The 478,774-nt window shown below is 41.4% G+C and overlaps 15 protein-coding genes, 2 long non-coding RNA genes and 28 other non-coding genes across 60 annotated transcripts; 36 read left to right on the top strand and 9 right to left on the bottom strand.

Annotated features, from left to right (window-relative positions):
* Positions 1 to 1,656: 1,656 nt before the first annotated feature.
* trnad-guc (transfer RNA aspartic acid (anticodon GUC)) lies at positions 1,657 to 1,728 on the top strand. Its single transcript has one exon. It is a non-coding gene; the product is annotated as a tRNA-Asp (tRNA).
* Positions 1,729 to 3,371: 1,643 nt separating this feature from the next.
* On the top strand, positions 3,372 to 3,443 carry trnad-guc (transfer RNA aspartic acid (anticodon GUC)). The gene has a single exon. It is a non-coding gene; the product is annotated as a tRNA-Asp (tRNA).
* Positions 3,444 to 5,462: 2,019 nt separating this feature from the next.
* On the top strand, positions 5,463 to 5,534 carry trnad-guc (transfer RNA aspartic acid (anticodon GUC)). Its single transcript has one exon. It is a non-coding gene; the product is annotated as a tRNA-Asp (tRNA).
* Positions 5,535 to 7,951: 2,417 nt separating this feature from the next.
* On the top strand, positions 7,952 to 8,023 carry trnad-guc (transfer RNA aspartic acid (anticodon GUC)). The gene has a single exon. It is a non-coding gene; the product is annotated as a tRNA-Asp (tRNA).
* Positions 8,024 to 9,666: 1,643 nt separating this feature from the next.
* Positions 9,667 to 9,738, top strand: trnad-guc (transfer RNA aspartic acid (anticodon GUC)). The gene has a single exon. It is a non-coding gene; the product is annotated as a tRNA-Asp (tRNA).
* Positions 9,739 to 11,187: 1,449 nt separating this feature from the next.
* Positions 11,188 to 11,259, top strand: trnad-auc (transfer RNA aspartic acid (anticodon AUC)). Its single transcript has one exon. It is a non-coding gene; the product is annotated as a tRNA-Asp (tRNA).
* Positions 11,260 to 11,575: 316 nt separating this feature from the next.
* trnad-guc (transfer RNA aspartic acid (anticodon GUC)) lies at positions 11,576 to 11,647 on the top strand. The gene has a single exon. It is a non-coding gene; the product is annotated as a tRNA-Asp (tRNA).
* A 2,220-nt stretch (positions 11,648 to 13,867) lies between these two features.
* trnad-auc (transfer RNA aspartic acid (anticodon AUC)) lies at positions 13,868 to 13,939 on the top strand. Its single transcript has one exon. It is a non-coding gene; the product is annotated as a tRNA-Asp (tRNA).
* A 316-nt stretch (positions 13,940 to 14,255) lies between these two features.
* Positions 14,256 to 14,327, top strand: trnad-guc (transfer RNA aspartic acid (anticodon GUC)). Its single transcript has one exon. It is a non-coding gene; the product is annotated as a tRNA-Asp (tRNA).
* A 2,026-nt stretch (positions 14,328 to 16,353) lies between these two features.
* On the top strand, positions 16,354 to 16,425 carry trnad-auc (transfer RNA aspartic acid (anticodon AUC)). Its single transcript has one exon. It is a non-coding gene; the product is annotated as a tRNA-Asp (tRNA).
* Positions 16,426 to 21,167: 4,742 nt separating this feature from the next.
* On the top strand, positions 21,168 to 21,239 carry trnad-guc (transfer RNA aspartic acid (anticodon GUC)). The gene has a single exon. It is a non-coding gene; the product is annotated as a tRNA-Asp (tRNA).
* Positions 21,240 to 21,735: 496 nt separating this feature from the next.
* On the top strand, positions 21,736 to 21,807 carry trnad-guc (transfer RNA aspartic acid (anticodon GUC)). The gene has a single exon. It is a non-coding gene; the product is annotated as a tRNA-Asp (tRNA).
* A 308-nt stretch (positions 21,808 to 22,115) lies between these two features.
* Positions 22,116 to 22,187, top strand: trnad-guc (transfer RNA aspartic acid (anticodon GUC)). The gene has a single exon. It is a non-coding gene; the product is annotated as a tRNA-Asp (tRNA).
* Positions 22,188 to 24,077: 1,890 nt separating this feature from the next.
* On the top strand, positions 24,078 to 24,149 carry trnad-guc (transfer RNA aspartic acid (anticodon GUC)). Its single transcript has one exon. It is a non-coding gene; the product is annotated as a tRNA-Asp (tRNA).
* An 894-nt stretch (positions 24,150 to 25,043) lies between these two features.
* trnad-guc (transfer RNA aspartic acid (anticodon GUC)) lies at positions 25,044 to 25,115 on the top strand. The gene has a single exon. It is a non-coding gene; the product is annotated as a tRNA-Asp (tRNA).
* Positions 25,116 to 27,525: 2,410 nt separating this feature from the next.
* On the top strand, positions 27,526 to 27,597 carry trnad-guc (transfer RNA aspartic acid (anticodon GUC)). The gene has a single exon. It is a non-coding gene; the product is annotated as a tRNA-Asp (tRNA).
* Positions 27,598 to 32,747: 5,150 nt separating this feature from the next.
* Positions 32,748 to 50,440, top strand: LOC114140490 (TSC22 domain family protein 1). 2 transcript variants are annotated; one of them, XM_028010410.1, is made up of 3 exons: positions 32,748 to 35,130; positions 47,608 to 47,659; positions 49,033 to 50,440. In XM_028010410.1, the coding sequence occupies exons 1-3, from the start codon at positions 33,401 to 33,403 to the stop codon at positions 49,294 to 49,296; spliced, it is 2,046 nt and encodes a 681-aa protein (XP_027866211.1). In that variant the 5' UTR covers positions 32,748 to 33,400; the 3' UTR covers positions 49,297 to 50,440. The 2 variants fall into 2 exon arrangements, with proteins under 2 accessions (XP_027866211.1, XP_027866212.1); XM_028010411.1 differs by lacking the exon at positions 32,748 to 35,130 and adding an exon at positions 47,043 to 47,370.
* A 12,398-nt stretch (positions 50,441 to 62,838) lies between these two features.
* ccdc122 (coiled-coil domain containing 122) lies at positions 62,839 to 65,200 on the bottom strand. Of its 3 annotated transcripts, none has more exons than XM_028011349.1 (6): positions 65,089 to 65,200; positions 64,089 to 64,259; positions 63,608 to 64,006; positions 63,428 to 63,544; positions 63,288 to 63,361; positions 62,839 to 63,203 (listed from the first exon to the last, which is right to left on the bottom strand). In XM_028011349.1, exons 2-6 carry the CDS (start codon positions 64,119 to 64,121, stop codon positions 63,125 to 63,127), a joined length of 702 nt encoding a protein of 233 aa, XP_027867150.1. In that variant the 5' UTR covers positions 64,122 to 64,259; positions 65,089 to 65,200; the 3' UTR covers positions 62,839 to 63,124. The 3 variants fall into 3 exon arrangements, with proteins under 3 accessions (XP_027867150.1, XP_027867147.1, XP_027867149.1); XM_028011346.1 differs by lacking the exon at positions 65,089 to 65,200 and adding an exon at positions 64,609 to 64,839 and having other exon boundaries at positions 64,144 to 64,259; XM_028011348.1 differs by lacking the exon at positions 65,089 to 65,200 and adding an exon at positions 64,609 to 64,839 and having other exon boundaries at positions 62,839 to 63,199; positions 64,144 to 64,259.
* Positions 64,811 to 70,598, top strand: mtrf1 (mitochondrial translational release factor 1). Of its 3 annotated transcripts, XM_028011337.1 has the most exons (10): positions 64,811 to 65,269; positions 65,358 to 65,449; positions 65,870 to 65,951; positions 66,140 to 66,247; positions 66,447 to 66,652; positions 66,718 to 66,835; positions 66,908 to 67,044; positions 67,884 to 67,982; positions 68,191 to 68,335; positions 70,485 to 70,598. In XM_028011337.1, exons 1-9 carry the CDS (start codon positions 64,879 to 64,881, stop codon positions 68,314 to 68,316), a joined length of 1,359 nt encoding a protein of 452 aa, XP_027867138.1. In that variant the 5' UTR covers positions 64,811 to 64,878; the 3' UTR covers positions 68,317 to 68,335; positions 70,485 to 70,598. The 3 variants fall into 3 exon arrangements, with proteins under 3 accessions (XP_027867138.1, XP_027867137.1, XP_027867140.1); XM_028011336.1 differs by lacking the exon at positions 70,485 to 70,598 and having other exon boundaries at positions 68,191 to 68,796; XM_028011339.1 differs by lacking the exon at positions 70,485 to 70,598 and having other exon boundaries at positions 64,813 to 65,269; positions 66,480 to 66,652; positions 68,191 to 68,796.
* Positions 69,043 to 72,336, bottom strand: wbp4 (WW domain binding protein 4). Its single transcript, XM_028011345.1, has 10 exons — positions 72,202 to 72,336; positions 71,966 to 72,038; positions 71,795 to 71,857; positions 71,061 to 71,187; positions 70,775 to 70,990; positions 70,629 to 70,699; positions 70,465 to 70,540; positions 69,783 to 69,994; positions 69,477 to 69,709; positions 69,043 to 69,399 (listed from the first exon to the last, which is right to left on the bottom strand). Coding segments are annotated over exons 1-10 (1,275 nt in total). The 5' UTR covers positions 72,204 to 72,336; the 3' UTR covers positions 69,043 to 69,197.
* A 303-nt stretch (positions 72,337 to 72,639) lies between these two features.
* trnae-uuc (transfer RNA glutamic acid (anticodon UUC)) lies at positions 72,640 to 72,711 on the top strand. Its single transcript has one exon. It is a non-coding gene; the product is annotated as a tRNA-Glu (tRNA).
* A 1,073-nt stretch (positions 72,712 to 73,784) lies between these two features.
* LOC114140976 (glycerol kinase-like) lies at positions 73,785 to 86,090 on the top strand. Of its 2 annotated transcripts, XM_028011334.1 has the most exons (21): positions 73,785 to 73,986; positions 75,990 to 76,063; positions 76,142 to 76,248; positions 76,659 to 76,736; positions 77,053 to 77,132; positions 77,219 to 77,356; positions 77,454 to 77,563; positions 78,634 to 78,700; positions 78,922 to 78,939; positions 80,173 to 80,208; positions 80,290 to 80,357; positions 80,472 to 80,514; positions 80,604 to 80,684; positions 81,633 to 81,711; positions 81,825 to 81,921; positions 81,996 to 82,080; positions 82,164 to 82,284; positions 83,152 to 83,295; positions 83,386 to 83,463; positions 84,164 to 84,247; positions 85,097 to 86,090. In XM_028011334.1, exons 1-21 carry the CDS (start codon positions 73,906 to 73,908, stop codon positions 85,105 to 85,107), a joined length of 1,680 nt encoding a protein of 559 aa, XP_027867135.1. In that variant the 5' UTR covers positions 73,785 to 73,905; the 3' UTR covers positions 85,108 to 86,090. The 2 variants fall into 2 exon arrangements, with proteins under 2 accessions (XP_027867135.1, XP_027867136.1); XM_028011335.1 differs by lacking the exon at positions 78,922 to 78,939.
* Positions 86,091 to 87,325: 1,235 nt separating this feature from the next.
* On the top strand, positions 87,326 to 95,064 carry nfkbiz (nuclear factor of kappa light polypeptide gene enhancer in B-cells inhibitor, zeta). 5 transcript variants are annotated; one of them, XM_028011344.1, is made up of 11 exons: positions 87,326 to 87,436; positions 87,889 to 87,985; positions 89,713 to 89,804; positions 90,043 to 90,356; positions 90,947 to 91,052; positions 91,134 to 91,280; positions 92,524 to 92,587; positions 92,664 to 92,833; positions 93,088 to 93,198; positions 93,299 to 93,466; positions 93,719 to 95,064. In XM_028011344.1, the coding sequence occupies exons 2-11, from the start codon at positions 87,952 to 87,954 to the stop codon at positions 93,755 to 93,757; spliced, it is 1,245 nt and encodes a 414-aa protein (XP_027867145.1). In that variant the 5' UTR covers positions 87,326 to 87,436; positions 87,889 to 87,951; the 3' UTR covers positions 93,758 to 95,064. The 5 variants fall into 5 exon arrangements, with proteins under 5 accessions (XP_027867145.1, XP_027867144.1, XP_027867143.1 ...); XM_028011343.1 differs by having other exon boundaries at positions 90,025 to 90,356; XM_028011342.1 differs by having other exon boundaries at positions 87,889 to 88,021.
* On the bottom strand, positions 94,961 to 96,956 carry LOC114140981 (protein jagunal homolog 1-B). The gene is made up of 4 exons (XM_028011350.1): positions 96,806 to 96,956; positions 95,941 to 96,036; positions 95,777 to 95,849; positions 94,961 to 95,709 (listed from the first exon to the last, which is right to left on the bottom strand). The coding sequence occupies exons 2-4, from the start codon at positions 96,027 to 96,029 to the stop codon at positions 95,320 to 95,322; spliced, it is 552 nt and encodes a 183-aa protein (XP_027867151.1). The 5' UTR covers positions 96,030 to 96,036; positions 96,806 to 96,956; the 3' UTR covers positions 94,961 to 95,319.
* An 8,872-nt stretch (positions 96,957 to 105,828) lies between these two features.
* Positions 105,829 to 121,040, bottom strand: LOC114141032 (collagen alpha-1(VIII) chain-like). The gene is given in 5 exon segments (XM_028011434.1): positions 105,829 to 109,965; positions 110,359 to 110,644; positions 120,827 to 120,922; positions 120,925 to 120,993; positions 120,996 to 121,040. Coding segments are annotated over 5 exon segments (2,427 nt in total). The 5' UTR covers positions 121,026 to 121,040; the 3' UTR covers positions 105,829 to 108,019.
* Positions 121,041 to 125,748: 4,708 nt separating this feature from the next.
* trnac-gca (transfer RNA cysteine (anticodon GCA)) lies at positions 125,749 to 125,820 on the top strand. Its single transcript has one exon. It is a non-coding gene; the product is annotated as a tRNA-Cys (tRNA).
* Positions 125,821 to 126,044: 224 nt separating this feature from the next.
* Positions 126,045 to 126,116, top strand: trnac-gca (transfer RNA cysteine (anticodon GCA)). Its single transcript has one exon. It is a non-coding gene; the product is annotated as a tRNA-Cys (tRNA).
* Positions 126,117 to 126,364: 248 nt separating this feature from the next.
* Positions 126,365 to 126,436, top strand: trnac-gca (transfer RNA cysteine (anticodon GCA)). Its single transcript has one exon. It is a non-coding gene; the product is annotated as a tRNA-Cys (tRNA).
* Positions 126,437 to 126,647: 211 nt separating this feature from the next.
* Positions 126,648 to 126,719, top strand: trnac-gca (transfer RNA cysteine (anticodon GCA)). Its single transcript has one exon. It is a non-coding gene; the product is annotated as a tRNA-Cys (tRNA).
* Positions 126,720 to 126,975: 256 nt separating this feature from the next.
* Positions 126,976 to 127,047, top strand: trnac-gca (transfer RNA cysteine (anticodon GCA)). The gene has a single exon. It is a non-coding gene; the product is annotated as a tRNA-Cys (tRNA).
* A 250-nt stretch (positions 127,048 to 127,297) lies between these two features.
* On the top strand, positions 127,298 to 127,369 carry trnac-gca (transfer RNA cysteine (anticodon GCA)). The gene has a single exon. It is a non-coding gene; the product is annotated as a tRNA-Cys (tRNA).
* Positions 127,370 to 127,569: 200 nt separating this feature from the next.
* Positions 127,570 to 127,641, top strand: trnac-gca (transfer RNA cysteine (anticodon GCA)). Its single transcript has one exon. It is a non-coding gene; the product is annotated as a tRNA-Cys (tRNA).
* Positions 127,642 to 127,888: 247 nt separating this feature from the next.
* Positions 127,889 to 127,960, top strand: trnac-gca (transfer RNA cysteine (anticodon GCA)). The gene has a single exon. It is a non-coding gene; the product is annotated as a tRNA-Cys (tRNA).
* Positions 127,961 to 128,534: 574 nt separating this feature from the next.
* trnac-gca (transfer RNA cysteine (anticodon GCA)) lies at positions 128,535 to 128,606 on the top strand. The gene has a single exon. It is a non-coding gene; the product is annotated as a tRNA-Cys (tRNA).
* Positions 128,607 to 128,978: 372 nt separating this feature from the next.
* Positions 128,979 to 129,050, top strand: trnac-gca (transfer RNA cysteine (anticodon GCA)). Its single transcript has one exon. It is a non-coding gene; the product is annotated as a tRNA-Cys (tRNA).
* A 197-nt stretch (positions 129,051 to 129,247) lies between these two features.
* Positions 129,248 to 129,319, top strand: trnac-gca (transfer RNA cysteine (anticodon GCA)). Its single transcript has one exon. It is a non-coding gene; the product is annotated as a tRNA-Cys (tRNA).
* Positions 129,320 to 134,928: 5,609 nt separating this feature from the next.
* Positions 134,929 to 137,952, bottom strand: LOC114140342 (caldesmon-like). Its single transcript, XM_028010131.1, has 10 exons — positions 137,834 to 137,952; positions 137,569 to 137,725; positions 137,451 to 137,496; positions 137,256 to 137,362; positions 137,086 to 137,184; positions 136,684 to 136,865; positions 136,550 to 136,607; positions 135,997 to 136,059; positions 135,500 to 135,919; positions 134,929 to 135,426 (listed from the first exon to the last, which is right to left on the bottom strand). Exons 2-9 carry the CDS (start codon positions 137,716 to 137,718, stop codon positions 135,590 to 135,592), a joined length of 1,035 nt encoding a protein of 344 aa, XP_027865932.1. The 5' UTR covers positions 137,719 to 137,725; positions 137,834 to 137,952; the 3' UTR covers positions 134,929 to 135,426; positions 135,500 to 135,589.
* Positions 137,953 to 138,036: 84 nt separating this feature from the next.
* On the top strand, positions 138,037 to 216,967 carry filip1l (filamin A interacting protein 1-like). Of its 3 annotated transcripts, none has more exons than XM_028010126.1 (6): positions 138,037 to 138,051; positions 173,161 to 173,491; positions 174,955 to 175,128; positions 175,245 to 175,423; positions 205,513 to 208,330; positions 216,385 to 216,967. In XM_028010126.1, exons 2-6 carry the CDS (start codon positions 173,171 to 173,173, stop codon positions 216,574 to 216,576), a joined length of 3,684 nt encoding a protein of 1,227 aa, XP_027865927.1. In that variant the 5' UTR covers positions 138,037 to 138,051; positions 173,161 to 173,170; the 3' UTR covers positions 216,577 to 216,967. The 3 variants fall into 3 exon arrangements, with proteins under 3 accessions (XP_027865927.1, XP_027865926.1, XP_027865928.1); XM_028010125.1 differs by lacking the exon at positions 138,037 to 138,051 and adding an exon at positions 149,217 to 149,366; XM_028010127.1 differs by lacking the exons at positions 138,037 to 138,051; positions 173,161 to 173,491; positions 174,955 to 175,128; positions 175,245 to 175,423 and adding an exon at positions 199,820 to 199,962.
* A 473-nt stretch (positions 216,968 to 217,440) lies between these two features.
* Positions 217,441 to 227,319, bottom strand: ect2l (epithelial cell transforming 2 like). 4 transcript variants are annotated; one of them, XM_028010128.1, is made up of 22 exons: positions 226,100 to 227,319; positions 224,896 to 225,008; positions 224,637 to 224,799; positions 224,118 to 224,373; positions 223,676 to 223,877; positions 223,492 to 223,569; positions 223,305 to 223,398; positions 223,049 to 223,214; positions 221,816 to 221,944; positions 221,645 to 221,737; positions 221,387 to 221,572; positions 221,209 to 221,312; positions 221,012 to 221,128; positions 220,845 to 220,931; positions 220,014 to 220,123; positions 219,801 to 219,948; positions 219,649 to 219,722; positions 218,719 to 218,875; positions 218,578 to 218,643; positions 218,404 to 218,492; positions 218,156 to 218,328; positions 217,441 to 218,072 (listed from the first exon to the last, which is right to left on the bottom strand). In XM_028010128.1, exons 1-22 carry the CDS (start codon positions 226,337 to 226,339, stop codon positions 217,939 to 217,941), a joined length of 2,979 nt encoding a protein of 992 aa, XP_027865929.1. In that variant the 5' UTR covers positions 226,340 to 227,319; the 3' UTR covers positions 217,441 to 217,938. The 4 variants fall into 4 exon arrangements, 3 of the variants coding, with proteins under 3 accessions (XP_027865929.1, XP_027865930.1, XP_027865931.1); XM_028010129.1 differs by having other exon boundaries at positions 223,516 to 223,569; XM_028010130.1 differs by lacking the exon at positions 223,492 to 223,569.
* Positions 227,320 to 227,438: 119 nt separating this feature from the next.
* ccdc28a (coiled-coil domain containing 28A) lies at positions 227,439 to 230,749 on the bottom strand. Its single transcript, XM_028010133.1, has 6 exons — positions 230,594 to 230,749; positions 230,145 to 230,380; positions 229,864 to 230,042; positions 229,631 to 229,785; positions 228,845 to 228,867; positions 227,439 to 228,281 (listed from the first exon to the last, which is right to left on the bottom strand). The coding sequence occupies exons 2-6, from the start codon at positions 230,306 to 230,308 to the stop codon at positions 228,227 to 228,229; spliced, it is 576 nt and encodes a 191-aa protein (XP_027865934.1). The 5' UTR covers positions 230,309 to 230,380; positions 230,594 to 230,749; the 3' UTR covers positions 227,439 to 228,226.
* A 19,972-nt stretch (positions 230,750 to 250,721) lies between these two features.
* Positions 250,722 to 298,398, top strand: LOC114140287 (uncharacterized). The gene is made up of 7 exons (XR_003594539.1): positions 250,722 to 250,884; positions 268,775 to 268,884; positions 275,308 to 275,900; positions 276,325 to 276,384; positions 283,400 to 283,508; positions 289,754 to 289,808; positions 297,834 to 298,398. It is a non-coding gene; the product is annotated as an uncharacterized LOC114140287 (long non-coding RNA).
* A 43,465-nt stretch (positions 298,399 to 341,863) lies between these two features.
* Positions 341,864 to 375,421, top strand: LOC114141041 (prospero homeobox protein 1-like). The gene is made up of 7 exons (XM_028011443.1): positions 341,864 to 342,215; positions 344,734 to 345,139; positions 345,228 to 345,818; positions 345,952 to 347,175; positions 352,610 to 352,717; positions 360,705 to 360,899; positions 373,643 to 375,421. The coding sequence occupies exons 2-7, from the start codon at positions 344,801 to 344,803 to the stop codon at positions 373,826 to 373,828; spliced, it is 2,643 nt and encodes an 880-aa protein (XP_027867244.1). The 5' UTR covers positions 341,864 to 342,215; positions 344,734 to 344,800; the 3' UTR covers positions 373,829 to 375,421.
* Positions 375,422 to 418,684: 43,263 nt separating this feature from the next.
* LOC114140845 (sodium/potassium-transporting ATPase subunit alpha-1) lies at positions 418,685 to 440,667 on the bottom strand. Its single transcript, XM_028011106.1, has 22 exons — positions 440,421 to 440,667; positions 427,719 to 427,832; positions 427,283 to 427,342; positions 426,000 to 426,101; positions 425,822 to 425,923; positions 425,641 to 425,754; positions 425,430 to 425,564; positions 424,688 to 424,805; positions 424,338 to 424,606; positions 423,947 to 424,255; positions 422,679 to 422,813; positions 422,199 to 422,570; positions 421,984 to 422,120; positions 421,679 to 421,829; positions 421,201 to 421,369; positions 420,969 to 421,123; positions 420,759 to 420,882; positions 420,212 to 420,357; positions 419,996 to 420,126; positions 419,805 to 419,906; positions 419,136 to 419,227; positions 418,685 to 419,053 (listed from the first exon to the last, which is right to left on the bottom strand). Exons 1-22 carry the CDS (start codon positions 440,430 to 440,432, stop codon positions 419,025 to 419,027), a joined length of 3,078 nt encoding a protein of 1,025 aa, XP_027866907.1. The 5' UTR covers positions 440,433 to 440,667; the 3' UTR covers positions 418,685 to 419,024.
* A 910-nt stretch (positions 440,668 to 441,577) lies between these two features.
* Positions 441,578 to 445,371, top strand: LOC114140847 (uncharacterized). The gene is made up of 2 exons (XR_003594701.1): positions 441,578 to 443,364; positions 444,673 to 445,371. It is a non-coding gene; the product is annotated as an uncharacterized LOC114140847 (long non-coding RNA).
* Positions 445,276 to 459,026, bottom strand: LOC114140846 (sodium/potassium-transporting ATPase subunit alpha-1). The gene is made up of 23 exons (XM_028011107.1): positions 458,638 to 459,026; positions 458,269 to 458,379; positions 455,163 to 455,222; positions 454,490 to 454,591; positions 454,274 to 454,375; positions 454,075 to 454,188; positions 453,854 to 453,988; positions 453,137 to 453,254; positions 452,732 to 453,000; positions 452,341 to 452,649; positions 451,526 to 451,660; positions 451,055 to 451,247; positions 450,806 to 450,981; positions 450,585 to 450,721; positions 449,935 to 450,085; positions 449,683 to 449,851; positions 449,449 to 449,603; positions 449,245 to 449,368; positions 449,015 to 449,160; positions 448,796 to 448,926; positions 447,300 to 447,401; positions 446,703 to 446,794; positions 445,276 to 445,473 (listed from the first exon to the last, which is right to left on the bottom strand). Exons 1-23 carry the CDS (start codon positions 458,647 to 458,649, stop codon positions 445,445 to 445,447), a joined length of 3,072 nt encoding a protein of 1,023 aa, XP_027866908.1. The 5' UTR covers positions 458,650 to 459,026; the 3' UTR covers positions 445,276 to 445,444.
* Positions 459,027 to 478,774: the final 19,748 nt, after the last annotated feature.

Below are 478,774 nucleotides of genomic sequence, written 5' to 3'. Positions count from 1 at the left end.
TTCCCTGACGGGGAGGTTGTTTGATCTTGGCCAATGTTTTCTACCACAGTCCAGTCATTTAAATGTAACTTCTGTGGAAATTGATGAAATGTCAAAAATAGGTTTAGGCAGAGCAACAACAAGTCCTCATTAGTATAGTGGGAAGTATCCCCGCTTGTCACGCGGGAGACCAGGGTTCGATTCCCTGACGGGGAGGTTGCTTTGTTTCTTGGATGATGTTTTCCACTGTGGTACTGTAATAACTGTATGATGGTTTAAATGTAGCTTTTGTGGAAATAGGTGGGGACAAAAGACAACAAGTCCTCGTTAGTATAGTGGTAAGTATCCCCGCTTGTCACGCGGGAGAGCGGGGTTCGATTCCCCGACGGGGAGGTTGTTTGATCTTGGCCAATGTTTTCTACCACAGTCCAGTCATTATCCTATCACAGTTTAAAAGTAACTTCTGTGGAAATTGATGAAATGTCAAAAATAGGTGGGGCCAAAAGACAACAAGTCCTCGTTAGTGTAGTGGTAAGTATCCCCGCTTGTCACGCGGGAGACCGGGGTTCGATTCCCCGACAGGGTTGTTCTTTGATCTTGGCCAATGTTTTCTACCACAGTCCAGTCATTATCCTATCACGGTTTTAACGTAACTTCTGTGGAAATTGATGAAATGTCAAAAATAGGTGAACCAGCAGGTAACAAGTCCTCGTTAGTATAGTGGTAAGTATCCCAGCTTGTCACGCGGGAGACCGGGGTTCGATTCCCCGACGGGGAGCTTGCTTGTTTCTTGGATGACGTTTTCCACTGTGGTACTGTAATCACTGTATGATGTTTTAAATGGAGCTTTTGTGGAAATTGATGAAAAGCCAAAAATAGGTGGGGCCAAAAGACAACAAGTCCTCGTTAGTATAGTGGTAAGTATCCCCGCTTGTCATGCGGGAGAGCGGGGTTCGATTCCCCGACGGGGAGGTTGTTGGATCTTGGCCAATGTTTTCTACCACAGTCCAGTTATTATCCTATCACAGTTTAAAAGTAACTTCGCTGGAAATTGATGAAATGTCAAAAATAGGTGGGGCCAAATGACAACAAGTCCTCGTTAGTATAGTGGTAAGTACCCTTGCTTGTCACGCGGGAGACCAGGTTTCGATTCCCCGACGGGGAGGTTGTTTCATCTTGACCAATGTTTTCTACCACAATCCAGTCATAATGGTAATACAGTTTAAATGTAGCTACTGTGGAAATTGATGAAAAGCCAAAAATACTTGGGGCCAAAAGTCAAGAAGTCCTCGTTAGTATAGTGGTAAGTACCCTTGCTTATCACGAGGGAGACCAGGTTTCGATTCCCCGACGGGGAGCTTGCTTTGTTTCTTGGATGATGTTTTCCACTGTGGTACTGTAATAATTGTATCATGGTTTAAAGGTAACTTCTGTGGAAATTGATGAAAAGCCAAAAATAGCTTTAGGCAGAGCAACAACAAGTCCTCGTTAGTATAGTGGTAAGTATCCCCGCTTGTCACGCGGGAGACCAAGGTTCGATTCCCTGACGGGGAGGTTGCTTTGTTTCTTGGATGATGTTTTCCACTGTGGTACTGTAATAACTGTATGATGGTTTAAATGTAGCTTTTGTGGAAATTGATGAAAAGCCAAAAATAGGTGGGGCCAAAAGACAACAAGTCCTCGTTAGTATAGTGGTAAGTATCCCCGCTTGTCACGCGGGAGACCGGGGTTCGATTCCCCGACGGGGAGGTTGTTTGATCTTGGCCAATGTTTTCTACCACAGTCCAGTCATTATCCTATCACAGTTTAAAAGTAACTTCGCTGGAAATTGATGAAATGTCAAAAATAGGTGGGGCCAACAGTCAACAAGTCCTCGTTAGTATAGTGGTAAGTACCCTCGCTTGTCACGTAGGAGACCAGGGTTCGATTCCCCGACGGGGAGCTTGCTTTGTTTCTCGGATGACGTTTTCCACTGCGGTACTGTAATAATTGTATGATGTTTTAAATGTAGCTGTTGTGGAAATTGATGAAAAGCCAAAAATAGGTGGGGCCAAAAGACAACAAGTCCTTGTTAGTATAGTGGTAAGTATCAACGTTTGTCACGCAGGAGACAGGGGTTTGATTCCCCTACCGGGATGTTGTTTGATCTTGGCCAATGTTTTCTACCACAATCCAGTCATAATCGTAATGCATTTTAAACGTACCTTCTGTGGAAATTGATGAAAAGACAAAAATCGGTTTAGGAAGAGCAACAACAAGTCCTCGTTAGTATAATGGTAAGTATCCCTGCTTGTCACGCTGGAGACCATGGTTCGATTCCCAGACGGGGAGGTTGTTTGATCTTGGCCAATGTTTTCTACCACAGTCCAGTCATTTAAATGTAACTTCTGTGGAAATTGATGAAATGTCAAAAATAGGTTTAGGCAGAGCAACAACAAGTCCTCGTTAGTATAGTGGTAAGTATCCCCGCTTGTCACGCAGGAGACCAGGGTTCGATTCCCTGACGGGGAGGTTGTTTGATCTTGGCCAGTGTTTTCTACCACAATCCAGTCATAATCGTAATACATTTTAAATGTAGCTACTGTGGGAATTGATGAAAAGCCAAAAATAGGTTTAGGCAGAGCAACAACAAGTCCTCGTTAGTATAGTGGGAAGTATCCCCGTTTGTCACGCGGGAGATCAGGGTTCGATTCCCTGACGGGGAGGTTGCTTTGTTTCTTGGATGATGTTTTCCACTGTGGTACTGTAATAACTGTATGATGGTTTAAATGTAGCTTTTGTGGAAATAGGTGGGGACAAAAGACAACAAGTCCTCGTTAGTATAGTGGTAAGTATCCCCGCTTGTCATGCGGGAGAGCGGGGTTCGATTCCCCGACGGGGAGGTTGTTGGATCTTGGCCAATGTTTTCTACCACAGTCCAGTTATTATCCTATCACAGTTTAAAAGTAACTTCGCTGGAAATTGATGAAATGTCAAAAATAGGTGGGGCCAAATGACAACAAGTCCTCGTTAGTATAGTGGTAAGTACCCTTGCTTGTCACGCGGGAGACCAGGTTTCGATTCCCCGACGGGGAGGTTGTTTCATCTTGACCAATGTTTTCTACCACAATCCAGTCATAATGGTAATACAGTTTAAATGTAGCTACTGTGGAAATTGATGAAAAGCCAAAAATACTTGGGGCCAAAAGTCAAGAAGTCCTCGTTAGTATAGTGGTAAGTACCCTTGCTTGTCACGCGGGAGACCAGGTTTCGATTCCCCGACGGGGAGCTTGCTTTGTTTCTTGGATGATGTTTTCCACTGTGGTACTGTAATAATTGTATCATGGTTTAAAGGTAACTTCTGTGGAAATTGATGAAAAGCCAAAAATAGGTTTAGGCAGAGCAACAACAAGTCCTCGTTAGTATAGTGGTAAGTATCCCCGCTTGTCACGCGGGAGACCGGGGTTCGATTCCCCGACGGGGAGCTTGCTTTGTTTCTTGGATGACGTTTTCCACTGTGGTACTGTAATAATTATATCATGGTTTAAATGTAAACTTTGTATAAATTGATGAATAGCCAAAAAGTAGGTGGGGCCAAAAGACAACAAGTCCTCGTTAGTATAGTGGTAAGTATCCCCGCTTGTCACGCGGGAGAGCGGGGTTCGATTCCCAGACGGGGAGGTTGTTTGATCTTGGCCAATGTTTTCTACCACAGTCCAGTCATTTAAACGTAACTTCTGTGAAATTGATGAAATGTCAAAAATAGGTGGGGCCAGCAGTCAACAAGTCCTCGTTATTATAGTGGTAAGTACCCTCGCTTGTCACGTAGGAGACCAGGGTTCGATTCCCCGACGGGGAGGTTGTTTGATCTTGGCCAATGTTTTCTACCACAGTCCAGTCATTATCCTATCACAGTTTAAAAGTAACTTCGCTGGAAATTGATGAAATGTCAAAAATAGGTGTGGCCAAAAGACAACAAGTCCTCGTTAGTATAGTGGTAAGTACCCTTGCTTGTCACGCGGAAGACCAGGGTTCGATTCCCCGACGGGGAGCTTGCTTTGTTTCTCGGATGACGTTTTCCACTGCGGTACTGTAATAATTGTATGATGTTTTAAATGTAAACTTTGTATAAATTGATGAATAGCCAAAAATAGGTGGGGCCAAAAGACAACAAGTCCTCGTTAGTATAGTGGTAAGTATCCCCGCTTGTCACGCGGGAGAGCGGGGTTCGATTCCCCTACCGGGATGTTGTTTGATCTTGGCCAATGTTTTCTACCACAATCCAGTCATAATCATAATGCCTTTTAAACGTACCTTCTGTGGAAATTGATGAAAAGACAAAAATAGGTTTAGGAAGAGCAACAACAAGTCCTCGTTAGTATAATGGTAAGTATCCCTGCTTGTCACGCGGGAGACCATGGTTCGATTCCCTGACGGGGAGGTTGTTTGATCTTGGCCAATGTTTTCTACCACAGTCCAGTCATTTAAATGTAACTTCTGTGGAAATTGATGAAATGTCAAAAATAGGTGGGGCCAGCAGTCAACAAGTCCTCGTTAGTATAGTGGTAAGTATCCCCGCTTGTCACGCGGAAGACCGGGGTTTGATTCCCCGACGGGGAGGTTGTTTGATCTTGGCCAATGTTTTCTACCACAGTCCAGTCATTATCCTTTCACAGTTTAAAAGTAACTTCTGTGGAAATTGATGAAATGTCAAAAATAGGTTTAGGCAGAGCAACAACAAGTCCTCGTTAGTATAGTGGTAAGTATCCCCGCTTGTCACGCAGGAGACCAGGGTTCGATTCCCTGACGGGGAGGTTGTTTGATCTTGGCCAGTGTTTTCTACCACAATCGAGTCATAATCGTAATACATTTTAAATGTAGCTACTGTGGAAATTGATGAAAAGCCAAAAATAGCTTTAGGCAGAGCAACAACAAGTCCTCGTTAGTATAGTGGTAAGTATCCCCGCTTGTCACGCGGGAGACCGGGGTTCGATTCCACGACGGGGAGCTTGCTTTGTTTCTTGGATGACGTTTTCTACTGTGGTACTGTAATAATTATATCATGGTTTAAATGTAAACTTTGTATAAATTGATGAATAGCCAAAAATAGGTGGGGCCAAAAGACAACAAGTCCTCGTTAGTATAGTGGTAAGTATCCCCGCTTGTCACGCGGGAGAGAGGGGTTCGATTCCCCGACGGGGAGGTTGTTTGATCTTGGCCAATGTTTTCTACCACAGTCCAGTCATTTAAACGTAACTTCTGTGAAATTGACAAAATGTCAAAAATAGGTGGGGCCAACAGTCAACAAGTCCTCGTTAGTATAGTGGGAAGTATCCCTGCTTGTCACGCGGGAGACCAGGGTTCGATTTCCTGACGGGGAGGTTGCTTTGTTTCTTGGATGATGTTTTCCACTGTGGTACTGTAATAACTGTATGATGGTTTAAATGTAGCTTTTGTGGAAATTGATGAAAAGCCAAAAATAGGTGGGGCCAAAAGACAACAAGTCCTCGTTAGTATAGTGGTAAGTATCCCCGCTTGTCACGCGGGAGACCGGGGTTCGATTCCCCGACGGGGAGGTTGTTTGATCTTGGCCAATGTTTTCTACCACAGTCCAGTCATTATCCTATCACAGTTTAAAAGTAACTTCGCTGGAAATTGATGAAATGTCAAAAATAGGTGGGGCCAAAAGTCAACAAGTCCTCGTTAGTATAGTGGTAAGTACCCTCGCTTGTCTCGTAGGAGACCAGGGTTCGATTCCCCGACGGGGAGCTTGCTTTGTTTCTCGGATGACGTTTTCCACTGCGGTACTGTAATAATTGTATGATGTTTTAAATGTAGCTGTTGTGGAAATTGATGAAAAGCCAAAAATAGGTGGGGCCAAAAGACAACAAGTCCTCGTTAGTATAGTGGTAAGTATCAACGTTTGTCACGCAGGAGACAGGGGTTTGATTCCCCTACCGGGATGTTGTTTGATCTTGGCCAATGTTTTCTACCACAATCCAGTCATAATCGTAATGCATTTTAAACGTACCTTCTGTGGAAATTGATGAAAAGACAAAAATAGGTTTAGGAAGAGCAACAACAAGTCCTCGTTAGTATAATGGTAAGTATCCCTGCTTGTCACGCTGGAGACCATGGTTCGATTCCCTGACGGGGAGGTTGTTTGATCTTGGCCAATGTTTTCTACCACAGTCCAGTCATTTAAATGTAACTTCTGTGGAAATTGATGAAATGTCAAAAATAGGTTTAGGCAGAGCAACAACAAGTCCTCGTTAGTATAGTGGTAAGTATCCCCGCTTGTCACGCAGGAGACCAGGGTTCGATTCCCTGACGGGGAGGTTGTTTGATCTTGGCCAGTGTTTTCTACCACAATCCAGTCATAATCGTAATACATTGTAAATGTAGCTACTGTGGGAATTGATGAAAAGCCAAAAATAGGTTTAGGCAGAGCAACAACAAGTCCTCATTAGTATAGTGGGAAGTATCCCCGCTTGTCACGCGGGAGACCAGGGTTCGATTCCCTGACGGGGAGGTTGCTTTGTTTCTTGGATGATGTTTTCCACTGTGGTACTGTAATAACTGTATGATGGTTTAAATGTAGCTTTTGTGGAAATAGGTGGGGACAAAAGACAACAAGTCCTCGTTAGTATAGTGGTAAGTATCCCCGCTTGTCACGCGGTAGAGCGGGGTTCGATTCCCCGACGGGGAGGTTGTTTGATCTTGGCCAATGTTTTCTACCACAGTCCAGTCATTATCCTATCACAGTTTAAAAGTAACTTCTGTGGAAATTGATGAAATGTCAAAAATAGGTGGGGCCAAAAGACAACAAGTCCTCGTTAGTGTAGTGGTAAGTATCCCCGCTTGTCACGCGGGAGACCGGGGTTCGATTCCCCGACAGGGTTGTTCTTTGATCTTGGCCAATGTTTTCTACCACAGTCCAGTCATTATCCTATCACGGTTTTAACGTAACTTCTGTGGAAATTGATGAAATGTCAAAAATAGGTGAACCAGCAGGTAACAAGTCCTCGTTAGTATAGTGGTAAGTATCCCAGCTTGTCACGCGGGAGACCGGGGTTCGATTCCCCGACGGGGAGCTTGCTTGATTCTTGGATGACGTTTTCCACTGTGGTACTGTAATCACTGTATGATGTTTTAAATGGAGCTTTTGTGGAAATTGATGAAAAGCCAAAAATAGGTGGGGCCAAAAGACAACAAGTCCTCGTTAGTATAGTGGTAAGTATCCCCGCTTGTCATGCGGGAGAGCGGGGTTCGATTCCCCGACGGGGAGGTTGTTGGATCTTGGCCAATGTTTTCTACCACAGTCCAGTTATTATCCTATCACAGTTTAAAAGTAACTTCGCTGGAAATTGATGAAATGTCAAAAATAGGTGGGGCCAAATGACAACAAGTCCTCGTTAGTATAGTGGTAAGTACCCTTGCTTGTCACGCGGGAGACCAGGTTTCGATTCCCCGACGGGGAGGTTGTTTCATCTTGACCAATGTTTTCTACCACAATCCAGTCATAATGGTAATACAGTTTAAATGTAGCTACTGTGGAAATTGATGAAAAGCCAAAAATACTTGGGGCCAAAAGTCAAGAAGTCCTCGTTAGTATAGTGGTAAGTACCCTTGCTTATCACGAGGGAGACCAGGTTTCGATTCCCCGACGGGGAGCTTGCTTTGTTTCTTGGATGATGTTTTCCACTGTGGTACTGTAATAATTGTATCATGGTTTAAAGGTAACTTCTGTGGAAATTGATGAAAAGCCAAAAATAGCTTTAGGCAGAGCAACAACAAGTCCTCGTTAGTATAGTGGTAAGTATCCCCGCTTGTCACGCGGGAGACCAAGGTTCGATTCCCTGACGGGGAGGTTGCTTTGTTTCTTGGATGATGTTTTCCACTGTGGTACTGTAATAACTGTATGATGGTTTAAATGTAGCTTTTGTGGAAATTGATGAAAAGCCAAAAATAGGTGGGGCCAAAAGACAACAAGTCCTCGTTAGTATAGTGGTAAGTATCCCCGCTTGTCACGCGGGAGACCGGGGTTCGATTCCCCGACGGGGAGGTTGTTTGATCTTGGCCAATGTTTTCTACCACAGTCCAGTCATTATCCTATCACAGTTTAAAAGTAACTTCGCTGGAAATTGATGAAATGTCAAAAATAGGTGGGGCCAACAGTCAACAAGTCCTCGTTAGTATAGTGGTAAGTACCCTCGCTTGTCACGTAGGAGACCAGGGTTCGATTCCCCGACGGGGAGCTTGCTTTGTTTCTCGGATGACGTTTTCCACTGCGGTACTGTAATAATTGTATGATGTTTTAAATGTAGCTGTTGTGGAAATTGATGAAAAGCCAAAAATAGGTGGGGCCAAAAGACAACAAGTCCTCGTTAGTATAGTGGTAAGTATCAACGTTTGTCACGCAGGAGACAGGGGTTTGATTCCCCTACCGGGATGTTGTTTGATCTTGGCCAATGTTTTCTACCACAATCCAGTCATAATCGTAATGCATTTTAAACGTACCTTCTGTGGAAATTGATGAAAAGACAAAAATCGGTTTAGGAAGAGCAACAACAAGTCCTCGTTAGTATAATGGTAAGTATCCCTGCTTGTCACGCTGGAGACCATGGTTCGATTCCCAGACGGGGAGGTTGTTTGATCTTGGCCAATGTTTTCTACCACAGTCCAGTCATTTAAATGTAACTTCTGTGGAAATTGATGAAATGTCAAAAATAGGTTTAGGCAGAGCAACAACAAGTCCTCGTTAGTATAGTGGTAAGTATCCCCGCTTGTCACGCAGGAGACCAGGGTTCGATTCCCTGACGGGGAGGTTGTTTGATCTTGGCCAGTGTTTTCTACCACAATCCAGTCATAATCGTAATACATTTTAAATGTAGCTACTGTGGGAATTGATGAAAAGCCAAAAATAGGTTTAGGCAGAGCAACAACAAGTCCTCGTTAGTATAGTGGGAAGTATCCCCGTTTGTCACGCGGGAGATCAGGGTTCGATTCCCTGACGGGGAGGTTGCTTTGTTTCTTGGATGATGTTTTCCACTGTGGTACTGTAATAACTGTATGATGGTTTAAATGTAGCTTTTGTGGAAATAGGTGGGGACAAAAGACAACAAGTCCTCGTTAGTATAGTGGTAAGTATCCCCGCTTGTCATGCGGGAGAGCGGGGTTCGATTCCCCGACGGGGAGGTTGTTGGATCTTGGCCAATGTTTTCTACCACAGTCCAGTTATTATCCTATCACAGTTTAAAAGTAACTTCGCTGGAAATTGATGAAATGTCAAAAATAGGTGGGGCCAAATGACAACAAGTCCTCGTTAGTATAGTGGTAAGTACCCTTGCTTGTCACGCGGGAGACCAGGTTTCGATTCCCCGACGGGGAGGTTGTTTCATCTTGACCAATGTTTTCTACCACAATCCAGTCATAATGGTAATACAGTTTAAATGTAGCTACTGTGGAAATTGATGAAAAGCCAAAAATACTTGGGGCCAAAAGTCAAGAAGTCCTCGTTAGTATAGTGGTAAGTACCCTTGCTTGTCACGCGGGAGACCAGGTTTCGATTCCCCGACGGGGAGCTTGCTTTGTTTCTTGGATGATGTTTTCCACTGTGGTACTGTAATAATTGTATCATGGTTTAAAGGTAACTTCTGTGGAAATTGATGAAAAGCCAAAAATAGGTTTAGGCAGAGCAACAACAAGTCCTCGTTAGTATAGTGGTAAGTATCCCCGCTTGTCACGCGGGAGACCGGGGTTCGATTCCCCGACGGGGAGCTTGCTTTGTTTCTTGGATGACGTTTTCCACTGTGGTACTGTAATAATTATATCATGGTTTAAATGTAAACTTTGTATAAATTGATGAATAGCCAAAAATAGGTGGGGCCAAAAGACAACAAGTCCTCGTTAGTATAGTGGTAAGTATCCCCGCTTGTCACGCGGGAGAGCGGGGTTCGATTCCCAGACGGGGAGGTTGTTTGATCTTGGCCAATGTTTTCTACCACAGTCCAGTCATTTAAACGTAACTTCTGTGAAATTGATGAAATGTCAAAAATAGGTGGGGCCAGCAGTCAACAAGTCCTCGTTATTATAGTGGTAAGTACCCTCGCTTGTCACGTAGGAGACCAGGGTTCGATTCCCCGACGGGGAGGTTGTTTGATCTTGGCCAATGTTTTCTACCACAGTCCAGTCATTATCCTATCACAGTTTAAAAGTAACTTCGCTGGAAATTGATGAAATGTCAAAAATAGGTGTGGCCAAAAGACAACAAGTCCTCGTTAGTATAGTGGTAAGTACCCTTGCTTGTCACGCGGAAGACCAGGTTTCGATTCCCCGACGGGGAGCTTGCTTTGTTTCTTGGATGATGTTTTCCACTGTGGTACTGTAATAATTGTATCATGGTTTAAAGGTAACTTCTGTGGAAATTGATGAAAAGCCAAAAATAGGTGGGGCCAAAAGACAACAAGTCCTCATTAGTATAGTGGTAAGTATCCCCGCTTGTCACGCGGGAGAGCGGGGTTCGATTCCCCGACGGGGAGGTTGTTTGATCTTGGCCAATGTTTTCTACCACAGTCCAGTCATTTAAACGTAACTTCTGTGAAATTGACGAAATGTCAAAAATAGGTGGGGCCAGCAGTCAACAAGTCCTCGTTAGTATAGTGGTAAGTACCCTCGCTTGTCACGTAGGAGACAGGGGTTCGATTCCCCTACCGGGATGTTGTTTGATCTTGGCCAATGTTTTCTACCACAATCCAGTCATAATCATAATGCATTTTAAACGTACCTTCTGTGGAAATTGATGAAAAGACAAAAATAGGTTTAGGAAGAGCAACAAAAAGTCCTCGTTAGTATAATGGTAAGTATCCCTGCTTGTCACGCGGGAGACCATGGTTCGATTCCCTGACGGGGAGGTTGTTTGATCTTGGCCAATGTTTTCTACCACAGTCCAGTCATTATCCTATCACAGTTTAAAAGTAACTTCTGTGGAAATTGATGAAATGTCAAAAATAGGTTTAGGCAGAGCAACAACAAGTCCTCGTTAGTATAGTGGTAAGTACCCTCGCTTGTCACGTAGGAGACAGGGGTTCGATTCCCCTACCGGGATGTTGTTTGATCTTGGCCAGTGTTTTCTACCACAATCCAGTCATAATCGTAATACATTTTAAATGTAGCTACTGTGGGAATTGATGAAAAGCCAAAAATAGGTTTAGGCAGAGCAACAACAAGTCCTCGTTAGTATAGTGGGAAGTATCCCCGCTTATCACGCGGGAGACCAGGGTTCGATTCCCTGACGGGGAGGTTGCTTTGTTTCTTGGATGATGTTTTCCACTGTGGTACTGTAATAACTGTATGATGGTTTAAATGTTGCTTTTGTGGAAATTGATGAAAAGCCAAAAATAGGTGGGGCCAAAAGACAACAAGTCCTCGTTAGTATAGTGGTAAGTATCCCCGCTTGTCACGCGGGAGACAGGGGTTCGATTCCCCGACGGGGAGGTTGTTTGATCTTGGCCAATGTTTTCTACCACAGTCCAGTCATTATCCTATCACAGTTTAAAAGTAACTTCGCTGGAAATTGATGAAATGTCAAAAATAGGTGGGGCCAAAAGACAAAAAGTCCTCGTTAGTATAGTGGTAAGTACCCTCGCTTGTCACGCGGGAGACCGGGGTTCGATTCCCCGACGGGGAGCTTGCTTTGTTTCTTGGATGACGTTTTCCACTGTGGTACTGTAATAATTATATCATGGTTTAAATGTAAACTTTGTATAAATTGATGAATAGCCAAAAATAGGTGGGGCCAAAAGACAACAAGTCCTCGTTAGTATAGTGGTAAGTATCCCCGCTTGTCACGCGGGAGAGCGGGGTTCGATTCCCAGACGGGGAGGTTGTTTGATCTTGGCCAATGTTTTCTACCACAGTCCAGTCATTTAAACGTAACTTCTGTGAAATTGATGAAATGTCAAAAATAGGTGGGGCCAGCAGTCAACAAGTCCTCGTTATTATAGTGGTAAGTACCCTCGCTTGTCACGTAGGAGACCAGGGTTCGATTCCCCGACGGGGAGCTTGCTTTGTTTCTTGGATGACGTTTTCCACTGCGGTACTGTAATAATTGTATGATGTTTTAAATGTAGCTGTTGTGGAAATTGATGAAAAGACAAAAATAGGTTTAGGAAGAGCAACAACAAGTCCTCGTTAGTATAGTGGTAAGTATCCCCGCTTGTCACGCGGGAGACCGGGGTTCGATTCCCTGACGGGGAGATTGTTTGATCTTGGCCAATGTTTTCTACCACAGTCCAGTCATTATCCTATCACAGTTTAAAAGTAACTTCTGTGGAAATTGATGAAATGTCAAAAATAGGTTTAGGCAGAGCAACAACAAGTCCTCGTTAGTATAATGGTAAGTACCCTCGCTTGTCACGTAGGAGACCAGGGTTCGATTCCCCGACGGGGAGCTTGCTTTGTTTCTTGGATGACATTTTCCACTGTAATAACTGTATGATGGTTTAAATGTAGCTTTTGTGGAAATTGATGAAAAGCCAAAAATAGGTGGGGCCAAAAGACAACAAGTCCTCGTTAGTATAGTGGTAAGTATCCCCGCTTGTCACGCGGGAGACCGTGGTTCGATTCCCCGACGGGGAGGTTGTTTGATCTTGGCCAATGTTTTCTACCACAGTCCAGTCATTATCCTATCACAGTTTAAAAGTAACTTCGCTGGAAATTGATGAAATGTCAAAAATAGGTGTGGCCAAAAGACAACAAGTCCTCGTTAGTATAGTGGTAAGTACCCTTGCTTGTCACGCGGAAGACCAGGTTTCGATTCCCCGACGGGGAGCTTGCTTTGTTTCTTGGATGATGTTTTCCACTGTGGTACTGTAATAATTGTATCATGGTTTAAAGGTAACTTCTGTGGAAATTGATGAAAAGCCAAAAATAGGTGGGGCCAAAAGACAACAAGTCCTCGTTAGTATAGTGGTAAGTATCCCCGCTTGTCACGCGGGAGAGCGGGGTTCGATTCCCCGACGGGGAGGTTGTTTGATCTTGGCCAATGTTTTCTACCACAGTCCAGTCATTTAAACGTAACTTCTGTGAAATTGACGAAATGTCAAAAATAGGTGGGGCCAGCAGTCAACAAGTCCTCGTTAGTATAGTGGTAAGTACCCTCGCTTGTCACGTAGGAGACAGGGGTTCGATTCCCCTACCGGGATGTTGTTTGATCTTGGCCAATGTTTTCTACCACAATCCAGTCATAATCATAATGCATTTTAAACGTACCTTCTGTGGAAATTGATGAAAAGACAAAAATAGGTTTAGGAAGAGCAACAAAAAGTCCTCGTTAGTATAATGGTACGTATCCCTGCTTGTCACGCGGGAGACCATGGTTCGATTCCCTGACGGGGAGGTTGTTTGATCTTGGCCAATGTTTTCTACCACAGTCCAGTCATTATCCTATCACAGTTTAAAAGTAACTTCTGTGGAAATTGATGAAAAGACAAAAATAGGTTTAGGAAGAGCAACAAAAAGTCCTCGTTAGTATAATGGTAAGTATCCCTGCTTGTCACGCGGGAGACCATGGTTCGATTCCCTGACGGGGAGGTTGTTTGATCTTGGCCAATGTTTTCTACCACAGTCCAGTCATTATCCTATCACAGTTTAAAAGTAACTTCTGTGGAAATTGATGAAATGTCAAAAATAGGTTTAGGCAGAGCAACAACAAGTCCTCGTTAGTATAGTGGTAAGTACCCTCGCTTGTCACGTAGGAGACAGGGGTTCGATTCCCCTACCGGGATGTTGTTTGATCTTGGCCAGTGTTTTCTACCACAATCCAGTCATAATCGTAATACATTTTAAATGTAGCTACTGTGGGAATTGATGAAAAGCCAAAAATAGGTTTAGGCAGAGCAACAACAAGTCCTCGTTAGTATAGTGGGAAGTATCCCCGCTTATCACGCGGGAGACCAGGGTTCGATTCCCTGACGGGGAGGTTGCTTTGTTTCTTGGATGATGTTTTCCACTGTGGTACTGTAATAACTGTATGATGGTTTAAATGTTGCTTTTGTGGAAATTGATGAAAAGCCAAAAATAGGTGGGGCCAAAAGACAACAAGTCCTCGTTAGTATAGTGGTAAGTATCCCCGCTTGTCACGCGGGAGACAGGGGTTCGATTCCCCGACGGGGAGGTTGTTTGATCTTGGCCAATGTTTTCTACCACAGTCCAGTCATTATCCTATCACAGTTTAAAAGTAACTTCGCTGGAAATTGATGAAATGTCAAAAATAGGTGGGGCCAAAAGACAAAAAGTCCTCGTTAGTATAGTGGTAAGTACCCTCGCTTGTCACGCGGGAGACCGGGGTTCGATTCCCCGACGGGGAGCTTGCTTTGTTTCTTGGATGACGTTTTCCACTGTGGTACTGTAATAATTATATCATGGTTTAAATGTAAACTTTGTATAAATTGATGAATAGCCAAAAATAGGTGGGGCCAAAAGACAACAAGTCCTCGTTAGTATAGTGGTAAGTATCCCCGCTTGTCACGCGGGAGAGCGGGGTTCGATTCCCAGACGGGGAGGTTGTTTGATCTTGGCCAATGTTTTCTACCACAGTCCAGTCATTTAAACGTAACTTCTGTGAAATTGATGAAATGTCAAAAATAGGTGGGGCCAGCAGTCAACAAGTCCTCGTTATTATAGTGGTAAGTACCCTCGCTTGTCACGTAGGAGACCAGGGTTCGATTCCCCGACGGGGAGCTTGCTTTGTTTCTTGGATGACGTTTTCCACTGCGGTACTGTAATAATTGTATGATGTTTTAAATGTAGCTGTTGTGGAAATTGATGAAAAGACAAAAATAGGTTTAGGAAGAGCAACAACAAGTCCTCGTTAGTATAGTGGTAAGTATCCCCGCTTGTCACGCGGGAGACCGGGGTTCGATTCCCTGACGGGGAGATTGTTTGATCTTGGCCAATGTTTTCTACCACAGTCCAGTCATTATCCTATCACAGTTTAAAAGTAACTTCTGTGGAAATTGATGAAATGTCAAAAATAGGTTTAGGCAGAGCAACAACAAGTCCTCGTTAGTATAATGGTAAGTACCCTCGCTTGTCACGTAGGAGACCAGGGTTCGATTCCCCGACGGGGAGCTTGCTTTGTTTCTTGGATGACATTTTCCACTGTAATAACTGTATGATGGTTTAAATGTAGCTTTTGTGGAAATTGATGAAAAGCCAAAAATAGGTGGGGCCAAAAGACAACAAGTCCTCGTTAGTATAGTGGTAAGTATCCCCGCTTGTCACGCGGGAGACCGTGGTTCGATTCCCCGACGGGGAGGTTGTTTGATCTTGGCCAATGTTTTCTACCACAGTCCAGTCATTATCCTATCACAGTTTAAAAGTAACTTCGCTGGAAATTGATGAAATGTCAAAAATAGGTGTGGCCAAAAGACAACAAGTCCTCGTTAGTATAGTGGTAAGTACCCTTGCTTGTCACGCGGAAGACCAGGTTTCGATTCCCCGACGGGGAGCTTGCTTTGTTTCTTGGATGATGTTTTCCACTGTGGTACTGTAATAATTGTATCATGGTTTAAAGGTAACTTCTGTGGAAATTGATGAAAAGCCAAAAATAGGTGGGGCCAAAAGACAACAAGTCCTCGTTAGTATAGTGGTAAGTATCCCCGCTTGTCACGCGGGAGAGCGGGGTTCGATTCCCCGACGGGGAGGTTGTTTGATCTTGGCCAATGTTTTCTACCACAGTCCAGTCATTTAAACGTAACTTCTGTGAAATTGACGAAATGTCAAAAATAGGTGGGGCCAGCAGTCAACAAGTCCTCGTTAGTATAGTGGTAAGTACCCTCGCTTGTCACGTAGGAGACAGGGGTTCGATTCCCCTACCGGGATGTTGTTTGATCTTGGCCAATGTTTTCTACCACAATCCAGTCATAATCATAATGCATTTTAAACGTACCTTCTGTGGAAATTGATGAAAAGACAAAAATAGGTTTAGGAAGAGCAACAAAAAGTCCTCGTTAGTATAATGGTAAGTATCCCTGCTTGTCACGCGGGAGACCATGGTTCGATTCCCTGACGGGGAGGTTGTTTGATCTTGGCCAATGTTTTCTACCACAGTCCAGTCATTATCCTATCACAGTTTAAAAGTAACTTCTGTGGAAATTGATGAAATGTCAAAAATAGGTTTAGGCAGAGCAACAACAAGTCCTCGTTAGTATAGTGGTAAGTACCCTCGCTTGTCACGTAGGAGACAGGGGTTCGATTCCCCTACCGGGATGTTGTTTGATCTTGGCCAGTGTTTTCTACCACAATCCAGTCATAATCGTAATACATTTTAAATGTAGCTACTGTGGGAATTGATGAAAAGCCAAAAATAGGTTTAGGCAGAGCAACAACAAGTCCTCGTTAGTATAGTGGGAAGTATCCCCGCTTATCACGCGGGAGACCAGGGTTCGATTCCCTGACGGGGAGGTTGCTTTGTTTCTTGGATGATGTTTTCCACTGTGGTACTGTAATAACTGTATGATGGTTTAAATGTTGCTTTTGTGGAAATTGATGAAAAGCCAAAAATAGGTGGGGCCAAAAGACAACAAGTCCTCGTTAGTATAGTGGTAAGTATCCCCGCTTGTCACGCGGGAGACAGGGGTTCGATTCCCCGACGGGGAGGTTGTTTGATCTTGGCCAATGTTTTCTACCACAGTCCAGTCATTATCCTATCACAGTTTAAAAGTAACTTCGCTGGAAATTGATGAAATGTCAAAAATAGGTGGGGCCAAAAGACAAAAAGTCCTCGTTAGTATAGTGGTAAGTACCCTTGCTTGTCACGCGGGAGACCAGGTTTCGATTCCCCGACGGGGAGCTTGCTTTGTTTCTTGGATGATGTTTTCCACTGTGGTACTGTAATAATTGTATCATGGTTTAAAGGTAACTTCTGTGGAAATTGATGAAAAGCCAAAAATAGCTTTAGGCAGAGCAACAACAAGTCCTCGTTAGTATAGTGGTAAGTATCCCCGCTTGTCATGCGGGAGACCGGGGTTCGATTCCACGACGGGGAGCTTGCTTTGTTTCTTGGATGACGTTTTCCACTGTGGTACTGTAATAATTATGTCATGGTTTAAATGTAAACTTTGTATGAATTGATGAATAGCCAAAAATAGGTGGGGCCAAAAGACAACAAGTCCTCGTTAGTATAGTGGTAAGTATCCCCGCTTGTCACGCGGGAGAGCGGGGTTCGATTCCCCGACGGGGAGGTTGTTTGATCTTGGCCAATGTTTTCTACCACAGTCCAGTCATTTAAACGTAACTTCTGTGAAATTGATGAAATGTCAAAAATAGGTGGGGCCAGCAGTCAACAAGTCCTCGTTATTATAGTGGTAAGTACCCTCGCTTGTCACGTAGGAGACCAGGGTTCGATTCCCCGACGGGGAGCTTGCTTTGTTTCTTGGATGACGTTTTCCACTGCGGTACTGTAATAATTGTATGATGTTTTAAATGTAGCTGTTGTGGAAATTGATGAAAAGACAAAAATAGGTTTAGGAAGAGCAACAACAAGTCCTCGTTAGTATAGTGGTAAGTATCCCCGCTTGTCACGCGGGAGACCGGGGTTCGATTCCCTGACGGGGAGATTGTTTGATCTTGGCCAATGTTTTCTACCACAGTCCAGTCATTATCCTATCACAGTTTAAAAGTAACTTCTGTGGAAATTGAGGAAATGTCAAAAATAGGTTTAGGCAGAGCAACAACAAGTCCTCGTTAGTATAGTGGTAAGTACCCTCGCTTGTCACGTAGGAGACCAGGGTTCGATTCCCCGACGGGGAGCTTCCTTTGTTTCTTGGATGACATTTTCCACTGTAATAACTGTATGATGGTTTAAATGTAGCTTTTGTGGAAATTGATGAAAAGCCAAAAATAGGTGGGGCCAAAAGACAACAAGTCCTCGTTAGTATAGTGGTAAGTATCCCCGCTTGTCACGCGGGAGACCGTGGTTCGATTCCCCGACGGGGAGGTTGTTTGATCTTGGCCAATGTTTTCTACCACAGTCCAGTCATTATCCTATCACAGTTTAAAAGTAACTTCGCTGGAAATTGATGAAATGTCAAAAATAGGTGGGGCCAAAAGACAAAAAGTCCTCGTTAGTATAGTGGTAAGTACCCTTGCTTGTCACGCGGGAGACCAGGTTTCGATTCCCCGACGGGGAGCTTGCTTTGTTTCTTGGATGATGTTTTCCACTGTGGTACTGTAATAATTGTATCATGGTTTAAAGGTAACTTCTGTGGAAATTGATGAAAAGCCAAAAATAGCTTTAGGCAGAGCAACAACAAGTCCTCGTTAGTATAGTGGTAAGTATCCCCGCTTGTCATGCGGGAGACCAGGGTTCGATTCCCCGACGGGGAGCTTCCTTTGTTTCTTGGATGACATTTTCCACTGTAATAACTGTATGATGGTTTAAATGTAGCTTTTGTGGAAATTGATGAAAAGCCAAAAATAGGTGGGGCCAAAAGACAACAAGTCCTCGTTAGTATAGTGGTAAGTATCCCCGCTTGTCACGCGGGAGACCGTGGTTCGATTCCCCGACGGGGAGGTTGTTTGATCTTGGCCAATGTTTTCTACCACAGTCCAGTCATTATCCTATCACAGTTTAAAAGTAACTTCGCTGGAAATTGATGAAATGTCAAAAATAGGTGGGGCCAAAAGACAAAAAGTCCTCGTTAGTATAGTGGTAAGTACCCTTGCTTGTCACGCGGGAGACCAGGTTTCGATTCCCCGACGGGGAGCTTGCTTTGTTTCTTGGATGATGTTTTCCACTGTGGTACTGTAATAATTGTATCATGGTTTAAAGGTAACTTCTGTGGAAATTGATGAAAAGCCAAAAATAGCTTTAGGCAGAGCAACAACAAGTCCTCGTTAGTATAGTGGTAAGTATCCCCGCTTGTCATGCGGGAGACCGGGGTTCGAATCCACGACGGGGAGCTTGCTTTGTTTCTTGGATGACGTTTTCCACTGTGGTACTGTAATAATTATGTCATGGTTTAAATGTAAACTTTTTATAAATTGATGAATTGCCAAAAATAGGTGGGGCCAAAAGACAACAAGTCCTCGTTAGTATAGTGGTAAGTATCCCCGCTTGTCACGCGGGAGACCGTGGTTCGATTCCCCGACGGGGAGGTTGTTTGATCTTGGCCAATGTTTTCTACCACAGTCCAGTCATTTAAACGTAACTTCTGTGAAATTGATGAAATGTCAAAAATAGGTGGGGCCAGCAGTCAACAAGTCCTCGTTAGTATAGTGGTAAGTACCCTCGCTTGTCACGTAGGAGACCAGGGTGCGATTCCCCGACGGGGAGCTTGCTTTGTTTCTTGGATGACGTTTTCCACTGTGGTACTGTAATAATTGCATGATGTTTTAAATGTAGCTGTTGTGGAAATTGATGAAAAGCCAAAAATGGGTGGGGCCAAAAGACAACAAGTCCTCGTTAGTATAGTGGTAAGTATCCCCGCTTGTCACGCAGGAGACCGGGGTTCGATTCCCCGACCGGGATGTTGTTTGATCTTGGCCAATGTGTTCTACCACAATCCAGTCATAATCGTAATACAGTTTAAACGTACCTTCTGTGGAAATTGATGAAAAGACAAAAATAGGTTTAGGAAGAGCAACAACAAGTCCTCGTTAGTATATTGATAAGTATCCCCGCTTGTCACGCGGGAGACCGGGGTTCGATTCCCCGACGGGGAGGTTGTTTGATCTTGGCCAATGTTTTCTACCACAGTCCAGTCATTATCCTATCACAGTTTAAAAGTAACTTCTGTGGAAATTGATGAAATGTCAAAAATAGGTTTAGGCAGAGCAACAACAAGTCCTCGTTAGTATAGTGGTAAGTATCCCCGCTTGTCACGCAGGAGACCAGAGTTCGATTCCCTGACTGGGAGGTTGTTTGATCTTGGCCAGTGTTTTCTACCACAATCCAGTCATAATCGTAATACATTTTAAATGTAGCTACTGTGGGAATTGATGAAAAGCCAAAAATAGGTTTAGGCAGAGCAACAACAAGTCCTCGTTAGTATAGTGGGAAGTATCCCCCCTTGTCACGCGGGAGACCAGGGTTCGATTCCCTGACGGGGAGGTTGCTTTGTTTCTTGGATGATGTTTTCCACTGTGGTACTGTAATAACTGTATGATGGTTTAAATGTAGCTTTTGTGGAAATAGGTGGGGACAAAAGACAACAAGTCCTCGTTAGTATAGTGGTAAGTATCCCCGCTTGTCACGCGGGAGAGCGGGGTTCGATTCCCCAACAGGGAGGTTGTTTGATCTTGGCCAATGTTTTCTACCACAGTCCAGTCATTATCCTATCACAGTTTAAAAATAACTTCTGTGGAAATTGATGAAATGTCAAAAATAGGTGGGGCCAAAAGACAACAAGTCCTCGTTAGTAAAGTGGTAAGTATCCCCGCTTGTCACGCGGGAGACCGGGGTTCGATTCCCCGACGGGGAGGTTGTTTGATCTTGGCCAATGTTTTCTACCACAGTCCAGTCATTATCCTATCACGGTTTTAACGTAACTTCTGTGGAAATTGATGAAATGTCAAAAATAGGTGGGGCCAAATGACAAAAAGTCCTCGTTAGTATAGTGGTAAGTACCCTTGCTTGTCACGCGGGAGACCAGGTTTCGATTCCCCGACGGGGAGGTTGTTTCATCTTGACCAATGTTTTCTACCACAATCCAGTCATAATGGTAATACAGTTTAAATGTAGCTACTGTGGAAATTGATGAAAAGCCAAAAATACTTGGGGCCAAAAGTCAAGAAGTCCTCGTTAGTATAGTGGTAAGTATCCCCGCTTGTCACGTGGGAGACCAGGGTTCGATTCCCTGATGGGGAGGTTGTTTCATCTTGACCAATGTTTTCTACCACAATCCAGTCATAATCATAATACAGTTTAAAGGTAACTTCTGTGGAAATTGATGAAAAGCCAAAAATAGCTTTAGGCAGAGCAACAACAAGTCCTCGTTAGTATAGTATAGAGGGGATACTTACCACTGTAAGTATCCCCTCTTGTCACGCGGGAGACCAGGGTTCGATTCCCTGACGGGGAGGTTGCTTTGTTTCTTGGATGATGTTTTCCACTGTGGTACTGTAATAACTGTATGATGGTTTAAATGTAGCTTTTGTGGAAATTGATGAAAAGCCAAAAATAGGTGGGGCCAAAAGACAACAAGTCCTCGTTAGTATAGTGGTAAGTATCCCCGCTTGTCACGCGGGAGACCGGGGTTCGATTCCCCGACGGGGAGCTTGCTTTGTTTCTTGGATGACGTTTTCCACTGTGATAACTGTATGATGTTTTAAATGTAGCTTTTGTGGAAATTGATGAAAAGCCAAAAATAGGTGGGGCCAAAAGACAACAAGTACTCGTTAGTATAGTGGTAAGTATCCCCGCTTGTCACGCGGGAGACCGGGGTTCGATTCCCCGACGGGGAGGTTGTTTGATCTTGGCCAATGTTTTCTACCACAGTCCAGTCATTATCCTATCACAGTTTAAAAGTAACTTCGCTGGAAATTGATGAAATGTCAAAAATAGGTGGGGCCAAAAGACAACAAGTCCTCGTTAGTATAGTGGTAAGTACCCTTGCTTGTCACGCGGGAGACCAGGTTTCGATTCCCCGAAGGGGAGGTTGTTTCATCTTGACCAATTTTTTCTACCACAATCCAGTCATAAAAAAGTTTAAAGGTAACTTCTGTGGAAATTGATGAAAAGCCAAAAATAGCTTTAGGCAGAGCAACAACAAGTCCTCGTTAGTATAGTGGTAAGTATCCCCGCTTGTCACGCGGGAGACCGGGGTTCGATTCCCCGACGGGGAGCTTGCTTTGTTTCTTGGATGACGTTTTCCACTGTGATAACTGTATGATGTTTTAAATGTAGCTTTTGTGGAAATTGATGAAAAGCCAAAAATAGGTGGGGCCAAAAGACAACAAGTCCTCGTTAGTATAGTGGTAAGTATCCCCGCTTGTCACGCGGGAGACCGGGGTTTGATTCCCCGACGGGGAGGTTGTTTGATCTTGGCCAATGTTTTCTACCACAGTCCAGTCATTATCCTATCACAGTTTAAAAGTAACTTCGCTGGAAATTGATGAAATGTCAAAAATAGGTGGGGCCAAAAGACAACAAGTCCTCGTTAGTATAGTGGTAAGTATCCCCGCCTGTCACGCGGGAGACCAGGGTTCGATTCCCTGACGGGGAGGTTGTTTCATCTTCACCAATGTTTTCTACCACAGTCCAGTCATTTAAACGTAACTTCTGTGGAAATTGATGAAATGTCAAAAATAGGTGAACCAGCAGTCAACAAGTCCTCGTTAGTATAGTGGTAAGTATCTCCGCTTGTCACGCGGGAGAGCGGGGTTCGATTCCCGGACGGGGAGGTTGTTTGATCTTGGCCAATGTTTTCTACCACAGTCCAGTCATTATCCTATCACAGTTTGAACGGAACTTCTGTGGAAATTGATGAAATGTCAAAAACAGGTGTGGCCAGCAGTCAACAAGTCCTCGTTAGTATAGTGGTAAGTATCCCCGCTTGTCACGCGGGAGACCAGGGATCGATTCCCCAACGGGGAGGTTGTTTGATCTTGGCCAATGTTTTCTACCACAGTCCAGTCATTATCCTATCACAGTTTAAAAGTAACTTCTGTGGAAATTGATGAAATGTCAAAAATTGGTTTAGGCAGAGCAACAACAAGTCCTCGTTAGTATAGTGGTAAGTATCCCCGCTTGTCACGTGGGAGACCAGGGTTCGATTCCCTGACGGGGAGGTTGTTTGATCTTGGCCAGTGTTTTCTACCACAATCCAGTCATAATCGTAATACAGTTTAAATGTAGCTACTAGGGAAATTGATGAAAAGCCAAAAATAGGTTTAGGCAGAGCAACAACAAGTCCTCGTTAGTATAGTATAGAGGGGATACTTACCACTGTAAGTATCCCCTCTTGTCACGCGGGAGACCAGGGTTCGATTCCCCGACGGGGAGGTTGTTTGATCTTGGCCAATGTTTTCTACCACAGTCCAGTCATTATCCTATCACAGTTTGAACGGAACTTCTGTGGAAATTGATGAAATGTCAAAAATAGGTGGGGCCAGCAGTCAACAAGTCCTCGTTAGTATAGTGGTAAGTATCCCCGCTTGTCACGCGGGAGACCATGGATCGATTCCCCAACGGCGAGGTTGTTTGATCTTGGCCAATGTTTTCTACCACAGTCCAGTCATTATCCTATCACAGTTTAAAAGTAACTTCTTTGGAAATTGATGAAATGTCAAAAATTGGTTTAGGCAGAGCAACAACAAGTCCTCGTTAGTATAGTGGTAAGTATCCCCGCTTGTCACGTGGGAGACCAGGGTTCGATTCCCTGACGGGGAGGTTGTTTGATCTTGGCCAGTGTTTTCTACCACAATCCAGTCATAATCGTAATACAGTTTAAATGTAGCTACTGTGGAAATTGATGAAAAGCCAAAAATAGGTTTAGGCAGAGCAACAACAAGTCCTCGTTAGTATAGTATAGAGGGGATACTTACCACTGTAAGTATCCCCTCTTGTCACGCGGGAGACCAGGATTCGATTCCCTGACGGGGAGGTTGCTTCGTTTCTTAGATGATGTTTTCCACTGTGGTACTGTAATAACTGTATGATGGTTTAAATGTAGCTTTTGTGGAAATTGATGAAAAGCCAAAAATAGGTGGTGCCAAAAGACAACAAGTCCTCGTTATTATAGTGGTAAGTATCCCCGCTTGTCACGCGGGAGACCGGGGTTGGATTCCCCAACGGGGAGGTTGTTTGATCTTGGCCAATATTTTCTACCACAGTCCAGTCATTATCCTATCACGGTTTTAACGTAACTTCTGTGGAAATTGATGAAATGTCAAAAATAGGTGAACCAGCAGTCAACAAGTCCTCGTTAGTATAGTAGTAAGTACCCTCGCTTGTCACGTAGGAGACCAGGGTTCGATTCCCTGACGGGGAGGTTGCTTTGTTTCTTGGATGATGTTTTCCACTGTGCTACTGTAATAACTGTATGATGGTTTAAATGTAGCTTTTGTGGAAATTGATGAAAAGCCAAAAATAGGTGGGGCCAAAAGACAACAAGTCCTCGTTAGTATAGTGGTAAGTATCCCCGCTTGTCACGCGGGAGACCGGGGTTCGATTCCCCGACGGGGAGGTTGTTTGATCTTGGCCAATGTTTTCTACCACAGTCCAGTCATTATCCTATCACAATATAAAAGTAACTTCTGTGGAAATTGATGAAATGTCAAAAATAGGTGGGGCCAAAAGACAACAAGTCCTCGTTAGTATAGTGGTAAGTATCCCCGCTTGTCACGCGGGAGAGCGGGGTTCGATTCCCCGACGGGGAGGTTGTTGGATCTTGGCCAATGTTTTCTACCACAGTCCAGTCATTATCCTATCACAGTTTAAAAGTAACTTCGCTGGAAATTGATGAAATGTCAAAAATAGGTGGGGCCAAATGACAACAAGTCCTCGTTAGTATAGTGGTAAGTATCCCCGCTTGTCACGTGGGAGACCAGGGTTCGCTTCCCTGACGGGGAGGTTGTTTCATCTTGACCAATGTTTTCTACCACAATCCAGTCATAATCATAAAACAGTTTAAAGGTAACTTCTGTGGAAATTGATGAAAAGCCAAAAATAGGTGGGGCCAAAAGACAATAAGTCCTCGTTAATATAGTGGTAAGTATCCCCGCTTGTCACGCGGGAGACCGGTGTTCGATTCCCCGACGGGGAGGTTGATTGATCTTGGCCAATGTTTTCTACCACAATCCAGTCATAATGGTAATACAGTTTAAATGTAGCTACTGTGGAAATTGATGAAAAGCCAAAAATACTTGGGGCCAAAAGTCAAGAAGTCCTCGTTAGTATAGTGGTAAGTATCCCTGCTTGTCACGTGGGAGACCAGGGTTCGATTCCCTGACGGGCAGGTTGTTTCATCTTGACCAATGTTTTCTACCACAATCCAGTCATAATCATAATACATTTTAAAGGTAACTTCTGTGGAAATTGATGAAAAGCCAAAAATAGCTTTAGGCAGAGCAACAACAAGTCCTCGTTAGTATAGTGGTAAGTATCCCCGCTTGTCACGCGGGAGACCGGGGTTCGATTCCCCGACGGGGAGCTTGCTTTGTTTCTTGGATGACGTTTTCCACTGTGATAACTGTATGATGTTTTAAATGTAGCTTTTGTGGAAATTGATGAAAAGCCAAAAATAGGTGGGGCCAAAAGACAACAAGTCCTCGTTAGTATAGTGGTAAGTATCCCCGCTTGTCATGCGGGAGACTGAGGTTCGATTCCCCGACGTGGAGGTTGTTTGATCTTGGCCAATGTTTTCTACCACAGTCCAGTCATTATCCTATCACAGTTTAAAAGTAACTTCGCTGGAAATTGATGAAATGTCAAAAATAGGTGGGGCCAAAAGACAACAAGTCCTCGTTAGTATAGTGGTAAGTGCCCTTGCTTGTCACGCGGGAGACCAGGTTTCGATACCCCGACGGGGAGGTTGTTTCATCTTTACCAATGTTTTCTACCACAATCCAGTCATAATGGTAATACAGTTTAAATGTAGCTACTGTGGAAATTGATGAAAAGCCAAAAATAGGTGGGGCCAAAAGTCAAGAAGTCCTCGTTAGTATAGTGGTAAGTATCCCTGCTTGTCACGTGGGAGACCAGGGTTCGATTACCTGACGGGGAGGTTGTTTCATCTTGACCAATGTTTTCTACCACAATCCAGTCATAATCATATTACAGTTTAAAGGTAACTTCTGTGGAAATTGATGAAAAGCCAAAAATAGCTTTAGGCAGAGCAACAACAAGTCCTCGTTAGTATAGTGGTAAGTATCCCCGCTTGTCACGTGGGAGACCGGGGTTCGATTCCCCGACGGGGAGCTTGCTTTGTTTCTTGGATGACGTTTTCCACTGTGGTACTGTAATAATTATATGATTGTGTAAATGTAAACTTTTTATAAATTGATGAATTGCCAAAAATAGGTGGGGCCAAAAGACAACAAGTCCTCGTTAGTATAGTGGTAAGTATCCCCGCTTGTCACGCGGGAGACCGTGGTTCGATTCCCCGACGGGGAGGTTGTTTGATCTTGGCCAATGTTTTCTACCACAGTCCAGTCATTTAAACGTAACTTCTGTGAAATTGATGAAATGTCAAAAATAGGTGGGGCCAGCAGTCAACAAGTCCTCGTTAGTATAGTGGTAAGTACCCTCGCTTGTCACGTAGGAGACCAGGGTTCGATTCCCCGACGGGGAGCTTGCTTTGTTTCTTGGATGACGTTTTCCACTGTGGTACTGTAATAATTGCATGATGTTTTAAATGTAGCTGTTGTGGAAATTGATGAAAAGCCAAAAATGGGTGGGGCCAAAAGACAACAAGTCCTCGTTAGTATAGTGGTAAGTATCCCCGCTTGTCACGCAGGAGACCGGGGTTCGATTCCCCGACCGGGATGTTGTTTGATCTTGGCCAATGTTTTCTACCACAATCCAGTCATAATCGTAATACAGTTTAAACGTACCTTCTGTGGAAATTGATGAAAAGACAAAAATAGGTTTAGGAAGAGCAACAACAAGTCCTCGTTAGTATATTGATAAGTATCCCCGCTTGTCACGCAGGAGACCGGTGTTCGATTCCCCGACCGGGATGTTGTTTGATCTTGGCCAATGTTTTCTACCACAATCCAGTCATAATCGTAATACAGTTTAAACGTACCTTCTGTGGAAATTGATGAAAAGACAAAAATAGGTTTAGGAAGAGCAACAACAAGTCCTCGTTAGTATATTGGTAAGTATCCCCGCTTGTCACGCGGGAGACCGGGGTTCGATTCCCTGACGGGGAGGTTGTTTGATCTTGGCCAATGTTTTCTACCACAGTCCAGTCATTTAAACGTAACTTCTGTGGAAATTGATGAAATGTCAAAAATAGGTGGGGCCAGCAGTCAACAAGTCCTCGTTAGTAAAGTGGTAAGTAACCCCGCTTGTCACACGGGAGACCGGGGTTCGATTCCCCGACGGGGAGGTTGTTTGATCTTGGCCAATGTTTTCTACCACATTCCAGTCATTATCCTATCACAGTTTAAAAGTAACTTCTGTGGAAATTGATGAAATGTCAAAAATAGGTGGGGCCAAAAGACAACAAGTCCTCGTTAATATAGTGGTAAGTATCCCCGCTTGTCACGCGGGAGACCGGTGTTCGATTCCCTGACGGGGAGGTTGATTGATCTTGGCCAATGTTTTCTACCACAGTCCATTCATTATCCTATCACGGTTTTAACGTAACTTGTGTGGAAATTGATGAAATGTCAAAAATAGGTGAACCAGCAATCAACAAGTCCTCGTTAGTATAGTAGTAAGTACCCTCGCTTGTCACGTAGGAGACCAGGGTTCGATTCCCTGACGGGGAGGTTGCTTTGTTTCTTGAATGATGTTTTCCACTGTGCTACTGTAATAACTGTATGATGGTTTAAATGTAGCTTTTGTGGAAATTGATGAAAAGCCAAAAATAGGTGGGGCCAAAAGACAACAAGTCCTCGTTAGTATAGTGGTAAGTATCCCCGCTTGTCACGCGGGAGACCGGGGTTCGATTCCCCGACGGGGAGGTTGTTTGATCTTGGCCAATGTTTTCTACCACAGTCCAGTCATTATCCTATCACAGTTTAAAAGTAACTTGTGTGGAAATTGATGAAAAGCCAAAAATAGGTTTAGACAGAGCAACAACAAGTCCTTTTTAGTATAGTGGTAAGTATCCCCGCTTGTCACGCGGGAGACCGGGGTTCGATTCCCCGAAGGGGAGGTTGTTTGATCTTGGCCAATGTTTTCTACCACAGTCCAGTCATTTAAACGTAACTTCTGTGGAAATTGATTAAATGTCAAAAATAGGTGGGGCCAGCAGTCAACAAGTCCTCGTTAGTATAGTGGTAAGTATCCCCGCTTGTCACGCGGGAGACCAGGGTTCGATTCCCCGACTGGGAGCTTGCTTTGTTTCTTGGATGACGTTTTCCACTGCGGTACTGTAATAATTGTATGATGTTTTAAATGTAGCTTTGTGGAAATTGATGAAAAGCCAAAAATAGGTGTGGCCAAAAGACAACAAGTCCTCGTTAGTATAGTGGCAAGTACCCCCCCTTGTCATGCAGGAGAGCGGGGTTCGATTCCCTGACGGGGAGGTTGTTTGATCTTGGCCAATGTTTCTACCACAGTCCAGTCATTATCCTATCACCTTTTAAACATAACTTCTGTGGAAATTGATTAAATGTCAAAAATAGGTGGGGCCAGCAGTCAACAAATCCTCGTTAGTATAGTGGTAAGTATCTCCGCTTGTCATGCGGGAGACCGGGGTTCGATTCCCCGACGGGGAGCTTGCTTTGTTCCTTGGATGACATTTTCCACTGCGGTACTGTAATAATTGTATCATTGTTTAAACGTAACTTATGTGGAAATTGATGAAACACCAATAATAGGTCATGCCAACAGCCAACAAGTCCTCGTTAGTATAGTGGCAAGTATCCACGCTTGTCACGTGGGAGACCAGGGTTCGATTCCCCGACTGGAAGCTTGTTTTTTCTTGGCCAATGTTTTCTTCCAAAGTCCAGTAATAATCGTATGATATTGTAAACATAACTTCCGTGGAAATTGATGAAACGCTAAAAATAGGTGGGGCCAAAAGACAACAAGTCCTCGTTAGTATAGTGGTAAGTATCCCCGCTTGTCATGCAGGAGACCGGGGTTTGATTCCCTGACGGGGACCTGGCTTTGTTTCTTGGTGACGTTTTCCACTGCGGTACTGTAATAATCGGATGATAGTTTAAATGTAGCTTCTGTGGAAATTGATGAAAAGCCAAAAATAGGTGGGGCCAGAAGACAACAAGTCCTCGTTAGAATAGTGGTAAGTATCCACGCTTGTCACGCTGGAGACAGGTGTTTGATTCCCCGACGGCGAGCTTATTTCGTTCCTTGTTTTATCTTGGCCAATGTTTTCTACCACAGTCCAGTAAAAATCGTATAATACTGTAAACGTAACCATGTCATGCCACAGATCCAGGGATACCATCTCTGTTTTAATCCAAATCCTTTGCTGCTGGTGAGAGCAGTGCCATTGTTTCACATCTCGGTCGTAGCTGGGGAGCAGTGGAGCAGCTTGCTGGTCGCCAAAAGCAGCTGGAGGATGTCCTGCTCAGGCTGCAGAGAATGATGAAGGTGGAGCAGGTGCAGTGCAGTGTGTGAAGCTGCAGGTGATGCAGAGGAACTTGAGGATGCTGCAGGGGTTCCTGAGAGGTAAATTGTACAATGTAGGTAAGCATAATTAAACAAAAATGTATCAATGATGATTATCTGTTTTAGGAGCCCTGTGAGCCCTGTGATCATGACAGGGCTCCTGCACCCTGTGATGCCTGTGCCATTGAATAAACTTTATGCTTTATTATTATAAAACAATAAACACTTGCTAGGGATATTGAGATGGACAGTCAGTAAACAGCTTCTCTATTCATCTGATGTAGAAGTGTACTTTGAAAGCAAGCCTTTTCAAACAAAATCGCTTATGATTTTAAATAAATTAACTAATAAACTAAATAGTAATAAAATACACAGGTTTCTTTAGCTATAGCTTGATAGATTTTTAAAAACTTTTAACATCTTACCTCGTTAACGATGGGATTTTAATGTCTGCTAAAGTATCTAACTCGTTCCAAAACTTCGGCAGTTTAAAATAATAATAATAATAATAATAATAATAACAATAGTCGATCGGCGATTAAAGTGTTTGGGGATTTTTCCGACGATACTACAGTTGCTTAGTACGGAGCCCCTTAGGGGACATGGGGAATTTTTTTTCTTTTGCGTTCCCTCGCAATACTGTACTGGTCAGTTATGCAGCATAATTGAATACTGCAAGCCTTTCTTATGGTGGGCGCCGTACTTTATGCTTTAATATAAGGTTATGTGAGGTTTTTCCATGAATGTTAATATCTTTTTGTGAAATATCTGAAGTTTTATATCTTTCTTTAGGATAGAAAGGCACCACAAACCTACGATATAAACAGAAACCTTCCGTAAGTAGGAAAGAAATAAAAATACATTATAATTTGGACTATTTCTGAGTTATTATTATGGGTAATAAATCATCTGACAGTTTTGATTGTGTCTCTCTTGTGTTCATATCTGAATGGTTTAAAGAGCTGCTTTCAGTTCCATCTTAGCCTTAACAGACATAAACATGCAGTAAAAAATAAATCGATTTTCAATCAGTGTTTTGCACCAAACAGTTTTTATTATTAACAAGTTTTTATTATTAAAAACACAACAAACTAATGATGGTAAAGGGCCGCACTGGGTTATCTCGGGGAATCTCATCTGTCCGTGTATCAATCAACTCCAAACCATTTCTTTGTTCTGTCACAATTATCGATTTATTCCATTTTGATGATCAGGCTCCAAACTTTGCCAGGACTGACCGCCCCGCTCACCGCTTCCTAATACACACAAAGCCAGCAGGTCAGTATCCTTCCCATTCAGACCTGGTGACGTCACTCCCACGTCGACACACCTAAGTGTCAAAGCCTCCTGCTCCTGTCATATCAATAATTACTTATTTCATTCATATGGCTCTTACAGAGCCTCAGTGAAAACTTGTTTATTATTATTAACTGTTTGGTGCAAAACACTTATCGAAAATCGATTTTTTTTTACTGCATGTTTATATCAGTTAAGGCTAAGATGGAGCGGCACTGAAAGCAGCTCTTTAAACCATTCAGACTACGACCACAACAGAGACACAATCAGCACTTCTCACTATTGGTGGCTAAATGAAGTGTCATTGAAGGCAATGAATGAGATATTCTTCATTCATGGCTCTCTAGTGACATCTGGTGCCTCACTGAAACTGACAGCCTTGTTACTCAAGGTTGTGGGTGAGGGTTGTCATTCTGAGGACGAAGGAAGCCACAAAAGGAGATGGATGCCATGGCTCAGTGCCAAGTTGTGCAGTACACCACATGCCTTAATGATTTTGCATTGCCTTCCTCAGATATGATAATACACTGCTAAACATACATGGGAGTGAGCGGTATTAAAGTGTGCCTCTTCTACACTCTGATCGTTTGGGAAGGGGGTTGGAAGTGAACAACTATGGGGGAGGAGGGTAACCCACTTTCCCCTGCAGGTTATAGCGGAAGAGTACATCCGTACTTAGAATTTCCAAAAATAAGTTAGTCATTCACTCATAAAGAAGCCAGCCATCATATATAGTGTCTGCCTGCAGTCTGTTCCCTACACTGCTTTGCACTAGGATGAAGAAGTCATGTGTTGCCTAGCTTGCCACTATATTTATCAGATATGTTGGTGTCAGAAGCATTTCTGTTGTGGGAGGGATACATCAGCTGTGACAAGAATGACAAACGTACAACTCACAACACGCATGCAGCTTTTCTCTCCCTTCTGTGCGGCTCACTGTGACTTTGGTCTACTACTGTTCTCGTTTTAACGGCAGTTTATGGAGTATTTTATTTTTGAAAAAGATCAACTTCCACTTCTGTTCAACTTCCTTGCAGCAAAGACGTTTTACACAAGACTAAAGTTTAATTATCTCTATTGCAATTACTTCAATTCAAGCACTAGCACTAGAACTAGAACTGCTAAACCAGACAGTTAGGCTTTTTTTTCTACAATTGCTAAAATTTCCCACCTCACCATCTTCATCACCAGTTTCATCCTTAGTTTGTGTGAAGATCTGCACATTCTCCCCTTAAGTTTGATTTTTTAAAGAGCACAACTTTTGCACAGAAAATGACATATGGCAGTTTCAGTTCCTGTTTTGTCCTGCCACATTTTAAAACGAGACCCCTGATCTTTGAACCTACATTCTTAATCAGACAATGTCCAAATCATCAGTACTATTCATCATCATGTGTACGCCAAGTTTTCAGCTAAAAGCTCTTTGGAGCTAACATATTATACTCTGTCAAACGTTTATCCTTGGTATTTTTAAAAGAAATAGGTTATGGATTACCATTCTTTATTGTTTGCGTTTTGGGTTTTTTTTCTCTTCCTCATTAACTCATAGGGCAGATTTCAGCTCAAGAGACACATTAAAATTATTTATCTGGAATAGCCAAGCAATGGACTGATGAAGAGTAGGGAAAAGAACAATTCAAAGAGAAACGGCCAAACTGTACAGTAAAAATAGTATTATAGTTTGGCATGTCTATATCACAGTTAAAAGAACAACAAAATAATCTAAAACATATATAACAGTAAGGAATATTACAAGTCAACCCTGCTTATCAGATTTTGTAGTTCACAAGCACTATGAATTTCTTGTTAAATATTTTAGTTGTAACAAGCTGACATTCCTAATTTATTATTATTAATGTGTTTAAGATGTATGCAATCAGCAATTATATATGTGCATATAAATCATCTGCCTAATTCATCATTGCTGTTTATAGTAGCATTTCTAAACAGTGGGTTCCCAGGAAGAAAAAATAAATACAACCCAGAGCTTCATGCCCCCTTTTAGTGTTAGGTACATTTTTTTAACGTATTTTTATTAGCTTTTAGGGTTGAAATGGGATGTATTTTCCCATTTGTAATTGAGGAAAATGCTTATATCTTGTGGAAATGTGGCCAAATGGTAAATTTGATTAAGTTATTTAGGGAAAAAAATGCTGAAACAATGGTTTATAATAAAAAACTCGATCCAATTTTGGGACCTGAACGCTCCACGCGCATGCGCATGGGCAATGTTTGCGGTCCTACAGTTGCTGCTGCTTCTAGAGCTCACCGGCAATGATACAGCAAACACGGACGGACGCTGAAAGCGGCGCTGACATGGACTCACCCAGCAATTTCTACCACTACAAAGACGGATATTGCCCAGACTCCATGTTCTGCTAACTGAAAACGGCTTGTGTGACCGACTCGGGATTATTTTTCTTTCCATTTTGACGAGACTAGTCGGCTCCCGGACGAAGGGAATAGATGCGAAGGTTTTCCTGCGGCACACGGCAGGCTAACAGACTCTACTCTCAAAGGACAACTAAAAATATGAAATATTATTATTTTGAATTTGCTTAGTTGTCTCATGTATATCAGTTAAATGTTTGAATATACGAGCTAAACGGAGATACAAAGTTCAGGAGGCGCTAATGGCTGCTAGCTAGCTGCAGCTAGCTACAAGTCGTGCTTTTTTATTATAGTTGCAGCAATTAAAGAGTGGTTTTAATTTAAAATGATGGATCGATGCGTGTTTTGACAGGAGGAAGTGCATATTCACCGCAGAGCTTATTTTTGAACGTCTTCCTAAATTTGTATTTTATTGTAAAGGACGCAAATCATAAGACTTGTCACATAAGGCTGTTTAGTATCGCCTGACAACCCCTCTACTTCATTGGCCTCACTGCAAACATGCACCACCAGGACTACACCGGGGACCCCCCGGGGACTGCTACCCGCAAAGCCGCTTTCCACTACCGGAGAGGCAGCAGCAGCGCGTCCGGCGGATCTCCCTCCTCTTCTGTCGGAGGTAACCTCGCCGAGGAGAGCCCGAGCCCGGCGCAGGCTGGATCCTCCTCCCCGGCTCTCCAAGCGCTGGGAGCTCAGGTGAAGAAGAAGAGCGGCTTCCAGATAACCAGCGTCACCTCGGCCCAGATCAACGTCAGTGGGAACAACAGTCTGGCGGATGACACGGAGAGCTATGATGACATGGACGAGTCCCACACGGAGGACCTGTCCTCCTCTGAGATGCTGGATGTGTCCGCATCCAGGCCTGCAGACACGGGAGTCCCGGAGAGGAGCTCCTCAGATGAGACCTTGAACAGTCTCCATGGGGTGGACACTCCCGGACTGGTGTCCCCTAATGAACCTCTGCAGCTGCACCACATGGCTCAGGGGTCCTCCTTGGTGAATGGGTCTGTTCATCATCAGTACTACCCCCAGCAGGCCCAACATCACCAGTCTGACCCAGCGTTAACAACTCTTCCCGTTGCACCAGTAGCCAGCTCCAGTCCAGCTATGGTCCAGAGGCCGTTGGTGCAGGAAAACCCCAAACCTGCTGGACCTGCATCTCCTGCTACGAATGTCCAAAACATTGTGAAACCTTCTAACGTTTCTGCTGCTGGTTCTGACAACACCGCTGCAAGCGGGCAGGTGGCCCAGCCCAGCCACAGCCAGGCAGCCCCTGGCTCTCGTTTCAGGGTCGTCAAACTGGACACGAATTTGGAGCCCTTCCGCAAAGGAAGATGGACGTGCACAGAGTATTACGAAAAGGAGGTCACTCACCCAGCGCCGCCTGAGGCAGCCAGAGCCATAGATGTGGCCATAGAGGCCGAGGCGGGAAACGCCGGGGCGAGTCCGGCTGTTCCCGCCCCGCTGCAGCCGTACCACGCTCCCACCCAGGACTTCACCAGTCCACAGGTGGTGACGCAGCCCACTGCCCAGAGCTACATTTCCCCCAAAGAGGTTGCCGGGACGACGTACATGCAGAAACCTGCAGCTGCGTCTCTGCCTCCTCCTGTAACACCCCAGCCGTTACCCTACGCCGTGGATCCACAACCCCAGGGAGGTTACCCCACATCCCAGCTCCACACAGGAGTGGTTGCACCCCCAGGAGGGGTCAGACAGCCTGACTTCATCCAGCCAACCGCTCCCTTTCAGACGCAAGTTCAGCCACCGCTTCCACATGTGAATACTGGGATCTCTGCTCCAGTTCCAGGGATCCCACTGCAGCATCCCGTCAGCATCACTCCAATTCTGGGCCAGGTTTCCGCGCCAACCCCCGCAGCTTTTGCTTCTCTTCAACCTCAACCCCACCCTCTGCCAAAAACACAACTCCAGCACCCGGTGGCCCTCCAAGGCAACCCCTACAAGCCACTGACCGCCCTGCAAGCCGACCTGCAGCCGCTGCTCACCCTCGGAGCGAACCTCGCCCATGTTCCTGGAGGAGGAAGCTTGGCCAAAAACACAGACCTGGAGTACGCCCAGAAGCTCTTGATCCAGCACCAGGGTCTATTGGGTCTGCCCAGGCTGGGGGTCGCTGAGGGAGCCGCCGAGGGCCAGATGGGCATGTCGGTGGAAACCAGAGCTTTCCTGGCTGCTGCAGGCTTCAGGAGCCAGCATGCAGAGGGAGAGGACGACAGGTGAGAGAACAGTCTTGTTTTTAATCACACATTGGGCTTATTTTGCATTTAATCCAGTGTCATTTGCCTGCAGTTTTCTGTTCAGGGTCAGAGCGCTGGCCTGGTCAGACTCCCCCATCTGTCGCAGCTTTCTCTCAGAGCCACTGTTTGCGTCTCTTTCAGGTTCAAGCTGTTCCACCGCAGGGAAATAGTGGGTCTTTGTGTTTATTTCCATATATTCCTGCCGGCTCTTTAAGAGTTATGTAGGGTGAGGGAAATCTGTGAGAACGCAGGACCGCTCTAACCGGATTGGTTCCCTGGAGAAAAGCTGTCAGAGACGCCACAAGTTGTTTCTCTGCTTGTAAACCTCCTGCGTCCGGTCGAACAGGAGATTCATGTCTGATCTTTGCACTCTTTAGCTTTGCAAAGATAAAGCGTGCAACTGAAGGCTTAAAGTTGATTGAATGTGCTGCAGAGAGACCATATTTGCATATGGACAAGCGTTTGTCATCAGTTTGTGGACATGAATCAGCCACTGTCCTGCAGCAGACGGTCTCAGTCTGACTGTTTGCTTTGTTTATGGTCATATTGTCTTACTGTTGTTCAGTGCTTTATTTCCATCCTCTTCTTACAGAAACAATTCCACCCGTGCATGAACACAGCCCTGTATTTTCTCGTGTTGCGTCCACAAGCGTTAATATATTTTATTTGGATTTTTATATGAAAGAAATGAGTACAAATTTGCTATGTATTTATGTTCTGCTTCTGGAAAACGAGCTCCGAACCAGTTTTTACTGAAATTGCAGCTGCAAGTCTTTTGGGATGTGTTTTATTGCAGCATTAAATGCAAAAAGAAGATTGTCAAGTTACAAGGAAACTATATATTAAAGTTGTTTTATTGCTGTTAAACAAAACCTTGTTCAGATGGAAAGATTTCATTTGCAGTTGCTGCTTTGCTTTCTTAGCACCGTGTGTCACAGGCTGGAGTATTCGGGGGGGATGTGTCAGTTTTCTTCCACAAGTGGCATTTTGCATGAGATCAACAAGTTTAGCTCTGCTCTCAAGGCACCGTAAACTGATCCTTAAATATACAAAGACTTTTTAAATAGACGAGCATACTTAAAATGACCAAAACTCCCAAAGTACAGCTATAAAATAACATAGCTTTACTAATAAACAATCTTGTTCCCCTGAGATTTGATCCATTTGTAAAATATCAATTAGTGATTTAATGATCAATGCGAGTGAGAGAAAATTACTAAATGGTGTTACTTGTGCCACATTTCAATAAAAAAAAAAAAATGTTGCTACTTGTTTTAAGTGGGCTCACTTCTGCTACTGCGCTAATAACGAAGCACATTTTTTATTTATCCCTTTTACTGAAAATGTGTAGCTTATGCTCTGCTTCAGTATTTCATGGTACAGATTGGAGTTGATGAAATGTAACTCCCCAACACCTGCTGCACTCATACAGCCCCAGGCCATGGCATTTTCCCACCACGATGCTTGACTGTAGGCATCACACACTTATCTTTGTACTCCTCACCTGATAGCTGCCACACATGCTTGAGACCATCTGAACCAAAAACACTCATCTTGGTCTCATCAGACCATAGGACCTGGATCCAGTAATCCATGTCCTTTGTTGACGTGTCATCAGCAAACTGTTTGCATGCTTTCTTGTGTGCAGACTTCAGAAGAGGCTGAAGTCTGGGGTGACAGCCATGCAGACCGATCTGATGTAGTGTGCGGCGTATGGTCCGAGCACCAACAGGCTGACCCTCCACCTCTTTAATCTCTGCAGCAATGCTGACAGCACTCCTGCAGCAATCTTTCAAAGACAGCATTTGGATGTTTTCTCATCCAAAGAAGCACGTGCACTGAGCTTCTTTAGATGACCAACGCAAGATCTGTTCTGAGTGGACCCCCCTCTTTTAGAAAGCTGAATGATCTTGGCCACTGTGCTGCAGCTCAGTTTCAGGGTGTTAGCAATCCTCTGGTAGCCTTGGCCTTCTTCATGTAGCACAACAATTCGACTTTTAAGATCCTCAGAGAGTTCTTTGCCACGAGGTGCCATGTTGGAACTTTCAGTGACAAGTGTGAGAGCTGTACTAAAAATTTAACACACCTACTCCCTATGCACACCTTAGACCTAGTAACACTAATTAGTCACATGCCATTTTGGAGGGAATTGAGCAAATTGTAGGTGTAGTCTCTTAGGGGTGTACTCACTTTTGTTTCCGGTGGTTTAGACATTAATGGCTGTATATAGTTATTTTGAGGGAAGAATAAATTTACACTGTTATGTAAGCTGCACACAGAGAACTTTTTATTGTGTTAAAGTGTCATTTTGTCAGTATTGTCCCATGAAAAGAAATACTTAAATATCTTCAGAAATGTGAAGGGGTGCACTCACTTTTGTGATCCACTGTAATTATGATTTTCAACACGGTTTTAGATTTAAGTTGAGTATTTCTACTATTTTACATTTGTGTATTTTTATATTATTATTTTATTGATGTAATAAATATGTAATTGATTTATTTGAATTAAATTTCAACTATCACCTATAGATATTGATTTAATTAAATTGCATGATGGATTCAAAGTTTTGAAATTGATTTCTGACATAGAAAGAGCGGTCCAGAAAAATGCCAGCACACAGAAATGTGCTTTAATTATTGATTGGTTTTAATTACTCCATTTCCATCCACAAGAAATTGCAATGCAATTTCTTTCTTTCAAATTCAAATTACCTGTACTTGGGATGAGAATCAGAAATGCTTCTTAAAATAATAGTTAAAAAAAGACTGTAATCGGTTGAAGAATTATTTTTCAAGCATTGAACCAGCAGCGTCCTTCCTGCAGGATCTGGCCCGTACAATTCAACCTGCTTTCAGTAAGCTATTAAAAAGACAGTGGTATTAATTAGTGCTTTCAGTTGGCAGTTGTGCTTCCCTGGGCAGAAAAGCAGTGGTATCTTTTCATGTCTGGGTGTGTTACTCCGGGGTAGATGTTTGGTGCACAGGAACAGTTTGGGTCACATCAAAAGTGCTTCTTGCAAAGAAGAAATCTCATCGGTTCTTTGGACAGCGTGCTTTGTAGAAACTAGTTGGAAACCTAAATCAAAAGGCAGCATTGTGCAGATCTTCAGCTAACGCCTTTAATTGGCAGTTGCTAGCATAAACTTCCATCTTGGCTTGCGGTGTTTCCAGGATTATTTTAACAAAGGGGTGGTTTGTTAGAAAAGCAGCAGTACCACAACTTCATTGTTGGGTGTATTGCGATTTATGGGTCGTATTTACACATATGACTTCACCCTTTTGGGGCTGTAAAAGCTGCAGCTTCAGTTTACTGTTATTTTATGCCAAAAGGCTCTTGTTAAAGCAGCATTTCTTCCAAAGTTTGCCCCTTTTTTGCTTTTTCTTTAATGAGGAATGTTGGAAGTCGTTATGAATCTGAACCCGAAGATGTTAGACTCTCCACATTGTGCCTTCTGATTGTTCACTGCTGGTCGGATTTGGCTTTTGTTAAATAACATTAAATAATCTCTTTCTGGGTTTGCAGAGACCCTGATCCTGCAAGTACACACGGCTCATTCTTAAGATGATGATTTATCATAAACAGACAATGGCCCTGAGGTTGTGTGGTTACTGACTCATGATTTACGCGTTGCTAACACAGACACGCCTGAATTTTTTATTTTATTTTTTTTCTGGCTTGATTTCCAGATCTGACAGCTGATTTTTTAAAAAAAACATAAGCCAGGAGTTTAGCGTCTTAAGTTGATAATACCAACACTAAAGAGGCAAACACTTAGTGAATCCTTTTTTTTATTGCCTCTCATGTTCTTGCTGTCTCACAGCAATGAGTCAAATTGTTGAGTAATCTCTTAAACAGATTTGACACGTTTATTCTGCCTGACACAAACTCTCCGACCTCTCCAGCTGTCATAGTTGTGTTTCCCCACTAGATGGCAGCAGGCGCTCATAAATCTTCCCCCTAGGTGACAGCTGTTTAATGTGCTTTGAAATCACTGACCTTAAACAAGCCCTGCGGCAAAGTAGAAACGTCCTCTTTGCACGCAATCTGTGAATGACAAAGCAGCGAGGGAATGGAACGTTCTCCATGAGAAAGACGGAGCCGCTGCTTACAGTGGACTGTGGGACGTTGATTCTCCCACCTAGTTAAAGATTTGACAAGGTTGTTGCATGGTGTTCTGATCTTTCGTTACTGCAGGTTAACTTCCTCCAATTAAAACTGTGCGCTTTGCTCTTCCAGCCACAGCCCAGCTTCAGCAGCTTCTGGCTGCAGAGGACGCTTTGAGCGAAGCCGATAGCCAAGTAGCCATGCGTCACGTTCGCTTGCCTTGTGCTCTCGTATTTTTGCAGTTTCACAGTCGCGTCTCTGGAGTTTCATCTCCAAACAAACCAAAAGACTGGACACTGTGTTTGTCTGTGTGGACCAGATTTGCTGCATTAGCAAGTCCATTACATCTTAATATATATCTATATTTTCATTTAATTGTCTTTTCTTAATATATTTTGAGAAATGCATTTCCCTCTTTATTCATTTTGGAGCAGATATTTGGAATTCTAATGTTTATTTTATGCGGCAAAAAAAAAAACACCACAGCATTTTGTTAACCCTCTCCTGTATAACATCCAAATAATTCTCACTTTGAAACTGCTTCTTGAGAATTGAAATATTCTTGTTGTATAATGAAAGTAAGTTACGTTAGTGTCACAAAGTATATAGATAAATTGAAATCAAAAGGGGTTTTCAAAACCCGCCCCCCCCCAAAAAACTGTGAAAGTTTTTATTGTTTTGTCGTCGTAATTTCCAGACTGGTAAAACACTCAGTTGTTTTACTGGGGAGACTCTATGACTTTAACGAGGAATGTTGTAGAGTCTTTACTGCTTTACTCCTATGACCCACAGTGTGAATCACGTGTGACCTTCGGACTTACACCTTCAACAGGCCAAATTAAGCAAAACTGTGCCTTTATTTCTCAAATACTGCAATAATTAGGGACCCCACCCTCCTGTGAACACCTAATATCCTCAACTATTTGAGATTAGAGACAAAAATCTTTCAATGATTAGATTTTGATTTTTAAGGTTACAATTTGATTCAGAAACCATTTTTTCTATTGAAACAGTCTAAAGGTGCAACTTAAACGCATTTTAAAATATTTTTTTTTAGCATTTTGAATCAATTCAGAATTCCCAGGATTAAAAATATTGATTCACTAAAAAATCCGTTCTCTTCCCGCCACCTCTACTTGAAATCCCCTGTAAAAAAAATCTTCTAGTTGCCCACGTTAATGCGGTAGACCCCTCCTTTTCACGGTTCAGTATTTGCAGAGTTTCTGCAGAATATGACTCCCAAGTTATTTACAGAATATCTGCCAATCTCATATTTTTGCACTGGTGAGTATATCCAAAATATTTGAAAGAAGCCACAGCTTGAGAAGCAGCCAAATAAATGGCATCAGCGCCATTTATTTTTGATTTGTTGTAACCTCTAAGGGCAGAGATAAGGAAACTGTAGATGTTAGCTTTTGTGGTAGTGCTAAGACAGTTTCCACTGATGTATGTTTTGTGTTTGAACTATTAAAATAGGCAGTTATGGGTTTTTAGAGGAGGTCTAAAGTATTAGAGTAACAGAATTTAGCTTTTCTTCGGCGTGTGTGGTTTCGAATAAGGTCCTCTGTGGTTCAAACATCAAATATGCCTTAAAATGCACAGTCTTAGTTAGCACTACCTACCGGGATGCAACCAATCAGCGCCAAGGAAAAGAAAAGCCAGCCAATTGCACATCAAGTTGCATTGCATCAAGGTATTTCAGATTCCCAAGCTGCACTTCTTTTTTTTGTTGCTTGTTTTTGCATTTCAAATATTTTAAATATTCAAAATTTTAATTTCCAGCCCATAGCTTTCCAAGAAAAAGCTGCATGTCTGTTTTGCAAACAAACTAAATCAACATGATCGGATGGATGGGGCCACTGCCTCATTTTTGAACTTTTATTAGAGTCTTTGAACTTGCAGAAGCCACATAATGGGAAAAAATGTTCCAGTTGTGAAACCATAGCTTCTTAACGCTGTTGTTTAAAAAGGCTGTTGTACAGTTTGCTCTGCCAGGAATAACGTGGATATCTGGAAAAGTAACTGAAGCTGGTTGTGAGAGTCAGATCACCACATGAAGCGGCACGCTGCAGAGAGCCTCAAGCAAAGTTCCTCCACCTCCGCTGTGAACATGCTCACTGTTTAGACTGGCAGCTTTTCTGGCTCTGCTTTCATTGAAACCCCCCGAAAGCTTCATGTGACTGCGAGTGACGTCTCGTGTTATCAGGCTGTTGTGTAATACTTGCTTCTAAAATATTCATTTAAAAGCAGGAGCAAATTTAGGCTCCTTTAATGTTTTTAAATGTCAAGTATAAATTGGATTTGGAGGTTAGCTGGGTATTCTGTGGGGTTTAGTTCCATCTGTTTCTCCATGATGTATGAGATTCTTTAATATTTGGAGCCGCGTCGTTCTGTGCCTTCTCCTTTCACGGTTCATATGTTCCAGAAGCTGGTTATGTAAGGCATTGCGTGCATGGCGGAGCGTTTTACTCGCGCTCCAAAGAGCTTCGGCCCTCAAGGCCTGTGATGATGCGAGACCTGGCCGAGTTTTAGGGCGTTCCTTCCTCTTTGTTTTGTCTGTGTCTGAGCAAAAATCAAGGGGAAATATCCTCCACCACAAGCAGGCATAAAGCTGTCTAACCCAACGTCGGCTCTCTGCCGCACTCTGGAACCAGAGCCAGAAAATGATCAAATAATTACACCTCCGCAAACATGGAATTTTGAACCTTCTAACTCCCCAAATTCAGACAGTAAAAAAAAAAAAAAATCCTGCGTGTGTAATCGCCGTTGATTCCCTGCCACAGTTCGAGGCCTAAACCGGATTATTCCGGCCTACACACATTAAGTGATGCAAAAATCACACAAACAGGATGCACAGGCCCGTGCAGACATGCACAAGCCCGTGCCTCCTGACTGCTAAAGAAGAAGTGATGTGGAGGGAAACCGGCGAATCACATCACAGCGTGCAAACTGATGGAAAGAAAAAAAGGATGTGAGTAAAACAAAACACAGAATATACATTTAGGGGGGAAAAAAGCAGTCTTGGAGGTTTTCTGTAAACGTTGGCGCCTACTTCTCAATTTTCCCTCCTTGTTTTAAAAGGAAACATATTTTTAACTCCGTTTTGTTTCCCTTTGTTTCTTCACTCCACGTTATCTCGATCCTAAATGCTGCTTCACTTCCATCCTTATGTAAGCCCAGCTGGGTGTAGCAGAAAGGTTCTCCACCACAATGTTTCCCTGCACAATTTTTGTAGGTTTTCCTGAGTGTTTAAAAGCAAAACACTGAACAGAGATTCTTTAAAAACTACTGATGCCGATTTTAAATGATTGCAGTGTTTAATTTTAGAACTATAACTAACAGCTTTCATCATATTTGTTCAGGCTTTTTAGTTCTGAGCAAGTATTAGCAGTCTGTGTGTGTTCTGTAAGTTTCCAGAAGACTGCCAACATATCCTTTATTTGAAAACCACAAATACTTGACATAGCCTCTAAAACTCATAACAAGCTACTTTAAAAGTTCAAACACCAAATATACATTAATAAACACACTCAAAACCACCTTAGCTCTGCTACAGAAGCTAACATCCACAGTCTTCCATATCTCTGCTTTTGGGGCCACAGCCAATCAGTGCCCATGACAATGAGCAGTCTTCTTGGATTGGCTACTTTGGAAGCGCCAAACATCAAGTAGAATTGCGCAAAGGTGTTTCAGCTTCCCAAATATGTTAGATACGCTCGGCAAAAAAAAAATTGGTGAACAGGCAAATTTTCCCCAAATATTTTAGATGCGCTCCATTGAAAAATCAGAGAAAAATAGATTTTGGTCGGTAGTCGTAAATTGGCTTTAAATTGTTTTTAAATTTAAAGTCAATTTTAAATGATTGGCTCTGTTTTTTCTTTCTCTTATGTTAAGCAAATGCAAGAAATGTCCAGGAATAATGTTGCTATTAAAGTTTATGCTAGGAAACCAAGGTTTTTGTCTTTTAAAATGTAAAAATGTTAACTTTATGATTTTGTTTACCCCAACCCCCAAAATAACTCCTAAAAGGGTGCAAAATCATCTGTTTGCCACCACTTGTTATCTTACAGAGTCCAGTGTTTTTATGCAATATGCTGTAATAATTTGCTCATGTAATATATGGGTCACTCTCTGAACAAAACCAAGTGTGCCGCATGTGAAGTTATGACGCATAGCGTTCCGTCATCATTGAGCAAACCGTCTCTGTTCAGCGATTGGCTGAAGGCAAACAGAGCGAAGGCTTCCCCTCCTTTTTTACTTTAGTGAGCATGTGCAAACTGACCCCAGACCTGCTAGTACAATGTGTACAGACATGTTGGTTTCAGCCAGGTTGACTAAATGCGACCTGACATTAACATTCAATATGAACACTTGGAGCCCTTGTTGTGGGCGTTTACAGTGAAGAAAAAAATACGTAACCTTCACTTAATGAGGTTAATTGTCAACACTGGCCCCTTTTAGTAGTTGGGCGCCTCTCGCTTGCCACCATTTTGTTGCACCCTGAGCTAGGTCGCCATCTTTGGATGCTGCTCAGCTCACCGACAACAGGAGGACCTACGGAACTCCTGCTGGGGAATCTCTGAATCTGTTGGAGGTCTTTTAGTGTGTGGAGGATGCTGGGGACATTAAAGTTTGTTTCCTGCTGCTAATCAGCGGGTGGAGGCATTCTTCTGAGGCAGCCAGCGGGCTAATGGGCGACGTAGTCAACAGTGGAACATCCTATTGGGCGGATCTGTCTAATCTCTGCTGACAGTTTATGTAACAGCAGGAAGAAAGCTGACATCACTGCCTAGGTCTCCTCTCTGCTCACCCAATCATCTTACAGTCTACATATGTCCAGACTCACACAAACATGAGCTCCCCCTGTGTACACACACACACACACTTACTCCTCTTTCTCCCTTCCTCATCCATCCTGGGTTCTATTGTTGCTCAGGCTCCCCAATGTGAAGCTCCTTCAGCTTTCAGGGGGAGCCAGGGGTGAGGGGCCGAAGGGCGCAGCGGTGGTACTGCGGTCGGTTTTGGTGGTGTGTTGGTGGTGGGGGTGGGAGGTGCTTAGGTCCCGTGTTGTGATTTCGTGAGCATCAATGAGAGAGAAGGAGCCGGCGGTGGCAGCAGGAACAGCAGCGCAGGGCCAGGACGCCCGGGCCCTTAAGCTGCTCTTCTGGGAGCTTGAGAAGCATCTGAAGAGGTAACCATGGCGGTTTTTATTACGCTGCTGGAATCTAAGCAGAAACGTTTGTATTAAAGTTCCCTGCAGCCCTTTGATGCAACGCCCGCCTGCGTCTGCAACAAGAGATGCACATCCATCCGCTCTGCATGATCCAGCCCTGGAGGGCTGCCTTCCAGCACACTCGGTTCTTGTTTCTGCACATGTTCCGCATGTTTTCTTTGAGTGTGTGAAATTTGCGATTGAAATGATTTTTCTGCAAGTTCAGTTGCACCAATTAATCACAACTGTCATAGATGAGAATTGAGTTCTGCAAACGATTCATTTATCTCTAAGCACACTCTGAAAAGTCCCAAACTTCATGTGCATGTTAACATGAACCCCATATTCCTACACATTCTTTTTATTCCGTATTTTACCTCCGTCCACAGTAGAATAAAATATAACTGCTTCTTTTAGAGGAATGCAGCGGACGTTTTTAGTTCCTTTGGACCTCGCAAACCCTCTTTGAGGTTAGCTAAATAAATCTTATATCTCATCTCAACAGGGAACATCAAATCATTCCTTTTTATTTTCAAACCATCTCTATGGAAGTGCAGTGGCTTCAAAAAGTATTCACTTCTTTAGATTGTGTCATATTAAAACCACAAACTTTAGTTGACTTTTATTGGAATTTTAAGGAAACCTCATGGTTATTTCACCAAATGTTGATTTCTGAAGTCTTCCAGAGTTAAAACAACAGTATTGCTGCTTTTAAATGAACGTGAACTTGTTTTCTTTGCATTATTTGAGGTCTGAAAGCGCTGCATCTTTTTCGTTATTTTGACCATTTCTCATTTTCTACAAATAACACATTTTTGCTTGGAATATCAGAGACATGTTGTCAGTAGTTAATAGAATAAAAGAATAACGTTCATTTTACTCAGACACATTCTTATAAAGAGTAAAATCAGAGAACTGATGATTTTGCAGTGGTATCTCAATTTTTTCCAGAGTGGTATAGTGACTATTAACTGTGAAGTGACTCGTCAGTCAGTCCTCTCTTACCGCAGAGCAAAAGGAGACAGTGGCTGATAAGATCGGCTTCTTGTGTAAGAATTGGCAGATCGCCCATAATTAAGGAAATCGAGCTGATTTATTGGTTTCCGTATGCTGTTTTCTATGTTCTGCAACTGATTGTAAAACAAGAAGGGTTTTAATATGTCACTTTTTTCACGATCGTGACTTCTAAGTTGTGTTCTAGTATATAAAGTCCTCCTAAAAAACACCTTCAGGTTTATGAAAAGTGTTGTCCTGTAGCTTTAGACTGATTTCATGAGACTCAACCCTCATCACTCAATCACGTGGCTTTGATTTTTCTTGCAGTATAAATGTGCACAGCATGCAAAGACCAAGGAGTATGAATGTAAGTTTGGGAAGTAGCCCGCCTATATCTGGCTGGTTTTTGTAGCTGTGTTGTGGTAAAGTCATAAAGCAGACAGTCTTCGAAGGTTTGGCCTCTACCTGAATGGTTACGGACAGATTAAACTCAACAAGGTGCTTTAATCAGGAGCAGGTGGTTGAAGTGAGCTCGGACGTGAATCAAAGTTTACGAAATGCATGAATGACCAGTTGCTAAGATGCCCACTCTGACTGAATGTTGACGTGTGTTTGTGGTGAGGGGTGAAAAAAGGGACGGGACGGTTTCAGTTTGACTCTTCGTTTCAACTCCAGCTGCGCACACAAAACGCGCTTCCTCTTTGTGTGCTGTTTGGCTCGTTTCCATAGGAACGCCAACAATCCACGCCTTAACGTGGTCAAGCTGTCGACTCTTAACTCGGAGACATTTGTCTGACATGTCTACTGTTTTAAATCTCTTCAGATGATAAACATTTTTGAGACTTTGGACCACTAAGCAGCAGTCCAGTTCTGGTTTTCAGTCCATGTGTGGGACTCCATCCACTCTTTGAGAAACTCCCCCACCTCCTTAAACGGATTTAGCCTGACAAGCCTCCGTAAGCTGCAGTTATAAGATAATTTTATGCAAATAATTTGGAGTTACCTTCTACAGAAAAAATCTGAATACTGAACCACAAATAGGTAATAGGCAAATTTTTCAGTATTTTTCCTGCTAGTTTCATGTTGAAGCCCTGAGCACTATACAGAAATCTGCCTTGATATTATGACATTTGATTTATTCTTTTAAAAGAGAATTTCGAGTCTGTTTAACGGAGTCCAGAAGCCAAAAATGTGTAGAAACTCTGTTAAATAAGATGAAAGTCTGTGTAATCCCAGCTCTTTGTTGTTAAAACTTACTGCCAGCAGGGGGAGACATCGCTACACCTGCGGACGTTGTAGTGCTGAACAAACTTTTTTTGTATTTGGGGATAAAACCAGTAGATAAGACTGAGAGAAGACCAAAGCCAATATGAAGGAGACATAATGTGTCCAGTTTTTGTTTTAGTGATTCAGCAGCTTGTTTTTCTGGCACATATATTATTACAATGAGCAACTTCTCCCCCAGTCCGACACGTGGGAGTGTCTGTGTTGCACATATATTATGTTAATTAGCTCCCCCCTCTCATCCAATCACGAAGCTGCATGCGTTGTTTTGCCGCATGAATTACCCGGAGAGGGAGCCGAGCTGAGAGCGGCAGCAACCCGTCGCTTCAGTCTTTTGTGTGCTCTGTCCCGGCTGCAGCTGAGCCAGCCGCCCCGGAGGTGCGAAATAAGAAGGCTGAAATAAGAAATAATGCGCCTTTTTTCTACTTTTCTACCGCTGGACTCCCGGTTCTTCCTGCCGCCCTGCCGCCTCCGGGGCTTTTAAATGGGTGGGATAGCATGAATTCCCAATGCTACACGGTGGCGATGGACCTTGGTGTTTGTCAGCTGAGGAATTTCTCTATCTCGTTTCTGTCCTCTGTGCTTGGAAAGGAAAGTGCTACAGTCACAGTTGATAATAGGTAATGTCTGTCGCACTGGCTCTGCTGCATTCATATACTTGTTATGGATCAGATTTCTGAAATGAATGACTTCTTTTTACCCAACCCCATTGAAATAAATTCACTCATAGAAACAGAGATTTTATTTTAAAAAGTAGCAGCCAATCAGGACTCTGCTTGCTAAGATCAGACTCAGTTCTTCCCGCAGTGCTCAGCCGCGGTTGCATCATTCTCTTTTGCTCTCTGTTTCTCTCGCAGCTCCTCAGGGGCGAGTGTGGTGGCCATCGACAACAAGATCGAGCAGGCGATGGTAAGCTGGCCGTTCTGTCTGCATGAGTGTTATATAACCCCTCCAGTGATGCAGGGAGATGCTGCCACTGGATTCTGGCCTGTTTACGGTTCAGTGGGCTGGTTTTCTTTTGGGGGGCTTCTGTGCTTTTAATATCCTCAGCTTGTTTCTGCACCTGCCTGGACTTTTCCTGGTTTGGAGCTCAGTGTGGGCCAGGCTGGAGACTCCCTCCTGTTTCTCACGCACAGCCCTGCTCTCCTCCAGTGTTGCCAGGCAAGCCGCAGCCTCCCCTCCATGCTGTATAAATAACTCGGCAGCCAGTTGGCTCCTCCCAACCCGATGCAGGAACATTTTGTTCCGTGGCTGAGGAGGAGGCAGGAGGGGTGGGGGTCCACAGAGGAGAGGATGCTGAGATTATTCAAAAAAATCCCGCTGCTACTTAGGTCATCATGACAATAATCTGGAACGCTGTTTTGTTTTAATCTTCATAAAACACATTGATAATATCATAGTTCTGTGATCTGCAGGAACTAAATAAGGTCAATTATGATGATCAAATGATGCAGTCAGCCAGTAAATCTCCTTTATTTTGATTTTAAAACTTAACAACTTAACAATAATATGAACATATTATTCGTACCGCTAATAGTTCTTCACATGTTTATCCCATTTTAACTACAAGGGGCAGAATTGTCAAGTAGAAGAAAAACTCATCCTGATTTTCAAACTTTTTAACCAAATAGAATTCTGAAAAGTGCGGTGTGCATGTGTACTAAAGTTGCAGTTTGAGAATTAAAATGAGATTCTTAAAGAATCAGGACTTTAACCCCTTAGATGTCATCTCCAAAATATTTACATGTTATCTAATGGGTCACTCTGTCATGACAGTTAAGGGGTTTTGACCGGATCGCTCTAGCCTATGAATATGCTTCAGGATCTAAGCCAGAAATGTTCTACACGAGGATGGTGAGATTTCTGATTAATAATGAAAAATTTAAGCGTGCACTGATAAATCAAACCCAATGCTCTTCATGACCAGGGATCAGCCGATACTTGCATATGAATCCATCGAATCCATCCGTTTTTAAATGCACATTAACCTTAATCCAACTTATAACAAATGGCTAAAATCAGGCTTAAAATAATTTATTTCAGTCAGAAATACCACATGAGAGATTCTGTTGTGTTAAAAGTTCTGCATTTTATGCAGAACAATACAAATTGTTCATGGCAGGGGCTTTAATGTGAAATAATGAGGATGTGTAATTTGTATGAAAGGCTGAGTAGTAAAGCAAAGGGGCTGATTTCTGAGGCACACCTGGACGCCACTTTGTGTTTGTTTCCTCAACACCTGTCAAAGGTTTCTGACTGAAGCGTGTTTGCATCTCCGTCAGGACTTGGTGAAGAGCCACTTGATGTACGCCGTCCGCGAGGAGGTGGAGGTGCTGAAGGAGCAGATCAAAGAGCTGATGGAGCGCAACACGCAGCTGGAGCAGGAGAACAACCTGCTGAAGACGCTGGCCAGCCCCGAGCAGATGGCTCAGTTCCAGGCCCAGGTCCAGACGGGCGGATCCCCAACCGGTGCTGCCCAGGCTCTGCCCCCATCCGGACCCACGCAGGTCCTCCCCTCCGCACAGAACTCCGGCACATCAGGATAACACAGAAGGCCCACACTGGAAAGAACCCCGCCCCATCTCTCCCAGGATGAAGGACAGGGGTGATGGAAGACAGAAGCTGAGGAGGAGGAGGAGGAGGTGGAGGAAGGCTGACTTACTGTGAACGGACATTAGCATTAAAAGACTGACCCTGAGGTCATTTGGAGGCTTCACCTGAAAACTCTTTTGTTGCACATTTAATTTAACTAAAAAACTCTAGAGTTGTGCCACAGTGGGTGAGTGTGTGTGTGTGTGCGTCCCCGCTTCGTCTTTTACGGCCTGCTTCAGACAATCGTCTTTGTCGTCCCGGTGATAAACGAGGGGAGAACACGGCGTGCCGTCGTGGACGTGAACATTAGCCACCCAACCTGAGCCATCCGTGCTTCACTCAGACAACCTGGAGGACTGCGAACGGAGGAACATGGAATGAGGCCGCTTTTATTTCAACATGGACAGATTATACAGATGTGCTTTTTCTTTGTGTGTTTTTTTTTTGTTGCTCTTGCTGATGTAATTAATGTTAAAATAAATAACAGAGAAGGTGAATAAATAGGACAAGACTGTTCGTAGGTAACTTTGTACAGACTAAATATTTCCAGTTCAACTCTGCCAAGTGCCTGGTTTCTAACCATAGATACATATATAGAGGCTTTTCTATGTTTCATGTTTGTGTATATATATCTATCTATGGTTTCACCAGGTTTTAAACTATCTGTGATGTCTGAACTCAGGGTGGGAATAGAAGAGGATTTTTTTTTTTTTTTACCTCCACACTAAGATGCTGTCTCTTCTGCAGTGACACGTGAACCTCTCCTCTCTGCTGTTGCATCAAACTCACTCGCTCAAATGATCTGGACTCTCACCATTTGATTTTGGGGACATGTGTAGTTGTTGGTTTTTTGTTTTGTTTGTTTTTCTTTAAATAATTGTTTTCCCTTCTTTTTGTACAGCCAAGTGTGTAAGTTGCTCGTCGTGCGACTGGAGCGCTGAACACAATAATGTGACACTTGTCGTGAGGAAAGGAAAAAAAATGCGCTGGCAGAATTATGTCCGCCAGTTGTGCATGTTCCTTCAAGTCCATCACAAATGTGACATTTCGATTGCACTAGACAGTTGCACCTCAAATAAAAAAGTATGAAAAAATGGACTGTTTGCTCTTTTTAAACTAAAAAGGTTTTACAACTATATTTTTACCAAGGTTTTTTATGCAATTGCCTTCAATCTTTTTCAGAACCGCTGTAATACAGACTACTAGAGATTCTTGCTGCCCATAACCATCAGCATCTTCCAACAACTCTGAAAAAAATTGAATTATACCTGCAAAAAATGTAACTTGATTCCAGCTTTAAAGCTGGAATTTAGGGGTCACTAGAGTGATTCGTGCTGCTATAAGGTGCCAAAAATGACTTTGCATTGCTGTACCTGAATCTTACAATTAAACAACACGCTTGATCATTGAACACATGATTTATTAAGTCACATTCTACGTGTTTTTTCCAGGACAGATTAGAAAACAGAGTTCTTCACTGAATTCAGTGTGGCGTGTCCGATGCTGGGATGACACTACAGCAGCAGATATTCTATTTCAAGGCCGAATTGTAACCTGAAGGTACAGCAGCTGGGATAATTTTAGAAACTCTTCTAGGTTAGACGTCTCTAACTGCTTGGCTATGTTGAGGTCATTGCAACTCACTTTAAGGAGTCCAAATGCTCTAACCATTAGGATGTCATTTACTTCCTGTGATTTCTTTGCCCTACTGCCAGTCTGAACTCCTCCCACGGGCCAGCCCTGATCCTGGATCCTGACCCCACGGCGGCCGGCTGGGTGGCCCGAGGGAGGATCAGACGCCGCTCCTGCTCCCGTGTCCAGATGGCACTTTCACAAATCTCATTTCATTGACAAAAGGTGTTTTCCTCAAGCGGCCTGGTTTGGGGACAGGATGTTCCGAGAAGCAGGGGGATCATGCATGGATTAACTGGATCTATTTGTGTCGTTGGCGACGTTCGGAGGCAGCGCCGTGCTTTCTACATTGAGCAGAGATATCAATCTGTTCTTTGGAAGTTAAATAAATTCTGCTCCTTTGTGTATTTTCATACCAGTTTTTCCAGACATGTAAAGACCACAGTGCCCCAAAACTGACCCTAAAAATCCTCTTTACGGCCGCATGAGGGGACCTCCCATCGTGTTGCTGATGTATTCCTTATTGTTGAGAAAGCAGGCAACCTGCTGGTTAAATCCTGAATTTCCAGACTGTCAATAAGCAGGCGTCCAACTGTGGGAGGCTCCACATGGGGATTAGCTCATCCTGAGCCTAAGCCTGGAGGAGTCACTTTGTGTTTACACCCAGGAGTCTCCAGGAGGCAAAAATCCCAAATTTACAGACATTTAAAAACAGATTTCGTGATGGGAATCAAGGAAGCAGACAAAGATCTTAAAGCACCACATAATACTCATTTCCAGAGCATGTAAATCTGAGCTTCAGCCTTTTTGGGTTTACAGTTTAATGTCCCAATTCCAATAAAAGAACCGCTTTAATACCTTCTGCACCAATCTGATCAAATTATTCACCACAGAAGTCTTGTTTCCTGCTCCACATGCAAACGCACATGCAGTTAATAAGGGTTCCCTCCCCTGAGTCCAAGTCAGTCACCACCGCCGCTGCAGAGTGAGTCATCTGACGCTGCACCAGGGAACCCTAACCCTACTCTGTGTGAGAGTGTGGACATTCCTGAAGTAGGTTCTGCTGCCACGGTTACAGTCGCCGTCGCTCTGTGTGGGTCATGCGGGGGTTTGTTTGGGGAAAACAGCAGTGGGGCGGTCCGACGGGTTAGTCTGAAACTAAAACTAACTCCACAATATTCTCAAGCTTTCAGACGCCACGAACAATGGTTATACAATTAATATTACATTATTTAACAAGGTAGTGTTTTGCACGTCCAAAAGGTATAAGAGAAATCAATTAGTAGAGTTTTCTGAAAATTTATTTCATAGGCAGCCGTTCGCACCTCCCTCCAACTCATCCACTTCTTTTGCGCAATGAGGCGACAGTCCCTTGACCTCCTCCGACCAAACGACCAACAAAGTTCATGCATTTCAAGCTTATACATGTAGACATGTGACATAAGAAAGTCGAAAACCTTTCGACTTTAGTCGATTTTGCTGCCGTCACGTCTCGTGTTGGGTTCACCAACGATGGCAGAAATCGTTTTTGCCTTGTGCAGTCGTTTGTCGGCGTGTCGAGCCCTTCACTCTGAAACAAAACTCCTCATGCACCAACCACTCCTCCCTCCACAGACCCGGACCTTCCACTTTAGATCTTTGAAGGATTCGGCTGATGTCAAGGAGTCCATGAACTCCCAGCATCTCACTTTGTTTTCCATATTACCTGAAGCCAAAAAAAAAAAAAAAAGATGGTGGGACTATTCATTTACCAACATGCATTTGTGTCCACAAAATTTACCATTTGACTGCATCTGTTGTATTTTGTGGTTTTAATGTGACAAAATGTTACTTTTGTTCAAATGTAACATTGATGCCAATTATATTGAAGCCTCTCTAAGTGACTAATGCAACAGTTTTAGGAGGTTGGTTTTCTGGGTCTTCAGTCTGTCCCTGTTCTACTTGATCAAAGTCACATTTCTCAGAGTCACGTGTCCCTCCGCCGGGCCAGAGAACTTCTGAAGTTTCAAAACAAACCGCAGACAGAAGCACATCTAGAGCAGCACGTAGCTCACACCCCTTTGGGGTGAGAGGTCAAGGGGGCTGGTGGGATTATGGCGCATTAAATCCTCCACTTTTCCCTTTTCCTCCCCTCAGCACCTTCTTCGCTTCTTGAAACTGTTCTTGACATCCTGAAAACACTCCTCACCACTTCAGCAAAGTAGCTGCTGTAATTGTTTTCACTTGGTGCAGCTTAAACGTCGGTATGGTGGAACTGGTTCTGCATTTTTCCATCCGTGCCACTGTGAGGAAGGCGGCTGCATTCCTTTGCCCAGAGTGAAACTCGGTGTCACCTTCGCAGCACTTCATTCATTCTCGCCGAATATGATTTGTTTGTGTTGACTGGCAGACTGCAACCTGCAACCAGACATGGGAACACCACTGAACTGAGATGACAAAGGCAGATAGCAGCAAAGTTCTGCTTGCCTAAACTTGCCTACCCTAATTAAGAGCATTGTTTACAGTCAACCTGCTGTGATCTATGAACATTTTCATTTGGAGAAAATGTGGAATAGTAGCTGTAGAGGACCAGAGTCATTCATCCATCCATTGTCTTTAGCCGCTTGGTCGTGTCTCTATCAGCCGTTGGATGATACTCTTAGAGTACTCAGCTGATCTCACAGTCATGTTTGTAGGAGAACCCAGACAGAAACTGCAAATGCACAGGGAGAACATGTGAACTACTTGCAGAAAGACTTCAAACCAACACGACAGAACAATTACAACTTGCCTGCTAGCAACACATTGCTGAAAATCCATTTTTCTGAGATGTGTGGTCCATGCTAGGTTTGCAACCTCTATTTCCTGTTTATTACAGCCAAACGTGGCATCAATACGAGACGAATTGATGCTTCACGCAGCCTGGTTGATTCGCTTCAAACTAGTAGATCATCGCAGAACCACAAAATTGACAACTGGGGCAAGTTAAAAATGTCTTCTCTCTATTTCACCAGCAGGAAGAACCTTCCAGACCGTTGAAGCCTGATTTCCACTGTTTGAAAACACAATGAGCGGCGGCAGCCTGTTCCGCCCGAGTGCTGAAAAGCAGCAAGCAGAGGAACCGGCATGGCCGCCGCCACGCCAGGCTCTGCGCGGACACATTCAGTCGCCACTCAACGAGGAGAAGTGTCGACCCTGTGCGGTTGTGACCTCACACCATAACAGACTCACTGTCACCCAGTCAGTGTGTCTGCTGAACATAGAGGGGGAAAAAAAATGGAACCAGTGCATTGTTTGTGTCTGAAAATTATTCAGATTTTTCAGGTGGACTATTTTCCCTTCATGCAAATTGAGTGTGACAGGAGCAGGTGTTCACCAAACGCTGAGGCTTTTTCCATGCTAACCTGAGGAGCTGAATGCTGTCTGGTTTGACGTCTGACAATCTGGGTAGAGATTTTGGCAGGAATGCACAAAAGTTCTCACAGAGACCCGCAAGTCCAACTCTCTGCTTGCAGACACAGTTGCAAGCACCTGAGGTCAGGTTTTATCGCTGCGCTGCTTCCTGTTTGCTTCCTGTTTTTTTAGACAGGAAAAGAAGCCTTGTCTTTCTTTCTTCCTCTTGTCGTCCTTCCAGTCTTTCAGGATTTTTTAAAACTCTAGCAAAAGCAACTTCTCCCAGGTCTTTGTTGCCTCCTTCAGCCTGTGTGTCACACAATCAAAGGCAAATCAGGAGGGTTTTTTTTTTTTAGCTCATACCCCTCAAGCCAAAAAAATTGTTGCAAAAGCATCAATTGTCCATTATTATTTCTTAAAACCAGGCGTTCATGTCAAAGGATATTAATGCAAATATTTCACACACAGTAACAATAATAACACTATATTTTCAGACAAATATTTGTCAGCAGACACAATATCTTTCACTGGTGTGTAATGTGAGTCATGCTGCATGTATCCACCATGTTAGCAATGCATATTGTGTGTTTGTGTGTAACACTGTATATTTCTGTGTGTGTTGTGGAGCTACACCTCCAGCATGAGGAACGGACCGCCATCAAAAATCTCCAAGTTTTAATTTTTTTGAGAGCTTAGATTTTACGATGGAGTACAGTTTACCCCCAGGATTAAACTGGGGGTAAACTGTTTACCCCCAGTTTAAACCAGTTTAAACTGAAAGTCTTAAACTTTAAGACCTTAAAGTCTTAAAAGTTTTTGGCCCACGAAAACTTTAAGACTGCTTATAACTAGCTATTTCATTATCTTAGCACTGCCACAAAAGCTAAGATGAATGGTCTCCCATAACACTCCTGTTGGAGGTTCAGCCAATCAGCATCAAGGAAGATTAATGCCACCTCTGGATTGGCTGCTTTGCAACACCAGCCAATAGCGTGCCAAACAGCATTGATCTCATGTACTTCAGCTTTCCAAAAACTCATATCTATAGATAGATAGATAGATAGATAGATGGATGGATGGATGGATGGATGGATGATTATTTAATACTCCATTGTTTCTATCAGTGAGTTTTCTAAGATGCTTAATATTTATAAAGACTATTATTCTTTTTTTGCAAGGTTGTTTTTTTTTTTAGATCACTTTGTGAAAGTTATTGACATAAACACTTCTACTCCAATTACAACTCAGAATGCCCCATAACAGGTAAAACAACAAGAGGGCAGAGAATACTTTTGCAAGCGGCAGCTCAAATAGTTTCTCATCATTAGCTTAGTCTGAAGTGATCTTTCATACCGTCTCAATGATGTGCATTGTTGTCTGCATTGCGACCTGCAGCACGATGTGAAACCGCCTCCAGTCTGAGTCATGCCAGTTGCGTCCTCAGCATGATTCTGGCAACGGTTGTCTTTAACTGGAAGCTTGGAAATGAGGCAGATGAATGTTTAAAACATGGAAGCATGTCAGAGGTGAATGCACGCAGCCGGACAAAAACGAAGTGCCCACACGAGACCCACGCAACAAACTAAAGGCGGCAAATACAAAAAAAAAAAAAAAGCAGAGGAAGGGTCAGGAAGTCACGAAACAGCAGCGTGTGGGCAGGGCGCATGAAAAACAGCAGGGATTCGTGTTTCGAACCACAATTCCGAGAACTTTGTAAGCTCTGATTTGTGTCAGCTGAAAGCAAGTCTGTCATTTTCACAGCCTGACACATCGAAGCGAACCTGCCATTAGCTGGCTCAGCAAACAGCGCCAAAGAAAAGGTGACAGTGAAGCTCGTAATGTGACGTTGTGGGCTGAGTTGGTGTGAGAGAGTGAAGATGGAGTCCTGGCACAACGCAGTGTCAAGCAAATACTTCAAGTCACTTTCTTTTAGTACTATATTAACACCCCTTGAACTCTCAAGGGGAAATTGATATAATAAAGGGACATTTGCATAAATATTCTCCTTCTTAATAATAAAGCAGAATTTGAAGACGAGACACTGAACACAAGATGAGGCACATTAAGATCAACTCTGTGTCAACACTGTAGGTTATTTAGTATTTTACCGTTTTTAATCAAATGTTTTCACAGGAACGTCGCCGTGTTGTTCACGCTGCAATGTATTGTAAATTAGGATTGATATAGCTGATCATGGCCCAGATTCCCTTCCAGATGTTGAACTAGAATTTTATGAAGGTTAAAACGTTTTTGCACACAGATAAACATGGATCTGATCTGATTTCATTAGCAGTTTCATTTCTGTATTTTTGTTAACTTCGCTTCCTATTTTCTTTGGTAGAGTCGGTGAAGAGCCTGTTGTGACTAGTAGATTTGGTAAGATTGGTTTTATGTTGATCATTTATTCTGACGCCACAGGCATGTTTCACCTTGCAGACATTTTCCACTTACACACATCATCCTGGACGTAGGTCAAAACTAGAACTTTAGTCTCATCTTTTTTTCTTCTACTGTTGGTTTAAATCATAAAACCCTTATTGCAACGTGTCAAAGTTTGTTCTTGTGAGGATTGTAATGTGACAAAATATGGAAGAAAAAAAAAAAGATGCCAATGGTTGGTTGTGTCTGCTGCCGCTCATCAGACACACGTGCCTGAGGGATTTGTGACTTGCTTCTCCACATGCAGGAGTGGGAAAGGCTACAGGGTTTGTTTGTGCTCTTTTTCATCAGGGAGGAAAAATTGACTAAAAGATTACTTTGCTTTTTGAACTGTGCAAACGTTTGACTTTTTTTGGGGTTTTTTTTCATGTTTTCCGTCCGAGCAGCCAGAGCTTGTTTATGTCTTCCAGAGCCGTCTCCATCAAGGCGGATCTCCGGACTTTCTGAAGCTCTTTGTTTTGTTTTCGTGCCCCGTGGGCAGGCATTACCACACAGTGATAAAATCTGCAGCTGTTGGGGGAATAAATAGGAAACAGTTTGTGCAGCTTTTCCATCTGGTCTTACTAAAAAGAGGAGGAGACACTCAAGCTCCAGTCTGTTCCAACTAGTTCTTCCCTCTCGATTCCATTCATAATTTACTGCCCCGGTGTTTCGGTAAGTTTACAGAGAGAAGGCAAGCAAAGACGAGCCTCCTTCTCGCCTGTGTGTTTTCATCATCCAGCACAGAGCCCTCTCCCCCCGCACCCCTGGTTGGTTGTCTGGTTGCCCTACTTTCTCGCTGTGGAGAGGCAATAATCAGCCTCCTCATCTCTGTTGCTGCAGATTTGTATGGCCATGCCTGCAACGCCTGCAATCTAAACCATCTGCACCTCACAGTGTGCCGTTTATTTAAGAGGCTGTTTATTTACGAGAGGTGCGCCGGTATCTTTTGGCCGATATTTTGAATTCATAACCTGGTATCAAAAGGCGGAACAGCGGGCTTTCAAACACTTTGTGATATTTTGGACAGGACAAGTTGTTAAGCATCTGCATCGGGCCTGTGAAATCAACAAGAAAATCTAGGTCAACATGCTCCTTTTTATGAAATACTGAAACTAAAATACAAGACCATGCACATGCTACGCCCTACAGACGTAAGTAGTCCATTTTTTTTTCAATAACATTGTTACAACCTAATAATTACTAAACTACAGGCCCACAGCACCACAACTCCTCCATTGTACTAAACATTAGGCAGAAGGTGCTTTTTGTAATCTTCATTCCCCCCAAACCTGCTGTTGCTCAGTCTTAATGATGAACTTCCCTATTTCAAGATTTTTTTTTTTTCACAGCTCCACTTGTTTTGAACTTTTAGGCCCCTTGCTCTGATTGCAGATATGTTCGAACCTAAAGAGCAAACTCTGGTTCGCCTACGAACCTCGGTCTGGGTTTGGTCGAAGTGAACTCTGCTTTGGTTTGAACGGATATGTGAACGCCAAGCGGAGCGAAGGCAGCTCCAAGCGCATTAACCGTACTATCATACAGAGTATTCTGGGTAAATACAACCAAAACAAATGCATGAGTCCAGTACTAGTGGGAGAAATGACTTGTGGTCTTTAGCTAACCGCTAAAATCTGACGACTCCAGTTTTGTTTACATTTGATGAAGAAATGTAAATAATGCCTTCTTCAGAGAGCTAGGCACTGTTCATAAAACAACTTTGGACCCATTTACACTTTGAAAACAAAGGATTGTTCCGTTTCGTAATTTTGTGTGCACTGTCTTGTTAAGAGGGAAACAAATAATTGCTTCAGCGTATTCATTGGTGCAGATGGAATCTGTAGCTAAAGATAAATAATTTGTTCTCGTAGTTGAAATAAATGTTCAGTGTTGTTTTTACCCCCAGATGTTTAGTTTTGTGGTTATTTCATATTCCAGTGAAAACTGTGATGATGAGGATCTTTGTGTAAAGAATTAGACTCAGATTCTGATTGACCTGTAACGGATTCTAACTTTTGAACATATTTGATTTTGCTGAAGTGGAACTCAATGCCCTTATGACTAAAGTTGTTTTCTTTGACGCAGATTTGTTTGTGCAGCCTACTATTTGCATTTCTTTGTTCTTAACGTTTGAAATAAGTTATTGTCCCCCCTTAAAAACTTGTCGGTGTGCTCATTCGTGTCAGGCTCCTTCAGAAACCTAGACATTAAAATGAAATGATCCCATTTAATTAGGAAAACCAGTAAAGTTGTCACAATTAGATTCCTAGTAAATTTTGTTTTTTCTGAGCAGTTAGATGAGAAATTGGACTTTTGAGAAAAGAGACTTTGGAGTTAAAAGTCAATTTAAAAGTACATGAAGATGTAATGCTGATGCTGAAACCGTTTGACTCACTTGGGTGGCACCGACTAAAAGCCTGGAGAAACACATTTGGAGAACATATAATAACATTTACATCCTGAAAATGATTTATGATCCCTGACACAACATGAGCTCATCTTTGATCTGAATATGCAGCCCAACATTTGATTTCATGAAGCAAGACGGAAGCGATCAGCTCTTGCCGGTAAAGGAGATTGTGTTTGCGCAACTCAGGTGGAGCAGGGTGCAGCTCCGTCACGTGCTGAACGTCAAAGGTTTCCTTTATTACACCTGGAAAACTGCATAACCACGTCACAGCTTTCATCCCACATTCCTGAAACTCAGCCATAGTCAGCATGTCTTGTCCGTGCAAATACAAACACTCCTCAGACGGCAGCGCCTGAGCCACGCCCCGGAGTACGCCTCAATCCGGTTTCTCTGTAATTCCGATCCGGAGAACACAGCTCGGCTCCTAGGAACAGACGATCTCCACCCGCTGGGCTCGTTTAAATGTTTAGCCACCTGCTAATTGTTCGTTCTTAACATCTGACCCCAGAACACCAACGTGTGCATACAGAATGTTTAAAGTTGACCCAAACCAGTGTTCTAATGCTGTTTAGTCCAACAAGGTCCAGTGGGAGCAATTAGACGCCTGCAGAGGTCCCAGAGGTTTCTCTTTTTCATTTCTTCACCCTGGTAAACATCGTGTCACCCCACACTTCCCAGCACTCGTCAGTCAGGATTACTGCTTTCTGAACCAGGACCTTCCTTTTCCAAACAAAGTATGGCGAAAAAAAACTCTTCGCTCCCTGGTGGTAAAGCCACACCGACACTGGCTGTCCGGACGTTCCCTGGACGTTTTTCAAAGCTTTAAAGCCACAATCGAGCAGTCCAGATCAGAGGGGAAACGCAGGTTTATGTGGAAATTCAGATATTCAGCTGAAACAATCCATTTTTTTTTCCTAGAAGAGAAAACAAAGCGGCAATCAGACGCCGCGTTATATTCATCTGGTGCTTGTTCACAACAGCTCAGGAGAGGATAAGGCCTAAGAAGCTGTTCTGAAGGACGGAGGTAACGGGCTAAACATGGAATCATTTCTCATGTATATTGTCTTTTGCGTTTATCATTTTTTCTTGTTTTCATTTCTTCTGTAGCAATTGTTTCAATAACTTCATTTAAAATGATCCTTCACTACATTTTTTTTTTTTTTTGTAAAATAATTCCAAAGTGCCTAGAAGAACAGACCTGGAGGCGTGTGCTTTGCTTTTACTCAGCTTCACTTTAACAAGCACAGGGCAGCTAGCCAGAGTATTTCCACACAGCTAGAAAAGTACCACACACACACACACACACACCCCTAATCATACACATTCCCACACAGGATGTTTTGTTTGTTTTAAACGGGATTATTTTTAACGGTCGGTGCCCCAGCCAACTCAACACTAAAACGGTGTTTCAGGGAACCCTAAATGTTTTGTGTTTTGTATTACTGCGGACAATGAACGCGCCTCTGCTGTGAAAATTCTGACCCGACGATTTCAGGTGTGTCCGACGCAAACGTTTTTTCGTCGGGCTCAGGCCCGGGCCTCCGCTCGGCTCCGGCGTTTCGGGAGACCAGAAAGGACCATTTTTTGAAACCGGATCCCAGAGCGGGATCAATTTCCAAAACGCTGGTTTCGTGTTTCATCGTGGACATGTGAGCCATGTCTTTTTTTAAAAATGATGATACTCATGCCGTCTCTCTATCCTGTATGTGCCAACTATGGCGCGTTGGTTGTTTTTTTTTTTGTGTGTGTTGTTCTGTTGCAGTGTTTCAGCACCTCTGAGTGTCCTGGCCTGCCTAAAACATTTAGGCCTTGCTGGCCCCACAACAAACATCACACAAATCAAAATGTCTTATGACAAATGTGTCATGGGAGTGGGATTATGTAAATGGGAGTGAAGGAACTCCCTGCTCCTCATTGCATGGGAACATTTACCATCTCCCTTATTTTTTCGTCACCACGTTCATTTAATTTGTGCCAACGAGGAAGTAAAAATAGTCCTTCGCGGTTCGCGCGTGGACAAACGAGACTGTGGGTGGAAGCGTGCAGGCATGTGGTTGGACTATTTAGAGAGAACAAACTGAATTCACTTGCAGTTTGTTGCTATTCATGCCAGAAGGTTGTAGGTAGTCTAAGAGGAGGCCCATGGCAGAGCGGTGTCCGGGGACTGTCAGGCCGGCCGTTGACAGGAGCTCAGCCAGGGTCTGGTGCTGCAAACACAACTGAATACCAGCTGGCAGAACACCACTTCAATTTAAAGGATTTAAACTATCGTCCATTTTTAAGACCTCCTTGTGCTTTTACCTTTCTGGTTGTCATTAGACGTTGCTTCAATATGTCAACGTAATGTCCTTTCCTCGTGATTCCACTTATTTTGCAAAGTGCAAGAAATATCACTGACACACGATGCTGTTGTGTTGCTTTTTGTAGAAATGACTTCTTCATCTCTCAGTGGCCTTTCGGCTCGTGTTCGGCTCCCCTTCCTGTTTCATCCGCTGTTTTCACAAGCTCTTCTTGTATTTGCTCCGGGGTTAGGTGCTCACAAATAAGTTCGAAATATTTTTTTTTTAGAGTACGCTGCTAGATTGTCTTTAAATAACTAGCTTAAAGGTGAAATCATAAAAATAAAAAAAAAAAGGAAAACAAAAAAATAGAATAACAAGTTGATTTATTAATAAGTTCATTTATTTTTAAAGACAACCTTAATAAAATGAATCGATTTTTAAATACTTTTAAATGCTATATACTTAATCTTTTGATTTTATTTTTTAACTTAAACAGAAACGCTAGCTTGCATTTTTAAATGTTTACTTAAATACTATTTTTAAACTACGTCACTTGCATTTAAATGCAAACCTAAAAATCAAATGCTTAACTTGTTTTGAAGTCTAATTTAAATACCAACTTCTTTTTAAAGAACTTGTTTCTTAAACCTCACTGAAATACAAAATGCTAAGTTGTACCACATGCTAGCTCACTGTTTTTAGCTCCAACAGTTTAGCTAAACAAGTTGTTTTTGAAAGTTAACTAAAGTGCTGTAGCTATGGCAAACTTAGCTAGCTAAATGCAAACTTGGTTATTAGATTTCAACCTAAATGCTACCGTCCAGCATTTTTGCTAACTTTGTTTTTGTTTCTAATTGAAACTCAAAGGCCAAACGCTTTTAAAAACTACTATCTAAATGGTAAGATAACTTGGACTCCTTAACTCCTGACTTGTTTTAAAATGTTTGTTTCCTCCACTTTTAAAAACAATAGGAGGGCAGCTGTCCCACTTCACACATTTTAGCACTTATAAAAGCATTTCAACATGACATCTCTGTCCATTTTTGACGAAACATTTAATTTTCTTTCTTCAGTCTGCATGGTGTGGACTCGGTTCTTAAAAATGCTGAGCAATCGTTGCATTGCTGTGCCAAAGAAGTCCTACCCTGGACCGTGGGACGGAGGAACTGCCACTTTGCAGCCGTCAAGCCACTTAGTGGAGCAGAAGCTGGAAGAGGAGCTGGAACGGTGTGTTCCAAAACAAACTTCATTGCCTCGTCAGCTACAGTGGACACGTGGCTTTTGTTGTGCCTCAAACTCTGTTCTGCAGGGACTGATTTTCTGCCATCGCTCGAGCCGAAATCCCATCTCACGCTCTGCTCGCGTCGACACCAATTCACACAGGAGATGAATGTGTCTTTATTCAATAAATTCTCAGTGGATTAGCGGTTGGATTCGGCAAAGCTCAAATCGAGGCCATTAGCGGTTTGCATAAACGCAGAACATGACAAAACGCATCAGAAGCCACAGCTTAGAGATTTACTGCAGGGTGCTGCCCCCACCTGTTCAACGCAAGGAACAAAAATCTCACCGTTCTATAAGTAGCAAGTATCTTAAATGCCTAAATGTGTCCTCCAGCAGAACAAATAACCCAGATTAGACAAACATAACGTTGTACTTTAAACATCTTCAACCTTGTGAAGAATGCTGCTGCCCCTTGAACTCAGTCAGCTGCTTCTGCAGGTGGAAAATTTCATCCAAAGTCTGCCTGAAAAAACGAGACGGTTTGATTATCTTTGACGTTTTGTTTCGTGTAAAGAGGAAATAGATGACTTTGGGGCGATGGCTTTACCTGTGTACGGCCTGAACTCTGCTGAGCTGGCAGCGCAGCCGCTTGGCGATGGCTTCATAGCGCCTGGTTTGGATCTGAAGGAGAGAAAATCATCAGTGAAACGTTTTCATTTTGGGGGATAATTCAATCCTCTGCTGTACCTCGATATCTCTCTTTAGCTTTGCATGAATCTCAAACTCTTTCTTCAGTTGTTCCCTTCCTTCAGCGATGGCTGTCTTCCACTCAGAGATCTCTCTCTTCAGGGCATCGATTTCCTCCTGGACAGAAGAACATTTACAAAAACCAAATACTTTTAAAATCGTTTTGTGTATGTTTTGTACCTTAGCCGTTTGCAGGGTTATCCCGTTTGGGTTTTGAAGATCCTCCTTGAGCTGCTCCTTCTCCTGCCTCAGCTTCAAGACCAGCATCCGGTTCTCCTTCAGCTCCCTGTGGGCCTCCGTCTGGCTCACAGCCTGCAGGACGGCGTCTTTGTGGCCTTGCATCTTGTTCCTGTACGCGCTGAATTTTTCCAGAGCGGACCGGGCGGACTCCTCCTCGTCCTGCAAGAGCACGTTCAGCTTTACGTTCTCCTTGTTGATGCCGGCACAGCGGTCCTGCAGCAGCGCTCTTTGCTTCTCCAGATGCTCCATCTCTCCGTCCAGCAGGCGGATTTCTCTCCACCTGGACCTCAGCCGGTGCTCCACATGTGGAATTTCCTTTTCAACGGCATCCAGAGCTGCCTTCAATAGAAATGCACTGAATCATAACAGCACGATATGACAGACACTACAGAAATGCAGTGGCTCGCAAAAGTATTCATACCCGTCCAAAAGTCGCCTGTGAGCGAAGTTTCATCAGACAAATGGTGAAGTTGTACCTGCAGGGATTTCAGAGTTTTCTGTTTCTCTCTCAGGGTCTCGGTCTGGGTGTGGCTGTGCTGACTGACATCCTCCACTGCCTTAGTTAGTGAAAACCCACAGGATTCCTGGGAGCCTGAACACGTCACAATAAATAAAACACCTCAAATCGCGTGTTAAGCCGACTTTCTTTTTTCTGTTCCAGCTGGACTAGAAATGAAAACACTTCATGCGTGAATACTTTTCATATATATATTTTCCGGTCGAGGTGAAATATTATGTGTGCAATATAGCCAGAGTTTGAGTTTGTACCACAAATTTGAACTGAAATGTAATTGTTTCCGTATTGCCCGTTAGTCGTGAAGCTAATATGCTAATCGGCTAAGAAATATTAGGCTAATATTTAAACCTACTTGGTAAAAAAAATATATATTTGTTAACATTCCAATATTTACTTCAGCATTTTTGCAATATTATTTCCTAACCTTTGTTATCCGGGAATTCCGACATTTTGTTGCGAACACGGAACCCTACAACGCTTTCTGACTTATTTATCACAACTTTGTGTAACCGATGAAAACAAAGAGACTGACTAGGAGGACACAGATAAGCGCCTACTATAACCCAAAGATAAAACTACATTTCCCAGAAGTTTTTATTGCTAGAATTCCGGCTACTTCCGGTGTGTGCTTGCGTCATCAGCGCGCGCCGGAAGCAACATTTTTTTCCTCACCGGCTCCTAAAAATGAGCTGAAATGTTTCCCCCTCGCTGGTTCGGACTGTGCGGTCGCTGCAGCCGTGTAGTTTCACGCCGTGGGCTTCCGTGGGGGACCCCGACGGGCCACAGCAGGCTAAGATATGCGAACTTTACAGAGGTGCAGCTCCGAGGCACCAATGCAGTCCCAAAACGCCTTTCGCATTGTGATGCAGGGGATTTGTACAACAACAACTCAGTTCAGAGGTACCTGCAGAAACTGATGGAGCAACACAGAGACATCAGCCGGAAGCTACAACACGATCACCTCTGTGATGCAGACAGGAAAGCGCTGCTGAAGACGCACACAGAGCTGCTGCCTGTTGCTGGTCTATTTGGGAGCATCGAGCAAGCCCAGAAAGACTTGGAGGAAGTCCTTTCGCTTCTGCGCAGTGAGTAGTGACTGAAACCTTTCGTATTCCTAAACGTAGGGGTGGGATATTCGTGTCTTTGGTTCATTTTGCACCTGTGAATACTCAGCCGGTACTGAGGATGGAGATCCAAACCTGATCCAGCTGCTCAGAGAGGAGGAGGCGCAGATCTGCAGCAACATTCTGACCTTGAGAAAACACGTGAGTCCCGTGCAAACATCTACAGAGCTTTAATGTCAAGGTCAGTGTTTATTTTTTTATTTTGCATTCAACACATTAATATCAGTAGGAGCTGTCAAAAAAAACAGGAAACAAACCTGTGGTTCCAAGCTAAAACACCGTTACCAGCATAATACCTGATGCTGACTGGTTTCAGGTATGTCTGTCCACCATTAGCCAACCAGTGGAAGGTATATTGTGCTTTCTAAAGATGGAACCCAAAGCCAACATTTAATGATTAGATAGTAGCTCAGAATGGATCCTTGCGGTACGCCAGTAAGGGGCACAGAGGCATCGAGCAGAAGAAACATCAGTTGAAACTCAGATATGATGTAAAACTGTACGATTTGACCCCAACCAGCTCTTCCTGTTGTCATACTTAAAACTGTATTTCCACTCCAGTTAATCAAAGCTCTTGTGCCCGTTGACCCTCTCGACCCAAGCGACGTTGTGCTGGAGATTGTCTCGGGACGAACAACAGGAGGTAGGAAAGAAAACAGGCCTATTTTCCTTGGCTTTCGCGCATCAAGTTCTGGTTCCTTCATTTCATTTTCCACGTTTTCTTTGGCAGCAACAAGATCCATCACTGCTATAATATTGAAAAATCCACGAATGAAAATGAAAATCGGTTAACCTTTGGTTCTCAAAAGATGATTCTTGACTCTGTTTCAGGTGACGTCTGCCAGCAGTTCACCAGGGAAATGTTTGACATGTACCGAGGCTTTGCTTGTTACAAGAACTGGGACTTTGAGGTTCTGAACTACTCGCCTGCAGAGTACGGTAAGGTTACCCAACCGGAAGAGTTTAAGAATAGCACCAGTGATACCAATTAGATTTTTGTTTGCATTTCAGTAAAAAAAAAAAAAAAACAATCCTAAAGTTGTGTGGCCAACATTGCTTAACTAGGCTTGAAAATGGACTAAATGCAACAGTCTCTCTTCCGATTGGGTTTGATTGATCATAGTCAATCTTTACTCAGATACACAGAGCAATGACAGTTGGCTGTCTTTAGGTGGACTGCACCATGCGGCAGTCAGGATAGCCGGGGATAATGTGTACATGCACCTGAAACATGAAGGAGGAACGCACCGGGTCCAGAGGATCCCTGAGGTGGGCCTCTCATCCAGGATGCAGCGGATCCACACTGGAACTATGTCGGTCATCATCCTGCCGCAGCCAGTGGAGGTACACCCCAAACGTTTACCTCGCTTCTCTCTCTCTCTGACACTAACCTCAAACTCTCTCTGTAGCTGGACGTCCACATTGACCCAAAGGATCTGCGGATCGACACGTTCAGATCACGGGGCCCTGGCGGCCAGGGCGTTAACACGACGGACAGCGCCGTGCGGATAGTTCACCTTCCTACAGGTCCGGTCTGCCAGAGGTCTTCCTGAAGTTACTGTGGAGCCGTTCCAGCTATAAACATGTCGGTCCCAACAGGAATGGCGTCCGAGTGCCAGCAGACGCGCTCGCAGCTGCAGAACAGAGACACGGCCATGCGCATGTTGAGGGCCAGACTCTACCAGAGCGCGATGGGCAAGGAGACCGAGCAAAGGCACATGGCGCGAAAGCAGCAGGTCAGGACACCGTTGAGCATCTGAATGACCAGACAAAAGTTCTCCATCACCCTAGGGAAGATGTTCTTTGGACCGATGAGACTAAAACTGAATTATTTGGACACCAGAACATTTTTGGCAGGAATCAAATACAGCATTCCAGCAAAAAAACGAAAAACAAACACCAAAAACTCCAAATTACATTAATAAGTCCCTCCAGTCTTTCAACAAATCTGCAAAACTCACACAAAATCTACAGATTCCCACATTTCTTTTCTCTGACTTTTACTGCAAATGTTTCTCAAAATTGGCCAAAAACATTGAGTTTAGATGACTGCTGCCTCAGCCTACCTTGATGTCAAGTTATACTCTGGGATCGACATGGCAATTGATAAAAAGTCACATTTAACCTCATACATTAGCACAAATATTATAGAAAGTTCTTAAAAAACATCTAAATTAGCGCCACAAAATCTGTGATTTTGGTTGCTAAAAACAATCGCAAAATCCTGAATGGACTCATCATTGTGAAAAGATGTTGAATATTATTTCATTTTAAGAAACCCTAACTGCATGCTGAAAACAAACAGCTATTTGTTGATATTTTGACATTTGCGTTAGTTTTATCAATACATCCTGGGACAAGCGGCCCTTTAGATTTTTGATGTGGCCCAAAATGAAAATGAGTTCGACACCCCTGCTCTAAAAGGTCGAAGGAGTCTCTCCGTCGGTTCTTTAAAATTTGAAGGTGCACGTACATTTCGTTTATTGGAGTGGAAGAAAGATTCCACTGTGCCACCTGAATAAAATACCGGGAAGTTCCAGGCCTAGTCAAAGCTCAGCTTTTCTCTGTTGTCAAGGTGGGCACACGCAGCCAGGCAGAGAGGATTCGCACCTACAACTTCAGCCAGGATCGAGTCACCGACCACCGGACAGGATACACCACCAGAGACATTAAGGTCAGATAAGAAGCGAATGTTAATATCTACCTATGTCTGCCTGTAAAATTGATTTGATCACAACAAATGTTAACTTGGGGTAAAGTTCGCACTACTTGATGATGACTGAGTGTAGAGCAGGTTTCAGTTTGTGTTTCTGACCAGCAGTCAGAAAAAGGTGAACTTGTGACTCGTGTCCAGCTAAACCTCTCATGCATTTGGTTTTCAGGAGTTCATGAGAGGAGGGGAGGAGCTGGAGGAGCTGATCTCAGACCTGCTGGAGCATTCAGAGCAGGAGGCTCTGCTGGAGGCGGTAGAGATCGGCAGCTTTGTGACCGGACAGCCTGCAGACTGACGGACGGATGGACAGACAAGTAGGGCAGCTGGACTGATGAATGAAAAAATAGACAATGAAAAATGAAGTAAGGGTGCACCGATACAGTGACGTGTTCCGTTTAATAAGTCACCCCATTGTTGCTGACTCAGAAACTATTTATACAAAAAAAAAAAAAAAAAAAGAAAAATCTGATTGACCAAAATCAGAATTGGCAGGTCAGACTTCTTAAAGATGGATGATCGGCCAGAAAATTGCAATCAGTGAACCTTTACAAACGGGCGAGTGGATGGACAGAAGATGACCGGAAAGGTGGAGGATGCGACTTTTAAACTACCAGATTCCACCCCTTATGCTTATCCCAATCCGGAAAACTGGTCAAAGAAATTCCAGACCGAGTGGGAACTTCTCTCATCTGGAAGCAGGCCCGCCACATCGGGATGCACGTCTCCATGCTGCTGCGTCTATTTATTTATTTTTTTATAATAAAGCTGAACCGTCTGCGTTTCTGGTTATTTGCCAGTCAGGGTGTGGTGAAAACACCTATCAGCTCTACACACACACACACTCCCCACGTCACACCCTGTGTGTATGTGCCAAGAGGCCAACAGCCCTGCTGGGCCTGGAGTGGGTTACATTGCCTTCTAATTGCTGGAAAATGATCATGTTGGATTGTCTCCATGCAATAAGATCCCAAACTATAGGAACGTTTCACTAACCTCTCTTCAAAATCACGATTTCAGTGTATAAGAAACACATTACATTTTTAATCTGGCCAAATCCTGCTTATCATACATTCGGAAAAATAAAAAGCCTCCTACAAAAGTTCATGTCAATCCATTGACATGTTCCTAGAAACTTTTACTTCCAGGAAAGTCTCCATCTGAAAGCTTCTGCTGGAATCAGTCGTCGTCGTCTCTCTGCCGGAGGCTCCTGTTCTTCCCGTTTTGGGTTTTGTTCCTCCGGAATGAGGCGGGTCCGCCCTCCTCTCCCAGAGAGGTGATGACGCGTTCCTTGAACTTGGGTTTGGGTTCCGACGGGACTACTGCCGGAGTGCTGGCTGAGCTCTCCTCCGTCTGGGGTAGCTGTAAATCCACTTTAGCACTGCGAAGCAGACAGGAAAACACCAGCTGATTACCTGTGGTCCACTTCATTCCACGTGTCGGGTTGGGAATACTTACAATGGATCCTGCTTCTGCTGGACCCGTTCCCAGGCTCCGTACGGATTGGCTGCTCTGGGCCTTTTTACTGGAGTTTTTCCCACTGTCACCACCTGTGCTACTGTCTCTGGTTTGGGTCCTGACCTCTGCGCTGCTTCCTCTGGTTTTGTCTCTTTCTTTTCCTCTTCCAGAGCGTCTCCTGCCTCTTTATCCTCGCCTTCTTTTTCCGAGGGTTCAGCCTCTGTTTTTCTCTTCTAAAAACAAGAATTAAACTCTCAGGTCTCGCTTTTCAAAATTCGCCTGAGTGTCGTTTTTATTTAATCTCACTCTGAAGTTGATTTTGGGGATTTCGGGCTTCGGATCTACTTCTCCCACCGTCTGCAGCTCCGGTGCCGACCCGTCGGACTCGGAGCGCTCCTCCCCTGCAGGCGCCGTCTCCGGCTGGGAACCCAGTTCCTCACCTGCATTCTCCTCTTTCTCTTGCTGGGTCTCCGGTTCCTCACTGGAAGGAAAGTCCGCCGGCTTCTCCCAGCTGGACTCTTAAGAGGAGACAAACAAAACCGACACGGTTGACCTCTGGATCAAAGTTATAATAGTTAACTAAAACTAATGAAACAAGGAAAACTGTAATGGAGAAAACTTCTTGTAAAATGAAATGAATAAAAATGGCAATTAATGGGGAAAAAACTATAGCTGGAACTATATTTTGTGTTTATAAAACTAAAACATACTGAAATTATAGTACTCCATACTCCTGTCTGCAGTTAGTCCACAAAACAGTGACAGCCAAAGTTGGGAGAAAACGCCAGAGTCAGCTGGTTGTTCAACAACAATTGAATACGTTTCTTGAAAATCACAATACAATACTATGACCTTTTTGAAATCTGCACCTAAAATGAACAAAAGTGTGAAAAACAAAAGCCACTACTATAACAAAAATTAAATATCGAACTTATAATGACTAATGGAAGCTAGCAAAACGGAGCGGGCTTAGGCAGGGACCCCTCACCTCCTGTGTTTGTGTTGTAGAAGTACGTGTAGCCATCCGGACTCACAGCCTCCATCCAGGGAGAACCCGAGGAACTCTGAGGGGAAACAGGATCAGAACGTAAAGCTCAACAGGAAGCAGAATGTAAAGCTGCACAGGAACAAGAGCTTGAGGACAGAATTTACCTCAGACTGATGGGACTGGGCAGAAGCTGAACTTCCTCCCCGGAAACCTTCGGGTTTTTCCCACTGAGACACTGCAGAACAGGAGAAATAAGCCGGAAATGGTTCTGGATTCCAGCAGGAGGTTCTGTTGCATCAACCTGCCTCACCTCCTGTCACGGTGTTGTAGTAGTAGGTCTGTCCCTCATCGCTCTGGCCTTCCACCCAAACCTGCATCTCACTCGGTCCCTCTCTGGACTTCCTGCTCGCCTTCCATCCCTTCTTCTTCGTCTTCTTCTGCTGCTGCTGCTGCTGCTTTTTGGGCTGACTTCCCACCAGAGGCACAGGCTGATATTGAGGGGCTGCTCGAACTGGAGAACTTGATCCTGCAAAACACACTCAATTTAAATCCAAATAAAAAGCAAAAACGCTTTTAATAACATGTTGCTGAATTACCATCTGATCCCCGTTGCATCCTCTTCAGATCTTCCTCGTACGCCTTGAGCGCTGCCTCCTCCATCGCTGCAAACTCCTTGGACATCCGCTCCTCCTTCTTTGCCTTTTCAACACTCTTTTTCTTAATCTGCACAGAGAAGGGCGGAGACAGATGAGCGGCTGCTGCTGATCGGCCAATAGCAGGACAGCGTTAGCCGTGATGTGGAAGCCTGGAGCTTATCTCTACTGCCAGTCCTAAGAATGATGCCAAATGAGGCACTTTCTCTCTGGTTGATCATCTGTAATGTTTATTTATGTTTATCCAAGTTCTAAACAGCAATATAGAAACGACATATTTACTTCATCCATTATGCATCCATGGCAATATCCTGTATTTTCTTGCCGTCTCTTTCCAGTCAGGAAAATGTATTCCTGGCTCGATGCTTCAGTTTAAGTTGGTTCAAAAATACTTTATCAATTCAAAATGAAAATGATTTAATTTTCATTAAATAATGAAACAAGAATTGCTTTGCTCAGGTAGAGTCCAAACTGGATTCTGTATAACAACACAAGCTTAGTATGCTTGTGAACTGATACTAGATATTATACGATTAAGACAGGAAAATATTTTCGGTGTAAACTTTTATAACATGAGTAAAGCAACTACTATTTGCTTTTACCCCAAATGTATTGGTGTTCAATGTGTGTTAACTGGTTATTTATCCCATAAATGAATATAAAATCAACATTCTTACCTCTGAAATTTTAGCAGCCACATTTTCTTTGTGATTCTTCCCTCTTTCATGGAACTCGATGCTCTGCAAGACAAACATTGGAAGTAGCAGCATCAAAGATTAGATCAAACATTAGAAGTAGCAGCATTACCTCCAGAAAGGGATAACGATGTATGTTTCTGTAATACTCACAGGCTTGTTGTCAGCAATCCAGCACTTGCAGTACTGGCAGAATTTCCTCGGTTGTGACTTCCAATAATCCGCCCTGGAAAACGCACAAAGTTCTTGAATTAAAGAAGTGAAACACGCTGTCATTTAGCTTTAGCCTTCGTTGCTAACGTAAAACACAATGCTGAATATTTAACCGGTCTGACGTCACAAATGCATACAGGTAGAAACCCGTGAGAGTTTTTTTTTCCATTACGTACATTTTAGTTCTGCGTGGTCTAAGTAAGAAGGAATTGGTCAAAACGAGCTGAATATGAAGGCAACTGCCTTCCACATTTCAACAACCACAACACTGTCCTTTAGTGATTGCGTCATCATGCGTCGTCAAACCAAACAGCGTCCAAGTAAGAAAATAATGTATAAAGTTTAAATAATCATTTAAGGCTGACTAAACACAAAAAGTACGTACAAAAAGGAAGTAAGTGTTTCTAATAGCATAAGTAGGTTTTTAACATTCGACTCGTTTGTTTGACATCAGGTAACATTACCAATAAGGTGCTTCCCCCTGGTGGAGCATACGAAAACAACTACTCGTTTACCCTGGTAGTGTACTTGAAAATGTTGTGAAATTCATCGTCAGAAACGACATATGGTGTTGTTAGACATGTTTTTCAATGATAGGCACTAATTTATATGAATCCCATATGGTCTAGCGGCTAGGATTCCTGGTTTTCACCCAGGCGGCCCGGGTTCGACTCCCGGTATGGGAAGACTAAAATTTTACAGAATGTTTACCTTTTTCAGCAACATTCTTAAGGATGCACTTTCGTGCATATGTACTTATTGTAGTTTGAGGCATTACTGTCATGTCCTTGCTTTCGAAGTCAAAAACATGACTTTTACTCTCCCCAACATACTGTGCGTATCTTTGGTTTTTATTCTTGCATATCTCTCCATGTCCTCTCCATACTCCTCCTGGCTGTAATTAGTTGATTTTGACTGAGAGTGGCGCATTTCTTTAGCTGGCAATAGCAGCAGGAGAAGATGGAGGAGCTTATTTTTTCACAGGTTATCTGTCTCATAATATACTTTCATGACATGGAGACAGATTTATATGTAAGAACCTTTTTCTTTACAAAGCTACATATGCCAAAATATGAATTGGCATATAATGTTACCATACCATGTTCAGGATAATATTGGAAGCATACTTATGTTAGCTAATTTTATTTAAATTATGGACCATCCTCCTCATGAGACTGTCTTGCGAAAACAGAGTGTCTTCAGTCAGAGGCCTTTTCAGATTCGCTGTAATACAGACGACTACAGAAGACTTTCCTTCCAACAGCCATCTCTATCTATAATAACTGGTTGAAGAATCTTAACTAATACGAGTTACAACATTTAATCTCCCTTTGATAACAATAAAGTATTCTACATAGCTTAAATTTCACTTTGTGAACTGAAATAACTGAACAACTGAAAAAAACGCACTACGATCAAATTTAATTGTCATACACAATGAAAACATTTTCTCTGTTTTAATGATACTGCTAAAAAAAAAAAAAAAAAAAAAACTCACAAAATATAAAAGAAAGCGAAATAAAATAAAAAAAATCTTTCAGTTTGTTTCTTTTAAAATATATATATATATATATATATATATATATATATATATATATATATATATATATATATATATATATATATATATATATTTTTTTTTTATTGCAAATAAAGAACATATATGAACAATATAGAACATTGTTTGCGTGCACTTTTTTTTCTCCTTTTTGTAAACGACGCCATGGTTACGTCTGTTTTGAGAGCCACCGAGAACCGCCACGTCATAAGACCGCGTCAGTCCGCGCGCTGGCACGCCCCGTCTTCAGGCTGTAACAACTGTGCCGCGCCGGTGCTGGTAATCGGGTTCTCAGCTCCCGGGACGGCCCAACAACAGCTCCATGGTGGCGTCCTCGCACCGGATAAACATGGACCCGCTGGTTGGTGCCATCGACCAGGGAACGAGCTCCACTCGGTTTCTGGTAAGACGGACAGACTGAGAAAACCGTTGGAGTTGCTTTGAATGTGTCACAGCTGGCCGTGCCCTTGAGCGATCTAATATATTTAGCTTTCACGCTGGCTTAAGGATGTGTGTTAAAAAGAAAATGAACATTGGGGAGCTTATTCTAGTATATGGGTTCATTCAGAAAACTGTCTCATACAATAGTTTGTATAGGTGCCTGTTCTAAAGCCATTGGAGGAACACATGTTACTATTATTATTATTTTTTCATATCGCCCTTAAATGAACAAAAACCCAGTGTGGTGGCCACAGTGATTTACATTGTAAGTATATAAGGTCTGGATGTTGTGCAGCTGGATTGTTTTTTTCTAACACGTTATGATGTTATGATGCATAACCATAGCAACAAGGTGGTTTACAACAAGGAGCAGCTGATTGACATTGTTAAAAGCTTGATTAATACCAGAAATGAAGCCAGAAATCCCAAAGGAGCGGAAAAGGAGACATCATGGAGTCAAAGCAGAAGCAAAGAGAGGAGGAGGTTCAAATAATCTCTTCCATCAATCCTAAATTTGATGGAAGTCAAATTTAGGATTGATGGACACAAATTTGTCATTGTGGCTTTTTGTACAATGACAATAAAGGAATTCTGATTCTAATCGGCAACTTGTGATCATTAGCTAACAAGTTGAATGAACTCCAAGCTCTGGTGCAGAGGATGCAGTAGAAAGTGTTTTACTGAGACATGGCTGCAGGATCATGTCCCAGACTCCAACGTCTCTCTGCTGGGCTTCCTGACTGTACAAGCAGACCGAGATTCAAAGAGCAGCGGGAAAAGAAAAAAGAGGTGGAGCAGCAGTGCTGGTCATCCAGGACATGTTACTGCTGTCGCCTCTGCTGTCCTGACGTGGAACTCCTGGCAGTTTTCCTTCATATTATTTACCAACATAATTCACCAGTGTTATTTTGGCAACTGCTTATTCAGATGTTGCGAGACCTTTCCTGAGGCAGAGAAGATCAAGGAATAAGATCAGCTTCACTTGCAAGTATCGGCCGATCACTGATCTAAAGAAATTAAGTAAATCAGTACATTGCTAGGGAGTATACATAAGCACGATGATCCTAAGCGTAGAGCTACAGTACAATATTTGTATTACTTCCATTTTTAGAAATTTACGTTATCATGTCAAATTCCAACAACAGATGAAAAATTGCTTTACAATTTCATATACACACGATGTACTTTTTAAATTATGCCTTTGGGTTTCTTTTGATTATGCTTTAATATAGAAGGTTTTATTTAACAATATTAGAATTGTGATTTATTTTTGTGTTAATAGAGTTAACTTGTTGGTAAAGCATTTTTTTTACTAAAACAACTATTTAGTATCCACAGTTATGGAAACGTAATCCAAGGTCTGTTGGACTAATATTCTGTTTTAAGTTTGGACATTATTAAGAATTCAAACTTTAGAAAAAGCCTAAAGATAAATGTCATGTTAGTAAAGTGATTTAAGTGAAGTTTTGACATCGTTTGGTTCTCGTGTAAAAGTATAAAAAAAGAGCTTTCATTGGAGTTGCTTTAATTTTATTTTCAGGTGTGGTTTGTCATTTGGGGCCAAGTTTTTTTTTTCTTTTTTCTTTTTATGTTGTCTTATTAAAATGACTCATCATTTCCACCTGTTTTTTTTTAATACACACCCTTAGAGTTTTTACCTCTAACTTCAAGTTAAAGGGCAGGTTTTGACATTGTTGGCTTGTAACGAGGTTTCCCTTCGGATCGGATTTTGCAGCTGCGACGTTTGAGCGATGAATGAGCCGCACCACGAAATACAGATTTCACTTTTGCTCAGTGACACTCAGACACAGGCTGTGTGGTTTCTGTTGTTTGCGAATGCCAGTCATTTAAGCGCTATTTAATATTTTCCTTTTGGGAACAAAATGATCTTTCATAGCAGTGCACATAAAAGCAAGCTATAAATTGCAGCATCGTTTGTTGTTGTTGTTCTTCTCCGTTTTCCAGGTGTTCAACTCAAGAACAGCAGCGCTGCTCAGCCATCATCAAGTGGAAATCAAACAGCTCTTTCCTAAGGAAGGGTAAGGCCGGCCTCTCACCTGCTGCCTGATGTTGCCTCGTCCCACTAATGTGTCCCTGTAATCGTCCTTCTTGTCCAGATGGGTGGAGGAAGATCCCAAAGAAATCCTGCAGTCGGTGTACGAGTGCATAGAGCGCGCATGTGAAAAACTCACATCGGTCAACATCGACGTGTCAAACATTAAAGGTACAACAATTATGCCACGACCGAGTGTTAGCACCAGGCTAAGAGAAAAGAAAGACTTCTGACTATAAAGTCGTGCGGCAATAATCACATTCTCTGAATAATAATAACAGGATACAGTTGAAATAATACTGTAATAAATATTACCAGTCAGAATAAAGCTGTAGTATTAGATGTAGTAATTTTATGAGAACTCCTCCACAAAAGATGATAATCAAAACGAAAATGAGCGACGTTGATGTGCTCTGGTGTTTTACAAATAAGGAAATGCTTAACTTGACGTGTTAAAAGATTATCATAAGCAGGTATAATATTTATTAATATCTCCAGTGCTCAGATTGCCAAATCAATTGTGTTTGACTTTTTCCTCACATGCGTGATTGTCGGCCATTGTTGTGTTTAATGTGCTGCAGCTGTTGGAGTGACCAACCAGAGAGAGACCACGGTGGTATGGGACAAGCTGACCGGGGAGCCCCTCTACAACGCCATCGGTACTGATCTCTATGGCAACCGTTTGTTTAATATGGCGTCGTACTGCGTTCGGAAGAGGGCAAAAGTCATGTTTGGGAGATACAGCGGCGGCATAATCACCCCATTGAGGGTTGCGGGTTCTATTCCAGGAATTTATGTAAGGAATGCGTATAATGTGTTTCCATGGGAAGACTTCAAGAGAAATTCTTCAACATTATTCAGCTAGACGTCACTAGTAGGATACAAAATTTATGCTAACAATTTGCAGCTAAATGTAGCTCCAAGTGTAGCTAAGAGCAACGAATTGATCAGATTTTGTTTTGTGTTCCTGTTTAGTATGGCTGGACCTGCGAACTCAGTCAACGGTTGAGCATCTTATAGAAAATACTTCAGGGAGAGATAAGAACCATTTACGAGTAAGACTGAGACCCGACTTCTTTCCCTGATTCATTGTTTTTATTTATTTCGGTGTACATCTAATGGGGATTTTGTGTTGCTGCAGCATAAAACGGGCCTCCCGCTCAGCACCTACTTCAGCGCCGTGAAGCTTCGCTGGCTGTTGGACAACGTGGAGGCGGTCCAACAGGCCGTGGCTTCTCGCCGCGCCATGTTCGGCACCATAGACTCCTGGCTCATTTGGGTCCTCACAGATTTCCTGCCTCGCCTCTTTTGTTCGGTGGAAGTTGTAAATGAACGGATGAAGCAATGTTGAAAGTTTTCAAATGTCTTCCTAACAGTGTCTGACGGGGGGGAAATCAGACGGAATCCATTGCACAGATGTGACCAACGCCAGCAGAACCATGCTGTTTAATATTCACACAATGGCCTGGGACCCAGAACTTTGCAAGTATGGCTCCTGGACTCGATTTTATTTTCATTTTTATTTTATCATGTTGAAATATGATTCATTTTATGTACATTTATGGTTTCAATATATGAGCAAAACTGCCGACGCGGCTCTTACCAACTGGGTTTGTACTTTCTCAAGTTCAGACTATTGGACAGTCGTGCACCATTTTTGGTGGGATGTAATTCTGTATAAAACTTATGTTAACATTCAATTAACATACAAGATTACAAAATATTAAATTATAAAGGTTTTAGGAATTTATTCTTTACAAATCTCAATCTTGAGAAACATCGAGCTCAGTTACATGTAGTTGTTTTGATGTGAGATTAATGTAAGATGCATCCCTAAAATAAATACCTTAGCGCCATTAGCTGCTAGTGTAAGAAGAAACCTGAGTGGATTCATGAAGACAAGCCAACATTAATATAGTAAAACGACCTAAAGAGTCCAAAAAATGTACAAGAAAAGATGTGATTGTTACAATCGACATTGTAATAATGCAGGAAGGGATAAGAAAAAAAAAAGCGGGATAAAAACATTTAATGAGGGTTCATTCACACCAGCCCTGCTCAGGCCCCTGCTTTCATCCAACTCCAGTCCGGTTGTCTAGAAAGTCCGTTTCGTTTCGGGGAGGTGTGAATGCGAGCTCTGATTCGAACAAAAAAAAAAAGAAACTCTGGTCTGCTCGGTTGAGGAGCGGTTCGAATGAGGCAAGCGGACCGGAGACCGCTCCAAAAGTAGGAAACGGACTACACCGCAGGGCATTCTGGGTAAATACAACCAAAACCAAAAAATGCACGTGACAGAAATGCTCCAACCACTAAAATCTGGCGCCCAAACACCCAAATGGGCAGACAAGATGGTTTCGGAAGTGATCAGACCTCAGTTCTGAAATCTACTTTAAAAGGCTTCTGAAAAAGACTACACAAGGTGGCAGCATAATTGTAAAAACGATTATTTTTACCCTAATCCTAATCCTACAGAGATTAAAATGGAGGACTTCCAGGGCACAGAATGTTCTCCTACTTATATCTTTCCTTGGTTTACTTTTTTTTTTTTTTTTTTAGATATTTTGGTGTTCCTATGCACATCTTGCCTAAAGTGAGGAGCTCATCAGAAATATACGGCCTGCTGGTAAGACGCAGACTGTTTCTTTGTGCAATTCAATCCTATAAAATGATCCTGCTCATGTTATTGATTCTGAAGTGAAACGACGTATAACAAAGGTTTTATCTTTTTGTTTTCTGTAAGAAATGTGTTTCCAGGTTGTTTTGAAGGTTGACTGATAAATTCTTTTAGGCATTTTTTTTTTTGTGTGAGTGTGTGTGCAATTATCTCTCTTTTCTCACTGTTAGAAAATAAGTTCTTGCTGGGTAAGTGATAACTCGTCCTCACTCTTTTACTCACCATGTGACCCATTTGGCTTTTCCCCGTCAGCGGCAAATAAATCCACCATTCCAAAACTCCAAATGTGGAGGAAAGGTCCGCACCTTCACAGACGCTACGGAAAAAAGATTAAGTGTTGCCAAACGATATTTCATTTTTCAAAGATCAAAATCGGTTTTGTCAGCTTGATTTCAGTGTGATTTAATGAACATATTTAAAAATATTGATTTGATTGTACAGAGTTTAAGTCTGCGCCGATGCTGTATTTTGTTGTCCGAGTATCTCAATCGAATTAGCAAAAATTACAATTTATTAACAGAAATATTTGAGTATTTTTTATAAATGTTTTAGATACAAAATATCTTAAAAATGTAAGATTAATTGAAGTATTACATATTAGACGAATTATATCATTTAATTATATGTAAACATTGGTTTAATATTTGACTGGAAAACTTAAACACGTAAGACATAAAAGTCAGATTTTGCTGAATGTAACCATTTTTTCCCCCCTTAAATCTTTAGGTAACTAAATTTAATAAAAATAAGGATAAACATTCTTTCGTCTTGATGATTCTGTATTTGTTAAAACAAGTCTCTTACTATGAGACCGACCCTGGATCTATTTTAGCCGTTGGGGATGTTTTGGATGGTGGCTGTCGCTGTTGGCTGCTCTGCTGGTTGTCCTTCACACTCCACCCCTTCATCTCTTTACAGTTTTCCTTTCACATCGTATTTCCTCCATAAACTTCTAACCCTAATTTGCATGTGGGGGGTGAAGACTTTATTTCCCGAAGATTCACCCGTCTATCTGCTGGTAGAAGTCGGCTGCTTTCCTGTTATTTGACTTTGTTTAGTCAAATAACAAGTGATTTATTTTCCTACACCTGTGTTACCTGAGCTTGTCTATTCATCATGTTTAGACTTGTTTTCACATTTCATTTTGTCAAGTTATAACATTGTTTAAGATGTGTTAACTTTTTTTTTTTTCCCCCATTTCATTTTAATGAAAGTTGAACTGTTAAAACTCGTAAGTTCGTAAGACCAGAACCAAATGCTGGATTTGAGTTGAAATTTGAATTCGGACGCAGTTTCAATCCGTGTACATTTTAAATTCTCCTCCGAAATTAATTTGAGATTCAACTCGGAATGAATTACAATTTTGATAACAAATAAAAAGCCGGATTTGAATCTTATGGATTTTGATGTTTCCGTGACAGAAAGCCGGGGTCCTGTCAGGTATTCCCATCTCAGGGGTAAGTCTCTCATTTTTTTTAATTCTAAATATTCATGCATACCTTACATTTATTTAAACTATAACGTTTCTTTTGAACCAGTGTCTTGGTGACCAGTCGGCTGCTCTCGTCGGTCAGATGTGTTTTCAAGATGGAAGTGTCAAAAACACGTACGAGCTTTCTTAAGCCCTGCTGGGTTTTTTCGATAAATTATTTTTGATTTAAACGAACAACCGTCCTGTCTTTAGAAATCCAGCAACACTTTACCTCTGTTATTCCTTCAGGTATGGAACTGGATGTTTTCTCCTGCGAAACACTGGAACGAAGGTAATTTCGTTTTTATTTCAAACAGACAAACAAACAAAAAAAATAAAAATAAAAGTGCATAAACTGCAGTGGTGTGTGTCGACTTGCAGCCTGTCATGTCTAACAACGGTCTGCTGACGACGGTCGCTTACAAAATGGGCCGGGACAAACCCGCCTATTACGCTCTGGAGGTACAGTAACATTTCTGAACTATTATCATGTTTGACTTCATGTAGTTCATTTTTATCCTTCTGGTCTACTGTGCCTCTTTGGCTCTTCATAGATTTACCTGAGATGATTTTAAGTCTAACATAAACTAACATGCATGTTTTATTTTTCTTCTCATTGTGTCCTGAGCTATGTGCTGTTTTTTTTTTTTTTTTATATATATTGTTTTTCATAAATATCAACATCCCACAGAAGAAAGAAGATGCCTCCATCCTATTTTTTTTCAAACATTTTAGTCAGGGCTGAGCATTTATCGCGTTTTTATTATTTTATTGTGACAAAAATGTTCGTTTATTGCCACGATAAGTTCCAATAATGTTTCTTTTGACCATTTTCCCCGCAGTTTTTTTTTTCCATTTAGAGTATTGGTAAATATGAATAAATGTGAAAAAGTGATCAAATGCAGCTTAGTGACAGAAATCCCACTTATTAATGTGACTGGGGTCAGAAAGAAGCATATTAAATATTAGAATCACACAGGCATACGCAAAGTTACCAAAAAAAGGAGTAATAAGTCGTTATTGTCGTTTTTATCATTATCATAATAGTACCACAAAATATCGTGATATCACAACATGAATTTATCCATTTCAAAACCTAAAAATAGCAATAAAACTGTGGTTCTTTTGAAATATGAGACATTTCCTGCAGTAGATATTCATCACAAATTAGCAAGTTGTCTTTTTTTTTTTTCCCTAAACATTTGCTGTTCTGCATGAGTTTATTTTTAGCTGGACTGGAGGTAAAATGGCTCCTGCTCCAGAGTCAGAAGTGACATGCGGTGTTTGGATCATTTCTTTTCTTCACAAAATCAGCTTTTTTTTTTTTTTTTTGCCAAGTTGAACCTATTCGAGTCACGAACTCATCACTGAGCCTTCCTGCTTGTTGTTTGCTGTCGTCTTGTTGCCCAGGGATCCGTGGCCATCGCTGGAGCCGTGGTCCGTTGGCTGCAGGACAACCTGGGAATCATCAGCTCATCCGATGAGCTCGGTACTTCCTCCGTCAATCAGCTGCAACTTTTTTTTTTTACATTGTCGATTCGCTTTAGATATATATATATTTTTTGCTTAATGTTTCCTGATTTAATTTCCTCATATCTGCAGAGTCGTTGGCCAGATCGGTCGGCACCTCCTACGGTTGTTATTTTGTCCCCGCGTTTTCTGGGCTCTACGCTCCGTACTGGGAGCCCAGCGCCAGAGGGTACGAGCAACAACTTGTTCACGGCGCAGCGTGATAAAGCAGCATTATTGTGACGTCAGATGTTTTCTCCACAGGATCATTTGTGGGTTGACTCAGTTTACCAACAAGAGACACTTATCTTTTGCTGCATTGGAAGCCGTCTGCTTCCAAACGCGAGAGGTAAAGCTCAGCTCGGGAAAATCTTCTCAGAAAGTGGGGGGGAAAAACCAGTAATTAGAGCAATTATTTGTGTGTGGATGCAGATCCTGGACGCCATGAATCAGGACAGCGGCATCCCTCTAACTCAGCTGCAGGTTGACGGAGGAATGACAAATAACAGGCTGCTGATGCAACTGCAGGCCGACATTCTCTGCATCCCTGTCGGTGAGGGAAACTCAGGAGGAAAATGGCAGCAGGTTGTGGAAGCATTATCAGCACAGAATACCGAGGAATTGTGAATTCATCCCCACTGAGTCGATACTTTGCGGAAGCAGCTTTAGCTGCTATTGCATATCTGGCCGCCGTTTAGATGATCATTGGACAAAATAAAATCTGCTTTCTTCAAATGTTCTTAACTTAAAGACTGTGATCATATTTATTAGAACAAAAAAAGTATTCAGACCGTCTAGTAGGTTGCAGTTTTCTGGCCGATCATCAGTCCTTAAAAAGCCTGATTTGCTGATTCCGATTTTGGCCGATGGCGATTTAAAAAAATGTATATTTATCTAAAATACTTCTGCACCATGAAGTACAAAATACTGAACTGGAACGACTCGGACCGTACCGTTACCTGTTGGTTCTAAAAATCATGAAACAACGCTGGATGGACTCTGGACCGACCTGGTTCTGTTATGTAAAATGCTAAAGTTAAGGGTGTGATATGAAAAAGTCAAATAGTCTTTTAAATATAAATCCATTTATGAAACTTTTTTTTTTTAGATTTTTCTTTTGCAGAAAACAGAAACGAGAAACAATCTGGAAAATCAAACGTTTTCAAATATGTATTTGCTGAATTTATTAACCTGTTGGAAAACATTTGTACATGCATTGTTTTCCATAGAGAGATCTTCTTAGTTAGTGATGAATTAACAGTAATGCTGACATTTTCCAACTCTCCAAAATGGGCAAAACAAGAAAACGTGATTTTAAAAAAAAAAAAAATGTTGCATATGTTTTTTCCTGTTTGATAGAATGTGATGGTGTGGTGATTGTGTGAATGTAAATGCTCCAACCTTGTGGTGTTGCCCGCAGTGAAGCCGTACATGCCGGAGACCACGGCTCTGGGGGCGGCCATGGCGGCGGGCGCGGCCGAGGGCGTGAGGGTGTGGAGCCTGGAGCCAGAGGACCTGAGCGCCGTCATGTCAGAGAAGTTCGACCCTCAGATCAAACTTGAAGGTAAAAGCAAAACAACAAACCATCAGATGAATCCCACATCCGTGTGGCTGAACGCGGTCGGGTTGATGCAGCTGTGATTGTGGCGTGCAGAGAGCGAGTTTCGCTACGCGAGGTGGAAAAAAGCCGTGAAGAGATCCATGAACTGGGAGACCACACAGACCGAGAGCCGTGAGTACAAACGTTTGTATGTTTTCAGCCAATAATTCGTGTAGCTTTTATGATATGAAGCAATTAACCAAACGATGTTCCAGTGTTTCCACTTGCCACACCAAACTTCCCTCCCTGTATTTCCAAGTAATCTGCTTAGATCATCGTTTCCAGATCTGGTTACGCTGGTTGGAGACGGCTCCCTGCTCCAACACGCGTCAGTTACTTATATGCTTCTGCATAAGCTGAAGATAAGCTGTTGAGCTCATTTATTCCTTCATTCCAGCTGTCAGAGACATGCAGGACGATTTGTGTAGGCTGTAGGGGCTGAAGCTAACCGCTCTGCTAATTTGAGCCAATATGTGTTTATTAGCCAACAGAAAAGCACTTAGTTGACTCATGAAACATTTCACCACCAATCTGGGCTCACTTCTTAGAGAGTCACTTCCCAATGTTTCCGTTTTGGCCTCAGATCAAAACCATCACCTGAAACCAGGCAGGACCGGCTCCGACCTCAACTCTGTTAAAATCAGCGGATCCCTTTAAAGACCTGCTTTTGGTCTTTAGTTCTTGTTTTGAGGAAGAATGGAAGTCGTTCCTGTTCAACTCTACCACCCCGAGGAACAAACCGCTCCAGTCAACGATGAATCAGGACGTAAATATGCGTTTGCAGCTGCAACTGTTGACTCATATCCTCCCTATTCTCTCTGTTCACTTGCAGGGACGAGTATCTTCAGCAGTATCCCGCTGGGATTCTACATCATCGGCAGCATGCTGATGTTGGTTGGGGCAAAATACCTCGCAGGTCAGTCAATCTGTTGGAATTTGCACCTTGGAGACAAAGATAATAATACAAATGTAACTTTTAATTAAATTTTTTTTTATTTTAACTTTTGAATTAAATCTTATGTTTAGTTAAACATAGAATAGAATTGTCACTTCATTTACTATTACTTAAAATTTCTTTTAAAAAAAAACAACAACTAAAAAAAAAAAGCCATTTATTTTGACAAAGTAAAAATTGTCACTTGCATTTAAAAAAAAAAATAATTTCAAAAAAAGAAAATATCTGTTTGGTGTAAAAAAAAAAAAAAAAAAAAAAAAACAGTTCTGAACAAAGTCTTTGTGACTGTCTTCAGTCAGAGGGTTATTCAGAATCGTTGCAAAACCGACTGCTACAGAAAGAAGCTTAAATAATATGAGTTTCCCTTTTGGATCGATGGTATTTATAAATTAAATGGAAGAATTCTTTTACTTTGGGTTATTTATTTTTTTTTGTTTAAAAGAAAAAAAGGCACAAGTACAAATTTCTCTGTTAAAAAAACAACTTTTAAAAATCTCGACATGACCAACCTGATGATAAACATCAGCTCGAAAGCAGGAAGTTGTCTCAGTTTCAGTTACAATCACCTGTTCTGTGTTTCACTGCCAGCCAGCGTTACAGTCACGCTTTAACCCGGTTATTAAGGATTCATTTGGAAAAAGATGTCAATCATTTGTCGACATCTCCTTTTTTTTCTTTTTCTTTTTCCATCTAAGATCATGTTTAACCACCTAACAACGCCCACTGAAGCAAAGCCAACTGTGTTCAAGCTGAAACATGATCCCCTGTTGACTCTGAAACCTGTTCTGTCGTTTCTCAACCTGATCGCAGGTCGCCTGTAGTCCCAGAGGAGGCGCTCGACAGAAACCAACGCCCGGCCACCGCTCCTCCTCCTTCTTGCACTTTTTGCTCCCAAGCCATTCCAGGAGAATAAAGAATCCAGACAGCTCTGAGCAGAAAACAATTTTTTATTCTACTTTGTATATCTGTAGCAGATTTAGACCATATCGGCATGAAGAAGACTAACTTAGCTAGGTTTTTCTTTTTTACAGTGTAGATATGAATTTTAGACTTATTTATTGTGGAAACTAACTCAAACTAATGTTATGGGGTCTAATTTGGATTTTCGCGTCACTGTTCGCCTGCACGTTTTGTGTTTTGCTGTTCTGGAAGCTCACTAGTGAGTTTTTTCTTTCGAGCGCTTTAAGTAATTCTTTAGTCTGGTACGAGCAGCGTGTCGACACGTTTAAATGGAGGCGGCAAAAGGGAAGGAAGAGTTTTGAGAAACTGGAGGCTTTCAGTAGACATGAAGCTCCGTGTACGGCAAGAAAAAAAAAATGAAGTGAAACTCGTATTAACTCCAAAACGCCGTCAACTAAAATCTCGCAGCCGAAGTGCTTCACACGTCTGAAACCTTGGAAGTGAAAATATTCAGATCAGATGCTGTGAAAACGTGCAATATGCAAACCCTGCCCACACATCTGAACTGCAGAGCAGCAGGATCGTGTGAGGAGATGTTGATTTATTCAGTCATTTGAATAAAAACCTACGCTTGAGGAAATATTTTTACTGTAAAAAAAAAAAAAAACCTGGACTCCATGCTGACCGACTTCCTTTCTCTTTGGTTCAGGTTTGAGGAGTTGAACTTGTCAGTATCACATCGCCCATCCTGCTCATCATGTGTAAAAAGATCTGTGACTATACTGTATGAAGGGCCAGTGCTTCTGCTTGGTGCCAGAACAAAGGGGTGTGTGTGTGTGTGTGTGTGTGTTTAAATAATGTCAATTTTCTCTGTAATTTATTAAAACTGTGAAGTCCTTTTGAATTATGAGTCTGTGGTGTTTTGTGGCGATATTAGAAACTGAAAGTGTTTTTTTTTTGTGTGTGTGTGTTTGACAAACAAATTCACCTTTCTTTTCTTGCTGTAGTAAAAAACATAAATGAAACCCCTTTTCTCATTTTTGGGCCCCACTGCTTTTAGGGAAAAAGAGGAGCAAACATGCCGTTCAGATACGACACATGATCTCCACACACTGGTTGACCTATCCACATCTGCAGCCGGTATTGACCATTCAAAAATGGAAAAGACAAGAAGACACCAGTTTAAATATGACGGGTGTGTTCATATTCATAAGCTACCTGACCAAACTTACATCTGTCACAGTTGGTAGAAACAGTAAAATGTCAACTGCTGTTCAAAATAGGAAAGACTTGGAACGGATGCCACATCTTTGCTGATCTGTATATGGTAGACCCGTTAGAATACAGCTTCCTAAAAATGGCTAACATCCATTCTCTAAAATGCTTATTTTAATAGTTCAAACACCAAATCGACTTTATTTTGTTTTAATACAAACATTTGAAACAATCTGAGTTCTATCACTAACTGTGGGTGAATTGATCCTAAATATCCGTAAAAAATAAATACTGATTCGATATTGGCATCGGATCGACACTAGTGTGGCAGAGGTTTTTATTTTCATTTTGTATTGTAATTTCTCAACTCCAAAACAGATTTTGTCTTCACTCTTTCAAATGTATATATTTTATTGCTCTTTATTTAGGAAAAAAAAAAAAAAAATCCACACATTTGTGTTTCAGTTTATCATGTTAAGTATTTTTTTTAGACACAGGTACATTCGTCAGAAATCTGCCACTACGTTTTAACAAAATAATTTAAAGGGAAAAATATGATGGACTTGATAATATATCAAGCATAAATCATTAAAGATTTATATCAGCAACACTGGCCTTGTACAGTATTTACTTGGCATCCGATTAATGACGAAATATGCAGTATCGAAAACCGGTAAACACAATATTTCTCAAAGTTTACCTATACCAAAAGTAAGGGAAATTAGGGAGGTAAAAGAGCAATCTGTACAAAATTGCAATGTTTATTTCTCTTAAAATCATATTTTCAACCGTTCAAAAAAAAAAAAAAAAATCCAAACATCTTAAAAACCAGAGTTTGGTTGTTCAAGTCCAGGTGAGCTCCTCCTGCAGGTGGGAGGGGAGAAATCCCGGCTGCAGGCGGAGCGGCTGGCTGGGAGGAGGAGTTCGTCCCAACAGCTCAATAAAACTTTTCCCTTCTCACACTTTGTCATGTTTGAACCAGTTGGCTGTTTGTGCCGCGCACTGTTGATTCAGAGGGAGATTGGAGCCGTACAGGTAAGGTTCGCCGCCCTGCCTTTTGCAAGCGAATACACAGCAAGGATTAATTTAGTTTAGAAACAATTTTCTTGAGGAAAAACCCTTTAGCCATGAAGTAATTTCATCTGTGTGCAAACAATTCAGCCTTTTTGCATATGAAATTATCTTGAGCTTCTCTTTTGACTATCAGGAAACACTTGGAACAGTTTTTTATTGGAGTTTCATTTAAGTTCATAAGCATTGCTTTGCCTTATGTAAATACACTTTCATGGATCTGCATTTACAGCACTGAGTTTACTTCACAAAATTCATCTTGCTTTAAATGCGTGACTGAGCTACTTGATCCTCCTGCCAACCAGGAAGTTGGCCCAGGTGTGTGTGTGTGTGTGTGTGTGTGTGTGCCAGGGGTTGTGTGACAGTTGTTCCTCTTTTTTTTATCCTTAACATTCAGGCTTGTTGTTGCTTTCCAGGTGTGAAACCAGTGGGAACCAAGAGGCTCTTCTTGTTCTGACGGCATCAATAAAACCGTCAGCATGTTGGATCACGGAGGAAGTGATTTGATGGCAGGTCAGGTTCTGTCAGCCGCCTTCAAATTCACTGAAGGTGCGTTCTTAGAAGCTCAAACAGGAACTTCATGATAATATAAGATGTACAGTTAAGAGGCACATGTTTTTTTTTTAATGCCTTCTATTGTTATTTTTAAAGTTGATGTGAGTGTTTCAAATTAGAAGACCATAAAAGTGCTGTTTCCCTGAGGTAGATGACAAAATGAGGCCATGGGTGAAACTGCAGTTCAAGGAAGACGGATGAGGAATTATCTTTATAAGTTTCTTTCTGACAAGAAAGAAAATGGGGGGGAAAAAATAATCAAACAGCCATGTTAACAATATTAGTCTAAACTGAATGTGTAAAACTACAAACAAGTCTGAACCGTTAGCTTATTTGGCTAAACCTTCAGCTAAAAATCTTGCAGAGCATCCCACTAAAGATTTTTATTTCATTTATTTTATTTTGTCATGCTTTTCCCTTCTCCACACCCTTACAGATTCATATTTAAAGATAATACTTTATGCTTTATAAATGTTCCTCTAACAATCAAACATTTTCTTAATGATATTTATATTTTTGCAGGTAAATTGTTTTGCCTCACGCTTAAGGTGGTTTATGTGTTTTTTCTTTATATCAAATTCCCGAACTTGAAAGTCCTTGCATAGCAAATAGCATACTTGTATAGGTTTTTGCCTAATTCCCCCAACAACAGAGGTGTCCAAAATACATTCATGGCCCCAGAGCTGATTTTGGCCCCCAGGCAGGGTTGGAAATTAGCACCCGCCACTGGCCAAATGCGGGTAAAAGTATGAAGTAGCGTGTAAATTGGAGCAATGCACCCGCAACTGTGGCAGGTTGACAATTTGAACAAGAAAAAAAAAAAAGCTGCGTTCAGTTTGAACTTCTGTCTAGGCCCAGGGCAGGAGTGGCTGACTGGACTACAGACTGATGCACCTACTGTATATGGGACGGACCTAGGCTGTCATAATTTAACAAAAAAATATATCCAATATAATTTCGGCAGCCCATTGGTTGATTTCATTGACGGACATTGGGCTTATCCAATCAAATCCCTCAGTCCTCCTTGGCCCGCCCCTCCCCACCGAAGTTATAAATAGAGCCATTTCAGCTAACCGTGATAATCATTCGAGACATAATGAGTCTCCACTATTAATTAGCAAACCCATTAATTCATAAAAAGAAGATTGGACCTCAGTTAAAGGCTGTATAATATGAGGAGAACCAAAGGCCAGTAACCTCTGCTTTACATGAGTAAATTATTTCTGGTACCAACTGAAACAACGACGACAAATAAAAAGTTCAAGTGAGTGACGTCTGTCAATGTGACAAATGGGAGCATTTTAAAGGCAAAGCAAAACTTAGGACCTATAAATGGCTGTCATGTTGAATTATAACAATACGAATCCTAATTCCTTGAGCTTCAGCCACTAAGAATGTAGAATAATAGTAATCCAAGTATAGAACCTTGGGGAACACAGCAATAGAGTGGGTCAGAGGCAGAATTAGTAGAAAGGAAGCGTGCTGAGAATTATGAATGGTTAAGAAGTTGTTGTGTAATTTCATTTCTATATAGAAAACAAAAAGAGTAGATGTTTTGTTTCTGAAAAGAATCTCTATTTTTCTGATATTGTCTTATTCGACTTATGATGGAAAATGGTGTTAAATAAAAGGTTAAAATAAATGAGAGCGTTTTCATTCTTGCAACCTTATTTATTATTTTCCAGGTGGCTTTATGTTTGACGCTAAACCACAAGCATCCCTACAGCATCTGCATAGGAAGACCACCGTAAAGGAGCTGCTAATGATGAGACGCCAGGTGAGTTGCATGACTTCATTATGCAGCTGTCTAATCTTACTTTAGCTATAAGGAAACATTGAAGTTGCTAATGTATGAGGAAGAACAACTGAAGGAACTAGGAACAGAGTACAATTTATCCAGATACGTTACGCAGATTGAAAGGGTGTGTTTCTGACTGCATGCTTTCTATTTCCACAGGAGTTTAGGACAACTTAGGTCTGGTTTTCTTTTCTTTCAGAAATGGAACTCGGAGCAGAAATGGAACTCGGAGCCTAAATTAAAGTCTCCCAAATACGAGCCTATCGCCGCGGACATGAGTCCCCAAACGGCGACCTCTCCAACGTCCCTCCACCTGAACTCCACCGCCTGCTTCTTCCCGGCTCTCCCGGAGAACGCCGTCATGGGGCTGCAGGAAGTGCCGCAGCCTGTGCAGCCTCCCGCTCGGGAACACGACGTCCCAGCCTCTGGAGGGAAGATGACTCTGTTTCACTGGCAGATACAACAAGAGGCCAAGAAGGCTGAAGGCCTGTCTCCAGAGCAGGTCTGCATGCAGGACTCGGACGGCGACACGTAAGTATAAATTAGCACCCAAACGAATTAATAATCCAATCTTTTGGTTTGTGCTTAAGATTATTGTAGAATGTGTTAAATATGTTGTTGTGGTTCAATTAAAGATTGCACTTATGCTTGATGGTTAGTTGTTGAATCAGGAAATGCTTTTTATAATAGCATTCTTCGGCTGCCATAATTCATATGGCAGCAGGAACAACAACATGGATCTAGTCCAAGTCCTTATCAACCTGTCACTCATAAGGGCACAGTGCTTTAAGCTTGTCTCCAGACACGCCTAAAACAAATCAAGCAAGAAAGAAGGACAGATAGACAGACAGCATCAGTAGGCCTTGACGGCTACCTTGGGGAACGCCACGCCTAACTTCCGTGTGGATGGGGGCCGTCCCTTCAAATTTTAGAGATTCTTTCATTGAAGCAGGCAAAATGGCGTTGCTGCAAAAAAAACATCAAACTGAAGGACGTTTTCAGATGAAATCCAAGGTTGATTTAAGTGAAGCGGAGAAGACACATTTTTGAGTCTACTATCAGAGATGAAAGTCTATCATCCCATGTCCTTTCGATAAACTCTCAACTTGTTTCCGTTGCAGGTTTCTTCACATAGCGGTGGCTCAGGGCAGGCGAGCCCTCTCTTACGTACTCGCTACGAAAATGGCTAGGTACGGCTCCCTGGATGTGAAGGAACACAACGGGCAGGTATGGCTGCCGTTCACCACGTCATTCATTCATGTTCGCGTCAAAACGACGCAGGAATAATGCTGCGCTTTCGGTGCTCAGACGGCCCTCCAGATCGCGGTGGCCACCAATCAACACCTGATCATTTCCGACCTTCTGAGTCACGGAGCACAGGTCAACATCAGGGACCTGTGGGGGCGCTCGCCTCTGCATGTGTGCGCCGAGAAAGGCCACTACCTCAGCCTCCAGGTAAAAACGGTTCTTCTTTAGTAATTCATTGAATAAACCGATAATTGCATTGCTTTTTTTTTTTAAAAGAAACATAGATGTTTGGCTAATTCCACTTGTTAAAATGTACCAGACGTAAACGTGGAGATTTTGATAATCAGAAGGAATTTGCTCCACCTACATCTGCAATTTTGTTTCGGCCTGACTGGGACGGAGGGGAACCTTCGTGCGAAAGTGGAGCCCATGGCTGTGGGACCGAATAAATCAGGAAATAAGAGCACAATCAACAGAGACCTGCTTGTTTTTTTTGGCTGCTGTCTCATCATGCAAATCTGAGCCGTTTACCTCTGATGACACCTGAACGCTGCATGAGCTATTGCCATGACAGCGGGGCTGGGGGAATATGTAAAAATAACTGTTTTAGTGGATGTCTCTTCATGAAACTTTATTTTTTTCCCCCTCAACCTAAATGACAAAAAGCTTTATTAGTACTGTAAATTGGACAGAAGAAAACCTTAGCTGAAGGTTTTACAGTGTACGCATGGTTGAGCTAGTTAGATAAACATTCAGGTCAGGTGGTGACACGATATTGCAGGTCAAAGTTCATGTAAACGGGCGTAACAGTCCAAGTTGATGAACTCTGGATTGAAACACATTTTTAGGAACTTTAACACTGAACATTCAGTCTTATACTGAATTCAGCAGGGGGAAAAAAATATCGGTTGAACAAATACAAATCCCAAAACTAATTATTTAATCCGTTTAAAAAGAAGAGAAATGACAAGTTATCAAAATCAACAAAAAATGACTCACAACTTCAACAGACAGAAATGGGCCTCTGTCCCTTTGTATTTGTATCCCAAAGTAATCAGCCAACGATTATAATTAAAACTGTAAATATTAATGAAGAGTGAGAGGGATTCATCTTTTGTTTTCCTGGAGTTCAATCAGATTTCCAGATGAGGGGCTGGAACGTGTTCGGGACACTTCCGTCCGCAGATGACTGGGCTATGACCTACATTAGGTCATCTGCCGTCAGATCTGCTTGTGCAACACCTGATTTAGATCTGCATGCAACTGCTGACAAGCCGCTTACGAGGAAACCCTCGGCTTGAGTGGAAAATGCAAAACCGTCCACAGCAGCTCTGTGACGTCGAGACGAACTCTTGGTTAATTTCTAACTGAACTCTGTGAATAAAAGACCTTTGAGTGCTGATATGGGAAAAAAAAATAAAATAAATCCTAATAAACTTCCTGTCCACAGAGCATCTGTAAAACCCTGGCAGGGCGCGGCCCACCAGTCGATGTTGAAATGTTTAACTATGACGGTAAGAATATTAATCTATTGTATCTTTTCTTTTGAGGTTTTCAGAAATATGACTGTTTTTCTGTCGTGTCTTGAAGGGTTAACTCCGCTCCACGCCGCAGTTTTGTCTCACAACGCCGTCGTCAAGGAAGTGAGGCACCTGGAAAACCCTTGTCCGTTCATGATCTCAGAGCTGGCGCACAGGAGGCGCAGGTATGTGGAGTGCGTCAGGACGTTAATGCACATGGGCGCCTCCTACGGGACAAAAGTAAGTATTGCAGATGCTGGCTGGGTTTTTTTATTTTTTATTTGGTCAGGCCTAAATTTTAATGTCTAAAGATAACCTGGAGGTAACGACTGCTGATGAGTCATGAGAAATCTGTTGACTCTTCTTTGTGTTGTGTACTTGTTTGGAAATTGAAGGGCTCTGAGCTGCTTAAAGTAAATCTTCGCTGGGACTTTGACTTGCAACCATTTATTCTTTCTTTTAAGTGATTCAATCTACTTTCTTTATGCCTGAAGGATCTGAAAAGTGGAAGGACTTGCCTTCACATGGCCGCCGAGGAGGCAAATATTGAGCTGCTTCACCTTTTTCTTGAACAGCCAATGTCCCTTGCTGCTGTAAACATAAAGGTGAGCATCAAATGAAGGAATATAAAGTTCTACAAATACCCCTCATAAAATGATGTATTTTCTTTGCGTTCCCTGGTGAGAATGTTCTTCTCTGTGTCAGACGTTCAGCGGAAACACGGCCCTGCACATCGTCAGCTCTCTGCAAAACTACAGAAATCAGGCGGAGGCCGTGAAGCTGCTGATGAGGAAGGGCGCCGACCCCGGGATGAGGAATTTGGAGAACGAGCTGCCGTGTCAGCTGGTGCCCGAAGGATCCGTTGGTGAAAAGGTAAAACGCCTGGAAGGAAGCCCAAATCTTTCACTTTTCAGTGACACAACACAAACACTATCACAATCAAAGAAACTCTATTCCGTCTTATTATTTTTGTAGAAATATCTTGTGTGTGCTAAGGACAGATCAAAAAAAGAACCCTTTCAGTGATAAATGTGTGGCTTTATCTTAGTAAATGATCCTGTAATTGTCCTGTCCTCTTCGTGACTGAGACAGTAACTCGCCCGTTTGTTCTCTCGTGTTTTGCAGGTCCGGCAGATCCTGAAAGGGAAGTACGGTCAGGTTTAAGTAAAACTCCAGAATACTGTCAGTCAGACAGTCAGCTTTATCATATTGGAAATTTGCCCAGAAAAGGCAGATGATTGTTGTTTCAGTGAAACACTCCCATGCGTTCGTTACTATGTAATGTGTAGATATTTTTGTTGGGGTCTGTACTATGAAGTGGGTTAGCTAAAGTTCATTTATGGGTGTCCAAGCGTTGGCTCCACTTACGGCGGTGAAACTTCTGCTGGAAATCGAAACCAGGATCCCTTTGTCATATTTGGCTCTTAGCAACAGTTACACATTTTATTAGATTGAATTCTTTGCTCTAGAGCCCAAACTTTAATCTTTTATTTTTATCAGAGGTGCACCGATTTATCGGTGACGATTTCCTTAATTTTGGGATGTTGGTGATCGGCCGATTTTTACATATGAAGCTGATCTTATCTACAGATCTTATCCAGCTTGGCAAAGGTCTAAGAATCGACAAATACAAGACAAACAGTGGGTGGGGCAATTAATAAATGGCATTTTTGCCCCAAAGCCATTTCATACCTACAGCAGGTCCTACTGAAGTTTTTTTTGGGATTAAGATTTGTTAGATTATGATCTAATTGTTAATCCCACTTTGTAGAACAGACCCTTTTTTTTTTTTTTAAACACTTTGTTTGGATTTTGCAGAGAACTAAAGCTAAGCTAATAAGCATTTATAAAGTTGTAATAAGTAGTAGCAGAATAAATGTCAAAAATAAGGGAATAAAGTCATATTAGAAGAATTAAGCAACTTTGAGAACTCTTCCATAAAGAATCAAAATAAATTAGTGTTGAGCTACTGAAGTTATTCTTTTGAATTGGTTTTACAAATAAGGAACTACTTCATATTTTAACAAATCAACATCAAATGAATCAATTGTTCCCCTTTCAGAGAAAGAACTACAGACTTGTCAAGCTGGTCCAGTCAGATCTTGACGACTTTAATGAAGCTTTTTTCTTAAAGACTTTTTTTCCTCACTATATGACTTTATTCTCATAATTTAAAATAGAAAAATAGATCTTAGTTTGGCCCTAATGCATAGGATTAGTATAGGATTTTGGTGGTGGGGAGTTCAATGTGATTTATTGTTTATAGGCTTGTGATGTTGGTGGAGGTGTCATTTTAATATAAACTTTAGAATATTACCTGTACTTGACGTTTATGGTTTTTGGTCAAATTTGAATCAAGTCACTGGATGTGGGAAATATGGTGGTTTTTATTTTGCATTGAATAAGTACTAATTTTCTATGGCTGCAAGGTGATGTAAAATGCAAATAAATTTTTTTTTAAAACTGTTAAACCTTTTTTTCCCCCCTGTGTTTCCATCCAGTTTTACCCCAAATAACAAGGCTCAACCAAAAACACTTGTTCTCAGTCTTTTAACATTGAAATGACATACAAACTCATTCAGGGAGGGGAGAGAAGTAATCACAAACTGTCCCAATGATTTTTTTTTTTTTATAAGCATAATTAAATCATCACTGTCAAAAAATAAATATAGAAAATGATGCCGAACAAGAGCATCTCAAAGTGTCCTCAGCCAGCAGAGCTGAAGTCATTTCTTCTTCTTGTCCTGTGTGGCGGTGAACCACTGGTCCAGCAGCTGCTTGCTGTAGTAGATCTGCCAGGCGTGCACCTGCACGGCAATGACGATGACGAGGTACATCACAGACACGGCCGAGAAGCCGAAGATGAAGCGGTACGCCTTGCCGTGCCGGTACAGCTGCTGAGCCACGGGGAACATCTCCATGCCGCCGTAGATGAGCGGCGCCACGCAGAAGAGCCCGGCGCTGATCATGGAGACCACCAGGTAGCTGATGTTGTTGCGCGGCAACGCCAGGAAGCTGAAGACGGTGGGGACTATGCTCAGAAGGTAGGGATACTCCCACTGATACGGAGAGGCGACTACCTTGTGAGACACCAGACTCAGCTGGCTTACAGTCACCTGGACACATCAGAACATCAGACTCTGCCTGCTGGGAAATAAGGCATCCTCTAATGTTTGTTCTCACCTGAGCAGCCATCAGCACCCAGATCAGCACATGGACAATGTTCAGTTTACGGATTTCAGACTTCAAGGCAACACTGAATCAAAAAAAGACAAATACATGGCTTGGAACAAACCAAGTTAACCGTATAATAAATGAGATGGGGGAGTTGAAGAGACTGCCCTGACCTCATCTGGTAGTGGGAAGCAACTCGCTCCCTGTGCTGGAAGTCGCTGCCATCGGTACCTGACGCCCGGGGACCCGTTCGAGAAGCCATGGTGGATCTGCAGGTAAAACAGGAAGTGAACGCACAACTAAACACACCCGTGAGCTCCTGCCTTGAGCAATTTCTGGGAAATAACGTTTGAGCAAAATGAGATTTATTCAAATAAACTCGCCTGCAAAAAGTGGACTAAATCTGTGGAAGTCAAAACAAATTAAAATGAAGCTTCCAGCAGCAAAGTGAGCCTGTATTTAATAAGTGTTCTTTTTTTTTTAGGCAAAAAGTAGCCCGTAGGATTTGGAAAAATTAAATAAATCAAGTAAAAATAGGACACATCAATCACAACGTATGGATTTGTCCTTTTATTTCTGAGCAATGAGGAGAAAATACACTTAAGAAACCACTTTGCATAATATTTTCCAATTCTCACTTCAAATGTGTCACTAACCCAGGCGTTTAGCCTTTTGCTATTTTAATTTACGTAGATAGCTGTAAAAGCTACAGCAGCGTTAGCCGAGCAGCTGCTTCATTCACTTTTCGGTGTTAGCATGCTAAGTTACCATGTGTATCTTTTCGGCTTTGTTCCTGAAATATTAAGTTTAACATCCTCAAAAATGTTTTTTTTTTTTAAAAGCGCTTCATTCCAACTTTTCTCATCAACATTATTGTAACGCCAGTTCGAAATAAAGCGTCAGTGAAAGGAACGACAGTCTTGAAGCTACCGAAACTTTAGCTAGGCGTTAGCCACTACAGGTAAAACACCTGCCACGTTTTAGCGCATATGTATGTCTACGCATGTACATTCAAAGTCTATAATTACCGGCTCTTACCTTGTTGTGCCTTGGTGTTTATATAAAGCATATATGAGTTTCAGACGTAACAGTTAAGGTGCAGCTAACTGACCGCAAGGTTGCATGGGATGTATGTACCCTTGCGTAGGGTGCTCAGTGCGCACCCTACGCCCTTCTGTGAAAAGTGTGGATTCAGTCAAGTGCACATAAAGGTTCGAGTGCGCAGGTTTACAAGCAGCAAAAATGTGAGAGTTGGGACAGTACGTGCCTGTGTCGTCACTTCGACGTCCAAAACGACTGGTCACTATTTATGGCGTTTGTGCTGCTAAAAAAGTACAACTGGAACAGAACAAATTATTTTAAATGTACAGTAAAGGTTTTTTTTTTTTGTTGCTTTCCTCGCTGCCATTGTTGGAGAAATGTGTCTGTTCAAATGTGTTTTGTTGAATACAGTAAATTATATGTAACACGTGGGATTCTTTCAACTTTTGAAAACGGTTTTTATTCTATTTTTTGCGACAGACAGCTCAATTAACTTTGCTTTTCTATATTTCTATATTTGGATCTATTTTCTTTTTTAGCGTCACCATAACAACATAACAAAATATCCATCAGGGGGCGTTCTAGTGCGGTTTTTAACCTTGCTGGTCCAACTAAACTTAAAAAAAATCAGCACACAGTGGAATGTTCTTTTTAATATCCATGTTGAATTCAACATTTCTAATTAAAACACTGAATATTTTTCTCCTATGTGTTGCATATCATCCAAAAAAAAAAAAAAACAACCTGAAAATCTGCATCATCCAGGAACATCCTGATCTTGGCATCTGCAAGCTATTTTAAATATAAATTTGGGAATATAGAAGCCTAGGTAAAGTTATGCTCAATTAATTAGAATGAGTCTAAAATGTTAGTCTCATAAATCAGTCAGCGGACACACTGACAATGAGGAGAAATTGCTTTCAGCATGTTCATATCCCTGGACAGGAAACCAAGAAGCTCCGATGATCATGACTTCTCTACTGTCAGACAGACCACAAAACAATCCTCACTCCCTCCTTGCATGAACTTCCTCTCACCTACTTTTCTTTCCAGCTTTTAGATAATTCATTATTTTTCATTTTGTTTACTAAATCATTCATTTATTTATCTATACTCTGTATCTTCAAAATCTTCTTTTTATTTTCTTTCTGTATTTGGTTGCTTAAGAGGAAAGGAGATGGGGCTTTTTCTGTTGTTGCTCCTCTTCTATGGAACAATCTACTTTTCCAAATTAGATCTGCCCACAGCCTGGATCATTTTAAATCGCTTCTTAAAACTCAGTTTTATTCCTTGGCATTTAATTGAACTAGTGTTTTGATACTCTGTTTTTATTCATTTGTGTTATTGTCATTCTTGTGCAGCACTTTGGTGCAGTTTTATGCCTGTTTTTAAAGTGCTATATAAATAAATTTGACATTGCTTTTTTCTTATAACTCCTACCTGAGCTCCTCCCTGCTCTGCTGCCTGATCTGCTTCACTCTTCTTGCTCTCCTGTTTTATCCTAACTTTTCTGATTGCCTTCTTCTCTCTTTTTAGCTCCTCCATCCACTTTTCTAACTCACCCATTCCTTCACTACTCATATTTTTTTGATTTGATTTTTGTTTTCTGTTGTACTTCATCTTATAACTCAGTCAGTTCTTTTGAGTGTTTAATTGGCCCTGAAAGTTATATTTTTCTATCAATTTATTTAAATTCTTTACTGAGTTAGGGTTTTGTCTTTCCATAAACTTCCAGTCCTTACACTGGAGTTTATCTTTCGGTGTTAATTTGCTATTCCCTTTTCCCATTTTGAGCAAATTAGTCAATTTCGTTCCAGTCTTAAAAACACATAGGGTGGACTCTAAAAGACTGGATAAATTCTTAGCAGGACGGTGATCAATCCCCTGTTGTGGTAATTCTCTTCTCTTCAACCTTTTCAGGTGGGAAATTCTTGCCTACATGCATCCACCAGAGGTTCACCGTTTGCACTCCTGCGGTTTGGTATGAGGACAAATACCTAGTGGTATTTAAATTCCTCCAAGTATTCTCACACTCACACACACACTTGGTATTACGGGTTTTTCAGTTTACGCGGACTCCGCCGTCCTTCTGTTACCTATCAGTGCCTAGGATTCATGGGGTTTTACACCCCAAAGACCCTCAATCGTTCGCTTACTTTTTAATTTAAACGCTACTCACTTGTCCCCCTTCACGGACGTCCCGTCAGCAGCTGGTTTCCAGCAGGCGTATCGGACTCCGGCTTCGAAGGAGCAATTTATCCATCCATCCATCTTCTTCCGCTTATCCGAGGTCGGGTCGCGGGGGTAGCAGCTTCAGAAGGGAGGCCCAGACTTCCCTCTCCCCGGCCACTTCTTCCAGCTCCTCCGGGGGAATCCCGAGGCGTTCCCAGGCCAGCTGAGAGACATAGTCCCTCCAGCGTGTCCTGGGTCTTCCCCGGGGCCTCCTCCCGGTGGGACGTGCCGGGAGCACCTCACCAGGGAGGCGTCCAGGAGGCATCCTGACCAGATGCCCGAGCCTCAACTGGCTCCTCTGGATGTGAAGGAGCAGCGGCTCTGCTCTGAGTCCCTCCCGGATGACTGAGCTTCTCACCCTATCTCTAAGGGAGAGCCCAGCCACCCTACGGAGAAAACCCATTTCTGCCGCTTGTATCCGCGATCTCGTTCTTTCGGTCACGACCCAAAGCTCATGACCATAGATGAGGGTGGGAACGTAGATCGACTGGTAAATCGAGAGCTTCGCTTTTTGGCTCAGCTCTCTCTTCACCACGACGGACCGGTACAGCGCCCGCTTGACGGCAGACGCTGCGCCAATCCGCCTGTCGATCTCCCGCTCCCTTCTTCCCCCATTCGTGAACAAGATCCCGAGATACTTGAACTCCTCCACTTGGCGCAGGACAAACCCCCTGACCCGGAGAAGGTACTCTACCCTTTTCCAGCTCAAAAAAATGGCCTCGGATTTGGAGGCACTGATCCTCATCCCGGCCGCTTCACACTCGGCTGCGAACCGCTCCAGCGAGAGCTGCAGATCACGACCTGATGAAGCCAAAAGGATCACATCGTCCGCAAAAAGCAGAGATGAGATCCTAAGGCCACCAAATCGGATCCCCTCAACACCTTGGCTGCGCCTAGAAATTCTGTCCATGAAAGTGATGAACAGAATCGGTGACAAAGCTCAGCCCTGGCGGAGTCCAACTCTCACCGGAAACGAGCCCGACTTACTGCCGGCAATGCGGACCAGACTCTGACACCGGTCATACAGGGACCTGACAGCCCGTATCAAAGGGCCCGGTACCCCATACTCCCGGAGAACCTCCCACAGGGCTCCCCGAGGGACACGGTCGAACGCCTTCTCCAAGTCCACAAAACACATGTAGACTAGTTGGGCGAACTCCCGTGCACCCTCCAGGACCCTGCAGGGTGTAGAGCTGGTCCAGTGTTCCACGACCAGGACGAAAACCACACTGCTCTTCCTGGATCCGAGGTTCGACTATCCGACGGATAGTTTCCAGCAGGCGGGTCAAAGACACAGTCCTGGAAAGGATCTGTGAGACTCCTAGGAGCCTGCGGTGGTCACGGTCTTCTGATGTCCGTTCCTCCCTCTGGAAGCCGCAGATTTCTGCCTCTGCTCTCAAGCTTCATCTGAGTCTAGCCCTGCTTTTGTGGTCGTTATTTAATCTTATTTCGAAATTAAAATATCCAGGGTGGCACCCAATACCTCAAAGTCCCTGATTGATACATTTTAATGAAAGTTCTCCCAATTATCTGAAATATATTTGATTTCTCTTCTTTAGTTTCTTCATCCGGGGTCTGAGTCTCTGTTTTGTCCATCTTTTCTTCGTCAGCCTTTAAATTTTCTTCCCTGGCTTTAAGTTTGTCCATCTTCAATTTAAGTCCAGCAATTTCTTGAGTGAGCTCTTCGTTCACCTTGCCAATCCAGTACAACTGTTGTGATTTCTCTTTCATTGAATTGTTAAAGTTTTTTTTATCGACCATTGTTCCCCATTGTATCTTCCTATTATGAGTTGACAGGGCTTTGCTTTCTGATTGTAGTTGTTCAATTGTCGCTTTAGCCTCGTCCAATTCACTAGTCAAAGTGCTGAATTGTTTTTTCAAATAATCATTTTTGTTGATCAGCCTTTCATTCTCTACCTGCCAGGTATCTTTTTTCCTGGCATTCAGTCTCTCAATCTTCAGCCTCAGATCTTCAACAGTTTTCTGAAGCTTCTTGTTCTCTTTTGTAAGCTTCCAGCAGCTCTTCTCCAAACTCTCCACGTTCTCCATCAATACATTTCGTCGCGCCATCGTTCAGTTTTGTTTGAGATTGAAGACTGCAAATGAATTTCTCTGTGGAACCTGGGAATACAAAGACAGGCGGCTGTGATGTCACAGACAGGATGAGTGACATCACAGCTTCATGTCAAAGCCACAAGAAGTCTGTTGGGTGAGGGGGGCGGATGTTGTTTTTTTTTAAACTTTATTCGCAGACACACTGTATAACGACAGAGTTATGCCTCATTTGTTCTCAAGAAAAAACAAACACAGATAAACATATTCAAGGTAAAGAAAAAGCTAAGGGTTCATTTAAAGCAACACAGATTCCAATTGTTTTATTTTCTGTAGCTCTTTTTCTGTCCTCTCAAAGGAATCTTCATGTCCCAGGATTTTCTGGTTTTTATTCATTTTTATTTTTCACAGATTGTGAGAACATCCCACCTTTAAATGGCTTGTTTTCCGGTAGAGAAGAGACATTAAAAAAAGAAAAATTAAAGAAAGGCAACAAGATTCTATGAAACAGTGTCATTGTTTTTATTGTTTTATACTTGCGCATATGTATTAATTGTTTTTATCTTGTAACCAGGTTGCTATGTATTGCACATTTTTTGCTCAGGTCCCTCTTGAAAATGAGATCTAGATCTCAACGGGGTTTACCTGATTAAATAAAGGAATATGAATTACACCCATTGAGTAAATATGAATGCAGCAGCGCCCTCTGCTGTTTGACAAAGGTTAAAAAAACCCAAAAAACTACTTGCCGCATGTTTACGTTTATTAAGTGTTATGTCTGACTTAATACAGTAGTATTGAGTACTACTGTACTTCTCCTCCTCCTTTTACTACTACTACTACTACTAATATTTTAAAGAGTTGTGCCTCTCATGGTAGATGTGTTGGGTTAGTTCTGATTTAGTCTTTTTCTAGACTTTTGTTCAAATATTTTTTATCTTATTTTATTTCATTTTTGTATTTTATTAATTAACTCATTAAGAAATAGCAAGATTAGACACCTCAAAGACACCTCGACGACAACCATTAAGTCTCGAAGGAGTTGAAAGGGAATCATTGCGGGTGCAGAGCAGCTTATGTTGCATTATCTTTCAGGTTACATGAGCGGCGGAAGAGAACAGACAGGGACAATCTTCTCCAAGGTGTGAATCTTCCTCTGAAGGTATCCGTGGCTGTGACACCTCTTTCCCAGAACTGAGAATTATTAGACCAGGAACGCCTGGCAAGAGGGGAGCCTCCCAAAAAGCGCCAATGGAAGCAGGACTACCACTGTCAGTGTCCAGTTTGTGGTCGGGCAAAAAACAAAAGCACTGGCCACACACAGATTAAGGGGAAACGATACTGTCCAGCCTCTGGACAGACTCTTTTGTCTCTTGGGAAGCAGTGACTGTTTGAAAGATTTTCTGTGTAGTTTTCATCTTTTAATATCATCCCATCACTTTTGTTTTAAAGCCCAGAATTGTTTGTAAATTTCAACAGGACAGCTGCCATGTTATGAGGGCTTAGTTAATAACTGCAGTGGTCTTTATCCCTCTTTATTACATAATAGCACATGTTATATTACAAACAACTGTTCAACCTTTTTTGATAAATGTAATTTTTTGTGACCTCAGTTTTTCATTACACTAAATCACCTTGTAGCTATAGAAACTGAACTTTCAGTCAAATCACTCTGTTTCTTTATATTGCTGAAATTTGGTATCAAACTAAATCTGAGATATTCTGTGTTTAGCTACAGAAAAATTACATGTTATTAAGCTTTGTTGATATAAACACTGATTAACTGGTCTCTCCAAATTCTCCCTAGGTATGAGTGTGTGTGTGTGTGTGTGTGTGTGTGTGTGTGTGCATGGTTGTTTTCCTGTCTGTCTCTGCGACAGACTGGCGACCTGACCAGATTAATAATAGATGAATAATAAACACTGCAAAAAACTAATACAGAGAAAAGAAAATGAATGGAAGAATTTGACACTCCCTTTATCATTTTGGTTTGCATTTGGATCTGCTGAGTTTATGACTTTAGGTGTTGCTTTATACATGTGGAGGTATATTGTTAGCCCTCTGCGAATGTAGGCGTGTAAGAGTGAAGAAATGTCAATGATCATTTGTTTGTGTGTTCTATAATTTTGTTGGCCCTCTCAAAAGTGATACTATCAACAGTATAGTAATTCCATAATTCAGAATAAACAGTAATTTGGATGTTATGCTATATTGAACTTGAAAATAGTGTAAAAAAAAATGCTTCGTGGAGCATGAAACAGGTATTATTACTAAAATGACATGAATGCTGCTGAAACATGTACTTGAGTAGAAGCTTCAGATTTTTCCTCTTTTCCTCCCCCAACATCTAATTGTCTCTTTTGCCCCATTTTTTTTGGCCGACAGGTTAAGGCGTTGGACTCCAAATCCAATGCTGTTTCCCCGCACAGGTTCGAATCCTGTTCGCGACGAAGATTCATTTATTGTCTTTTCCGTCGCATAAATGTTTTCATTTAGGTTTGGATTATTCTGGGGTAACACATTTTTTTGTTAGAAAACACACCGTTTTATATTTATATAAAGTAGTGTAACATTACAAGTGTGCAATGTTGCATTAATGGACTTTTAATCAAACTTTTACTGCAACTTCACATTAAAAGTGTCATTATTTACCAAATGACACTTCATGACACCTGTTAGTATGTTCCTAACATGACATGTTATGTCATGTTTATGACAGTATCATGTCAGTCTTATGCAGACCCCGTCAAATAAAGTGTTCCACATTTTTCAAGAGTACACTGCCAATATACTATCACAGAGTTGTACAAATTGTCAACGCGTTCAAAGTTTACAGACAACATGCTTATGAAAACTAGCACAATAAAACAATAGGTACACTTTAGAGGAAGTGTGGAAAAGAAATTTCACCAAGGACAGAGTATTGTTTTAATACAATGCCACAGAAGTCCAGTATTACTCCAGATGAACTGACATTTCTCCTTCCTAAGAACAGTGAGGATCAACAACAGAACGTTCCCATTCACTGCACTTTACAGGAACCTACAAAAAAGAACAATAGAGCAATTAAACAGAGAACGCACTTGTATTTTAAAGAGTACAGAAAAACGGCAAAGAAAAAAAATCATCAAAACTGATGATGATTGGGACCGGATCAAACTTTTTAAAAATTTTTTATTACTAATGTGTGCCTTGTCATACTATTTTCAATTAAGACTGGAAAAAAAAACAAAAAACGTCGCCGTAAGTCCGCCTTTTAAATCAAAACGTCACATTCACCAAGGAATTGTGGGTAACACACTTCGCCGAAGTCCCTAAAAATGCTCACTTCGCGTAAGGGCGGAAGTAGTACCCATTATGGGCGGAGCGAAGGGCGGATGAGGAGAGCCTATGACTGGTTCCTTTCTCAGTTTATTCGATTAGTTTCTATTTCCCGAGCTCTACGTAAAAGTTCTTCTCACTCTGTAATATAGATGTATCTGATGCTCAGCATAAGAAGGTCAAGTGTTTGTTATGTTGGTTACATAAAAAATGAGCTTTGTGAAGAACTGCTGCATGTTTTTTTATGCAGAGAAAGTGCGGTGACCGTCGTTCCGCGAGGAGAAACAGTGACATCTAGTGGAAGTCTGCGATGATGGCAGCTGAGTGATTCTCTGAATTCAGTACATTTTTGGGACTCAGGTTACTTAAAAATATAACACACACACAAAAAAATGTGTTTTTGAACACTGTAGCTATTGAAGGACTGTTTGAACCTCCAAGAAAATATGTCTCGCCACCTGACGCGTGAAATCCCACACATTGTTAAGAATTTCTTTGTTGCTTTAAATTCAACCCCGTGACGGGACAATTTCCTTCCTCTATGGTTCCCAAAATGTGGGGCGCGCCCCTTGGGGGGCAGTACTATTGCAGGGGGGTGCGGGAAGCAGTATGGATGAAACCCCCCCCCCCCAAAAAAAACTGTTACACAAAAGTGTAACACAAAAGTGATGTGATGCCCACATCAGCCAGGGCATGGAGCAACATATGATATGATGAAAACAAGAAATTCATATGTGTTTCAAAGACCATTCTTTACTTTTCCCCAAACAACAATAAATATCATTTGCGTGCGTAAGGGTGTTGAAAGGTTGAGCTTGACGATGACAGTCTTTGGATAAAAAAATAATCAAATATAGGTAAGAAACTTTATTAACATTTACATCTCTTTACAATGTGAGCAGGAAGAGACTTAAGTGATGTCACTTCCAGGGTGCTGAGGAAATTGGACTGAACCATTATTTATAAAAAGGAGGGATTGGTATGCCGTTACGGGGTTGAACAAAACTGGTATTTTATAAATAGTTCATGTATTTTTATAATGGTACAAATAACTAGCAGTTACTGGCTATTTTTATTTGTTTTATATTCATTGAAAAGTTAACATTGGTCAGTGGGGACATGCTCATTTGGCTGATCTCTACGCTTCAAAACATAAGTTTTTAAAATATATTTGCATGTTATGTTACCAAGACACGTGGATATTTTTCTATTTCTTGATTTTCTCAAAAATGTGGTTTGCATTATATGAAAATCTTTGGGATCGAACCTGTGAGACCCAAAAAATGCACCGAATTCAGACAATGACCCAGCTGTTGAACTGACCGCTCTGTCAAACACAGTGAAAGTAAACTGGACAAAATATAAACCTGGAGTTAAACCTCTTTCAAAGTGAATGAAAAACCACGCAGAGGAGCTATGCAAGTATTCGTTTTAATTATTCATTTTTTATTTGAAAACAGCGAAAAATCAAGCAGAATCAAACAGAAGTTCAAATTCTAATTCAGTTCTATTTAAAAATACTTCTCATATTTTACATTTAAATTTAAATTAAAGGTTGCTGTAACTCATATCAACTAAGTATCTTCAAAGACTCATTTTGGATGATGGGATCTTCAGTAGCAGTCAATCTTGCAACGAAGTTGACGAACCCTCTGACTTAAGACTGTTGCTGTATGACTTTCTCATGACTGTCATGATATGCTAACAGTTCAATTTTTGGGCACCGGTGATGGTATACCACAGTAACATGTTCTCGATGACATCATGACACTATGGCAAGCACTGCTAATCCACATCATTTTCTTTTAACGCTCATTTTCAGATCTCTTGTCTGGTTGCATGGTAAGAAAGCTGGGCAAAGAGATACTGGAGTCGTAAATTCTGTCCAAACATGCAACATCTTGGGAATACTGAACAAAAAAGCAAGTATTCCATTTGAGGAATACTTGTGTATTGGGAATAGTTTATACACTTGAAGTCTACAAAGAGAATAAATCTGAACTAACATAGCGGAGCAACTCCAACACGAGTGGGACAACTCTAGAGCGAAACAAAAGCTTTATTCTTCCGCTGACACGGTTTAGAGGAAAACAAGAAAATTCACATGTTTTGGAAACACTTTAAGTATACAGAAATATACAAAAGAATTTGATTCCAAAATGGCGCGCATCATTTGAAGGCAGGAAGAAAAACTGGCAGGTTTTGCTTTAAAAATGTATCTTTGAATAGATTTTTTTCTTTTTTTTTTTTAGCCTTACACATCGTTTCTGTCGAATTTTTTGAAGTAAATACATATTTTTCCCACTCAACAAATAAAGCAAATTCAAGTAATCAGTAGTAGTTGGAAAAAAAATAAAATAAATTAAAGAAACTTTATAATCATCGTTATGATGACAAGAAAAATAGAGCGCATAACACGTAGAAAAATTGGTCAATTTGTGGATGTAGATGCAGTTTGATGTCTTTATATAATACTGAACCAAACTAATATTTTACCAGCCTCATGTGCCAAGTAATATACAAAACATACAGAGATGATAAACAACGGAAAATACATATGTCGACAGTATAATTGTGAATAAATGAATGGCTTTATGTTCTTAATGTGCACAGAATACAGTAAAATGAATAAAGCAATGCTAACCAGTTATTTAGGTGAACAGGTTTGCAGCAAATTATGTGCATATGGCAACTAATAACTCAGGGTAGCATGTTGCTATCACGTCTTGCTTTAAATATGTAAAAGTGAAACCAATGTTAATTGCACCAAAATATATTGACCCTTTGCAAATATGTCACCTGATCACACCGAGGCACCTTGATGGACGTTGGAAGTGAGAGACTAGGAAATTGAAGGGAGTGACTGAAATTGTTTCCCAAGCTGTTTTGCCAGTACAAGTGTGACTTCTACTTGTTCAAGTCGAGCTAATTTGTCTGTGGAAGTAACAGGCCTGGTTGGGGCTTCTAGACAGACAAAGAGCTAGCACTTAGAAACCGACCCATACTTTCTCCCTCCTGACATGCTTGCTGATTCGATCAAATCACCATCTTTGCCTGAATTCACACCACAATATTTATACCATTACGTCATTAACAGCACTTTCCTTCCACCAGAGCAGACTTAAGGGCAATTAGATGTCTAGATGGTTACCAATATTTTTTGTACATGGTAGGCTACATGATGGTGGGGCATTTTTTGGATAGTTACTAATTATTACACACATGCATTGTCCATAATCTAATATTTCATTGCATCTTACTAGACTTACTTATTTATGAAGTTTACAAATGTTAAGTTTGCTAACCTTGAAAAAACTGTTTGCTACAGACCCGCAAATGCACAGAGGGCTGCCAGTCCTTACAATTGACGTCATTGTCCATTATTGTCTTCTTTCCGCTTCAAAAGGTATGCAATAAAATAAGTTTGGTCTGTATCCATTTCTGTTTATGCAGCCAACAATGTAGTACCCTATGACCTTTTTCTACTCTAGGCAACTGACACCCAGAAGCACTGAGTTTTTCCTACGTATATTCCCTAATCTTGGCCTACAAACACTGAGTCTTGAATACTTTTCCCTTTCAATGTATGAGAATGGCCTCTACTTATTACATCAAGTACAGTAAGTATCCAGAAAATGTCGAATGGACATACTGACCAGCATAAAGTCCTGCTGCCTGGTCTGATGGAAGCTCTACATGAACAGTGTCTCCTTTTCTCAACGGGAGTACAGCGCTTCCTGAAGCCTGATCAAGCAAACCCTTTTTGTACTCGTCGTAAGTGTACATTACTGACTCACTGTTCTTCATCAGCGCCACCCAAACGTTGCCTCCCTTGCAGTGGACGTGGTAAGCAAAATAATAGATTCCTGGTACACTGCATGTAAAAATACCATTTTGTGGATTGTAGTCCTGATTTTCGTTGTGGAGAAGTTTGTCAAATGTGATTGGGGAACCTACTAGAGGGAATGGATTGGTCAGTTTTGCGGTGAATGCAGGGATCTGCTGCTTGGTTCCTCTAATCTCGACTCCATTGCCTGGCTTTTTGTGAACTTGTCCATTATAGGGGCCTGTGTGAGGGAGGAATTGAATAATGTCAGGAGATTCAGCAGGTATTCCTGGAGGGCCGGGAGGACCTGGAGGGCCGGGTTGTCCAGTAAGTCCAGGAGGACCACTGGGACCAGGGTTTCCTTGAGGACCAATTTGACCAGGGGTTCCTGGGGCCCCATTACCAGGATAACCAGGGTTACCGGTTGGTCCTGTTTCACCTTTTTGTCCTGAATGACCAGGAGGTCCAATTGGTCCCCCTGGTCCTGTAAGTCCAGGGATCCCCTGTGGACCTGGTTGGCCCTTGTTTCCAGACTCCCCTCCCTCTCCTCTTGGTCCTTGTAATCCTGCAGCACCAGGGGCACCAGGTAAACCTCTAGCCCCAGCTTCTCCTTTTGGCCCTATTGGCCCTTGGAATCCTCTTTGTCCAGGTTGTCCACCCTCTCCTGGCCTACCTGGCTGTCCTGAAAGACCAGGAGGTCCAGTTTCACCTTTCATTCCAGGATTTCCTCTAGGGCCAAATGTGCCATCTTCTCCCTTCTGTCCTGGGAAGCCAAGACTACCAGGAGGCCCAGTGGGCCCTGGTGCCCCGGGTATTCCTGTCAAACCAGTTAGACCAATAATTCCAGGTTGACCTACTTGACCTTTGTCACCTCTTGGGCCTGGTTGTCCTGGAAGACCAGCATGTCCCTTGTGACCCTTAGGCCCTGGAAATCCTGTTTTACCATAACCTGGCAAGCCTGGTGGTCCAATTAAACCAGGAGGCCCTAGTTCACCTTTTCCTCCAGAGAACCCTGGTAACCCTCTAACACCATCTTTTCCTGGTTTTCCTATTCCTGGTACGCCTGGAAGTCCTGGTTGCCCTCTTTGACCTGGTGCTCCTACAAGCCCTGCTTCTCCAGGAGGACCTGGTTTTCCTGGAAATCCTGGTTGTCCAGGTACACCATTCTGACCAGGTTTGCCATTACCAGGGAGGCCCACTTGTCCAGGTGGACCAGGTGTCCCACCTGGTCCATTCATACCTGGTAAACCAGGCAGACCAAGCCCTTTATCGCCTTTTAGACCTGGAGGACCAGGAAATCCAGGTGGACCATTTTGTCCAGGTTCTCCTGGTTGCCCTGGCAGTCCTGGTAACCCCTGGCCTCCTGATTTTGAAATTCCAGGGAGTCCAGTGGGACCTGGGAGTCCTGGAGGCCCGGGAATTCCTGTTGGCCCCTGACCACCAATTGGTCCAAGATCCCCTTTGGCTCCTGGTAATCCAAGGCCTCCAGGTTTTCCAGGCAATCCTGGCATTCCAGGTTTTCCATTTCCCCTGTATCCCTGAGAACCCGGGGGACCTGGCTTTCCTGGTGATCCAGGAATCCCCTCTCCTGGAAGCCCAGGGGGGCCTTGTGGACCTGGTGGGCCCACTGGTCCAGGGGGGCCTTCAATGCCTTGAGGTCCGTCTGTGAAACCTTTCCCACCAGGAACAGGAAGAGGACCTTTAGATCCCCTTGGGAAGGTTTGTCCTTTGAAGAAGTGAAAACAGACATACATGATCATGATGTAATGATTGAATAAATAACTAAATGACTTCAATATATTTTATTAAATATTAGTAGACCACCACAATTTGTGTCATTATTTGGAATATGGTAATTTCTTGATTTTAATGTGAATTAACTTTTAAAAATAAACCCCAAATCAAGCAAATAGCCATGAGATGTGTGTGTGTGGTGTGTACACACTACCAGTACACCAATAGAAAAATGGATGGCTGAATAAATAACTGATGCCCCAATACCAAACCTTGTGGAACACCACACCCTACTTTACTAAGATTCTGTCTAGTATATTGTTAAGAAAGGATAAAGCTTCCCTGTCAATGGAGTCATTTTTGTTTATTTAGTGTAAAACATCACCTTTGCCTTTTGTCAATGGCCTCATTTTTCCAATTTGCAAAGGCAACGGCAGTTGTGGAGCGTCTTTTCCATGCTGGGACAGCGACGGGATCCCTTTGCTGAAAGGTGAATGTGGCATCTCGTTCCCCAGGAACTGCTGCTGAGGGAAGTCATCGCTGTACTGCGGGATGGGCTGAGGCGGCTGCTTCGGTCCGTAATATGCTCCCCCATGAGCCGTGTTCATTACATATGGCTGGAGTAGAAAGACAACATGGCAGAAGAAATGGAGAGGTACAGCCATCATTTTCTGTGGAGAAAGAGGAAAAAAGGACAGGTCTTTTTTTTTTTTTTTGCTTCATATAAAAACAAATTCTATTTTGCACAAACATTTATTGTAACATATAGCAGGTGCTATTAGCACCACAAGTGTCAAACAAAAAAAAAAAAGTCTCTATTCTACCAGGATGTAAATTCCCCTTTTTACTTGTGTACCTCGAGGATTTAGACAATGCACACACATAAAATAATCTAATTAATGCTGTGAATTGATGAACATGATCTTTAATCATTTAAACATAGTTGCGATTGAGGAGTCCGCGAAGTGATGCCAAGAGTGCTCTGTGAGATAAACATGAATGCATGTTTTCTCTCCAGCTTTAGCGTTTATTTAGAATGAAGCTGAACTATGGAGATCAAAGAATTTGGATTGCGGCGCTAATTTTAGTAAGATTTGCTTACATATCCGCGAAGCAAGTATTTAAGATACACAATCACCATAATAGAGAAAAAGTAACCAGCACTGAGGATGAAGGGTTCCTGTGCAAGATCCTCTTCATGGACACTTCTGAATAATAGATGGATGAGGGCTTTATTTTTTTTTGTGATTGTACATGTTTAGCAAATATTATGAAGTTCATTCTGATAGAAAGTACATCTTATTTTCCTTATTATTTTCGTCACAGACATTTATATGATTGGTAAAATTTGAAGGCACTCACAAAAAACGCCCACCTTGCCCTTCCCCTCAGGAGCATTTGAGGATAATCAAGCCACTCACTCCTGAACGCAAACTCACATTAAAATGACTCGACCAGTCGGACGACACCGTTAGAAATGTCAGATTAACTGACAAAAACATGCCAGCTCTCATAGATAAACGTGTTCACACATATCTCACGGATGTAAAGCATACATTTGACCCACAAAACACCTTACTGGGTCACAAAAGTGACTATGCAACTTAGTATCACAATTAATGATGTTTTTCATGTTGCCAAAAAGCGCACAGTTGCATGAAATATCTAGCCAAACGTCCTTTTCGAACCAGAGAGTGATCCATAAGCTCTGAGCTTTTAAATTCAAGAGGATGTTACACAACGAGACACTTAACTGATCACAGCTGCAGTCCAAAGCTCTTGGACTCAAACAAGCTGTCTTTATCTCCTGTGGGTGACTGGTGAACACGTTTCGTGAGGCAACAGGGCAACAATCAGCACACACTAGTCTTTATGATCTACAGGCAATATGCACAAAAAAACAACAACACAAGAACAAACCAATACAAGTATCTTAAACACAGGTTGGTAAGCAGTTTCTGTTTAAGAAGCACAAATCTATTGTCATGTTGAAGAAACCAGATTGAGTTGGGTGGATGGCAGCAAACAGGAAGTGTTCAAAATCTGAAATATTAGCATAAAAGCCAAACTATATTACTGAAGAACATTACTGTCGTTCAAGTGCAACTTACGGTAACATTAGGGTCGTTTCACAGGCTTGAACTAAAAATACACTCAAGTTAACCTTCCTTTGGCACCTTTCTTCACCTTTTGTCTCTCTCTACTTCTTCAGACTACCTTCTCTAGTTTTCCTTCACTTCTGGGAGCAGCGCAGCGCAGCGCAGCCAGCGTCACAGGCAGGCAGGACCCGGCGGTGTTCATTCTGAAGGTGTGGTGGCTTTTATTTTTCTATGACGATTGATTACACGTAGAGGAAGCCCTGAGTAGTCAGGTAAGATGGGGGGATATAACAGGGTTCAACTGGCGCTAAGGGGCTCAACATACTCCAAGAATATAGCATATAATTGGACTGTCTTAGCAGATATGAAAAACGCAAGTTGTTCTGTTTGGTGATGATTTTTTTCAGCTGAGCAACAATAACATTTATCCCACTGATATGAGTTAAGTTTTAGTTGGCTAGAGTTTGATAATAATTACCTATAATACCTATAATAAAAGTCCGTATCACCAATCATCTTTTGGTTCCCAGACAGAGTAAAGAGCAGCAATCCATGTGTTTCCACCACAGAATGGAACTCTGATAAGCATCAAATTATCAAACTATTACATGTAGGCGCTTGATTATGCAGGATGGAAAATAATGGAAACATCTTCATCATACAGCTGAACTTTATCTCTGGTTTACATCACACAGAGAGTGGCTATTTTTAAACATTTCCACCGCTCCTTAAATCTAACGCTTCATTAGTAATTTAGGAACCCTGTTTTTTTATTGTTTGTCTTACACAATCTCAGTTGACATCAACCTTCAATGAGTACATAGCTTATTTGCACATAAGGTAGGTAGATATTTCAATAAAACTAATGCCAGGACCTAGAAATGTAAACAATAAGGTTATCACTGTCTTTTCTGTATCATGGATATTGAGGACATTTGTGTTTGGTCAATGGTTTTTATTGTTCCAACTGTTTTACAATATATTGGCAATATTTTCACAGGTAAAAATGTGTTTTTTTTGTGGGTTTTTTTGCATTATAAAGTCAATTTACGAGCAGAATTTGCTGATTTTGTGCCAGATATTGTGAAATCCTGCGTTTCAAAACAACCAAGAAATGCAACTAAACTGACACAAAATAATCACTCTGCTTGTTATTTGGTTAGCAAACTTATTTCATACTGTGTCAGTCAGTTTCCAATAGAATGATATAGCTAAGAAAGCAATAGGAAACATCTGTTAGAAGGGAAATGCATTACAGACCCAGAGATTTTAGCAGGACAGGACAGGACTGTCAGGATCAGAGCTGGAGCTTGTTGGGAACCGGGTTTTTTTGGTTTTCTTTGTGGGGGTTTTTTCTGTTCGCCTGCTGCTTCATCCTTCATCCACCAGATGGTGCTAGAGGCTGCACACCTGGAGGGGCGTGCCCGCTGATTCTGCCAGTGCATCTGTGATTCTTCATCCAATCATCCTGGAGCTTAAGAGGAGCAGACTGCCAGCACCTCGTCACCTGAGTGTTTGCCAGTAATGGTACTCTGAGCCTGTCCAGCTCTCTGTGATTTCCCCAAGAAGTACTTCTAGTAATCGACTCTTGTTGCCTCTCTCTCAGGTGCTTCCTCGTGACGCCTTGGAAGATTCCCTGTGAAGCCCTAGTCCTGGCTTTTTGGATTATCTCCTTTGTGACGCCGTGGATAGTTACCCACTGGTTGCCCGAGCTCCATCTTTGGCCCTGCAGACTAACCTTAAACCGCTCCTGGGTTTCCCAGCTGGCAGTCAGATTGCTCCTCTGTCTTCCTCCATGCCTGAACTTACCTGTCCGCCCTCCACCGCAGCCTCCACGTCATCAACCCAGAACTTACTCAGCCGAGACCTCTCTCCGGAACCTGGAAAATCTCAAAGACACCCACAAAGAGATCAAAACCACGAACCCGCAGTTTCCCCTCTTCCCGTTGGAAGTTATCTTCACCTCAAATAAGATCGGTCCAATTTCTCTCGAAGTTCCCTTTTCAGAAAACCTCAAACTCATCATCTCCTTTTGCTGCTCTTCAGTGTGCAGACGATCCCGTGTGCCTACCCCAAGGACCAGACCCACTCATTCAACCTTTTCATATCGTTTAAAAGAGCTTTATTTATCTGATTTCCTGTTCTCCTGGTGTTCTGCATGTGGGTTAGGAAACTGGAACCCATCATGACAGAGCTAATCCTTCAGTCTTCAGCTTCTAAGCACATCTCCACAAAGTTAGTGGATAACTGTTACTATTTCTTGTCTATTTTTGTGGGCTTACCTGCTACGCCAATATAAACTATATGGAATGATGTCCTTTCCATTTCCTCAGTATCAGGGTCATTTACAACTATTCAACGATACAGACCCATCCTCTCCTTGGTATAAAACCCATTTAGACCTATTACTCTGGGGTGAGCTCACTGTGTTGTGCCTGATTAAGTGATTTCATCTTACAGGCAATACATTTTTTCCACAACATGACATACAGGAATGTATGTCAAGCACTCAGGGCCGTGCAGAGACCTTTGGAGGGTCCGGAGCTCAAAGTTAAAAAAGGGCACACTGAACAAGATCTTAAAACACCGAACAACAACAACAACAACAAAGCAACAACCCATATTAATCAAGAATTTAATCGGATCCTACTATATCATTGGCATCATGTTGGGACAATGCAAAGCAAATATAATCTATATTAACTTCCTTAGATCTAAAGCTTAACATGTATCAGCAACTTGTTTTCCCTCCACTCAACCTTCCATTTATACATTTCAGCACAGCACTCTGAAGAGCCAGCTTAGTACCTTCTCCTTTCTATGGCAGTCATGAGAGACCATGACTGTGTGAGATCATAATCATTTTCAGTCAAACCCTTTTTTTTTTTCTTTTTTTTTTTTACACCTTACTTTATATTCAAATGCTTGAGAGTCAGGGTGTCAATGATTGTCTGCTGGATGTGACTGTGTAGAACACACCTTTTCCAGTTGAAAAATATTATTATTATTATTGTTGGTGTTGTTGTTGTTGTTCATCCCCTGCAGTATCCTATTTTCTGAGAAAAGCGATTTTATTTTTCAATATCTGTAAGGCACTTTCATCATACTAAAAAGAAATATGCATTTGAAAAACATCACCGTGTAAAAAAGACAAAACCTTTGTGTCCAACTACTGTGACGTTCTAATATGATATGATATTGAACTTGCAGCAGAGGGCGTCAAAGTCCATTTTAGAATTGTCTTATTTATTTCTAACAGGCAGAAAGACAATAATAAAAAATACTCAAGTATTCCAACAAATAAGGCCAGATTTGTGCTATTATTTCCACAATCCACAGCCACGTTCATCACAAGCGGCTTCTCTTTTCTCCCTTTTCTCTCTTCATAGTTGGCTACAAAATAGTTCCATCGCTTGAAATTCAACATTGATTTCCTCTCGTTCAACTTTGGTTCACGTCTGTATTCAGTTTCTTTGCATTAAGAAAGCCGAGCCTCCTGGACCAGATATTCAGCTCAAGAGTTTAAAAAGTAAAAGTCAGTAGGAAAGCATAAAGGAAAACCAGACAGTTTCTCTATCTATTCATCAGTCTTCCTTGCAGTTTCTCTTTTTCTCTTGGAGCGCTAAGAACCACAAGTCACCAAACGTCTAGCCACGATTTTCATCCCAGGCTCTCCAAAAAAAACTTAAATCATTTGGAAAAAAGGTTTTCCTGTTAGCCCTTGAATTTTGTCAAAACAGAGTATCTAATGTCTATGGATAGCAAGTTAATAGCAGCTTAAAGTTTTGCACACTCCGGTTTGAACATTAGAGTTTATTTCTTATGACATGTTCCACTTTCTCACACAGCAGGAAGGAAACGGCATCCCAGGCGCGTCTGCATTTCTGAGCCTTCAGTTTGACCATCAGATTTTTTTTTTTTTTTTTTGCAGGGTGGTTTTTTTTTTGCCACATTCCTCATTTTTTCAGCTATTTTTCATATTTGCAATGACTCATAAGTGGGGGGGGGGGGGGAAACCCTCCAAGTGAATGAATATTTTTGCAAGCAATGAAAGTGTTTTGGCCAATAACCAGATCTTATAATGTTTCCCAAAACCACAGACTCCGCTGGGGAATTTGGTGCTTTTAAACTGCAGAAATATATTTCCTGAACTGTGTGAATACGAGTCAAAACAGCTAATGCCTCAAGATGTACTAAATATGGAGCTCATAAAATTTGTTTGCTGGTCCACACTGGCTTTATGAAAAACATCAGCAGAAATAGCCCCAGTTTGTAAAGACATAGTTTCTTTGAATTTCTTTTGAGTATAGTGAAAAATATCATGATAGACAAAGGAGGTCTAAAGGTGATCTACTGTGGAATACTTGAGACTGCCTCTAAAAACCTTTATAACTATTGTAATTGTTCAAACGCCAAAGATACTTTAGGCTGCATTGATATGCTCAGTAGAAACAATCGTAGCACTAACACTGGCACAGAAGCTTCTTTGTTGCCGATCTTTGGGGAAACAGCCAATCAGCACCAAGGAAAGTAAAAGGCGTACCTGGTTTCAAAGTGGTCAGCCAATAGCGTGTCAAGTAGGTATTTCATCTTTGTAGGCTGGAGATTTTGAATATTTTAAATAAAAAAAAAAACGACAAAAAAATTGTTTTTCACGCCACAGAAGCTTCTTGAAACTGTTTTGCAGAATAAGCCGATAAAACAGACCACAACATTTTTGCATGAACATCTAAATAAATCAATGTTAAAACTGTTATTATATTAGTTTAGCAGTGTTGAGATTAATTCTTGCTTTTACATTTTAAGCTAGAGCAATTAGCTCATGTTCTACAGTGTGGTTATAAAGTCAGTAAAAAGTCAGTGTAAATACATACTATGGTATAAGTCATTATACTACGAGAATTTACCCGCTCACGCCTACAAAACACTCAACACATCAGTAAGCACAGACTTAGATTGTTTTCGCTTGACAACAATCTCTATTTGGCTTTTTGCAACTTTGTGATGAAGTGACACTGATGTTGTGTTCCTACAACGGTCCAACTATTAAGAGTTTTTATCCAGCAAGGCCTGATCGGTATTTTCTCCAACCATTTGGTGACAATACGAGGACCTACTTCTACTCAACTTTTTTTTTAAACAAAACATCTGGCTATGGTTATCTAAATTGAGGGGGAAAAAATTTTGGGAAAAAATGATCTTTGCGTCTTTGTTTCTCGTTTGGGGAGGCGCTATGTTGCATGAATCACATCGTCTCCAATGTAATCGTAACCAAACCACGAACACCCCGAAAAGATTTCCCACATTTTAATCTGAAATCACAAACAGAGGGCATCAACAATCCAGCCTGACGGTGTGAGTGAAGCTCTCCAGACCAGCAGTAATGGGCGCCCGATTGGTGACACCTGTATGAGTTGGATTCCCTCGGGTGGATTGGTGGGTTTTGGGCGCCGCTTGGGATTTTGTGTGCAGGGTCTGCACAGCAGGACGTTCCAACAAACACTAGTTGACTTGTGGAGGGATGTATTACAGTGTGATAAAAACCCAACTGCAACATTTTGGTTCATCCAAAAGGTTAGCAACACTGAGCTAAACCTAAAGAACATAACCATGGTGCTACTCTGGGTAGAAAACAGCAGATAGAGAGCTTTATCAGACTGACTTCTGAATATGAATATGAAAATATTGTTGGCTACACAAGCTTTTCCACGTCATGACCCCTCAAACAGCTTTAGCATCCAGGCAGGGACCCCCTTTGTTAATCCAAAGACAATGCTACAAAACATAAAACATCAACGTCGAGAGCGTTTTTTCTCACTCTTTTTCACTATTCAATAATTATTACATTCATTTGTCATGAATGCTGCGTCATACCTTCTGATTTTAGTCAGCTAGGAGTTCTTAAGGTTTCCATAGCAGAACTTTGGTCTTTTTCTTGTCAGACACGTTTCCATTCTGTTTATCAAGCTGCTATGCTAGCTTGAGGAGTGAAGTAGCGTGATAAGCCTAAATAAGCCTCTATAGTTCGGTAAAATGAGCAATGAGAAATAATGTTTGAACTATTTTAACTTATATTTTATAATAATGACTGAAAAACAAACTGGAATTTTATGATATAAATAAAATCCATCCGTTTTCTTTACATCCTTCTCTCTATTGGGGTTGGAACGGGTGTTGGTGCCTAGCTCCAGGGAACGTTTCGGGCGAGAGGCGGGGTTGCCAGGTCTGTCGCAGGGCTATACATAAAATAATGAATAAATAAAGATTATTGGATACCTTTTAAATTTAGCTTTTTTGCCCCTCATCTTCGCTCAAGCTTTCTGAGGGCCTGCTAGGCATTTTGGAGGCATTTGGGGTTTTCAGTAGAGCTGATAAAGGGCAACAGAGTGAAGGACGACACATGAACAATAAGTAAGCACAAACAGGTCTGATGCTTCTGATGCTAGAGGCATAGCAACCAATGGTGGGATGTCTAATGGTATGTTGAGCGTTGGGAATGGTAACTGCTGACCATGCACAGTTGAAATACTGTCCTAAGGTTTGAAGTAAAAAAAAAAATAGACGGTTTGTTGAGTGTGTGGCAAAAATCACCAAAAAAGCAGAATAAAGTCTATTGAGGCTTTCTTCAAAGTAATTTTAAAATCTCATGTCATTCTCCATATTGTTTTTCATCTCATCTCAATTTTTTTCTCTTTCTGCAGGTTTAGACACTTTAAGAGTGTTTAAGTGAGCATCATGGCGAAAGCAGTAATGCAATGCTTGTGAAAGTAAACCCATTGGGTCTCACCTTGACACTCGCGTAGAAACTCTTAGTGACACACTGCCGAACATGATATGTTAGAAAAATAAAAACATAATAATAAGAATAATAACAGTAAACAATTCCACAGAGCCTGTCAGCTAGCAACTCGTACTGAGGCCCCACACAAACTCCATCACACCAGCTGGGCAGCCTCACAGGTTTCCCTAACCCTGCCAGAGACCCAAATGCCGACCCCGTTTTAAAATTCCAAAAATATATATTCAAATCTACATCTTGAGCACAGTAACTGCACTAATAACAGTAGATTTGCTCATTTATAAAATGAAAAGAAATAGTTTTTCCTAATCCCGTCATACAGCTTTTCATCTGCATCCGGTGGTTGTTCTCTGACTATTTGGACTCGCATGTAAGACTTTTTAGTCCTACTGAGCGGCAGCGTTTAATAAGAAGCTGGAAAGCTGGAGCTTGTGTGATGCCAGGACTCGGGCTGCAGACGACAGAATGCAACCACCTTCAGGCAGTCTGATGCGCCGCAGAAACGCACAGAGCCTGTGACCATGCTTTAACCGATTCCTTCACCCATCTAAAAGGAAACTGGACAAACGCCCTTCAAGTTCCCTGCAAAATCAAACGTTTCCTCTTGGTAATAGCATCTTTCCACTTCCTAGATGGATTCTAAGAATCAGGTTGGTAGGCCGTTGTAAAAAGACTTTTCATTCACAATTCCAAATGGCACAAAAACAACACTGAGTATCATCAAAAGCACAAAGTTAACCCGGTGACACATGGTGGTGGCAGCATGTAGAGAGGTTACATTTCTTGAGATAGAACATGGGATTTATGTAAGGATGCTAACAGATTAAAGTCCGTGCTGACCCAAAACCTTTAGGTGTCTGGTAGAGAGCTGGAGATGAAAAGGGGTTTTATTTTTTCACAGATTCGCGCTGTCTTCCAAAAAGGAAACAGAGCGATGTAAAAGGATTGAGTTTAGAGCTCTGGAACAAATGTTCTTCACTTACTCTCAAAAAAAAAAAAAAAAGGATGAAAGCATCTTAAGAAACACAATGTTGTTACTGGAGTAGAAGAAAAACTCGTTATTTGTGAATCCTAAAAATCGAGTTGCTTGGCAGCTACAAGATCTCCAGCAGTTTATGAAATATAAGAGTTTTTTTCCTTAAATATGATATTTTTTGGCTTGGTGAAGACCTGAAAGAACATTTCTTACAATCTTATGACAAATCCAGAGCTTTCAGGTTTTATGTTCCATTAAAAAGCAGTTAAGAAACTAATAACACTGTACAGTCTGTGAAGCTCATTATGGGAAAGCATGTTCTTCTGCTGGAACAAAAAGGAGTCAAAGAAATGCCTTACTATCCATAAGAGTGTAAAGCCCAAAACCGCCTGATGTTTTAACAGCGAAGGGAAAAGAAGCAGAACTCAGGCTGGATTTTTTAAATTCCACAAATCCTGTTTTACCATCTAAAAGCAAAAAGAATTTTGCTCACAACTTGAATTGTTTTCCTCCAGTCTGCCTTGAAAATTTAATTCCTCTTAACGCCGCTAAAAAACCAGAAACCAGTCGACATTTTTCCAGCAGTGCTGCTGACAGATGTGCGAAGCAAAGATCCCAAAATGTTAAGCTACTCCATTAACTTGTGCCGAATCCTGTCAAGTTGCTGCACAGCACATTTATTTTAACAAGCACAATCCAGAGTTATTCTTCCCAGGTGGATCTCCTGGACTTTCATTCCTTTTTCTCTCTGCATGAAGGAATAGGTCATGTATGATATGCAAAAGCCTCCACAACAAAGCGTTTCCTCCTTAGTCGGCTCTGTGTGATTTAATGTGTGATCTTTGATTTCAGAACTGCTTTTTAGTCATGAAAAATCTGAAAAAAAATCAACTTTGTTTTCTAGGAATCAAACATCCCACTGAACGCATCCACAATGCACAATCCCATCCATGAGTGGAAGTGGCGACAGATGACCTACCTTTAACTGTGGCTGCAGCAGCGGAGCTGGGAGTACTGTAGAGCTCCGAGGAGTTCGCTTTCCAGCAGCTCGGGTGAAATCTTTGGCTTTTATCTCCAGGTGGGTGGAGCAGAACACGCAGCGAGACAAGAAGCACTGGATCTGTACATGCAAGGGTAAAAAGTAAGGGGAAAACAAGAGAAAACCACCAGTGGAACATTATGTTTGCAGCAGTAGAGGCTGAGCAAAGGAGAGTGAGGAGGGGAAGGGGGGGGGGGGGAAGAAAAGGGAAACCCAACCAGCTGCACCAACTATATATCACGATGAGGAGGAAGATATTCGTTTGACTTGGACCTCTGTGTGCATTCTTCACATGCAGGAAGATTTAAAGGCAGGATTCGACTTTGGTTAGCCAGCGTTTGCTGAGGTCAAATTCAAGCTGGGAAGGGAGGCTTTTGTGGCTGTTGCAGTACATCCACGAGACTTCATAAAACTAGCCCACTCTATCAGGAACACCTCAGCTGGGTCAAATTAAAAATTTTCTAAAAAAAACACATATGAGACCACCAGTTACAGCTTAGATTAGTCCTTGCTTTTAGCATCTGTATGCTAATAGAATATGTGTAGATACCAGGTTATGTACCACAGCCTAGAATAATGAATAGAGTAAATCTATGAATCTTTGAGACTCCTAAAAATGCTTATAAAATATAAAACGGTTTCTTTATTTCCGGTCCTGGGAGTATAGCCAATCAGCTTCAAAGACAATAAATGGTGGTTCTGTATTGGCTGGTGGGATGTTGTACACTGTATATATTTTAAACTATAATTTCACACATACAAATATAACACAAATGCAACCTGAAGTAGGTAGCACAATAGATGCCGATTTAGCTAAAGCTAATTTATGGTAGCAGGGTAGGTATTTCTAAGTTTACAGAATATTAGTATCGCAGTCTAGAATTGACATTTCATAATATTTACAGCTATGTTTATGCTAGAAGAATGTGTTGGCACTTCAAAATAGCTGTGTGTGATACTATTCTATGTGTTTGTGTGAATTGTTATTTTGGATCTTCTTCTTTTAAAAGCTGTCAAAAACAAATGTGCTTTGGAAATTAAAGGGAATCTTTAAAACTCAACACTTCTTCTCTGTTTCTATGAAAATCAAAAAGCACAAACAGGCAGCCGGGGGTTCAAATGAATGCACTTCTAATAACTAATAAATCTAGGAAGCAGGATTTATTGGAGTGGAAAGAAAAAAGAGAGAACGAAAACAATAAAGCACGGTGGTGAAGGTTGATGATGTGGGCTCTTTTTGCACCCACAGAATCATCCAGTCTATGAATGTTTGTTAAAAGCAACTATTTGTAAGGAAAATGTTGTCTTTTAAAAAAAAAAAAAAATAGAATAAACTGTATGTATGAACTACATTCAAATTACCGGTAGCCTTTAGATGAACTGTCAGTTTTTGAATAAATGAAGAAACTGAATCATATGTAACTTAAGGAAATCTGAAGTTTCTTTAGATTTCATCCAAATTCTTCTCTCTGCATCAAAGCAACAAGCAGAGGCAGGGGACCGAACGTTTACACTACCAACAGCTGGTTCACATTTACAAAATAATTCCTCGTTCTTTTGATTGGGTTGCTATTTCTGGTTCCGCCAGGCGTTCTCATGCAGGAGCTGCTTTCAGAGAAAACATGTTGGGTTTTTTTTCCCCCTCCTGGCTGATTTCATGGGATTCAAACATTTGGCTTCACGGCGCAAACCTTGCACTCAAAAGTCATTTCTAAGCCAATAATCCAAAACTTTACCCGGTATTCAGGCATAGCAGATAGAAAGCGGCATTTAGAGTTAGTTTTGCTTAAAATGCCACAAAAATACGTTTGAAAGGATCTCTGCTGCTATTACGTTGAATTTAATTCTGTTTTCCCAGCAGAAAACAAACAGTGAGCTGCTTGGAAATACTGACCTCATACCAGTCCACATCCTGAATCCCTGTTCATATAAGTCTACTATTTACATTTTAGGGCCAAAAAAAACTTCAGATATTCCTTTAAGTCCATGTTTCATGTTGTACAGTCAACTTTTTTTGTGTTGTTAGTTAGATTAGGATCTTTGGCACTATCTAACAATTTAGATCCTGTATGCTTACGGAAAGAAACCAGCAAATGGGCGAGTTTCCTAAGAATAATGTAGAGTCACAATCCACAGAAATCTCCAAAGCAGGCATATCTCTCTGTTGCTAAATTGCTGTTTTCGAAAGCTAAGGTAGATCTGACGAACAGAAAAGAGTTTACAACTGCTTCTTGAAGTCCTGCATGGTGCATGTGCAGTACTTGTTGAATAAAAGAGGTTTGCCACCAATGTAGGTCCAGACTGGAGTTCCATGATGTTATTACATGAAACAATGCAAACAAAGTATCAGTTACAGCTGTGGAGCATGTGATGAGGTTGAACTGCCATTATTATGTTCCTGGTCAAAACACACGTCAGTAAATGTCCTACAACAGTCATCGCCGTCTATAAAACGTCCTTCCAGGGACAGAGCTGTTGTTTGTTTTTGCAACCAATTGCTACTGCAGTGATGAGCTGCTTTCTCTCCTGGCCACTCTGGAGTTTTTCCCTGTCTGGCTGCTAATCTTCTCGTCTTGTAGGCTGCTTGAAGTTTTGGGTTACAAGTTGAATGTTCCTGTCAGAGTTGCGGCGGCCAGTTTGGCAGAGTAACCATAAAAGGAGTGGGCGATACATTTTCTTCTGGCCATCATTAAAGTCGGCGAGTGTCTGAAAGGCACATGGATGTAACGCAGGCTAACACTGAAAGTCGTTTTTGTAAAAACAAATCAGATCAGAAAAGGTCATTTATGTAGCTAGGCAGATCACGTCTAAGAGACGCTATGGTAGTTTAGTTCACATCAATTAAACAATGTTAAAAAACTGACATTAACTAATTTGAGCTTTTTTGTGCTGTTTTGTGTTACTGCTGCTGCTAAGAATAATAATCACCAAGTAAAATGAGAACACACATTTTTTGTTTAATTCCCATTCATCAAAAGCCACTCAGCAGGGAAGTAATACATGTTCTATCTTCCCACCAACGTTTCAATATGCCAACTCTCTGGGAAATTATTAGCCAAATGGACTAAAATCAGCCGACGTCATTTGTCTTGGAACACATTGGGCTGTTTTCACTGGCTCGCTTTAGGTGGGTTATGTGGTGCCATATCACAGAACCGTGTTGCCAAAGGGCCTTTATTGCAGCTCCTTTCACTCTAAGTTCTGGAATACAAGACGAGAGAGATTTCTCACAAACACCAGACCTGTTCTTGCAAAGACGTGAGTAACTCAGAAAGATCCATATTATTATTTGCTTCTACAGTAGGCAAGCCGGTCAACCCAGCAGGCCTAGAAGGACAGCTTATGAAAACACGATAGGGGTAAAGCCACTTTCGTTTGGGGCTCCGTTAAGAGTACTTATTAATCGTTTTGCCTTCACGTGTTTTCCTTTAGTGATGCCAGACCAATTACTGAGCAAAACCAAGGCACGCCAGTTCCACGTGATATCACAGGAAAAGGGTCGTTAGGGCGCTAACCACCTTCACCAACATTTCCTGTGGTGATCGAGTCTGCACTGCAAGCAGAAACAGCGGGCGCAGACCGCCTCTTCCACATAAGAGCCCTTTTCTTTCTCTGCCCGTGCCCACTGCGTTGTTAATATGTCAAGATGTGGAATGTGGACGCATAACGGTTTGTAGGGCGGCCATCCGGTGGGTCCTTTTTCTGCCTGAATGTTTTTTCAAGCATGATGCAATAGTCTAGCTTCAGCAGACCAGGAATTATTGCCCATTTTGCACCATTTTGCTGTTTGTCACAGTCGGGAACAGATTTCATTCAGACCGCCATGCATTCCAGCTTTATATAAAGGAACTCTTTTGGATATGATTTATTTTATTTTATTTTTTTTTTATGTAAACTGACCCAAGATGTGTTGGTATTAACTTGCACTGCTCTATCCATTGCATTGAGGTCATTTATCTGAATGAACTGCAAGTACCCATTTGGGGGATGGATAATTGTTTGTAATGGCAACAAAAAAATACATTACCTTCCAGCCACAGTATGTTCTTAGTTATAAGTATATAAAAAAAAACCTCAATAGTCTTTTGGCCTTTCTGTTTCTGGTAAACATGGATGAAATCTTGTTAGCCTGGAATGCCTTTTACTCCATTGCATTAGGGAAATATGATCCTGCACAGCCAATGTGGTATATTTGCACCACAGTGCAAAAATATTAGTATTACATAAAGAGCTTGCCCAACCGTCAATGAACTTGTATGCCAGTTTCGAGTGGCACAGACAAAAAAAAGCAAATGTACCTCCAGTAGAGCAATACCCTGCACTGCTGTTCAGGATGTGCCTAAGCTCAGCAGTTCTTGGCTTTTGTAAAAATAATTTCTCAAAGTTCTTGGAATCAAATGGCTGAGAAGCATATATAAAGAACAAAGTAAATAAGTTCTTCTGTAGTTTATTTAATCGTTTTGTAGTAAAAAAAACAAACAAGCATGTAATTTTAAAGGTAAAAGTAAAGCTGATTATGCAGTATATAAAACCTTCAGACAGAACATTGTATTGTCATAATATATTTCATTCGATATTAACATTACGTGATGTTTAGAAAAAATTATTTAAAGTATGTGTTCGGATGCAAGTCTGTAACAAGTGGTCTCAAAATAAATTGCTCAATGGACGGCAGTAACTTTTAGACAACTATGCAAGCTACTAAGGTACTTTAACCATTCAATTCACGTGTGTAGAACAATGAATACTTCTAAAACGATAGTAGGCCTTAAGGACTGCAGTTGCCCTTCTCTGATGAGCAAGCAATTTGTTTATTGATTCAACTGTGCATGTCTATGTCATGCACTGTTGCAGAAGTGTAAGGGGGTATAGCTCAGTGGTAGAGCATTTGACTGCAGATCAAGAGGTCTCTGGTTCAACTCCAGATGCCCCCTGGGTTGGGATGTTGGTTTGGTCTGGGTGAAGATGGTCTTTGACAACAGCGGATCAAATATTGATTCCTGGGCAGTATGGGTAAAACACACCTCATGTGCTCAGCTGGAGGCATTTAAAGTTTTCAACAAATTGATAAACAGGGAATTAGATCGCATTTAATAATATATATGCTGAGAATAAGTTCTGTGAAAATGATAGGGAATGTAAAGTTCATGCAACGCGAGGGGGTATAGCTCAGTGGTAGAGCATTTGACTGCAGATCAAGAGGTCTCTGGTTCAACTCCAGATGCCCCCTGGTTTTTCATTAGGAACTTGTTGGACCTGGAAGAAACCTGCATGTGAGAACAATAGTATATAGAAACAATAAAGCCATCCAGGGCAACAAGTATCCATAAGCCAAATATTCAACATGTGCTCAACTGCAGGGCTTTCAAAATTTAACCCCATTGATGAACAGGCAACTAAATTGTTTTCATCTACATGCTGAGAATAAGTTCTGTCTGAAAATGATAGGGAATGTACAGTAAAGTTCATGGAAAGGGAGGGGGTATAGCTCAGTGGCAGAGCATTTGACTGCAGATCAAGAGGTCTCTGGTTCAACTCCGGATGCTCCCTGGTTTTACATTAGGATCTTGTTGGATCTGGAAACAAACTGCCTGTGAGAACAATAGCCTATAAAAACAAAAGCCATCTTGGGCAACAAGGATCCATAAATGAAATATACATCATGTGCTCAACTGCAGGGCTTTTAAATTTTAATCCAATTGACTAACATGCAACTAAATCATTTGAAAATGCTAAGGAATGTAAAGGTCAAGGAAAGTGAGGGCGTATAACTCAGTGGTAGAGCATTTGACTGCAGATCAAGAGGTCTCTGGTTCAACTCCAGATGCCCCCTGTGTTGGGTTCTTGGTTTGGTCTGGGTGAAGATGGTCTTTGACAACAACAACAGATCAAATATTGATTCCTAAACACCCTCCTTGGCATTATGGTTTTGATGGTAAAACGCACCTCATGTGCTCAGCTGGAGGCCATTAAAGTTTTAAACAAACCGATAAACAATGAATTAAATCACATGTAATAATATAAAAATGCTGAGAATACGTTCTGTGTGAAAATGATAGGGAATGTACAGTTAATTTTATGGAATGTGAGGGGGTATAGCTCAGTGGTAGAGCATTTGACTGCAGATCAAGAGGTCTCTGGTTCAATTCCAGATGCTCCCTGCTTTCTCATTAGGGTATTGCTTGATCTGGAAGCAACCTACCTGTGAGAACAATAGTATATCAAACAAAGATACACTAAAGCCATCTTAGCCAACAAGGATCTGTATGCAAACTATAAATCATGTGTGCATCTGTACACTCTCAAGTTTTGAACACGTTGACCCACTGGGCAACTAAATCATTTTCATCTACAGGCTGAGAGTAAGTTCTGTGTGAAAATGCTAAGGAATGTAATGTTCATGCAACGTGAGGGGGTATAGCTCAGTGGTAGAGCATTTGACTGCAGATCAAGAGGTCTCTGGTTCAACTCCAGATGCCCCCTGCATTGGGTCATTGGGTTGTTGGTTTGGTCTGGGTGAAGATGGTCATTGACAACAACAGCGGATCAAATATTGATTCCCTAACAACATCCTGGGCAATATGGGTAAAACACACCTCATGTGTTCAGAGTTTTAAACATATTGATGAACAGGGAATCAAATCATTTGTAATATGTACATGTTGAGACTGAGCTCTGTGTGAAGGGGTATAGCTCAGTGGTAGAGCTTTTGACTGCAGATCAAGAGGTCTCTGGTTCAACTCCAGATGTTCCCTGCTTTCTCATTAGGTTGTTGCTTGATCTGGAAGCAACCTACCTGTGAGAACAATAGTATATCAAACAAAGATACACTAAAGCCATTTTAGCCAACAAGGATCCATATACCAAATATACACCATGTGCGCATCTGTACACTCATGTTTTGAACAAATTGACGAAGAGGCAACTAAATCATTTTCATCTACATGCTGAGGCTTAGTTCTGTACGAAAACACTGGATAATATCAACATAGGATAATGTAAGGGGGTATAGCTCAGTGGTAGAGCATTTGACTGCAGATCAAGAGGTCTCTGGTTCAACTCCAGATGCCCCCTGTGTTGGGTTCTTGGTTTGGTCTGGGTGAAGATGGTCTTTGACAACAACAACAGATCAAATATTGATTCCTAAACACCCTCCTTGGCATTATGGTTTTGATGGTAAAACGCACCTCATGTGCTCAGCTGGAGGCCATTAAAGTTTTAAACAAACCGATAAACAATGAATTAAATCACATGTAATAATATAAAAATGCTGAGAATACGTTCTGTGTGAAAATGATAGGGAATGTACAGTTAATTTTATGGAATGTGAGGGGGTATAGCTCAGTGGTAGAGCATTTGACTGCAGATCAAGAGGTCTCCGGATGCCCCCTGCTTTTTCATTAGGTGTTTGGTTTGGTCTGGTTGAGTACTGTCTATGACAACAACAGTACCTCAAATACTAATTCATTTATACTATCCTGGGCAGTTTGGTTTTGAGGGTAAAATGCACCACATGTGCTCAGCTGGAGGCCTTTTGAGTTTTAAACAAATTGATAAACAAGGAATTAAATCACATGTAATAATATGTACATGCTGAGAATAAGTTCTGTGTGAAAATCATAGGGCATGTAATGTTCATGCAACGTGAGGGGGTATAGCTCAGTGGTAGAGCATTTGACTGCAGATCAAGAGGTCTCTGGTTCAATTCCAGATGCCCCCTGCTTTTTCATTAGGATCTTGTTGGATCTGGAAGAAACCTGCATGTGAGAACAATAGTCTATAAAAACAAAGAAACACAAAAGCCATCTTGGGCAACAAGTATCCATAAGCCAAATATTCAACATGTGCTCAACTGCAGGGCTTTCAAAATTTAACCCCATTGATGAACAGGCAACTAAATTGTTTTCATCTACATGATGAGAATACGTTCTGTGTGAAAATGAAAGGATCTGTATGCCAAATATACATCAAATATACATCATGTGCGCATCTGTACAAATTGACCCACTGGGCAACTAAATCATTTTCATCTACAGGCTGAGAGTAAGTTCTGTGTGAAAATGCTAAGGAATGTAACATTCATGCAATGCGAGGGGGTATAGCTCAGTGGTAGAGCATTTGACTGCAGATCAAGAGGTCTCTGGTTCAACTCTGGATGCCCCCTGCATTGGGTCATTGGGTTGTTGGTTTGGTCTGGGTGAAGATGGTCTTTGACAACAACAGCGGATCAAATATTGATTTCCTAACAACATCCTGGGCAGTATGGGTAAAACACACCTCATGTGTTCAGAGTTTTTAACATATTGAACAGGGATTTAAATAATTTGTAATATGTACATGTTGAGACTGAGTTCTGTGTGAAGGGGTATAGCTCAGTGGTAGAGCTTTTGACTGCAGATCAAGAGGTCTCTGGTTCAACTCCAGATGCCCTCTGGTTTATCAATATGAAGATTTTCAATCTGGATAAAATTGACCATTGACAACAGATGGTGACCCTACGCTAATGCTATCCTGTGCAATATGCGTTTGTGTGCTCAGCTGTAGGCCTTTGAAATTTTGAACCCATTGATGAACAGGCACCTAAATCATTTTTTTGTATGTGCTGAAACTAAGTTCTGTCCAAAGATTCTAAGGAATTTAAAGGTAGCACAATGTAACGGGTGTAGCTCAGTGATAGAGCATTTGACTGTAGATCAAGAGGTTTCTGGTTCAACTATGGATGTCCACTGGTTTCGCAATAGCAAGATACACTGCCTGGCCAAAAAAAAAGTCGCCACCTGGATTTAACTAAGCAAATAGGTACAAGCCTCCTATTGGATAAGTACTGCATAGGCGATTATCTTTCAGCTGGCAACAAGTTATTTAACCCCAGCTGATGCAATGAGTAACTCCTCATTTCTTAAACAACCATGGCAAACGACACATCCTGTGGTCGTGGAAAAGACGTTAGTCTGTTTAAGAAGGGTCAAATCATTGGCAGGCATCAAGCAGAGAAAACATCTAAGGAGATTGCAGAAACTACTAGAATTGGGCTAAGAAGTGTCCAACGCATCATTAAAAACTGGAAGGATGGTGGGGAACCATCGTCTTCCAGGAAGAAATGTGGTCGGAAAGAAATCCTGAATGATCGTAATCGGCGATTACTTAAACGTTTGGTCAAATCAAATCGAAGAAAAACAACAGCAGAACTCAGGAGTATGTTTAATTGTGAACGCAAAAGCATTTCCACACGCGCAATGCGAAGGGAACTCAAGGGGTTGGGATTGAACAGCTGTGTAGCCGTAAGAAAACCTCTAATCAGTAAGGCTAACCAGAAAAAAAGGCTTCAGTTTGCTAGGGAGCATAAAGATTGGACTCTGGAGGAATGGAAGAGGGTCATGTGGTCTGATGAGTCCAGATTTACCCTGTTCCAGAGTGATGGGCGCATCAGGGTAAGAAGAGAGGCAGGTGAAGTGATGCACCCATCATGCCTAGTGCCTACTGTACAAGCCTGTGGGGGCAGTGCTATGATCTGGGGTTGCTGCAGTTGGTCAGGTCTAGGTTCAGCAACATTGTGTGCCCAAAGAATGAGGTCAGCTGACTACCTGAATATACTGAATGACCAGGTTATTCCATCAATGGATTTTGTCTTCCCAAATGGAACGGGCATATTCCAAGATGACAATGCCAGGATTCATCGGGCTCACATTGTGAAAGAGTGGTTCAGGGAGCATGAGACATCTTTTTCACACATGGATTGGCCACCACAGAGTCCAGACCTTAACCCCATTGAGAATCTTTGGGATGTGCTGGAGAAGGCTTTGCGCAGACTCTCCCATCATCAATACAAGATCTTGGTGAAAGATTAATGCAACACTGGATGGAAATAAACCTTGTGACACTGCAGAAGCTTATTGAAACAATGCCACAGCGAATGCGGGCTGTAATCAAAGCTAAAGGCGGTCCAACAAAATATTAGAGTGTGTGACCATTTTTTGGTGGCGACTTTTTTTTTGGCCAGGCAGTGTATTTGATGTGGTCTTAGTGAAGCTGTCTACTAAATAATGCCTGTCTGGGTTAAGGATCTTAGTCGTCTACCAGTGTTAACTGGTACAACTATCATCTTTTCAAGCAATTCAGAGTCGCTCTTGGTTACTCTTTGCTTTTGAGAAAAGATTGCCTTTTTGAGGCATTAACTCTGTAGAAGTCTTAATTTTTACCTGATTGCTAACTCTTAGTTGTGATACATGTAGTGCGCCAGTTGGATGATCTGAAAAGTACCAAAACTTGCCTGTTCAATAAACAACCATCCCCGTCTATGAGGAGAAGTGCTGAGCCAAACGAGACTTCTGTTAATGCTATCTTAATACTTTCTAGCATGACCAAAATAGTCACGGAAAATTGTCATCATTCATAGCTTGTGTCTTTTTTCCTCTGATTAGCCCAGTTGAAATTCTTTTTGTCAGATCTGGTGACCTTTATTCTACAGGCCAACAGGAAAGTATGTTTGAGAGAAATGGAAGATATGCAATAAAGTCCCTTGGGCCAGGACTCAAACCTGACAGCCGCATCAAGGACTAAAGCCTCCATAGATGGGTCACACTTTACTCTTCCACCATGGCTGGCCTGGTTGAAACCCAACTCAGTGGAAGAAAGTCCAGTCAGAGAAGTGAAGAGAAATCAGAATCGAACAGAAGTGCATAGGAAGGCAGCAGGCTTTTAATATATAAAATGTCTGAACTTCCAAACCTGATCTCAGATCACGCTGGAAAAAGTAAGAAGAGCTATTTTTGAAAACACAGGGAAGGTTTTCCCAAAGTCTAAATCAATAGATGCACCATGTTGTATTTTTCTTCCCGTATTTCCACAAAGCCACTGTATGAGCCCAATTTCACATTTGACGTAAACTACTGTTTACTCTTTTCGCTTTTCCTCAGCGTCTCAGTTCTCAGCTCATACATGCTGCCAGAATATTCAGCTTGCTCTTAACATAACTGCAATCATAAAAAAAATAATAAACACATAAATCTGAATGCCACAGGCTGCCAGGGCCTGAAAAGGTAACAGCAACATTTTCTACAAATCAGTTCTGGCAAAATACATGAGTCCTTATTATTTTCTGTCAGGGTTGACCTTGTAAGTGCTAGGTCGCTTATCTACAACAACGTGATCAGGGTTTTTCATGATCAAACACTTCAGCACTCCTGTTCTTTGAAAGAGTTCATAAATAAGGAATTTCTGAACATATTAGTGGAGCAAATACACTGTTGACTTTGGACTTAACAGTAAAAATCTCCCACCCAGGGAACTGAAGAAACACTAGCTGTACAATTGTTAAAACTGTTATTCCTACTCGGACCCAAAATAAAAAAAAAAGTTGTGCCTCGCTGAGTTTTGTGTAAATGTACAGACATGTTGGCTTTTTATATGCAGTCTGAAACCCTTCAGCCTCATGTTCTGCCTTTTCTTTCCTGGGATCCTCCAAATTTCAGTGAAAATGGGTTCAGTTTGGTCCAAAGAGAGAGAAAAAAAGCAGCTCTGTGATGCTGTAATCAATGCAACTAAATGTGTGAAACACTATATGTTAAAAAAAAGAAAGAAAAAGCCTTTCTCTGCAGCCTATGAACCATCCAGACAAATTAACATATTTACACACATGACTGATAGATTCTTGTTCTTCCACCAAATCATGTAGGTCTCAACAGTGGGCGGTGATATGTTACCACCACGTCCTTTATGGGACATATACTTTATTTTGACTATTAATAGAACCAAACCACAGGTATTTTGGCCCCATCCTCTGAACGACTCCTTCAACATTTTTTAACATTCTTTCAAGTATTTTTGAGAAGTGATAAAAAACAGAAACAGGACTTCGTTTGAATTTGACAGTAAAACGCTCAACAGTTCCCTGCATGTGTGTCAAGTGGAGCCACAAAGAGCTGTTTCACGTCTACACTTGAGCCTGTAAACAGGCTCATTTGTGCAATTTGCGTGCAACAGAAGGAGAAAGCCGAGCCCAGATTCTGCTGATTGCAGAGTTAATGAAACCCACACTCAGACGTGACGCAAAGGCAGCCTCTCGCGCCAGCCACCGGGCGCAATGTTGAACACCAATGCGCAAGTTTCTTGACAATTGAGAAAAATGTGTTCATTAACATCTGTTTACGTCCAAAAACAGCAATCTGAAGGCAGCCAGAAGTAACGAAAGCTGAAAAAGACATTCCTCTTAGAAGCAGAGTAAACTAACAGCGGCTTCCTTCAGTTGTACTGGCGCAGACAATTTGGCTTAGATAAGAATGATTGAAAAGTTTCTTGGCACAAAAATCTTTGTACAGGATTTAAAGAGTCTGCTGCATCAAATTAATAAATAAACAACCATATTAAATATAGAATATACCTGGCTTGCATCCGAATGTAACTTCAGTTCATCTGAAAAGAAGCAGAATTATGTAGGGTTTTTTTTCTTGCAAATCGTGTTTATATTCACATTTCACCTCTAATATCCACTCAGATGTTTACTGATCTGAACTGGGCAACCTCCAGTAGGGTGTCGTGTAGATTCCAGTCACATTCTCAAATGACCCATCTCACATCAGGCTGACCTCAGCGGTGCATGTTACCCCCCCCAAAAAAAAAACATTCAGAGGAAAAGAACCGGGCCAGTCAAAGCAGTGACAGAGTAATGAGAAGACTGAAGCCAGGCCAGAAAAGGAAAGAAACGGATAGTTTTTGTCTTCACACACGGCCTGCACTTCCTGAGCAGCGTGGTTCTGTCTGCACCCCGTTTGTCCAGGTTTGATGCACTTTTTCAGAAGCCAGAATACCAAGTTGTCAGAAGCTCAGGCCAAAAGAATAAAGAAACTGCTTTGACTTGGGGAACTGTGAGGGTTCCAGAGCTCACACACACTTTCCTGCTTCACTCTGTCGTGTTTATGTTGGTCTGAAATTGTTTACTATGAAAAGTCTTTAATTTGGAGCATCTCTATGAAACAGACAGCTCCATTTAGGAAATGATACCAATGATCAGCAGAGGAAAATACAGCAAATCTTGGTTAACTGTCAAAACGTTTTGCAAGCGTCGACAAATTTGACTTCACTTGTCAAGTACGCGTGCTCTTATTTTGAAAGGATAAAGACTGTTTACACAGCAGTTCCATTTCCTCTCCCATCTGTAGCTCTCTTTAAGAAACTGAGCAAATTGCAAGCATGCAACAAACCAGCAAATTAGGTGTGAAGTAACCAAGTCCATGCTCAACTCGACTGCCACCATTTTTCGAAATTCAAAACCAAACCAGTTAAAAGGTAAACAGCTGCTATGGCTTTGCGTAAAACAGTACATGTAGGTTTGTGAGAGGTCTTAACATTTACATCCAGAAGGACAAGAAAATGATTAAATCCAAGAATTTTTCCCCCCTCCATGTTTACAGTCGAGGCAGAGAAGTTGGGAACCGCATTAGAGGCTCCGTTCCAATCCCAGTTTGGAATTTCATTACAAGTGGCATCAAACACGGTCGAGGGATTCACACTTTGCCTCCACGCTGAGACTTGGAGCCACTTACAGCGTTCCCTGCCCAGCTACAGCAGAGCTGGCGCGGTTTCTCATGCATGCGTCGCAGGTTTCGTCTCCTCGAGTCTCGTTCTCACTTACTTGGGTTTTCTTTGGCGGTCGGAGAGAGCACACCATCCTGCTTCAGACTTCCAAGCAAAACAGAACAGAACCTTCACAAGGGAGACGGCTGATTGAGGAAAGCACAAATAGACTGAAACTAAATAACTTGGTCACACGGATATTTGTCGACCATCTGGTGACCAATTGGAGACATGTTTGTCCTTCAGAAACAGTCATAAAATGACGATGTTCACTTTCAATAGGTTAAATGAACACCGTCAAACAGGATATGCTGCACCAAACCTCTTCAGACAATGAAGCATCCTGATAGAATAAATGAAAATCACGCTGCCTCTTGATCCTTTTTCAACTAAATAGATGACAGATTGAGACAGTGTACCTCTAGCCAGTGTGACATTAATGTAATGTGTTAACAGACTCTTGCTACAGATTCCAGAAAGTCTTTCAGAGCTTTTATTTAGACTTTAGCAGAGTTAAGGGGACAAAGATATGTTGGAAAAACTCAAAATAACAAAAATAAAACCCAAGAGATAGGCTAGAGATGCAAGAAATCATACAATTAAATTCTTGGCCAAGGAAGATATGAGCCGGTTTGACAGATCCACACCACCCAGCGATTGTATCACTTCCTTTCTACGCCAAGGACATCAACCTTAGATTATATCCTAGAAGAAGCGCTGCTAGCAGACAAAGTCAATTCAGATTTGTGAGTCTGCCAACAGGTGAATCCACTTCAACAACTTCATTTTTTTTTATATTCCTGGCCCAATCAAAGTTGCACACAAATTGAAAATTAAAGTCACTCCACCACAAAATACAGTCAGCACAGAGTTAGCAGAGGGCTTTTGGCAAGCTAATCAGAAGTAGCAAACTTTATTCCTAATGATACTGGAGAACAAAAACAAGTAAAAAGCTATCTAATAATAATTTAAAAAAAAAAAACTCAATATGTCCCGACCCCATTAGGGACAAAGGGTGAACAGAAAATGGATGGATGGATGGAAAACTCAATATGCATATAAAAAAAAAAGTTCACTCTCCTCCCAATAAAAGAGGTAATACAGCCTCCAATTCAAACAACTGGTCTAGCTTTAGCTTCTGTTAGCGATGCGTTTGGATCGTCTCAGTCCAGCCACAGGATGCTGGGATTTCAGTGGCGCCGTCTGTTCCCTTCTCTCTCTTCCCTTTACCAGCTTCACTAGGTCTCCTTTCCCTGCTCCAGATTTCTGATTTGACACTTCTGATACCGACTGAACCAGTTTAACACTCTTCTCATTGTTGGCGGATTTTGGTCTCGATTTACATGCGATTTCATTAACACGCGATTTAACAGCCTTCCTTTGGTGCTGCTGATGTCTTCCTTCACCACTTGCAGCTTGTGGCTGTTCAGGATCCTCCTTCAGGTCTTCACCTTTGTTTGTCTACAGAGGAAAATGCAGGATAAGCATTTTACAGCGTTACAACTCAACCGAGAAACAAGTAATGTAAAAGCACTAACTTCCTGCAGGAGGAGGTCTGATTTCAGACCCGTCAATTCTCTCATCAGCTCCCGAATCTTCAGCTGAAAGTCACAATGGTTTACTACAGCAGCTTAATGGAAACGTTTTCTGCAGAATCAGGTTACAAGCAAAACAATTACTTTAAGCCTTTTATATTTTTTTACCTCAGCTCCCATCATTCAATAAAACCCTCAATTTAAATCAGATTGAATTTATATTCAGTTTTTCTTAACATGTTGCTGTCCTCTAGATGAATATCGGGTGTACAAGTCATGTAAATTTAAATTTCAATGCAGAGTCCTGCATCAATTTTGCACAGACGTCCAACAGTCATACCACTGAGGGAGGTTCTGCATCTCAGGATCAACATGTCCGTAATCTTAATTTCGCTATGAGATCTGCTAGGTAAAAATACAATGGCCACTCATCGTTTTAGTCTGTAGAAGTGTAAGAGTACCTTAGAGGTACGCTATAGTCAATGCTAACCATGTCAACCTCTACTACTGGCAGGTATTCTTGGGAGCAACAACTCAGTTAAAAGGTATTTCCTACCTCCTCATTGGCTACTTGCATTTCAAGATGGCCTCTCTTTTCAGCTTCTTTCTTGCACCTTAAACATTCCCAGGTCATTTTCAACACGAGTCTTATTGTCAACATTTAAAGAGACATTTTGTTGAAGGCATTACGTTTCTGCAGCGTTTGCCTCCATCATTGCAATTATCTTCTTTTTTTGGTCAATTAATCTTTGGATTTCTTCCATTTTGATGGCATCCAGAAGTGACTTTGTATCCAGCTGTGTGAAGTCAGAAGGTGAGGTCTCTCTCAGGACCAGTTTGGCCCAGTTGGCCAGATCGTCACTCGACGGGATCTGAAGGGGAAAACATGGGAATTTGTTCTTCAACATGGACAAGGACTGGTTATGTTAGAGCTCCAACTTGTCCCTCTTGACGCTTATATTCTAGTTATGGCAAAGTCGATGCATTTTAAAAGTTAGTGTCACATTTGAAATGTGTTAAATGCCTAATTTTTGGACATTTCAGCAACATTCTTATAGAATCCGCTGCACACTGTAATCCGGAAAACCTTACCAGGCTGAGGGTGACCTGCGCCGTCGCCCTAGACACAAGTGCAAGCTCCAACATCTTCCCATCCATTTTCAGCAGGGCCTGAATCTCTGCCAATTCTTCCTGTGGACAGTTTCACTCTTCAAGAGAGGACAGTTCACCTGTAACAGACTTCTGCCAGAGACCAAAACTACCTGAAGCTTTTTTACATGTTCATCCTCCGCCTTTTTCTTGATGAAGTTTAGGTCATCAGGAGTGAGATGATACCCCTTCATGCCCTTCAGCATGGTATAAGGGTTCTCTAAATTTAAACACAAAGAGGCAGTGGTGAGGAGACAGGTCACCTTAATGTCATTTATTCCAAGAGGCACATCCAAGAGTCAAGTTACCCATTTTAAGACTGCTACAACCAAGCACCTCAACAGCTCCACCTGCCTGTGAAAAGAGAAGATTTGAATGAGTCATGACTGGTGAAGTCATGACTGCAGTGTAGAGCAAGCAATGCACCTCTGCGTTGCTGTTTGGCATCACAGGTTCCACATCCTCAAAATCCAAATGTCTCTTTGCACTCGTCAGAGGAGGAGTGCGGGGCAGCTGACGACCTGATGGGATGTGATTTGCACCGCACGGCACAACTTCAAAGAGCGACTCTTCCATTTCTTTTCTGCTTTTGGGGAGGAACAAAAACAACACCACCACCCAACTCAAGCTCCAAGACTTTGGATAAATGCAGCAACATAAACCAAAGGTAAAACTTCACATTTCAAATTACTGGTTCCTCTAGTTGCTTGCTGATAACTTCCACGAGCCACCATAAATGGCAGCATGACTGACTTTTTGTCAGTCAGCTATCACCTCATGATTGCTTTCAGCTGATTCGGAGCGGCCTGCTGTTCTCTTTTTGACCACCAGATGGAGGCAGAACACAGAAAAACCTTTCGAGAATGAGCCAGGAACAGTACTGTGATTGAAAGTGTGTATTTTACAAAGGTAAAACTGCATACACCATCACCCATTGAGGTCTTCTCCTGTATAAAGCCTAGAGACAGACGGCCCTTTATATGACCGCATGTTGATTTGAACATCATTAAAATCCGTCACACTCGCAGGATTGTTTAACCGTTGTTCTTACAATATTGAACATGGATTTTTAGACAATACCTTTTAGGTTTTATGCAGGAAAACACATAAAATTGTATGTCAAATTTGAATCTTTTGTTGCATATAAAATATGACAATCATTTAAATGTATTTCTTTAAATGATCTCAGAATAAATCAGTAATATAATTTCGTGGGCAACACATTTCTCCTTGACTACACAATCGGTAAATACATCAAATACATTGTTTTCTTACACATCATTTGTTTTGTGCATGTGCAAAATGTACAACAACAACAAAAAAAAATCAATCAGCAATGTCTGTTGGAAGTTTGTATTTGTCAGAAATGTCGATTGTGATTTGTTTTAATTGGATATAGTAACTGAAATTGGGGTGGATCTAAATTGGATATTTGGGAATAAGTCTGATATCTTTACTGGTTTTGATAAACTCATTCTTCAAATTGTGTTATGAGATTCTTGGTTCAAGTTGGGTTAATAAATAAAGTTTTTTGCAGTATGCTCTTGCATAGAATAAATTGCTTACACATGGCTTATGAATTCGTGGGGAATAAATAAATAAAGATTTGTTTCATAATCTGAAGTTTGATAAAAGCAAACACAGAAGAAATCTCTTCTCCTTCCCAAAACCTGTAGAAGTCTGATTTAGGACTAATTTAACAGATTAAAAGGAAATCTTCCATCTAGGAAGAAAACCAGGATTTCCCTTAGTGTATTATAAGCCTGGCAGCCCGCCATGCTTTACTAGAACCCCTGCCAGGCTACGTGTTGTTTGTTTATGTTTTTAGGAAAATAATAGTAATAACAAAAAAAATTGCTTTCACTTAATTTATTTTATTCATTAATTTTTTTAAGCTGGATTGCAAGCGTCTCTGTTGCTCTGAGTATTTCTCTAGCGGAGCAGATTTATTCCTAAAGGATAGGTTTATAGTTTATGCATTTAAAGCTTTACCTCACTTTACCTCAGCAGGATCGCGCGCCTCCTTTAACTCAAACCGCAGACGGGCTGACCTGTATGGATATTTACATCAACTTGCTGTGAGGAATTATGTTTCTTTGGAGAACTCAATGTAAGAGATTAAACCCCGCCCCATTAGCTCTGGTTGCGCAGCTCTATGTGAACCTCAGGAATAACTTGTAGTCCCGAATTCAGAGGTGCGCGTTGTGGGAGTGGTGAGATTTATCTTAGTGAACAAACAGAGCTCAAACTCAGAGACTAAGCTCAGAGCATCAGATTGTTGCTGTGGTAACAAAACAATCCAACTAGGGCTGAAACAATTCCTCGAATGGTTCGAGTACCTCGATTATTAAAATTCCTCGAGAAAAATTTACCTGCCTTGAAGCTTCATTGTTTTATTATTTAGTGCACCGTCTTCAAGCCGGGATAGCATTTGCGTTGCGCGGAGCTCTCACTTCCGCCTCTGAGTTGTTGACGAAAGCTAAGTGTTAGCAGCATAACGTCCAATTTTCAAGTTCGGCCCGTGGGGATTTCATTGATTGATGATAATTCACGGGTTTTCATCGTTTTTGGTGGACCAGTAGGCATCTTTAAAATGACTGGCGCGATGCCTGGAGTACGGCAGCCTTTCTCCTGCTGGTTCAGAGCGAACGGCAGGAAGAGCGCTGAAGGAGTTTTTATACAGGTGAGCGGATAGACTGAACACGGCGGGTGGCTGAGTAGTTGATGCTTGTAGTGTAACTGTAACTTTACGGACGAAACCGCACAATAAATTTCATATCATCCCGGTCTGAACAAATGGGTGGAAGATCGCATCGTGACGGTACACGGCTGATAGATGATTTAGATGATTTTCTGAGTGTGACGAACGAAGGTGCCGTAAATATCCCGTATTGCTCCCCCCTGTTTTTACGTTCGTCCCCTGGTCTACCGGTCCCCGGACTTGCGTTAGTCTGTACCCAGGTCTATTTCCTCCTCTCCGCTCCCATCTTGCGTTTCTTCGCTCGCCTGTTTCCCTCCCCCCAACCATCTCCACCACTCCAAGCCCCCCAACTCATTTCCCGTATTCTCAAACCCAAAGCTGGACAGGTATGGTGCAAGGTGAGAGTTCATCTATTAAACTGACTGAAGAGGAATACATAAACTAAAAGCTGGAGTATTGACATTTTTTATAAGAGTATTTGTGAGCCTGCCTCTTTATTATTAAATTGGATATAATTACAGATCTTTGTATAACTTTTCTTCATGTTAACTTAGAAAGTGAGCTATTATTGTTACAGCTTAGTTTTCTAAACTACAAAAAAAAAGTTACCGTTAGGGATGCTCAAAAATTTTTTTTATCCGATTACTCAATTAATTGTAAGAATAATCGATAGATTACTTGATTACTAAAATATTTGTTTACAACAGCCAACTATGAATACTGTTCTTTGAAGTTTTACACAGTAAAACTTGCCAGCTCCTTTAGCACCATCGATAATCTCAATAATTGATATTCATTTTAATTACATTTTTTGATTTGTTGTTTTTAAGACTAGTTGTGGGTTTAGATAGCGTTTCCCTGGCGTTTCCCAGTAACATATAATTACCTTGTAATATTTTAAGATTTCCTGCCTACTTAACATCTTTTAATACAAAAACACGGTGGACCGCCTCGCCACCCCGACCACCGGGCTGAGCAGGTTTTCTGGGGGAAAACCTGTAGGTAATAATTTACCTACAGCAACTTAAATACTGTAAAACCAAATTAGCTTTAAGTTCTTCCCAGTGAGGCGTTTTGCTTCCATTTAAGCTGAGTAAGCGGCTTGAGAAAATATCTCCCTTTTGCTTTAACTCCCGAAGACAGACAGACAAGCAGGTGTTCAGCCCCAATGCGAGCCGGCTGCACTAATGCCCGGCTATCTTTAAACCGCCCCGCTGTCCCTCATGTTCGCTGGAGCTCCAGGAACTCTGGAGGAGAGTGCTGAGTCGTAAATACCTCTGTTTTTAAGTTGCGCGCTCCCAGCATGCTGACAAGGGTCAGGGAGTGTATGTGGTGGGACAGACCGCTGCTTTTACCGCTCTGGCAGAGTGGAGTGGAAAACATTTACATGGTTTAACGTGACAGCTTGCAATCAAAGCTAATTAACAATTTCATTTTCTCATCTTCTTCACGCAGATAATGTTGTCTGATGTAGAAAATCTTTCACACATTTTGCACTTCATCTTGCTTGTGTGGCAGCAGATGTGATGAAGGTGAATTTTTTACTACAGGCATTTACCAAGCTACGTTTGAATGGCACGTTTTCTTGTTTGTCACATTTTGAAGGGAACTGAACCTCATTATTAAGAAATGTTTATACCGACAGGAAAGATGAGGTCATTAAATACTAATCAAAGGGCTGTCACCATTTTCCCCATTTCAACAAAAGTGGAGCTTGGCATAACTCGGATTTGTATGAATCTTAGAGAAGCTGCATTTTCATCAACCGCATAATTGCTCAATTTGACATTTCAAAAATAAATTTGCTTAATAAAAACATGCAAATTTAAAACAAAAACTTTTTTTTTTTTTTTTTTTGCTGCTGGGATGAGGTGGTTTTGCAACATTGGTTTATTTCATAAAACTGCAATGGAAACACTTTTGTTGCATCGCAGTCACATGATCAACAACCGGTAGTTGCCACAGGCAGAAACCATGAAGAAGAAAAAGACAGGAAGTACTTGGAGGATTGTGGTGTGTCATGTTTTTATCGACTTATCATGTGAACAGACTTATTCACATTTAAATTTGAATTGTTTTACTTGATTAATGCAAATACTGCAATTGCAAAATTGTAGTTTCTCTGCCTTTGAAAGGGTGACTTCATATGAAGTTTGCTGATTCTTAAGTCCGTCCCTGTGACGGACAGATGCCGGCAGGCTGCCATTTCTCTTTCTGAAATGCCTCTTGTGTTCCGCAGCAGCTCTCCTGTGCCAGGGAAAGTGTCCTGAAAAGGGCATGTCCAGCTGCTCCGACACGTAAAGCTGTGGCCGTGCGGAGCAGACGGGTCGTAAAGGGAATGGACAAAACAGCAGGGGCAGGTGCTGCCGCCCCCTGAGCCCATCATGACGGGCCCATTTGTGCTGCTGTGTGGAACGTGGAGAAATTTTCAATTTAGACATCTAAAATCAAACGCATGAACATGAAGGGAAGCTTCTCAGTTTGTTTTTTCCTTCACTCTCCATGTTTTAAAGCTTCAAAACATTTCACAAGGCAGTGAATTCGATTTTAAAGCTTTAATTTTTAAGACGAGGTGAGTGATGAGGAAAATATTGCGTTTTTATGAAACACCCTCCACTGCCTCAAGTTTAGCTTACAAGTGTCGTGACCTGTAAATCTGGCAGCAGATTTAAATGATGATGGCATGTTGATTTCTGGCCGCGGGTTTATTTATAATCTCGCAGCACACGCCGTTAAAAATAGACTTTAGTGTTTGAAACCGGAGGCGACCCAAAACTCGCCGATGGGATGAAAGCGAAACCTCCAATCTCATTATGTAATTTTTCTTTCTTTTTAAAGTTTGTTTTTAAATTCATATTGGAGCTATTTTCACATTTGTGAAGAGTGTCGAGTCACTGTGAGTCAGTCGGATGACGTTCCCATGGTTACTTTCCGTTTTGACATAATGTTGCGTTTCCTGTCAATTCAGGTTAGGAATAAATGTGGGCGTGTTGCTTAGAGGGTTAGAAATTGCAATTTTTAAATTTGATTTTGCAAAGAAATTTAAATGGTCTTCACTTTTATTTAAGAATTGAATTTCTTGAGTTGCTTTTTTTTTTTTAAAAAATGACATCAAATATCCATACTTTCAAATATGGAGAACCGTGGCTTGGGATTTTACACTGAGGCTGCTGTGGCGGTAACACCTGACCGGCGGCTACAACGCTGAGAGGCTGCTGTGGAGGCAACACATGGTAGGCGGCTACAATATCTGAGGTGGGTCTCCATACCTGAACTACGGCTACAATGCTGGGCTGCTATTGCTGAGATAACACCTAGCGGCTGCGACTACGCTGGGTTCCCACTACAGTATCTGACTGGCGGCAACAAAGCAGGGTAGCTGCTGCAACTCCTGAGCTGGAACTCCAACGCCGGACCATCAAATTGTTCAGAGTAAACGGAAATGTCGAAAAGAAATACGAAGCAAAGTCGATCCACGACAGAGGAGGAGTTTGAGGAGATAAAGAAATCCTTGGATTTCATGTCTGGTGAGATAGCAACAATCTCACAACAACAAAAACTAATAATGAACTTAATGGGGGAGGTTAAAGAATTGAAGAGACAGAATGTAGAGAAAGACAAGCAAATAGCCTTCCTGGAACATCGTGTGGCTGATTTGGAACAGTACAGTCGAATGAATGATGTTATAATTAGTGGGTTGGAAATGAAGCCACGATCATATGCCCGGGCTGTTACAGAAGCAAACAATACCGAAGAAAGGGATGAAGAGCAAGGAACTTTTGAAAAACAGATAATATCATTCTTCAGCAATAAGGGAATCAGCATTGATAATAATGGCATTGAAGCTTGCCATCCAATTCCACAAAAAAACAAAGGACTTAAACCAGCTATTGTAATGAGATTTACAAACAGGAAACACAAAAATGAACTCTTAAAACAAGGAAGGAAATTAAAGGGAACCAATGTTTATATAAATGAGCATCTAACCAAACTAAACGCAGATATAGCAAGACAAGCACGTTTTCTCAGGAAACAAAAGAAAATACAATCAACATGGACCTCAAACTGCAGAGTCTATATCAAATTGAACGGTTCACCGGAAGAAGCTAAGATACTGTTCATCAGAAAAATTGAAGAGTTGGACAAATATCAGTGAAACATGATAACCGGGTAACCATGATCAACTTTCTGAAAACCAGTGATGATAAGAAAATATATATATGAACATAGACACAGATATTGACCCCGACAACAATTTTCTTGATTATTTGAATGACAACTGCCATTACTATACTGATGAGAACTATAGCCAATGCTATAATTCGGATCAAGAAATGTCAATTATTCACTTCAATAGCCGTAGCCTTTATGCAAATTATGACAAAATAAAAGAATATTTACATCAACTAAAAAGGTCATTTAGCGTTATAGCAATAACAGAAACCTGGCTCACCTCTGAGAAGGGAGTAGATTTCCCACTGGAGGGGTATGAGTTCAATTACGTTAACAGAAAGAATAAAAAAGGTGGAGGTGTTGCTTTGTACATTAAGAATGATCTAAAATATAAGATGCTAGAAAAAATGTCAATGCCAATTGATGAAGTTATGGAATGTATTACTATTGAAATCCAATTTGAAAAGCAGAAAAATATAATGGTCAGCTGTGTATACAGAGCACCGGCATCTGATACTGACATCTTTACAAATTACATGGAAACATTGTTTGCTAAGATGCATCAAAAGGTAATTTTCATCTGTGGAGACTTTAATATTGATATGCTGAATCCACATATGGTTAAAAGTACATCTAACTTTATTGATTCTATACATAGTTTAGGTTTATATCCACTAATTACTAAACCAAGCAGAATAACAACACAGAGTTCAACCCTGATTGACAATATATTTACTAATTATATGGAAAGTGAATTGAGAAGTGGACTTCTTATAAATGATATCAGTGACCATCTACCAGTGTTTGTTATACTTGAAGATGTTTGCAGAAAAATAAACAAGGTCACAAACATCACTTACAAAAGAATAATATCAGAGGACTCAATAAGAGCATTAAGAAAAGATCTTCAATCACAGAACTGGAAAGTGTTGTATGAAGAAAGAAATATTGATAAGGCTTTTGACATATTCACCGAAATATTTAAAGCATTTTATGATAAAAACTGTCCAATCGTAACTTGTAATTACAGGCAAAAAAACAAACATAAGCCTTGGATTACAAAAGGCATACATAAGGCATGTAAGAAAAAGAATAATCTATATAAACAATTTATAAAATATAAAACGGTTGAAGCAGAACAAAAATATAAATCTTATAAAAATAAATTAACTATTATTATGAGAAAATGCAAAACAGATTATTATTCTAAAATATTAGAAAATAATAAACTAAACATTAAAGGAATTTGGAAAACTTTACATAGCTTGATAAGAAAAAATTCTTCTAATACTACTCACCCTAAATATATTATTTATAATGATAAAACCCTGAATGAAAAAGTTGGGATAGTAAATGGATTTAATGAATATTTTGTAAATGTAGGGTCTACGTTAGCAGAACAAATAAATAAATCAAACCCACTGGATGGGGATTCATCGGAAATATGTATTAAGCAAAATACATCAGCTATGTACCTGAAACCAGTAGACAAAATTGAAATTAAGGAAATAGTTAATCAATGTAACAATAAAAAATCAATGGACTGGAAGGACATTAACATGTCACTTATAAAACAGATAATTGATGATGTGGCAGATCCTCTAACTTACATTTGCAACCTGTCATTCATTTCTGGAACATTTCCAAATGCAATGAAAATAGCGAAGGTTATTCCTCTATTTAAATCTGGAGATAAGAATATAATTAGCAACTATAGACCAGTGTCACTTCTCTGTCAATTTTCAAAAATACTAGAAAAAGTTTTTAGTAAAAGGTTGGATAATTTCATTGAAAAGCAAAACATTCTGACTGATTGTCGGTATGGTTTTAGAGAAAAAAGATCAACTTCGATGGCACTGATGGCATTAACAGAAGAAATTATAGACAATATGGATAAAAAGAAATGTGCAATTGGTGTATTTCTGGATCTCAAAAAAGCTTTTGATACCATTAATCATGACATGTTATTAAAAAAACTGGAAAGGTATGGCATTAGAGGGGTGCCATTAAACTGGATTAGGAGCTACATTGGAGATAGGAAACAATTTGTAGAATTAGATGGTCAGAAATCAGATGTACTCAACATAACCTGTGGAGTTCCGCAGGGATCAGTTTTGGGACCCAAATTGTTCATTTTGTATATAAATGACATAGTTAAAATATCAAATCTTATAAAATATATTATATTTGCAGATGATACAAGTATCTTCTGTACCGGAGAAAACATTCAACAACTCTCTAAAGTGATCAACACAGAAATAGAAAAATTACAGCATTGGCTCAAAAACAATAAATTATTTGTAAATTTAGATAAAACCAAATTTATGATATTCGGAAACAATAAAAAACAGGAAAATAATCCAATTAAAATATCAATTGACAGTGTTAATTTAGAAGAAGTACATGAAATAAAATTCTTGGGTGTCACATTAGATAATAAATTCAGCTGGAAACCACACATCGGACAAGTAAAATCTAAAATAGCCAAGAGTGTTGCTGTTATAAGAAGAATTAACTTCGTACTAGACTATAAATCTTTGTTTATTCTATATAATACACTCATTGCACCACACCTGACATATTGTGTGGAAGTCTGGGGGAATACATACAAAACAAATTTACAGCAATTATACCTCTTACAAAAACAATCCATCCGAATATTACATAAAGTGGGATACTGGGAACACACAAACCAGTTATTTATTAAATCAAATATACTGAAATTCTGGGACCTGGTAACATTTAAAACGACACAATTCATGTTTAAGGTCAGACATCAAAAACTTCCACACAGTATACAGGAAATGTTTGCTGACAGAGAGGGTGGGTATTATCTAAGAGGTGAAGGATATTTTAAAAAACAACATATTAGAACAACAAGGAAGAGTTTTTGTTTATCTGTGTGTGGAGTAAATGTCTGGAATGGATTGAATGATGAGTTAAAACAAATTACAAATGTAAACCAATTTAAAAAGCTGATTAAAGCAGAGCTCATTTCAAAATATGCTGTATAAGATGTTTAATATCCAATAGGCTATAATGTAATTGATGATATAAATAGTACTTAAAATAATTTTGTATAGTTATACATGATGGAAAAATGGAAAAAATGTTCTTTTTGATGTTATGACAGTTCATTGTAAATACATTGACAAGTAGGAAAGGGGCAGGACATTATAAGATGTATTTTCTACCTGCTCCTTTTCGAACAGAAAAATTTTGCATGTCACATGGGCATAATAATTTGTTTCATATTTTATTTCTTAAGTTGTTTCATTCCATTTTATTTTATTTTCTTTTTGATTGTTTTAAAGTCTGTTCGAAATAAATAAATAAATAAATAAATAAATATGAACGTTGTAGGTTTTCATCAGGTGTCCCATCTTTTTTTACATGACTGTATAAATGATATTAGCCATAACAATGTTTAGTTCATAAAAGATTGACTAAACTGCATTAGAATCAGCATGACGTTAACCTAATACAGAACAGCTGAGCTGAGCTGAAAGTGATTATTAAGTTCACATCCTGTCACATCTGGACAGCTTCGATCTGCACACCAGCTGGAAATTTACCAGAATATTTCTCTCTCTCTCTTTTTTCCCCCCCACCATTTCTATTTTTAAATGACTCATCAACACATTGGTCAAACTGTGCTGTTGGCAGAAACTATGCCGTTCCTGCTTTAGCTGCTTTGCTAAAGCACAGCTAGCTGTATGAGGAACTTAAAAAAGTAGCAGTTTATCAGTGTTTTTTTCTTTTATCCTTTTTAAAATTTTTTGTAAAACATGCTGAAACATAATTTTTTAGACTTTCACAAAGTAGACCTGCTGCAGCCTCTCTGTGTTTAGACGGGTGTCTTTCAGACGGATCCATTTGAGAAGTTGCTGCTGCCACTGACTGTGTTCCATTTTTGTTTTCACATCCAGTAGAAAGTTCACCTGGTTTAGATTCTCCTTGGTTAGTTGAAGGACATTTGCCCCTTTTAAACTGTTGAAGGTCAAAGTCAAGTTCATTTGCACAGCACATTTCCGACAATTTCTTTTACAAGCTAAAATGCAGTTAAAATAAATAAAAAAGCATTGAAATTATGCATAAATAACACACAAACAGCACATTATGACAATAACAAACAAGCTAATGACTGTTTAAGGAAAGACTTTTGGTCACAATGAGCTGGAGGTTTAAAATGTCCCAGTGTGTGTGCAGATCTAATATGCATTTCAGCTGGAGCGCAGAAGGAGCTAGAATATTTAGCGGCTTAAGAGCAAAAAAAGTCAACTTTTTGGATCCTTTAAATTACAGGAAGCCAGAATAGAAAGAAGGTGAAGAAAGTAGAAAGTGTGCTAACGTCTTCCTTCTAGACTCTAGGAGGAAGAAATTTGTATACGACGTATACAAATTTGTCATCTGCAATGAGTAAAACAAGGTTAAAATTTGTCCACTTTTTTTTTCAAAGATATATAAAAGATCAGACATGAATATGTGAATACTGAAAGAACTTTAATATTTAATATGCCGCTCCGGTTCTTCATTGCTGCATCGCCATCACTGTTCGTTTCGAGCACTTTCATCCTTGAATCAATCACGATATTTAATTCCAAACTCCAAAAAGGGGAGCTTCTGGTATTTCTTTTTTACTCCACAGAATCGCTGAGTCACATCTCTTCTTCCGTTTCTCGATGACAAACGGTAATTTCTTTCAAGACCTCTGGCGAAAAAAAAAATCCCTTTGTTCCAGAAGATCATATGTAAGTCCCGATGTGACAGACAAACCTTAGCGCTTCCTTCCATGTTCAGGTATAGAAGAGGCTGCAGTGACGTAAACACACACCTGACTAAGCGGGTCAAACTAAAGAGTCGTTTGAAGGTCACAGAAAGTCAGAACCTGTTTGCTTTCTCTGGAGGAACATGATAAAAATACAATCTGTGGCTCAACAACGGCTGTAATTTTGTTACGACTCAGATGTCAGCAGGCTTTGACTGGACCACGGCCTTTTTCTTGATAAAATGACGCTTGTACCTTTATTTGGTGGCCATATGGCAAGTGCTTGGGAGGGGAAGGGCAGCCGCGTCTGAAGGTGCCAAAGGGGAGGGTGGTTTAAATTTAACCGCAACAAGGCAGATATCTGCAAGACAGCCAACCCCCCCCCCCTCTGGTTGCCTCTCCCTCCTCTCCTCTCCTCTCCCACAAACACATAGCCAGACGGCAGCAGCAGCAGCAGCACACACGCAGCATCCCGTCAACCTGGACTGGCAGAAGAGGATAACGGAGGACAAGGCGCTGAGGAGGTGTGAGCTGCAGGCTGCAGGGAAGCACTGCAGAGGCGCCGCGGCTTGGCGGTGAGAGGTAAGGCTGGAGGAGCCGGCTGGGCGTGTTTTTGCTGCACCGGTCGAGACGGACGCGTGGCCGCGTGACGACGAGCACGGGAAGTGAGCTGCAGCTTTTTACTCAGCAGGGAATCGGTCTGTGATTCTGCAGGTTCTTGAAGTTGACGGATTGTGAGCGGGATGCAACGCCGGCGTGGCAGCTTCTCTGTGCCGTTCTTGCTAATTGGACAGATTCAGATTAGACTCGTGAGGAGGAGGAGGTGGTCGCCTCTCGATTTAACCTAATGGGATTGAATTGACTCTGATTGGTTTGAGAGAATATTGAAAATTTTGATTTCCACTTTGCTGCCTCTCTGCTGGAGAGCGGAAATGAGCGAGTAAAGGAGAACATGATGATGGGAGGCTGCTGGCTGCAGTCGGGGAGTTTCCAAACGGCAGCAGACAGTAACTGGGAGCAGCGAGGGCGCCGGCAGAGGGAGGTCAGGTTACCGTTCAGCACTCACAGCTCAGTTTGGAAACACTCTAAGGCCGCTGGACAGAGGTCAAATGTCAGGCCAAGGGAGTATTTTTCAGCACAGATCACATTATTTCTGAACAAAACTCTCTTTTCCCCAGAAACTGTGTTTTAAATAAAAAAAAAAAAAACAAAAAGAAAAAAAACAGAAGGAGCGCTAGATTTGTAATTTGTCACAAAAACAGCATCAGTAGAATCAAGTCAGAGCTTGATTATGAATTTCTGCTTTGCATTAAGAACCCAAAAGTGATTAGCACATGCTCACTCAGAGTCCATGTGGATTAGCCCTCAGTTTCATCTAAAAGGTTTTAATATAAAGACTGCAACTTAGAGTGCACTACGTTACCCAGAATACATCACCAACACTGTAAAACATTATGGCTATATCATGCTGTGGGAATGTTTAACGTATGAAATCTGCAGTTCCTTGAAATTCACTCAAAAACATTTCTAGCTATATATTTTAATAGTTCAAACACCACATGTATCTTAACTTAGAGCATGGAAATAAATAAGGAGCAGTATCTTTTTTTTTTTTTAAATAACTACAAAACTCGTTAAAATGAGAACGTTGTTGTTTATTTTCTTTTTATTTTTGTTAAAATATAACTTTTTTTCTGATACATTTTGGATTAATGTTTTAAATCCAAACTATATACTCTTAGATGAGAAAGATCTTCACAGTGAAACAGAAACACCTCTTGGGATTTTCAGATGTTTTCTTGAAGAAACAGGGTGAGACGAATTATAACAAACTCCTTTCTGACTTTAACACGACCGTAATCGGTCAGTGGAGCCTATTTTTACATGTCATTTAAATGGGAAGCTTTATGACAAAGGTGAGATATAAAACTCATCTTGTTAAAGTGAGAAAGCTTTCTTGTTTTAACAAGTTTTGCGTCTCGTCTTAACGAGGAGGTCTTCTGGTTTTCTTGATTCACACATTTTCACCAGAGTTTTTCTGTAAAATATTTGATTGTATTGTTTTAGCTCTTGCATAACAGCATTAAAGACGGAGTTTAAATTTTTCAAAAATCAAATTCACTGTTTAAGTCGAATAGGATTTGGTGAGGGTTTGAGTTGGTGGCAGGAAGTGACAAGTTAATCTGTCTGATAGCTGAAGGGAGCCTCCCGCTGCTACGCTAACACGACTCAGAGGTGTCTGTTTAGCAGATTGACCAGCAAACAGCCGGATGTTGGAATACGTTAAAGCTTAGCGAATATGTCATGGATTTTCAATAGAACAGAATAAGGAAATGGGGTCTAATTTTATGGAGCCGTGCAAAACACACAAAAAAAATTAATCATTTGTAACTTTAAAACCAGAGAGAAGGAAACCATAACTGAAAGAAACCATGAGGAGTCCCAATGCCCTTTCACAAAAGTGATGGTAGCCTGTGCACAAAATTCTAATGGTGGTGGCAGTGTCATGCTGTGGGGAATCTTTGCTTGAGTGTTTATGTCGTACCATGAGCTGCTTGTGTCTTTGGTTAGACAGATAAGAACAGTTTGTTACTGGATTCATCGTCAAAGCTTTACCTAGCTCAGGTTTAACTTTTGTTTGGATCGTATTTGCACTTTTCTCCCTACTCTGAGCCTGATTTACACAATTTCACAAGTACCAGCATTTATGTGACTCTCTAGAAGATTCAATCTGGGATGGAAAGCAAACAGCAATTCCCCGAGTCAGCAGGAATAAAAGCCAGATTCCACTGCAGTCGTTCAATCGATCAAAATCAATCAAACTTTATTTGTATAGCACATTTCAGCAGCAAGGCATTTCAAAGTGCTTTACATCGTATCAAACATAGAAACACAAAGCAACATAGAATCAACAATCAAAACACGACATTAAGTCAGGTTCCATCAATAAATTTGTAATTGATTACGTTTCAAATACAATCCTAAACAGGTGGGTTTTTGGTCGAGTTTGCATCCATAGAAGGTTTAGCTGTTGCACTCCTACTGTGTTATATGGAACAAAATACCTGTTGCTATTTTAATTCCCACTCACGCTCACAATCACACAGTTTAAAACGATGTAGACAGCATTTTAATGGGCTTCTGGCACAAGGCTCCGTTCACCTCTTTCACGGAATTTCGAGCGGGGACTCCGCCGTCCCTCACGATTTTTGTGCAATTCTATGGTACCTGTTAGTGTCTAGAATTTACAGGGTTTGTGTTACACGCAGTGACTCTCAGTCATGCGCCGTTTTTCTTCCGGCACTAGGCTCCGTACACATCTTTCACGGAATTTCGCTCTGGGACTCCTTCGTCCCTCAGGGATTTTTGTGCAATTTCAACATAGAATCAACAATCAAAACACGACATTAAGTCAGGTTCCATCATTAAATGTGTAATTGATTACATTTCAAATACAATTCTAAACAGGTGGGTTTTTAGTTGAGATATAAAAGAAGTCAGTGTTTCAGCTGTTTTACAGTTTTCTGGAAGTTTGTTCCAAATTTGTGGTGTATAGAAGCTGAAAGCTGCTTCTCCTCGTTTGGTTCTGGTTCTGGGGATGCAGAGCAGAACCAGAACCAGAAGACCTGAGAGGTCTGGAAGGTTGATACAACAACAGCAGATCTTTAATGTATTGTGGTGCTGATTTATAAACTAACAACAGTATTTTAAAGTCTATTCTTTGGGCTACAGGGAGCCAGTGGAGGGACTTTAAAACTGGTGTTATGTGCTCTATCTTCCTGGTTTTAGTGAGAACGCCAGCAGCAGCATTCTGGATCAGCTGCAGCTGTTTGATTGATTTGTTGGACAGACCTGTGAAGACGCTGTTGCAATAATCAATACGACTGAAGATGAACGCATGGATGAGTTTCTCTAGATCTGGCTGAGACATTAGTCCTTTAATCCTGGAAATGTTCTTCAGGTGATAGAAGGCCGACTTTGTAACTGTATTTATGTGGCTCTGGAGGTTCAGGTCAGAGTCCATCAGTACTCCCAGGTTTCATTCAGTTTAATCATAAATCATGTTTTGTCTTAAACATATCTCAGAATGATATTCATGTAAACAAATTGATTTTTGGAAATGAATGGATGGATGATGGATGGATGGTTGGTCAGTTGGTTAAAATTTAAAAACAGGATATTTTCCCTTCAGATTAGCAGTGTGATAGTAGCTGCAGGATCATCAATAACTCCTTCCAAATTTGTATGAAAACCATTTATTTTTTACACACAAGCGGATTATTTTGCTGTTCATCATTGAGAAATGACTTCAGATTCCAAGTCCAAATAGAAGAAAGAAAAAGAAAAAAAACTGGTAAAAGATCAACTAAACTTTTGAATATTTACAGAGAATTTCCTTTAATATTTATATTTACACATGCTAATGGAGCTTTTTCATCTTTAATTCAAGTAAACTGAATTAATTCCAGTTAATTAGACAAGGGATGAGTTCCACTTCCTCCAATCGCTGCCTTGTCAATAAGACAAATTCATCATTCTTGCAAAAACAGATGAAAAGGCTTTCATAAATCATATTTTAGTTTATAACACATTATAAATGAAGATCAGGCGTTTCCACGGTGAACCTTCCCTACCTTGTGTGCTGTCAGGATACTGACAGATTGAGGCCAGTGGGTCGGGGGTCATTAACACGAACCTCCTGACACCCTGAGCTCCACCAGGTGGTGGACGGATTAGACGACCCGACTCAGAAGGCTTTACTGCTGCTTGATTCAGTCATGGAGTGAAGATGAACTCTGTCCTCCGTGTCAGGAGCAGCAGACAAACTTCTCTTTGTTGTCTCTTTAGAACTGGGAGGAACCCCGTCAGTCGGGTCAAGCATGAGGGGAAACAGAGTTGGGCTTTCAGGTCCAGAGATCCTGTTTCCCTCACAGAACTGCAAACCGCTCAGGGAAAACGTTTCTATATATACAGAGAGAAACAGCGGTGTTGTTTCGACTTTAGACGGACTCTATTTCTCACAGCTCGGCCTTCTGCTGTCAAGCGAATATCAGCTTCGCCAGCAGGCGGCCGCTAAAGATCAGGTGCAGTATGCTTTCGTGGAAGCCGCTCCTATGAGGGAAGGTGAGGACAGGAAAACGTCAAAGGCAGACCGATTTGGATGGCGTGTGACTCGTCTAACTTTTCCAGTGTTAAGACGATGGTATCGTTTTAAGATGGCTGATAAGTAATCAGTAGAAACTCCAGCTGCGACAGACAAAAATATTCCCGCTAGTCTGCCTTACGCTATTCCAGTCGATTCTCATCTCCCTCCACTGCTCCCTCTGGGATTCCTCCAATTGAGTTCAATTTCAACCAAGCCAATCAGCGAATACAAAGATTTTCTGCGCTCTTCTATAAGTGTAGTCTGCCTGCGGTTGTTCAGCAATGGCAGCAGAGGAAGTGAACGAAGCTGTTCAGTCCATGTTGGCCACACTTCCAAATACTGAGCAATTATAGTCAGAGCAAGAAGAACGATTAAGATATTTTATTGTTGACAAAGACGTTGTTCCGGTTGGGGTTTCCTCTCTTCGCAGCGGGGAATGGTTGTTTACAGCGGTAATGTCACAGCCAAATGGTAGCGATTGGGTAAAATCAGATCCAATCACTTAAGACTTCAACAGAGTCCATGCCGAGGGTTCAGATCCTGAGGACGAAGCAAAGCGTGTAATAAGAGGCTGGTTTTTACCAGGCTCCCCAAAACCCACATCAAGGTTACTAATGTGAAGAGTAGGGATGTAACTGTGCAAAAAAATGTAAAACCCTTTGCTTATCCTAGAAAAAATACTCCAAATTCTATACCTTTCTTGGTATTTGCCTTCTTGTAGCCATCAGCCGGTCCTGAATCAGTCTTTGAAGGGTTTTGCTTAAAGTCACTCCACAGCACTTTCTATTTCCTGATTCTGACAGTACTTATAGGGTTTACTGCCACGTTTTGATTCATTGTTTGATTCATTTGATTCACATTCGGCCACTTTCAGTGTTTTACATCCAGTAGAGTCCATGGTAGATTTTATGATGGCTGTCTCAATCTGCCCATCTGTGTTCCACTAAACCAGCTGATTCCATCAACTCTTTACCTTTTCATAGAAAGTTCTCCTGAATCAGCGTGTCAGTGTGTTCAGCATCAGAGGTGAACATCGGACGTGATCATGAAAAACTTCTCTCATCATCTCTGTTGATGGCAAACAGTGATGGAGGCATTTCGGTCTCATTTGCTGTCAAAATAAGGTTTGATGTCACTGGAGGCCATTTCAATGCCTAGAGTCAATTGTTGAATTTGCTATTTTATGTAAATGGAAATAGTTTAGTACATTTTTATGAATGCAGCCCACACACTGAGCTCTGCTTCTGCCTCAGAACGTCGGTCAGAAGCTAAATATGAAAAATGATTTTCCGACTTTACAACTGTTGTTGCCAAGACACATTTTGACGACAAAAGAAATGATTGAAAATACACACTTTGGAACTTTTTTCTACTGTTAACATGGGGTGCAGTATCCAACATGGCCACAAGATGGTGTAAATTTACTCATCGAACCGCAACTGGTCAGATTTGAAACCTGCCACAACGGATGAAAAACTTTCCAGTTCGCCAAAAACTCAATATTAATCATGTCTTTGTGAATCTTAATATTTATGTTTTGTTTTAAGAAAAGCAGGATTTGATTAATTGTGAAAGATTTTTTGACTGTATCCAGTAATTATCCAAGTACAGTTAAATATGTCTGTTAGTGTATATGATCCAGATACAGTAGCTCATTGGTTGCAGATGTAAAAACTGAAAAACGGTCCTTTTACTTTACAGTTAACCATTACTTTGTGTTAGTCCACCCTGTAAAGTCCCAATTAAATTCATTAAATCATGTCACAGAATATAGTCATTTTCCAATTACTATTTTTCCATTGTTAGGACCTGGTCAGTTGTGTCCCTCTCATACAGACTGAGACTTCATGGTCCTCTGTTACAAACCATTTCTTTAATGGGAGAATTTAGCGCAGATTTAACTAAATTGCTATTTTTGCAGATTTATGTAAACTTAGATAAAATCCAAATGATAATTCTAGTTTGTACAGTTTCACCCTACAGGCGTCTTTTGTTTTTATACTTGCATGATGTACGTATATTATGTTTTTTTTTTAACATTAACATTAAACATAATCTGAGCAGATACGAAAAATGTAGTTTTTATATGATGACTCCATTTATTACCCTAACCAGCGTATGTGAAACTGTTGTTGCAGATCACTGATCTTTTACTGAATGTCTTTAGATGGGGCATACGTATTTACTTCTTGAGATATTTGTTTCCAGACTGGTTCTATTCAAGTCATTTTTTTATTATTCTTCCTAGCTTATTTTCTGAAAATGCACTGCATAAACAAAGCCTTGAAAGAGCTCTCTGCCATGCCAGAGCCGATGCTGCTATTTCTGTGAAGTTTTCCCACCCAGACTGGGACCTGGTTGTGAAATTCGTAGCATGATTGTATAAAGTAGACAGATGGTGGCAGGATTCTAAATACGCACCAGGAAGAAACGATAAAGCTATCTGCTTGGAGCGTAACCGTCCAATTGTTGTCTGTCTTTGTGTTTGCCGTTGCTATAGGCGTTGACCCAGCTGAGATGAGAGGGCTTAGCGTGGCTCTGGGAGTCTGCATGGCTTGACAGGGTCAATTATCAGGCTATTTTCTGATGACCCGCTGACATTTTCCCTCGCACCTCTTATTTAGGAGAAGTGAAGCATGTGGAGAGCAGACAAGGACAGTACCGAAAAGGACAGCGCTGAGAAATGTCACTGTCACCCCGGAACTACGATAGATAATTTACCAACGCCAGCCTAGAAGGATTTAGAAAATCTCTTCATTCGGCGTGACTTGTAAAGAGAGGGATTGCGCTTGGCCTGCAGGGTCAGTGTGTATGTTGCATGTCAGGCTGAGAGGAAAATGCATCCGACAGGGTGAGGAAGGGCACAATGCTTCATCTGCCAGGAAGACTCATAACCACAGCAGAGGGCCAGCATCACACTGCTTCTTTATGGGTCTAAACTGTAAAGGATGAGCTGAATTTTGCAATGTATAAAAAGTCTTCTTTTCACTCTGCTTCTGAGTTACTCTCAGATGTTAAAAGAACTGCTGTTGCCTTAAAACAGAAAAGCACTGATACTTTAATGGTGAAGAAACCTAACAGTCCTAGCAGACTTCAGCACAGCAGCTGAATAATAATCATTTTACAAAATGCTAAACAAATCCAACAAAGTGTATATTTTTGGTCTTATGCTACCAGAGCACTGATGTCCCGTATTATTTACAGTGGACCAACAGCCTATTTGTGGTCAATATTCTCAGATTAACCTATCCAGGGATTGTCTGTAGAGCGTCACCCATTCACCAATTTGTTCATAAAGCAAATGTAAAATGTTTGGCAGAAAATGCAGCTTTGGAAACAGAAATATGTCGTCGCAATGCTACTCGCATTGCTGGTGTTTGCAAAGCAGCTCATCTAGGAGGGCCAATCATTTCCCCTGCTGCTGATTAGCAGATGAAGAAGACGGTAGATGTTAGCTTCCACTGTTGTGCCAGGACTGGTTCCTCCGATGCATATTAAGCCATATTTGGTGTTTGAACTCTTAAGGTAGGTAGTGATAAGAGTTCATCCTGCTGGGTACTGGGGGTCCCCTGTAGAGCTTATTGTTGGTCAAGGTCTGTTTGTACTGACAAGCAGGAAAGTTGAGACACAAATTGGAAAAGATTAATCTGAATGTGCCTTAATGTTGGAGTCTCTCACCAACCTTGATCTCAAAATCATTGCGTAATTCAAAAACAGTTGAGTTATGTAACAGTAACTGCATAATTCAACTGCTAATTTTTTTTTAAGTCTCATGAAATCAAGGACGCAGATCTGTACTGTAATTTAGCATGCTCCTTTAACATAGGAATTTGTGAATTTGCTTGTGAACTGAATAACAAGGAGGACATGGATGTCAAAAGTGAACCTTTAATGATTTTTCTTGCTTTGCTTTGGTATAAAAATAGTTTTGCATTTAATGAAACATAACTTCTAAAGCTAATTTCATCCCATTAAGGTGATATAAGTGAATCATTGCAAGTCCGTATGGCTGAACAGTTTTTTATTAGGTGCTAATGTAAAAGGCTAATCCAGTGTCTTTTTAATCATTTTACACCGAATGACTGAGCTGAATGAGCGGAACTCAGTTTTCATTTAGCACTTTTTGCTAACTTTGAAAATGTCAATCACGCTTAGCTTTGCATGAATTACCTTTTTTAGGGAAAATTTGAAAATGCTATTTAATCAGGTGTTTTATAAACTTTTGAACAACATCCGTTGAAGTTTTAGTGATCTACTGTTGAGATTTTTTCGAGTAGAAAATGTCTGTATACATGCTCGCGTTTTGAAGTCGAGCTACTCAGCAGTTCCGTTTCCTCTCCTCCCACTCTCTCCCTGCTTTAAAGAAACTTTATTGAACAAATGACAATTACACAAGAAACAAATAAGTAAGACGTAGAGAAGAATATAATGTGGGTGCAAATCGAACGTGTCAAAAAAAATTCACATATATGAATTGTTTTGAGAGCCTCCTTATGCTCTCCTTGTGACACAGTGAATATCAACGTGGCTGAATTTAGCGTTTAGTATTAGCTTCCGCAAAATACTATATTGATGTAGCAATTTAGCGTTAGGGGAACTAATGCTATGATTAGTATTTTAGGGTGAGCGTGGCTATCTTTTTAGTTAGCTGTGCTTTCAAATGTGGCAAAATCTAAGGAGGAATTCAACAAAAACATCTTGACATTTTGAGCAAGTATATTTAATAAAAGTGCATACTGTTGTTACAAAGTCGGCCTTCTATCACCTGAAGAACATTTCCAGGATTAAAGGACTAATGTCTCAGCCAGATCTAGAGAAACTCATCCATGCGTTCATCTTCAGTCGTATTGATTATTGCAACAGCGTCTTCACAGGTCTGTCCAACAAATCAATCAAACAGCTGCAGCTGATCCAGAATGCTGCTGCTGGCGTTCTCACTAAAACCAGGAAGATAGAGCACATAACACCAGTTTTAAAGTCCCTCCACTGGCTCCCTGTAGCTCAAAGAATAGACTTTAAAATACTGTTGTTAGTTTATAAATCAGCACCACAATACATTAAAGATCTGCTGTTGTTGTATCAACCTTCCAGACCTCTCAGGTCTTCTGGTTCTGGTTCTGCTCTGCATCCCCAGAACCAGAACCAAACGAGGAGAAGCAGCTTTCAGCTTCTATACACCACAAATTTGGAACAAACTTCCAGAAAACTGTAAAACAGCTGAAACACTGACTTCTTTTATATCTCAACTAAAAACCCACCTGTTTAGGATTGTATTTGAAATGTAATCAATTACACATTTATTGATAGAACCTGACTTAATGCTGTGTTTTGATTGTTGATTCTATGTTGCATTGTGTTTCTGTGTTTGATATGACGTAAAGCACTTTGAAATGCCTTGCTGCTGAAATGTGCTATACAAATAAAATTTGATTTGATTTTGATTTGTTGTATAGAATAAAATCCCAGGGCAGATGAAAATGAGTTTTACGGCATAGCAAACTTTCTAATGTTGTTCTCCCTGTGAACAACATGAACATGGATGGGAAGATGTTGAGAACTGGAAGAAAATGGAATCTTGGCCAACCACAGGCCAAATCTGGCCGAAACACGGTACAGTGTGATCCAGCTTCCTCCTGACGTTCTGCATTGCAGGTATTGGATACCCTTTAATTTTAGCCAGGGGGCTTGTACGCTGCAGCAGAGTCTGCGTCACAGGCAAAGAGGAGCTAACACGTAGTGAGGAATATTACTGGGGTTTTTTCTGCTTCATTCATGACTTGATATAATTGCCACTGCAGACCAAAGAGGTCTTTTGCTTCGTTTAAGACCTTGTGGAGCTGCCTCTGCTAATGATCATTAGAACATGGAAACAGTGAAGGAGCACAGCCGCAGAGAGCCTAACAGCAAGTCATCTACATTAAAACATCAAAACTTGCAATTTATTACATGAGATGCACATCCATGCTTACTGTAGCGTGGGAGTCTACAGTGTAATTTTTCATTTGAAGTCAGATTACTGATTAGGGAACAATGTCTGCAGCCATTTTCTCACCTCTGCATGGCCACATTTAGAGTGGAGCTCTGCCAAACATGGCTATCCGCATTCCAACAAATCACTGCGAAGGACCAGAGATCATTGACATCTCTACATAAATAAAGCAGCAGATTACTTATCAGCTCTAAAAACAAAATGACAATGAATTCTCTACTTAACAACCTGTGTTTTTTACTCTAGATACTTTGAATTCTCTTCTTGGGTCGGCATGCAGACCAGCTGACTGAAGGTCTGACTCTGTAATCCTCAGTCATAACACGAGATGGATTGACGGGTTGCATGAATGAATCCACGCATGCCAATGTGAACTTTCCTCCTGTTCCTACTTGTTAATTTAACTGCGTCTCAGACATTTAAACTAACATCCAACTTGAATTCCTCCACGTCTGGGAGAGCGGTCCTCTGTATCATCAAGGAACTCGAGTAGAGTGAAAGTGTCCAACCAGTGTTAGGACCATCTGTTTCCTGGGGAGAGCGTTACAGGATGCTGTTGCCACCAGTGCAGAGCTCGCTCCCCATCTTCCCACAGAGCCATCCGAGTTTCTTATAGACTTATGGATGACGGTCCTCTGGTGACGAGGGCTGTAAAGACACAATTTGTGTACGACAAAAATATCAAGGAAGCAGAATCTTTTCAGAAATTACAAACATGGACAAGAAGATTGAGTCAAAATTATTTCAAACTCCTATTGATTGGGACGTTTTATTTGGAGAAGAAAGTGAAGAGCGGTAGACATTCAAACACCAAATATACAATAGTGTATAGTAGAGGTGTGCCGATTGATTGGCCACCGATCATAATCTTCTGATTTCCATGAAAAAGTGTATGATCGGTGATCGCCGATCACTCTTCTGTTGCCGATCACCAAAACCGATCACATTTGTCTCACTTAATTCATATATGTGAATTTACCTTTACCTTTACTTATTACCTTTACCTTTACTGTGTGTGCAGCTTGTCTCTTCTTTCCCTCACACTGTGCACGCGCGCGACAACACATCCTGTCGGGAGGAACTATGACTCGGAGTGAATGGCGACGTTTGCGTGTGCGGCAGAAAATGACCTCGGTGGGGTGAAGCAGGTCAAAACACATCAACACAACGAATCTAAGATGACATTTAAAAAAAAAAAAAAAAACCAAGCACTTGACAGAGTTTGGCTCTATCGAGGATCACGGCAGGAGAAGAGGACCAGATAGTATCATTTAAGCCTAAACCGAAAAATTAACAGCCATTCCAGGCAATCGGTAAAGATCGCTGATCGGCAGAGATCGGCCTCATGGATGATCGGTATCGGCAGCAAAAAACCTGATCGGAGCATCCCTAATGTATAGCACTTCTTTGTTTGTTCCGACAGAAAACGTGTTTTATCTTATGGATCATTAAAGGTGATTTCTAAAGAACTCTGTGCATAAAGTAGATAAATTACTGAATGAGGGCGAATTGAACTTGGAAAATCCACTGCTACAAATCAAATTGTGCTGCCATCTGCCGGCGGATCACAGTGGGGATATTTACGAAGAACCTGTGACGGGAGGAAACCTTTCTGGGTCTCCATCCTGCAGCTTAATTACTTTGCTTAATATTCAGGAAAAGGAGCAATGGATAAAATTCTTTGAAAACTTCTTTTGATTAATTTCTTTAAATCTATTTTGAGTTTTATTGATATTTCAGATAAATTTGCACAATATTTACAGATGAGCATAATTTACACTGTACGTCTCGCACTGAGCGGGAGCAGAAGGACTAACGATGTCAGTCCCTCTGCTGAGCCGTCCTCTTTCCTGGTGGCCTGTGTCACTGCGTAGTGACCAACCATTTCAGCTATTCGCACCTCGCTGCCATCGGATCCGGTTGGAGCTGCTCTGTCATGCTGAGCACATGAGACCAGAGAGGGAGGAAGGCGGGTCTGACTTCAGAGCTGGAAAGGGATCTGGCTGCTTTTGAAAACGTTGCTTTATCAAGGGAAACTTTGAAAGTTGCACGGCGGTCGGCTCGGTCGGCCTGAACAAAAGTGCCAAGATTTATTAATATCAAATAAATTCAGCAATTTTGCCTTATGTGACACTTTAAGCCGTTTATGAAATGTATTTTTTCATCCGCTTAGTAAAATCATTCATAATCCACTCTTTTTTTGATAAGGTTTGTACCTTCACCAGGGCCGGATTAAGGACGACGTGGGCCTCTGGGCTGGAGCTCCATGTTATTATATAATTTTCAAGTACTTCATAAAAATCCCAAAATATGAATAGAACTCACCTGATGTGTGTCTAGTTTTATATGAAGCACAATGTTACTAAAACACAATTTCGTACATAATAACAAAAAATTAAGCGCAAACTGCTGCTGTAAGCCTGTTGTGACATCTGGCCCAGACCTGGGCGATAGGATGCACTCAAATCTAGCAAAATGTACAGAAGACAAGGTGTTTTTTAATCTTTTTCCAACATTCTATACATTTTGCAAGGAAGGCAGTTTGTGTTTGGCTCATTACTCCTGTCTCTTAGCATCATGTCTGATACTTTTGTAAAGTCTATTTCAGCTTAAAAGGGACATTTGTAAGGAAAACGCATTAGTGGGGTGAGAAAACGTCCAGACTCCAGAAGATTACAAACCGATTGCTGGACGTTGTCCCTCATGGCTCCATCAGTTATAATTTAGGATTGAACGCCACGATGCTGGACCGAGCTTTCGATGGTGGTTGTAGAAAATCCTTTGTTACTTTCTCCAAAAAGCTCCATTTTGGTCAATGCAGTCTGAAGAATATTTTCTCAAGTCTCGAGGATTATTGAAAGCTTTTCAGAAGGCTACAAAACATTGTTCTCCTAGTTAGGTGGAGTCACAAAACCATGGAAACGGCTTTGTACCTTTTTATCTCAATAGATGCCAATGATTTTGTTTCTCATTTGTTCTTCAGACGGAGTCATGACGTGTCTCTTTTTAACATCTTTCATTCTACTCGATATTGTCAGATGGTTTTATGGATTTCTGGAAAGGGAAATTGAACTGCACAAGCATTGTATTCTGCCGCTGGCCGACTGCTTCGTGCTCAGTGCCATCAGGCCTCATGGATGTAGTTTCTGAGGATTCGGAGAGTGCGGGCTGATGTGAACTGAGCCAACTGAAAAGTACAGAGAGATAACAGACCTTCTGGGGTCTGTAGTCCATCAAAGTCTGGGATCTCTTCAGACGGTAGTGCAGATTTCACTGGATTCGTTTAGAGGTTTCCGTCCAGTCTTGTTCTCATCAATCAACACTTTAACCAAAGAAATTGTCTCCGGCATGCTAACGGATTTGCGGTTCCATTTGTCACTTTTAAATGTTTCAGGTCAAACTGATTTGAATATGCACCAAAGATAATTGGCTAAACACAAAAAGCAGTTTTAAAACGATGACTACATTTAATACAGGAGCAAGCTATCCAAAGCAACCTGGTCTGATGAGAAAAAATATATATATCCTGAACAAACTGATTAATAATATTTTTTTAGAAAACCTGAAAACCACAAATACTCCAAATCCATCTGAAAACATGTATAATAAAATACTTCAGTAGTTCTAACAACAAATATACATTTATATACAGTAATATGCATTAATATCAACAGTGGAAAGAGTCTTAGCGCTATCACAGAAGCTAACATCTAGTTATCTTTATCTCTGTTCTTACTGTACTGCCAATCAGAGACAAGGAAAATAGATGGCTCTGGATTAGCATTACAGCTAGGTATTTCAGCTAGCTAGGTATTTCAGCTTCCCAAGATGCTCTATCAAAAAAAAAAAAAATCTAAAACTGACAGCAGAGGCTGTGGTTGAGCTAGAGGATGTCATTCCAGCTCACCATCATGGTTCCTGTCCTGTTTCACAGAGAGTGAAACAGAACCCGAATCCATAATTCGACAATGACCCAAAATTGACTAGTAACTCCACCAAGAACCAGCCGATAGCAGAAACGTCTCTCACTAAACTTCATCCAGTGAGTAATTAAGAAATAAGGTTTTCCCTCAGATAAAAAAATAAAATAAAAAGACACACTTTTGTTTCACTCTTTTGGTTTGATGAATAACACACTTTAAAAAATGTTCTCTATGAAAACTCTGATCAGTGTTGAAGTGCTGAATATTTAACAAAGTGTAGTGACTTGTAGCCTTGCTGGAGCTACAGAGTGCTACTTTAATGGCGACGTGGCGCCCCCTGGTGAGAGGAAAAGGCTCTCCTGCTGTTTATTTCCATTACTCCACTGGAGGTGACGAGAGGTCTGAACTGAAAGCAGATGACTCAGACTGTATCTGCTGAAAGCTACACAGATGGTCCCAGTCAGCGTTATCTCCCATCATCTGCCTCTCTCCAGTCGGTGGACCTCTTGATGTTTTACATGCTGATTTATATCCACCACATTCAGATTTCTTTTTTTTTTCTTTCTTTTCTTTAATTTCTCAATCCTGGAGCTAAACAGAAATGCTCCAGTGTGACTTCATCTCATAGGTGCTGTTATGTCCTGCGACATGCAGCTTCCTGCGCATTAGCAGGAACATGTGAACGTGGATCCGGACAGGAGTTCCGGCCTCTCCTGTTGCTTTACGGCCCCTGCTGCACTATTGCTCGCAGGAAACATCTTTGGCCGATTTATGGCACTTTGTTCACCCTCCAGCCCAGGGATCCGATCGCTATCCGTTGCTAGGGCAACCAGAAGTCTGTTTGTCAACATTTGACTGGGTTTTTAAAAAAGATTTTATGGCTCGACGGCACAACCCTCTCCGGCACCGGGTGCTGCTCTGAACAGTCACTGCTGGACGCTCTGCAGATCCTTTCTACACTATACAATGAATGAGATGTTGAAAATACCAATTGTTTTCCCACAGTATTCATCCAACACTGTCACTATGTGTATTTGTTTCAGCTTAACATTTTGCACTGCAACGATTTACACAGTATGCAAGTTTTGCAGAGTTGCACCAACAAGATAGAATATCACAGTAAATAGATTGATTCCACACAGAGTGACGACCTTCAGGTCTTTACTCAGTTTCCTCTCTTAATATTCTCTTGCCGTCTATTAAGAGCAGATGCATTCTGAATTAAAATGAGCAGTTTAGCATTAGCTTCAGTTAAATACCATGTTGGTGTGGCGCTTTAGCGTTAGCAGAACTGTAGTTTACGATTACTACTTTAGGGTGAGCACAGCAAACTAACTTTAGTGGTGACCGCCGCTAGTGGTGGGAAAACGTGCAAAAGGAAATGGGAAAGCTGCAGTTTTAAAAAAGGCTAAGCAATTTCAAGAATTTGTGCGAGATTCCCCAGGTGTTGACTGTCTCTGAAGTCAGTGATTGAACAGCTATTACGCATTATGGGCATTTTACATTCCTCTGTCTTCTGAACTGGAGACAATAAGAGAAAAGACTTTACTGGGCATTGGACTGTTAAGAAAAAGCAAACACCAAAAGGAGGGTAGATCCCTAACCCTAACGGTCATTGCTTAGTAAGGTGGCTGTTGGAATCTATGTGCTGTTGTTAACAACGTGGGCTTCCTTAAGAACTCAGATAATTCTCTTTGTGCCCTTTTGAACTGAGTTCCTGAGGGACATGAGGTAATTGATGATGCTCCAAATTATTGAAATGATCCAGTTTATATCTAGTACTAGCAAATCTTGCAATAAAATTATTCAAACTTTCATTTATGCCTTTGTTAAATTTCAGGCAGGAGGTTTGTTGTCTTACCTGTGCAGACAATCTAATACCTTCTTAATGTCTTCTTAAGGTTAGACAACTATAGACAGAAGTCCTCCAAAAGACTGGAGAGGTCCGCTGTCCATCCCAAACATTTCCCATTATTTAAGTATCTCCGCTTTTGGCAGCTGACAACAAAGAAGATAGCTTCACTAGTAGAGATCCACTGGTGATTCAGATCTTCAGCTTCGGCAGTCTTGCCTCTGCGATGTTGAGTCTGAAGGTAAAATTCCAATATCTTCTTGTGGACGAAGATGCATATCTTCCTTGTGGTTTGTTGTAGACTCTCTAGAAAACCAAATTACCAGTGACAGCGACCAACCACTGAAGAACAAGTGTGAAGAACTGCCTGTTGTACCAACTTGAAAGAAACCTTGGCAAGGCAAATTGAGGACAGAGAAAACGTCTTGAAGGTTTGCTCTCATTCAAGCTATGGCAAATCTCTTGAAGTGTAGAGCATGGAAAGTCTTTGTAGACAGCTTTCAGCATCCAGTGGCAGTGTGGCACCCAGAACACTGATTGGTTGGGAGGGCGACCTTTCTATAGAGTCCCCAAACAGGATCCAAACACAGAGCCAGGAGGAAAAGCTGTGATTGGTCGTCTCTGGCTTCATGACCTCTGATGGCTCCAGTTGCAACTGTGGTTTAATCACCACTGACACTAAAATGAATGAATCCTTCTCCTGCTCTTCCTCTCTAAGCGCGTTGCCTTGCGTTCATGAGAACACATTATCCAGGCCTGGGAATATTGATGTGTGTGGAGGAAAATAAAAATGCTGCAGCGTTTTTTTTCCCCTCCGGAAATGTCTGGGGAGCGACTTTTTGATTAATGGATTTCAGACTGACTGAATGCATGCATTGGAGATCAAGTGGATAGAAAAAGACTGGAAGCTGGACAGAAAATGGTAGAACCTGTAAACATTTATCAGCCTAAAAAGCTGAAGTGCAGGGATCTTTGGAGTCTGATTAATGAGGACTGTAAAGTCCAAAAGATTGGCTTTGGAAATGCTTCAACTGGATCCAATGGAACTTCTGTAAGGTGGGGAAACTTTACAGAATCCATTCCAGCCACCTAAAAGCACTTTGTACTCATCTGCAGACTGAAACACCAAAGTCACCTATTGAAATTATAAGTGCCGATTTAGTCGGCACTTTGTGTACAAAGCTGCAGAATCCCAGAAGATCCTCCTGAGGATAAAATGCGTCTTGCCCTCCCCTCTCTTCCCGTTCCCCGACTCTCTCTTTGATCTGCGTCTCTCTTCTCCTCAATCATATCAACAGCAGCATGATGTCAGACCTCAGGAATTTGCTCCAATTTGAGTTGCGTCTGTGCAAATGTGGATGTGCACACGCACCAATGCTTTCTTTGCATCTGTGCATGCGGAGAGGAACGAGCGGCACACCTTTTAGGAACGGCGGTGAGCGGGCTCAGATCTGGTGTAGCTGCAGTAAATCTAACATGGCTCAGTCTCAGGTGCCGTCTGGGAGAGGCTGCTCTGTGAGCGATGGGGCGGAGTGGTGCAGATTTAGGTTGCGAGTCCCCGCAGTCACAGAAAGTCTCCAAAACAACAACCTTAAGTGCTTGTTGAAGAGCTCAGACGTGTGGTAAAAACACTCGATGGACATTATATTCAGACTTTATGAGGGTTTTACTAGTCAATTTCTGGCTGGCAGACCGTTGCTGTGTAAAAACCATTTGAAGGAATGAGCTGTTTGACCTGGTACCTTGGTGGTCTCTGCCAGATGAGTCCAAAACGCCAAACGTTTCCAGTAACAGCTTTCGCTTTTGGCTCTGGACGCTGTCTGGATGTTGCATGTGAGGACGAGGTTACGAAAGGAGGGAAGCGAGGAAGTGGTCCTAGTGAACAGATAGCAAAGCAAATGTTTTCATCAAGGCAGGACTTTGCTTTAAATAGAAACACAGTAATTATCATAGTCTAGTAATTACTATGATAACATAATAATATTACGACGATAAATGTGTTAAAAAGAATATAGAAAAGAAAAAGCAGTCTCAAATAAAGTGAAGCTACGGAAGTTTTGCAAGTAGCGTTCATCAATTTCTCTCCTGTATGTTAATATTAATATTATCACTGGTACCAGTTGTAATATTCTTCATCAATTCCTTATGTGTTGAGTTGTGCCAGAAAGAAACGAGGTAAAAACTCACTGAATTGAGGTAAAGATGATGGAGGATGGAGCAGCCATTTGAACTGATCCTGAGAAATTAGTGGCGAGCTCTGACCGGAGCACGGCAGCTCAGAAAGCATTAAGTGTAAGTGGATGTGGAGAAATCGGACGCATGGAAGCCGAGAGAGGAACTGGAGCGAAGAAAGTATTCTGCGAGGAAGTCGTGAGTGGCAGGCGAAAATGAGACAGAGCAGTGAGACGGCAGTGAGGTGTGATGTATGTGGACCACTGTGACCACATTCTTGTTTCAAATGCACACACAGACATGTGAGGTCACAGCTAGGTGCTGCCATGGTGCTATGTTTCGCAGACAACATTGTGCTTAGTGGGAATAAAGGTGAACTCTTACTACTACAATTAGTTATTGATCAGGAGCAGTTAAAACAAATACAAGAAAGTGAAGTAAACAATCTAAACAAATTAAATACAAACTAACATAGTACCTAAATCTTTCCTTAACTACATGCCTGCATATAGTCAGTCTTCTTTTTCTTGATTTCGTCTAAATCTTCCGGTTGGGCAACAAACGTCTGCTCTCAGTAGTATGCGCTTCCAGCAGGACATGTGGTTTGTGCCTCCAGAAAGAAAAACTGAAAATGATCACTTAAAGCTGTCATTAGAGTGTATTTTAACACAAGCCACGATGTTTTTTCTAAAGTTAACATGCTGCTTTTATGGCTCGACTTTAAAATGAGTAGTTTGTAAAAAAGAAGAAAAAGCAGAGCGTCAACAAAACGACGTTCTGAAGACGAGTCCTTTTCAAACGTCAGCAGCCGGTGCAGGTCCTGAACCCTTTCGCTCTGACGGCCGATTGTGCAACTCCCATCATCCGTTCTTATTAATCCTGTCTTTGTGTTTGCTCATGGCTTTGCTTTGACAGATTCCTTTCGGAATTCTGTTTTCATAACCTGAGCAGCCAGGTTCTGTTGCATAAGATCCGACAACCTGTTCTCCATAACGTCACCTTTTGGCACAGACTCCTCCCTCATGATAAAACAGCGTCAGAGTTTATTCAGGGTGCTCCCAAATTGGTTGGAAAGGGGGATTAGTGAGAGTAGAAAGCATGGTTAAGTCACCTTTGGACAGTTTTATACAAGTCACACACTAACTCATGCTGTTATTGTAAGGACTTAAGCAGACGGAATCCATGATAAATAATTATTACAGGTAGAAACAAGATATCTGTGTAATGGAGTGACTTTGTAATGTTTATTTTGTTTATTTTTATTCTGTTGTATGTTGTTTTTAACTTCTTTGTACAAGCACTTTGAATTGCCTTTGGCTGAAAGGTGCTACATAAATAAAGTTGCCTTGCCTTCATCTGGTATACACGCTTAATATGATTTGTGATGATTTCCTCAGGGATTGTCATTGAGAGAGACGGAGGTTCGGTCTCTGATAAATCTTACATTTCTATTCATAAACGGTAGAGATGTGAAGCCTTCAGATGAGAGAGTTTTAATGGGCTGGGAGTTTTGACATGACGCCGTCTGTCAATCAATCCAGTGGACTTGTCAGCAACTGACGGTCACAGTTTGTCACAAAATAAAATGTCTTTACCTGGAGGAACTGAATCTCCGACATAGTGTCGGGTTTATCGTCCCAAATGCGGTCGTGGAGATTTGGTGAAAAGTATTTGGGGAAAAAAATAGTTAGACGTCGTCAAAGAGGGACCTGAACTTGGAGCATTTATTCCATTTCCGAAAACCAAACAGAGTCTGGAAAAATGTAAAAGATGGATAAATACCTGGGGTTGACTTCACGGACCCCTGAATATAGCAGCGATTGATGATATAACTCGTGTCGTCATTACATCTCTGGTTAAATCAAAGCTCAATGGATAATGTTGGGTCCAAAACAATTACTGAGCTGTGGCTACAAATGGGTAGCTTCTCTGTAAAGCAGTAACTTTTCAGGCAAGGGTTGTAAATATTCACACACAGCCAGACATGGAGGAAGGAGCCATAGCAGAAAACATGGCTTTTCACATGTCTGGAAGATAAAAATGATAATAATAATAATAACAATGATGACAATTTTTTGGATGACAGGTTCCACAAAATATGTCTGACTGAGACAGATTAGTGTCATGATTTGAGTTTTTCTGTGTGTTTATTTTACGTTTCTGTGTCTTCTGAGTCTCCGTGTTGTCCTGTCTTCCCCTTGAGTGTTCCCAGGTGTGTCCCGTTCCTCCTGTGTATTTAATGTCACCTTTGTTTCTGTGTCTTTGTCGGGTCCTTGTCGAATTTGTCTAACCTGTCTATCTGTCGCGCTGCCCTGCTGTCCATCCTCGTACCAGTCGCTACCAGCGTTGAGCCTTAGCCTTCCACTCAGCTGTGCTGCCTGTTTTTTTTTTTTTGGGGATTGTTGGACTTGGTATTTTGTTCTGTATCGATATTAAAATCGCCATTTAGAATAGAATAGAATTCAACTTTATTGTCAATGCACTGTCACAAGTACAAGCAACGAGATTCACTTCCTAAACCTGGGTCCTCTGCGTCAGCCTCACCGCTCACGCTGCACTTCTTGACAATTAGTGCAGGACCCCTGAAATATGCAATAAAAACAAAATGATGGAACAAAAAATATTCTGTCTTGCGGTTAGATAATAAAAAATAAATGAAAAATTTCAACAGAGAGCAGAAAAACATCAAGTAATCAAAGGGAAATTGAAGATAAAGCAAATGTAAAGAATCCCATCTTTAAAATTCCTTTATGTGCTTGTATATAATTCGTTAATTTTTTTTGCCCATTCCTCAGACTGTTTGACATTAAAACCTATTTCCCTGAATAACTTCATGGACCAGGTTTACGACTCTTCCTTACATTCTTGTTGGCTGATGAGGCAAAAATGCCTCAACTAATACCTCAGCTTACCTTCTTTACCTTCACTGTGTTTGTTTGTCGGAGGTGAAGATGAGCTTCCTGAGCTTTCTTGTCTTTCTGATTTTGAAGAGGCTTCTCCACTCACACATGAAACAGGAAGTCTTTGAGTACAGATGGTAGCTAAGTAACCGTGATTTCAGGATTAATATTCACTCTCTTTTACGTAAACACAAACACGTATTGTTTTCTGTCTCATCGTGAAGAGGAAGTTCTGGCAGGAATCTGTAAACAGGATCTGTTTGAACCCCGTCAGAGCTTTCTCACTTCGTAATTATTTAGATTTAGACTCTGTCGGTGTGAAATTGCTAACAGATGATACAATTTCATAAAACGTAACAGAAATCTGGTTGGATCCAATCACAGAGCAATCAACTCAACTCAGCCTGATCGGAATTAACAACTGATCTGCTTCTTTCACATTAGAGAAAACAATGTTCCGGATGGAAATATCTGTAATGACTTTATGTTATGTTAATGTTGGTAATTTAATACTGTGAGTGTAATTTAGACATCTACTTTACTCAGGTCTTCAAAGGGAAAGTCTCTGAGAGGGATCCGAGCATGTTGATACTGACAAAGTGAAACAAGAGGCCTTCAAATTGTTCCGGAGGATACAAATCACCAGAGTTGGACGGCGTTTTCCACTTCAATCAGATTTCCTCCAAGTTTCCCTTAAAAGTAATAATAATAATCGCAAAAAAAAAAAAATCAGAACCGTGACGCAGCAGAAACACGGCGCTGAGCTCCAAAGACATTTATTCAAGATCCCGCCACAGCAGCGCGGGGCCGAGCTGAAGCGACCCCCATGTCCCCTCAAGTGAACCTTTTTATGAGCTATGCGATGCATTTCTGATCCATCTGGGAGATTTTACAGATATGCAATACCGAAACATGCAGGAATCCCAGCGGGCCTGCATCACACATCTGTGACCCCCCCACCCGATTTGTTGCAGGGTTTTAATCTGCACACTCTCGCTCGAAACAACCAAAGGTATCTCTGTGTTAGAGCAAACATCTGCTTGTTTTGTTGCATCAATGGAGTGTCTAACATGTCATGGATGACTCCGATGACTCCCAGGACGAACTGTACGCCGTCCTCAGACTTACAAGCACACACACATACACCCCCCCCCCCCCCCCCCCCCGCCCCTCTGAGGAGTTCTGTGTTTTGCCTGTAGCCCAGATCTCTTGAGTAATCCAAAGCGGAGTTTGTCTTGGACGGGAGGCAATTACCTCAGCCCTGAATCATGTGGCGCCTCGCCGAGAGTGTGCACAATGCAATCAGCCAGCCATCTTTCTTTCTCATAAACTGTCAGAGGGCCTCACACACACACACACACACACACACACACACTCAGGCTGGACGCTGGGCGTCCGCGTCTCCAATGCGCCGCCGAGTTAAAACTGCCGCTGCAACCCTCTTTTTTTTTTTTCCTGGTTTGTTCCCATTATTGCTTTTGATTTCTTTCCTCAAACAACTAAACGTTGGGGAAAAAACGCAGACAAAAAGCAAAGATGGTAAACTGCAGATGTGACTTTGTTTTGATCTTTATTGCATGCCAGTCTTGTTCTGTACTGCCTGACAGACGTCGGTGATGATGATGATGATGATGTAATGGTTTCAGGGAGATTATTTCATGCAGCGAACGCGTCTCAGCCTACCTGTGTTTCGCTCTCTCTGCTGGATGTGTTTACCTCAGCTCAGTGTGAACCTCGAGTCGGTAATAAACGACTTGGCAAAGCAGCTGGTAGTTTCTTTTCCCTGTGAGAGCAGAGCTCACGGTGTTTATCTGCTTGCCTCGGACCCATTTATCTCGGCGAGTTGTTCCTGCACTCTCCAAACAGAAACTCGTTTTTATTTATAGCCCATAAAACTTCTACGCCGATGTTTAGCGACCACACTTTGAATCCCACCCACAACCTGAGGTCTTAAGCACTTTTTTTTTCTCTGAACAAACTCCAACCATAGTGAACATTTTTTCTTTTAGTTGCACCACATTTTCATAATGACACTAAGACTCATGTTGGAATTTCAGGAGCATCAGTGTTGCAGCGAACATGAAGAGGCCTCTGACTGAAGGTTGTTGCTGTGTGACAGTCTCAACAACCAGACAGCAGAAACCATCTCCCACAGCGACAAGTTTTGGAGGTTAAGATTGCGACGATAAGCTTTACTGGATGACAAATTGTCCGAGAAATTATTGGAATAAATGTAAATTTTGTCATTTAGAGATTTTCCAACTAATGTAATAAGAATGGCGTACTATATATCAAAGATACAAAGAAAAGCCTTTAATTTCTAAAGAATATTTAACACTAGAGCTGGAGAACACCTTAAATGTATTTGAATTTCAATGTTGTGTTCATCAACAGGTGGAAGAAGATGCGTTCCCGTAGCAACAGCCTAGAAGACGTAGCAAAGGTCGAGAAGCAGCAGAACATGGACCCGCGCAAGCGATCCGCAGAGGGAGACGAGCCCCCGGGTAGAGCAGAACGCCGCGGTAGGCGCCGAGAGCCGGCTGACAACACTGGGACCATCGAACGGAACAACAAGATGGCTAAAAGCGGCGCTGGTGGCAGCAGCGCTGGTGGAAGACCCAACGGCAGCAGCAGCGCTGCGAGGGCCGGCCGACGGGAGAAGGGCAGGGACCTCTCCCGGGACGACCTGGTGTTTCTCCTGAGTTTGCTGGAAGGAGAGCTACAGGTGATTTAAAATGCACTGGCACTGCTGCCAATTCATATCAAGCCGAGCGTCTTGCAGACCCCAGTCGGACAGAAAGCATCCGGGCTTAGTGGGCTTAGTGGGTGGTGGTCACGGATAGCCAGTGTTAACGGACAGCTAACAGCTGAACCCACTTCTTGTCATTCCAGCATCAGATCCAGGAATCCCCTGGCAGGTTTCAGGAGACATGAAGAGTCTATTAATGAGGTTGAATAAGCTGGAACCGAATCATTCATTACTGTAGAGGTAATGTACCTGGGAGAACTAATGGGCCCCAAAAATAGGGTGTGGAAGTTTGTGGTCAAAACGTCAAATTTATTTATATTATTTATTAATAAAGTTGCTTTAACAGCCTGATATTTTGATCATCTACAGTTAGATTAGATCCACAGTTCTGGTCAGATGTTTTCAGGAGTCCTACAACCGCTGCTGATGTTACTTGATCAGTAAGTTCCACCTGAACCGAACACTTTCTGCAGCCTCCAACGAGCTGCTGGCATCATTCTGCTGGGATATTTGGCCATTTCTTGGTAGAGTTTGCTTAAATTTGTTGGGATATTGGCACAAACCTGGTTTTTGAGCCTAATCTAATTGGTCATCACTCCACCAAGAACTACTGAAGGAAACGACACAAAAACGTCAGAAGAAGACACTGAGCATAAACGTCCTTCTTCAGCAAATGGAAACAAAAATTGAGTAGTGTTGGATTTTAAGATTTCTTTTATGTCTTCGGCAAAAAAACGACAAAAAAAGCAAACCATGGCGGACCAGAGTTGGCTTTTGTTTTTCTTCAGAGTTTATTTAACACATTCACACCTCCTCAAACAAACCAGACTGTCTAGACAAACAAACTTAATTTGGATTAAGGTGAACAAAACAGGGCTGGTGTGAATGCATCCTTAATATGCGTTAATACACACACTGGGAACTATTTTAGCATTACCTCAGAAGCTAACGCCTTCCTCATCTCTAATCTTAGGGATACTGCCAATCAGCAGTAATGGAAATGAATGACGCTCATCGATTGGCTGTTTTGCAACAACAGCTAATAGTGTTTTAAGTCGCATTGCGCTGTGGTATTTCAGCTACTAAAGCTGCATTTTCTTTTGAATATCTTGGATATGTTCTACAAAAATCTGACATATTTTCCATGAATAACTTGGAGTTACATTTCACAGAAAAACCTGCAAACAGATCAATATGAGGGTTCACAGCACATAACGTCTGCTGAAAATATGCTATATATACTTTGTGTAACCCATTAAACTATCGTTATAGTTATGTGTCCAACTTTATATAGGCTTCATGTTGATATTCTACATATGAACTTCTAATAGGGATTACGTCTCCTGTTGCTGGATGTGGATACTCATGATGTGGATGTGAAGTTTCATCCTGTAAAGCATAGTTTGGTCTGACCGCAATCACTCTCTGCTCCATCACAGGCCAGGGATGAGGTGATCACAGTCCTAAAGGCAGAGAAAATCGACTTGGCACTGCTGGAAGCCAAGTATGGGTTTGTCACACCACAGAAAGTCCTACAGGCCCTGCAGAGAGACGCCATCCAGGGAAAGTCGGACGTCTTCCAGGAGGACATCTACGAGAAACCCATGGCAGAGGTAATGGCAGTTTACAGTCCAGAATCTCAACCAATGTGGCAATAATGGCTGCCAAATGACTGCCATATGGTTGGAGAGGCAGACGTTCCCAGATGTTCTCTGTTAACCCAACACAGCTCGATAAGCTAGTGGAGAAGCAGCGGGAGACCCACCGGCGGATGCTGGAGCAGCTGCTGATGGTGGAGCAGGCCCACAAGCAGGCTCTGTACAAGCTGGAGGACGAGAAGAGGAACCACGGAGAGTTCATGAGGAAGAGCGACGAGTTCACCAACCTGCTGGAGCAGGAGCGCGAGAGGTCAGCAGGGGAACTGGTTTGTAGTGTTTCCAAAGGCGGTTGCATGTGAAGAGTAGTGTATAAAAATCGTCCTGATTCGTGCAACAAGTTTAGTATTCAGCGGAAGCCACTGTTACAGTGGAAGCATGTTGCAGTGTCATTATGACTATCTCGGCGGTTTCAGCATTCATAGTGACAGTACAGTCTGTTTCCTGTGGAGGCTTGAGATGAAACCATCTTTTAAGTGGACGTATGCTTTTAAATTCTCCCATTTCACATGTAAATCATTCACTTATGGTCTGTATAAGGTAGAGGTGCAGTGCTTTAGTCTAAATTTCTCATTATTGTACCTCTTCAGATGCTCGTTTGGCTGTGTTCTGAGGCGTTTTAAAGCAACTGGTTTTATTGCCGTCTTTTTAAATGTGGATGAGATATTTCACGCCCCGCCCTCCTCCAGGTCACAGAGTGTTCCACTCCACCACATTTGGCCATTTTTGTAGTTTTATAGCAGCAATATGATTCTCTACCAGCAAAAAAAACTTTTTATTCCAAAGTTTATGAAAGATGTCAACAATGGAAGATTTGTCCGTCCATCCTTCCATGTTGGAGCCAAAGTCTGACCCAGAGCAGGGAAGACGACCAACCTGCAGAACTATGCATTCACATGAATAGCATCACAATGATGCTATTACTTTATTTACACCCTCACCATCAATACCAGCTATGTAAGGAGTCCTGCGCATTAATGCACTCTAAAACTGAACATTTTCACTTGTCTGCTTGCAAATGTCTACTTGCATAACTGAACTATCGCTACAAAATCGCAGCGAGGACAAAAGAAGTGGCAGATTCACAGAACTGATGAGCCTGAAGTCATGACCTTGTTCAGCAGCTCCACAGAAAAATGTGGTGACGTCATAAATGCAAGAGAGAAAAATGAAAAGTCTGAAAAATAGAACCCAAAATTTCATAACCAGGTTGCTGTGTATTGCAGACTTCTGCCCAGGCCCCTCCTGAAAATGAGATCTAGATCTCAATGGGGTTTACCTGGTTAAATAAAGGAAATTAAAAAAAAGAACTTAGTTGTCTACGCAGCACTGGGAGAGAATAAAAAAATTACATTTTTTGCACTCCTAGACACTCAAAGTACACAAAAAATGTATTTAAGGGCTAAAAAAGTGGATTTTGTGTGACATGTCCCTTTAACACATCGTTAGTCATCCACTAAGAGTTGCTGAAATTCCTCTGACTCTAGAGCCATCGCAATCTAATGAGCTGGTGGATTCTCCCATTAAATCAATGTATTCTTTTTGGAAAACCGAGGGAAATTCCCTCTTTAAAAGTCATTACTGCTCATTCCCATGACCAGGAGCAGGTCCATCACCTTTTATTGGAGAAATCTGAAGCAGACCGAGGGTTGTTCCTGGAGACGAGCCAGTCTGTCAGGGTGGACGAGTTTTTGACAGATAATTTAGGTTTTGAAGCTTAAATACACAACTAGGTTTTTACATTCACAGCTCTGTTTTATAGTGGCACTGTGAATATTTCAGAAGCAGAGTGAATTACCAGACTTGTTGGAAAGCTAAACCCGGCATGTCAGCGCCGGTGAGGCTCAGGCAGCAGCGGCTCAGGGCGAAGGACACTTGAAGATGAAATTGTTGTTCCTGTGGTTTTACAATGTGCTATGACGCAACTCTCCAAACTAACAGGGATGATACAGTGTTGATCGCGCGGCTTCATAATCCATAATCCACTCTTTGTGATCTCAACCATAACCTATAACTTCTGTGTCTGATGAGAACCAATAAACGCGATGGTGAACGTGATTCATCTGGAGCGAGGCTTAAATAAAACGACACTTATATTAAGTTTAGATTACTGGAAAGTCAAAAAATCTTCTTTTTTTTTTATTACTTTCAAGTTTATTTGAGAAAATAAACTAAATGTAATTCGGCCATTTCTGACTAAGATGTAGAGGCGAACCAGGGAGGATCCCTGAGGTCCACCACCTTACCAATGCTGGAAATGTTCTGCTTCTGTTTACGTTTGTTTCAAAGTAAGCAGAGCAAAGAAGCGCCATGCTGAGAGCAGGATTTAACGCTTACTTTGTTAACCTGCTGGAAGGAATCACTACTGTTCACTTTGCTTTGGATCATTTATATATTATGACTTTTTTTCTTTCTCCAACTGACCGACCTCTTCAGAGGAACCGCTAAAAAGCTTGTAAACTCTCAGCAGCAGAAACAAGGGGGGGGGGGGGTTTCTCCTCCGATTAACTGTGGATGAAGCGGGAGTCCACGAGCGATGAGCTCACCGCCAGCCGGGTTCTGCAGGAGCAGCAGGGGTGTGAGAGCCGAGCGGCGTCCTAACCATCAGCAGATGTTAGCTCAAACATGACTTCAGCTCACAGATATACACGCAGGCCTTCGGCTCGCCTTTGTTCTTTCCAGCAGAGGGCAGGGAGCACATTTTACGACCATGTGCTCCCTCTGGGGAAAAAAAACCAACCCAAACTGCTATCTTTGCACGACGCTTCCAGATGACCGAAACCGGAAGCAAACATGAAAACCACAAACTCCTGTCATGTTCAATATACGGTCAGTGAAATACATGTGGCGTTCTTGTGCTTTAAGACAGTCACATCTGATGTTATTGTAACCGAAGACGGATCAAATCTGCAACGTTAGCAGCTTCAAGGATTTCATGCCAAAGTTTAACAAAGGTTTCATTTAGGATGTTTCCCACCTGATTAGTCCAGGAGATTCGGTTTGATTGGAGACCAAAACTGCAACATTTGTTCTATTTTAGCTGCTGCGGTTCTCTCAGTTAAACCAAGCAAGCCTTTGAAAAACCTGTTTACACACTCGCCTGTGGGGGGCGCTGCATCAAGAACCAATGAAGGAAATGACTCAAAACCTCTGAAGAAGACATTGAGCGCAACTTCCTTCTTCACCAAATGTAAACCAAAATAGAGTGGTGTTGGATTTTAGCGGTTGGAGGATTTATCTTCTGTCTTTGGCAAAAAAACCCACAAAAACCCTCTAGCTCTATACGAGTTTGTTTTGGTTGTGTTCACCCACGATGCCCTGCATTTTAGCCCTCTTCCTGCTTTACACTTAGCGTTCACATATGTATTCAAACCCCTCAGAGTTCACTTCAACCAAACTCAGACCCAGATTTATACGTGTTTGCAGAGTTTGCTGTTTGGTCCATATCAGAGTTTGATTACACGTTCAGACCTCTCCAAACGATCCTTTCGGACAAGCAGACTGGAGTTTGATTAAACTGTAAATATAACCAAAATAAGCGCTAATCTAGCGTTAGCCTTAGAAATGTCTCGTGGTCCTTAGCCAAAGACAAAAGAGGAATCCTCCAATCGTTACAATTTAACGCCACTATTTTAGTTTACATTTTATGAAGAAGGAAGTTGTGTTCAGTGTCTTCTTGGGAGGTTTTTATCTTGTTTCCTTCAGTGGTCCCTTGGTGTAGCGCCCCCACAAGCGAGGAGGGGAACAGGTTTCTCAAATGGCTTGGATCGTTTGAACTGCAGCAGCTGGAAATGGAGCAAATGTTACCATTTTTGTCCCCAATCAAACTGAGTCCGCCAGGACTATCAGGTGTGAAAACAAAACTCCTGGTTTTCCAAAGCTGTCCTTTCATCTACCAGAGTATGATTGAAAATACCACATATCTAGCACTGCAAATACTTTTTCAAGGCACACTGAGTTGGCAAATAATTTAAGACATGGAAAAAAAAAGCTCTGTGTTTTATTAGGTTTCTTAAAATGCTTGATCTTCTTGACCTTTACACATTACGACAGTTGAAACGAGGAAGACTTGCTGGTGAAATTCTCAAAACCGAGACTTCATGAAGTTTCACACGGTGCAGCTGGCTTTTATGAGGCATAAATAAAGATAATAAGTGCGCTGACGTCATTTATTACCACATTAATTGATTATTAACATTACTGAGGGCTCCTTTAATGCATACAAAACCACAGTAGCTGCATGCAAGGAAACACAATTCTCTGCTCCGTCTGTATCATTTACAGGCCCGGCAGCATAGGTTCATGCCATCTGGTTGACTTAATGTGCAGTCAGCCTTACGTCATGCCTGCAGAGCAGATTGAGAGAATTGCTTGACTATGCTGTCATCTTCATCGTTGTCACAGAGACGCTTATTATCCAGGCCTACCTTCCAATTTGGAGTCTTTTTTTTTACAAGCTGGGTTTTTCTTCTACACCGATGATTGGCGTTCATGCCCGTGCAGGTCTGTCTGAGGTAGGTGGCTGAGCTCTGCACGGAGCAGGAAGAGAAAAAGAAGTTGTAGGAGGTCGTGCCAAGCCGAAACAGGACCTAGTAGGATTGTCTGGTTTGATCTCCACCCCGAAACCAGCCGGGTGAGGACACCAGTCCACCTCGTCCCAGTAAAACCTCCCAACAGAAACGTTCCAGCAAAAAAAAAAAAAAAAAAAAATCTCTCGACATGCAGCGTCGCAAACGTTTCTACCCAAGATTTGGCTCAGCCTTCAAAATGACGGACATGAGTGAAAGATGTCCGTTACAGATTGTATCAAACAGACATTTCCTTTTACGGGAGGGAAAGTCGTTCTTCAGGCTATGAGTGACGTTTCTTGCGTATTTGCTGTGTGACGCCATGAAGATCCACTTGTGAGGACTGATGTTGAAGTCAGTGGTCGCACAGATATGGCACATTCAACAACAGCCATAAAACACACACCACACACACACACACACACACACATACGCCGCCTTGTCTGCATGATTTCCTCATATCCGGCAGGTTTCCTACGCTGCGCTGGGAGAAGTGTGGTGTTTGGTTTTCGGTTTTCCAGACTGAGAAACTACAGGATCCAGAATTTAGAATCAGAATTTCTTTTATTGTCTTTGTGCACGAAAGAAAGCACAATGAAATTTAAAAGACAGCAACTCGATAATAATCACTAATATAGCTCAATAAAAAAATATAGCAGAAACACACGGATGTTATGGAGAAATAAATAAATGAATGAATGATGTGTTCAGGGCAACAACAGCTCTTGGGTAGAAAGTATTTTTAAGTATGTTTGTTCTTGACCTTTTTGCCCTGAAACATAATAAATCAATCAATTGATCAATTATTCTGTAACCCAAAAGATTTTTCAAAGTGCATTTCTAAACGGACTTGTTGCTACCGGCTGAGTACAGAAGAGTTTAACTGCCAGAGTTTGGAAGTAAATTCAGGAGCCGTATCTGTAACCGTATCGGTTAGAGATGTCGGGTATTATGTCTCGTGAAAAACGAGACAAGTTTCTCCGTTTTAACGCAGGGCCGTGCAGAGACCTTTGGAGGGGCAGGAGCTCAAAGTTAAAAAAGGGCACACTGAACAAGATCTTAAAACACCGAACAACAACAACAACATAGCAACAACCCATATTAGTCAAGAATTGAATCGGATCCTACTATATCATTGGCATCATGTGGGGACAATGCAAAGCAAATATAATCTATATTTTCCCCAACAGGTATAAAGTTGCTGTTTCTGCTGCTGACAGTCCTGGAGGGCTGAGCTGATCTGAGACTGTAGCTGTTTAACAGACCAGAGGAGAGAAGGTCAAAGGTTATGAAGTTATGAAATAAGCAGATTTGCTGCCATTTTACTAATGAAGCCCTAATAATATCTATTTAACCTCTGCAGACTGATTTATAGATTTAAAAAAACTCAAAGGGGTTAACTCTATATAGTTTTTTGATGTTAAACATCTGAGATCTAGAATCTTATGACTGGAATATCAAGGCAAAGAAAACTCAGTAGCTGCTGGTAGGGGCCATTCAGGGGCCTCCAGACATTCAGGGGTCCCTAGAAATGGTTTAATTGTAACACACCATAGATCTAAACCTGAAGCATCATCTATAGAGAATGACATTGTTATTAAATTCTATTTAATGCATTCAACTGAGAAAAAATAATGGTACATTTAGGATTTAATTAGGAAGTTTACTTTGTAAACGTTTAAAGAATCGTCTTGATAGTTTGATTGTTGTGTTACCATGGCTACAATATGGCGTCATCTTTGTGTTTGAATTTGGTTTGTTCACAAGTACATCACAGCAAACAACCAATAATCAGTGATTGATTTTAAACTGACCAATAAACCTGGTCTCCCTCTCACAGATTCGCCTTATCTATATTTAAACATGATAGTGATGCTGAGGTTCTTAGTAGGACGGGTTTCAGGGGTTGGGGGGCCCCATATTACCTTGGGCCGGCCCTGCATGAACAGCCGCATCTCTGGAATCCACCTGGAATCTACCTGGAATCTACCTGGAATCCCTTTTTAATTGTGGCATGTTTGGCTTTATGCCACGGTTCTAATTATTGCTACAGTATTTTCACTGATTATTATCGATGAATTTCTAAACAGACAGCTCAACACATCCCATAAAAACACCAGCACCAGTGCAGGCATGCTCAGTGACGATGTCTGGATGGAAATGGGAGAAGAGCTGCAAGTCCTGAGGGAGAACAGGAACCAGAAATTTCAGGAATAGAAACAGAAATAACAAATGGAAGGAATGCCAGTAAACACCAGCAAGCTGAGAAAAGAAAAATCTTCCAAAACTGGTGAAAATGAATCACAGTGTCATTTCAGATTGACCAAAGCTGACTCCACGGCCTCCGGAGGTTCCTCCTCGTTGCTGCAAACGACGGCATGAATGGAACAAAAATAGATGAGGCGTGGTTCTGATTTGCAGTTGTGACTGAATCTGTTTGCTGCGAGTTTCTCCACGTGAACATGCCGCCGCTCGTCGCCGCACGCGAGTCCTGCTGACCTGATTCGGGCCTATCAGCCAACGAGCTGATTTCCCCTCAAACCTCGGCGACCCCGGCCTCATTTGTCCGAACGCTAGACAAACCGTCCTCCTTCCTTTCACTTCACCCCAAATATTTTCAGTTGTGCAATTGATCGCGTTCGTAGCACTGACACTCTTTAAAGCTGCTAATTAATGAGATAAATCAAATTTTTTTCAGCTTGAGTTTTTATACTGCAACCAAGCACAACTTGTAAAATCAAAAAACACAATTTTAGTGCTTTTTGTTTGTTTTCCTGAAAGAGATAAAAAAAAAAAACATGTCTGGCAACAGACCAAGTAGGTGTGAAACCAGCTGAAAAAGTAAAAAAAATGTGATTACCTCTCTCCGACAGAATGCAGCGATAAGACCTCACCGACCGCACAGCTTCTACTTCTGCTCGTACTTTTCCAACCGTTTTTAGGCTCGCTGGAAGAAATGGGAGCAACAAAACCGAAACGCGCAGCCAGGGGAGAATTTAAGGATTTTTTTTTTAGTAAATATGTGAATATGAACGTTTTCCAGTGAGGTTTGGCTTTTTATGTGCTGATGTTTTTCATGTTAAATCAACATGACCTTCAACTGTTTTTTTTTTTTTTGTTAAATTAAATCTAGAAATGTGGCATGCATCGGTTCTCTCCCTCTTTATTCTGACATACTCAAATAAAATCCAGTGTCAGGGGTTGACATGTTGACATGTTGCCTCTGATCCTTTGTTTGGAAACTCTTTGGGTTTTCAATACTTTTCTAAGGGGACGTGTAGGAAGACAGGAACATGTGGAAAACCAGCTTTGACTCAGTGGCTTATGTAAATCCAACCAGTCGGGTTGGAACAGACAGAACTTCAGCAGAAAACTGTCCACTTATCTTCATTCACCCTCAGACAGCAGCAGGCTCAGAAAGACGTTTTGCTCCTCAGGGTGAATTGTTCCGCAATTTTATAATAAAGTGTCCGGCGTCTGTATAGTACACAATTTTTTATCTCATTTGACGTCATTCTAAGATATAGAACTGAGACCTGAAGATTAGGACATGCCTCTTCCAACTGTGATCGGGCCTTTTATTGGCCACGTACCACCTGATGGAGATGAATCAGGCGACTCGCGTCTTATTAATCAAAACCGATGTTCAGAGTTCTCAAAGTTTTAACACTGCAGAGACCACACATCTTCAGCTCTTCCGGCTTTCCACAACATCTAGGAAAAGTCCCTGTGGGATCAGCGAGTCAGCTGATGTAGGATGAGAACTCTTCTTTCTAAAGGTGTTGTGTCAATTTGATGCCAGGACTCTGTGCTGCATCACATCACAGAGTCCTGTAAGGCCAGTAAGGTTCTTCCACACCAGCCAGATCTTTGTGTGATGGTGCGCGGCCATCTTGGAACAGGAAGTGGCCATCCACAATCAGTTCTCACAAGGTTGGGGGGAATTGAACTGTCAAAACTGTGTTGAAATGCTGCACCATTAAGGATATGGAACTAATGGAAAGAATTCAGATGGGATGGAGGGAGTTTATGGGAATTTTTGGATTTTGGTCTGGACTTTAAGACATGTTGTGTTCATAAACTCTTTAAGGTCATTGTCATGGTGGATGGTGTTCCTTGATCCAAGTCTCAAGAGCTTCTGAGGCCTCTAACCAGTTTTCTTGTTAAGAAACGTAGACTAAAATGCAACACTCTGACGTTTGTGGTCGTACTATGACAAAATCTGTAAAACCTCCAAACCCCACGATTCCCTCCTATTTAATCAATTTCCAAAACAAAACAAAAAAATCAGAGAAGTACGAAGGTTGTCTGCCTCGTAAAAACAAGATTTCTGCATCAACTGGACTTAAAATTGCCTTTGTAACCGTTTTTATGAGCTGGTGCATTTTTCCTTTAGAAGGGTCAAACCTGACGGTGAAGACGTCAGAGCTTGTGTGTGAGGCTGAACTAAGTGGACTGGGTTGTATTTCAACCAAACAGCAGCAGCTTTAAGAACAACTGAGTGGTCAAACTAAACAGAGCTTGATAAATGCTTATGGGAACTAGGAATCTGCAGGAGTGATGTATGAGCTAATCTTTTATTTGTGAAGGGAAATGGTGCCAGGGGTGGAGAGGGGGGAGGGGTCAAGGAAGCGAGGAAAAAAATGCATCTAATGTAGACTTTGCAGGATGTATCTCTGCTTGCTGTGAACTGTGAAAGGCCTCTGCCAGAGCTGTAGACAAATGATGGGGATACTCAAACTGCAAAAGAGAAAATCTAAGGAATGAGACACAAACTGTGGAGGATCCCTCTACCCGCCTGCCGCAGCTCTGATTTACTCTCACATTTGCTCTGGTTGGACACCAGCTAGAATTATAGCTTGGCAAAACAGGGGCAAAGGGAAGCCGTCCTGTCAGGCTGGAAGGAAGCGACGGCATGAAACTCGTATTTATGTGCTGATGGCTGGCAGCTGCTGCTCCTGAACAATGGGTCCAGGCCCAGCGCTCCCGGCCAACTCAGAGGCCAGATAGTGAGTAAAATATGGAGGGAGAAAAGACCTGGCCTGCTTCTGCTTACTCATGTGTCGTTAGGCCTGTCACAATAACAAATTATACTGAGCGATTAATTGTCTCTCCAAAATCATTGCGATAAACGATAATATTGTTCGAAGAGCATGTTAACCTGATGTAATGGTAATGACACGATAATGAAAGCTCATCCTGCCAAAAATGAATACATTTTATTTTCAAAAGAACACTTAACACTGGAACTGGTAAGCAAAATAAACCAAACAAACAAAAATAAAATGGACTTTCAGTCTCCGTGTTACGGCCCTCGGCCTTATGAGCTGGTTTGCAGGTGCTTTTGTGCTCCTCCCCTTTGCAGGTGTTGCTGATCCGTTGATTTGGAGCACAGAGTATTTGAACCTGACTGTCTTGGAGTCAGGCTAGATGGTCGTGAGCCAGAAAAAGCAATGGTCCGTTCACACCAAATGCGTAACGCGCATCAAAAACGTATCCGACGCTTCAATTTTGACGCGTGTGCACTTTGAATGCAAACGCTTGACATTTTGCTCTTCACCTAGTGTTTCGCCTTAGGTGCGGCTTACATTCAAAGTCTATGTGGAGTCACGTTGAGGGCGTGTCAGACGCGTCAAAATTACTCTAGCCCTTGCCGGCCTATTTGCGCGTTGGACGTGCTTGATGCATCAAATCCTCCAAACCCTTCAAATCGCGCTGCGCTAGACGCTGGAAACGTGCCGCGGTGGGCCCCTGATGTCCTTCCACATAGACTTTCAACTTAAACCAGATGCGCAAAACGTGTTTGGTGTGAACTCACCATTAGAGTCTTGCCCCAACTGGAGGAGTTTAAGTATTTCAGAATATGAGGGGGAAAATGGAGCGAGAGGTGGATCGGTGTGGCATCTGAACTGCAGTGATGTGGGGGCTCTAATGGCTGTCATGGTGAAGACAAAGCAGAGCCAAAACATGAATCTCTCACCCTCACCTACGGTCACAAGCTCTGAGTAGTGATCAAAAGAAGAGGACACAAAGAGTTTCCTCCCAGGGTATCTGGGATCGCCCTTATTGTCAGGGTGAGAAATTTGGTCAGAGTACAGCTGCTGTTCCTTTATCTAGAAGAGCCAGATTTGGTTGCTCAGGTTGGGATTCCTCCTTGTGAGGGGTTCCAGGTACGTCCCACTGGACACCCAGAGGAAGACCCGGGACACGCGTTAGGGATTATATTGTCGGCTGAAATGGGAACGCCCCGGGATTCCCCCGAGGAGCTGGCCCAGGTGGCTGGGAGAGACAAGCCTGGGCGTCCCAGCTCAGGCTGCTGCCTCTGTGACCCGGGTCCAGATTAGCAGGAGATAATGGATGGCTGTACTCATGCAGAGGCAGAAAGGATTTGCATTATTCTAAGTCTCGAGAGCTTAAATCCCACATAATGGCCTTTATGTGGGATTGTCCAAATCCATTCAGTAAACATGTTAAGTCATTTTTCCGAACGTTCAAGTCAAGTTCTAAGTTTCCAATGACTGGAACAAATTGCAAACATCTAGTTAATCTGGAATCCAGCATTGCTTTGGTCAGGGATTCAGGCCTGTACCGCTGGTCCTCAGGCTTAATTCAGTATCTGTTAAAAAATGACTAAAGTAAAATGTTAATCCAATTAAAATGATTATTAGACCTTTCTGTTCAAAGAAAAATAAAATGAACATATTTAGACATTTAACCATGTAGGCTCACCTGAGGAAGATTCAAGGGTAAGAAGTTCATGGTTGTAGAAACAGACACAAAACCAGAAACCAGATGAACCAGCTAGTTAAACTGAGTTTATCTCCAAAGCATCAAATGTCAAACTTCTCCATTTAATTTGGTTGAAATGCAATAAACTAAAATAATGTGAAAGGTTCCGGTAGCTTTGTAAGGACTCCATACCATTCCTGTTGAGTTCATTGACACAATAACCTCAAACAATGGATTTGTTTCAGTCAGATGTTTTTCATAACCATTGAATAGATTTGATTAAATTCCTAAAATTTCTCAGCTCGCTGATTTGAGCTGTTTATTAGGAGGGATTCAGCTTACTTCATGACAAAACTGGAACTACTAACGGTTTCAAAAGGCAGGAGACATTTAATGTACATCATTTGTCATATAAAAGCATTAAATTAGTCAGGTTGGTAGATATTACTGGTGCAGAAAGACTTCTAGGAAACGTTTGTTGAACTTAAGAAGGCCCTGCTGAGACTTAGGGCGAGTGTCAAGTTGTGGCAGGGAAATCCAAAATTTAAGGCTTTGGGGGGGATTGGCGAAGAACAATAGAAAGCTGTCAGGGAGACCACCCTATCTCAGTTCATCCCAGGCTTCGACAAGAAAACCAAGAAACCAGGAAATGGGAGCCAAAGGTGGGTTTTAAATTCTCCTCTCGCAGAGCTGACGCAAGGTGCCGGCGATGATTGATGAGAACACTTTCCTGTAAGGTTATGAGACTGGAGGAGAGCCATCAGGGAGCTGGTGCTGTGCTGGGATACAAAGATAAACATTGTCTATTCGCGTCAAACTTCTCTCCTCAATAGGAGAGATTGTTTTCCAATGTGTCTCAAGACAATCAATAAGAGCAGAGGGTCTGTGAGGAATGTATTGAGAAATGTCTTTTATAAAGACCGTGCAACAGCACAGGATACAAAAGGAAAACTCAATACGATGTCTGAGTTAAGAGAAGACCACAACCGGCTTCTAGAATCAGAGTCAAAGGAGTGAATATGGGCTCCGCAGCTGGAACGCTTTCAGGTTCGATCAGGTTTCCAATCACTACTTCAATTTGTTTTAGCAGGATTTTATGTGACAGGATTTTTTAAAGAGGAGACTAATAGAGGCTTGTGTTAAAGTATGGGGAAGACTGCCCTGAAGTAAAGACTCCTTATATACCGCAATATATGCAGTATCGGGAATAGCTTGTCCTGGAATTTGTAAAAAAAATTTCAATAGGGAATCCATCTGGACCGAGAGCTTTATTGCTTTGCATGCTTTTCGTGGCAGCCACAATCTCTTCCATGGTTAGAGGCAAGTCAAGTTCCTTTAGCAACATTTTCGGTTTATCACGGGGAACTTGAGACTGTCAAGAAACTGATTCATTTCAGTGGAATCAGCTGGGGATTCGGATTTAAATAACAGGGAGTAAAATGACTGAAAAACCGAATTAAGAGCAGTGGGATCCCGATGCAAAGCGCCTGACGAGTCCCTTATCTGGGGGATCATATGCGAAGCTGCCCGACGACGAAGATAATGAGCGAGAAGTCGGCTAGCCTTATCACCATGTTCATAATTAGTGAAGCGTGATGGTAGGAGAAGTCGCTCTGCATCATTGGTGGTGATGAGATCAAATTCAGTCGGTAAATCAACCCGTTGTTTAAGTAAACTTGGTGCGGGGGAAATAACAATTTGTTGATCCAGATTAGTAATATTAGCGCTAAGTTCTAACAGTTTTGCTTTACGCGTCTTATTCTAAAGGGCGGAGTATGAATGAGTATGGATGCTAAAAGCATTCCTCGTAAGAATGCTTTGAGTGACTCCCAAAGTAAAGAATATGAAATTGGATCGCTCTCACTCTGATTTATTGCAATAAAATCATCATTTTGAGCTGCTGTCAGGATCTGTGTTTTCCTGTGTGTTTAGAGTTTTTCTGTGTCCCTGAGTCTCCGTGTTGTCCTGTCTTCCCCTTGATAGTTTCCCAGGTGTGTCTCGTTTCTGTGATTACCCTCCCGTGTATTTAATGTCACCTGTGTCTCAGCGCCTCTGTCGGGTCTTTGTCAATGTGTTCTTGTCCATGCGTGTAGCCTGTTGCTACCAGTGCTGAGCCCTAGCCTTCCGCTCAACTGTGCTGCCAGGTTTTTTGGACTTTTGGAATTTATTTGAGCCTATTTTCGTCATTAAACTTCCATCGTTCATCTCATCTGGGTCTGCTGCGTTTCCCTCACCGCTTCCACCACCACAGCTCATGACAGCTGCGATAAATATGTAAAACTTTTCATCTGAAAGAAGTAAAGGATTGAATCTCGATGTTGAAAAGCAAACTTAATATCTAATAACAGAACAAATAACAGAACATTTGGAATTAGCTTAGAGTCGACAAAAATGTAATCTATACATGAGAAAGACCGATGCAAGTGGGAAAAGAAGGACAATTTCTTGCTTTGGGGATTGTAAAATCTCTAGGGTTGCATGGATTTCCTGTAAAAACACCAAGTCAGCTTTAAGACGTTTCAAATGTGCAAAAATCCTCGATCTCTTAATTGGGCTGCCCATACCTTTAATGTTCCAGCTCAAAAATCTCACAAAAAGACCCCGTTTGTGGGATATTCACATTATCATTAGTAGATAGGTTCCAATTCTACTGCAGTAGAAGAAGGGACAAGAAAGCTGAAAAGGGTGCACTGCTCCCCCACCACCACCACAAAAAAAGGGAGCAAAAAGAAAAAAGTAGAAAAACAACCACCACCCGCATCGGGACCCCATCCCCAAACGATGGAGAACCCAGTGCAGACTCCACAAGGAGTCGGATCCCTAGAATGGATGCTTACGGTTTTTAGCAATGTAGTAGCAGAAAAGCTGCAGTTTGAGCTCCCGCAAACTCAGCAACATTCAACACTATGGCACATCTGGTTGAGTCCAAAAAACTACAAAATGTTAAGTCGAGTCGGGTTATAGTAGCGGGGGGGGGGAAAACACACCGAAAAGGGATAGAAAACTACCAAAAATCTGTCTAAAATAACAATTATTTCTAGTTGTTGCGGGAGCTCAGCCAGACACATCCTACCCCGTCATTCGCTCCACCGGAAGACCACTGGGTACAAAGTTTGTCAGTGTACAACAAACTTTAAATGTGTGAAAAACAGATATGAAAGAATGCAGTTAAGAAAACAACAATCAACTACAGAAATAGAAAAAACAACCATACACAAATAGTTTTGTTCTTGTTTACTTCCGGAGCCAACTGCACTAAAACATCAAACCACCACCAGTCATCATCATCATCTCTATAATAGCTAAACCCCACAGCCCTTAAGTGCTCTTTGGATTCCCTCCAGACGCAATCCATCTGTTTTGTTCAGTCAGTAAGGTGAGACCAGTCACGTCGGTGAAGACGGTGACATCACCCTGATCATGACTGCCATCCAGCATCCAGCCTCCTTCTCATTATTAACCAAGCAGATCCCTGACAGTAAAGCATCCCTGCAGAACACTTCATCAGACCTCAAAGTGTGTTGTGGTATGACGAGTCTGAAAGTGCAGAGGCCCGACAACACTCCCCTTCCCTCTGCCTTCCTGAGAGGTTTCAGGTTTTACGGTCAGGAATGACACAAGGTCACAGCTAAAGCTGCTTTTAAAGTTAGGAAATGTGACTGGTTTAAACCAGGCTGCAAAATAAAAAAAAGTGCTCTGCAGAAGACCAAGAATCAAAGTCATGGAAGTTGTAAACTTGGGTTTAGTTGTTATGAACAGCATCATCCCATTGAGTTCCACTAGTGGGGTGGATTTAGTTCTGGACTCTGGATAAGGGTCTTCAGTGTTCTACAGAAACCTGAATAGTCGTCCATCCAGCGTATCCTTCCTGGTTCTCTTCATCCTGCTGTTAGGAGTGTACCTTTGCTTGACAATTAGCTGAATCTTTCCTAAAAGGTTTGTGGATCTTGAGCACTATGTGGTTTTCACCTTGGCTCTCTGTGTTGGTGGCATTTCTGACCAGTCTCTTTCTCATTGATGAACTCTACTGAGGTCTGCAGTGCTTTATTTGTTCTTTTATATTGTCTGACCTGTTGGATAAATTTCCATTGTACTTTTGGAGTAACTTTGGTAGGAAGGCCACTCCTGGTGATTGAACAGCAAATGTTTTCCTGTTTAGCAAATCGGTTGCGGTTTAAAATCTATACGATATTTTCACACCTGACAGTCCGGTAGACTCTGTTCAATTGGGAACCAAAGTTGCAACATGTCCAGCTGCTGAGCTTCCCTTTCTTATGGCATTGTGTCAGACGAACCAAACAACCTGTTTCCCCTTTCGCCTGTGGGGGCGCTGCACCCAGAACCACTGGAGAAAATAGTACAAAAACCTCTGAAGAAGACACTGAGCGCAACTTAAAATAGAATAATGTCAGACTTTGGTAGTTGTAGAATTTCTCTTTTGCCCAAGAGTCATTTCTAATGCTAGCACTAAACTCGTCCCTTTGTTTTGGTTGTATTTACCCAGAACACCCTGGGACATAGTCTCCTACTTTTTTAGCGGTCTCCAGTAGGGACCGCTCCAAAAGAAGCGGTCTCTACTTAGCATTCAGATATGCATTCAAACCGCATCAGAGTTAATTTTAACTGATTGATGTCGATAACCTTTTTCCCCATAAAAATTGATTTCACCTTTGGACAACAGCTTATTTGTATTTATTTATTCATTTGATCTTTGGCAAATATGTAAGTGTAACATAATAGCAAAAACAGAAGGAATCTTTTGCATTATTTCCCTTGATCAATTATAAGTAGGAAGAATGAATGGTGGGTCTCACCCTTTGTTTCATTAAGTTAGTCTTATTAGGCTTTCCACAAGATGGGCACACCCAGATATACCCTGACATTACCGAAATTACCCCAATGGAGCACATCCACGGCCACAGCGTGTGCACAAATAGTTGGTTGCTGCTAGAAAAGCTATAATTGGCTATAATTGTTATGTACAATGATAGCATTTAGACTGACATTCAGAGTTTTGTTTTCCAGACTTGCAGATATAGACTCAAGTGGTTTAAGTCCGCTCCCAAATCAGACATTCACTTCACTAAACATAATACTGTTGCAGCCCAACCGTTCATCTTTTCACCCTAAGTCAGAGACAATCGGAGGCAAATTTCCAAGTGCTCGTTATCACCGAGGAGCAGGGCGCATGTTCACTGACAACAGGAAGAAGTCGGTTTTCCAGGATCCCAAACCGTCGCCCAGCCTTCTTCTCGTCATCCTAAAAAGCAGAATGATGTCAGTGTCACACAGACAGCCAACTCCTGAGGCACACCCTATACATGCTCAACGACTATCATCTGCATTCCTGCTGGACGCTGGAGGTGAGGGCCGAGAGGACGGACCGGGCGGGAGGCTGAGAGAGAAGCAACACGTCCGGCATGGCATGTAGAGGTTGTGGCTGCTCACATGTCACCTTACTGAGAGGGTCACCGCAACGCCATAATGGACGCATCATTAAAGGGTGACATTGCCTCTTCTCCCAGACATTTTAGTTAACAGGAAACATGCACTCTGTGGGAATATTTTTGTAAAAATGGTGACACACAACACATTCTAATGTCTTCATTCATTTGAATTTTCCTCAGCAGATGAGTTGTGTCTTGTTTCTAATCGTCATCATCCCACAAATCTGAGGCGCCGTTCCAGGGAAGAACCGTGACTGGATTTTCTGAGGTGCTGTTCATACTTTGGCTGCCGGACAAACCTCATGAGAGCCTCCAGATAAATGACTAATGAGGACATCTGGAGATGTTGGTGGGAGGTGTGTCGTCCGGCGAGGAAACAGAGGGAACGGTGAACGAGCACAGGCCGAGCAGAGACTGGAAGCTTTAGGAGGAGGAGATTTTTGAGGTTCCAGCAGGACAACAGTCCCAAACACACATCAGAACCGGTTTCCCTTAACTTTAACCCTATAGAAAAATTGTAGATTAAAAGCTGAGTTGGAATCAGGAAACCAGGCAGTTTATGATGCGAAAAGTGCATAAAAATTATATTATAAAACTATTGAAAGCTATAAAAAGCATGAGAATGAACTGAATATTGTTGGGTGTACATGTTCAAACACTGGTGAATTATTTTGTATGCGGATTAAAACTCACACGTCTAAAATGCTGAAGCATAATGAGGCGGGAAACAGGATTTTAAAAGTTTCCTTGAAACTTGTCGGTTTGCGCTCTCAGTCTAAATTTGAGCTTCCTTCAGCTGCGTCTCTATGACAACAGCAGTGTGATGAATGTGTTTCACAGAGGACTTTTGGATCCCCCCCCCCCACTCCTTTAAGAAAGGACGAACAGATTGTGAATCTCATTTCCTGTGTTTAGAGATGCTTCATGTCTGATGAGTTTCCTCAGCTCAGCAGGCGTTTGCATTGGCCCAGCCGTCCTCCTGACGGGAGCAGGACTTTAAACGAGGGCTGCTCATGTTCTCCTACAAAAGTGAGCAAGCATTTACTTTACGCCAGCTGAGTTTGGAATAAATGGCTGCTGTGGTTCCAGAGTCCTGTCTCCAGATCAGCCTCTCTCCTCAAACAGCCTGTTAGGACCGAGCTGTGATCCGGAACCCAAACATTAATGGATTAGACAGATCGGGGCTGCACTCAGTAAAGTGGCACCTTCCTCGGCACATTAATAACTCTCTGGTTCAGAGGCAGCTGTTCCTGGGTTGACTTACAGTAAGCTGCACGGCAGTACAGGTGGAAGTAAATGGTAAGAAGAATCCCGGGATTTTGATCCGACTCAGCGAGTTCGGCTCCTTGAGATGAGACTAGATAGCGGCTCTTATTCGTCTCTGCAGGCCATTCGAGATCAACGCTGATCCGCCACGAAACCATCAAAGAGGCTGATCTGCCCGGCTCACCTGACAGCTGCACAGATTAAAGAACACACAGCGAACGGCTTCGCCTCGTTTGTTCCTGCCGGCTTAATGAGAGATCTGTTGTCTTTCGTGGGAAGTTTTCTCTGTTTGGTTCTGCTGGTTGCGTCCAACCCGTCTACACAAACTGCATCCGCCTTTACATCAAAGATGGCTAACGGTTATCAGCTGAACCAACCGAGGGACAAACTTCCCTCTTCACCACTCTCTGCCTACAGTCGCCATCTTTTGTCAGTCTGTAAATTACAGTCTCTGTCTGTCTTGCCGATAATCTCACATCTCTCAATGTTTGGATGACGCGTCTTCACAGCTGTGCACTTTGGGACTATTTGTTCAAAGGAAGCAAAGTCGAGGAAAAAAAAAAGTGTATTGTACAAGCCAATAAATGTTTTCTCTTTCTCAGTTTAAAGGGAATGTACAGTTGTTTTTACAAACTCTTCTTTTCGATTCGGACTTGAAGCTCATGTTTACGTTCATTTCCATGATCAAAATTGAGAAATATCTCAGAAGGTGCAAAAGAATGAAAACTATCACAAGGACAGATTCAAAAGCTGCCAAAGACTAAACCTTAATGTGAGGAATCCATGTCTAATTCAGTGTTGATTTGGTTAAACCAGGAGAAAAGTTATCCTGCAGTCCTGGCAAATTATGCTAGCAAAGAAAAAAGTGCTAGCTTCATTTCAGGATTTGATGGACTTTGGTATTGCCAAGTTAGAATACATAGTAGAGCTTTGAGCATCATTCACTCAAAGATTTCTGACAGTGCATGTATATATTTGACTTGTGTATAATTTTGACCCGGTGTGACTGACACAAAGTCCAAACTGTGCACCTAGTTCTTACTTTTAGGTTTCGTATCCTGGAGAGCGAACAAAGAAGTTCATTTAGAACACTGAATTAATTTTGAAAGATGTTACAATGAAAGCTGCATGGAGAACTTCAAAAGTAATAGAAATTATGAAAACCACAACAGGTTACCGAGGAGGAATTTGCCTTCCCTGGATATGCCTCTCCAGTAATTTAGACTCTGCAGGTTACCATCACAACAGGTCTACAGCCAGAGCATGGCCATAAAATCCAATCTTGGCCATAAAAGGCCAACAAACGTCCTCGTGAGATTTTCTAAGCTGGCAATCAAAATCATGAGCCACTTTAATGGAAGAACACACGCTGAGGCCCAGGCTGAGATCAGAAACTACAGACGAGTAGCAGTGTAGGAAATCTGGGAAGCAAAAAGAGAGGGGGAAAGCATTTGATGACAAGAGTTTAAACAAATTACAAATACAAGAACATGGAGACAAAGTCAGGGGCAGATGCAGGAGAGCGGAGTATTCCTCCCTCTTCCTCCTCGTCTTCTGACGAGGAGGAAGAGGGAAGCAGACACGTGGAGCCGATTACAAGACGATGATGTCATACATGCATGTCAGGTAACCAGGCCCTGGGCTGTGTATCACACCAGTGTGTGTGTGTGTGTGTGTGTGTGTGTGTCAGAGAGAGCACTGAACAAGACCAGACATCGTCCGGGACGAAGCCGGGAGAGAGATCCCAGTCAGAGGAGACGATGGTGGGACCTTCAGACAGACCAGCGTTCATCTGAGACGGACAGATAGGAGAAAATAACAGCCTTCCACCGGGTTTACACATGAATGATTTATCAGACTACTGCTTTAGTCAGTGTACACGCACACACAGGATTTAAATGTTCAACTCAATAGATTATGTTAATAAATCAAAGAGATTGAACAACAAGTCTAAACAACAGCCTTTGTCACATGCGGCTTGTGTGACATTAGCTCAAAATTACACTTTTTTTTTATAGAAGCTAACTTAAGGCTCACATTCTTGGCTTTTTCTCTCTTTCAATGCATCTTTCCCCCAACTTCTATTGCAAAATTCTTTCCATTTTTTTCCTTTACATTTTGATTTTTGATGCATAGAACTCATAGAAGCGCGCTAATAAAAATAAAAAATAAAAACATTATTTAGCATATTGTCACTTTTCTAAAATAATGGCCGCAGTCTTTTTTAAAAAAAAATTATTTATTTAATCATGCCCAATACATGTTTTGGGGGAAAAAAAATTGTTTTTTCAAAAATCACTTTTTAGGAAAAAAAAAAATAGAAAAGACTGTGGCCATTAGTTTAGGAAGTTAATGATATGAAAAACGAACTTTTCAAACCATCTTTTCCGCCGTAATCCGACATTGCTGATAGATGATTCGAATTAATCTGTTTTTTTTTTTTTTAGCACATTCTACAGATTCTTTGTGGGATTCACAATCTCTCTGAAACACTCCTTCACAGTGTGAGTGTCATGGGTGCTGGGATTGTTGTCCCATGTGATTTCAGTGTGTAAGGAACACAACACGGCTCAGGGCATCAAGTTAGGGAAAAAATCTCATTGCAAGCTGTAGCGTATTAATCACTGTGGCACTTTAGCCGTTGGGAAACTCTTACCCACTTGTTTAGTTAAACCCCAGGTGGCCACGCTGTTTTTTCACCATTGGTCTCGACAATGACAGTGGGCAGAGCTGTAAAAAAAAAAGAAAAAAAAAAAAAAGAATTTGCATCCTCTGAGATTTTCTTTTTTTGGAAACGCTGAAAATAACCCCGCCAAAAAAAAACTTTCCAAACCAAACTGGTCCTATGTGGAAAACCTTTTCGCTCAATTAACTCCAAGATAGCAAAGAAGATAACGGGTGACGGGTTCAACTGCTGTGGAGGATTTATTTTTTTTTTCAACTCTTCACGACAGAGAAAATTCGGTAACACTTTATTTGAAGGAGGGGAGAGGGAGCATTAGACTGACATTATACTGTCATAAACGTGACATAACAATGGACATGAACATGAAGGAGCATTCATGAATGTTTACGACTGTTGCCATGAAATGTCATTCGGTAAATAATGACACTATTAATGCAAGTTTGCACTAAAAGTTGCATTAAAAGTCCATTGAAAGTGTCAAATGTTCATTATTTGGTTAATAATGACCTTTTCAATGCAAGTTTATATAAAAACTCTACTAAAAGTGTCAACTTTGCATTAAAAGTGTCATTATTTACCGAATGACACTTCACGACAACAGTCATAAACATTCACGAAGACGCCTTCATTTGAATAACACGGTTATGTCATGTTTATGACAGAGTCATCTCAGTCTTATGCACACCCCTTCAAATAATCTGTTACCGGAAATTCCAACGTGTTGAAATGATTTTTGAGCTCAAATCTGTCAGAGGTCGGACTTTCACTACACCATTACAGACTTCAACTGTTCGAACATAGAGCTGTAACAAGATCTAGACAGATGAAATGTTTTGAAATTAAGACATCAGCATCTTTCTGACGGAGTTGTGAAAGGAAATGCCTCGATTACATCACCGCTTTAACAGCCAAAGGCGAAATGTCTACATCGCAATCACAGCAATAGCAACTGGCAATCGCAACTTTGGACGAATTGCCCACTTGACTTGTTTTTGTCGTTTGGAGACACGTTAGGTCATACCAAGAGTTTGTTGAAGACAAAAGCTTTGTTATTTAACAAGCTCTTTGCAAAGCGGAGCCCAAACCTCCACATTATTCTGCACAGTGTCAGAGCAAGAGTCATTCCTTAGTGGTTACACAATACCTCTTCATCTCCCTACTATTTGTCATCTGGCAGAGGCTTGTCACAGCAAACATGTTCGTGTGGCCTGCTCCCATGTTTGATCCCCGACATCTGTTTCAAGTGTGCATTACTCAGAGCCCTCGATACGTCCAGGTCCCGAAATAGAATCCAACTTTGGATGACCAAACTGTTTGTTCCAAGAGCAAACATTGTGCTGCAGAGGAATGGGAACAAACACCGGAGTTTAGAGTTGGAGCCTCATCGACGGGATTGACGGATTGCCGGGCTCCAAACATGGCACGACACTCTTGTTTGAGGTGACTGATATCAAGCGTTGGATTACACAAATGTTGCACAAGCAGTTTCATAAATGCAGAGGAGAGATTGAAGGAACGCTTCGTTTAATATCAACATTAATAGGCAGGAGGGCTGAGAACCAGGACAGGGTGTTAGGCTGGAGTGGTTATGCTTCTTTCCCAGTCCCTAGAAACAAGTATTAAATATAGGACAGCTGTCATATATAGAATAATAAATAATCTGCCTCATCTGTCTGTTTTTTTTAAAAAATGTCTTAAAGAACAAGTCTCCACCTCCAAACCAAACCCAACTCCATGTGTTTGCATAGGCAGCTCTGGGAAGTTCCTGCTATCTTTGGCGCGGTCTTGTTCTCGCTGCCTATGAAAACGTTTTCCACACTGCCTCATTCATTGTCCTCCAGTAACCGTCTCCTCCAATTGGTTCCAAGCGGCGTGATTAATTCCCATTTCTTACATAAGCCAGCAGGTCACACCAGTTCAGCTTCAGTTAGTTTCTGAAGCGAATCGGGAGCGATACTGAGGAAGAGACCGCGTGAAATTTAGCAGTTTCGACTTTAAGGATCATCTTTGACACAGTTGGCCTTAAACCTGTCATTATCTCCCTATTGTTTCCTCTCATTATGGTGTGCTTGATGTTTCACTGCCATCGGAAGGAATTAATGACTGAAGAAGACCGTCGTTGAGTCATCTCTGGTGATGGTCTAGCCCTGCTGAGCTGTGGTGTGGGGGCTTCACTTGAATTCCCGTATCCATAATGCTTTTTGCTTTACATAACAGCCTTACCCTGTCATTTTAGATAAATCCCAGGGCTCTCTATTTCCATCAGCTTGCCTGGCAAGACTCGTAACGTTTAGCAACAATGACCTCAGCCATTGTGAAGCCGTGACACATTCTGCTCAGCGGTTTGGAGGCAGGAAGACTTTTCGGCCTCGTTTTTCCAAGCTCAACATTCGGCCTAAAGAGCACCAAGAGAGAACGCCGTCTTTTTACAAACTGTTCAGTGGGAGGGAACAACCGGCGGACATTCGTTAATATCACTGCACACCAAAAGCGTTAGCTGCTGCTGTTTCAACTGGCGGCTTTTCAAGAACAACTTGCTCATTTGTTTTATGCCCCATCGGGTCCCGTTGTTGGATGAAATGGGTCCATTTTTCACCCGACAATAGACACTGACAGAGGAACCACCTCCCTGACAGACACAAGACCTGCCTGTTATTTGACAAAAGGTGACTCACGGTAGGAAGAATCCTCCAAATGTGGATTTAGTCAGCTATTCGGACAGAGTTCGCTGAAAGCGTTCTGAAGGATTAACAATGTGGCGCCGATGCAGCCGGCTTAAGGTACGACTATGAATTGGCAGGGAACTCCACTGTTTTGTTTGTGAGCTTATTCCCTAAAATCCACATTAAACATCACATTAGAACAGTTAATACAACGAAGCAATCACTATAAAATATTTTCTAGAACAGCTGTGTATTAAATATGATACTTCAGGGTTTATGGGTTGAATGTGTCTTTAATCCAAACCATGGCATTTTCGACGCATACATTTTGCATTTCTTTTCAATAGAGAAAATATGACTGTTTAAACCCATCATATTGATGTCAATCAAACCCATTTTTATTAATGCTGTTAATTGTTACTTATTTGTTTTATTATTACTGGAGCCTTGTCCTGTGTTGAAGGACAATACAGTTTGTCATGTATCAATTATGATTAAAGAAATTAACCTAGTCAGTGGAAAGTGGGGATAAAAGTGTGTCAAGTGTTTTCATGACATTATCTTTTACTCCAGATAATTATATAACCTAACGTGTCAATTATGATACAAAGAGCAAACAGGTGGTGTTTGTACATTCCTTTCTTCTTAGAAGTTTCATACTTTGTTAGCCGTTTGTGTTCATTTACTGATAAAGAAACCAATGGTGGGACAGCAGTATGACAGAAATCATAACCATTAATAAGGTAAAAAAAAAAAATTAACATGGTTGTAATTTATAGCTCAAATCACCAAGTTTAACTGAATTTGACCTTTTGACTCCTGACGTATAACTGAGCTCTTCAGATGGATGTGTACTGCTGCTCTCTTTGGCTGTTCGTTTTGGCGTGGCGATCAGGCTGACCGCGCAGAAATCCTGCTTCCACATCGCTGTCATCACCGACTGCAAAATGCAGACGAGCTGGTGTACAGCATCAAGATCCCCCATAAACCTAATCAGTAAAACTCTTTAAAGCTCACATATGAGAACTCCACTTTCGTCCAAGGCTTTTCTTGACTTTACAAAATGATTCTTGTGATTTCCTCTCTCTTTTGGCCCCATAAATGTCTGGATTTGACGGGAGCCTGAAGGAAACACTGAAACCCAAACTCTCTCCTCTCTTCACACGTCACCGCTCACCTCCTCAGCTAAACGCTTAAACGCCGCTCTCAGCGGCAAGCACTCCTCCCTTCTTGAGAGCTTCCTGCAATGCAAAGTCCCATATAAGGGCATGCTGATGATGTAATGGTCCGCGGGCAGGGAGCACATATTGTTTGGTCTAACTGTAGGAATGCCCACATTGCAGCTGCTCAGAGTGAGAGCCGTAGACGGAGCTGAGGGGTCGGCTGTTTTACGGCGAGATAATAAAGTCATAGCAGTAAAGCTGGGAGAGCAGGTAGGCACAATGGATGCTGTCATTTATATTCAAGATTAAAAATGAACTATTCTTAACAAGCTGATAATCAGGAGTTAGTTCTCTTCCAGTTGATGTGCTTGTAGTTTTGTGTTGTTTCAGGAGAAAAGTCTTTTTTTGTTGTTGTTATAGTTTTTTTTGGGTGTAAATATGGATATCAGGAGGATGTTTATGTGCGGTGTGACTTCATATTTTAACTAAATGTGGAATGGTAAAGTCATGGTTGAGCATTTTACAAATTGGCAGCATTTCTATGATGGCAGAAATCAAACTCAGCTTTCAGAGGAGCACAGAAAGAAACTTTAAAAAAAAAAAAACAAACCTGAATTTTGCTTTAAATACCTCATCATATCAGAGATCTGTTGATCCAAGCAGATGTGTGTTTGGCGTGGTTTGTGTTCAGCCGCTGATCAGGCTGAAAACGTTAAAAACTAACAGCACTTTGGAGTCACAGAAGTGAAGTTGAAAATGTCAAAATGAGAGGAAAAAGGTTTTTGTATTGAAACGTTTTTAAACTCCCTTTAAAACATTTTTCTTTTAATATCTATCCAGATGAAAAATAATGCTGCCTGTTTTTGTTTCCTCAACATATTTTTGACCAAACTTATTTTAAAAAGGCATATAAAAAGCATGCCTTTTTAAATGCATATAGTAATATTTAGTTAGCGTATTTTAAATGAAAGTTTGGGGTTTTTAATTGTGTAACCAGAAGTTTGACATTTAAATTCACTTTGAGAAAATTCATGCTTTATATGGAAGTTTTCATAAAAAAAAATTGAATAGGGACATTTGCTTGGTTTTTGTCTTCTTTTTAGTTTGTACCATGACAGACATTTGAGGTTATGCAATTATAAAAACTAAAACTTTTAAGCAGATATATTTTTGTGGGTTTTTTTTTTTTTTTTTTTAACATATGAAAAAAAATGACTACCTTTGTCACATTTTTTCTGTTTTAAAACTCCATCACATTTAGTCCAATGCATTTTGTATTTTTATGGAAAAGACAAAAATATTCCAGAAATACTTAGACAATACAGAGACCATATATTTGATGTCACTGCTCTAATTCACGTCAATTTTATTTACTAATTGCAGTCATTTTTGGAGGAATCTTGCACAAAACTAATTTAATAGCTCTTAACAGTTGACTTTATGTTTTTTTTGGTATTTTTGACAAACGCATTTTGTGTTTGTAAGTCAGTGAAAACTTTCCTCCATTTAATGAAAAGTAGGACATAATTCCTACATTTTGATTGCACTCTGGAGGCTGACCCTGCATGTGCTCGGCCTTTAAACGCAGCCGCTGCACGGCATCAATCATTAGCCGTTCCCTATAACCGAGACACAGCTGAACATATATAACCTAAGCAGCTGTGGCGAGGGCCGGACATGCGGCGCATGCAGTGCCGCTCCGGGCGACGGGCTGAGCCACAGTTTCCAGCCCCAGAAGTCCTTTAGAGAGCAAGCCTGCTGGTGAGAACTGCTCCCGCCTGGATGCTCCTTCCCCTCTCTAATAGGATTTAATGTTTGCTAAGCTCACGTTAAGGGGGGGAGGGAAGGGAAAACCTGATATTTTCAACAAAGCCAGAAACAATCCAGTGCAGCCCACAAACTCGTCAAATCGCTCCGTGCAAATAATTTTTCCATGGCACATTTAAGACTTAGGGTGGCTGTCAAAGATTCCTTCAAGGGAGCTGGAGCGGCCTGCAGTGTGGGTGGTAAAGGCATGATGCTATGCTATGTATTCCTCCATGCTAACACGCTTTCAATATGAGAGGAACTCTGCTTAAAATCCAGATCTGCTGCTCGGTGCGCGTTCTGGTCCAGAGGTCAGCGACCTTGCCAATCTAGAGAGCCAAAAAAATTTTTTTTAAAAGTCTGGAGCTCCAAAACCTACAGATGCTTGTAAATAGCTTCTTTATATAAAATATGTTTAATGGTTAAATTTAAGAACCAAATATTTATCTAAGATAACATTCTTCTTTATGAGCGGAAGGTGTGATATTTAAGGGGGGAAAATGAGAGAGAAAGCGGCTGAACAAAAGTATTCCTGGTATCATCTATCTGCTTCTGCTGCAGAGATGACTAGTTCAGATATTACTGGCAAACACATAGAAAACCTGCTAACATTGTCATGCATGGAGCTCGTCATGTAGGCTTCAGAGTTGTTGCACTGTTGCCTAGTAGCAAGGAGGTCCTGGGTTCAAATCCCAGCCTGGAGTTGGCAAGTTCTCTGGGAACTTTGGTTTCCTCTGACAGGTCAAAAACACGACTGTTGGGTTAACTGAGCTCTCTCCTGAGGTGTGTGTGTGAGTGTGTGTTTACCTCTGCAATGGATTGGCAAAAAAAACATTCCTGGTGTCATTCTGCTGGGAAACCAAGCTGGACTTTTTCAATCTAAAAATGCCGTGGCGGTTTAAACCTGTTAAAAGCCGCCGTGGACGGCATGAAGGGCAACAAGTGGTTGTGTTTCTGACGTCCCCTCTGCATGGCGGTGGTCCACTCACCCGCACATGTACAGATTACATCATCTGTTAGCCACTTCATGTCTGCACTCGGTGGAAAAAAACCAACCAAACAAACACATCACAATGTTTTAACCAAAACATGCTGTTTTATGTCGAAGCTCTACACCAGTGAAGGACTAACAGAAATTTACTCTTCATTAATGGCCAAAATATGATAATATGATGTTCACTTGATCAGGATCTCGCTCTAAATTTAGACTTTTTTTTTTTGGAAAACAAGCAATCAGCAGAGAATTTTGTCCTCCTTTGGAGCAAAACGCATCCCTCCTTCTATTTCAGCCGATGACATCACCCAAAAACCAGCAGGAACTGAGATAAGGCTTTGAGTAAACAATGATTACAGATGGGTTTACCCGAGAGACGTGTTTGTTTTAAACTTCTCCATAGCAATAGTGCGTTTCCATGCACACAACCTGTTTCAAAAGCAGCATTTTTTTTTTTAGCACATTTGCCCCTGAATGAGACGGCTGCAGTTTACCCTTTGATTTATGACCCATGAAGAAGTTTAACAGCCGCCATGATGGTGACAAAGTCACAAAAAAAAAAAAAAATCCTGGAAACTGGGAAATTCATCTCAAATTAAAATAACATTTTAAAAGTCAGATTTAGCTAATTTTAAAAAATGGCTTTAAGTTCGCCGAATGCTAAAAATATCTGTATTTTTATTTTTTGCCATGTAAATGTATGAAATTATCATTTACCGTTTAAACCCTGATGTAAGAGAAAATGGAAAAATTACAACAACAAAAAAAGCACACACACATTGAAGGATTTTTTTTAAAGTTTTTTTTTTAAGTTTTTAAATTTCTGCATATTTTTTCTTTGTCATATTTGATTTGTTTGATATGTTTGGAGTTTTGTCAACCAAATAGATCGAGGCTGTATGCATTCATATATACAGTATTAATCCACAAAAAAAAAAAAAAACTGCTTTTGTGCCAATCCATAAAGTAGTGCCTAAAATCCCAGGACAAACACATTTTATTTTCACCAGTTTTTCTATAAAATATTTCATCTTTTTTTTTTTTTTGACACTCATTTTAAAAAAGTTAAACATTTTGTTACGTTTCATGTGAATGAAAAAAATGTTACAGAAGGCGACTGCAGCCGTTTTAAAACAAGTTTTTGACCAACACAAGGTTTTTGAAGAAAGTGCTCACTTTGATGCATTTGGCATAATTGGGTCGAAAAACACCAAAACATCACACTATTGGAAAAAAAATGAAGCTTGGAAGAGTAAAAGTATTTTTAAATGGCCACAGAATAAACATGAACCCCACACTGGCTACGCAAATGAGCTCCGTTTTGGCAGTAAACATTACAATATAATATTTTACTGGCCGCGTTGTAATATCCAGTTCTTATTTCCCCGTTTGGCAGCAGTCAATGAGAGACATGACACTGCACCCGCGGCCCTGACATCATATATCACCCAGATTCTCTGAGGAGGTTTCTATTTAAACTGCGGAGCAGGGGGAATTCCTTTAATTGCAAAAGAAGAAGAAGAAAAAAAAGAAAGAGAGAAGAAACGGGGAGGGCAGGCCGTGGCGGTAAAGGGTGGGGGGCCAGTGCAAGAGGAACCCCTCAATTATGGGATTGTTCCATGCCAGAGGGCTGTCTGTGTGGAAATGCCTGGCAGCTGCTTCCCCCTGAGGGATCAATGGGCTCAGCGGCAGACGCCCTGACCGGCTTACACATCGCGCTGCATCATGTGGAACGCGCAGAGCTCTAACACAGAACCATCTGGTCAAATTAGCCATTAAAAACGACAAATTCTCTCCCCGAAGAGCTGAAATCGGTTAACCTATACCTTGGTGAGCTAAAGTGTCAAAATAAACTTGCTCGTGTCGCGTTTTCAACACAACACTCCGTGCTGGAGAATGTCTGATTTTCACACAGAGCCTTGCTGCCCTTGCGCTGCTGCAGTCGTGGAAAGAACTACGCCCTGTGATTTAGCAGCTCCATCAGCAGGAACTGCTAGTCGTCACTTTACAGCTTTATCACGTCCTCAATATTGCCTCAGTTCCATGGGGTTTGCATAGGTTCCGCCATGGAGTATAGACTTTGACTAGGGCATTGCAGGTTCTTGATTTATTCTGCTGGGATTATTGTCCTGTTGGTGGTTGTTGGACTCATTCAGCTGTGTTGTTGGTAACCTACTTTTTTCAGCCATTTCAATGGCTTGCTGTGGGTTTTTTTCATAAATTTGGCATTGAACATGCTGGCTGACGCCCGGAAATTCTGAGATGGAGCTGTTTTATTACTTTGAACATTTGAGGTTAACATTCTTCGATGTTAACTCCTAGGAAGATTAGAAACGGTCCTAAATGTTTAAAATGGAAAAATCTCTAACTTGAGAATGATGAATTTCCACTTTATCCCCTAAAATACTTCATATCTGGTATGTTTTTGAGGAATACTCCTGCTTTTTCAGAGGTTTTCACGTTGAACATGATCAGGATAATCCAGTACATTTGACTAATAGCTCCTGACTTCTACTATTTCCTTCAAATTTAATGGAAAAAGCCAAAAAATTAGCTGTTTTCATCATGGCAGCACATCTTGAGCTGCTCAAACATCCACCCAACAGTTGAAAATGCCGCTTTTCTGTTCACATGAGATGTAGTTGGCAACAAGGGAGAAAATAATAACCACACAAAAACCATGACCGCCAAACTTCTGCTGTTTTAATGTGTTACATTTTCTGTGACATAAAGACTTTACTCCTCCATAGCCATGATGAGAAAATAACAGTGTTTGTGTATCAGTTATCAGAAATGCGGCCCAAATTATAGATGGAATTTACCAACATTATACTGATAGATTTTGTCAACTTGGCATTTGGGTCCAGTTGATATCTATTTGCGGGTATTTTGTCCATACTCAAATGTCAAGTTGATAAATTGTATCTATAAATATAGCTTTTGATTTCCATCTAAGTGAAGTAAAACATGTATAGGCTATAAACCAGTTCCTTTAAATCAAATGTTTTCTGTTTTCACAGGTTGAAGCTGTTAATTGATCAGGAAAAGGCATACCAAGAACGAAAAGACCAAGAAAACAACAAAAAGATAGAAAGTCTAAAGGAAGAGCTGACTAAACTCAAGTCTTTCGCGTTGATGGTTGTGGATGAACAGCAGCGTCTCACTGAGCAGCTAAATCAGAAAACAGTCAAGGTCCAAGATCTCAGCGCCGGATTCTCTCAAGCTCAGGAAGAGCTGAGCTCAGCTAATGCTCGTCTGCAGGAAGAGGAGCAGAAAGTCTTTCGCTTAGAGGCTGAGCTGCGTGAGCAGGCCAGTCGACACCATCAAGATCAGGAAGCCATGACTGCCAAACTGACCAGCGAGGACGCCCAAAACAGGCATCTGCGCCAGAAGTTGTCGGCACTCAGCCGGCAGCTGGATGAGCTGGGGGAGACCAATAAGACCCTGAGAAGAGCCGAGGAGGAACTGCAGGAGATGAGGGACAAAATTAGCCGAGGCGAGTGTGGAAACTCGAGCCTCATGTCGGAGCTTGAAGAGTTACAAAAAAGAGTGCTTGAGATGGAGGGGAAGGATGAGGAGCTGATCAGGATGGAGGACCAGTGCAGAGACCTCAACAACAAACTGGAGAAAGAGACCAAACAGAGCCGGTGCTTGAAAGCCGAAGTTGATCAACTGAACCACAGGATTACAGACTTGGAAAAACTGGAGGATGCTTTCAGTAAAAGCAAACAAGAATGCAGCTCACTCAAAAGTAACTTGGAGAAGGAGAGGACAGTGTCAAAGGTTCTGAGCAGTGAGCTGGAAGCTTTGAAAGTCAGAGTCAAAGAACTGGAGGCCGCTGAAGGCAAGGTGGTCAAGACGGAGCAGACCCTGAAGGAAGATCTGACCAAGTTAAAGACTCTGACGGTTATGCTGGTGGATGAGAGGAAAGCGATGGCCGATAAGCTGAAACAGATGGAGAACAAGGTGCAAAGCAGCGCAGGCAAGCTTCAGGCTGAGCAGAACAAAGTTACATCAGTCACAGAGAAGCTGATAGAGGAGAGCAAGAAGGCATTGAGGTCAAAGGCAGAGCTAGAGGAGAAAATGTGCTTTGCAACAAAAGAGAGGGATGACTTGAAGGCCAAGCTAAGAACCGAAGAAGAGAGGAATAAAGATCTGGAATCTAAAGTCAATATGATGAAGAAACGGTTGCAGTCACTTGAGACAATTGAGAGGGAATACCTGAGAAGCAAAGCGAAAGAAGAGCAACTCAAGACACCTCTGGCAAATCGTTTCCAGCAAGAAGACAACAAAGTCAAAGATTTGACGCAGGAGGTTGAACATCTCAGACGTAAACTAAAGGATATGAAAGTGGCAGAGGAAGACTCATTAAAAACGCCAGAGTATGAAACACTGGAGAAAAAGTTTATCAATGAACAAGAAAGAGCCAAAGCCTTGATGGAGGAGCTGGAAGTATCCAGAAAAGAGCTTACAATGTACCAACTGAATGAAAAGAAGGAGTGTAACCAAGAGCATGTCCTTTATAAACGCTTGAAGGAAGAGGAAGCAAAGTCTAGTCATCTGTCCAGAGAGGTGACGGCTCTGAAGGAGAAAATTCATGAATACATGGGAACAGAGGAGTCTATCTGCCGAATGAAAACTGACCACTCCACTCTGCAGAGAAAACTGACCCAGCAGGAGGTGAGAAACAAAGAACTCGCCCGAGAAATGGAGACGCTAACTCGAGAGCTGGAGAGATATCGACGCTTCAGCAAAAGTCTTCGCCCAGGCATGAATGGAAGGCGGTTTTCAGACCTTCATGTGTCGACCAAGGAGGTTCAGACTGAGCCGCTTGACTTCATGTCTGCTGACAGCAAGACTATGGTTCCGCTGGAAAGAGCGGTGGTCAACGGTAAGCTGTATGACGAAAGCGAGGCTGATGATGGCGCAAATTACAGCAACGAACTGCAGCTCACCAAATATAGCCCGTCACTTATGAACAATGTCAACAATCTAAACAACAACCTGAGGCGAGCAAGAGGCCCATTCCTCAAAACCAAAGACGCTGCCCATCAGGTGAACGGCAAAATGCAACCACGCCATAACGGCAACCACGTCCAGACTGGAGATGTGGTGTTGACCCACTGTCCTGGGCAGCCGCTGCATATAAAAGTCACTCCTGACCACGGACACAACACGGCAACACTAGAGATAACCAGTCCCAACACAGAAACCCTTCAGTCATTCACCAGCACTGCTGTCATACCCACAAGTGGAGGACCCCCCAAGCAGAGAATTACAATCATTCAGAATGCCTCGATTTCCCCTACCACAAAATCCATTTCTCCGACAACTAAATCTAAGTGTTCCTCCATCTCAGATGAACCGTACTCCCCAGATAGGGCCCTATCACCTTCCACTATGACTACTTACTCCAGAGCCATGACCCCGGACTCATGTGGTTCTGTAACACCAGACCGAGCTATGTCGCCGATACAAATTGTCTCAGTGACAACAGGAGCGCAGGATCACTCCCTCCCCGCAGAGCCTGTGGAAGTCGTTGGTGGGCACGCCGTCTTCCGTGTCACCCCGGAAAGGCAAAGCAGCTGGCAGGTGCAGAGGTCCAACAGCTCGGGGTCGAACGTCATCACCACGGAGAATAACAAAATCCACATTCACTTAGGAAGTCCGTTCATTCAGGCCGTCAGCGCCCCTTCACAAGTCCCTGGACTCCAGGAGCAAAAGACTCAGATTATTGCAAACTGCAGCACTCCCGCTGCCAAAGGCAGCAGTAAAATCACAAGTAGCATCATGATTAAGCCCACATCTACCCCAATCCAAAGACCGTCACAGATTACAGTAAGTAATGCCTGTGAGTGACCTCACAGCTCCCAAAACTCTCCATCCCATCCTTAGTTCTGAGTTCTATCATCTTTAGTGCTAACTAGACTTAGGACCTTGTCTGTTTCCCTTCATACATAAGTTTGAACAGAATGTTGGATGTTTTATTTTTGGTTTGTTTTGTAGTGTGCAATAAAATGATTACTTTTTTTTTTTTTTTTTAAATAACCGCCTGCATGAAAAAATAAGTACAATCTGCTTTGACACCAGGTTCTAACTCATGTGCACTTACTGTATTGTACTCAGTGGTCCATTCGCCATGTAGTCTGATTCACACTGATGTATCATGCCAGTTTTTATTCATCATATTTCACAAACTACATTATGTCTGAGCTGTTTGATTGTTTTTTTTTTTTTCTGTTTGGATAATTAAAGTGTGCACAAAAAAAAAAGATTTTGTTTTAGTTTGTCATCCATGCTTGCTGATTTGATTTATCCAATAAAACCAGCATGCTTTGAATTCAATTAAAGATTAAAGCGGAAGGTAATTGTCTGCAGATTTAATTCTACTCGTTTTTGCTGCATGTTGACAGGGTTACGGTCCTATGTGGTCAGTTAAAAACCAGATAGAGAAACTCTCTTGGACGCTCACGTGTTTGCTTGCCTGACCTAAAATCATAGGCTGATGTCATAGTTTCTTAATGCATCCAGCGCCCAGAAACCCAGTGAGTGAAAATGAAAAGCAGGGTGATGTTAACTTGGAATTCCTTGGGAATGGAAAGTCGGTTTTAAACCTTTAGACCTTAACATGGTGCAACCATAAAGCTGCTGGTGGAGGGGAAACCGTTGCTTGCCCCAAAAATAGCTCTGGACTTACATGTGTTCCTGGAGCACAGGCACATGAGAACTATTACTAAATTTAGTATGGTTTTTAAGTCTGTATTTTTACTTCTGTTTTTGTGATTTTTATTTAATTTAATTTTTTTTGCAATCAAAATAACAGATTTTCATGGTGCCACTTAAGAAATATTTGCAAGGAATATTGAGAGATGTGTGAAAAATATGGGGTGGCAAGAAGGTCCTGGGTTCGATTCCCAGCCCTAGGTCTTTCTGCATGGAGTTTGCATGTTCTCCCTGTGGATGCGTGGGTTCTCTCTTGGTACTCCGGCTTCCTCCCACAGTCCAAAGACATGCCTGTCAGGTTAATTGGTCTCTCTAAATTCTCCTGAGGTGTGAGTGAGTGTGTGTGTGCATGGTTGTTTGTCCTGTCTGTCTCTGTGTTGCCCTGCAACAGACTGGCGACCTGTCCAGGGTGTACCCCGCCTCTCGCCCGGTACGTTAGCTGGAGATAGACACCAGCACCTCCCGACCCCACTAGGGACAAGGGTGTAAGAAAATGGATGGATGGTTGGTGTGAAAAATAATTTCCCCCACTCTCATGGAGAACAGGGGAAACAGCTTTTGCAGATCTTTTGTGCCTGTGATGAGAGATGGTAAATGTGATTTTTTTGATTATTCACTAATTTGATATATATTTTTATCTCTTTCACACAACTAAGGCTGAGGCAACTGTGTAGTAGAAGTAATAAATAGAGCTACCTGCAGGTAGGAGTGTTAAACCCAGTGTTTTTGAGCAATTTTGTAGCCTGGCCATAGCCTTTCTATGGAATTCTGTTTGATTGGAGTCTCAGTTTAGTCCATCTGGGATTTCACCCACTGAAGTAGATTTTATTGGCAGACTTTCAACCAGCCAATCAGAAGAAACAAAGTCATATTAGTGGGAAAATCTGCATAAGGACGAATATTACCAGAAAAAAGCCATAAAATTACTAGAAAAGTTGTTTAATGAGAAAAAAAGCTTCAAAGAAGTTATGAAGAACTGATGCGACCAGTTTGTTCGAAATGGGCAAAATTGTTCCAAAGTCCTATTTCTGATGTTAATTTAATGCTGATGTATGAAAAGATGAAATATTCCTTTATTTGTAAAACCAAAGTATAACTTGACAAGTTGCTCAACATTCCTCATTTGAGTTTGTGATTATTTTTCACAGAGACGTTATAACTTTTCTTCTTTATTTTCCTAATATTACAGTTTTATTCTCATATTAATCCTCCTTCATTCTCAAATTATTACAACTTTTTTCTCCAATTTTAACAACTCTGTTCTGGATATTATGAAATTATTGTTACTTTATTCTCATATCGTTACAACTTTGTTCCGGTCATATTCTGGTCATATGACTTTGTGCTCGAAATACAACAACTCATTCTCAAATTATTACAACTTTACTCTTGAATTATTACAATTTTGTCCTGTGACACTATGATTTCATGTCATATGATTTTATTTTCATAATGCTATGACTTCATTCTGGTCTTTTTTTTCTTCGTAGCCTGGCTCTAATACTCAGTCACGCATTTTCAAACTTCTCTAAGCCAGAGAGCAAACCTGAACGCAGCAGAACTCCATGAGGAGGCCAATATTTTTCACAGCACTGCTAAGGCTGTAAAAGATCCCAAACATGCATCACTGTTGGAAAGACGTGTGAAGTAAATTCCAGCTCCAACACAACACACACACACACACACCGGTCACAAGATGATGAAATAAAACATTAAAATAAACGAGTGAGAGGAGGCACAGCTGTGGAAACCAGACCCAACGTCTGTCTGGGTGCGATGAAACCTCTCCGGGTCCAAACAAGATGCTATTCATTAGAGAACCACTTGATAAACCACCAGCAGCTGAGCCGTCCGTCTGCGACCTCAATTACCCCCCTGACTCACTCACCACTTATCTGATTCATAAACCAAGCTCATCGGGTTCAGCCGAGGAAGATAAAAGTGTGCAGAGAGCCATAAATGTGACTTCCTGGAAGGCCGTTGCTCTAGAGGAACTCGCCGCGATGCTGCGTGTTATTAATAAAAATACCTCAAACATTCTGAGAGCAAAAACAAACAAAAAAAAACCATAATAATGCGGCATAGAGACTGCAAGACGAGCACCAAACAGAGCTTGTGTTTGGTTGCTACAGCAGCAGCAGAGGAAACACTTAAGCTGCACTGAGACACCAGAGAACAGAACCTCTCTCTCGCTCTCTCTGTTTTTGGTGAAAACTCAGCGATGTCACGAATCCAAGAAACCAAGAAACCAAGTGGCTCCTTGATTTCTCTGGCCCATTAAGCAACACTTACGTACCTGACATTTTCCTCAATATTTAAGCATTTCCGAGGCGGTTTTTGGCAATTCCTCTGACGTATGAGCGAACATGAGCTTCTGATTTGAGGATGTGTGATGAAACCGCTGAAAATGTCTCAGAGCAAACAGACAACACGCGCCCCTCTCCCCCGCTCGGACGTATAGACACACAGGCATTCAGGTTTCTGAGAATTCTGCACCATGATTGAGTCCGGAGCGTTGTGTACACGAGTGAAACATTTCCAGAGAACTGAGAAGAGGAAAAGGAAAAGGCTAATATAAAGTAAAGGAAGTTGCGTTTTGTGCCAGTTACGTTCCCCTGACAACAGTAAAATGACTGCCAGCCACTGTTTTCTTAAAGTTATCCAGAGTTATTCTGTAGCATAAACCAACTTGTTTACATAGAACTCCTCATGAATTAGCCAAGATTAAATAAATGCAAAAAGTCGTGCATTGGCTGTTTATGGCTGAGCGTGCAAAGCCGTGTAAGTGTACAAATATCTAATCGGGGTTACTGCAAGCAAGATAGCCTCTAAACAGTTCCAAAAAAAATGTATTCCCTTCAGCATCTTGGCATGAGGCTGCACATGTAAACACGCTGATCAAGATGTGATTGTGCGCTAAATGGAGCGGGAGCCTTGTTTGAGGACAACAAGCGGCTCGGTTTGTTTGACGGCCGCACATCAGAAACGGTCAAACGGTTTCTGAGCAGACTGATGCACTGGGACAGATTAAAGCAAGGGTGTCAAACTCCTCAAGGTCCTCAAGGGCCCGGTGCACTGGAATGAAACGGCTTAATTGATTGATTGACTGATGATCATTTATTTCAGACATTTCACCAACAAAACATAATAATAATAAAGACTTTCATGTTTCTAAGTGTAAATACAATACCTTACTATCAAATGTACATACAAAATACCACTTATTCAGTGACTGTGAGTCTGAAAAGGAGTATGATGAAGTTTAACTTATACACTGCCTGGCCAAAAAAAAAGTCGCCACCTGGATTTAACTAAGCAAATAGGTACAAGCCTCCTATTGGATAAGTACTGCATAGGCGATTATCTTTCAGGTGGCAACAAGTTATTTAACCCCAGCTGATGCAATGAGTAACTCCTCATTTCTTAAACAACCATGGCAAAAGACACATCCTGTGGTCGTGGAAAAGACGTTAGTCTGTTTAAGAAGGGTCAAATCATTGGCAGGCATCAAGCAGAGAAAACATCTAAGGAGATTGCAGAAACTACTAGAATTGGGTTAAGAACTGTCCAACGCATCATTAAAAACTGGAAGGATGGTGGGGAACCATCGTCTTCCAGGAAGAAATGTGGTCGGAAAAAAATCCTGAATGATCGTGATCGGCGATTACTTAAACGTTTGGTCAAATCAAATCGAAGAAAAACAACAGCAGAACTCAGGAGTATGTTTAATTGTGAACGCAAAAGCATTTCCACACGCGCAATGCGAAGGGAACTCAAGGGGTTGGGATTGAACAGCTGTGTAGCCGTAAGAAAACCTCTAATCAGTAAGGCTAACCAGAAAAAAAGGCTTCAGTTTACTTTATACATAAACGGTGCAGTCTGACCCTCTACCAAATCTGGGAGTTTCAGGAAATAAGAATCTATAAATACGTTGTTGGTATGACAATAAAAATCAACCTTGTGAACTATTCGAATGGCTCTTTTCTGTAATGTGCATAATGGTTGAGGTGAAGTTTTGTAAGTGTTACCCCAAACTTCCACACGGTAACTTAGATATGGCAAAATAAGTGAACAGTAAAGAATATGAAGGGCAGAGGAGTTTAGAAATTTTCTAGCATTAGAGAGAACCGCAATACTTCCAGCTATTTTAGATTGAACATATTTAATGAGGTTTCCAACAGATCTTATTATGAATCAATATTCCCAAAAACCGAATTTCAGTCACTCTCTCCACAGTCACTTTATCAAGGATTATTTGTAAATCGCTACGCCTTTTACAATTCCCGAATAACATAAACTTGGCTTTACCTAAACAATAATTTGTGAATATCAAACCACTTTTTCAATTTACATCACTCTAAATTCATTTCTACCAAAAGCTGCCATAAAGTTTCACCTGTACAACATTTTTTTCTGCAAATAAAACAAAATGAGGTGTTTTGGAAACCTCCTCCCTGTGTAGATCAGTTCTCCAGAGCCTTGCTAGTGACCTAATTATTCTATTCAGATGGTGCAGCAGAGGCACAACTAAACATTGCAGGGCAGTGGAACCTCCAGGACTGGAGTTTGACACCTGTGGATTAAAGGGTTCTTTGGAAATGGACTCTTCCTCCCATTAGGACTTGTATCTGCTACAAAAATTTATTTCAGCTGCAGGTCTGATTATTATTATTATTATTTTGCCCATTCTGCTTTGGAGAATAAGTCAAGTTCAGATAGACTGAATGTGTTCTCTTTTTTTTTTTTTTTTTAGGATGTTTGTTCATCATCATTGTTTGGTGGAGACATTGAATGTTTGTTCATTATTCCCTCTGCTCTAGGATGCTGTAAAGCTGGGAGGATTTTTTTTATGCACTTTTTTTTTATGTTTTCATATTTATGATGCATAACCACGGCAACAGGGTGTTGTCTTTACATTTGGGAGTAGTTAAGGAACAGCCCAGGAGCTTAAACAATAGCTGAATGTAGAGCAGAAAGAGAAGGACGAAGTTCAAACCATCTCTTCCATCGATTGTAAAGGGCAAGGATCACATCCCCTACTCCAACATCTTTCTGCCCGACTTTCTAACCATACGACCAGAAAGAAATTTAAAGAGGGGTGGCAAAAGCAACCGCAAGTCCTGGTGAACCAAGTTTGTACCATTCTTGACTTCATCTCTTATTGTCTCTTCCATCTATCATAGCAAACACGAAGCTTCTCCCCTACTCCAACATCTCTATGCTCAACTTCACAACCTTCACTCCAGTCTCAACTCTTCTTTATCCTTTAACATGTTTTTTTTTTTCCCCCCAGCTCCATTTGTCAACTCTAACAAGCATCCACAGTCCTACTGTTTATTCCCTTAGCATGATACTGCCACTGCTGTGTTTCACCTTAGACATGGTGTGTTCAGGAAGTGTTCACATGCAATTCTGGTCTCTTGTTGAAAAACTACCTTCTTCTACATTTTGTTATATCCTCAACATTACTTATTCAAAACTTAACCCTTTGTGATCATCCATGACCAAACCTCTCAGTTGGTCACACTGGCTTTAATTCAGGTGTAAAGGTTTGTGCTCTGAACATTAAAAATAGATATAAAAAATAATAAAAATTAAGTTTTACTTTTCTTCCACATCACTATTATGCACTATGTGTGTGGGCCCGTCACACATTATGCTTCATTGAATGAGCAACCATTCAGAAAGTGTGATCAGGTTTAATAAACTAAAAAGTAGTTTGCTTCCATCTAGTGCAGGGGTGTCGAGCTCATTTTCACTTTGAGTCATATCAAAAATCTGAATTTCTTAAAAGGCCCGGTTGTGCCAGTATCTGCTGGTAAAAGCCATTAAACTGTTAAAATATTAATAAATAGCTGTTCCTCCAGGAGTTTGTGATTGTTTTTGTGTTTTGTTGGGGGGGTTTTTTGGCAATGTGATGCTAATTTAGGAATATTTGTAAGGAATGTATATGATATTTGAGCTAATATTATATATGATATTTAATATATGATATTTGATTGCTCAAATATGACATATTTGATCTATTAAATACATGATATTTTAGTATGGCTGAGGCAGCAGTCACTTAAACTCAATGTTTTTGACCTATTTTGAGAAACATTCGCAGTAAAATCAGAAAAAATGTGGGGATCTATTGATTTTGTGTGAATTTTGAGGATTTGTAAATAACTGGAGGGACTTGTTGATGTAATTTGGAGCCTAGAGGGCCACATAAAAAGCTATGGCGGGCCAGATTTGGCCCTCGGGCCTTTAGTTTGACACATGTGATCAAGTGGTTGTACTGTGGCACAATTTAGAAAACTGCTGTAAAATGTAATAACTTAGAATCTTTGTTTTGATGAGTCATTTGAAAATTGACAACCTTTAAGCAGGCCTTAAACATACTTTTTTATTAAAGCTACATTTCTGTATTAAAAATGTTCCAATGTCTCAATTTGAAATTGTTTTAGTTGTAAGTGGAAAATTATTGTAATTAACAGAAATAAAGGTTTTCAAACTTCAAACTGTGTGTAGTAACAGTATTAATGTATATAATGGGTTTCACTTAGTGATAGTTTCTGAAACAATAACTTGACTTTTCAGTAATTTTCTAACTTTTTGAATGGGTCTTAGAGTTTAGCCCAGTGGTCCCCAAACTACGGCCCGCGGGCCAGATGCGGCCCGCCTCCACATTTGGTCCGGCCCCCTGAACAATACCAGAGTATTTTCATATATGTGCATTTTTATTTGATAAGTTGGACTTTTGCAATAAAATAAATGTTCCTTAGTAATGAACTTTATTTATTATTAACTACTAGTTAGTAACTATTTTATACATGCATATAATTGACCCTAACCCTTTTTTTTATGTGGAGAACCCAGTGCTATTTGGTTATTATTTATTTCATAAATAGTGTTATTTCCTGACTTTTGTTCTCTGAAGAATCCAGAAAAGGTTATTTGATTGTGCTTTCTGAAAAACAATACATTTTTATGTTTAGCACTCTTACAATCGTCACACTTTTCTGTTACAAACTGACCCCGGCCCCCCATCAGAGAAGGGACAAGTTATGTGGCCCTCACAGGAGAAAGTTTGGGGACCCCTGGTTTAGCCTGACATTTTAGAGTATGCCGCCTTTTTTTGGTTCAAAAAGTACCACGCTAAATTCTCGCCGTTTCTCCGTCAGATACCTCTCGAAGCATTCCGACGTCCGGGACCGACCCGGATCCCCAAACCAAAGGGGTTCGGCTCCCAGAAAAGCGCCAACAGCCCGGCGATAAACCTGGGGCCGCCGCCGCCGCCGCCGGCTGCCGGAATCGGGAGAGAGCCGGCCTCGCGCGCGAAGAACAGCCCGAACCTGCTGAACCGGAACCTGTGACGTCACTGACCCACGTAGCTGTGGTGCTGAATTAATAGTGACTTAATTAACAGCGACTACATGCAGCTATTCACTGTCTGTGTCCTATTCAAGTGGCTCTTCCAGTGACACACTAACTACTGAAAATGATCTGCTGCAACCGAATCACTCATCTGAATATGTCCATGAGAACAATGACATGAAAATATTCGATTGAAAGGTGTGATATATGTATTTGTTAAATGAAAAATTGTATGTGTATTTGTTGTGAGATGCAGATAAAGAAGATGGATACGGGACACAGAAAAACAGCGACAATAATGTACAGAACTGATGAGTTTGAATGCAGCTCATTCATTAAAATATGACGTGTGTGTTATTTTTCCATTACAATAAAAACCTTTTATACTTTGATGCGTGGAAGGTTTACTGCCTGCACCTCAATATGTGGAAAAATCCGTTTTATTGAAATTAAAAGTCAAACATGGATGAATACTGGTCGTTTAAGATAGATCGTCACTCTGCTTTGCAAGTATAATGTCAGGCTGTTTGACAAAAAAATGACAACAATAATTCATTTGGAAATATTTACGGAATCATTTATTGTTGAGAAGAAAATATGGAATCACTGAACACTGCTCAGAAAATATTGAAAGCAAGAAATATCGAGGCACAAATATGGGATTCCTTTTAATTAAAATGCTCATTATTGGCTACAAATATGTCATCACTCAATATTTTTGGAAAAATGTGAAATTATTTAATGAAAGCATATGGAGTTGTTTATTGTTGAGAAATAATAGAATGTTAACAAAAAAAAAAATGAATCGCTTAATGTTGTAGAAAGGACTGATTCTATAATTTTATGAGAATTAAAAAAAAAAAAAATCATTATTGAGGGAAAATATAGAGTAAGACAATGTTGTGGAAAAAATGTGGAGTCATTTGATGTTGAGGGGAAAAAGTAGTGATGTATAAACATCAATATCAGCCGATGTTTGTCATTTAACATATCGGTCTGATAATAAATCTGGGCTGAGATTAATAACACTATTTATGGTGTTTGTGTTTCCAGAGGTACCAAAAACCATATTTGGTCATATGGTATTTGTTAGGTCAGGTGACCTTGGTGATGATTGCAGAACATGATTACGGTTCAGAGAAGCAATGTAGGCAGTGTGGGCTGGTGAATATCATTAAAAATGATCATCTTTTGCTAAAACATAAAACCAACCAAACACCCTCCAAGAGAAGTGATTTCATATTATTTGAATAATTGTCTCCATCTATAGGAAGGAATGGGAACATTTTCATTAAATGTGTACAGAAGAGCCCCATATTGGGGGAGTTGGATGCTACGTTGCAGATATCTTCGCCTTAAATTCACTGATGTTCTGTCAGGGAGGAGCTTATAGCCGAACGCAGCGCAGACAGGAAGTTGTCCCTCTCCTCTTCCTGTTCTGTCGCACAAACCCACGAACAGCGCGGCCCGTCCAGGACGAAGGCGTGGCGCACATCTGCAGTGGAGGACACACACCTGCATGTCACTGTGGTGCTCAAACTGAAGCAAACTGGCTACTGTAGCTGCTTTTAGACTCACAGCGCGTGTGTAGGACTTCTCTGACATCCAGACTGCTGAGAGCCACAGAGACCCAGAACGTGTGTGCGCTCCGGTGAGTCATGGTGAAGGGTATATGCTGCAGCCTTCTCCGGGTCAAAACTAAAGCATCGCTAAACAGGAAGAGTCCCACATCGCATACGTGCTCAAAGGCCCTGATTGTGCAACAAACCAGAATGGCTTACTGTACAAACCGTACATACAAACAGACAGTCAGCTGGAGTCGTCACCTCAGTGAGTCTGGAATCTGTTCATCTGGACTCCTGAGCAGCATGGCATCCTGGGTTATTATCAGCTGACGGTTTCCTTCGGCGAGGCTCTGCGCATGAATATATAACAAGAAGCAGTAGTTCAAGTGTGACTTCAATATGTTTTTTTAAAAGAACAAAGGAGAGTCCTCTGACCGGACAGCCCCGGATCAGTTCCTGCGTCTCCTCCAGCCTCCTGTCTGCCTCAGAGTTTCTCTCCAACTGGAAAACACACAAATCATTTCCATATTTAGCTGGAACCTGCAGGAGCCGCTGTGTGGACCCCAGCTCCGTTACCTCCTGGATGAAGTCTCTGAACTGGAGCATTGCGTTGAGGGCGGAGCGGAGGTCTGGGTGGTCCGGGTGACCGGGTCGAGTATGTGAGGTCAGAGCTTGAAGCAGAGTAACATACTCCTGGATTCGCCACACAGGACACAGCAGCAGCTCCTGCAGGCTTCACACACAGATACACTGAGGACAGCAAATCATTTTAACATTTAAATAACGAAATCTAAATGGATTCCCCTTTTCTGATGATGTCTTTAATGTTAGAGTCGTGTCTGCTCTCTTCAGAAAAGCCCAAATTCAAAAATAAAGTGTTGTTGAATTTTAATTTGTTCTCTGGAAGTCCACCATCATCTCTGTTTTCTTGAGCAGGTTTAGCTCCAGGCAGTTCTGACCGAACCAGTGGACCACCCTACAGACTCATCATCGCAGTGGGTCAGACTGATAACAGTCTGACCCACTAACACCACTGGGGAGCGCTGGCGACTGGACTGCTTTCTCATTCTCGGCTGCCACCAAGTGTCCCTGCGGGGATGGTGCGTTCAGGGTGATGTGTGACATCAGCTTTCCTCCACACAGTTTCTTGTTCCGCAAGCCACAAAGTTCAAATATGATCTAATGTAACTCGGACTCCTTCCTCTATAATGCCCCCTGCAGGGTGGGTGGCAAACTACAAACAGGACAACGTACGGTTTTCACCGACGTTGGCTTTCTTTTGATTTGGAGAGCATCAGACTAATTGAAACCGTTGGTATGACAAATTATTTTTTATGGGTAGCTTAGTGTGGATTGTGCTGATTACAAATAGCACATTAATGTAACATGACGGCCTGTGTGCACATTTATGAAATTTGCTGCCATTACACAAAATTATGCTAGTATTATTGATGAAAAGAAAAAAAAAAACCTCCTGTTATTTATCCTAAAAGCAGCATGTCTTACCTCAGCATGTATGTTGGCAGAGTTCTGTCTGCTCTCTTCAGAAAAGCCCGGAATGCAGGTTTAGCCTCCCTGCACTAAAACACACACGTTTCACACGACTAGGTGAAGAGTGGAGCCTTTTCTCACTTTTAAGAAGACAATACTGTCCCTACCTTATCTATGGTGTGGATGGTGGTGATGTAATTATTAAGGTAGTTGGTGTAGACGTTCAATTTGGAGCAGAATTTTACAAACACATCTCCAACACACTGCTCTGCTCCCCAGTGCTGCAGCCTGGCCTGTAAATCAGCCTGAAACACACTAAAACACACACTTTATCCAACATCTGACTCCAGCAGTATAACACCAATCCAGCTGGTGTTTACCCGTTCTGGTGCAGTATCAGTGCAACAGAGCCGAAGATGATCTGGATGTCGACGTAGCTGAGGATCGCTCTGTTGGAATTCAGCGCCGCCATGAGAGGCTCCTGGTACACCTCCACACAGTCATGCAGATAACAGAAAGCAAATATTTATTGACACAGATTAGTATGAAATGCAAACAAGAACAGGTTCATCAGTAAGAAAACAAAATTCCCTAATAATATAAATAAATGGAAGCACGTAAAAAATATAAATCGGAGGAAAACAATGAGCAAATCAAAATAAACACAATTAAAACTAAGAAATCACTAATCAACAACTCAATAAAAAATAAATAAAAAAGCAACACAACACATAAAATAACAAAATAAATGGATATATATTTAATATTCATATCAAAGCCAAAAGTACACAGAAAAATATAGAAATAAAAATACGGTAAGTACAGAAATAACTAAACAATGACTGAATAAATAAATAATTTAAACATAAGTGAACCAAATTGCAAATTCTGTAATTGATTTGTGAATTAATAAACAGCAATAATAATTCTGTAAGTAAATTAAAATATTAGATACTAAATTTTGAATGAAATCAAACAAGGAAAAAGGAACAAAACTCTCAAATTCTTGTCAAATATATTTATGAAGAGAAAAAAAAACAGAAACACTGAAGATGTGAATATTTTCTGTTACCAAACTTTTTCTCGTTTCTAAGTTTCAAGCTTTGGATCAGAAGCAAACAATCTTGGCTTCGTCTTAATGATCTGACCTGATCTACTTCGAGTCTCTGAACTGAATCATTGTTTGTTGTTAACGTTTCCTGGTGTTCTACCTTCAGCACAGCCCTCATTCTTCCCAGATAAAGGCGCTCGCTGTGGAGCAGCTCTCTTCCAACTGAACATCTCCAATCGAAAGTTGCCTAAAGAAAGAAACGGTAAGACATGGTTTATATTTGTGGTTCAGTCACATCAAAACAGAACGGCGTAAGAAGGGAAACACCTGTGCTATCCCTGGTGGTGGGCCTGGACATGATGAACCACCTGCTGCTTGGCTCCTCTCTCCGTCCTCTTTGCTCCACTTCATCAGGAAGCTGGACAGGAACTCCACCGGTCGGCTCTGAAGCAGTGAGGACAGATAAAGATTCAAGTTTACACCTTGCCTTTTCTCCTCCCTTCCTGTCTTACAGCAGTTCTCACTTCGTTCTGTCTGCTGAGAGCTGTAAGTCCCTCTGTCAGAGCTTCACTGAGTTCCCCACACGCACCAAGGGTATCGAGGGAAATGTTCTCCCACAGGAAGAGTCCTAGAAATGAACCAGACATGAGTATTAAAGCTTAATCAAAGTAAAGCTGTGTCCTGATTGAGTTCAGAACTGACCCAGAGCTCTGCCTCTGGCTTGAAGACTAGCCTGTTGAAGCTGCAGCTCCAGGGACTTCCTCAGCCGGACCAGAACCTCCTCCATCCAACGGGCCTGTCTACACCAGCCCAACAGCACGCTGTCAGTCACGTAGCATAGAGCTGGAGCTGCTGGGTCCTGGTCGCCACCAGACCACTCGCTTAGGACTGCAGCCAACCAAAAATGCATCAACAACTACAAGAAACTACAAGCAGAACTCGTCTTTAGGAGCAACTCACTGTTCTGGAAACTTCCTGTGGCAAAGCCCAACGGAGCGCGAACTTCCAGACCAGTCAGATCGGAGAGATTCCACATCAGAGCGAGTCCCGACACTGTGACAAGTCCAACCGCGAGCTTACATCTTAGAATTACTTCAATTAAATGTTTGAAAATTCAAACAGAAGTTGTACCAGACGCAGCCAGCGGGCAGAAAATATCAATCCCGCCTCCCTCCTGACCAGGTGCCACCAAGGCACACAGTTTTTCCCAGAATTCCCGGTGATCTGGAGATGATAACGTCCTCTCAGACAGAACACTGCCTAAAAGATACGGAAATCAGACAAAAGTACTAAGAAATACCACTCAAAACACAACTCATTCTTTGTTAGCAGCTAGAAAGAAACGCACACGCCTATGGTTCCTAGGAAAGTAAGTCTGCACCGGACAGAGATGAGGTCAATGAGTGACATAATTTTGCAATATATGTTTATTGACTCATTATAAGCAACTCCACAGTGATCAGCTCCACAGTGGGGCTGAAACTGATGGTGGTGGTGCAGAAACCTCTCATATCCATAGGAGAATTTCAGCGACTTTGAGGAAACAAATAATGGTAAGCAGGCAAAAAGCATGACAAGCACCTAATCTGCCTACTAGCAAACGTTTCTGGATGTTTTGAGGTTCTGTTTACAACCAAATTAAGATGGAAGCAAAAAGTGTCATTATTGAAAAAGTGAATACTGTAGGTTGCAACCAATGTAATTAATTTTGCCTCAACCAGGAGGGCTGGCAGTGTATGTTTGTCTCATTCTTAGTTCATCTCTCATCAGCTTCCTTCAATCATAATGGGTGAGCATCACATCCCCTAATCCAACGTCATTCTGCCTGGCTTTCTAACCGGGCAGAGGAGTGGCAGAAGCAAAGGAGGTGGATTAGCAGTGCTTGCAAACAGATGCTGGCGTCATCCTAACAAATTCCTGTCAGACAGCCAGAGTCTTCAGTCAGTGGGCTCTTCAGGTGTGTTGCAAAACTGACTGCTACCGGAGATCCTTCCACAGCATCACCTTTCACAACACCTCCATCAAGATACTGATGTTTTCTCTTCCACAGTGAGGCCGAAACTGGTGTGAAAGAAGGTGTGGAAACGTCTTAATGGTGATATGAAACTCACTACAGTATCACGGAGATGACTGGATGACAAAAAAGTCAGTCGGGAAAATGAACTAGAATGGCTTTTAAATGGGTTGGCCTTAACTGTCTTTGAGTAAGGCCTTGATAATTAATGCTGAATAAAATCAAGCAAAAAATAAGCACCTGCAATTCCTTTGCTCTGGGTATTCTACCAATGCAAGACAAAATGTTTAGTTCTTCTTCCAGCTGGAAGAACTGTACATATGATCAGCTGATTTTTAATGAAGTCTCACCATTGACCAGATGAACCTCCTCTGTCCCTCCTGGAACCAAGAGGCCGAGCCTTTGCACTTGCTGCCCCGAAGCAGCTCTCTGCGTCTGGTTGAAAAGAGCCGAGAGAGTCCATCTATGGTCATACAGAACCACGGCCACTCTGGCCTTCACACCACTGAGCACCACCTGAGATCAGGAGATGGAGGGAGGCAAAGGGCAACATCTTCTCAAACCTGTACTCCAATGGAAACCGGAGCGTTTATTTATTTTTTTTACCTCATAAGCAGGAATTTTGTTGGAGATGAGCAGCAAGATGGCAGCAGAGTCTGTGTGGGGGAGAGAGGCCGGCACCGTCTTAGCCTTGGACAACCTTTTACAGCAAAAGAACAACATAGAAAACGGAATCAGTTCATAACCTTTCAACATGTGATCCATTTTCATAGTTTAATGCCAAAAAGATTACGTTGGTGTAGATGACAATCCTAACCCTGTTTCAGTAGAAGCCAGAACTGAGGAGACTTTTGGCTGAGATGCAAAATGTCTTCAAGAAACAACAGAAGTCAGGTTCACGTCTACTTCACTACTTGGGATTGAAGCTGAAGAGTTCTGAAATTGTAGGATGTTGTATTTCATTGAAACTTCATCACCTGCTAACTTCATCCAGGTGTTGTCCTCTGTGTGGACTGAGACTGGCAGTTGGAGACTCAGCTTTCTTCATTGGCGAGGAGAGAGAAGGCCAAGACCTAACCATCAACTCTGAGCTGGACAGGACGGTCTGTGACCTTTCACCTCTGGATCTGTCAGACTTTGGGTTAGAACCCCATGGTCTCCTGCTAATCAAGGCCAGTCCTGTCAGATATCACAGACCTAAGACGTTAGAAGAGCTGATGAGAGGTGACACGTTTACATGTCAAGACAAAACTCAGTTTGACAAGTAATTTTATGTTTGACAGGACCAAAAAACAAAATGATTCATATAATAAAGTTGTTGCAATCTACTGTATGTACTAAATTTGTCTCATCCTGCCACCTATGCACCTGTGTTCACATTATACCCACTTCCTTCAGTCACCCAGAACCTTGACTCACTCTTTTCCTCCTTAAGGGCCTCTTTGAGTTTCTGCCTAATCCTCCTCTCTCTGCTCCTCTCCCCTTCCTCCTCCTTCACCCCCAGGCATGGCTGGTAGAGGGTCCCATATATCTCGGCTGCTTCCTGAGGAGATAGCCGGTCCAGGGTGGAGATGCACGAGACGTAGTGGTTCCTCCAGGCTCCAAACTCCTTGTCTCTTGGAGCGTAGGGAAGGAACCAACCTCGCTTGATACACCGGCCGGCCCAGAGACAGTCCTGATAGGAGACAGGAGGGAAGGTACGTTACCCATTCGCTAAACATGCACAACAGGCACATTGAAACCTTGTTTCATGTGCAACAACATGCAACAACATTTGTTGCATTCATGTGCAACAACAGAATGGATGTTGCACATGCGGGGATGGACTGAGGGATGGTTTGGTATCAAAGTCTAGAAAGGGTTTAAGACTTTCTGTTTAATTTCAAATGTCTTGTGAAACACTTCAATCCTGGAATCCAGTCCAGGTGTGTTACTCACCTGTTCTGCCAGGACCCTCCAGTGCCAACTGACCTGGGCGGCGCCGCAGAGCTCCCGGGGGGACAGGAAGGACATGATGTAGAGGGATAGACACCGAGGCAGCACAGCCGTGAAGTCCAGCCGGGTTACAGGAACCGTGTCATTGAGCAGGTTTCTGCAGTGCCTGGGTTCAGCAACGTGCAACAACAGGACCAGACTGCAGGCTCAGGGTAGGACTTTAGAATAACTTGAATGAAGTGTTGGAAAAAAAAAACCTTACTTAAGCTGCGCCTTGGTGCAGCGACCCAGCAGAGCCTGCAGGAGGCGCTTCCTCTGGGAGTCCGTCCACAGATCAAACCAGTGCAACAGCAGCTTCACACGCTCCTCAAACAGCTCAGATCAAACAGGAAGCAGACAGAACAGGAGGACATCCAATCACTGCCAAGCACTCCTACAAGGGGAATCTGGACTTTGACTACACCGTTTGTTGTATTATTTGGAGAAATGAGACTCTGAGCCCAGCATCCATGGTTTGTGAGGTGAAATGTGAGCTGTTTTAATCTCATAACAATGTTTATAGAACTGGCTATTTTAAGCAAGAGTTTGTAATGACACTTTGATGCATGCTATGAGGTATAAGACAAATCATAATATACAACCATTTATGCTTTACTGAAATAAAAATCTTGGACAAAAGATTCTTGCTTTCACAAAATGTAAAAAATTTACTTTCAATTTTTTTCCATGTTTTTTGTTTGTTGTGTGTCCTGTGACACATTAATTATCACCCAGTTATGATTACACCTTCATATTCAGCATAATTCGAGTTAGACGGTGGAGCATATTTTTCATTTTTACACCAGGCAAGAATCCAAAATTTTACACAACTTCATTTTTTTACATAATCACAACCGTTCCAATTTCCATGCAAAAGAATATAAGTCAATATAATAATTTAGTCAGATTCAAATTCAAATGCATCCCTTCCAGTTTGACACATACATCCAAGCTTAGTTTAAAATGCTAAACGTCAGTAAGGAAACCGAGTTGATTTCATTAAGTCATTGCAGCAATGTCCAATTTGAGCAATGGCTTTGTCCAGGAAACAGACAAGGACTAGATTTTACTGTGCACACACAGACCCTGACCAAGCTCTGCACTAGTGGCAACCAACTCTCCTTTTGTTGAATCCTCATTGACAGTCATGACAAATGCTTGGCTTTTTTTTTTTTTTGTGGTTTTTAAGCTTTCTTCAAATTAATCAATCCCCTCTCTTGGTACTGTTAGCCATTTTATGAAAAAAAAAAAAAAAAAATCAGTCATAACAACAGACCCAGAATGTTGACTTTTAGAAAGTAGTTGGTTTTCATTGAACAAATTATAACTTTGTGGTTCAGAAATTGGTTTTATGAAACCAGTTTCTTGCTTCTGTATTTTGTAGTCATTCCTTTGTTTGAAACAATGAGAGGAAATGAAAGGACTACCTGCAGGTTGCTCTGCTTATTGCCCTGCGGGGTCCAGCTGCTGAAGCGGGTCTCTCTCACCAGTTTGGGGCCCGGCTGCGGCTCACGGTCTGGACTGCTCACCGAGTGAGGAGCGCCTGTGAGGTCCATCACCGCGAAGCTGTTTCCTCCAGGCCTACTGAAGCCGAGTGGATCCGTTTCAGATGGACCGCTGTGTGCAGGGAGTAACCATGGAGACGTGTCAACAAAGGATGAGGGCATTCCTTTACACAGCCCATCCCATCCTGAGCCTTAATAACAAACAGTATCTCTTGTAAAACTGGCTCAGGAAGCTAAAGCAGCAAACATTCAAACTTTAAATAGAACTTAAACTGATTACTAAAAAAGGTCACTTTTATTGGTTTCCTGCACAATTTTCAGCATATTTCACAATGTTTTAATAAGACTCTGAGGTCGAGTCCTTTCTGCAATCTCGTTAACTTATTCAGACTTGTTTTGATGTATGGGATGATTTACACGACTTTCCAACCAAATTTCATTGTGTTTGAACTATTAAAACAGGCAGTTGTAAGCATTTTAATTGGGGTCACAAATATTCCCAAGATATGGTTCCTAACCCCTCCGAATACCAGGGGGTCCCAGTAGGGTGCTAACCGCTAAGCAAGGTGGTGGAAGAATCATATTGAGTGTTTATTTAGCTACAAGTGAAACTGGTATTTTCCTTAAATTTGAAACAAAAGACATTTTCTTCAGTACTACAATCAAAGGTTTTAAACACCGTTGAGGGTTCCACCAGGTGAGCAATCCCAAACACACACCAAGAGCATTTTTGGAATAAATGTGTTCTTGATTAACTTTACCAATTCTAAAAGAAGAATTACGAAAAAAAAAATCTTGCTGGTGCAGTTTGTCTGAGATTTGATAAAGGACATTTTAAAAGTCGATATGCTAACTGCTGAGGTCTAATAATCTACTCTTCTTAAAGAGTTGCATGCTGATTAGCGATTTAAAAGGTACTCTGCTTTATTTAAAACTGAAATCCTTCTTAGTCATTTTGATTGTAGGCCAAGTAGTTTCCAACTAATGTTATGTTCGGTTGTCACACCCAAAGATGGCTTGTGTAAGAAGTACTGAGACATTGAAATGTTTACATCTGCATTTTACTGTCAGTAAATACAAACTTGTGCACATAATTCTTGTCCTTAAAAATTACTGTAATAGAACAAACATTCTACCCCAAAAAAAGTACTTAGTCAAACGCACCAAATTATTATGACATTCAACATGATAATGTAAGTTACTTTCTGAGCAGCGCTGAACAGGGAATGAAATACACACACACAAAAAAAAAATTCACCCATTATTTTTAAAAGATCTTTATTACAACTGACTTTGAGAAAAAAATACTTTCTTACTGTAAATGAGAGAAATACACCCAAAAGAGTCAAACACGTGACATTTATGAAATCAACAAAAATAAAATCAAGCAAAAGGCTAAGTGTGAAAACACCCCCATCTGGTGGCTAAAATTAGACATAAAAAAAAATCAGATCCAGTCAGTTAAACACTGTTAACTAATAAGGCAAGTATGATTAAATCAAAAAGGAAAATCATAAGGCATGGCTGTAATGTTAGAATTTGGACTTGTGATTATTCTTCCAGCATCAAACTGACCCGTCAGAAACAATGTGCTGGGCCTTTTGCATGGTCCATTCAAACTCTGAAGGGCTGCTCACTGAATTTTAGTTGAGCTATTTTTATATGCCATCTCTGTTGTTAAATCTGATAACAGTTTTCTGTTATCAATGAAAAATAAGAATCTGGTGGGTTATAAACCTATGCTGCTTTCAGAAATGACAGGACGCAGCAAATATAATATGTAAAATATAATGAACCTGGAGATCTTTGACCTTAGATCTCCAGGTCTTACAAGTATTATACAATAAATAGAAAACATAAGTACCTTATCTTTAATATAAGAGACACAGCACTGTTAAATCCATCTTGATTAGCAACTGATGGGTGCAGTGAAGTCAATCTGAAAATACATTCAACCTCAGGTAAAGTTCCTCCAACTCCACCTTGTTAGATTGCCTACACGTGGTTTCAGGAGAGGTAATGTGGAAAGAGGAGGATGAAAAATGAAAGTCACACGGTGGCCATCCTCGGGATTTCTTGACTGTCCGCTAGATTCAGCTTCTGGCTGGAGGGGCGGGGGTTAAGTAAAGGAACAGGTTCTCAAACACTTCCCGTCTTCCCTTCACGCTGCTCAGACCAGACATTAACGCAAGCTAACGGATTCAGATGAAACTAGAGTTAGCATAATTCTATGTTGGCACTTAAGCCACAAGTACCCACTAGAAATATGGTAAGTAGAATGTTTAGACATTTGCCTATGCAGTGGACCGCCACCTATTCATGTTTCAGTATTCACAATCGTCTACAAGTTTTGAACAACTTTTAAAATGTTGCAAAACGAAAATGCGAGTTAGGCGAGAGAATCAAACAAGTTAAGTGAAACAGAATTTGACCAGATGGTGACGTTACGTATGGCTGCAATAAACAGGTAGTAGAGGTTTCTAACTAACATGGACCACACATCTTGGGACAATGGAGAGAAGTTTTCAGCAATGTGTTGCTCTTGGGCAACTTGTCATTGTTATGTCTTAACTAGTTCTGGTCGTAACGAGCTCTGTCAAATTAAAATCCTTTAAAAGGCAAGAAGAAAAACAACTTATCTGAAAGTTTTTCGTGTCAAAAGGATACATGGAAGAACTGAGCTCCTCGAGCTGTGGAGACAAAGAGCATTATTGAGTTTACATAATAGATATTGTGAAACAAAAATATTTGCACTTGCTGATGAATAAGTAACTAAATTTGAACGGCACAGCTATCCATTACCATCCAGAGTAATTTGAGAGCTTCATCAGTAATAATTCAGGAGCTGAACACCTCTGTGCACCACTGCTTTAAGGTTTGGAATCAAGATGAAATATCATTATTTTACACTGAAAAAAGCTATAAATTAGGAGAAGATATGTGGGGGGGAGACAAGCCTGGTGGCCCGTCAGGCTTATAATACACCGTGGGAAACCCTGGATGAATAACCGTGGCAACAGGGTGGTTTACAACAGGGAGCAGCTGATCAACTCTAACCATCCTCTTCATGAAAAAACGGGTGTCTTCAGTCAGAGGCCTCTTCAAATACAGGAAATTTTTCCTGGTCACACCTCACCATCTGCAATAACTAATTAAGTGAATTACAACATTTAATTTTTCTTTGGGATTAATAAATTATATCTGAATTTGAATTGAACATATGCCTTCCTCTGAAACGCTGTGTAGGATTGTAAGAAATTGCAAAGATTCTTGCAGTTTCTTTGGTACACCACAGTGATCCCAAACTTTTAAGCAGTAGCTTTTTATTGATATTTATAAGAGTAAAATTAGATCCATTGAATTTGAGCTGTTTAATATGCAAACTGAAAAGAACTTCAAATAATGCACCTGATAAAGCATTAGGTGCTTTAGTAAGTAAGCAAGCAGTCTTACATTAAAAAGTAGCTTGTCCATATTGGTGTCAGAGGCCGTTTTCCGCTGATCCTCGGGCATTTCCTCTACCTCAGCATAAAGGTCAAAGTGCAAGCGTGCCAGCTTCTCCTGCATCTCTCTGATGTGTTCCATCTGATCAATGGAGCACTCATTGCCTGAGACACGACGGGATCATAGCAGAATATTATAATATTTGTATCAAATCCTGCAAAGTGCTTCCACTGTGAGCTTACCAAAGGCCTGTAGTTTTCCTGAGTGGAAGTCGTCGAGCAGACTGAGCAGACCTTTCTCCATCTCCTGAACATCTGAGACATCCGTCAGAAAAGAGTGCTGGATGACGGGTGCTGCCTGGCCCTGGTTCTTATTTCCTCCTACAGCCTGTGGATATCTTGCCTTACTATCTCTCACTCCCCTGCAAAACATTACATTAATAATAACAAAACATACATCGACGTTAACGTTGATTTTTTTTTTTATTATTATTATTTCTGAGAATGAATCTATGGAAGACGACCTCCTGTTCCTATTTCTTTGGCTGGAGATGCTCCCCGTGTTGTGGTTGTTGCCGACATTCCTTCCCCTGGAGGAGGAGCTGTTCTTCCGGGATAAGCCTCCGGTCTGAGCGCCTGGGTTGGTGGCACTCCGGCTGCTCTTGCGCTTTAGCTTCCGATCCTCCATAGCTTCATAATACTTTCTCTCTTACCAGCTGCAGCTCTAACACCGACAGCCAGCAACAACCAGTTAGCTGAGCTAAACCCACAGATAATAGGTTAGCTTAGCATGTAGCTGCTCTGTTAGTTCCAAATTTACATGGGGTTACATTTAAGCTACAGCTTAAAAACTCACGCCGAATAACACTACCAGAAACAAAGACAACAGCAAAATAACGAATATAAAAGCAGGAGTGACACTATATACGGAGAATTAAAAGAATGGCCAAATATTTCAACATTTCACACTTACCTCGCAAGCTATGTAGCTCACAGCTGCAACTTGTGAAAACTTCCTGTTTGGATGCTGCGAACGTGATCGAGCTGCGTTCCAATTCGTTCAGGGTGATTCTTTGCGTAAATCCACAATCTGTTTTAGTGCACACCATGTGCTCTGAAAATGAAGGCGTTAAATTTTGATATTACTGACTCAAAAAGTACATTTATAACACTTGTAATACTTATACACTTGTAAAGGACGTTTGTCTCCTACGATGAAAAGAGTCCAGCACGACGACGTTGAATGCTGCCCAATAACCCAGTCCATTACGAAACTGATTATATATCCCCAAGTCAAATTTTGGTATATATATATATATATATATATATATATATATATATTCTGGGACTATACAGGTTATTACTATATATGTTATTCTTCAAACCTCTGACAACATTTTTAATTGTTCTGAATGTATCCTTGTTTGTATACCTAATTTTGAAATAAACTTAATGAGCTCCAAAACAGAACCAGAAAGTGTGCATTTCCTGTGAAAATGCAAGTGTGAATGCTGAATGCTCAATCCTGAATGCTTTTGGTGAAAATGGCTAAAGCGTTTGAAGCCAACTGCTGAAGATTTGCAGAAAGGTAAGAAATAGTCCATGCAGTGTGAAAAACCCACGTAAAAGCCTAAATTAGCTAAAAAGCTAAAACTAGCTAAAATACTAATGATAGCAAGTAGGCTACCACTAGCATGCTGGGTAACAGTAATATATTCCATGAAATGTAAAAATAAATAAATACGGTAATGTAAACCCTAAAATTTTAAAAGCACAGAAACGTTCCCCTATTCCTTCTGATAAAAACGGTGGGTGAATGAAATCCATACATTTTACGGTTTCTGAGATATTGTAGAAGTCAGCAGAAAAAGACGAAAATATAATTTCAGTCTTCTTTTATTCTCAATGGACCTTATCAAGCTCCGCCCACAACCGACCCACGTGACCGCAAGTCTCACAAACAAAGCCTCGCGGTGCATTGTTTCTATGTAAACGTGACTCGATTAGTGCATCATTTCTACCGGATTTTCACAATATATCAGCTACTACAATGGACAGAGGAACTAACAAGTTCATGTCATCACCTGGGAGGAGGTTACTGGTTTCTCAGTCACAAGCTGGTTGCAAACCTGAGGCCAGCAGGTGTCAGTCAGTTATAGTAGATCTGAAATTTGGTTTGATGACGTCAATATGAGAAGCTACAGACTGATAGGAGGAACCAAAGAGCTCTGTAAAGGTAAAGGCAAATCTTCTGAAGCTGGGATATAATTAATTTAATTTCACATAATTACCGCGGTAGAAGCCATTTGTTTGTTAAAATTTGATGAAATATTTGTTCTATTTGATGTTTGTTGTGAATGACGTAAACTCACAAACGAACGAGGTAATTAGTCCAACCTTTAGAAACTACAGCGGCTGTAATGCGCCACAGCAAAGGGAAACAAAGGTAAAATAACCCGAACAGGTGATCAACTCAAAACCACTCCTACCTTTTTACTCTCTCTCTCTCTCTTTGTAGTTTAAGCACACCTGTTACCGTGGCAACCGCCTGCGCCCCGCAAGACGAGCAAAGATTACGTTAAAAACATAACATTCAGTCGGTTACAATATCAAGTTTCCAGGCTTGATGTCAGATACAGACACATTGCACATTGATCTGTTTAGCTAACGTCAGACTGTGTAGCAGACAGGCTTCAAGGTGTACAAGTTGAATCAGTTCTGCCATTATGCTGTACTTAGCTAACGGGAAGCGTGTATTTGTGAGACGGCCACGCACGTCACCACGTAGAATGGGCATCAGCCAATGAAAAGCGGCCCCTCTGGTAAGGTCCATGTCCTTAAATGAAGTACAACCGTTGGTGTCATATGACCTCACCTCCTCCCCTTCACAATAAAGGTATACATTCGGGTGTGAAATATATACATTGTATACGCTAATATATATATATATATATATGGACTTCGCTGCGAACAGCCAAAGTAACATAGCTCACATAAACATTAGCTCCCGCTAACAGAAACATATGAGGAGGGCAAAGTATCAAAATACCAGACATATAAAACGTAATCTGAAATTATTTATAATTACTCCATGTCTCATTATAATCGGGAAGCAAAGCCTGGAGGTTTAGCTTCTACTTACTTCTGAGGGCAGAAGTCTTGCGGTTTGCCTGCCTATTTTTTCCGGCCAGCGAACCATTCCGCCATCCAGTGGTCGTTTTTCATACCACCTGTACCGCTCCAAAAATGCACAATATGTCTATAAATAATTTTGGGATATTATAAGGAAGTGCTGAGTCTTCCACCGAACTAACGTATTTGCCACTTCGGCACACGCACAGTGATAGACGTTTAGAGGATAAAACCACTAGACTCAGAGCAAAACTCAGATGACCCATCTTGTGTCTAGTTTCTGTTCAGTTTTTGATTATGGCATACAGCAAATGAAAATGTTAAAACATTAAAATGTACGATAAGCTGGGGGAGATTCAAAGGGTGACTGGAATCAAACACAACATCAGAACTGGCTTAGGAAAAAGAGTGAACTGTTTGCTCAGTGGTTCAAAGTCCTATTTTAATGTGAAAAAATAAAAAATTGCTTTATATTTGGAGATGAAGTTCCAGATCTACTGAAATATCACATTTCAGTTACATTCTGATTAACCGAGAAGCTCTCGTGATATAATTTTAATCTCCTTTTTAATATTGTGGACAGCAAAACTTGAGAAATTTAACAGGAATCCACTTTTTTATAGAATGTGTAGAAATTCTAATAAGACTGCAGTGGTGTTCAGACACTGCTAGAGGGCGCCATACGAACATAAAATAGAGATTCCTAATTCCTCCTTTATGTACTTTAATAACTAAGAGATAACTACAACTGAAAAAGTTAATTAAGTAATCAAATTAAAGTGCACAAAAAATACAAAGTAGCAAATAACTTGGGGGGGAAAAAACCAAACAGATTCCAAAGCACTGATTAAGGTGCAATAAACACCTGGAACCTTTTCACATTGTGTCACGTTACGACAAACTCCACCTTTCAAAGTGACTCGTTTAGAAATAGAGAGAAATAGATTGACTCCATCATAGAACCAGTTGTAGTGCGGAGCTCCAAATCTGGACCTGGTTTTTCTGACCAGGAGAGAAAAGTTCAGGATTCCAACAGGAGCATAAACGTCATATTTATTCTCAGAGTACGTGACACCTCTATGCTTCACAGAAGTCATGAGCTTTGCTTAGACTCACCTATTCCACGAGCATTGTACCAGAACTCTTTGTGTACGTTTTCTCTGGGGAAACCTTGCCAAGTTTCACCAGTAGTTCTCGTCCATTTGCCAAACATTTCCCGCAGTTTTAGGCTCATTTTAATGTATTTTATGACCTCTTAATCAGACTCATGATGATAGATTTAACCGTTGTGTTCACTGTCACTTCTACAGCCAGGAGCGTCCCTGACTTCTCAGTATCTGTGGTTTGAACCGAGCAAACCTTGGAAATGAAAGTTGAGGGTTTTCTAAACACAAATTTAAATTTGAGTACATTTTCAAACATTTTAAAAAGTATTTTTTCTTCATTTGTCTTAGTGCTAAAATGTGATTGAAGCCTCCATGTGTCCAAAGGCGAAGAGCAGTGGTGGCCAGACTTTTTGTACCTTTTTTCTTTTTTATCTGTTCAATGATACACAAAAAATGTGATTTATTGAAATCAACAGAATTGAAAATGTTTTTGGGTAGTTGTAGAAAATGTAGATACAAAAAGAACCTAACAAAATATCTTGCAAAAATTAGTATAAGAGGCCCACAGTTTCTACTTTTTTAAAATTTATATTTTTCTTCTTATTTGGGCTGCAGGGTTTGCTTTCGGTAAACGCAGGTAATAGTAGTCATTCTAGTAACTTCAAAATTTAGATGAACAAAAAACTTTGTTAAAATGTTGGACTGATCTTGTCTTTTTAAGATCATTTTTATCTGTAAAAATGTAGCTCCAAAAGGTGAAGAAGTTTCCATCTGCGTCAACCAACTGTGCTTGCAGGTCAGATTTGTTCAAATCTAGAACTGAGTAAATTCTAGATTTACATGTGTCAAACTCAAGGGCCAATGTGGCCCTCTAGTCTCCAAATTACATCAATAAGTTCTTCCAGTTTGTCACATATTTGCAAAATTCACACAAAATAAACAAATCTCCACATTTTCTTCTGATTTTACTGCACATTTTCTCAAAATTGATCAGAAACATTGAGTTTAAGCGACTGCAGCTTTACTTGATATTAAGTTATATATCAAGTTGCCGTATTACTTTATACGGCAAGTAAGAAAAAGTCACATTTAACATCATACATTAGTGCAAATATCCTAAAAGTCCCTTTAAAACATTTCTACGTTGTCACCACAAAAATCTGCAAAACAAATTCCACTGAAACAATTACAAAATCCTGGAGGGAGGAACAGCTATTTGTTGGCATGTTAACAATTTAGTGGGTTTTGTCAACACATTCTGGCACAACTGGCTTTTCAAGAACATTCAGGTTTTTGATGTGGCCCCAAAATGAAAATGAGTTTGACAATCCCTACCATGAAGGTCCCCGAGGTCGCACTTTTAGACACCCCTGCATTTGTAAAGAAAAATATTGTATTTATTGATTTATTTAATACATTTTGCACAAACATGACTTTAAAGGTCTGGAGAAAAAAAAGGTAATTCCTTTTATATTTTTGCCAGCTGAATAGGATGGAGGTAGAGAATATGAATTTGACAGATTTTTGTGGGATGCAGAGGGGTTTAAATGTAAAAAAAAATAATCCAAATATTGTATCATAAATATATATTTTTGTGAATTTAAAACAATGGCTTATTTACTGAAAAACACCTAAAAAGCTCCCAGATTTCCTGCTTAACAGTCGGACATCGGTGGTTTATTTCCTGCTGAGTGAGGTGAACCAGGATAAAATGGTGCAGATGAAAACATTTAGACCGTCGCCTCCATACAGCCATTAACTTGCCTAAAACACACACACACACACACACTTTTCTCTCGTCAGTAATTGCAGTGTAGGTGCTGTTTGGAGAGCCCGTTGCTGCTCCTGCTACTTCCAGTTAGTTCATTCGTTCCTCGTGTGCACGGCTGCTTTAATGATGCATTTGGATTGGAAGCAACGCGTTTAATTACACGCCTTGCCTTTCTGCCGCGCTCGTGTAGAATGACCTCTGCGTTTTTCAACAGCCACGGAGTAAAAACACGGATCTTTGACGCGCAGTCTGCTTGTTTTCGCACAGGAAATCTGCAGGCTTGCGCTGATTGCAGATCAGCGCAAGAAAATGTCAAATCAGTCAGGAGTGAAAGCAGGGGAGCAGACTTGATGTGGCCTTCAGCTGCACGCAGAGGGAATTTTGCAGGATTTACATCTAAATTCAATGTTCTTCCACTCAAACATGATAGTATATACTGTAATGATGTGAATAAATAGGGAGGTATTGGATTTGGTATTGGAGGTAATTGTATTTGTTTGAACCAGAAGCATGCACGGAGTGAAAAACACTTTCATGAAAGAATGTGACTAAATCTGATTGAAATTGGAAATTTTTAAAGTGGGTAAGAGTAGAACTGAAGATCTATTTGCGTTAAAAATAATTTGAGTTGGGCATATCTGACCAAGTGTTTTATTAGTGCTCTGCTGTCAAGATATTCTAAATCCACAAAATGTGTTTCTGCTTTTTGTTCTGCATCGGCAAAAACATCTCAATAGAGACAAATAAAAACTGTTCAGAAAGAGAAACTCAGCATAACTTACAGCTCTAGTAACACAAATAACACAAAACTCTTCAGATTACGTAAAACGTAGATATTTGTTCTAAGTTACTGTTTTTTTTGTTAGTTTGTTTTTACGTCATGTTGTTAAAAATGTCTCAAAGAATGCGATGAACATTGCCCAGCATGGCCCAGAAATTAATCTGCATCTTTAGAATTGATTTGAAGAATTTGGTTTCATACTTAGAAAGAGAAGCAAACTCTACAACATTTGATTATTACCAATTATTACAGCCCTCACCTAGCTTATGTTCGGCTGTTTACCAAATATCAATGAACTTTATATTTGGTTTAATCTATTGGCTCATTTTGAAAAAATGTTCTAAATGAAATAAAATTGCGCCTATTTGTGTATCTGCTTATAATCCAGTACAAAAACGTTCTAATTATCCCAAAGGAAAAATGAAAGGCCATAACTCATGAACCCATGACTGAAAACTGTTGCTAACTGTTGCTAACATCTCAACAACCAGGCAGCAGAGATGCTATTAAACAGCAACATGTCCTGCATGACATCGTTATCAGCTGTTAACAAGAACCACTAATCCAGCTCTTTTGTCGCTCCCCTTTAAATCTCTGTCTGGTGTCGGGGATAGGATTCTCCCTCGTTTGAACTTCCTCCTTCCCTCTTCAGGTCTGCTCTGCGTCTTTTCAGTAACGAGCAAGAGTGTCACGAGAATTCGGGGATTTACCTAGAAAGTTTAAAAATAATATTCCACAAATAGACAACATGTCCGATTGTTATATTTTTCAGGGACTGAGGCAGTCGAGTGATTCACTGAAATGAACTAAATTCATCAACAGGGGTTGGGATGAGGATTTTTAAAATTAGTCGTGAATAGCTAACCTTTTTGTTCCGGGGGAGTAAATATGACGTGACGCACAGAGGCTGCATTCTTCAAAATGGGAATCAGAGGAAAACAGGGATGCTCCTTTTACGCCGCCGTGTATTTGCTGGTTTTTGACTTGGTTAGTATTCCATATCTGGAAAAGCAAAAACAAAACAGTAAGGGTTTGAAAAAGTAAAATAAAATATTTCATTCAAACTGTGTAGTCACTCCCTGGCCTCATCCTTGGACCTCTCTTTCATTCCAGTCCCTGACTCCGGTCCCCCCTCCTCCCAGTGGCCGCTTCCCGTCCTCCCCTCGCCACTCTATAGAGGGTCCAATTGACATTTGGCTGTCCTCTGTCTCCAGGGGGTCCAGGAGATGCAGACGTTTTTGGCAGGCAGGCATAGTGAAGCCTAGGGGTCCTGACAGGGGACTCCTGGACTAAGAAGAGAAAAAAAGATTAATAAATAAAAGTCTCCAGCAGTTGCTAACTCCAGCCGCAGTTAGAAACACTCATACTCTCTTAGGGGAACATCCACTAGGAAACACAGCTACACAAAGCTAACACAAACTCGGGGACGCCTGTTGACGTGTAATTCTATTCTTTTTAAAATGTTCAAAATGTGCAACTTGTACTATCAAATGTTTTATTGTTCTGTTATTTCGGAACTAAAATAGTCCTAAAATAAAATAATAGAACCTAATCGTTAAAATGATCCAACTAAAAACATTTAAACAGATTTTTTTTTTTAAAAAGATGAAACTCAGCAAAAAAAAAGAAAAAGAAAAAAAGTTTAAAATGTTTAATTCCAGTGGTAAAATGTTGTTATGACAGGCAGATTTTCTGACCGTCTTGGCTGCTGCTCTGATTCCTATAATCTGAACCCAAAGCAGGTCCAGACCAAATAGCAAATCAATCAACTTAGCGATTTTGTCTCTCATTCCTCTAACAACCTGTACATAGAAATTATTGGGGAGGAGGGGGACACAACAACAACAAAAAACAAAAAACAAAACATAATGAATAATATTAACTGCTACTTTTCAAACTTGCTGTGGCAGCTAGCTTGTATGTGAAGACGCTTCACATGCAAGCTAGCAATGCTATGTGAACAAGACCAACAAATAGCGTTTCAGTTTCAGGTGGATTAGTACGGAGCCCTCGAGGGGACAAAAGTTTGGACACACTTTCTCATTGAACTCAATGAGAAAGTGTGTCCAAACTTTTGGTCTGTACTGTATGTTAATATCTCGTTGTGGAATATCTGAAGTTTTATATATTTTTCTTTAGTATAGGAATGCACCACATGCCTATGGTTTAAACAGAAACTTTCCCTAAGTAGAAAAGAAATTAAAAAATACATCTAAACTATTTGGACTGAGTGACCCACGCGTCGGACAGGTGAGATTCCCCGAGTTAACCCAGTGCGGCCATCTCCATTACTTTGCCGTGTTTTCTAATAATAAGATGTGTTTATCATTATTAACTCTTTGGTGCAAAAACAAAAGAAGAAAAAAAACACTGATTGAAAATCGATTTATTCACTGCATGTTTATATCTGTTAAGGTTGAGATGGAACTTCCCATGAGAAGTGTGAGAAGTGGCCTTTAAACCATTCAGACTACTAGCACAATAGAGACACAATCAAAACTACCAGATGACTCATTACCCCGTGATAGTCCTAATAGTTTGGATGTACTTTTTTCTTTCTTTCCTACAGTTTCTGTTTATATCACAGGTTTGTGGTGCCTTTCTATCCTAAAGAAAAATATATAAAACTTCAGATGTTTCACAACAAAATATTAACATACATGGGATAACCTTGCATAACCTTGCATTAAGGCAGAAAAGGCTAACAGTATTCAATTGTGCCGCATGAACTGATCAGTATTATTGCGAGAGAACGCAAAAGTTTTGCGAGGGAACGCAAAATAATTTTTTTTTTTTTACCCCAAGTCCCCTCGAGGGCTCCCTATATTGGTTTTCATTTTCTCTCACTCTATTATTACCTGTAAAACTTAGCTGTAGCTAAAATGCTAAAAAAAAAGAAAGAAAGAAAAAAAAAAAGCATTTTTAGTAATAAAAAACATGTTCTTTGACGCTGCACAAAGTCCCCATTCCTGTTGATTTACCCAAACATTTTAATAAAGCTGGCCCTAAAACATTCATGTCTATTTACAGTAGTTTCATTCAGATGGATAGCGTAGCGTCCTGCCTATCCCCTTTGAGGTCACTCTCCACTCTCTTCTGAGAGATAATACGCCGGTCATGGAGGCAGTGGTCGTGGCGTGGAGCCGCGGGGGGGGAGAGAGAGAGAGAGATGGAGATGCGTGGCTAATTGCGGGGTGTCGTAGCACGTTGGAGTGGCACTGCCCACCGTTTTCGCCTCAATCGTAATTATCTGGCAGCCGCAGATGTTTCGCGCCATTGTCGAGTATAGATGGACGGAGAGGTGCATGGGGGAGGGGGGAGCAGAGAGTGAAAGACAGGCGGCTCTGCCAAGCAGCTGCAAACTTCTGCACACATGCAAAGAAACGGCAAACAGACCATTTCCCCCCACCATTTATTCATCACCATTCTTTTATTCATCTCTTTCAATCCATTATCAAAGCAAGCCTTTTATATCTGCACCTTGAGTGTTGATAGCTGATAATAATTTGTGTGTGTGGGTGTGTGTGTGTGTGTGTGTGTGTGTAGGGTGCAGCCTCCCCACTGAGGCAGAACAAAGTAGCGTAATAACTCAGACACTGAGCTGACCCTCTCTGCTGCTCTCAAGTACACTTAATGGAGGTGTGTGTGTGTGTGTGAGTGTGTGCATCTTGTACATATCTCAGTCGGCTGTTTGAATATAACTGCATGCACACACCCAACTGTATGTGTGTGTGTGTTGAAATTACTGATCCCTCCAGGGGTGAATTGTTATGGATGCTGTTCTGTTCAAATTACAGTTATTTGTTTCCTTTAAAACAAGCTAATTGCCGCATAGCAGCTCGCGCTGCGTGCACGCGGATCGATGTGTACGTGGACTTGTTTGCTTCCTTGTTTATTGTTTGTTTGTGTCGCATTGCAGACCCCTCTAATTTCTTTAGCATGGACACATTTTCACTCTGGCGACAAAACTCATCCCGCCGCAGCTGCTGGGCTACAATTTGACTTTTTAGCCAACTCGTTCCCCCCCCCTCCAACCAGGAAGTGCCGCCTCAAGTGCTAAAAATTGATCAATATTCTGCCTTTACTTAAGCAACCAGAATGGAACAACAAACCTCTGAACAACTATTCCAACTTATCATTTATTACCAGCTTAGATTTTAGTAAGCAAAAGATTAGACAGTTATTAATCGACCGCCAGAAGAAGAAGTGTCTTTTTGGCCAACAAATTATCTACAGAACTGGGATCAGAGGTTTGTGATGGGAATGTTGTCATTAATTTGGCATGTTTAACTCCTATTGGGAAGATAGATTCCACAGAAAAATGTGCAAGTAGGTAAATCCATGAGTTAGAATGGCGAGACATGGCTAACACTCCAGTTTTAGCTTTGCCGGATAACAGGACATGTCTCCAAAAGTTGTTTGTCTTCCTGCTTGAATTAGTAAACCATCGTTTGTCTTTTTAAGATGCTTTTTGAGCATTGAGAGTAATGAGAGTTGCCCTTGAAAATCGAAAGATTGACCAGCATATTTGCTGTGCATTTGCTTAATGATTTTGATGATGGTATTTGACAAACGGTTCAATTGGTCATCAATTGTGTTATAATTGAGGATGTTTTTACGATGTAAAGCACTTTGAACCGCCTTGTTGCTATACAAATGAACTTAACTTGACTTAATGACTTTCCAGGTCTTGTTGGTAAAAGGATTCGTCACTGGTTGCAGAAACACATCTCCATACTTGCTCCAGTTATGACGAGCTTTGGGCCTTGCCCACTTTTAGTCTGATATTAGGGACAACAAATACATTTTTAGGAATTTGGGCTTTCATTCACACAAAAACTCTGTATTATATCACTAAAAACAATTATTTTCTCAAACTGACCAAAGTGGATATTTCAGAAAACTCCACATTTGTGTTTGCGTGTGTGTGAGAAAACAAAGTTTCAGAATGCCGCACATCAAGGTCAAATAATGCGCCAATGTAGGAACATACTTGCTTTGATACGATTCCCAATCAACATCGCCTTGTGTTTTATTAACTTTATATTCTGACACGTTATTTAAAAGTAGTTCGCACTATATATCTGTCCACACAAATGAAGCTCCTGGTGCCATGTTTAATTCTTAACAGGAAGTTGTGGTTGTTTTTGATGGATTCTGATTGGCTGTCAAAGGTTTTAGTTTGGCGCCCCCTTATGGGTTTGGGATGCTGGCGTATTTGTGCGGGTTCATGTGGATGAAAACCTTTCTGAAAACAATTACGTGTATATGATATTATTTTGTATTGTGGCGGAGTTAGCTACAACTAAGATAAAATTACTAAGCACAAGTTGTTGACATATAGAAAATCTCTTGGGATATTAATGTAATTTATTCTACTTTATCAACAACACACTAAATCTCAAGATAATGGACGGATTGTTGCCCCAAGATGTGTAAACTAGTCACATTCAGGCAGATGTAGTGTGTGTGGAACTTTATAGAAGAAAGAGTTACTTTTGGGTGGGTTAAGTGTGTGTGTGTCTGCTTCAGTCGGTGATAAGTGGGACATCTCAGGCTGTCAGGCGTCGTACTCTGCCAGGCAGGTGAGCCAGTGCCTCTTTCTCACATACTCTCAGTCAAACACAAATGCACGTTCTTCTGCCAGCTCCTTCACGTCTGCCTGTGCCAGGTTTGTGTGTGAATAAAAAGCTCCGCAGATCTGACGAGGAAGAAAACACACACACACACACACACACACACACACACGCCGGCTCGTAGAGGCACACGCATTCTCACGGGGGATGAGAAGAGAAGGGATGAGCAGAGAAGAGGGGGAAGAAGAGGTGGCCTCTCATCCCTCAGTCCAATACTTCTCCTCCTTTCGTTTGGTTCCATTCATTCGTCAGTTCTTTCCGTTTTGTGGCGTTCCATGCGCTGCCGCTGTCCGTCCCTGCCCGCCACTCTTCTCCTGTCCTCTCTTTCTTTGCGCTCCATCCTTTTTCTCCCTCACGCACCGGCTCCCTTTCTTTCCGATCCATCCCCTTCTTTCTTTCTTCTCGCCTCGTTCCAGTTTTCAAGAGCTGTCTGCTCTGGTCACTGCTCAGGGAGTCCGCAGAGCTAAAGTAGGCTCAGAGTAGATGAACACGCACACCCGCGCGTGCAAACAGACAGAAATGAGCCTCTTTCTTTTACTCCAATTTCAATTGTGTCTTGTTTGCTACCTGCAAATGTCTCTACCTCCTCCAGATCCCAGAGCTTATCTGTGCACGCAGCCTAGAAAGCACTATGAGAACTGGTCGGACATCATACACATTCAAACACCAAGCATGCAGAGATAAGCCTCCCTGTTCCTATCTCAATCAGTTACTGAACGCAGCGTGCCAAGGAAAGTTCAGCACACAGAAGTTCAAACTAACCAAAGAGGAAGCGATCTGCGGTTTCCTACATCTGTAAAACTCAGTTAGAGACGTTGTTCGGGAGTAACAGCTGCTAAGGAAATATCGCCATAAAAACGCCATGACCTCAAAGGGTTAGTTGAGATTTTTGTTATCAGTCATATATATTTCAGTCATAATAGAAACTGCTGCATAATTTCGAGCTTTTAGTAGTTAAATAAGTCTAAAGTTTGGGATAACTAGCTGCTAGCAGCTATATGAAGTCTGCTTTAGTGATTTAAAACAACTCAAAATGTTTATATCAGTTGCAACAATGTTCAGTCTACAATTTCAGCTAGAAGCTGTTGTGTCCAGACAAACAATGTCCACGTTTATATGTGAAGCAAAAGCTCCCATTAATGTTCTATACACACTGAACATGCAGAAGTACTGATTAAAGCGGCAGTATTATGTAAAATTGACTCTTTTTTTTAAGCTTCACATCATGTTCTAATGTTATTCCGTCAGATTATTGCTCTGATTCTTCTTTGAGAAATCCTTGAATCTCCCATGGCAACCAGTCAGCTGTTCAAAACGCCTGGGTGGACCTAGCCCCGCCTTCGGATGCAGCTCCTCCTTGGTTCTGCAGTTTCCAAGCTCCCAAGCTTCTGCCTCACAGATCAAACCTCAATCAGCTCCTTAAGACTTGCCAGCAACAATTAAATATCCTGTGGAACTGCATATCTGGTGGGCTCATTATAGAAGCTATTTATCAGTGGTAAAAAGGTTGTTAAAGGGTCAATAGAGGGGCCATGTTGTGATGACTTTCTGAAGGCGGAGATTCAGAAAGAGCAGGAGTTTTTAAAGAGGCAGAGGCCTCTGTAATCTCGATTTAATGCAATTTCTTTTAAGTCATATTTGACATGAACAGCATTTTTGTAACAACTGAAGGTAACATAGTTACTTGATTGTGCTGTAAAATGTCATTATGTGCCTGGAAAATACATATTTTAAATAGTTAGTTCTGGTTTGAATATGATCAAATCAGCTGTACCCTCTACAAACATGTTTACCAGCATCCTCCTCGCTTTTGTCTCCATCATTTTCAGCATCCTCTCCATCACCTCCATCGTTACATATTGGTTCTGCTGTTGCTCTCCAGGTGTGTTGTGACCTTTCACATCAGCTGCTCGTTCTTAAAGACTTCAAGAGCTCGAGGATGATTGAAGTCTAATCTGTGACATCCTCTGAAGATGTGAGCATGCTGGGTGTTTGTATGTGGGAGTACGGGGTGGTTGCTTAGGACCTCCCATCGGTAAGGAACCAAAGGTCTTCAGGGTATTAGAACAGGAGATCAAGGTGTCACGCCACACACACATACACACTTGCGCAGAGATATTGTGGTGTCTGGGTGACCTCTTGGGGAGTTCAGTGGCAAGGTGTGGTGAGAGTAGCTGTTTGAACCTGCAGATCTTAAAGACCACACACAAACATCGGAATACTAATGTTTGGGAACTGGTTTTTAATTCTTGAGGCGTCCGCAGCAACTGATCTTTCTTCTACTGAATCACTTGTACACATGTTAGAGAGGGGAAAGAAAGAAGAAGGAAAGGAGACAAAGAAAGACGATGAGGATGGGTGGATAATACAGTAGGAAGAGGAGGAGATGAAGGAGAAGAGAGGAGACTTTAATGTGCATGGGTCTTGTAAGGTCAGACAGGGACTGGGGAGGTGGGGGGAAAGGTTACAGCAAAGGTTACCATGATTTATTTAATCACTGATCCATCAGAAGCAAGTACACACTTTCCTTCTCACACATACACACGCCTTACTAACCAACACCCACAAAGTGGAACAGCTTAATCGTCTGTCAGGCTGAGAAAACTAAGGAGGAGAGAAGAAAGATGGTTCTGTATTCTGCCAGCTTCTCACCATTCGTGAGTTGGTATAGCTTTAATGAATAGCCAAATCAATCTGTTGGCTGTGTTTCTGTTGAGTGCTTCGACTCAAGTAGGCAAAACAGTTGCAATGGGTGACACCCTGGCTCAATAGGTAACCAAATCAGCCCAGTTAATTGAGTTGGTCATGTTTCTGACAGTAAGCCAACCAGCCGATTGGAATGTTTCTCATGAGTTCCACCTCTTCAGACCCACTCATCCACACTTTGAAACAGCATTGGCACTCTATGGATCCAGGCTAGTGGAGACCTTGGATTCCTGATTTGAGACTTGAGTCAATGATCTGGGTGGTGAAAGAACTGATCAGATCCAGTGAGTTGGTCAATGAAAAAAAAAGAAAAAGGCACTTTACAGCAACATCCTTGGTTATAATGTAATGATCATCCCTGGCAAGTCTATGAACTCCTCAAGATAATACTTTCAGCACTGCTAGAGTGATAATGAAAGGCAGACGTTTAATTGCAGGATCTGTTGGGAGTGTGGCAAACATATCTAACAACTTGGATTGTTGGTTGAAATTCCAGCTGACGCTATTCTGTGTAGAGTTCAAATGTTTTCATTGGTTCACCAACTTCCCTCAATAGTCTAAAAACCCATGCCACACCTAATGTTGAGCCTCATGTGTAGCTCAACAGGTTAGAAATAAAGCTTTGCAGTTGGTTTACTTCTTGGAGTTCTGGACTTGGTTTATGCTAAACATGTCTTCTATTCTGGTGTCCAGATGATTCAGAGATTCAAAGAATATTGTTCCAGAAGTCCTGGTTCTTCAGGCATGTTTTAAAGAGCAAAGGCTTCGTCCTTACACATCTTGAGAGTAAGCTAGCCTATTTCAATCTCTTTCTGACTGTACGTTAGCATTGCGCAGTCTAGACTGGAAATGCGAGACGCGCCATTTAAAATGCAGCTTTTCATTTCCTTTATCAAAGTGATGCAAAAATGAATTTTAAATGAATTTTAAATGTACTTTCCAACAACATTTGGATCTAGAATTAAAGGAAGCAGCAGACAGGTGAGTGGAGTCCTGGATTCCAAGGCATATGTGGAAATTGGAATTATAGCTCCTCGAAAAGAGCTGGATGTTCGTTCCAAAGAGCCGTTCAGATGAATGCCTTATTTAAAGACTTTAGCCTATTTTGTCCAGAAAATAATTACAGACTGGACTTTGATAAGATTATTTTCTGAAAAAAACATTTCATCCCACACCACAAGCCCCTGTGGACGTGATGTGTTACTGACGCTGAACGGAGGACATGGGTGCCAAGGTGTCAGCTGGAATCCCCCACCGGGCTGCAGATCTGATCGGGAGCGGTCTGGAAAAATCCCAGGCCATTTCACTGTTTCCACACTTTGTTACGTCACAGCCTTATTCCAAAATGTGAAAAAAAAAGTGTGAATACTTCCAGGATGCCCCATATGTCTAGGAAAGTTTTTGCCTGCAATTCCTGTTTTTGTTTTTCCGTACAGTAAAGATATTTTAAAAAATTCCAACCAACAAAGTCAAATTTAAAAAAACCCTGAATTGTTTCTGTATGTATTTATTCTGCATTGTCTTTAGAACTCCACGTTTGTCAGCCTTCCAGGGTATTTTTGGCTAAGCTTCCAAATTGTTTTTTAAACTCTACCTGCTTGTGACAGGAGCTCTGGGTTTCCTGGAACGCGTAAAGAGGCAAGGGAAGACTAAAGAGAATAGTAGAGTGGTGCCGTCCCCGTGCATGCGAAAGGAGACTCATGAAAAATGGACAACTTTTGGGGTGGTTCATCTAATTAATGTTAACATAAAAACAAAATCTCTGCAGCTCCTGTCAAATCACTCGGCACAGATCGTATCCAGACAAGACAGAGGGGTTGTGTGGATGGATAGAACGGATGATGGGGGGGATTATAGCGAAGCACTCATATTCCTGCCTTTTGTGGTGGAGAATGCCCTGAGGCAAGCTTTAACAGAGAGGAAAAGACCGACATAGGAAATGAGGGACGGGGGAAAAAAAAAGAAGATCTAAATTATTGACATTGCCTACCCCCATCATCACCCCTCTCATCCCTACATGTGTCCCTCTTTCTGCATCACTCTCATCAGCCTTGCTGGAGGCCCCACCAGCCCTTCACAGGTGCAGGGTGCGACCTTGGTGGCCGCCGTGTCGGTGCTAACGAACAACAAGAGACCAGCCGTATGGGTGAGACAGAGCGAGGAGAAGAGATTCAAAGAGGGAACGATCTAATCCTTGATTTGTCTCAGTGTCTTCTCACCCCGCTCCTTTCTCTCTCTCAAACAAACCGTCTGGACTACATATGTGCTCCTTCACCCTTCTCTTGGCCAGGACCAAGGCCAGTGCCCCTGCCACCTAACCCAGGGCAAGGGCTGCATATGTTGGGAACGTGGGTACTGCAGAGAGGGTGGTAGAGGGGCTGGGTGGGCAGATGGCTGAGCCCTAAGGCCTCCACTGGTGTGGCCGGTGGTAAGAGTGTTCACGTGTTTGGAGGGTGGGTGTGTGTGAGTAGGAGGGAGGGGTGTCCGTCTGTGTGTGAGTGTATAGGTTTTCTGCTTGAAAGGATGGATGGAGGGGCACCAGTGCAGAAGGACTTCTTCTGGTGACAGAATGTGAGGAGAAGACAGGGAGGTCAGGGACATTGCTGCAGACTGAGTCTACAGACGATTCACTTACAGCTTCAATCACTGATTTAATGCTACAAATTTCACTGAATTTAAGCTGTTATCCACTCTTACTGGTACTTTAAGAAAGCTGTTGGATTGCATTTATTCAGGGGCAAAAACATCTACTTTAAAAATTAATTACCATTATATTTATCTGCAGTCCAGGTTTATACAACCCCTAAAGCCTGAGCATAAAGAGGTCTGTAGTCTTAGGTCTTCTCTTTAGAACGTTTCCCAATAGTACCTCCTCAGCATGGCCCAACTCGACTCTACAGATTTCTCTTACAATTAAATACCAGCTCTATCTTGTTATATGAGCAGCCCCAAAATCTGAAAAGCAACACAAAGTGATCTGTATGCGACACAAATACAAGGTGATGTAGAACGCACCTCTTTCCTTACAATATGCTCATTCACTGTTGTGAGTTTTTACAAATAACTGCTCAGATTCATGCACCAGAGTTGCTCTTGAGATAAAACCAGTGGCTCCACCCGACAGTCATCAGTCTTCTGACATCGCATCCTTAGCGTAACTTGGCACGCTGGGATCCCCAGCGTGCCAATTCTATAAAAAAGAGGATGGTACCGTGTAACCCTCATTACAGAGTAGACTCAAGTCCCACTGTGATGAGTAGGTGCTGGTACTACAGCATCATTTACCCCCTCCTACCTTCCCTGGTCTCTCTATCTGGTTCGGTTTTAGCCAAGGGCTGCGTCTCTATTGGCAGTGTGTTTCTCGCTGTGTTGACATAAATATATTTGAAGTGCGCAGGACCTGTGGTTGACGCTCTTATGATATCATTTTGTGTGTACCCTTGGGCGGGGAGTGTCTCCAAAATCTCTGTATATTCGCTTGTTGCCTTGTCCAGTTGATGCTTTATGTGCTCTTCTGTCACAATTGATAAAAAGGGTTTGGACCTCTAGGTTGGATCAGGGAATTATCAATTTGCGGTCTACGGTCTTGTCACAGATACCAAGATCTGTGAATTTGTCTCCTGTCAATGAAATTGCTAACAACCAATGCCTGGCTAGACCCAGCATTTGTCATCTCTAGCTAGGTGGTTCCAAAAAAGGATTCCAGTTAGGATTCACGCAGGGTCTGCAGATTTAGACACATCTGGCCGGGGCTGACTGGGAAAGAACTGGTTCTGATTCTGAGTCACGCACATGGGGACTCAGAAGAGGGAGTCAGAAGAGGGAGAAGATGGAGAAGCAGGTCAGATCATACTCGGCTCATTAAATTTAGGTCTTGGGACTGAGAAGGCCTTCTGTGAATGTTGATTTTGTGTCTGTTGACTGTTTTCTTAGTTAGTTTATTTTTGAAAGATTTTTTTCCACATATTCATCCCATGTTTTAAGTTGAACACTTCTTGAGTTTTTAGTCCCTTTCACAATAAGGCAGGATTAGAACACATTTTCTTCCCATCGCCCTGTGTTTTGTAAAAGAACAAAGGGGGTCTAAGTCAACCCATTGCCGTTACACACCTGACTCTCCAGACGAGGCAGTCTCAGTCCCGTATCGGCTGACTTGTCCAAAGGCCAATCTACTTATTTTTTGCTGCACATCATAATGATTCACAGAACCAGTTTCTCTGAAGTGTGCAGGGAAAAAGACCTCAGTGGACTTCAGCTAAATATAGTTCCTCCAGCAGCGCTAATGCAGAAAATAACATAGAACCAAAAGGTTCTCACATCTGATGCAAGTTAGAGAGCCTTTTTCTACGGGTTTATGAAGGAACTGTTTCATGAAAGAGCATTTTGTTGCTTAAAATGTTTATCTTAGTCTAAACAAAGTAAATTGTTCCAGTTCGAGTTTCAGTAGAGTTTAGCAAACCCCACACAGCAGACGTCAATCCCAATCAACCGGTGCTTGGTAGGTTTTGGAGACTAAGCGAGTCCAAGATGTAGTTTTCTAACGCCAAAGTTTGGATATATATACTTTTCCAAAACAAATTGTTGCAACTTGCACAGTAGAGCGAATAAAAAGTCATGGATTAAAAAATGAAAAGTTCTTCAACTTAAAAATCTCTAAATAAAAAAAAAACAAAAAACACCTGAAATGCTTTGGAATCCACTTCTCAAAGAAACAATTCATAATTATCCAGACACCATAGTGAGATGTTGACTAATTAAAACAAACACAGTGAAACAAAACAGTCTGCAGAAAAAATCTCCCGCCTGGTAAAATAAACAGCCATCATGAATCAAAACCACTCCAGTTGTTTATTGCCAACATAGTAGCTCGTCAATTACAACCGCACCGCTAAGGCAGATAATCAAGTTAATCATGTCTGCTCCTTGAGGCCGAATATTTCCTCCGTTGAATTTATTTTTTATTAATCAGAAGAAGTAAATTTAGCATCCTGTCACCACAGGTAGCTGTGGCATAAACTGTAATATTGTAATTAATATATTGAAGCATTTCAGGAGGGACAATGACGGGTTTGAATGGCGGTCTAATGAAATGGCACTGCAGCTTAAAGCACTACTTCATTCGCCTGTTTAGAATAAGTGTTTATCAAGCAAACAGTCTCAGTGGATTTGTGGCGTTGTAATTTGACAAACATATACGTGTGTGTCAGTGTGTGTGATTGCAGAAATTCCCTCAAAAACAACAAATCCACCAATTTTTTCCACACTATTGCATAATTGTGAGTTTATTGCAAATGTTTACGCCAACATTGCTGATAACATTGCATTTAAGCGAAGCTAACTCCCGCCTGCAGGTGGCAGTATTTCTTACTTCCACTCAGCCTTATTTGATGTCGAGATGTGAGTAAGAAAAATGAAGATCTTTAAGTTCTTTAAAGATCAAAAATGTTTGCATGAATAATCTTCTTGGTGTTTTTTCTCATCTTTTTTTTCTGTATGTAGATTTTGGTTTTAATGATGAAAAATCTTTACAAAAATCTTTATAAATATTTCTAAAATTGCACCACAACATCCGTGAATTTGATTCCAAAAAACAAAAAGAAAACATAACAAACCAAAAAAACAAAAGTGATGGTGAAATCCAGACAGATTTAGGGATTTGCTCATCATGGTGGTCTACTAGCTAAAGGAATGACTTACAAAAGGGATTTTGAGGGAAAATGAGCAGGAGTGTTACTTTGAGCAACTTTCTAAGCATCAACCCTTCTCGGACCTTCGGAAAGTTTTTCGCTTCTTGAACAGAATCGATAGCAGAGTGAGAAATGTCCTTGGCATTCCTTTGCCTTTTTTTCCCCCCACAACATTAATTCATGCAGCTTGCCTCCGTCCAGCCATGTCTGACTGTGTATGTGTCAACGTGTGAGCATCCATGGCCTCTGGCACACTGACACCTCTCTGTCCTTTAAGGAGGAGATGGAAAGCATTCCCGATGCCCTTCATGTGCTGCAAGGAGACGGCAGGAGAAAAAGAGACAGACGGGACACAGAGGATATCGCTTTTGTCCTTCATCTGCCCCAACAATCCTCGCCTTCTGCTCCATTACGGATGAGCGTCGAGTCCCGAAGACGCTCGCAGGTATGACACAGCTGCCGCGCTCTAAATCACACCGACACACACACACACACACACACCTTGCAGGTATGGGCCGGTTGCCATGCTCTAGATAATGGACTGCTGAGGGTGAAGCTTGTTAGTCGGCCACAGCTGACACTCCAGACACACAAGAGGCAAAAGCCAAAGAACGGAGCAGAGAGCAACTAAGGATACAGAGAATGCTCTGTTTGATCCCTCAGTCTGAAACGCTTCATGACTCTTTTCCATTTGTTCTAATATTTTTCTCTCTGTAAGACAGATGGATTGGACCGCTGCTCCTGACGTCTCTATTAAAATTAGATTACTGGCTGTAAAACCTGAGCTTTGGCTCATCCAGGAACCAATTCATGATCATTTAACTCACATCTGTTTGTTAGCTTGGTATTTACGATGTACTTCGTGGGCTGAGAAATGTCCGAGCCGGCCTCGTCTCATCGGGAAAAGGTTAACCGAACGACGTTGTACGTCTGTTTCTGGTTCTCATTTCCTTTGCTCCCGTGGAGCAACGAATCTTCTCAACACGTCCGAACATAAAAAGGGACCAGCGGGACTTGGCAGTGGTCCCAGATTGTACATTTTTGGTCATGGCAGAGACGAGTGTTCAAATCAAAATTAAGTGGCAACAACAGACTTGAGACTCGTCCTACACTGGTGCTCTGTAGACTTGACTCTCATTCAGAGTCATGGACTAGGACTGGAGTCTCATGAAAATCATTATCTCATAGAAACAGGACCAAATTTAAACTGGGGACTGTCAGTCATTTGGGGATTATTATCTACACTGAGTGACCGTATTATAAATAAATGACTGGTTGTTATGGTAACATTACATGGAAGGGATGCAACGATTGGACCGATCACCTACCAAAAGTTGCTATGTTGGTACTAATGGGGTGACTATAGTTAACTTCACAGTCAGTTCTCTCTCAGGGGATCGGTGGCTGATTTTAAGACCTTCACAGAGATAGAGCAGATCTACTTCTCATGTATTAGCATTGTCTGATACAAAGATCTATTTTCTGAGACATGTCCTGTGGACTGATGAAACTGTTCAGTCATGTTCATCATTACAGTCAGAGGAAAAACAGGAATGTTTGTGCCATCCCAACTGTGAAGTACCCAACATCCACCCTAAGCATCCAGACAAACCGCTTACAGCGTGGCCTAAAGACAACTAAGTCAGTGCTTTGTTGTGGCCATCACAAAGCCCTGAGAAGTTGGGGGTAGATCTGAAAAGGTCTACCCACAACCTTCAGTAAACTACGGGGAGAAGCTTCTGGAAAGAAACCCAAAAGATGGTCTGCAGCATAGAGAACATTGCTCACAATCGTTTTCGTTAATTACACTTTACCATCCCAAAATTTTGACAAGTTTGCAGTCACAAAATACACACATCTAAAGACACACCCACACACACGCCCGCGCGCACATACACACACACACACACACACACCCCACCGTCTCCCTGAAGGTCAATCCCTCTGAGAATGTCCGTTTGAAGTAAGGACCTCTGTAGCTAGCCGCTGGTGGCCTGAGTCAGTGTCAGGTGTGTGTGTGCGTGTGTGAACTTCAACATACATGTACTTATGGATCTGTGTATGCCTGCAGTATTACATTTAATCACACAAATTAAAACGTTAGCTATAAATATATGTTAAATAAGAAAATGCAATGTTTCTATTACGGGTTACTAATTATTGAAGCGTGGGTGTGCGTGGGTGTGTGGGCGTGTGTGTGCGTGTGACGGAAAGGCGGTGCTCCTGAGGCAGCAGTGTGTCCATTACCTTCTGGTAATGGATCCTGATGGCCGTGGGCAGGCCTCCATGGAGCAGGGGTCTGGATTTGTCTTTGTGACCCCATCCTGCTGCCCTAACCCTGGGAGGGGAAGCCCTGAGAGGCGGGGAGCCCTGTAGGGGGTCGGGGCACCATCAGCATGCATAACGCTCAACATAAACACACTGTTAGCCTTGTTAAGGGCAACGGAGGCCAGGAAGCTTCTCAGACAATCTGCTCGTCTTTTGGCTTCTTTTTAAAAAAATATAACTATTGAAAAACATACATGTTGCGGCATTTTTATACTCCAAGGAAAAGTTCCGTCTTGTCTTTAAAGTGTCGATAAATCAGATGAATGATGCACACATATTTATTAACACCACTGATTGAGTCTTTCCCAAGGCCGTTTTAAAATGATCTCTTCAATAAACATTAGGTTTTGTAGGATGGATTTCTTTCTGGAAGATTAAAAAATGCTTTTAAATCCCAAACAGATCTTCCCCTTCTGGTAGAAAACTCACATTTTATGAGCAAAAAAAAAAAAAAAAAAGACAAGAGAATTGTTCTTTCCTCTTTTTTCCCCTCTCCCTCCAAGTAGGTGAATGTCAGAAAGACGGGAGCGGTTCAGATAAACAGGGCTCTCAGGGGAGAGGTGACCTTTGAGATCACAGTCAGGGGGATGAAGAGAGGGAAGGAGAGGGAGAGGCCAAAAAAATAAATAAATAGGTTGAGTACAAAGAGTGCAAATCAAGAGAACAAAGGATGGAATACCAGGAAGACTATGAAAAAGGAACACAGATGAAATATTTGAATAAGAGAAGCCTCTTAAAACTTGTCTTGTTGGACTTTGACTGGTCCACTCTAGCATGGATATTCTTTGTAGCTCTGTTCCAGGTTTTCTTCTAGGGTTGTCCTTCATTCAGCTCACAACTCTCCTCGTGAAATAAAGCCATCTCTGCATCATGATACTGCCATCACCAGTACGTTGGCGTGTTCTACTGAATTTGTTGCCTTGTTTCCTTTTGTTCCAATTTGACCCCGGTAACAGTAATAGTATCCGGCCAATTCAGTTCATGAAACCAATTAGTGAAAAGACTGTGATTCAGAGAACACAATTCAATCCCATTGAGTCATTAGCTGTGTTTCCATTACATTTAAAATAGCGTGAATTGAAATTACAAATGGAAATACGTCGACTTTGAACAAACACATTCTTCGCTAAAACGTTTTTGCGCTGGGATGAAGTGTTTTCTCATCCATATTGAAATATGTTGCAAAGCTGCAATGGAAACACTTTTTCCGCATCACATGAGTCACGTGACCAACAGCCAGATGTGACTACTGGTGAAAACCACGAAGAAGACGACAGGAAGTGGTTGGAGGATGAAGGAATATTGTTTGTTTTTTTCATACAATGTATGAAAAACCACCAGAGCTCCACCAAAGCTCTCACAGCATCACAGTTCATAAAAAGTTGTGTGTCTTTCCAACATGTTGAATCCATAGATCTTCTGTAAAATGGCCGACTACAATTTCCCCAAAACGCCACATACATAGCCGCTCCCAGGCAGGTGGGGCTTGTCCCTCCAATACCTGAATAAGACGCCAACATCTTTGATTGGCTGATAGATGCTGAACGCCATTGATAAATTATGACTCTATATCAGTTAGCTGTTTACGTCCATTGGTGCCTTGATTTGTAATAACTGAACAAACGTATCCAGTGTGATTTCATTTCATTTCTTATTTATTTGAAACACCACAATTGCAAAGCTGTATCTTTTTGACATCAGCAGAACACAGTCAAAGATTTGCACATTTGTAATGGAAAGCCATTGACTCCGCCGATGCCTTCGCAGAACAGATCCATCCTGGGACTCAAGACGATGAATTGCAGTGAAATATGTTTGTGGTTTTCTGTAAAAAATAATAACAATTTCTCCATTATTAGAGAAATGAATTTTTTTTTCCTTCAGTAAGGAACACAGTAGGGACGAGTCTTAACTCATCAGCGGGGCTTTACCTAGTCTCCACAGGTTACTGCCAGTGGTCATAAGAGCGAATCTTCCTCAGCTGCTGAGTTAGTCGAGAGGAGAACTGACGTGACACATTCCCTCATTGAGCCCGATCCTTTCAGCTCTCCATTCCTCATTTCCTCCTCCTCTTAAACTTTTCTTTCCTCCTGCACCTCTGTTTCTATCCTCCTTTCAGTCTTCTGTTCGATCTCTCTCTCTCTCTCTCTGGGCTTTTTTTTTTGTTGCTGCTTCTTCTCTCTCCCACCGTGGCGGGGTGACATCAGTAGCCCTAGGGAAGTGCTTCGCTGTGGGAAGGAGCCTTGGCTTTAAGTGGCTCTAAGTGGCTCTTGCTGTTTGTCTGTTTGGTTGTTTATTTTCTTCTTCGCTCACCCTGGGCAGGGAGGAGAAAGGGACACTTAGCGTTGGGGAGACCGCAGCGTGGCCAGGCGGGGAGATTGAATACCGCTTAGTAACCTGCAGAGTTCGCATGTGAGGCGGGCACAGAGAGACAAAGTGCAAGTTTATTATTGCAGTTTGTCATTTTATCATTAGAAATGGTCTAAAAGCGTCCGATGGCTAGTGAGCATTTTATTATTTGGCTGTAATTATGATGTGTGTGCGCGCGGGGTCGTGTGATCGTATCGACAGAGCCGAAAGGTCCAGGTATGACCTTCCAAGATGACATTATTTGCCATTGATTGCCTCCGGTTTCATTTTTTTTTTGTCTCACTGGGAGTACAGCGCCAACAATCGGCCCCTATTGTTCGGTTTTTTAAAGACAAACAGCCACACTGAGTCCATTCATAAAAAAAAAAAAAAAAAAAAAAAAGTAAAACAATCAGGCTCCGGTCAATGCTGCGGATCAGATCCGAAAGTCTCAGCTTGGCCAAGGATCAAAGCATCATATTTTAGAGTTATATTATTTAACATAATTAGGAATGTATAGATGTAGACAGCAAACTGATGCTGGAGGTGAACACACTGAAAACAAGATTGCAGTTAGTTATTCTATGTTCCTACATTTCCACTGACTGATTTCAGTACTTTTGAAATGAACCTAAAACCTTCTAAATCCTGACACGTTGTAGTTCTAGTAAGGACTCCGGTGACCACCACCATGTCCAAATCAAGAAACAATGTAGGAAACGTTGACCTGGCTACATATTAACCTAAGAAATCACTTTACTTTCTAAACTATCTCAAACTTTATGACTGGTTTAATGTCTGCTGTGATCTTAATGTCCAAATAGCAACGTAAAACAGGTTACCTGGGCACACATCGACTGAAACGACCCTGAACCTTCCATCGGATTGGATATTCACAATAGTTTTCTGACTCAGTCTTTTATCCCTCAAAAATCAAGATGAATCAGATTAACCGGGTGGACCGTAGCCCCAGAAAAAGCTATGCCAAGGAGTTATTAGCTTCAAACTAAACCTGAACCTTCCGCATACTGGGATGTTTGCAGATTATTGTTCTGTGGCTGATATTTTCCACCTGCACACTCACCATAAGAAATAAAGCAGAAACAAAACGTACACATTCAGAGTTTAACCTGAGAAAGAATCGGGGAAGCAGCAATAATATCATATATTTGTTACCATAACTAAAAACATATCAATCATTTCATGTATTTATTTCATTTATTGAATTAGTTTCAGAAAACCGGCTCCATAGTACAAGGTTGTGAGGCGATGGATGTATTTGGATCAGCTGCCCTGGTTGCTATGACGTCATCTGCTAGTTACTAGGGAGACGGACGGCACTATGCCAGGATTGCTGTCGTCACATTTAACATGAATTCAAAAAGCAGAATTCGTTTTAAGATTTTTATTGTTTTGTTTTGAAAGGAAATGGCTCAGCCACATCTAAACTACAACAATTTCCACCGATTTACTCATTCATCAAGAAACATCTACGGAAACGTTAAAAAGCCAGGACACCCGTGACTCTTCACTCTGAGGTTCTTCTGGTGTCTCAATGAGATGGGGACGTTTTTCTTCAACTTGGCCCAGAAATTAAAAAGTCATCATGTGGACAAAGTCCTTGGTGGGTTTCCTGGCGTGTCGTGTTGCATGGTCTTTGTCTACATTCTCTCTGGCACGCTTTATTTTGACCTTCATGTTTTTGTGCAAGAGCAGAAGATTCCGAGCTAACTACCTTCCGGGACGGTTAAACCCGTGCAGTACCAGCATCCTGCTGCGAGTTCTGTGATGGCATTCTTCCTTTAACATCCTGCGGCCTGCTTTCAGGGTAAAGTTCCTCGGTCAGTCAAGCCAGCGTAGTAGTTGTTGTTTTGAATACCCGCCACTCTTTGACTAGTTTCTGTACAGATTTCAAATTCTTTACCGGATTCAACAACTGGAATTGTTGTCCACATTGTTCGGACCGTGGTGTTCGTTCTCTCTGGAACAAACTGTGGTTTAATTAGGATGGACCTCCTTCAAAATGATATTCCTTTTTTTTTTTTTTTTTTTACATTTGACAGAACATCTCGTCTGCTCTGTTCATTAATCTGAATGAATTTAAATTTTCAGGATTACTGAAATTGGCACTAAATATCCATAAGTCAAAACAGGCCAGAATACATTTTTTTTTTACATTTAAAAACGTCAAAACATAACCTCATTTTTAAAGTATTTGAAGAATGACTGCTGGCAAAGGCAAGCAGCAGACATATGATAATTGAAACTCCGTCCTTTCAGTTAGTTTCAGCGGAAAGTAACTTTTATTACCATGATTGCATGTTTTTCCAAGATGAAGGCAAACAGGGCTCTAATTTCTCTAAGTGCTATGTAAGCATGAGCAGCTAATTCATGCGCGATGCCAGACTGCGTGTGCTCATATGTTGTGTGCGTGTGTGTGTGTGTTTCCAAGGACTGTTGCGAGTGCATCTTACTGTGTAATGCGTGCAAGGCCAGGCAGATGTATGAAAGCCCTCCACCGCCTCCCCTCTGAACGGTCACCTCACCTCACACGTATCGGCGCTCGCTCGCCTCACAAATGAACACTTCCACATGATAATGAGGATTACCTGCATGGCCTCACTCTGCTCCTCTCGTCCCTCTGCAAACACACACCAAACACACGTTTGCTCGTCTGTCCTTGCGCTAGCCTCCCTCTGTCGGTCTTTCTTGTTTCGCTCGCTTTCAGAAACACACACACACACACACCTCCAGTGTCCTGACCGTCTCAACTTGAGCAGCAAATGAACACAATTAGCCACGGCTCCACAAACACACATCGGGGTATTGTTCTGCTCGCGCTCAGACCTTAATCTCCAGTGGGACCTTGTGAGGGGGTGTGTGTGAGGGCAGTCGAGGGGAAGCGTTGGCGAGCCCAGCTGACAGAAGGGGCTTCCAGCCCTATTTCTCCCCCCCTCAGAGGTTTCCACGACGATGATCAACTCCTCGCGCCTTAGTCCTCGCTGCGCTCGCCTCGCTACCCTCATGCACACACACACCAACCCTCTTTGAGCGTTTGGCTTGAACTCATTTCAAACACACTCCCGGCCCCTTCGGTCAGAGCCAGATGTTACAGGGCGAACAAAGGCACCGAGTCACAAGTTACTGTTGGCGACAGCAGGTTGGGCCCCAGGTCATTATTAGCACACACTCCTTCAGTTGACCGGTTCACTACGCAGCACATCCACCGAGCGCTCGCCGGTCCTTTACCCTTCAGCGGCCGCGCGTTCTGCCTGGATAATTGGAGAGCAGGTATCTGCCTGACAAGATTTCTTGCAAGAACAGCTACGCGACCGGCTGCCTAATTACCGCACTTTAAGGTGCCTCCAAATGCACTGGCTCCAGACCGGCAGCCTGCAGCATGTTGCGTGAACACGCTGCAGGCTGCCTTCAGCCTTCATTCAGTTTGGGGTAGTCGATGTCAGTGAGGGGTTTTCAAAGGAGACCTTGGGAAATGCAGAATTTGTGTTGGTTTCCTAAAGGAATGCTGTTGGGATGTTGGTGATCCAATCAATTCTGCTTTACTCGCAGAAAAAAATGAAAGATCCCAGCCTATCCAAGGCTTTAATTTCTAGATTTCTGTGCATTTTGTTTCTAAATGTGAATACAGAAGGTAACTATAGAATTATGACAACTCTGCCTCCCACCCAAACACCGCCAGAGATATTTACCAGATCCCTGGGCACCCTACAACGATAAGCTGGTATAGACAAGGATGGATGGATGGATGGATGGATGGATGGATGGATGGATGGATGGATTGCAGATATTTAAATGTGGAAAACTGATGAAACCACAAATTAAACACATTAGAGTGGATGGACAGAGGAGTGATTGGTTGATTGGATGGATGTCTTTACAAAACCTAACACAAGTGATTAGGCTGATTTTAACAAGTCTTGAAATACAAATATTTTTCCACGCTCTTTTGCATACTCATTTACAACCTCGATCAGATATAGTTCAATGTTTTCACACAATAGTTCAGATTTTAGCGACGGTAGGTGTTCTCTTTTGTGTTTGGTAACAAACCATGATCCATTTCTCCGGCTAGCACTGTTTGTTTAGGTTGTACATACCCAGAATTCCTTGTGCTACAGTCCGCGTCCTGCTTTTGGAGGAAGCTGTTCACATATACATTAGCGTCACACCAGAGTTCACTTCAACCAAATCAAAATGGAAGGCCTCCGAAATTCCAAGCAAAAATTGAGTATTTATTTGCGGAAAATGAGAAATGGTCAAAACAACAAAAAAGATGCAGTGCTTTCAGACCTCAAATGATGCAAAGCAAACAAGTTCATATTGATTTAGAAACAACAATGCTAGTGTTTTAATTCAGGAAGAGTTCAGAAATCAATATTTCTGAATAAGAATGAGGTTTTCCATGGGGTTCAGTGCAGTGGTCTTTATTTTTTTTTCCAGCACTGTATATATAAAATGATAATAAAGGATACATAAAACAACTTAACTAATGCATGCTGCTCTAACTATGCGAGTTCTGTAAAATGTCTTGACGATTATGGTATTTATCCTGTAAAATATTTGTGGTCGTATCTCTAATGTGGATCACAAACCAATCAGAAATTCTTAAAATCATTGGCAGAAATCAAATTAAAATGTCAAAAAAATATATATCTTGATTGAAATATAAATATTGCAAAAACTTACAATGTTCATTGGAGCTCCATAAATGGCAGCATGAGCGTTGCATGACAATATAATGTGTCAACTTGAAAGGGTCATTATTCTGGGAGACAGAAGCTGAAGCGTTTTTCCAACCGCTGATTTCATGTATTGAGAGAAATCAAAATAAAGAAATATGAAACCAACAGAAAGCATCAACCCTTTGCACCTGCTTTGACTTCTCTCGTGGCACACACACCGTCGGTGTGATCATGTTTCTCCCTCTAACCTTTCTGTAAAGTTTGCGACCGGCGGAGACCTTGCAGCATCTCCGAGCTGTTGGGGAAAGTGACGGAGAGCCGTGGCACGTCTGCCAGTCTGACTCCGCTGTGTTTACACTGACCTTCCCTTCAGTGGGACGTGCTGCTGGAGTGCCTCCGTAGCTATGACAACTGGACATTTTTTAGTGGCCACTCCAGCCCCTCTGTCTGCATATAATTAAGCGCGTTCAGATGTTAAGGCCTTCACACGCCAACAACACTTCAGAGCATCGGCAGGTTTTGACTATTATTTCATTGTTTATAGCTGCTGTCATCACTTATTTTGGCCGTCTTGCTTTATACACGTAGAACCGTAGTTCTTTACTGTACTAAAAATGCAGCCTTAACAGAAATTAGTTGGGATTTTTTTTTTCTTTCTTGTCACTTTTAAATATTTCACACCTTTAAACAATTTTCAATTTAGACAAAGATGACCTGAGTAAATACAATGAGGATTTCATTCATTAACGGAGAAAACCAACGTGGTGCCTGCCACTCCCAACAACGGTCATCTGGCTTTCACCATAAATAGCAGAACAGGATTTTATTTATTTTTGGATCGCTTTAGAGGAATTTTGGCCCACTCTTCATTGCTGAATTATTTAGATTCAGCAACACTGGAAAGTTTTCCTGTTTAAGGTCATGAGGAATTTGGGGTAACTGTGAACAAAGACTGAGGTTTTCAGACTTTGGTGTTTGAGGGAAAGTTGTAACTGGGAGAAAAGTTGCCTCTTTGTATTGACACGGGGGAGCGAGCTGGATTTTCTGGTCTTTATTTGTGAATTTTGCAAACAACAAATCCACGGAGCCCGTCTAGTGACAGGGCAAAAACAAAAAAACAAAAAAAAAAAACTTGTAGACATGACTTGTTATAATGGAGTCAAAAACGTTGTGGTCAAATTTTTATTTAATTTTTTTTCCTGTAAGAATCCATTTCTTTCCACTTCATAATGTTTCACTTTGTATAGGTCCATCATAAAAGAAACTCCATGAAAAACACAGACCTGTGTGGTTTTATCATGACAGAATTAGAAAAGTTAAGGAGCTGTAGATACTTTTCCAAGGTAACTTATGAAATATTTTGATGATATTTTTAGCTACAACAGAAAGCAACCAAATGAGCGCTTTGATTGATTCCGTTTCCTTTTTTTTTAACCAAACAAATCGAAAATGCTCTCCCGGGACGAGGCCATCCTCCGTTCTCCTGCCGGTGACAATAGAAGCAAGCTGAACCCTGTGAATCAGAGCGGCGGCATTTGGAGCGAGGGCGTCGACGCGCCGCACTCAGACCCACACCTGCTGCTGCCTGCATGCAGCCAGAGTCCAGCTTCAAAGTGCACCAGATGCGTTCGCTTGTCCGATTGTTCCAGAAAAGACGCCAGCATGGCGCCGGGCATGGCGTCGAGTCTTGTTGGAGCTGCAAATGTCTTCTTCCGTTTGAGCTCCTGGCTCTTGTGCCTTTTCTTATAGCCGCTCCGTTTTCTTTCACAAAGAATGCATTTTGTTAAAATTGTTTTTTTTTTTTTTTTTTAAGTGATCACCTTTAATTCCACCTGTGCCTGAATTCAAAGTCCAGTTGTCGCCTCCGCCCCCTCCATCCTCTTCCTGCGGCAACGCTGCCAGCTTTGTTTTGGTAAATTGCTGCAGCCATTTGCATACATCTGTTCTGTTTATAAGTTCACATTGTTTTAATCTGGAAAATATGCTAATGCTTTTTGTGAGGTAGGTGTCTTGTATAAAGTGTGTGTGCTGTAATAATAGCAAAGGGTGAGGGTGACGAAGGTGAGGGAATGTGTCAAATTAGTCTTCGCTGCACCTTTTAGGTCAATTTACATTCGTTTCCATGCTGCTGCTGCTGCTGCTGCTGCTGCCAGCTCAAGTGTTGCTTCTTGACTAGCGCTAAAATGAGGTTTTGTTGGGGGAAGTGGACAGCAAATCTTGACCTGTTGATGTGATTAGCTGGGAGTGTTTCGAAATGTTCGTCTTAACTGGGGATTATGATGTATTAACCCCGGGAGACAACAGTTTTGACACCGGTTGTTTTGTTTAGGCAAAATATACCCAAAATAAAATAAAAAAAAATCCAATTTTGGTTCTTTTATATGGAGATAAATTGATGGAAATAATGTGACCTGTTGAGATATTCATTGTTGTGCTACTTAGGTGAAAAAGCTACTTTTTCACCTAAAGTAGCTTTTATTAGGATTTTCAGACGAATATAGTGAAACTATGAATATTTTACAGAGGGTTCACTATACGAAGATAAAGAAAATGTCCAGGTTTTGGACAAGCGTACCCCCCACTAGGTGGCAGTAGTTACATTTTAAGTAAGACCCTAAAAATGGACTCAGTCCTTTTAAGCACCAACAGGAAATAATTAAATTTGACTAATCGGAGTAAGTATGAAAAAGTTCCAGAATGTATTAACCATAGATAGTGGCCATTTTAACACATTTAGCTGATATATTACTGTTTATTATTGTACATTAAAAAGTGAAAATACAATTAAAAAAAAAACAATCAGTTCACTTCTCATATAGCCGGAGTTTAACATTTCGCTCGGTTAGCATATCTTCGTGGGTTTTTCCTCTGCGATGTGGAATAGCAGACTCGACTCACACTAAAGGGCATTGTCGCCACCTACTGTTAAGGCATAATAACGACAGTCTGCTGCCGAATGTGGTTAATTGCGTTGAAATTTGAAACACGTCAAAATCTACGTCATAAATGAATTTAAATTAGCGCGTTAACGTCCTGTCCCCAATACTTACACTTTTTAGAGGACTTGTAAACTCGTACCACTTTGTGTCCAGGTGTGTCTCTACAAAGTCTCCATTTCAAGGACTACAAATCATTTCCCGCAGCCCTACCATTTGAGAATGAAGTAAAGGTCAAAGAGTGAGAGACAAGAGGTGAACAGATTCAGCTTTCATTCAGTTGCCGGTTTCCATTTGCCTTTTCTATTCCACGCTGTAAAGTAACTCCTTTCTCTTGTTCTGCTCCCCTGCTTTCAATTAAATGCGTAGGCGTTTTATCCTATGATTAATGTCTTGGTTGTTTCAGTGGGTAGGCTCATTATCCATGCGCCCCGTTAGTAAAAGCCTTAACGATGCCTAACGAGACGTCTAATCAGACGGGTTTCTTAGCCACAAAGGGCTAATTGCAGCTGTTGCTTCTGTCCTCCGTGGAGGCTGAAAGAGGCAACGGGAGAACCTGTTTGGATTGTTGGCTAAAGTGCACACACTATTAAAAAAAGGAAAAGGAACATCACAAGCGCACGCAGCATTTATTGGCTGTTAAGAGCGATGTTTTTGTTTCACAGAAGGGAGCCTCTCTGCAGCAGTTCGTCGGCGAAGAGCTGAAAAGGCCGGATGTGGGATCACACACACACACCGACACACACCTGACACAAATATACAGCTAACCAGGCTGTCACACAATGGACTGATGTGCACGTCTGTGTGTGTTATAAAGCGGGGCATGTATTCGGATCTCTTTGTTGATGTCCTCTCTGATTCTGTGCCAACATTACATCCATCTATCTCCGTGACACACACACACACACACACACACACACACACACACGTGTGCCAAAAGCTTGTTTGTTCTGGAAAAAGAGGAATTGCTCATGTTTGTTGTTTGCGTCATTGTTCCACTCTAGAACCAAATTCACCAGAAAAGCTAAAATACATACGTAACCATGGTTTCCTCCTCAGGTGGTTTGAACTGGACATAAGTACTACTCTAAATATGTTCAACTTTTTGTTATGATGGACAAACATTTGGATTACAATGGTTTGTTACAAAGCCTTTAAGTTGCTCCATTCTCACTTTAAATGATAAACCATTCATCATCTTCCAGTTTGTTGTGGCTTCACATTAGCTCATAATTATAATTATATTATGAACAGTGGATTACGTTAGCTTGTTTCAACATATATCTCTTGCATTAACGGCTCATGAAAACTTAGAGGCAGTTTGCCTCAATCCTGACGAACTCTTGGAGTAATTTCAGTAGCCCAATAGGTTTACTAGTGTTCCAGGTTGTAAACCATCTGTGACTGTTATTGTAATTCGCTAAACTCCCAATCCTTAAATGTCTTAATAGCGCCTTTTTAACTGATGTCTATTTCTCCTGACGTTCTTTAGATTGTGGGATGATCTAAAAGTGTTTTATTAAGATATTTTCAACTTACTTCGTGCTGTGAGAGGTTCCTATTTGATTGGTCCAGTAATCATAGGCGTATTTGGTGAGAAATTATCACAGTTAATTCGTGATTTAATAAGAAGAAAAAAAAACATCATTTCTACACAGGACGGGGTCACATCTTTCCTTTACCAATTTATTTTGTTTGTTTATAACAAATTTTATAATTATGTGACTTAAAAATATGCTCGATGACCTGAAAGATGCTGGTATGAAAAGAAAAAAGTTGTAATAGGTTCTTCACAGCACTGTGTAGATGATTATGTAGGTACAGTACTTGAAAGATGTGATGTCTTATTAAGTATTGGTTAATAAAAATCATAATTAGGAGACTGTTCAGATATAAATTTATATAAACCATTGAAAAATATTTCTTGGTTGAGCATCTATAATTTTCCTGCTTTAAAAAAATCTTAAAATAAATCATAATGTAAAGCCGTTGATGTAAATGTGTGTGTGTGTGTTTTTGTGGTTGTTTTACTAATTAGATAATGATGATCTAATCACGTTTAGCTCTTTTCCTGACGCATTCGGCCCTGTAAGGAACCTCAGCTTGGTTGCAGTTGCTGCATTTGACCAGCAGGTGGGGACATGTCCGGCCTGTTGTTTCTGGATGCCGTTTCAGGACAGCGCTGCTTTGGAGCAAATTTTATATTTCAATTAGTTAAAATTCGAGAAATAAAACAAATGTCTACTTCTTCATTGCAGCCTGAAAATAAGGGTTCAAAAATAAATTTAAAAAGTCATTTGTTGAAAAACAAACAAACAAACTCTGTCCACATCCTTGATATTAATGACTTCTCCACATATGAAGTAGAGTGAATCGCCCTCCTGAGGCCTGTTGGGGGCTATGCTGCCTGACGGCGTTTTATCCAATGGCATCTCTTTCTGCATGTGTGTGTGACTGCTCACTTGGTTCCTCCATTGTTCACTTCAGGGGGTGTGTGTGCGTGCGTGTGAGTGTGTGCTGACCTGATAATCTGTGTGCTTTATGGAGTACTGTTCACACACTGGTCTCCACTCTGATCCAAAACCCAAACACAGCGACCCTCCTCCCGCCTTTATCAGCCCCCGCACGCTGTCTCGCAGGTGGAATATCCCTCCATCCTGTGATTAATAACTCACACTTTCTCCCTTTACCCTCTTTGCTCTAAACTAAATGTAAAGGAGGGCGGGGGAATGTAATCCTTTCAAATAAAATTTTGCCCAGCTTTGGTTTTATTGAAGTGAATTTTGAAATCTCAGCCAAAAACATTGGTGTTTTTTTTTTGGTTTGTTTTTAGACGCCATTAAAAGAACAGTTTCTGCGTCTGCTGCCTTTTCCCAGGGCCAGTCATGCTGATCGCACACCGAATCCCAAAGTCAAACACCCATTCTTTATCAGGAAACACACTCCCGCATAATCCCTGCATAACGGCACCTGTCCACACGTTTGTGTGCCCTCTCCTGTGCTAATAAGCGATGTGGAGCAGTGGACTAGCTGGCCAGCTCTGGTTTTAGCAGATGCATATTAGAAATGGAAAAAGCAAAATGTAGTTGAGACGTGTGAGGAGTACACAGATAAACATGGTGCCTGCAGTCAAACTAGCCTAAGAAAAGTCTCTGTCTTTTTCTTTACATTAATTATTTATTTTTAATTCTTAGTTATAAAAGGATTATAAAATTACTTAAAAAGATTCCTCCGTATTTTTTTTGGCACCACAGGCACAAGCATGTAGTTATAAGCAGACAGTCCATATAGAAAGTTGGACGGTCCATGTATTTTCAGGCAGTTCGTTTTTTCGTTTGAAATGAAAAATGAACAAACAAAAATAGACCCGGGTTTTTTTGTGTGTGTTTTCTTCCTCCCGCTTTTTATTTATTGAACCAAAATCGGAAATTGGAAAACAACTCGGCTCGTCATCCGATTTTCCCATGTGGCGCACAAAACGGAAATGGGGAAAAGAAACCGGATAACGGAACGCTCAATTTCGATTTTCATGATTTCACTTTTGACAAGCGGTCTGACCCGGAAGTTCTCTCTGTCCGGCTTACACAGGGACCGCATCACACAGACATTATACTGACTGCAGACAGACGATCTTATCATTTCACGCTATATACTGTAGTATTCTCTGCCAACCGCAAATCAATTTAAGTAATGCTCCTGTGAGAACCAAATAATACCGGACATCTGGTCACCAATAAAAAATGGTTGGCCTGAGTTTTTAGTTGAGTTTTTTATTTTGAAAGGCCAGAGCACGGGGGCGTGGCTTTGCACACCATCCTGCAACCATACCTGTTTTGTCTCCGGACCAGCAAGATGGCCTCCATTGCACTGCGCCACCAGCGGTGATAAATAGAGGTAAGTAAAACACTATTAATTTGTCACAAAAACTTGTTTAAAGATGTTTTTTTTTTTTTTGGTTAGAAAGTAGTACTCACAGCTTCATCTATGCACTTAGTTCATGCAATTTCTTTGAAATGTGCTCCGGAGTTTTCGGAGAAGCATAGCGGAGTGTGTGAAGATCGAAATTGAGCGCTCGTCATCCGTTTTTTTTCCCATTTCAATTTTGTGTACTAAACAGGAAATCGGATACCGAGCCGAGCTGAGCCGTTATCCAATTTCCGGTTTTGGTTTAATAAACGAAAAACGAGTCTGTTTTTGCTTTTTCATTTTTCATTCCAAGCGAAAAATCAAACTGCCTGAAAATACACGGACCTTGTTCCCATAGATGGAGTGAGATGAAATACAAATTAAATCAACCAATTTGAAATTTTTATGAAAAACACACAAAGAAAATCTAGTTAATTAAAAAGTGTTAGCTTCCTACCAGAGCTTTATAAAGTTCTGTAAAAGCTGCTGTCCTCAATAAATACAGTGAAAACTCAGAGGAATAAATGACGTCATGCTTTGTTAGATATCTGGAATGTATCTAAATTTAATCACGTGCTTTACATATTGTTCCACAGAGCATGCAAAAGTAAGCAACAATAATCATTAACAGAGTACATTAATCTTGTGCTACACTATGCTGTCTGAACTGATGAAAATCTACTCACGTCAGCATGGTGGATGCTTGAAAATCAAATGAAAAGTCCCACCTTTCTAATTTCATTCTAATTAGCTAAGGGATTTTAAACAGCATTAAAGTCTTTTTCCTAGTCAGTCAGAACATAGCAGTGTCATAATAGCTAAAGTGGGAGACAACTTAACACAACTTAAAAGTGAATTCCACACCCCTGATTTCAATACCAATAAGACAGTCAGCTGCGAACATATCGAACGTCATGCATGTACTTCAAAGATCTGACAGAACGTCCTGTCACAGAATTTCCTTTCTCTCCGCGTGTCGTGTTTTCAAGATAGAAAACAGCGTGACAGGAAGTCTGTTGGCTAACTCGAGTCAGCCATGTTTTTAGTACGTTTGTTCACACAGGTCAACAAAAGAATTCAACCAAAAAGACATTGAAGAATACATGAACTTGCTGGACATTATGTTAAATCATGACATCCCGTTTTCACTGAGGGTCTGGTCCCTTACTAATTGGCGGGCAACTCCCCCTTGTGGTCTGGAAGACTTCAATTTTGTGGCACAAGTTTGCAGAATTTTACAGTTGCTGTTGTTTTTGTTATTTGCGGTATTTTGTGATTGCAACATTTTCCTTTTGCATATTTTTTTTGTTGTTGTTGTCGTGGCGGCGTTTTACTTCCTGCATTTTTTTCGTTTTCAGAGTTTCCTGTTGTTTGTGTTTTGGAGTTTCCATCATTCGTGTGTTCCCGTTTCCTACGTGTTTGCACCTGTCCGCCGACGTTTCGTCGGCCATTGACATCACCCGACGAAACATCGCTAACTAAATCTGAGTGGAGAAAAAGTAATGTAGTCTTTTGCACTTTTAAGGTCTGTGAGTTTGTTCACGCACGCAAGTCTAATTGTCACCATTAGAAGTAACAGGTCTGTTTCTATGTATATTTATGAGTTATTAATTTTGAATATTTTGAAGGATAGTTTTCAGGAGTGTTGAAAACGAATCCTTAATGATTAAGTGGGTCGCACCCAGGTTTCTGTGTTGATGTCAATTACGTCTTTAATTAGTGCATGTGTAATGTAAATACAATCTGTGTTGATTGCTGCTCTGCCTCCTGTCCCAAAGTAAAACAGATTTTCTCCCTCATTAGGCAGTCACTCCTTCAAGTCCCTCCATCCCTGAGGACCTGCCCCAGACGAGCCTAACTGTGTGTGTGCTTGTGGAAAAAAACAAAACAAAAACTGAAGCATATGTATTCATGTGTTAAGAAATGTTCTCCAAAAAGAATGTGGCGAGAAAAATATATATTTTTTAACATTTTGGGCATTTTTCTGCCTCAGAACACCGAGCTTCTTTTTCTGTGCCCCAGTCTGCTGACCTGCTTTGCTCGATCGCATTGCTCTTTAGCTGCCCCTGTTGTTGAAGGTGTCATTATTTGTGCGTTTTGTCGTCCCTCACAGGGCCGCGCGGCTTGAACAACCGTACTTGGTTTTCTGAAAATTGCCCCTCGTGCGAGCGCGAGCTGACGGCGTGCCCACTGGCACCATCTTCACAGGGAGCGCGGGTCCAGGTGAGTGTCCGCGTCATCACGGAGGCATGCTCCACATAACATAGCTAATAATAGGAGTGCAAATACAACAAGACGGGGTGAAGTTTTTTTTGGGGGGGGGGGGGGGTAAATGGCAGCAGATGCAAGAAAAAGTGAGGAGAAAAAAAAAAAAAAAAAGAGTCAGAGGAATTGGGAGTGATGCCATGTGCTGCACACCTGAGCCCTGAGGAAAGGAGAGCGAGTGGAGGGCTACTGGGTGGGTGGAAAGAGGAGGAGGAATCAGTTCCACTACACGCTCATTACCACCAATTCATCTGGAAGACATCTCTGCACAGATCCACTCCTGGCTAACTGAAGCGGACTGGCCTTCAGTGCTGCTGTGCGAGTGAGACGATCATTTGTTTTTTTTTTGCGTACACACCAACGAAAGCAGCAGTACTGCTTTTACCGCCAAAAATAATCCAGCCATGACCAATACTTGTATTACTATTTCATTTTCTTATCTAATGTTCTTGTTTGTTGTCATGTTTTAGCCATAAAGAAAAAAAGTTCTCGGCAAGAAAATGTCAGTTTTTTTTTAACGTGTAGTTGTTGATTTACCATAATGTCTTTTACACCGAATGCAGTAACAAGATACTCTGTATCAAGAAACGTTTAATAGAGCTAGGAAAAATATCTGTACTTTGTAGAGATTTCTTTTTATGAAAAATAGTATACACTTGTGGTTAAACGGGCAACTAGTTGAGATATTTAAAACTCTATCGTTAAGAAAAGCCAGCTGTTCAAACCGTTAGCATTTTTGTGAAACTGATTAGTTGGGCTAGCTTTTGTGAGCATCCTTACTTTGATGCCTTCTTTTGTTTGCAAAAATTGTTTAATCCTAACAATAAGCAGATTAGCTTGTTGGACTTCTTTTGGTTACCAAACACAAACAATAGTCAGTTGTTAAACTGTTGACTAATGAAACTAGCAAAGTAAGCTAGCAAGTAAACATCTCCAGTACTAGCGAGCTATTTTTTTCTGTAAAGAAATCTTTGAGAATGAACATAATAAAGTATAGCAGCTTTCATGTAACGCTAATTTCCATTTCTACGCCAAAGACCCTGTGATGTATTCCACTGGATCCACACCTCAGAAATAGCACTCCCGGATTGCCTGCTTTTCAAATAAAACCAAATATTTGCAAAGCAAGTGTGTAGTCTAACTGCTTCAACTTCCTGACTGCATTTTCTTACAAATGTCTTAGTTATGACCTTTTATTAAAAACATACCAATCGGCGGGTTTTCCATAACTAATTCATAGTTCTTTTCCACTGAAAAACTCTGGGCGACAATAAACCGATTAATTCATTAGAATGCTCATTTATTAAACACAAAGAACTGATCTAACTAGTTTTTCTTTACATCTAGGCTAGGTTAAATACATTGCTGCTCAAACGGAGCACTTTGGCAGCCAGCTAGGTGTATTGCCATATAAATATAAAACATTTAAAAAATGTACCAGTATATATCAACTTATAAAGCTCCGAAGCTGCTCAGACTTTTAGTGCTACGAAAACATGCTAAGTGTACTAGCATCTCAGGTTTGATCCATTTTGTCTCCTGCAAGAGCATAAATTCAGAAAACCGATGAATGCTTTTGCAAAGTGGAACAAATAAGTACAAGGTTGTAATAGAGCAAGAACACATAGATATAGATACATTGGTATTTATGTGTGGAAATCATGACATCATCACTTGATGATGTCAAACTGGGAAATTCAAAACATGATTAAAGAGTAACGCTGAAATACCAATAAATTTTGCCAAGCACCTATTTAAGACATATTGCTCTTTGTTACTCAAAAACTAAAACTTAACGTAAAAATGCTTAAGTTAAAAAATATTCAAATAGCAGCGTTAACTGGATTTAATTAATGGATAGTTGTCAGAAACTGAAGTTGGATAATACAGTTGCAGATTCTGTCAAGGAAGCCCGGTGACAAGACACAGTTCAGGTTGTAACCTTGGATATTAAGGTAGACTGTTAGCAGGCTCTGGCTTGGATCAAATGACAGACTGCTGTGTTTTTTGTGTTTGTCTGCCTTCCTAGCAGCATTTCTGAATTCAGAAAGCTGAACGCCTGACCTGTCCAGTGGTGGATCTACTAAGAAACCTGCAGATATGCTGACGCTGGGGTGAATATCTGAGTTGAAACATTTTGTAGGAATTAAAGTCGCAGAGACTGCAGCCACCCAACAGCTGACACTACTAAGAAAAGGAACCAGTTACAGAACAGACCCAATTTGTTCGGGAACATTTGAAACCATGCAAGTATGTTAGTGTTAGTGTTAGCGTAAGAAAATGGGAGTTTCATCTGACTTTGTTGTATATTGTAGAACAGTAGAGGTGTTCAACTGGGAAGAAATTCAGGAGAAATATCTTGTTATACGGAGAAAGTTTTGTGTTAAATAAGAAAGCCGCGTTTTAACGCAGCCTTTCTCAAACGGTGGTCCCCGGATCACTGGTGGCCTACGGGCGGCCCCTAACGATCCCCGAGCTACTGCACGTCAACGGCCGTTTATCTCCTGCGACTTGAGCTCAAAAGTGCGGCGCTTCAGTTGGCTTAACATTAAAAGTAACGATGGAAAACCGGCTTAAACCGGGCCACTCAAAAGAAAAGCTGCAGAGACCAGTGGAAAGAAAACAAGGCCAGGAAGCTGAGTCATAGCTGCTGAGTGCTGATGTGTCGTTCACTGGTGACTGGATTCGTTTGAACGGCTCAGTGCAGTGAGCGGTAGGACTCGACTCAGTAAGAACTGTTCTTTTGTTTTTTATGACTTTGCTTGGTAATAAATGATGCTGCTTTGCACATCAATAGCTATTGTTATTTTGATTCAATAAAAAATTATGAAAATAAATAATGAAGCACAATAGATACATACCATTGATAGAAATGGGTTAATTATTGTTATATTTAACGATGCAGAAAATGATTTATTTTTTTTTGTTTCTATTAAAGCAACTGAAGTCTAGTTTTCTTTAATTGTGCTTCTAAATCACAAAGAGCCCTAAATGTTATTAGTACACACAAGACTTTGTTGTGAAGAACAATTTTTTTTTATTATTTCCGTGTGTTTGACGTCACTGGAAAGTTTAGACACTTTCAGAATCTGCAAATAAGTCAAAATCCCCAAGTAGGCGTGTGCATGGCTTTGCTGTGGCCAGTCACACAGCGCAACTCTGTTGGTTAGGATGAACAAAGAAAACAACAAAATGCGAGTTAAGAGACTAATATTTTCAGTTCAGGTTGAATTATATATTGAGATGTGTTATCGTGGGGGTAATTTCAGGTTAGGTGGTCCGTGAGTGTTTGTTAAATGGGTTAACTGGTCCCTCAGCCTGAAAAAGTTTGAGAAACACTGTCTTAACGAAATACATTTGTTAAAATGTGAAAGTTTCAAGGTATAAAACTAGATGAGTTTGTTGTTGCTGCACCTCTCCTGCCCCCACCTTCCTACTCTACTCTCTCACTCTCCACTTCCTCTTTAGTGACTCGGGCGAGTCCCAAGGATGTTGCTTTACATCTAGTTTTGATTTTATCCAATTACTCAAAAATGTTTCGACTTTATTCTTTAAAACTTGTAGGCTTTGAAATAAAGGAGAATCTCATCTATTTTTATAAATCTGCAGGTTGGAAACTTCGTCTTACTTTCAGGAAACCTGCTCTTCCTGTTTCATGTCTCTCTCTGTCTGACTATTTCTTATGATTAGATAGAAAAAAGTAGTAGAATTAAAACAGAGTTTGCAGGAGACAAAAACAACACACACACACACACAACCAGATTGATTTTATTGATGTTTACGTCTACTGTTGGGCCTAGATGTCACTTGTTTGATTAATTTTAAAGGTAACTTTATTTATTGTTACTTTTAAACTAAAATCTCCAGCATGGGGAAGTGGGATGATCTCGGGTTTTCTTGACACCCCCTCCTCGACGTCAGACCTTTCACATGCTGGGAGTCCATCGCCCTCCTGCAGTTCGCCGTCCTCGTCCCCTGGGAAGAGAAGAGGTTCGTCTGGGATGTGAAGATGCAGAGTCTTCATCCTCAGTTGTCACAAAGAGCTCAGTATAGTCATGTAAACTCCACTTCTCTTGACAAGTTTTACATGTCAAAAGTTCCTTGTTACTTTCAACAGAACAGAGAACGCTGACGTTATTGCGCCCTCTACTGCGCATGCGGGACACTTCGGGTCGTTTGCCCGTTCCCACTGCAGAACACATACTGTACATGTCGCATTTATTTGGAAGTGTGAACGTCCATGACACAGAGAGAAAACAAAAATCCGATTAGACAAAAAATTGGAATTGGGTCACTTCAAGCTGCAGTGTGAACGCAGCCTTAGATGCATGTGCACACAGATGCACATCCGTAGCAACGGAGAGGATAGAAGTGACCTTGGTCCAGCTGGGGGGCTTCAGCAGATGGAGGGAGGAGGCAGAGGGTTCTGGCACATTACTCTGGACCACATGCACGCTTACATTTACACTCCTGGACAAATGCTTTAGCCACTGTTGTGACATTGTTCGCATCTCAGCAAGCGCTGCACTTCGTTCAGACACGATCAGTCCGTTTAGCCAGGAAATCCAGGCAGAAACGTTCCGAGTCTGGAATCCCAATGTCTTTTGTTTTCATTTTCATAAGTCGCATTTTAGGAAAACGGGCAATCTTCGCAACAGATGGAAGTTTGGACATCTGCTCGAGCCATTTTCTTGTTGTTTCCCCCTTTATTTCCTTTAACAGATGCACATCAAATCAAGAATAAAAGTTGCCAATGGAAAATTGTTTGGGTGACAGAAGAATTCATAAAAGGCCATTTGGTCCCGCTAATTTGCAACATTTATGTGGGACAATTTCTAAGGAGGCTGAGCGCGAGGGAGGGGAAATGTGTGACTACATATGTCCCTCCAGATTGGGACGGCGCATTAAAAAAAAAAAACAGCAGCTAGCAAGACTAGAAGGTAGTTCAGCGCAGCGGGAGGAGGCGGCGCGAAGAACAGGAAGGAGAGGAACATTTGTGAGGCTACGACTCTCTGGAAGGGGAAAACTACCGGCCCACCTGTCTGCCCGGCTGCCAGCTGCACCACACAAATGTGTGCACACATAAGTCTGACGATGCACACACACACGCACGCACACACATCAACAACGACACACATGAAGTATGAAGATAGAGAGCAGGAATGATTTTATTGCATTCGTAAACTTTATTTTTTTCAAAACGTTAATGTGTGGAACTGGCTAAAGATACGTTTCCTGATTCTAATGTAGAAAATGGAGCTTTTACAGTAAACACAGCAGACTTCATCAAGACGTTAAATACCACAGTCTTCGTCAAAGACTGCATGTTGAGAACGGGATATTTTTCTACCTGTTGCTCGTTGCTATCTCGTCTCCCCAGGTCCGTTGATGTCGTGTGTAAAAGTGAAACCGGCAAAGACAACAGTCACTGTTCAACTTCACAATCAAGCAGAATTTATTCAAACAGTCAAATGCATAAAATCACACCAACAGCTCAATATGGTTATTGGGATACCAAAGCCAGAAAGGAAACGGCTTAGAAAAAAATGCAAAATACAAAGACGCGTCTTCGGACACCACCGCGTGTGGAAGGAAAAAAAGACACTTCCACCCCAGTGGTCTGACTAGCTGTGTTAACTCAATTACTTTTATATCAAGGCGAGTTTCTACTGTCTGATGCGTTCTGACGTACCGTTCAGAGGTGGTCCCCTTGTGTGACAACAGCCCGTAATGACGTGTTGCCGTTTGAACGCCAGAGACCATGCAGGTGTTACCAAGGTCAAGGGATGAATCTATCCACTGTTTAAGCCATCCTTACCGCGTACGTGATGTGTTCATTTCATACGGAAACATTTTACTCAAGAAAGCAGGACCGAAGTTTTATCAGCTATCCATGTTTTTCCATCCTTTCAAAATGGTTCCTGAACCAAACAGAGCTTTCCTGACCTCTCCTCTGATCTGGTGCATCAAACAGCAGATTTTGATTGCACACATTAGCATGTTTCATACAATATCTTCAAACTCGTATGAAACAGACATGAGCAATTTCAGTACTAAAACATCTATTGCACTTAACATTTTCTGATTAGTTCTCTACTTCTTTGGTTTATGTTGGGAACTGGAGTCTTGGCCTTGTGGGGGGGATGTTCTGCTGTTTTTTTCCACCAGGAAGAGCCGGGAGGTTGCTGCCTGGAGGGCGTGTTCCCTGCACACCGGCATGTAATCGGTGTCATCTACTCGAGCATAAGAGGAGTGGGCAACCAGTTCTCTGAGCGTTTGCCTGTAATGGTACTCTGAGCCATTATAGCTAAGCCATAAGCTTAGTCTTTGAGTTTTTTTCTCAGTGTTTTGCTCCTGACCTTACCTCTGACCTCCTTGCAGGATTTCCCTCGTGGCGCCTTGGCATTTACCCACAGTGTTGCTCGAGTCCCTCAGTTCTGTGACCTATGACCACTTCTAGAAGATTCTTCTGGTTTGTTCATCCATAACTGGCGAATACCCGCTCCTCCGTCCACCATCAACCTCCAGTGACCTCCGTACTCCTCCAGTCATCTGTACCTGACCGGACACCTCCAACCCCCACAAGCTACCTAAGCTCCAGTGAACTAACTTCCCCTCCCTGGCAGAACATCCTCCTCTCACCAGTAAGCTAAAAATCAGTCGTCACACATTCTCTGTAGAGAACTTTAAAGTGAAAACGTTAAAATCCAATTCAGCATTTATTTAAAATAACTTCAATAACATTTTGATCCAAATTATTTTGGGTGTTTACATATCTTTCTGTAACTTATAAGCTTCAGAAAGTCCCAGGCAAGTATGTAGGAGTAGCTTCGTAAAAACAATAAGAATGAAAACGTTCACAAATAATGAACGAGCTGTTTTTGAGATCAAAGATCACGCAGGGTAAGGAATTTGAAACAGTGGCTTCCATGGCAACACATCAACACATGAAGCGATGACAGGAAGGCATTCAGGTAAAATAAATTTTATTCTTTGTGCTAGTTTAAACCGGTTAGCTTGTTTTAGCTGTTTTGTAGTTTGTTCTTTAAAACATCACTATTTCAGATAAGATTTGTTACTTTCTAAGGTTGTACAAAAATATTTGTGGCTAGTGTCCTATAGCGCTAATGCTAGCATGTCTGTCTGTGTTATGATAAATTGTAAATTACATATAAAATGAAGCTAATAGCCTATAACCTGTATCTTTTTATAGCTATAGTTCAGATAGTTATTTTGTTTTTTGTTTTGCTAAATATTTCATTTCAGTCGTAAAGATATTAGCAGGATGTTTTAGATACGTCAGCGAAACTGAGTGTGGTATATCCTGACAGATTTTACGATACCGTCAGCATTTCAACATAAATACAAATCTATTTTTTGCATTATTTTCCTCTACAGTGAGATGGAGACGGGTTGAAGGACAGAAAACGAGGAGAGAGCGAGGATGATCGGAGGAAGGTAATTTCAGTTCAGTGAATGAAAAGTGCACAGTTCTCTTTGTGTACCTGTCGACCAATGAACAAGCACGCCTTGAAGACGGAGCACATCAGATGCTCTCACCTTCAGATGCACGCTAAAACAAAAACACCATGTCTATGGTGTTTTTGTTGTTTTAAAGTTTCATTTTGGACGTTTTATCCTTTTTTCTGACGACGTCAGCACAACATTAAGCGTTTTGTAGGGTTTGCCGGTGCCGTGGACGGGTTAATTAGCAAACGCGACGCGTGTTCAGCCTCTGGCAGCCCTCCAGTCTCTTATCGTTGATGAAGATGGAGTTTTGATGCACAGAGAAACCAGGAGCCTCCTCATTTGACTAAACGACAAAACAGAACCGGTGCTTTCAAAGCAAACGAATCGATGAGTTATCAAAGTAGTAGAGCACCATGTCTTGGTAAAGTTTGAATGCTCTGGTTTGTGTAAACAGTAAACATGAAGAGTGAAAAAAGATGTGGAGATTCAAGTAAAATATGAGTATAAATAGAACCAGTTGTAGAATTTGTTGCTTGCTTAAAAATAAGCAAACAAATCTTTTTTTTTTTTTTTTTTCCCACTGATGTAATATTTACATGTGTCTTGTTGAGTCTTTATGTCTCATTAGATGCGTTTCCTCTATGTTGCAAACACACGCCTGCACGTAGACTCTTGGTAGTGCTGCTAAAACACATTTAGCCTACATTTACCTGATTAGCTGTTTTTATTTGATATAATAATTACCATGTCTGTGTCTGCCGTACGGAGCGTAATGGTCTGTGTGTGTCTTCGGCGTGCGAGCGGGTGAGTGTGCAGTGATTATGTGAGCTATTAGTGGCTAAGTGGACCGGGGTCTGGCAGCGCGCCCAGCCTGTTCCCTCTGGAGGCAACAAAACCGTCTTAAGATGGGGAGAAGGAGCGGCACTCTGTCAATGTTTGGTTTCAGCTCTGCCGACGTGTTTCAACACATGCGCTGGGATTTGCTTTTTTAAAATGATTATTATTTTTGCTCAAACTAGTGCCAGTTTTAATAGTGTTTGCAGTGGAAATTAATTTTAATGTTCAGAAGCTGTAAGCATTGCAGCAATAATACTATAAATACACATAAAGCCACTACATTTTGTGCATCCGGGCTGTACGGGGGCTCAGTAAGGCCGAAACAACTCAAGAGGTCAAAATAAGAAAAGGGTGGGACTGAAATTTAACATTTAGGTCATAGATTAATTTTTTGTCCTCTGCAGATTCAACAAAGTAGAATAAGAATCAATCACTTTGTTCATTTGTCCGATGAGCAGGGATTGATCAGAACCTCTCAGTCCATCTAAAAGATTTGGGAGCCGTTGTGCTGGTTGCTCTGAACCATTTTGTTGCTTGTTTCTGAAGATTCTGTTTTTAACAATCTCTGATTGACTGAACCTCCGTAAGCAGAGATAAGGAGCACTGGATGGTAGCTTTCTGCTGTGCTGCCAAGATGGCTTCCACTGCGTGTATTAGAGTAGCTTGTCAACCAATAAGGAATTTCCCCTTGGGGACCATCCATCCATCCATCCATCCATCCATCCATCCATCCATCCATCTTTGTATACCGCGTTGTCCCTAGTGGGGTTGGGATATGCCATTAGTGTTGTGGTCCCGGACCCCTGTTGATAAAGCGGTCCACTGTAAATGTCTTGTTATGGAGTAGTGGTTAAGCTACAATGTAGCGATAGCACTGTAGCACACCTAGCACCGCAGCAAATAGAAAAGTAGGAATATTTTTTTCTGCGCTCAAGCTAACAACTTCTTGGACACAAAGCTATTTAAAGCAACAATACAGAACAATTAAGAGCTCCAATTCAATTTTCAAGCTTCTGTACAAGCTAGCGTTAGCACTGCAGCACGGCTAGCACTGCATTAGAAACAAGATAGAAAATCTGCAGGACTTTTAAGCAGCTAGAAACCGTTGATTAAAAGGTCAATTTTAAACTGTTTATGATAAACTGTTTTCTGTCATAAAAATGTGTGGAAATAATTACTGTAATAAGTTTATATTTTTAGTTACATTTTTTTTTTCTACCATCACAATAAAAGCGCTTTGGCTCATATGACATTTGGCGCCAGTCTACCTTTTATGATGTCACTGTTGCCGCGACATTTGGATAAAAATCCTCTTCTTCTATTACTTCAAGCACACCCAAAGTGAAGAATCAAAGATGAACCTCCAAACTTGGGCAGAACAACCCAAACACAGAAACTTCCAGAGATGCACCTGCTGGTTCTACACACGAAACACACACACACACACGGTTGTGAATACAGAGAAATGTCACCTTACTCCTGCAAGCTGTTAGCCAGCCACTTCCATGCCAAACCACACTGCCCCTCTGGAACATGGAGAGAGGAAAAGCTTGTGTGTGGGGATGTGTGTGTGTGTGTGTGTTCTTTGGACAGCTCTTTAAAGTAGAGAATTGCCCGAGGCAGAGTAGGTTGAGCGGACGAAGACAGGCAGATAATGGAGGGGCATCCGTGTGCCAAGGACTGCACCTCAAAGTCACACACAAATTGGTACAAACAAGCACACACACTTGAGTCACACACTTCCCTTCCCTCACTATATACATTTCTGTCCTTCTGTGGTTCTATTTATCATTTCTATATTTATCTGAAAGCTTTTCCAAGATCTCTCTCTCTCTCTCTCTCTCTCTGTCTTTCCATCTCCATCTGTCTGCCTCGTTTTTCTCTTTCCTGCTCTTTTTCTCTTGACTTTTACCCTTTGCTTCTGTTCTTTCCCTTCTTCTCTCCACTCATGTCATATCTCTCTTCAATTCCACGTATCTTGAATTAACTGCAGATAGCCTTAAGTACCCTGCGGTCCGCTGCAGATAGGCCCTTATTCCGTGATGGACAGATATACAGTAAGTGGGAGGGATGCCGTTTTGGAGGCCTTAATAGAGAGTTTTGAGTGTTTTTGAGTTTTGAGGTGAACGGGTGGTCACAGCACTATCACTGTAAAAATAGATTTTTAAAGAAAGTTATTTCTCATAAAGATTTACAGTATAATTTCTATTTATTTATAGCTTTGATCGTAAAAAATGACAAATCTTTGGCCTTAAACAAAATTATTATTCACCAAATCAAAAATATAAAAGCTTTTTTTTTTTTTGGTATTCTCTGCATAAATGTCCAGATTTTATCAAAGAGCCTGGAAACTGCGGAAGTAATTTTGCCAAAAATAAATAAATCACTCAATGTGTTTTAGGCACACACAAAAAACGGTTTTGGTAAAAAAAAAAAAGTTATTATTTTAGGAAGGTGACGATGCGCGATTATACAGCAGCCAACGTTTCTTCGCCAAGAGAATATCCTGTTCAACAGACATTGCTGCTTTTTCCATGAAGGATTTTCTGTGACACAGTGATCCCCATACCACAAGACAGAGCGTTTCCCATCCTTCAACTATGTCACAGCGATGACCACAAAGTCTGTCCAAAGCCAACATCTCCAAATGCAGTCCACAGATGCTATACCTTCTTTTTCCCTTCACACCTACGCCAAGATTCATAGTAAGGCTAACAGGAGATTTTTTTGTTTTAAATACAGTTTTAAATTAAATCTGTCCGTACAAATATTGAAATCTTGAAGCGACTGTGTTGTCAGACTTGTCGTATCGACTTTCCAGACCACTCCGGTCTTGTGTTTTTGCAGAAAGCAGAATTGCCGTATTTTTCGGACTACAAGCCGCTACATTTTTCCCGCACTGGGCTATAAGCCGGTGCGGCTCTTCTGTGGATTTTTCTTCAACCGCCAGCGGGCTCTTTAGCAGGAAGTGGCTCTTTGGAAGTCAAAATTGGAATGCGCTGATTTTCATTTAGAACAGGCACATGCTAGCAGCAGGTACGACAGAGAAATGTTTTCAAACTCATACCCGCTCATCATGGAAACAACACTAAGAAGTTTATATGATGCAGCTTTTAAGTTGAAGGCTGTCGATCTGGCAGTAAGGATCGACAGCCCTCTGCTGCGTCCTTGTGGAAAACCGAGAGCAGTGGAGATATCAGCGGCTTATCGCCCAGTGCGGCTCATACAGTATATGTACGTTTCCAGTTTTTTTTGTTTTTTTTTTACTTTGTGGGTGCGGCTTATAGTGAAGTACGCTCTATAGTCTGGAAAATACGTAGTTTATGGTTAATTGTCTACTGGGTCCTGGAACAGCAAAGCAGCAACAGAACCTCACACCACCAGCAGCAGGTTTATTTCCCTGTAGGCGTGACATCCGTTTCTTGAATTGCTGTGTTGGTTTTACACAGGATGCAACAGGACACACCTTCCAAAAAGTTCAATCTGTGTTTTTGTTCAGCTCACCAGTGGTTTTGACCTTGGAGGCTGTGACTGCTCAGTGACACTTACAGTACCTTAACCGAGGCGATTAATGTGCTTTAGATGTTCTTATGTGACATGTTTGGGGAGGCAATGATGCGATCTTGGAGCTGTTTTCGGAGGTCGTCCACTCCAGACTAGGTTCACCACTGTTTCAACGTTTCTCCGTTACTGGATAACATTTCTCATTGTGGTTGTTGACGTTTTAAAGCCTTAGAATTGACTTTGCAACCCTTTCCAGGACTGTTTATTATCTCTTTTTAAATTACTGTCGACCGGGATGTGATGTGTTGCTTTTAGCCTGCTTCGTCCTGTTACACTGGTTCTATTTAAGGGATTTCTTGACTGCACTGTTGTGGCCAGTAGGATTTGGTCTTGGTAAAACCGGACCCCAAAAATGTGGTTAAAGTCAATTCAAGATTCAACAAGGAGGCAATTACTTTTTCACACAGACTGTTTTCATCATCTAAAAACTGCATTTACTTCGTATTTATTCAAGTTACCTTTTATGTTGCAATTTTAAAAGATTTAAAAAATGGAACATACATATTTTAGATTGCTTTAAAACAAAGTAAACCAGTAGCAATGCTTGGAACAGGTCAAGCCAACGCCTCGGGTAGAAGAGCGGTGAACGAAAATGTTTGATCAATAGTGTCTGTTTTCAAGGTACTGGGAACCTCCTTAGCATTACGTAGTCATACCTGGAGAGCTGCTGGACAGGCAGTTATCCTTCAGTGTCAGTGACTGATGCCTCTGCTGCTTTATTAGTAAACTCCTAAAAGAAATATATTTCTTCCCTCCTCATTCATAAATATGTTATACTGAATAGACAAGGAGGAGATGAGATCGGTGTACGGCTTAAAAGCATGAGACTAAATACAATCCTCATACTGCCGGTGTATGTGCTCGCAATCATGATGCATTCTGCACACAAGGTGAAGGGAAAAATCTATTTTTTTAAAGTGTGTATGAACACATAAAGTCCTTAACATGAATCAGCTCCGTGTTTTATTCAGAATATCTCTCGACCTTGAACTCTCTGGAGGCAAAGGCAAAACTGTTGCTCCCCTGCATGTCGCCGGCCACTGTTCCCAGCATGCATCATTCAGCAGGACGCCGCTCATCGCCGAGTAGTGACAAGCGACTGCCTCGAGTCGTATTAAAGAGTAACGACCAAGAGAAGCAACGTTTACCATGAAATGCAGATTCGGTTTCCCATCGTACAGCCACGAATTGAAGAGCTAGGTCATTATTTTTGAAAAGGCTTCGAAAGGCTGCCTGGATCAATGACCGGATCAATGACTCCAAGCATGGGAGGAAGGTCACTTACAGGCAGAAAATAACCATCAACAAATACCATTTTGTTTTGTTCTCATCAATTCTAATAGTTTTTTTAAACTTGTGGTTTGACACCATGATCAAACCCTCTAATGTGTAGACTGTTTTCTCCAATGAGATGGATTGGCCTATCAGGAAAGTCCAGGGAACTCAGTGAAGACCTAAGGATGAGAATTGTACGCATGACTACATCAGAGAACAACCAGATTGTAGCATCGGCTCAAACTTCACAGAATTTTGCATCTGCTCACACGGGTAGAACCGGAGAACGGTTTTATTATCAGAAGACATTAACAACACTATGCAAACTTTCATCTACAGCGGCTGCCATTTTGCCTTCAGTGGTGCTGACATATTGCAATTCCCCAACTGTGCAACACCGAGATCTGAACAACCGCTGGATGGTCCAACAAATTCGTTGCCACAACTACACATTTGAAGATGTTCTGGAAAGAATAAAGAAGGAAACGGTAAGCTTGCTAAATGTGCTTCCCAAGGCAACAACCTTTGCCTTATAGAAAATATTTGGGCTACACTTAACAGCTGTGTCCTTTCACACCTGATAGTCTCAGTTTGACTGAGGACCAAACCTACGTTTGTTACATTTCTAGCTGATCCGTGTCAAACAATCCAGACCCTTTGAGCAACCCACTCCTATGGGGGGCGCTGCAACACCAACCACTGAAGGAAATGACTTAAAAACCTCTGTAGAAGACACTGAACGCAACTTTCCTCTTCACAAATTGTAAACTTTGGTAAAAGACCAGGAGCCATTTCTCCTGCTAGCTTACACGCGTGTTTGTTTTGGTTGTATTTACCCAGAATGCCCTGCGCTGTAGCTCACTTCCTGCTACTGGAATGGTCTTCAGTCCACTTGAACCGTACCTCCTGAAAAACGAGCCGGATGTTTTAAACATGGCTGATGAGAAAGCGCCTGATATTAACCGATTCTGCTGAGAAGCGTCATCTAATATCCAGCTAGAGTTTCTCCTGTTAATGGCCACAAAAAGCATGCAGTCAATGCACACGTAGCAAAGGGGCATCGAGTCAAATATCAAAGGAGGTTTATGTGTACATTCGAGTTATGTACAATTTTGATAATGACCATTTCACCTGGGAATAAAATGGTTCAAATAAATCACCAAAAGCCTTAAATATGACTTAAATGCTGATGATTACAGCCTCCCTGTTCCTGTCTATACATTTATATAACTCCCTCTCTTCTGAACATAAAGGCACAGACACAAATGAAGCAAACATCTCTTTATGAGTTTCTGCCGTCAGTCCTGTAATTTGCGTTTCCCCTCAGAGCCGGGAGAGATGCTGCGCTCGCCTCTGGCCCCCGTGGCTGCATCTGATGCTCTAAGTGTGCCGCCGCGAACACGCTCCCGTCTTTGTCTCCTCCAGAGGAGAGCGAGGTGCGCACATTAATGACTGTTTTACGGGTTCTAGCTATCCGAGTCTCTTTTATTCCCGTTGGCCATGACGGCCTAATATCTGCCTGTCAAACAACTTCCATTCACTCCTCTAACAGACTGGAGACTGATACTTAAGACACAAAAAAGCCCACACCTACGTATCCTCTCCTCGGTAGATTAGTGGGTGGTGAAGGAGCCACACTGGCCATTATCTGCTGCTCTTGCTCCAATCAATTACTATTCATTTATTCGAAAGGAGTGACCGTGTCCTGATCTGAAGAGGTGTTAGAGCGAGTGTGTGCGCCTTGCAGTTTATTCCAATCTTTTTAACAAAACTTTGAGTCTCCTCCTACCTCTGTCACTTTCTCCTCTGTGTTCACTTTATTTTTCCAGCTTGTTCCAGTTTCTACCTTTTTTTTCTCCTCTAGCTTTCTTTGTCGACGTATTGTCGCCCCTCTTTTTTAGCCCTTGATCCTTTTTACGTCCCACAGAAACGCACCGCTGGCTTTTCTTGCCTTTTGTTTCTCTAAAATATATCATTGTCTTCCTAAAAATGTAGTTTTACAGCAAGGTTTATTAATTAAAAGGTTCAATTTATCAAAATGTCAGTGGCCAGCATAACCAGCAACAGTACTGCTCCACTGGGACTGAATTTGTTTATTCTATCAGAGCAACAGAGCTGGAATTTCAGGCAAGAAAACACAAACCTTTCAATAGTTTCATGTGTATTATTATTATTATTATTATTAAGGCTTTTCTCATAAAAATGCAATAACGCTGCATACCATCATCTACTCTAGACATCCATTCTCCCAGTGTAGACAGAAGAGTCTCTGCTTCATAAAATACATGTAGATTTTTTTCTTTTGCAGAGTTTATGGTCGTTTTTCAGTGCTGTGTTATCCATTAAACCCTGTTTTATTATCCCTATTACTATAATGCAGCGAATAATTGAATAGTTTTTACTGAAAACCACAAAAAATAAACTGCAATATTTATTCATCTAAATAGATCGTAGAACACGCCAGTGACCTTTGAATCAATGGCAAGAAAGCAAGTTTAAACGACTGCTTTTTTAGCTTCCTGTCAGCACTAGCTGTGCTACAAGCTAGTGCTAGCTCACATGTTTGCTGGATGCTATTTATCATGGAGCTTTTCATATTTATGACATGTCAACAGGTTTTACACATCACTGCACATTATGAAGCCGGATTCGATTGGCAGCCTTTGTCACTCCGTCGTTGGCGTTCTTTTATTCATAAGGCCATATCAGGACTTCTTCTATCGTATTTTGTTGCTCTATATAAACAGAAAGTTCTCCGGTGGATGCTCCCTTCATTGTGAGAATTTATTTTTACTTACTTTCTAAAATCCAAACTGAACTTGGACAGAAATCTTGTCAGTTTTCTGCTCCATCTTCTTGGAACCAGTTGCAGAAAAACCTGAACACGAAACTGTTGCTGTCTCTAAATATGTTTAGAACTTTTCTTACTGTCTGTAAATGTTTTATAAGTGGGGAATTTTGTTTTTTTTATTTGTGACGTTGTTAGCTTTTTCTGTTCTTGCTGTGAATGTTCTGTAACCTTTGAACTGTTGCCAGTCGTGGCCAAGATTCTCCTGCATAAAAAGATTTTCATCTCAAAATTTTTAAAAAATTCATCTTTATTTGTTGTGAAATAAAGGTTACAAAAAAATAAAAAAATATTTGTCCTCTTCTTGCTTCCGGTGAAAGAATTTCTATGGATAAATATTTGATGCTACTTTTCTGCTCTCCTGTAGCATCTATCTGTGCTGCAGTGTTAGAGTCTGAGTAATTGCAGAAAAAAATTCTAGATAGACAAAAACACAAAGCCTAACCCCCTGGAGTGTGTTCACGGGAATTTTGTAACATTCTTTAGAAGTACATTTGTGAGGTCAGACACTGATGTTGGCAATGTGTACTCCACACCTAACGATACCTGAAAAGACACAATCTTTAATGTAAGTAATCCCAGATTTCTGTCAATTAAACTATAATGTGAGCATTACAGAGGGGACCGAATCCTCACACAACTAGGCAGAGTTTTAAAAAGTATCCCCCCACCCCAAGGTTTCATCTGCCCTTTTTCTTTCCTTCTTGATAAAACACAATTTTACTAAAACGTTCAACCTCGCTTCATCTCCCTCGTTTGTGCTTTAACCGTCCTTTCTCCGTTTCTTCGAGGCTACATAAGTCAGACTGCCCTCTTTTCCATTTCTCCCCCCCCCACGCCCCCACTCTCTCTTTTTTTTCCACTCTCTGCCCCCCTTTCATTGTAAGAACCAACAAGTCTGTCAGACAGAAGGAGGTCAGACTTCTTATCTAAGCTTCATAATGGTCTTGAAAAGAGGAGAGGCACACATTGCAATAATTAGCAAGCCACTGGACAATAGACGGTGCATAATCAGTATGGAGATGTATGCTGTCCGCCCCGCTCCTCTAAACACTCACTGTATTTCTGTTTCCTTGGAGTATGTATTCATCTGAGGGGCTTTTCATTTTCTTTAGGTCTTTTGCTATATTGCATTTTTTTAACCCACCACTCTGCAGTGTTTCTTTTTATTTTCAATCACTTTCTGCCCTGATTTTGTTCTTTGGTTTCCAGATTTCATTATAATAACCTCATTTCACTTGGAAAGTGACAGGCACGCACAAAAGAGTCAGACAAAGCCATGGTTTTCTTCAGCATGCAGTAGGTTCAGAGTGATTCTTTATGTATTTGGATGGTGGAATATGTAGATCCGCAAGGTAAAGAGGCTGCGTGAGTGTTTCTTCCGTACTTACCGAGTCTGCCGCGGTGCAGGGTCGAGGGCAGCGCATCTACAAATCAGCTTCCAGACAGCCGCACCTACACTCTACTTGATGTTCAATGGTTTGGTTTTGCGGTTCCTTTTCATGCAGATCCTCAAACTGCAGCACTGTGGCACTGAAAGTTTGTATCAGACAGAACATTAGGTGAATTATTCAAAACCGAGAGCCATGCCTTCTTAATATGCGATCAGTCTGCATAATGGTTGATGGTACGAGGCAGGGCATGCAGTGGAGTGGAAGGGAAATCATGGTGCACATGTCTGTGTCAGGCCTCTTTTATTCAATCAAGGCCCACAGGTTTCCTTGAGCAGAGCTTAAGGAGATCCTACTGCTTTAATTGATCTTTTTATGTGGGCGTACAATCGTTTTCCATTGTGTTTCTACTACTTATTTAATGCAGGCTGCATTAAATAGTCAGTCGCCCAAAACTGGAAAAAAAAACCAACTTTTTTTTTGATCACCTGATAACATTTGCGTTGAATGTTCGCTAGCTCAGCCAAGTCCGCCACGGATTTGTCGATAAGCCAGGTATCTGCGAGCTCCAAACAGCAGAAATCCTGTTATCATGAATCAATCCAGGGTGAATCCCGCCGGGTGTGACCCTGCAGGACAAGAGGGCTCTCCTGTGAACCAAGGGCAAGAAAGAAGAGCTACTGTTGTAGATACAACAAACAGGGATGTGCTATGGTGTGTTTTTGGCCTTTATGTGTTTCAGGAAGAAAACGCGCCACCCTGAATGCTCTGTCCGCACAGTGGTGGCAGCATATGCTGCGGGATTTTTGCTTAGCGGAGACAAGGGAAGCTAGTCGTTGTTTGTGGGAAGATGGGCGGAGCTAAACAAAGGTAGCGAGGTAGCCTGTTCGAAATCCAGCTAACACTAAATACTATAATCATGTGCTAGAATGCCCCAGTCAAAGTTCAGACATAAATCCTAAGTGGACTTTGCCAAGGCTTGAACATTGATGTCATCTAACATTAACGCTCAGAGTTACAAAGCTGGAGGTGAACCACATTGGCAGATAGATTGATGTTATTTTGCTCTAGTTTTTGGGTTTTGTGAGTAAATATTTTCATATCTGATGAATAGATATGAAATAGTCGGGGGTCACAAATTATTTCCAGTGAAGCTGAAAAGTTTGGGAACCATTTCCAAAGCCTCATTTGAACCACCGTCAAGTTCACTTCTTCTGAAACGATCCTAAAGTATAGAAAGAAAGAAAAGGCCCAAACTCCACGGCCAACTTAGTTTTTGCCTCGGAGCGGGGAAAAAAATGCAAAAGCGACCTATTCAGGAGCAAATAAATACATTTCTGCATTTTCAAACAGGAATTTCAACCATAATGACATTTTTTGGGAGATTTGTCATTTCAAAGAGCTGGGAGTTATGAAATGTCAAGAGAGAAAATATGATTAGTGTGAAATAATTAAATAGAGAAGGTTACAATGCTTGAAAGATGCATCTGGGGGAATGTTTTCCCTCAAGAATAAAAACAGAGTACAAAACTTGAAAAGAATCAAATGTGAATAAACAAAAATTGTAGGAAAAAAGACTTTGGTATCTTTAACTTTGAAGGCACACTGTGTTTGAAGAGAATCATTTTTCCTTCTCTTATAACATCAGACGCGGGTTTCATAAAAGAAGACCTCCATGATCGAAGGGCAATTAAGGAATTTGTAAAGAAACTTAAAAAAAAAAAAAAAAAAAAAATATGGAGCGCACTATTGAAAGTTGGATGTCTTCCTCTAATTGAAAGAGAAGGAATGATGAAAAAAAAAGGTTAATTAGTTTCTTTTCTGCTATTGGTGACCCTTTACAAGACAGCAGCAATTTGCATAAAGGCGCAGCTTTGTGTGTTTAGGACTGAACCAAGGTCAGCACCTTTCTTTTTGTCTAGCACTACATTTTTAAGGGCTATTCACCACTGACTATTGTAAGTTTCAAGTGAACTTGAAGTTTCCTTGAATACTTCCATTGGTGGAGATGCATAGCGTTCATACAGGACCTTTATACGTGACAAATTAAGACTCCTATTCACTCCCTTTACATACATTCTGAATAGTGTACGGTTTGATTATTTCTTCTTTTTTTGCATATTTCTTTTTCTAATTTGCATATGGGGTCATTAATTTTCTCATAGCTGAGGACCTAATGAGTGGACAGCTGAGAAGCCGAACAGGATGCAAATAATAACATTTGAGCCACAAAAGAAGTGGCAGCGGAGGAGGGGGGTGGGGGGTTCCCATTCACTGGGACAGGACTTGAAGTAAATATGCACAGTAATTATATATCACTGCTCTTTAATTATGACGCTACGCAGAGAGCAAATAAGAGGAAGGTAAAACAATGGGCAGGTACATCGAATTAAGTCGTACGAGTGAAACATTTGAAATAAAGACAAAACGAGGCAGCCGAAGCGTGGAGTCGGGCTTGGAGAGCCGAGGGAAAAGAAAAGGAGGACAACAGATTATGTGCAAACACAAACACGTGCTTGCTTTGCGTGCGCGCGCAATCTCTCAAGTGTGTATCTTTGCGATTGTCATTAACCGCGTAACAAAGTCGTTCCTCGGTAAATGGCCCTTGTGAGAGATGAAAATCTTGAGTAAAAGAGAAATGAATAGATTCAAGGCTGAGCTTTTTTAGGAATGTGAAGGGGTTTCTGCACGGACGTGTTTGTGAAACTTGGAGGAAATAATGCGCCTGGTTCTCCAAACTGTGCAGAAACCTCAAATAAAGTTATTCCACTCATGGATTGAGTTCAGTAAGTTATGCCAGCTTTCCCTCACATTGCGCAGTAGACGACTGCAGCATCTCTAGTTCAGTGGTTCTCTTATAATGGAAAGGTTGTACGTGCGATTCCAGCTACTGTCATATGTTGATGTGCAAGACATTTACCTCAAAGCTGCCTATTGATCTGTGTATTGCTTTGTGAGTGGGAGTGGGTGACTGTCGTGTAAAGCTCTTTGAGTGGTCAGTATGACTGGAAGAGTTCAGTTTAGACATTTGTAAAAATGCAACCATTAACAATTAATGATAGGCACATTGAAAGAACTGAACATGAAATCAACATCTGTCAGTCAAGTTTTGGTACCTTCGAATAAAAGTGATTGCACACATTTATGTTTAATGAGAGGAAACGTTTCTTCTCTTAGAAAAACATGAATGCCAGGCAAAAGTTCCCAAACAGAACATACACACCGACCAGTACTCCCAGTATCTATGGGGTTTAAAGGCCACTGCTGCCCTTAGAGCTAAAATCCATGAGTATGTGATACCTTATCCAAAACTGCTGAAAACAGTCAATTTTAATTGCTCATACTCAAAATATAGATTGATATAATAACGTGCCTGATGGAAATTGTCTTAGCATTTCCAGAGAAGCTAACACCTACATTCTTTCTTATCTCCCCTCTTTAGGGTACAGCCAATCAGCACCAAGGAAAATAAATGCGACCAACAGCTTGGCAGGGAGGTCCAAACTATTTATTTTGCTAGAAACCACATTTTTGTTTGTATCTTTCCTTTGTTTTGGGGGGTTTTCAGGGTAAAAATATCTTCCAAAACCCAACCTGCTTTTGCATCCAACAACTTATTCAACTCAGAGTAGGATTAGGAGAAATTAAAATGTAAAGTGTAGGCACATAAGCGATTATATTTTCCAAACAAATACTCCTGGTCTTCAGTTAGTCCCTTAACCAACATCAGAAATGTAAGTGGCTGTCGTCCTCTATAGAATACAAAGACACTTGACACAGATGAATTCATTGAAGACAAAATTTGGATGGATTGAGAGACAAAGAGAGGGAGCTCTTCAGAATAGGAATGAGGGGTGTGAGGAGTGGGTATGGAGTGGACAGATGTGCCCTAATGTGTTTTGGCCCTGTTCTCTGTATGGACAACATAAGCACACACACACACACACGCACACACACCAACAGTCCTGCTGTCTGTGACTTCCTATTAAACAGAAAGATAAGGTGTTCTCCTATGTTATGTTTTACTTTGAGGGTCCTTTTCCACTTTTTTGAAAGTTATACCAAACACATTTTATTATATATTGAAAACAGCCATTCCCTGTTTACCTTCAAAGAACCCTAATGTGTCATCTAACCGTCCGGTGCATCCTCGGCTGCTGATTTCAGCCAATCAGACAATTAGAGAGCTGATGACCCATCTGTCTTTGTGATTGGCTGATGGATGTGTGTGTGTGGGGGTGTGGGGTGCACGCTTGCGTGTGTTTTCCGTGAAAAGGTTCTGACGAGCCCCCAAACACATCTAGCCAGTGACAATTTTCTTTTGTTACCCGCCACGGCTGACATTTTCCAAGAGACGCAGAGAGCTAATGCGCACCCGTGAACAACTTAATAACACTTGAACCAGTTTGCCAACTTGGAGAAATGATTTCATTCAATTAGATAATTCTACCCCCTCTTCCTCTCTCGCTCGCTCCCTTGTTCTCCGTAATGAGTCATTTGTGATATAATAGCCACATAATGGCTTGAAAGCGGGTTCGGCAGGGAAAAGACAGATGTAGTGTGAGTAAAAAGTGGAATGGTGAGGCAGAAGAGGCTCCGGAGTCGAGACATTCAAGCTGATGTGTGGCCACTATGGTTAAAGGAGCCGTGTATAAGCCGGCCTATAGGAAACACTGCACACACATGTGGCTTTTACTCCATTTGCTGTCCATTAACAGTGTATGGTGCTGAGCGATAGGAGAAGCGATAGCATCTTCTCTGATGGCATCTGTTATCGAAGTACACGCGTCCTTCAGGCGTCCATTGTGCTATCACTCCTCTCATCTCTCCTCTATCTCTCTTACCATCCTTCCCCCCTTGTCTCCTGGTTTCTCACCTTGCTTCTCCTTCGAATCCAAACTTCTTGCCTGCCATCCTTCCCTTCTGACGGCCTCATCCTTTATGCGTCATTATTTTCTGTGGCCCACGTATGTTTCAATGGTTATTTTTTTCAACACTTGCGGTTGTAATAATACATGCAGCTTGCAACAACAGTTATGAAGAAAACGTAACTTCAATCTGAGCATGAGAATGGAGAGGAATGAGGATCTGGGTGCCACAAGGACCTGTGTCGGGGTCTGCTCCCTCCTCAGCATATTCTGAGCTGATTATAGTCAATCTCCTACAACCAATATGCAGATAATATTCAGTTATATATTTCATTCAAGCTGTTTATGGGTTTAGACTCTTTCCACCATTGGATGGTATTAAGCTTTCTACAATTAAATGAAAAATAAAGCTGAAATCCTCATCTTTGCTCCAGACAAGTTTGCTCCTAAAATCGGAGATTTTTCTCGTCAACTCACAAGATCCCACTAATATTCTGTTAGGAATCTTGGTGTTTTCTTTTTTGATTTACTCTTGGGTCTCTGGTTCGCCCTTTGTTTTATCATCTCAGGAATACTGCTAAAGCCTCTCCCATACCTCATCCAAATCCAAACAGTCATCCTGTATCAGTAGAATCTGTATGAGTGAAGGTTGGTGTACTGATATCTTTTATTACAAAAGGTGTTGGACTTGGAAAAATGACTTGTGAAGATCTCTTAAGATGCCTTCAAGTTAATCAAGGAGAAATGATTATCTTTCCCAAATTAAGATATGACCATAATCTTACCTGAGCAACTTTAAAAGGTGTTTTTTTGTCTTTGTATTGAACATGAACATTGAGCATTTCCAGGAGAAAGCAAGGAAAAACAGACAGTGAAAGTACCTGGAAGAATGTCAATGGTTTACTTTTTCTTTCACTCAAGAATGCAGCAATGTACGTCATGTATAAAAGTTACCTTGAAGATCTGTGAACAGTTTCCGGATTGTTTCATAATTAAGTATTTCACTAAAACCTTGAGCTGGAGCTGCAGAGCTTCTGTTTCACTTAATTCTTTCCCCCCCACTTGTTGATGATAGCCCTCTAAGTAAAGCAACCCCCAATGCTTTGAGACAGCACAGGGGAACTCAAGGAATTAGCAACTGAACCATATGTAACACGCAGCCGATCTCTTCCCTACGTTGTCCCTGATCTGCTTTAATCAGCGCTAAAAGATGACACACTGTGTTACAGTTTCCAATCAGTTTCAGCGTTCTTCATCAAGTGGTCTCTTCGGGTAAATCTGAATTGGACAATCGCTTCCATCAAGGATTTCTGCTAAGTACAGCACTCTGGTGAGAGGCGGAGGGCGGTAGAAGACAGCTTCACTCTCTGCCTCTTGTCTCTCCTTATCTTTCTCACTTTCTTCCTCACCTTTGCTCAGACCGACCCCCGCGCACACAAACGCATACATATACATGCTGCTTCTCCAGGAAGCAATCAAGTCCTTGTGGAGAGGTTGGAGCAGTTCGGATGAACGGCGCACTCTGAGTGGTTACTTGAGTCAGGAGGTCATGTCTTAGCTGCCACCCACTCCTTGCCCCTAATCATCCTTCATTACCGTATTTGCACACATCTCTCTGCTTGTCGAGGTTTGTGAGTTTTCTTCTGCATGTATGTGTTTTCTTGCTTCCCCCCCCCCCTTCTACTTGCACTTGTCTCCATAGAAATAGTTCCTATTTGCATATGAATGTGGTGGCTGCCAGCGTGTGTTTTAGTGGAGCATCTTCAGAGAACCACCAGTGCCAAAGGGGTGATGGAGGAAATGAGAGGAGACAGAGACGGGGGAGATTAAGGAGGTGATGGGTGAGGTAGGTGATGGGAGGGAAGGAGTGGTTCAGGAGAGAAGCGTTGACATGAGGGAGACCCTGCAGAAGAAGTGTCATGAAGGAGGAACAGAGAAAGGGCTCTTGAGAGAAGAATTACTTAAATGTCTTCTCTCTCTGTGTCTTTGCAATTTGAATGAGTGTTGTTGTTGATAAAGTTTATCGTGGAATACATTTTGTAACTATAGTTTGTTTTAAGGGCTCATTCACACCAAATGAATGTATATATCCAAACAGATCAGTCGACTTTAGACCCGAGTCCAAATTTCATACCACAAACAAGCAAAGGTGGTATGATAATACAAAATCCTTGAACTCTAAGTAAAAGTCCTACATGTAAACTGATTTCATCTGTTTTTAGGGTTCTTAAGGTAGTGATAAAGTTAGCCTACTCTAACCCCAATCACATGTTGGTCTAGCAGAAGAGGTTATCTTCTGGTGTCGCTCTTTTTAGTTGAAGAAAGCCATCTAAATCCAAACTCACAAAATCAAGGCTAGAAAGGGAATTTCAAATTAGGACCAATTCAGACAGTGAATTTTTTTTGTATTCAAATGTTGGCTCCCTCAACATGACCCATAAAATCTATATCCTGGCCAGGACAGACAGGAAGTCACTACAACAGTATTTGAAAATCACAGAAAAAAGGCAATTCAAACAAAAAAACTTTGTCAGAAATCATTTTAGGGAACTTTAGATCAAACATTGTGAACAAAAAAAATTTCTATTTATCCCCAAATCCTGAACTCAGACTATCAATTGACAGCAGTGAAGTAGAGAGTAACCTAGGTCCATGCCCTTGTCAAAAGATGTCAATGAACACCCTGAGAGACGAAGGACTGAGACAAATAGAAGGGAGAAGAGACAAAGTGATGATGGATGATGGCGGCGTTGAAAGAAAAAGACAGAGTGACTGATTGAAAGGGAGGCGGATGAGAAGAAAGCAGCAGGTGATGGGGCAAAGACAATGCCAGAGGGTCAGGTGTGAACTGTGTGGCAACTTACTGGTGGGGGAGACTGAGATTGTGTTGTAATACTTTGGACTGTGTCAAAGACAAGGCATTGTGTGGGTGTATTTTAGATCGAAGAAGGTGTTGAATTTGACGTGTCTATTTGCAGATGACAGAATACTCTTTCACATTCACAGCAGGAGACAGAAAAACGTCTTTCATCCGTCTCTTCTCCCTCCGTGCTCTTCGTCTTTCGCTCACTCATGTTCCTCCTCCTTTACACTGCAGGGGCCTCGTCTTTGACAAAGGCATAAAAAATGGAGTCAAGAGGAGGCACAGTCTCCAACTGGAAGAGCATCTTGCACAAAGGCAGGGGTTGGCCAGCTTGCTGAGAGATCTTTTTTTCCCCTTTCTGTTGGAAGGATGGAGGTTGAAGGACAAGGTCTGAAGTACAAAGCCTTTGAACACCTGGATGTTAAAGTACACCAAAAAAAAAAGATTATGGAGTTGCACTGATGACCCAAAGAGTCAATTTGGCAAATTTCTTGAGGAAAGAAAACGTGCCTCTTCATTCTCTCAGCCAGTCCTCCACTATCTTTCCCTTGTGGCCATCTCCAAACAATCCTTAACCCTGAGGATCTCCAAGACACTTTCCACAAGCCAAGAGCTCCCGCTCTCATTCTGTCTTCCTGTCACTCGTACCTGGTTTATCCACCATGATCTTTCTCTGTCTGGGGGTCATTATCACATACTTAGTAGCATCCCAGGGGTTTGGGTGTATTTGCTCTTTAAGGACGTTCTTTTTACCATCAGTGTTTAAGACAAACAGCAATCAAACAATGTATTTTCCCTCTTACTTCAATCTCCTGTATGGCTCTCCTCTCCTCTTTCCACAGGATTAAGTCCATTTGTTTGTTTTCCTGTCCTCTGCGACGTGTGCTCGTTCCCTCACCTCACCTTCCATGCCTTTCCTTCCTCTTTGCTTCTCAGCTGCTGGTGATGTTTTTCTCCAAATCGCTGCTAGCACAGCAGTTTGAACTTTGACAGTGTGTGCTTGAAGAAGAAAACGTCACTTACGGGCTTTGTCTTCTGTCTTTGGGCTACAGATTTTAATAACACAAAGTAAATCCCAAATGGAACAAAGAAGGATTTGGTCTTACATCCACTCGGACACTTAGTGAATTTAAAAATACCTTTGAGTGTCTCGAGCTTAGGATTGACTGCTGCTCTTAGTAATAATATAAAATGTGTTTGCTGGATGTAATTTATTGGTTTTAGAAAGAGCATTATTGGCAAAGTGTAATAAGGTCACTGCAGATCTGAGAGAGGACTGTGGATTTATAGCGGTCAGGAACGTCTCTTGGAGCAGATTTTGAGACAAGTTGAGCAACACTTTGCAAGGAAAAAGTCTCAATCTGCCACTGTCTACTGAACTACAATAAAGACAAAATATAGCAATGTTTGCTAATCTTGCCCTGCAAACTGTCGGACCGATGTGGTTTCCTGGGTCTTCCTCCAACTTCAGTGAAATGGAGTAAATATTCAGAAGCCTTTAAGTGTCTCCTGTTTCTCATAATCCAAGACGTAACTTTACTTTGTCTGTTATATGTTCATTTTTTTAAAAAGGTGCAATAAAACAATAGCAATCTTAGATTAAATATTATGCTGAACTAAATCCTCAAGTTTATGAGGTTTATTCCACAATCAGAAACAACAACCGAACCTCGATGTGAGTGTTGTTTGTGAGCGCAAAGTTAATCAGATTTTTTAAAAATGCTTCATTTCATTAACACTAACTATAGCGGCATAATTTGCTCCTTTGTGTTTGAGCCAAGAAAGAAAACAATGTTTGGATGACGAGCATTTTAACTTCTCATTTCATCCACCGCATTTGTACCATTTGACTTTTTAAGGAATAATGACAAGTTCTTTGGAGAAAACTAGCAGTATTTTTTTAATTTCTCTTTGATTCCATAAACAAAATAATAGATTTTAAGTTGTGTGACAGATATATACTGAGAATAATGTGTTGACAGCTACAGTACAATGTTGTAACTTAGCTTAACCCTCACCAGTCAGAAACTGACTGATTATGTGGAAACAATCTCTTAATGGCTCACTAAAGAGTTCTGGTGGCAGTTGTTTGGAGATATGGAAGGGGTGCACCATATGTCCAACATTAATACTAAAGATTTTGCCCAACATAGTCATGGAGATTTTAAGAGTAATTGCAAATCCCTTTGTATCTGGTAAGCTGTCAAACTACCAGATACAAATAATCCATTTCTTTTGACTTCCTTCTCATTTATACATCTTTTTTGTATGAACTTCATTTTGAGCAAGTAGTTTTACTATGATTACTTCTGTCTTAGCTATACATTATTTTTGCCAAAGTGTGGCATTACAGCTGCCTTGCTCTAAGTTGTTTTTTTTCTATTATCATTATTATTATTGATGCCTTTCAAAATATTTGTATCTTTTCGACATGAAAACAAATATATATGTCATAACTTGCAAGTCTAAACCGGCTTGACAATACAGTTCCTAAATTAGGAATTTATAAAAACACATACATTAAACCTTCGATGTATTTATCCAGTTTTGGATACATTTATCTCGAGTCTTTTAGCTGATCTTTACCAGGAGTGCCATTGAAGGGAATTGCAATATGAATCAGAGAAGATTGCACTTTGAGGTTTTGGCTTTTTTTAAACAGGATCTTTGGCCCCCTTCGGATCAGCTGCCGAGTCAAATTAAAACAACCCAATTTCCAGGATTTTCCAGTCAACTCCTCCAACAAAACAATAAGAAAGGAGCCCGTCCCCCTCTACTTTTTCTGTTTGACTCTCTTGAGTCAGTTGGAAGGTATTATTCCAAAGAGAATAAAAAATGTGCCCACCAGTATTAATAGAAACCTTGAAGAATCAAGGTCGGAGATGCAAACTTTTTTCTTTTTCTTTTAACGGAATCCATCTTTTAAAACCGTCTTCGCTCGTGAAGTCCAAAAAAAAAAAAAAAAAAAAAACGTGAGCCAGGGAATAAACTTCCACTCATGCTCTTCCATCTTTTCCTTCAAACGGCGAAGAGAGAGGCTGTCTTGGCTGCTATTGTGCTGCATAGACAGAGATGTGTCAGAAAACATGTGCTGACTAGAACACAATGCCTGTCTGTTGATATCCTCAAGAGGACAGAGGTGTAGACACCAGCTTCTGATCTCACCTCAAGTATAAAACTACAGGTTTTTAAGGGAGAGACAACGGAAATTTTTGTTTTCCTCCGTTTACTCATCTGCTTGTCTCAGAATAATGAAAAATTGTCCCAGAGCACCAGCAGTGCATTTCAGTGTTTATGTACATTGGCACAGCTGTCAGCTCAACACTTCCTGTATTCTTACTGCTGACCTGGAAGTATTTCTCACCGATGAAGTTTGAGGACTTTTCCTGTTTGCCGTTTCTTGCGAGGCTCAAAAACCTTCTACGTGTTTACGTACAAAAGGCTCCGAATGCATCTTTTGTCTGCAAATCCCTGGAAAGAGACGGGAAAAAGAAAGCATGTCCAACATCATCGTCCTTATTCCAGAATATGGACGATGTTAACCCTCCTTTGATCTTCTGACCGCTTTTTAAAAACCCTTTAGGTTACACCTGTCTGAAGCACATCGGTCCACAAAGACGATATTAATGAAACATCATCTCACTTCTGCCTATGTCTGCCTATGTCTTTAGCATTTGCGTGCTAATAAATAAAATAAAAAATCTATGATAAATGAATAATTAGATGGATGAATTAAACCTAAAGGTGGTGTTATGGTTGTGAACATGTGTTTGGTTCATCTTTTTAGGGAGTGAAATCTGTGCATCGGGGGCAGCAGTTGGAGCAAAGAGCTTCACTCCAGAGGCCTGTTGGGCGACGAGACCTGGGGCTTGCCTGAAGGCATGGCCGGTCTGGAGGAGCCCTTAGCTGGGCAGCAGCTAAATAAAAGATGGGAGGGAAGTGTCAGTCTGTGAGGCCAGGAGCGGATGGAGGGGCCCTCATTAGTTTCATCTGAAGGAAACAAACTGATGTTAGGTTTGACAGCAGAAAGATGAAAACCAAAGTCTCCTTTTGGGCTTTGATAAAAACAATACGAAACTTTATTACCTAATTGTGGTTATTGTTTCTGATTTAATCTTTGATTCCTGACGATTAGAGTTATTGCTCTTCCTCTTAACAAACCCTCACGCCCTCTTGTTCAGAAAAGTAGCAGGGTCTGCACCAAAATAACATCACAGGACTGTGCCGTGCAGCCCCTCACGAACTCGAGGTCTGGGCTGGTCTCCATTTGCGTAGTCCAAGAGGACCTTTGGTGTCAGACGGAGCGACCTACATGCTCCGGCTATGATTATATGAGGGTGGGGAAGAGGTGTTGTTTATGTAAAAGTGCTAGAGGCTGCTATAATAAACAAGTCGAGTATTGAGAGTGTACAGTTTCTTTTTTAACCAACAAATTCACGGGCTTGTTGACATGGAACATACATAAAATGCAAGCAATAGACGCATATCAATACAGCTAGAGACACGATTGAGACACACACGTAGTTACAAGGATCAGTGTGAAGAAGGTCCATTGCGTTAGGATCGCTATACTAGCGCCAGTGAACCTACTGAAATGGACTGTGTGGTCTACGTTGGCGTAGTCCAGGAAGATCTTAGACGGGTGTGTTGTCCATGCAACCTTCTTCTGTCTGGACGATGAAAATAATCATCACAACAAGGATCAAGGCAAGCTTCTCACACGGTCTCCGTTCACATAGTCCAGGAGGATCTTTGTTGTCGTGCTGCGGCTGTGATTATACGAGAGGGGGAGGTGTGTTGTTTATGTACGACCGCCAGAGGCGCAACCTTCTGTGGTCCGATGGAGGAGTGTTTTTCTTTGGTGTTAAAAGGGACCTTTGTTATATTACTTGATGGAAACGAGTCCATTTCCAGCCAGGTGGACCCCGTATGGGATAAATGAGGGCAGAAAATACGGGTTCCAAAAGGGCTTGTTTTCAAGTGGGCCCTACGTGGGCTTGTCCAGGTAGATTTTAACGGGGTTTGACTGGGTTTTCTGTGGGGCCCAGGTGGTTGACTTACACGAGGCCAATGTGTGGCCCACGAGGGCGCTTTAAGGAATATTTATTTCCTTAACCTAGTTACATAGCGTTGCTGTTTCTTCAGTTATTTCTTCTGTTATCTTGAGTGCAAGCACGCTGCACGTACGAGCTGATGGTTGAGTTCAGTTCCTGTTTGCTCCCTTCTGCAACTGCAACTGCAAGGCAGGAACTGAAACACTCAGAACAATGGGAGAACAGCACAACGACTTCACACATCAAATACAGTGAGAATAAGAAAACTGCAAACATAAGATAAAATATACTAAATATTTCTAACAGATACATGATACATTTTGTTTTTATTAAACCAATTGGTCATTGTTTCACAGATAGATTGACCAATAGCATAGGAGATAGTTTATATTTTTAATTTATACATGGACAAAAAGCCAATTGCTGACTAATGTATCAATTTAAGGTGGGCTTGTCATGATAAATTTTCCCAAACAATAAATTCCCAGAAGTTTCTGTCACAAAATGTTTTCGAGACCATTTTCAAATAATATAATAGTAAATAATGCAAGAACACATTCTCAAAGATCGCTGAACTTTAAATTCTAATAAACAATTAGCACTGCAACAGGAAGACGTTTTAAATATCCACAAAAAAAACACAAAAACAAATAAAATTAGTTACGAAGTCTTTGCAAACAAATTTGTACTTCAGAAAAATGGCTAGTTGAGACCTAAATGATAGACTAAATACTTGTCATGCAGCTGGAAGGAAGTGAAAAATGGAGAATCTGTAGATTCACAGCTCTGCATTCTATGTTCAACCATATTATCTAGAAAACAGCTCAGAATGCTGAAAGATGGCGGTTCTGGTTGTTTGAAACTGGAACCAAGTCTAAATCTTGTGTTTCATGAGAGCTGAGGGTGAGGTCAAAAAAAAAAAAAAAAAAAAAAGCTTGATCTCAGCGAAAGAAGTGAAAAATGGAGAAACTGGATTCGCAGCTCTACATTCAATTTTCAGCTTACTTGCTGTGGAGCAGCTCGAAAATGCTGAGAAACAACAGTTCTGGGGGTTTGAAACTAGAATTAAGTCTGAATATTGTGTTTCGTGAGAGCTGCAGCTGAGAGGTAAAAAAAGAAAGAAAGCTTTATCTCAGCGAAAGAAGTTAAAAATGGACAATTTGAAGATTCACAGCCATCTGTTCTTATCTGCTGTCTCACAGCTCAGAATAATGAGAAACGGTAGTCCACTAGCAAGGACCATGCCACAAAGATGTAGGTTTAAAGATTTATTGATGGTGGGATGAATCAGATCATAAGATCATGAAATACGTCTAACTACTGGATGGATTTTTAACAGTCGATAAGCAAAACTTCAGCGCCGGCGTCGAACTTTATTCAATTGAACGATTACAAAGCAGCCAAGTAAATCAGCACTTCATTATTTCTCTGGGGGGAATGTTTCAGCGTAAGCTAATAAATCTACATGTTTTCAAAGTTAGCAAAGATGCTAATGTACTAATCAAAAAAGATTTGCTCCGCTGTTAGCACATTAGCGGATTAGTGGACGTGGATCCACCACTGAGCAGCTGCATATCTTGAAAGACGTTTTCGGTTCTCATTCATTAATCGAAAGTTTTCATTTTAATATCGATCCTGAAACCTCACGTCAGTTAGCATGGTGCTATAAAACTAGTACATGCATTTATTCCTTAAGGCTGGGATAATGTAATAGTTCATTATTATCTTTAAGAAGCTCACAAGATGCAAGCTAAAAGCCTTCAACTGGTCCAAACTGAATGGAATGAAAGTTAAGAAAATAAATGATATTTCTCCTGTCCTATCAATCAGTTTTGTTTGGTCTGATGTGAGGTTTGAGTTTATAATGTAAGGTTTACAGCAGATTAAAAACTCGTATAGTTAAATGCTAGGACGAGGAGAGAAGTCCAAAATTATTCATACCCCTGCAAATTGCCTTTAAGATTTTGTTTTATTCAACCAAAAGTTTGTATCCCTCTGAAATTGTAAAAATAATGTAAAAGAAGCTTCAACATTTAATTTAACTCATGTTTAAAATTATTTATACCCCTCTAATGAAAAAATCTTTATTTACATTAAAGCAATCACATTGTTCTATAATATCCGTCCATCTTTTTTGCATGTTTCCATTGGTATTTTATGACGTCTGGGAACATTAAAAATGTCCACTTTTAGGGTGGGTCTGGCGGCACAGCAGATCTAGCCTGCTTGGATCGGATCCATCCATCCATCCATTTTCTGTTCACCCTTGTCCCTAATGGGGTCGGGAGGTGCTGGTGTCCATCTCCAGCTACGTTCCAGGCGAGAGGCGGGGTTCACCCTGGACAGGTCGCCAGCCTGCCGCAGGGCAACACAGAGACATACAGGACAAACAACCATTCACACACACACTCACACCTAGGGAGAATTTAGAGAAACCAATTGACCTGACAGTCATGTTTTTGGACTGTGGGAGGAAGCCGGAGTACCCGGAGAGAACCCACGCATGCACAGGGAGAACATGCAAACTCCATGCAGAAAGACCCCGGCCGGGAATCGAACCCAGGACCTTCTTGCTGCAAGGCAACAGTGCTACCAACTGCGCCACTGTGCAGCCGCTTGGATCGGATGTTTATTGTAATTTCTTTAACCAAGTGCAGATAAAACATGAAAACGCCAAGGAGAAAATCAGAAATAAGCGCAGGGCAAACGGGCGAACCTGGAAAGTTTGAACGCTTTGGGAGGGAAATGGTGAAGGGCAGCAGTAGGAGACAGAAGACAGATCTGGTGCATGTCCTGTGTTAGTTATCTCAGTCTCTCAGTGTTAGCTGATAGAATTGAAGTGTTTAGTATATATGCTAATCATTCACACAGGCACAGGATTATCACTGAGCTCTGCCAAGAGTCGCCTCACTCCACCTAATCCCTCCATCCACTCCTCTGGTGACACCTAACTCCTCAACTTCCCACTTAACGCCTGTTTATCCTGCCGTTTTTTTGTTTTTTTTTCTCTCTTCATCCATATTTGGAGGTGAGAGAGGCGGTGGGTATTTGCTGTGCGGGCAGATCAAGTTCAAACTCAGGGGTTATCTGGCTAACCCAGAGTGGGCTCTGTGAAAAATATTTCACTAAAGATTTCAGGGCAACGCACAGAAGCCACAAGCGTTTTTATTTATTGTTTTGGTCTTCCTGAATAAGGACCGTCCCAGCTGATGTCACAACTCCCATTAGTGGGAATGTTTCAGATGGACGGTTGGGTGCAGCGGCGTTAGCGGACACTGCCCCTTCCAACGCAGCAGCGGGGAGCTAAACGCTTAACAGGGCTGGACAAGCCAGCATCTGGCTGTGTCCTGGACTGATCAGTGGCCGTGAGAGTGGAGGTCAGAGTTGAGGTCGTTGGAGGCGGGATGAAGTTTTCTGGTAGTGGACAACAGCAGCTGGTATGTCCGGTAAAGGTCCAGTGTTATGATTCAGATAGGATCATCAGAAAGCTATAACTCATGACAGCTACATACATCTTTATTTGTTTAAAAATAAAGATGGATGGATGGATGTATATTTCATTCATGTGGAAAATTTTATTTTAGAAATTATGTGGTATGTTTTCTGTTTAGAAAACAGAAAATAATTTTTTTTATTCTGTTTCTAGGATTTGGCATAAACCAGATACGTTTAGCTTGGATTTTAATGAAATAATTTTAAACAATTAAAATCATGCAGATTTCTTAGTTCCAACCAGAGGTGGGCGTATCCATCCAGAAATATTGATCATATCAATACTGAATTAGCAAGCAATAGCCGATACTGCCAGAGCCATCTTCAGTCCCAGAAAGCTGTGGTAAAAAAAAAACCTTATGAACACAAATATGTATCACCACAATGTAGTCCTTCCTATTCACCGTTCAGTATTCACAAGTTCACCTATTTGTGGATTTTTGACTCTGAACATAACTTCTAATCATCTATTAAAAATTCAGCTGAAATGTCAATTTCTTGTTTGATTTTTAGCAGCGGTCATCCATGGTAGTGTAAGGATATGTATTTTTGTGTGTGTTTCTAGTTCATTTAGTTCCTGTGTCGTCTTGTGCTTCTTCTGCACGATGACGTTTCCTCAGATGTCAGCAGCAGTGACTGTGAGCGACGTCTGAGCAATGCTGAAACACAAAAATCCCAAACCCTGACCCGTGAGCTTATTGCTGAATTAAGCATTCCTTTCCTTACTTACATTTTACTAAAATTTGTGCTGACACACCTTGAAGGCGACAACATAACCAAAAGAAAAATCACCGTTTACATGTAATCCTCAAAGTGACGAATAAGATTAGAGAAAAGAATAAAATCGCTGATTGACAATGGCGGCTTCTTAACCAACCGCCTTCAAATGTTGCTACATCGCTAAGGATAGTCACAAAATAATACACTTTTGTTGATGTGTTAATTAAGCGTACTTCAGATGGAGGGATTCCAAAAACCAAAAGAATCTAAAGGAAGTAGATTAAAGAAGGTTTTTCTTATTGATGTGATGAAAAGGTCAAAGGTTTAAGGGTTACTGGATAACAAGTCCGGGGAAAAAAAGCCCTTTACCTTTGACAAAGAGGATTGGACAGACCCAACGTAAGGTACTGATACTGACTGCTGCCCATGCAGCAACCATGAGATGGCCTCTCCAGAATCAGGGCTTAGAGACCATTTCCTTGTACTTTACAAGGGGAAAACCAAACATCAGACATTAAAAAGTGGAATATTTTCTATGTGATGCAGTGCAGGAGGCTTTGTAAGAATCAGGAAAGGTTTTTTTCCATCAATGGAATTTTCAGGTAACATCGGTTCATGCTTCCTATGTGAAGAAGTCGGACAAAAGAACAGAATGATGCATTTCCTTTGGATCTTCCTTATTCCCCTTTATGCAAAATCATATAAAGCATTTGGGATAGATGATAGGAGAGGTTCACGATGATTCAGCATGCTGCAGCTCTTGACAAGCAGCTCACTGCCTTCCACCTCAGTGAGCAGCATCTCTACAGTTATCTCCCTCTGGTTTGGCATCTCTCTCCTCACCCTCCCTCTTCCTCCATCCTTCTGCCCACTGCCCCATTTCATGTCCCTTTCTCCCTCCCTTTCAGCCGAGCTGTGTCTCTCGCCCTCCTCGCGGTTAGCGGCAGACCACAGCGAGGTCGTGGTGTGAGGTCACCGGCGGTCTTCTTGTAGCATATGGATGCACTTCCTTCCAAGCAAACTCCGGCCAGATGAGACCACACACGAGCACCGACACTCACACACACACACACGCTGAAAAAAATATTCTAAATATTCCAGGAAAACAGTTTGAATCGACACACTGTGAATTTCCCAGTGCGGGTTTTGTGGGATTAAAGGAAATCAGAAGCTATCTCGGCCTGCATCTCATCTTGCCTGTGACCCAGGGGATCACTTGGAGTAATCTTGGTGTTAAGAAACGCGCATCCCGCACTCAGCCTGTCAGTAATCCACGGAAGACAGCCAACGTGGCGTACACAGACACACTCCATTACACATGTGAGCAAACAAACGCGGAGTCTCCTAATCTGGCGTAAACCAGCTGACTTCTTAAGGCGCGCTAAGGCGCGGCGGACGCGCACAAGTTAAGTGGGGCTGAGTAATCGCTCGCAGGATTCAGTGTGAGGTCTTGGACGCGGGCATGTTGGAGCATATGCAGGAGTACGCACACACAGAGCTGGTAATCTTCCAGCCAGCTGAAGTGTAATCAAGAAGGAGACGGCCATATGTCTGAGGGTGCTGAGCTCTGCCCTCGCTCTTTTGCACCACTTCCTCTCCTGCTCCTCGTCTTTGCCGTACACCTCGCTCCCTCTCGTGCTCTTTATTCTCCGTCTGACTGACCCCCTCCTTAAATCACATTAAGTCTACTTGCAGATTGAAATTGAAATTGGAATAAAAGCTGAAGAAGGAAGGGTTTGATTTGCGTCTGGTCTTTCTGTTAATCCTTCCAGTTCGGCGCTGGCGTTTTAATGTCTGAACATTTCCTTTGATGCCCTCTGTTGAGGAGAGTTGGGTTTGTGTGTGTGTGTCTCTGTGTGTGTCCCTCGTCCCCTGTGTGGGGACAGCTGGTGTGGCCGGTGACCCTGGCTCTGAAAGGAAGCCCCGGCGCTCCTTCATGTCTCCAGCTCCGGTTCGGGGCCGTTTCAGTCCTCGGATTTGAAGATGACGCGACGCATGCGCCTGTTTTTGTCAATCAACTTCTAAATGGTCTCTGACTGTAAAGATTTAGTCCCAATTCCATAAAAGCCAAGTGATTTTTCATGTCCTCCTTCTATCTATCCCTCAATCTGCTCTTCCATCTCAGTTTCTTATCAATTTTTCCCTCTAGTCTTTTAGCCTTTTCTTAATCCGCTCCCTCTGTCTGATGAAATGACCATATCTAATCCCTTGGGGAGCGTTGTAACTGTATTAAGACAGTAAATCCATGTCCTTACAACTGCTACAGATGTCTTTCTTTATTATCTGCTCTCTGTTTCTCTCTCTTTCTATCACTCGTTCTCTCCGTCTCCTTGCAACTTCCCTTTTAAATCTTCTAAATCTGTTCTTTTATAATCCTCTGCCTGCTTTCAACGTGCTGCCTGTATAATCCCACGTTATGTTTTGGCAGATTTGATTTGGGCTTTGTCTTCTGTCTTTCCCCCCCCCCACCCCTTAATTCTTTGAATTTATTTTTCTCCAGTCTTGCAAATGTTAATAACCAAACGAGCAGTCGGCCTGTGCTGCTTTCAACCGGTTTCCGTGCTCGCCCACAGTACTAAAACCGTCCTCATCAAAATGCTCAGTGACATCCAAACACATGGAAGAACCATGGCGCTGGTTCTGATGGACCTCAGCGCAGCAAATGACCCAGTTGACTATAAGATCTTAAAGCAACAGGAGAGCTGTGTTGGACTGGTATAACACTTGACCTGCTTGAAGAACAGGGAGTTCCTTGTTGTATATGGGCAACTTTCCATTGGAACATGTGGGATGCCCCAAGGTTCCATCTTGGGGACCCTCTTATTTAACATCTGCATGTTCCCGCTAGTTAGAATTGGCTACCATAGCTGTGCCAGCACTCTATATTACAATATTATAATACTGTAAACCCACACACGTCTATGTATCAGCTATTCTATGTATCTGTGGATACATAGAAGAAATCAATGCGTCGAAGTACCACGACTTTCTCCAGCAGAACAGAAGCAAAACTAAAGTAAGTACTTTTGACAGATAGCATTATATAGTAGTGTACTTTAAAGAAAGTACATAATAGTGACAAATTCTACAATCTGAGTTGCAGCTCTGTGAGAAAACCGTTGTTGACATTAGGGGTCGACTTCATATTGTTTAAGGTCGACTACATCATGATAATAGTCGAGTCGATGTCATAGTGACGTAAGCGCAAAACGCTTCACAACTACTTGGAGGCTTTGTCAGCTATATTCACGGCAAATATTCTCTTTGGTAAATTATTTACTTTTTTATACAATTTGAGCTTTCTGACTAACTCATCTAGTTCACCTTCTTTCATTTCCTTGGGAAAATCTGTTTTGTCACGTGATTGCGACTAGTTGACCTGCGCAGAAAAAAAGTCATTGCAGAGAAAAGAATCGACTAGTCGACTAATTGGTGCAACCCCTAGTTGACATAAAGTTGGACCCCTGGTATTTGCAGATTTTAGGGACCACAACCACCAGCGAATAGCTAAAATCAGTGAATACTTGACAACCATCTGAAAATGTTTATAGCTGACTATTCTAATTGGCCAAACACCAAATATACCTTAATGTGCATTAATACGCACAGGGCAGAAACTAACATCCACAGTCTTCCTTATGTATGTTTTTGGGGATACATCCAATCAGCATCAAGGAGAATGAATGACTTTGCCAATACCGTGCATTAGCATTGTACCTAGGTGTTCCACATTCCCAAGCTGAATTTTATATATGCGCTATTAAACAATCTTTGAATAGACAAACTTTCCACTAATAAATCAGAGTAAACAGAAAAATACACAGATTTGAACCGTGAGTAGCCAGGGCTCCATTGCGCTGCAAGTGTCTCCAGGGTTTTTTTTTAATCATTTCTCCCTTCCCTTCTCATTGTGGTGGAAGCTCAGCATGTGTTGGTTTAGATCTGGAGACTTTCCAGGTGTCGCTGCCGCCCCTCTGGTCAGACGAGCTGAAGAAATGCTCCGTGTTTTTCTGCTCCTTTGACTCCAAGAACCGCTTCATCACGGGAGCCAAAGACGATATGGTGATACTGATATGGTGCAGCCAACAGAATGAGGCTCGTGCTGCTGAAGGAAAACATTAAGGAAGACAACCAAACAATGTCTGGAGGAATTAGCCCTGGTTAATGAAAAGGAGACCAGTCACTGACATTAGCCTGACATTTCAGAAGAACAATCACACCAGTCATGAGCAGGGATCATTAAAATAATCTGAAAAATGGCTAAAAAAAAGAGAAAACTCAACTACAATAAGTAAAAATAATGTAGAATGACCCCAATCTAAACAGAGGCTTCTCCACAAAAGGATTGACTTTATGTGTGCTGTAAAACTACAAATGGGTTTAAAGTGCATTCAGACAGATTTTTCGCAGAGAGTCAAGCTAATCGAAGATAAAAAGTGAGCCCTGAGGTCAAAAGGTCATCCATTGAAACCAGCTTGGTTTCAGGAGCAGCACTCTTCTTTTCTGAAAGGCTCACCATGCCAATACAAGTAGAGCTGCATGACTTGCCTCCTTGACAATGAACAAATCTGGGTATATAAATGAAAATAACTTTAAAGCAAATGTTTTTCAAAAGTACCAGCACTTCAAAATGAATCCAGCATGATCTGGATACATACTGTAGACGCAGTGTGTTTTCAGGGTGAGCTCGCCTGAACTGCCAGGTCTGGCCATGTTGTCATGTTTTACATCCTCCACTTGTAGATGGTTTTCCGTACAAACCAACTTCATCTTCTTTAGGAGAATCTTTAGATTGAAACTAAGTCATGAACTGTTCCGGTTTGTGTAGCTCTCAGACTGCTGGTTTGCTCACTTTTGCTTCAATAGTCAGGAGCAACAACCTGAAAGTCTGTGCTTTAAACCTCTTTCCAAATGCTGAATAATCCCTTATGTGCTGCTGGTATGTCGGCGTGTGTGTGTGTGTGTGTTGTGTTTTTAGACTGTTGGAATAAATGCAGGCATGCTGATTTAGTTCTCACCAGAAATTATGTTTTTTTTTTCTATGTTGTTTGTTTGTATTGCATGATTGTGTTGGTTTTGTCAGAATTCATATTAAAGCCCCGCCTGTTGACATTTCAGTTTTTGTGAAATTTTCTCTGACTGTAATTTATTTGTGAACAAATTTGACTATCTGTTAGAAGAGCATATGTAAAATATTCAAAAGAAAATGCAGGTTGGGAGACTGAAAGACATAGACACAATGTTACCTGACGAAATTCATAATGATTTTAAACATCTGCCTCCGATTCCTGTTTTTGAAGTGTATAGGAGTACATTTACTTGTTAGGCCAGAATGTGCAGCAGAAACATTCCAGTTTCTGCAGCTGGACGAAGTAAAGCACTTTAGAGGAAGGTTCAAACTGTCATTAATGCTTGTTTTGATGCCGCATGCTGTCGTCGAGGCGTGTCCTTTCTCCATTTTTAATACGCTGGCACGTCAGCGCTTAATCACAGAGGAAACTCCTGGTGCGCTGCCAGTCTGTTTGTTACAAAAGAAGAGACTGTCTTTAGCCTTTTAGCAAAGAAATATTTCTTTAACGGGGCCGAAAATATGGTTTTGAACACACTGCCCTGGTGACTTCCTCAGCAAGGTCGGGTATAATAGGAGTTGACAGATATACCCTTCCTGATGTTTAACACAGTCAGAGGATGCGTGCCACGCCTAGACTGTATGGGGTGTGTGTGCAAATCTACACGTCTTGTGCACTTCGGAGGCTGTAAGTTAAACCTTGTGATTTCAGCACAGGAAGCGCGACCGTTGTCTTAAAACCTGCAGACAGGTTGGCGGCCCCCAGGGGACAGTGGGGAACTGCTTTGGAAGGTATTGTTCTACTATCTGAACAGTTCAGATCAAGTTCAGTGTACAGTGAATGCAGCAGAGCCAGGACCAATTAGATGTTAGATTACTCACGTCTACGTTGTTGTTGGACAATGAAAGTCATCTTTTATGGCGTTTCCTTAGTAGACGTGGTCGTTACGGAGCTGGATCCAACGTACTGCTAAGTGTAGCAGTTTGAGCAAAACTAAACTTCCCGTCAGGTCAGACACCAGTCCAAGCAACTTTTACTTCATGGGTCAAAGGTCCGGGGCAGGTGTGGGATCAGGCCGCAGCTGCATCCGCGAGGACATGCGGAAAGAGTGAGGGCGGGTCTGAAAGTTTGCAGAGACCCGGAGCGTTTCGCAAGCAGAACTCCAACAGAACACGCGTCGCTTTTCAGGATTTTACTGAGGCGTTCTTCACTGAATTCATTCACTTTAATGTGAACATATTCTCTTAGAAGTCAGCAGGGAAGAGCGGAGGAATACACATTTGTTTTATGCTTACCACACACACACACACACACACACACACACACCGACAATTAATCATTGATTGGAAATATTTCATACACTCACAAACAGTGTCGGCTTGAAGTAAGAGGACAAAGCCTTGTGGCAAGGTCAGCACTCAGCACTCGTGTGTGGGGGTGTGTGTGCGTTTGTTTGTAATACCTTGTGGGGACCATTTTCCTGACACATGCTACATTGTGGGGACCCACTGCTCCTTGTGGGGACTGTAGCCTGGTCCTCAACAAGGGGAAATGCTGTTTTTGGGTCAGGGGTCAGTGTGTGTGTGTGTGTGTGTGTGTTTGTGCGTGCATGGAGGGGTGTGTAAGAACAGTTGGGGAAATCAACATACTACAGAGGCAGGCACTTTCGTTTCCCCATCTGTGATTATGATCAGACGTGACCCCTGACCCCTGGGTAGAGTGTAACGCAAGTCTGGACATGTTGGTGTTTAATATCAATTTTAACTCAAGAAACAGATTTCTTATGAGGGAAATAACCAGGACACCTCTTCATTATTATCATTATTATTATTATTATTATTATTATTATTATTTTTATTATTATTATTCCCAAATAAAATGTCTTAAATCTCACATGTATGAATACCAATGCTGGGCATTTCAAAGTAGGTTTGTCTGTTTCAGCAGAGATTCAGTGTTGTGCCTCTGGCTGCTGAAGTGAGAGTGAAGGAAGACTGCCATCATAGATCTGGTGAGGGTCCACTGTATGAAAAATAAAACCAGTGAGTACGTATAATCACTGGAAACCAATAGAAATATTCCCCTCTATCAGACTTGAGGATTGTGTACGAAAAGAGAGGTGGGCTCTCTAACATGACAATGACCCAACATGTAGCAGTAAATCGACTGAACGCTGTCTGAGGATGAAGAAAGTCCAGAATAGAGTCAAGGCTCGATGATATTTAGGATGTTTTCACACCTTATAGTCTCGGACTATCAGCTCGATTTTCAGGACCAACATTGTAACATTTGTTCCATCTCCAGCTGCTGTGGTACTCATTATTTTAATGAGTAAAATAAGGCTCATTTCTGGACATTAATAATTTTTTCTGTGTTCTGATTTTTACATTCATGGATTGTCTGGGTGATATTTTTTTATTTTCCCCCTGTGTTTGCCAATAATCTATGTATGATGTGTTCATTTTGTGTTTCACATATAAGAAGCTTTAGGCACGTCATTAACGACAGCCCATTGCGACGTGTGCTCTTCTCAGCAACATTAGAATCTCAGATGAATTTATTAGCTAAAATGTCAAACTGTGAAATTCAATTGCAAACTATCTATTTTAAATCTAGTCTTCTGCATTGATGTTTCTATTTCTTAGCTGTAGCAGAAGAGAAAAATGAAATTATTGATTATTTTTAAAAGGTTGGTTTGATTTTTTTCTTAACATTTTTTGCTACACCATTTCAGGCGTATGGGGGGAAAAATAAACCAGGAGCTAATCAAAGTATTTGTGCCTGAACCAAAAAAAAAAAACTCCTGTTCACTTCAGGCCAGCTGCCTGACTGATGCCTCACAGCAGCGTCGGACACGGCACAGCTGTGGGCAAAGAGAAGTGAAGGGCGCTGCTAGCTCAAGGCAAACCCAGTAGGTAGCTAACGTATTATAAACAGCGTTAACGCACACAAGCTGCGGCTAACTTTAACACCAACTCCGCCTTTGTTGTTTCTTTACTTTTAACTGCTTTAAAATCTTTTCACAGGAAATGTAAATCTGGTCAGGCGGGTAGAAGGAGTACAAAAGTGAAATATGCAAACAAAACACACATTTAGATGATTCAACATGAAGATGCAGCTGTAAGGCGGCCATTATGATCTTGATGTTTAGCTTGTTGAGTTATTGTGTCTAAGAAAGCCTGTTATGGTCAGACACAATAAGAGCAACAATAATCAAATCTCCTATTAGCCTCCAACATTTCCCCTACTTTAATACCCCTAAATAAAATCTGTTGCATGTCATTGATTTTAGATTTTACACTTTCACACGTAGGTTCTACGTTAGTCAGTCATGTTTAATCTTTAATCCTGATGAATCCGATCCAGTAGTTAGACATTAGAACCTCGATGACTCTAAACTTTCTGCTCATAGATTCTGACAAGATGTCGTCATGTTTAGTCAAGAATATCAGAAAAAAAACAAAAAACTGCTTAGTCAGTCACTTGATCTGATCCAGCTTAGGTCCTCAACAAACCCCAAGCATGGCTGCTGCCAGCTTCACCAATAAGGAGACGCTCTTAATTTTTTGTGTTACAAATTATAAGTTTTAGCTGCAAAAGTAGAAATTAATATAAATTTGGAATTTTTTAATGTGTGCATACCTAATTTCAGACCTAAAATTAAAAACTACAAAACAAAAAAAAGAATGAGCAAACATGAAGCTTAATAAGCAAATAAAGTCTTGGTTCATTCCGGAGAAAAGTCCCGTTTAGTTATATTATATATTATTTTTATGGTAAAACCTACCCGAGTCCCCTTAAGATTCTTTCTAGAATCAGTTAACAGGGCATAATGGAGTCCTACTTGACAGATCAGCTGCTGACTATTTGTTTTGAAGAATATTTTCACGGGAGGCGAAGCGAAAAATAGCTTCAGCTTCTGAGAAGTTATTCAAATGAAGGACAAAGCCGTTTCGGAGGAGCATTGTTGTCGCTTGTGTTGGATCTGCTCTCTGCTGCTCCTGATGAGGCTGATAACTATGCTAATCCGAACAGCAGCGGCGCTGCGGCCTCCGTCGGTTCACCGTGTCACCGTCTCTCACGCGAACCCAGACACTCGGCAAAATGTCAGCGCCCACCTCGCACTGCCGTGTAGAAGAGAGATTGCTTGAGATAAAGGAGAGGTAGCCTCAAGTGTGTAAAGAGGCTCCCTCAAATATGCTCCGACACACACACACCGGGCTGAAATATTAATTAAAGTTCATTGCTTCAGTAATTAGCAGGGCAGTATAATACCAGTTAGTGACTTATTGCCCCCCGCAGGTTCAGCTCTGCATCGAACTTTAATTGAATGAGCGACATTAAAAACTTCAGGGGCCATTTGGCAAGGTTGACTAAACAGTCATAAACAATAAAGGATACACTTGAAGGCTTCCTCCTTCAGCTGAAGGAAATAAAAGTTAACCTCAGGAATGGAGGGAGACGTCTAATCAAATTTCAGAAGATAATCTACAGGTTTTCCTCAAGAAGATGCCATGAATGCCATCAGGTCTATTTTCTGTTGGAAGAGTACAATCAAAGGGTTGGCTGTGCTAAGCCTGATTGGTGGAACTTGTCGGGTGTTTGTAGGTTTAAGCCTGGATTATGCATCCGATTATTTGTACGTTAAAACCCAAGAACTGACAGAGGGTGAACTTTCTTTATACCTTGACTCTATGTGTTTCTAAAGTGTGGAAGAGTGGAAGTCCATCTTTATAGCTTTAGCAAACCAGGTTCTGTTCCACTAGAATCATTTATCAATCCAGAGCTGTTCCATGGTTTGAGGACCAGAACCGTATGTCTTCTGGAAGTTTTTATCGTCTTTCCATCACTATTACTAAACCTGTACAGAGACGTTCAGTACATCAAGTTGAGTGAGGCTCTCAAAAGTTTGTAATTTGATCATAGAAATGATTCACAGACTCTATTTTATTGGATTTGAACAATTAATTTCACGAGTAAACACTACTTCTGGATCGTAGGAATGAAAAACTACATTACCTAGTTTTACAGTCAGCAGCAGCACCATCAGTGACTCGAGATCTAAAGAAACAGAAGAAATCACAGAGGCAACGCAAATCAAATGCAGCACATTTATAAACAAGCTTATATCAACATTGGCCCCATCTAAGACTTCATGCATGAAAGAAACACGGCTGAACCCAAAAGTTTCCATGGATGAAAAGAAAAAGGAACGGTAAGGTTAGAAGAGGACGCATGCTTTTATTGAGTAGCATCTCAGTCTGAGTGTGCAGGAAAGAATCGTAGCAGAACTTCTGCGCCAGGAAGACTTTCAAAGGCAACGAAAATACAGAGGACAGAATATCAGCAATAACTCCACCAAAGGATCCATCCAAGAAAGAGACACAGCTAAACACAGAAGTACTGGGTAAATATTATTTCCTACTGGGGAAAATATATATCGAAAGAAAAAATATTTTAAATATATATTTTTAATCAAATCAAATTTTTGTTTGTACACAATTAAAAACTATGTGTATACTTTAAAATTAAATCCTCTAAAACTGGATCAGCCTGAGGCTTTGTTTGTCTGGAAACTGTGTGTTTCTTCAGATTTCCACAGGAAGTCGAAAGCGACAAGAAAAACTGTAGTTGTCATGCCAGGCCACTATGTGGCACTGTGACCTGAGCATGTTGTCTTCCCCGCATGTGCTTTTGACCCTCAGTCCTCATAACTATGCTCCAGGTTGAACGGATTAAGTAGCTCACTTATCCTCGTTCTGTGCATGTTGTGCTTTCATACCTGCAGAGTTCCTGAAAAGGTTTGAAATTTTTAAAAAAAGAGAACACGCCGATGTGAGAGGCGCGTGAACAAGCGACTGGACCAACGCAACGAAAATATTCTGGTTTCACTGAGAAGCGGCTCCGCGAAAACAGGAAAACGGCAAGAGGGCGCTCCAGAACTTTATCCCATAATTTATATCCTGAATTATTTTTTGAGAGGTTTGTTAAGAAACACAGTAGTTTAATATTAACACCATGGAGCCTGTGAGCGGCCATTACTGTCAAGTTTGCATTGTTTTCTGAACATTTTAAGTCTCAATGCTCTCCACTCTTTCTAGATTATTACGTTGTAATATTCAATGCATTTGGCTTGCAATAACATCCACCTCCACAATTATCAGTTTCATCATCAGTTTATTACCTAAGTCAGACCTTAAAATAAAAACACACAGACGCGTTCACACAGTGACATCCGCTGCCAACACAATGTTACAGCTGTGCCTTTGTGCTCCTTTAACCTTGAGGTCTGCAGGCGCCCAGCTGTGATAATCTCCCTTCATTACTGTTACAGGACACACACACAAGCCCCCCCCCGCGCCAACACACTCTTTTGAGACAAGCATCAAGAAAAAGCCCCTGCGTTTAAACAACACACTGTTCAAACACCAGCACACATGTACACACGTAATAGGTGGAACATTTAAGATTTTTTTTTTTCTTCCTCGCAATTGACTTGAATCAGCATTAGTCTCATCAGATAGCTAAGCAGAATGTGTGTGTGGGGTGTGTGTGTGTGTGTGTGTGTTTGTGTGTGTGTTATTGGCTGTCCTCTGCCTAACTGGCTAGACGGACACAGCCTCCAGGAATGTCAAACCTCCAACCTGCATTTTGATGTGGGCACCCGCAGTCAGCTGAACAACATTGCCCACCGCGGGTAAACCACTTTGAGCGCTTCAGTCTGAGTGGCAGGACTTGGACTTCATGGGAACCAGAAAGAATGGATGCATCTGAGGCCCATTTCAAACATTTTTTTTTTTTTTTTTCATGAGGCATTTTGATTGTTTTGTGCTAATTTTCCAAACGGTCTTAGATTTTATCAGGTGACACACTGCAGTGTGTGTGGGTGAGCGCTCTTTAAGTGCCAGTGACAGTGGCTTGGCAAGCGATCTGCACTGCCACTCAGTCACCTCGCTACTCTGCCTTTCTCTTTCATTTGTGCTTTTCCTTTCCTTTCATCCCTCCACTCCCTCTGTGACACAACCTGTGGTTTTTTGAGAAAGTTTTCAACGACTCGTTCTTTCATCTTTTCACGCGTGTGCGCCTGCGTGTGTGTGTGCGTTTTGCTCGTATCACCTGCTCTGTCTCTGGACCGGTCTGTAGAAATCGTTTTTTAAAAAAACTGCCAGAACCAAAGTCAAATGAACGCTGGAAGTCATGAATAAAAGTCATGAATTAAAGACACGGCGGAGCGATAACTAATGAGTTTAGAATCAGAAACACCAAACCCTTTCAACTCAAATACACAAGCCGAAAGTTCCAAAAAGTTGATGAAATGCTACTTACATTTTTGATTTAATGTAATTCTTCAGGCAAATTGAGACATTTTATGTTGAGCGAGCCCTGGACTGCTTTCATCAAAACAGTAAGAGTTCACCCTTTTGGGATTTATTCAGATTTATGTCAAACAATGAGAGCAAAAAGATTGTTTGACATATTTTACAAACATCTGGGCTCCACTGAGGCTAGTTACTTTATATAATACCTAGCTAGCAAGGAAAAGTAGCTAGCTAGCTGGTAAGTTTTGTCCATGCCTGTTTCATTAATTTGTTTTGGTAAATGATTTTGGTCAATCAAAACTCAAAAGTAATGAGTTTTGGTTAATCGTTGGTTAATTTCCAGAAAAACTGGAACAATACTTGAAATGGCAACAGTTTAAATGAAGTTGGTTACATAAGGAATACCTTATGTAGGGCTAATTGTCAAGGTTAGCTGTTTCTTCTTTTTACTAAAATCTGACTACTTTTCTTTCATCAAAAGTAGTGCCAGTTTAATTTATTGTGATTTATTCATACAGAAATATTATGCTTTTTTTAAAGTCTACATGTAAAAGCTGGATAGCTACTTTATATAGCTAGGAGAAGTACCTAGCTAGCTCGTTGTTTTTGCTGGGACCTGTTTCATTAGTTGTTGTTGTTGTTGGTTTTCTTACTGTTTCTGTTGGCTAAGTTAATAACTTCAATATACACACTTTGGTTAGATACAGGCGTGTCAACAGGAACCAAAGTCCTGAGCTTTAGCTGTACTGGTTTAGCGTCCAAAACAAAATACGAGTCAGTTTGTTTCTCAAGAAGACCACAGACGATAAAAAAAAACAAACCTGAAACAAAAATTAAACTGTGTATTCATCAGTCTCAATCAAAAGCAAACATCTGTAGACGCAATTAAAAATTAATTTTCAATAGTTTACAATCTGCCATGTGAGGTATATAGTCTGTCAAGAGACATTTTACTTCATGTGGTCTCTTTTCCACATAAATCTGACTACTTGTCTTTCACCAAGTACTTTTCTGTACAGTTTTAGGTATTTCTTGTCAGTGACCATTGTGGCGTTTTCAGATGGGTGCCAACATTTCTGTCCATATAAGTTGTTAACTTAGTCTACGAAAATGTAACTGCATCACATAGAAATAGACGTGCAGAATGATTACAGCAGGAATTCAACCATCAACCACCTGCTGCGTCAGCTGTGGTTCCCTACATGTGAAGAGGCTCTTGACGGGACGTTGTCTTTTTGACACAGCTCCTCGTTTCGGATCAAACTCTCAGCATCTCGAAACATTTGGTTTGAAAGCAGAAGACGGTTTCAGAAGAGGATATGCACGTTTATATCGAGTCAATCCTTGTTCCAGACTAAATTCAAAAACAACATATTTTGATTATTATTTTTCTTAATCCACTTGACCCAAACCTTGGATTGTTTTTTTTTTTGTATGAGCAAGAAATAATTAAATGTGTCATTACGGCTTAATCGGCTTTTTGTAATGAAGTACCTACTGATAAAACGACTTCAATCAGAGGTTGCCCTTTGAATGACATATTATTTCTTTAAGACAGCTTTTTTTGTTGTTGTTGTGTTTCCTGAATTATAGGCCTCCTATTCATGCAAAATGCTGAGGTACAAGGACTTGAAATGTGGTCAATGTCTGAAAGAAACCCCCTGAAAGCCTGATGTTTTGGGGGGGGTTTTTTCCACAAAACTGCTTTAAAATAGAATTTAAAAAAAATAATTTGGCTCCTTGGAAGCAAAATAAAAAGAGATGAGGGTCTTTTGAATTGTCTGCGCTACACAAATGAACTAATTGAAAGTTGGTTTTTGAAGCAGTCTTACATCTCCTGTACAGACTCCGTCATTTTCGAAAGAAAAACGAGCCTGCTCGCAATTCATGGCTGGATAAAAAGAGCCCACATATTGAAAAAAATAATAATAATTTCAGAAAAAGCATAAAAGACAAGGTAATGACCTAGACGGTGACAATTAGAAAAAATCACGCGGGGGGGGAGCAAGCAGAAAGAATTGTGAGCTCATAAGGACTCCTTTCTTGCTTTGGATTAAAGCAATTAAAAAATATATATTTCTTTCATTTCCAAGTTCAAGACAGAAACCTCTACCTTTGGAAAGTTTGAACTTTTTTTTTACAGGAACCAATACCTCATTCTAAGCTTCCTCCGGAGATTTCATTGATATTTTAAGGACAAATTAATCTAAACAAAAAAAGAAAAAAAAAAAAAATTCAAGATGAGTGAAAAGAGCTAGTTCAATGTAGGTCTACTTAGACACAAAACGTCAATCTTTTCTCAATGCCCCCCCTCCTCCCCGCATTGCATCCTTGGAAAGCTTTAATTTCCCCTCAAGTGGCTGCCTCCCATCTCCTGGAAAACTCTCCACAAGGTTTCCTCCCCTCCGAGAGGCTTCGTCTCTCTCCTGAGTTCAAGCATCTCGTCTCTTGGTGCCTCAAGGTCGCCATTTGTTCCCGCTCTTGAGGGTCTTGATTCAAACAAATAAGAAAAAGAAAAATTAATCTCGGGCGGAGCACGAAGTGTTAAGGTTGCGCGTGTGTGTGTGTTGTGGATGAATGCGGCCTGTGTGTGCACGCAGGCGTGTGTGTGTGTTTCCAACTGCGGTTGGTAGAGCAGGAGCTCAGCTGCTCCGGTCCTGCACCCAGCGGGACAAAGCGAGGGATGAAAGAGGAAGATAAAAAGATGAAGATGGAAAAAGTGAAAGACCGTTGTTATTTGTCTGGCTGTTTTGTGCATGTTTTATCTCTGTGGTAGCTTTCAGGCGGCAGACACCTCCGCCTTTCTGAGGAGATTTAAAATAAAGGAATATCTGGCATTCAGATGCATTCAGAACCGGAGAGTAATGAGAACAAGAGATATTTCATCCTTTTACTGCCGTCCATCCCCTGTTTCATCAACTGGGGACGGATCACATCTATTATTCACTCCATTTGGCTGCCAGCTTTACACCAAAATAAACCTCCAGCCATGCTGCCCCTCCACCCATTCACAACGCTCACCTTTTATCAGCTGCTTGCTTCAATAAATGCATTTCTTTTGTCCCCATCTATCCAAATTCGTCTTGTAAAAGCGGGGCGGCCTGAGCCGTTGATGATGACGGGTTGAAGTATAATTAACTCTGGGAGATTAGGTAGAATCAGAAAAAACAAATCCATAGCATTTACCAGAAATGCAACAGGAAAATACCCGACTAAGGAACTTGGTACTGTTGGAATAGATGAAAAACCTCATAATTACAACAGAAATTAGATAAAGCAAGAAAGACACAGTGCTGCATTCAAATGAAGATATTTATTAGGAAAATCCAAGCTTGCATGACTCTGCTGTTTAAATATTTTTCATCTCTTAATTTACCCAGAATTTGATCCCTGGTGAAATATTTTGTCACTTAATCCTCTGTTGAACGTGTTTGCTCATAGACTGGAACCTGTTTACAGCAACATCTACACAACATCACCTAAAGTACTCAACCCTACTGACTCAGATTCCACTGAGGCAGCATCCATGGTCTCCACATACAGACCAACAAGGATGCTTGTTCTCAATCAATAGGCTTTGTAGAAGACACAATAAGTTTGCGATAAATCATAACATTTTTCTGTGACCAACCAAGCAAAGGAAATTCCCAAAAGCTTGGTGCAAGAGTGCTGCACTAGTGCAGAATGAAATCGCATTGTCCACCAAAACAACCTTGAAGAAAATCTTAAATGTTTACTTCAGATTTTTAAAATGGGGGGATTTGTGAAGACATCATTGGGTTCCGACTCTAAGCTAACAGTAGATTGTTGTTGCACTGGGTTTTGTCCAGTTGGACATGGTGCGTGTTCCCATGTAACGTTTACCTGTCAGTCTTTCTCTATTTCTAGTAAACCTTTGGACAACGTGTCAAACTGTCAACAGCAGCAGTACCAAAGGTGCTTGGAGTCCATGCTTTCCCTCCCTCAAAATTATGTAAGACATGTTACCAACTGACTCTTGATCAGCCGACCGGCAAAATCCATTGTGAAGCTGAAAGTACTAGCTTCATAGAAGCAGCATTCAGCTTATGTGCACCACAAATCTGGAACAAACTCCCAGAAAACTGCAAAACAGCTGAAACACTGAGTTCCTTTGAAATTTAGACTAAAACCCCACCTGTTTAGAGTTGCTTTTGAACCACAATAAATGAAATGTTCACCAACATATTTGAGGTGTATTGATGATTTTGATGATGTCATTCATCAAAATGTAAAATTTATCAGTTGTTGACTGTGTGGTGTTTTTGATGACTTTGTATTTTTTTGTTTTTATGTTGTTACTGAAATGTGATATCCAAATAAACTTTGATGGATTGATAGCTTTCTAGCTTATAACCACTTTAAGGACTTATAATTTATTTTTGACAAGCTCACAGTGATATATCTACAACAGCAATTGGAACTACTGTCAATGATAATTTCACAGAACTTCACTACAAACTTCTTTAACACAAAGCTGGTGTACAAAGATCACTTTTGCTTCCAAACTACTTAAATGGTTGAGAGCTTTACTTAAGGCAATCCATGGACACTTGATCTTAAAGAAAGTTTTTCCAAATTGTGTTCATTTTAAAAATAAAAAGAGAAACGGTTGCTCCAGATTGCAACTTTCAAATAACTTTTCAATGCTCAAGATTTCTTGGGTCTTTTATTTGGACCACATTCACATTTCTCATTCCATTGCATTCTGAAGATGTTTGATAAAGTCTGACATTGAAGTTGAGGCAAGTGTAGGCGATGATTCAGTGACTCGATGTTCTCCGTTAAGTGTCGCCTCCAGATGGCCTGAAAGTGACACCACACACACACATGTAAGGTGCGCACATACATACAGATTGCTAACTCGCCCCTGAGGCTCGTTTTAACCGTGTGTCACGCACGGATCAAAAGCATTGAGAAAACAGTAACCGTGAAATGCAAAAAAAAAAAAAAAAAAAAAAAAAGGAGGGAGAGACGTAATTAATAAGGACGATCACTGAGTAACACCCTGAAAGGACTGGAAGTTCAGACATCCAGACACTTAAACAGACCAAATGTTAAGCTGCGTCCTGTTTTCATTTCACTGTCACAGCTTTACACGATGAGTTTGTTTACCGTCCAGAGGAAATCCCTCCGACTTCACTGGAACGTCGGATGTTTCTCGTTTATTTCCAAAAAGTGGAAGGATTCTCGAAACTGAGCTGGGGTTTCAACTAACACGAGACAAGATTGAACTCAAAATTCAGGGTTACTTGAGCTAATTAGAGGTGAGTGGATGCAGCGCGGGGAGGGAGAAGGTACAGACATTATTATTCTATATCACAGTACATACTGATCTCAATTTGAGCTGGTTATGATGAAGAAAAACTGGACTTTTAACTACTTCCATTCACTGCTGCTTAGTTCCATAGTATTGGTGGCCAAAGCGGGTAGAAATTAAAATGCTTGCAAGCCACAAAACCTTGACTTTTTTCAATGAAAATGAAAAAATTATTTAACTGTGGATTTGTTTTTCCTTTGACTGATCATTGCATCATCTTAAAATGTAAAGATGATGCAATGATCTCAACGTCCTGTGATGGCGTTGCCGAGTCTGTGCCTCTCTTGAATTTGAAATCTCTCCCCTCTGGCCACACTTCGGACACATCTATTTATATATTATTTCTATATACATCACTGCCACACTCGCTAATGTTTCGATGACACAGCAAATGGATTTCCAAACGTCTCGGTCAGACGCTGGTCAGAACTGGAGCAAAAACTGTATTTATCGGACGAGGTTAGCTTTTTGAATCATAAATTTAGTCATTCATCATCTCAGGTTTTGTCTGAGAGACATATGACTTCTGATTGTGTTTGGGATTGAAACTTCGTCTTACTGTGAATTAGTTTTAATATTCTAACGAATCAAGCAATCATCAGCAGGAGCTTCCTGTGTTCCTGTGTGTTCGGTAAGAACAAACTGAAGAAATGGGCCTTTCTTCACTGTGTGGGAGAACCATTTCTCATTCGTAGGAGCGCTCTGACCTTTCTGAGCTGGAAAAGCCATATAAATACTAAATGACAGAGCTAATTGTTTCACCCCAGAGTCCATTCTGTCTCTCCCGTTCCTCTTTCTGCCGACCGGTCCCTTCCATCATTTCTTCTAATTTCTCTCAATTATCGTCTCCTTCTGCTCTCTCTCTCGTCGGGATGCGTTTGTGTGCGCGAGCGCACGTGTGTGCGGCTGACCTTCCTGAACTGTATGGCCATTTATGGAGATTAGATAAAGTTGCCTGACTCATTGGCATGCATTAAGCAGAGCACAACACTCATTTAGGCGCGTGCACACACAAACAGAGCGGCACAAGGAGACCATCTTAAATCAAGGATATAGGAGCAAATTAGAGGTAAAAGCGCACTTGGTTTTTCTTCTTTTGTGAGACATCATCTGTTTTTCAAAAAGCCATATTCCGCGTCCTTTTCCCTCCCTCTAATGGATTTTTGATTTTTCCCTAGCATGCAACACAATTAGCTCGTCTTTCTTTTTATTAATGACACATTTACTCTTTTCTTTTGCCTCGCGCTTGTTTATTCTTAGTCTAAATTGAGGACAGAAGAGGTCTTAACGTGCATTGTGTGTGTGTGTGTGTGTGTGTGTTCGCGACCATGTTTTGCATAGGCCATTTTGCTATTTTTGTTTTAGAAGTGTTTATGTAGAAAATCATAATAAAAAATAAATAATAGAGAATCAAGGGGAAAATGGTTTTTAACCGACACATTTCTGATTTCTAACAACTTTGCCGGGCTGCGGCGTCGTTCTTATTCTCATGCTTTAACCATAAAAGCATTTAAAGTTACAGTCACGTCAATAAATAAAGGTAATATAGGAAATGTTTGGTTCCTCATGCCATCCTTGATAAAAAAAAATAAAAAAAAATGCCTCTAAATAAATTCGTTATCTGTCTCATCAACACAATCCTACACAGGGAGTTTTAGACTTTAGATTTATTCCTTGGTGAAATGTTTCCAAATCAAAGCAGTATTATTATTTGTTTTATAATCATTTGTTTTACATTTTACATAATGATTAAAACCTTGAAAAATAAACATACATGAAATATTTTTGTTTTACGCGTCGCTTCTTTAAAGCTGAGGAACATTTAATTATGATTCTAATGGAGTATAAATCTGTCATTTAGGGGCATTTCAAGATGGGAAAGACAACAGAACATGCGGTTCAAGTAGATCTGTGTTGCCCAGGCAACCTGTCCAGGATGTTACCTCACCAAGCTTCTTCTCTGTTTGTGTATAACTTCATAAATTCTTTGAAATACTTAAAACAACTTTTTAGAGCAGAAAAATACTCGTTGTTGTGACCCTCTACAGGTTCGGTTATGGTTTCCCTGATATCTTTCTCTTCTCGTTCATCAGGTTTTCTTTACTCTTAGTGTCTTTTGTATTAGTATTTTTCAGTTCCCCGTTTCCTCCCTTTTGCGTTCCCAGCAGATCTCCTTAGTTTCCCAGTGCCACCTTCTCCTCAGCTCCTGTGCCAAATACTCGCACCTGCAATCACTCCTCTCATCTAGCGAGGCCATTGTTCCATTTACTACCTCCCAGTATTTAAGCTCCTCTATCCCAGTCATAACTGGCCAGTTCCTCTCGGCACCCTGATCGTTACTACTCATGGTTTCCTCCCTGGATTACCTGAACAGCTGCTGTTATGTCATTGTTAAAATTATTCCGAATCTCCACGGTTCAAAGCTGATTTGGGGCAGTATCGCGCTGGTTTTGAGGCGTGGCTGAAATTACTGGATTAAAAAGGGGGCGTGTGCGTCGGCGCGCGGCGACGCAACCTGAGAGGGAGACGCGCACCGTCAGATCTGTGCAGCGGGAGATTTGACTTGATTGAATGTTTAAAACAAGTTTAAAAAAAAAAAAAAAAAAAATCAAAGAAAAGAGATAAAACAGCAATCAAAGTTCGGTCCCAGCGCCGCAGATCGTGCACTTAGAAACCGGATCGGAGCTTGCACCCAAGAAACGCCTCCCGGTGAGATCTGGACTTTACTTTTCTTTTTGCGGATTTTTGGTGGTACCACTCTTTTTTTCTTAACTTTTTTTTTTTTGGCGGGAGTGGGTTACGTTTTGGATTTTTCATTTTGGTTTGGGACTTTGGATTAAAACGGAGAAATACGTCCAGGACTTTGTTTTGTTTCTTTGAGTATATGGAACTCCTTTGCGGCCATTATTCTCTTTAAAAAAGAACGGGAAATTTTGGACATTTAATTATTTAGGGCTTTTGCTGATATAAACTGAGTGATTTTAAATCTAACCTATAATTATTTTTTGAGGGATTTTTGGTTTCTGATCTATTTATCAAAATAACTTTTTCTTAGTATTGTGATTTTTTTTTTTTTTTTTTTAATAAATCATTGTTGCTAAAAATCAACAAATTTCATATTGAGTATCATATTGGATATTTATTTTCTTATCAAATTGTAACATATTTTTTACCTGACTCCTGTGACAGATCCCCCTTGAGTATATTGTGAGTTCCCCTTTTAATCACGCTGAATTTTACAGGTTCTTATTTATCAAGTCAGATCGAATGTGAATGTTTTATAAGAAGTGACTGATCTGGAGAGGTAGATTACATTCCAGACATGTCTCCGTCAGAGCCAACATTTTTATAAAGCACACACATCAGTAGGCAATTTGGAGCAACAAAAACGATTAAGGAGCTAAAATTTAAAAAAGTGGAAAAACTCTGAAGTGCTAAATTTAATATGTTTCTTTTAAATCCAAGTAAAAAAAAATGAACACAACAGGATAGGACAAACTTTATCCTCATAGCTGGTGTGCAAAGAGCAAAAATGTCCCACCTGCACTTCTGCGCATCATCTTTTGAAGTGTCTGCTGTCGTTTATCACATTAGAGAACCACGACTATTCAGAGTTTTACATGATAAAAACATAAGAGTGCATTGCAATGACTTAAAGAAAAGTTTTTTAAAAAGTTGAAATAAATGTTCCAGTTAATGAAAAATAAAAGCAGCTCTTAACAGGTGGGCTTTACTTTTGATTTAAAGGAACTCATTGTTTCGGCTGTTTTGCAGTTTTCCAGGAGTTTGTTCCAGATTTGTGCCGCATAGAAGCTGAATGCTCCACCTCCAAGTTTTCAGAACCAGAAGCTGCGGCTGACTCTATAACATTCCTCTTTAGATCTGTGTATCATCTTCATAATTATTGTTTGTTGTAATTTAATCTGACCTAATAATGACGGGGCCCCAACTTGGAACTTTGGAGAATGCTGCATGTGATTTTAGTCAACTCCAATTAAAACTATGGACACAAAGAGGTTCCTGTCCTTTAAGAAAGACTCAAGTCAGTCAAGTACCCAACCAGAAGTTCTCCGGTCACTCCAGTGGTATACTACGGTCAATAATCCTGAGATCCAATAATACCAGTACCAAACCAAACTGAAAGACAACAAGGCAGGTGGTCATTGTTAAGAAGGTATTTAACTATTGAGACACAGCTACTGTATGTCGTGTGATGGCACTTTTTGGATTTTGAAGACTTTCTTTAGCATCTTAAGGTCTGCTTTTAGGTTGACTTTGCTTAGACAGACATGTTTGTTGTAGTTTAACACTTAGAGATTAATTTCCAACAGGGGAATGGAAGATTTCTTTTAAGACTTCTTCAAGTCCTCTTTACGGGTTCATTCACACCAGCCCTGTTCAGTCCGCTTTAATCCAACACCAGTCTGTTTGCCTAGAAAGTTTGGTTTGTCTGAGGAGGTGTGAATGCTAATCGAACTCTGATGTGGACCAAAACGCGAACTCTGGTCCAGCTGCAAACCTCGGTCTCGGTACGGTTGACTTGAACTCTGGTGTGGATTCGAATATGTGAAAGCCAAGCGGACCAGAGACCGCTTCAAAAGCAGGAAGTGGACTGCAGCGCAGGGCATTAGGAGTAAATACAACCAAAACAAACATGGTTCCTATTGAGAATTTCTGGCATAGCGCTTGCGGGAGCCATGGCTCTTCTGTCACCTCCTGGATGAGTCAGTGAGATTCTCTTGAAGTGATTTTGGTGGACCAGCTACTTTCTAGGAAGGTTCCATGTTTTTGCATTCGTAGAGTTCTGTATGTGGTTTGGTGAAATTCTCAAAGCCTTACAACTATCCTCTTGTCAAATCTGTATTTACTTTGAAGTAATTAAACACAACCCACTGTACGCACTTACCTGCGCATACACATACTTCCTCCAAGGTGAAATCTTTTCATTAAAGAAGACAAACAAGATGAAAAACACACTGAGTTCAATGCATTCTGTATGTCTTTTATTAATAGAATTTAATTAACAACTATTGATAAGCTTTGGTTGTCTTAAGGACGTGTTTGTTTGCTATGGATATATGTGGGTGGGTGGTTGTCTGTGTATCTTAAGGACCTGCTCATTATACAATCATTATGCAGTGATCTTCTTGATTCGTGAACCATGAAGAGGAAATGCACACACACACACTTGCCGAGTGTGAGCTACAAACAGAGCATGTTGACAGATTAGATGAGAGTTTTTAATCATTTTAATTAAGCCTAATTGTTATTTGTTGAATATGTGGCATTTATGAAGTTCACAAGGATATCCAAGCAGATGACTGAATACTAATTAAAGTAGCAGAAAGTGTGTTTAAAGCAAGAAACTGATAAGAAGCAGAGGAGAGTCGCGTTTTAAGGCATTCATGAGAAAACGATGCACAATGACTGGCTTCGTGGGGACATTAAAATAATACACGCCTGTTCTGAAGATGCATCTTTACATTGTGGGTTTTGAAGAGGTTCAAGTAAGTTTGGTTGCAGGAAATGAAGCTGAGCGTCAAAGTGCAAAAAAAAAAAGAAATAAACCTAGTTCTGATTAGGAAAGCGTCACTGCCTCTTCACATGCAGCTTTCATGTTTTTGAGGGTTTTTTTTATGTTTAGCCTGGTTCAAGTCGGCAGACAGCAGCTGATTGAGATCCAGATCTGGGCTCTTACTAGGCCCAAGACTACTCGGTTGGATTTGGGCTAAAATATTAGTTCATAAGTCCATGACTTATGGAAAAATCTTGTCCTGATATCAATACATTTATTTTATTGCAGTACTGCACCTTTAAGCAACTTTCCAGGCCTGCATGTTCATATATCTGTTGCAGTATTACCCAACACAGAAATATGAAAGAGAAGAAACAACTTCAAGTTGATTAACTTCAAACTTTTATTCCAACTGCCATGTTTTCCAGCTTTATTCAGTATAAGTAAGTGTAGCTGTAGCGTTTACTTGGCTACAGTAATTAGCTGCTCTGCGCTAATACTCGCTAATTTTGCAGTACTGAATAACAAGACATTTGCATCTTCATCGCCATCATGCAAATCCAACTAGAAGCTGACAGTAAGGAATTCTGCTGCCCAGTAACTTACCTGTAATTGTAGCTCTTAAAGAGACAGCGTCATGTTTTCTCGGATTCCAGCTATTGGGCTACAACTCAAAAAGCAAACTACTCCAGTTCATCCCTGAACTGAAAAGTAGAACACCATGTAGTGTGCTTGCATTGCTACTTGCTCTTAATATGCTTAATTTGACACACTGACTGGGGTTTTATTAGGTGAAGATGTTAAGTAGAAGCAGCCATTGGCTTGATTTATAGATCACATTTAATTGGTCGTAAATAAAAAGTTTACTTGAATACCTGACTTTTTGAAAGAGAAAGCAGCTGCAGACAACATACAATGTTAAATGTTGGACAAAAAAAAAATATTAATAAATATATATATAATTGCAGTTTTATCTTCCACTGACATTTTTTTTGAAAACAGAAACTGACTACCGATAAATTTCAGCATTGCTTTAATTATCGGTAACATAATACATATTTAAAAGCACTTCGACAGGAAGGCATGTTGGTCCATGTGGTATTTATAGATGAATTGATGATTGAATACATTAGGAAGTACTGCAAAGAGTTGTGTGGTGAATCAGCAGGACTGGCTTGGAATTCAGAAGTTGAAATTTGCAAAAGCAAATGCTGTGAAGCATTTTGGTTGGAAAGACTATTTTAGGAACATTACGTCTCTACACACACACACCCACTAGCTCCTGACAAAAGAAAACACCCAGGGCTGCCTTCCTTGATTCACTTGAGGATAAAATAACTCTCTCCACACACACACACACTCGCTTCCTTGCACCTGAGTACACTCAAGCAAAAGGCCACAGCACCGTCTGTTCCTGCCACACACACACACACACACACACACATCCCTACCCCTCCACACACCTACCCCGACTCGAGACACACTCACAGCAAACTGCCCTCTTACCTCATAATTACTGTTGTTTTCTGATTGTGTGCTGCATACATGCAGATTTTTGAAAAATGGACAGAGACCTAAAAACATCCTGTGTGATGTTGTGAGTCAAAAGCTTAAAGCACAACTGGTCCAGATCTGAAATATGATGTTTCATGTGACTTTCATGTCATTTTTCACATGGCTGTCTACGACTGTTTATTGTTTGTTTGTTGGTTAGTTTTTGCTCCTTGTGATTTTTTTTAATTGTATGATAAAAATCCTAAATTACACAACCACACCTCGTCACCATTCTGGTCACCAGCTCGGTCCCAAACGACGGTTGGATGGCAGCTCACTGTTTAACTCTCACAGATTGGTATTGTCTCGGAAATTTAGGCAAAATGTTGCGCTTTGTAATTTCTACCAATTTAGTTTTCTCCTTTGGGCAGTTAGAATATATTTAAGTTAGTTTAGGACCAAAATTTGTAATTAATTTTTAGATTTGGAATTGTTTAGATTACGTTGGTAATTGTTGGACCCTCCCATTAATTTGAGTAATTAAGAACACACTCGTCGCTTGGTGGAGGTCTGTTGATTGGCAAATGTCTGGTGTGTTCACGGGAGATTTTGTAAATCTTTTTTTTTTTTACCACTTTTTAGAGCTTGAAACATTAAATTAAGATTATTTTCGTTTTCAATTAAGTTGTAAGACCTTTATAGTAATTCTTTTTTCTCTATTTTTTGCAAGAAATGAAGCATATATATTTTTTCATAGCAACCAAGTCGGGAAATCAAACCACCTTTGGAAGATAGAAGGCCGCGACAGGTATGCCAACCATGTTTTTTGATAAAGTTTCCTTTAAATAAGAAAGTCACAGGTGACCAACCTAGGCATGCTAACCAATCCTAATGCTAGCCTATCGGTGCTAACAGCCAGCAGAAGAAGAAGGCAATCCAGTGAGTGACCAGCTTAGGCTCTAGAAAGCTAACACAATCAGATTGTGGATTAGCCTCCTGTGACAAGGAAGTAGCCACGTCTGGGTGTGCAGTAGTTGTAATTTTGCCGCTGAAACGGCACCATAAACAGCATGAATTAGGATGAGAGACGAAGACTTCAGGAAGCTCAAAGCATCCAAGAAGCATTGCTGCAACAACGAAAAAACACACTTTTTCTACCAAGTACAGTATATTTAGCTACTATAGATTTGCTTGGATTTTTCAACTTCAACATTGAAGCTTTATTTTACAGCACATCTGCTTGACACGGTAATGGCTAATTCACCTTCGAGGGTCTGATTAAAAGGTTCTTGCTAGTATGCTAAATGTAAGAAAACAGGTGATATAATATCTATAAATGTTTATGATCTCTACCCCTACTTGTTATTTTTTCCATTTTTAGGAGGGTCAAAGCATTAATTCGGGGTACCAGACCGTTAATTCTGTGTTATTAATAGAAGAGCCGGAACCGATCATGGAGCAAGAAGAACATCATCTCATAAATGGAGATAATTATCTTTGCGTCATAAAATCACACACACTTGAATCTGTGTCCAATCAAACACAGTTATGGCCATTTTTACTGCTGCTGCTGTTCATGTTGGACAGATGTGTGTGGTGATGGCATAGTGCGGGTGTTAGAAACAAACATTATAGATGGTGTCCACGTGCATATCCGAGTTAATCATCAGAAGAAGTCTTCAAGCTCAGTTTGCAGGTTGCCGCCTTACCCAGGCAAGCGGGTGAGGAGGTCCGCTCACCCGCTTGCACACATTTGTCATGTTTAGCGCCTTGTAAGGAGGCCTGGTGACCCGAAAGAAACCGCAGACAGCTTGAAGATGGCGGGAGAGGATGATGAGGAGGAGACGGGACGAAGACACACCTGTTATTAGCTTTCCACCAGACGGCGGATGAGATGGAAGCTGAGACTGTTGGACTGGAGAAGGAGCGGCTGGACGGGAAAAGGGGGAAGACGGGAGATCCTTGGAGGGAAAGGAGGAGATTGTGGCGCATTAATAATGAACGGCGGGTCCTTGGAGACCGTGTTCACACATTAATAATGAATCACATTCAGCTGGACGGACAAACTAACATCTCGGCACAACTGAAGGGGAGAAACAGCAGAAAATTGAACGTGATGCTTTAGGGTGAATTTGGTCAACTTTTTACTCTGTAAAAATATTCATATCACATTAAAACCTTAAACTTTAATGCATTTTGTTGGGACTTTATGTGATAGATCGACAACATAGTCCCTAATAAATGTGAAGTGTAGGCCAAGTCTGTGCTGTGATACCCTGAAATAAAATCCAGTAAAATAAGGACAGGTCTGTTTTCTTGCATGTCATATTTTAGCTGCAAAAAGAGGATTACATGATGAAAACTTAAAACAGCACAATAAATGACCCGGACTACAGACTAAAACTAATGATGTTCCAGCTATAATTAATCACAAGATTTTAAAAAAGTGGGGGTTTGTTGTAAAGGAACTCAGTGTTTCAGCAGCTTTCCAGTTTTCTTTTTCCAGATTAGTGAAGCATAAAAACTGAATACCGCTTCTCCATGTTTGGGTAGAGCTGTGTATCATCTGCATAATTATGCAAACTTATCTGTTATGAGTTAGTGGGACAAGTGGATATGAAATGATAAAGGAAACCTTGGATGTGATTTTTTTTTTTTTTTTTTTTTTTTATCACCAGACTACGGATTTGTTTCACTGTGAAGCCACTTCACAAAATCCTGATAAATTATTCAAAACCTTTGGGTTGGGACGAAATGTGGAAAAGTTCAAGGGATTAGAAATACTTTTGAAAACTATAATATAGTAAAATATGTATTTAAACTAAAAATAAAAATAAAAAAAAACACAGCAACTAAACATCAGGTAAATGTTGTTCAACTTAAATAATGATGATTATGAATGACTTGCAGAGTGGGATTTAAAACGGGCTGTTTTCGTCGATTACCCTGCGGCGAAAGCAGATACGGCGAAATGATTCCTAAAACAGGCCAGGGGTGGATTTAGAAAATAGGGTGTTTCTGCTCACAGTAATTGAAACAAACGAACATGGAGAGTCTGGGTGGACTGCCAGCTCCTGGTTTTACCCAGAGAAGGACGCCGAGACACAAGCACACATTAACTTCTCAATTACCTCATTTTCCCTCTTCGTCTCTAACATCTTCCCATCGCTATTTCACACACACTCACTCCCTCATTCGACGTGTACACACACTCGCGCGCACGCCAATGAGCTGCTTGCTTAAAGCAAATGGGGCGGCCCTGATGTTGATTTGCTGCCATTTGCCAACAAAGACCTCAGCTTGTTGCCCCTTCATCCCTCTTTATCAGCCTCTTCTTCTTCCCCTCGCTCTAACTAGAATGGGTGTGCAGCGCCGAGACACACACAAATCGACAAAACGTGTGTATTGGGCATCGAGAATACACACACACACACACACACCGTTCTGGGTGTATAATTACAGTGAGTGAAGCAGCACGGAGGAATAATTACATAGCCTGGTTCCTGTTGTTGTTTCCAACAGATAAACCAGTAAACAAACAAGATGGAGGGTGAGCGAGAGGTCAAGGGATCTCGTGTCTGTGCGCATTCCGTTTTACAAACGTTTGTTCGCCGCATCACCTGCAGCATCGCTGGCAGCATCGCTGGTGTAAAGGGTGCCCAAAGGTTTGTCATGTGAAAATTTCAGAGTTTTCCGGAGTCAACTTTCAACTCCAATTATTAAATATTTCATGTATGACGGGCATTTCCACAGTGGGCAGGTTTAAATTGTGGAACCTGGACAAAACAGAACCAGGAAGGAAGGAATAAAAGGACAGAAGAGAATAAAGGACACATAGAGGAGGAAAAATAAGTATCGCACAAAGAAAGGAATTGGGGGAGAAGGATGGAAAGGAAGAAACAAAGAAGGAATGAACAAATGACGGAAGGATAGAAGTAAACGAGAACAAACGACGTCGAGAAGAAGGGCGGCAACAGAAGGAAGAGAAGTAGGATAATAGAAAGGCAGGAAGAAATGGAAGAGCCACAAAATAAAGGTTTGACACCGTGATTACAGCTCAATCAAGATTGATTGATTGATCAATTGGTTGATTGATTAGACATAAGAGAATAAAAGAAGCAAGAACACGGGAAAAGAAGAGACGTAACATGCAACGAAAAAGGGAGAAAGGAGACAAGGCAGGAGGAAATATAGGTCAGCTGACAACATCAAATCTTGATGCTAGCTTTGCAACACTGATGCTAGCTATCAAACGCTGATGTTAGCCATCAGCTGCTAATGCTAATGCTATCAAACCCTGCATGGCTGAATCCCCAAGAGTGGAGATAAGGAAGATGTTGAATGTGACCTTCTGTGTGCCAACATGGCTTCCACTGTGAGTATTAAAGGATTCTAAGGCATATTCTATGTTTGCTCAGTACAAATAGGCAGTTGCTAGGGTTTTTTTTTTTTTTTTACCAGATTCCAGCAATTTGTTGGCATTTATCATAGGAAGTTAGAAGCATCAACAGACAAGTAGAAGTGAACATTTTATAGTTGTGGCTTCACTGGAAATCTATTGAGTTTCATTCAACAACATCCTGGGTTTCCACTTTATTTTGGGGATTTAGACATACTTTTTAATTACGATGCCATTTCCTCCTCTCTGCCAGCAGTTCCATTTCCTCTGCTGTCTCCAAACTTCTTTAATGCGCTCGCAAACACAGAGTTTCCTAAAGCAGCCGGTGCCCAGGCAGTCACCTGCACTGAAGGGAAATGGAGTGTGAGGTTTTTACTGGTGCTGTGATTACGGGGTACGGCTCGGGAGGAAATGTGTGTTTAGTTTGTTTATGTGCCATCAGACAGCAGGTGGCGGAGTCAGCACAGCACCTCTCGACCCGCACCGGTTCGAGGGGTGTATCAAGGTGCAGGCGAGGGGTGGCGCCTGTAAAATTTCCATGCAGACATCTCTAACAAGCAGACACTGACAGATACGCGTGTATTTAGTTTCGACTCCATCAATCCTGTTTTTCTGGTCAAATCGGATTCATCTCGCTGTGTGTGTGTGTGTGTGTGTGTGTGTGTGTGTGTGTGTGTGTGTGTGTAGGCTGGGGAGGCTTATCCCGCTGTGTTAGATGGAGGAAAAAAAGCAAAGGGGAGGGAGGTTCTCTGACATGTAGACAAAAAAAAAAGAAAACGGCCGACATGAAAAATGGAGGATAAGTGAGTGCGATGTGAGGAGGCTTTGTTCTAGTGGAGGGCCGGGTTCAGCGGCAGATGAAGAACTATCTCTTCCTGCAAAATCACAGCTTGGCGCAGGTCTCTGCCTTTCATTTGTTTGCTTTTTATCCGTGGTTCTAACTCCCAGTCTGATTATGGATGGTATTCTCTCTCTCTCTCTCTCTGGCTCTTTATCTTCTTTGGGTTTAATTCAAACTCACCTTCACTGTTTTTCAAATTATTTCCTTTTTTACTGAAGGAATTTGGGCCCACTTTCCTCCCCAGCATTGCAATGAGATTGCTCTTTAAGCGTCTCAACCAGACTGAGGTTTTGCCTTTGACTACGTCATCGCAACACCTTGGTTCTTTTCTCACATAGCCATTGTGTTCTGGATTGTCTGCTGTGCTTGGGGTCATCATCCTATTTAGAATCCAGATCAGGTTGAGTTATGGTCATCTCAATGACTGCAGTCCATATCACCAGCCCTCCCCCACCGTACCTAACAGTTGGTATGAAGCATTGTGATGCGAAGCTGTTTTTCTCCAAACTTTGCTCTGTACTTACAGACTAGCATCTCGGCTTTGGTCTCATCTGTTCACTGGACAATTTTCTCTGAGATTAAACTTTGCTTCCATTTCCTTCGTAAAAAAGAATAGTGGAGTCCAAACACACTTCCAATTGTCCTGTCATAAAACTTGCTTGTCCTCTAGAAATCCTCAGATAAGAAAGACAGTAGATGTTAGCTTTAGTGCTATTAAAATATGCAGTTTATATGACTTTTTAGAGGGGGTCTCTAGTATTTTGGGATTCCAGTGGGCGGTTGTAGTCCCCGAGAGAACAAAAACACTCAGTAAGTGAACACAACACTATATTGTAATGTTAGATTTGTAGAACACTTTAACAAATCAGATCAAAACAGTGAGTTAGACACTAGGGTAGCAGTGTTTCATCGATCTTGTAGCAGATCCTTCTGTCATATTTACAGTCTGAAAATTCCAATGTGTATTTCAAAACACAGTGGCTATAAGCGAAAAGATCATTATTATTTTTTACAATAGCCATTCGAAGTGTGGAAAACAAGCCATCACTATTTCCAAAGTGTTATATAAAGTCTGAAAAATGTTGCTGGAGTTTTAATACTGCTTATAATAAATGAAGTAAATATGTTGCAATATAGATAATAACATTTAAAACGTTGCAAACAGGAAAAGAATCTTTTGGTAAAACCAGGCGTAAGCAAACGAAGGTGTTACTTCGGTGTTGCCACGACTGCTTGACATCTGGCACATAGCACACATTTTGAAACTTCACATTATTAGATATATTTACAGAAAATGAAACAATTTATGAATTCACCTTGAAGTTTTGAGATTAGAAAATAGACATCTGAAACTAAAATATAAGTTTTGTCGGATCGACGGGCCATATTCATTTCTCCTTTGCATGTCATACTGCAGATGTTGCAGATCATACAACAAATTTAATATCAGACAATCATAACCTGAAAATATACAGTTTTCAGATGGTTTCATTCATTAAGGGAAAAAGTGATCCAAATGTACCTGACCCTATGTGAAAAGCAGCCAATCTAGAGGCACCATTTCTTTTCCTTGGCACTGATTGGCACTGTTTAAAGCACCTGGATACTTCCTTAGGGAATGGCAGGCTGCCCTCACATTTTTAAAACTCAAAATTCTGAACTTCTCCAGAAATATGAGCGATTAGAGATCATTTTGGAATTATTTGTTGATTGCAAATTAAGCTATATTTGGTGCTTGTGTAATTAAAATGGGCAATCAAAGTGGTTTTAGTTCAGTTCTTTCTCAGTGAAGCTAGCTCATTATGTTTACTTATGTTTCTTATGTCTAGTTGTTATTTAACGTTATATTCATTTCCAAGTTCCCATTGTGCACTCCTTCACTGTTTGTCTTTCTCTCTCTCTCTCTTCTCACACCTAAATCCCTTCAGTCAATTAGCCCAGGTATTTGTTCCACCATTCACTGTCTCAGTACTTCTACACCTTTTCTCCTTTGACTCCTCGCTGCTTCACCCTGCCACTTCCCCGTTGTTACCCTGCAGGCTCTTGTTTCTGATGCCTGCGGGGCTTTTTTTTTGCTCTGCTTTGGCTCCCAGTGCTCTCCATGGTTGTTGTTGAAAGTTTCTGCTTTTCATTAAACCTACACCTCTAAAATCGACACCTCTGCCCGCTGCATTTGGGTCCACCATACACACAAAATGACAGAGATGTAGGACCTCAATGAGACAACCTATATACATTTAGAGAGACCAATTAGACAGACCGCCAAGCCAGGAATCAAACTCAGGACCTTCTTGCTGCAAGGCCACTGTGCAGCCCGCCAACCAAAGATAAAAGTTGAAAAACGCTGCTTCCTTCCTCACAAATTATTAATCTAATAAATGGTCCAATTAACTGTTGGCTTACTAGTTAACCATTAAATAAAACAAGTTTACTCAGTATTAAAGTGATGGGTTAAACCGGGACACAGAGCAATCTGTGGTCAGGGTGAAACAAACTCCCAGTTCTTTTATTCATGAATGTATTAATCGTGTGTGTGACTTATTTACGAAAAAAAAAAGGTTAATAAAGCGGGTGTTTAACCGCCCAGAGCTTATTCTAACGAACCAAAGGCTATAGCCGTAATGCCTCATGTAAACACGGCAACATCGTTACTCTACAGTTTGATCCCTAAAGCGATGGCTACTTAAAACCTTGCTGAACTCCTGAACATGATTGTGTACAAAACGGTACGGGTCAATGAGCGGTTATTCAAAAATCAGCTTTCACTGTGTTTGTTTTTGCTTTTTTTTTCCCCCTGTCTTTTTGCTCTTTGTTATTTGTGTTTGTTTGCTTTTTTTATTCGGCCTCTCGTCGTCCCTCATGCTTTTGTTGGCTCCGAGTTGGGGCGCTGATGAAAGTATTTTGAGCAAACATGCTGATTTTTTGGGGGGGGGTTTCCATGGGGACCCAGGAAGCCTGACAATGTCAAAGAGGCTTCGGCCAACATCGTGCCGCCGCTCCCCTTCTTTCTGTTCATCCCGCTGAATCTCAGCTCATCTTTTTAACACTTTTCTCATTTCTTTACATTACACGTTGGCAGCTCGTTTGTTTTTCCTCATTCATCCATTTGAGCAGCTCCATTTCTCCCCCCCCCGTCTGCTGTCCTCTTCCCTCTCACTTGCTCTTATTCAGCCGTCGCCCTTTGTCGTCGTCTGTGTGTGAAGAGCGGCGATAAATAAAGACAAACAGGGCGGATTTTGTTTGTGTGTTCTTTCGAGAGGAGGACGCCGGCTCTCTGATAGCATTGTTAGCCTCTCCACCTCTCCTCACTCCACTGCACAGGCTTTCTTCTCCCCCACCATCCCTCCATCCGCCCTGACCCGGAGCCAGTAAGGCAGCTTCGAGGCCAAGTTTGGGCCAGGACAGGGGCTCTGCCAGGGGGGTGTACAGGGGGCATCGTTGCTGGAGGCTGAGGACGGGATCCAAGCCAAGCTCTGGACCCCAGACCCTGATCTGGCTGGCCAGCCTGCCCACAACAGGGCCTTGATGGCTGGACGCGGCGTCGGGGAGAGCGGGGAGGCGAAGGGCTGGAGGTCTCAGCAGTGGCAATGGCAGCAGCTAGATTAAGACCTTTTCTCCTAGAGTCACCACAATGGACAAAAGTCTACATACACACACCCATACACACCGCCTCTATTCAGCTTCATCCATCAGAGACAGAAAAGCGTGAACGGGTCGAAGCTTTATAAGACTGATTAAAAAATAGAACACACACCGAAGGAAAGAATAGCAAAAAAAAAAAGAAAAGTGGAGATGAATTATTTTTGTAGTGAAAAAAAGAAAGAAAAACGATGATCAGGAGGAGGATTTGCGACAATCCGCTTTTGCCCTTAAGTCGGTTGGGGAAAAGCTGGGAAAGAGCCAAGTTTGAACAATAAGTCAACAAAGAAGTTAATGCAAACTACAGAAAACGGTAAATGTAGCATAATGTAGACTGCCAGCATTAAGTGACATCCATTTAATATAATGTTGGTTCTATGTTTCCGGGTAGAAGAGGCTGAACTGTTCGAGGCAGAATTTCTTTAGTGGGCTGTTTCTTCCAGAAGTCTTACTTCTGAGGCAGACACTGATGCTGGACAAGGTGTTATGAAGTTGCTTTTTACATTTTGATGTAATATTTAGCTGGTGGGAGTTTCCTGGCAGCAGGTCTTCACATCCGAGACGATTGACATCATTCGAAAGGTTAAAGGTCAGACTGATGGACGTAGGTTAGAAAGAAAGAAAGAAAGAAAGCAAGCAGGCATATATCACAACTGATATCGTCAGCACAATATTTACCAATATTAATATCTAATATTGTGCAGCCCTATAACACACTGAATTTTTTTTAAACCTTGGCAAATTGCTTTGCGTATTAAACCAACATTATACCTCTCCACACACTTATTTCAGACCTATCATTTTTGCTCTATTTCGCAAGAATGCACTCCGTTGTTTCGTTCCATAAAACACATTTATGTTTGTGGATGTACGATGAAAAAGTGTGAAAAGTTTCCATGGGACTGTAGAAAAGCTAGCAGTCAAGCTACATAGTAACACAGCACTGTGTAACATCACAATGAATGTTTAAAACTGTAAAATATTTATTATATTCCGGTTCTTGCTGGTGCATGTCACAGTGATTTAGGTAGGATGCTGCAAACCAGGACCGGTGCATAAAGAAGCGAAACCTTTTTTGCTAATACGCACCACTATAAATCTGTAAATTCTTTCAAAAGTTTTTAAAAAGTTTATGTTTTTTTTGTAGCCTTCCCGTTAAATTCAGTCACTTTTGACCAATCCTGGTGAGAAACTTGCAGTTTACCTGCATTAAACCAAACGATTTTTAGGCTTTTAAACCTTATTTAGGTGACTTGCAGTTTTTTTTTTTTTCTCCCCATGATAATTTACTGGAGTTTTCTCTATTTTTCAGCACATTGTGAGACTTTTTGGGACAAAAGAAGGCAAAGAAGAAAAGGAGTAGATGATGTGTCTGAAAGTTCACCAGTATAAATAAACCCATATTCATTTCTCTTTGTGTCTGCTAATGTCCGTGTTTCTGGTCACAGTGGAGCGCAGATACCTGGTAATGCCTGCAATAAGACCTTTTTACCACCTCTTACCTCTTCACCTGCACCCCGCTCTACTTTTGTAGTGCGTGCGTGCGCGAGTGTGCGCTTGCGTCAGAGCTCTCAGAGAGGACCCTGGGACCCTCCTCAACAGAGAGAGCTTTTAGCTCTTCCTCGCTAATGTCCTGAATAATGGCATCTTGATGGAGACGGAGTGCAGGGAAAAGAGGTAGAAGGGGGGGACAGAGACGGAGAGAAAGACAGAAAGAGAAACCTGCGACCGCGTGTCTTTACCTGCCGAGCGGGACCGCCATTATTCCCTCTCTCAGCCCTTCTGGTTTCATTATTCCCTGTTTGTGTTTTTTTTTTTTGTTTTTTTTTTTTCAGGATGATCATCCAGACATTTTGTAAGGAGTCCCTCCCTCCATCCATCCTTTTAGCAGCTGCAACTTTTCATAACAATGCGGCATTATGTGGAAGAAAAGCTTTCATGTTTTAGCAGCAAAAAGTTTCATCTGGGCGTAACAACAAGAACAAAAAAAAAGTTATAGTAACTCTGGATGTGAACAAAAAAACAGACAAAACAGGAAGTAGATGTGATACAACACGTGCGTGTCCCTCTTGAGTGTGCGGCTGAAACAGAAAAAGTGGAACTGGAATGAAACTACTCAAGACTTACAAGATAGACGCCGCTTCCCGTTTTTTTTTTTTTTTTTGTTTTTTTTTTTTCCCCCCACACACACACACACACACACACACACAACGATGTCACACGAGCCGCGAGCCGAGACGGTTCTGTCTGTCCGTGTTCCCGCTTTTCGTGTTCCAGGTCCGCCTCGTTCGCGCCCATTTGCTTCAAATCTGCCGTTAGCAGCAGCAGCTAACTCTTTTTTGTTGTTGTTGTTAAAACCTGAAAATAAGTGAGTTAGAATTTTGGAATAAAAAATAAAAAATCATAATACATACATTCAATTCTCACAGAAGGATCTATTTCAACGGTTTAGGATTAATTGTAACCCAATGTGGAGTTTCAAAAGAATAAAATAAATCATTCGAAAGGAATTTTAATCCAGAAATGGAATGTTATGACTAACACAATCACGCTAACACCTATCAACTGTGGGTGATCCACAAAAAAATCTTTTGTAAAGCTCTGCATTTTAATGGAAAGTTTAGTGGAAGGAAGCAGTTTGAGAAACGAACTGCAGTATTAGGCTGAATGAACTTTCCCACACATTAGGATATGACCTAAATTATTTTCTGGATTGTTCCAGAAACTGCTGCATCAACACAGCAACCAACCTATTTAGCTTATCCGTAATGTCAAGAGGAAGATGAGAGACACCAAGCAGACCTTCTAATTCACAATCCTCTTACGAAAGTGCAACTTTTTCTCCCGGCGTTTTTTTCCTTCCACCAAACTTTCCACTAATCTGCTTGGAAACAAACACTCTAAACACCCAGCATCCTTAGCGATGACCTTTTCTGCCTCCTTTTCTCGCTTCCCTGAAATTTCTGTTTTTAAAAATTCAAATTCACTGTAAGCAAAAGCATCAGAATTAACAGCTTTGGGGGGGAAAAAAAATACAGTTTGAACTGAATTATGATAATAATAATAATAATAATAATATACTGAGGTGCTCCTGTGTGAGTGTTTGCCAGCTGAGACTGGAAGGTCGGTGTGTGTGGACAGTTTGGACAGTTTAGAAATTGAAGCACACACTCTCTCTATCTCTCTGTCTCTCTCTCTTTCCTTATTTCTGTGTGTGTGTGTGTGTGTGTGTGTGTGTGTGTTTGCTACTGACTGCCTCACACAACATTTTCCAGAACTGCTCATTAAAGTATCGGCTAATTAAATATATTTTCAGCAGCAGATTTCTTAAAGATTTAAAGTTTGACAGAAGGCTGGGATTTATTTCTCCTTCGCTGTTCTCTAAATAAAACCCTGAAATCGAACTGTAGCTCTGATTTCTTTCCTTTCTTTGAATAAAAAAAAAAAAAAAAAGACGCATATTTTGCTTTCATTTTCACGAAACTGACTGTTTCCTAAAATAATGCCTTCCCTTTCGGCCTTACATGAAACCATTTCCGCCCCAAAAGGATGAATATCTATGATCTGCTCCCTCGGTTGCAAGTCTAAACATCCGCGCGTGTTTGAAGCTGCAGCATCCATGACGCCTCACTTATTATATACGAGTTATGATTGCAGAGTATTTAAGATAAAACAATCGCGGCCTCGACTGGAGCACGAGGTCCGTCTTTATGTTTGTTTAAAGGCTCCAAACGGCGCCGCAAATGTTCTGAACGGCGCACGGCGCTCAGGTCACGCATGGAGCCGCTCCCGCGTTTAAAGCCGCAAAAAAAATAAATGAATGAATAAAAATGTAAAATAATGATAAATAAAAAAAAAAGTATTTTACATTTTCATTTAAATCTTTCATTCTTTTTGTGGTTGAAGCAGAAGTTTGAAGCGCAGAATGGGGGGAACGCGATTTGTTTTAGTTGTTGTGGGGAAAATAACAACTAATTGATACTTTAAAAACTTTATAGAAATTCTTTAGTTTTGTTCCATTTTTGAATGAAGTCGGTTGAGAGTAAAAAAAAAAAAAAAAAAAAAGAAGTGACATGAAACCACAGAGATGGGCTCGCGCTGTCTTTCTCTTTATGTTTACGTTTTTTTTTTTTTTTTTTTGCTGGAACGTCGCGCGCCTTTTCACGTCCAAAACCGTCCCCGACGGATCCGCGAGCTCCGACAGTGATGGCACGCGGAGGACCGAACGCGCTTTATTCCGGAGGGTTTATTTTTTATTAAAATAAAAATTAAAATAGGTGATTTTTTGTTTGTTTGTTTGTTTTTTTGTTAGTAAAAATTCAGGAAATTCCTGGCGATGATTTAAAAAAAAAAAATAATAATCATATTCATAAATTGACTTTTGTATCCCCCCCCCCCCCCCCCCCCCCCCCCAAAGTTATTCCCTTTTGAAAAGAAAAAAAAAAGAAGCTTTTTCTCATTTATCTCCGTTCATTTGAACTCCCAGAGTTCGTAAAATAAAATATCAAAATAAAAAGAAATAAATAGTTCAGTACATTGAAACAAATGTAGAAAGTGCGAGTTGATATTTTAAAAATAGAGAATGGAAAAAAGCTGAAAAGAGCAGATTTATTCTTATTACTGTTATTATTTCTGGTGTTATAAAATAAAATCATCAATAAAAATCATTAAAGCCGATTTATCTCTATAATTTACCATCAGTTTAAATAGCTAATAACTGAATGAAACGAGAACGTCCCAGTTTACCCCTCATCCTCTCTCCACTCTGACTGCGCGCCTTCTTATAAATAAAATCCAGCGTCTCCCCCCCCCGCCGGTTCCTCGTCCTTATTGGTCAGACGGAGCCGTTACCTCACTCCGGGGCCGGTGACGCAGCGTCTTCGCGTATCCTTCTCCTTTTTTTTTCCACCCCCCTTCCTCCCCTTCCTTCTTGTTCCTTTACGCGGAGAGTCTTCCAGTCCGCTCAGATAAAGAGACGCGGAGCCGGCGCAGGGGTGCGCTCGATAACTAAACACTTCCCATCCCGGGAGGAGAGCGGCGCGCAGGAACACACGCTCTCTCCATCTCCGAGCGTCTCCTTTACTCTCTCTCTCTCTCTTTTTATCTCTCTCTCCCCTCCTACCCCCCCTTCTGCGTCTCGCGCGTTCACACGCGCACTCCGCGCGCACACGCGTACGTCTCCACTTGGCCGAAGTAAATTACGGCATTGATCTGAAGGGCGAGTGTGGATCTGTCTCTTCTGTTCGCTCCTTTTGCTCGACGGAGGGACTCGGGGAGGAGCAGAGGAGAAGAAGTAAGTAGAAAAAGCTTTCGACCGGTCTGCTTCATCCACCGCAGCTCAACTTTACGCCTCAGATGTTTTAGTTTGCTCCGTTTTCAAACGTGAGCACACAAAAAAAGAAAAAAACAGATCAAAGTTCACAGGCTGGCTCTGATCCGCTGTTTTCTTATATACACATTTTACCTTTTCCGTCTGTTTAGTCTTTTAGTTTGGATCACCAACAGAGCGGAAGGTGTATCACGTTTCCCTCTCAGCTGGCTTCTAGATGAAGACAAAATGGAAAGAAATGTGTTTCTAGATGGAAATGTGCGTAGTGTGTCATTATGGTGAGCTAATTGTTGTTTGGACCACGAGAAACGTCTCCGGGTCTCCAGGTCTGCCGTGCGTAAAACTCCGGGTTCGGAGCGCACGTTGACCTGTACTTTAGATTTCAGGCTCTCATTTCATTTTAGGTAAAAAAAATAAAAATGCCTGGAGTTATAAAAAGTAGAGTTGCGGATTTCATTTTATTCTATTGTCAGATTTAAATGTAAAACAAAGTGTTGATAAAACCTTCAGATGCAGCTTAATTCTGCTCCTGCTTTTTCTCCTTACATGTTAAAATAGTCATTTCTTGCGTTCTTCCAGTCTCACTTCTCATTTGTTTTTTTCCCTGCTCTTTACAATCAGAGTAAAACTCAAGTTTTGGTTTTGACACCAAAACCTCACTTGCGCTCCCCTCTCACATCTCCTTTTCAGTCAGCCTCGCCTTTAAAGCTTCAAACTTTCATCTGTGTGGAGGAGAAAATGTGTCCAATGTTTCAAGTTTGAAGGAGATGCCTGCTGTTTTTTTGTGTGTGTGTGATCTACACTTTCCAATCAAGTGCAAAATGTCACTTTTAAATGAATCTCGGTTCAAATAATGCGATATGTGTACGAATGCATTCGTTTTGTTCAAAAATAATACTTTATAGGAAAATCTTTGAAGCATCCCAGTCCTGCAGAAGTGCATGCTTTATTTTGCGAGTCATTTTCCTACAATGACTGACCGTGAAATCCTTTGCAAAAAAGATGCAAACTGTGACAACGCTGCTTGTGTGTGTGTGTGTGTGTGTGTGTGTGTGGGTGTGTGAGATGGTAATAACCTGCTTCCATAACAGTCTCAAACTTTTCTCCCTGTTTTGAGAAAAAGGAAGAAAAAAAAAACAGGGGGAAAGAAACACTTTGTCATTTGATGAAGCTGAATATTGACAGATGAAACAGTGAAGGTTTCAAATGTCAGATAAAAAGATGACTGCGGTTTATAAATGCTGCAATTGGAGAACTGAATCAGTTAAACATGTATTACTTTGGCTTTAAGAAGTGGTGGAAGTTTCTGCCATCCTGGCCAGTATGTGTCAGAGTCGAACAACATACGGTAGCCCTAACTGCCCAAAAAGGCAATTAAAAAAATACATAGCATGACTCAAGTTATGAACATATCCAAATAGTTCCAGTCTTTTATCCCTCCTCTTGTACTTTAACTTCACATCTCAACACGAAATTTCAGTCTCAAATCAGTTAAATATATATGGAATAATATTTGGTATTTAATTTAATATCTCGGCTCATTTACAAGAAAGCTGATTGTCGTAAATGTTACTTTTTGTCTTGTTGTTTGGATCGTCGTCTTTTTCCTCTCTCTCCTCCCTCTTCATGTTGTCGCTTGCAGAAATTCAAAGTCAAATTCACCATCAGCTAATGATTTTTTTCTAATTTCATAGTGGAAAAGGATTAACGGGCTGCGTTGTGAAATTCTGCTGGCTCACGTCACTTTGACCTTTCTCCTTTACTTTAAAAAAAGGTCCAACGTCCATCTATTGGGAGACAAACAGAACGCGGGATTCGCCTCTTTACCTCCAGAGTAAATTCTATCATAATTAAAGTTTTACTTAACTGATAAAGACGGACCTGTTGGACCTGATATAATGTGATTCTTTCACTTGCATTTGGAAATGAGTTACTTTGCAGAGGAGCAGTAAGAAAAAGCGTCTGTTTTTATTTTCATGACTGGAACAAAGCCTTAAAGCCAAGCTGATCAATATTTGGACATGTTCTCCTGTGGGACAAAAAACCTGGCCCCAATCCTGACTCCTCTTTAACAAACAGAATACAAAACCAGTGAGTCTCAAAGAAAGGAATCTTCAAGTAAATCAGAACACAAGTGGGATGAAAACATTTCATTTCGTCTGCAGAGTGGGGAGAAATGCCTCTGACAGTAGGAACCTGTCGACTCCTCCCAGCTTCTTCCAAAATGCAGAAATCAAGGTTACCCCTTTACAGGAGGCAGCAGGAATGGGAAATTGTTTTTGTTTCTCCAAACAGGAGTTTGAGATATTTTAAAGAGTTTCTATCGCTGGTTCTATTGGGTTATTTTCAATAAGAGCAACAAGTTCTTTCTTCACTGATAAAAGTGACTCACTTTTGTTCTTGTGAGTTTTTTCTGCTCTTTCATCTCTTTGATGCTAACTACAAATTCCAATTTGTCTTGATTCTGTTTCTTAATGACCAGGCTAACCCTCTCACTGTCCGTTTGACTGTGAGGCCCCGTGGACATGCCTGTTTAGCTGCCCTGCGTGATGCCTGATCATGACAGCACCACCCTCTTAACCAGACAAACCAAACGCAGACGTGTCGACATCGGGGTGAAAAGGACTGTGAGTAGCGCGATATTTCCCCGTGCCCGGGAGACCCTGCTGGAAGCCATGAACCAGTCGCACGGCCCTGATCAGGACGGAGATCTCTCCCTGGTGAGACACGGCCACGGTGACGGAGAGAAGACGAACGTCCTCAGAAAGCTGCTGAAAAGGGCCAACTCTTATGAAGACGTCATGATGCCTTTTCCTGGGGCTACAATCATCTCCCACTTATTAAAGAACAACCTGGGGAAGAATGGAGGGAGTGACTCAGGCTTTCAGGTACGAATTGATCTGCAGATCCTAGTGAGATAAAAAAAAAAAGTCCTTAACTATGAAGTCTGAATTAAGCTGCTGTTTTTTATTGCAGGGTAGTGGAGCTCTGTCCAGTGGAGGTTCGGAGATTCAGGCCGAAGATGCCTGTAGTAACTCTTCGCGGGACAGTCCATCCGACTGTCTTTCCCCTGGTCCTGCTCTACCTCCTCCATCGTCCTCTAACTTTGGACGACCTTTGCCGCCCTCAAATCACATTTCTCACACCTCTTCTCAATCTTTATCCTCCTTCGACTTGGAACGACTGTCGGACGAGCATCTCCGTGCCAAGAGAGCCCGCGTGGAAAACATCATCCGCGGAATGAGTCACTCCCCATCGGTCCGTCCCAATGGCAGTGACCACAACCAGGAGGGCAATCGTGAGAATGAAAACGGCAGCAGCAACAGCAACGACCACAGAGGAGAGGACTGCAGTCATAACAGCAGCCGCCGCGGCGATTGTCCTTCCCTCCTCAGCTCTCCTGGTTCGCGAGGCGGTGTGGTTGGCATGGGCGAGGTTTACAGAGAGAATAAGAGGAAACAGCGTCTCCCACAGCAGCAACACAGTTTCACCCAGCTAGTTTGTTCCAGACAGGAGCAGAGACAGGAAGAGAGAAGGCAGCTCAAACTACAACTTGAAGACATGCAGGTAACTATATCTTTTAGTATAGATCTCCACAATTGTCTACCAAATTGTTCTCTAGTAGAATTTTTATTCTTATAGCAGAATTTGAGATAATAGAAAGATCAGCCTATGTGTTCTTTGTTTTTTCTGTGTTCAGAAACAATTGCGCCAACTTCAAGAGAAGTTCTACCAAATCTATGACTCTGAGACAGAGGAAGAGGAAGAAAACATAGTGAATGGAGAGGTCAACCGAGGAGGGGACAGAGAGGAGGATGGCAACCTTTCAGAGGACAGTATCCGCTCTGACGGCCTGGAGGAGAGGCACAGAGACACAGGGCGGCATAACCATGATGATCTTTCTGAGTTGGACCCGGGACTTTTCCTGGACAGAGCCCGAGCCCTCCTCCGAGAGCAAGCCTTGATAGACGGAGAAATGGAGGAAGATGCTGACAGCCGAGAAGAGGAGGAAAGAAATGGTGAAAAGTTGATGAAGAGGAGAGTGGTAGCAGGAGGCGGCGGAGGAGGTGGCCGGCAGCTGGCCGAGACTCTAAAGCAGGAGCTGAACTGTGCCGTGTCACAGGTGGTTGACACCGTCGTCAAAGGCTTCTCTTCACCCAAGCAGAACGCCGGTCACCATCATGGCTGCCACAGCAGTACGCCAGCTGCACCTTCTTCTTCCTCCAACTCATCCTCATCCTGTCCACCTCCTTTCGGGCCACTGCCCCCGCTTACCCCAGAGTCTCGCTTTGGGGTTGGTAATTTGGCACTCAGCTTGAATGGTGAAGGCAGTCCCACCCCTAACTATCATTCCTCCAACCAGAGGCTGCATTGCTTTGGGGATGTAATTGTCCCTAGCCCTCTAGATTCGTTTGGTGGTCTGAGTAGCAGGCTTAGTGGTGTGCCAACACCCAACGATCAAACAGAGGCTCTGCCGCTGGTAGTGCGCAAGAGTGGGAGTGCAGTAGAGACCCCCAATCCTTCTCTTCCTCCTCCTCCACCTCCTCATCATCCCTCCCTCCACCCATCTCCACTCACAGCTTCCCTCGGCTTTAGCCCTCCATCATTTCGCCACCCCTTTCCTCTCCCCCTCATGGGTTACCCTTTTGGGAATCCCCTAGGGTCACATGGGGCTGGAGGTGGCTACCCCTCAGGACCAAAAGACCACAGTCGGGTATCCCCCGACTCTATGGACATAACCCGGGAAACGGTCAGCCTCAGAACCAAAATGGCATCTCTCAGCGGGGCCCACCTGGGGCACCATCACCACAGGCAGAGCTCTCCAAGCCACCATGGACCAGAGGGCCTGTCACTGTCCCTCATCAAGTCAGAGTGTGGAGATCTGCAGGACATGGCTGACATATCTCCCTACTCAGGCAGCACTGTATCCTTACCATGTGTTACCTGAATATTGAAGGTAATGTCTAAAAACTGATATTTTAATCGAGGAATTTGGTTTGTATTAATCTAGAAAAATTGTAACAATCTTTGAAACTAAATACTGGGAAGAATGGTCCAACTTCTCCTAGGTATGCTAAAACTAAGAGTTTCCCGGTAAATCACAATTGGGAGAAAATTTTAAACTAAATTTCGGTGAATAAAACATTTCATTTGAACTTTTGAAACATGACATAAAAGACACGGCCAACACTAATTTGGAAGATAATCCACAAAATTGTTGCTATAATCCTAGATATTATTATTTTAGCTCTCTTGTCCACAAGAGTCACTTTTTTTCATAATAGAGCGGCAGCAGGAGGCGAAGTGACAAAAAGTCTTTAATATCAATTAACCTGCATTAATTGATTCCTGCTCTGAGCCTCTTGTTTCCTCAGTGAGTGGGGAAGATGAAAAGGGCGCACCGGGTCTTGCAAGAAGGGGAAGATTAAACAGGTCGCACACTGCTCTCTCAAGCCCTTTTAAGTCTGGGCAGCAGGTTGTGTTGCTTAAAGGTGGACGGAGAGGCTAGTGAGCTCCCTCTTGAACACCCCGACACACACACACACACACACACACACACATTGTTTGCACTGTCTGAGACACTTGGGTGCTGTTAGGTTCTCTTTCATCACAAAGACTTTGTACATAAACGCTCAAAGCAAATCATATTTCACTTTGTCTGAGTGCATGTGTGTGAGGTAAGACTTTGTTCACAGGCGCTCAAAGCTAATCATATTTCAAAGAGCATGTCAGAGGAGCTGGCAAACATTTGGCTTTATTGACGGCAGCTTTCTAAATTTGTTGCATATCAGTGTTGTGGGCAACAATAAGGAGAAGTGTAATATCTAAAAGCTGCACAGTTTCCTCTTTATCGCTTTTAGCTCCCTTCTCCTCCCTGCTACCGTTTTGGAACCCACCCACTCACTTTCATGTGTTGGCCCTTCATTTTTAGTTGCCTGGCAGTTGTGTGTGCTTAGCGCGCACCCGCACGCACGTAGGAACACACACCTCGCCTTTCATGGCGCGTGCACGTCGACAGGTGTTTGCAGGTAGCTGTTTATCTTTTCGTTCCTAACCTTTCATATGGAGAGGGCTTCTCCCGGCCATCTCACTTTGACTCACACAGGAGAGCAAACAGGCAAACAGACGCGCACGTTTGAACAACAAAGTAAAGAGAAAAATAAGACTTTGAACTCGGCAAATGGGTACTCCTTGCAGCTGCGATGGGGATTCGATCACAGTGTCGCCTTCAAAGATCATTTAGATGTTGCTTTCATTGAAAAACAAGAAATATTTGACACGGCTCTTGATCCTCTTGAGCCGTTTCATACCAGAATGCCCCCCTATTCATAGTTAAAGAAAAACAAATCTTTGAAATGGATTATTACTTCAAAGACACTGACTGGGCTTTAAAACGATTTTCTTTCTGATAAAATTGCTCATCATGTCCTTTATCAAAAAACAAATTTAGTTACAACATAAAGAATAGAACAGATTTTAAATGATGTATTTATAATAATTAGGAAAGCTCTGATTTTTAAATTAGCTACATTTGCAAATACTTTATGTTTTGTGCATGTAGCTTCAAGTAGACATAGCTTTATGTTGATAAAGATAGATATTAACTAGATATGGAATGTTTTTCCAATTTGAAACAAATGGAAATCCTGAAATGATTTCATCATTCCTGTATGCCCTACGATAGCGGCACCGTGCTAATAGTGCCGTTTTTTCCCCGCGTTCTTTTTTTTAAACATTTTCTCAAATTCAAGACCACTAAATAAAACCAAATGCTATGGAAGATGTCAAATGAAAAGTAAGCTACAACTCTTTTGAATCAACCACTAGCTGGTATGCTAGTCCTAGCTAAAAATTCACTAGCTAGTGTGGAAATTTGAGGACATTTTTCTTGATTCGGCACATTATGAGATTTTCCTGTTCTTGTCTTGTTAGACAAATTTGTAAAAAAAGAAAAGTAAGTAGACAAATTCATACCCACACAATGTGTTGACATCTATCTATCTATCTATCTATCTATCTATCTATCTATCTATCTATCTATCTATCTATCTATCTATCTATCTATCTATCTATCTATCTATCTATCTATCTATCTATCTATCTATCTATCTATCATTTTTGAGATAAATATTGTTTCCAAAGCGATGGCTATGAAAGCAGTGTATGTGTCCATTAAATTTCCATACTAGGTGAACACAATAAAAATTGATTTCAATCACCTTTTTTTTGTACCTGAGAAAGTCACACATGAAACATCCAAAACTTCAACATTTTAAATTGCATAAATTATCAGCCATATAATTAATTAAGTTAAGTCATTACTGGTCTTTGCGGTTTCTTTGCTGCATTTTGCAATGATCATCCTTCACCTGAAAGGCTGTCTCTTGCGGTGAACACACTCAGGTCTGTGTATCTTTAATCCTTTGTATTGAGCTGAGCAGATGTCCTCCATTCATTTATGAATTTATCCCTCCACCCTCCCTCTTTGCCTCTCAATCCAGTTCTTCCATTTACACACACAGGCACACACACACACACACACACACCCACACACACCTGGTAACAAGGTCAAGTTACCGCTGGTATGGTGAGCTCTGCACAACACTCACAGGCTCTTTGACAGATATGCATTAGGCTAAGCACAAACCAATAGGAAGACAAGAGCAAATTGGGAGGAAGAGGAATGGAAGGAAAAAGAACGTGTGCGTTGTTTATTCACCAACTCCCTTTAGCTACTATTACACACACAAAAAACAACAATGCCTCATTTACTCTTTATTCATTACATTATCTCACACTTGTTTACTCTGAGTCTCATTTTGATTGTTTGTGTCCCAAAAGAAAAAGAACACAGACATCAAAATCCTGGACAAAATGTACCGAATGAGCACATGGTGGCAGGTTGGTATGAATGTTAACAATGAGATTGGTGGTTTTTTTTTTTTTTGTCCCGTGCTCCATGCCTGATGAATCCAACGCTAAATGAATGATGGATCACGTTGAGACTCACTTCTGGTTTAACATGGCTGCTGCATCACGGCACTTTCCAGATGTTGCTTATTTATGGTTTGGAACATTGGCTGGGATATTTTTTTTTTTTGGGAATGGCAAATCTCTTAAAGATAAAAAGTACCAAATGATTATGTTTTCATATTTTATTCTGTCGTCAGATTTTTCCTTTCCCTGTTTTTTGGGGGGGGTTCCACTAAATAGTTGATGCCACTCTTTTCCAGCTGTACATGTCCCTTGAGGTTTTCTTTGTGTGTGTGTGTGTGTGTTTCTGTGTGCTAATTGACCTTGCAGGGGGCTCCATTGATTGCCTCATCTTCTCTGATAGATTATAGGCCTTTTAATGTGGTGGGGAAATGGCAGCATGGTGGGGCACAGCTGTTGCCACCACACACACGCGCGTGCGCTTACCCCACACACACCCACTAACACTGAACACACAAGCGCTCGCCGCCCCTCAATCCAAGGCCCTCACAATTATTATTTTGGTCGCCGAGTCTGTGGGATGGAGGGATCTGTGGGATTTGATCAGAAGCCAGCAGGTGCTTGTGTTTGCTTTGGGTGTAAACTACTATATTCATCGCAAGACCAGGCCCACTTTGTTTATATGTTACATTTAGCCCTAAGTGGGACGTAAAGTTAAAAAAGTCATATCTCCAGTACGTGGAAGCGTATATATTCTGGCGTCTGCATTCGCAAATTTATTCAAAGATTCAAAAACCTTTGATTCAAGTGTTCTTTTAGGAAACACACATTCATCCAAAACTGACAAATCTCTTTACTTTGGCAATTTGTACCAACCACTCACCACCATGTTTTTATGTCATTGTTCTTCTTGATCATTAAGTAAACACACTGTTTGCTAAAAATGTATTTTCTTGTACATGCCAGATAGATTCTGTAGCAATAACTGCAAATAAAAGTTAGCATTTTTCAAGTGGGATAAAAATGTCGCCTGCTAGCCGTAAACTAGCTTGATGTTTCCTGGATGGGGATTGAGGACGTGCAGTTGGGAAACACCAACCCCATTTTGCAGCCACAGCACTGAGCTGCGTAATTTTTAACGCTTTTTCTGTCCGTCTTTCTTGCTTTGCATTTGTCTGTCCCTCACCGTCTCGCTCCATCGCCGCTAATAGCACATAGCACACGTCAAAAGCTTGTTGAACAATCATCCAGCTGGAACACTGCTCTAAAATTTGCCTTAAAGAATAGAAAAGAAAAAAAAATCGAGATTCTCGAATTGTTACAGCTTCAATTAAATTTCTATAATTTCCACGTAGACTACTGTATTTTAAGCAAAAAGAGAATACAACTAAGACCAAAGGATTGGTGTGGTCAGATTGGTGTAATCATTAGAAAAACATTCAAGCCTATCATAAGTGACATTTGAGCATTTTATGACTTTAATCTACATAAGTCATCAAAAGTACAACAAATAAAGAATATATGCAAAATGAATGTAGCTTGATAGATTGTTTTGAATATGTCCATCCAGAAAACTAGAAACACTAAAAATGCACTGAAATGTGTGTGATCATTTCTACGTAAACAGTATGTCAAATTTGAAATGAAATAGATTCTGTAATTTTCCAACTAGCTATCAACTGCTAGTACAAGGTAGTCTTGCTAAAAAATATTTTTTTAAAAACAACTAGCAAGCAGCGTGCTTCTTTAAAGGATTTTCGGTAAATTTTCCACTTTGTTGTAATGATTTTGACATAAAATACATAGAAAATAATAGGAAAACACAAATTACAGGCATTTGTCATGGTGGCTTTAGAAGTTTTCCAAATTCTGTATCTAGCTTTTTTCTTGTTATTTTAAAAACAATGCATTGCATTGAACTGTAGGAAAGAGTGATGTAATAATGATAGGCTATTCCAAAAAAGAACTTTTATTTTCACCTCAATTTATTTCTTGATGGAAGTTGAAATTTGTAACCCATTTCCCCTTTTTGACAGCAGAAGAAACACGCAGTTACTTTTCCTGACATGTTGACTTAAAAAAAAGAAAAAGAAAACACAAAATGTGACCAAACAGAGTCTGTAAGTGATCAAAATATTTTGTGTATTTATAGCCTGAATTATTAAGTGTGTTGAACAACCATGAAAGAAATGGCTTAAACTGAAGACAGGAGCTAATAGTTTGAGTATAGCTGGTTATGTGCTAACTTGTCTAAACTCAGTTTTCCTTGTTGAGGTGAGGAGCAAATTTCTGTTCAACTTCAACAGACATAAATCAATATTGTCATTACCAATGCAGGAAATAATGTGGTTTTTTTTTGGTTTTTTTTCCTTAAGATTCTGTCACTTCAGCACATTTTGGCACCTTAACATGTCGTGATTCAGATTCAGGAGGGCTTGTCTCCAAACCATCTGAAGAAAGCCAAGCTGATGTTCTTCTACACTCGCTACCCTTCCTCCAACATGCTCAAAATGTTCTTCTCTGACGTCAAGGTAAGACCCGTTTCTTTATTTTCAATCCTTCTTCCCTTTTGAAAAAGTCACTCTCGTTCTTTGGTGTCATTTTTTTTTTTTTAAATGTCTTGTTTGTCCTTTCATAGTGTCTTCATTTAGAGTCCCATTAAATAACATTTAATTAAAAACGCTTTGGTAGAAATATTCACACCTTACAGACGTTTCTCATCTTGTCTTTACGACAAAATCACATCTTAATGGCAACTTAGTCTACTTTATAGAACCACTTCCTGCTGCATTTCCAGCTGAAAAATGTCATCTCTGTTTGCACATCTAGTTGAGGCTCTTTCAGATAAGATGGAGCGTGTCTTTGGAAATTCAGCATTCAAAAACTATATGTGAATACTAGGGAATAAATAGTTAATTTGTTCAAAATTCTTTACATTTCAATGTAAAATCTTTTCTACATAGATTTTAACGTGTTACAAATGTAAATGCAATTAATTGTATCTTTTGTTCCAGGTGGAACCTTTATATTTGCTTATTTCTGGTACAACAGCATATCTGATGCACCAGCGGCATCCGCTCACAACAAAGCCGCTTCTCTTTGGCTCTTTGAATTGAAAATGTTACAATTAATCCTTCGAGAATTTGCTAAAAAAAAAAGAATTGAATTGCACTAATAACTACACTTTGATCTAAAAAATTCTATTAAAGCTGCAGTTGTACTTTTAGGGAAGTGTTAGCTCTGTTTTTAGCTTCATCCAGTTTCGTTTAAACTTTAACGATGATTCTCCTGTAATAAAGCGCATCATTATACTGCCGCCATGTTCCACCAAACCTTTCGATTATACAGACACTAAATGAAACAGAAGGGAGGAGCTTAACAGTTTAGCTCATGAAATTCAAATAAAATACGTTGAAGTTTGTAGTTGTAAAACTGAGAAATGTGCAAAAGTTGTAGTTCAGTTTCCAGGGTACTGTTATGCCGTTATAATTATTTCTAACTTTTTTGGGTAAAGCTCCATCATATTCAGCTGATTATTTCTTCACTCTGTGTGTGTGGGGGGGTGTGGGGGTGTGTGTGCAGGCGTGGGGGTTCCTGTGTGAGTGTGAAAACTTGGAGCCCAGATGGGTGTTCCAATCTGGCATGTTTTTGTCACATAATTAGAGTTTCTGGCCTTAATCGGCCTGGGGTTAGTCAGCAGGGTGCGGGGGGGATAACGCCCACTTTCCCTCTCACACACTCCCACACATACCGTAGAAAAGCTTCCCCTGACTCACACACACACCGTGACCTGAACCCTTTTGCCATTTTCACTCAAACTACACGCAGACTACGTCAGCGCGTTTGCTCTCGTCAGCGCAATTAAAGGCGAACGTGGAGGAGCTGTGGCCGGGCAGGAAACATGCTCCAGAGATTAGCCTGAGAAAAGGTAAAGGAGCCCCAGGAAGTCTGTCACGGGAGGGAAAGAAGAAGAAGAAGAAGAAGAAAAAAAAAACGACCAAAGTGTGTGCAAATGATTGCTTGTTTGAAGAAAATGACAGAGGGATTGTGGGGGAGGAGGGATGAGAGGGGGTGGGGAATGAAAGGGATGACAACAGAACTAGAGCTATAAAACAAAAGCGCTGATTGTTTGGTGTTTACCGGCTGCTGCGGGTTTTGCAAAGGAGCATACGGCTCCTCGACAGATTCAGGACGCTCTATTCAAATGAGCAACCACTCTCTCTCTCTGTCACACACACGCACACACACACACCAGCTGCTCTTTGGTGACCACTTCCTCGTGGGAGTGCCACATCCTCATTGGCTGCCATGGGACACCAGGTTGCCAAGCAAACTCAAGGTTGCTAAGCTGACCGACCGCAGGAGAGCGAGAACCTGACTGGTCATCAACCAGGAGTCCATTAAGTGATTAAAAAGCCGCTGAAAGGGGGAAATTAACAAATTGCAACTAAAGTGAAAAACATCAACCAAAAATCCAGGCAGCATAGCTGCTCTGGTAAGAGTTCAATTAAAACAATCAAAATTTACACAGTTATAAAATTTGTGAAAATAGGTTTCCTTCACACTCGAAATTAAAGCCATGTTTGATGATTAAACTGCCAACAAATAAATGGAAAAATGCACTAAAACACTAAAAAAAAGTCTGTAGAAGTCAAAGACTTATGAATCCATAATTTGAGATATGATTCTCACAAATTCACCTGAATTTTGTCAGGATATGTCACTGAGACTACCTCGCCTCTTTTTTTTAGTCCGTTTTAGTTTGTTTTAAAACTCGGGTGCACACTAAATGACAACAAAATGGTTTTGAAATGCAGCAGGCTGAAACATAACGGAGATATATTATTTTATTTTTAAATAAATCTAATCAGAACATAGAAAACAACTGTACACTCATACCAACACTCATATCATTCTTTAATCTCATTATTTGATTATATTCCTAAACGTCCAAATTATGTTGAGTTTTGTTTTTAGTTCTGCCTTATCAAATGACGTCATTAGAACTATGAAGTTCATGCATGGCAGAAGATTGAAATGAGGTTAATAATTCATCCAGCCTGTGACTTTATCTCCAGATTGGGATTCAGTTAATCTGACGAATCTCTGCAAACTTAGATTAGGGAAATGTTTCTGCTGGCCACTTTGCTCAGCAGATGGGCACTTGTTAAAAGTTTCTGTGCAAGTCGAAACCACTTTTGAAATTTGCAACATTTTTTTCCATCGCTAAGGTTTTGCTTTTTTGACGCTGACTGATATCACCTCGCAAACAAATTTCATGTTCTGTCACATTAGACTCAACATGAAATTTTTGGGGGGTTGTACAGTTGGGATTGTAGATGTTCACACGTCTACAACATTTCTTAATTGGTATGTAAGGAACAATTTAGAGTTTTTTAAGAACTAAAACCAAAAATACATGCTTAAAAATGTCCCTAAATTTGATAAAAGTATGTATGCACAGCAATTTTTTCTGTATGTACAAAGAAAATACTAAATAAAAATGCAGGTTCTGGACATCTGCTTCTTTTGTGTCACAGTAAAGAAACGGACCACCAAGAAACTGTCTCTGTGGCAACTGGCTTCAGCGAATATATAGCGCCACCTGCAGGCACAAGTCTAAACAGTTTGTGTCCAGTATGTGTGGGGTCTGTAGAGCTGTTAGCTGCCCTTCTCCTGACCTTTGACCCGTGCCAGTCGAGGGTGGAGGGACGGTCGGTGCTGATGTTTGTTGCAATCTGGACCTGGTCCTGTTCTGTCGATGTGATGATAATTACGAAAAGAACACACACATTGTCATTGTTCGGGAAATAAAGTCTCTTTTCACTCATGCAAATCAGTGTTTATACTAAACTTCAGTTTTAATTGAGTCATAATCCCAGTTAATCCATTTTATTTATGAGACACCTTACAACTATTACTCTGCTTAATGAAAAAAAAAAAAAAAAACGTAAACTGTGGATAACCCTATTTGTGACAAGTGGGGCTTTTCTGTTTGAGGCTTTATTGAAGACAGGAGATAGCAGTCTGTGTCCCGTTTAATTGTCCCACTGCATTCATTATCAGAACTCTGAAATCCGGGTCAGTGTCTCTTTCCCGTTCCCTTTCTCACCCTCACTCCAATTCCGACCGGCACCCCCTCCTTCCCGGGGAACAATAAGTAGCATGTGTTAGAAAGGTTCACTGTAAGGGAATTAGGCCCTGAATGGCTCCACTAATTGGACTTGAATGGACTTCGTCTATGGGAAACTGGTTCTTAAAGATGAGCCTCTTATGTACCATGACCTCCTCGCTGAGTGTGGGAAGTGGGTTGATCTGACGACTGTTTCGGGCACAGATAAGCAAGCGTACACACACACACACACGTACAAAAGGAATCCCAGACCTCTTGCCTTCTGACCAGTCACAGTGTTAGTGCGAGACGCCGCGGTTTGCTGGTGTCTCGCCTTCAGTGAGAGTAATTAAGACCTCGTTAACACTGGAGCAGGATTAATTAGACGCTTTCTGGCTCAGGGAGCTCCTTCGAAGTCCCACGCAGCTGAGTGTTTACACTCGCACTAAGTTACAGGCATGCGGCGAGCGTGAAGCTGTGACGCATTTATCACTCCTGCCTCAAGAGGCTGAAGTGACATCTCAACATATTCGCCTCAGTGGGAATCAATTAGAGTCCATGCCGCCGTTTAGCCGTCCTGTCAATTAGTTGCACAATAAGTTAGACAGCCAATTTGGCAGTGCCAGGAGGAGAACATGAAGCAGCTTGTCCAAACAGATTCAACTGTACCCAATAATGCCTCCCTGTAATAGTTTTCTTAAAACAACGCATACCCTTATCATTTGTGTGGTTGTCAAATTTACCTTTTTGGCCACAATGGCTATGAGTATCTTTGGAGGACTCAAGCAAACACACACTCATGAGAACTGGAAACGTGGAGGGTGTCCGCACCTCTGATACATTTCCTTCACCAATGTCTTCAGATTTGGATCAGTCCAAATGTTCAGTGCCACTCAAACCCCTCTGCCAGGCGGGGGTTTTGCAAAGACTAAAATTCTCAGTTGGAAAAAGCTCTCAAGCAGAGGGTTTAGACTATCATGAGTAACAGCTGAACGAGTTGGATACAAGTGACTGAGGTTAGTTTTGTCTGTTGGGCAGAGACAGAGATCAGTGTACCGGTTGAGGCATTTAATCAGGATCCCTGTTGGCACCTGCTTTGAGACCCTCAGGACCTGAACTTGATTCCACGAGGTCTGGAATCGTTCTTGGGAGTTCCCAGAATGACTTAGAACCTGTTGCTGGGGGTGAGAGATGTCTGGGTTCACCTGTTACCCACACAGCCAAATCTCACAGAAGGGAAACGGTGGATACCACAGCCTCAAGCAGTGGTCCACATAGGACTGGTTTTTCTGAGATTTTTGTTGACTGAGCAAATTCACTGTCTGTTAGAAAACAAACAAACAAAAATAACTTGCTGACCTATGGTGTTTTTAGTTGAAGTGGGCATATTCTTAAAGGATGCGAGTGTCTGCCCTTCAGTTGTGGCCCCGGGGCAAATGACAACACCCACTGTCAACAGGAGAAAACGGGGAGTCAGGCCTCCCTGACACCATCTCTGACACGCTCCCTTTACTGCCACTTCATCGTAAACATAAAATGGCATTCCTCAAACTCAGCAATTTGCCTGCTCACCACTTCCATTATCTTTCTTTCTTTTGTCTGGTTTTTTTGTTGTTGTTGTTTTGTTTTGTTGCTGATTGGGGCTGGGTGTGTTAGTGGGAGAGCAGTGGGTCAGTTCGTGGTGCATGTTTGAGCAGAAACTCAAACATGCACCACGAGTTACTCATTGCAGGAGGTCAAAACATTTGACTTCTGAATGGCTTTTAGTTTTGTATCTCAGGACAACAAACTTTTCCAGCTTTTCATGCTTTTATTTATGGAGAATCTTATTGGAGTTACAACAACATTTGATTTAATCTCGGAATTAATGAGGTGTTTTGGAACCGGATTGTGCAAAAGACTTTTTATGTCATCTTTTGTCTACAAAAATCCGACTATATTGTTTTTATCCATAAAATGATGCAGATATTTAGGTTATTATTGGGCAGATAAAATAGAAGAAGCGACCATACGTTTATTTTAATGTGTGTAGTTTGTGCGCTCTACTTTATGATGTTGCTGGAACTTTAACAGTGGACTTAAACCGTTCCCTTTTCTCCTCCAGCCTCCTCAGATCCTTCACCCCAAATATTTCATTTGGAGTGAACATCACTGCGCTTTTATTTATTTATTTTTGTTTAATTAATGTGAGGGGTTTTTTTTTTTTTTCACTCGCAAAATCAATGCACTCTAATTAAAGTCTTCTTTATTTTTTATTCCAGCGTGAGAAGATGCTGTAGAAATAAAATAGATATATTTTAAGGGTTTTTTAAATCCATCTTTACCAAGTCAGGTGTTGTTTCTAAACAACTTGTAGGTCAGAAAAAGTGCCCAACCTCACAAACACTTTCCCCTCCTGTTGCCCCCCTGCAGTTATGCTCCATTATGTCATCGCCATGTGACCACCAGCGACAAAATATCTCTTTCCCTCATCTCATGCCCTCTGTGCATTCCTTTTTTCCTACCATTCATCCCTCTGTCTGTTATTCGTCCCAGCCCCCCCGCAGACCCCCCCATCCCTCATCCCTGTGAGACAATGTCTTGTAACAATACAGAGCTTAATCTCCGTGTCAAAGCAGTTTTTCCCCTTCAGCGAACACACACACACACACACGCACACGCACACGCCCACAAGCAAGCACACACATGTACTTTCACTGTTTGTTTTTCTACACATTTTGCTTCCACTTTGACAAGCTAAAATGTTGCTAAAATGTTGTCAAACTCCTGGCCAGGAGTTAACAGTTGATGTGAGCAAATTTAAATGATCAGAACCAAATCTTGACAAAATCTTTATGTTTTTTTCTTCTAAAAAATTTTTCCTGTTTTTATCTGAGCAGTGTGGCATTAAAGTCGTCAGTCGTCGCAGTATAGTCTGTATTCCTCCATGTCTCTTTGTGATAACGCTTTGTTTGACGGGTTGTGAATAAGACGGTCATGACACCGTCATAAACATGACATAACACATGTCATGAACATGAGTAAAGTCTTCATGAATATTTATGACTGTTGTCATAAAGTGCCATTCGGAAAATCCTGACACTTTTAATACAAAGTTGACATTATTCAAAATGTCTTTGTTATGACAACTTGACATTAACAAAGAAATCGTGATCTGACACAAATTTGTTGTAAAAGTATTACGGATTAAACTTTAGCTTTAATAACATAAAGCTACATCATTTTTAAAGTTTAATCCGTAATATAATCCGTTTTATAACAAAGCATAATGTGAAAGCAAACCGCAGCAAACAGAAAATAAAGTCTGCTTTAGGTCCAGGCAAAACGAGCGGACCAAAAGACTTTCCTGGTGTGAACACACCTTTGCTCATCTTTGATATAATGGACCTTATTTCTGCACTTAGTGATTAGTCATGTGGGAACATGAAGAAACCAACATGGGTTGGTACCCTGCAGCCTTTAGAGTACCGTTCGTTTGAACTAAAGGGCCACACACAACTCCTGAAAGTCTGTCACAGGACCATGCAGGGTTAGGTTTTAGGACAAACTGACTGAGCTTACAGTCGAGTTTTTGGACTGTGGGAGGAAGTACCAGAGAGAAACCACGCATCCCAGGGGAGAACATGGACCTGCATTTGGATAGACGTCAGATCGGGATTTGATGTTGGTAGAGAAGAAAAATGCTGTGGCCCATGAATCTGAGGAGACTTATATGAACATTTCAAAAAACAATAAACTCTGTTACTCTTCAGTAAGACACGTGGAAGCCATTTGAGACAATTGCTAGTCCTCCCAGAAGAGGAGAGAACATCCTAGAAAATTCACCGAACCAGACAATCGAGAGATTGCAAAAGAAAAACAAAAACATAGCTCCATCTTAAACTCTACAGGTCTCATTTAGTATGTTAAATATTAAACTTAATGTTTCATGGTGGTGGAGGGGTGACGACTACAACCGTCATGCTTCAGGTTGGCTCACGGTTGCTGTGGTGGAGGTATGGTGCCAGTGTTTGGCTCTTGTTACATCTTTCCCATATTTAGACTCAGAAAAAGATGTAGGTAAAATATTTAGTTACAGGTATGAGCTGGGGTTTTTTCTTTTTTCATACTGTGAAGCAAGACAGTTATTTGCATAGAAAATCCACGTTGCCAGACAAAAAGCAAATTCCCAAGTTCATACATTGCCATAATCAATGCAAGCAGTCATTCAGCGGCTCGTTTGCATGACAGCAAACGAGGACAAAAGCAAACATCGGGTTATGACATGATACATGATACAGCAGAATACACTGGATAGTTTTAGTTAAATTTGGTCCATAGGCATACGGCTGGTGAGTGAGGTCCTAATTTCCTTGATGTATTTGATTTAAACCGTACACATTTTTCTTTTATTTTTCATCTCCCAGTTCAATCGGTGCATCACCTCCCAGCTGATCAAGTGGTTTAGCAACTTTAGAGAGTTCTACTACATCCAGATGGAGAAGTTTGCCCGTCAGGCCATCAATGAGGGCGTAACCGCAGTCGAAGACCTGACGGTGAGCCGGGATGCAGAACTCTTCAGGGCCCTCAACATGCACTACAACAAGGCCAACGACTTTGAGGTAAGACTGGATGTCATGCGCTTTGGTTTGGTCAGGAGAACTGATGGAAAGAAACGGCCTAACAGTCTTTTCCTCTATGGATAGTTCTAGTTAGCAGGAGTTTAGTAAGTTGCACCTCAACCACGTGGTAAATAGTAAATGGCCTTTACTTGTATCTCATTTTATCTAGACTAGAGGATTCCAAAGTGCTTCAGTCATTTACCCATTCACACACACACTGATGGTTTGTCAGAAGGCTGCCATGCACCGGCACCAGCAGGCCTCCTGTCCTGGCCTGCTGGTGCCGGGACAGGACCCGGCCCCTGGTCCTGTCCCGGCCAGGGCACAAGGGCAAGACAGCTGAGTTTCTTCCCCAAGGACACAACGACCGACACCATTACAGGACAAACTCCCACCATCATCATTCCCGTTACCATGACTTCCAGCATAATTCTGGCTGGATTTTTGAACGCTCTTCTTGGAGGATGTTTGAGTTCCAATAAACTGGTTGGTTTCCTAAGACAGACCCAGCTTTTAGGGAAGGTCCAAAGGCTTTGGTCTAATATTACCTCAACACCTTAACATTCTTAGATCTGAAATCCTCACCTTTACCCCTTTCACATAAGGGCAACAGAGTTCTACTTCAACTCAAATGGGTTCTCTAGCACAACTATGATCGTAAACTACTGTTGGAATACATCTGGATTAGCCTCCGCTTGTCCTGACCCCTCCACAAATTGTAGGGCTGTGCTTAAAAGCCACATCCTTGACAAGAAGCTAACCAATTTAAATGGACTAAACTAAGAAAGATGAAATTTGCAATGAAGTTTGTGGTACAATTGACCCATCCTGGAGAAGTGTGGTCCAGTGAACCATAAAAGACCTGTAATTAATGACATCCATGTCCATTTATAGTTGAGGAATGTTGGAAATGTGTTTTCCAACATGTCTCCCAGTATCTCAAGTAGTTTCTTTAAATGAATTTGAACACATCTTGCTCAAAACTGCCCTCCACCAAGTCAACTGTTCCCCTCGCAATTCTGCTGAGGTGTGGATGTTGTAATAATGCATGTGTGTGCGTGGGGGTGTGTGCGTGTTCAATGAGGCAAAAGAGAACGGCGCTCTCGGCGCGGGTGTCCTTGTCAAAGCGATTTGCAGAAGTCACATCCCCACCCCACTTCTTCCCAGCCAATATTGGTGTAAAGGGACCTGAGGGCCCTTAAACTACGCAACGTAACATCAGCAGCATTTAGACGTCCATTAGCGCACGCCTTCCCGCTGACACATACACTTGTCTTTTTTGCTCAGCGAGATGGGTGTTGAGGCTTAAATGCAACAAATTAGACACACACCCGCACATCGGAGCATCCTGTGTATGGGAAGACAAATAGGAAACGCTTTGCATGCTAAGAGTCAGGTAGCATTTCGCAGGTGTGTATCGAAAGGCACGACCAGGAAATTGCTTTCTTTGTTTGTTTTGACTTTTCAGCACGGAGGTTATTTTTAGGGCTTAAAGGGAATAAGTTCAAACAGAGGTCATACTTTATGGTTGAAAAGTCCTGCTTTGCTTTGCTTGAAGATTCCTTCAAGAAAGCTTCAAAAACTCGTCTGTGTGTGGAATCCTCTGCAGACAGGACCTCAGGTTTGACTCATAATAAATGCTAACTAAAGACTGACTGAAAGGTGGAAAAATCAATACAAATACTTGCAGCTAACAGCCTAATTTTCAGAGCTGCAACATGTAATTGTAATCAGTGGATGCTGAGAAGGACATCAGGAAAAGGTTGTGTGCGTCCCATAAACTGAAGGTACATTTACTTTGCCTTCCTCGACTTTGTCGCCTTCACCTCCCGTCTTCCTCCCATCCGTTCACCTTTAGGGAACATTACTGGCTAGGGACCGTCTTCCTCTCTCCTTCCCTCTCTCCATTTCTCTCTCTCTCTCCCTCTCTGTCAAACTCAGAGGCGTGAAACTGGAACCACAGCCGATTCAGCAAGTCTCCCGATGTACACACACACACACACACACACACACACACACACACACACATAAGTCTTCTCCTTTTGCCAAATTTAGCATCATCTAACTTCCACCTTGGTTGGTCCCCCATCATGACTCCCTCTCCCCCTTCTTTTCTCCATCTTCCAGCTGAACGTGCCCTCTAAGCACAATTCCCTCCTTTGGTTCAATTTTGTTTTGTTTTGTTTTTCCTTTTCTCATCAAGAATCTTACAATTGACTATTCTCCAAGAGTTTTCTTCAAGTCACATTTTTGAGTCACCACTGATGTTCATTCTAATAGCTAATAAAGTGAAATATAAACCGTAAAGCATCCTTTCTTCTGCTTTTTCGGACGTACGGTAGACTCCTGCCTATCCACGGTTCGGTTTTTCTCGATTCATCTAATTGCAAACTCCAAGTCACTGAAAGCTTGTCTATTCACAGATTGTTTTTCTTAGAGCATTGGCAAGAAAATGTAGTTTGGGAAGCTGAAATACCTAGAAGCAACACTACTTGAAAACCAGCCTGGAGCACCATTAATTTCTTTTAGCACTGCATTGATGTACCATCAAATGTGAAGCTAAGAAATACCATGGGTGTTAGCCTTTACAATGCTAACATTAAATAGGTGGTTTAGGATAGTTTTAGAGGCTTTACTTCAGCAACTTTAAACTCTGACTTCAATCCAGATTCCTCATCCGATCCCATCGGTTGAGTCCGGTCGCCCTGTGAAGGAAGCTCATTTTCAGCTGCATCTTATGACCATAACTGATCTGAATGTCGACTGTCGGTGAAACTCCATCGCCTGCTCCACTGAGAGCCAGACACCAATATCAGTGAATTCTAAGAAGCTTTTTTTTTATATAAAAAAGATCTGGGATGTGTTAAAATGGCCCAGTCAAAGTCTGACTGAGAATCTAAGGTAAGACCTGAAAGAGGATGTTCACATCGTTTGTCACCAAGACAAAATGTTGAATTTCTTAATTTTGAACTTAAAACATAGTTTGGAATAGATTTCTTTGGCAAGGCGGCATATGTTCCGGTTTGCAGATTCCCGGTGCTCTTAGTTTTGGAATTTGATGTTTAACCCCTTAACTGGCCGCGAAAAAGGCAGAGTATTCTGCATTCGTCCCATGGACGGGATGCCGCCAGTTGAGGGGTTAACACTGATCAGAAATGCACTTTGGAACATTTCAGTCTTCAATTCAGATGATTTCTTAGCAGTTGTCCATGTTAGTCAGATAAAACTCTTCCCTTTGGAATTGATAGTTTGCGAAAACTGATTTGAAAACCGAGTCTGTCATGAAGCCTTCTGGTTTCAGAGGAAGAACACTTCAGCGGACTCACTTGGACGGCGTTTTGAATTCTTAATTCAGAGAGAGTCTGTGTGCTTTCCAAAGTTGGCGTAAACAGGCCCGAGTAATTATAGCAGCATCATTAATTACCACCTCTTCAGCCGCATTCTTTCTACTCTTCTTTTTTATTTACCTCTGTCTTTCCATCTCTCTTTCCTTGCTGCTCCTCCTCTTCACTATTCTCTGCTAATTGCCGCTCTTCCCACTAAATTAATGAGGAAAAGTGGGAATTGTCTCATCTTGCCAGGACAATCAGGCAAAGGAGTTGGTATCTCGTTGTGCCAAGAGGAAAAGAAATGTTTCCTCTTTTGATTCTCTGTTTGGTGTTTCCTAGCAGATTGCCTAGCGGTGCACCTTCGACCCGGAGGGGTTAGGAACGCCAGATTCCCATATGCCATAAACACGGGGCGCACCAATCCAGGCCACGGTATTCCACTATGTGTGCCGGGTCAGCAGGGACAATGAGGCGTTTTTATGAAGCCTTCTAGAGGACGTTCTCATCTTTCCAGTTCAAGGATCCTCGCTGGCTCTGTCAGCACCAAATGACGGCACAGCTGCGCCTCGCACACACACAAACACACCCCCGCATACGTCGGATACACAACGCCAGTTGTGTTCAATCTGAAAGTGCAGATATCCTCTCCCTCGAAGGCCGGGTGTGGTTGCAACCAAAATCTGCCCTTTGACTTTGAGTTGCACACACACACACACCTGGAGGCCACAGAGTGGTCACACACTCACATTTCAGAGCTATCTGCTTTCATAAGCTTTGCTCTTCATGAAAGGCTGAACTTCTCATGTCTTTCTCCACTGATTTAGAGTCTTTGTAATCCTTTTGTTGCTTCTTATTCGCCCAGTCACTTATCTTCTTCCCACTTCCTGTTCATGGAAGCTCCCTGAAAAGCAGGCTAAAACTCCACCCAGAGGAATCGAGTCTGAAAGTGGGAGGTTTTGTGTCAAACGAACGGATACGCTCAACGATGAAACAGTGGGACCACACTGTTTAGTCTGTTCCATGCTCTTAAGTTTGTCCTTTTTTTTCCCCCCCTCTGCGTCTGCTGTCCTTTCAGTCATAACCTACCCAGAAGGCATGGCTGTAAAAGTGTGTGCACACTTGAAGCAACGGATCAGCCCTTTAAAAGAAGGTGAACCTCGAAGCCCATAAAGATTTGTCCTGCTTCGTTTCAGTCTGCACCCTTCGTCTTCATTTTCTGATCCCCACGCTCCTCCCAGTTTATGCGTCCGTTGATCCATTTTGAACGTCACGTTTCCACTCTTCGAAATGAATTGTGGTGAAAGGAAGCGGCTCCTGTTTTAAAAATCAAAGCAACACGTTTAGGATTTAAACTGCGGGTCAAAATAGGTGACGTACAGTGGGATAACCAGTAACAAGTCACCAAAGCAGAAACTGAGGGAAAAAAAGGATATAAACCACAAATCTCTGAGAAAAAATAAATAAATAAAAAAAAAATATATATATATACTGTATATGTATATACAGTATATATCAAATACCTGAGCTTTTTCAGGGGAGGAGGAAACTCGCTGCTGATTAATACACCGGGTTTTATTGGCCATGTCTTCTTCGTGCAGAATATTTAAGATTGAAATGTCAAACCATGAAAAGGATTTTATAAAATCTCTAAATACGTAATTTTAGCTGAAAAATACTGCCAGGTTTACCAAACGCTAATTATTTGTTATTAAGTCACATTAACAAATGACAACGAACTATTTGTTAGTTGTTAGGTTGAAGTAGTTGTCATTTGGTTAGCAGTTGTTTTTTTATGAAGTTGGGCAATTAAAGAATTGTTAGTAGTTAATTAAATATTCTGATATGTTGCTATTTACCAAGGTGTGTAGTTAGATCTTTGTAATTTGTCTATTTGTTAGAAACAATAACATAGAAACTTAACACGTCTACATACCTTTCAGCTTCATATCTGAATTGCATAAAAAAGTAATTAAAATGGTGTCATTTGCTAAGTTTTGGAGCTGATTGTGAGTTTGGATGCACAAACATTTACTTCTAAGCACAAAAAAAGCAACACTTGATTAGTAAAAGTTAAAGTCAGAGGACATTTAAACATTTAGTTACTAAAACAGCCTGAGTGAACACTAAGTGAACACTTTGAAGTGTTTGAAGAAATGTCCATATATTCCGACCTGTTTTCCAATAAACACCGGCCTATAATTCCCATTAATACCCCCTTGACTCTGCTGTCAGTCAATAAAGTGAAGAATGCTAAATGAGTGCTGTGTTTCCTCTCAGCTTGTGCTTGACACAGACTGCGGACAATGCCACCTGTCAGTTTCTGTCACTATAATCATAGCTATCTGCTTGCAGCGTGTGTGTATTCCAGCTGAGAAGGCGACGGCATCATCTTTGTCACCGAGCCTGATTGGAGTCACGCGGGGGGTGTGAGGGCGTGCGCTGGTCTTGCGCTCGCAGTGATTCCCTTTTCCCTGCCCCAGCTGTCTCCTTAGCTTCAACAATAGGGCTGCTAACAAAGAGCCGGCCTTCAGCCTCCATCATGTGATGCTAGCGCTTCTGCAGCATCTCGGTCAGATGACCCGGCCCATTGTCCTCCACGGGTGACACACAGGAGCGCTCACAGAAGGAAGCAAAGAGGGCAAACCCAAGGAAGCGCGGCACGCGTCAATGGAGTCCCGCGGAGAGACACGGAGACGCACCAAGGTCGCCGAGAGGGGACAGACAGACAGAGACACAATCTGAGGACGCAGACCCTTCCTTCTGTCACATGCAGTCGGAACAAAGACAGTGTAGAGGGCCAGCCCTGGTGACAGTGAGATCAGTGACCGGCTGACGACACGTCAGCTGAGAAAGGAAACGTATTGCTCGTGTCCTGGAGGAGCCTCTCGTTCTCTTCCTACAGATAAAAAGTTTTCAAATCCATTTAAACAGCTGATCACTGTCACTCAGGTTTTCTCTCCTTTACTGTGGGACGGCTGCTGACCGCCTGCTGCACATATGAGTCGCTGTGTGAAATAACAGATAGCTGTGGCCTCTCTTCTGGCCCGTACATCATGTGGAGCTGATGATGTACGGGACATCCTGAGCAGCCTCGCTGTGCTTTATTCACTTTACAAGCCTTCAGAATGGAATGTGTTGAAGGTTTCAGACTTTAAATGTCCTGTAGACTTCCTGAAAGAACAGGAAGGAAGGAAGGAAAAATGGAGAAGAAAAAAAGGATGCAAGAAGGAAAGATTTAAAGGAAGGAAAAGTCTATAAAGGAAAGAACCAGTCAGTGAAGGAAAGAAAAAAGGAAGGAACAAGGGAAGGAAGGAACGAAGGAATTAAGGAGGAAAGGGAATGAAGGAAGTGTCAGCGAATAAAAAAAGTAACAAAGGTAGACTGGATTTGGGAAAAGCATTAAGGAAGGAAAGAAAGAAACAAGAAAGGAAGGATTAAAAATGCAACAGTTTGAACAGATATTTGGGTTTTTCCAATTTCCTCCAAACCTGAACAATATTTCAGTCATATTCCATATGTTCTATCATTTTCCTGTATGTTGTGGTTTGTATAAACTAGTTCTATGGCCACAAAGAAACTAATTCAGAACACACTGATGAAAGAGATTCTTTGGGGTTTAGTGGGAAACATATCGGAGTGGACGTCTCCAACCACATGCAGGCAAAAGTAAATGACAAAACTAAATGCTGGTTTGGATTTATTTGGTGTGACAGTAGAAATTCCAGCTCGGAACGCACTTCCTGGTTTCCTCCGCTTGTTTTTGTGTGTTTTCCTGCCAGGTTGAGTGTGACTAAAGCCAGGTCTGATAGCAGCGAGAGCAGAAGAGAGATAGGGAGAGGAAAAAGGAAACAGATGCCTGAGTGTTGGCGCAAAATTGACACGTTCACTTTAGTCCCAAACACACACACACACACACATCCAGCATTTGACAGTCCACAAAGGGGCAGCACATGAAAGAGTTCCAGTATTGTCTCCTCGATGGAGAAATACTCAGCTGACCAACAGCAGAGCAGACCTCAAGGCCACAGAGCCAATGAATGAGGGAAGAGAAGAACAGGCTGACAGCGCATCATCAAAAATGAAAAAGAGCAATGAACATGTGAGAAGATGCTAGAAACTGACAAGAAATCAGGAAATTGTAGCTGATCCAGACATACAGAGCTCCCTGTTTAATGTCACGAAGAAGGAGAGAGAGGATGAGTGGACAGAGATCATGAATCAAGATGGAGGATTATCTCATGCAGTTTTACTATGAGTGTTTAATGTCGGAATTCCACACTTTTCAGAATCAATATCCAAAGCTGTTGATTCCTCTGACGCAAATTCGGCAGAATAAATACCAAAATTCAGCTAACATGCTAATAGCAGAATAGCTCATTTTTTGGTTTGGTGTACTTGCTGTAGCGCTTTAGCTAATGCTGGATACCGTGTTGGGGTTGCACTTTGACTTTACTTCACTGTGCTGGTGTAGTGTTTTCATGTTAGCGTAATGTTTATGATTAATTGATTAACCCTAACCTGGTTAGCTAGCAGTCCACTAACATTTTAGCTAGCAGTCCAAATACCAAACCTCACTAAAACAATTCAGGTAGATGTTTGCGTAAATGTGAGCGCAATAAGAATACTAGGATGGAGACCAAAAAAAAAAAAAAAAGTGACAGGAACGTCTTCTCCAAACTATAGTGCCATTTTTTATTTTTTTTTTATCTCCATTCTTGATTCTTTTGTTCACATCTCCTGAAATGAAACGAAACTGAGTTTGTCTTAAGCGGACGGAACAGCTCGGCTGTGAAATCGCACCAAGTCTCTGATTGTTGGTTTCTCTGTGACAAACAATTTCCACAACTCTTTGAACGTGAGCTTTGATAATGAAGTAACCTACTTATGAAGGACTATTCTTTATCCTAAAATATTTTTAGTCCAACCGTGGCCCTTTGTGCTTGTGACCTGCTTTGTCTGAAATAAATAAATAAATATATAAATGTCTCCCAAATCAGTGAAGCTGACGTCACTGTTGCCAAGTGCAACATTGTTCAGTTTCTGTTTTTTTCTTCTTCCCCGTTTGCTTTGTGACTCTTCAGGTGGTGCTTTTTCACCCCAGTGCCATTGTTACCATTCAGATGGACAACAGTTATTTCTGAAATTGCTTTCATAAATAAAATAAAATAAAATAAAATAAAAAACTGATTGGATGATAAAATTTCCAACATAAGGCTCATAAAGCACAAAACAGACGTCTCAGTGGGCTTCTTTGATGGGCAGCGATTTAAAGGCTCTTGTCCTCCTTGTCCGTGTGTGTGCGTGTGTGTGTGTGTGTGTGTGTGTGTGTGGGTGTGTGTGTGTGTGTTTGTGTGAAGACAGAGTAATTGAGCCTCCCCTCATCCAATATTTACCCAGCAAACCAGAGCAATCATGCGAATTATGTTTACTGGAAACAAAGTGTCTTTCTTCCTCTTTACCTTCCTTTTTCCTCCCTACTTTCCCAATTCCTCCCTTCTTCTGTCTCTCTCCTGGCAACTGGACATTATATCAAGATCCTGGCTAGGAGTTAATCACACACACACACCAACACACACCCCCACACCCACACATAGAGGGAAAACAGGCCCATCTGTATTGATGATGGCCTAATTTAGATCTCTTTATTGGACTGATTTACAACGGTTGGACAAATCAGGGCATCTGGAATCCAAATGAGAGTGTGTGTGCTTTTGTGTGGATATGTGCGTGTGTGTGTGTGTGCTGACACCCAACCTGGACACTCAATATCCTGCTTGCTTAACCTCATCCCTCCAGCTTGTGTTTCCCTCCGTCTCCGTGCGAGTCAGCGTTGTCCTTTTGGTCTTCTTGCTTCAGCACTTTGAAACGCGTCGTCCTGTTGGGTCGGGAAAATGTCGACCAGACTCAGCTGCGGTCCAAACACACCGACGGCGGCGGCGCAAGGTCGCCGCTGTTCGTCTACTGAACATCCACTTGGGTCGAAATAAAATGAAGGGGATCTAGAAAAATGCCTGTGAGGGAATGAAAGCGAACAAAAGACGCGGTTTGCCTGAAGCGCTGAAGGATGCTGAATGCCGTGTTGGTGTGGCAGGAGAGAAAGGTTGTCTCAAAGGCATCTTCAAGATCAAGCTCAGGTTTCGACTTTTATTTGTCCCAGTGGGCAGTTTCACGGCAACCATTAACAGCATCTCCCCTTTGAGGCTTTTTCCGTAAGCTGCCGCCTTTTACCGATTACAGGAGTATATTTGTGGCACCGGCGGAGGCTTAATGGTCAAACTTTGTTTTCGTTTTTACCATTTTCTGGACATTTCTTGCATGGATGTTTTCAGCTCCAAATGATGGTTTTTGATTGGCTACAAAGGGAAGAGCTGCCACAGCTCCAAACTGTGTACGCTTATGGGTCCCATAAGATTGTTCCCTTGGTTGGTTGACTACTTAGTGGACCTGGACTCTCAGTAGGCTTCTCCTATCAAAGCTGAATACAGCCAAACCAAGGGCTTTGGTTGCTTTGGTTAGACCAGACTAAGACAGATCCCGTTTCTACTGTGAGATGACCCGCATCAGGTACATGCGTTACTGGCACGGTGCCATTTTGTACAGCCTCCTATGGGGCCCCATTTTTTACCCACATAAAAATGGTTTCCTATGGCTTTCCTTTCATAGAAAACTACAAAACTTTAACTGAAATCATTTGCCAACTAGGATGAATTGGATTTTTTTGCCTCAACATAACATTTGTTGAAAATTGAATTGAGTTTCAATTTTTAAAAAAAAATAAATAAAGCTTTAAATATTGAAGTTTCAAAATCGATCATTTCTTTTAATATTAATTGAAATAGACCTTCCGTCATGCAGAGACAGTGAAAAGTTAAAAGCCTCAAGAATTGGACATTAGTCCAATAATTGGACATAAAAGCAATTTAGATGTTCACTTTGAATTGAGAAACCAGACTTATCTCCAATTTGAAGTAGGTGATGTAAATCAGACCATCATCAGCAAAGAGGATTATTGGGATGAGCACTTTCAGCCAACGATTTGTAAAAGGAGGTGTTTGGTTTGGTTACACCATCATCATCGTCATTTGGATACAGTTTTATACCTCCAGTTCTTAATCAGGGACTTTAAATTCCTGTCTTGAGTATTTTGAAATATATTTCAAGAATTCTTTAGAAATGGACCTGGTGGGTGGGTCTGCCAATCAGCCTTGTCTGACGGCAGAGCAGAAGAGGACAGTGACTGATTGTTAGACAAGATCAGTAGCAAAGATCCATACCAGCCAAAATTAAGGGGCTGATTTATCATCGCAATGAATGCATTGTATCTTTTCAGTTGTTCTTGGATTACTTGGATGACTTTATAAAAGTTTAGCATAATAATCCAAAACCTCCAGCAGCTGAAAACTGAGTGTTTTCAGTGACAACCTTATAAAGATTATGAGGTTATCACTGCAAACACTTCCAGAGAACTCAAATCTAAAAAAAAAAAAACACTTCAAGGAGACAGCAAACCTCAGAACCAGCACTGTAGATATCATCTAAAAGTTGTGTCCAGAGCGTGTGTGTTGTGTGTTTGTGCGGGAGCGTCTGCAGTGAGACAATGACAGAGAGCCTCATTGAAATAACAGTGGTCTCGGGGGGGCCAGCTAAAAAGAGAGGAAGGGTAGGTTGGGGTAGAGGGAGTATATGAGAGTCCAGGGAATCATTTAACTGGTGTGTGTGCGCACGGAGTGATTCATCCGTTCTGGTGGCGACTAACCTTGGCATGTCCTGCCACGCGTGACGGGGTTACACTCCACTGTCCTCTACATGTGTGTGTAGGAGTTTGTCGGGTGTATAGGTCATTGTATTTAGTCTGGTAGAGTCAGCAGTGTGTGTGTGTGTGTGTGTGTGTGTGTGTGTGTGTGTGCATTAGTATGCAAAACAATTTTAAAAAGAGCGGCAGAAGAAAAAGGAAATCATGGTCAGGTTGTTTGGTGCCTTTGGATGATCTTGCCCTTGGGAGAGAACGACGTGTGTGTGCTATTGTCCTCCTGTAAAACACACTGTTAAAACACGCCAACACACCCCAGACAGACGTTCACCTGCCCGTGGCCGCTAGCTGCGGCTCATGGTGGTGGTTTCTTCTGCCTGTGTGTGCAGAAGAAGCTCTGGCAACGGCCACGACGACAGGCCCAGGCTCTGCAGAAGGACGTGTGTCTTAGGGAAGTTCTGAAGAAGAATAGTAGTGAACACACACACCTCTTCTGCCGGGCCGTTTTCAGTCACGGCCCAGCAGTCCGACTAAAAGCAAACAATCACAACGTTTTTAACTCTTAACTTGTTCCTTTTACTATGAATATGCTTGTTTATTTATTCACATGTTGCCTTTCAGTGGACCCATCTGAGCAGCGATGGGAGGAGAGACGATTTTCACCGACGGACAGATTTTCTTCAGCCTGTCAGTCGCTCATCTCTTGAGGGCTGCTGCTATAACCTTCATACACTTTGTGCTCCATCTATTCACAAAATACCAAGAAATGAAAGAAGACATTTGCGCCACAACATTTCCTTTTATGCTCAAGTGTTTTGCAGGGAAACAGATTTCTACTTTGGTTCCCTGTGGGTTCTGGTTATTCCTGCGTATCCAAAGATTTGGACAGGTGGTCATTTATAATGACACAAAAGTCTGTCAAGAAAAGCTTTCCTTTTTTTGTTTTGGAAACAACCAAACTTGATGTTGCACAGTCCTCACCTCGTGCCTCGCAGGTTTACTTTAATGACATTGTAGCGGAGCAGAAAGCAGTTCGATGAGACGCAGTTGGTCCTTCTGCCAAAACAAAAATTTCACATATGAAAATCTGTTTTCTTGATTACAGTCAACATTTTACAGAGACAAGTGATGTTACTTACAAGAAAACACATTTCCCATCTAGTTAAACATTATCTTTAGCTTTGGCGTAGACTTTTTGGAAGCGGTTAGTATTCGAGATAAACGTTCAATTGAAATGAATTCTGTTGAGAATTTCTTCATCAATGCAAAAGAAAAGTAAATGTTGCAGCTCGTTGTCAACGTTTCTGCAGTGGAAACCACAAAACTGTGGATCGGTTTTGTGGAGCAAAGTTCCAAATAACTCATGAAAAACTTGCCTGTTGGTTTTAAAAAAAAAAAAAAACTTGTCTAAAATATGCAAATATGGGCTGCTATTGACTGGCATTTACAATTTTATCACCGTCAAAATCTAAAATGTAACTTTCTCAAATTTTTAAGGAATTGTTATCTGTGTCCATACACTGATAAAATGTGGAGGTATGATTTTAAGATGTAAACCACAAACGGCTTCAGCGGTGTACATACTTCTTAAACCTTTTTCATTCTGCGTCTAACAGGTGTGACATTGCCTGCGTATTCACACACACTCCTATGCTTTCTGCCAGGTTCCCGATCGATTCCTGGAGGTGGCCCAGGTGACGCTCCGGGAGTTCTTCAACGCCATTGTAGCCGGGAAGGACGCCGACCCATCGTGGAAGAAGGCCATCTACAAAGTGATCTGCAAACTGGACAGTGACGTTCCCGAGGTCTTCAAGTCCCCCAATTGTCTCCAGGAACTCCTCCATGACTGACTAGGACGAGCGAGGAAGCCGGGCACGAGGAACAAACCTGCCAGGACCATCAGGAGACTGCAGAACTAAACGTAGAGCGCGGCTCTATTCGCAGGAGGTTCTGAAGACAACACGGCCCTCTATAAGATTTTATAAGAAGAGTTGCTCCTCTTGAATGACAGGAAAAGGGCTCGAGCTCAACTTTAGATATTTACGTCTGGACTTTTAGAGAATAAAAGCAAAAATGTGAGCAACTGAGGATCCTCCTTGCACTTAAAGAAAAGGGTTCGTTTGAACTTTCTCCTCATCCTTAAAGAAAAGAAGAAGATGAAAAGGATGATGGACAGGAGCGAACTAATAACAAAGATGATAATATATAAATATATATATAAAAATCTTCTTATTGTGGATGTTTTTGAGTTACAAGGATGATTTTGAAGAAAAAAAAAAAAGTGTCGTTTGTGTATTTTCTCCTCCTTTGTATATGTCCCCATCCGTGGTGCACACATAGGAAAGCACAGTAGCATCCTGACCACAGAACGCTGCTCATCTGTGTATGTTGGCCCCTTAGAGCATCAGAGTTCACCTGCAAACACGTAAATCTCAATAGTAATACTCCTGCCCAAAACTTTGTGTCAGTCTATCACACAAAATCGCATTAAAATAAAAGTTCTTTTCATGACTGAACGTGATAAAACATGGAGTCCCAGGGGTGTGAATACTTTCTCACTACATTAGAGCACAGGTGTCGAACTCCAGTCCTTAATGGCCGCTGTCCTGCAGTTTTTAGACGTGCCACAGGTACAAAACACTGGAATGAAATGGCTTAATTACCTCCTCCTTGTCTAGATCAGTTCTCATTAAGACTAATGACCTAATTATTCTATTCAGGTGGTGCAGCAGAGGCACATCTAAATGTTGCAGGACAGCGGCCCTTGAGGACTGGAGTCGGACACCCCTGCATTAAAGTGTCTGTTTTTAGAGACCACTAAAATAATTTATTTCTTGAACTTCAGTTGTGGGTTTGATTACTTTCTGATTTGTAAACCATTGCTAAATGTGGATGACCTTTATAAACGAGACAAGAGAAAGCCAGCTGACTGTTTTGTCTAATATGATCAAAAACACATAATAAGAAATCTTTGCATATCAATGCTACATCCATGACTGAACCGTTGACTTTTTTTATTATAATCAATTCAGCTTATTTTAAAAATCAAATTTGAAATATTTATGCCGCACAGCAGCAGACATTTTAAATAGAATACAACATTATGATAAGATTTTTTTTAATGTTACAGATATTTGTGTCTTCTATTTGAACTTGGAAGTCGACTTTAAGAGTTCTCAGTTTGAACAGAACCAGAACATCTTCACAATTCACACGTTCCAATAAAAAAAAATAAAATAAAAAAAAGCTGAGGCTGCAGGTATAAACTACGTTTTTATTGATGCAAACCTATTCAAATAAAGTACAGAAAAATTAAAATCTTCATAATATGTAAAGTCTTCAGTATTTGTTTTCTACTTTTTTTGCTTTTGCAGTGACATCCAGACTGATTGAAAAGCCCTCATTTAATACATTTGACTTAATAAAGTAAGAATTTCCAAGGATTTTCCCATATTCTCTTCTTGTTGCTAACAATTCTAAAAAATAGATATAAAAGGCAAAAAAAAATATGTGTAATTTTAGTATGTATTTATATTAAAAATATAAATAATAAATATCAAATATATATGCCTTTCTTTTAATAGTAACCCTTTAAATGTTTTGGATATTGAATGGTTTACGCATCTGTTTTACACACACACAAAAAAAAAAAACAGTTTACTTTCATTATAGTTGAGCTGGTGCAAAATTAAAAAGAAACTAATAAAACTGTTTTTGTGTTTTTAATTAAAAAATTACAAGACGCTGCTGCCTAGGCAGCCCGACATGAAGATTTTTGTCCTTGTGACAAAAGGTCAATGAGCAAGATGCTTGTTTAGCATTTTAGCGGTTTTGTTGACTTGTAAAACGTTCAGCGCACTTAGCTCTCCCTAGATTAATTTTTCTGAATAAACTCGTTCAGCTGAATGAATTGCAGCTGAAATCAAAAATGCGCAAACATGGAATTGTTTTGAGAGCTTCGCCACATTCTCATCAACGTGGCTGACGTTAGCACTTTAGCGTTAGCGTCGGCTAACTGCCATGTTGGCATAGCGCTTCAGCATTAGTTGAACAAACGTTTACTTTAGGGTAAGTGCAGCTAGCTATTTAGTTGCTGGTGTCCACAACTTCCAGTCTCTTACAAAAATCACCAACTCTAGACCAAAATCACAATCATCTTCTTGTGACAGATTACTGCCAATATGGAACTGAAGTTTTGTTCAGTTGAATTCATCCATCAAACTAAGCCTGGTGACCAGAACCTCCTATTGGCTCATATCTATGTTTTTGTAAAATTATTTCACCATTTCTTTTTTTTATTCCAGCGTCTTCTGAACACACTGAAAGCTCTGATGGCCGTCCACTGGGATTTAACATCAGGATCTACAACACAAACATCACGCTGCTAATGTAGTTAAAATAAAATCCTTGAATTGGTTTCAGTGTGTGGCATAAAACAAAACGACAGAGCTGCTTTTGAATCCATAGCAGTTCTTTTAGTAGAAAGAACCGATAAAGAGATAACGCAACAAAAAGTCATCGAATTTTGTGTTTGGTTTCCGTTACCAATTGAAAAAATTTTTTCCCGCTTAAATCTCACCACATTTGTGAAGAAAATGTATTTGTGGACGTGGCCCAGGAACAACTACACAAAACTTCTCAATTATGTTTCAGTGACGTCCTGACCTCAACCCATCTGAACTCTATTTTCAATATTCATCTATTAAAAAGTGCCATTTTTAAGAGACCAGCATAAAAACACCTGCTTAGGGGGATTTTCACTAAACTTCAGTAATAATTCAACACGCAGTGTTTTTTTTATTGGTTACGTTGCATTTTTTCCCACATCATAGCATCATCATATCCAGTATGGTGTGTGTACAAGCACCAAATAAGAAAATATCATTTATCTGTCAGAGTTGGTCCTTCAACAAGTTTTCTGTTGCTTTGATAGACTTCAAGTCAATGTGATAGTAGGCGCCCCCTTGTGTTCAGAATGGGAAGCATAGATAATTAAATGATTTTCTGCATGTTGGAAATGGATTTAACTCTGTGCTCTGATTGGTTGACAAAGTTGACAATATTTCCAATGTGTATAGATGTATTAATATTTCTGATCACTCTGACTTTGTCTATAACAAATAATTATCCCTCTTAATGTTCTTCTGATGGTGATGATTATTACTGATGCTTGCTGCAGATTTGGTTTTAGTCATTCTTTCTCCATCACACTGCGACATGAAATAAATTATTCTTTGGAGAAAAAAAAAAAACCCATCAGACTGGGTTGTTTGGAGTTCAACATGTGGACCGTTCATGCGCTCAGAAAGCGGCTTCACCATCCGCCCAAGCCGTATCCCGGCAACGGAGTAACCACTCCCCCTCCGCCGGTGCCCTCTCTGGATTCTCCATGCGGACATGTGATCCCTTGTTGTTGTTGCTGATGAATTCAAAAGAAGAGCGCTGTGTGATTATTGTCAGCACAAAAGCCTGAAAAGCTGCTGACGCCTAGATTAGGCGGCACAAAGAGCGCAGTAGAGGCCAACACTCAGACACACACGGATGAGGCCTGGCTGCCCTCACCCTCCTGCTCTCCTTCCTCCTTCTCGCTCCTCTTCAGGTCTGAATACTTTGTCTTCCTTTTTCACCCAAAAGCAGCTAAGATACAGGAAGTCATAAACTGATAGCATACAAAAGAGATTTTCTGAAACCATGAATGATCAAAGATATCAAAGGAAGAAAAGGCAAAGTTCTCAACTCACTCTTAGATTATGATGCAAAATCGACTTCTTTGAGCTTTATCATGTTGCAAAAACAGACCTGAACTGTTGCCGTGATTCTTTCATGCATGGTTAAAGAAATCATTTGATATCCACGGCAACAATTCAGCTGTCCAAGACGCCTGGGTGGACCTATGAGAAACAACTCCTCCTCTGACCTGAAGGTTCCAAGCTTCAGAGCTTATAACTCTCCCTCTCAGCTCCTACAGACTAGCCAGCAGCAATTAGCAAATACCTGGTGGAACTGAGAATCTGAGGAGCTCATTATAGTAGTTACTTTTACAGAGCAATACTGGTAAAAAAGGGTTAACAGAGAAGCCATGTTGCAATGACTTCCTGAAGACTTTAAGGAGGTTTTAAAAAGACCCAATTTCAATGCATTAAATTACAAAGTCAAATCTCTTTTAAGTCATATTTGATACATGTAGCATTTTTTAACAACTGAAGCTAACATAGCTACTTTATTGTGCTAAAATGACTTTATGTGCCTGGAAAATACATGATACCTCTCCTAAAAAAACAGAAAATAACCCAAACTGCTTTTAGTCTGATTGATCGGTTTGATTAATTTTGACTAGTTTAATGTTACAGAGTATGTCAGGGCATCTAGGGTGAATACATGCATGCATGCATGGATGCATGCATGGATGCATGGATGGATGCATGGATGGATGGATGGATGGATGGATGGATGGATGATCTTAGGAATAACAAAAAACAATAAAAGTGAGCGACTCAGCTGCTCTCAGTAAAACCAGAAAGGTTCACTACAAGGATGTGCTGTACTTTATCCATGACTGGCAATGTTTTTGATTAGAACAAGAGAGACTGAACAGAAGGTGGGGGTTGCTCTATATGATCACCCACACACACACACACACACACACACACACACACCGTCTGGCTGCGAAAACACATCTGAGCAGTGCAACAATAAAACAGCTGTGTTTGTGTTGGCATGATGATTGTTTCAATCTCAATCAGCATGTCATCAACACAAACACACAGAGACGCAGCCTGGCTAATAACTGCCTTTATCATAGAATATCTCCCTCAGTCTAACAAATGATAACTGTCTTTTCTGCTATAGTAATTAATATAATTATAGATTCCTTTTTGGGGGGGGTTAATATTCGTTGCCTTAATGTCTTTGGTGGTTTCAGCTGCACCTTTCTTTGGACTGCACTGTACAAACTGTCCTCTGTTGACCAGAGCTGGACTCTTCTACACATTAGAGATGAAGTCTGGGTCTGTGACAGGAATAAAACCAAGCTAGCTAGAAAACAGTCTGACCAAATCAGAGGAATTGCCCACAATGACACTTTACTTCTGCAATCTGCAGTCGCAAAATAATCCCCCATTCTACTTTCATCATACGTTTGTCTCTATCATCCTTATCAAAAGCTTAGATTATTTTTTCTGAAACAATGTCTTTAGTCTGCCTCTTGTTTTGGTAACTTTGTCTCTTCATCACATATGGACTGCTAAGACACAGACAGGGAACGGCAGAGGAGAGCAGCATGCAGGGTAAGAGGATTGGATTGTACTTTTCATCAAAAGACAGCCAGCATTGTTTTGTTCAGCATAAATAGATCTAATAGATGATGAGAGGAACAACTTTTAGCAAGGCTGGAAATAAAATTATAACACCCTTATATCTTATGGAAAATTATCCCTTATATGGGAGAAATTCAGCAGGATAAAGAACCAAAGATCGGTGAGTGGTGTTTGTTGGGAAATGAACATTTAAAAAGTATCTTATGAATCAAAATAAATTGTCTGTGATATATTCATCCAACCATCCATTTTCCGTTCACCCCTGTCCCTAATGGGGTCGGGAGGGTTGCCGGTGCCCATCTCCAGCTACGTTCCGGGCGAGAGGCGGGGTACACCCTGGACAGGTCGCCAGCCTGTCGCAGGGCACTGTGATATATTAATATAGCAAATTGTACGAATCATCAGTGTCCGTAATAAACCAATTGAAATATGGGAGTTTAAGGGAGAGGTAATTCTCAGAGAACATTTCTTAAGGTCTTAAATTTCAAGAGATGCTTGCCCAAACCATTTTGAGATAGGAAAGATGAGCAAAAATAAACGAAAAAGTAAAAAGCTGTTTCTAGTAACAAGATTACCTCTCTTGTGATGCCAACAGCAATCCATTGTCGTTTCTTGCTTGGCCTTTGCAGGGTCACCAGGAAGTTGGTGCCTTTGTCCAACAGCCAGAGTAGGCATGATACAACCTGGACACACACAGGACAAACACCATGGAAACACACACACTTGCACCTACGGATAATTCAATGAACATAAAAGTCAAGTTGAGATTGTGGATGGAAGCTGGAGTACCAGAACAAGTGTCTACACAAACCCAAGACCCGCTACATGTTACAATGACTGGTGTAAAAAATCTTTAAACTTCTCCCAGAAATTGACCTCAGAACAACCAGCATAATCTACAGCAACAATCTCAAGATTATATCTGAAAATACTGTTTTAAAATCCTAGAAAATGTTACATCTCGTTTTAACTAGCAGAGCTGCCAGAGAAAAATTACACACAGGCATCTTTGTGTGTGCGTGTGCATGCGCGTGTCTATTTTGGTTTTATTTTTCATGTTCAGTTAACCCAGTTCCCAGCTGACCAATCAGCCAGAGAGTGTTCAAAGAAAACGCTTAGCTTGTTAGTCCTCAGCTGCTATGTGGAGACACAAGCTGATTCTTACACAGTTACTCCTCTTTAGCACAAGCTATGAGAGATTGTCTTTGCATCACGCTTACCTACAGCTAAAACCTGTAGCATGGCAACTACCAGAAGGGGTTAGTAGAAGTTTGGAAGTATTCCCAACATGGCGAGAGTGCCACCACTCTCCAAGAGTTTGGGTTCCAAAGCCGAAGTTGTGTTTGGACGGGAATATAGCTCAACCACACAGCACAGCTAAAGATTTGTTCTCTTCATGACATGTCTTCAGAGGACTATCATGAGTCTGGTTTTCAGCATTGTGTCCATTTGCCCAAGGACACGATGACCTATACAGACAGAGCAGGGGTCTGACCCACTGGTTACAGGACAAACTCTTACCACCATCGCCCCCTAGAACATTTCCTGCCTCCAAGCTCACACAGCTCCCAACCTTGACATACTGGCAAGGTTGGGCCATTTGGGAACGTTGGGTCATTGACAAGGACTCATGTTGCTGTTTCAGGGTAACTATAGCGACCAGAAAATGGTCTAGTCTCCAAAATCAGGACAGGTTTCAGCATTTACTGCAGTCATCCTTCATCAGGAGCCTCAAATAATAATCTTATGTTCTTTTTTGATTTCGACCAATCATATTATGTAGCCAGAATGCAAAATGGAAATGTTGGTGCCTTCAAATGACTCAAAATGGAATCACTTACATTCATATTTTTTAAATTTAAAGCTCTATTTTTAGATAAGGGAATAAACCAAAATGCTAATCAGTGATTTAAATTTTGTTCCTCAATATAAAACAGAAGGAGAAACAGGGACAGGTTGATAGATCCTGTAGCTGGTTAATAAAATGTTAAGTGGAAAGGAGTTTATGCGTGTTATGAGTGTTTTATAAATTTGTCGGCTGATGGAACCCCTGGCTTTGCTGAAAGGTCCTCATTGACGGACTTGATGCCTTTATTGGATACGCAGCGCGTGGCTCTCTCCACAGTTGGTATGTCCAGCAAAAAGCTGCAAGTGAGTCCATCTATAATCATGTAGTAATGCGCATGCACGGCCTCGTGTGTGGTCTGCGTGAGTCTGTATTGATCACCTCACCAGATGTGTCCTCTTGCTCTCTGCTTGGTAGAGTTTTACCATCGCAGGGCGTCCAGAAGCTGCTGTCAGGATGTCGAAGCTGAAGGGGGAAACATCTTTCAATTAGCAAAAAGTTTAAAAGCTTTGATTTCAGCTTTTCTCACTTACACTGTGGCTATCAAACGTTCATCATGTGAAAACCTCTAAGATCAACATTTTGTCTTTGACCGTGTCTCTTTGGGCAAAAATCTGCTTTACAACATTTCTGTCAATTTGTTTGTTTAATTATTACTTTACTTTGGTGTTTTCTTTGACGATCTCACTTTGGTCATGACTTTATAGACAGCAACCTAAAAAATTATTGTCCTCCTACAACCTGACAATCTTTGAAATAAATTGTACTGGTAGGCTTTAAATGTATCTGGTTCTCGTTAAGTCTTGTTAAATGGCTGTTAAGTCGATGTAGCATGTTTCCATGTTTGTCTTCTATGTCTTTGTCTGTGGAATATTATAATTGTGATGCAATGAAATCAGACGAGGTTCATATGAGAAATGAGGAAAGGAACTAAAGCTACGGCTCTGTTTTTCTGTGACAAATTCTTTTACTTGAACAATTCCGGATACGAACTGAATTTCTTTGGTAACTGAAAGAAAACATAGATAATTAAAAGAATTCATGTACTTGATTCTAGACTAGATTATAACGTGAGATTTTACGGATGTTTATCAGAGGAGTTTAATTAAGGCGTCTTCATCAACCTGGATGACAGGCTCATATTTTGACACCCAGGACAACGACAGCTTCCATGTTGGTCAGGTCATACGCGTCAGTCAAACATCTGTCCCTTCTGGTTTCCAGGAAAAAGGTTTAACAGTTACAAATTAAGCCAATGACTCTTTCTTAGATGCAAAGGAGTAATATGAGATTTGATCTGGAAATGTTAAGCATAACAAATAAATATGAACTTATTTATGGGTATTTTGGTCAGTTCTTAGGAAGCTTACGGAAGGCTGCACAGAGGATTGTGGGGACCAGCCTTTCCTCCACCTCAGACCTCTACACAGCACGATGGAGGAGGAGGGACTCCACACATCCTGCACACAGACTGTTCCAGCCTGAGGAGCACTGAAAGCAAGATGACCAGGCTGAGGAACAGTTTCTTCCCTTCAGCCGTCAGACTCCTGAACTCAAGCTGCACCAAATACAACTTCATCCCATAGCTTATTTACACACAGACACATAACATTACATGTCACAATCTCAAATAATCCTTGAACTATGTCAGGTATTATAATAATACAAATCCGGGAAGAGTTGAGAAGGAGGCGTCATGGATGAGGCGCAGCACTAAAGAGCAGAAAGAGGAAGAGGATGTTCCAACCATGTCTTCCATCAATAATGAAGAGCAAGAGTCATATCCCCTACTCCGACATCTCTGCCCAGCATTCCAACTAAACGGCCAGACGGGTTTAAAGAGGAGCAACAAAAGCAAAGGAGCTGGATTAGCAGTAATTGCCAACAGCTGATGGCGTCATCTAGGACATGTCACTGTGGAATATCGTCTCTGCCATGACGGTTCCAAAACTGAGGTCTCTCCACATTAGTTACAAGACTGACTGCTACCAGAGATCCGTCCGTCTGTCGCCGTCCACAGTGACTCTTTGGAAACACTTGGATGATGTGAGTTAAGGCAACATTTAATTTCCCTTTGGGATCAATAAAGTATGTGTTGACATCCATTGACAACTGAATTTCAACTAACAGGAATGCCTTTGAGAGGCATTGCATAGTTATGATGGATTCAAAGAAAGAGCTCCTCGTCCCTTCGACAGTAGGGTGCAGACACTGGCCATAAAGATTTGATGTAAGCCATTCAAGAATAAAGGCCTCAGTGACTTTGTCGTATCAAAGACACAGAGCCAGAGACACCAGTCGGTTTGGCGATCTCTGTGTGTGTGTTTGCCAGCAGAAAATTGCATTGAAGCACCAGTGAACATCTGGCCTGTGTGCCAATGATTGGTTAGGGAAGTTCCTCAGGATATAACACTTGAAAATGTCTTGGCATGTTCATGACAACAGCAGTGCATGTACGTGTGTGAGAACAGGGAGTTTATTTCCTGCGCGTGTGTGAGGGGGATTGAAATGTAACAGTGCATTTATGCTAATAGTGTTATGTTCCTGTGTGAGTGGTGATTGGGAAGAAAGTGTGTGTTAGTACTTTGGGGGGGGGGATTGCGAGCAGGCAGCTGATTCTTCCCTTGATTACTATTTAGATTTCTGCTCTGCTTGGGTCTATCTCTCCATAATTGTTCCTCCTCTGGAAGTTTATTTTCTTTGCCTAATGGATTATAATGTTTTTTTTCTTGGGTTCAACAAGAGGCCAGTTGAAGTCAGTGACATTCTTTCTTTCCAATTCGAGCTATCATTTGGCATGTTATCCATCTACGTGCTGCAGTTGTGTCTTGGTACAGAGGAGGGGGCGCCGGCCCTCCCTGGCAACGACCGCCCAGTGGAAGTGGCGAGCGGCAGGCCGTGGAAGATGCGACAGGGTTGTTAAAAGTGTTGTTAAGAGAGCGGCTGGCAGCTGTTCCTGACAGGTTGGGGATGAATGGACAGATGGTGTTTGATTAGCGAACAGACCGCTGATGGAAGTAGATATGGTGGGACAAACGAGGGAGGGAGGGATGTTGCTTCAGAAGGAGAGTAAGGAGTGGATGGATGGATTAGTAAGGAAAAAGAAAGTAGAGTATGCAACATATTTGGATAAAATTTGCCAATTTCCATCCATTCATCTGGTAAATAGTCATCCATTTGTCTATCCATCATCATGCATCCTTCTGTTGTACATTCCTTCCTTACAACCAGTCTTCACAGGTTTCATATCTAAAGCTTGAGACATGTAAGACGAATATTGCTCTAGCTTCATAAAAACCTGTTGTATCTGTACAGCAGTTTGCTGCGTTGTCCATTTTTGTCACGCAAATAAATTTCCCCACAACAGAAAGCAACAGTCTTTATAAAGTCACTGGCTCTTTCTCTAGGGCGTAAACAGATGGGCTAAAGCAAAAGCCGCAGATTCATAAAGAACATTTTTTTGTCTTTTTGCTGTCGTGCAAGTTAGCTCATAGCATAACACAGAAAAAAAACACACCACACCAAACAGGGGCCAGTGTTGATTCAGTGTCTTGATCAACACTTTTTGGGTTGTGAGTTAACCAAAGTGAAGCTGCTTACGAACTTGTCTGTGGGATTGTAAGTTTTAAGGTGTATTCACACCAGCCCCGTTTAGTTCAGAATAGACTTTAACTGAACTCCAGTTTGTTTACTTGTAAAGTCCGGTTTGTTTGGGGAAAAGTGAATGCGTAACCAAACTCAGCCGGTCAAAAACAAATTATGGTCCACCTATAAACCCAGGTCTTGCTGGGTTGAGGTAAACTCTGGGGTGTGTTTTGAATTCAAGTGGACCAGACGCCACAAAAGCAGGAAGCAGACTAATCTGCAAAGCATTCTGGGTAAACAAAACCAAAACAAGCCTGCATGTCCAGTGCTAGCGGGAGAAATGGCTCCTGGTCATTTACCAAAGACAAAAGAGAAACTCTTAATAATCACTCAAATCTGACCAAACTGCATTTTTGTTTACATTTTGTGCAGAAGGAAGTTGCCCTCAGCGTCTTCTTCAGACGTTTCTGAGTCATTTCCTTCAGTGATTCCTGGTGCAGCGCCCCCACAGGTCAGGCTGCTCAGAGGGTTTGGTTCATCTGACAGAGCAGCGTGAAGCTGGAAATGAAACAAATGTTGCAACAGTCTACTGGAATGTCAGTTATGAAAACACCAATCTGAGTCTAGAGTGAGTTCACCAAAGCAAGCTAAGCTAGTAAGCTAACTGTAGCTCATGATGAACGGCTCCTTGCTGTTAAACTCTTAAGTAATAATCCTCTCCTGTTCAAACAACTCCTATTCTTGATGGGAAATGTTTATGCAACTGACTGATTTTACTTAGGACATTTTTATATACATAACATGGAAGGTACACAATAATGACCTTTTAGGGAAAGAAACCAACATCCTGACGCAGAAATCACCGAACGCCGTGCCTGTGGGAAATGGTTGCGAGCAGCTGCTATCTAAACAGTAAATTGCCTTCATTCATCTGGGTGCCATCTTAAAGGAGTGGAGCAAATAAAACCTGCTGAGCAGGCTGATTAAATTCTGTTCAAAAAATTCTGTTCAAAAGGCGAACAGTGATCATTGGAGCCAGTGGTGATCAAATTAACTCTGCTTCAACCTGCTTCAGTAGTTAGTATTAAACATAACTGTTACAATATGTACGTATGCAATACTGTCAATATCCCAGAGCGGATGGTGTGGTCTGAATAGTAATTGAGAGAATATGAAAAAAAATGTCAATCTAAGTTTTGAGTAAATCATATTGCAGCATAAAAATATTACAATCCTAAAAACTTTTGTTACCGTCAGACATAAATTAAGACATTTTCTTTCCCACTGTCTCCCACATTCCACAACACTCCTCCAATCAGACTGGACTCCTCCTGTTTTCTGTTATTCTGGATTATCAAATGTATTTCTATTTGCTAAATACCAAAAATAACGACAGAGAACTGTTTTAAGGAGGTTTTTAAACACATTAATGGCTCCTTCCTCGCTGAGTGCCATTTACTCCTATTCTACTTTTTGTAACCCTAAAATATAAACACAAGTGTATCTTCATTTACTTCTCTCTCTGAATCTCTTATTTTTTTTGCATGTAGTAAAGATGTTTTATCTTTGGTTATCCCAGCTGACCTCAAACAGGAAATGTTTAGTCTGATTTATTGTAAAACAGAGGGGGGGGAAAAAAGGTCAAATGTTTCTTTATACAGAGCAAGTAAAAATCAAGTTTCAGTATTTCTCATAATAAATCTTTTACTCCGAACTATAAAAACTTTGTCATGAACTGGGTAGAGCAGACTGGGATGTGAGCAAACTGAAAAGATGAACTGAAACTAGGAGCACATGGCAGGAATTACAAAAATCTTTCATAAATATAATCTGAGTTAGAGCATTTGGTGGCCCGGGCCTTAATCTCCCTAAAGACCACAAAGTCTTCCTCCACTAATCCGATTCTTTCTCATCCTCAGCTGCCTCCCCCCCCCCCGTCTGTTTTCAGAGTATATGGAACATTGTCATTCAGTTTATACAGACAGAAATTAAAGTAAAATGTTTGTTACTCACTTATAAAGATTTGGCCTCTTTGAGCCAGGAAAATATTCTGAATGTGTTTCTACAAACATAAACTCCAGGTCCAACCAGACAGTCACCGAAATTCTCTGCCTGATCATTAGGAATCCAGATTATTTGATGCTTTTTTATTTTTTTATTTACCATGATCATTTCGGACAATACATTTATATTTTGCCCAGTTTTTCTAGTTTGGAAGCCAGTAGCCATCGGCTCTGCAGAAAGTAAGTGACCTCTGCATCAGATGACCTCAGTCTGGCATCTTATGAAATCCACACTTTACTGCTGACTTGGTGTCATTCCTAATGGTTTCCGGTCTCGGTTATATCCCACCAGATGAGAAATATTTAGCCTTGAAAACCAGTTTCAAGGTTTTGGACAGGTGAGCTCATTCCTTGTTTCCAACCAGCCTTTGCTATGAGGAGGAAATGTAAAACTCGATCCGTTCTCGACAAATGTTTGTCGAAGCCATCTACGTGCAGTTGAGTTATTTTACAGATTTTATAGGTTTGTGGCCATGAAAATTATTTTTAACGTCTTAATTCAGTGGTGTCCAAAGATTTTCTATCTTGAAGTTAAAAATACTCAGGGGGCCAGAATTTCTTTTCCTCAAAAACCAAAATGGCTGAAGTGAGTGTGTTTGCTGGTCCCGTTCAGAGTAAGCAGAAGATTTTAAGGTGGCACACTGAGGCCACACTCAGTGATTGAACGCACCCCCACATCACCCTCATTAGACCACAGCTTCTCCTTGAGAACTAAATCAACTTACGATTGTTTTTAAATTCCTCTTTTATACATTCTTTATGATTTTCTTTAATTCAAAGCGACAATCTGGACGTTGTAATCCATCACGGGTTTAACAATTTCCCCACGCGCTCCGCTGCCCCGCCCACAGCCAAATATTCGGAATGATTTAAGACTTTGGGTCTGACTGAATGGGGATAGAAAGACGGAGACGAGAAAAAGTGAGTGAAGGAATCACGGGAATTGAATAAAACTGGCATGAGAGAGAGAGAAAAGGAACGCAAGGGCAAAGCTGCAGAGGGACACAATCAAAGAAGTCTTGTACCGACAAGGAATAAAGCTGTAATATTCATAAATTGTGCACGCACCCCCCAAACCATTCCTCCCATCCATTCTGCCTTGATCGTATTAGAAAAATGAAAATGAAAATCTTTAGATTAGAAAGATTGGAAAAATTGAATTACGCCGGCCACACGGGGGCCCGAATGGATGAGTGAGAGCCAATGCTTCATCTCGGATGCAGCGGAGGAGAAGGAGGAGGAGGGGAGTGAGAATGATGAAAAATGAAATGTGGAATCTCTGGAAGAGCGACGGAGGAGGGGGCAGCCCACAGATAAAGGAGAGGATAAGAAGTCTGGGTCAACACCTGCACCAGCCGGGGCGCTCAGCTTTCCCTTCAGTCTCCAATCCAGCAATCAGTTTAAGCCCTGAGCACTGAAACAGAGAGGAAGGCTGCAGGGCCGCTCATCTTAGGGGCAGGAAGACATGTGGAACGTTTCACATCCAACCTGTTCCTCACTGTATCCGTTAGACCTGTGACCTTTGACCTTTACTCTTTGCGCTGTCTGGTGGCGATCTGGACAGTCCTGATGCAACACCAGATTATTATACATTTAAAGTGGAAATAAATAAATAAATAAATAAATAAATAGTACTGCGACAGACTGGCGACCTGTCCAGGGCGACCCCGCCTCTCGCCCAAAACGTTCGCTGGAGATAGGAACCAGCACCTCCCGACCCGACAAGGGTGAACAGAAAATGGATGGATGGATGGATAAATAAACACTAACTAGAAAACTGTAATGGAATTTCTTTCTTACATTTTACAGAAATATAAAATAAATGTTTTCTAATTGTTTTTTTGATTTTACCTTAATTTTGAACATAAATTTTGTAATTTTTTTTAACTTTTTAATTTCCATTATTTTAAATATAAATTTAAACTATTTTAAAAACCTAAACATGTTAGAAATTCACAGACTTTGGTTGCTGGAGATCGGCCCCTACAAAGACAACCAAGAACAGATACATTAGGGAATATGTAGCACCCTCTAGTGGTCAGAGCTGAGTGCTGCAAGGTCGTCTGTTACAGTAAATCTCCAGTTAGAGTTTGAAGCAAGTGGAGGAATATTTATTTTCTGAACAAATTAGAGTCAGCAGTTTAGCGGTTCAGAATTTGGAATTAAATTATTTCCATTTCAAATGTTTAAAATAAGAAATTTTTATGATGAGATCTTATTTTTATAAAGGTTGAATATAAAGAATTTAGTTTTAATCGTGACGGATTCTGCGATCCCATAAACAAAGAGACATGAATAAAACCCATAACAAGGCAAAAAAATAAAGATAAATGATTCATCTGGCAGCTAAGTTTGTATCCAAATAAGTAGTACATTACATAACAAATGGAGAGGTCTTTGATTCTCAGGTCAAGTTTATTTGTATAACACATTTCAGCAACAATATATCATCATCAAAATATGATACACTAATATGATACTAGCAACACACATTACATTTTATCAAATACCATCATCAAAATCAACAAAAATCATCAAATGCAATGTTCCAGTTTTCTGAACGTTTGTTCCAGATTTGTGGTGCATAGAAGCTGAATGCTGCTTCTTGACTGACTTGTTATATCAGTGCTCAGTGCTTGAATGGATTCATAGTAACTTGATGATACTGTAATGTAGCTACGGTAATGATATAGTGACTAGATACTTTACATACCCTGTATGAACCCTGGAGAGTTCACCAAGCTCTTACAGATTGGATTCATGCTGCCCTATAAAATGTTGTTCTTGAAGTTACAGTATTGACTCCCGCATCAAGCCTTAAGGCTTGGTATGCACCATCTAAGAACCTCTATTCCCAGTATAACTGTCAGAAAGTCACAGTACACAGTCTAACAAAACGATTAGTTAGACACACAGACTTAAACTTGCACCTATACATTATTAGTGCTGTTTTCTTTATGAACTAGAGGGTAAGCCAAAGGGGACACAAGAGGCAAATGGTACCTCAAATATGTTACTAAAACTACATCATGGTGGAAAGTATTAAACCCTGAACTGCAGGGTCCTTTTCAAGTCGGCGGTGCCATGAATCCATCCATAGTCATGCATTCATAGTTCCAGATTAAGATTCATGTCAATATTTGGCTCTTATGAACTGCTTCCCAAGACATTCAATATACACATAATGTTATTGAATAATGAATAATGTTATTTAGTTCTGAATGGCTCCAAGTGATATTGCTCCTTTTCCACTTTCCTGACCTACAATGCCTGCAACACAACAGAAACATAAATCCTTTCACATGACAAACACAAACTGAGATTCTCATTTGTTAGGCCAACACAAAGTACTGTCAAATAAAAAACTGAGAAGTTTGGTCTGCATCCATATTACGTTACCCCTTCATAAAAGGGTCTTTAAAGGTCTCATAACCAAGAGAAGATTCCATCTTTTATGCATTTTGACAGTTCACTTAAAAACCCACCTGTTTAGAGTTGTAATCCATTACGAATTTAACTATGGCACTTGACTTAATGTGATGTTTTGATTGTTGATTCTATGTTGCATGACTTTGTGTTTTTGTGACTGTTATGATGCAAAGCACTTTGAAATGCCCTGCTGCTCAAATGTGCTATACAAATACATTTTTTGATGGATTTGATTGATTCACTGTGCAATTTACGTGTTTGTTTGTTTGTAGTTTCAGATACTGTCCACTAGATGTCCTCACAGGTTAATTATTCGACATAAAGGCAAATATGCTTGCAAGGTCAGTTACACCGTGTACATTTCTATATTTTGTACTTTTTAGAGTATTAGAACTATTTATTTATATTAGTGTACATAAATGTATTATTGATCTGTGATCGATTTAACAGCTTATGTAGCAGCAGAAAAACTGAGGAAACGATTCTCTATCCTCTTCATCTGCTACTGCAGAGCAGAAGAGGAATAGATAAGAGAACCACCAGGGGGCGTCAGTAGTCTCTTCTCGCGCAGCTACATTTGCCAAACAGATCAGTCTTGTTATTCACAATCAGCTGTGAGCGGATGCTGGAGTTATTTCTGGCTTTGATTATCAGAAAACATTAGGTTGACTTCACAATTCACGTTTGTTGAGTTAGAGTTAAGGCCATCGCAGCGTGCTCATTGAAAGTTTGTAGACGCAGTCTTCATACCTATGTGCTGGATTTGATTTACCTATGGATATGGAAGGGATTAAAACACCTGAACTTCATGATTTGGATGGGTAGGCTCATACTTTTGACAACATGATAAAGTTGTGAGGGTTTTGTCCCAAATGTCTTTCAAACAATGCTTACATTTATTTAGTTTTACAGACTTTCATTTCAGTAAAGCTTTCCTAAGCACCATGGCATTTCAGCCTGGCTGAGGTCTGAACTTTGATTGCGTCACTGCAGTGAGTTAATTATTTTATTTTATAACCACTGTGTTGTAGATTTGGTGCTGTGTTTTGGGATCATTGCCTACTGATAGCCTGGTTTGGGCCAATTTTTAGCTGTCAGACTCTTTAGCAAAATACAATGAGACATTTCCCCCACTGGCGATCTCCCGTCCGTTTGACATTTGGGTATGCATTTGAACTGCACAAGACTTGACTCCAACTGACCCGAGACCAAAGTTCGTAAGCAGACTAGAGTTTGCTATAAGAGTTTGATTACAAACTAGAGTTTGATTAAGGCGGACTAAACAGGGCTGGTGTAAATACACCCTTAGAAAAGTGCCATAGACCTCCAATTTGAGCATAACCCTTGGCATGTGTCTTAAATTTTGGACTGCAGTTTGTTCTGAAATGACTTCATAACTCTTCCCAGATTGATGGCTAACATTTGTTTCTCTGAGGTCACTGGAGACGCCTTCCCAACTTGGTGTTATCTTTTTCCATAACTTTATGCCTCAGACCATCAATCCAGCAAAACAAGTAAGCCAGTATTTGATTAGTAACACTCAAGTGTGTCCTGTTCAATGGATTTGAACAAAAGGACCTCTCTTGACACCGTTGCATTACAGTTTGATTGATGAGTATTTAAATGACTGTTAAGTCTCCAGAGTGTGGAGAAGTGAATCCAGATAAATGGACTATTAGAAGCTGTACCATTTATTATCCCACAAAATAAATTACGCTTTGATTTTGCGCCGCACTGGATGTGGGTATGAGAATCCTGAATGGGAGACGGTAAAAGAGAAGTAGCCGAAACGTGATCAAATGATGATAATGGGATTGATTCAGTTGCTATGAAAATTCATCATCTTCCTCATGCAAATTGTTTGACAATAATTCTACAAGTAATTACTATTATGAAGACACAATAAAGGGATGTAACGAATGATCATTTTCTCTATGGATTAATGCCAGTGATTATCCATTGTCAAGTTTGGACGATGGTTCTCTGAAAACCATAGAACAGGTCAGAAACAGAACATCATAATTCATAACTGAATTAGAGTGGAAAATTTTCATAGGACACTGGTCCTCATGCAACATTAACGAGCAACAAACTTCAGACTCTCTATACATAAACTTGTTAAGGGAAGGTTGCTGAATTTCAAGTCATTTCGAAACAGATCCAACTCAACACTTAAGACCATCTAACAACCACGATTCCCTCCTGGTGAAAATGTCTTTCTAGATCTTTATTAGCTGCTTCTAAAACCAGAAACTTTCCCTCATCTATTTTCACTAAGTCTGATATAGAGAGTGAGAGAAACAAAGTGAAGAGGAAGGCGACTGGGAATTTTAGAAGGATTGAGAGAGATTGCATAACAGGGTAGGCAGAACCAATGACGTATGTTGTTTACACATACAAGCTTATTTAAAGCTTAACCGCAAAGAACTTGCAGTCACATTAAAATTCAATCATATTTTTCTCCAGGTTATTATTTATTGTCATACAGGAAGAAAATAAAAATGACAAAAGAAATTCTGCTTCCAGGAGCCTATCATAGCATAATCGCCTGATTCTCTTGATCTAGCTTTATTTTATTTAGCTGAGCAGAAACAGAACTGAATAATTTTGGGATCTCAAGAGGAACAATCAAAAGTCAGCACACAGATTCAGTTATTACAGCTGGAAACTACTGGACCCAGCACTGAACCTTTAGAGACACCTAAAGATAATTAGAAAGTCAGCCTTCCATCACTTGGAGAACATTTCCAGGGTTAAAGAATTAATATCGCGGGAAAATCTAGAGAAACTTATCCTTGTGTTTATCTTTAGTCTCTTTACATCGCCATTTTCGTGTTTATTGTACTATGTTTTGATCATGTAAAGCCCTGTAAACTACCTTGCATCTATACAAATAAACTTGGCTTAAAGTTAAAAGCTGAAATGAAGAAAAGCGACGTGAAACTGGAGAGTAGAAGGAGAAAACCCTCTTGTCCTCAAGACACCGAGACATCAATATCTGAAAGCACACATGACATTAACTGATGATGTAATAAAAATAAAAACAAAGATGTTAAACCATCTGATATCTCATCAGTTGCCCCCCCAAGCACCAAGTATGTGCACTGGACTGGAACCAACAGCTGCATCTGGTTTCCCTCACTGTGAAACAAGTTATCCGACCCTCACATGAGGGAAGACAAGAGTGTAAAGAGGCAGCTGCAGAACGTCGCACCACTCCAACACATTTCCACTGAAAGCAATACTACAAGGAATCAAGTCACTCACCAAAATGGCGGCTTAGTTTTCAATGACTAATGTTCTTCTAATGTTAGAAAGGATTTTGTTTTAGACAAAAATATGTTGCACATATGGTTAAATTATTAAAAAATTGAACGTTAAAATGTTGTTTTTACTTAAAACTATATAATGCAGTAAAAGCAGGTAAGATTAAAAACCACACACCACAGACAATCAACTATCCTTCTTTATACACATGAACAAAATCCATGTGAGAAGCAGGAAGTTCGGACTGCTGGAAGCCACAATTGCATAGGAACTCAGCAGCCAGGCTAATAGTTTGCCAATAAACTATCGCAGATGAATATTCCCCCGGATTCTCTCTGAGCCAATCAGCAAACAGAAGGTGAAACGGTGAACGAAAGTCCAGTTCTTCAGGAAAAGTCCGCCATAGAAAACGGAGACCAACCCAATTTCTCCGCCCTCAATTATTGTGGCCATAAAATAAAAACAAGTGTGCAAAAATTAATATGCACAGATCAGTTAGCTGAACATGTTCTTTGCTAGCAAAACCTTGGAATGATACAGTCGCTCTTATCCAATCATAGTATGGAAATTTTCTTACATTACATGGGCCTTGGAGCAGGTGTACTTGAGTCTGTAAGAACCAATTCTGAAGGCCCTGGGGAGATTATGCTTCCCCTGGCAACACATGGAAACCGAAATCCAATTGGACGACACATCAACAATCCAACTAGACATGTAGGGGAAGCAGTATAGGAAGAAGAGAATGGACTATTCAAAGTAAGTTAAAAACATTTAGTTGAACGAACATTGGATTGTAAGCTCTAGATACATGTTAGGGATTCTGATAACCTACCACTGGTGTATTAATGCATATAGACATATAAAACCATGCTGTCTGGCAGCAGCACGTTAAAAACAAAAACCTTGGCTTTGCTTCCTATGAAGTTCCCACATATGCTGCTGTTCGTAGGGATATTTACGAGCTGCAATGCAGCAACGTCCAGCAGTATTAGGAATCCAGCTGACTAAGCATTTGTTTCATTTAGCATAGATGAAATCCCGGCGTTCTCCGTGGCTCAGCAGTTGCCGCTGTGGGTTTCACTGCAGCCATAAAAGCAGACAGGAAGCGGCAGAGCGCCGATTTACGGCTTCATCAATCTGCTTGGGCTAAAACATGGAGACACCGCCTGCAGCCAAGCAGATTTATCTTCTTTATATCTTTGCTTTCGAAGAACATCGCTAATTCTCCGTGTCTGGGCAGAGACGATGAAGGAAGAAGGAAACAAAAGACATTAAGTTTCTAGATATCTTGGTTTTAGAGAAAAGCAAAACCATGTTATTAAGTTAGAAGCAGCTCCTCTTCATGTCAGACATGAAGCTAAGATTTCTGTGTTTTCTCAGCAGAACCCATTTACAGCAGGACATCAGACCGTCAGTAAATGGATTACATCAAAGCGTCCCAGTGCACCAAACACACACACGCACACACACACTGCAACAACAGAGTAATGGACAGCCTGGAAGTTTCCTGCTGATGAGGGACTTTTCTTCTTTTTCTAATCAGCCACTCCCCTTCTTCCTCCTCTGTGTTGCTAACATCCTCCTGGCTATAACCACACAGACCCCGCAACCCTCCTGTTAATGTAAAAGACAACCTGCATCTGCAACGTTCTCGTCACAACAGCAAGGAATTGCCAGTGACACGTCTTTAAAGAAAAGCCAATCAAAAGCATTCCAGGTGAAATGTTTCATGCAGATTAGCTCTGTTCCAATCAATTTTTTTGTCAGGAGCCATCTTTTTTTTTCAGGAAGTATAGGGGGGGCATTCACATTATCATTTCAATGCACCACCATCAGTCTCCTCTCATGTGCAGAAGGATTGTTGTCACACAGTACAACAATCTACCCTAACCCTAACCCTTATCCTATCCCTAACCCTAACCCTATTTATGGTAGGTTAGATGAAAGCTACTCGGTTTAACATTTGTTGTTCTATTAGAGGCAACAAAATTAGGACTTGATCATTACGACTCCCGCTCTGCAGCGCAGTGCACCAGAGAGCGCAGCTCTTAAATATCATCTTCCCACTTCCTGAAAGCGTCAAAGAAATGGCCCGAAGCCACTGAACAGGAGAGGACAGATGCTGCGATCGCTGGAGCTGCCAACACGGACGAGGAAAGTTCCAGAATCACAGCAGTAGTCGTGTTTCCATCAATGTTTGAAATATCCCACCAGAAAAGGTTGATGAAACTGACAAAATTGGGAATAATTTGAATTTCGACAAAAAAATTGTCTTTTTTTGCTAAGTTGGGGTGGTTTTTAGCTTTTCCAAGAAAGATTTTATGTCCTAAAGAGGAAATAGAAATGCCTTTGCCAAACAAGATCTAACAAAGCGAACTTTCCCATCCACTGGTTGGTCCGTTCCTGACCTTCAAGGGTGTTTTAGGACCATTGCAAATACGAAAGAAAAAAGGAGCAAATTTATGCCAAAAAAACTCAGAAGGTTTTAGAGAAAAACTTTGAAATGTCTGAGTTTGAAGGAATCATCATTGAGTTCAATTATTCAAAACACATGAATCGTCCATCAGCGAACTTCTCTACAAGCAGTTCTTCCATCCATCCATTTTCTGCTCACCCTTGTCCCTAATGGGGTCGGGACAGTTCACAAGCAGTTCTTGTTTTTGTTTTATATTAAACTAATGATTCTTTCCAATAGAGTCAGTTATTCCCAGAGGCGTGTATTTCTGCAATGGGTTTCACTGTTTTCTTGTACAAAAGCAATGAAGTCCAGCACTTACAACATCAATCTCTTCTGACGCTAAAAAGGAGCAAAAATGACTCCTTTTTGTCATTTACTATGATGTTAAAAATTGGCAAAAATGACACATAGTAAATTAAATTGTTCAGAATTATCAAAAATACTGTCATTTTTGCTCATTTGTTACATCATATTAGCCAGAATTTGTCATTTTGTCAAATTGTTATAGTATACTGACTATTGTTTTCTATGTTCAAAATCTGAACCTTTTGAACGTCAGTATAAAAGTCATTTTTGCACATTTTGAATGACATATCAATTTTCACATTTTGAACGTTAGTATACTATGAGTCATTTTGGCTGAATTTGCATGTCATATTATATATACAAAACCATTTTTGCTTTTTTTTTTTAAAATGTTGCGGCCAGTCATTTTGGCTCATTTTCAACGTCACAGTATACCGAGTCAATTTTGCTCGTCATACTCCTGCAAGCAACTTTTTTGTTTCTCATTTTCTTGTCGAGTGTCACTGCCTGCTTGTGCAGAGCACTGCCTATTAGTCAGCGCATCCTTCTTTAGTGCCAATAAAATCTTCCTAATGGATCGCCGCCTCGCAGCTCCAACTCCTGCAGAGTGCTTCCTCTCCACTCTTGGTCTGCATCTGTGGGCCTCGTGGGAAATGTCCTCCACTGCAGGCAGACCAAGGAGGAGAGAAAAGACACACCCTGCAGCAGAGTCCTGAGTAGAGGCGGCGAGAAAGCGGACGATGTTGTAATCGTCCGCTTTCTCATCCTGGATGAGAAAATGATGTGACAAAGACTCAGAGAAGCGGTCCGGTGGATGGCCGGTTTGGGAATCTGAAACTATATTTATGCAGATGTGACTGTTAATGGCATTCAGGCCTCCTCAATGTTTATTCACATTTCTGAAAGCACAACCATATTAAATATGTCATGATAAGTGCCACTAATGACGCAAAGAGATCAGCTGACACAAACTGCAGTTTCTCCTCCCAGAAGCAGCTTTATTGACTGAAACTGTAACAATATATCAATCTATTATTATAATCTAGTATTAACAATACTTTAAATTTATGTAAAATGTAAATGCTTACCTATATTGCCTAACAGTTGTCTTCTTTAAAATTTCAAATTTTAAACTCATGTCGCCTGGACCGGTTAGCGAATTAAACTGAACTGAAATCGTATTATGACGCATTTCACGCATTTCACCTCCGCAAAACAATACGTCATGGTGATTACATCTCTAAATTTTATTCCCTCTCTGTGAATTAAATGCTGAAGTCAATCTGCTGGGTTTGTGACGTCGAACATTGCACCCAAAATAAAAAAGAAAAATATCCAACGGGGCTCTCCGCTAAGGGTTTATTTATCTGGAGGGGAAGGCAGATTTGAACAAAATCTCTACAGCAGAAGCATGATGGCGCCCTAACACTTGGCATCCGATAAATCTCACATCGTAGCGTGTGTGACATGCTACTTTCAAGACTTCATTACAGAAACCCTGAACTGGAGCAACACTTCCAGTTCCTATGACGTGTTCCAGGCTAAAGACGGCGACTAGCTGAGAAAACATGATGGAGCAAGCACAGAGTTCAAAGTACAACAAAAACAAACATATACTAGAAATTGATATCAGCTTATAATTCATGAAAAGAAATATGTCTTTATTTGGGACACAAGCAACACAGCATGATCGACTGGAGCTTCAGCAGCTGGTAATTCATCAGAAAAATCAATGCTCTTCATATAGATCGACGTCACATTCATAACTAAAGCCATCTATATGCATCCATACATACTGTACATAATACATGCGCAATTTACAAGAAATCCTTTTTTAAATGTTCCTTATTTATTATGTGTGCATGCATCAAGGCGTAAAATATTCCACTGTGGGCAACCATGTGTGAACATGAGTAAACGTGCATGTGCGTGTGTGTGTTTGAATGTCTCAGCTGCATCCTTCATCTTCCAATAGGTTTTTTTCTTTTCTTTTTATGCATCTCTAATGTAGCCCACATGCATCCAGAGATCAGCTGAGCTGGGGGAGGGAAGGCCTCTTCCTGCAGCCGGAGGACAAACAAACATCAGAGCACAGGATGTGCAAAGTGCAGATCGGAACGGGTGGAAGGAGGCCTCGTTCAAACCCATCCGTGTCCGTTCAATCCGACATTTCGGTTTCAGGTTTCCAGCACGCGGCCGACGCCGAGTACACCTGGCACAGGGGGTGACGCGCCTCGCGTTCCGTCACTAAGGACTTCTTTTTCCGCGCCGTCAAACAGCTTCTACTGATTAGAGCCGACGTGAGACTAAACCGACTCGTGGGGGTTTATTCACAGCTGTTTGTCTTCTGCTAATTCGGTTCTCAGAATAAGCAGAGAAAGAGGACTGAGGAAGTTGCATTTATGCAACTTTTTAAAAAAAAACTTTTATACACATTTGCTATAATTGTCACAGTATGATACGACAGTATCATCTGTGAATATTGTACCTCACGCCCCTTTGGTTCCACAATCCAAAATCACTGATTGTGGATTGCTTTATCCTTTTTCTTATCATACAAAGATCATAGGCTGTGATTGCTTTCATATGATGTGGAGCTTAGATTGTGGAACCAATCAGTGTTTGTGGTAGCATGTTTGTTTTGGAATTTTTGGTGGAATCAATATCCATTGATGGATGGATGGATGGATGGATGGATGGATGGATGGATGGATGGATGGATGAGTAGGAGGACTTTTCCCATATAAACACTGCAAGGTGAATCTATTTTCCAGGGATTGTTATGGTTTCTGTCTCACTGCTTAATAACCACAAAGGAATTAATTTACTTTATCTGTGTGAAGTTGCTCCAATGCTTTCATAAAGCTTGTGCGTAGCAAACAGTGTGCTGTTGTGGATGTGTGTGTTGTTGTTGTTTTTTTCATTCATTTACCTAGGTGTGTTTGAAGCCTGCCCAAATTAAACCAGAACACAGAATCCGTCTCAGCCAATCAGGTCAACACATTCCACATTCTTATTATTTTTAATAATAACCATGGCAATTTGTTAAGAAAACTGACTACAAGTCTTTGTACTCTTGCATGAATTCTCTTTTCACTGCAAAGTTTCAATCAGCCTTGTCTGACTGGTTTATGGCAACGCTGTGTTTCAATTATCAATAATTCAGTTGAAAGTTTTATGTAAAATTTACTAATTTCTCTTTGGCATATGTGAGTCGTTTATGGTGAACAATGCAAAATGTCTAAGGGAATGAAGTGGAGAGCCTATAATTTAAATTTAAGCTCATCCTTCTCAGCCTTAAACGTAAATAGATTTTTTGCCGTAAAATCCAAACCACAACTTTGAAGAAATGACCATTTATTTAAATTTTCCACCAATTAAACCTCATCTTCTCCTGTTTTCTCCTTCTCTGCATCGTCCTCCTCCTGATGCTCCTAATCGGCAACAATCCCTTGGTCCACCTCGCACATACCGCTCACTTTCATCTTAGTTTCATCGTCCTCCTTCTCTTTCCCAAGTGTCCCATTTTTCCCAGTCTCCCTGACCGTCTTCCACTCTTTTTTTGCTCCTCTGTAATCCCTCTCTTTCATCCCGTCTCTCCTCCTACGGATCACGCACCATCCACCCGGCTCTCCATCCGTTGCCATTGATAATTTATGAACCCGGCTCAGAGAGGAAAAAGATGCATCTGCTGCATGAAGAGAGCCCTCAGCCAGTGAGTGGGTTTCTGTTTCTGTTTGGCTGCAGTTGTGCTCACTAAGGCAGCTTCAGACTAGCTACATAAGAGAAACATACATAAAGAGATAGAGCAAGATGTTCTATCACACTGTTGCTAGGCGAGCAAGATTTGGTTGAAAGTCCTGCACTGGAAAACCATAAATGTGCGTTGAAGTATCTCACTGAAGGAAATCAAGGATTAAACTAAACGTGACGGGATAAAAAACGGTAAAAGACCTTTGCCTTGACACATTAACAACCTTTCCTTTTATTGAAATGCCCTTTCTTTTCAATAAAAGAAAAGGCTGTTGATGTGTATTATACCTTGATGTGTTTGATGAATTTAGTGACTTACTTGACAGTCTGACTACACCCTATAACATCACTGAGATTAAAACAGCAAACACTGGCTATATTCTAAAGTATGTTCATTTTCTTCGGGTGAATTTTCAAAACTGTGAACAGCCAATTAAGTTCAGTTTTTAAGAGAAGGCACAGCCAATAATGCAATCGCCAGTCAAGAAATTTGTGGACAAACGGCAGTCGCAAACTGGCAGGAGCATGTCTATTGTGATGGGCTCGATGAACAACAGGTGAACGTTTCTGTCGCTGGGGGGTGAAACCCAAACACGCGTGACGTCGACGGCAACGCAGCAATGACAAAAGTTGAACATTTTTCTACTGGCTTTTCTCGCGCGTGCAAATCTACTAGCTCGAAAAGTAACGTGCGTAAATTTCGCTGGTCACTTAGCTGGAGGAGGGCAAGTGATTGTCGCCTCAACATGCAAGTTCCATGCGAAATGAATGGAGAGGGAACGAGGGCGCCGCATGTTAAGCCCTTTAAACATGAGTGGACAGACTATAGCGCCTCCCTCTGTCGTTATGGATAACAAACAATATTGCTGTGGCATCAGCTGCGCCAGTTCAGGTCCAGCATGATGATCTCAATTTGTCTGAAATGTCTGGAAACGATAACACCGGAGTTGGATACAGTGGTTTGCATGGGACGATGAAGGGCATGCTTTTATTTACATTCAATCACTGTGCAGCAATAAGTATTGTGATGAAAAAAAAAGACTGAAAAATATCACTTTATTAAATCCAGGAGAACAAATACCGTAATTGTGATCTTAGAAAATCTCCAGTAGATATGATGTTATTGGTGTTATGACACTGACAGAGAACCCGTTTTCTGTTTTCCTCCTCAAAGCTGTTTGAAGTCTTCAAAATGTCTGGCCTGAATATAAATTTGATTACTTCAAAGTGAAACATAAAGCCACTTTGTGATGGCTAAAAGCCGCTCCCCCCCAAAAAAAACTTTTATTGCATCGACAAAGTTCTGAAAGAAGAGCCTGCACCATGATTACACACTTTGGGCCTCACGATAGTCCCATTTTAGAACGACCTGAATTTGACCAGATTTGTTGAAAAACATAACTACAACAAGGTTTTCTGCACAATTTGCAGTTGAAACTTTGATCGTCTGAATTCCCAGTCTTTGTTAAAACATCGGCATAGTCAACTGAGTATGAGCAAACAGAAACATTTTTGGTTTTAGGGTTGTTGAATATGTTAGACGGTGTAAACAGAAAGTTGCGAAGAGGAAAGCAGATGAGTCCACCACCACATTTTAATGTGACGGTGTGCCCACAAAGATGCAAACGCAGGACAATATCTGTATTTTTCCTCCTCTGTCACATGAATTTATTTTTGAAAATGCTAAATATCTCAAATTTCCAAACTGATTCCTTTTTCTTTTCTTTTTACTTTGTTTGATTCGAGGTTTCAGGAGAAAAGTTCTAAGTGAACATACAAGCTTTTACAGAAAAGATGTTTCATTTTGCTTTTTCAAACAGCTTCTTAGATTAAAGTTTCTAAAGAAGTTGTGACTAAGTTATTTTACTCACTCTAGAGTCAGTTGCCTCCTTCTATCATCCCCTAATATTCCTAATTGTCTTAATATTCTGACCAAGGATTTCCTCCTTAAGAGTCTTGGAACAAGAATCCAGAAATCAACCTTCCAACAGCTAAAGCTAATTTCCTTTATTATTAAAACTAGAAGGGATAAAAATTGGAAGTGAACCATCTGGGTCAGATTAGATCCAAGCTGTGAAACCGAATATGAGCAGAATTATTTATGGTGTAATTTCTGAGGGAATGAAAACCTTAAAGATATCTTCGTTTTTAGCTAAGGTTTGACTTCCAAAGCTTCTGATTTATATTATCAGCTCAATAAAACCATTAAAAATGCTATAATTAAGTTTCAAAGGAAAGGGAAAGGACTGTAACAGGTGAACTGATCTTGTTTTTTAGTAGGTCAATCGGAACATCCAGGTGTTTTACGCTGATCCATCTTGCAGATCAGGTGTCATGGTGCTCTGGGGTTTTTTAAAATAGTCTCAAAGCTTTGCAGAAGGTGGCATAGAAACTGAGACGGGTTTAACTCGAATGGGTCAAATCTGACCTTATTCCAAGTTAAACAATGTAATATTTTAAATTTTTTTTTTTTTTTTTGGAACAGCTAATTTGTCCAAATAAACGGGGTTGATTTTTGGCCATTCTAGTCTATTTTTTCAAGGCTTATTTCATTACGAGTTTTCCATAACTACACTTTCCATATTTATTTTTCTCCAAAAACGTTGTTCCTTTTGTCCACACAATGACGACAGGTCTGCGAATCGCGGCTGGCGTGCGGCACGGCGTTTTCAGTTTGGATGGGAATCGTGGGCTTGTGCCGCTGATCACAGAGAGATTTGGACTCCATAAGGGGCCAAGTCTTGAAAGCCAGTTCAGGCAGGCAGGATGTCAGGAGGAGCAGAGGGAGGCAGCAGGAGCGAGGCGGCGGCGGCGGCGGGGAGGGGGTGAGCTGTGACACAACACTGCGAGGCACAGCTCTGTCTGCTGGGATATCCGTGATGCCTCTGGGTTCCTGGTAAACACGCGGCCGGCGGCGAGGTGAGGCAGCTCCTATAAATAGCCTCTCCTTGTACTCGCTGCTCCCACACAATCGCACACATTCATGCATAAACGTACGCGGGCGACAGACGCACGCAAAGCGAGCCACTCAAACACGTGACGATCCAGGCTTTGACAGGGACACTCTCTTCTTTCCCTGTCTCTTTGTTTCTCGCTCCCTCCATCCTCCCCTTGGCAGCTCTACTCCTTCTCCTACTTATCATATGCTCTCTAACAGATGGCGGATATGATAATTACCAGGCGGACTAAACAGTAAGTGAACGTGCCCTCTCTGTGGCTGTGAGACATATGGGTTTTTTTTTACAATTCTGACGTTCTAACTACTGAGTTTGGGAGAAGAAAAAGCACGTATGCACAGCTTGATGATGAAACTGTACATGCACTGACTCAATGAAACACCCAATCTCCAACAGTAAACCTGGTATTTTTTTTTTCCAGATCTCTTCTCTTCCCATCTTTCTCTTGTGCTGCCCTCAGGCGCAATAATGTCCTACATTTTGTATGCAACAGGAACCAATCAGGCCGTCTAAAATTCATCTAAAACCTTTAACTGTCTTGGATTCTTTTTTTAAAAAAAAGTAAGCTGGCTAATTACATCTTAAGTTTGGTCTTGGCAGGATTATTAAATTGTATATTCTACGCATTTATTTTTCTCACAGGACTTTTTTGTCAGGCAAAAGGTTGAGTTGCGACTTGGTCTGCTAGTCAATCTTAGTTTTCAAACAAGTGAGTCTCCAGTTCATTTTTCAAATTAGTTAAAAAGTTTCCAAAAAAGAACCAAACCAAGCTGCACCGCTCCTAGACTCCCTAGAATACAATAAATAGAAGTAGGACTAAAATCATAACTCATAACCCATTTGATTAGTTATTTAATACTCTTGGACATTTTTACCTTTTTGTTGTTCCACTAAAGTTCGAAATATTGACGTGTTTTTATAGTAAATGCAAAGCAACTGAAAGTTGGGCTGCAGATGTTTCTGCAGCAGACGACAGGTGGCAAACATGCTGAAAATAGATATATATATATCAATAAATCTTTAACGTAATGCGTGTTGGTTATTTTAGTTTTATTTCAGTGCAGGCAGCACACTGGCAGCAATGACACTCTAGGAAATCCGGACCTGATATTTGACCTGCAGGATTTTTTAGCAATTTAAATCCAATTAGCTTTAAAATGTATTATAAACACGTTTATTATAATAATATAATAAAGAAATGCGTTGGCATAATAATACCTGTTCTTTTTCCACCGTCTTCCCTTTTAGTCTGAGTCCCCGGCTGCTTTTTGTGCTCTAATGGCTCCCACCTCCTCAGTCTTTTTCCCTAAAGCTACATAACGATTAATAAGGCTAGATTTCACAATTAAGCATTAGAAATTGTGCTATTTCTTGTGCGTCCAAATTTAATGAAGCTGTCACAGCGTGAAGCGAAACGATCCCAGGAGAGGAACGAAAAGAAAGGGTTTCTCTTAATTGCTTCTATAAGCACAATTGCACAGATTTAAGCGTCAATTCTAGCTGTGGATGAAAAGGTTTGACTCGAGATTCATTCAGATTTGAATGACTTCATCCTCCACCTCTCTCTGCAGCTTTTTATATATATATATACATATCTCCAAAGATTCTTCCTGTCATAATTATCCAGGTCTTTGCTCCCATCATATTAATCTCAAACACACGGCTAGGAGAAACTCCACACCTGCGCTTTTGGGTTGCCTGGTTCCTCACGCCTGCCTTTTGATTTTAACATTACGCAATTCCAAGTGCGCATATGCAAATATCGTACTTATTGAGGAAATCTGTTTAAAGCACTACATGCAAATTTAAAAAAAAAAAAAAAGAATCATGAATAGGCTAATTCAATAAATGAGCAACAATTTAGATAATGACACAAAACTGAATATTAGCACAATTAGCCTCTCTATTTGCAAACTGTGTGTATTAAGTAGCATCTTCTCTTTTAACAAAAATGTATTAAAATCTTTACAAAACAATTGATTGTGATGTGCACATAATAGGCCGACGAAACATTCAAATCCTAATTATAATTTAAGGAACTGAGCTCAATCCGCTCAAATGAACAGTAATTGCTGGATCTCACCATTGTGTAAAAAGGGCAAAAAATAAATTTATTTTACACTCTATACGTTGCAGAAGACAACAGAGAACCAGTCAGTCAGTTTTGAGGACAGAATATTCACTTTGCCCATTTTATTTCTTAAAGGATTTTCATCCGAAACAGTTTGTAACAGATAATAAGTCAAAACATGGAAGGCAATGCTACCATGAGACACTTTCCCCTGGTTATGATAGTTTATATTAAAGAGCATTTGCTGTTTGAACTATTAAAATAGCCAGTTCGAAACATTTCAATCGGGGTCGCAAGTATTTGTGAGTTTTAGCTTTTCACAGCATCAGCATATAAGACTAAAAAAGCATATTTAATTTTGAGTGAGTTTTGTCAGCTGCTGATTTTATAACCACAACAAAAAGGACATTAATAAATCGCAGGGTTTCAACAAGGTAGTGAGACATGGCTGACGTTCAAGACAATTGTTCGCAAACTTGCTAATTTCTCATTCCATGGTTCAAAAAAAAGTAACTGCAATCCTCGGGGTGTCAATTATTTTTTGTAGCTATTGCTTCAGATGTTTTCTCGTCTTCGTTGTCTCCGTGCTAACGAGATCTACTTTGGCTTTTTGGTTGGTATCAACAGGACATTACCTCTGACCCAAACGGCCAGTAAATCCTGTCTTCTGGTGGCTGCTAATGTAGTTTACAATCTAATTCCAGGAATAGGGAGTATATTTTTTTTTTGTTGATTTGTTTTGTTTTTCGCAGAATCAAAACTCCAAAGGCAGCAGTAAATGTAACACTCTTTACAGAAGACACACAGAATTTGAGAAGTTATAATTGTACTAAAATGAATTAGGAAAGAAATGGTGATTAGAGGCCGCTGTGTTAGAGAATCTGTATTTTTCTGCTGTTGAATGGAACCCAGCTGGTGAGCGTTCTCAATCCATTTTTAAAAACGTCCCTAAATCTCACTTCACCTCCACAGCAAGATAAGTGTTTGCGCCTTCCAGGAACACACACCGAGCTGAAAACACACCAGCGATGCACGCTGATTATTAAAGGACCGTGACACCTCCAGATCTCGTGACGAATGTAAAAAGCTCTGCATCAGACCTGTGAGGGTGCCTCTCAATCGCCCTGCTCTGTTCAGTTTTCTGCTTTTTACTTGAGTAAGCACAAACAAAGGCAGAAAAGGCTGCTCCTGGTCTCTGCCCGCCTGCCACCGAGCAGAACAGTTTGCTTCCTGAGCTGACATGCCAGCAGAGCTTGCAGGGCGTTTGGGCTCAGTAATTACAGCGGGGAACCCCCAGGGATTAGAGGAGAGGCAGCGCTTCCTGTTCAGCCTGAACCCAGTTACCCAGATAGAAATACACCGCCTAGAGTGACTTCTTTTTTTTTTTTTTTTTACCATAATATATGGTAAAAGGCACAGTAGGAAAAAAAAGTTACTTTACAATTCATTTAATGTTGAAGTATTTCGAGTAAATGATGAATAAAAACATGCAAAACTTTACAACTCTTCGAACTTTCACACTAGACAGGTTCCTTGGACATTTTCCCACATGCGAGAAAGATGTCTTTTAAGAAAATAAATTGGTTGGTTTTAATGAAGGGTTATAATAATTCAGAAAAGGCATTGGGGGAAAACAGGCTGCAAGTCATTTTGCCCCTGAGCTAATTGTTGAGTTAGCCAGGCCACGGCCTTCCTGAGTCCTGATTTTCCTCGTCAGGATTTTCTGCTCACCTGGGATTTGTTCCACTGAGCTCCACTCGTCAGTTTGAATTTCCTCTGTGCCAATCAGTGAACAGGCGGAGGAGTTGTGAGCGACTGTGGGTTTTCTGAGCCGGTTCAGAGGAAGTGAACAAAGCCACTCTCTGTCCGCGTTAGCCACTCTTCCACAGTAATTAAAGTTGGAGGAAGAGGAAAGTTTGAGACATTTTGTCGCTGGCAAAGATGCTTTACAGCTTCTTCTTTTTCTTAAAAAGAAGAATTACTTTATTCATCCCAGCAAGGAAATTATTTCGCAGTTACAGCAAGAATTTTTTTATACACAGATTAACACACACACACGACAGGAGCTGCGTCTGCAGGCAGCCAGCTGAGCTGGCGCCATTTTGAAGGAGGACAAAGGTCGTCGGGACCGGGAGTCGAACCCGCGACGTCCGCGGGTCTAAGGCCTCCGAATGTGGAGGCCTTAGACCCTAACACAGCACGCCCCAGAAACCTTTTGATAACCAGGTTTAATATAATGTATTTAAAAATACATTATATTAAACCTGGTACATTTTCTTTTTTTGTAAAGGGACATTTTTTTGTAATTTGGCGTTACATAAACAAACCGAACTGAATTTCTGGTTAGCCTCATAGCGCAGCTTCCTTCACAATATCATGCATTCCATACATCCTGACCAAACATTATTGATTGTTTAAAAATCAGATCCAATCATTTATAGCTTCAACTTAGCCAATTCTCCAGGAAGTGATCATTTCTCAGCAGACTCTGGACGAAGCACAGCATAGAAGCAGCAGCTGGGTTTACCAGCGTCGAGTCGCAATTAGCAGATTTTGTTTTTGTTCATTCCTACTGAATATTATTGATGTTTTTGCTAATGAGTTCAGAAGAAGAAAAAAACCAACTTCTCTTGCATGTTCCAAGTTGCAAGTGGTATTTGTGAAATTTGTCTGTATTGCTGTCGCACTGAACCCGTTGAAGAGTTCGGTTAGACGCCATTTTCTTTCTGCTCTTCGACATTCGCCTTTTCACTTCTTGGCAGCGAATGATTTTTTTTCCACGGAAACCAGATGGAAAGTTTTGGAATGGAAGTTACTTATTGTTACAAAACAAAGTGGAGACGTAACTAAACTAGATTAGAGGTATACCAGCTGAAAAAAAAAAAAAGAAAATCCCCTGCAGTCCTTAAAGTAATCCAGTTAAATAAAATGAAAAAAGTGGTTAATTTATTTATCCAAACTAAAAAGTTACGTTACAGATATTTTAATTATGGCTTTCATGAATGTTTTTAAAGAAAATAATGCTATTGTTTATAGAGAATGGATAATAAGCCCCATAATCGATAGAGAACATGTTATTTCTATTAATCTAGTTTTTGGGGAGTGATTAGTCTAATCACTTTTGAATAGATTCAGAAAGGTATTTTAAAAAGATAATTCATTTGGAAACTGAATGATTATACTGGATCTAGTCACTTATCCCAGAAAGCAGAATCCACTTTACAAATGTGCATTAATGTTTCTCGCTGATCTAGAATCAAATTCCTCATGATTTTGAGATGATTCTATATAAACAATTCCTTGTCACAATGATAAACTTTGCCATTAGAAATGGTTTGAAAATTCATGAATTCATGAAGGTTTGGTCAAAGTGCAATATTTCTGCAAAAGCCTCAGATGCTTTTCAGCATCTTAATGATAGCTTTTATATAATGTGATTTGTGTATCAAATGTACAAGTGGCTATTTTTGCTAATTTGCCAGAGTTGGATTCTATTTGAATAAATATATAAATGCAATCAAAACGCAGTCTTCCTTCATCCAGCGGATACATGAAGGTGTTGAACCAAGACGCTTTTTGATGGAAATGTCAATTATTAATATGTCAATGAGAAAAAAAAAGGAGCATTTGATACGCTGCGTTCTCATTTGTGCACAGGCGCAGCCATTGTGCGCTCGCTTTGAGTTTCGTTTCTACGTTCCAGCTCCGTGTCCACTCCAATAATGGCTGCATTGTTCTGGTGCCACAAGCATCATGCTTGGCTCCCCCCACAAAAGTGGACTGCCAGCTTCAGCCAACAGAAGGTTTGCGACTTTACTGCGCACAAATGTGTGTTTAAAGAGAGGACAGAGTGTGCTGGGAGGGAGTTTGCTCGTTTGCGTCTGCTCATGTCTTCTGTCTGTTTGGATGAGAGGGGAAGAGAGAGAGAGAGTTGGCGGAGGCAGTGGAAAATCTGCGAGCCAGGGACGGTGACGTTGCCGAGCAGAGAAGAACAAACTACTTCCTGAAAACCTATTCAAGAATGAACAGGAGTTCAGCCCTCCGTCTCTGTGGCCTTCACCAGCTCTCTGCCTTTAATCCCGTTTTAGCTCTCGAAAATTCCTAAAAGCAAATGGTGTTAAATTATTAAAGTCTCCGCATTCCTTTAATGTAAATTAGCTGCCGTGCAGCGGTTTTTACCTACTTTCATGGTTCCTGCGGGTTCTACCAACACAAATGTAAGACTTTTTAAGATCTTTACCTCCAGTCGACAAATTTGAACTTACCAATGATAGATGCCAAAAAGCTAACTAGCTAGTTAGGTAGCAAGGGTTTGTTGTCCTTGAGTTACCGGTAACCTTGAATCCCAGAATACAACGGAGACATCTGCATGAGACTCATACCATTGTCTGACAGAAAAGTCGTAATGTAAAATATGTAATGTACCGGTCCGACGCTATGAAGCTTAGCGGGAAATTACCTACACTGTAAACAACCGTCTTCCATGGCAAAGAGAGAAGAGTCGAGCTGACTGAGGCAGCTGTTCATGTCAATTCAATATTTAGAAGCGCCATCACGGACCGAACGGCTTCATTCACTTCCTCCGCTGTACAGAATGCGGTGAAATATATTTGTGTTAGCTTGCGTTGGAAACCCCACAGGAAGTGGAGCGCTTGTGAGGTGTAGGGTTAGGGTTTTGACTTGACTTGGTTTTTACTGCTGGCTGCTTCACTTCCAGCTGAGAGTCTTCTACATTTCCACGCAACACCTTTTTTTTAATTGGAACACCTGAACAACTCATCCCTTTGCCCCTTGGTGCTATTAGTGCATCGCCACATGGCCCCAAAAGCCCTAAAATCTGACTTGTGGCAGTTGGTGTCTCATTAAATCTCAATAAAATGGCTTTGTCTTTCTCTTCAATCACAACCTCATCATCATCACTATGGTCAGAACGACCTTAACTTTCCCTTTCTGTAATGGTGGAGGACATGCCACAAATTGTTTGCATTGACCAATTGATAATATACTGTATATATATATATTTAAATTAGTCCTCTAAATAAGATTGTTTTTATAAGGTATTAAATCTGATCTAAATGTACCAATGTACAGCACTGTCTATGCTGTGCAATTATTAGACTGTCTTATTCATATTGTTGGAATATTGACTTCCTGTTTCATGACTGCATTTTTACATTAAATAAAAAATAATGCCAGATCATTTAGTATTTGCTTTGTAGCTTTTCAGCTCTCTTGTGTTCAGCAGTGACATCCACCCAGTCCTGGGATTTGAAGGAACGCTTTGATGCTAAATATGTCACAATGTCTTGCTGGGAAAGGGATAAATTATTGATAGAAAGCTGAACTGTTTTTACCTCGTGGTCCGAGACATTTCAGTGTTAAATTGTATTTATAATGTAATTTAATTTGATGTAATTTATAATGGCTAATCTATGCAGTCAAAATAATGCCTTTTTTAATGCCTCTTTTTTGTTTAGTCTAATATACTTGCTAATGTTAGACACTTATATTAGCATCCAAGCTAATATTAGCATTTTAACTATTCGAATTGCTCTGAGTCTCTTGGAGAACTGAGTTTGGACCTGCAGTTCCTGCATTCCTGTCTCTGGTGCTGGGAACAGGGAATATCTCGACACGGATGGGCTGGGCCGGAGAACTTTCTCCAGAACCTTCCCAAGCTCTTTGGAAATTTGACTCAAGAACTTGGACTTCTGCACGTTCAAGGTCAGTTTTTGTGTATTTCTTAACATAACTTATGTTTTATTTTATGTGGCTCTCCATCCAGAGCTGCAAAGTCTGAGGGGCAACAGAAAAAAAAAACACTGTCAGTTGCACCCAGAGCAGATTTGTGTTTGTGTTGCTGGTAGTTAATGAGGCTGCACATCAACTAAGAACTGTAAGAAAATGACTACACACTTTTGCCGTGTTATGATGCTGATGTTAGCAATTAGTTCTTAGCATCTGTAGAACTGCCACTGATAATCAGAGCTGATGAATGAAATGGACACTGAGTGGAAAACTATTGGCTTTAGCTCTCATTCTGGCTTTCTCCAGCATGACAAACAGAGTGGTTATGCACATTAGCTACATCATAGTAATTTTCATTGGTATGTACCATGGAATGGTAAGTTACAGGAAAACAGCTTTGGAAATCTAGAAGGAAAGAAAAATCAAAAATCCATTTACACAGGTTTGAATATATACATTCAAATATACATTTCTTTCATGCATTTCTGAAAATTTTCAGCTTTTCCAATGAGAACTCCGGGATGCAGCAGAAGCATCACACACACACGCACACACACTTTAATGTGATCCAGCTAACAGCTCTCCATTTGGTCCTATTGGGATTTCACACAGCACAACACACACTATCCTTTTCTCTTTCACGTACGTTCCCCTCCCATACTGCTTTCTTCACCTTCATCGGTCCCAGTTCTAGCCTTTAAAACATACATTCGTGACTTAAAACAAATAGTTTTGAACAAGACGAATCCACAAAGGCATCACCTGGATTCAGAGTAAGATATCCAAGTTCAAATAGATTTAATTTCACGTCATGTTTTGGAGTTGAGAGCAACCTTCCTTATGACAGAAGCAAGAAAATCATCTTGGCTCCGGCGGACTTCCAGACTAACCACGAAAAACGCTTCACATTTTTTAAGGAGCATTTTTTTAAAGACGTTCATAAAAGCAATAATATTTGTGATTTGCTGCTGTGTTTCGTGGATCAGTTCATGGTCAGCCAAAGTCACATGACAGCAAAATAAGCCCAGATCTTCACTCATCGTTAGCAGCTACTAGAAGATGTTTGTGTTGTTGGGCCAGACTTCTCTACTTGGCTCTTGTCCCTCATGAATAAACATCGTTCCAGAATTCTTGACCGGGACCGGTCCAATATAAGTTTGGTACTGTTCAATCTCTCCACCAGAGTCCAACTGATGGTCACTGAAATGCGTTCGGTTTATTTTTTCATAAAGTCTGTGATTATTTCCTTTGTTATGCTCATGCTGTGTTGAAGATTGGTTGCTTTACTCACAAGTCCCACGACAGTTTTGCCATCTGAGACAATCTAATTAGCTTTTTAAAAAATCCATACTGTCATATGTAGCAGAGCTGCAAAATATATTAAACCACAGTTGTCATCACCATATCAACATTAGATTATAATGACACACGACTGCTAGGATGCAGCAGGAAGATGCATTTCCAGTGTAAATAATATATCTGGCCTGTGCTTCTTTTACATCCAACACATCTTTATCTCTTTCCCTCTTCCATTTTGTGCCCCAGAGTTTTCTCTCCTGCCTCTCCGTTTTTAGCTCCTGGTTATCAGATGTCAACACGATTCAGATGATAAAATGGCGCCGCAGCATGTTTTCGTCCGAGAGTCTCGACCGGAGGTGAGGTACCTAGCCTCTGGTATTTAGCATATCACTTACACACACAAACAGCTGTTAAACACACAAAATGACAACCCATACAGTGCCACTGAACCTAGCAGTAACCTATAACCAAAACATGGTTGCAATGAAAAAGTCCGGTCAACTACATCTTTACGAGTGAACTCATAAAGAAGAAAGGTTTGGCCCAGCGCTTTTCGTCCTCCTGCTCATTTTTCTCTCGGACAGAGGTCCATGTTGGAACAACCTGATTTAGAACAGCCCAGCCATCTATTTCTGGACAAACGTGCAATGTGATGCACAAAGAGCAACAGGAAAAGCGGCTCCTTCGTTGACATTTTCTGGCTCGTTGGGTTGTTTTAGAGACGGCCGGCAGCAGCCGTTTCAAGACTCGGCCTCCAGCTGACGCGACAACGAGGCCAATAAACTCATAAAAAGCGTCTTTGCAGTCGCTGTTCATTTGCTTCATGTCCACTTGTGCCACCGAGCATTATATACAAGCAGATTATTTTTCCACCAACAAAGTAAATGTTGATTTTATTTTTTTTTTTCCAAGAAACTACATTTTTAACATTTGAGAACATCTACGGGTTTTTTTTCAGCCTCAGCTGATATGCACACAGAGTTTGCTTGCATAACATTCATGATTCCTTCAGGTTTAAAGCTTTATAGCCAGGCTAATCTCATAATCTGCGTATGATAATATTAATGTACCAAGTCTGCAGGACTTCCGTAATCTCCAAATTACTGGAACACAACAGAAAACAGAACCATAAACCAACCAGTAGCCCCTCTATGCTGGTTATAAGTATTAACATTTGATATTTTTACATCCAGTTTGTTAAATCGTCTTAATACGTGCCTCCATGTACAGATTCTCTCACCTTGTGGAAACATGGAAATTCTGTAAATGGGTTCAATTCCATAAACTATCATTCAAAAAGTGTACGCTGTTTTAATAAGTCATCATCCCTTACGCCCATTCATGCTCAGGTTCCCAACAACAGCAGTTTCTTTCCCACAAAAAATGTAAAACATCTCAACAAACTAGGTACACAGAAGAACACAACGCTCACATGTATAAACAACCAGGAGTGCTAATTAAACTAACTAATGCAAAGGTTCACGTCTGAATTGCTTGGAGTTTAAATTAGCTAATCAACCAATCAACCTTCAGGGGAGCGCTTATTAATAATCGCAAAATAAATATCAAGCCTGAAAACCTGATATCGTAAAGGACTGAATGTTGTGTTTTTAACGCTATCTCTGCTCGGCTAGCGGGGCGCAGGCGGTTGCCACGGAAAAGGGTGTGCTTAAGAGACAAAGAGAGAGTAAAAAGGTACGATAGGTTTTGAATTGATCACCTGTTTGGGTTATTTTACCTTTGCTGTGGCGCGTTACAGCCGCCGTAGTTTCTAAACGTTCCATAAACGACAAAACTTGGATTAATTACCTCGTTCGTCTGTGAGTATACGTCATTCACAACAAACACCAAGTGGGACAAATATATTTCATTAAGTGACAAACAAATGGCTTCTATCAAGATAATTATATGAAAATAAATGAACTGTCTATTATTTACAAAAAAATGAGTTTGGTGTTCTCTGGCATCTTGCTTTGAGCTCAGCGTCTGAGAGGCTTTTCCTCTTTCAAACATTTATTTTTGTCTCTTATTTAGTGGAAATATCGATGTTGATGAGATTTTCTCTGAAATGACAACCTTTATAGCTCCACTGTTGAAAACTGATGGATTACCATATAAAATAAGTCAATAGAGCTTCATTTACAATTTTTATATATTTGTGTCATGAGGTAGAGCTCAGCCGGCTGGTGACAGAAAAAGTAGATCTTGGCTTCAAGAAGTTTGGGCACCACTGGTTTATAGAGTTAGCAAAGCTAACATTTTAGTTAGCGGTGCCCACCACTGCTTTTTTTTGCATATGGTTTGTTTGAATTCAAGAATTTAATTGGCGATACCTTTTCAATTGTTTAAAGTACAATTTCCACATTTTGACCAAACAAAAGCTTCCTGACAGCTGTCGGTTTTTATCTTGCTGCCTTTTTTTTCTTTTTTTTTTGCCATCTTTTGTGACATCCGTCATCCCACACTGACCCTGTCTGACCAACACAAAATCCTCAGAGAGACCAAGAATGGGAGCAGAGTTAACTCTGCAAATCCAGCATGCCGATCCCTGGATACACACACACACACACACACACACACACGCACGCATGCACACCCACAGCATCAGAGCTGTCACTGGGTCAGTCGGGAGACATGCAATATCTTGACAGAGCCAAAGTGTTCGCTGACACAGAAATCAACTGCAGAGACTCGCAGTCTGCCCTCATCCTGCTGTCACAGAAATCAGCTGTGTGTTTAATAAAACCTGATTTTTGCCTCCTTATATTAGTAATTTTAATATATCTTTTAATATTAATATATACAGGTAAACTAATATTTTAATACAGCTGTGGGAGTTTGCGACCACAACTGCTAAAAAAAAAAATAGCTAAGAGATTCAGACTTCCTCTAAAAAGAATTTAAACTGCCATTTTAATGGGCTCTTCTACGGAGCCCCTTAGGGGACATGGGGAATTCTTTTTCTTTTGCGTTCCCTCGCAATACTGTACTGGTCTCGGCATGATTGAATACTGTAAGCCTTTCCTATGGTGGGCGCCGTACTTTATGCTTTAATATAAGGTTATGTGAGGTTTTTCCATGAATGTTAATATCTTTTTGTGAAATATCTGAAGTTTTATATCTTTCTTTAGGATAGAAAGGCGCCACAAACCTACAATATAAACAGAAACCTTCCGTAAGTAGGAAAGAAATAAAAATACATTATAATTTGGACTATTTCTGAGTTATTATTATGGGTAATAAATCATCTGACAGTTTTGATTGTGTCTCTCTTGTGTTCATATCTGAATGGTTTAAAGAGCTGCTTTCAGTTCCATCTTAGCCTTAACAGACATAAACATGCAGTAAAAAATAAATCGATTTTCAATCAGTGTTTTGCACCAAACAGTTTTTATTATTAACAAGTTTTTATTATTAAAAACACAACAAACTAATGATGGTAAAGGGCCGCACTGGGTTATCTCGGGGAATCTCATCTGTCCGTGTATCAATCAACTCCAAACCATTTCTTTGTTCTGTCACAATTATCGATTTATTCCATTTTGATGATCAGGCTCCAAACTTTGCCAGGACTGACCGCCCCGCTCACCGCTTCCTAATACACACAAAGCCAGCAGGTCAGTATCCTTCCCATTCAGACCTGGTGACGTCACTCCCACGTCGATCAATAATTACTTATTTCATTCATATGGCTCTTACAGAGCCTCAGTGAAAACTTGCTTATTATTATTAACTGTTTGGTGCAAAACACTGATTGAAAATCGATTTATTTTTTTCCTGCATGTTTATATGCATGCATAAGGTAAAAACATTGTCCGTTAGAATGGATGAAAAATGTTTAAATACTTAAATAGCACATTTTTACAGGGAAAAATGTCAGAGAATATTGCCTACTAGCATAAGCTAAAGCTAATGTTAGCCACAAAGTTTAAAGAAAGTAAAACTCACCTTTGTATCTGTGAACGTATAACGAGGCGTACATTTTTAAACCTTTCTCCAGCTTTCTTGACGGGGCTTCGGATCGATGTTCATCATTAGCTGTTACCTTGGACAAGGCCAGTGTAAAGTGCCATTTTCAATAGATCGGAAATGATCGAGCCGCTTTTCCCCTAACGCGGAAGCTGAGGTGCAAAGAGCCCATAGTTAAAACACCTGATCTACATTAAGCTAACAAAGAAGCTAACATCCACATACTTCCTGATCACAATCGCCAATTGAAGCCAAGGAATATTAATGGTGGTCCTGGAGTGGCTGCTTGGCAAATGGTAGCCAATAGTGTGTCAGATAACATTATTTATAGGTACTTCAGCTTTTCTTTTAGAATATTTTAGAGAAAAATTCAGCAAATTTGAGAATTGTCTGAAAATAATTTGGAGTTGCATTCCACAAAAAAGTCGAATAGGAAGCAGTCCACTGCAGATGTTTAGAAGAAGAAGAAGAATTACTTTATTCATCCCAGCAGGAAAATTATTTTGCAGTTACAGCAAGAATTTTTTTAGACACAGATTTACACACACACACACACACACACACACACACGACGGGAGCTGCGTCTGCAGGCAGCCAGCTGAGCCGGCGCCATTTTTTTGAAGGAGGACATGCGGCAAAGGTCGTCGGGACCGGGAGTCGAACCCGCGACGTCCGCGGGTCTAAGGCCTCCAAATGTTAGAAGGATTGTTCCTAAATAAATGAATATTATTGTCAGATTTTTTTTCTGTTTTATAATATATAATCAAAATGACCTCTGACCCTATATCGGACACTTTAAGTTGCAGCTTTTGAACAGACCTGAGAAGCAAAAAAAAAAACGGAGCTCTATTCATTTCAGAGTTGAGTTTGCAGCTTCTGCCAGCATCTTCAGTGACCTAGTTTCTGGTGGCGTAAACACGCCCAAACACTTTGACTTCAACAGCGGCGAGCCGGCCTCCAATCGCTGCGTTGCTCATCATTCTGTTTGAAATGTGTCCCAGTTTCATCTACTTTCTGAAATCAGCCAGTCAGCAGTCAAAGACAACGTTCCTCTGGAATATACTGGATTTGCTAAATGTTATATCACTTGTCGTTATCAAGGAGGTAATTAGATGAGTCGCGTCTCGTCTTTTAAGAGCTTTTGACACTTAAAGACAAAAGATGGTTCCTCTTTGGTTGCAGCATCTCTGCAGTCTTTGATGCCTCTATTTTCACATCACGGTGCTGAGCTCCGTATTGAACATGTGGAATCATTAGCGGGTTAGTCATGAAACTCAAAGCTCAAAGCTTTAATCAGACTTTTATCCAGGACCCAAGGGACCATGTTCATCGGAGAAAACCTTGGGAATTGGAAGCAAAACTATCAGGATAAAAAAAAAAAAACAACATATTTTGAGTATTAGTGTTCCATGAAAAGTCTGGATGAGAATCGGTGGAAATGATAACGAAATGTATTGTAAAGTGTGTGATTTTCTAGTTTTTTATTTCTAATTTCATGATGTGAAAAATAAAAATCTGAATTATTGAAAGGCTTCCTAGGTCAAAATTTACATCAGAACGTCTATACCTGGTTCATTTTCATATTTTTGGGCAGTTGCAGGATCATGAGGCCGACAGACGTCCCAGATACAGGCCTTCTCTGGACAGTTTACTTCCTTTTCATTAGAAATGAACTGATATGAAAATTTCCCCATTGGGATTAATAAAGTGGTTTTGAATTAGAATTGAATTTGAAAACAAAACAAAAAAAAAAAAACTGCATGGAACAAGTGTGAATAGTAATCTAAACGTTAGTGAAGTTTCACAAATCCCAAACATGGATTAAAATATTTTTGCTATTAGAGCAGAATAATCTAGTCCAGGTTTAAAGTCTCTAGGTGTTGTGGTTTTGGAATTAAAGCAGTTCTAATATGAGCTGGATGCAAAAAAGGGTAAAAAATGCATTTTATTGAAGTTTCACAAATCCGATAAAGGTTTCACAAATCCCAAACATGGTTTTAAATATTCTGCTATTAGAGCAGAATAATCCAGTCCAGGTTTGAAGAGGCTAGTTGTTGTAGTTTTTAAACTAGAGGCGATTAAAGAGGCGGAAGGTAGTGAAAAAAATAGGTGGAATCGCCCTTTAGCCATTTCCCGAATCGGAAACCAACTTCAGCTTCGTATGTTTTACTTAATATATTCTTCCCAAAATACCTGTTCTTAAGCTAAAAATACTGCTAAAAACTATATATCCCCATATCTTTGAAACAATTCCCTTATATCTAATTTGCTTTTATTCTTGTTTTAATTTCTAATTACCACCTCTCTTTCATTAATATACTTGTTAAATTTTTTTTTTTAAAGCGTACCGTTTATATTTATCCACAATAATTACAATCTGATCCATGTTCGATTTTAAAACTCCGGTAGGTTCTTCTTCTTGAATTTTATTGAAAAAAAAAAAAAAACTAAACTGAGAATACTTCTGTAATGTACTTATTAAATTATTTTCAAAGTCCTCCAACATTAATCTCTTTTATAGTTTAAGAAGTACCTGTTTCTTAGGAAACGTAGCAGGCTAATCCTTGTAGCATTTCTTATTGCTTTAGCTATAAAGCAACGCATTCATAAATAAATATATTAAAAAAGAACAGGAGGCATTTTTGGGACCTGACTCGAGTGCATTTTTATTGAACGTTCATAACTGTTAAAAACATGTATAAAATTGGTCCTGTTTCAGAAACAAGGCACGCATAGTCATGTCAATGTTCATGTCATTATTAGCATTATCATTTATCATCAACATTATTATCATCATCATCAGCATTTTTCATCTCCGTATTGATCTAATAGTAGTATCAAGCATTCCCTAATATAAAAACATGTTCCAATTTATTTGTCACAGAGGTTAAAATTTTTATTCCGAGCAGCAAGACAATATTCATGCAAAGACAGGAGGAGTGGAGGACAAGATGCGAGCGGACTGGACTGGTGGTGCCTCTAATAGTAGGTCTCTCGTTCCACCCAGCCTGGAGAAGACAGGAAACAGGAAGTTCAGGTTAGAAACCAAAGAAGGAATCAAGAAAAACTGAAGAAAGGTTAGAGACTCGCCTCCTGGGCTGCGTCTGAGGATCAGTTTACGGATTTCATCGTAGATGAAGATGAGCAGGGAGTACGGGAAGGCGCAGAACCACCAGTTGGGTCTGGAAAAACACACAAACACACAGAATATATGAATGGGAAGCTGCAGCTTTGGGTGACAGCGTTGCTACACAACGATCCAGACTCAACCTGTTGGACCAGTCACTCATTCTGTTCAGAGCAACATTTGGAAATTCATTTATTCCATGGATTTCTACAGTGGGAACCTTGAAAAACATGGGGAAGGGTGGAAGGAAAAAGAAGAGGAAGGAGTGAGAAAAAGGAGAAAAAGCAAAAAAGGAGAAAGGAAAGATGGAATAAGGATGAAATTTTAAAACGGCTAGAAAAAAGGGGGGAGGAAGGAAGTAAGGTGAAAGGAAAATGGGGAGGGAAATGAGGAAGGGAGAAGAAAACGGAAAATAAAATGAAAAAAGGAAACAAAAAAGGAGTTGAGGGGAGAAAAAAAGGGGAAGAAAGACCAAAAAGAAGGAAGGAGAAAAAAAGAACGAAAGAAGGAATAGTAGGATAAATATTAGACTGGAATGTTCCAGACCTGAAATATATTGCAGTCAGATTCCAGACTTTCTCGCTGTAGGAATCCTGGATGAACTCTAAATGGCTGAAAACACAAGTACTCACTTGAGAGGGTACATTCTGAGGGCGACGTCCATGCCTGGGCAGTAGGAGAGGAAGGCAGCGAGGGCGGTCTCCTCAAACAGGCCGAAGATCAGGATCTTGTTCCTGAAATGCAGAAACAGCAAGTCAGGACATCCTGACACGTGGTCCTGGCTCGGCTCTGGAATTACCCAGAGTTCACTGCTCTTCCTCACTTCATGCCCTGCTGGAACACAGAGTTCCTTCTGGTCTTGCAGATGATCAGGTCGGCCCACTGGACTATGACGATGCTGACGAAGAACGCCGTGTGGCAGGTGAACTCCACAATCTTCCTCTGCTCGTAGGTCTGGAACCAAAGCAGAGTCCAGATTTAAGAAAGACATGCAGCTGGACTGTCCCGCAGCTCGTCCCATCAGAGAGAAGCCACTGACCCACTGCTGTCCATAGCTGTCCTCCAGATCGTTAATGAACTTGTTGTCCCAGTTGACCCGGATGCCCACCAGGGTGGAGGGCAGGAAGCCGTTCTCAGCCAGGATCACAAAGTAGGTAAAGAACCCGGCCAGCGCCTGGATCATTCCTGCGGGGTCAGAGGTCATCACAAGCTGCTCAGACACTCTGTCCACTCGGCATCAACCATTCAGTCCACAAGCTTGTGAAATGGCTTCCAGAATCATAGAGATGTGAAACTTAAGGAAAATGTCACGAAATAAATGAATGTGCCATTAAATGTCTAATCCAATAATATACATTTTAAATGATGAAGTTGAAATAACCAATAACAATAATATGTTTTACTATAGCTGAAAATGTCAATCTAGAGATTCCTCTTGGCTTTATTTAAATGAACATTAGAAGCAGAGTTCTGTATCAGTGCTGGTCTATTTCTGCTGTGTTCCTCTTCTTGTCATCTCAGCCCAGACAGGTAAACTCTCCAGATAACTGCAGAAGACGAGCTCAGTGTCAGAAGCGTCCATTTACCGATTTGACCGTAGGCGATGCTGATGAGCCTCTCGTTCACCAGTTTGTCTGTTTTGGGGTTCCGGGGCTGTCTCTTCATGATGTCGCTCTCAGCTGCTTCATACGCCAGAGAGATGGCGGGAACCTGGAGGAAGTTACAGCAGTCAGGGCCACAGGCTGGAGCACGGGGGCATCAGAGAGCCCTCAGCAGGGCGGAGAGAAGGACGTTACCATGTCTGTTCCCAGGTCGATGCAGAGGATGGTGACGGTGCCCAGAGGCAGAGGGATGTTGGCGATGATGAAGAAGAGGAAGGGGGTGATCTCGGGGATGTTACTGGTCAGAGTGTAGGCGATGGATTTCTTCAGGTTGTCAAAGATCAGACGGCCTGATGAAGAAGAGAAAACACAGACTAAAGCCCTCTGCTAGCCTGGTGAAAGATTCAACTAAAGGACATGTTTTAACCTTCTTCCACTCCGGTGACGATGGAGGCAAAGTTGTCGTCCAGCAGGATCATGTCGGCCGCCTGCTTGGAGACGTCGGACCCGGCGATTCCCATGGCGACGCCGATGTCGGCTTTCTTCAGAGCTGGAGAGTCGTTGACGCCGTCGCCCGTCACCGCGACGATGGCTCCCTGCAGGGGAAGCAGAGTCCTGCAGTTTCAGAATAATTCAGCTGCGGCTGCTAAATAACCTGAGAGTTAGAAAAAAAAACCATGTTAACTGAACTGGAAGCTCATCAGATCAACAGAAACTAATTCATCTCTTAAAACAGGAAAATAAGCAACTCGAGCAGAGGTTATGTGCTCCAGACAATATTTTTTTTCTAATTAAATATAACTATCTTGGCCAATAATAAATACTGCATACATTTCCCAACTGTTTTGGGGAAAAAAACACAAAACACCACATAACCAGCCAGACTCCAGCATGTCCAAGTCTACCTGTCTCTGGCAGCCCTCAACAATGATGAGCTTCTGCTGCGGGGAGGTCCTGGCAAAAACGATCTCCGTGTGGTACTTCAGGATGTCGTCCAGCTGCTCGGGGGCCAGATCCTTCAGGTCGCCTCCATGCACAACGCAAGCCTTGGCATCCCTGGATGGGGACATTATCGCATCAGGTCGTTTATGATCCCATTTCAGGAAAGTTGGAGCCAAATTTAAAACAAACTGGGACCAAGAAGACAGCCCTGAGGTTTTCCACAGATTTTGACTCTACATGCTAATTACATTTTCCCCAATAAAAGTACCTTGGATTAACTTCATTGATTGGAATATTCAAACGTGCAGCGATGTCCTCAACAGTCTCGTTGCCTTCAGAGATGATGCCGACACCTTTAGCGATGGCCTTGGCTGTGATTGGATGATCACCGGTTACCATGATTACCTGTAGGAAGGCAGTTTTGAATCATTATTTATATTCTGAACGTGAAATGACTCCACTAGGTTTTAAAATGTTGCAGACCTTGATTCCTGCACTCCTGCATTTGCCCACAGCGTCCGGCACGGCGGCCCGGGGCGGGTCGATCATGGACATGAGGCCGACGAAGCACAGGTTCTCGATGGGGAAGTTCACCTCGTCCGTGTCAAAAGCAAAGTTGTCCGGGAACTGCTCATCGGGCAGGTCGAAATGACAGAACCCGAGAACCCTTTCTCCTAGACCTCCCAGCTCCAGGTAGGCGTTCTGGAAAGCATCCTTCATCTCGTCGTCCAGAGGCTGCTCCTTGCCCTGGATCATGATGGTGGCGCAGCGGTCCAGAATCCTCTCTGGGGCGCCCTTCATCACCAACAGGTGCTTGGACTCTGCTTCGGCTCCAGAGTTCTTGTGAATGGAGAGCTGATCGTGATAGAAGACAGATTGAGAACGTCACGTTTTTCCATGTTTCGTTTTTAAGCTCTGAAGGTTCTTGGAAGATTGTTTTTGTCGAGTTTTCTGATGTCACACCTGGTACTTGTTGGTGGAGTTGAACGGGATCTCGGCTATTTTGGGGGTTTTCTCCCTCATTTCCGCCACCGATCCACAGCAGAGCTCGATGCACTTCAGCAGAGCGGACTCCGAGGCGTCGCCCGCCACATCTCGCTTTTTAACAAAAAAAAAAAAAATCATCAGAAACATCAGTGACATGAAGGCTCAATCTTCCTACTTCCTTCCTATTTAATTAAACTAATCTACAGTGTATAACAGGTTTCAGGAAAAACATTTATTGTATTTTTTTTTTTTTAGGTTTTTTGCAGTGATAATTACAGTCCTTGATAAAAAAAAATACAGTTTTTACCCTCCATACATTACGTAACAGAGACTTAAAGAAAAACAATGAGCCGTGACAGACACAGGGGTAATTATAATGGCAGACAGACATTTGCTTGTGATTATCTCACACACACAGACACACACACACCACACGTTACAGGGTATAAAAACAAGTTCCAAAAAAAAAAGCAGACTCAAGAGAGTCTCAGAGCCAAGAGAGGTGGATATTTGTGTTTGTGCGATTAGGGGAGGAGTTCAGACACACAGGAAAGAAAGTAGTAAACTTGTTTTTAACCACAAAGTTTAAACCTCTAGTTAAATTTAAAAGAGAAAATAAATTCTCTGTTCAATGTTTGATTAAAATGCAAGACATAACTTGTAATACATAAGGGTATTTTATTGGGAAGTTGTGTTTTATTTGTGGTTACCACGATGTGCTGATTTTCTGTTTAAAAATTAGACATTTCCAAGACTAAATTTTTCCCGTTATCTGCTGTTAGGGAACGTCAAAAAGTTAGCTTCACTAACTCTAAGCGCTTTTCCAATGTGGTATTGAGTGGAAGCTAATGCTAAAGCACTACACCAACACAGCATTTGGCAGAAGCTAATGCTATCGTGCAGATTTCAATAATAATTTACATTATGTTACATAATTTATGTTCCATAAGTAAGTGTTAACCCCTGCGGTTGTGTCAATGCTCTGCAGAAGTTCCCTTCCCTGCAGGACTTTTGGGCTTCACCTCTAAATCTACAGGACGAAATCTGAATCGAGACGGAACAGAAACCCACACTTTTCACATCTGTGTGTAAAAAAAAAATATCTATTTTTCTTCTACTTCAATGTTTAGAAGCAGACCGACTCCATGTTATTTTAATCCATTTGAATTTCAAAAACATTCATCAGTATACAAGGTCACTATTTACAGAGAATAGAAGTCTTATCAAGTAGAAGAGGACTGTACCTTGAGGATGGGAAAGTTGCTCTGCTCGGCCAGGAAGACGGCTCGGTTGCAGAGTCCGGCGATCCTGGCCAGAGACGCCCAGGTGGCCGAGCTCCGGTCAAACGAGGTGCCACTCTGGTTCTCGGTGGTGTCGGCTTCATGGATCTGGTTGTCGAACCACATGTGGGCCACGGTCATCCTGTTCTGGGTCAGGGTGCCGGTCTTGTCGGAGCAGATGGTGGAGGTGGAGCCCAGAGTCTCCACAGCCTCCAGGTTCTTCACCAGGCAGTTCTTCTTGGCCATACGCTTGGCAGTCAGAGTCAGACACACCTGGAAACAAAAAGCAACTCTTCACTGAGAGAATATTCTTGACGATTAGCAGATAAGAGGATGAAGAGACTTGTAGACTCACAGTGACGGTAGCTAGGAGACCTTCTGGAACGTTGGCCACAATGATACCAATGAGGAAGATGACGGCCTCCAGCCAGGAATAGCCAAGAATGAGGGAGAGGATGAAGAAAGACACACCCAGGAAGACGGCCACGCCGGTGATGATGTGGATGAAGTGCTCGATCTCAATGGAGATGGGTGTGCGTCCCACCTCCAGTCCAGAAGCCAGCGTGGCGATCCGGCCCATGACGGTCCGGTCTCCGGTGCTGATCACAATGCCGCGAGCCGTTCCTGCAACCAGGGAGTTACATCTCTGACTTAAGCTGACTGACAAAAGTTGGTGAAGTGCTTGGAACACTTCTGGCCTCGTACCTTCAACACAGTTGGTGGAAAAGAAGGCAATGTTTCGGGTCTCCAGCGGGTTCTCATTGGAGAAGTCTGGAGTACGCGTTTGCGGCTCTGATTCGCCAGTCAGGGACGAATTGTCCACCTGAGCAACCAGAACACACATTTAGACTGAACAACAAGAAACAAAGACAAAGGGTTCACTTTCAGAGACAGAATCAACTTCCTGTTTGACCAAATCAGGAAGGACCCTAATCAGCGACCTTCAGAGTTACAATTTAGTCTGAAAAATATGGAATTTTATTTAAGCATTTGAAAAGTCTGGATATGTATGATCTTTTTTATCTTTTGTGTCATCCTTCCATCTCTCCTTTCTGAATACAAGCATCCTTCATCCTGCATCCATTCTTCTCTTCACATCAAGCCATTGTTCCAGGTTCTACCTACAGAATTATCTGCTTTAAATTTGGACACTTTTGTAATTTTCCATTTAAAAGCGTTGACCAGGACTCAGAGCTCATGGAAGAGTGTGGAGTTTGGCCCAGAAGTGTTTGCTGGATGGACACACTAAAAGATGAAATCCTCTGGATGCTGCTTTACACACCAAGTCTCCAGCTGCTTCAAAGAGCAAAAATCAAAGCCAGACTTGATATTTCAAGCTCAACTTCAAAAGTCACAATTATTTCAAACCGATGTTTCTCTGCTTTGGAGTTATGAAGGTTCAGTAAAACCTCTTAAGGGTTTTGAGAGAGAGAGAGGGAGCATCAACCTTGCAGCCGTGAGCAGAGATTATCCTGAGGTCAGCTGGGATCCGGTCGCCACCCTTCACCTCCACCAGATCCCCGACCACCACTTCCTCGGCGTTGATGCTTTTCTTCTCTCCGTCGCGGACCACCAGAGCTTGCTGCAAGACCACACGTTTTAGCTAGCACATTCCCAACATGAGCACATGGACGAATGCTATGCTAACAGAGACACACCTGGGGGACCAGGTTCTTGAAGGAATCCATGATCTTTGAGCTCTTGGCCTCTTGGTAGTAGGAGAAGCAACCAGTGATGATGACGACAGCAGACAGCACAACCCCCAGGTACAGCTGCAGACAGACACAGCTGTTAGCTCTTAAGAGGGATCCTCCCAGGATTTGAAGGAGGTTTTCCTACGTTGTCGTTCGCGGGCTCCTCCTCCATGGCGGCCTGGATCCCGTAGGCCAGGAAGCAGAGGACGGCTCCAGTCCACAGCAGCATGGAGAAACCGCCAAACATCTACAGGAAGTCACAGGATTAGAGCCAATAAATGGATTCAACTCTAAAGTCTCCGACCAGGGGGATCTAGTTTCACCTGTTTGCAGAACTTGACCCACTCTGGGGTGGTGGGAGGGGGGGTGAGGGCGTTGGGTCCGTCCCGGGCCAGAATCTCAGCAGCTTTGGCTCCAGTCAGACCCTGGAAGGCAGCAGAGTCACGTCACACATGGCGGAAAACCCTCGACTCACGTTCTTAGTAAGTTTCATCATCACTCTTTACAACACAATGAAACATTGTTAGGTCCAGAGGGGACGGCAGGTGCTGCTGTCGCCTAGCAACACAGCGTGAACAGGAGAAACAGGGCTTCAGGGTTCATCTGCAGAAAGGGGAAGAATCTTGAAGGAAGAGGAGGCTAGGATGGGACAACATCAGGGCAAAAGGGCATGCTGAGCCTACAGAGACCCCAACTAGAGCCACAAATCAACTATTCTCCTTTATCTGCCCTCCAAGACCAGCAGCACAGCTAAGTCAGGGGGCTTTCAGCAGCAAGACGTGGAAAAACTTCTACATGAACATGATGAACTGGGAAAAGGTCCGTGTTCTACAAGGAAAGGTCCATTCCCTTTGTCAATCAAACACTGAACAGCTTACATATTTGATTAGCTTCTACATAGAAATGCTAATTTTGATCAGATCCCAATATTTACCAAGACTATACTATTCTATTTACCACTACTATTCATCAAAGTAGTTCATGGAACAAGGCCAGTGGGTCTGATTCACAACCGAGTTGACTTGGCACAAAAAATCATTAAATGTTTCTGGGTAGTAAAGGCTAATTGAAAAGTTAGCAGTGCTAACATTAAATTGCTAACAATAATCAGTAGGTCCACTAACACTAAACATTTGTCCTGCTACAGCTAAAGCGCTACGCCAACACAGCATTTAGCAGAAGCTAATGCTAAATTGCAAATTCATGAAACTGTTGAGTTAAAAGAACAGGCTGCACTTTGTCTTTTTCATCCTTAAGATTGAACAATTTGTGACTTTTTTAGAACTCAGTGCATCTTAACTTAATTAATCTCTTAAGTTTTCCTCCAAACTTTGGACATTCTTTGGTTTTAACCTTTCACCAAGCACTCTTAATGTAGTTTTTCAGGAAGAAAAGTTTTGGTTTCTTCTAACTTTTGTTGCAAACCTCAAATATTAAAAAGAAACACTTTATTATTTCAAAGCTATAAACATGCAGAAGACGTTCAACCAAATGTTAGTTATCAAACTTAAAAAAAATTTTTTTTAAAAAGGGCAGCAAACGGATATTAAGTCTTTCGCTAATCTCAGTGATGGGTGTCCATGTGTGGGACATTTGTCTCACTCACATTGCTGAGGTCTGTCCCATACTTGCGCTGGAGCTCATCCAGGTTCAGCTTGTGATCGTCCTGCAACGAGAGACAAAGTGTTCACGTCTGGGTCCAATATGGCCGTCGCCGGTGACATTTGCAGCCCGTTGGGGGCTGACCTTTCCATTCTCTAAGCACCTTTCAGACAGAAGCTGTGACAACATTTACTGGTTTAAAAGGACAGAAGGAGAGGGAACACCTTCCACATGCAGTCCACTAAGATGTGATTAAATATAATTGAAGTAGAAAAAAATACATTAAATGTTAAACAGGCTTTTACAGTGTTATTTTCTCTGATCTCAAGAGAGAAAGTTAACAGGAACAGAAAAGCTAACAACATAAAGGAAGTGACGTGCAAACTGAAAAAGAGCCTGAGCAATCAGAGGAAGGTGTCCTGCTGAGGCAGGACACTCACCATGTCCACTTCCTTCTTCAGCTCATCCATATCCTTCTCCTTCTTCTTCCCTTTTCCTTTCTTCTTGCCGGCCTGCTCCGAGGTGGCGGCCAGCTCATACTGCTCTCGTCCTTCCTGGAGACACGGCAAAGAAAGATCAATCAGGTGGGGGTCATACCTGGTTCTGTCCAGGATGCGCATCACGGCATTGAGTACAAACAAGGGCAGCCACTACTGAGTGACCTGCAGCAGCAGAGATGGACTTCCGCTTCAGGTTTCAGCTGGGACTCTGGTGGGGCTTTGGAAACTCACAGGGTTTTACTAAATATATGAAAAAATGTGATTATAGATATTGGTCTGAATGATCCTCAGCTGTTGTGAAATTTCCCCCGTCACGTCATCATTCTGTAATCTGTGGAGCTTTAAACTAAACCGTATTCCTTCAACACTGAGAACTTCCGGCTGGTTTGCGACTATCTGAGCGCTTGATGTCCACTGTCACACAATCAGCTGCAGCACAAAGCAACACTCAGCCTCTTCTCTGTCCCTGACTTCCCTGCTGTCTCCCTGTAGACGTCCTTCCTTATCACCCGCCGTCCCTGCAGCTGACAAAGCAACAAAGCCTCCAACACAGATCCTCCTTCCAAGCAGCTGTGAGGAAGAAAAAGAAACATTTTTAGTGAACTTTGCTTTGACGGCTTGAAACTGACCCCTGGCCTATTTAAGTGAACCTTTATTTCTCTAGCATGAGACGATTAGCTCGCTCTGTTTGTCTTAACACCTCCAGCCTATCTCTTACACGGCTGCAATAAGACCACTATGAGCTTAGAGTTGCTTTTAAGGCAGCAGCAGACGGTCGGCCGATACCTCACCTGCTTTAAGTACCACAACAATCTTTAGAGGTCTACACGCCTCGTGTTGTCACATCTAAAACTGGAAAGCTGATGGAGCCGAGTTTTCTCCCGGTTTTAGCAACAAGGTGGGGAAATGATTGGGATATCAGCATCCAAATGGGAGGGGGCATCTCTAGAAATAAAGGCAATCATTTCAAATGAATGGTGAATAATAGTGGCTTCCATTAGAAGTGGACAAACGGCATCATTGAGGCAGTTTGTGGTCATGATCTGGTTTAAGTGGCTTATGGCTCAGCGTCACGTTGTACCCCTTGGTTGAACCCAACACTTCCCTCACTCCTGACATCTTTATTATACAATCATCTAAGCAGCTGGTGGAAATGGATGCATGGTTAGCATTTGCGCTGGTCAGGTCCTACAGTTTTTTATTAAAAAAAAACAATAAAACAAATCACCCAAAAATCAACAGATTCCTGCCTTTTTTTCCCCCCCATACTAATGCATAATAGAATTTACTGCAAAATTCTCATAAAAATGCTCAAAACTATTTTGTTTAAGCTATGCTAACTCCCACCTGCAGGGGGCAGTGTTTCCTATTTCTACTACCCAACTGACTCAGCCAGAGTTGATCTCCGGCTACATCTACGACTGTTACAGCGAGGAACTAAAATCAGGTTTTTTAACTTCTTTGAAGAATAAAAATGTTTGTGTCCAATTACACTACAATCAGAATCTGGGATTTCGATTGCAAAAAATAAAAAATAAAATAAAAAAAGTCGCAAAAACAATTGTGAAATCCTGGAGGGCAAGTCCACTGAAGTAGAAACCACAAGATTCGCTATAGATCTGAACTGGACTCAACTGTGATCGTTGATGTGGATTTACAAAAATATGAGACTGCAATATTATAAGAACAGCTTGGGTCATAAATAATCTGCATTTTTATCTCTACTGTCCTTCTACAATACAAATAGCCCACCCGTCTCACTGAGCTTCCTAAATTCCATCACTAAGGTCACCATCTATTATGGATTATATTAACTGCATAATGCTGAAAAAGATCATTTTCAAAGCAAAATCCAGACAGATTTCCAGACTTTTCAGCATTTTTACAGTTCGTCTTGTATCGTCTGAAAAGCAGTCCTGTGTTTTCATCCGTTGGTTCCACCATGCTGTAACAGGGTTCACCTTCTACAGGTCTCGTACAGGACCAGTGTTTCCACCCGGACCAACTTAAATCAGCTCTGTTATGGAACAGAATATTCTATTACAGATTCAGTTTAGTTTGTAAAAATGACTAAATCCAGCAGATTTAGGGCTTTGTTTGGGATTTCAGACTAAATTCAGGAAGCAAACATCCGATTAATCTACGTTTAGTTTACAGACCAAAGGGAAGTGAAGTCATTTTCATGTTAGTTTGAGCTTGAGAGTGAAACATCAGATACTGAGGAGGAAATGTTAAATCAACTAAGAAAATATAAAAAATTAGAAAAAAATATCACCATTTTATACTTTTTTTCATACTTCTGTTGACTTGGAAAATGATGAAAGCAAATATACTTTTTATGACTGCGTTGGGACCCTACATATTACAATACTGTCTCATGTATTGCCAACACCAAGAATTCTGATCCAAAAACACAATTCGTTACAAAATCCTGACCTCCGAGTTCTTGTCTAATCATCACCTTTTACCTTTGACTTCTGCAATCGCATCAAACGTCTACGATGAATACCTGACAACAAGAGGCGGACTGCTAACCTCAGAGTTTGACGTTATAAAGACGGAGTGAAAACGCTCTAGAACTTTCTCTGTGAACCCGTCTCTATCGGTGTCGGGGTCTGGGTCCGAGCAGAGCCAGTGTAGCCAGAGGCTGATGGGAGCCAGAAGCAGCAGATGCTAACATTGATCAGGAGTTAAGGCTCATCAATAAATCAGTGGCTAACGGGGAGCTGAGGTGTGAGGCTGGTAGCGTGGGGACAGGGCTACCGGAACGCCAGTGGACTGCTAATGAGGCAGCTGAGCTCCTGCAACCATGTTCTTCTCTAATACTTATTTGGGCGACAAAATGACCAAATATGGACATCCTGTCCTCGGCCCAGTCATGGAAAATGCTAACTAATATTGTTTTTCTAGGGCTTCAGATGACAGAGTTTCCCAGAGCGCCGTGTGTGATCCAAGCTCACTCACACATACACACACAAACACCCCGGCAGGCCAAGCTGGGAAAACATTGGGCCTGATCTTCGGCTTGGGACCGCTGTGTGCCCCTGGGGCCCATTAGTTGGGGCCAATCATCCACATGTTGACTGGATCAAACCTGACTCTTCACATTCAGATGATTCTACATCTGTTGCAGTGCTCTCGGGTTCACACCCTGCCGTCCACTTTAGGACCTTCTGTCCCTTAAAAAGTTTAATAATTCATATTTATGTCCAGATGGATGGCTGATGGGCAAACCGTGGACAAGCACAGTGATGGTGGACACACCAATAAGATGGATGGATATTTGATAAGGAATGGATGGATGGACAGATGGATATATAATCTTGTTAAAACTTGTATTATTTCTCAGTTATTTATGAAATGCAATCAGTCCAGTCATGTTACTGATTAGCTCTGAAAACTTCAGTAAAATCCCTCAAACACATAAAGCAGCAGTTTGGTTTTTCAAGCAGGCGTCTACACTGCAAAATCACAAAACCTTACCAAGTCATTTTACTCCAGTTTCTACTGCAAATATCTTAGTACACTTGAAATAAGATACAACTAACTTACAAATAACATCTCATCAAGATATAAGAGCTTGTTTTGAGTCAATTCTTTAATATTGACGTGTTTTTGAGTTACAAAATGTTCAAAGATGGCAGGAAATTTGAAAATATCACTTGATAATTATGTGTTATTCAAAGATTGAAGATTAATACCTGACCACCGAGTCTTAAAAAATGCAAACATTTTAAAAAGACTTAAATAAACAAGAAATGCTTAGCTTATAATATACTAAGAGAACCCCTGTTGAGGAATTATTAACTTAAAGCCAGCTCCTATGTCTTGCTGAAATGTTATTTGTAAGCTAGGACAGTTGAAAAAAGGTCAAACAAAGATATTTACACTAGAAAGTGGACCAAATATTCTTGGTAAGATTTTGTGTTTCTGCAGTGAAAAAGTCACTGTCCTCCAGCTTTCCCATAAGGAGGCAAGAGCTGGCTTTTGAACCAATCAGAGCCTCCGTCACTAAAAACAGTTGTAAACAGTGAAAAGCGGCTGAGCTCCACATTCAACCAGCAGAAGCAGAAGCAGGCATGCTTTCTGCTCAGCGGCCTCCATCATAGAAACATTGCGTCATCACTCCTTAGATAAAGACCCACCAAACTACAGTCAGAATAAAACTCATTTATGTTAACCAATCACCTTCCAGGAACCAAGACCACAGAAATCCCCTCAAATCCTGAGTGTAATGCAGACATGTACCATGTGACGCAGTCCTAGTTACAGGGACAGTCCCTGTGAGTAAGACAAAAGGTGCATGTTGGTGTTGAAATGCATGAATACAAATTTAGACCAAAAGGTGCAAACAGCCAACAGCAGATTTTCCATAATCTTCACATCATAAACCGTTTAAACATGGACCAATCACAGCTTAATTACACCGACTACACTACATAGGAAACACTTTTCCACTAATTTCATAAACCTGCACAACCTGAAGTTGGTCTGTTACAATAAAGCACAGCAGCAGTCATGGTAGTAATGTGAAAAGATGAAAGTTGAATAATTTAGTAATGCACTATACACTGGAGAAGTTTTTTCCTCCACACACCAATTTATAACAGAACAATTTGTCTTATGTTTTTACAGGAATCTAATTTCTATTCTGAACTTCATTTTATTAGAAAAGAGAAAATTGAGCTAAAAATTCAGCTGTTGGAGCCTGACCTAATTATAACAGAACAAGCTCTCTTCTGATTGGGTGGTTTTAGGAATGAAAACTGGGACCAAAGTTTGCATTTGGTTAATGTTGATCAAAAAAGGATTTTGAATTTAAAATGGATTAAAAAAATGTTTTAAAATTGGAGGGAAAAAATTACTACATTTAAATAACTGGAACAAAGACATATAAAAAAGGTCATCAGCAGTGATGTCAGTAACGCATTACTGACGTCGGACCACTTTTTTCAGTAACGAGTAATCTAACGCGTTGCTATTTCAAATACAGTAGTCAGACTACAGTAACTTATCGAAATCACTTTGCGTTACTGTTTCCTTTTGTAATTTTATTTTATTTCCTATACATCTTGGGGAGTGACCACAAACGCCCTAAAATCCTGTTTATAGTTTTCCAGACAATAGTGGAACACACAAAAATAAGCACAAATTATTTAATTTTTTTTTGTACTGTTGTAACCATCAAACAATCTTCCCTTCTTATAAGTGGAGATACATTGTTGACGTTACCATTTTAAAACAACTTGCAATTAAGTTTTGGCAAAGATCAATGTATTTTTCCACAGGTGGTGGAGTGTTGTCGTTAGCAGCTGCTGAAAGTAACTAAAAAAAGTTACTTTTAATGTAACTTAGTTTCTTTCCAAATCAAGTAATCAGTAGTCTAACTAACTTGCTTTTTCGTAATCCGATTAAAGTTACTTTTTCAAAGTAACTATGCCATCACTGGTCATCAGTAGAGTTTATTCTCTAAAACCTCCCAAAATATACATACATTTTCTGCTTAAGCCCAGAATAATTTTGACACGTATGTGTTGCCAAAACTTATGGAGCAACAGTTTCTTGCCTGTTTTTGTACAATCACCAGGTGGGAATAAAATTCAGACAAATGTACCCAATCCAATTTTTTTTGTCTGTTATTATAGTCCAATACAAATGTTTTCTTCATGCAGCGCTTCCATTAAAATAAGAGTCAACATGGCCTCCTTAGGAGAGAGTCGAGGAAAAGTCAGGATGTTATGAGGATGTTGAGATGGTGACAAAATGAAATGGAAAAAAAAAAGCATTTAAAAAGTGTTGCATCTTCTGGTGAAGCCTACTGTACACCCAACAATGGCTCTTTGTCTAGCTTCAACCGTCCTGCAGTTACAGCACAGGCACCGGGCTCAGAACCCAGTCCATGTGACCGTTGAGACCCCAGGCATGTGGGCCCGCTTCATCCAAACACCAACAAGCCATTTATTACTCAAGATTTGCCATTTCCAGCCACTCCGGTCTCATGATGCAGTTTGTGGAGATTACAGTCAGAAATCCTTCATAATAATGTCAACTTCTCCAATAACTGGGTCGTGTTGCAAAAAAACTAAACGGCTTTGGACAGAAAGACAGGAACGATTCAGGTCTGGAAGATCAACCAGCTGAATGCCGAGAGTCAGAAGAAAGAATCTGCTTGGTGTTTTCAAAGCGCCTCACGTTTTCCAGGCAGGATTCCTGTTAGCGGGCCTTTCTGGTGCCAGGGTGTTCAGCCAGATACACAAGCTGCTCATTGAACTGTATCCCGCTCACTTCCAACACACACCAACTCTGGGACTTCACCCGGTTGCTACCAACAACAATTACCTCTCCTCTGTGGATACATGAATGGACAGAATTCTCCACCTCCTCCTCTTCTTTCTTCCCAAGTCCACTCTCCCACATCTATCCCTCCATTATTCTCCCACTTCCTCCAACAAATCTTTCCTGTTCCAACTGTGAAAAAGGAGTGTGTTCATTTACACTGTTTAGAACTCTTTTCACGTCCTCTGCAGCTTCCAATTTTCCCAGAGCGGAACTAAAGTGAATGAATGAATGAATGAATGAATGAATGAATGGTTGGGAAACTAAACTCCTACAAATCGCCAAGAACCCAAACTCACTCTACCTTTATATGACTTGACTGTTCTACAAGTCTTTAAAAAAAAAACTTTGTCACAATATTTGTTGAGTTTTCCATGTCAACTTGTCCTTTTCCATTCCAATTTTTAAATCTACTATTTCCAAGTTTTCCTCCAAGATTTGAAAGCCTTGAATTTGACAACCAAATATCCAAAAACAGAAAGAGAAATACAGAGTAATCAAGTTCTTGACCTCAAAGTCTTAAACCGCCTCCTACATTTTCAGGACGTGTGGAGAGATCAATGGATGAATTTGGTCTTTGAAGAATGAACCATTGTCTCTTTGTATTGCTAAAAGTGTAGGTAGTGACGGATTCATTCTGAGGGGGATTCCTGTTGAGGTTTTCTATAGAAATCCCAATGAGGCAAAGCAAAGAAGTACAACAAGCTGTTTTCTAGAAAATCCAGAATGGGAAGACCATTAGGACTGCAAAAAAGAATCTTCAAAACTTTGATTGTGCTGAAAAACATGAGGTACTGAGAGTAAGCACTTTCCAAATAAACTTTAAAGTACGGATAGTCCTCCTGAACTGGGTTTCTTGTTGTGGGTTTCTAGGCAAAATCAGTCATGTGAAAACATCCAGAAGAATAACCAGGGATGCACTAACAAATCAGCTCCTTAATTTCGGAAGATTATCAATTGTTCTATTCTTAGGCATGAAATCAATCTTATCAACTAATCTCATCTACCCCCACAAAGGTCCTAACATAAGACATTCCGTCCTTTTGCTCTGCCATGAGAGAGAGCCGACTGACCTCTGTCAACAGGTCTGACCAAAAGGGCGGTCAGATTTTTTTTTAATACATCGGTGATTGGCCGGAAAACTGCAATTGGTGCACCCCTGGGTATAACTGACTACTGGCCGTCTCGCTGATCCAAACTGAAAACGCCGTACAAATGACCAAAAAAGGAGTTACAAAGTTAGATTGGTTGGAATATGAAGTTCTTAATGTAAACCAGCCACTTTGCTTTTAAGAACGAATGAACTTACAGAGACTCCTCCTGAGGTGGGAGTCCCGTTGAGATTTCCTTGACAACTCCAGTTAGAAAAAAAGAGGCAGACCAACTGGATGCCTACTCAATCTGGACCAAGATTTAGGAAGCTTTGATTGGAAGTACTGAAGAATGAATGGCTGAACGATGGTAGCTAGACTTGAAAGGGAAATTCAAGAGTCACCATTAGTGGGGAACCAATGTAATCTTGGAATATCATCAGCTCTGCCAAGAAGCTTGAAAGTTTTGATTGCTAGAATGTTTCCAGAAAGTCAGAGTGCTATCTACAAAACAAACAGATTGACGCAAGGAGGAACAGACTGGCAATCACTGGAAGAGATTTCTGTTGAGGTTCCCTGGTCAAGTTCATCTTGGAAAAGGTCAAGAAGCAGATCTAGCAACAGCTAGGAATACAGTCAAAAACATCTGAACAGCTTTGATTTAGAGAAAGATGCATACACTTGTCGAAATACCCCATCTCCAAACCAATCTGGAAGATTTCTTGGTAAATTTATATGTGGAGAGGGTGCACAAGTGGATCGAAAGGTCAAATTTCCCAAAGAGGAGCCGAAAACATTGGCAGACTGAATTCACCTGGACGGATGACTGGATTTAACATAGTAATTCCTACACTCTAAATCTAAATGCAAGCACTCTGAATTTAAAAGTAAATTTCAAATAAATTTTATATTTAAAAACAAATTAAAGAAAGACAACATGTTAAAGGCATTTAAATTGGAAATATCTATAACAAACACTTTTTTTCTACCTCTTCTAGTTGTCCTACTGGCATTACTGGAGTTAGACACTATAGCTGAGTAGGAGTTATGGTTAGCATCTTGTACTCTACGTCACTCTGCCATAACGGCTCAAGCATTTAGGAGCTGGATTTTATCACCTCTTGGATTCGTCATGGAACATTTTGAGCTTTTCATTCAGCAGAAGAGTAGAAGAAGAGGAAGCATGTAGTTCAGACATTCTGAAAGGAAATGTTCCACTGCTGAGCAACAGGCTTGTGGAAAAAAAAAAAAGCTTAACAAAAGCAAAAACGTTCGACTCAGATTGTGTGAGGAAAGGGGCAGAGTTTAGGAAAAGAAGGAAGCGATGACTAGCGACGCAATAATCAGATGAACGAAAACGCAACAGTAAGGCAGCGGGAGCTACAGATGAAGGTGGGAGAAAAAGGAAAGAAGTACACTGTGTTCTGAAACAGACAAGGGGCAGTGTGCGACAAAATCCCGTTAATACACGATGACTGCCGAGCGGAAAGAATGTTAAATCCTTTAGAAAGGGGAAGGAAAACAGGTAGAGAGAGAACAAGGGGGGAAATGGACTGAAAACAAATAAATGTGAAGGTCTAGTCCAAAACCCCTTTGGCTGAGATTAGAGGTGGCCAGGGGGCTGACGGTCTGTCAGTTTACGCTGGGGAAAAAAACCCCGGAAAAATAAGCAGCTGAAGGGCTTTAATCTGGAACGTGTTGTTGTTCTAAAGTTCTCTTTCTCTGTTTATTTAGCAAATTACTGTGGATTTATTTGTTCTTAGTCAACTCTGGAATTCAGAAACTACACACAAGGATATTTCTCATCAGCTTTCAAATGTACAAAAATACAACTTTATGAAGAAACCAAGGACATCTCTACATAGTTTTCTAAATCCAGACTGAATCATGAAAAATACTACAGAGATCAGGGTCACTGCAGCCTAGTTTGGATTCTCTACAAATTCCAGAATAATATTTTTTTCTATGGTTTTCTTCACAATATATATCATTCAACTAGAGACCTGCTCCTGTAATTAGTTTGGTGAGATCCCAGAAGCTCAACTGGTTTGACGCGGTGACGGTTGGGAAGTTCTACTAACCATTAGGATAGCATAGAGTTCTGTTGACTAGTTCAGGCAAGCCGCACAAGTTCTTTCAAATGGCTCAGAAAAATTACACGAGAAACAAGTTAGTTTGTTTTACCTGGAAAGTTAGCTTTACGAGCTACGTTAGCAGGTTCAGAGACCGTACCCAGTTCAGAGGTAAACCTCAACACCATGGCCTTGTTCCAAGCAACCAAAGAAGTGCCTGTAAAAATAACACTATCTGGTTCAGAGTTCCCATATAGCCAAGATACCAGTTCCATTATCTTTAACTAGTCCGGAGCAGCTCAATCAACTTTCATAACAGGCTCCTAGAGCAAACATCTCAAAGTACAAGGCGCCATCAAAGAGCATCTCAATGAGCATAACTCTAGATTATAAAAGGAAATAAAACTAAAATCATGCCAAGCTTTTTGCTTTAGTTTATCAGGTTTTCCCACCTGACAGTCCACTACACTTGGTTTTATTATGAACCAAAGTTGCAACATTTATTCTATTTCCAGCTGCTGTGGTTCTCTTACACACCACACAAACCCTTTGAAAAAGCTTTTCTACCCCTTTCCTGTGGGGGCGCTCCACCAAGAACCACATGTAAACCTCAGACGAAGTCACTGAGCGCTACTTCCTTTTTCTTAAAATGTAAACAGAAATAGAGTGGCATAACATTTTTGGGGTTGTAGGATTTGTCTTTTATCTTTATTAAAAGACCACGAGTCATTTCTCCCGCTTGTACTGGACTCTTGTGTTTGCTTTGGTTGTATTTACTCAGAATGCCCTGCGCTATAGTCCGCTTCCTGCTTTTGGAGCGGTCTCTGGTCCACTTGCCATTCACAAATGCATTCGAACAGCACCAGATTTAATCTAAACCGAACCAAGACCAAGGTTTGTAGATGGACCAGAGTTCGCTTCTTTGGTCTGCATTAGATTTCGATTAAAGATTCACAATTCCCCAAACGAGTGAGACTTTCTAGGCAAGTGAGCTAAAGTTGGATTAAAACAGACTAAGCAAGGCTGATGGGAATGCAGGTTTGGAGTACTAGCATCAGTACTTTGTTTTGGTAGCTCAATCAGGTGACTGATTAGTACTAACGCATTTCCATCCTCCATAGCAGTCTTTTCCACTGAAGCCAAATCTAACCTAGTCTAAAAGTGCGACTTTGAATTCCCAGGTTGGCTAAATTTAGCACATACTGTAGGAAAAACAACAAACTTCACAAAAAGAGTAGAACGGACTGAAAAATCCATGCGATTTAAGCTCATTTGAATTAAGTTGTGATGTATGAATTATTCAGTAAACCCCCTCCAAACCTCCCTTCCCTTACGACTGCTGAGCACTAGGTCTGCAGCTTGTGCCACCCTGCCCTCATTTTGTTTCAGATCTTATCAGCGATCCGCTTCACATCTTTCTAACTGAAAAACGCAGTTGATTAACCGAGACATCCGGCTGGTTGGGTTTAAAAAAAGAAAATATTACGTTTAATCAGCATCTTGGGCAGGTTGAACTATCCGCCTTTTCCCCTTATACCCATCTGCAGTCAAGTTCCTCAACAGTGGCAATGCGGCAACTGGTGCCTTATGTCTCAACCCCCTCCACCCATCTGCTTCACACCTCCCTTTCTAGAGCCCCCTCCTAGCTCACTTGGTTTAGTGTTTTTATCGCCCAGTGTTGTGGAGAGGTTGAGGAAACTGCTAAAAAGGCAGCGAAGAGGGAAATCTCACATTTAAAACAAGGCAGAAGTCCGAATAAACAAGGAGGTGGGGGTTGGGGCACATCGGGAGTCTCGTCATACATGTGCACCCAATAGCCCAGATCTCCTTAATTATAGCCAGACCAGTTCTCACCCTTCCCTGCAACAAGACCACCACCTCGTTCACATTTGGCTGTATTTACCAGAGAAGAAAAGGAGGGGAAGCAGAGAAGAAGAAGAAGAAGAAGAAGAAGAAGAAGAAGAAGGGGTTGCTGTGGGGAAGAGGGTGGACGTTGAATGGGGGTAGGGCATGGCTTTGATCTCATTTGGGAGCAAGCAGCAGAAGCCAAAAAAACTCAGGACGAGAAAGCCTGAAGATGTAGCCCAGAACGAGGAATTCCGTCTTCACATCTCCCGCCAGACCGGCTGGATCCCGTCTCCCACCACCACCACCCGCTTCTCTGTCTCTTCATCCCCACTGGGGGGTAAATCTGAAATCCGCAGAATGGCAGGGTGTGGCGGCAAAGATCAGTTTCATTCTATGGGCGATTCAAGTTGATGGAAAACGGACAGGAGGCGGTTTTGATGTAGCAGGATGGTCACAGAACCCATCTAAAGGATGGAAATTACACCTAAAAACAAATTCAAATTTAGGAGAAACACTAAACTGCTGGTGGGAAATCTCAGTAAAATAAAATTAAATAACGTTTTTATGACTGTGTTTTTTTTTTCTCTATATGCTGTAAAGAATCAATACTATAGAAAAGCAGCCATAGTCAGCCTCCTTACAAGGAGAGGACTCCAGACAAGCCTGACATAAAGCAGAACAGTCACCAGAAAAAAAGCTGCAACCGGAATACACAAACTAAATCACCTCAATGTTTCAGAGAAGCAAAAGAAGACAAAAAAAAACTTCTTATGAGACTTCCTACATGTCAGGCGTCATCTTCCAAGTTTGGCAGCCACTTGAAATAACATTTTGCGCCTGAAAGGAGCACTAAAAGTTCTGCCCTCCACGCTTTGACGCCCGTTATTTTCTCCATTCTAGCCGCTTTTATTTCCACTAAAGCGGGCAAACTTTGACAGCCAAAGGCGGCGGAGAACATCCCGTTATGCAACCCGACACCGAGCAGCAGTTTTCCGAAGGGACCCATCTCTCCTCCTTTTCGGGAAAGCACGAAAACTTCTCAGACATCTCCAGCAGGCATCGCCTCAGACAGCCCCAAAATGTGCTCAGTTTGAGGGGCTTTTCTGCTCAGCGAGGTTTAAAACGCGGAAACAGCGGGCATTTTGACACGAAAGTGCGGCTTATCTCTCCGCACGTTGGTCTCCACCTCCTTTTCGACCAACATCGATGTACAGACACTTGTTAGAATGTCGTCTAAACTTTTAAACCGCGAACGGAACAGGAAAATATATATATATATATTTATATATACTTACCCCTCTTCCCATGGTTGCAAAGATTAATTTTCCCCTCTTCAAGTAAAATTGGTCAAATTAAACTCCGCCTTAAAAAAATATATACAATAAAAAAAAAAATCTATCAAAACAAAATTAACTCCTGGATGCGCTCGGTATTTTTTTTATTATTATTATTTTTATTATTATTATTATTTTAATCTTCAGCACGTGTCACTCCTTCTGAGCACACATACGAGCTCGCGAACCGCCGCGGCAGAACCTCTTATAGCGGGTGTAACTTCCTTTATGACGTCGACACCATTTGCCATGGTAACCCCCACGGAAAGAGGCGGGGCTTCCTCCATTTTTTTCATTTTTTCCCCCCCATTAAAACCAGGCACCACATACACATGGTACGCATAACATCATACCATGTGCTACTGCGAATTTCAGAAGAAAATACAGGTCCGGGGTTTTTCCTTTCAATATTTGTTAGATAATTAATTGCTCGCAGCTTGAGCGATATTAGAGTTATTTATTTTGTTCAAAGGGCTAATTCAAAGATTGAATAAATACAAAATCTATAATAAAAAAAAATTCAATACAGAAAATTCAATATCAAAGAAGGCAAACTGACTTGGAATGTTATTTCAAGAGTTATTTCTATTTCATAGCTGAAATAGCGTATTGTTCAGAGATCTGAATCCAAATATGTGCATGGAAAGTTGAGTGGAAGAAAAAACTGGGTTAGACAAAGCTGTTCAAAAGACGAGGGTAATCACAGACACGAGAAGAAGCAAATCCTGTCCAAGATTCAAGGGAAGGTCTGACCAAAAGGAGTAGAAGACTGTTCTACGGCTCCAAACTCTTCCGATGAGATTTTCTATATTTGTGACTATTTATTTTTTACAGCGTTTTCAAACAAAGAATAGAGGACAAAGTGATTTGAAGCCAAAGTGACTACATTAATTTGAAAAAAATAGACCCTTTTACCATCTGATAACCTCTAATAACCCGTAAATTGCTTTTGGGTGTATGCATGTTTTACTAATTAGTTGTAAAAAAAAAAAAAAAAAAACAACTAAAACCTTCAAACTAAAGTGTTTAGTGGATGTGTTTTAAAGTGACAATAAATCTTAAATTTAGACATGAGATGTAAATGGATGAGGAAAACAAAATTTGACTAGATTTTTCTTTAAATGTCACACTTTTTAAATAATAAAAAAAGGAAAGTATTATCATATTATTACATCCTCCAAACACCAACTTGTACTACAGTATTCATGACATCATTCCCCATATATGGAAGACATTCTAGATAAATGAAGAAAACTGCACCTGTAGTTACATTCTAAGACGGTCGCAGAATGAGGTAGATGTCTAGGAACAAAATAACTGACAGATGTCTTGCTGGTGGCTTTGTTTTTATTATTTTACCCATAAAAAGTAAATGAAACCATTTTTATATATCCATATTTATACCAATGACTTTCATGACAAACATGTAAAACAATGACCTGCATTTCAATTTAATACGTAACTTTTAAAACATGCAAACGTTTTCAAAAATTTTGATTTAGATCTGTAGTTTTAAATAAGAAGGGTCAAGTACGAAGCATGCACTACGGATGGAAACACTATACATGTAATTTAATTTAAAAAAAAATAAATGGACCTAGCTTTGTGCATTGGTGCTCAGACATCTTGGAACAGGAAGTGGCCATCTCCAAACCGTTTACACAAAGATGGGAGCATGAACTTGCCCAAAAGTGTTGCACGAAAAACAACGGCATTTCTTTAATAGTGAAGACATTCTAAATATTTTAAGCGTTTCTAAGTAGGTTAAACATTCATTGTTGTTTTGCTTTGTTTTACGGAGCAGACAATGAGAGGGTTTATTTGCTAACCTTATTGGTCTGGTCATAAGATGTTGCAGAACCCCAAATTTCAAGTCTCCTTCATTAGATCCACACTCACCAGTCTCATTAGTAGGTAAACCAATTGAATTTCTCATTAACACAGTTATGTGTTATTGAGAATCAATTGAGGAGCAACTCCACATGTTCAGCCATCTCAATGTGGTAAAGATGAGGAGTCAAAAACTGTGCATCAGACTGGGGGGAAACATTTGCGTGGCTAAAAATCCCTGAATAATATCAATAGTTCAGAGCCAACAAGAGCTAAAATAACAGCTTAAACAAACCAAGACACAATAAGTAATACCAACTGGAACATGTAGAACCTTGAAGCAGACAGGCTACAGCAGCAGAAGACCATCTCCACTCCCCCGTCTGTCAACTGAGGCTCAAATTTGCGCCAAAACTGGACAATCTCTGATTGGAAAAATGTGTCAGTCCATGAGTCTCGAGTTCAGCAGGTGGTGGTGGTGTGATGGTGAGGGGAATGTTTTCTTTGGTACACTTCAGGCCACTCGGTACCAGCGGAGTATTTTTTTTTTGAATGCCAAAGCCTGTCTGAGTGTAGTTGCTGCCTATACCCATCCCTTAATGTGTGATCATCTCAAACTGTTTGCAGTAAATCTTGGCAATGTGGAGGAATGGAAAACAGAGAGAATTATGAATATGTAGCTAAAAGAGCTGTTATTATGGTGATAAGGACAGGAATCTCTGAGGAATTCTTCAGAGGCCATGCAGAAACAATGCCACAAAGACATTTCTGAATGCCCAATGAATGCAATTGGTCTAAAGGTGGGTTATGATTGCCGTTTCTCAAAGAGAACAACTGGTTGTCTTCTGCTGACAACAAAATGCGCTCAGGACTATATTTAAACTGGAATAGGTTAAAAAAAAACCTTCCAGGAAGACAGTACAGCCAACACACTGTCGCTATGCATCTACACCTCTCCCGGCCGAACAGCTGGGTGCGCAGACACCTCCTTCCCCCTGCTGCTTTGACAAGGTTGTCGTGTGCCGATAGCGGGCAACTAACTTCTGCAACCTCTCAGCTTCTAAATCCAGAGCGGGTAAGGCAGACTTAGCCTTGAAACCCAGAAGACGCACCACTCAGTGTTTCTTAGCCAGTAGGTAATATTGCTTTTTATAGGCTCCTAGTAGCTCTTGAGTCCCCTGAAAGTTTCCTTCTCTTTGTGTTCCTTTAACACAATGCAAATAGCTCTAGTCTACTCCCTGACCCGAGGACCATCTCTACAGTGGTTAAAGGATCCATGCTGAGGGGCCACATTGTTAATCAACTGGTTTGTTCTGTAGTACGGCACAGCAAGGCAGCAGCAGCAATGCCCTTGTGGCTATTTGCATGTGTTCCAGGAGCTCTTAAACCCTTTGATTCCTCAGTACAAATGAGAGATTTAGGCTTTCATCCCTGGATCTGCTGTAAGCCTGAAAAAAGACGCATTATTCTGTCACTTGTTGCATTTTGCACGGCCAGCAGCGAACGTCTTGAACTCTACGGTTATTTTTTGAAATCGCCAAGGAAATCTTGCATCGTCATCCACTCCTGCCTGCTGCTTCTGACAGTGACCTTCTTGTACAGGCTGAGCCCACTGCCACAGCGCTATTGTCTTCTGATGGGTAGACGGGCCACTCGGCATCAGCCTCTCTAACATGTAATCAGGTAGCCTTGAAGAGCCTGACAAGATCAACCCACGATAGACCAAACGAGCAAAGGAAGACTTCACTGCGTCTGTTTTCTGATACGCCGATGCATGATTTCTTTGGTTCTGAGCAGAAAAAGCAAGAATAAAAACATAAAAACAGCAGGCAGGCCTGAAAGACAGATGGACACGCAGCAGAGATGCGACTGCATTGTGTGCACAGGCTCATCTGCATGCAGACGCAAGGAAACCTTTCTGTTTATGGGTAGTCAAGCATGTGCCGTAACTGTAGCTCACGTGTCGCCGGCGTTCTTCTATAAATGGCCCAGATTTTATTTAGATGTTCAAGAGAGGAGAGAGAGAGCGAACTCTCAAATAGGGTTGCGATGGCAACAAGCACGTTCGGTGGGGGGAGGGGAGGATTATGAGGAGCGGGGAGTGGTGGTGGTGGGGTGGAGGCATGATAATGTTGGTGTCTCTTTGCAATCGTTTCCCTTCAAAATGAGAGAAGATGAATCCAAGAGCCGCGTTTCGTGATTTCGCTACGCATTGAGAAAATTAATTGAGGAAACTAGAGAAGTCAATAAATCTGCTGATCTTCCTGCTCCCACTTCTTCCCGTCCTCTTTATCACATCAACTTGCTTCCGTCACCATCCATCAACCTCATTCTCTCCCCTCCGTCTGTTTCCCTCCGCATCCCTCCATCCTTTTGTCTGCAGATTCCTCTTGCCCGTCTCGCAGCCGCTCGCTCTCCAGCGAGGGAGAGAAACCCGATTGGCTGCTGGGAGTCCTCCGTCTTCCACAAATGGAGATCTGAACGGTTTCGAGGGATAATCATCGTAATGGCTCGAGTGTTTCCCCCTTGAGTATGTGTGAACAGTGAGGCCAGCCATCTGCTGGCAGGTTGGCACGATGATGGAGTACTATATGTGTAGGCGAAGAGGAGGAGAGGGGCATTCAGGATGAGCATGGTAAACACACAGGAGATAGCCAACAGCGGGCTCACTTCATTTTCACCCAGGGTCCTCTTTGCATTCGCGGTCAAATGAGCAATCCATTGCAAACACTATCGTGGCACACTGGCCCTTCAGATAATGGACACAAACAGGCCTGTCCGCCTGTGTCCGCCGCCTGTCTCTGCCGACAGGCGGCGGAGGAGAAAGATAAATGGGCAGAAGAAAGTTCACTGTGAACACATTCATGAAAAGAATCTGTTCCAGACTCAAATATGCAAACTTTGAAACTTTTAAAAGACAAATGTGGACAGATGGATAAATGAATGGATTGATGGATGGAGCAAAAAAGACGAGTGTCTTCAGAGAGAATGTTAAGGACACGTTTTATTGGAACAACAAATAAATTAAGAGGCTCTTAATTTATCCATGCTTGGTTTTTCTCTTTGTGCTTGTTGGCTGTGGCATTTCAAACAAATATGTAACATGGCAGCAAATAAATGATGAAATATGAGTCTTCTTTTGCTTCTGGCCCGACTCAGTAGTATGTCTCCAGCTCCACCCAACCTACAAATAGAGTAAACACAATTAACTAAACGTTGTTTGGCCTTTACATCGTACAGGTTTTACAGTCAGAGGCTGACCAACAGGGCCGGTCTAAAATCCTGAATGTGGGATGTCAGTGAGTTAGAAAATAAAAAAAACCTTACTAGGAAGAAAAATGTGTCCTAAATTAGAGGCAATGTAGTGAGAATTTTATGAGGAAGATATCCTTGAGGGACAGGAGACGCTGTGGCCTTTGTCACGATACAGCAAGTCAAATATTCATCATTATTTAGAAAGGACATGACTAGATGGGCTGACCACATATAGGTACATAACGGAAAAGAGGAAGACATTTTTAGAGATTAGAATACAACCTAAGGTCACATTTTATCCTAATTTGTTCATTAGGTTATAATGATTTGTGTGTATTTGAGAGCAACAACTGTTCCATCATGTACAAAGATGCTTTAAAATAATATAAACTTCACATCGGTGTAACTTTTCCAGATCCAGTCATGCCGCAACGGCAAATCTCAGGCCGATTCCTTTACAGTACGACTCGCACGCAAAATGACTGCATTCCAATAGAGAACAAGTGACTACTTAAAGGAACCCCAAGTTGTTAACCCAGTAACGCAAAGCTATTGGGACACAGGGCCAGAGGCGGTGTGGGGGGGGCGGGATAAGGGGTGGACATAGTTGCATGGGTGGGGCTTGGAACCCGTTGACACCTGCTTGTATTTCTAGTTTCTTTTGACTTTTTGTGATGGATCCAAACAATAGATCCTATCAGATCCTATCCATGCTGAGGAAAAGCATGGATAGGAAGCTGGTCAGAGCTAAAGGTCCTGCAGGACTAAATAGCCACAGCTGCAGCAGGAAGCTCCGTCGGCTGGACTTATTTTGATGTGCTGATGCGAGAGGCCAGCGGCGCTCAGCGATCAGAGCCGTGGGGCTCAGATGTAGCGCCTCCGTCAAACAAACAAAGGAAGCAGTAAAAGAAGCAGCTGAATCAGAACCAGGCCCCTGCATACAGTCCCTGCCGAGCCTTGTGGGTGGAAGAGGGCACCAACAATGGCCGGGTTTGAGGGTTCTACTCCCACAGGGGGGCTGTCGCAATCTGCTGCAGTTTTACTTGTGCGTTTGCCATTATGGCTGCAATATTAGACACAACTAGAGCCAGGACTAGAAGGTAGCCAGTTTCTCCTCATGCTGAGTGTTTGTGAAGGTATGAAAACTAAAAGTCTTACCTCCTGGGCTGCGTCTGAGGATATATCTTCTAACTTCATCGTAGAGGAAGATGAGGAAGGAGTATGGGAAGGCACAGAACCACCAAGAAGGCCTGAGGTGTTAGACAGATGGCGAGAGAGAATTAAAACCAGAATGTGACAAAAACAAACAACACAGATCAGAGTTTGTTCCAGCAGAAAGATAAGAGGAAGGAAGAAAGATGCTAAATAATATGAAGGAGTCATGAGTTGCTGAGTCTGATGTGTTCTCCCTGCTTTCTGATTTTCCTCAAAGAATCTCATAGAACATCCTGCCTCAGAAGTGGAAATTACTGGAGCCAAGACATAATAGCCACTATTCTTTATGGAACATATCAAAGAGAAAAAAAGCATAACTACTCTTAGTTAAAAGCCAGCCCCGGAAAACAAGCATCTGGAAGGGCTTTCAGAGTGGATTAGAGAATAAGAAAACCTCTGAAAGCAGAAATGAGCAGAAAAACAGCATTATTAGGGATTACACTTCATGACAAATTGCAATTAAGAAAAGGGAAATGGTTGAAGCCATAAAGACAGAAGAAGGCTTGATCGAAACAAAGTGTGGGTGTGTGTTTTTCTCACTTAAGAGGGTACATTCTGAGGGCCACATCCATGCCTGGACAGTATGACAGGAAAGCAGCCAGAGCTGTCTCCTCAAAGAGTCCGAAGATCAGGATGCGGTTCCTGTTGGGAGAAAAACAGCGTATCCAAAGGTTTTCTTCCATTTTTAAGTTTTAAAAGAATCAGTTTCTGGTCTTTGGTATGACCTGAGGACAGGGTGTCCTCCAGTGTATTATAGGCCTGGCCGCCCGCCATGCTTCACTAGCGACACCGCCAGGCTAAACCTTTCTTGTATATGATTCTAGAAAAATAATAATAATTGTTTTTGTTTCTTTTAAAGCCGGATTGCAAGCGTCTCTGTTGCTCTGAGCGTTTCACTGGCGGAGCAGATTTATTCCTAAAAGATATGTTTAGAGAAGATATGTTTATAGTTTATGCATTTAAAGACGGACCAATCACACAGCGGTGTGATTGGTCCATCTCATATATGTATTGCCGGTTGCTCGGAGCGTTAGCAGTTCACGAACCAGCGCTAACCTCATCGTGCAGGTTCAGCGTGGTGAGGAGCTTGCGCCCTCTCCTCGCAGTCACGCATCACGCTGATTTTATATTCTTATTTTTTTTGTATTATTTTTACATGATGCGTCAAACCATATGAAATGCTTTGTCCACTTAGCAAGTTTTCTGGGGGAAACCCTGTGAGGATAATTATGAAATGTCTGCAATATTCCATCTAAAGCTGGTACATACCTGACAATTAACTTTTAAATGCTACTTTTAAAATAAGAAATAAATTCAATCCAGTGGTGGGCACTGCTAACTTAGCTGCGCTAACCCTATGGCACTCTACCAGCATGGCATTTGGAGAAGCTAATGCTAAATCAGTAAACCAACACTGTAACTAGGGGAAGCTAATGCTAACGTGCTAAATTCAACCATATTGATGCGCACCCACTTCAAGGAGATTGAGAGGAAGCTCTCAAAACATCGTTTATCTGAAATTTTCCATGGATTTGTTTAATTAAAACCTCTGGTAGTTTGTCCATGTAATTGCTTAATCTTTTGTATACCTCATTTGTTTATTTGTGGTCTACTAGCCATTTGAAAAATACAGTAAATTAGGGCATTCGGGAAAAATTTACTTACGGTAAACTCAGTACACTTAACATTTTTAAATTTAGTAGAAGCTTTGCTATTAGCACATTAACTCATCAGTAGCAGTGTACCCATCAGTGCTGTAATCTCTGTTTTATACCAATACCAACACACCTTTATAACATCTACACAGTAAAGCAAACACCTAACATGTCATCTGTACAAGTTTTGTGTTCCCTTACAATGACTGCCAGTAAGTATTTATAGAGGTAAAACAACAAAGGGCCAAGAATGAGACTTGGGGGATCCCTCAAGTAATACAGAAACAAAGCCTAAGCATGGTTTTAATAATGATTTAACAGCATCATTATTAAAATGAATTTCAGTGGCTTTAGTCTTAAGTAGATGCCAAATCTACGTACTTCATTCCTTGCTGCATAATAGAGTTCCTCCTGGTCTTACAGATGATCAGATCGGCCCACTGGACGATCACAATACTGGTGAAGAAAGCTGTGTGGCAGGTGAACTCAACGATCTTTCTTCTCTCGTATGTCTGGAGCACACAAATTAGGAACAAAATGAGTTTATGAATGTGAGCTCAGACCATGGCTGTTCAGACAGACATGATCAGGGAGACTGACCCACTGCTGTCCATAGCTGTCTTCCAGGTCATTTACAAATTTGTCATCCCACAGGACTCTGATTCCAATCAGGTCCATGGGGAGGAAGCCATTTTCAGCCAAGATCACAAAGTATGTGAAGAACCCAGCTGTGGCCTGCATCATACCTAATGAGAAGGAAAACGGCTATTAAAATCACGCCTTGAGTAGATAAAGATTCACAAATATGTCAAGGTGACTCAGGTTATTACCAATTTGACCGTAGGCCATGCTAATAAGCCTCTCGTTCACCAGTTTGTCTGTTTTGGGGTTCCGGGGCTGTCTCTTCATGATGTCGCTCTCAGCTGCTTCATAAGCCAGGGAGATGGCGGGAACCTGGAGGAGACAGAGAAACTTGTAGCTTCAAAAACAATCATCTTGATCTCATCAAACCTACAAAGTTCCTAAAGACTCACCATGTCTGTTCCCAGGTCGATGCAGAGGATGGTGACGGTGCCCAGAGGCAGAGGGATGTTGGCGATGATGAAGAGGAGGAAGGGTGAGATCTCAGGGATGTTACTGGTCAGAGTGTAGGCGATAGATTTCTTCAGGTTGTCAAAGATCAGACGGCCTGACCAACCAACATCCTGGTTAATATTCTCAGGCAGGCACAAGCAAAACGTAACTTTACATGTTTTCGCTCATCTTACCTTCTTCCACTCCGGTAACGATGGAGGCAAAGTTGTCGTCCAGCAGGATCATGTCGGCCGCCTGCTTGGACACGTCGGACCCGGCGATTCCCATGGCGACGCCGATGTCGGCTTTCTTCAGAGCTGGAGAGTCGTTGACGCCGTCGCCTGTCACTGCCACAATGGCTCCCTGCAGAGGAAGCAGAGTCTCGTGGAAACACGGCCAAACATCCGCATTGATATCTCCGTCACCTCCGGCCCGCTGACGCTCACCTGCCTCTGGCAACCCTCAACGATGATAAGCTTCTGCTGGGGTGATGTTCTGGCGAAGACGATTTCTGTGTGGTGCTTTAAGATCTCGTCAAGCTGGTCTGTCGTCAACTCTTTGAGCTCACCGCCGTGAACGACGCAAGCTTTGGCATCCCTGTTGGAGAGATCACAACCAGGTTTAGCTGATTTCTTAGATTTAAAACTCAAAGGCACCAAATGCACCATAAATGTTTCCATCATGGTCTTATGTTAAAAGCAAGGTGCATATAGAGTCTTAAGGAACTGGATCAGGAGGTTTTCACCAAGAGAGAACAAATGGGCAGATTTCTTATAGATCTGAGCTATGTAGATTGAATGATTATCTCTATTATTACTGTTCAAATGTTTAAAGATTTAAGATTTATTAATGTTCAAAGATTTGTTGAACACTGGAAAAGTGCATTCACCCTTCACTGATGGTCTCTCAAGCTAAAGTTGCTGACAAAGTAGCAAAACAGCAAGCTCAGAGCCGATCTCAGATTTATTTGGCTTGGAGTGAATTAATTGTAAAAGCCTTTTTGGCTAAGCTCTTTGTGCGGCTTTGATAGCCAGCAGTGCTAAACTTGATGATTATTATTGCTACAAGTGGAATATTGATTAATAAGAGGACTGACCGGGGGTTGACTTCTGAAATGGGAACGTTCAGGCGGGCGGCAATGTCCTCAACAGTCTCATTGCCTTCAGAGATGATACCAACGCCTTTAGCGATGGCCTTGGCTGTGATTGGATGGTCACCTGTCACCATGATTACCTGAAAGGAAGGAGATTGAAGGAAAAGCTGAAGCTGTATATCTTTTTCCAACCTAACTGAGTCAAAAAAGAGAACTTGAAGCACCTTGATTCCTGCACTCCTGCATTTGCCCACAGCGTCCGGCACCGCGGCACGTGGTGGGTCAATCATGGCCATAAGGCCAATGAAGCACAGGTTCTCAGTCGGGAAGTTCACTTCATCAGTATCAAAAGCAAAGCCATCTGGGAACTGGTCGTCGGGCAGGTGGAAGTGGCAGAAACCTGAAGGAAACAAAAACCGTCACATGAGCGCGCGGCTCTCTCCTCGTGTCGTTTCAACAGAATCGATCTTTACCGAGAACTCGCTCTCCTAGACCTCCCAGCTCCACGTAGGCGTTCTGAAAAGCGTCCCTCATCTCGTCGTCCAGAGGCTGCTCTTTGCCCTGCAGCACGATGGTGGAGCAGCGGTCCAGAATCCTCTCTGGGGCTCCCTTCATCACCAGCAGGTGCTTGCTTTCTCCGGGAGTCGTGTTCTTGTGGATGGACAGCTGTTGGAGAAGAAAAAAGCTGAACCCAAGAGCCACCCGTGTTTTATGCAAAAGCCTATAAAATAAAATGTTCAGAAACAGGATGAGGACAATAAACAGATTGAACCACTAGGAGGTCTAAATGAACTTCATAAACTTAAACTTTTACACATTCTCTTATGCAGTAATAAGAAGCAGTATATTTTATTTGGCTTATAGACCAACACAAAATAAGGAATGGTGGATAGGAAGGATGAAGGTGAAAGAGGTAGAACATTTAGACCTGATGGATGGTTTACCTGGTATTTGTTGGTTGAGTTGAATGGAATCTCAGCGACCTTGGGGTACTTCTCTCTCATGTCCTTAACAGAACCGCAGCACAGCTCAATACACTTGAGCAAGGCAGCTTCTGAGGCGTCACCAGCCACATCTCTCTGTGGGTTGAAGTACAAGAACAAGGCAAGAATGGTAAATTTGAAATACAGGGTGGGTCACTAGTGTCCATACATAGACGAATGTAAAATGTATATTTATTTTATATTTCAGACCCCTAAAAAGATGCGTTTGACAAAAGAGCAAAGAATTGAAATTATACCCATGGCTGGATCGGGAAGCGGTCGCCTGGTTGCACGAAACGTTAACAGAAAACAGGGAACGAGCGTCACACACCACACTGTGGCAAAATTATTTATTTGCACGTTTCAGAAAACTAGAAATGTTGCAGATCAACCATGAAGAGGTCCAAGGCGTGCAGCGATTACACAGAGTCCCACAAAAATAAAAACGGTTGTCCAATATAAAATGTGTATTTTTTTCTATGTATGGAAACTCATGGCCCACCCTATATATCACTGATAAAAGTAGAATATCCTCAGGCACACTGGTATTCCTGGACTTTAATAATAGCAAGTGCTTCCAATGACAATCTGTTGTTAAGTCTGGCTGCTCTACCAGTTTGTTGGATCCTAGAAGCCCCTTGCCAAGTCATAACTCTGCCATGCTTTCCACATGGTCATACTATTTCTGGTAATGTTGAAAATGATAATTCAGCAAAAGCCACTCAGGTTAACAACCGAGACTCAAGAGATGTCTACATGCTACACCAGCTCTTCACCTTGAGGATGGGAACGTTGCTCTGCTCGGCCAGGAAGACGGCTCGGTTGCAGAGTCCGGCGATCCTGGCCAGAGACGCCCAGGTGGCCGAGCTCCGGTCAAAGGAGGTGCCACTCTGGTTCTCGGTGGTGTCGGCTTCGTGGATCTGGTTGTCGAACCACATGTGGGCCACGGTCATCCTGTTCTGGGTCAGGGTGCCGGTCTTGTCGGAGCAGATGGTGGAGGTGGAGCCCAGAGTCTCCACAGCTTCCAGGTTCTTCACCAGGCAGTTCTTCTTGGCCATACGCTTGGCAGTCAGAGTCAGACACACCTGGGAACAAAAAGCAACTCTTCACTGAGAGAATATTCTTGACGACTGGCAGATAAGAGGACGAAGAGACTTGTAGACTCACAGTGACGGTAGCTAGGAGACCTTCTGGAACGTTGGCCACAATGATACCAATGAGGAAGATGACGGCCTCCAGCCATCCATAGCCAAGGATGAGGGAGAGGATGAAGAAAGACACACCCAGGAAGACGGCCACGCCGGTGATGATGTGGATGAAGTGCTCGATCTCAACGGCAATGGGAGTTTTTCCTCCCTCCAGACTGGAAGCCAGGGTGGCAATGCGACCCATAACGGTTCGGTCTCCGGTGTTGATGACGATTCCTCTGGCAGTTCCTGAACATCAAGAAGGAACATTACAGTTTCCGAATGTTGTCCAGCTACTTTCCTCGAATGCCTCCAAACTTGACATCCCCCAAAATATCCCACCTACATCATAAATATGGTGTTACATTTCTAAGGGCATGAGTACCTTCAACACAGTTGGTGGAGAAAAAAGCTATGTTCCTGGTCTCCAGCGGGTTGTCGTTGGTGAAATCTGGGGATCGGGTCTGGGGCTCTGATTCCCCAGTAAGTGAGGAATTGTCCACCTGGAAAATAAAACAAGAATAAAGTTGTTTTTGCTATGCCATGTTATTGGGACAACTGAAAATTCCTGTTATTAAAGTAGCTCAGGTATTTCTGTATATATAGAGAGTTTATGAGCTTTTAATTGAAAATATAAGTCTCCTCACCTCCTTGGGGAATAAAAAAAGCATCACATAGAGTCCTAGTTCTTATAGCCACTGATCAAAATGGGAAATAGATATTCCACTGAAGTAGGGCAAATGCAGGTTGATCTTTGTGAATCAGGAAATGACAGCAAGAAAAAAGATACTTGCTCAAACTTGTCCATATCTACACTCCATGGGATTTTGAACCAGCTTTTTAGACTATTTTAAATAAAATATGGTTGACCCTACAACAATACTGAAAAACTTTAATCAGACTGAAACCAAATAGAAAACCTGAGTTGAAACACTAGAGAGAAGCTGGTACGGTGGGAGCCCGTCCACAGAGACCTGGTCAATGATCCCACTCTGTATGCCTGAAACTTTTAATTAGTTCTAGAAGTTGAAGTGGTGTACATACACAAAGGTTGCCTATAATTGTTGTACCGGTAATCTACACGTAGACCGACGATACCGACCTTGCAGCCTTGAGCAGAGATGACCCTGAGATCAGCAGGGATCCTGTCTCCACCCTTCACTTCCACCAAATCTCCGGCCACCACTTCCTCAGCATTGATGCTCTTCTTCTCCCCATCACGGACAACCAGGGCTTGCTATGACATCAAAGAAAGGCTTGAAGTAAGACCCTGAGTAGCAACAAGCAGCCATGTGGCAGGCCTGTGGGAGCAGGAAGTCTCACCTGTGGGACCAGGTTCTTAAAGGACTCCATGATCTTGGAGCTCTTGGCTTCTTGGTAATAGGAGAAGCAACCAGTGATGATGACGACAGCAGACAGCACAATACCCAAATACAACTGTAGGAGGACAGACAGGACTCTTCGTTTAGTCTCTGGAGGACCAGAAAATGACTGCCGAGGACAAGTAAGAGTAAGTTCTTACGTTATCGTTTGCCGGTTCATCTTCTGAAGCAGCCTGGATACCATAAGCGAGGAAGCAGAGGATCGCCCCAATCCACAGCAGCATGGAGAAACCACCAAACAGCTGGACGAGAAACCAAGACAGCATTCAAACAACCATCTCTACCGCATGCAAACGCTAATCTAAAAATACATTTGCATCCATTTAAATTGTGCCAAGCCTGTTGTTAGCTCTTACCTGCTTGCAGAACTTCACCCATTCGGGTGTGGTTGGGGGAGGTGTCAGGGCATTTGGACCATCTCGGGCTAGAATCTCTTTTGCTCTGGAGGCAGAAAGACCCTAAACAGACATAGCGTGAAATTAGCTTCTAAAGTCTCTATGGGAGATTGATATAAAGTATTCTGTGAAAAAGATGGTGGATTTAGATTCAGGTCTGACGAAAGTCACATTTAGCCTTTTGAGGTTAAGAAGTCTAACCAGACATTTGTCTAAGCAAATATTGTCAACCCAGTCAATAAGGACGGTGTTCCTGATGGATTGAGTCTTTGCTTTGAGGAAGACTCACACAGACTAAGTTTTAACAGATGATCAGGCATTTATCCTCTGTGAAGTTGTTTATTGCACAATAAAGACCATAAACAGTCTTCTGAAAACAAAATGTAGGATTCCCTTTGTCGTGCAATGCCACAATCCCACTGCAAAACAGGCTTTATCATTTGGGTTAATAGACACTTTGGTAAATCTTCTGCCCATGCACCACATTGCTACTCTGCAGGATAATTATATGAAAGTCTGCTTTCAAACGCGCAGACAAACACAAGCTCCACGCCGTGTTTGTCTGCGTGGAGCTTGTACTCTGGCCTTATCTACCTCTGTGAATCCAGATAAATCCCGTGCGTAGAGAGCTCACCCTTGATAGGTCCGTGCCGTATTTTCTGTGAAGTTCATCCAATGTCAGCTTGTGATCATCCTATGGAAGGAGAGGAAGGGAAAAAAAACAAAACACAAAGAAGAGAGAATGAGATTGACAGACATTGCGTCAAACAGGCTGAAATCCCTGTCATTTTAAAAGCGCAGATATTATCTCCTCTGAGGATTAAAGAATGTGTTGACGTGGCCTCCAGGGAACACAAAGATGACAAAACCGAGTCGACCGTCTGATCCGGATTATGGATGCATGCGGGTACGTACAGTGATTTTTAAGATTAGTCAAACATTTGAGTCAAAACTAGTGTGCAGAGGATTGGTGAACTTGCAGTCAAACGTGAACTGCAAACAACCCAACAGAATACTCAAATCCTTTTGGCTTATATCTAGCAACTCATCTTCCATTTTAAACCAACATGTGGGGAAAAAAAAAGTTTCGTGTAGCTGTGGTTTCTCTAATTGAGAAGGCAAAAAGTGTTTCTGCAAATGAACAGCCAGAGAGGCTGACACATTCATGTGCCCACACTGAGTTTTTTTTTTTTTTTTTTCTTCTTTTGTTCAATAACGCCCACCACGGGTGAATGAAAAGAAATTCCTCCGGTGTAATTTGGATCAACTGCAATCATATCTGACTTCCATCTTTCGTCTCTGTTGTACTGTGAAACAAAAACCGGGTTTTGTTGTCTTCATGAAACGCCCCGAGTTGAGATGCCCCCGCTGCTTTCTGTGGTGATAACAATGACATCATACATGTGTCAATGCCTCGCTGGAAGCTATGTGTTTTTAATAAAATTTTTCACATAAATCAACATCCCACATAAGAAAGTGTATTCATCTACTTTTCGCAAACGTTTCCTGCCCGTCTTTATTTCAAAACCCACAATGGAAATAAAATGGTCGTTCTTTACAAATGAGAGCACATTTCTTACAGTAGTTGTTTATCAAAATTATAAGTTGCCTTTTTAAAGAAAAAAAAAAACTAATATCACATATGCAGCTCTAAATAAGTTGTATTTAGCTGGACTGGAGGCAACAACCTCTGCATTAGCTGCTAATATGGCAATAATACACAAACTTCTGCAGAGAAAGTGAGCGGTGACCACTTTCTCTGTTGTACTCTCATTAACAATTAGCATTATGAAAGCAAGCGTGCCAAATGTGCCATGGATAACATGTTATCACATGCTCCAAAAGCAGAGCTGCTTTTTGTTCCCTTCTCAACGGGCCGGCTGAGGACATCTCTCGCCTGGCCTTCTTTCATGTTTCGGCCTCGTTTTGATGTTATTTGGTCGGCCGGGCCACAAGCTCTCAGATAAATCCTGGCTTGGAAATTCCTGCTGCTATTTAAATAAATGAAGTCACTCTATTTTTAGCGATCGGCCGTTTCTGCTCAGACTATGCCACATGTAGTCAAATCAAAGGCTGCATAGTGTTGCTATGGGAATAGCCTCTATTGTCTTTACTGGACTTTGATACCTCTAGTTAATTGTACGCCTGGGCAATAATCATTAACATGTCAGCTGGATGTGCTTCTCCAGAGACCCGTCTGTATTTTTACTGCTGCTCCGCAAGCCGCCATCGTTTAACCGCGGATCAGATCTGAAGCGCCGGAATCACAAATACGTGACGATAAATCATTCTAAAGCGTTTATTTGGACTGAAAGAGTTTCTGCATCTCCAGGGGAACGTTAAAGCTGGGGCATGGCGTTAATTGCAGCGAATGATATGCTAGATTGGAAAGATCAGAGGAGATTGGCGATAGCGTTGCTATGACATTAAGATGTCCTTCAGCTTGCGGCAGGACTTTGAGATCTAGTTAAGATGTTCAAAGGACGATAACGATTAATATGTCACCAAGATGAGAGTTTTATTACCTTATAATTCAGAAAGATGCCAGCAGAAAGACACTGGGCAAGTATTAGTGTTGGACGCTTCGTAAAATCGACTGAAATGACGACCCTTCCATTTAGATTTGATTTAAAATGAAAAAATGTCTAATGTTCAAACGTAGTAGTCAAACGATCGAACCCAAAATGGCTTTTAAAATCTGAACACATTGAATACGTTAAGAGTCAAATAAAAACTTATTTTTGTGGACAACTTTTGACGTTTGAGTACATTTAGAAATGACTAACGATCTACTTCAATTAGTCGACTATTGATATCTAATACGTTTTGGTTTGATTAGTTGATTGAGAGCAAATTCTCATTCTCAACAATCTGTTCAGAAAGCATTAAAATATTATAAACCAGAATATCATCCAGTAGGAAACAGAAAAATATCATGGAACGGGAAAAAAATCATACTAACTAAACGTACTATAATACACGTAATATATCGAGGTATATTGACCATGAACTATGGTTTTCACTGAGATGATATTGATATGTGTGTACTGAGCTTCAGTGATTTTTGCAAATTGTTCCAATCACTGGGTGACGCTAAATGAGATGCACTTCCCTGATGATGATCGTTGTGGTGATGAATTTATTAAATTCTGAGTATTGTTGGAAATCTTGAAGGTGTGTTGATAATTAAGCAAAAGAAGTGACACATATTGAGACAGAGCGAGGCCTCAGGTGACCGTAACCATTTCTCCTTGTGGTCTGACCTTGTGAAGGACACGACAGTCGGGTCTTTTTGGGCGAAATGTCTCTAATTCGCAAAATAATTTCCCGCTGCCCTTTAAAGCGCCCTCGCTACACTTTCAAAACGTATCACGATTTTGTGAAACGAATCACTCTCTCCTAAACTTTGACTTCCTCTTTGACCTTGGTGAAAGGACTTGAGGGGGAGAAAAGCTGACACCAGCGGAAACTGGCCAGCCGTCCTCTGACCTATCCGCCCTTCTTGACCTTACTTTGTCCACGACTGGAAAGTAAGATCTTAAGCATGTGTTGGAGCCTGATTATAGCTGGAGACGCTTTAATAACATGTGGCTGCATGTGTAGGAGTGCAAGCAGCAATCTGTATGAAGCAGACAGACATCTCATGTGACTCTCCGTGAGGTTTGTGTCAGCCGTAACGGTCCATCCCTGCGACCGCTCGCTCCGACAGGCTCCGCCGGCGGAAAGGTCGGCGTACTCACCAGATCCACTTCTTTCTTCAGCTCGTCCATATCCTTCTTCTGCTTCCCCTTCTTGTGCTTCTTCTCACCGTGTTCTGACGTCGCGGCCGGCTTGTAGTCATCCTTCCCTTTCTGGATTGGAGAAAAGTGAGAGACACAAACAAGTCCCAGAATAAGACCGAGCACATGCGGGAAAGGCGGCTCTTGGTTTTTCACGAGGAAGCGCAGAAAGTATTCCTCTTTGCTGTGCAAACAAGCTTGTGCGTTAATCATTGACTTGCCACACACACACACACAAAAAAAGAAGCAGATTACAAAATGACCTCACAATCCAAAAGTTTTCTAACACACGCACCAGAAGAGAAGAGGAGAAAAAGTTGGAATACTCACTCCAAGCCCCATGATTGCAGAGTAGCTCTGAGAGCAGTCAATCCAATTCTCTTTTTCAAAACTTCCCCACTCCGCCTCTCTCCGTGTCCCACACCGCTACTCTCGGCCCTGCTGTCTTCCTCACTCCCAGAGCGGAGAAGATGGTCCGCTCGGCGTTAGCATACCTTTATATCTGCGGCTGGAGCCCTACCTGCCCTGTAGGGGGAGGAGTTTTGGGGGGGATGGGATGGCAAAACTCGACAGGTGAGTTGCAGAGAGAGGGCGGGGAGTGGATCCAACTCAAACGTATGGGAGCAAAGAGGAGGGGTGAATATTTCTCAACTTCCCTGTTCTGTTGTCACTGCTTCCCTCTTTTTCCATGCTGCTCTTTTTCTGATTGAATCACACTTTTCATGAAGCTTCTTCACAGTCCCCCCCTCCACAGACAGGATACGCCACATTGACGGGGATTTGAAACCAGAGAAACTCAAAATGCAACAAAACCTGCTCTGACTCTGCTCTGCTTTGAGGAGTTCGCCTGGGTACAGAATGTACAGAATGTTCCGGTTGAGTGAAAAGTGGAGAGTGATGAGAAATGCAATGGTTTAAACTTTATTCTGGCATAAAAATCGAAATAAACGGTAGGAAGTTGATGCAGTGGATGTTAAATTAAGCATCTCTTAACCCCTGAAGCTTCTCAGCTGCAGTCCAGTTGGTGTGAACAGTGTCCTCCAGAATCCTAAGGCCAAATCTACAAAGCAAAAATACTCAAAAAAAAAAAAAAAAGACTAAGAGGCTTTCTCCCAAAACACTGAAGATAGAAAAGAAACCTAGGTTCAGATAAACTGTTGCACACAGCAGAGATAACATGAGGAATGCAGAGGGAGTAATCCACAGAGCGGTTAGCTCTGCCTCTCTGAGGTCAGTGTGTCCTGTTGGGGAGAGGACACACACACACAGCCAAGAAAATCTCTCTCTGCTTGAGGATTTCTTTATTTTCCTCATAAAGTGTATCATTTCAGCTGTCGGAGGCCTCGCCTTTTCGCTCCAAGCAATAAACCTTAGAAGTTTAACAGAGCAGGTTTCGGTGCCCTTGAGCAGGTCAAAGGTCAGCCAGCTGCCAATCGGATTGGAGACGTTGCTTGCTTTGTGAATGCAACGCTTCAAATATGTATCCGATGCGGCTCAAAGTGAAGGCCGGATGTCGTCGCCCGTGCCCCAGCTGACACGGGCGACCTTGAAGGTACGCTCTCTTCCTGTTCGCTGGAACTGGCAAGGCCGGAGAGTTACCCTTGATGGCAGCGCGGCGGAGGACGCCGGAGTGTTTTGGAGTAAACTTCCGAACTGTTTGTACTCATTCAGCTATGCAGGGGGGGTAGGAGAGTAAGGAGGAGTCGGGGGAGGAGGGAGGATGAGAAAATGCTGAGGGAGACGGAGTGGTTAAAGGAAATGTAGTGAAATGGACTGATGATGGGGAGGAACAACTGCAACACAAGTGCGAAGGTAAAGACTGAGAGAGGACGTTAGCTTGATGTGCTTTTTATCCCTCTGACCAAAAGAATATTTCATATTTGGACACAAACATGTAAAATATTAAATCTCACGATAGATTCTGAATTGGACGTAGGCGTGGACACTTCCTGGTTCATTATAACCCATGTACAGGTGACTGCAATTTTTTCAACGGAATGCAACTCCAAATTATATGCACAAAAAAAGAAAAAACGTCGCCTATTTGCAGATTATTTTTTGCACAGGATATCTAAAATATCCCAAAGAAATGCAGCGCGGGAATCTCAAATACCGAGGCACAATGCTACTTGACACGCTAAACATTTCCCTGGTGCAAACACGATTGCTGGCACCCTGTGCTTTGCAGCATAATGCTCAGAGTCCGCACAGCTCAACTAGCAGTTGTATAATTGTTAAAGAATTCCCGTTTACACTTTTGTTTGTCGGATTAATTCCAGAAAACGGTTGAAGTCTTTGGGAATTTGGCCTCCCACGCAGAGTCGGGAGCATTTTACGCAATCAATCAAACCAAAAGGGCAAATTATGATTGAGCCTAAGTGGCTCCCTCGGAGCTTTCACGCGGCTTACGAGGGTTTAAGTTCTATAATGAAGGTGGTATAGGCGCTTGTTTGACCCAAAACAGAGTTCTGCTGTATATAAACAACGTGGGAGCTGAGGACGTAAAACGTTGCCTTTGCAATGTCACAGTAGAAGCCGGAACAAGGAGTCACAGTAGTGTTGTTAGGGGAAACATTTACGCTAGCGACGTGGCGCTGATGTCACTTCGCTGGCACAAACATGAAAGATGGCACACCAGAACAGCAGCTACAATGGAAACCTGTACATCTCCAATGGACATTTGTCATATTTCACTGAAATACTCCATGCCATTGTCTCTGAATGAGTCGATGCGTCCTTTCAAACCGGCGACATCTGCAGTTTCCATCACCTTTTAAACAAGTCCATAAAAAGGGTACATTGTAAATGTTTCACCACCAGGTAGGCTGGACTTGTAGTCCTCTAACTGTCATGAACTTTGGACCCAGAGTGACGCCTGAGGCATTTAAAACGTTTCATAATCAAACCGAAAGCTTCCGGAGACGAGTCGCAAAAGTCATCTTCTTTAAAGCCAATCTCTCAAAAACCATAATGTAATTCCACGAGCAGCCTGATTCTGATAAGCTGTGTGGTAAACAAATGATAATAGAGAAGTTATCTGGGTTGATTACTGCATTGGATGTTTGAAGATGCAAATATTATTAGCATTTGTCAAACTGCTTAGCCGTATTAATGGCTTATTAATGCTCAGCCATAACAACATGGCACCTAATCGTCATGCTGGTCAACCGCTCGGTCACACACTGCTGCGGGAAGACATCCCATTCCTCAAACCAGCATGCGCCACAAATTTAATGATGACCAGCCATTTTTCTCCAGTAAAGTGAGATGCCATCCCACGCCATAATACTGCCACCACCAAAAGCTACCTGGCAGAGGTAGACAGGATTTCGCTAGCTTTTAATTAGCATGGCCATATTGGGATTCACCTCACACATGTAACACCATTTAAAAGGAAATAAACTTTATAACAGCATATTCCGTCATCCCGAGCAACTGAATCACTTTGCCAGATGGGCAGATGCCCAGGGTAGCATTAGAAAGAGGGCGAATAAGCCACAAAATAGAACGTTCTCTATTGGTTTCCTGGATACAGAGTTGGTGCCCGCTACTTACCCTTTAGAATAGGGAGACTATTTGTCGTGAATCTTTAGAATAGACGATTTTCTGCTCTGTGATTGGTCATGTAGGTGACAGAATGAAAGTCCTACCTCTACCAGAACCATCTCTGGTTCATGTTACTGGAAAACGGGGCAGCAGTCATACCAATGAAATGAAATGCAGCTCAAATAAAACAGAAAGAAGTTGAACAAAAAAAAAAAAAAATCTAACAAAAAATGGAGATGCAGAAGAAGACAGAAGTAGGGTGGACAAACTATGAAAAAAGTCATAATTGTGATTTTTTTTTTCTCTCTCTGTATTGAATATTTTATGTGGAAGACATTGAACTTCTTGAAAGTTCATACATTTTCACTGACATCAATAAAGCAAATAAGTAATTATGTATGAAAAATAGAGACAAAGTGTCCTACGGTAAACTGGCGTCCTGTCCAGGGTCTGAAATGTCCCGCTGGAGACGGGCACCAGCACCCCTCCTGACCCCAGTAGGGACAAGGGTGTACAGAAAATGGATGGATGGATGGAAATAGTGACAAAGAATCATCAATATAATGTAGGCGATCATTTAAATGACATCCATAAATGACCTGACATCTTTTACTGGATGTAAGGGAGATATTCCAATAATAACTTCACAGATCTTCACCTTACAAAAGTCTACACCAACCCTTTCAATCTACAATCATTATTTACTTAACACCAAAAAATATATAGTGAAGCAGCCATGATCACAACAAACACACTGCATATGTTTTACTCTCCTAAGTCACTAAATGATTAATAAAAAATGCATGTTAGCTTGAAAATAACATATTTTGCATCTAGATTTATCAAAAACGCCTGTTCCGTCACCTGACCTTTGATACAAACAAACAAAAGACCATGTACATACCAGTGATTGTGGAGATTTAGGCGGAACCTGACAGTGAAACTTGAGTTCACACTGTGACAATTTGCCTTGTAATGTTCTCCCTCCCCCTCCGGCTCGGGACGAGTCTGGGGGAAAAAAAACAACAAAGAGCAACTGTTTGCTGATCAGCCGTCATGAGGTCTCAACTAAAACTGTGACATGCTCACTATGAACAATCCCGAACAAAAATCCAGTCAGAGTATTTTTGCTTTGTAGATTTGGCCTTAGGATTCTGGAGGACACTGTTCACACCAACTGGACTGCAGCTGAGAAGCTTCTGGGGTTAAGAGATGCCTAATTTAACATCCACTGCATCAACTTCCTACCGTTTATTTAGATTTTGATGCCAGAATAAAGTTTGAACCATTGCATTTCTCATCACTCTCCACTTTTCACTCCACTGGAACATTCTGCACCCAGGTGAACTCCTCAAAGCGGAGCACAGTGAGAGCAGGTTTTGTCGCCTTTTGAGTTTCCCCGGTTTCAAATCCCAGTAAATGTGGCGTATCCTGTCTGCTCCCGCTGTCCAGACGCGAGGACAGCAGCCAAAAAGGAGGGGGGGGGGGGGGGAATACAAAACCCGTCCGAAATGAAGTGATGTGGGAGGTTTGGGTTACACATCTTTGTGGCGTTTGTGCGGTGAGAGAAAAATGTCTTACACATCACAATTTCCCTGACAACAAACGGTGAGTAGCGCCGTCTGTTTGTGCTACTTGTGTCTGGTCACACCTCCAGTTCCCACACGCTGATCACACTAACGCTCCCTAATTACATCCTTCAACACATGCTGCTGAACGGGGGGATCCAGAAATGTCCTACAGCAAACTTCACAAGCCCGGCTGAAAAGGCGATTGTTGAATTCTTCAAAAAAAAAAAAAAAAGGAGGGAAATATTTCAGTAGTAGCTTTCAGCACTACTTGATCAGAAGCTGTTCTTTTACTGAAATAAAAGACCTAATCATTGGGAGGGAACATTTGTTGTACATCAAGTGAAAATCTGAAAAGTTCGTCTCTGCACTACCTCATTTGGACATGACGGTATTTAAGAGTGTCGGATTATACCCAGAAAGATCAGATTCCAGAAAAGTTGGCAAATTTAAATGTCTGGATTACATGGCATATTTTATTTATATAACATAAAATAAAGGCCAAACTCACGTCAGATTCATGAACGGAAAGCTGAATGGACTGACAGACATGTCAGCGTGCTGCTATCACCTACGTCAGGTTTTGTTGAAATTTAATGACGTTAAAACGTTTTCTTCCTGACTCGGACCTCTAAATACACCGATTCAGATTCTGGCCAATAGCATTTTTTTTTTTTTTTTTTGGTCTGAAACGTCTCTAAATGTAGCAACAAAGTCACAAGGTCGGTGGCTATTGTTTACCTCACAAATGCATTTAAATACGACTAAAAAAGGGCTCAAATGAACACATTTCTCATATTGATATTAAAAGCACATTTTTCTGGCATTCCACATCTTTGTTCTCTGGTTATCGTCCTAAAACCAGAAAACACAGATGAACAGAAATGAACTGCAGCAGCTGCACTGTTGAGCCCAAAGTACTAATGAATCCCTCATCGCTCCACCAGGTTAGAGGATGCAGGACGGAGAAAAAGAAACAGAGAGAACCCTCCCTTCTATTTATAGGCGCAAACATTCGCCAGAAGCCCAGTTCTTACTGGGTCAGCATGAAATCAGCATTATATCACAGGGGGAAAAACTGCTTCATGTCAGGCAAATATTCCATAGCGAACCAGCCGAGGGATCAACGTGTAATCAAACCAGGCAACAACAAGGGTGCTACACCCTCTGACATGACAGAAATCCTCAACGGGTTTGGTGTCGACGCTTTCCGAACCCACGTTCCTGCTGGCTGGAGATGTTGGTGGCGAGTTAAATTGGATTTGGACTCTGGTTGGCTCCAACCCCGTGAGACGACGACACAGATCGAGTAATCTCTGCGGGATCTGCGTATCGCTCGTTCGGACCGCACGAACACGCGACGAGAGCCAACGCATCCCTCTAATCTGGCCCGGGATTAAGGCTGCAATTAGAGGAATGAGAAAGAGAGACGGAGGGAGGAAGAGATGGGTTCTCGCTCACCCAATTTAAATACACGTCCATGCAGCGTTTTCTACTCCATTTTATTTATTCAGATTATGCGCATTCGGAAGCTGTTTGACAAAAGATGGTCACGTTGAGTTAAAGTGACTCTTCTTCCCAAATCCAACTGTGGAGCTTAGAGGTGAAAATGTAGGGTTTTCACCTAACCCCCTAACCTTAACCCATAGTATTTCTCGAGATTTAACAAAATGCTAGCATTTTGGCTTCAGAGCTGATCTCACGAGCTTCTGTTTAGGCTTTCGCAGTTTTACTCGCAGCTACATTCTACTTGCACGACATATAAAACAATGAAGGAAAGACGGGAGGGAAAGGAGGGGGGAGAAAAAAAAAAGAAAGAGTCACTGCAGGCACTGCCACCCAAGCCAGTCCAAACTCCAGGCAAAGGCAACAAAGAGCCACTGTCTCTGTTCACTCTTACTCAGGCAGCAGCAGCACACAGTGCAAAGTGTAAACCTCAATGTGAACTTCAAAGGAACATTTACTGACATTAAAATGGCTTCCAACGGTACAAAGTTGCTTAAGGGTGTTCTGCCTATTTAATTGTGAATTATTGACATATTTTATGTATTTTTCTCTAATAAAAAATCTATTTTTACTGCATTTTTGTGAAGAATAAACAGTAAATAAACATAAACAGTAGCCAAACACCATTTTCCTTTCCTTTCCTTTCACTGCCACTCAGCTAGAAGTCTGTGTATGCGTGTGTGTGTGTGTGTGTGGATACACACGCCTTCTGGGAGTCAGAAGGTCTGGAGGTCTCCAGGAGGTGACGTCTATCAACTCAACACCTATCAAACACGGCAATTCTGATAAGCTGAAGCTGGGACTTCACTTTGCATCACTCAGCACACAAATCGATATCCAGAGCCCAGGCTTCCAGCTTAAACAGCAGGCTTCTATTCTGGTTCCGCATCGCAGAGAAACACGCCGCGAAACTCTGTTCGCTGTGGCTTCAGCCACCAGAACAAAACTGCAAACCTAACTGAGGTTTCAAAGCCCGCACGCCATTGAAAGAAAACCCACGCGTGAGGCGGAATAAAACACCAACTTGCAGATTTCACTGAGGCACGTTCAATTCAAGAGAAATATCTGGACGTTCAAACACTTTGGTGGAACAAAAAAGATCAGGAAGTGATAAGAAACCCCAACGTATCAATGAGTCATTTCCTCTGAGCAGTTTTTGCTCAGCAGGGCCCCCGCAGCTTTTCGTGTTAGCTAAGGGCTTTTCCGAGAAAGGATTTCAAAATAAAAGCTTTGCCTGCGGCTGCAAGTTAGGCGTTGTGTCCAGGCTTTGTTCGGTTCTCAGAAACAAGGGGGTCAGAAGGTCACTGCTGGGAAAAGAAAAAAAAAAAAAGCTGCCAGTAGCTGGAATTTGGAGTTATTAAAAAATGTGCTTGGAGGTAATGTTTTGATGTCTTCACGAGATAAAAGGGATTTAAAAACTCAACAGAACAAAGTCATTTCACGAAACAGTAACATAATAACGATGCATGTTCAGGAGAACATGCTGACAGTCTGGTTTGTGTTTTGCTTTCTGCATTTCTGCTGACGTGGTCCAGTCGTGTGGTGTGCTCCACAGTCACAAACTGAAACACGGAGGAGTTTGCGGAGGAGCATCTGTCTGTAGGCCGCACATGATGCATGATGGGGGACGTAGAAATCGCTGACCTCGGCGCTTCAGAACGGCTGTAATTTGCTATTCAATGGATGTTTGGCCATAAACCAAAAAACTGAAATGTTGACAAGTGAAGACGACTGCAGAGGTGAGGGACCGTTGCACTTTGTAAGCCAGATGATCATTTTATAGTTTGAAAGCATGCTTTTAGGATACTCATCAGATAGGATAGGAAAAAAAGATGTCCGTCAGATTTCAGACCATTTTTTAAAAACCCTCGTTTAACCCTCAGAGATTTTTTGACTGCTCTGATTTTAATTCATCTTTAAAGTACTTTAGTTTGCTTGTTTTTTATAAGTGGGAGATGGATGGGACTGAATCTAACAGCTAACAGGTGGGAAAGCGCAGGAGGCAGAAGTGGCGTCGACTTCTTACTTTTGTTTCTGCATCGACTGCCAGAGCATTTTCTCTTAAAATGTGCGTTAAAGATCTCCAACTCCCGTTTTTCACATGACAGGATTAAATCGGATTTAACCCTGTCATTTAATCCAATTACAGTAATTACTAAATTTACTGTAAACACCAATAAACTAACAATAAAAGAACACTGATCAGTGTTATTAGCAGAAACCGGTGATGTTATGTTCATAAAGTCTTCAGAATTGTATGGATTTGTTGAAAGAATGGTGTGTGTTTTGTTGCCGTCTATGAATATATTTAATTTAAAGTCTCCCCTGCAGCTCCCTGTGTCCAGGCTGAACCGCCACTCCAAATCTTCTCCAGCCTCTTAACAGGTTTCCTTCCAGGATTTTCCTACTTCCTGTTGACTCCAACCAGCTTCCCTGTCTCTGCTGAAACGCTGCAAAGCCCCTCCAGCATGACGCGTTCAGGGTGACGTGCAGTTGTGGCTTCCCAATAGGCTCGTCTTTGGTCAGACGTGTCTTCCACGAGAATTCCGTTCAAGTAGAACGTTTTCCTTTGAAAACGTTTGACAAAACCGTTTCACTGCAGTCTGTGGTGACGGAGTGTGAAAAGTTTAAAGAGGATGGTGATTCTGGAACACCGGCTGGCTTCTTGGAACAACATCAAACACCATGGGAGAACCGCGGAGGCTGAGAACGCACAACTGTGAAACTCTTCTTTGGAAATGTCTATTTGAAACAGGAAAAGAAAAAAAATACTCTTATTTGAACGTGGTATTATGGAATGTTGCATGGCCAGCGTGAAATTAGCCATATTTAAAATCCATAGAACAACACTGCAAATAGTTTTGTGGTGCCCTAAGAATAGCATGAACATTTTCCCTTTAAAAGCCACTTTGTGAAACTTTGACTCATCAGGATGCTTTAGCATGCTGCTGTCTCACCTTGGCGTCCGCCTGAGCTTCTCTACGCCAAGTTGACAAGCTGAGAGGAGTCAGGAGCAGAGGGAGAAAGTCAAATAAGGGGCATGAGGAAGTCCTGGAGGGAGGAGTTGGACAAACCGCGGAGGAGGAGACTCCTCACATGACGGTGGTGGCAAGTCTGTTTGTCCTTGGAAAGGACACCGGTGTCTCGACAAACACTTTCTTTGTCTCCATCTGCCTCACTTCTCCTCTCTCCCTCCTTCACCCTCAACTTTCTACCTCTCCATGCTCACTTTTTCACCCTAGCAAAGCGTCACACACTCGCAAGCCACTATCCTACTCTGGAGTCCTTTGCACGTTTCTCCAAGAGTTCATTCACACACATGCTCCCACGCCTACAGCCACCGCCCCCACCCCCTCGTCGCCACAGTTCTGCTCCAGTGCACACACAGACGGACGCAGAATTCCTCCGTCGACTCCTCCCCCCCCGTCAGGTCTCTCCTCTGGGGCCGTTACAACCTTCCCTCATGGAAAACTACCAGTGCACACAGCGCCGGCAAACACAACAAGGTTTGTGTTAACAGTGGAAGACATGAGAACAAAGAACGAGAGAGGGTCTCTGATTATTTAAATTGATCTGCATTCGAAATCCAATCATTTTCTTTATTAGTGGAATCCCTTGAGTCTCTATAAACAGTGATTAACATGATCAGTGAGCTGCTGTTAGCGTCCTGCCCTGCCTCAGACCTAACCCGTGTTCGCACAGAGGTAAACGTTACCACGGTTCCTCCTTGTCTGTGATCAGATTTGGCCTTTAGATGAAGGGTTTCAGTTCTTCCCAGAGTTACACCCCCCCTGTAGTCCAACTGCTCTCACTTTCTATGTTTGTGCTCGCTGAAACAAACCTCCTACTGACCCGAGGTCAATCATGCAGAAGCGGACTCAAAGCCTTCCTGTTCTCCGTTGCTGACAGCACCTGTGTGCATAACTTTTCGTGCTGTTTGCTAAATCCACCATGTGTCCAGTGTTGGTTCGCCAGCCTTTTCCACACATGTGAACATGAGTGACATCCCATAGAGTGAAATGTTATGTAACCTAGCCACAGAAACGTTATTTATTGTTTGCTTTTTGAATAGTTCACCCTCACATATTCATGAAGTGCTACCAACTGCACAGTGGGGCAGTTGGTAGCACTGTTGCCTTGCAGCAAGAAGGTCCTGGGTTCGATTCCCGGCACGGGGTCTGCGTGGAGTTTGCAAGTTCTCCCTGTGCATGCGTAGGTTCTCTCCGGGTACTCCGGCTTCCAGTCCAAAAACATGACTGTCTCCTTAGATTTGAGTGTGTGTGTGTGTGTGTGCATGGTTGTTATGTCTCTCTGTTTCCCTGTGACAGTCTGGTAACCTATCCAGGGTGTACCCTGTCAGAATGCACTACCAGTGGCCCATCTGTCTTAGCTGAAAGCTCCCACCTACAAACAGGAACTGTTCAGCTTCTGTTTGTTTTCCATTAACAAGGATTCAGCTCTTTGCTCATGGGGGCACGCACGTGTTTCGACGACGGAGCAATTCCACATCGTCACTCAACTGTACAACCTCACCGTCAGCAAATTAGGCCAGAAACGTGGTGGAAACGTCCCTGACTCAATGTAGTTCAGAGCTCCTTCAGGTCAAAGAGACTGACCGATTCTTTAATGATGTGCTACCAGCTATGTTTAGGTTTTCTTTTGCATCTGCTCTGGATGGATCTAGTGGTGGACTGTTTAAAACAGGAAGGTGAACTCCAGATGTGTAGACATGTGGTACTTTGAGCTCAACAATGCAGCTTAGTATGAGGATTACGCCAGAGGACGGCGTTTTCTGTGCATCATGCATTCATGGTCCCAGCAAACTGTTTCAGTGTTGAGTTATGTAATCGCACATTTACAATGAGAAAGCTACACATCTGTCTCTGTCAGCTTAGAAGCACATTATTATATGATGAAGAAAAAACTCCAGCATGTTAGGGAACACACAAGAGAACTGTTGCGTCTCTGTTTCAGGGTTCCATTTCTACTCTGGTGTTCTGATCAGGCATTGGTTCCTGCCGTTTGCTTCCACATGAAGAACTCTCGTTCTAGAAGAGGTTTGGTTCGCCGTACCTCCTAAATTTGGTGTTTAGTGGAGAACCGACACCTGTTTCCATCCATTTTTTTCAACCAAGTGGAACATGGAAGAAGAGCATAATAGTAAGGCGGCGGACGCCCTGTGCTCCTGCGCCGCCCGTGTCCGCTGCCATGCTTGTTGATTGTTTGCCTTCAGTTTGACCAACCCATGATGACGTCATGACGCAACTTGTTCACTGGTTCAGGAACCAGGACGAGCTCCAGAGCACATTGAAGGAAAAACCCAAAGAGAGAAAACCACCTTTGTTCCTGAAAAGCTTTGCAGCAGCTGAAATGCACCTTTTGCCTCAGACGAGCTCACAAAACCTTTGGCATTGATAGCAAGACGAGCAAACAAACCTTTTCCCAATAAAGCTAGATTAATCAGAATTTCTATCTCAATTGTAAAATGTTTGTTTTACGAGGCGAATATTATCAGCAGAAACTGAACACAAACTGGACGGCTTCGTTCACCTCCTCTGTCGCCATCGCCGAACTGCAACCACTGGCAGACTTCAAGCCTAAAATAGTGCAGAAACTCAAAACTCAATTTCATCATTCGCAACTCCTCCTCCTCCTGTCTGCTGGATTGGCCAGGATGAAATGTATACTGAGAAATCGAGTTCAATGAGAGAAATCCCAGCTCAAGAATGGAAGGAAGAGAAGAATCTATTAGAATTGTGTATGCCATTTCCATTATGAATAACCCATTTAGAAATGGTAGATTCACCCATTTCAAAGAAAAACTGTCCAGTTCATCAAACTGCTTTGAATCAGCAAGAAACACTTCAGTGTCCCTTAATAAAAGGACACTAAAGCGTAAAGTAGTCCTTGAAGTATTCCCCATTTCAGACTTTTGTTGTGATGCACCAATGTACTCTATTTAGAGGAACATTAACAACTGATCTGATTTATTGGATCACAAATCTCATTGGTTGCAATAATAAAACAGAAGAAATGTTTCACTAACAGCCAAGCATTTCTCCACAAATGTTTTTTTTTTTTATCTTCCCCTGCAACACGGAACAAGTTTTCTAATATTTCTAATTACCGCTGTCCTAATTCTCTTCTTTTTTGCCACACAGGCACTAAAATATTTATAATAACCATTTATTCTGACACCTACAGGCTGAGTTCAGCTACAACAGCTTCTTGTAGAGCCACAAATGGCGGGAGATGTGATGGTGTCACATTCCACGCCGTCTGATGGAAGAGTTAAAGATGATGAGGATTTAAGCCGAAGGAGGCCCTCGGGTCCTTTTTAACAACCAAACTGTAGATGAATTTCTTGAGTGCACTGAAACAAACACACACACACACACACACACACACACAGGAATGGAATAGAAATAGGTTTGCTCTGGGATCCTCTCAGGGCCAAAATGCGGCTGGCTGCAGAGCAAAAATGATTCCAGATCCCCTCTGAGCTTCTGCCCAGGAAAAGAAGCTGAATTTAGATTTGGATTCTACTTACTGCTTTGCTGGGTCATGGTGCTGGACACACGTGTACACGCACACACAAAAGCCCCCACACACAAACAGAGAGACTGAGCGGCATGGATTTCTCTCTCTCTCTCTCTGTGGGGCCTGAGGGAGCGATCTTAGCCTCTTAATGATGACGGAGGCAGAGTGATGGATTTACCGTGGTGGGCCGGCCTTGATGGACACGCTCACCGCATGCAAACGCACTCGGCAGAAACGGCCTGTTCAAATCAATACATGTCTGTCTGACGCACCGACTACCTGCTCCTCTGCGTTTTGATATTTTTGTGATTCTGGAAAGAGAAAAGGTCCGTTTAAGAAGTGGGTCGGCTCCTTTGGCAGACCTCTTCATATTGCGGATAACGGTGAACATGTCTGCAAAAGTCAAAAAGTTCATCCAACATGTGATGGCATGTGTGTGTGTGTGTGTTGGGGGAGGATTATGGCATCCTGATAATGATGAGATTGGAGACGCGGAGCTTCGAAATGAAAACATGTTTTCAGAGTCGGTTCCTCCAAGTGGAACTTCCTGTTCATCAGTTTCCTGTTGCTTCAGTCCGTCTGCACCTCCCACCTGCTGTCACTTTACAAAGTGATGTGTATTTATGAATCAAAGGAAAATGGAACATGGTTTGAAAGATTTTTTTTTTTCTCTTCACATGTAGAAATCTGAAAAGTGTGGCCATTTTCATCTGCAGCCTCTTTAATTCTGATACCCCAGTAGACCTGGCTTATTCTTTTAAACAATGACGATCTATGGAATGTCCCGTTACCGGATTCTCCCTCCTGAGTTGTGAATGGCTGCAGCTCCTCCAGAGTTACAGTAAATCTCTTGGCTGCAAAAGTTTTCTGTCGCTTTAAACATGCCGAGTCGGGGCGTGACAGCTATGTCCTCTACGTGGCTGCCACGGGTTCGAGTCTCGACCCATTGACCTTTGCCGCACGGCTTTCCCTTCGCTCACAACTCACTTCCTGTCGAGTTTCTGTCAAATGAAGGCCACTTAAAAAACAAGTCATGCCCAGTCAATGGGGAGTTGGTGCCCCCTGCTTGCTGCTGGTGCCGGTGGCTCTGCAACCCATTTCATCATTTCAGATTCTCACGTTTTCTTCGGGAGTCTTGGGGTTAGAAGACGACAGGCCCCGGTAAAATTCAACAAATAGTTTTCAATGCGGCCTCCTAGGGGGCGATAATGCACTGGGTTATGCTCTGTGTCTCAAGAAAAGAAGAAGAAAGGAAAAAGGGATTGATCACCAGAACATTAGAGCAGTTTCTGAATCGCTCCACGCTCAGTGGTAATGTCTAAATTCCATATTCTTCCTTCTCTTTGCTCTTCAGGGTTCAGCCAATCAGTGACAAGAAAAATGAATGAACGGCGCTCTGGATCGGCTGCTTTGCAAATGTCAGCCAATAGCGTGCCAGGTAGTTTTGCCTCTAGATATTTCGGCTTCTGAAGCTGCATTTGCTACCCAATGCTTTAAATATGCTTTACGGAAAAACCTACAAACAGGTAGATCTTCTGTGAATAATTTGGAGGTCAGCAGTTCAGCAGAAAATCTATGAATACTGAACCATGAATGGGCTGGGGGTTCAAAGTAGGTGTTGGTCCATCATCAGAATCCCAATAAAATGCATTACAGTTTGTGTAAACGTGGGGAACTGTGAATGTGTATGAATGTTTTTCTTAATACTACTGGGGTTTTTTTTTTCCTGCTAAAGGAGCTTTGTTAAATTCTTCTAGTGCTGCTGGAGCTTCAAACTGTTTTAATCAATAGAAACGTGTTTTTTTTTTTTATGAACTCGAAAATACATAATTGAATGATTAAACACATCACTTCATGTACTATATGTTAAAATCAACTAGAATTACGTATTTCAATACTTATTACTGGAAAGGAAGATAAATTTGTCCTTTTTCAACACTTTTCTTTCCTGTTAGCTCTACATTTATTTATTATCCATGGCTCCTAATATTCACCAGACCTCTTCAGCTAAACTTGAAAATATTTCAGATTTTCTCTAATAAGATTTGTGATTATCTTACACCAAATATTCTTCAGGAAGGATTAATACGCAAAGTGGAAACTGTCTTAGGTAAATTTTCCACAAATATTTTGGAATGATGAATCTGCAAATAGGTGGGGATCCACTGCATTCCTTCTTGTCCCCATTTTCTTTCATTTTTCTAATTTATTTTGTGTCGTTCTTTTTTTCTGTCTTCATCTACACATCGAGGAAAAAAAGGGAAAGTTGTCATTTTTAAGTCTTCTAGCAAATTATTTTGCTTTGGTATTTATTTTCACCTTTCACCTCGACTATTTATTAAGTTTTTTTGTTTAATCTACATTTTCACCATCTTTTCATTTTTTTTCTCACTTCCTTTACACATAAAGGAGAAAGTTGTCTTTACTGTCTGTTCCACAAAATGTTGAAATTATTTCTTTTGCTTTTCCCATTTTCCCCTCTTCTTCCCTTTTCACATATATTCTATGTGTGAATATGTTCTATTCAAGACATAGAACATAAAATGATCCCTTAAATGTATTTCTTTTAATTTATCTACTGTGACAAAAATAATTTGCAGTTCGTCTCGCAAAAGACCAAAAGTTGTCTTCACAAAAAGAAAGGGGGAAAAAAACTGTTTTGTAAAAGAAAGGAGAAAAAAATGCAGTTTAATCATTCTGAAGGTGGTAGAATGAAGATCTCTGGCTTTAAGCATCTGGAGTTTTAGTGAGATCCACATATTTCAGTGGATTATAGGAATCTAAACTATTTATAATATCCTGTACATTACTAGAGAACTTTTGGTGCTCGTCTTCTCAGCCTTGAATAGAAGTAAAACATGAATTTGGTGGATTACAGCCGGCTGCTGATTCACTAAAGCCTCTATTTCACTCAATCTGATCAAAGCGGGATTTACAGGACGACACTGTGAAAGCTCTGGGTTCTGGTTTCGCTGCTGAAAGCAAAGCGACCGCTGTCGATAGTGAGTAATTCTGTCACATCTCATTAGTTCCTACTCAAAAGCATCAGCTCCATGATGAAAAATGAGCATCTTGTGACATTCACGTCTCCCCCCTCGCCTCCCGCCTGTCTTGCCTCTCACTCCTCTTGTGAATGAAGCCTCGTCGTAAACAGCCGCAGCGAGCTGCTGGCGTTTCTCCGCGGAGCTAGATTAACGCCAGCTCTGGGGTCCAGAGGGAATCTGGTTTGTGGTTACGCCCCCCCGACTAACCGTACAGAGCGTGGAAATGTTTCATCTTTCGCCTCATTCGCTCAGCCAGGTACACGTGCCCTGGATTCCCTGTTAGATAACAACTTATTGCCTCTGCCGACTTGCAGACATTTAGTTATCACGCGTGCGCAGTGAATCATGGAGCAGCCTCAGATTTAATGCAGTGCGCTCGTGACAGATGTTATGCAACCATCTTGTAAGCTGGCAGAGGTTGTCTCATCACTGAACCGTCTAATGTTACAGCATGGAGAATATCTTCTGTCAGGGAGGTGGGCTAGGTATAGGTTTACTCTCTGATTTCAATAAAGAAAAAGAAAAAAAAAATCTTTAAAAGAGTTATGACAAATATTGTAGTTTTATCAACTGAACTGAATGCATTCCACCTGATTGGCAGTATAATAAAAGATATAAATGTCTTCAATGTCCTCATTAGAAGTAAAAAAAAAAAAAAAAAAATTTAATAATAGTTTGTTTTTGTTGATAATAATATATTTTTTTTCACCTGTCCACACTGAGATGAACTGTAAGTTTTTGTGAACTATAGAGCTTTGGAACGTGACGTCACTGCTCTTGGCGTAGGGATATGAGCGCCATCTTCAAGGGCCATAAACATAACCGACAGAAAACGACTGTCTCGCAGATATTCTCAATCTAAGTTACTTAAAATTATCTAGCAACGGTACGAACTTGCTGCGTTGTTGGATGTAGTGTCCGATGACACGACCGAAACGGTGAAAAGATGGAAAACGGACTTTCGAAACAACGCGAGGAGGCTAAGCTATCGGAGCTAACGAAAAGGAGACGAATGGCCGGGGTGTCAGCGGATGTTACGTATCTCCAAATATTTCAGGTAGTAAACATACATGTAATGAAAGATTCCGTTTTTAAATAAACATTTTATGTGATGAAAGTAAACAATTGTGTAATCAGACATTTTGCAGTAAACATTTAATGGAAACAATCAAGCCAGATGAAAGAGGAATTTCAAGGATTCTTCAGAAGAGGGGCCAAGCTGGTCCTATGAATAAAGCACAAAATTTGAATAAAATATACACAAAATAATATTTCCAATATCTGACTAAACTAACCTTGGCCATGTGAGCACAAGAATGTGTGTTTCCTTGGTGTTTGCTGAATATTTTTTATTTTAAACTTTGTAGTATGGACGGAGTCTTTAAACTCCCTTGTCCTGGAGCAGAACGCAATACATTCTAATAGTTTAAAACAAATAAAGGACTACTAAGATAATATATTATGACAATTAAGTATAAGTATTCAAATACATAATTCTAAAAGTATCAATAAATTGCATTAAAAATCATTTTTATATATTTTCCAACTCAATTGAAATTTGTCCCAAGTTTTTGTCTAAACCGCCAGACATAAAAAGAATGTAAAAAAAATCAGGCATTATTGGGGGGCATCAGAACTTCTGAGGACCCCATGGTCTCTTCCTTTCTCTTCCTTCGCTAACAGGGCTAGCAGCTCTGGTTAGCTTATGTTATTCTTTAGTTTTTTCTTCTGTTCTATTCCTAAGTTGTTCGTCACAACCATGATGTGTCGACACCATAACTGACAATTTACAAAACTTTGATGAAGTTTTGTGAAATAAATGCATAATTTTGGTATACCGTAAAGATTTCATGGACTTGATGAGCTACAATATGGCCTCCTTCAGAATAACATCATATAAATTGGGGTAGTTTGGCATTTTGTTAACTCTGTCAATTTTTAACTGACAGTCTGACTCTTTCAGTGATAGTGTTGACAAATCTCACTTAAGTGTGCAGTTAATTCATTTTAATGTATTTTACATAAATGGCATTACTTCACGTGTATCAAGTATTTCGTTTTACTCACTAGTTTGTCACCACCTTCAGTTCTGTCACAACTCCGTCAGATGGACTTTATGTTGTTTGTTAAGTAATATTTCTTTTGTTTCTTGAGAAGCATTTGTCTGTAAAACTGAGTCAAAATATCACTAACAGGGTCACTAAAAAAATTCTATTTATTTTTGTCAGATGGTGAAGACAAAGTTCTGGGTCAGGTCTATTAAAAATGCTATTTTCAAAAAAAATGTTGCAACTGGGAGCCTGCACCTTAGCATCTTTACATTTCCAAAACATTATTTGTATACTTGAGGCATAATTTTTAAAAGATTTGGGAAAATTTAAACCCATTTTGTCCCACTTCTCAAGAATCACTGATGTGTGTTTTTCCTCAACATTAGCAAAATACTGAAAAGTTTCCTACTGGAATCACGAAGTCCTGACGTAACAGGAGCAGGTCGTCTGGTTCTCAGCTCCGTTACCGTTCAGTGCAGCCGTTGTGCTCTTAAACTGCTAACTGCCTGCCTGACCTTTGCGGAACGCACATGGATGAGCAGAAAGCGCGGCGTGAACCCAGCACAGGAAAAGCAGGTGTTGCTGTCTGTCCACGTTACATCGAACTTCGTGGTTAATGTAGGCTTAAGATATTTAATGGAGCTTAGCAAAAGTTCAAGCGGGAATTAGTATGTTGTTCAGCCGCACAAAGGCTTTAATTCTTTCCTGACATTCACTTCTCTAATCTCTGCATCCAGTTTTCAGTCCTCTAGGAAAGAACATGTTGGAGCAGTTGCTGGATAAGCACGCCTCAACACACACTTAAAAACAACGAGTGATGCTACAGCCGACAACAAGTGAAAAAAAAAAAGAAATCTGCTTTTTTTCCCCCCCCACTAATGAAAACTGGTACAATACATTTCTGCTAATGTACAGAATTTTACAAACACAAGGTGCATCATGCAGAGCTGAGTCCTGGCATGTTGCAGGAGGAAACATGCATGTTGTTGCCTGCTGCTGGTGGAGCAACCGATCGACATTTGGAGCTCTTTTTTTTTTCCCACCAAACCAGTTTCTAATTCAGAGTAAAAGAATGTGTTTACACGTCAGATGTTGAAGTGAAAGAGGAGCTCCTGTCTGTCTTGTTGGATGTCTCCAGTTTTTGTTTTTTTTGTTGTTGTTGTTGCTGCTGCTGAAGGGCCAAACTTTCAGTTGGATTGCATCAGTGCACTTCCTCCAAGTGTGCATGTGTTTTTCCCAAAAGCACTGCTAAGAGGAGTAATGATGGCATCTGCCCTGTCGGTGTGTGCGCCCAGCCGGAGGGAAGTCAGAGTTTCAGACCCTCATTATCTCCAAACTGGAGCTGCAACTTACTGGAAAGTGGGCCAGAGTTGCTTTTTATGAACAACAACAAGAGGAGGGAAGGGAAGGAGAAGCATGACAAAAACACCAAGCGGAATGTTTTGCATTCTTTTTTCCAATTAAGATTCTATAATAAGACAATGTTCTATTACTTTAATTACAGATGAAATAGAGAGGATTATTGGATATTTTTTGTCCAATCAAAACAAAATGTTATATCGGTGCTGGTTCTTAGAGACTGGGCTTCAAACTTTCCTTTCCGAGAAAGCTTATATTTAGACTGGCTTATGTTCTCCTGAGATATCTCTGTACTTAGAGGACATGATTACTACCTTTCCTCTATTACTACATTCTCCTACTACTCTCCAATTATTCACTGTTACTTCAGCTTTTAACTTTATGTTCTCTGTTTTTTTTTTTTTACTCTTCGTAAAAACAATACCCTGTGTGTCCCGAGTAAGCGAGTTAGTAGTCCAGCTAAACCCCAGCAGTAAACTACGTTACGTGATTCGTTCCTGTTCAAAATTGTTTGTATTTTCCTCGAGTACACAAGTCAGCTAGCATGCTATTGTGAGCCAGCTAAGTTAGTATAATTAGCTCAAGAAATGAAAGCAGGGCACATCAGAATCTCATGAACCAATTAAACAGTCGGGTTTCTTTTAAGTTTAGGTGGTTTAAAAAGTACTTCCTGGTTCCTTTTTGTTTCTACAAAAAGATGACAGTTAAAGTATGCAGTGCGCTATTTGTGTAGCCATGTTTAACATGTCCAGACTAACCATTTCCCCGATGAAGAGTTATTAAAGGTAGTTCCAAAAAAATACAAAAAATAAAACCTTTAATCTTCTAGAAGGTTTGGTTAAGCTTTCTTGAA

This window comes from Xiphophorus couchianus, chromosome 24, assembly GCF_001444195.1.
Source record: "Xiphophorus couchianus chromosome 24, X_couchianus-1.0, whole genome shotgun sequence".
NCBI classification, from domain to species: domain Eukaryota; kingdom Metazoa; phylum Chordata; class Actinopteri; order Cyprinodontiformes; family Poeciliidae; genus Xiphophorus; species Xiphophorus couchianus.
This window is presented reverse-complemented; position numbering and strand designations above follow the sequence as displayed.

Coding starts and splice junctions, on each gene's coding strand:
- LOC114140490 (XM_028010410.1), top strand. CDS start 33,401: ATGCACCACCAGGACTACACCGGGGACCCCCCGGGGACTGCTACCCGC. Junction 35,131..47,607: donor GCAGAGGGAGAGGACGACAG/GTGAGAGAACAG, acceptor TTTCTCTCGCAG/CTCCTCAGGGGCGAGTGTGG. Junction 47,660..49,032: donor ACAAGATCGAGCAGGCGATG/GTAAGCTGGCCG, acceptor CATCTCCGTCAG/GACTTGGTGAAGAGCCACTT.
- ccdc122 (XM_028011346.1), bottom strand. CDS start 64,633: ATGTCGGAATTCCCGGATAACAAAG. Junction 63,545..63,607: donor TAACCCTGCAAACGGCTAAG/GTACAAAACATA, acceptor TCTTCTGTCCAG/GAGGAAATCGATGCCCTGAA. Junction 63,204..63,287: donor AGAGTTCAGGCCGTACACAG/GTAAAGCCATCG, acceptor TCGTTTTTTCAG/GCAGACTTTGGATGAAATTT.
- mtrf1 (XM_028011337.1), top strand. CDS start 64,879: ATGTTTCCCCCTCGCTGGTTCGGACTGTGCGGTCGCTGCAGCCGTGTA. Junction 65,952..66,139: donor CTCGGGACGAACAACAGGAG/GTAGGAAAGAAA, acceptor ACTCTGTTTCAG/GTGACGTCTGCCAGCAGTTC. Junction 66,836..66,907: donor GATAGTTCACCTTCCTACAG/GTCCGGTCTGCC, acceptor CGGTCCCAACAG/GAATGGCGTCCGAGTGCCAG.
- wbp4 (XM_028011345.1), bottom strand. Junction 71,858..71,965: donor GGATTGCTGACAACAAGCCT/GTGAGTATTACA, acceptor TTTGTCTTGCAG/AGCATCGAGTTCCATGAAAG. Junction 70,541..70,628: donor CCCAGTCCCATCAGTCTGAG/GTAAATTCTGTC, acceptor GTTTCCCCTCAG/AGTTCCTCGGGTTCTCCCTG.
- LOC114140976 (XM_028011334.1), top strand. CDS start 73,906: ATGGTGGCGTCCTCGCACCGGATAAACATGGACCCGCTGGTTGGTGCC. Junction 80,209..80,289: donor CAGGTATTCCCATCTCAGGG/GTAAGTCTCTCA, acceptor CTTTTGAACCAG/TGTCTTGGTGACCAGTCGGC. Junction 81,712..81,824: donor CAGCTCATCCGATGAGCTCG/GTACTTCCTCCG, acceptor TCATATCTGCAG/AGTCGTTGGCCAGATCGGTC.
- nfkbiz (XM_028011340.1), top strand. CDS start 87,952: ATGTTGGATCACGGAGGAAGTGATTTGATGGCAGGTCAGGTTCTGTCA. Junction 90,357..90,946: donor CAGGACTCGGACGGCGACAC/GTAAGTATAAAT, acceptor TTTCCGTTGCAG/GTTTCTTCACATAGCGGTGG. Junction 92,834..93,087: donor GCGCCTCCTACGGGACAAAA/GTAAGTATTGCA, acceptor TTATGCCTGAAG/GATCTGAAAAGTGGAAGGAC.
- LOC114140981 (XM_028011350.1), bottom strand. CDS start 96,029: ATGGCTTCTCGAACGGGTCCCCGGGCGTCAGGTACCGATGGCAGCGAC. Junction 95,850..95,940: donor GCTTCCCACTACCAGATGAG/GTCAGGGCAGTC, acceptor TTTTTGATTCAG/TGTTGCCTTGAAGTCTGAAA. Junction 95,710..95,776: donor GGGTGCTGATGGCTGCTCAG/GTGAGAACAAAC, acceptor TGATGTGTCCAG/GTGACTGTAAGCCAGCTGAG.
- LOC114140342 (XM_028010131.1), bottom strand. CDS start 137,718: ATGGAAGAGTCGCTCTTTGAAGTTGTGCCGTGCGGTGCAAATCACATC. Junction 137,363..137,450: donor TTGTAGCAGTCTTAAAATGG/GTAACTTGACTC, acceptor GTTTAAATTTAG/AGAACCCTTATACCATGCTG. Junction 136,866..137,085: donor CGCAGGTCACCCTCAGCCTG/GTAAGGTTTTCC, acceptor TTTCCCCTTCAG/ATCCCGTCGAGTGACGATCT.
- filip1l (XM_028010126.1), top strand. CDS start 173,171: ATGCGTTCCCGTAGCAACAGCCTAGAAGACGTAGCAAAGGTCGAGAAG. Junction 175,129..175,244: donor ACGAGAAACCCATGGCAGAG/GTAATGGCAGTT, acceptor AACCCAACACAG/CTCGATAAGCTAGTGGAGAA. Junction 175,424..205,512: donor CTGGAGCAGGAGCGCGAGAG/GTCAGCAGGGGA, acceptor CTGTTTTCACAG/GTTGAAGCTGTTAATTGATC.
- ect2l (XM_028010128.1), bottom strand. CDS start 226,339: ATGCCCTCATCCTTTGTTGACACGTCTCCATGGTTACTCCCTGCACAC. Junction 219,723..219,800: donor CCATCCACACCATAGATAAG/GTAGGGACAGTA, acceptor TGTGTGTTTTAG/TGCAGGGAGGCTAAACCTGC. Junction 218,876..219,648: donor CTGCCAACATACATGCTGAG/GTAAGACATGCT, acceptor CTGTGTGTGAAG/CCTGCAGGAGCTGCTGCTGT.
- ccdc28a (XM_028010133.1), bottom strand. CDS start 230,308: ATGGAGGATCGGAAGCTAAAGCGCAAGAGCAGCCGGAGTGCCACCAAC. Junction 230,043..230,144: donor CAAAGAAATAGGAACAGGAG/GTCGTCTTCCAT, acceptor AATGTTTTGCAG/GGGAGTGAGAGATAGTAAGG. Junction 228,282..228,844: donor GAGGAGCTCAGTTCTTCCAT/GTATCCTTTTGA, acceptor CCGCCCCTCCAG/CCAGAAGCTGAATCTAGCGG.
- LOC114141041 (XM_028011443.1), top strand. CDS start 344,801: ATGCCTGATCATGACAGCACCACCCTCTTAACCAGACAAACCAAACGC. Junction 352,718..360,704: donor TGTTCTTCTCTGACGTCAAG/GTAAGACCCGTT, acceptor TTCATCTCCCAG/TTCAATCGGTGCATCACCTC. Junction 360,900..373,642: donor ACAAGGCCAACGACTTTGAG/GTAAGACTGGAT, acceptor GCTTTCTGCCAG/GTTCCCGATCGATTCCTGGA.
- LOC114140845 (XM_028011106.1), bottom strand. Junction 425,565..425,640: donor TCAAGAACCTGGTCCCCCAG/GTGTGTCTCTGT, acceptor GTGGTCTTGCAG/CAAGCTCTGGTGGTCCGCGA. Junction 422,571..422,678: donor ACTCCACCAACAAGTACCAG/GTGTGACATCAG, acceptor TATCACGATCAG/CTCTCCATTCACAAGAACTC.
- LOC114140846 (XM_028011107.1), bottom strand. Junction 452,650..452,731: donor GTCTCCTAGCTACCGTCACT/GTGAGTCTACAA, acceptor TTTTGTTCCCAG/GTGTGTCTGACTCTGACTGC. Junction 448,927..449,014: donor ACAGCTATGGACAGCAGTGG/GTCAGTCTCCCT, acceptor TGTGTGCTCCAG/ACATACGAGAGAAGAAAGAT.